We start from the raw sequence: 557,071 nt of genomic DNA on the forward strand, positions 1-557,071 counted from the left end.
TGATTCAGCACCTATGAAAATTATATAGATGTTGAAATATGGAATTAGGAGCCTAACAAAGCACCCCCTTTTTTTTTTAAACCTTGGCCATAGTTGTAGTTTTTGTAATTTGTCTGTGGGACCTCAAGTAATTTTACTCCAATTACAGCACTGTGTGTAACATCGCTGATATAATAAACCCCTGTGGTAATTCAGAACTATGGCACCAGAGAAGGATGGAACTGGAAATTTATTTCCTTGTCTTTATTTGTGGGGGTATCAGAACCTCATTAGTTTTAGGAAGCATTTTATGTTTCAAGGAGACACAACCAGGAATGATTAGTGTACAAAGCTGACTTTAATACAACTCTAATAAATGCCTTCGGACCGTAAACATACACCAAAAAACTAATTCATTTATGACTTATATAGCTGCTTGTCTCTGTGGTCTATCTAGTTATATTTGTGATACCTGACCTGTTTATTTATTTATTTTTTTTATTTGTTGACACTTTAACCAAGGCTGCCATAATCAATCCATTTCTTCTGGAAAAAAATAAACATGCAAAATTACTGTTGGCTTCTGTTACATTAAACTCTTTCACCAGCAGTTGGTCTGAATAGCCATCCCAGGCACTGGGCAAGTATGTCAAAGGGAAAGACAGGATTAGATGCAGCCTTTGCAGAATTTAAGTGCTTTCCGTTTCCATGCAGTGCACAATAGGAAGTTCTGCCCAGCTACATAGCCCTTCGCCTGTGAATGGCAAGCCCTTCACCCACACATTTCCTGTCCCCTGTGTGAAATCACAGAGGGCTATTCAGTTCAAGGAAAAAGCACCTTGTATTACTGTGTATGGATTCCAAGATTAATGGAGGTCACTCCACAGCAGGTTACTGAATTCATAAATGTCTCAGGTACAAATCAAAGGGAAGCCTGATATATGAAGAAGGAAAAGAGACAGGAAGGAGACACCCAAACCTTTCCCTGTCAGAATATGTTACTGACCTTGAAGAGATATGACTTAAACTGGAGAATAATTCAGAACAAAAAATAAATTTAATAATGGTAAAAAATACTAATTATAAATACAATTTAATATTTGACCACTTCTTAAATTGTCCAAAGAAGGTTGCGAAGTTGGTGTTGTTTTAAGAAAATTTTTGCAAGTTTATTCAGTAAAGTAATTTTTTATCTGCAGATTGTTTGTGAATTGCTAATATTCCAAATTCACATAGTGTTGCCATGTTCACAAGTCAGATAGTATTGTTTCTGTACCATGCCTGGATGATTTAAGTAATGGACCAGAGGAGCTGTTCAGAAAATGTCCACAAAATTGAAATTATGTAACCAAAAATAAGGAAATATTTTTTTCAAAACTTGCATTTTTTTCTTTTCCAACCAGCTCTACTAATCAACAAGAACATGAATTAGGAATTACTTATTAAAGTGTAAAATTCACAGTTTTTACTGTTCTTGGGTAGTTCTGCAATTAGAAATTCACATTTTTGGGAATATCTGTGCATTCAAATTAATCCATACTTAGACATGTAAAGAAGGCCTGTATTGCATCCCTGCAATCCAACCTGAGTAAAATGTGGCATGTAACTAGGTCCTGCTTCCCCTGACTTCAGGGGTGAAGTAATCAGTGTCAGGCCTTTTGCAGGCACAGCTTGCCTTTTCCTGAACCAGCTCCAGTACACAAGTTGGCATGTTCACAGACAGAGTTAAGGATCCACCCTCTATTCACTCCTGCCCACCTTCTCCCCCACTCACCCGTGTTGCTGGTGAGTAGTAACTTGGGGGTGGATGCTTTCCTCATTGCACAGACTCCAGTGATGCAGATAGCCTACTCAAAGGCGTAATAACACCCCTTCCTTTCCTGCATGGACAGGCAGCAAGGGCTCACTGATGAGCCCTAAGTGACTTCTTTAGGAAGTGCCCAGGGGCTCAATACTTTTGAAAACTAAGTTACCTTCTTTGGAGACTAAACAAGAATTTAGGAACCTACCATACCCATTATGGAAAATCTTGTCCTTGATAATTGATCACCCAGATTTTATATATTTCTTTTCAATATATTGCAGTATATATATCAATATTTCCTTTTCTCATTAGTTTCTATATTTAAACATCTTCCATAGTACATGTGTGTATATATAGGATTATTTATATATTCACATAGTATAGTATGTATAGATCATATATACAGGATTATCTGAACAGGACTGTTTGCTTCTAAAATGTCACAAATGGGCCATTTTACCAAGTTCAACTGAACTGTTATTTTTGCAATAAAAACTATTAAAATAAATGGTATATAAGATTTATTTTCAGGCTTCCAGAGTCTCCCCTCCCAACTACATTAAAGTCCTAAATCCATTATACACCCAAAGAATAAAAGCTATGTATTTCTGTAATCAGTTTAAAATTTGGGAGACTTTTGGCAAGTAAAATATTGATGTTTATCTTTTAGTACATCATTAAAAATATTAGTATTTTAGTTCAGTAGATATTTCGGCCTTCCTCCTTTCCCCCAATTGGAGGCCCCTCTTAGTGATTGCAAATCTGTGAAGTAATAATGGGATTCTATGTGCCCTGGTTCCTTTCCACTCCCTGCTCAGCACCGTTGCCTGATCTCATATCTATGCATAAAAAGGCAGCTCTGTCTGCAGCGATAGAGTTCTGACCTCTGGCAAGCAAGAAAGTGTGCAACAAAGTTTAAAATAGCAATGAAAAGAAGACGTTAAGAATTGTTACTTCAGAGACATGTTCTGATGTGAGAGGGGACTCACAATCTTTGATATGCTGAAACTTAAGGGGAGGCATACTTTCAATAAAGGAGTCTTTCCAGTGAAGAATTGCATCTACTTAGTCTGCAGAATAATAAAGTCATGGTACTTAAAATAAGAGTTGGTGTTGCAATATCATTAACATTGTGGTGACCTTCAATATCATTAACAGTAATTTGAAGTACAAATTCCTGCTAAATATCAGCTAAACTGAGATGTTGATGTGTATTAATATGTTAATATTATTTTATTAATTCAGCTGTGCATGGCTCTTTACAGACAAATTAAATGACAGATTCAAATGTGGGGTTGTCTGGGTGTGAAGAGAGTTTCATTCTGAGTGTATCTACATCAGCAGCTCATAACATGTATGGCATTGGAACCATTCATCATAATAGTACTGAAGTAACATCAGATTCTATGTATAATATATTCTATGCAAACATCTGGATCACATCTTTAGTCTCTACTGTTTGTTTAAAAATAACTCATTGGGTTAATCTGTATTTCAACAGCTATGCAAGTTTAGGACAATGCTTACATCGTGACTTTTATTTATTTATTTATTTGTATTGTTTTTCCTGTGCAGTCAGCATTGAGTTTTACTTCATATCAGGTTACATTGTTTCCTAGGAAAATGGTCATAAATACATTTTAATACATATTTTAGTCTTGTAAAGACCTCCGAAATATAGATTTATACTGATATGATAAAAAGGCTATCGGGGAGGGGAAAAAGTTATTTATCACCAAGGTAAATGTCTTGAATTCAGTCAGACTGCTTTCAAATTCAGTTCTCCAATTCAGAATTCTTCTTCTGCTGAAGTAGATTGCAGTTTAATGAACACTGTGTATAGTCTTTTACTGTCAGTTATGAGCAATTTTTGAAGTGTCATGTTAATATGACTAAATCTTGGCTTTTCCTATCAAATAAAGCAGATGATTTCATTTAGGTTAGAATATTTGAGCTCAGCACAGTTCTCAGAGGGACCTAACACAACAAATTTGATTGTCAATGGAACAACACAATTGACACCAGAGGTGGATTTGGCCCCTGATTTCTGAATTTCCTGAAGATTATACAATAAGGGCTAAATTCTTCTCAGGCGGTAATCCATTTAACAAACTTTGTGCAGTCTCCACTATAGTTTAAACTATGTCTCAAAACTGCACACCATTTGTTCCAATATCATAAATTCTGGCTATGCCTACACTGACGGCAGCGAAGTCAGATCGACTTATCTGGATCGACTGAGTGATCAGTGAAGACCCGCTCAGTCTTTTAATTAATTTATTAATCTATTAATTAGTCTATTAATCCACCCCCGCAAGTGGCGCAGTGCAGTGAAGATAGCGTGCAGAAGAGAAGCACAGCAGTCAACGGGAGTTACACAAGTTCTTTGCGTACATTGCGTCAGTCCAGTCGACTGCCGCCGAATCGTGAGGGTAAGTGAAGACCAAGTCTCTGTGTTACTGTGATCATAACTAATGTTTCTTATTTTAAACTGACTCTATGCTTCTCTACCCATTGACATACACATGGGGTGAAATCTTGGCTCTACTGAAGTCAATGGTAAAACTGCCATTGACTTCAGTAGGCCAGCATTTTACCCATGGAGTATCATGCAGTCTTCTGTACTCTTTATTAGCCAAAATAACGTAATGTAAATCAGGAAAGTCTCTACTCTCCATCCACTTCATCTTCCACATTGTGAATTAAGTAAGAACTTAGATTCTTTCCTGCCTGTATAGACCCATGAAGTGGTACAAACAGAAGTAAAAAAAAAATGAAAAAACCACCCCGTGTGTGATTGACTTTTAAATTGGTTTAGTAAATTGGTCCCTCCTATCATAGAATCATAGAATCATAGAATATTAGAGTTGGAAGGGACCTCAGGAGGTCATCTAGTCCAACCCCCTGCTCAAAGCAGGACTAACCTCAGCTATATCATCCCAACCAGGGCTTTGTCAAGCCTCAGCTTAAAAACCTCTAAGGATGGAGATTCCACCACCTCCCTAGGTAACCTATTCCAGTGCTTCACCACCCTCCTAGTAAAAAACTTTTTCCTAATGTCCAACCTAGACCTCCCGCCCTGCAACTTGAGACCGTTGCTCCTTGTTCTGTCATCTGCCACCACCGAGAACAGCCTAGCCCCATCCTCCCTGGAACCCCCTTTCAGGTAGTTAAAGGCCGCTATCAAATCCCCCCTCACTCTTCTCTTTTGCAGACTAAACAAGCCCAGTTCCCTCAGCCTCTCCTCGTAAGTCCTGTGCTCCAGCCCCCTAATCATTTTTTGTTGCCCTCCGCTGCACTCTCTCCAACTTGTCCACATCCTTTTTGTAGTGGGGGGCCCAAAACTGGACACAATATTCTAAATGCGGCCTCATCCCACAATGCAACTGGAGAGCTCCAAAAACCACAATGCTTTCTGGTGCTCCCCCTTGAGATTGTGCTCCTCCACACCGGCCCTTACTATGGACTGCATACTAAGATCCAAACTCAGCAAGACAATTAAGCATGTGTTTAAGTATATCCCTATTCAGCAAAGCACTTAAGTATGTGATTAGAGATGGGCTGTTAAATCAGGGCCTAGAAACATGAGCTAGTCCTAAATTACTATATAACACTTTTGTCAATGCCCACAAATATAGTTTTCCACCAGAAATGTAATTCCAAGTCAAACAGACAGGCGAGTAGGGCCAGAATCAAAGGGACAGTTACCTTTAATTGTTAAACACACTCAAGCTTTGCTTTTTGTAAAAGTCATATGTCAAAAATTGCTTATAATTGATGTCCTAGAGACATCTAATAATACACACAATCACTACAAAAGTCATTGTAAGTAATGAGCTTAGTGATTTAAGCAGAAAAGCTTTACAGCACGCTTTACAGGTTGTTGAAAAAAATCTTTCACTTTAGGGAACTCTGCTCCACCAAAACAACATGGCTTTTTGTGAGACACCAACCACAAGGAAAAAGAAGACAGACACACAGGGAGGAATTCCCAAGGGGGTCTTAGACTGGGCGTTGCAGCAACTAACTTTTAGGTGCCTTGTCACCAAGTGGAATTCACAGCCCTGAGGTAGGCGCCCCAACTCATTAAACAATGCATGGGGAGCAGTGGGTTCCTAAAAAAAGGGATACACAGAAGCCAACATGCTGAGCAGGGAAATGCCACAAGAAGAGGGGTGTAGCCTAAAGTTCACCCCTCAAAGGAAATTAGCCATGAGCTCGCTGCTGGAGTCAGGTATCTATAAGCCAGCTCAGCCATTTTGCAAGAAAAAAAAAAGGAGCTGGGGGAAGTCCCCTCTTGGCACCTAATAGCCCAGTAGTTAAGGCACACTCCTAGGCTGTGGGAGGCCCAGGTTCAAATCCCCACTCTGCCTGGATGCTTGCATCTGAATGGCCTCTTACCAACCCATTCAATTATTGCCTGAGCAACACTCAGAGAATGTTATTTTGGACTAACGTTATTGAATGTGTACTACCGTAATGTTACTTTATACACTTGTACAAGGGATCTGCTTGGTACATAGTAATAGGTTTGTTATTCTAATGCAACATTGTATTAAGACTTTATACATATGTATGAAGGGTCTTTGCTCTCATTGGACTATATGTTGCAACATTGTATGTCTGCAATGCTGTTTGCCATGCCATACTAAATATTCACATATTGTAACAGTATGTTATAATATTGTTATAATCTGTGCTAAAAAAATGTTATATTGTGTTGCCTTGCATTTTTATGGTTTATGTTAAATTTTGTTGGACCACATTAGGTTACATAATTTAGGGTGTACTGTATTGTCTCAAGTGACCAATGCCATTTGTTGATTTTCGATTTAAGAAACCAATTGTATTAAAATTAACATTTAATAAAGAGACATTTTTGAAGACCTGGCCAAGTGTCTATCCTCTGAGTCGAAAGCTGTATCTGTATCCTCCCAAGTGCAAACTGAGGCAGACAATTCTGGAGAGTTTTCCAATTATTTACCCCTGGTAAACCCTTGCAAATCCCCTAGGGTGAGCCACCTCCTGTTACCCACTTATATAGTCAAGGCCTGTGATTAGTCCATTAGTATACCTAAGCCACTATAGGATCTCTTGGGTCCAAATTCTGGAGTAACATACTGATAGAAACAGCGGAAAGTGGTAGTTGAAAGCCTAAGGCTATGTCTTCACTGACGATGGCAAATTTGACGGTCAGTGAAGATCTGCTCAGTCGATCCAGAAATCGACATATTAAGACCACCTCCTCAAGTAGCGTAGCAATGAAGATGGCGCACAGAAGAGAAGCAGAGAAGTCAATGGGAGTTACGCAAGCTTTTTGCGTAGCTTGCGTAACTTCGGTCGACTGCCGCTGAATCTCGGAGGTAAGTGAAGACAAGCCCTATGTACCCCTTTTATATTCCACCCACAGTGTTCCAAGGAGTATTATGGCTTTCAATCAGAGACATGAAGACTATCTACTATAAGTCTAATGATAGAAAAATTACCATGTTTATTTTTAAGAATATTTGGGATCCATTTCTAGCCCCACTAACACATTCACTGAACACTTGGTTAATCTTACCATTGCTCCACATACCCCCTTAATTTGCCTTTGTGTTCTTTCAGGTATATTGTATATCAGTGGCTCTTAACAATTCCAAACTACTTTATCCCTTTCAGGAGTCTGATTTGTCTTGTGTACCCCAAGTTTCACCTAATTTAAAAACTACTTGCTTACAAAGTCAAATATAAAGATAAAAAAGTCACAGCACATTATTACTGAAAAATTGCTTCCTTTCTCATTTTTACCATATAATTATAAAATAAATCAATTGGAATATAAATATTGTACCTACATTTCAGTGTGTATACGCAAGTCATTGTCAGTCTGAAATTTTAGTTTGTACTGACTTCGCTAGTGCTTTTTATGTAGCCTTTTGTAAAATTAGGGAAATACCTAGATAACTTGATGTACTCAGTGGAAGACCTCTGCAAACCCCTCCAGGACACATGTACCCCCATTTGAGAACCATTTATATGATTATTTTTATGAATATCATTAAAGCTACAAACAACCAAATCTATAAAGGTGGTAGATATACAATTGGGTCTTGAGATGAATGGACTATAATATGAAGGTGCCATCACATAACTAAAGGATCCATTTTTTAACATTTATGGGTTTGCTGTTAGTAGTGATTGGTGAATCTCAAAAGGTTTGCTTCAGATAAGCAGCCATAAGCTCATACGCCCCTCCAGACATCTTGGATCTGCAAAACCACGCTCAAAATATAAGAACAAAATTTCTCATTAGATTTTCATCTTTTTTGCTTTCAGAGAGGTGCAATGCTGTGTGAGAATAATAGAGGCAGCCATAGGTTTAAAAAAGATAAAAATCAATGCTATTTGAACTGTTCCAGACCTCAAAAAATCAGATCACCAATCACAAATGTTCTAGAATTACAAGCAACATTATGAGGAATCATGGAATACAAATGAAAGGAAAGAGAGAGAGCCAGAAAAACGATATTTTAGGATAAATCATGCAGTCAATGTTTCTCAGCAGAAGTCCCTTTTGAGATCAGTGGGAAGTTCTGTTAAAAATTGATGGTATGGTATCTTCTTTGATGAAGGAATTAGTGGCATCAGAGGTTTAAAAAGTTGGTTTATCTCTGATCAACACAAAAGCATGTGATCTAATAAGGGTCCCTCCTGCATTTTTCATATCTTTTGTGAAAGTATTGTACCTTGCTGCCAAAAGTAGCAGATTTCCTGAGAAAAGCTTAAATCACAGTAGTTCTTACCAACCAGTTCTTAGTTTTTCAAGGTATAAAATATTTTGGGTCTATCTTTAGAAACAACTGCAAACTGTGATCTAATATTTCATGAAACATTCAACATGTGTATGGTATTTGAAACATTATTTTCCCAAGTGGATACAAAAATCTACAAGCAGTTGTGTGTTAAACTAGTGTTATACACTGAATATTGACATAGCTCTTGGTGGATAAGTCACTCATGTCAAATAAGGTACTCAAAGAATTTTATACTTTTTTTCTCCTTGCACAGGATGCACAAACAGACTGACTTTTACAAAAGAAGAGCATTATGTGAAATCATTAAAAATCACTTTACACAAAAACAGTCCATCCCGTGGTTGTTTTCAAACTACTCACTTCAACTATGTCTTTCACTATTAACTATTTGTAGTGAGTGAATGGTCAATCAAGTCACATGGTGTGATTTTTTTCTCCCTCATTTAATGACTGAAACTTTTGCAAACAGGAGGCAGGAAATGAAAGAGTTGTGAACATGAAGAAGGTTTTGTTCCACACAATCAGGCCGCTTTGCCTACAGGAAGCCTCACTGAAATCAGTAGGGCTCAATCTGTTTTACGTGAAGCTCATTGGAAAGTTAGGTCCCCAGTGGAAGCTACGGACAAATCTTCGTGTCACCCCACATTCACATTCTGCAGACACACTTGCAATCAAAAGAATTGATCACACAAATACTTGTGGAAAATAAATGAGCTCTTGTGGGCAAGGACTGCCTTGTTACACTTTGTATAGTACTTAGCACAGTGGGGTCCTGGTCCATGAATGGGGCCCCTAGGTGCTAACACAATAATTATAATACTGGAATAGGAATTAGTAAATAATAATGAACAAAAAGGATTGTGTATCAGGCTGGTTGAAAAATTTCCATCCAAACTGTGATTTGATGGTGTGACAATTTGGAAAATCTGTCTGTACAGTTTATGAATTCTGTGTGAGATTCAAAACTCTCTGAATGTATCCATCTGAGACTATAAACTCTATCTGGAGTATAAGGATCCTACTGTCTTTGGATGGCCATCTTGAACTAGAATTCTAGAGGAATGCTGGTCCAGGGCTAGCAATAGAGAGTTGTTAGTCTTTGATGATCATCTATCCAAGTAACAAAGAGATGGCTGCTGCCCAGAGCAAACCAGTTTTTCAAATCTGAAATCAGAGGGGAGGTCACTTTGGCAACAAAGTCACCTTGAAGGGGTTTCTGGTCACCTGTTGAGGCTGATGAGAAAATTACCTGACAGAAGAGATTGAAAGATTATTGAGCTATTTGTGGCCATTTTTCTCCAAGCTCAAGAGGAGGAAGAATCAAACCAATGTGAACAGGGAATCATGCCCAGTTTCCTGCACACAGGTGGTTCCCCAGAGACTTCCAAGGGAGCTTGGAAGTGAGGAGCATTGCATTTAGGAAGTAGTTTATTTTCTAAATGATCTGTACTCCCTTGTGCTTTATCTGTTAAGTAAAAGAGCAATTGTGTTAGACTCTGGGCAAAATGTATGTATGTATGTGTTCATAGGCCTTCTGAGAGAGTTATACAATAACCCAGAAAGCTTTGGGTACAGTTTTGTGACAGGGTGTGTTTAAGTTTGGGAGAGTTTGATGAATCAGCAATGTGCCCAGGGGCTAGGAAACTGGACAGTGGACTCCAGCACTCAGAAAGGGTGTGCGATCGAGGGTCTGCACTCTGAGAGAGTGCCTAGGGACCCCAACAATGAGGTAGTGGGGGCCTGGGCTTGGTTTGGGCTCCATATGTTTAAAACACCCAGGGACCCAGGCGCTGGGGTCCCTTACAACAGTGTGGTGAGTGGTGACAAGGGGGCAATCGACTGGGAACTGTGAGAGAAAACTGGGGTTCAAATAAATGACATTTTTCATAGAAAATGTCTGCTTTCTGTGGAAAACATTAACTTTTTACTGAAAACCAAAAATGTTGAGGTTTTGCTGGAAACATTTGCCTTCAGAAATTAAATTTGTTAGTCCTTAAAGTGCTACAGGACTCTCGTTGTTTTTGGTTTGGGGGTTTCTGATGAGAAATATATTTTTCATTTTTCTCAATTTTATACAGGGGAAAAAATATTTTTCCAACTAACACCACCGAAAGGCCACCCTGGCTCATACTGTGTAGCACTATACCCATTGATTTCAGTATGTTTACTTGTGGAGTAAAGTGATATTCATTATAAGCAAGGTATCAGAATCTAAAGCTAGGTGAATTAGTAGTTTTTATCTCAGCAAATACTTATGAATGTTTTTCATAGTTCTCATCCAACTCTACCTGTGAGCATGTCATTGATCTCGAAGGGTTAGTGTCACAGGGTGGCCTCTTTAAGTGAAGCACGTCCAGCTCCCCTGTTGACTAGGCAGGTTCACTCAGGTTCAGCCTAATGAAGGACAAGATGACACCTAAGGTAGAGGATGAGAAGAGAGATGCAGAGAGGCAGCTGGCAGTGAGAATTGCAGAATGGCAGCTCCAAAATGGGGCTCAGAGAGGACCCCAAAGGAAGGCGCTGAAGTAAGCTGCAGAAAGGGAGTTAGCTGCTGCAGTGGTGATGGGGGCCATGAAGAAAATGGCTTGGAAGCTGCTTGAAACCCTTTGGAAAGAAAGCAGATCCAGGGATTGCTCTGGATTGGGAGGATACTCTTTTGGTTTACTGTTTCATTGAGAATGAATACTAAGGGCCTGTGCCCGTGAAAAGTACCTGAAAAATCTAATGCAGAGAAGTAAGGGTTGACTGGGGATTTGAGGTTGGGACATGAAGGTTTGCTTTAAGACTGTGGGAGAATATTAATAAATAAACAGGAGCAATTTGTATGCTACAAGGTATCAGTAGAGCAATTGCTGTGAAAGCACAAGTTTTCATAGATCCACTGATCTATGTTCACAGATCCATAGATTCAACTTCTATTCTTTGTTTCCCATTAACAGATCTCATAATATTTTCTTCATTGAGGCCACTAACAAATTCAGTCATTATTATAATAGTGCATTTTCCTGTAAAAGAAAATCTCTAACAAACCATTTTTACTGTATCAGGCCTGAAGATTATGAATTAACAGTGACAGCTGATTTAGAAGGAAGGGAATTATGGGGAAGAGGCTGCTGGAAATTAAACTGATAGGAGCTTCCTAAATCTTTATCAGGCAGAGTAGTAAGTAAGACTGACGGGGGAAAGGAGTTGTGGCTTGTGCAAAATAATATTTTTTCCTTTTTTCTAGGTGATAAGAAGTCCAATCTTGGCCAAAAAGATCATGTAGCTAATAGTATGAGGCAAGGGTTCTTCTTGCAGCTGTAAATTAAACTTCCATATACAGGATGTTCTATATTCACTGTGGTTTGGAAGAGAGTTGGATTACTTGTTCTGTGATAAGCAACATTACTGGGATGTTTGATAAACTTAGAATAATTAGGCTGACTGCAATACGTATATGGCAATGTAAGATTGCAAAGTGATTGATTCATATGAAATCAAGCATGAAGGCTAATTAAAGGCTGCATTGGACTTTCATCCATTTTGTGAAATAGAAGTTTCAGCTGGAGTATTTGAGCAGAAATTGAGTCATCACATTTCTAAATATTTTTTTGTTTTATTTTTAAGTGTCTATTGATTTTAAAACTGTGATAGAAAACAATACATCCATATGATCCATGTGGGCAACCCACAAACAAACTAATACTGTTCAAAAGTGCCAGTGTGCCATGCCATTTCTCCCCACAACACCTCTCTAGCACTCTTATGTATCCCTTACTTCCCAATCTGTCTTTCCATGAGATACAAAATACACCTATTCCATGTTATGGGAAATTGTTGTTTTTTCATTAATCTCATAAACAAGAAACTCCAGTGAAGCAATTATGCTTTATCAATTTACTACACTTATAAAAGAGAGAAGCAAAAGTGATTCCACCCGTTTAGGATCAATCTCTTTCCAAATCAAAGGTGACTGCAGTCCTTTTTTAAAAAGACTTAGTGGCCCCATATATACAAGTAGCTTATTGTTCCATATTATTTCTATACATTTATAAAACAGGGCCCAAAACATCTGAAATGAGGATGTTGCAAAGTAATGTGTCAAATCTCCACCATGATAGCTGAAGTGTTATTTTGTATTTCTTCTAACTGAATTCCATTTTGAACCCAAAGTAGAAGATCTCGAGTCCCAATAGAACAATATAATTTGGTGGATGGCAGAGCACTGCAAATTTCTGTGAATTTAATTAGTGTCAACAAGTCTGTCAAATGGAAAATGGGTTGTTTCATTTTCCTGTCCTAATATTGCATTCACTCAGAATACGTTTGTATTGGAGACTAAAGACCTGATTCAGCAACTTACTTAAGAAGGTTCCTAACTTTAAGCATGTGAATAGTCCCATTGACTACAACTTCAGGAATATGAATATTTCTCCTTTAAAAGATGGGATTTTCAAATATCCTGCAGGAGTATAAAGCAAGTGACAGAAGTAATTTACTTGCTGAATTGAATTGTTAATGAGAGTGCAACAAAGGTAAGAGAGCTGCAGCTGGAGAAAGACAGGGATAGTAAAATACACAAAAAGACAAGGGCAGACAGCATCAGATCATTTTTTAATTCCAGATCACACAAATTCAATGTAAAGATTACAGGTCCAGCACACAATGCTTGGGGTGAATTCAAGATTGTCTTTATTTCCTGATTACACAGTCTTCTAATATCTCCTTGCTCTGTGCCCCCTAGTGACCACTCTAAATATTCATCACCAACACCGCACTTAGGAAGGAACACACTTTGAAGAAATGCTCATTCACTGGTAGAGGGGATGTGGCAGGGGCATGGCTTGAACACTCAAGTTATGGCCAATTAGCAGACAGGCTATTGCCGGGTGGTGTCAATTAGAGCAGGCTTCCTTTCATCAGCTTCTGGACAACCCCATCTCTCTGCTGTGTCAGTTTCCACTTTGTAGTGTAGGCACCCTGTACTTGAGGGGCCTCGGAACTTAATTGGGAGTTTTACAGTTGGGAAGATGCTGGGAAACTACAACTCCCATGATGCCTTGGGAAAAAAGGAGAGAGACTCTTCCTCTTCCAGGAAGCTCAGAAAAAAAAGCATGTGTGGACTCCACTTTTGGTTTTGGGGAGGAGAGTGGCCAAGGCTCAAAGCTGCTGCTGACTGCTGCTGTGATGCTGAAGCTGCTGCTGAGAGCCTGCTGGAGTTTTTGATTGAGCAGGGAGCCTTGGAGGTTGGTGGCATTGCCTAAAACAGGGCAGGGACTGAGCCTGGAGTTAACTGAGGTGGGCCAGCAGTGAAGGTGATGTGAGTGCCGCCCCCCAGTTTTTGTTTGGGGCAGGGCTTGTAAAGGAGGGGGCACGGCAGAGAGACTTTGACTGGGCCTGAGAAAAGGCAGAGAGAGAGTCCCTTCAACTGCAATTTTCCTTCTATCTGAATCAGCTCCATCTCCTCTTGGCTAAAAGCCAATTTAATAAAATCAAGTGTGACAGCGCCAGACCTGATGGCTACAGGAGAGCAGTCTATTTGCAAATCAGGAAGTGGGTGGGTGCTAGCCCGCCCACTGCTAAAGGCCCCTCCCCCAGCCTAAGGGGAGGAGCCACTGAGCCTGGAACGCAACTGAGTGCTTGGGACAGCTAATGAAAAAACAAGAAGGGACGTGAGGGTCACAGGTTTAAACAAAGGGAGTCAGAAGGGGACACCGAGCAGAGAGCCCCAGACAGCGCCCACTGCTCCCAGAAGGTGTCGAGGGAGCCAGTGGACGCTGCCCAGAAGAACTCTGCCCGGATACGTGAGTGAACAAGGGAATGGAAGTAGGCCCCACAGTCGCAGAGTGCCCCCCCCCCGCCAACCTCCTCTCCCTGGTCTTGTATATGGCCAATTTGGCCAGGGCCAGGAGGAGGTTGATGAAGAGGTCCTGCGACTTTGTGGGGCCACGGATGGGGTGTGCATAAATGAACAGGTGCGGGGAGAAGTGCAGCCAGAACCTCAGCAGGAGGTTCTGGAGGAGCCAGAACAGGGGCTGCAACCTGGCGCACTCAAGATAAATGTACGCCAGGGTCTCCCTCACGCCGAAATAGGGGCAGGTGTTGGGGCGAGGAGTGAACCGCGCCAAATACACGCCCGTACTCACTGGTCCAGGAGGGAGCCACCAGCTGATGTCCCCGGTGGGCCGTGGGTTCAGGGTGGAGTACAGACTGGCCCACCGGAGGTCAGCAGGGCCAGGACTGCTGACATTTGGTTGGGCCAACTCCAAATCTTCAGCTTGATACCTGTGCTGAACTGATGCACTGAGCCAACAGAGTGCTGTCTCCTTCTTCAGATCTTCAAGCGCGCCCATGCAAGCAAGGGATTTGGGCTCTGAACTCAAGGGGAGTGTACACTCCAGAGGTGGAGTAAATAGTGGCAGTGCAAATGCCAGTTAGACAAGTTTCATTTATTACTGTATACTATATTTATTAACTGATTTATTCAACTGCCCCTGTGCATTTAAAATAGTAGTGATGTTTAATTTCAGTCTGTTATGCCACATTTCCTTAATTGGTTAAGTAAAGGTGTGTTAACTCTAACTGAAGTATATTGGATGTTTAGTTTGCATAATTGGAATTTTTGAGTTAGACCCATGCCACAGATTATTATAATTCTTAGACTAGGTTTGATCCTGGAAGCTCCTAAGGCACGCTATTGAGCGTGTACAGGATCCAGTCAGGTGGAGGCACTGCCAATTTTAAATTTCTTTAGAAGTAAAGGGACTGCAGCGTAGGGGTGGATAGAGAATTCCCACCTACATCATCACTGGGAAACTCAGGATCTCCTTTGTTGTCAGCAACTTTAGCCACCTTTGCACACCGCTTAGTGTTGCCTGCTCCCAAGTAACACAGAGAAAGAAGGGGTTACAGTAGTATGCAGTTTCCATTGAGAACAACAGAGATTCTGACCTGCAAAATGCTATGTAAGTGCTAAAGGTTACTGGGGAGAGAGAAAGAGTGTAAAATGGATGATATTACAGCCAGAAAGGATAGTAATATTGTGACCCTAACAGAAGAAATTAAGTTTCCAGTAAGTAAAAAAGGAAGAATGGTAATGAAGATCAAGGTCTGAAAGCGTTTCCTGGGACCGAAGAAAGAGAATGGAGAAAAATTGAATGCCAAGACACACTGGTGATAAATGGAATATCTCAGAGAATAAAGTTCTACAATATCTCAAAGCAGTGAAACACCTGTCAAAGAAGTACTAATAATGAACAGGGAGAAAGTCACATATAGTTTCTGTCTCACCTCATTTCAGTTAGTGACATGGAAAATACAATACTATTGAAATCCTGATCAGTAAAGCAATCATTTTTCCAGGTCCCATAGAAACTCTGTCGACCTATTTGTGTAAGTACAAGACAGTGAGAGGAGCATTAAGAAATGCAAATAGCTAAGGATGACCTCAGGGATGATATGTAATACAGAAGAGTACAGTAGAACATAAAGGTGCATCCACAGAATATTTAATGACTTGTGTACTTGGGCCTACTTGTGAGTTCAAGTTAGTACTTGATCACTACGTAACTGTAATTGCTATTAATAACTGTTATTTCAGCAGTATGAACAGCTAACTATTTAGTCCTATAAATGAAGAATTAACTGCATGAGTCCTATTAACTATAATGGGAGTAATGCAGCTAAATCCCCACATATCATACAGAATGTTATTTACTCCTAAAATTACCATTGATTATAAAATTAATTAATATTTTCACTTGCATCATAAATTAAATGTAGCTCCAGCAGAAAAACACAGAGTCTCTTCATCTCCTCTTTCTTGGCTTGACTTCTACAGATTTTGGCTAACTAAATTGTTAAAGTTTACTTTAACTACAGTAAGTTGCAGCTCATTGACAGCTCAGATTATTACCCTACCACAAAATTATATATGTGTTTGAAATCAGTGAGACTAGTCACGTGAATTAAGTTACAGACATAACTGTGCTTGCAGGATTAAAGCCATTCCACGGCAGATGGAATAATAACTTTCTATTATCCTTATTTCTTTCTTGCCACATTGGCATAACACTTATTTATTAATAAATAATACACACACACAAAACCTATATTAAATTAATGTTATTAATGTTGCAAAGTCCAGCTCTTAAAAGTTAGCAACTCCCAGAATTAAGGTTGTCTGTGTAAACTTTATTTGACCCACTCGTGCGAATGTACTATGATACATTCTGTAATTATATGATCCTATCTTACATTTTCCATGGGATCCCTGCCTCATTCAGTGCATAAAATGAATTTTAATCACTTAATGATTAGTCACTCTGTTCTATCCTCATTATTCAATGTTTGGCCCTAGACTTTATTCACTGCATGCTATGCCAACTCCCTCTGAAGACAACATTATTAAGACAATTTCCTTATGAGCTCTTTTTCTGGTGCTCATCAATATACTGTCTGAGTGCTTTACAGATATTAATTAATGTATCTTCACAACATCCCAGTGAAATGAGGGGCTGGCACCACCATTTTATAAATGGGAGATGAGGCATAGAGAAATGAAGGTCAGAATTTGGATGCCCAATTTGAGACAACTAGGACCTGACGTTTCACAGCACTTAGCATTATGTAGTACTTTCAATATTCAGAGCACAGCTCAAAATGACAAGCTGAGTACCCAAAAAACGAGGCCTACACAATCAGTGACCACCTGTGAAAAGTTTGGTTTACATGACTTGCCCAGGATCACATAGGAACTCTGGCAGAGGCAGGGATAGAATCGGGTTCTCCATGGCAACTTTCAACTACCTTACCCATAAGATCGTTCTTTCTGTTCCTACAATTCCCTGATTCATTCACTACATACCTTCCAACATTTGCAAGAAGAGAGGCAGGGTGCTACAGACAGCAACTTCCTTTACTACACAACCCTGACTTATCTCTAGAGCAACTCCATCCTGTGCACTGGATGAGGCAGAAGTCCTGGGAACAAAATAGCTTGAGGTCATTTAATTAAAGACTCTATTGTAATGTATATGCACAAGGGGGCTGAATTATGGTTGAACAGAGCACTTTAATTATGGCATTTCCTGACTTTTGAGTGCTTGACTTTGCAACCTTAGTAACAGTTATGTATTGTATTTTTTCGGGGAGTAATTTCCTAGGGTTTTTTTTTGTTTTTTTAAATAGCAAATTGAAAAAACATATTCGGTCAATGTAGCATATTAATCCCCATGTGGTTCATCAACAGGGTTGGCACCTTTAGGTCCACTGCGCTCAGTTGCCAGAGCTAATAGAGTAACTGATAGCAATAGTAGGTTGTCTTCCTCTTTCTGAACATCACTGATTGGAGATGAAACATATTTTGCCAGTTGGTTTCACAGTTGTTTGCTGACAGCAGAGGAATGTTGAGACTCAGAAATCTTGAGTCCCATTCCAGCTTCTGGAAGGGAGTATGCTCTAGTGGACACACCCTTCTGCTCATTTCTCCCCTCCCTTCTTTTGTCCTGTCCTCCCTAACTTGACCTCGTCCCAGTCTCCACTCAGCAGGATTCTGACCCCAATCCCCCGCATTCCTGCCCTAACTCCTTTTCGCAAGTCTCCTTTCCCATTAAGTCCCAGTTCTACCCTCCTGGCTCTTTGTCTGAATGGTCTCCTCCAACCCATCCCACCCCTAGCTCCTTGGCAGATGTCTCCCTTTCCCCTATTTTCCCTCACACTAGTTCCTAAGCCCAGTCTTGTTATTCAAATAGTCTGTCCCCCCACCCCTCTTCAAGCTGCTCATCTGGTCTTGGTCTACCTGTCACTCCCAGACCAAGCCAGCTGGCTCTCAGTCCATCTCCTGTTGTCACCAGCTCACAGGCCCAGCTTCCCCTCTCCCCCAGCTACCAAATCCAGTCTCACCAGACTCTTTATTACAATCTTTTTCCTCCCCCGGCCTCTGGTCTGGTTCATTTGTGTTGTTTTGTTTGTTTGATTTTTGTCCACTCTCTACAAATCAGAAGGCTCTTCTATGCTGCATGAGAGTCATGGAGAGCACAGGAGAGACAGGATCCCTGCTCTCTGTTTCAAGGGAGATTTTAGCTGCTAAAACTAAATTCTCTACAAAGCATGTGTGAACTGCCATTTTTTTCAAAGGCTTATAAATTGGATTTTCACAGATATGGAAAAAGGCACATCCCTGACACAAAGGCCAAAATTCAAGTCTCTGTTCCAAAACATGGATGTATTAGTACTTTTCAAATCAAAGGTCACCAGAATTATTTTATCATGGAGAAAACACTCTGTGTTTCACTATTTCTCTTTATTGCTCAGTCAGTTACTCTTTTTTGTTTTCTGTGACTCTCTTACACAGCACAGTAGAGAGTAAAATGATTTTTAAAGCAGGATCATGTGAATAAAAATTCCAATATGTGCAGGGGAATTCAGGGGCAGCTGTAATAATTGAAAATAGTTTTAAGTTTTTTCATCTACTAGATTCTAGTTTGAGAGTGTCCCTCTAATGCTGCCTTCTGGATATTAGAGATAGGAAAGAATTAAGCTGAGCACAAGCCTAATATCCACAGATAATCAAATAACTTGATACCAAAAGAGTTCAGGTCAGGTAGATTGAATTTGCAATACTCAGTTTTATAAATAAGGTTATGTGCCTCTAAGAATTCTCAGATCAAATTCAGCATCTGCTAAGAGTCTTTATTGTCCACTTCACTACTGTCCATGCATGGCACTAGTTGTGTGTTTCAGTAACTTACTTTGATTTCAGCTCTGTAGGACTGTAATTTGTACATAGAGTATTCAGCATCTCATTTCTCCCTGAACATCAGTTTGCGAACCAAATATATAGCAAACAAGAGCTTTCAAGAGCTTTTAAATAGCAACCACAAACATTTATGCGACAGTTGTATTTTAAATTCACAAGTGTAATTCAGTTGATGACACAAGCCAGTAATCCAGATTGCAAGGTACAAAGCATCAGATGGGCTAAGGAACTGGGACGGGGATAAGGGATTTGCATGAATGTGAATTACAAATGCGACACATTTCACATTGGTGGGTGAAGACGATTTGTTACCCTGGGAATGCAGTAATGGGTGGATATGAATGTCATCGTAATAGAAAGAATGTCCAAAAATCCCTGACTGTCTATTAATGGTAGATAGCCAGAGGGGCCTAAAATGAATTTGCAATGGAGCACATTTGTGTAGTGAAATTTGTGAAACTTACACTCATTTGTGGAGAAATATGCCCCACAAATACTACATCAAAACTGCTGCACATACTGGAGCTACTGCCCATGAGTCTTGAAACCTTTACAATGTAGTTCTTTATTTGGAAAATTTTTGGCACTTGTTTTGATAGTTAGCCATTACCTACCTCACAAGGATGTTGTAAAGTTTAATTAGTTCATGTGTGTAAACTACCTATGACAAAAAGTAGTATAGAAATGAAACACCATTGTCAGACTCTTCAGAAGTTTTTGTTCTAGAAGCTGCATAAAATCTTTGTCAGTGAGTTCTCCCTTTTTAAGTGGTGAAGCCAGGATGGATTTTACAACAGATGCACACATCTACATGTGAATATATAAATAAATAAACTGTATTTCAATACTGTGCTGAAGTACACTGGATTTACAAAATCTAGTATTTACTTAGAAACTCCTTCAATACTTGTGGAAACCTTTACTGGTGAGAAATCTTAGGCTATTCTTTCAGTGAACATTTGGGATTTTTATTAGGTAATTTGGAACTACTATATGAATATTTTATAACATTATGGCTTTTTAATTTGAAAATGTAACATTCACTTTTCCAAAGAACGTCGTAATCTTTTACATATAACTAGGTATAAGAGTGATTTATCATCCCTGGTTTTTTAAGCATTTCATTAAATACTACTACTATGTTAATTTGAAAAAGAAAACCATTTCCTGGTTTATGTAGGATTTTGCCTTTGGAGTGACGTAGTGTGCAGTGAATTTATTTATCTAAATATTTGCTTTGCTATAATCCCTAAATATATGTATGGTAAGAGCTTTATTGCACTGACCCAGGAGCATCCCAGGAAGCAGATTTGACAATGAGACTCAATGTGGTTGCTCCCCTACTCTGAGGTAAGACATATCCTTACTTTGCTTAAAGTTAACAGTACCCATTGGTTTCACACTCCACTCCCTGATCGTGTAAGCTGGCAAAAAAGGAGTGAGAATTTTCACATATTTTATTCATGTGTCACTTGGCTGTTTATTTGCTTAAGGTTCACAAATGCTTCATCAACTAACAGGCCTAATATCTTGTTTTAAAAATGGCGGGGGAAGGAGAGGAAAGAGAACAAATCTAAAAAAAGTAGACTGAGGTGGGAATAAATAATTCACACCTCACTTTGTGCAGCTTCTAACAAGGTTAATCTTTAAAAGAAATAGTTATGCTAAAGACAGCTGAATTAAGGTTACCCAATTATTACCAAAAAGGGCTTTCCCCTTATCTGTACAATATGTTAAGGACATTAGTTTGTTTGCAATGGAGAGAGAGAATAGATATAACATTCTGTAAGAGAACAGATAAAATGTTGCAAGCTTGCCCGGAATTCTCCCATGCAATTTTTCATTTTCAGTACAGAAACTTGAAGCACATTGAAAACTTAGCACCACCATAAAATTAGTCAATTTATGGAATAAACACAAGGTTACTGTGGGTTTTTTATTTTTCCTATTCAACTTTCTCAGCCTTCCTGAATTTTCTTGCATTGAAATGCTGCAGAAACTAGGAGATCTTGCCAGCTTTAGGCCACAGAAGACAGGCACTTCGCCCCGAGTATGCTCAGGAGCTGAGTTCTGCTCTAGTAGATCAAGAGATCCACAGGAGAGGAACACTTACAGCTGCCTGGAGGCTTGTGAGCAGTAAACAAGAGAGGGAAATAGGGAGCAAATGAAGTCCCACTCTGGTGCATCTCTGTGGCAGAAAGCTCTTCATCCTCATTTCAAGACAAAAATGCCAAAAAGTTTTTGGTCACCAAAAAAAAAATGATCCCTACATAACTAAAGGGTATTACTTCCAAAGGCCGAAAAATAAAGTATAAAAATCACAATGAAATTAAGATAAACCATATCAAGATTCTTCACAAGTTTATTGGATTTCTTCTTGTTTAACCAGAAGCAGAATTGAGAGTATTCCTGAATTTATAGATTACATTAATAGAAAACAGTTAAAGAAAAGTAAAGCAAGATAGCTATGAAAATAATAAAGTTAAACCTAAGAATTTAACATTAAATATTTCAAGTTTGTATCAAATAGTCATAGTCAGACCTTGTAACTTTATTTCACAAATTCTTATCCCAAAGTGATGATTTTAGGAAAATTCTCTTTTCTGATCAGAAGAGAATTAATTAGCAGTACTAATGTGATGAATCTTTTACTATAGGACTTTGTTCAGAGTTTTTAAAATATTGACTTTTAACATTAATCAGTGTTTGACAGATGCTAGACATTTGGTTTAATTCATCCTTCCAATACTCTTAGATGCCATGTTCCTGGATAAACCTGAACAAACAAACATGTTATTTTAATACAATGTTTATTACAAAACATAAAAAGAATGCTTAAGATTTCATAAATCAATATATTAATGAATTATATTTAGTAGATTATTTTATTCACTTTGTGAGACTACTGCATAATTCATCTTCAAAGCACGCGTGTAGGAAGGCGCAGTGGCCTTCCTCCAAGATTGGGCCTGAGGAAGGGCCACAAGGGCAATATCAGGCCCTGAACAGACCGGCAGCTCAGTCTGCATGGCTACCAGGGAGCCGGCCACCAATAGGTTCTGCCAGCCAGCCAACCCGGCAGCAGGGGGACGGAGCCTCAGTAAGGACTGGAACTACAAAAAGCAGGCCCCGTTACTCAGTAAGGAAAGAGCTGCTGCTGGAGGCAGACGTGCCGCCCTGCCCCGCCCCGCCCCACCCCACCGGCTGCAGCGAAGACCTGACCCAGGCCAGGCCTCCACCCCAGGCAACCACCTCCCAGCACCGAGGCCCCGGGAGCGACCCAAGCGGTCTGCCTCTAAGGGCTGGATAAGGCCTCCGCGCCCCCTAGATTGGCCGAGGCCTACCGGCCCAAAGGACTGGGCCAGGCCTCTGGACCCGAACGACTGGACCGAGCCCCCTGAGACTGAGGGCTGGGAGTTCCCCCCTGAGGTCGGCCCCGACCTTGAGGAGCTGCCGGACACCGAGCCCACGGAGACGGGAAAAGACCTAGAGGAGCTGCCCGAGGCTGAGCCCTACCCTGAGCCCTGGGGCCTAGAGGAGCTGCCTCTCGCTGAGGAACTCCCCGCCTTGCTGCCCGTGGATGAAGAGGGACTGGCTGGTCTACCCTGGGCGGTGTATCCCAGCGACCCTGAGGAACCAGCAGACGCAAGCGCTAGCCTGCTTGCCCGCCCGCCCTGCCTGAGGGCCTGGCTGACGAGCCCCTACGGACGCTAACATCCCCTCTTTGTTGGAAGGCGCAGTGGCCTTCCTCCGAGCCTGGGCCTGAGGAAGGGCCGCAAGGACCAGACCGGGCCAGTACCCGTTCTACAATGCCATATAATTACTTACAGAGATTCCTGTTCACTATGCTCTCACAAGTATTTCCCCTCTCCTACTCCATAGTTCTCTTTCTGTTTCTTATTTATTTCAAACAGTTGGGTAGTTCTTTCCTGTCCTGGTATTCTTATAAACTTCAATTGATGTGAAAGGAAGTCAGAGAAAAACGTCAATCTAACGTTGATAATTCTCAACAAAAAATATATAGAGAATAGAGAACTAAGAATATAAAATTATTACAGGCAGATCTAAAGAAATCCTAAAATAAATGGACAAAAGGATAGAGACCTGAAATTATATGCCAAGAAATAAAAGATTTTTTCAAATTTCTTAATAATACAAAATCTTTATGATTCAAGAAAGCAAAACAAAGACCATTAGGCACAGCTACAGAATTTCATGCAAAGCACTTTCTACACCCAGGCCTATATTTCAAGTAATGACACTGATTAGATGAGAAAAATCATTTAAGATATGTAACTATGCAAGATATGTAAGAATGACTAACAAATTGAAATACCAAAAACAAATAAACAAAAAAAATATTGCCAAGTCAATCCTATTTCAAAGCCAAGAGCTCCAGCTTTCCCCTCAACCACTATTACACACCGCATTTTAAAAATCTTAAGACCAAGTCATCAAGAGTTAGACCATGAAGGAGAGTATGAAAGTAATTGCTGTGCATTGCAAAGTCAATAACAAAAGGAAAACTGGTTCTGATGGACCATCTTCCAAAACTGCCATAGAAACACTCTCTTTTTCAGCTTACCAGTGACTGCTGCAGAATCTGTTGTCTCCAAGAGCAAAGTGGGGCAGAAACCACCAGGCTTGGCTGGGAGATTGCAGGCTGGTTGGGAAGGGAGTGTGAGGTGCCGGGACTTTGGACAGAGTTTCTCAGGAGCGCTGTAAGTAGTGACTGATGCGACCTGGACTCTACTTACAGGGTGCTCATTCTGACCAGCTGCCTGAAGTAGCATCATGGCAACAGACTGAAGGGCAAAGACTGAAACCCTCGTTACAGGAGGTCAGGCTGCTTGAGATAGGAAAGGTCTCACTATGTGCATTAAAAGAGGGAGGATTGTGACATGCACCTGAATTACAGGGTTGTCACACTGACTAGACTACCAATAGAGACCTATGCCCTCGTTACAGGAGGTCAGGCTGCTCAGGGTTCCAAAGAGCTCAATATCCCCCATAAGCGGCAGGAAGGTGACTTGCACCCGAATTACAGGGTAGTCAATCTCACTAGCCAGTTACAAGAGCATAACGTCAAGAGGCCAAAAGGTCCGACATGAACCCTCCTTACAGGGTGGTCACACAGCTCCAAGAGTTCAGCAGTCCCCACAGAATCTCTGGTCCCACCTCTTCAGTCCTCCACGGGTTCCTGTGGGGCTCTACCGGATGTGTGCCCTGCCAAGACTGCCCCTGGCCTTTGGGTTACAGGGAGCACTCTTTTCCCCTATGTACAAGGACAAGCTTTGGAGCCAGACTCCCATCCTCAGCTCCTGCCATCTGCCTCTAAGCCCTGCTCCAGCTCATTTCTGTTCCTGCTTCCCTCTAAACCCTGACCTTGGCTCGTGCCTGTTTCATGCCCCCTCTAAGCTGCGCCCCTGGTTCATGGCTGTTCAGTGCCTCTCGTGCTTTATATGTCGCCTCTGTTTCCATGCCATTTTCCTGCCCCCACGCCTTTGCCCCCGGGCAGCTGCCCCACTCACTCAGCCCTGGCTATGACTCTGATTCTTTTATCTATAAAGAACATTAAATTTGTCTTTCAGGCCAAAGACATTCAACCTTGATTTAATTAGGTGTCTATGTATATGTTTTTATAATATACAATTTCACGGTCATTTCTGCAAGAGATGTAATGAAAAAATCCAGTATCTTTAATTTTAAACTATTCTAAAATTAAATGGAAAGTGTTCTTCCTTCCCCCTTTAGAAATGAAATATGTGGATTTGTGAATCTTTAGTGATAATATGATATAGAATCATAATAATCCCAGAAAGTAGCAGGGAATAAGTGGTTACAGAGGATATAAGTGGACTTCTAAAAAAAAAATCATATTTCAAGATGGGTTGCGAACTTTGACCATTGTGTTTTAATATAAATTCAAGTAGTAGCCTGCCTGTAAAGAACTGGGTTAGAAAATAGCAGCTGATTACCTATTCACTACAAGATGCAGTTCTGAATTCCTTCAATTTATCTCAGAAGTCCTGTCATGTTTATCTCCATTTACATTGCCAGTCACTATCCAGAACTGTAGATAAAAGACTGATAGTGTAATTTATTTATTTTGTTGATAGTTAATGGATTTATGGAATGAGTTATAGTGAGTGAACGATACTGCATGATACGAGAAGGACCTGATTTCGTATTCTTGTCCTAATAGCAATCCTTTGAATGCTCCTCTGTCCCCTTTCCACCTAATTCAGGGATCGCTTCAACAACCCTGATTTAATCTTACATCTTTCCTGAGTGTGTTGTTCAAGATAACCCAGGAAAGGTGTGTTGTGCTGACAAGGAGAGGCAAATAAAGACACTTATCACAATGCATACTGTGTGTTGCACAATCCAAAGCCATGTTAGGGCTCCAAATATATATTTTTTTTGATCCCAAGTAAACAACAATCAGGTACATAATTTGTATGGTAATCACACTTGGATACATTTGGATTTTCTCGCTTGAACTGTAAAAATCAAAATGATAGGTGACCTTTGTGAAATTGGTTTCAACTTGGACTGCAAACAAATTTTGAAAATTTTCATGAACAGGAATTTCCACATCTAGATTAGCTCTACAGAGCACCTAACAGCTCCTATTAACTTCAATACTTCTGAAAATCTGACCAGTAATCTAGGCATCTGTTGATTTAGGAGCCTTATTTTAGGCACCCAGTTTGGACTATATTAGCCTAAGTACTGTAGGAATACAGTATTTTGTGATCAAATACAGGGGTGTTTTAAAGGTTGCCTGAAGTCAGTAACAGCCCGTAACAACAAGGTCTTAAATCACAACGAAGTCCTTATGCTATTCTCAAATACATAGCTTTTTTTGAATGATATTTAGCACAAACTTCAATGCCTAGTAGTGTAGGAGGAGTTCTCAATCCAGGTGTCCATTCATTCAGATGTCCCAAATTATAAATATGCTAATGTAGAACAATTAGGTATGGAGTCTTGTAGTGGAGACAACTTTATCTGCATTTGAAGGAAATTACTCTAGTGAAGAGTGGTGCGGAGGAGTCATGTTCCCATCTTGTAGGCCGTACAGCAGACCCAAACTATAGCAGCAGGAGAGAGGTAAATCTGTGCAGATGAAAATCTTGTATTTAAAAGATACTTAACAAGAAAAAGATTTTAAAAAAGACCTCATAACTGTCCCATTTTTTAAGAGGGACCACAATGAAAATCTTGAATGTGAACACATCAATTTTACAGTTATTTGAAATGCAAAGATAGAACTGAATGTTGTCCTTTATTTTTTTTTAATAGGCCACACCAAAGTCCTGAATCTGAACAGCTATGTGAATCCAAGCAATGTCCTATGTTTCTTTGTCTTCACACCTACAATTTATTATCAAGATTGCCAACAATTGATGGTGTTGTGTTGACGATAGGCCTGAATGTTGTTTTACAGGCATGATTGTGAAAGCTTCTCTCCTGTTTTGTGGGACCAATAAGAGGACTTCTGCTACCTTCTTAGATGTTCTATTTCCGTCATTTTGGCACAGAGGTTGGGATAAATAACTGAGGGTAGGTTAAAAAAGCAACTAACTTCTTCAGGTGCAGTTAAATCATGAGTGACTATATGGTCTTAATCCTTCAAGGTGCTAAGCACTCCTATGAGGTTCTGAGTACCTTTGACCACCAGTCTTGAAGGCATTCAGCACCTTGCAGATGTGCTCAATATCTTATATGAGTAAGATGCATTCATAACCTGGATGGCAATGAGAATGAAGGAGGAATACACTATTTTAACAACAGGCTCTGTAAAGTCTGTTTGATCTTGTGTCTGTCTTCAAGACTAGGTCATGTTATACCCATGTTATGGAATCAAGCTAAAACTGATTTGTACAGGAACATTAGTGTGGGTAGAAGCGTATATTGATTTCAAACTGTCACTCCCTCTCTCCCTCTGGTACACGACTAACAAAATCACCATATTTTTATTTCCTGTGTTTCAGATTTGATGTCCTTCCAGTCACTAGTATGAAATGGGTGAGTGATAAGGTGCAGACCAATTGATAAATAGAGATGAACCACAATAAAGTGCCAACGAGATTATCTTCTATGTCAACATTTGCTCACACAGAGAGAGGTCAGGGGCTCCCGCTTATGACTCCCTATTGCTGAAGCCACAGCTGCTCTTGCCCTAGAGCCAGCCCTGGCCCAACATAAATCAAAGCATCTGAGGTCATCAAAGGGGCCATATATTCACTGAAAACTGATGGAGATTGTTTTCTACTTTTTTGCAGAAGGGGAAATAAAATTTGAAAGGACATCATTGGGTCAGGGTCAGCAGAAATTTCTGTTAGTTCCCAAAACATAATTCAGCATTTCTGCTTCTTGGTTTGAAACCACTGCTTGTGCTCAAGGCACAACTATTCATTTTGTGGCAAAATGCCCTCCCCCATCAGCTTCAGAGGTGGGTGGCTTTGTATGGGCCATCAGGGGAAATAAAACCGTTGCCCTCTTTAAGGATTGCCTCCCCTTCTTTTATTCTCTGCTCCTTATGGGCACCCAACCTCCTTGTCAGCTTGAGAAAGGGTGTTCCTTGGCTGATTAGTTGGATTGAAGGGTGCAGCAGAAGTCCATTGGGCCTGTGTATCCAAGGGGAAGGTTTATAAGCCCTTTCCCCTACCTGGAGCGCCATTGTCCATCCACTACTACCTTGTGATTAGAGAAGGTCAGAGATTGGGGCCCTGCTGTGGGCATCAGACTGGTCTGAGAAGGATTTTTTTCTCTTACTGCTAGATTGGGATGGGTTTTTTCCACTTCCTCTCCATAGCCCAGGGACCCAATGGGTACGTTAGGTCATAAATGCATTAATGCAGTTGCAACTTGGCAGGCACCCAGTGTCAATAATTGTTCAGTAGGGGTTCCAGTTCCCTGATAAACCAGAATTGAGAGCAGGATTAGAGGAAGGCATCCCGTAAAGAAGGTGGGCAATGGGGTTGCAGCTCCAAATGTCTCATACAGCAAGGACCCAACCCTTTCCTCAAGATCCTCCATTCTGATATGAGGAGAGGATGTTCAGTTCCCAGCAATGATGCAGGGACTAGGTTATAGGGGTGGAGGACGGCAAAGTTGATGGAAGCCTACAGATTACAGAAGGAAAGATGGCCTGCACTGATAGAGCTATTTCTGGATAAATCCCAGATGTGATGTTTGAGTTGCAGCATTATTAAACCACATTCCTGGTGTCTTATCTTTGTTCAGACAGTGTCCACGAAAATGAGCTATAGCAAAAACAACACTGATGATGTGTTTCACTGATTTCTTTAGAAGAGCAAAGAAGTTTGGAGGGAGAAAAGTTCAAGATTTGTTTACCTAAACCTTGCTGCCAAATTAATTCTTGTCATCCATATAATAGTTAGGAGTAGTAATCAAGTTTTATTTCATCCACTGGTGGGCAATCCTAAAATGTGATCTTAAGAGACCTGACAAGGAACTATTTGGAGAGACTTGGAACCAGCCAATTGTTGTTAAACCAGCCATGGCAGGAAGTTCCTGTCAACTGAAGGGAAGGGGGTAGGACTGAGCGCTGAATCCAGAGCGTGGATGGATGGTCATTACTCCAGGGAGGCTGAGACTAAACCCAGCTGTGACACAGACTTCTTAATTTTCTGTCTGGCTTTGACTGTGATTTTGGACTCTATTACTGTTGAAGGAGTCTGAACTTTTATAGTAAGCTGGATGGAGGGCTGAGCTCCATAAGCACCAACACCGACTAGAAACTTTGTTGGGGACATTGAGGCACAGCAGCTGCAGTGCTGTGCTCCTCTACAAGGAGGTGCACTGGTGGGGGCTGTGATGATAAGCTTACTGGGAAAGTATGAAGAATTCCTTCCTCTCTGTCTCTTCGCGTCCCTGTTGTCTTCCAGCACTCAGCAATAAGTCAGCTAAGTTGATGGAGCCTGGGCGGGCATTACATTCTGAGCAGAGCTGCCATGGAACTTTCACCTGGTGTCACCCTGTCCAGTGCTGCATCTGTCTCTTCTAGTGTCCAATTCTGCAAGCCCTACCCACACTGAGACACACTTGGCTGTTATGTCTCATAAAGCCCAACAGAAATACTCACTTGAGTAAACAGTACTCAGTATCAGTAAATCTTATAGGATTGGTCCCTTGGGCATTTATAGGATGCCACGCACTGTAGCATGTAGGTGTGGTGCTGAGCAGTAGGCATCCTGCTGACACTGCAGTTGTACGCTGGAAGACAACAAATGCAACCCCCTTGCTCTCCCGTCCTCAAACAGTGCCGTTCTGAGGCACACCATTGTTTGTTCTGATAACATAAATTCTGTGTTGCTGTGATTATTCCCTTACGTGTCTGACATTTAAACTGACACTAAGCTTGTCAACTTATTGAAATACAGATGGGGTGAAATTGTGTCTCTACTGAAGTCAATGGCAAAACTTCCATAGACTTCGCAGGGGCCAGCATTTCACCCATGGAGTATCATGCAATCTATTATAATCTTTGTTAGCCAAAATAACTTCATGTAAGTTATAAAGTCTCCTACTCTCCAGTCACTTTATCTTCCACATCATTAAATAACTAGATCTAAGATTGTTCCCTACCCTTACAAATTCATGCAGTGTTATAAGCAGGGAACAATAAAAAAAAAATACATACCCCCTGTGTGACTCACCTTTAAACTGGTTTAGTAAATTAGTCCCTCCTACCCAGCAATGCAGCTGGAGAGGTCCCGGAGCCGCAATGCTTTCTGATGCTTCTCCTGAGATTGTGCACCTTCATGCCATCCCTTACTAAGGTCTCAGCTCAGCAAGGCATTTAAGCATGTGTTTAAGTATATCCATATTCAGCAAAGCACTTAAGCACATGATTAGGGTGGAGTGCTAAATCAGGGCCTAGTAGCATGGGCTAGCCATAAGTTACTAAATACCTCTGGTGTCAAGTGCAGTTTTCAACTCCGAATTTAATTCCAAGTCAAACAGACAGGTGAGTAGAGCTAGAATCAAAGGGAGAGTTAACTTTGCTAAATGTGCTCAAGCTTTGCTTTTTGTAAAAATCATATGCTACAAATTGTTTATAGCTGATGTCCCAGAGACACACAGTCGCTAGAGAAATCACAGTAAGAAATAAGCTTAGTGATTTAAGCAGAAAAGCTTTTCGGCACGCTTTTCAGGTTGTTGAGAAAAATCTTTCACTTTAGGGAACTCTGCTTCACCAAAACAACCTGGCTTTTTGTGAGCCACCAACCACAAGGAAAAAGAAGACAGACAGAGAGACAGACAGGGTGGAATTCCCAAGGAGGGCTTAGGCTGGGCATTACAGCACCTAACTTTTAGGTGCCCTGTCACCAGGTGGAATTCACAGCCCTCAGTTAAGTGCCCAAGCTCCCTATATGATGCATGACAAGCAGCAGGTTCCTAAAAAAAGGATTCAGAGAAGCTGGCATGCTGAGCAGGGAAATAACTAAAGGAGAGGAGTGTAGCCTAACTGAGGGCAGGAGGGAGGCTCCTCCCTCCACTCATGATTCACAGCCATGAGCCCTCTGATGGAATCAGGTATCTAAGCCAGGTCAGCCCTTTTTCAAGAAAAACAGAGATGGAGGTAATGCCCTGCCACAGGCACCTAGTAGCTCAGTAATGTAAGTGCTCCAGGCTGTAGGAGACCTAGGTTCAAATCCCCCCTCTGTCTGAGAGGAGCAAGGCCATGAACTTAGGTTTCCCACATGTCAGGGGCAGGGAGGTTCCCTGGGTATAAGAGGACACCACCATCTCCAGCTGAGTTTGTGTGGGGCCTGATCTGATAGCTATGCTCTAAAGCAGCTTCTGAGCACATCCACCCGACTGGGCCCCACATGCAAGATAAGGGGGAATGCCTGTTTTGTGAATCCAGATGGGGCTTAGATGTTATTTAGCCACCAAGCTGCTTGGTGGTTTCAGGGCTTTTCACATCGCTATTGAAAGAAACAGCTGAAAGTGGTAGTTAGGAGCCTAAATACCCTTTTATCTTCTATCCATGGTGATTCCAGGAGTATTGTGGCTTTCAGTCAGAGACATGAAGACTGTTTACTGTAAGTCTAAATTATAGAAAAATTATCTTGTTTACTTTTAAGAATATTTGGGATCCATTTATACCCTGCTAACACATTCAGTGAACACTTGGTCAGTCTTGCCATTGCTCCACATACGCCCTAAATTTGCCTTTATGTTCTTTCAGGTATATTGTGTATCATTATTGTGAATATCAGTAAAGCTACAAACAACCAATACATAAAGGTGATAGATATACAAGTGGGTCTTATACAGAAGGTACAATCACATGCCTCACAGAATCTCAAAAAGTTTGCTTAAAATAAGCAGCCAGAAGCCAGATAAGCTTCCAGACTTCTTGGATCTGCAAAACCACGCTCAAAATCTAAAAACAAAATTTCTCATTAGGTTTTCATCTTTTCTCCTTTCAGAGAAGTGCAATGCTGTGTGAGAATAATAGAGGCAGCCATAGGTTTAAAAAAGATAAAAATCAGTTTTATTTGAACTGTTTCAGACCTCAAAAAATCAGATCAACAATCACAAGTGTTCTAGAATCACAAGCAACATTTTGAGAAATCGTGGACTACAAATGAAAGGAAAGAGACAGAACCAGAAAAACGATATTTTAGGATAAATCATGCAGTCAATGTTTCTCAGCAGAAGTCCCTTTTGAGATCAGTGAAAAGTTCTGTTAAAAATTGATGGTATGATATCTTCTTTGATAAAGGAATTAGTGGTATCAGAGGTTTAAAAAGTTGGTTTATCTCTGATCAACACAAAAGCATGTGATCTAATAAGGGTCCCTCCTGCATTTTTCATATCTTTTGTGAAAGTATTGTACCTTGCTACCAAAAGTAGCAGATTTCCTGAGAAAAGCTTAAATCACAGTAGTTCTTACCAACCAGTTCTTAGTTTTTCAAGGTATAAAATATTGTAGGTCTATCTTTAGAAACAACTGCAAACTATTTCATGAAACATTCAACATGTGTATGGTATTTGAAAAATTATTTTCCCCAGTAGATGAAAAATCTAGAGTATATATATTTTTAGAAGAAATCTGAACACCTCCTAGAGTTGTGTTAAATCAACAGTTCTGTTAAACTAGTGCTATACACTGAATATTGACATGTCTCTTGGTAGAGCTGGAAAAGTCATTCATGTCAAATAATGTAGTCAAAGAATGTTAAGCGTTTTTTTTCCTCCTTGCACAGTATGCACAAACACTAAATTTTGCAAATGAAAAGCATTATGTGAAATCATCAAAAATCACTTTGTGCAAACACAGTCCATCCAGTGGTTGTTTGCAAGCTACTCACTTCAGCTATATCTTTGACTATTAACTATTTGTAGTGAGGGAATGGTCAATCAAGTCACATGATGCAATTTCTTCTCCCTCATTTTTTGACTGAAATTTTTGTAAACAGGAGGCAGGAAATCAAAGAGTTGTGAATGTGAAGAAGATTGAGATCCTTCAATAAGTTCCACACAATCAGGCCACTTTGCCTACAGGAAGCTTCACTGAAATCAATAGGGCTCAATCTGCTTTGCATGAAGCTCACTGGAAAGTTAGATCCCCAGTGGAAGCTACGGACAAATCTTCGTGTCACCCCACATTCACATTCTGCAGACACACTTGCAAACAAAAGAATTGATCACACAAATGCTTGTGGAAAATAAATGAGCTCTGGTGGGCAGGGACTGTCTTGTTATACTTTGAATAGTACTTAGCACAGTGGGGTCCTGGTCCGTGAATGGGGCCCCTAGGTGCTAACACAATACATATAATACTGGAATAGGGATTAGTAAATAATAATGAACAGAAAGGATTGTGTATCAGGCTGGTTGAAAAATTTCCATCCAAACTGTGATTTGACAGTGTGACAATTTGGAAAATCTGTCTGTACAGTTTATGAATTCTGTGTGAGATTCAAAACCTCTGAATTTATCTGTATGAGATACTATATTTTAAAAACTATTAATTATATATATATATAAAACTATATTTTGAGTATAAGGTTCCTTCTGTCTAGAAGAATGCTGGTACAGGGATAGCAATAGCAAGTTGTTAGTCATTGATGAGCATCTATCCAAGTAACAAAGAGATGGCTGCTGCTCAGAGCAAACCAGTTTTCCAAATCTGCAATCAGAGTGGAGATCGCCTTGGCAATAAAGTCACCTTGAAGGAGTTTCTGGTCACCTGTTGAGACTGATGAGAAAATTATCTGAGAGAGGGGACTGGAAAGTTATTGAAGTGGAGGAACTGAGCTATTTGGGGCCATTTTTCTCCAAGCTCAAGAGGAGGGATGAGCAATCCAATGTTCAGAGGGAATCCTACCTAGTTTCCTGCACACGGGTGGTACCTCAAGGACTCCCAAGGAATCTAGTGAGGAGCATTGCATTTGGGAAGTTGTTTGTTTTCTAAATGATCTGTACTCCCTTGTGCTTTATCTGTTAAGTAAAAGAGCAGTTGTGTTAGACTCCGGGTAAAATGTGTGTATGTGTTTCATGCTTTACACTTGTCATAGGCCTCCTGAGAGAGAAGCAGTAACCCAGAAGGCTTTGGGTGCAGTTTCATGAGAGGGTGTGTTTAAGTATGAGGGAGTCTGGTGGGTCAGCAGTGTGCCAGGGGCTAGGAAATTGGACAGTGCCTTCCAGCACTCAGGGGGGCGGGGGGTGCCAGACAGATGATCAGCACTAGTGTACCTTTTCCAGGGCACAGGATCTTCATGGTCCTAGTGACCCTGACACTGGGGTAGTGGCTGGCCTGGGCTTGGTTTGGGCTCCATATGCTTAAAACACCCAGGGCACCCAGGCGTGGGGGTCCCTTACAACAGTCTAGTAAGTGGTGACAAGGGGGCAATCGACTGGGAACTGCAACAGAAAGCTGGGGTTCAAAAAAATGAAATTTTTCATAGAAAATGTCTGCTTTCTGTGGAAAACATTAACTTTTTACTGAAAACTAAAACTTTGAGGTTTTGCTGGAAATGTTTTGGTTTGGGGGTTTCTGATGAAAAATCAAAATTTTCCATAGAAAATTTTGAGAAATATTTTTTTTATTTTGTTTTTCTCAAACTTTTTGACAGGGAAAACTATAATTTTCCAACTAACACCACCGAAACGCCAAACTGCATACCCTTGCTCATACTGAATAGCACTATATTGCACAAATTGCTCCACTGATTTCAGTTTGTCTACTTGTGGAGCAAGGTGATTTTCAATATGAGCAAGGTACCAGAATCTAGCCCTAGTGAATTAGTAGTTTTTATCTCAGCAAATACTTATGAATGTTTTTCATGGTCACATCCAGCTCTGCCCATGGGCATATCATTGATCTCGAAGGGTTAGTGTCACAGGGTGACTGGTCTCTTTAGGTGAAGAACATCTAGCTCCCCTGATGACTAGGCAGGTGCACCCAGGTTCAGCCTAATGAAGAACGAGTTGACACCTAAGGTAGGGGATGAGAAGAGAGATGCAGAGAGGCAGATGGCAGTGAGAATTGCAGAATGGCAGCTCCAGAATGGGACTGGGAGAGGATCCCAAGGGAATGCCCTGAAGTGAGCTAGGGGAAAGGAGTTAGCTGCTGCAGTGGTGATGTGGGCCAGGAAGAGAATGGCTTGGAAGCTGCTTGAAATCCTTTGGAAAATAGGTACATCCTGGGATTACACTGGAATGGGAGAATATGATTTTCATTGTGAAGGAATATGAATGGCCTGTGCCCAAGAAAAGGGAGTCAAGTACCTGAAAATCTAAGACAGAGAAGTAAGGGTTGACTGGGGAGTTGAGGTTGTGACATGAAGGTTTGCTTTAAGATTGTGGGGGAATATTAATAAATAAATAAACAAGAGCAATTTGTACACTACAAGGTATCAGTAGAGTAATTGCTGAGACCCTCATGGAGAAGTTGTAGCTGTGGCCTGTTGGGCCATGCTCAGCCTGCAGCAGGAGCTTAGGGAAAGTGCCCTCAGGGCAGTTGAAGCTTGTATTAAATTGGAATAGGGCCTTGAGTGGTTATGTAAGCACAAGCTTTCATACCTCCACAGCAACTTCTATTCTTTCTTTCCCATTAACAGACCTCATAATATTTTCTTCATTGAGGCCACTAACAAATTCAGTCGTTATTATAATAGTGCATTTCCTGTAAAAGAAAATCTCTAACAAACCACTATTTTACTGTATCAGGGCTGAAGATAATGAATTAACAGTGACAGCTGATTTAGAAGGAAGGGATTTATGGGAAAGAGGCTGCTGGAAATTAAACTGATAGGAGCTTCCTAAAATCTTTATCAGGGAGAGTGGCAGGTAAGAACGAAAGGGGGAAAGGAGTTGTGGCTTGTGTAAAAACAAGCTTTTTTCTAGGTGATCAGGAAGTCCGATCTTGGCCTAAAAGATCATGCAGCTAATAGTATGAGGCAACGGTTCTTCTTGCAACTGTAAATAAAACTTCCATATATAAGATGCTCTATATTCACTGTGGTTTGGAAGAGAGTTTGATTACTTATTCTATGATAAGCAACACTATTGGGGTGTTTGATAAACCTAGAATAATTAGGCTGAATGCAACATGTAGATAGCAATGTAAGATTGCAAAGTGATTGACTCATATGAAACTAAGCATGAAGGCTAATTAAAGGCTGCATTGGACTTTCATCCATTTTGTGAAATAGAAGTTTCAGTTGGAGTTACATAGGTGTATTTGAGCAAAAATCGAGTCATCACATCTCTATATGTTTTTTTTTTCATTGCTTTATTTTTTAAGTGTCCACTGATTTTAAAAGTGATAGAAATCAGTACATCCATATGATAAACTATGGTCAACACACAAACAAATTAATATTGTTTAAAAGTGCTGGTGTGCTACCCTGTCTTTCCCCGCAACAACTCTCTAGCAATGTCATGTATTTCTCAGTTGCCACTCTGGCTTTCCATGTGATATGAGATACACCTCTTCCATGTCATGGGAAATTGTTGTTTTTTCATTAATCTCATAAACAAGAAACTCGAGTCCCAATAGAACAATATAAAAACAACATAATTTGGTGGATAATAGAGCATGGCAAATTTCTGTAAATTTAAATAGTGTCAACAAGTCTGTCAAATGGAAAATGGGTTGTTTCATTTATGCTGTCCTAATATTGCACTCACAAGAATACATTTGTATTGGAGACTAAAGACCTGATTCAGCGTTACTTAAGCATGTTTCTAACTTCAAACATGTGAGTAGTCCCATTGACTGCAACTTCAGGAATATGAATATTGCCCCTTTAACAGATGGGGTGTTCAAATATCCTACAAGAGTATAAAGCAAATGACAGAAGTAATTTGTTTTTGGATTGAATAGTTTATGAGAGTTCAACAAAGATAAGAGAGATGCAGCTGGAGACAGGGATACTAAGGTACACAAAAAGACAAGGGCAGACAGCTTCAGAGCAGTTCTTTAACTCCAGATCACACAAACTCAATGTAAAGATTACAGACCCAGCACACAATGCTTGGGGTGATTTCAAGACTGTCTTTATTTCCTGATTACACAGACTTTTAATAGCTCCTTGCTCTGTGCCCCCTAGTGGCCACTCTAAATATTCTCTACCAACACCACACTGAAGAAATGATCATCCCGGTAGAGGGGATGTGGCAGAGGCCTGGCTTGAACACCCAAGTTATGGCCCATTAGCAGACAGGCTATTGCCAGATGGTGTAAATTAGAGCAGGCTCCCTTTCATCAGCTTCTGGACAACCCCATCTCTCTGCTGTGTCAGAGTCCACTTTGTAGTATGCAGTTTATATACTGAAATGCAGTGAGAGCAGCAGAAAATCTGGCCTGCAAAATGCAGTGTAAGTGCTAAAGGTTATCGGGGAGAGAGAAAGGGTGTAAAACAGATCAGTGTTTCTCAAGCTTTTTGATACCAGGAACTGGCTTCCTATACTGTGTCAGGGATATCTCAGGCTTCCTATACTGTGTCAGGGAGATCTCAGGGACCCGTGCTGGTCCATGGACAATCGTTGAGAAACACTGAAATAGATGATATCACAGCCAGAAAGGATAGTAATACTGTGACCCTAAGAGAAGAAATGAAGTTTCCAGTAAGTAAAAGGGGAAGAATGAAGATGAAGGTCTGAAAGCATTTCCTGGGACCGAAGAAAGAGAATGGAGAAAAATTGAATGCCAAGACACACTGGTGATAAATGGAATGTCACAGAGTATCTCAAAGCAATGAAAAATCTTTCAAGGAAGTACTAAGAATGAACAGGAAGAAAGTCACATACAGTTTCTGTCTCACCTCATTTCAGTTAGTGACATAGAAAAGACAACACTATGGAAATCCTGATCAGTAAAGCAATAATTTGTCCAGGTCCCGTAGAAACTCTGTTGAGCTATTTGTGTAAGTGCAAGACAATGAAAGTAGCATTAAGAAATGCAAATAGATAAGGAACTTGTCCCAGGGATGACCTCAGGGAAGATATGTAATACAGAAGGGGGCAGTAGATCATAAATGTGCATCCACAGAACATTTAATACTTGTGTACTTGGGCCTACTTGTGAGTTCAAGTTAATACTTGACCACTACATAACTGTAATTGCTATTAATAACTGTTATTTCAGCAGTATGAACAGCTAACTATTTAGTCCTATAAATGAAGAATTAACTGCATGAGTCCTATTAACTATAATGGAAGTAATGCAGCTAAATCCCCACACATCATACAGAATGTTATTTACTCCTAAAATTACCATTGATTATAAAATTAATTAATATTTTCACTTGCATCATAAATTAAATGTAGCTCCAGCAGAAAAACACAGAGTCTCTTCATCTCCTCTTTCTTGGCTTGACTTCTACAGATTTTGGCTAACTAAATTGTTAAAGTTTACTTTAAGTACAGTAAGTTGCAGCTCATTGACAGCTCAGACTATTACTCTACCACAAAATTATATATGTGTTTGAAATCAGTGAGACTAGTCACGTGAATTAAGTTACAGACATAACTGTGCTTGCAGGATTAAAGCCATTCCACTGCAGATGGAATAATAACTTTCTATTATCCTAATTTCTTTCTTGTCACATTGGCATAACACTTATTTATTAATAAATAATACACACACACAAAACCTATATTAAATTAATGTTATTAATGTTGCAAAGTCCAGCTCTTAAAAGTTAGCAACTCCCAGAATTAAGGTTGTCTGTGTAAACTTTATTTGACCCACTCGTGGGAATGTACTATGATACATTCTGTAATTATATGATCCTATCTTACATTTTCCATGGGATCCCTGCCTCATTCAGTGCATAAAATGAATTTTAATCACTTAATGATTTAGTCACTCTGTTCTATCCTCATTGTTCAGTGTTTGGCCCTAGACTTTATTCACTGCATGCTATGCCAACTCCCTCTGAAGGCAAAATATTTAAGACAATTTCCTTATGAGCTCTTTTTCTGGTGCTCATCAATATACTGTCTGAGTGCTTTACAAATATTAATTAATGTATCTTCACAACATCCCTGTGAAATGAGGGGCTGGCACCACCATTTTATAATGGGAGATGAGGCATAGAGAAATGAAGGTCAGAATTTGGATGCCCAATTTGAGACAACTAGGACCTGACGTTTCATAGCATTTAGCATTATGTAGTACTTTAAATGTTCAAAGCACAGCTCAAAATGACTTCACTTGCAGCTGTGAGTATTCAACATTGTGCAAATCACAAGCTGAGTACCTAAAAAATGAGGCCTACACAATCAGTGACCACCTGTGAAAAGTTTGGTTTACATGACTTGCCCAGGATCACATAGTAACTCTGGCAGTGGCAGGGATAGAATCGGGTTCTTCATGGCAACTTTCAACTGCCTTACCCATAAGATACCATTGATTTTAAAATTAATGAATATTTTTACTTGCGTCATAAATTAAATGTAGCTGCAGCAGAGAAAACAGTCTGTTCATCTGTTCTTTCTTGGCTTGACTTCTACAATTTTTGGCTAACTAATTTGTCAAAGTTACTCCAACTACAGTTAAGTTACAGCTCATTAACAGCTTAGACAAAATATGTGTGTGTGCGTGTTTGAAGTCAGTGAGACTACTCAAGTGAATAAGTTTACATATATAACTGTGTTTTTTAGGATCAAAGCCATAGAGTCTAACAATTCTGCTGCAGATTGAATAAATAAATTTCTATTACCCTAATTCCTTTCTCATCACATTGGCAGAATACTTATTTCTTAATAAATAATACACACACATGCCAAACCTATATTAAATTAATGATATTAAGGTTGCAAAGTCAAGCAGCGACTCCCAGAATTAAGGTTGTTTGTGTAATTTCTACTTGAATCACTTGTGTGAATGCACTATGATACATTCTGTAATTACATGATCATATCTTACTTTTTTACATGACCCTGGCATCACTCAGTGCATTCACTGAATTTTAGTCACTTAATGAATTTTAAGCACCTTATGATTTCAATATTCTGTTATATCCTCATTGTTCAATGTATGGCCCTAGACTTTATTTACTGCACATTATGCAAACAAAATTATGCCTCTGAAGACAAAATTACTCATGAGCTCTGTTTCTGGTGCTCATCAATACACTATCTGAGTGTTTCACAAATATTAATTAATGTATCTTCACAACATCCCTGTGAAATGAGGGGCTGGCACCACCATTTTATAAATGGGAGAGGAGGCATAGAGAAATGAAGGTCAGAATTTGGATGCCCAATTTGAGACAACTAGGACCTGATGTTTCACAGCACTTAGCATTATGTAGTACTTTAAATGTTCAAAGCACAGCTCAAAATGACTTCACTTGCAGCTGTGAGTATTCAACATTGTGCAAATCACAAGCTGAGTACCTTAAAAATGAGGCCTACACAATCAGTGACCACCTGTGAAAAGTTTGGTTTACATGACTTGCCCAGGATCACATAGGAACTCTGGCAGAGGCAGGGATAGAATCGGGTTCTCCATGGCAACTTTCAACTGCCTTACCCATAAGACCGTTCTTTCTGTTCCTACAATTCCTTGATTCATTCACTACATACCTTCCAACGTTTGCAAGAAGAGAGGCAGGGTGCTACAGACAGCAACTTCCTTTACTACACAGCTCTGACTTATCTCTAGAGCAGCTCCATCCTGTGCACTGGATGAGGCAGAAGTCCTGGGAACAAAATAGCTTGAGGTCATTTAATTAAAGACTCTATTGTAATGCATATGCACAAGGGGGCTGAATTATGGTTGAAGAGAGCACTTTAATTATGGCATTTCCTGACTTTTGAGTGCTTGACTTTGCAACCTTAGTAACAGTTATATATTGTATTTTTTCGGGGAGTAATTTCCTAGGTTTTTTTTTTTTTTTAAATAGCAAATTGAAAAAACATATTCGGTCAATGCAGCATATTAATCCCCATGTGGTTCATCAACAGGGTTGGCACCTTTAGGTCCACTGCACTCATTTGCCAGAGCTCATAGAGTAACTGATAGCAATAGTAGGTTGTCTTCATCTTTCTGAACATCACTGATTGGAGATGTAACATATTTTGCCAGTTGGTTTCACAGTTGTTTGCTGACAGCAGAGGAATGTTGAGACTCAGAAATCTTGAGTCCTATTCCAGCTTCTGGACACACCCTTCTGCTCATTTCTCCCCTGCCCTCCTTTTGTCAGGTTCCTCCAACTTGAACTCATCCCAGTCTCCACTCAGCAGGATTCTGATTTTAATCCCCCGCATTCCTGCTCTAGTTCCTTTTCGCAAGTCTCCTTTCCCATCCAGTCCCAGTTCTACCCTCCTGGCTCTTTGTCTGAACGGTCTCCTCCAACCAACCCCACCCCTAGCTCCTTCGCAGATGTCTTCCTCTCCTGTTTCCCCTCACGCTGGTTCCTAAGCTCAGTTTTATTATTCAAATAGTCTGTCTGCCTCCTTCTCCATGTTCATTTGGTCTTGGTCTATCCACCCCACCCAGACCAAGCCAGCTGGCTCTCAGTCCAATTCCTGTTGTCACCAGCTCACAGGCCCAGCTTCTCCTCTCCCCCAACTACCAAATCCAGTCTCACCAGACTCTTTGTTACAATCTACTCTTTTCCCTCCACCAGGCCTGTGGTCTGGTTTGTTTGTGCTGTTTTGTTTGTTTGATTTTTGTCCACTCTCTACAAATCAGAAGGCTCTTCTATGCTACATGAGAGTCATGTTCTCTGTTTCAAGGGAGATTTCAGCTGCTAAAACTAAATTCTCTACAAAGCATGTATGAACTACCATTTTTTTCCAGAGGCTTATACTTTGGCCAGATGTGGGTGGATTTTCACAGAGATGGAAAAAGATACATCCCTGACACAAAGGCCAAATTTCAAGTCTCTGTTCCATAATTTGAAAAGTTGCTGGAACTTTTCAAATCAAAGGTCACCAGAATTATTTTAACATGGGGAAAACACTTTGCGTTTCACTGTTTCTCTTTATTGCTTAGTCAGTTACTCTTTTTCTTTTCTGTGAGTCTCTTGCACAATACAGTAGAGACTAAAATGATTTTAAAAACAGGATCATGTGAACAAAAATTCCAATATGTGCAGGGGAACTCAGGGGCAGCTGTAATAATTGAAAATAGTTTTAAGTTTTTTCATCTACAAGATTCTAGTTTGAGAGTGTCCCTCTAATGCTGCCTTCTGGATATTAGAGATAGGAAAGAATTAAGCTGAGCAAAGGCCTAATATCCACAGATAATCAAATAACTTGATACCAAAGAGTTCAGGTCAGGTAGATTGAATTTGTAATACTCAGTTTTATAAATAAGGTTATGTGCCTCTAAGAATTCTCAGATCAAATTCAGCATCTGCTAAGAGTCTTTATTGTCCACTTCACTACTGTCCATGCATGGCACTAGTTGTGTGTTTCAATAACTTACTTTGATTTCAGCTCTGTAGGACTGTAATTTGTACATAGAGTGTTCAGCATCTCATTTCTCCCTGAACATCAGCATGCGAACCAAATATATAGCAAACAAGAGCTTTCAAAAATACCCCTCTTTCCTCCTGCCCAACCTTCCTGCATCTCTCCCAAGCTCCCTGGGGGTCTGTTTAATGCACCCTTGTCCCCTACCAATGGTTGGGTCTGTTTGGTAACTTCCCACTGCCCCCTTTCAGCCAGGGAGGGAGGAACAGGCTGAGGCATTTTAGGGCAGCCGGCTCCTGTCCTGCACGCACCCAGTCACCTACAGACTGGTGCACAGCCGCTGACACTGGCCTGGGAGGGAGCAAGATGAGAGACTCAGTCAGCCAGCCAGGGATTCACAGCACATGGCGCTGAGCATGGGGGCCTGGAGAGGGGCCTGGAGTGGAGCATGGGTGGAGTGTGGCTGGGCCTGGGGGCAGAAGAAGTGGGAAGGGAAGCTAGGCTTCCCTAGGCATAGCTTCACCAGCCGCCCATGCATTTCACATTGGTGGATGAAGATGATTTGTTACACTGGGAATGCAGTAATGGATGGATATGAATATCATTGTAATAGAAAGAATGTCCAAAATCCCTAACTTTCTATTAATGGTAGATAGCCAGAGAGGCCTAAAAAGAACTTGCAATGGAGCACATTTGTACAGTGAAATTTTTGAAACATACACTCACTTGTGGAGAAATATGCCCCACAAATACTACACCAAAACCCCAGCACTTCTTGGAGCTACCACTCATAATGAGTCTTGAAATATTTAATATGTAGTTCTTTATTTGGAAATTTTTGGCACTTATTTTGATAGTTAGCCATCACCTACTTCACAGGGATGTTGTAAGGCTTAATTAGTTCATGTCAGTAAACTGCCAATGACAAAAAGTACTATAGAAATGAAAGCACCATTGTCAAACACTTTATAAGTTTGTTTTCTAGAAGCTGCATAGAATCTTTGTCAGTTAGTTCTCCCTTTGTTAGTGGTGAAGCCAGGATGGATTTTACAACAGATGCACACATCTACATGTGAATATATAAATAAATAAACTGTATTTCAATACTGTGCTGAAGTACACTGGATTTACAAAATCTAGTATTTACATAGAAACTCCTTCAATACTTGTGGAAACCTCTACTGGTGAGAAATCTTAGGCTATTCTTTTAGTGAACATTTGGGATTTTTATTAGGTAATTTGGAACTGCAAATGAATATTTTATAACATTATGGCTTTTTAATTTGAAAATGTAACATTCACTTTTCCAATGAAAGTCGTAATCTTTTTCAAATAGCTAGTTATAAGAGTGATTTATCATCCCTGGTTTTTTAAGCATTTCATTACATACACTTACTATGTTAATTTGAAAAAGAAATCCATTTCCTGGTTTATGTAAGATTTTGCCTTTGGAGTGACATAGTGTGCAGTGAATTTATTTTGGTCAGTAGAAGTCTAAATATTTGCTTTGCTATAATCCCTATATATATGTATGGTAAGAGCATTATTGCACTGACCCAGGAGCATCCCAGGAAGCAGATTTGACAATGAGACTCAATGTGGTTGCTCCCCTACTCTGAGGTAAGACATATCCTACAGCAGTCCTCTACTTGGTTTAACCTACATCCTTTTATCTCCCCTCACTCCCCCAACCTCTGACCTGTTCAGAAGGGGACATACTGTGGCTGTAGCTTCAGCTTTCCCTACCACGCTGCTAATCACAATGTCCCGCCCCTGCACATAGCAGTTGCTAAATATTTAGGAGTAGATTTTTAATCCTACTAGTGCAAAACAGAAGGAAAGCCATATTAAGTGGTTAGCTGAGGATTGCCCTGGTGTAAGGAAATTAACAAATGATGCAGGGCCAACACTGTGGGATGTATAGGAACTGCTGAAGAAGAGCAGGGGGCCAGGGAAAGGTGCATGATAAATAGCTGCTACACATGGCTGATCCCTAGCAGCTGGAACTGCCCATTGGAGTGGGGCATCTGACAGTAAAATAGAGTAGTTTTCAAGCATAACAGGAGGGATGGCTGCAATTTTTCTGATGGAAGTATTCAGCTGGAAAATGCTGATTTGGTGGAATTCAAAGAGATATAGTTATTGTTACAAATACTGTGTGTAGGCCAGCCCTTGGAGAAGACATGCAAATTGTGTTGAAGATAGTCGATAATCCGTCGTGTAGAGCTATCACCAGGAGGAATCAGGAGTAATTCCACTGAAGGCCTCTGTGAGGCCAAGTGCAAGCCCATCACTTTCTCCTTCTTTTGTTTTCACATCATGCAAAACATTGCTTAAAGTTAACAGTACCCATTGGTTTCGCACTCCATTCCCTGACAGTGTAAGCTGGCAAAAAAGGAGTAGAATTTTCACATATTTTATTCATGTGTCACTTGACTGTTCATTTGCTTAGGGTTCGCTAATGCTTCATCAACTAACTAACTAACAGGCCTGATATCTTGTTTTAAAAATGGTGGGGGAAGGAGAGGAGAGAGAACAAATCTAAAAAAGTAGACTGTGAGATGGGAATTAAATAATTCACACCTCACTGAGTGCAGGGTCTAAGAAGGTTAATCTTTAAAAGAAACAGTTACGCTAAAGACAGTTGAATTAATTGTTTCCAAGAAGGGCTTTCCCTTGATGTGTACAATATGTTGAGGACATTAGTTAGTTTGCAGTGGAGAAAGAGAATAGATACAGCATTCTGTAAGAGAACACGTAAAATGATGCAAGCTTGCCCGGCCTTCTCCCATGCTGTTTTTCATTTTCAGTACAAAACCTTGAAGCACATTGAAAACTTAGCACCACCATAAAATCAGTTAATTTATGGAACAAACACAATATTACTGTGGGTTTCTTATTTTTCCTATTTAATTTCCTCAGCCTTTCTGAATTTTCTTGTACTGAAACGCTGCAGAAATTAAAACAGTTGAATTAAGGTTACCCAATTGTTTCCAAGAAGGCCTTTCCCCTGATGTGTACAATATGTTGAGGACTTTAGTTTGTTTGCAATGGAGAAAGAGAATAGATACAATATTCTGTAAGAGAACAGATAAAGTGATACACACTTGCCCAGCTTGGTAAAATCAGGTGAAATTCAGCTCTGTGCAGAGTACCAGCGAAAGGCCTAGACGTCACTAATGTCCCGCATAAGGCCTTAAAATAGTGGCACATAGGCTGGATGTTGGGCCTCTGGACAAGGATGAATTTTATGCGTAATGTATAAAGAGCTCAGTTCAGGTCGCAGGGTCAGTCTCTCAGTTATGTCTTGTCTACACAAGGGTTTTTTTTAAGGAAACCTCCCACTGTTGTATTCTCATAAATGCCTCTGAACTGGTGGGTACATGAGTGCAGACAGGATTCAGATGGTCCCTGGTGTTTTCACCATGGTGTCTTCTAGACCTGCTTTGAAGCTGTTACTGTCAAAAAAGGTCTGTTTTTACAGTCAACACTCTAGCCTCAATAGGGTTTTACATACCTCAGTAAACAACATTGAAGGTAAACATACAGTGCCTCGTCTACATTAGGATTTTACAGCAAGATGGTTAAAACAGCTATGTCTCTAGGATTTTATCTTGTGTTAATTGATGTAGCTAACAAATGAAGAACAAGTTTCTTCCTAGTGAAGAGAAGGTCCTACTGCAGCATGCTAATCAAAGCCATTCTCTGTACAAGTTTTGCCATAGATTTTCTGTTTTTAATTGTTTCATCCACATCCTCCAGCAATTACTATGTTAGCATAGTGGTATACCTTAATCTCAGCTACATAGGTATAGTTCCTTCAATTTCTCCCTTTCCTTAGACTTTTATACCTGCTTTTCTTATCAGGTGAATGATTACCTAAGAGTAGATTATTTCTTTTCCAACTTGCCTAATTTTGAATAAGTCATAGGGCAAGGGTAATAAATAAAAGTGACATTCTAGCACATAACTATGTTTCAATGGAAAAAAAGCTTCTGGTACAATAGAAAAGAATTGCCAAATTCAAGAAAAAAGAGAAACTCAAGTTTTCTTCACAGCATTCCAATAATTTACAATACTTAACAGTTATAGAGTGATATATAACTTCATGTCCCCTTAACCAACTACTAGACCCTCAAGCTCTCTCCTCCTCCCTCATGCAATTTTTTCATTTTCAGTACAAAAACTGGAAGCACATTGAAAACCAAACACCACCATAAAATTAGTTATTTTATGTAAACAAACACAAGGTTACTGTGGGTTTTTTATTTTTCCTGTTTAATTTCCTCAGCCTTTCTGAATTCTCTGGTACTGAAATGCTACAGAAACTAGGGGATCTTGCCAGCTTAGGCCAACCTTCCCATAGAAGACAGGGGCTTCGCACTTAGTCTGCTCAGGAACTGAGCTCTGCTCTAGCAGAACTCAAGAGATCCACAGGAGAGGAACACTTATGGCTGCCTGGAGGCTTGTGAGCAGTAGACTAGAGAAGCAGATAGGGACCAAATGAAGTACCACTTTTGTTCACCTCAGTGGCAGAGAACTCTTCATCCTCATTTCAAAATCACATGGCAGTCTGCCCCCAAAAATTGTGGTTTTGGTCGCAAAGAAAAAATCATTCCTCCATAATTAAAGGCTACTACTGACAAAGGCCAAAAAATAAGGTATAAAAATCATAATGAAATTGAGATAAACCATATCAAGATTCTTCACAAGTTTATTGGATTCCTTCTTGTTTAACCAGAAGCAGAATTGAGAGTATTCCTGAATGTATAGATTACATTAATAGAAAACAGTTAAAGAAAAATAAAGCAAGATAGCTATGAAAATAATAAAGTTAAACCTAAGAATTTAACATTAAATATTTCAAGTTTGTATCAAATAGTCATAGTCAGACCTTGTAACTTTATTTCACAAATTCTTATCCCAAAGTGATGATTTTAGGAAAATTCTCTTTTCTGATCAGAAGAGAATTAATTAGCAGTACTAATGTGATGAATCTTTTACTATAGAACATTAATAGTACAAAGGGCCTACCTTCACTCAAACGTCCACATGACCGGAAGGCCCACCTTACCCTCCTCTATCACCAGAAGTCCCGCACCATCCAGTCACCTGACATCCGGTCCCTCCTCGGGTTATGACTTCCTGGTCAAGATGGACACCTGACCGAAAGCGGGTGGTGTGACTGTCCTCCGAGAATGCCCCCCACTCGCTCCCCACCAATGGGAGAGGGTTTCGCCCCAAGGGACCACCCCGAGAGCGGGATTGGCCCCCAGATGGTCACATGACCGGAAGCAGTCAGTGCGACCCCTCCGCCAAGAGTTGGGATTGGCCTAGTGAGGGTACGGGGAGGAGTGGGGCGCCCCCACCCCCAAGCGGAATGGGCTTAGGCCATCCCAGAAAGAAAAGGTGCACCAATTGGGATGTTCGGGTGGTGGTGGTGCAGCCCCCGGAAGTTTTGGGGCCCTTAAAGCGTCTCGTTTTCAAGTCCGCATGGTTCACAGCTCATGGAAAATTGCCGAGAGGTGAACATGGATGCCTCCGTGAGGCCTTCAAAATTTGTTTTGGCTCCTAAGTTTTTGGTCCCCAGGCATAGAAAGCGCTACATTAGCGACAGTTCTGAGGAGGACACCCCTTTACCCCAGCCTTTGTTCGACACGCTGGAACCTGAAACCCGAGCGCCCAACAAGCCTGACGGCCTCACTTTGTTCATGCTGATGGAGGAAGGCAGCTCGTGGGAGTTGCCGGCGGGGCAGGCCGAAGGAAGAGACGCAGCGCAGGTAAAGGAACAAACATGATTGGGGTGTGTGGTGGGGTTAGTAACCGAGCCGGGTCTAAGAACAAAAACAAAAGCCAAGCTGTAGAGACTTACAGCTATTTCCTTTCTGAAAAAATCTCTCGACAGGTCGATGATGCCTTTCTACAGGCTTTTGAGAGCCTACACATCAGTAGCCCTGAGGGAGTAAATCTACCATGCGTCAGCTGTTTTTGCTCGTGTGTGATACACCAATCTGAGAGGGAAGCAGCATAGTGCAGCACTGTAAAAGGGCGTGCTAAACCAGGCGGTTAATAAAAATTGTCAGCATAACCATGTCTTTTCATACTTGTATTACGTGTGACAGCCATGTCAACGCAGGCGGCTCTTTTAAAACAAATATATTACACCCCTGGGGAAATTGGGAGCTTTGAAGGGGTGAACTTTCTTTTTCAAGCGGCCAAAAAGCATAGTAAAATTTTGAGCAGGTGATCAGTAAAAGCCTGGCTTTCGGACCAGGACACTTACACTTTACACAAACTGGCCCGAATACATTTTAAAAGAAACAAGACGGTTGTTTCAGATGTGGACGTGCACTGGCAAGCAGATCTGGTGGACAAATCGACACCTTCTTATTAGAGAGAGTTTTTATAAACGTGCGTCTCTTTTTCAACACGTTCACTTGATTCAAAGGTATGTTTCCTTTTAAAGTATTCAACACTATTTCTGAGACGGCTGCCACTAAATCGTCAGAAGCCCAACACAGTATAGCTTTCCTTTGCTGCGGGAACAATTTGCTAAGTAATGTTAAAAGGACCAGGTTTCTTTTTACTCGCCAAGACATGTTTTTGGCCGGCCGAACCAACTGTTAAAAAAGGGCCGCTGACAAGTCACCTCTTTTTATACCCGGATGCTGTTCTTTTTAAAGTGTAAACTGACAACCAGTCTGAAGGGAAAAGATCGGTTCTTAGTCTATAAGCCTCTGTTGTGGAAGCGTTTAAATCCACCACCAGGTAGCCATAAGGTTTTTTGGTAGCATCCTCAAAAGCTTCTAGAAAGAATTGCGCCTTGCCGGGGTACATTGGCCGGGCAAGCGTGGCGATTTGTAATTTATCCCTGGGGTTTTTAAACAGAACCATGTCCTTGGCGTTTAGGCTAATCGTGCAACTCTTTTTTCCCTGACAAAACACATTCTGAACTATATACATAATGCTCAGGTTCCTGTGATGCACATACTTGGTAAAGGCTTTCTTAATTTCATCGCTTTCACAAGCAGAGTTCATCAGGTTGTCTAGGATAACTATATTTACTTTATCGGTTGGAAACAAACGGTCATCATCAAAAGCATCGGGCATCCCCTCTACAAAATTGATAAAGGGATATTTGCCGAGCAGTTCTTTATACAGAGGCTGCCAATAACTGTAACACCAAACAATGTTCTCAGGCATGACAACACATTTTTTATAAAGTAACTTTTCCCGCAGTTGCTAGGCCCCACGAGAATTACAAAAAATGGGTGTTTCCACCGCATGTCCATTTTTTCAAAAGCCGTAGGGCAGCATTTTAAACCCTTCTCTGAGGACCCTCTTGTTGTAAATGACTTTTTGCGTTTTCTTAAGGGTCTTTGTTTCTATTTGCCACTGTTTTTTGTTCCTCACGATAGAGGGTCGCTGCACCTCTATTTTTTTGGAGGTGCTTTCCCCCGGGTTGGTGCTATAGTGCAGGACCAGATCTTTCAAACTGTCAAAGTTGATCTTTTCATAACCTGAGGAGGGACCGGATATCAGGTGACCAGATGGTGCGGGACTTCCGGTGATAGAGGCAGATAAGGCGGGCCTTCCGGTCACGTGGACGTTTGAGTGAAGGTAGGCCCTTTGTACTACTGACATTGTTCAATAACCAACTGGCTGAAGTATTTTCTACAATTATTACACTTTAAAAAGCTCAGTACGGCTTAAGGGATCACTAAGCTCTCTGTGGTCTGCAGAGATGCTAAACTCTTGAAGGTCCCTAGGGATACTTTAATTACGCATGGTCCTCTTCAATCCAGTTCGAAATTAGAATAGTAAACGCTGAGGTAACAGGGTTACCTGGTTACCATCATCCCCGAGCCTTCATCTAAACTATTAAATATCAAAAACCACAGAAACACCACCATCACCTAGATCAACTGCACACCTATCAAAAATACTCTAACAAAATGGGTGAAAAGTTAAAATTGAATGTGTGGTTTAGTTTGGTTAGTGTGACAGTAAACTCAGAGTAGGTTCTTGAAAGTTGGGAAGTCAAGGCAAACTGAACTGTTGGTTTTCAGAAATCTTTATTAAGTAGGGTGCTATCAAGAGTAAGTGTTAACAAGATTTTCAACCTCAAACGTTGTAAAGGTAAAAGAAATATTGGAAATATTTTGTCAATATATTCAAAAGTCAGTATACATATTTCAATATCAAATCAGCATTTTGATGAAAGTTCTCCAGTTCTGTTGACAGTTCCTAACTGGCCATCATCTCAAGATAGGTAGACACTTTATTCAGTTCCTTGTGACATGATAGCTAAAGCTCTTTCTGATATCAAAAGTGGATTCTTCTCGACTGAAAAAGGAGGAGAGTTAATAACGTGCCTTCTGGTCAAACATATTTTAAATGGCCTCCTCAGGGTGCCACCATCAATCTCCATTCCTTTACATGATTTTTCAAATGGTTCCTCAGTTTTTAACATTTTAATGTAGCCAACAGATACGTTAAGTCAAAATGACTTCTTGTAAACATAAAGCCAAATCTCCAAGCAATGACATCAAAATGACTATGAAGCAATAAGGATTTTCTTTCATAAATGATAACAAAAAGATAAGTCCTACTTTCTATAAGAATGTGAACATATGATGCACTTATAGGCATGCTTTATAGGCTGATAACTAAAAGACCTTTTCTTGAGATTCCCATACATGCATCTTCTCTAAGATGACATATCAGTGTTTTCATGAAATAAAATGTAGTTATAGAAATAGTGAAAGGTCATAGCAGGAAACAGGAAACAGTTGTGCCATCATCAGTGTTGGCTTTCGATATGCAACAATTAACTGAGCTTCAGAGTTTTATAAATATTGACTTTTAACATTAATCAACATTTGACAGATGCTAGACATTTGATTTAATTCATTCTTCCAATACTCTTAGATGTCATGTTCCTGGATAAACGTGAACAGAACAAACATGTTATTTTAATACAGTGTTTATTACAAAGCATAAAACGCATGCTTAAGATTTCATAAAGCAATATATTAATGAATTATATTTAGCTGATCATTTTATTCACTGTATAATTCATCTTCAAAGCACACCACATAATTAGTTACTGAGATTCCTGTTTATTATGCTCTCACAACTATTTCCCATCTCCCACTCCATACTTCTCTTTCCACTTCTTATTTCTTTCTTACAGTTGGGTACTTCCTTCTTGTCCAGTAATTCTTATGAGCCTCAACTGATGTGAAAGACAGAGGAAAACTTCAATCTAACGTTGATAATTCTCAATAGAAAACTAAGGATATAAAGTTATTACGTGCAGCTCAAAAGAAATCCTAAAATACATGGACTAAAGGATAGAGACCTGAAAAATGCATTTTAAAAACAGCAAGGTTTTTCAAATTTCTTAAATATACAAAGTCTTTGAGATGCAACAAAGCAAAAAAAGGCCATTAGGCAAAGCTACTGAATTTTATGTAAAGCAGTATCTACACCCATACCTATATTTCAAGTAATGAAACTGATTTGATTAGAAACATAATTTAAGATATGTAACTGAATGATAAACAAATTAAAATACCAACAAATCAAATAAAAAAAAAAGGGGACTATTACCAAATGAATCCTATTTCAAAGCCAAGAGCTCTAGGTTTCTACTTGATCACAATTCACACTGCACTTTAAGAGTCTTAAGAAAAATTCATCAGACATAAGACTGAGTGTGAAAATTAGAAGAGAGTGAAAGTAATCACTGTGCATTGCAAACTTAATGACACAAGGAAAACTGGTTCTAATGGACTTTCTTACAAAAGTGCCATAGCAACAACCTCTTCTTTTTAGCTTACCAGAGACTGCTGCAGAATCCATTGTCTCCAAGAGTGATGTGGGGCAGAAACCAACATGCTTGGGAATGGATAGCACCTGCATCTAAATTATAAGGAGGTCTATTCAGCTGAACCAGCTACAAGGGCCTAATGCCATGAGAATATAGGGCAGAGACATTTGCCCTAAATCACAGGGAGGTCCCAGAGCTCAGGGTACCAAAGGCATCAATCTATCCCATACAAGCAGAGAGGCTCGTGATATGCACCGTAATTACAGGGTTGTCACACTGACTACACTGCCAACAGGGCATAATGGCAAAAGGGCAAGAGAACAGAGACCTGACCCTGAATTACAGGGAGGTCACGCTGCTCTGGGTTCCAAAGAGCTCCACATCCCCCATTTGTGACAGGAATGTGACTTGCACCCCAGTGACAGGCTGGTCACTCTCACTAGCCAGCTGAAGGAGTGTAATGCCACGAGGCTCAAAGAGCACAGACCTTAACTCTGGTTACAGGGAGGTCACACTGCTCAAGGTATTAAAAGGCTCAGAATTCTCCCAGACTACAGCTACGTGACCCCAGACCTAATTACAGGGCACTCACTCTGTCCAGAGTTCCTTTCATCCTCCTCTATCTTCAGTGGTTTGCTCCGTCTCACATACTCTCCTTTTCTTAGACGCTTCCTTCTTATTCACCCTTTGTCCTGGGAGTGGCTGGAAAGAGAGAGAGCAAGTGCGAGTTAGGATAGACATAGGAGAGAACTCAGCAGACTCCATGTCCCCAACATTAACTGAGCATGAACAAGCGAGGCATTGTTCTTCTCCCTGCATCTGCGCACACCCAGGTATTCAAGCGCCTAGACACTCGCATGCTGTCTTCGTAACCTTTGTTGCAATTCCACCTCCTCCCAAGGCTTCCCTGGCTGAAAAACTATCAGATCAATCGTATTCAGAAGCCAAGAGCTCCAGATTTCCTCTCAACCACTAGTACACACAGCGCTTTAAAAAACTTAAGACAAAGTCATCAGGACTTAGACCATGAAGGAGAGTATGAAAGTAATCGCTGTACATTTCAAAGTCAGTGCCAAAAGAAACACTGGTTCTGATGGACTTTCTTCCAAAAGTGCCATAGAAACAACCTCTCTTTTTCAGCTTACCAGTAACTGCTGCAGAATCTGTTGTCTCCAAGAGCAAAGTGGGGCAGAAACCACCAGGCTTGGCTGGGAAATTGCAGGCTGGTTGGGAAGGGAGTGTGAGGTGCCAGGACTTTGGATAGAGTTTCTCAGGAGTAATGAAACTGATTTGATTAGAAACATAATTTAAGATATGTAATTTTGGAATGAGTTAATGCAGAATACATTGTTTGAATGCATCTTTATTTTGCAATGACTCAGGCTATGTTTACACGGGTGGTGGCAAAATCGCCGCCCTCAGATCGATCTTTCACGATCAATTGAGCGGTCAGTGAGACCCGCTCAATTGATGAGGGAGTCGACTTAAGAAGTCCACCTCCTCAACTAGCTTAGCACTGAGCCTACGGGAACACTTTTCCTGTCGGCTCAGCGCAATGTGAACAGCTCGCAGAAGCAGTCGATGGGAGTTATGCAAACTACTCTGCGTAGTTTGCGTAACTCCTGTCGACTGCTGCCGAATTTCTGGGTAAGTGTGAACAAACCCTTAGTAGTCATCCAGCTGCTGTCCCATGCTGCATTGCATCACATCGGGACTGACCTGCCTGTCCACCTGTGTGTCCTCTAGTGCTCAGAGGTCATCTTGACTGGTTGTGCCCTCCCCATTTAAATGCTGACCTGCAGCCAGAATCACTCCCATTTGCAGCTGCAAATTTCTGGAGTTGCATATATCAGCATTATATCACTGTTATTGCAGCTATACCTTGTGCATCCACATGGAACCTTGCAGAAATCACAGGCTTCTCGCCATCTGGGGTGAGGAGATGTTGCAGGCATGCCTTAACATCAGCCACCATGATAAGCAAATACACACATTTCTGAGCAAATGACTGCGAGAGGTCATTCCAGGTACACTGCTTAATACCACAACAAAGACTTATAGAAAAGCAAAAGATGCAAATAGGACCTCGGGCAACATTCCAGCTACCTGTCCCTATTTCAAGAAGTTGGACAGGATTGTTCTTCAGAGGCCAACACCAAATCCTGTTTCATTGTGAACGGCCGTATACCAGCTGGAACTGGTGACTTATTGCATTTTAATGCATCAGTTTGCTCCAGCATCTCTTCTTTTGACCCCTCACTCCCTGACAGTACTTCATCTTTGTTCCAAGAAGAGTAGGTCTGGAGTAGGGATCTCCTCAGCGTCAGCAATGTCCTCTCTTCCTTAATTGCTCTGTTTTACCCCAGTGCTACCCTCTTCTCCAGGAAAAAACTACATTGTTCATTTTGTGGGTAAATGAATTTAGTTTTAATTATTTAGGTTAATACATCATAGAATACGTGTTCAAAAATTAGTGTAATCCTGGTAATATACAAAATCTCACTACAGCACTCTTACTGTTACATCTTTTTGAAGAACTGGGGAGAGACTGGAAGTCTTTGGGTATGAAATGAAAAGTGAACAAATTAGTGTTCTGTGATGGAAGTTTATCTAAATAACATTAGTATGATGACCCTATTAAAAAAGTATAGACTTTGTGTGGGAAGGAGTTTGAGAACTTCATTTTTATCAAAGGTTGTCAAAAATACAGCACCTATTCAGGTTAGACTAAGTCAAAATCATTATTGCCAGTTGCTAACAGTCTGATGATTTTTCCATACATGGTTATTAAAAATGTAATTGATTTCAATTATTATTACAGTTATACCTATCCCTTGCTCAAGATGCATTACACAATTTAAAACAAATGTTTTTCATAATGTATCAAGTAGACCTCAAATAAAAAAAAAGGCTCCTAATAAGTTATTCCCTATCCCCAGATACAGTTTGCTGAGTCCTAAGACTCTGAGTCATGGGATTTTCCTGATAGACAAAGAAATTAGTTAACCACAGTGTTCCTTCTACATATGCCAGATATGGATGCAATACTCCAGAAATCTTGTCAGCTCTAGGCTATCATTGGGTTTGATTTTTAAATTTTTTTCTAAGCTCAGAAAAGCAGGATATTCAAAGGTTTAAGCTGATGACTTTCATGTCATATGAGCCAAGCACAATATTGCTTTCATCCACTTCTAGTTCATGAGTTACTTTCACATACTGTATTTGTATTGCTGTAAGTCACTTGATCTTTCACCAACAAAACCAGATCTTCAATACTGTCATGAGAGACCTTCTATTGTGCTTTATGATGTATCAGAACCCCAATTGTTAAAATTTCCTCTCTCTTCCCCTTTTCCCCCTATAATTAATTTGGGAGGCTTATTAATTTTTCTTCTTTGTTCTATTGAAAATGCTTTAGCCATGAATAAGACTTCCTAAAGCAGAAAACATTTTTTTAAAAAGATTAAAAACATATTAATCCTTAGTGCTTCAGGTATTCATCAGTACATTTTCCATTTCGCACAAAGGAATTGTTTGGACAAATTCCATTACTTTTATTAAGATTTTTACATAGGCTTTACAGCATATAAAAAAAGAAATAATAAATCATTGCCCTTTTGGGGCCTGATTTTCAGAGTTGCTGTGTACCTGTGACTGGAGCTGGTCAGAACATTTTAAGTGAAATTTTAACATGCTGTTTCACCAAATGTTTTGCAGAGACATATCTGTTTCAACAAAGTTTTTGACAGGAAGGTTTTTTGGGTCCAGGGCTTTCTGGTAACTTCTGGCCATGGGAAGAGAGAGATCCAAATCAAATGTTTTACCTTCTTTGTCTGAAAACTGATTTTTTGACGTATTTTCATTTTTCATGTCAAAGTTTTTGTTTTCATTCCATTGAAGAATGAAAATATAATTTGAAATATCAGAATGCATTGCAAAACAGAATTAGTTTCTCAGTATAAGCCACATTTTCTTTTCCAGACCAGAAATAATTCTCATAGCTCTTCTCATAAACTTTCCCCAATTTTTAAATATCCTTTGTAAAGTGTGGACACCAGAACCAAACATAGTGCTCCATTCATGGTCTCACCAATATCATATACAGAGACATCATCTCCCTACTCCTGCTTCATATTCCTCTTTTATTACATCCAAGTATCATGTTAGCCCTTCTTAACACAGCATCACACTGGGTGCTCATGTTGAATTGATTATCTTTAATGACCCTTAAGTCCTCTTCAGACTGACAACTCTTTTTTTTTTTTTTTTTGTAACCAGAAACTGAAACTTTTCTATTTGGAAATGTTTCATGGGAGTTGTAGTAAGGTCCCTCATGTCCCCATTCTCTTTATAGGTTAGTTCCCCTATGATCTCATATGATGCATCATGGCCATGGACTCCAATAAGGGACTGCAATTTTTCAGTAAAAGGGGAGGTCATGGTGCATCGTGGGAGTTGTAATTCAGCTAGGGAGACCAGTCGCAGAAAGGAGAATAGGGACATGAGACACCCAAACTACAAATGGCATTTCTGCACTGAAGGTTTTCAATTTCTTCTTGAAATTTTCCATATGAAAAATAATAAAAACCTCAACTAGCTCTGCCTATATGCTTTAGTAATTTATTATTATTATTACAAAAAAGAAAAAACAGTTTACAGCCTCCACTCAACATAGACATCATTGCTTTTCTGGTTCGGGAAAGTATCTTAAAAGTTGGGTCTTAAATGGAAGTCTGAAGTGGGTGATGTACTGGAAGAGAGAGTCTTACAGATTTGCTCCAGGAGGGCAGTACATGTGTAAGGGTAATACATGTGTAATAGTATATCTTCACTGCAACTGGGAACATGCTTCCCCCCACGGGTAGACAGACACATGGTAGCTCTGCTTATTCTAGTACACTAAAAATAGCAGTGTGGCTGTGGCAGCTTGGGCTATCTGCCTGAGTATGTACAAAGGTGGCTAGCCCGAGCCACTTCCCATGCTGCCAGGGCCACACTGCTATTTTTAGTGTACTAGAATAAGCAGAGCTACCATGTGTCTGTCTACCTGTGGTGGGAAGTGTACTTCCAGCTGCAGTGGAGATGTGCCATAAGAGGCACCATGGAAACAGGAGAAGAGATGGTTGTGTTAGAAGCAAGTGTAAATACAATGCATCTTCAATAACATTTCCTCCCATTAGAACTAATTAAGTGCTCATTTACCACTGATCCACCATCAGTAAACAGTCAAAACTTCCCTTGAAGTCAATGTGGATAAGGTCATGTAGAGTGCAAGGATTTCAAGATATGGCCCAGACATTACCAAGATTTTCAACTGAATGTGAAATCTTTTCTTCCTTTTTAGTCTTTCGCGTTTACATTTTACTTTGCTTTTTAATTAGAGACTTGTTTCATTTAAAAAAAAAAAAAACATTGTATAGGACTGAAGCAGAAATAAATATGTCTTTTGGCATCTCAGTGAGAATGTGAACTACTATGACTGACCTATATTATTCTATGCCAGAAAATTGCCTAGAGAGATATAAATGGCTCTCAAGCACAGTATATGAAGAAATTATAAAATGGCTACTGAGAACAACAAAAGGATGAAACTATCTTTCTAAACAAATTCAGACAATGAAGAACCAGGAGTTGGTAGGTAATGTGAGCATTTGAGAAATTGTTTGGCAAAATGCCATACAAAACAGACATCATCAGATGGTGCACATTGCATTACACATGCTACGCATTAAACTAGAAATATGGATTGAGCTCACAATATACTGAGAAATGAAAAATAAAAATGTAATAGTTTTGAAGCGTTTTAAGATGGCAGGAAGAAATGGGGGTCCTAACTCAGGAAAACAGCCCTAGTCAGGAAGGGTATTTAAATTTGTGAGGTAATATTTTCTAAAGTGCCTAAGGGCCAGATTTAAAAAAAAAATTCAATGGGAGTTAGGCATCTTAATACCTTCTATAAATCTAATCCTAAATGGTTTAGAGACATAAATCCCTATTTTAAAAGTAACATCTTATAGAAATTCAGTTGTAAATGATTTACCCACTTCTAAATGTCATATTCCAAATTCTCATGAAAAAATCCTTCCTATAGTACAATACACCTGTATATGATTGAAGTATAGATTCCTGGGGCCAGACTCTTAACTAGTGTAAAACAGCATAACTTTATTGAATTAAATGGAGTTATGTTGATTTACTTCATCTGAGGATCTGTCCCCTAGTTCCAAAAATATGAGCAATTGAAGATTAAGAGGAATGTTCACACTCGTCAAGATTAACAGAGTCTCAGGATATGAATGGGCATCTGAACAAAAAAGACAGATCAGAACCCTTTATCTGTTATACACACAATGAGCCAAATTCTGTTGTCAGTTACACCTGTGTAACATCTTGACTTCATTGGGATTACATGGATTTAAATGAGGGCAGAATTTGAGTCATAATGTATACATTTGATGAGAAAGAAGGACAAGAAAACCAAACTTGCTTTGACAACTCATGTTGTAGAATGAGTTCAAGTCCATTGATCATATAAGTACAATGAAATTGCTTCAGTTTTATAAATGTTTTAGCAAAACATTTTCAATATTTCTTGATCCTGTAGTAAGATTTTATTACTATTCAAATATTAAATTTGTAAAAATTAAGTTGTATCCACTAACATCTGGATCTGCTCTGGAGAATGGACTCCAATCAGCATGTTTGTCTCTCTTCTAAAAAAATGAAATATCTTATTCATTTAAAGTTGTTAGAAATCAAAAGATTCTGTACTGTAGGACTTTGCTTGCTAACACTGTGATAAAAAGAAAGTGGAATCTGCTGTTTGACTTCTACAGTACAGTACATAAATTAATCAGGCCTATTCTAATATAAATAATTTTGAAAATATAGATTTTTAATTCATAAAATGGGCCTATAAGGGAATATATAAAAGTTTATAGGAAATCCTTTAACTCCTTCTTGAATTTGTTAACATCCTGGAATTTGTTAAATTAATAATTTGCAGTCCATAAGATCACTTTAACTATTTAGGGCCCATTGAATTCAATGGGAATCTGCAATAATTTTAATCTGTCTTGAACTGTATGCTTAGATAATTTCCCAACTGACCCTGCAACTCCTTACTCATACAAGTATTCCTTATTCATACAAGCAGTCTTGTTAAATTGTATGTGATTACTCAAGTGTGCAAAGATTGTTAACATGTACAAGCATGGGAAGCTAGGGTCCTTTATGTTCCATTTCATTCTGAACCATTATATGGCTAACAGTTATCTCTCCATTTCACAGGAGGTCCCACCAGAAATTAAACGTACTCTTTCTTCTGGTATTCTTGACAAGAAATTCATCTTTTTACTTCTAGGAGAGATGTTGTGCTTGAGTTGGATGAGCACTGTTTCCTAGTGAACACGTGGTCTTGCTGTACTAACAAATGCTCTGTCGTAAGATCAAGGTATTGATGTTAAGCCACCACATTGGTCCAGTGTTTGCCTCTGCAGAATAATAGATAAATGTGTGTATATATATTCAATGGCAACACTTTGAAAACCAAACATTCTTTTTAATTGATCTGTATTGCCTCTATGTATTTCTCTATGAACGTTGCACCAGAAACTTTCAGAGGGGTAGCCGTGTTAGTCTGTATTCAGCAAAAACAACTTGAGTTCTGTAGCACTTTAAAGACTAACAATTTTAATTTCAGTAGGCATAAACTTTCGTGAGCCTCAGCTCACTTCCTCAGATGCAGTTGATACAATTCTGCGGTGACCTGGAATCCTACTTTCGCCGTCTCCGACTCAAGGAATATTTCCACCACACCAATGAACAACCCCCTAACCCACAGATCCCTTCCTACCAACGCTACAAGAAAAATAATTCTGCATGGACTCCTCCTGATGACCGAAACAACAGACTAGACTTTTACATCGAGTGTTTCCATTGACGTGCACAAGTGAGATTGTCGACAAACAATACGGCTTACCCCATAACCTCAGCCATGCTGAACGCAACGCCATCCACAGCCTCAATAACAACTCTGACATCGTAATCAAAGAGGCAGACAAAGGAGGTGCCGTTGTCATCATGAATAGATTGGATTACAAACAGGAGGCTGCCAAACAACTCTCAAACACCACATTCTACAAGTCACTACTATCCGATCCCACTGAGGAATACCAAAAGAAACTAAAACATCTACTTAATAAACTCCCTAAAGAAACACAGGAACAAATCTACACAGACACACCCCCTGAGCCCCGACCAGGGTCATTCTATCTACTATCCAAGATCCACAAACCTGGGAATCCTGGACACCCTATCATCTCAGGCATTGGCACTCTCACAGCAGGACTGTCAGGCTATATGGACTCTCTCTTTAGGCCATATGCCACCAGCACTCTAGCTATCTTCGTGATACCATTGACTTCCTGAGAAAGCTACAATCCATCGGCAATCTCCCAGAAAATACCATCTTAGCCACTATGGATGTAGAAGCTCTCTACACCAACATTCCACACAAAGATGGACTTCAAGCCATCAAGAACATTTTCCCTTTTGATCATATGTCACACCTGGCAGCTGAACTTTGTGACTTTGTCCTGACCCACAACTACTTCAGATTTGGAGCCAATCTATACCTCCAAGTCAGTGGCACAGCTATGGGCACCCACATGGCCCCACAGTATGCCAACATTTTTATGGCTGACCTAGAACAACGCTTCCTCAAAACTCATCCTCAAATACCTCTTCTTTACCTACGCTACATTGATGATATTTTCATCATCTGGACCCACGGGAAAGAGTCCCTCAAAGAATTTCACCGGGATTTCAATAATTTCCATCCCACTATCAACCTCAGCCTGGACCAGTCCACACAAGAAATCCACTTCCTGGACACTACAATACAAATAAAGGATGGTCACATTATACCACCCTATACCGAAAACCAACTGACCGCAATACGTATCTTCATGCCTCCAGCTTCCACCCTGGACACATTACATGATCCATTGTCTACAGCCAAGCCTTAAAATACAACCGGATTTGTTCCAATCCCTCAGACAGAGACAAACACCTACAGGATCTCTATAAAACACTCTTAAAACTACAATACCCACCTGGAGAAGTGAAGAAACAAATTGACAGAGCCAGACAAGTACCCAGAAGTCACCTACTACAGGACAGACCCAACAAAGAAAACAACAGAACACCACTGGCCATCACCTTCAGTCCCCAGCTAAAATCTCTCCAACACATCATTAAAGATCTACAACCTATCCTAGCAGATGATCTGTCTCTTGCTCAGCAGTGGGTGGCAGACCCATCCTAGCTTATAGACAGTCCCCCAACCTGTAGCAAATACTCCCCAGCAACCATACACCCTACAAAAATCCAATCCAGGAACCTATCCCTGCAACAAACCCCGTTGCCAACTCTGCCCACACATTGACTAGTGACAGCATCACTGGTCCTAACCACATTAATCACACCATAAGGGGCTCATTCACCTGCACATCCACTAATGTTATATATGCCATCATGTGCCAGCAATGCCCCTCTGCCATGTACATTGGCCAAACTGGACTATCGCTACGCAAAAGGATAAATGGACACAAATCAGACATAAAAATAATAATATCTATAAACCAGTCAGAGAACACTTCAAACTCTGTCGCTGACCTGAAAGTTGCTGTAATTCTCAAAAAAAACTTCAAAAACAGACTTGAAAGAGAAACTGCTGAGTTAGAAATTATCTGCAAACTTGACACATTCAAACTGGGTTTAAACAGGGATTTGGAATGGCTATCTCATTACAAGAAGTAATTTTCTCTGATGACCCATTCTCACTTCCTACTCAATGGTTGTCATTAAGCCTCAAGTACCCGGCTTCCCCATTGTTATCTATGCTCTTGGATATGTAAATGTTGCCTTCTATATATTTTCTGTTTCCTATTTTGCTGTATCATTTCTACCAACTGCATCTGAGGAAGTGAGCTGAGGCTCACGAAAGCTTATGCCTACTGAAATTAAAATTGTTAGTCTTTAAAGTGCTACAGAATTCAAGTTGTTTTTGCACTAGAAACTGTACACTGGAGCATTTTAAGTAAAATCTTTTTTTTTTCTTGTTCCTGTGAAGGTTAAGTATATTTATAAACTGACTGTAGCACTCAGATGCTTGACATCTTATAAATTGAATATTTCATTGCAGACTACATTGTAAACACAGACCAAAGAAGCACCGTTTCAAATGAGATCCAGATCTGAATCTTTCTGGTTTGGGGAGTATTCACATCCATTACTTTGGTTCAGGCTTATCTGTATTTTTAAAATAAAGGTTACTCTCTAGTCTTTAATGCATGGTACATATTTAGTAGACCATTACCTTCAGCATGTCTGAAAAACAGACATTCAGTGTCCTTTAGGGAAAACAAAATAACATGCTTTACAGATTGAAACACTAATTAAAGCAGTCTCAAATAATAAGCAGCCTCTAACCTTAATTTAGCAACAGGGATTTTGATTGCTCAGAAATCAATGTTTTCAATTTTTCAATTATGAAATTATATTAGTAAATGTTGTTTAGTTTAATAAACTCACTTATGAAAATGATTAGACATTATCATAAGAAATGCAATAATGATTTTGATTTCAAGCACCAAATAAATTTGTGACTATTTAATTGCATTCTTTTTCAGTGACAAAAGAATGGTTCACATTTTTCCTATTTTCTGTACTGTATTTAAACTCCTCCATGAGATAAACTCATGACTGGTGTCTGCCCATAGCTATTTTAATACCTACAGGAATTCTGATCTCCTAATCTACCCATCACATGACTAGAAAGAACTCAAACATCTGATTTTTATAGTGAATACATATCACTTGCTGCCAGTGATCACTACCTAAAAGCAAATATTGGTATTATTCATAGAGAGGGCCAGGAGGGCAAGGAGGGGAATCAACAGTTTGAATTCTAAAGCTGTCTTAAATGCTTAATAAAAAAAGAGTCCTGAAATACTTACAGAAAAAAAACAAAGCTCCCTTTGTTTTTTCCAAATCAAGCTAAAGCGCTACATATTCTTAAGGCTTTAAAATAAAAATAGATAAGCATTTACTAGTTATTTTAGATTATCAAATTATATCATTACTGTTTTACAGTATTCTAATTTAATATATATAGATATATATATATAGATTTTGTCCAATGTATTTAGAGAATATTCAAACATTTTCCTCGTTTGACGGTTGAGAAAGCAAAGTCTAATTGATTCCCTGAAATTAAAAAAATGAAGTCCTCTCTCTTCTTTTGGATGGAAACAGTCAAAGCATCCAGAGATCAAACAAAGCAATATAACAGTCAGGTGCACCCACCTTTCCCCCTATCCCTTCTCCTTCAAACTACAGGGAATGGATATATTACAATTGTGTGGTTGCTTCTCCAAGAGTCTCCTCCAAGGATGATTGTAGATGAGTTGGATACATTGATATTGGTTTGATAGTCAGATGTTTTTCCATACATTGAACCAGATCTTTGGGTCTGGCTGAACTATGCTTGGAGCAGGATGTTATGGACAGGAGAGGGAAGGAGTAGAAGTGGTATCATGTCACCTTTCTGATTCCTAGCTGGGTGCCAATTTGGCCTCCAGCATGAATAAGTGTAGCCTCAAGGCCCTCTAACTTGCACCAGCAGTGATATCCCCTCAGGGGCCATTTCACTCTGCCCAGGCTCACTCCCAGCATTTATTTTAAATATCCCCAGAAGACTTTGATAAAGCTAACCTTCCTGAAAACAAAGATTTATTAGCCATTATGTAGCATTCACTGCATCTCAATCAACATTCCTAGAATCTATTATCTGTATCAAGCTTCCTTCAACCAGTTGTTTCTGACTCCTACTTCTCTGTTTTCCAGCTTTCAAATAATGTAGCTTTCAAACAGCTTTTCTCCATTTTCCAGCTTTCAAACAAAGGCCTTGTCTACACTAAAAAGGTTTGTCAACATCGGTGATCAAGAAGCACTGTAATTACAGCACTTGTGCCTGTCCACACACCACTCATTGCATTGCCGAAGTGTGTACGTACTTGGTGCTCTAGCATTGACAGTGATTGTGATGCACTGTGGACAGCTATTACACTGTGCAACTTGCAACCTTGCACCAGTAGGAGTTGTGTAAAGACGGAGAGGATGACAGTGCATCCTGAGTGCAGGCTCAACATCCCATGATGCACTGATTTCTGTCCCATCATTCCTTACATTCCCGACTGTCTTTCGTGACATTTTTCAATCCCCCCCAAATTTCCTGAGCGCCTACCATCTCTATCTGAAAGGATGGATCCTGCACTGCTCTCCACCGTTGCTGTCAGTGTTCTGAACACATCACAGCTGGTTGCACAGTATATCATGAGGTCACAATCAGAATAGGAATCTTAGGCCCCTGACCTGCTGTGTGCCATGCAAACAAACAGCACCAGATTACTGTTTGCATTCATGGAGCATCTGCACATGGTCCACTGCCGCTTTTGGGCACATGAAACAAGCACTGAATGTTGGGATCGCATCTTTATGCAGATCTGGGATGACAAGCAGTGGCTGCAGAATTTTTGAATGTGCAAAGCCACCTTCATGGAACTCTGTGTGGAATTTGCCCCTGCCCTGCAGTGCAAAGATACATGAATGAGAGCTGCCTTCTCGGTGGAGAAGAACATGGCAATTGCTATCCATTAATACCATAGTTCATGAAGCCTTATAGAGGCAACCTGGATAGTAGCAAGGGGCACTTCAATAACAGGTTTAGCAGGTGCTGAATGACCATTGAATGTGCATCTGGTGGATTAAAAGCTCGCTGGCAATACCTTTATAGCAGGCTAGACCTTAATGAGGACAATATTCTCTTAGTTATCACTGCCTGCTGTGTGCTTCATAATTTATGTGAAGCTAAGGGTGAAAAGTTTGCCCCTGGGTGGACTACAGAGGCAGATTGCCTTGCATCTAAATATGGGCAGCCAGATCCTAGGGGTACTATAGTGACACAATGGGGGGGGGCATTCAGATCAGGAAGGCATTGAGGGCCCATTTTGAGACTGAGAACCAATAAGGTGTTTTTGTGAACAGGGCTGTGCCATGCAATGACTGCTATCCAGCTTGAGCTGTGTATCAGTGACAGGTGAAAGTACCATGTGCAACACAGAAATAAATAGTGCTTATTGTTCTCACAGCTTGTCTTTATTAAACAAAAACAGTTTACAACACAAACAAAAATACAGGTCTGGAGGGGACAAAGCAGTGAGGGGGAGTGTGAGCTATGACAGCTGGGTGTATATCCAGCTGTCGCTGTCATAGCTGTCTGAAGGGGTGGAGTGTAAGGGGTAATGAAATAGGCAGGGAGTTTGGTAGGAATGTATGTGGGGAGTTTGGGGAGTGCATGGAAAGCAGTTCTGAAATGGGTACAATTCAGGGGGGTGAGCACATATTGTGGCCTATAGGACTAGCCTGCTTCCTTGCATATATATACTCCCTGCCTATTTCATCAATCTATAAGGAAAGATATATATAGATAGATTTAAGTATTGTTGTTTTATTATAATAGAATCATAGATTCATATTTAAGTATTATAGCTGTAATGCAAGGTATCTTACAGGCCATATTCTGTATGAAAACTAAGGCAGTTAGCATACATATGTTCAGGACCTCTGGCCCAGATAAGTAATGATGAACTAAAGGATAAGATATATATGGTTATAACCTTTACCCTAGATAAGTCAGGAGGCATCAAAACAAGGGGGAAAGAGGGGCTGTCTCAGGTTATGCCCCGAGTAAATTTCACAGATACACCACACAACCCACAAAAGGGCCAGAAATAATAAAGGTGAGATAAATGAACCGTCTGGAACCATCTGGAAAGGATGTGGATATGTCATTAATACACATGAACTGTCAGCCTATAGAATAAGTGTACCCTAATAATTTGGGGATGAAGAATCCAAGTTTGGACTTAGAAGGAGGACCCATATTGCTCAGGGTAATGATTTGCAGAAGGGGCAAATCATGTTACTTGGCGCGATCGTCAGCTACTCCTTCTTGAAGATTCTTTTAGTTAGTGCTAAGATTTTGTTCTTCGTTTATACTTCGTATTGTTTGTAGTGTTACTCTTAGCCTTATAGCTCTTAGCCCTCGAGTATTGCCTAGCTTTCCACCCCTCTACTCAAGAGTTGAGGAACCAAACATCTCTCTCAACCAGGTCATCAGGGAAGGGTGTGAGTATATTAATCCAAAGCATACCGTAGCTATATATATATATCACATGAGTCTCTAAAATAAGACTGTAATCCTATCCATTATCCATTTGATTATTCATTTTCTTTTAATCAGTCATTTGTCAATCATTTTATGTTACTTAATAAAAGCTTGTAAAATTATACAAATTTGGCTATCACTATGAACCTTTCTGTTGTGCACCCCGGAGTCCCTGTAAAACTCTTCCGGAGCCTGATTCCGGGACAAGAACCTCATTATCTTCTGATCAGAACAATTGGCGAGCCTATAACTCATTCAAATTACTAAAACACCAAAAATCAGGCTACAACATGAACTTTGTCTACAATGTCATGATTGTCTTTAGCACCTCCATCTACTTCTCCATGGCCTTGATCACGTGCTCATGACCTGCTAGCACCCAGTCATGGTTTTCCCTTTTTTCCTGTCTATCAATTTTCTGACTTTCAGACGCAGATTGTCTACATGCTCTTTTTTTCTTTTGCTGCCTCAGAGGATTAGTGGAGTTCTTGGAACATCTCTGCTTTGCTTCTCCAAAATCACTTCCTTATCAGCCAGAAGTGCTCCATTGGTGTGCGGGTTTTGCTGTGAAGGCCAAATCTGTAGAAGCACAGGAAACAATTAACATAAGCATTATCGTAGGTGCCCTATCACTATATATACATTACTGTTAAACACAACTTTTTCTCACTGTCCCCTGGGAAGAAGTTCTGTGTGGGTGGTTGATTGGAGCATAAACGCAGCTACATAGGGACAAAATTTCAAATTGTGCCACCATTTTCCACAAGCAGGGGTCCGTAGAAGCTGTTATCTCATCCCTGAGGATAAACAGGGATTCTAGGGTGCATCTTCTCCATACGAGCAGCTCCAAACCGGGTCCCTATGCTGTTCATCTGTGCGTCACTTTGGTCCCTGCACAAGTGATTGCTGATTGGCATGGGAAAATGTCCTAAAACAGCAGAAGAAACAAAGCCTCTCTGCTGAAGAATCTGAGGCAGAGGATTGGCAAGTACCTCCAGGAAAGTTTCCTAGAGATCTCACTGGAGGATACCTGTGAAATCTCAGCGTGCATTAACATGTTTCTCAGCCATGCTGCCTAGCTATACGAGGGAATTGGAACCACATTGAAACCAGCTACTCTTGTGCATTTCTATCTCTTCAATGATCTCCATCATTTAGCAAAGCAAAGAATTCCTTTGCCTCCTGTACATAAGCAGCATCAGCTCCAGAAGACACTTACCAGAGCTCCCCTCTCCTGCATCCTGCACACCAGAGCTGCAGAGCTGGGACTGGCTTGAACCCTCCGGGGTCGCAAAGAGATCCTGACTCCTCACATCACCCAATGACCTGGTCTCTGGCTCTGGCTCCTCATCCAACTCCACCTCCTCGTCAATGACGTCTTTGTCGAGGTTGAGACTGGAAATAGATCTAGAGGTTTCTTTACTTCCCCATATATGAACATCATTCCTGGAACTACCCATTGAGAATGAGGCACAGTCAAGCTTTTTTACATACAGAGATAATATGAGATTAATCAAAGGAGCAAGGATTGCCTTTACCATTTATTTTTCAGGATAGGAAGATATTGGGCCAGATTCACCAATGTGCTCCAGTGGCACAAAGCAGCAATAAATCCAGTTTACAGTAATAAAGCCAGTTACATCAGGTTTATGGAGGCCTTATATTGCTGGAGCAGTGCGAAGGAACCAGAAGACACTGGTGAATCTAGCCCACTAATCTTTCAAAGTCCCTTAAAATAAACCTTTATGGATTAGGGAATATCGATTTCTATAACAAGCTGTTGACTTTAAAAAAGTACTTATTACCCACACCACAGCCATTCCAGGAATTAATATTTCTGCTTTTTGGCTTTGGGTATCAGTGACCTGAAATAACACATTTGAAAGTGAGAACACACATTATCCAGTTGATTACACATGACAGGCAAATGGGTTGCCTGGAAAGATATGCTTGATATTTAGTGATGGGTGATCCTCAAAAGGTTTAGAGATTTAGTTCAGATAAACCCTGAAAAGTTGAGATCCTTATCCAAACATCTGAACTTTCCTTTTTTCCCTTCCATGCTTCTTTCCTCTTCCTCCTAGCTCATCCAGACTTTTGTCTTTTCTTTCTCTAGTATTCCTTTCCTGATTCCTAATTTAACTAATCTGTTCCCCCAAAATGTCAGCAGGCATCCCTACCCTCCAATCCATTCTTCAGACCACTTCCACTGCCTTCAGTGAGTGTTACTAAGATTCCATCAGATTGTTTTAAAGTCTGGAAGGTTCATTGGGTTGTGGATGGGTACTCTGTTCAGATCTTGAGTATTCTGGGATTTCTAAGATGAGGTGCACAGCAATATGTTTTGAAACTTCTCTAATACCACGGTAAAACTGGAATTTAATAGATCCTGACACCAGCAGCTGTCTCAGCAGGGATTGCCAGAACTGCTTAGACTGTGAGATGGATTTCAGTAATAGTACTGCAAAAAGCAAGTTACTAAAGTGGGAGAAAGGGAGCAGTTACAAATAAAATAAGAACTTACCCAAATATTTATCCAAAAGAACCTAATATGACCTTCTTTGATATTCAAAAATGTGTATTAACTTTTTGGGGTTGTTTTCATTTTCATGCATGTCTGCATTTTCTGGATTTGGCCATGAGTGAAATTTGAAGTAACAAAATACAATGTTGCAACTCAGGCCATTCTCTGATACTCTAAAACCAGTCAGAAAAAGAACTTTCATAAACATAAGCTTTGTCCTGAGATTTCTAACCCAGTTTCAGATAAGTGTTTCAGTTACGTTGGGATAAAAAAGTTGTGAAAACACATTTTTAGCAGCTAAAATTAACCAGCTGCTTTACAGACATTCCAAAGACACAGCCCTTTCCCTGCCGTGTTTACAATCTAAGGCCCTGTTACTCCAACTGACTCCGTGCACGCACTCACTGCACCTGTGCAGAGTACTATCTTGGCAGTGCTCTGTTGGCTTCAGTAGGGCTATAGTCAAATAATGGCCAACAGGATCTATTAGATAAGGCTAAACTAGGAGTCGGGAGACCTGGTTTCTATTCCTTGCTCTGGTACTGACCAGCTATGTGAACTTGAAAAGTCAGTTAATTCTCTGTATCTCAGTTTCCTCCTCTGTAAAATGTGTGATTCCCTCGCAAGCCACTTCTGGGAAAAGGAAAAAAAGGCATGAAAGCAGTAAAACACCTGAGTACACAGATGCTCTTAGCAACATGCAGAGAAGGTGGACAGATTTAGGGTATGTCTACGCTTTAGCTGATGGTGTAATTTCCAGCTTGGATCAAGCTAGTGTGCTAAAAATAACAGTTTAGCCACGATGGTGTGGGTGGCAGGACAGGCGAGCCACCTATGCTCCAAGACTTGACAGGACTCAAGGCGGCTAGCCCATCATGCTGCTGTGGCTACACTATTTTTAGTGTGCTAGCTCAGTCAAAACTAGTGCATGTAGGTCTACCTGAGCGGGAAATGACCTGTACATCTTGAGTGTAGGTATACCCTGTGGCTCTTTCAAACTAAGTATAAAAACAAGTTCTAGGGTTGGTTCTGGTAAAGGACAGCCCCCATGTGTTTTACCTCTCTAAATTGCTTGCTGAGATTCTACATGATGTTTTGATTGTACATTTTCTAACTGTGTCTCTTAACAAGGTCAAATATGGCTACTACGTGTCCATGTAGAACATTGTGCCCAGAGCCTTGCAGAGGTCCTTCTGCTAAATCCAATCCACAGTGTTGTTTTAGGAACACAGTTAGGTTAGTGAAACAATTTTTGCTGTTTTATCAATTTCGGGGACCAAAAAACTAGACCAGATGCTCAGACGTGGCACACAAGCTGAGGACCCGCCCCACAGGCCTTCAATGCAGCTCTCCTCATTTGCAACAGAACTGCATTGACTTCACTGTATTTAGGGAATTCTACAGTCATAGAAGTTAAGGAGAACTTTCTCCTGTGCGGATATCAGGCAAAAGACAACTGATATAGCTGTCACTTTTGTGCTGAAGTGATGCTTTTGTTTGTCTAAGGACTGTATTTTGCCATGACAGCCATTAATTAGAAGGATATGCAAGATTAATTTTTATTTTGTGCTTTAAAATAAACTGATGAGGTGAAAAATTGAAAGCTTGGATAAATGATTTATTTACAGTTTGTTTTACCAGTCTTTCCTTCTCAATGGGAGCTTTCATTTGTTGTTTCTGTGACCCATTGGAAAAGTGGCAAGATTACACAGACATTTTGGTAAAATGTATGTTATTTATTTTTCCTTTTGCAGAAATGAGTTAAACAACATTTAACTGCACTACACTTTCCATGTCAATTAAATCCTATACAGGATATGACTTGATAGCAGAGCAAACAAGGACTCACATAGAAATCCATAAGAGACACAAATCTAGTTTTCTGTTATCTCTTCCTTTCAAATCCAGAATGGCTGAAATTCACCCCTCTGCAAAGCACCAGCAGAAGGCTGATGCCCCATTTAAGTCCTCACTATATTAAATATCCTTTTAATAATACACTTATTTCATAGTATATTATAGTCAATGGGTAGGAGTATCTAGGTCATTGACCATATTTTCTTTAATCTAGTGTGCAGTTCTCTCTAGTCATGCACATGAGGCAATCCCATTTGCTTATTCCCTTATAGATGCTGATATCTTTAGGACAGTAAGGCGTGATCCATTTTCCTTATTTCTTTAAGGTGACTCAAATGTATTACTATTGTTAATGTTTTGGAAAAAAAAGGATAATTTTTCATTTTGATTGGGGACCAACTCTTTTGCGTTACATGTGAACATTTTCTCCCCCCATTTGCTATCACCACTTCATCAGTACATATTTCCAAGGTTGTTGCATGAAGACAGTATACTTTTAAATTTCAGCACGTGTACTTTTCAGTGGAGGATGGCTGATTTCAGTACCATCCTGAATGAAAACCAATATGATACATGTTCAAAATCAGTTGGCAATCCCAATGCAGACAGCAAAGTAGTTTACTTATATATAACAAAGATAATTAAACTTTAAAATGAAATAAGAAATGCATCCAAATTCACTAATTTTCAAAAAAAAAATGAAAAATTCAAAGGAACTTCAAAATTAAAGGGAATCAAAAACACTTAAGCCTGAAAATGTTGTTAATTAAATAAAAGTAGCTACTCATGGGTTATCTTCCTCCTATTAAAGTCAATGATAAACCCACAATGAACTGGATGGCAGCAGGATTATGACTTTAACTTTTGCTGTATTTGATTTTTTTGGCGACATTTTTAAGATGGTTATACTTTATATGAAGGGAACAAAATGGAATAAAGCTCAAAACTACATTAATCAGAAAACATCAGTCATGTATAAGATTTGATTTAACTAATCTCCTAGCACAGTCACATTCTCCCAGAAGTTATCGTAAAAGCTTCAAGTGAACAGTGGTGATTACATGAAGTCCTAAAGGGTGTTTGTGACATGCCAATAAATCTCTCAGCATCTGACAGCTATGGCTTCTCATGGTAGAAGGAGGCAATCTGACTTTTGAGAAGAGACCAATATTCACAGCCTTTGGAGGACAGTGCTTGTAGTGAAGTCAAATTGCATTGTCACAATTTGCTAAAAGCTGTGATCCCCTAGTGTCTACCTGCTTATCAGACTTTCTAGAATACACAATGGGCACAGCTGAGTGTGTTCTGCCTGATCTTTTTAATGTACTTATTCCCTGAGCTGTTTGAAGATTTCCTGAGCAAATGATGATAACTTCTCTTAAAAAATGTTTCATTGTGTTGCCATCCTTAACTATCCACAAACTGGAAGGTAAGTTAAAACTATATTTTTTTAAATTTATTTTGTTTTTAAAGATAACCCAAGCAGTATAGTAAAAATACATAGCCAATAACTGGAAAATTCAGTAAATGGAAAAATTGAAATATATATGCTTATGTTGTTTAATACCTTTAGTTTTAAATATGTTACTTGGATATTATGACTAGTTTTCTAAGGGAAACAGATTTTTTTTGTAGATTTTTTGAATGTTACTAATGTATGAATTTAAGAGATTGATACACTCCAGAAGTCATTTGGAAGGTAATTTCCCTAGGTGGGCTGCAAAGTTTTAAACATGACATCAAACCTTGTTATGATGAAAGATTGGTGACATTTTTGGAGATGCTGAGCATAACAATTCCCACTTTCCATTAGAGTTTAGGTGCTCTGTATGTCTTAAAATAAGACTCTATTTTATATGCCGTATATACATTTCATCCACCACTGGAATAAAACACTTCACCTTTATAAGAATAAATAGCAACACTTCAAAACAATTTGGGACAGGAAGTGATGAAAACTATCCTCATCAATTGAAAATGCAAAGAGATTTTAGGTAGACATAATATAGTTCAAATTGGAATTTGGCCAGGACACTGGAAATAAAAGTTTTTCTCTTACAGAAAGTGTCACTGCATCTTTGATCACGTATGTCTTATCTGAAAGATGTCATTTCCAACTGTATAGCTAACACAATGCTATGTTTCAGTACTCTCCCGAAAGGAAGAATGGAACCTACTGAGTCACCTGAAACATCCTGGTTTTAACTCTCTTCATTCATCCACTTGCTTAAGCTGTGAGGTCTGGTGAGATTGCAGCATACAGAGGCATAACTGCAGAGTAGTGTTCAGCACGGGATACATTACCTTTTTTTATAGTTAATGAACACTTCCTTTTTTTATGAACAGGAAATATATCATTCTCAGGCTCCTTCAGTGTAGGTATCCAATGCATCTAAAAACAACTGAATCTGAAGTAACTGGAAATACTACAAGCAAAGTTACCATAGCACAAGCTATGCTGAAACCAACAGACCAATATAAACCAAGTGAGCTATCTTCACGAGACTATTTGGATAACTCATGAAACTTTTGTTTTTCCTTTATAATTCTGCTGCTTAGAATCTGTACAAATATGTCTGAAATTGTAAAAATGTTTGAATCTGACCCTCAAAATGGACCTGATACATGGACTTCATTGGTCTTTGGATCAGGCTCAATAAACTTCTGGAGGGACTTTAGTATTGAATTCTTTGTAACTAGATAAGTACTTTCTTTCATTTGCAGTGTTCCATTTCCCAATAACTTTATATATATAGCAGTAATTAACCTCTTATAAGCTCCTTTTTTATAAATTTAATTTGTCTACTTTGACATTAGATCCACCTACATAAATGTGGCTATAATATTTTTTAAGCTTCTTTATTGCACAGCTTAATGATTGCTAGCTACTTGTCTAATGCCATGTAGCCTTCAGCAAGTAATACAAAATCATGAAAAATTAAGCTTTTGCCAATATTTGGTAGCCATTTGTAATGCCCAGCATAAAAGGTGAAATGACAATGTTGTATACCAGATCTTTCTCCTTACAAAATTTTTAAGATGATTTTTCAGGGAAGCTACAATCAGTATACCACAGGGAAAAAATATATAGAATGCTTTTGTTGTTTGCATATACAAGACTAGATCCTCAACTAGTGTAAATCAGCATAGTTCCATTGAAATCATGGGCAAGCTCCTCAAATGTGTAAATTGAGGTCGCTCAGTTGAAGTCAATGGAGCTGTGGCAATTTCCACCCGCTGAAAATTTGGCCTTCTGTGCCTTGTTTACATAGTGCTTTACAGGAGACAAAATGGGCCAAAGTGCACCAAACAAACAATAGAATCCCCTCCCTGAAGATCATACAATCTGAAAAGGCATGAGTGGGGAAAATACAGAGCAATAAAGTCAGGCAGTTTATTTTATTAGGGCTTAATTCTGCTCTAGTTGAAGTCAATAGCAAAACTCCCATTGATTTCAATAGAGCAGGATCAAACCCAAAAGGCACTAATACTCACACACAACTATATAAACTAAGGACTAAATTCTGATCTTTTTGTTATATTCCTCGTTGTGGGTGGAGTGAAAAGAAGTTTACTGCAAGTAGGATCCCTAAGACACTGTAGGTTAGAGTAAGGCATACCATGCTCTGTGATGCACCTTCTACAGTTCCAAATATGAGCTGCCTGTAATCCCTATAGTTCCATCCCATATGTACAGGGTCCCTTATGTCCATATGAATTGTTACTTTGAGATCAATGAGCAAGTGGTGAGTTAGCCAAGCCATTCCACTGAGCACTCCAGAAAGTGTGAGAAGTGTATGTTGCTCTGCTGTCTTTGCGGTGTCCTGAGGGAAGTGCCATTCACCTTCTTTTCCATGCCATACATGCACACAACACACAGTCATGTATGTATAGTCAGATTTACGATAAATATGGCTAGTTGGTCTATAGTAGTTTTTGCTTCCTTTATCATGTGCTGTAAATGAAGCCACATTCCATCAACAATTATTTACAATTGAAATTCATGACTGCATGCACAGCATCTGAAGCTTTCTGTCAGTTCATAAGAAAAATAATCTTTTTATGTTATGGAAGCTCTAGCCAATGCTTGTGCTTATGTCAGTTAAGTATTTGTGTGAAACACTGCTATCTCACAGCATGCAAATAACCTCCACAGGCAATGGTGACATCTGTTATTTTGGAGTCATTTCAAACTTCTAAACAAGTGCCACTTAATTTTAATTTACACCTATCTGCTACATTTCTTTAGGTCTCACTCATGCCTCTGTAAACGACCATTTGTCAGCTATATTGCATCATTCTGAAGGTCCAGATCTATCTCAAGGCATTAACTCAGCACTTGGTGAAAGTAATAAAGACTGTGATCACTTACACAAGTTCTCTGCCAAGAAGGTGAACTCTTGAACCAAAGTTCCTGAACTTAAACATTGCAGAAGTTGTCCTGGGAACAATGTTGTCTCTAGATCATACCCAACCTTATTACACACAATTTGAATGGCTTGAGAAGAATGTTTCTTCAGAAATGAGAAACTTTGGATAACTATTTACTGACCAGACATCATCAATATTATACAAATTTAAATATAAGAGACCCAAACTCCCACTGTTTCAATGGAATTAGTATCAGACACATTTTATAAAGATTGACTAAAAATTGCTTGTTTTATATTGTTATATCTGTACCTTTGCAGATGAATTTTGTTCTGTCAGTACTGAAAAAAAACCACCATAGATTATTAATTAGCTACTGTTAAAAACTGAAGTCCATTTAATTTAGTACGTCTTTTACTAGAATATATAATAGTAAGAAAATTTAGTCTTTTTCTTAGTTTTTTATTATTTGAGCAGGCAGTTCTGCTCCCACTCATGTTAACAGGAATTCTGTTGTTTCCTTCAACATGGGAAGAATCAAGCACTTTTATGAGGTAAGAGCTTAAAGTCAGTTTGACAGGGGAAAAAGCCAACAATCAATGCTACTGTGTGTGTGGCAGGAGATTTCATTTAAGACAGAAGTGACTGATCAGTGCTAGTTTAATTTACCATATATAAGTAGTCCCACTGAAGTCTTGTGAAGTGAAGAGCTACTCAGCATAAGTGAAAATACTGACCTAAGGAGAGGGGAAACATGGCGCTGTGTGAATCTCTCCAATCAATATCAAAACCTTAAAAAATGATCCACATTAGAAATGAGCAAAAGCATTGTAGACAGAAGAGTCTTTTTGTTCTTAAACTTTGGGACTGGTATTTCTGATTCTGTCTGATAGCCCTGAGAGATGGAGTTCTTTATTTAGCCTTTTCCCCAGAATAAAAGAGGAAAAACAATTACGATGGATAACAATACAGAATAAAGAATGAAGTTATTTTATATATTACCTTTTTTCTTCAGAATAAATGAGCCTGGTGTTTAAATAAAAACAATCCAAAAGATTAACTTAGACATTAATAACCCAAATCTTCATAAGGTATAAAGCACCATAGCTCCAATGGGATCATAGGAACTCCATCTCTTATTGAAGTCAATGGAGCTTTGCCCACTTACATCGTCTGAGACTGGCACCCTCACTTTAAAATTAAAGCAATTTAGATATTTTATGGATCATAATGGTGGAAAGGATGCAGCTGCTCCACCAATTTAGTAGGTTTGCCAAAAGCATGGGGTTTAGATGTGTGCAGTGTGGAGAAATTAGACTTTTATAGCCCAGTTATGAGTACATGGCTTTGTGTTTTGGATATTTAACATTAATAAGGTCTGAAACATCATGTATCTGTAGCATCATGTGTGCTAAACTGAGAAACAGGTTTCTGACAGTGTCTTCTCCTTGTCTTCTCCTTTTCAATTCAGAGAACAGGGGTTTAGTTCACTGAGTCTTATTAATGTCAGTGGTTTTGTTTCTATGCCATTTCATCACTCGTAATAACTACATGGAGTGTTTCTTCCTTCACAGGATCTGCTAACGAGACTCCAGTGTTTGCTCTTGAAACATGGAAAACTGGTGTAATTGCTGCAGCAGTCTTTCTAGTCCTAGAGACCGTTGTTTTAACTATGTATTGTTTAGTATGTGCTAGAAAAAGAAAAATGAGGTAATCTATATATTTTGTATATACTTTCTACATATGCTTGCACATTTTACAGTAAAAGGAGATGCACACAGTTCTGCATTTCTTATTCACTCCTTTAGTTTGCAAAACCAATGTACCAAATAAAGTGAATAAAAAATGCCAAAGAAATTAAAAATACACAGCAATACAAAGTAAATAGAGATACATATGTATAACTAAATCCCAGCCCACTAGAATTAGTGAAGACTAAAAAGATGGTCTACTTGCAGCGGTAAATTTGGTTCACTAACTACTCAGCATCAGTAGAGCAAATAGAGATCTATTTCCTAATGATGACCTTTAATAAGCCTTTAGGCTACAGCTTCAGAGCAACAAGAGAGATATGGGAATATATCCTTACAATCATATGCCTTTTCATGTGTTCTGGGATGGATGTTCTCATATTCTAAGTGAATAACTATGTGAATTACATCTCTGTTTAGACTGCATAAATTATAAATGGACTTCCAGAACTGAAGCTTGTGCAAAGGCTTCTGGGAGGCAGGGATTTTCAAAGAAGTCAGGAGCCAAGTAGCCATTGAAAGTCATTCAATTTTGGGGGTTGCAGTCTCCTGGCTGTCTTCCTGGATGCGATGTTGTAGCCATATTGGTCCAAGGATATGAAAAAGATAAGGTGTATGAAGTAATATGATGGAGGCTGCCTGGTACGGGACTGTCACACCTTTATTATCCCAGGCCTCTCTGCCCCCTCTTCCATCTCTGTATTCTCCCCCTGTATAAAAGATCTTGCTTTTAATATTGGTTGCAGCTCTGGGTGCCTGCCTCCATGATTGGCAGCTCTGGCAGCTGCATGGGGGTGTGATCAAACTGCTTGCTTGTAAAGAGGAGAAATTCTCCTGCCCCTTCCGTCTATGTTCAGTATGGGGACTGCGGACTCCCTTAGAGCCTCTTACTGATCTAACTTATATTGCTTTTAAACACCATGGGCCAAATCCTCAGTTGATTTAAATTGGTTTAGGTCCATTGATTTTAGTGGACGTGAGCTGAGGATCAACTGTCACTCTTAACTATGGTGTTAATGTGATGAGAATCAGGCCCAGTTTAGGGAAGGAGGGAGCCTTAGGAGCCAGGTCGACAGGAATGAAAGACACAGAATGGCCAGAGAGACCATTCTGTTAAACATGCACACGTGCACACGTATGCGTGCACACACACACGCACACACACGCGCACACAACGTGGCTTCGAAGCAGAAAGAAGAGTTTCAGGACACTTTCAGAGACAGACAGTGAGAAACAACCTGGGGTCAAAAGAAAGGTCTTCGGATCGTAAGGGACACAAAGACCCACGTTAGAATACAAAGATGGAGTAGTAAAAGCACAAACAGAAGGAGAAATGAGGTCAAAAGAAGCAGAACAAGAAAGATGGAAGTAAACAAAGACAAATAAGGCAGAGATGAAGAGTGAAGGAGGAGCAGCACTCCTTTAGCAAATAACCTGACATCAGGGGAGAAAGAGGGAAAAAATGGCAATTTTTATAAAAGCAAACAACAACAAAACCACAGGATCCATAACCTCACTGACAAGCATATTTCCCTAACAGCATGGAAACATGTGACAGGAGATTATATAATTATGCTGTCATATACTGGCATCAATGAATACTAGCCATTGTGTTGCATGTGAAAAAGCCCGTTCTGTGCTGTGAATAGCCAGAGGTGTCACTTTTTTTTTCTTGGTTTCCAAAGTTGCCTTCAAAAGTACCTAAAGGAAAAAGTGGAAACTGAGAGAAAAAGAAAGTGTGATGAGCTTTTAAAATATTGGAGCTGTCAAGATCGGGGCCTGAAACATATTTGTAGATGCATATGACACATTAAAGTAACTTGAAAACCTCTTATGGCTGTCACTGACTTGTCTGCCTTGAATCCCTGTATCAGCATTTCAGGAAGCTGTGCTCCTTTTGAAACTCAAAAGCAGTGCTGTTTCTAGAAATGGCATTTCATTGCTACAAGGACAAATGGGTCATTAACCATGGTGAGATTCAGGTATAGGAGATCTGGAAATGGTGCTGAAGTTTGGTTCATTTCACATAAACACCCAAAAGTTTTTCCATCCTACTGTATACAAATTTACAATATGAAAAAAAGGGCTTGATTCTTGGGAACACAGACTTGCTCTTGATATTTCATCACTTCCAATTACAGGCCTGGTAAGAAAGCAGGCAAGTAAAAAACAAAATCAATCATATGTTTTCAAACCAAAAAGTACTGAATGGCACCCTTGTTGCCACCCTGGCCTCTCCAGACATCTGAGACACTGTATGTTTAGCCTTCATGAGAATATTACACTGCTTCCTGAAATTAAAGCTCTCTGGCCATCATTAAAATATTAAATACTGAAGAGAACCAATTTCAACCATTACAGTATTTACATCCAAATATTTGATCAAAACTAAAGTTGTTATAATCAGAGACATTATTCTAACGTAATGTTTTTTAAACTTCGTACTATCACCAAGATTTCTTTAAAAATACTTTTGCTTATGTAGCCTCCATTAAAAAGAAAAAGGGCCCCAAATTACCCAGGTTTCATACCAACTGCCCTAAGCCAGAAACTCTATCGCCCAAAGAGTGGGCTGCACTGGTTCTAAGGGATTGTAGCTTGTGGATGCCATATGCATGCCACCAGAAGGTTTCTATGCCAGTCTGGATTGGCATAAATGAACATTGCTCTCTGACCAGCAAAAACCATAAGGTAGGGTGGCAACAGCAATGCCATCTATTCTTTCCTGGGGGAAGTCATGCATCATTCCATCTCTTCCTCCTCCTCTCTCATCTAACCAATAGCAGCTCCTCAATCAGCCTAGGATGCTCATGCTCCCAAAGACTTACCCAGGGGCTTCTGATTAATGAAGAAAATGACAAAAATTATGTCCAGGGTTCAAACATAGGTGACACTTTGTATGTTAACTTTATGAGGAAAAAATTGATTGACATATTCATTAAGGACCACACATTAAACTCCAGCTAAAAGTCTTGGATCACCTCCTCTACCTTTTTTCCCTCACAGAACTATTGCAACTGAGAGCAGCAAAGACAGCAACGCAGGAGAAACAAGCCATGGTGAATCCAATATGCTTGTAAACGGGGAAGATCCACTTAATCAGGAAATCAGTTACTTTAGAATTGAGGCTCAAAGTCCATATGTGAAAATACAGACAAGTGCATGCCCCAATTGTATTCCTACACTTGTATGATGTTACAAAAGCTTGCTCTTTGGAAATGCTGAGTACCCATATCGACCTTTGTCTTCCATTTGATTGCACCCAATTCTCCTTGACCTCCAATTTAAATCAGTGGGCACTGTAGGTGATCAGCACTGCAGTGCCCACTGACTTAAATAGGGGGTCAACAGAAATTGGGTGAAATCAAATGGAAGACTCCTGTGACAAGTGGGATACCAATGACTGCATGCACAAATGACTACAGTAATTAGAGATCTACTTAGCCATTTGTGCCCACAGTCATGGGATTTGAATGATGAGGTTCAGTTGCTGCTTGGACAGATGAACACTCAGCTGTTGTGCACAAACTATGCATGTGTACAAACCACAAGCTAGTTCAATCATGAATAGGCTCTAACTAGGAATTAGTAAGAAATATTGTGGCTTGTGTTATGCAGGAGGTCAGACCAGCTGATCAAAGTGTTCTCTTTTGGCCTTAAAACCTATTAGCCTTGGCTTCATTTTTTAAAAATTATATGGCCCATTAGGTCTGTTTCTACCACAGAATGATTCATGGATGGATTTTTCCAAAGTGCTGAGCACCCAAAGCTTCCACTGACTTCAGCTGAAGTTGTGCATGCTCCACACTAACAGTAGGCCGATTGGGTGGGTTTTATGGGTCATATTACTTTGGCTAGCCACCTGGATGAGCCTTAATACCAAAATGAAGCACAGGATTCCATCCTTCTGCTCTCGAGGGATAGTTCATAGATTCATTAGAGAACAGACTTTTTATTCTGGCTTTGTTTGATCAGATTAAAATCTCCCCAAAGTGCTACCAGAAACATTTTATAAGCTAGCTATTCAGAGACTTCATTGATGAATTTATAGATTTTCCTTGTTAGCTCTGTGTGCATATTTTGTGCTTGATTGCTTTGTTTACTCATTCCAATTTCTTTTTGTAAATATTTAGGCTTCTAAGTACTATGAGACTGGCAATGATTTTTTTTTTTTTTTTTTTTAAAAAGACCCAATTCTTCAGTTTTAGACAGGAAAAACTTCCCTTTAAATCAATGGACAAAGGGACTTTCAAGTTTGGGCCCTTAATCAGCCATCAACCTTGAAAATAACCGCTTACAAATTTGTAACCTAAATACTCCCTTGGAGCTGATTATAATATAATGCTGTTGGTCTTTTCCCCCTTTCCAGATTTTCTGTCAGTGATACTGTAGAACTCTCAAAGACCAAAGCATGCCAGAGAAGAAACCTTCTCCAAGACCAGCCAATTATGGATTCAAATTCTGAAGATAGCACTGCAGTGATTTAAGTCCCCATTAACTCTGCATCGCTTTGTATTTATCAACTGCCCAAAATTATTGTAAAAATTCAATATTCTGGTGATAAAATATTAACCATCAAATTAAGTGATGTTTAAAGATACTGTAAGTACATTGGGCCTGATTCTTCACTGCTTTGAACTTGGGTAGTCATTTGCTTATGTGTGAAGTTGGTATAAAATGTTGCCAAATCAGAATTTTACACCTATTTTTCCTGGGTATAAATGACAGTACACAGTGCAAGACAGTGGAGTATCAGGCCCCAATTTTGGAAATGTCCATTTCAGTCACATCCTCAATTCATACTTGTTCAAAAGATTGGTAAATTTCTGTAGAAATGTTTAAACATTTATGGCATGATTACATAAATGTTTAGAAAAGGTAACAGAAAATGTTTGACAACTTTGCACAATGCACATATGTCATACTAGCAGTAAAATACAATACATGAGTGTGTATGTGTGTGTGTGTGAGACCAATCTTGTGGGATGCTGAATGCCTTCCATGAGATGTCAATTTCCCCCAGCTCTTATTGACTTCAATGGGGATAGGGGCATGATGTGGTGGTTGCCCCACACAAGCCCTGAGTGAGTCAATGCATATGGATGGAATCAGGGCTTGATAAGGTCTAACTGCAGATGAAGCCCAGATGGGAGGATAGCTGAGCTAAGACTATAAAATCAGGTGGCAAGAGGCTGTAGGAAAGGGCTGGTTGTCACTCTCTAGAGGGAAAGAGCATTGAATAGGGATGGGGGGGGGGAAGAGAAGAGAAGAGAAGAGAAGAGAAGAGAAGAGGAATAAGCCATAGGGATTAGGGCCTGGTAAGAGGCCAACAGAGGTGAAGTAGCCATGGGGAGCAGAAGAACTTCTGGTGGTAAATGCAGAGATAGAGAGGTGGATACAAGGGAGCCCAGGGAAATCACAACAAGGACTGAGATTAAGCAGATCTGGATCCCTAGTTATAGGGTCCCTGGAATAGAACCTGAAGTTATGGGTTGATAAAGGCTCCCCTACAAGCCCCTAAGAAGTGCTATAGGACCTGGATGAGGAATGGAAGACTGTCGGAAGCAGTATCCAAAGCGCTGATACCCCAGAAGGGGTATCTGGCCTGGCCACAGGGCAAGTTGTAAAGAGAAAGAGGGACCACAGGATAAGCAACGGATGACAAGGAGAAATACATGGGGCAAAAGCTAATTCCCAGACCTAGTGAGAAGAAGGTGCACTTGTTGTGAATGACAGTCTTGTTACAGGGTGCTCAGCAACTTGCCACAGATACTCAGCACATCACATTTTTGTACCCCTTTTAGTGAGATAGAATTGTCATGTCTGATAACTCTTGCATCAAACTAGTGAAAATAAACACTAATATGAAAGCTTCATGTTGTAATGCAATATGATGCTTATGTCTAACAGTATTGATGTAATTTTCATCACCATGGTATCTAAGTGCCAAACAAAATTACTTGCATCTGTAATGGGTGACTTACACAGATATAATGCAATATAAATCTGCTGATATTCATATGGACAATGCTTTCATTTTGCACACTTTATATTAAAGGTACATTTATAAATAGTTTTAAAAGGTTTAAAGAGTAACTTGTAGAGCTAGTTGAAATCTGTTTTTGCAAAAAACAAACAAACAAAAAGGTCCACCCAATTTTTTTTAAAAAAACTTGTGGCGAGAACTTCAAATGAAATTTTGGAACGAATTTTTCTCCGAAGATTTTCTTTGTTTTGGTGGGAAAGGTCCTGTTTTCTCAAGTCTTAATTTTTTTTTCTAATAAAAAAGTAGAGTGAGTGCCTTTAAAAGAGCGGAGGAGGAAAAAACTGCCCCCCCCCCCACTTTATTGCCTATCTTTCTAGTAGAAAAAAAGGGGTGTGTGTGTGGTTTTCTCCCCCTCTTCCTTCAAACTGGAAAAAAAAGTCAGTGTAACCCATGGGCCTAATAGGGAGATATCTCTTTAACAGCTCTCAGCATTTAGAAGTTTCTGGAATTGTGTGTGGTACCTTTTGTGGGTCTGCTCAACAGGTTCCTGCTGCTGAACTAGGAGTCCATGAGGGCTAGTAGGGCAGCTGCTTTGCAAAAGGGCATGGGAATGGTGGGTTGGGAGAAGCTGAGGCACAGCGGCAGAAAGCAGACCGTTTTCCCCCTACCTCTGGAGCATTTTGAAGCAGGTTGGTGATATTGTTAATCCTCCAACAGGGAAGCCCTGGCACTGTTAATTATAGAGAGGGAAAACTGGGAGGGAAAACTATTTTTTACTTTAATTTTATAGTTGGAATGTTTGTTTCTTAGCCAAACTGTTTTAGTTAAATTGTCTCAACCAGTACGATTCACCAGTTCTCTCACTTAAATGTGATGATGGGGAAAGTTGGTATTTTTCTTGTAAGAAGGTTTTCGCATCTATATTCTTAACTGAGTGGTTTGTCTGATTAATTTAGTTAGCTGAGTAGCTAAATGAGTGATTTCAGTAAAAGAGAAGGAAGAGTCTGCATTGATTCCAGCTGAAGATTTCTACAAGCTAGTGGAGAGAAGATGATGTTGCCGTGCTTTTGACTCGGCAGACTATAGATTTTGGAGGGCAGAGACTGTAATTGAGACACAGCCGAACTCAACCTAAGCTTTTGGGAATTCAGTTTCTTCTCACTTTCTGTGGGTACTGACCTGTACAGATCTAATTTGTTTTCTGTATTTGTTCATGTATAACCCTGAAGATAATGTATATGGATTCTAAAGCACCTGTGTTATGTTGTAGAAATTCGTATGTTTATCATAAGGCTTTATAAAGTTGGTACTTAAGAATTAAGTTCATTCCTTATGTTCTTTTTGGATTTGATTGTGAGGAGGCTGACTCTGTGCAATCCTTACTGAAAATCCTCAAGGATTTTATTATGGATTTCCATGTGCTTTTCTATGAGAGTTATTTTTAGGCACTAGAAGACAATCAGTGAAGTAGACTCTAGTCCACCTAAAGATTACAAAAGCATTACTTTGTTACTCTCTCTTAGAGTTTTACCACTGAAAGTGAAGTTGTTTTCAGAGAAAGTATTTAACACGTCACAATTAAAAGTGAAAGTGCCTGCTTCACTTTTTCTTTTTCCCCTACTTTTCTGTGGTAAAAATGGCCTGAGGGAGAAAAACTAAGAATCAGTGAGCACCTTTCCTTTTGAAGGGAAAAGTTCAAAATATTCAGTCTGTTTTTATCTGAAATTTTGTTTTGGTTTTCTCAAAATGACATTTCTAATGCTCTTCATGGAAAAAACTGAATTTTCAAAACTGTGTTTGATGAAGAAACAATTCATCCAAAAAAAATTTTTGACCAGCTCTCATCAGTTAAGTTAAAGAGCTCTAAAGATTGCTTATAATCATGGCTTATAGTTGCCTGAATGCCTACTGCTGTGCTTATAAGCACACTATTGATATTAAACTAACACTCTTCTTGAACATGTGACTTGCACTTGAATACTAAATACCCATAAGACTAATTTTTAATTGTAAGTGCTTGAGTACTCAACACAAATTGTGTATTTAATTATAAAACCCACAGTGTGTTGATCACATGTGTTGGTTTGTTACATAAGTGGTCTAATATATTCCTCATCTCTTCAGATAACCATCCGTACGTCTGCTTTGCATACCTCTACTTTACCACACCATTATAAACAAGCAAAAATTGCCAGTTTATATAACATGGGGGGCCTGGAGCCTGAGTTGTGAGTGAGGAGCAGTGGATGTAGCTCAGGATCAAGAGTGATCAATTGTCACTTACTCTTCCTGAACCAGCTGCTTGGCCTATTCAGCACTAGTCTGGTCACCCAGTACAGATTATAGTGTCTGAAGATGTTCTGGCCACAGGGAGAAATGTGAGACTGGCAGGTGGTAGTAGTAGAATAGTGCTCTGGGAAATTCTAAAATATCTGCTTCTCTCTTCTCCCTTCCCTTTTGAAGAGGGTGACTTTAGCCTTTATCATTACAGTCTGGAATAGATACAGCAGGTTACAATACATCTCACTTGAGTTCTGGAGTCTGTCATTTTCAAACTGGTGCAAGGCTGCAGCATTTGTTTGAATACTCCCAGGTACAATTGTGATATGCATTATTTCTGGCTTTGCCAAATTTTAACGTATCCACTGTCTCTTTGATAGACTTTTCATATAAGTAGTAGCACAGCTTTAATTGTGGTCCCTTTTCTTGTAGTGCAGCTCAATGGAAGTCCCCACCCCACCCCCACCATATTTTTTCCCTGACATCTGAACTGTTCTTCTATAAATGTTGTTTTACTGATTTTTTTGTGTGTGTTTTTTAAAATATTAAAGATTCATTCACTTATCCACAGGTCCAAAGTGAAAATGGGTCATTTGTTAAAATACAAATCAGCAATTTTCTTTCTAGACACCAGACTATGTATTACCTTCACAAATAGAAGGGCAATTGTTATGATGGATCCTGTGACAGGTACGGAGTTATAGATGCACAGCTCAGTATTGGTACAGCATTCAGCTCCATGAGGCCCCAATTCTGATTAGGACCTCCGGGTACTATTATGATACAATAAGTACCATGAGTCAAACCGTGGCCCCTGTGAAGTCAATGAGACCATTACTATTTATTTCAATGGGACTAGGATTTCACCCCATGTTTTTACTGAGCTAAACAATTACAAACTCCAGATGCTATGTAAAAATAAAGTTGTGGGGAATTGAATGGCTCTATAGAGTGATGATCGGATACTTCTCACTTTTAGTTCCTGGCTTTAACCTCACACAAATGAAAATTACTGCCAGGGTGGCTGCTAGATAGCTGATATCAAATGAAAGTGGTGGTCTCGGTGAACATGTTCCATAACGTGAAAACCTTCAAACCAATGGGCTCCAGCTGGCATCCTTGTTGTCAGTACAGCGAGGCCAAGGATAGAATATATATATATATACACACACACCCAGAGACTCAACTAAACTATCCTATGTATGGTTGTAGTTCCTCCATGTAATTGATTAGGCACATTATTTTGTCAATGTGGAAAGTTTGTATTGCTGCTGCCAGCACTTGTTCTGTGGATAAACAAAGCACTTCAGTCATCAGTGTTGTCAAATAAAAGCTAAACACTAAATTTAATAAATTATTGCAGATATTTTACCTAAAACAAGAGAATAAATTCCTCACCAAACTATGAGCAGACCTGTTGTTACAGGGCATATCATGTATTTTGTTTTGTGTAGCTTTGCATCAGTTTATTATGATGCAATGCTAACTGTGAGCAGTTTTTCTGGAGATCAGTGTAGACAATATCTCAAAGTTTCCTATGTTGGACTAATTGATTAGTTTGTTATGTTTTACTGATCTTTCCTGAAGATCTAACTCCAAATAATCTCAGACTTGGTAACGACAACATATTGTTCTAGAATCCTCTGTATTGGTTTGGCCTCTTACAGAGAGAGGGAAAGTGGTGAAATTTGGATCTACGTATTGATCTCAGCTTCCCTAAAGATTGGGGTGGGGGTGGGAGATATTCTAATTTGGAATTTGATCTGGCCCATTACAAAGACAGAGGCCAGATGGAAAGTTTGGATCTAGATGTGAATGTGGACCTAAACTTCCTCAAAGTTTAGGCTGGGGACTGGTGCTTAGATTTGGGAAGCAGAATTTTGGTTTTGGACCCATTGTTAGTGGACTTGCTGTTCACATAGGTTATATTTGACTCTGTTTTAATTAAAAACAAAATATTTGCTTTTAGTGTGTGGGGCATTATGATACAGATTGAGAATGGGCAAAGAGCATGGAAGTCAGAAGAGTTAGTTAGTTGAGTGTCTCTAAATGTTAGAGATGGATGGCTCTGTCTGAATTAAGGAATAGCCTGTTATATTGCAAAGACATTCTCAAGAGGATATTTAGAAGAATAAAACAAACAAAAAAATAGAGTGGATCTTTAAACCTTTAACTAATGTAAATCATAGTAGCACCAATTATTTCAGTGGAGCAACCTCAATTTATGCCAATTAAGGATTTGACTCCTGCTTTTCAAACCCTAAGAAGCTCAAAATTGTGCCACAGGCATGATGCAGTTAGCAAAGTTGCACCTTCAGATCAAGTTTACATGGTCCCAAAGTGCCAGTTAAACACCTGACTGATCATTTGTGTATGCTAATACCCAAATTACATAAGTGGGTAGTAAGTATGTTCTGTAAAGTGTCACAACATTCTAAGCACTGTATCAACAACAAGACTGATAAACAACTCCTTTAAAAAGTTAGGCATATGCAATCTTACTTTAGCATGGCCCTCTGTTTCTCAGGGTTTAAAAATAAAACTAAACAAATTGGGGTAATTGTCAAAGGGTAACATTGTCAAAAGGACCCATATAATTTAGGAGTCCAAGTCTCATTTTGAAAAGGGATTTAGGTATTTAGCAAAATACCATATGACAAAGTCATAGACAACTAAGTGACTAGATAATTGATAAAACATATCTGACACATCAACTTTAATTACCATCCAAGCACAAATAAGACTAGATGTATTTTCATAACATTCTTCAGACGGTCACGCAAAAGGCAGCTGCTACAGCTTCTTACCATTATTACTATAAAATAGTACTAGTAAAATGTGTGAAACTCAAATGTAGTGTATTAGTATAATCTCTAGGGCCCAATCCTCCAAACTCAGAAGGGCAGCAGGAGGATACAAGAGCAGCAATACCAGGGGAATGTTTATGAAAGGTAACTGTGTGTGTTTTGGGTGCCACAGAATGCAGCTCGGCTACAGTCTCTGTATCAGGTCTACAGAGGGGAGATTTGGGGGCATGAAGAGGCCATAATCTATGGTCCTGTGACTATGTGGATCAATTTACCAAAATCCACATGTGGAAGCAGGGCCGGATTTACACCTTATGCATCCCTGGCAGCATCTTCAGCATCCCCCCTGCCTGCAGCTGACTTTCGTATTTTCTGCAGAGGGAGGTGATAGGGGAGAGAGGGGCTGGCTCGGCCAGCTCCGTGGGGGTTGGGGGAAGAGGGGCGGGGGCTACCTACTATGCCTAATTGGAAATCTGGCAAAGTGTGGAGGAGCTGTAGAGAAGCTCTGCATTGTGTCAGTCAGCACAGGGGAAAGATGTCTTCAGCCAAAATACTAAAGTAGTTCCTCTGTGCACTCTTTTTGGGGAGCAAGATTTAGGATTTCAGGGGTTAGAGATGTAGGATAGACTGCAAAAAGTGCAGATAGACTAGAAGGGAGAAGACAGGGAGTGGGCAAAGTGGAAAAAGGAGAGAGCATAATGCAGGTCCTTCTCATGATAGCCCCCAATAACTATCAAAATGCAGCCCAATTGGAGAATGAAATTTCTGGCCAGCTCCATGACATTGGCCCTGGTCTGCTGTAAATGGCAGAATGCAGAGAGGCACTTGAGGGCCGCAGTTAGTTGAGTCAGAGTTCATGGGTCTTGATTGGGTCATACAGCTCATAGATTGTAAACCTCATTGGGATTATCCACACTTACCTGGCAGTGATAGGAACAATAGGTTCAGTAAATGAGCATTCATCGTTAGGCTCGCACATCCACAAAAGGGAAAAAGGGATGAGGAAGCAATTTCGGCTATATACCAGCTATGCCATCTCGAAAATGTTCTCGGGAAATACGTCACATGTTATCTTGATGCCATTTGCCACTTTTCCTGTCAGAACTTCCCATTCTTGCTGCAGGCTGACCTTCTTGACAACAGGTGGAGATGGGGAGGGGAGATTCAGGAGAGAGGAGGTGACTGAGTAAAGTCAGTTTTGGTCAGTGGGAAATTTACCTGAGAAGGACTGAGTAAATATTATGGAGGATTTCAGGATATGACCCATGCTGGGAGGAGTGTTCTTGAAGCAACTTCAGCATAAAGCTCATTTTCAACAGATGAGATACATGTGATTGATTGCTCAAAATTGAGCTATGAGAGTTCTCTGTCCATCAGCAATGAGCGATATGCTAGGATGAGTTATGGGACACTTCCTGCTACTTGACTACACTTAACCTGAGGATGAGACCATGGTGCTGCTTTGAGTGGCAATGACTGGATTTCACAGGGAGGGGAGCATTTCCCTAAAAAAGTGACTGTGTCCACCCTACAGTGGGACTATGGTGGCTCAGTAAGTTAATGATTAGCTCAACATGCTTGCTATTCATTACGTGAAATTACAGCCTTTTGCTGTGTAAGTAGCATGCCTGTGTCCTTTGTTGTGATCTGCTCTTTAAAATGTAATGCTCTGCATTTAAAGGAATCCCATTAAACTTATGCTTCCTCAAGTTTCTTTGTCTAAAGAATGTTCTTTGAAAACAGACTCTTCCTTTGAAAATAAAAGCCTCCACTGTTGCTCAGATTGTTTTGATTTCAATTACTCACCTCTGCCCTTTGCTAAAACATGTAAAATCACAAGGAGATCAGCATGAAAGAAATCATGTGCTGTTGAAATACTTAAAGCCAGGGGAAACTCACTGAAGTAGAAACAGATTAGTAGGAGGGAGGGCGACAGGGCAAGCCGTACTCTGTTGGCAGAGCTAGGATTAGCAAGCAGACAGAAACAGGAAAGAAGTTACTACTGTTTAGTTCAGGGTAGGAGCAGCAGAACACACAGAAACAAAACAGAAGCTCAGCAAAAAAGAGGTGCTTAGAGAGACAGCAAAAAGGTACAAAGGCAGATGCATTGATTTGGTAGCGTATCATTTATTGCAGACTTTTCAATGGACCAGACAGTAAGAGCAGGGAAACATTAAATGCAGAACAAGAGATGTGGATCAGTTTAATTCAGAAAAGGTAGAAGCAAGTCAAAGACCACTAGAAATATTTGGATTGAAGATGCTAGTGCCTAACACCTGTTTTTAGCATTTAGTGATAGTGAAAGAATATCTCCCTGGAAGGAGCGCAATAAGAATTAGGGTTAGGAAAGCACTTTCAAGTCTGTGAGTAGAGGATCTGAGGCTGAGGAGATAGTGTGGACTTTTGCATCACTTTATCTCCTCCCTCTCTCTTTCTTTCCTTCAGTGTAGACAGACAGAAAAGAACAAAGTGTGCTGGCTGCTGGATTCTTGTTGCCACCTCTCTTGGATTATTATTATGCAGTTCTCCATGCTGCTGCTCCTCTTCTCGCCGCTGCTCCTTTCCCTGTTCAGCCAAGCTAGAGCTCAGTTCCCCCGCCAATGTGCTACCGTTGATGCCCTGAGAAGTGGCGAGTGTTGTCCAGATTTGTCTCCAGTGTTCGGGCCTGGTACTGATCGCTGTGGTTCATCTTCACGGAGGGGTCAGTGTGTACCAGTGATAGCAGACTCACGGCCCCATGGCCCACAGTACATGCATGACGGCCAAGATGACCGTGAGCAGTGGCCCTTACGCTTCTTCAACCGAACCTGCAGCTGCAATGGTAACTTCTCTGGTTACAACTGTGGGTCCTGTCAACCTGGCTGGACTGGAGCTTTCTGTAACGAGCAGATCCGCACAGGTAAGGATGCCAGAAATAGAGAAGAGACTCTGCTAGTCTCCAGTGCTAAGTACATAGTGTATTTGGCTTCCTATCATCTGTAAAGAGTAAAGTATTTACTAATTTAGAAATCTATTGCAACAGGGACTCTTAAGATGGGCTGTCAAATGAGCCAATAATGCCTAGATTTTCAGAAGTGCTGGACACCCATAAATCGCACAGGAAGAAGTAAATGCTCAGCACTTCTGAAAATCAGGCCCTATATATATTGAGAGTCAGTAACAGTCAGTTTGAAATGCATAGGTGAGTAAGAATGGAGAGAGAATTTAGTAACATTTTATCTTATTTAACTTTCTAAATTATATAAATACTTCTCGACTTCACTGGATATTTTTATGCTTAAAATGGTGGATTCTGTAAAAATATATGTGTGAGTGACCATAAATAAGAATTTCTACCTACACACCATGAAGGACTCTTAGAGTGGGTGAGATGTGATAGGGCTGTAATATAAGTAAGTAGTGACTGTTGCAAAAAAAAAAAAAAAAATCAACTCTTGTCTTCATTTTCACCACAAAAGTAGAGTTAAGTGCTCAGTACACTCCAAAACAAAGGTTAGAAATAAGAATTACACATTCAAAATATTTACAATTGAATTCCTGAAAGCAAGCTTTACTAAAGGACAAGAGACTCAAGAATATTGTTCAAACTCTGTGCCTGAATAGGCAAGCTGAAAGAAAAAGTTAATGCTCATTAATTAGGGTCTTCTGAAGTCAGTGGAGCTACATCAACTTATACCAGCTGATGATTTGGCCCTAGACAACTACTGAACTACTTTACCAACTACTGAAACTGACCAATAACAGAAAAATAAGTGTTAAGAGGCCCACACAGACCTAATAAAATAAACATGTTTATTGAATTTTAAAATTAACTGCTGTATGATCAGTTTTAAAAACAGTTATTGGATTATAGTTTGTATAATTGATACCACAAATATTTTAAACTATGGGTTGATACAGTAATATCTTTTGAATTCTGTATTTTTATTGGCTCCAAAATGTCTATTATAGTCTGTTGGATCGAACATTTTGAAATACAAATAACGCAGTGCATGTAACTAAACATAATAGTAAACATTTCTAAGGAGCATATTTCTGGTGCTCTGTGTGTGTGTGAAAATTAAAAGGGTTTCAACTAAACTCACAAGAATCAAAATCACACTTTTCAGGATACAAAGTTACTGGCTGAACTCTACTAAGACAAAGAGAAAACTCCCATTGACTTCAGTGGGAGGCAGGATTTAACCCACTATGTCTACAACTGACCTATGTCTTGAAATGTGGTTGTTTTAGTATTCAGTATAGTTGTGATAACTAAAATGGGTGGCTGCTTGCTGGAGAAAAGAAGGACTTTTATGTGTGACTCAAGAGGTAGCTTGAACTCTTTCCACTAGTGGATGGTGAAATTCTTCTCAGGACAGATACAGCTGCTGTATAACAATGAGTGTGTGATAACTCTTCCAGAAGCACTAACTCAATCCTTTTTCCACCATGTCCATTCATACTAGTCCTGGGTCAAATTCTCCTGCCCTTACCTATGTTGAGTAGTACCTTACCTTGCAAGTGGCCCCAATGAAAACAACCTGGTAGCCTGAGGAAAAACACAGTGCTCATAATGAGGACAGTAGAACCTGACTTTGTGAAAGAGACGTGGGAATTCACTACCTTTATAACTAACTTCTGTTTAATCCTTAAAGTCAGGAGGAATCTCCTGGACCTGAGTGTGGAGGAAAGGAATAATTTTGTCAATGCCCTACACCAAGCTAAGACTACAACACATCCTGACATTGTTATAGCCACCAGGAGATATGAGGAGATACTGGGACCTGATGGCAATACACCACAATTTGAAAATGTGTCCATTTATAACTACTTTGTGTGGTCCCATTATTACTCTGTGAGAAAGACTTTTCTTGGGACAGGGCAGCAGAGTTTTGGAGGAGTGGATTTCTCTCACGAAGGACCAGCGTTTCTCACCTGGCATAGGTATCATCTTCTGCAGTTGGAGAGAGACATGCAGGTAAAGTTTACATTAATATTAAAATTGCTGTTGTTCATGTTCTGTGCTGTCCAGTTAAGGAGCAGACTGACTTCCCCTATATTCCAATGCAGAGAGAGAAATTGCAGATCTTTCTAGATGGTTTCATCACTCAATTTCAATTCCAGTATTATCAAACATATTAACACCAATAGATGGTTTTTAGGTTGGTAGGAGCATATAAACAGTAGAAACGCTATTTCAGATATAACAGTCTAAAAACTAAAATTTGTCTCAAAGCTTCCTTTAAAAAAGATCAGTATACCCTACATATTTCTTTTTAAATTCTGTCATTTATGCAGTGAAGGTAATTGTTAGTGATGCTTCTAAACTGTGAGGCCTGATTCTTGACTCAAACCAGTCGAAAGCAGGAGTAACTCCAACAAAATAAGTGGATTTGCAGTGTGAGATCAGAATAAAATCCTAGGCATGTGATTTAGCTCTAACAGCCAGAGAAAAGAGAAAATCAGGAGAACCTATTATATAAATCAGAGGTTCTCCATCTTCTTCAGTCTGTGGACTACTTCCTAAGAGCAAGAAAGATCTGTTTATAGACAACCACTCATCCCAATGACTCAGTTCCCCACTGCTTAATTCCCAAAATGTTTCAATATGAGGAAGAAAATTCATGGTTCACTGTTTGTCCATGGAACATAAAATGAGCACCATTGATATACAGAATTACATTCAGAATCTAAGGAGAAAATAATCTCATCCCCAGTTCTCTTAGGAATTTTAATAAGACAGGCAACCATAAATTAAAAATTCGAAGTGAAATAAATACACATACTGGAAAGATATAATTTCTTAAGATCTACGGCAAAAATAATCAAATTGAGTTTTCTGTGAGCAGTTCACAGATAATTAAATGAATGCACATGACAGTATGTGCTTCATATTTTGTCTATGATTTCCAAAAAAAATTTGGTAGATTAGCTGTAGGTAATTCTCTCACGTGTAGTCAGTTGTAGATCTCTGAAACTCTCAAGTAATTTTCTCAGGTTCATCAGAATGGAAGGGCAGGAGGAAATAGACTAAAAGATTCAATATTCCTTGTGAACATTCCAGTCCCGAAATCCTGTGTGTTGTGGATCAGCAAGACAGATTTATAGTACATCTGATACATTAAATATCTAAATTTAAGGAGAGAGAGAAATGTTGGCAAAATAGACAGGTGTTTTGAAGTAATTTAAGTATCAACCCACAAACTAAGCATTAATGACTACTTGGAGGTCATTACTGGGCAGGCTATTGACAATTCCTACCTGAAGTGGAACAAATGGTTTCATCAGTAAAGACCCCCTATTTTTAAAAAATAAATGTAAAGGTGAAGAGAGAATATATTAAGTGGCATTGGATCAGGCCCAGAAGGGCTAAACCCACTTTGAAACCAGAACTTCCCCTGAAGTCAATAAGATATCTGCATGTGGAATCCTTGAAATATCCTAACCCTTAGTGAGTTAATAAACTAATCTAGCATGGGTTAGTAAACTTGGTCATTAGTCAAGTTACTTTGATGATCATTGAGTCCTACTGTACAGAGCATATTCCACAATTGCCCCTATCTAATCATAAATGGAACAGAATCACAAACATTTAAAGAGCAAATCTCTTATCATATTTCCCATGACTCTATAGCCCTCTAGGTCATTGATGGCAATTTGCTTATATGCTTGCTTTGCTTGTCAAAAGCCAGTGCTAACAAGTTTGATTAGCTTTAAGCATCATTAGTATTAAAATAGAATTAGTTGGAAAAATAGGAGATCAGTAATGTCTTATGGTTCTTATTACAGATGATTTGGCTGCTTTCTAAAATACTTCAGGAAAGTAACAGGTTACTGACCATTAGATAACGTATGCAGTGTTATTAATGAGAAAATTCAGTGACTCAATGCAACAATTTGATTCTGAGTGCTATCAAAGGCCCAAAGCATAGAAACTGAGAAACAAAAGGGAAATATTTTTCTTTATTCTCTTTCAGTTATGGTAATCCTAGAGGTTATCTGTAAAAACAGCAGGCAAACATTTAATGGACACAAGTGTGTGGTGGTGTTGTTGTTGTTGTTCTTGTTTAAGTTGATCAAAGATAACACATTGATTTTGCTAGTCAATGTAGAATGGGATTCACCAAAGCACCTATGTGAGTTAGGACCACAAGAGAATCAGTGAGAATCAGTGGTACCAGTGCTCTTAACTCACTTGGATTAGAAAATTCATCTCATTATTAATATTACATTGTTCCAGGGAAGGCCCACATTAACATAGTGTTCTTGTGGTTAGGAGATGCTACAGGATCCCTCTTTTGCACTTCCTTATTGGAATTTTGCTACTGGTGGAAACACCTGTGATATCTGCACAGATGATTTGATGGGAGCTAGAAGTAATTTTGATGTCTCGCTTATAAGTCAGAACTCCATCTTCTCCCAGTGGCGTGTGTTGTGTGAAAACCTAGAAGACTATGATACATTGGGAACCATTTGTAACAGTAAGTTGTCTGCTGACAGATTTTTTTTGAGAGAACAGTCCTATAATAGTAAATAATCACAATCCTTTTCTTTTCAATAACACTTTCTATCAGAGGATTGCAAATTGTTTTGCAAACATTAATGATTAAGTCTTTCAACACCCCTCTGAGGTAGGAAAGAATTTGTATCCCTATTTCACAGAAGAGCAAACTGAGGCACAGAGGGATTAAGCAGTCTCTCTGGAATCTTGTGGCAGACTAGGGGAAACACAAGAATTCATTCTGCACCCAGACCTCTTACTCCCTTTCTTATGTATAAGCCAAAAGTATCTCCTTCCTGAAAGAACAATTAATACAGTTATATACATTTTGTCGCCTTTGGCACTTGCATGTGCTAGTGCCCGCCTAGTCACTCCTTAACTGTAGCTTTTGTATTTCTTTCTACTCACTCAGACAACCATCCTCATAACACCTACTTAAAGGGGAGCACATGTAACACTATGCCCCAAGGTAGATAATCGGTAGCAGGGACAGAACCTCAGACTTCTGGATCTTAATACATGAGCCTCTACTGCCTGAGCTTAAAAGAATTGGTTAGCCAAGACTGTAGCCTGCTCATCAACTTCTCTGCGTGGCCTGGCCACCACTAGAAGGGGACAGAGCACCGCACTGAGTGGTGTACAAGCACACTGAGCAAGATCCTTGACTCCTGGCCCAGCCCCTTTGTCCAAAGGAACCAGAAAACCACCTTATTAGGCTGCTGAAGATTCCCAACCACCTGCTCCCAGACCTAACGAAGCAAGGGGCATTTCAGGAGCAGGAAGGGGGTGTGAATGGAATGTGTTACACTCCAGCTATCCCCAGCCCTATGGAGCCATTACAGCTTGTATAGGTAAGAGCAACACTTTGTGCTCTAACATACACTGGAGCTCAACTTCCCTTAAGTTCAGGGGGCATATTGGTGGCTTTGAATAGTCTTTACCCTCTCCCAAAATTGGATCCTGAACCAAGTCTATTTTAGCCTGACTCAAGGATCTGGCCCACTGTTCCGTCAAAATGTTGCTTCATGCCTTTCCTTCTTCTCCTAAACCCCAGATACAGAGGGTGGTCCAATTCGAAGGAATCCTGCTGGAAATGTTGCCCGGCCCATGCTGCAGCGTCTCCCTGAACCACAGGATGTTGCTCTTTGTTTAGAAGTTGGTTTGTTTGACACTCCTCCTTTTTATTCCAATTCAACAGACAGTTTCCGTAATACAGTAGAAGGCAAGTACCACAACTAAAAGTCCCTGAACCAAAACAAAATGGGTGAGGAGACACTCCCCAGTTCTCCCTGCAGTGGTGAATAGAAGTGTTGGTTCTGGGATGGGACATGGGCCATTTACATTGTTTTACTTTTGTTAGCTTAGTGTGTTGAAGTGAAATAACTGTTACAAATTTGGGACTGATTCCTGAAGAAACCAGACTTGTCTGGCTCCTGTATGTGTGTGCAAGGGAGCCTTATGTTTCCTTTGAGCCCCCAGAGAGATACAAAGTCAGTACTTGCACTCAGGAGGCACAAAAGCTTTGCAGAGCTAGTGTTGCTGATGGTGCTGGCTGGTGCGATATAAGCAGGTATGTGTGAGGAGAATTCAGGGTGATGATCTTAATTCCTGTTCGTAATAGCCTATAGAGCTGGCATAGAAGAAAATGGACACTACTCCATCTTCAAGATTGGCACAGTGGCTATCCTCCTTGCCCCAGAGGAATCCCAAAGTTGGGTGGAAATCAGGGTAGCGTGAGACCCGAGTAATTTGAGCCTTGATGAAAATGATCTTCACAGATGTTAAGGGCTAATGATGCTAGGGTATCTACATTGGGAAATCTTAGACTCCTGCTCCAGAAGGTCATTTTCCAAAGTCAGTATGTTAGTAGTATTGTGGAAAAGACATGTGGAAAACTGAAATAACAGCTGACCCATTAGAATACTTAGTCGCATCATCACACTTGTGTCAGCAAATAGTAGCTGCATGAGATAGTTTCAATTATGTTCAGAGCCATTTTGATCCAAAAACTATAACTTTAGTTGCACGCTAGAAAATGGTTTATTTTTGCCACTATTGTGCTAGATCCCACTTTTCTTGCATGACACACAGAAGCAAGCTCATTCCACACTCACAGAATTCTTCTGCAAATCTTATTTTAATCTGAAAACTACATACTTTAGGGGTTCAGCATTCACATATTTAAAATGTCAATAGATATGGAAAGAGCAAGTCAATTATGTTAATCAAGGCAACAGAGAAAACAGCACCCAGCCTAAATAGCTGCTTCTAACAAGCTTTTCACTAGAATTTTCACTGTGTTCCTCTATGTTTGTATACACAGGATACAGCGACCCTTCAGGAAAGTATGATCCAGCTGTCCGGAGCCTTCATAATTTGGCTCATCTGTTTTTAAATGGAACAGGGGGACAAACACATTTATCCCCAAATGATCCTATTTTTGTCTTCTTGCACACATTTACTGATGCTGTTTTTGATGAATGGCTGAGGAGACATGATGCTGGTGAGATGTATTCATTTGCTATTTTCTGGGTTCAACAAAGTTGCTACCCATTCAGAATGCTCTGCCATTAGGATGTGAAAGTGGAATAAAGGACAGTCGCTTTCAACAAGATGGGGACCTTTCTAGTGAAAGCTGCTCATTAAGGAGTGAATCTTACCCCACATCCAGCCCCCACCCTTTGTTTGTGTGGAGGAATGTGGCTGGTGTAGGCCAGGCACAGGTCGGGAAAGCAGTCTTTGCAAATACTTTGTGTCTCAGAGGAATCATGGAATCTTCTGAAGCCTCAGGGTTCCACAAACACTCTGTGGCCTGGGAGGGAGAATTTCTGCTTGTCTGCCCAAAGAATACCTCAGTGCACACCCCAGCTACTCACTGTGAGTTACATTGTGATCTGGTGTTTCATGGGTGTTCAAGAAGGCCATACAAAGACAACCCACCCACTCATTGTGGCTCATGCAAGGCCTAATTTACAATCATTGTCCCTGATCCCTTCAGGCAGCAAATGACCCATAAAGCAGTAGGAAGGAAGTGGGCAAGACTGGCGTCAGAGCACCAGAGAGACAAATTTGTACCATCCTTGGACAGTGTGGAGTGCACTCATCCCCATCTACACAAAATAGGAGATTGTTCTCCACTTGGGGCAACGCAGCCCTCCGTTGCTCCTTATACAGCGATCTGTTGCAATTGCACAACAGAGCGCTTTTTGTGCCGCCTCCCAAGAAGGGAAAAAGAATTTTCCATACATGTTCTGAGGGAATCTATTCTACATCTTGATGGTACAGAGTTACATAGTGTACCACAAGATCTTGTGGCTGTTCCCATGATATCTCTTACGAGAAAAATAAAAACTGTTCCAACTATAAAAACTGACTCCAACTGATCCTTTTCTGACTTGACAAGGTAGATCAGGCACTGCTATTCTACTGCAGCAAGTGACAAATTCAGGCCCTAGCCACTTAAATTGGGCACAAGATTGTGCAGTTACCGTGCTAGAGCAGCGAGGCTTTTAAAATCTTACAGTGGAGTTCACAGTAACATCAAATGGCATAACAGAACTGTTCATTACTGTAATCAAAGCACCAGATCATGGCCCCAGAAATCTCTCCATCTGTACGCTTCTCCTCTAGTGCACAGGAAGAGATTGATCATAGTTCCATAAACATAGGCTTACATTTTCAGAAGAGATTAATGATTTGGGGTAGCAATTTGAGATGTTTTAAAGGGGCCTGATTTTCAGCCAGAGCTGAGAAGCCACCCTCTGAAAATAAGACCTTGTCTAATGTTGGGCACCCAAAATCACTAGTCACTTCTGAAAATGCACATTTGAACAATACTTGGTTTCATGTAGTTCTTTGGTCTCTTCAAATACAATTTTTTTTTCAATCTCTGGTGCCACTGTTAAATAAATGAAGCGTACCTTAAATATTTTGTCCTCTCTGCTTGTTTTTGGACAAGTGTTCTCAGAATGCCACGAATGGAATTTGAATCACTTTGATTTTTATTTATTTATTAAAATGAAACCTTGTTTTCCAATTTAGATATTTCAATATACCCAATGGAGAATGCCCCTATTGGACATAACCGGCAGTATAACATGGTGCCATTCTGGCCCCCAGTTACCAATAATGAGATGTTTGTTACTGCACCAGAAAACCTGGGCTACAGTTATGATGTTCAATGGCCAAGTAAGTAGCTAAAAACTTAATTGTGTCTGTCTCTTCATTTTGTGTGCATAGGTTATTTAATAAAGTTGGTTTCAAATTTTAGAAATCTTAATTTGACAGCATTTCAAAAGGTTGCTTACCTGTCCATAGTTGACTTTTAAAGGACCCATATTTGGACTATCATACAGCCTGTGTTTGCAACTAATCATAAACAGGGATGAGCCTGAACCAAAAACCTTAATGTGAACATCCCCAAGCTTTGAAGAAGTTCTGATCTGAAGCCAAACTTTAGCTCTGATATACACAGGTAGACCTTTATGCCTGTGTTGAATCCCAGTAAGGTCAGTTGGTTCTGAATAGGCACATGTGTCTACCTATGTAAATCAGATTGCAAGAGGAAGGTCTTTGTGGCTTGGGCCCATCTTTAGTCCACAATGAAAGACATTGAAGTAGACCTGGCCTTTAGCATTTTGTTAAATAAAGATGGATTCTGAGATTTGGCCTAATCTTCAGCGGAATCTCATGAGGCTTAACTTTCTTTTTCTCTTTCTCTCTTCCTGCTTCTTTTCCATTAGACCGGGCTCTGCACGTCACAGAGATCATAACTATTGCAATAGTGACTGCGTTGATTCTGGTTGCAATTATTTTTGCTGGTGCCACATGTATTGTGCGTGCCAGGAAGACAAAGGATGAATTGCATCAGCCTCTTCTCACTGACCAGTATGAGCGGTATTCAGATGATTATGACAGAATACCAACCCCAAGCCAATCTATGGTTTGAAGAGATGGGGATTTTTTACCTGCATCCAATAGAATCTGTTCCTTCTGCTGTATTTTATAAATGTCAGTAATTGATCTGCCTTAAAATAAAGGACAAAAAGTGTCAACTGTCTTGTTATATTTACTTCAACCCCAATCTCCTCTTTTGTCACACTCCAGTACCACCTCTGAAATACCACCCGTGACATACTAATTGCATGCTTATCTTGATAGACTTTCACTAATTTCCCAACCCACACCTTCTAGCTTCCCTTATTCATATTCCTGAATAAATGTAGTAATTTTCTAAATTGTCCAGTACACGTAACTGTGACTAACAACTTGCCTTCCTGTCTTCTGTGTAGAAGCCTTTTCATAGATGCACCTGAACGAACTTAGAGCCTGATTCTGCCATTCTTACTCATATTGAATAGTAACTTACTCCACAAATCATCCCACTGATTTCACTGGGAGTAAGGAAGTGTGGCCCTGTGGATATGGCACTGAATGAGGATTTAGTAGATCTGGGATCGCTTCACAGCTCTACCATTGCCCTGCTGAGTAACCTTGGGCAAGACATTTCACCCCTTTGTGGCTCATTTTCTCCAGTATAAAATGGAGATGATGATTCTTCCTGCATAAAGTGCTTTAAGTTCTATGAATAAAAAGAAATCTACCAGAGCTTGGTATTAGTAAGAGGAGGAGTAAGGGTAACAGAATCAGGTCTTAAAAATAGAATGGCTTTAGTCATTAAGGGAGAGATTTTCAAAGGCAGAAGGAGCAGGTAAGTGCCTAACTCCCATCGAAAGCCAGTGGAAGTTGAGCGCCTAACTCCCAGTTGTGCCTTTGAAACTCTCCTTTTAACTGTAGGCATTAAAATCATGTCTGTTAGCTCAATGGTTAATTCACACGTGCTATTAAGCTGCTTCTATAGCTTACAAAGACTAATGGATTTTAACATTTGAATTCTTGCCTGCCAAATTTATGGAAGGGATGAAAATCAGTTTTGGTTAATTGTGGTTTGAGTTAACTTACAACTCCAGGGCTCCAAGATAATTACTTCCTTCTCTGAGCTTTAACTAGAGCTGGTCAAAAATTTTCCAACAAAAAATGTTTTCAACTGAAAATGTGGTTTTGTTTAAAATCAATGGGAAAATGTCGATTTTTTTTTTTACTGCGTTTTCATTTTTTCCAAAGTGACATTTTGAAACAAAATATTTTGATTTGAATGGAAACATTTATCTTCAGGATGTCAATTGGAAAGAAAATGTTTCCTTTCAAATTGACACTTTGACTTCAAATCTTGTTTGAATGTCATTTTTAAGTAAAAATGTCAATTCAAAAAAAAAAATTGAGGCTTACATGTTCATTTTAACATTACTTTTTGAAAATGTTGGAGGGAATCAGAGTGTGGATAAATGGCCACAAAATCCCCCCTCCTGTGCAAGCTGCAGGAGAGTAAAGTAGCAGAATTCCAGCCAACATAAGTCTCAGCCAGTGAAGATTTCCCCACAGAACTTGAAATCTCCAGTCTTTTCTGAGTCATGCTATGTGCCCCCTCCATAGGCCTGCAAACCACTGGACTTATGGGAGAAAGCCTTGGCCTGTCTAAGTGACAGATCAAAAAATAATTTTTCACCTTTTGTGGGTTTTTCCAAGGTGGTTTAGGGGGGCTCCCTAGCTCATAATTCATTAAATTCTTCTACAATTGTATAATCTTAGGGATAAAAAAATTAAAAAGGGTGTGGGAAAGGTTTTGAGCCCTACATGTTTATTACAGCTAGTTAAATATCATCCATAGGAAGAGAACCTGGGGGCCTGATCCTTTGGAACTTCTGCAAGTCAGCAGGAGAGTTTCCATTGATTTCAGTGGGCATTCCTGATGAGTTTGACAACTGCATATGTACATAATTGCAATATGGTGAATGAAACAGCTCTAATAGAAGAGACAGAACTGGTTATAAGAAGATTCCCAAATATAGTTTTAACTCCTTGGTGCCATTTTCTACCTATTATCTCTCATGAAATATTCACTAGACCTTGATCATGATAGTCAATATTAGGCATTATATGGTTACATTGTGTTGTAAGAGCTTTACCTAGTAAAGAATTATTCTTACTTCATCTGAATTAGTTCATTCATCTTTACTGTATACATAGTAATGGAAATATCCATTTTATTTTCTGTGACATAAACAAGCAGCATCTGAATGAAATGCTTCATCCTCTGGTTTTATCGCTCTATGTACCAATCATATTATTGCTGTAACTCCAGTTATAAGTATCCTGCAATCTACTGTTATAGCACTGATTTTTGTAAGTGATGATTTGTGGTTGCATTTAATTGATGAAGCTTATCCTTATTTTAACACAATTTAAAAGCAGAATGAAGTTCTGAGGATGAAATATACAACTCTCTACTCTGATTGTAGTATCAGGCATTGCATGGGAAAACTTCATAGAATAAAATCCTTTAATGATAACTGTTTATTTTGAGTTGAACCAACAAAAATAGAAATTACATTTCATTTTCTAATGGCAAATGTGCGGAGAAAATATTTATTTATATTATTGTAGCACCTGAGGCTTCCAGAGAGAATGTGGATTCCATTGTTCAAGGGGCTGTACAACACATAATTGGATATGATTGCCACAGAGAATTTGCAGTCTAATTAAAGACAAGGTGCAAAAGAGAGTGTAACAAACAATTGAAAAGAAAGGATAACAATAAGATCACATGATTAATGACTAGTGGCCCCAGCTTCATGAGCCTATTACTTGTTTCAAATGGAGCACAAAAATCTAACAATCTTCACTAAATATTTTTCTTTATTCTACACTCTATTATAAAAAAAAATCCGCTCCTCTACCAAAACACACATACAGAGCAGTCATATTTTTGTTCAGAAAATAAATCAATAGTATCACTTCAGTGAATATAAAGCAGAGAAGTAACATCTTTAAAATAATACAATCCCCATTTCATTTTCCTGAATTGACCGCCTTGAAAATCAGGTTGATACACATATCAGCAGTTAAGTATTGTTCTCAAATAACTTTAGTCATGTTCACATTTAAACTGCCATTACATAAACAAGATCCTTCAAAATATATATTTAACTTAAAATTACCACAAGATGGCATTTTAGCACATTTCAGCCTGTTTTCTTCTAATGCAATGATCATTGAAGATATTTAGGTGATGTGCAGTTTACTTCATTTTTAATTATCTACTGAAGTTTTTTCAACTTTCAAATAGAGGGACTATAATTTTTCATTCTGAGGAGAGGAAAAGGGCTTTTTAATTTGCATTGCTGGATTTCCAAATCCTGTTGTACAGTGATTCTTTTTCCTTTCTGGGGGCACTGATAAATTGTTTGTTCTGGTTCATATGTTCTTTCTTTTTAAAAAAACCTAGGATTCCTTAGAGCAATAATAAATATTAAAAGTGTGTAGTAAGTATTCCTTTTAACCCCTGGTTCATCTGTAATCACCAGTCCATCAATGTAAATAAACTGAATTTAATAGGGATAGCAAAAAAAAAAAAAAAAAAGTTAAATCTTAGTTTTAAATAACGTAAATACGGAGAGGCAGTAAATTAGTGTAATCTTTTTTTTAAATCCTAGAATCTAAGAGTCAGAAGGAGATGGAGGGCTTCTAGGTCCTGATATTAGAGATTTATGATTTGAAGTTTCCTTATTGTTGTTCTATCTTCTAATAGTTGCTCTCAGCAGCATCAGAAGATAAATCAGCAGCTATAGTAGCAGCTGCAACATCTTCTGGGTAAAACACTCCTTCTATATATTAAGAATTAAGATGCTTGATATTACAGACAACTAGGATGAAGTGGCTGGACATCAAGATAGTCTATTTAATTTTGTCGGAATCTGGAGACCAAAACTGAGTACCCAGGCCCTGATTTTGGACTCTTGCTGAGGTTTGATACGGGCAGTTTGGTTTGAGCTTCCTGGTATCTAAAGATAGCCATGTGTACAGCTGTTCTAAATTTCACACCTGGCCCAGCAGAGCCACCCAGCAACACATTTTAGTTGAAGCACAATATGCTCTGGCCGTACCTCTTTCTGCCCCCAGCATACCCTCTTCTGACCCGACACCCTAACACTGGGATGTGTGAGGGACAAACCTATGCCATTGGGGACTCATTCTAATGCCAAAAGTAAAAATAAAACCAAGGATTGTAATAAAGAAAGCTCAAAACATGATAAAAACAATAACTTTATAGTAGATGTTTTCTAACTGAAAAATCAGGAGGTCTTGCTGCAGACTAAAATTACAATAGGAACTACAGAAAACGGACTTAACTGTGTTTGATTTATTCATATTGTCCTCCTTTTCTCTGAACAAGGATCTTTATTCACATATCCTATCATCAATCAAATGGATATTACAGTGCTATCTCTTTAAATCGTTCTACACATTCTTCCTTTCATGAGGATTTTTTGCTTTCTTTGCTTTCTTCATTTACAATTTCATGGACATTATGATGGGCTTCTGAAAGAAACTGCTAACTGACTGAGAACCACTTCAGCAAGGTAAAGGAAATCAGCAGGCACACATGTTTCCTGTGGCTCTGACCTTCTGCACTTCTGTCAGTGCAGTCATAGAAAGTATAAAGTCCATGTCACATCAGTCATGAATGTTGAGGCTGAATTAAAATGAATGCAAAAGACTGAAGTCACTTATGTAAAGGTAGGTCCAAATTTTGCTGTCAGTTACACCACTGACTGTCTGGAATGACCACATGGAAGGAAGTCCAATATCTATGGGCTGTGCTTTCTTGGCTGCATTCTGCATTCCTGTGGAGCACAGATATGCTTAGGGAGCTGCAGCATGTGGTCCCTTCTGAGGCCAGTAAGCTCTATTAACCGGAGAGGAGACAGGACCATGGTACAGCTTCCCAGACTCTTTGGAAAGGCTAGCATGTGTGCGGACATAACCACAAGTTGTCTTTGGGGGACTGCAATGGCTGCTATGAAGTCTTGTTGGCTAGCACCCTCCTCAGGGTTGTAAGAAAAGAAGGCACCTTTATGTACCCATGTAGCAGCTGCCCACATAAGGGAACAGGAACAATGTCATGTAACTTATCTGACCAATTAGAAACAAGCAACACTGCTTGAATTTAAAATACATGTGACCAATCTATACACTGAAAACTCTGAAAAAGATATATGCCAAATAAATTTGAATAATAAGTAAATTCTGAGAAATTAGGATATGCTTACAGACCCTCTACAAGCAGAAAAAGGCAGTAAAAGTGTTAAGTTAAATATTGCTAGTTCTTCATGCAGGGTGCAATTCACCCCTATACAGAAGGAAAGCACAAAGTCTAATCTCCACTTGAATGCTCTAAAGATGAATTGAAAAGGCCTTACATGTTGCATGGGTTTCATGCAAGCCCTCTGCACAGGGGTGAATTTCACCTACACTTTGTAGAAAGTTTTTATAAAACTTTTTTTTTGGACAAAAACAGTTTTTCATCATAAAAATTTTCATATGAAAATTTTCATTTGTCAGAATTTTTCTGGTTTGCATAAAAAAAATGAAAGCTGAATTTTTGCCACTGGAAATTAGAAAAGGAAAGGGAGAGAGGAAGGGAAGCAAAAAATGAGAATGTTGGAAGCTGCCAAATTGATTTTTTTCTGTTGCAGAAAATTTGGGAAATACCAGTTGTCATCCAGGTCTAGTAAGGCTCTTGCTCTTTCCCATGTTTTGCTGGCTCTATGATTTAAACTACCCACTCCCCCATATCTCTACATTCATTTGTCTTCTTTCTTGAGGAGGGAAGCTCCTTAAAAAGGTTCTCTTCAAAATATCCATAAAGATGGCAAGCCCACGTTAATCATCTGAAAGGTTTTCAAACACATACTAAATGTTCACACACAGATGGAATCTTTAATGACCTCTTTCCTACTGTTTTCTAAGACCCCAGGGAAAAGCTATGAAAACAAGAGGGCAAGGAGATGTGGATACTCTTTGATCAGTAACTACTAGAGAAAGTCCAGAGAAATCAAAATGACACCCACATCATTCTAAGTCTGCCTTTGCTTTTGGGTTTTCATTCTGCAAGGAAGTGAGCACCCATGTGTGGATCAATGGGATTTGACCGCACTCAATACCATGAAGAATCAAGTCCTTTTGTTTTTCAGATGCCTGTAGAGATAGCTGTCATATCCCCAACTGCCACAGGATGGCAGTATTTCAGAGCATTACTGCTACATCTGAACAAGCACCCAATTCATAAGGATTATACTATTTTACAAAACTTTTTGTGTGTATTTATTTTTATGTATTGTTGAATTTTGTAAATGCCAATGTTTGAAATCCCTTTTTAGGATTACAAAAACTTTTTTCTGCAGCCATATTTTCCTGACTACGTTTGGCAAACAACAAAACTTTGCCCCCCTGCCATCCCTTTCAATTGCTTGTGGACTAGGTTTGTTTTCTCAGCTAACTTGTGCTGCCTCCACAGAAGCAGAGCACAAATACTCCAAGTTCTACATAAAGATATGTTATTCCTTTGTTGCTGTTTTTATTTCCCAGGTACAGATAGCGTGGCCAAGAAAACAAGGTAACAGTACCTGATAACAGCAGTTTTAAGGGAGGTTTCATCTGAATTAACTTTTTGACAGCATCCCTCTTCTTGAGAACCCCAGAGAAGTCCATCTTTTGGTTCTTTGTAGGGATGCATTTTGGGGGAGTGGGGCTAAGGGTGGGAGAGGAAGGAGCTACTGTACAGAGCATCTTTCCCTCCACAGATGCAGATATCTGAATGAGTATCTATGCTTAAGTTAATACATTTTGAATACACATTAAATCTGCTTCTGAACCTGAGCCTCCTTCAGAGAGGAAGATTTTGTATTTCTAAGATGACCATATTTTCAAATATGGTGGCACTTTTTTAGAGCCACAAAATAGTCATAGAAAAGACCAGGGTGTATGCTTTTTTAAAAAATGTGTACTGATGTCACTATTGCCAGCTTCTGACTCAAAAGTGCTGTTTGCATATTTCTCTGAATGGAGGATTTTTTCCCAATAATGTATTGTTCTGAATGAATGAATCATGAAACACTGACTAAGTGTAGTTAAATGTTCACCTTGAGCAAAAAACAGCTTTGATAGAGTCTACACTCATTCCATGTTTCTCTTCACTCCAAACTCGGTTCATTACACAGAATATACTCATCCCACTGCAGTGACAGCACTATTTGTTCCTATTCAGTGTAGCAATACATTTTAAACAAACTGTGATGGGATGTGTACCCCATCCTGGCTCTGACAGGGTTAATGTGGGCTTGAGAGACCAATAATTCACTTAGTTGCACTTGGAGGGTGAGCCAGACCTAATTAAAGATTTAGCACAACTGGAAAGGACTTAGATGGTGTTATAAATAAAGGCAAGAAGTGAGGAGAAGAGGGTGCTGTAAGGAAGCAAAGGAAAAATGTAGTAGCCACTTTTAGTGTAGGGAGTGAAGGAGTTGGTAGGAGCTAGTACAGAGATAATTATGACTGAACAATCTAGGGCAGGCACTGGATTTCCATGGAGAAGCTCTGGGTGGTGTTGCTCATTCCAGAAACCTGGAGAAGGGGAGGGAGATCCAAAAAAAAAGCTGCTGTAGGAAGAAGTCCAGGGAGTCATCAGCAAGGAATCTGAGGTCACAGACTTTGGCTGCTGGTAACTGGATCCCTGCACTGGAATGAAACTTAGTGTAGTGAGAGGGCTTGGGGTTTGACTACAATCCACTGAGGAAGGTGGTGTGAGAGTCCTCAGAAGGGGACAGGGATAACTGAAAGCCCTGAGCAAAGGGGTGTAAGGACCATAGAGCCCAGAGTTGGTGGCCAAAGACTGAATGTAAGAATAGGAACTTTTAGTTGCAATTCTTATCTTGGAAGGGGTGGAACTAAAACATGAACAGTCTGGAGGGCTGAGACCTATAAAGAGGCAGCCACCACAGGACAAGAGTGATGATTATCAGGGAGTGCTAGAATAAAAGAGTTTGCTATGCCACACCCAGCTATAAGGGTGTATGCTAGTGGTAAATTCAGTCTTCCACAGAACCATTTGTAGTTACTAAAAAACCCCAAACAAACAAACAAAAAATCGATTAATGACATGAAAAAGAGAGAGGGTTTTTTTTTAGGTATTGTGAAGGAAATTCCCAGGACAGTAAGACATCTGAAAAACCAGGACTGTCTTGGTAAAAAGGAACATACACTGGATGATGGGTTACACATGTACCTGAAGCATGTAACTCATTATCATAGAATTGTAGAAGTATAGGACTGGAAGGGACCTCAGTAGGCCAGCTAGTTTAGTTCCCTGTACTCAAGGCAGGAGGACTAAGTAATGACTAGAGTCACTAGACCATTCCTGACAGGTATTTGTCTAACCTGTTCTTCAAAACCACAAGTGACAGAGATTCCACAACCTTCATAGGCAATTTGTTCCAATGCTTCACTACCCTGACAGATAGGAAGCTTTTCCTAATGTCCAACCTAAACCCCCCTTGCTACAATTTAAGCCCATTGCTCTTCTTCTCCTATCCTCGGAGGCTAAGGAGAACAGTTTACAAATACAGAAGTAATATAATCTTTTTACTCTCCTACTGGATGTTCCCCTATATATATCCAGTGATAGCATTAATCCTTTTGGCCACAGCATTGCACTGAGGAGTCCATGTTCAGGTGTTTATCCACCATGACCCCAAGTCTTCTTCAGAATCACTGTTTCCCAGGATAAAGCCCCGCATCCTGTAACTGTGGTCTGTCACTGTGGTTATTTGTTCCTAGGTATATACATTTACATTTAGTTGTATTTTTTGCTTGTATCCACCTTACTGATCATGATCACTCTGTGTCAGCGACCTGTCCTCTTCATTATTTACCACTACCCCAATCTTTGTCATCTGCAAACTTTATCAGTAGTGATTTTATTTTAATCCAGCTCATTGATAAAATGTTTGATAACATAGAGCCAGAACCATACACTGCAGGACCCCACTAGAGCAGTTGTGTTTCAGTGACAATGCCCAATTTACAATTACATTTTGAGACCAGTCAGTTAGCAAGCTAGTTTTTAATCCGTTAAGGTGTGTCATGTTATTGTTCAGTGGAACCAAATCAAATGCTTACAGTAGTCTAAATATATTTATCAACACTATTGCCTTTATCAATCAAATTTGTAATCTCAACAAAGAGTTCCTTTGACAGGATCTAGCTTGATAGGTGTCAATTATATTGCCCTCCTTTAATCCTTTATTAGTCAAGTCCTGTGTCAGTTGTTCCATTCTTTTGCTCAGGATCAATTGCCTGACATTACCTGGGTCGTGTTGTTTTAAATATAGGTATAACATAAGCTTTCTTAGCTAGGTTCAGGTTTGCACTGACAGACAGTTCCAGGCTAAAATTTGGGGTGGCATTTGTAAAGGGCATTGGGCAAAGGTTAGGATTCAGGTGGTTAGGGTTGGGGCTGGCCCAGGGATGCCAGAGGCTAGGGTTTGTCTCTAATCCTAACACTAAAAGCTTCAGCCCCAAATGTAGCCTGTGGCCCATAGACATTAGTTTCGTGACATTGTTTTCATTATTTGTATTTACAGAGTAATAATCTTCAGAGTCGTATCCCAATTTAGCACCAAATCAAATATCCTTTGTCGATGAGCATATTTCTATTGACGTCCATGGGCATTGGATTGTGCCCTTATTTTATTTATCCATACTAATCCAACTTTACTGCTTTGTAAGGTGTTGTGCAACTAGGCTAAAAACAAACACAACCTCTGCCAAATTCAAATGCTGTACTTGCCTCAACTAGTGAGGAAACCTGTCAGGGTGCCTTGCCTCCATGCTTTCTTATAAATTTGTTAGTGAGAATACATTTGTTGTTGTTGTAGTTTGTTTTTAAAAGGATGATCCATTCCACTGTCTTGTTCCATCTGTAATATTTTCCAAACAAAATCCATTTAAATGCTCGGAAGGATGTAGAAATATCTAAAATGAGAAGGTAGTTCCTCTCTTCTTAGCATTAAAAATAATTATGTTGGGGAGGGAAGGCATTTCTGGCGATAATTAAACATTTTTTTTGTATTCTTTTCAAAAATATCAAAGCTGTCTGTAATAAATGAGCCTTCCACACCTGGCAGCTCTGATAACACAGTTCACCTTCCATAATGAATAGGAACAGCCTTTGACAGCACTCCCATAGTACCACATGATAGATGTCAACACTTTATATCAGTAAAGGGATAGGCACACATTCTACTTCATTTGTAACATGGTTAGGCCTGTCTGCAATTCTGCTACAGTAGTGAGTAAACATTCTAGTTTGCACCCTTTGTTGACCAGACAAAAGTTATTGAAGATTTAGCCAGTGGACAAGGGGAAAGCAGTGGGAGGTTGCAGGGCATCACTTTCTGCAAGAGATAGTCAAATCTTTTAACACCAGGACAAAAAGCAGCGCAATGTCCATGACCTCCATACACAGACACTTCCCTTTCCTCCCCCAGACAGTAGACATGGAAGTCCATATAGAGAAGCTCTGTATCCTCTCAAGAATTATAGCAGTGAATATGCTCTCCCCATTCAGGAGAGTCCAGAAATTGTGTGCCTTGAATTTTGGAAATCCTGCTGGAGTCGTTAGTCTGTCCTACCCCTGTTGCAGGCCAGTGCCAATGATGCCCAGCTGGGGCTTTGCTTTCGTACAAGTTTATTCACAGAACTCTCTTCAGGGCTGGTTTAAGTGCTAGTAGCCTATGTTAAGTGTGAGTATTGCTTTTCCTTCTTGGAAAACAAAACTCTTTTCCTGCTAGCAAATTGAAAATCCTTGGCTGTACTGTACATATAATATGCTGTTGTTAATGTAGGGAAAATCTATAACACAAATCTTTGAATGAAATCCTGCTTCTCAAGAAACTATTGCAATGTACTGGTCTCTGCTCAGATGTGCATTTCTGCCCTTGAATGGACAGAGCACCAAACCTGCTCTAGAGTATGTGACTATGTTGCTCTCTGGTGGTTGAATTCAGTGAAGTTAACCAAGGATTAATCTAACCCACTGTCATAAAGAAAAAATATAGCAGTTCCCTCCATTTATTTGCATTTATAATGCAAGTGAATAAAAAGTGTTGGGCGGGTGGAGGGGGTATTTAGATTTAGGAAGACATTTGAAAGAAGATGTGCAAAAATCTTCTTAGGTGTCATAAGCTCTGCTGATGTTATTTAATATAAAAGCATTCTTTAAGTTTTGCCCTATGTAATTATGGCATAATATATAGATGGATAAGGAGATAAATGTTACTCTTTTTCAGGTTGGAACTTCAAAGCTGTTTCTTGCCTCTAGTTGTATTCAGCTTCCTGAAATTAAATCTAAAAGGGAAAAAAATAATACTGTATAAATTATTTTCCTAGACAACCTTTAAAAGGATATGATTGACCCAACACACAAACATGCCGATTTTGGAAAGTGTAAACACCTCGGAATTGTTAAAGGACAAATATTGTCCCCAAAGCAAGACTATGTAAAAGTGCATTTTGCAACATAGGTGCTTTGTCATGGTTGGTAGGGGCCAAAGTTCTCCCTCCATAGGCTGCAGTGTGGCAGAGGAGACACTGTCTTTTGTGGTTTCTGTGTCCCATTCACCCCCACCCCCACCTCTCCCTACCACCACCAGGTGATTCCATGAAATCACTGATCCCATTTGCCATGCCATTCCCTGCTGCTAGGTCATGCCTCCCACCCTGCTGCCAAAGTTTGGCCTGTGGCACCTGATCCAGAGGCCCCCTGTACAACTTCTCTGCTGCCTGACCTTCCATGGTGGTTCTACTGCACTCAGGACTTTCCATAGACCTTGTATAGGCCAAAGGACTTGGTTCCCTTTACATGTAGTTGTTATTGAGGGCCAACAACTAACTCTGGGATATCTTCCTGAGACGTTAACTGCATTCTAACTGCAAACAACATGCCTTGATGATAACTACAAATAGCAATGTAGCCAAACTGGGTTTTATTTTGAAATCTAAAATGGATTGATCCTAATATTCTTCATTGTTGATGACCACATGCATGTTTGATGTATTAGGGAGCAGGGACTATTTTTCAGCAAAATATTTCCTCTTCCTTTGCGTTTTTTTTTAATGTGATACTATTTAATGTGAAATCATCCAAATCCACACTGCTGGGATAGCAAAAAATGAGAATGTGCAGCTTGATTCCTGTGTTGTAACTGTAACTAAAAATATACCCTTTCACATTACTCACTTTCATGTGATACAAAAGTTTCAGGAATGCTGAATACCTTTTATGGTGCCAATGAGTTGTAAAACATCACAGTTGGCTTACAAATCCACAAAGTCTCCTCTGTCCAGCCAATCTTAACCAGAAGAAACTTGAATGACTTTATAAGTAAGTCATGAGTTCATTATGAATCAGTCCAATAAACGGACTCATGCACTACTCTGCTTTGGCATAATTGTATGTGCTATTATTGTGGCCATTCTGTGCAGTAATGATCTCACTTCCCATGCCTTCTCTCTTCATCTCTAACTCCAAAGTGAATTTAACTAGTTTGCTACCCACGTCTCAGCACCCATACTGCATGCCCAGAGACAGTCCTTGCAAGTCATTTCCAGACAATCTTTACATGGAGGCTAAAGGCATACAGCACTAGATTCATAAAAGAACTTAGGCATGGAACATGTAGCGTCACCATGCCTATCTTTCAGGTGTCTAGAAAAACAACTGGGATTCATAAAACCTGAGTTCAGCACCTGGTTCCCCTACCCAAAGAATGGGGAGATATAGGTGCCTAACACAGCGATTCACAAAAGGCTGCTCCTCACCTAAACTGGTCAATGGCAGATGTCAAGCCAAGGGTTGTGTGCTAAGCCTCACTCCTTTCATGGAGATAGATCTCTCTCTCGTGTGTGCATGGCATCTGCAGAGCAACATTCTGTAGATGCAGTTGTAGGTCCATAAGCCATTTCAAAGTCCCCTCTGTGATGTTGTGGATAACCACCCAATTCACCTTTGAATCCATATTTGGGGCATTGCATTTGAGGTGTATGATGGTTTGGCTGTTCTCACCACAGTTACTCAAAGGGGAATCTTTGATTTTCCACTTGTGCATCAAATAGCTGCATTTTCCATGGTTTGTTTGGGTGTGATTCAATGTGACCCAAGGTCTGTGTGGAGGTCAAAACCAGGAGGGCAGCTTGTTGGATAAGAAATCATGTGCTTGTTTGGAACAGTAGATGAGGTCCAGACACTTTGTCATTCCCTGGCAGATCTAGAGATATGAGGTTGTCGTGTGTGGTTCATAGTGGATTTCTCAGTTTCAGGCATTGTTGGGGTAAGTTATCCATAACTTGCCAGATGGGAACTTTTGGGCAGTCCTTAGTGCATTGAACTCATGCTGGGACAATATCTTGACAGATAGCTGGAAGCTTGATGTTGACTAACACAGAAAGCCACATTAGAGGTGTTGATTTTAAAGTTCCCACGATGATTCGCATGGTCTGATTCAGCTGCCTATCTACAAGCTGATTATGGCAGCTTCTTGTCCACATTGGGGCACAGTACTCTGCACCGTAGCACTGGGGCAGTTGATCCCCAACTTATTCCCACTAACTTTTGAACAATGTTGACATGAGTCTTTGCTTTAGATGTTACTCTCTTGAGGTGGTCATGAAAGGTCAGTGTGAGGTCAAGAATGACACCAAGGTATGTTGGCTTTGGGTCATAAGGCACAGTTTCACCACAAAACTCGACAGTGTTTTGTGCAATTTTATTTGCACAAAATAGAAAGTAGAGACTACCGATTTGCTTGTATTCAGTCTCAGAGCCAGTTCACTCATTGCTAAGAATTTAATCCTCTGTTTCCTTACTTAATTCAGTGGTTGTTCCATCATTCTAACTTGCCATAAAGCAGTTTCATTCTCTAACTGGATGATAGTGTCTAAATCTGGGCTGCAGGGAGGTGCCTCCCTCTGGGTGGGATTCTCAGATGAAAACTCTCTCCTGGGATTAGGTGCCTATGCTGTTTTTGCAAGAGATTGGGGGTGGGGAAAGTTTCCTAAAATGTTTAGCCCCGTGGTTAAGGTACTCCCTGGACTGTGAAAGACCACAGTTCAGGTTGCAGGCCCAGATGATGGGAGGAGAAAGGATTCAAACTAAGATTTGCCACCTCCCAGGTGTGTGCTTCTCATTCTCTCTCTCTCTCAGCCCAATGATTCTTTTCATTATTTAGGCACAGTAGAACACACTCACCAGGAAAGATTAAGGGAACCCCACAGCCCAGTTAGTGCACCCTCCAGAGAGGTGCAGATCACTCTTTAAATCCCTTCTCCCTGTCAGGTGGAATAGGGACTTCAACCAGGGATCTCCCATAGCCCAGGTGCATACCCTAACTACTATGCTATAATTCATGAGGGAGGTTGGTCTCCTCCTACCCTGCTACCCCAGCTGTTTTGTGGAAATTCACCTATAGAGGCCTGATCCGGTAGGTGTCTGGATGGCTGGCATGTGGTCACAGTACACATGCACTGACACAAAACAGAGGTGCCTAAAGAACTTTTACTGCAAAATTTAAGGCACTGAGTGACCTTAAGGGCCTACAGGGTTTGACAGTGGCTGAGTGGGGATTTTGTCAATCCCAATCTGAGTCTGGGATTTAGATGCCTAAAGTGGCAGTTAGGTGCACAAATTCTTTTGTGATTCTAGCCTACTGTGTATATCCATACCCTTCTACACTCCACCCAATAGACCCGGTCATGCCTGGCCACTGCATGAGATTCCTGTGGCCTCAATCTCCTCCATTCTAGGCAAAGATACTGGCTAGACAAATGGTGGGAGTACACTCTCTTGTCCGTGAAATTGCAGAGGAGTGGGCGTAGTCCCAGGACCTCTACCTGCTGAGAAGCTCAGGAAATTTTGCCCACAATCTGGGCTGGTGCCAAACTGGCAAAATTTGGCCACAGAAATACATAAGTTTATTAATATGTGAATGATAAAATCCTACAGGGGATTTTATTTGCATACAAATATATACTGCATATATAAACTGCTTCTAAACCTGAGGAATAATGAGTCAACCAGATGGCCTGGCAATTACTAAGAGCAGGCCTGGGATCTGGAATAATATTGGGATCAATAAAAGAGAAAGCATGCTCCAAAGGTAAAACAAGAGCGGTCTCACAAGCAAGCCAGAAATAGTATCACACACAGCATTAAAACACCCTTTTGGCCCACTTAGTACATTCCAATGACAACAGCCTCAATCAAGACAGTATAGTTCATCATCCAGTTAAAGGTGGAAACTGTTTCATGGAAAGATTGAATGATAGCACAGCCACTGAAATAAGTAAAGGAAGAGAGCATTAAATTTCTAAGGATGAGGGAATGGGGTCTGATGAAATAAGAACCAATCCAAGACTTCAGCAGAAACTTGGGGGGGGGGGGGAATAGGATTTTTATTGGAGTTTGGAAAAATGTATGTTAGCTTTTTCTGTTCCTTGTTGTTTTTCATTTTCTCACACCGCTGCACTTTTATATTTCAACCACTATTGGAAGCAAATATAACAGAGTAGCATCAGTATTTGCAGCCCAATCAAAAATAGGAAGTCTTACATGGCAGCTTGTTCTCATGATGCAGAACCTCTGGAACAAATTCATCTGGCATAAACTATATTGCAGTTGATGGCATTGAGCCCAGAAGTGAATTTGGCTCAGTAGATTTGGAGAGCTTGAGTATGCATGTGAAGTTTTGGGTGCTTATCCATACTAGGGAGGAACAAACACAGGTATCATTTGAGATGTATTAGACTTATGAGTTATAGTATATCAGTCCCCATGTATAATACATATACTTGGTATGCAATTCTGTTGCTTAACATCAACATTATGGACCTATATGAAATGAACATTTTACTAGCTACAATTCATTGACACTTAATCTTTAGTGTAATTATGAATTTGCATCTGTATATATATATATATATATATATATATATATATATATATATATATTTGCACAGGTTACTGTAAGCAGGGTCCTTGTTCAAATGCTGGTGATTAAAAGGAACTGCCCTTTTTGTTATGGTACACTATAATCTATAGTATATCAACAAGTTATTCCCCACTTACAAAAACAATTTTTCAAGAAGATTATAGCCTAGTAGTTATGAAACTCAAATGTGAGGCAGTTTTGGAATTTTTTAATTAAACTTGTCAGTTGATCTTAGTTCTCATTAATTTATATCAGAAATAAGACCAAACCATGTAATTTAGATATAGATCTGGACTCCCTTAGACTTCAAAGAGTTTGAAGTCAATGTTCTGGCTCAGATCCATCATCTAAAGATGGGCTTGAACTGTGCAGTGTGGGGTCTGGATCAGAACTTCCCCATTGTCCAGGACTTTGAATGTAGTGTTCTGTTGTGGGCTTCTTTGTTGTTTAGCCTTAAGGTCAGGTTGTGACTTTTCAGCTTCCTTCTGTGCTGTGGCTTTATTACAGTTGGAGCTTGTATCAACACCTTTTATTAAGGTTGCCTGACACTTTCCATTATAAAACACTGTGTTCAGTTGCTTATGGCTTTGTGATACTTCAATCATTTGAATTTATATTTTCCAGACCAGGTGTATGCCTCCGGCTGAACGTTTCTGGAAAATTTCAGCCAAAATGGTTCAGCCATTTCTGGGAGAGGCTAGGAGAAAATACATTGTTTTGCCCATGTTTAAAACAAAAAAAAATGGAGACCTTTTCTTTGAAATTTTCTAGTGCTCCTATGCTTTGAAGAAGGGACTCAACATTTGGCAGAGATAGCTTTTTTGTTAGGGATGTGCCATTTGCCATCCCCATGAAAATCCGCCCAAGTTTGGCCAAATTCTAAACCTTTGAAAGAGTGTAGCTCACAAGTTTCAGGGATGGTTTAGATAATACTTAGTCCTGCCTTGAGTGAAGAGGACTGGACTAGAAGACCTCTCAAAGTCCTCCCTTCCAGTCCTACACTTCTCTGAGTCTATGTTTAACAGAAACTTCTTTGATTTTAGCAACTAGTATCTGAAGATTCTTTCTTCATTGAACATGCTCAAGCCTCTCCCAGGCTCCTACTGGAGACTAGACAGTGCATGCTTGCATTATCCCCACAGGACAACTGAGCATACTCCATCCCCACATAGCTCCAACCAGTAACTGCAGTGTGCTTTTGCCATCCCTTCAGAGCAACAGAGCATGTTCCAGCCGCAGGCTACTGGGACAAAACCAGACTTTCTCCTTAATGACTTCTCCCAGTAGCTCTGTGCCAGGGCTTGGCACTGGAACTGAGAACAGGGAGCCTGCATTTTCTGTGCTCTTAATGACCTCCTGCTGGCACTGAAATAGCATGGAGGATTTGGAAGTAACGGGGGAAGTAGAGAAGAAACTGGGACTGGCTTGGTGAGGAAACTAGGACGAGGAGCCAGAGGGCAGGGAAGGCTTTAACTGATTGGAAAATAAGACTGGGAGCTGGTGAGAAAACAGGGGAGGGAATAGTAACCAGTCAACTGGAGGAGGAAAAGCACTAAGATCAGATCAGGAGCTGAGGAGAGGGAAAAGAACTGGAACTGGTTGGGCAAAGAGACTGGGGACAAGGAGCCAGGGAGGAAGGAGAGAGGGGGAGACTGAAATTGGATGAGGAGCAAGAAGAGGAAGATTAGGATTTGGGGCCAGTGGGAAGGGAGAGACAGATCAGATGAAGAGCCAGGAGTTGACACTTGGGACTGGGATGAGAAGTCTGAGGAGTGGAGACTGGAACTAGGTAGATAAGGAGAAAGGGACTGGGATAAGGAGCCAAGGTTGGGGAAGAGGAAGGACTGGGACATGGCTAGGTTGGAAGAGATGGGGCAGAAGGGAGTAAACTTGGGTGGAAAAAATAATACGTAACCTTGAAATTAGACTATATCATAACGTATATGCACAGTAGGGTCAAATTAAGGTTGCACAGAGTATGTTAATTTTGGAATTTCCTAATTTTTGAGTGCTTGACACTGCAACTCTAATAATGTTCTTTTAGTAGCTTTTTATGTGTAATATGATTAGAACATGGGTCTTTCTATAAGGACATACCATATGCAGTGGTAAGGCTTTTAGGACTAAATTCTGCACTTACACTTCATGCAATCCCAGTGACTACAGTCATGGAGTAATGGGCAAAAGGAGAGAGGATATATTTTGAGGTAAGATTTGAAATGAGTTGGAGAGTCAATGATACAGTATAGGATTTTTATTGCTTTTGTCATACATTATTGTCCTTGTTATACATTGCTACCCTTTGAACTTTCGTCATGCATTGTTAGTTCACCGTAGAGTTTGAAATATTGATTCTCTTGCAGCCTTTATCCTGGGCTATCACAAACATGGTCATGCAGATCCTTCTTAGCCATGTATTTATAAATATTTCTGGCATGTGAATGACAGAGCACCACTCCCATACTGCATTGCACAACAAAGATACTGGCTAGTGACAATGCATTGCTTTGTAGGCCACAAGCCACTGATAAAAATGGGGTTTTTTTAAATCTGGTTTAGGGCTGTTTTACACGTGAAAGTTATTCCAGAATAAGGTAATGTGTGAATTTAAAGTGGAATAGCTGTTGCAGAATAACTTTGTGTGGACATTCTTATTCTGGAATAAAAGTGCCTTTGTCTGGTTTAGTGTAATCCACTTCCATAGAATAAGGCACTCTTAATCCTCTATAAGAATGTCCACCCATGGAGGTATTCTGGAATGGCTATTCCTGAATAACTTCATGCATGGGACAGCAGGTTAAACTACAGCATCACTACACGAGGAAGGGGAAATAATCACGCACCAAGTCAAGAGGCAATAACAATAAAGAATTCAGAGCAAGTCCCCACAAGTGTTACTTATGTTTGCTTTCTCACACCCCCATAAAAGTGTGATGTGGCTCACAGAGGAAGCTGGACAATGGAGATAGAGAACAGAGATCTTTGCTGTACTGCCCACACGCAGCCTTTCATCTGCCATTAGAGTGATAGAGCTCTTTTCTGATCTAGGAGCACGCCATCATTTAAATTACTTTCCAACTCATTCTTTCTCAGTAGGTTGTTTTTTTTTTTTTCTCCCCCATGGCATGTTTGTGACAGGATTAGTCTATCCCTTGTGGGTAGTACACCCTAGGGTCAGCCCACCCATCTTCCCTGGCATGGTCCTTTAACATTTTGTGTATAGGTTGGATATATGAAAGGATCTAGGGAAATACTGGTAGAGAGGAGGTGGGCCTGGCAATAAACTGTATTGTAGAGGGTGCGGGGTGTTACTCTTTCTTTAAGGATCTGGAACCAGAAGCCTTGCAGAGTGGTGTGTCAATGATCCCTCTCTCCCAGCCAATTAGGATCATCTTTGGGAAGGGGACCAGTATATATGCCACCTCTGTCTTCATATACTAACAGGAGGAAATCTGGCTGCTTAACTCTTCAAGCCTAAAAGTGAGAGGGTTGATTGGGGGAAAAGGAGAGGCTGGTTGAGGGCCTACAGCTGGCCTGAATTAGAACCAAGTTCCAAAAGGAGAGCTGAGGGGACTTCTGATCTAAGGAGAGAGTAGATAACTGTCTGAAGTAGAGCCCAGCTTCTTGAGAGGAGGCTGAGGATGCCTGCCTCATGGAGAGCTGCAGAAACTGCCTGAAGCATAACCCAACTGGCAGAGAGGACTGGTTGTAAGGAAGCTCCTCAGTAGTGAGCTGAGAAGAAGCCTCATTAGGAAACCAAACTACAGAGTGGGAGGAGTGAGTCTGCCGTCCTGAGAGCTGGTGAGTGTGCCTTGTTAAGAGAAGTCCTGATACGTTAATTGGTTATCACAGCAATAAAACACTGCTTGTATAGAATAGGCTGTGGTGCTTCAGTTTCCTGCTTAGCATGCCATACTCCCTTACTTGCCATAGAATTGTACACGGAAAGCAACAGTCGCAGTGTGCATGCTGGAGAAGGGGCAGTCTTGGCGCCTGGGTAAGGTGCATTTGGAGCTTTTGATACCCAGGAAAGTGTAGAAAATGCCTAGGGGTTTTGGCTCCCACAAGGTGGTTGAGTCTTCTGATAACGTGAAGAGGAAATATCTCCTACATTTATCTCCCTTGTGGGAAGGAGTGGAGGTGACTCAATTTTTTTAGGGGTTTGCTCTTCCCTCCCCCTAGTAACTTTTGCCAGCAATCAGCTGCTTCATTGCCCCAACCCCATATCAGCCTTGGTGTGCTGCTACTATAGATAAGAACTTTAGATGCATGTCTCTGCTAATGTGAGAATTAGAGAAATAGTTAATGTTAAAACGTATGTTGTCATCAGTCGGTGTGAGTAAACATTCAATGAAGATAAAGATGTATTTAACTCTCCTTAGAGCTATGGTTTCTAGATGATGACACTTTGTTAGGCTGCACTTTGACAATAAGTTTCCAAGTAAGACCTATCATGAGGGCTGCAATAGTGAATGAAAGCTTACATTCTGATATATCCTTGAACCTAAAATGAATATAAGAAAATACCTTCTTAAGGAAATGCACAATTAGCCTGTGGAACTCATTGATATAAGGTATTATTGATGTCAAAAGGATTCAAATAAGGCTTACCCATTTTTATGGATAACAAGAATATCCAGAGTTACAGTAAAGAGTATAAAAATGAGCTTTTGAAGAGAGATAAGCCTTCGTGCTTCAGTATATATGGCAAATTATAACTAAGGAAGTTAGGCAGAAACTTATCCTTGAAGAAAATCATCCCATAACTGCCTACGGCAGGGCTTCCTGCAATGGCTTCAAAGGAAGGTGCTACTGGCCACCGTCTGATGGGATACCAGACTAGTTTGATCACTGGCCCAATCCGATATGTCAATGCCTATGTTCTTAATTCCACACCAAGGGGTGGATTTTTTTCTAGCAAATTCCATAGCCCTGGAACTGAGGAATCTACTGGCCCAGAGTACTACTATCCCCTCTTCTACAGAGGGAAGCTGGCAGGAAGGTACTCCTGTGACTCCATTTGTCATTAGGTGGTCAGTGTAACAAGTAGGATTACAAACCCTGACTTCCTAGCTCCTACGGCTGTGTTCAGACCTCACTGAAATATGCTCACAAGAACACTTTTAAACCTCCAAAGCTTTATTTCAAAAGCAAGTTAGCTCACAGAAGGCAAAGATACTAGTCCTCAAAAAAGGATAAGTGCAGTTAGATTGCTAGCTAAAAAACAGTTAGCTCTCTCTGCCTCCCTTCCTCCCACCCTTTTAATTTAAAAAAAAGCATTTGGGCTTCATCCTCTACTTCTACTCCTTATTGTCAGGTGCAGCTTTTGGGGCACTACCATGCCTCGCCATTATTTTTATTCTTACAGTCATACCTAGAGACCCCAACCAAGATTGGGGCACCGTTTTGTTAGACACCATACAAGCAGTGAAAGAGTTCCCACTCTGAAGCACTTACAATCTAAACAGACAAAAGAAGTGCTAGTCTTCCCATTTTACAGATGGGAAACTGGGGCATGGAGAGTTAAGTGATTTGCCAGAGACCACACAGAGTCTGTGGCAGAGCCAGAAATTGAACTGATGTCTTCTGAATCCTAGTTCAGTACCTTACCCACAAGACCATCTTTGCTCCTTACTGTCCCATTATGTTTTTTAGTCTAGTTATTTCTTCCCTTCTTGTTCCACTTCTGGAAGAATGTCCCCAGGCATCTCTCCTGTTTCAGCATGGCACTCAGTGCAAATTGCCTTTGTATGGATTTTCTTCTATTGATGTGGAAAAACTAGCACACTAGAAATGTTGCATCTGACAGTGCCATTGGGAGAACAACACTGAGTATCATTCAGATTGATGGGGTTGCTTTTGGACAATTAAAAAAAGTGATGATGCTTGACTGTTGACCCCACATCCAGTCCTACTGAGGAGCAAATAGCATGGGGCCTCCTTGGGAGCCAAACCAATGGAGCTGGGAGCAGCATCACAAAAAAATACATTTTTTTAAAATAGGAGGGGGAGTGGAAGGGTGAAAGAAGCAGTGGCCTCATAGTGAGGGGAAATAAGGACAAAAACCTCCTTATTGTGGGAGGGAAGGAGGACTGAAGGAGTTGTCAAGTCCCCAGGTAAATCTGACCCTTCCTCTGAGAACACATTAGACCAGCAGTAGATGAATATGGTTCACGGTTATCCTGTAAGCTGCTGCTCCCTTGTCACCTAATCTCCCCTAGCACTTCCTGATTTTTTTAAACTGAAGGTGATAGATCCCAGCCTCAGGCCTGGTCTACTATTAAAAGTGTTGCTGGTGTAGTTATATTGGTTAGCAGTGTGGGGGGAAAAAATCATATCCTAACTGCCATAGCTGTGCTGTAAAAGTTTTGACTGTATAAATGTGTGTACAGTAAAATCCTTTTTGCTGATATTGCCTGTCTTGTTTTGGGGAACTGGCATAAGTTATACCAGCAAAAGAACTCTTGTTAATATAAGCTGTGCCTCCATTAGGAAGATTTGCTAATATAGCTGCACCGGCAACCTCTTGTGAGTATAGGCATAGTCTGTACACCTTCACTGTCTGACTCAGGGTGTCCTAGGAGACTCATACACACTTGTCCATAGCCTTCAGCTGTTTATATTAAGCTTCATCTGCAAATTCTTTTGTTCAGTGTATTTCCATTGCAAATATTGGTTGTGTCTTTTTGTTACAGAGCCCAGTTTACATAAGCAGTGTCCCTGATGTTAGGGTTGAGTTATAAGCACTGAATAAATCAGAAGAGCAGGCAGCAGCAACAGAGGCAGCTGCATAGCAGCAGTGGTTGGGTATCTGGAAGAAAAGACTAACATGTTAGACAGAGTACCACAGTTCTTACTCACAGTGAGTAATTCATATGTGGAGGCTCTCTGAAGTTGGAGGGACTACTGGTGTGAGTTAGTATTACTCACTGGGAGTATTCTGCAGCACTGGGCCTCTTCTGCATAAGTGAAGATTTTGAGTGCTGTAAAATATTGCCAGCACCCACTGTTTGCTCTTCCCACCTTCTCCCTTCACAAACTAAGCCAACAAAATAAAACTCTGTTTGAATAGGTTCCTCTTTTGTTCTCTCCATCTAGCCTGTGGCAGTGAGCTAGGGAAACGATGCAAGCAAGCACTTTAAAAGCACTTCTGATGCCATGTGTCACAAGTGACAGAAATACAATACTCTCTCTGCCTACTCATGCTTCACAGCACACAGGGCTATGGGCATGGAAAAATACAGTGGACTAGTATTTCAGCTGCTATGATAACAGTATTTATGCTTGGGCATTAGGTGCATTTCAGGACTGAGTTGTGTAAAACTTTGCAGTTCTCTTTGCTGTATGCAGCCTCAAACTGAAAAAGAGTCTACTACCTGGTGAATTATTAAAACATCTCTTCCTCCCCCAATACAAGTGGCTCTGATCTTATGTGACCCAAAATAGAGAACAGAGAATAGGAGAACATCAAAAAACCCCTCAGGCAAGCAGGATTTTTGTCATATCAAAGAACTTGAGAAAGTAATATGGTTGTGTTGATCATATGATTACTAATGGCTTGATTCTACACAACCCACATTACTCAGGTTTAGTAGTTTCTTACACCTAGAGTACCTTCATTCATTTAATGGGGCTGTGCAAATTAGACACTATGTAACATAAGTAAGGGTGACAATCTGTTCCCAAGAACTAGCTGCCCGAGTAGCCCCCATAATTTAAACATCCTCTCCCTTCTCTGGTCATTATTAGCAACTGGTTTGGGTAGGCAGGTAATGCTGCCATCCTCTCCCAGAAGCTTTTAAGGAGTAATTATCAGTGAGGTGACTACCTGAATATAGGGCTTCTTTCAGGTACCTTAAAACACAGGGTAGAGCAGAAACTTCTTAAATATTCCCACAATATTTAAAGAAAAGATTAAAAGCCCAGTCCTGCTGCCTTTATGCTCATTGGCAGATCCTCTTACTTCAAAGGTATTACTTGGGTAAGGATTATTTCCTTAAATAGAGACTGCAGGAACTGTCAGGACCTAGGTTATTGAAACTTCACATGTTTCAAGTTATTCATCACTCAGATTCCATGTGTCTATAGCTACTCACTGAGTATAAGCACTGTAAATATATTTCTCCTCACTCAGTGTGGCTTGGTCTCTAACTAGTATTTCAAGAAGAGTACACTTACGTAATCAGGAATAGCTTCATCATAAAGAGCAAAGCTATTCTGTTACATCATAAAACTTAATCCCCACAAAACACAGGATGCCTTCCAGAAAGTCAACAAATCTTTTTTTTTAAATCCCTACTCATACGCAATTCAGCATGATGTAATGCTAGGTTAAATATCAACTAAAATCTTTCTTAAGAAATTTTTGATCCAAATGTCATAGGAAACTATATGGAACTGAAAACCAAGTTAAAGAAATAAAAAGACTTCCAGGGACTTGTGTACCTGCTTTCACTGTATTAAGATATTCTTCCAGCCCCATTAGTACATACATAAACCAATGGAGACTTAATTTAAGTAGGAATTCTCAGTTCAATATGATTAAGTATTCAAAATGCATGCACAGCTACAGACTGGGGACCGATGGGCTAGGCAGCAGTTCTGCAGAAAAGGACCTGGGGGTTACAGTGGATAAGAAGCTGGATATGAGTCAGCAGTGTGCCCTGGTTGCCAAGAAGGCCAATAGCATATTGGGTTGCATTAGTAGGAGCATTCCCAGCAGATCATGGGAAGTGATTATTCCCCTCTATTTGGCATTGGTGAGGCTGCATTTGGAGTATTGTGTCCAGTTTTGGGGTCTCACACTACAAAAAGGATGTGGACAAGCTGGAGAACGTCCAGCGGAGGGCAACAAAAATGATTAGGGGGCTGGAGCACAAGACTTATGAGGAGAGACTGAGGGAACTAGGCTTGTTTAGTTTGCAAAAGAGAAGAATGGGGGGGAGAGGATTTGATAGCAGCCTTTAACTACCTGAAAGGGGGTTCCAGAGAGGATGGAGCTAGGTTGTTCTCAATGGTAGTAGGTGACAGAACAAGGAGCAACGGTCTCAAGTTGCAGTGGGGGAGGTCTAGGCTGGATATTAGGAAAAAGTTTTTCACTAGGAGGGTGGTGAAGCACTGGAATGGGTTATCTAGGGAAGTGGTGGAATCTTCATCTTTAGAGATTTTTAAACTGCGGCTTGACAAAGTCCTGGCTGGGATGATTTAGCTGAGGTTAGTCCTGCTTTGAGCAGGGGGATGGACTAGATGTCCTCCTGAGGTCCCTTCCAACTCTAATCTTCTATGACTCTATGCACACTAAAGGCCAAATCTTCTAGTCTTTAGGGCCTGATCCAAAGCCCAATGAAGTCAGACAGTCTTTATACTAACTTCAGTAGGCTTTGGACCAGTCCCTTAGTCCTTATATGGAGGAAAACTCCCATTGACCTCAATAGGAGTATTGCCTACTGGACTAAGGGAAGGGTCTGATCCTACAAACCATCTTTATATGGAACTCTGTCTGACTTAAACAAGAGTGCTACACAGGTGGGTTTGTGCGATCAGATCTACATGTGTAAGGGTTCCAGACGTAATGCTTACCACCTGGAGTAACATATTGATTAGTAAGTGGGACTACTCACTCGGTCCGACCTATCTCCAGTAGGAAATGTTTGCAAGTTCAGCCTCCAAGACTATAGTTAATATTTTAGATATTTTAAATTATTGGGCTTTATTGGTGATAGAAACTGAGAATAACTACAGGTCTCATACTACTATCAACCTTCTAATAGCATGTTATTTATTATACAAATTAAAGTCTCATGCACAAAATTTCATTTAATTGCTTCTGTGCTCTATTTTTCTGGGTTTGCAGGGGATTGCCATTCATTTGCTGTAATACTATTTCAATCCCTCCTTTTTTAACAACCTCTATTTTGTTTTCCTGTGGAAAGGCTGTTGGGAGTGTATGAATAATCAGAACAAAGCTTATCTATGTTCCACTGTCAGTAATTGTCCTCCTCTTAATCTAATGACTTGTACCCTTATATCTCTTGCAAGATCAGCTTGAGCAATCATTTAAGAGCCAAAGCAGAAGATAACCCCCTTATTTTGTTGGTAGTTCTCTTAAGGGATGAAGAGTTGTAAATTTGCTAAATTATGTACCTGAAACATTTTAAATCACTTTTGACAATATGATCTGTGAAAATCTAGATCTCCATTATATAAAGGGACTAGCAGCCTCATGATGTCTTTGTTTACAACTATGCTATCCTCCGTGACAAAGGCAATATCATGTTCCAGGTCCGGGTAGGTTGCTAGGGCACCAAGGAAAACCATGGAGTAGAACAGCTTATTATAATAACTCCAATACACTTAAAATAACTGGAGAAGGGATCATATGTTAGTGGCTGGGTCTGTTTGTGGTGGCCTAGTGGTACTGCTTTGTATCGTAATGCAGGGAAACTTCCTGGTCCCAGACACTCACACCTCGGAGCCAGTAGAGACAGAAGCCCAGAAATGATGCTCATGCAATGCTCAGTCCTGCAAGGTGCTGAGCATTCCTTTGAGGTACTGTGGGCCCTCAACCCCCCCTTTCTTCAATAGGAGTTTAAAGCAATCCGTGCTTTGCAGGATTGTGCTGTCTGAGACTTTGGGGTGGGGACAGTGCTACGTGTCATTCAACAACAATCCCTTTGCCAAACAAGGTGTGGCACTAACAGGCCAAGAAAAAAGTCATTATTTCTACCTGTAGCAGAAAAATTGTGACCGCAAAGTGAGGCCCCAAGCCCATGAAGTCAATGGGAGTCCATTCAGTTAGTTCACTGGGCTTGAGATCAGGCCTCAAGTGTGGATGGTTCAAAGCCATGGGAGGAAAAGAGATGGTGGACAAAATCAACCAATCCACTAGTCCCTGAAAATAGCATAGAAGAACCCTCTAACAGGGGGAAAATATAATAGATACTACTTTAAATGTAGTACAAATACACCCCTAGCCTGCATATTATTATTACAATATACAATATTATTGTTTCTTATTTAACCTTTTTTCTTGTGAGGCTTTTTTTTTTTTTTCCCAAAATCAGATTATCATCCAGCGACTGAGATCATCCATTTAACAATAATGGGCCTAATTCTGATATTATTTACATCTGTGTAATTCAGGAGTAACTCCATTGACTTCCATGGAATTACACTGATGTAAAACCTGTGGGAGATCATAATACGGCCCACTATAATTTGAAAAATTCTTCCACATTTCCTTAATTATGTTTATTATTATTAGATTATTAAAATGGAAAAACTTAAATAACTAATTTACTTTTATTTATGTAGTTTGTTTACTTTCTGCATTTTACTCAGTTTGGACAATGAAAAGAGATAAAAGTGAAACTATCAGTTGACGACAATGTTTGAAAGGCAAATTTGTACAAGAATGTTTGTTTGATTTTTGTCTTTCCTTAACTGCTTAATTTGGAATTTACAAAAGTTTGTGAATATTTATATTGATCTTAGGTTTGTTTATTTCTATAGGCCCTAAATATGGAGGTAAATTTAAAGCAAACCAACTGTCCTATTTTAAGATTTGATTTTTCTTGCACTATATGAGGACAGGCAGAATGTGATGCTGAGGCATATCCTATGCAGTGTGATATGTGAAGACATACACTGAAACTACCTTCTGTGGGCCAACTGTCAAATACAAAGACATTATACCTGCAATGCTATACTTAAAGTTGTCACACTCTTATTGAGGACTACTTGCTGAAATGGGTAACTTCCAGAAAATATACTCTAGCCTGACACTTACTATAGGACAGATCAGTTCTCCAAAATTGTGGAGGATAATATAGACTAGTCAGAAGCTTTAAATTTATTTTTACAATTGACTTTTTTGTTGTGTTTGATTTGCAAGCTACTAAACCTTGGTAACATTTTTAAAATTTAGAAATGTCTTCTCTGCATTCCCAGAGTCTTCTGCTTGGGAGCTATATACACATCTGTGGCAGATGTGAGAAATACTGCCAATAAAAACCATTTTCAAACCTAAAGGATTTTTAAGTACATAATTATTAAATACATGCTAAGGAGTATACCCTCAAATTAGCACACACTACTCCCATTAGTGTCCATCCGATTTATGCATTGCTAGGCACCAAAATGAGAATAAACCACTTAAAACCAAAATGGAATATTGTTTAAAGTCCTTTAAATTGTATTGGATATGTGTTTGTATGGTAAAATATCAAAATAAATTTTCCATTATGAACTGTAATGGCTGTGAATTTTCAGGTCAATAGAACCTGTCAGGATAGTTTTGAATTCTAATCCTATCATCCAAAATGCTTGTAACCCTCCCAGCTTGATGTAATCTGCGCAAAAAAAAAAAAAAAAAAAAAAAGTTTTATAAGTATATTCACCACTTTGTTATCCACGTCATTAATAAACATATTAAATAGTACTCATCCCAGGACTGATCCCTGTTGGAGCCCACTAGATACAACCTACCAATTTGATAACTGGTCTCTCAGTATGTTCTTTCAAGCAGTTGTGTACCCACCTCATAGTAACTTCATCTAGACCACATTTCCCTAGCTTGCTTGTGAGAATCTTGTGGGACTACGTCAAAAGCCTTACTAAAATCAAGATGCATATGTGCAGCTATACCAAGAGGCAAAGTAGCACTGCCACTCTTGCTGGACCCCAAATTTGACTGACCTTTTTCTTTTGTTCAAAGTTCATGTGATTGTCAACTTTTTAATGCTTCTGCTTTCTTTTTAAAAAAAAAATTCAGTGCCTGTACTCCTGCACATGAGCATCATATGATTAAAAAATCCTAGTGTACATAAACATGAATACTTTTATATCATGTTTATATGCACATACACCTGCACACATCAATAGGCAGATTTGAGTTTCCAGTGAATTTTTATGAAGAATAAATTATTTAATGTCATTTTACTTTGAACTTCCTTGCTTTTATTAGCTCATGTCACAACCTTGAGTACTTCCTCCTCTGAATCTAATATATGCCAAGCATCTAATATATGCTAAGTACTTCAACAGCGGAGAGCTGAAATGAACGCACAAAAATCCAGTTTGTGCTCCTCTCCCTACTTTAGTCTAAAGCTGACACTATGCATCATTAACAGACTGTTCCAGAGGGGCAGCCGGGTTAGTCTGCACACAGCAACACCAACCGGAGTTCGGTGGCACTTTAAATTACATTTGTTAGTCTTTAAAGTGCCACAGAACTCTCGTCATTAAGAGACTGGGTTGGGCTAGGGGAGTGAGTCTCTTCTCTGTGCATTACGGTAGAAGGGCTGGCCCTCCTCTGGTCCACCTGCCGGTGGGGTTTAAAGTTTCAGCCGCTCGGGCACCCCGGTGACTCGGATCGAACCGCGCGGAGGGGAAGCCCGGTGACAGCAGGGACGTGGATAAACTGTGGCTCTCTGGGGAGAGCGCCGTGGGCGCACACGTGCCCGGCTCAGCACGGATCCGGCGCACTGAGGGAGCCGCAGGCACATGGCTCCGTGGGGGCAGAGAAAAGCGCCCGCCCGCCCCGCGGTCTGCGGCAGCGTGTCTCGGCTCCTGGCGGGCTGACAGCTGCAGCGCACAGCCCGGCGCGGTCGGCAGCTCAGGCGGCCCGGCGGAGCAGGGAGGCGGGGAGCCGCTCTGGGCCGGTAGCTCTTCGCCCCGGGACCGATTCTCGCCCTGCGGCGGGCGGCGGGGGACGAACGAGGCAGACACGAGTGGCAGCAAAGCCGAGCCAGGGCCGGCAGTGCGGCTGGCGAGTGAGCCGCCGCTCCTCATGTCTCCGGCGGGTCAGCTGCCCGGCTCGGCCGCCCCTCTCCGTGCGGCGGCGGCGCGTTCCAGAGGCTCTGCTGCCGACGCGGAGGGGAGGTGGGTGAGCCCGGGCCACTGCGGCTAGTGCCCGATCGTCCGCAAAGCCCTGCCGAGCGCCGGCGATGGAGGAGGCTGCCCTGCCCGGCCTGCGAGACGTCGAGCTGAAGCTGGGGCGCAAAGCGCCCGAGAGCCTGGTGCGCTCGCTGCGCGGGGAGGAGCTCGCGGCCCGGGACCGGAGCGGCGCAGGGGGCGGCGGCTTCTGCCCTGCTTCGGCCGCGGGGGCCTCCAGGCTCAGCAGCAGCAGCGCTCTGGAGAGACTGGAGATCAAACTTCACCTCCTCCGGCAGGAGATGGTGAGTCCGGCCGCCCGCACCACACACGGACGGGGGGCGGGGGAGGGGGAAGCTCATGAGTGGGCGCGGACGGCCTCGGCTAGCCCTCGTCACCCTGCCGCGCGCGGCCGCTTCACGTTCGCTCCGGGCGAGCTGCGCCGTGCTGCTGGACGCTGGACTTTGCTCGGCCCCCATTCCCTTTACGGTGCGCGGGCTGGGACGGGGCTGCTTCATTTCTCCTTCCTCCCCCACCCACCCACCTCTCCTGACAAGCAGGGAGATCTGCCTGGAACCGCTGCGTTTAGGAGGCTGGCTCTTTGAGTGGATTATGTCCGGAGCTAAATAACGCACGTTCCCTTTGCAGTTCAGACTTAGTAACTACCTGAGAAGTAAATACCCCTGCCCTGTTGCTCCTTGAATTCTTACAAACAAATACACAGTCTGGTCTGATCTACCCCCCATGCTTTGCTGAACTTCTCCCCCCGACAGTATTTCTGCAGAGGGAGAAGTGCTGCTGATCTCCAGGCCCCTGTGCAATTAATTTCCATCACCCACCCAAAACCAGTTCTGAAAACAATCCTGCATTTTAATCTGGACAGGCCAAAGGAGAGCAGCTAAATACATTTCTGCCCCTCCACCCCCACCCCCTTTCTTTCTAGAAAAGGAGCCACTAGCATCTTTTCAGCTGGAATCCTTAGCAAGGTCTACCCACTCCCCTTAGATGCTTCATTGCTGCTTTCCTAATCCCATGTCAACATGGCCCCTTAAGGAACCATAATGATAGACTCAAGGTGCTCAATCTAGTTAGTTTAACAAAGAAAAGGTTAAGGGGTGACTTGATTATGGTCTGGAAGTACCTACACGGAGAACAAATATTTAATAATGGGCTCTTCAGTCTAGCAGAGAAAGGTACAGCACAATCCAATGGCTAGAAATTGAAGATAGACATACTCAGAGTGGAAATAAGGCATACATTTTTAAAGGTGAGAGTAATTTAATCATTGGAACAATTTACCAAGTATTGTATGTTCTCCATCACTGACAATTTTTAAATCAACATAGGATGTTTTTTCTCAAAGATCTGCTCCAGGAATTATTTTGGGGAAGTTCAATGGCCTGTGCTATATAGGCGGTCAGACTAGATGATCACAATGGTCCCTTCAGGCTTTAGAATCTATGAAAAGAGTGGGTATAACAAAAGTTGCTATAATCCCTGCGCAGTCAAAGCAATTCATACCTCCATGCTGTGATCATAATTGCATAATGTCACCAAAATGGCAGTGGGTAGGTTGACAGGAGTATTGCTCACCTGCTAACAAGGCTTCCAACTGCATGGCTTTCAGGATGTGTATCTCATAGTGTTGGTTGGCAGAAAATTGACAGTCAGTGGTGTTTATGTCTGGTTGACTCCTCTAGACATCAGAAGTTGTTAGCATATTGGTAAGCATTTAAGATAATGCCCTGAATTCTATTTATTGTAAAATCTATTGACTGAACCACAAGAACTCCATATTATGACAAAACCTCACGTCCTTTCAGAAAAGTATTATACTCCTAAAAATTGTCCTGCCATCAGTGATCCAATTTATAAGACTTTAACCTTCTGAGATGTATTTATTTCTAAACTGAGTATACTGGAATTTCTGTATACATCCATAAAAACACCATTTATAATTTTGGCAGAGTGGCTGTTTATCTGTGGTCTGCCATTGGACCCTGCTATATTTATTTATATTAACTCAAATCTTGTTCCAGTGGTCCAGCTATGTTATGATAGGTGTTATGTACTTGGTGAAGTCTGTTTTTCATTAAACCAACTCTGTCAAGCAATTAATTTTTTTGTAAGTAAAATGCAGGTTTCACTTAAAATAGGCTGTCTGAACATGAAATTCACAATGAGCACCTAGCGAGCAGCACACATTATCTCAAGTAGTCAGATTCTGATCTCAGTTACATCAGTATAAGTGCACAGTAACTCAGAGGTATGTAGACAGCTGGTATTAAGGGAGCCTGGCTTTACAGGGATACAAAAAATAGTCCCAATAAATTTTGTAATAACTCTCTAGCACTCCTAATACAGTTTAAATTAAAACTCTGTGGTATCTGATAATGTGGTGTGATATGAAGGTTTTGTTTGTACTCATTTGGGATGATCTCCATAAAGAACTTGGGGCTGTGCTACTCATGGGTAACATGGTAACCTCAAACTTATGCAGATACTACTTTTATAGTACACCACATTGTATGCTTTTTGTATGTAGTACACATTGATTGGGGGGGGGGGGAAGAATCTGATTTGGGGAGGAAAAAACAAGGCTGAATTTACTTAATCTTTCGGATGGCTGGTGTAGAGCAGCAGCTACAATCACCTGAAATTGATCGAGCCAGATGGCTATATCAGGAGTGGCAAAATTTATTGCAGTGATGCCTCGTTGCCCAATTTATAAAATTGTAATAGGTGGTGGTATGTTTGGTCTGTCATGGGGAGCCACACGTGCATGCCAGGGAGTCCTTGATTTTTCCATTAAATATCCACATCTACTGTGGTTGGTTCAGAATTGACCAAGGTGTCTATGGGAGGTCAAACCCAGGAACTTTCTGTGTTGGAGCCAGCACAAGATACTTATTTAAGTCTTGTTTAGCCCAGTCTGCTTTCCAGGCCTCCTTCTGATCGTAGCCTGATTGCATGAGTCTAAGTGTATATTCCCAAAAAGGTTTGTGGGATTTAAGGCGTTTGGGGGGGAGGGAGGGAAGCGTTGTAGATGTCTTGGTGGATTGGAAGACATCTATTATCCTGGAGTCGCTGAATGAATGTACTGAGTGACAACTAAGATGACTATTTTCTAGCCTGACCACCTAAATTTTAAGAATGCCCATTTCCTATCTAGAGCTATCACTCTTGCTTTCATACGTCATTGAATATGGTTTATGCAAGTTATTCACCAAAACCTGTTCTTGATGCTTGCCTTCATAGACTGATCATGACAATGATGGTGTCAACTCATTACTTTAACCGTTCATTAAGTGTATTGGTTATGTGGCACTTAAAGATGCAAACCAAAGTTTCAGTCTTGCACAGCGCAATTGTGGAGTGATGCATGAGCTGTGTTAGGGCAAGATAAAGAGATGAGTAGGTTACAGAGCGCACGGGAAACTTTGGCATTGGCTCTGAAAATACTCCTGCCTCCTAGCATGAATTGGGCTAGATAGGGAGTAAGATACAATCTGACCTTCCCCTGTCACTGCCACACAGGGTTCTCCTTCTCTAACCCCTCTGCTTGTCCACTGCCCTCATCCGATCCCCTCCCTGCTCTCTCTTGTGCCTGCTCTCATTCACTCTAACTCTTCTGCATAACCTCTCACTCTCCTGATTCTTTCCCCTCACAATGCAAATATGCTTTAATCTCTCTTAAAAAAACAAACTTGACCTCACTTGCCTCTTCTGTTACTACCCCAACTCCCCTTCATCTCTACGTTCATTGAACATGCTGTCTACAATTGTTATCTGGAGTGCCTCTCCTCCAGCTTCATCCTGGACTCTCTCCAATCCAGGGCCCTTGCACTCCACTCAAACCACTCTCGCCAAAGTCTATAATGACTGTTTCATAGCCAAAGTCCAAACCAGCATATCATCCTTCTCCTCCTTGACAGGTCAGCTACTTTTGACACCATTGACCATTCTCTATTTCTTGAAAGTGTGGTCTCCCTTGCCTTGCATGACTGTCCTTTCTTTGTTCTCCTCCTATCTCCCTAATCATTCCTTCAGTCCTGTGGCGCTGCTCTGTGAATTGGAGGGCTTTGATCTCCAGGACTGCCAAGCCTTTTCCCAGCACAACATTCTCTACAAGAAAACATTGTTTAGGGAATGCAGTAGTAATCCATGTACTGCACGCACGCGCGCGCGCGCGATCTGGGGGGTAAATAGAGAGAGATGTGTTGAGGAGATCAAAATGAAGGGCAGAGCCAGGCACTAAATACTAATTGGGCACCTTCTAAGTCTGGATTATTCAGCCTTCAAATGCAGCTCCAATAGCAGTATAATACAGTAAATCCTAAACTGGATTTATTCCCAGACCCTAACTGCTATTGAAAGTAATTATAAAACGTTGCTTTCATCAAAAACCTTGTTTCTCCCCTCACAATATTCACACCTAATTAACCAGAGAAAACATATCTTAAAACATGAGAAGAATAAAAACAAGTAATGAGAGCATGCCAGAATCAACTTTCTCTTGTATCTTAGAAACAAAACAAATATTGGACCAGACTGAATGAAGAGTATTTTGTGTTGGCTGTATTTACAGTATGTGCAATATTTATCAATAAACAAATGGCATCCTTTCCTATTCTTCAAGGGAATACTACAGAGGCAATAGGCCCAGCCTTTTTGGAGAAGACAAGGCAGGCTAATAATGTTGCGAGTGTTTATTGCACTTAACAGTGGTCTCTAGTAGCTTATTTAAGGATGATATTTATAAGCTTAGCTCAGTCAACCCTGGATGTCCAGGACACAGTGCTTTTTGGAAGGAAGGGATAAAGTGGTGGAGAGAATTTTGTGGTTGCCTAATAAACTATTAGGGACTGCCTACAACCCAATCACTAATACAGATGGGGGAAGGGCACATTCAGAAGTGGTCTGCAAGGCCTTACAGGAGTTAGATGCATAACCTATCTACATGCATGTCCTCCTACTAAATGGGTTGCAGACCACTGGTGGTGTATACAGACCACAGTTTGAGATGCTTGCCTCTAATCTATTTTTTTTTTTAATAATGTATTTAATTGCAATGGTGGAAAACCTAGATAAAGTTTCAAAGTCAAGAAGAAGCAGACCTACTAGTCTTGCTACCTGCTGGAATTCAGTAGGTGAATATATTCATTCTCGTAACCTAGCCCTTTCTGTTCTTGAAGTTCCACCTCCTTTCCTTCTCCTGTTTTCTGTCACGCAGAGACACTGAGAATGTGTAAGTTAAAGAAGGTTTTTTGGGGGGCTGCTGTAACAGGAAAGTTAAACCTTTGTATTCGTTACTTAACTCTTCCATCTAGGCTGTTAGTATATTCATTACACCAACTTCAGAGTCCCTTAGAGTCACACTAAGTGGGACAAAATTAGGGCCTGTCTAAATGAGTAAAAAAGAGGTGCTTTTTAAAATTGAGCTAACATGACTTGAAACACCCCTTTACACCTAATATAGACAGTCTAATGCCTTTGTAATTGTTTGCTTATTAGAACTTCCATTGTCTTCAGTGGAGATATGCGTACACAGCAGCACAAAGCTAATGTATATCATGTGATTTTCTATTAAATTGGTTATTAAAATGTTTTTGTTAAAATTTGACTGTAGATAAAATAGCCACCTGAAGCAGTTAAAAGCCTGGGTAGCAGGGGCTACTTCACCTTGGTTCCACCAATAAGCAACCTCTAATTAATTATTTTGTTTGTGGTGTTGTTGTAGCCATGTTAGTCACAGGATATTAGAGAAACAAGGTGAGGTAATGGTTTTTATTGAACCAGCTTTTGTTGCTGAGAGAGAAGCTTTCAAGTTTACACAGAGCTCTTCTTCAGGTCTGCAGTGTTGTTGTAGCTGTGTTGGTCCAAGGATATTAGTCTTGAGATGAGGTGGATGCGGTAATATCTTTTTTTTGGACCAGCTTCCGTTGATGAGAGAGACAAGCTTTGGGTTCTGAAGAAGAGCTTTATATAAGCCCAAAAGCTTGTCTCTCTCACCAATAGAAGTCTGTCCAATTAAAAACAAAATTACCTTACTCACCTAGTCTTAGTCATTATTTGTCTTACTTCAGTTCTGTTTCATCTTCCTGTAACTTGCCCAATGTCACACAATAGGTCATTGACAGAGCCAGGAATAGAACCCTCTGTTTCTTGATTTCTATGCCAGCATCTTATCTGCTAGCCCACACTACGTCTACTGTGTACGGTTCTTCTTTGCCAGCAAGTATGTAGCTGTGATGAGCTTGTTATCTTGAGGTAGAAGGTATATGGGTTGGGGGAATGGGATCATCACATCTTACAAGGATGCACAGAACACTCCACTGGGAAAACATTATCTATATATACATACATACCTACTTATACCACATAGTCAAGTTCCTCACTTCCAACCCTTATAAGACTACTGCTGTCTCCAAAACTCTATTAAAGGAGAACATGGACAAGCATTCCTTAAATCCACCTGTACACCCAAACCTCTCAGCCTGTTTCCAGCCCTTAGACCAGCTGTTTTCAGAACCATTGCCTTAGCCAACAGAATCACTGTGAAAAGTTTGAGGTAGAAATGCTTCCAGATATTGATATTCAAGTGAGTACACCAAGCATTTCACCATGCTTTTGAATTCCAGTTGTACTCCCAAAGAAAGTAGTTTTTGAACTGGATAACAGTTGTTAATGTTAAAAAACATTTTTGTAGATCAAGACATGACTTTTTTCCATGATAATTATTGTCTGACATTGTGGGGGAAGCATTTTGGCATCAGAGCTGTTTTAAACCCTCATTGCCAGTCAGTCCCATGGTTATTCAAAGGAATGTTCTACTTTGCACAAAATGTATCATCCTTCTCACATCTCTAAAACTTGTGCATGAGTCCCAAAGGCTTTTAACAAATCCCAAATAAGGTCACAAAATAAATAGACTTCCGATTTGTTGAGGAAATTTGCTTTCAGCATAGATACAGAATTTGGTCAGAATGGATATGACTGACACTGTTGAGCTTAAAAAAAAAAAAAACTTTTCACAGTTATCCAGAAACTCAAAATGTGATGGGTTGAAGGAGTGAACTATGTCACTACTTTATTTTAATTATAGTAACTCAGATGGATAAGGAATCTTCTTCCAACCCACACAAAGTTAGTTAGGTCCTAGATTCTTCAGCCTTTAGCTGGTTTCCAGGTGACAATTATACAAGTTCTTAATCATCCTGGGAGTGGTCCTTAGTCACATTAGGGGGTAGAGAGCTACTTAAGCAGAGAGAGGAATCTTCATCTGTTCTGTGGAAAGTGAGATAACAGAAGAAGGAATGTAGTACTCCAAGAGTAAGGAAGGCAGAGGGGCTGAGGCAGAGATGGTCAAATGTATTTAGATACCTAACTTCAGCTTCATGCCAACTCAGCTGTGTATTAGTGGGTGGAGCCAAAACTCCATCTATCCTTCACCAACTCCCCACATACCTGTGGAGAGGGAGTAGCCTGTGCTATGAAGCATGCCTCAGTTTGGATTAATACTAACTTTATATTTAGTTGCCCAATGGATACTATCTATGCTGATGGGAGGACCCCTCCTATCAGCTTAAGAAATACACAGAGGGTCACATACTGTAAACACTGTATCAAATTAATTTATATTTCACTAATAGGGCTGTTAATACCAACTGGACACCAACTGTCTCTCTCACTAACAAGTTGATCCAATAAAAAAGATATTACCCTACTCACCTTGTCTAACTGAATTCATGACTAAATTGATTCCTCAGGGTGAGTCATTTTTAATTTATCATGCATAATCACTAGTACCAATCTACATCAGCATACATATACGTGTGTGTATATATATGCATATACATATACCCCAGAATTCCAGTGTAATGAATAGTTAATGAAGGCTCTAGAGTCTTTATTATTAGAACTGGCTGGAAAAATTCAAAAATTATTAAATTTTGACCCCAAAAATGGGGAGGAATCACAAATGGAAAGACATTGTGAACACTTCCCAACCAGATCTAATCACTGTTACCAGTGGGCCAAATCTCAGTCGTTACCCAGTTCTTACTCCAGCAAAACTCCTGTTGTCATAAGTAAGAGTTTTGCCTGAATAAGGACAAAATAATTTGATCTGTCATTATTATATCACAGTAGAACCTTACAGTTACAAACACCAGAGTTACAAACTGACCAGTCAACTACACACCTCATTTGGAACCAGAAGTATATAATCAAGAATCACAGAGACAGAAGGGGAAAAAGAAAAAGCAAATACAGTACAGTACTGTGTTCAACATAAACTACTAAAAAAAAAAGTGAAAGCAGCATTTTTCTTTTGCATAGTAAAGTATCAAAGCTGTATGAAGTCAATGTTCAGTTGTAAACTTATGAAAGAACAACCATAATATTTTGTTCAGAGTTGCAAACATTCCTGAGCTGTTTGTAACTCTGAGGTTCTACTGTACTTATTTTTTAAGGTACACCAGCATGGGAAAAAGTTATTAGCAATAGCTTGCTAAAAAGTTTTTGTGGAGTGTTGTTTTGTGTGTGTGTGGGGGGGGGGGGGTAGGGTAATACAGTTGTACAAAAAAAAAAAAGGATTCTCTGCATTTTGATTCCTGGGCTTAGACTGCATCAATAGTGTCAAGTGACTAGAAAAACTAGTAATATAAGATGAGGGGAAAAAGTCAAGCACTTTTATGTAAACAGCATTAGTATCTGCATCAGTTTACTAGCTACACAGAAAACAAATAAAAAGAGGTAGTTAAAATGCACTCTGGGAAAAGAATAGCAGAACAGTTTGGGATTAAGGAAGAAGAAAATCTAGCAACCCACTCCACTGTCACAGAGGTCTTTCTAATAACCGGATCTGTGTGGGTCAGTGTGATGGGGCGTCAGCCCTGCACTGGTATAGGGAGGGTTAAGGACACATTGCAGACTGAAGAGGCCATGCCCCCGTCTTTGCTGGGCATGCTCAGCTGGGAAGGGGGTATAAAAGCCAGTCACCCAGCTCACTGGGGGTGGACTGCAGATGAGGGAGGAAGCATGCTACCAGCTTTCTCCAGGTGGCTGCTGCTGATGCTGCGGGCAGAGCCAAATGCTGCTAAGCCCCCAACTGGAGCCCAGGCTGCTAGGCAAGCCCTGAAGAGGGACTGAGCTGTCAGGGGCCCCACAGACCGGGCACCCTGCAGACCCCAGAGGGTCATGAAGTGTTGCTGATGACTACAGGGTAGGAAGTAACCAGGGGGCCTGAGGGCTGTGAAAAGGGGAGCAGCAGAGTCACTGTCAGTTTGTTTTGGGTAGAGCCCTGCTGAGCCGGTAGCCAACAACCCTGACAGCGAGAGGGGCCTGGGCTGGGGCTCAGAGGAGCAGGGCAGGTCTGAGTCCCCCTACCCTGGGTGCTGTACCTGCACAGTGGCACCCCACTACCCCAGCAGGCTGTTAGGCCACATGCCCTGGTGCAGGAGGCTGCCTGTCTGATTTAGGCCATTAGGCCATGCTACTTGGAAGAAAGGGTGACCCCCCTGTGACTCAGACTGCCCTGCTGCCATCCTGGAAGGGAACCTAACAGAGTAGGTATAAACCCATGGCCTTTTCCCCTCCTCCCCGGCATACATGAACCTATGCCCATGCCAGGGCGTGGCACCTCTGTGACAGTCAGCTACACAAGAAGAGGATGCTCGGTCCAGAGCCCATACTCACAGGGTCTCTCTGGATAGCAGCACAAAATGGGCAGGCGGGAGTGAGGCCAGAAGAATTGCTGCAAGACTCCTACAGTCTTCCTAATGCTTGACAAGGGGTGCACTGCACATGCAGAGGGTTACTTTAGCCACTATGTAGCTTGCTCCTTGGCCTAGTGGGGAGAATTACAGCTTCCAGTAGAAATCTCTAGCACACAACAGGCTATTTGGTATGGGTCCCTGGAATTAGTAAAGATCTCAATAAAAGAGAAATTGTAAGGCATGGAAGAATGAAAGGAGAAGCCTTTTTTGTGTACTGGCAAAAGAAGTGCAGAGTCAGTGCACGTAAAACATTCACAACTTCATGCTCCTTTCTTCCATCAAATCTAGAAGGTGTTGTCCATGCTTTCTCAGTGCCTAGTTATAAAAGCAGTTTGCTAGTCCCTGGAATGGAGACATGGCTGCTGCCTCAGTCCCCCCACCCCCGCCCCGCAAATCAATGGCCTTCTGTGACTGGTATACAGTGATTTGGGATTCAGCCCTCCAACTGAATGCAACAAGAGTCTTAGAACAAAACAAAAAATCCAAACAGCAGTCAGCTCTTTTCCCCCATGCTCAGTCACTAGTCCTTTTCACCACAGAAGTTGACCTGATTTTGGCCTTCTTGACTGGGTTGAAGGACAGTTTCTTCACACCCTATTCAGAAGCCTCAGCCTGGGGCCTTTAAATATGGCACCCAATGGGTCTCTAACCCCCACACCTGTACTGTATTGTCCCAAACCTTTTGCCCTCTTGTTTCATCCCTCCCTGGATTTTTCTATGTACTGATATGGACTTTTCCCCTGACCTTTCCTTGGCTGAGTGCTTTCCTTCCTGCTTTGGTGGAGAGCCCCACATCAGATCTGGGCTCTTCAGAGAGTTTCCATAACAAACACCTGCTCTCCCTCCACTCTGAGGAAATGTTATCTCTTATATGATGCTACCCCCCCTCCCCCCGCGACCAACCTGATATTTCCAGACATCCTTTATAGAACTATATCTTCAATGATGTAGATGTTCCATGCTTAACCAGGATGAGGCCATGCTTGCGCTGTACCTGTTTTATAAAAGGCCAGTGCCTGGGGCAGGGATGTCCAATAAAAGGACGGTACAGCTTGTGACATTTGTTAATATAGGGACATGGTTAGAGCATATTCCAGATAAGAAGGCATAATGCTGGTTGTTTGGGAAAGCAGCCAGAGAATATAGAAAGTTTGATATCTGGGGTGTGCTCATCCTGTGGCCTAAAAGTTAGCAATCTATATTTACTTCTGGATTTCTGACTGATGTTGGCCTCCCGGGAGACATCATTGGCCAGAAGTATTTTGATTTTTTTTTTTTTTTTTTTTTAAATCTGTGATTGGCACGATGATTGTGACAGCATTTCACTAATGTAGAGTTTGCCTAGAAAATCAGGCTTCTGTGTCCTCCAGCATGGTTTACTTCAGTGTACTTTCTGCGACTACCCATGTAGAACATTCAGAAGCTACAGCTGGTGTAGAGTGCCACAGCTCACTTGGTTGGTGGTGGTCAAAGGCAGCATTTTGCACCAGCCTGTCAAAACTACACTAGTTTCCCATTTGCTTCTGGATACAATTCAAATTGAGTACATTAACCTAAGGACCCATATGTGGTTTGGCTGGTGGCTGTTTGAGAGACCGCCTCCATCCTTGTGCTCAACCACATCAGTTGAGATAAGCGAAGGTGCTTGAGATGACTATCTGTAGATTTAAACACCTGGAAGATACTGGCAGAGCATTCTCAGTGAAAAGCCTTCACATCAGGAAATTCACTTGCCCTTTCTGTCTGGAAGATCCCAAGTTTGCTAACACTCATGTCATGGAGCAAAGCCCAGGTAAAACACATGGACAATAAGCTGGTAGAGCTATTCATTTCCCTAGCTGGGAAAATTTTCTCCTGTGGAAAAATTTCAACAATAATGAAAATTTGGGGTTTCTGTTGAAAAAATTGAAACTGAAAACCACAAACTTTTGGCTTTAAATTGAGAAGTCTTCAGTTTGTGATTACTTTAAAAAAAAGTCTTTGAATTTAAAAAGTTGTCCAACTTTTTTTTTTTTTTTTTTTGAAACCCAAATACCTTAATCAAAAAGTATTTCTCTCTGCATGCACGCACACAACCCTATTTTTAAACAATTCCTCCCCCCCCCCCCCCGGCCTTTTTTTTTTTTTTTTTTTTTTTTTTTTTTTGGACAAAAAGCTTTGTCAAAAATCAACCACCTCTAATGTTGAAGATAACATAGGTATTTTTATGTAATTAGCTGGTTACATTTTGGTTTATGGACTGTTAGGACCTCACAAACCAAATCTTTTTTTATTCACTCTTTATTTGGACAAGCTCCCAGTGACTGGGATGGTCATTTGCCTGAGTAAAAATGAAGTAAAGATCTGGCATTTAGATGGAAAGTTCCTATGAGCAGGACTTGTTTCATATACTAGTAAGCTGACTAGCACACTTCTAATGTAATATAATTATTATATTTAAAATGGATGCCAAACACCCAGTATGAACTACAGAGCAGATCAGCTCTAGGTTTGAATTTTTTCATCTCTCATGCATCTTTTGAATTAGCTGTACTGTGAAATCAAATCTGAACAGATTAAAACTTCAAGAAAGTGGAGATTTGGATCCAGTTCCAGATCCTAACTTTTGGATTCTGAATGGATTTATATATATACATTTTAAAAATTTTGCCTTAGTTTCAGAGTTAGGTCTGACCAAACAGAGCACTTTGGTCTTTAAAGGGTGACATCCAAGCAATGGCTTCAGATTTTGTATTAAATCCATACTGCATACAAAAAATCTTTCCATTCCTTTTCTTTTGCACTCTCTATGTTTCTGACCATGCACAGTATTTGGATCTAAACCTATTAGATTAAGAGGGATCAGCAGAATGGGAATCACTGCTTACTTAGCCGAACTCAGAAGAGAGCAAACATTTTCCCATTCAGGCACAGAGTACTAGTACATACACTGTCTACTAAGAGTCCTAATTAAACAGGTTTATGTCAAGACAGGCATGGATAATGCAGAGACTTAAGTGTGCTCTGTTTGAAATTCAGTGAAGAAAACTACTAATGTTATTGAGCCAAGGTACCATCTGATGTGGGGAGGAGGGTGAGAAGTGAAGCTGTGTGTTGCTGCCGAGCCAGATGTCTGGAACATATTATAATGACTCTATCCTGTACCATCTGCTCTAATACTTTCTGGTACTAACAGCCATTTCTTGCCACTGGCTGTTGACCTAAATGTTTGCACTTGTATTATAATGTCTGCCAACATATCTGGGCCCACACCATGGGCTTTCTGAACATTTTGTTTTTCACCTCCATGTGATGTGCGACATATTTGTAACATCAAACATTGGTTTTTATAAACAGCACCATATGCACGTTTAAAAGGATTTAGAAAAATCTGGGCTACCATAAATTAGGACAGCTTTGAAGCTTTCCACTCCACTCACCTCCATACATTATTGTTTCCATAGAACATAAAAAATAAACAGTTGATTTTTTTCAATTGCTCTATTCTAGGTGCCGTGGTCCTTCCGGTGCCATATGCTAGACATCTGCCCTTGTCTCACTTAATTCTGTGGTCTTGCAGTGTTTGAAGTGATAAATTAGCCCTCAGTTTATGGTAATTTCCATGTATGTTCAACTTTTTACACGGAACTTAATCAGAGTGACATAATTTCCACTATTGTAGATGCATGAAAAATAGCTAAGATTACTTGCCTCTCCTAATGGTTTGCATTGTTCACTGTTAAGCTGCTGAACAGAAGATGAATATGCCAGTCTGATACAATATAACTGTCAGAGACATATTGAGGGATTTTTCTCTGTTCTTCTTTCTTCTTCTCCCACTATAGAGACTTGTCAGAATCTTTGGGGCATGAGTGTTTTAGCTGTTTTAGGAGGTATAGTACAGAATTATTTTTCTGTGGACTACAACTGGTTCAATATGTAAGTAACCCAAATATTGCTAAATATTTGGCGACGAGAACAGCAGATTGCAGTAAAATATCCCAAATCAAGTGTAAATCTGAGAGAGAAAAGAGACTGCAGCACAGCTTGATGGTTTGTTTTCTGTCGAGTCAGAAATGGATCACTTAATGAACAAAGTTTTAAATTTATTTGTGTTTCTGTAGCATAGTAAGACAACTATAAATCAGTAGTAATCTCATCTAGTGTACTAAAACATGAGTAATTAAGCTAATAAAATATTCACACTTAAAACTACTTTGCAGACACCCACAAAAAAGTTTTGGGAACCATTTGTGCGATGATTTGAGCACTTAAGAACACCATTGACCAAGTTCTGCCTGCTTAGTGCATAAGTAGTCAGTCTGATTTGCCATGCACACTTCCTCATGAAAAATGACAGGTGGTTGGTTCTGTGCCATTTTCAGGTACTCTGTTTTTTTTTTTTTTACTCTGCCTTTAAGTGGATTTCTGCTTACAGTTTGAAAGAGAAACTCTCAAACTGAAGCCAAAGCATTTTCTGTGTTTCTGTCCTGTTTAAAGGCCACTTTTCGGAAACTTTCATTATGTTGCTATGAAGTGTTACAAAAGTTCTTAAATATTTGTTGTAAGCTTTGAATGCATAGTTTCTCTTGAACTGCAGCAGACTGAAAGGAGATCATGAAAGGAGGGCTGTAGTCTCCTTCTAAACCATCCTGGTCAAGGGCTCAGATAGAGGCTATAAAGCCTTGATGACTGCTCATTTTAAAAGGGCTGGGACTTAGAACTGATTGTGATATATGCTGGGGGTTTGAAAGAAGAGAGGTATTAAAAGGCAAGAAATAGAAGCTGCTAGCTAGCTCTCTTCCAATGTTTACTTGTTTTTTCACCATAATCACTCTCACTATATGAAAAGAAAAGATGGTAACAAGAAGAATGCAAGAATTATATGCTTCTCTGATTTGCCAAAATATTTTAAATATGAGTAATTATAAATGTTGTTTAAAAGTACAGTTGATAATGGATAATGTAGAATGCTCAAGAGTTTAGCAATAGCTCCAACTCCCAACTATCTTTTACTAAAAATGTCATTCGAATGAACTACAACCCTCAAACAACGAGATAAGGTCCATTTGAAATCTAAAAATCTCAAGGAGATAAGGAAATAAAAAATGCTGTTCGCTGTTCATCATAGGTCAGCTCAGAAGCCAAGAAGCAAGAAATGCAGATAGTGCAAAATGGTATGGAAATGTATCTAAATCACCACCAATGTAAGTTTAAGGGAGGAAGGTTGGTTTTCATAGCTGCTGTTTGCAGAAAATTCCTGTGTTACCATGGAAGATTGCGTAGGGGAGAATTTTCAAACTTAAGGGTGAAAGGTTAGGCATCTAAATTTGTATATTGGCACCTAAATAAGTGGGCTAATGTTTAATTTTTTTTTTTTTTTTTTTTTTTTTTAAAGGAACTGTGCCCCTGAAAATCTTATTTTGGTGCTTCAGTATGAACTTAAGGTCATAAATCAACATTAAGACTCGATTCAGCAAGGTCCCATTGACGTTACTGAGGTTACTGATGTGCTCAAGTGGCCTGGAGTTCCAGGAGCTCCTCTGAAAATCAGGTTGCTCATGTACCTGATACCCTAATTTAAGGGACTAACTTTCAAACTTTTGTGCTTAAACGTCTTCATGCCTCCTTTTACATACGTTTTATAAAAAGGGAAAATATTTCTCTACCTCACACGAGCATTGTGAAGCTAAATTAATTAAAGAAGTGGTTTAAGATCCTCAAATGTAATGTAGTATGTAAATGCAAGATAGTATTAACAGCAGCACTCAGCATTCTGTTGGGAAAAACAGACTCAGCTGACCCTATTACATGGTGAGATATTAGTCATAGAATCATAACTGGATCATAATAATTAAAGGTATGAAAGATGTCCTAGACAATAAGCCTTACAGGATTTGGTGTTTGTATTTGTATGTGTTTGTATAGCCCCTAGCACAATGGGGAACCTCTCACAGAGGTCCATTCACCTACAAATACAGGATTTAGTGCCCTGCTTGTGGTTCTCACTTTTTAAATGAAGAATGTTGGTTTCATGGTTTATTGGTCAAATTCATCCCTATTCTAAACAAATGTAACTCCAGTGACATCAGCAGAATTGTGTCATGTACATTCGGTCTGAATTTGACTCATTGAATCTACTAATTTCTGTAGAATCCAATTTGTGATATACATATTCTGCCAAAGATTGGCCAATATGTTGCTTTTGGTGGGTTTGATGTGCTGTCTGTGATTGTTCTTTTAGCTGGTAAGACCACATATTTTCAAATAGCTTGATGCCATTTTTATATGCTTTAGGTGTTGGTGATTTTCTTCCATTCCCCAGAAGAGAAGACAAATTAATGAATTCACTAAACTACATTAAATGGATATCCCATGAGAGTTTTTGTAGTGGGAAAATTAATACTAGGAAAAACAGAGTACACATAATTGTTTTTGCTAGGAAATGGACAAGACTCACGAAGCTCAGAGTAAGGTAAATTTTCTGTTTGTTTGTTACATTTTTTTTTAAAAGGGTTGGCAGATTTGAAATCTATTGAGATTAAATTCCATGGAAAGCAGGGCTAACCCAGTAGAAAAAATAAAGGGGGAGATATCCATATATGGTGCCAGAAAATGGTTCAATATGAGTAACAGAGGAAATAGAACAGTTAGATTAGGAAAGTTGAGAATCATATATTTTACACACCCCATGAAAGGAAAAATATGAAAGGAAAATTACAGTATCTAATTCTAATCTCTTATCTGAGATAACTACAGTGGTTGCATTTAAAATATTTCTTCTGTTTTGAAAGATTCTACTGGTTTGAGATTCTCTGTACATAAAATGGGAAATGTCACTGGAACTGGCACTATTTCTCAATGGAAGAAAATTGTATCTGTGCCCACTTTATGTACCCTCTGCCCACTAATCCTTCTCCCCAGAACTATGTCTCACACTTCAACCCTCTGAGCTGTTTTCAAACAGCAACCATGTTTCATTAATTTTTCCCTTTCCCCTCCACAAAATGTGGGATGTCTCTCTCCAAAATTATGCTGGATTTGCTGTACAGAACTGGTACTGCTCAGTTCTAGGCCAGTGATGGGATTCCTTCCCTTATATCCCCACAGAGTTTCCCAACATTCATATGACTTAGTTGGAATGGGCTCTGGGCAGAGGATTTGGTTATAGGGCAACGTTATGTCACAACTCCTTGCTCATCTCCTGTTTTGTATACTTGCCATCCATTCTATAGAGCTCACTCTATAGAACAATAAAGACAAGGTTTTGTGAAATTTAAAGTTAATTAAAATATTTTGAATTCAAGTACACTTATAGCTAACATTAATACTACTGGAGCTCTGCTGTTGGCAAAGAGGGTTACATCACTTCGTCAACTAAAAGAAAGGAGTGTTAAAATATTTAAAAAGGTCAAAAAAGATATTTTCTAAGGGTTTAATAATACCATGTATAGAAGGGAATTTGTAGCGTGCCATATTCAGAAAACCCTAGGCTGAGCAAGTGATTGCTCTCAAAGGCCATTGGCAACTGTAGACATTATGAGCTGCTTCTAAAACTGATGTAATTAGAATGAAGCCCTAACTCCCACTGTAGCTCACTTTCCAGCAAAAAGAATAGTTTTCTACTCTAAACTCTTTAAATATATATACTGTATATTCTTATTGTGGGAAAACTCTTCCTCTAAAGAACAGTCTTATATGTGAGTGAGTTAAAGTGAAAAGGAAGGGAGTCACAAGAATGTTTTTCATAATTTTGTCTCTGACTCTAACTTGTTTATCTGCTTTAGTGTTGGCTGATGTTTACAGTTAGCTAGAAAAGCATTTGAAGATCCTTCCCTGGGGATGCTATCAAATTAAGAGACAGGGTATAATGACCAGCCTGTAGCACCTGTTGCATGCCGTGGAGGAGGACAAGACAATAACTGTTTGCCAGAAAACTAGCACCCACTCATCTGAACTTTCCCCAGGCTGTTTGTTCATAAAAGCAGCTGTAGAAGCTCTTCTAAAGTAGTTTTAGATATGAATCCAGTCTGTTCAGTTTCTCTCTACGAAATGCATCTGTTACAGCATTGTAATAAATGGAGCTGTCAAACATGATGGGATTATATTTCATTTAGTCACATTAATTGAATATTCTTGTATTTTATTTGTTTACCGCTACAGTCACATTGGCTAAAATCACACGGTTGTATACAAACTGATGTGATTATGTCTGGACTAAAGTAAATATAAATGGCAAGAATGTTATCTGATGAAATAAACCGCACTGAGGAAAGACAATACCACGTGGACACCTTTTTGTGTTTGCTTTGGGAACAGTACAACCTTGATATGAGCAACTTGAGAGTGAGTGGTGGTTTGTAGGGAGAGTGTGCAAGTCAGCAAGAATGCAAAGAATTGCTATTAAGACGGCTGTTCTGCACAAGTGCTGAAGCTGCGGATGTAATTATGGCAACAACTGGTTTCCTATTAACTAGTTTTGAAATACATAAATCTTCTAATTTATCAAGAAGAAACCATTACATCAGGAACTTTATTTATGTTAGTGTTGTTCGGCACTTTATTTAACTAGCCTTCTGGGAAATTCTTGTTTCCCTAAATTTGATCAGTTTCAGGAAGCCGCTGAAGTCTTGCATTGCATATGGGGGGTAATTTGCTATTGTCACAATAGCTGCCCAGTAGTCCAGGCACATGATTTATTGGTGGGAGCGGAAGAGACTGCTCAGGCAGGAGGGCTGGGAAATCATGAATCTCTGATTTCAAAACATCACATAAAAATAATGGGTGGAAAATATGATTAAAATTGTGATAAGCAATATTGCCTTGCAAGTCCCAGAGCCATTAACTTAATAATGCCTGTGATACTGCCGTGAGGATAATTCAAAAGTCATTTTAAGGTGAGGAAGGGGGGGAGGATTGCCTACAAGAGTTAAACAGGCTTTCGGGAATTCAGAGATATTCTAGCTAGAGAAGCTTCTGAAATGTCTGCTGTACTATCTAGCAAACTAACAGAACAAAGATTTATTGAAAGAGGGTTCTTTTGAACAACTGTATCAAGTTGTAATGTAACTTAGTATATTTTGAAGGATTTGCAATTAAAAAATATGTATAGTAAAATCATGTCCCAAAAGTAGCCTTGCCAAAACCAGATAAAGCATTCAATTCCTCAAAGCATAGATTCCTTTCCAGGCCATTGTGGCTTAACAATGGTGATGCTATATTCCTGTACAGAAATTATGGACTTGGAGAATAAGATAAAATGCCTGTTGCATGGCATGACCGATTTAATTCATTTTCTTTTTTATTTGTTGGTTGAATGAAACTGTTTTAAATATGGACATGTATGGTAGTGTATATCATTTCAGAATTAACTATCAGAAAATTGACATTCAGAAACAAGGAGGAAACTTTTTTACACTCTATAAAATGTACATTTTCACTAATTATATGTATTTCTTAATATTATATTTCTATACATTTATAGATATATATTTTGTAAACCATACTAAACCCAATGTGACAAACATGTAATTTGTATATTTAGAAATATTATCAATCTACTAGTTTATACATTTGCCTTTATTTGATTTTTTTTAATAGATCAATATTTTATCAGTTACGTGGGATTCTTATGTCTATTACATTTTAAGAACTATGGGCCTGGTACCCACATGAATAGTTCACTTGAAATCAGTGTGACTTCTCACATGTGAGTGTAATGTTGAACACATGCATATGTTTCCAGGAATCAATGGCCTATATGGCTGTAAATAAACAAATCCTGTATCTGCAATATGCAGTGGTTGGGATTCTCAGAAGCATTCATCTCTGCTTAATTCTGCTCCCATTGAAGTTGATGGGAATTTAACCATCAGGTTCAATGGGACGAGAGTAAGGCCAATGCTGAATGCTTCTGAAAACCCCACCTTACGTTTATGTACCAAACAATATATATATTTTAGTATGGCAAAATGTAATATGGCATCTAGGAACAAAGAATGTACGCCACACTTACACGTTGGGGGATTCTATCCTGGGAAGCGGTGACTGTGAAAAAGATTTGGGGAATCATGGTGCATAATCAGCTGAACATAAGCTCCCAGTGCAATGCTGTGGCCAAAGGAGCTAATGCAGTCCTTAGATGCATAATAAACAGGGGAGTCTTGAGTAAGGGTAGACAGGTTATTTTACCTGTGTACTTGCCACTGGTACAACCACTGCTGGAATACTATCGCCACTTCTGGTGCCCACAATTCAAGAAGGTTGTTGATAAACTGGAGAGGGTTCAGAGAAGAGCCATGAGAAAGGATTAGAAACCATGAGTGATAGACTCAAGCTAAATAGACTGAGCTCCTTAACGAAGAGAACAATCAAGTTACCCTTTAACCTAATCTGTAAGTACCTACACAGAGAACAAATATTTAATAATGGGTTCTTCAATCTAGCAGTATAACATGATCCAGGGGCTGGAAGTCAAAGCTAGACCAATTCAGAGTGGAAACAAGAAGTACATTTTTAACAGTGAGAGTAACTAACCATTTGAACAATTTACCAGGGGTTGTGGTGGATTCTTTACTGGCGGTTTTTAAATCAAGATTGGATGTTTTTCTAAAAGTTATGCTCTGGGAATGATTTTGGGAAAGCCTATAGTCTCTAGGATTTATACAAGAGGTTGGATTAGATGATCAGAGTGGTCCCTTCTGGCCTTGGGATCTATGAATAAATTTTAATTATCTGTTTACTTATGTGGCCTTGTCATTGTAGGATCTGAGCACCTCCCAGGCACTAAGGAATATCTCTTCACAGCATGTAGGAAGTTCTCTATCATCTGCTTTTTACAAAAAGCCAAGTTACCTAAATTCTAAGGTCACAGAGGAAGTCTGCAGGACAACCAAGGACTGAACTCAGATCCTCAGTCTGTCTGTGCTTTAACCACAAGACACCTCTGACAGAGGCCCATGGGTTCCAACTGGGAAAGGGCTCATTGTTCTATAACAGCAAATCCTTACAGGCCTGGCAAATTCATTACTCCTAGCACCACCACCACTCATGGTATTTATCTATAAATGATGTCATGTGAGGTCTCTGATAAAAGCTTAAGTCATACTGATACTCATAATTGTTGTGAGATGTATATACAGATGATAATTAAGGAGTTATGTAAATGTACTGAAAATATATTTTCAAGTCTGTGTCCAAGGCAGAGCTGACAAACAGATTTCAGCCCAGACAGAGGATATTCATTCACCTGTCTCTGTGTCAGCCATACAGATAAGTATTGTAAACCAACATAATGGAAGGCCTGTTTAGATATGGAGTAAACAGCAAAGGAGTATCTAGTGGGGTGGGGAATGAGCCACAGGTGTTAGCTTGGCCACGTGCAAAGATAATGAACTTTGGGGATGTAAGTAGAAGGCAAGGAGACACACCTTTATCCTGCAAAGAGGCAAACGGACAGCATGTTTACATTCATTAAAACAGGATCCCAACCAGCCTTGGTTGGAAATGCTGCAGAAGACGTTTGGGGTGAGATAAAACTTCCTTAGACAGAAGGTTAGCCTGCCAAATTAGCCCACTATTTCAAGATTAAATTTATGATTTTGGTTTATATGTAACCCTTCTGTTTCCATTATCCCTACTCACTTGAATCTTTGAATCTCTGTTCTTTGTTAATAAATTTAATTGAAAACCGTAAACATATTTAAATGCTGTGATATTGAACAAGAAGCTGATCCTAAATTGAATCCTCTAAGTTGGTGTATACTGTTCCTTTTTGGGGACAGCTGATCTGGTAAATTCTGTGAGTGTTCATAGATAAAGGGCTGAATGCTACAGGCAGAGAAAGAGAGAGGAGAGAGCTTGAGGCTGAAGGTCTGGCAGCGTCAGGGAAAGGCTCCCTCTCGCTGGAGGCGGGGGCGGGTAACAAGGTGACTCTCAGTCCTGGGCATCCTGAGAACCTTCATAAAACTTTCACAGGTAATGTGGAATGAGGCAATTTTATATGTAGAATATTTTTACATTATATGAAGTGTACTTTAAAATATAGTTTAAGAATGTATGTTTCTTTCACAGGGGAAAAACTGGCTTTTTGCAAGGGAAGTACTATGCATTACATTAATATAGGAATTGGGAGAAACTGAGGGCTTCTCTGGTTTACACAAACTAATTATTTCAATCTTTCCCAGACACTGAAGCCAAAAACCAGGATAGTGACATTTTTACATAGCTACACCTCCAGACACCTTTCTTATACTTGTCTGGAGGCAGGGTCTCTGTGATAGCTCTAACTACAAGTACATATTTTTTAGGGAAGCAGAGAATCAACTCACAGTTGTATTTTAAGTTTAGATTGCGACTAGTAGTGTTTTAAAACCACCGTCCTCTCATTTTGCACAGGTGTAAATAACTACAAAGGGTGTAAGGCAATGGAAAATTAGCCTCACCTGAGAATAGTTTTGCTCATAGGCATCTCTGAAATTGCCAGCCTACCCTCATGCAATCTGAACCCTAGAATTTTGCTGTCCTATTTGATAATTCCATTAACTTTTACTGTTCTTGCTCTTCCAGTAGACCTATCATGAGTAGCATTACCTATCAGTATAGGACAACTTCATCGTATCACCTGGGAAATAACACTGTTAGAGGAAGTTAGGAAAGACAGTTATGATAATGTCAGGTGCCCATGAGCTCAGAGGTGCTAAATACATGGACTAAAATGTTGGTTTCTCCCTGATCCCCCACTCCCATATCCAGTGTATCTGTTTCATGTAACTGTGGTTTTATTATTTCTAAGTGAAGAAAAATACTGCAGTTCTGCACAGAATCTTGGAAACTCTGATTCCGGTTCTGATCAATCCTGACCAGGACGATGTTGTTTTTATTTTTTAACAACCCCTCCCATTGTAAGGCAACAAATAAACACCAGTGCTACACCATAATTCGTTGGGTTTCTCAAATTCCCATATTCAAACAATAATTAGGCTTTTTAGCTTTGATATTCCTACTCAAGTGCACTACCACAGCCATCCATTATGCTTGAGCCATGGATATTTCAACAGTTTGTCAGTCAAAACAGTTAATTTTTTGTAGCAACACAGACAAGATGCCATGCAGGGATTTTATTACTTATTGCTGGTAGAATCATGGGCTTTAGTGATGGATTTAAATAGAGATCTGCTGGATAAATAAGCTTCACTTGCCCTGATTTTAAAAATAATCTTCAATAACAGCAATTTAATTACTTTACTTTCAGTTAATTATTAGGCGTTATTTTTTTTGTGTAGTGGCTAGAGCAGTGTTTCTCAATTTCTTTCCTCCCTCGGAACCCTTGCGCGCCCATGCCATGCCCTCGGAACCCTTGCGCGCGCCCATGCCATACCGTCCGCCGAAAAATAAAGGAAATCTTTCTCTTTTCGGCGGCGCGGTGTTTGCTTGATTCGGTGAACAGCTGATCGGCGTCACCAGATTTTTTTAACATTCGGCGGCGCGGTACAGCTTCTTTGAGGAACCCTTCCGCTCAGCCGCGGAACACCATTTGAGAACCACTGGCCTAGAGGATTGTGGCAGCATTTTGGTAGGCACTGTACATACACATAGTAAGAGACCATTCCTGAGTCAAAGAACTTCCAATCTAAATAGACAAGAGATAAAAGATGGAAGGGGGAACCTGAAGGACAAAAAGGAAAAAATAACTTCAAGGTCCAGAGTCACACAGCAAGTCGCTGGTGGAGCCAGGAATTAGAACCTGGACTCCTGACCCACTGTCCAGTGCCCTGTCCACTGAGTGATGCTGCCTCTTTTTAAGTGACAGGTTTGATGGTCAGAAGAAGCTTTGTTCAATTTTTGTTCCCCTTCCTTCTTTACTTGGCAAAGCTGTTTAGTTCTATTTTCTTGCGGCCACCAGAACTTACAACTCTATTAAAACGTGTTTGTCTGCCTTGTAAGTCACAGAACAGTACTGTCTTTGGTGAAAGTGCTTTTCTGTGCATACCTGGTGGCAGTAACTGAGATTATATAATTAATTTAGGATTTGAAGCCCAGCTAAGCCAGCTTTTTAACTGAAATATTTATACTGAAACCTGCAACCTGAACTCGGATGTGCTCAGAGTAATCAATGGAGTGTCAGTGTACTGCAAGCCTCCTCCCAACTTGTGCACAGTTGAGGATTCAGTCAGTGCTCTTTCCTACGGGTATTGTAAGTCAGGCTCTGGATAAAGTAGAGTGCAGGATAATGCAAGTTTTGTACATATAATAGGTGGCCTACATTCAGTGTTTTTAGAAGTAACAGGTTGGATTTGTGTCATGTTTCTTTGAGACCTGAAGAAAATGAAAACACATTAAAAAAATACCCCTTCTTTACTTCCATAGCTGCTCTTCCATGACATTTCACCAGTAGTCAGATGAGTACAATGGTGGACTAATTTAAAAATAAGTAAGGTTAATTTTTATTAAATGTCTGTAAGGGCTTAACTCCCACTGAAGTCAGTGGAAAGGATCTCATCGACTTCAGCTGGAGTTAGATTGGGCCCTATATTGTATAGCACAAGACAATTACAAAGTGCAAAGGTACTGATTGTAAGTACATTATAATGTCACACTGACATGGAATAATATATCTCAAATTACTATTCACTACTGCTTTATTAAAAATATCAAATCCAGATTTCAAGTATGGAAATCTGCTTATCGTTTTCTTTTACCCATCCTTTTGGTCACAGCCTGCTATTGTTTAAATTGATTTCACACCCATTTGTTTAATAATACAATAACATTGATTTTTGTTATTGTTTTGCCATGTAGGTTAATCTCCGAGCCACTGACGTGAACCTCATGCGCCAGCTGCTCATCATCAATGAAAGCATCGAATCAATAAAATGGATGATTGAAGAGAAGGGAGCTATAACCAGCAGAGGTAGTAGTTTGAGTGGCAGCCTTTGCAGTTTGCTGGAAAGTCAGGAGACCTCCCTGCAAGGCAGCTATAACAGTTTACAAGACTGTAGTGATGGACTGGATGGAATATCAGTGGGAAGTTACCTGGACACTCTGGTGGATGATGTCCCAGGTCATCACACCCCTTCAGATATGGAACAGTTCACTGATACTTCTATTCTAGAGGACTCGCAGCCCTTGCACATGCATCCCAAAATTGATTCCGATGAATACTACTGTTTTGGTTAATAAAAAGGAGTTCCAGAGGGACAAGTGTGCACTTGTATTTATCTTCCTTCTTTGCTGCTATTTTATTTTGTGTGCAAAAGAAAAACCCTCTTTTAAAAGGAAAACTTACTTTGAATCCACTTTAGAATTTTGCTGTTGCTCCTAACTTTTCTAATTCTGGGTGGTTTGTTTCCTTTTTCCTTCACTTTATCTTAATTTATTGCTGTGATTTTTGTTTTTGTTTTATAATCCCATATTTACAATTTTAAAAAAGATGAAGGAAATAAACTTTTAGTTTCAAAACAAGACATCAGGGATTGAAAGTACCAGTTGATATTTGTTTGACAATAAAACACCTTCTAACGTCTGTAGTTTGTAGTTAATGTTCTAGAGTAACTAACAGTCTTGATTTCCAAAAGACATTATCTTAATTGAAGGAGTTTGCATTTTCTGGTTCTCTAGTCTTTGATTGTAATCCTGCTAGCACCTATGCAAGAGATTAACATTACCCATGTAATAGCCAAATTTCACTATCACAGAGTGCATTTCCTTATGATAGGGACTGGGAGTAGTCTCCTGTGACTACTCAGTGGGGCCAGTTTAGCCTGGTTGAGTACACCTGGGACTAATTCAGTTGGAGTTATCAGTCCTAGCTGGGGAAGGGCTAGGAGCATTTTGTGTGCAGAGGATTGCAGGAGAAGAAAGGAGGCTCTTTACAGGCCCTGCTTGGGATCCAAGAAGTAGAGCTGCTTGGAGCAGTGGCTGGAAATGGTTGCCAGAATCTCATGAAGATAGAAGATAAAGTGGGGTGGGTTAGAATTGTTTGGCAGGCGTTTAACCTTGGAATGAGAAGGGCTGTTTAAGCTTCTCATTTGTCAGGGGACAAAAGAAGATGGGAATCCAGTAGTCCAGCATAAGGAATGGGACTGGCAGAAGGCTCAAGAGTCCATATGAATATCTAGCAATAAGAAGTCATGTGGGATCATTTTAAGTTGTACCCTATGAAATTTTCATTTGGACTATGGTTTGGGGTGGGACTATGAACCTGTAAACTAATAAAGAAGTCCCTACTGGGAGCTTTCCCTCAAAAAAGTAGTTTACATGGGGAGTTATGAGATCTGAGACCATATGTGCTGCCACGGCCTCCTTACAGACCACCATAGGACTTCTTACATGAGTAAAACTAAACATATGCATAAGGTTTCAATACTGGTGTTTTAATTTACATCAATTTATTTATATCAATGTGTTCCAGGATAAGAAACTTTCCTCTTTACCAGACCATGACTGCATAATGAAATGGCAATGGATAATTCCTGCCATAAAGTTTAATGCTGCCAGTACATGTAATCCAAAAAATCATCCTGGAGCTAGTGGCCCTCTGAAGTAGCACACAAATATCGATTTGCAGGGGACTCCTGTGTTATAGATGCCACTTGTTTGTTTCCAGCAGGATTGTCCTTAACTCTTTGCTTAATAAAGAGGACTGAATTAATTCTTCTGATAGTAGACTTTTTTATGTGTAGGGGCAGATGGTTGGAAAAATCCCTGAAGGAATCCTAATCTTCTTCAGGCCTTGTTCTTTGTTCTCCTAGTTGTCGTTTCAGGGGTGTGCTAACATGGCCAAAGATACACCCTTAACGCTGTAGTGCAAGTGATCCGATTTAGAGAGAGTAAAAATCTTCAGAAAATACACTGGAATTTACATGCATGTCCATAATGTAAATAGGCCATGTATTTCCATAATTTAAATGGGTTTGTGTAGGATCCCACAGTAAGCATGTTTGGGGTTGGAAAGTATTAGGACGAAAGACCTCCAAAGAAAATGTAAGTGTTTTGAGGCAATGGTGGTGTTTTTTTTCACTTGGAGACAACACTAAACTGGTTCCATAGTTAAGGGATGCTGTGATGTTGGAGATTCTCTCTTTTTAGATGAAATGTAAGTGTTAGATCCTCAATTAGTGAAGTCAAGGGTGCTATAGTAATTTAAACCTGCTGAAAAATTTTCCCCTTATATGGAAAACTAGTAGCGGAAAGCTACTATGCATTAGTAGCTACTAGTAATTCATAAAGGCGTGTGGGGGTTTTTTGTTTGTTTGTTTGTTTGTTTTTATAAAGGCCAAAAATGATTGAGAACTTAAAAATTAGATAGTAACAGACCATAAATCCCAGTGATGATTGAACCTGGTAATACGCCAAACAAAAAGAGCTCTCAACTATACCTGTAGCTTAACTTTAGGCATCCATTTTTTTTGTATGCTGTGTAATTCAATTGCTACAAATATAGGAATTGCCCTGCTAGGTGATACCAATGGTCCATCTAATCCACCTGTTGCTGACGGGTCAGTCCCAGCTGCTTCAGAGTAGGCAGTTAAGGGATAACCAGTTCTCTACTAATCGTGAATAATTAGTTTGATCTGAAGCGAGATTCCTTTAGATCCCTTCCCAAACTTTTTTTTTTTTTTTTTTTTTGAATTTTTACTATTCCAATTCTTGTTAATCTTATCTAATCTTTTCTTAATTCTCGCTAAGGCCATGGCCTCAATGATATTTTGTGGCAATGGGTTCCACAGGCTAATTGTTGGGTAGAGAAAAAAAATCCTTTTTATCAATTTGACATTTGACACCTAAAATTAACTTTTTTTTAATGCCTAGACAATTATTTTCACTGAACCCATAGGCATTTAATGAGTTATGGTAACATTTACAATCTATGATTTGTACTTGGAGAGTGATTCCCTTTTTGCTTTGCTTTGCTTTATCATTATCCCCCCACTCACACAACTGAAGACGAATTTGGCATTGGAAAGGATTTTCTGTTACTGGGAGAAAAAACATTTGCCACTCTTTCATTCACATTGCTGTTTGCAATAGGGAGATCCTTTTTGCCCTTATTTTTTGAGATAATCCAGAACCATAGCTCTACAGACATATAATGAGAATTTTAGAAGAAAAATGAGAACTAAATACAATCTGGAAGATCCCCAGCATTCCAAAGCTCTTTTATACGTCTGTGTTTGTGTGCAGAAGGAGAAGAGAGATCCTTGTTACATTGCTTCAAAATCATTAAGAAAATGGATTTTCTCCTTCTCTAATATTAAAAAAAAAAGGTATCATTTAGCTGGATTTACTTGTAAGAATCAGAGGATAAATAAAGTGCATTTCAGGGTCAGCATATGAAGTAAGAGCAATCTATTTCAATGCTTGCTCACTAGTATTAAGCTTTACATTTTGCCTGTGCTCTTATTACCAATAAAGCCATTTAAAACTCTAAAGGAGGAAATTAATGTTTTTCGTGTTTCATGCTGGTTCCCCTATTGAAATACACATTTACTTTTTAACATTCTTGAGGTCCAAACTCAATAAAGAGATTCAATCTGAAAGTAATGGGAGAAAAAACACATTCATTCCCTTGATTAAAGTGAGATACAATAGGGTGCAGCAGACAAGCATCAAGATTTTGCTCTGCCATTTTAATGTATGGACTGGATAGGCAGAGATCCATGGCAACAAGAAACAAGGGGAAACTATACAGCAACCAAGAGAACTGAAAGGGGTAAAAAGATTATTTTTTTTCATAAAATATTTTCCTTTCAGTCTTGAGCTGGCATGACTCTGTATTTTGTTGTGCCCCGCTGGCTGTTTAATCACTTGGATTGAGATACTGAGATGGAACAGGCAGAACAGTAGTTCATGCCAGGCAAATTCAGTCAAGTTAGAAATTTTTAAGTGAGTGTGATTAGCCATTGGAATAAATGACCAACAAAAGTGGTGTGTGCTCCCTTTTCTTTTTTGCTTCAAGAGTGGATGATGATCTGGAAGATATGCATTAGCCAAAAGTAAATTATTGGGCTCAATGCAGGGGTAACTGGGTGAAAGTCTATGGCCTGTGCTGTGCAGGAGGTCCAGCTGGATGATCACATGGACCTTTCTGGCCTTAAAAATCTATTAAAGAAACGGACAGAACTAATTTGTCAGTCTGGCCACTTGTTTCAATAGAAGCAGGAGCAGGTGTTTTACTATTATTGCTACTACCATTGCGTGTTTCTTAATAGGTCTGATTCCCACTTACACCAGGTACGTTTACAATGCTCTGGCATTTATTCACACTTTAAGGCCCCTTCACTCTTCAAGAGAAGTGTAAAGGGAAATTAGTGTAAATGAGGATCAGGCCCAAGGTCCTCAACTACCTTTCTGAAAATATTTTGACTCAAATTATGCTCATGATATTTGGATGCATATGTTAATATAAACTGTGGCCTATCTAGTGATGCAGTTTCTACTAGTGTCTACAATGTAGTTAGTAGAGCGGAAGAAAAACATTGGACGTGATTCTGTTCTCACTTGCAGTGGAGTAAATCAAGAGTAGCTCCACTGAAGTCAGCAGGATTAGAGTGGTGTAAAATGGGTTTAACTGAGAGCAGGATCAGGTCCATGCACTGCCATAAGCTCTGTACTCCCCTCCTTAGTACATGGTCCATTGTAGCCCAGAGGACCCAAGGGCAGTCAAACTATACGTCAATTTTTTGTGATTGTGTGTTCTCCATTCTTGGAAAAAATCCTTTAATAAATTCTATGTACTCAGAGAAGGTCTACACAAATATGAAAAATTAAGGCAGCCTGAATTATGAGGAAAGATTCAAATAATTGCATTGATCATCTAAACAAGAAATATGTGGAGGCATAATATTGTCCACAAATAACTGCAAGGTATGACCATTTGGGACAGATGAGAAAATTAAACAGAGCAAAGGAAATATCAGACTAAATATAAGGAATTTAGACTTTAAAAGGTTTGAAGGGATCACCATGATCACCTAGTCTAACCTGCACATTACAAGTCACAGAACCTCTCTTACCCATTCCTGTAATAGACCCCTAACCTCTGGTTGAGTTACTGAAGTCCTCAATTCAAAGACTTCAAGTTACAGAGAATCCACCATTTTCTCTAGTTTAAATCTGCAAGTGACCCATGCCCCGTGCTGCAGCGGAAAGTGAAAACCCCCAAGGGTCTCTGCCAATGTGACCGGGAGGGGAAATTCCTTCCCAATCTCAAATATGGCAGTCAGTTAGACCCTGAGCATGTGGGCAAGACCCACAAGCCAGACACCTGGGAAAGAATTCTTTGTAGTAACTCAGAGCCCTCCCCATCTAGTGTTCCATCACCAGCCATTGGAGATATTTGCTGCCAGTCACAGATCGGCTACATGGCATTGTAGACAGTTTCATCATACCATCCCCTCCATAAACTTATCAAGCTCAGTCTTGAAGCCAGTTAGGTTTTTTGCCCTCACTGCTCTCCTTGGAAGGCTGTTCCAGAACTTCACTCCTCTGATGGTTAGAAACCTTCATCTTAATTTAAAGCCTAAACTTGTTGATGGCTAGTTTATATCCATTTGTTCTTGTGTCCACATTGATGCTTAACTTAACTCCTCTCCCTTCCTGGCTTTTATCCCTCTGATGTATTTATGTGTATTTATATATCATATTTCCCCTCAGCCTTCTTAAGCTTAGGCTAAACAAGCCAAGCTCTTCGAGTCTCCTCAATAAGGTAGGTTTTCCTTTTCTTGGCTCATCCTAGTAGACCGTCTCCGCACCTGTTCCAGTTTGAATTAATCTTTCTCAAACATGGGAGACCGGAATTGCACTCATGTCTCATGAAAACTTGTGAAGTCAATGGGAGTTTTGCCATTGACTTAAATAGGAATAGAATCAGGAACTTAATGGAGGACACTAGGCTGACTTATGTTCTTAGGGCTTGTCTACACAATCAGCTAGCATACAGCAAGCCAAGGTATGAATTTACAGCACACTAACTTGCCATGCATGAACTTGCTGTGTGAACCCTGCAACCATGCACCAAAAGTGCTATATTATGCTTTGACGTATTTCTCTTTGAAACATCTCAAAACATACTGTGGAACTCAGTGTGGACCAAGCTAGTGAACTGTAGATTCACACCCTGGATTGCTGTGCTCTAATTTGCTATGGCTTTTAATCCCCCACTTCCTTATGGCAGCAGTAAAGTCTTTAGGAAAAAACATTGTATCTCCCATTATGGCATTAAAATACTGTGCCAGCTGTGAATTAAACAGACTTGAAGGCATTTGTTTTTCCACTATCCGTTGGGTCTTGGTAATAGAGCTAAAGAGCTAATAAAGGGCTGTGGGTTTGTTTTGTTTGTTTTTTTAAGCAAAGCCATATCTATGGTTTGGCATGGAAGCGGCACGCCTTTCTGTTACAGTCACTTCTAAATGTAATGAAGATGCTTAGTTTAGGCTTTGTCTTCTCAGATTTAGTTTTTGGCACTAGGCCAAGGTGAACATAGCATTCTTCAGCTATGAAGGGAATCCTAAAATATTAACTTGCCTTCTTGAATGTCCCATAGAGTTATGCTAAAATGACTTCAAGGAAAATAGAGAGCTGGAACTATCATCCACCCCCTCATAGATGTAAATAATGGATAAAGAATAATTATTGCACAGACAGATTTATCATATTACAGTTAAAAAGTTCATTTCACTGGTAGTCAAACAGGGCAGAAAAGGAGATCGCTTAATAAAAGTGGGGGGAAAAAAAGTTACATGTGACCAGAGATATTCATTCCTATTATCCCTCCAAGAGGTGGGAAAAGGCTCAGTGACCCCCTCCTTCTCTCCTTCCCCCCCCCCCGCCCCAAAAAAAAAAAAAAAAGGCCTGCATGGGACACATATTACTACCTCCAAAAAGTAATAAGACATTATATGGGTAGTGATTTCTAATTCAGGAACAGAATTTCCTCCAATTCTGATTTATGCAAAACTAAAACCTCAAATGTACTGAAAGATTTGGGGTTTGAGTTAAAATCCTCAATCATATTAATAGATTTTAAAGACAGGAGAGACTACTATAATTATCTACTCTGACCTCCTAGCCATAAAAACTTCACCAACTAGTTCCTGAAGTGAGCTAATTCCAGTACTAATTCCAGTCATTTGAACTAGAGCATGTCTCTGAGAGAGACTTCCCATCTTAGTTTAACCTCTTCCAGTGATCAAACATCTACCACATTTCTTGGCAAGTTATTCTAATGGTTAATTGTGTTAAAAATTTGCAATTTATTCGCTGCTGAAATGTTTCTAGCAACAGCTTCTGGCAATTTGATTTTGTTATGCCTTTGTCTGCTAGATCAATGAGCCCTCTGAATGTCCTCCAGTAGCTCATTGCAGTGTGCTGCTTCTGCAGGGATTCACTACCAGTGCATTTTGTCATTGCAGGAACAATTGCCTTGATTTGTAATCTCTTGTATACACTTTACAAAGGTGAGTAAATAGTATGCTCCCCATTTTATAGGTCAGAAAACAAAAGAACAAGGAGTTTCATTAGTTTGTGCATGGTCATAAAGCAAGTCAGTGGAGGAATAGAGAATAGAATACAGCTCTCCCAAATCCTAATCCTTTCTTTTAACACGGTGCTTTCTACTTTCCTCTTCTCTAATATGTGATGGGGCATACAAGTTCCACACTGGACAAGAAGGGGTTAAGGAGCTGCTCTGGGCTCAGCCAGCCCAGCCCCACCCCGCCGTACCTGTAAAACAGGCACCGACTGGGGAAGGAGTTAAAAGGGAAGCAGAAGAGTTCACTTGTGGGCAGAACAGGGAAGAGAACAGACCTTCAACTCCCAGCTCCTGAGACGAGGGCCAAGGGAATGCAGGATCTTCCCCAACAACTGCCAGAAGGGAAAGGAGAGCGTAATCCTGATATGCCTGAAGAGGCATTCCCCTCTCTTTCTTGCTAACTCAGTTTGTTTGTACTAATTCCCCTTTCTTTTTGTTTCTGGACTGTCCCCAGGAGGGACATGGAAGTGACCTGGCCAGAGGGCCAAGTCACAGGACGATACAGTCTACTGCAGAAGCAGAGCCCCCAGTAGAGAGAAAGCTGCCAGGCCAAGGCTGGCCACAAGGATGTGCTAGTCATGATCTGACTCCTTCATAGATTATTTCCAGAAATGGCAGTTGGAAAACTTTGACTGTACCTGTGAAACTAGAGCAATGTACACTATCTAGTCTGTTTTCCAAGCTACTGCAATTCTTTCTTTGAAAAACATCCCAGCGTAGGGCTGTGTATATCAAAGACAAGGAACTGACAGATCCTATGAAAAATGGTGGGAACCAGCCAGCAACTGAATGATCTCCAGTGCAGAGGTTCACAAAAGAAGTTATTCAGGGAGAAAACCACTAACTAACCTCGACATCTGAAAATGTGCCTGCTTCAGAGACTCTATCAAGATGATCCAGCCAAGATAGTTTGTTGAACATCTAAATTGATAAGAGTCAGGAAACCACAAAATAAAATGTAATTTCTTTTCTATTTCTGGCCTAGGTGACAGGTCATGTATTGATCTGAGGCTGAGTCTTTTTGGGCCACAAATGTTATGAAAGGATGTACACTTGATTACGACATCTGGGAAATGTATATCTGCCAATCTTCTAGCACGCTGTTTCTGGCCTGTTTTAGAACAGATCATCTGTCTTTGAAAGACTATTCTGTTACCTCACAAACTGAAAGCCTTAGGAGAAAAGGAACACAAAGAGCTGCTTTTCTTAAACTGAGGCGTCAGACAAAGATTTTAAATTGTATCAGTTTCTCCAGCTTTTAGAAGGAGGGGGAATGCTCGAAGGCTTGAGGCTTCATACCGTGTCTCAGCAGTGCCTCTCAAAAGAGAGACCTGATTAATGGAACGAGGTGAAGAACATCTGACATTTCAGCAGTTTAATAATTACCTGTTTGCCTCACAAACTTATATCCCATGTAACCCTGTTTAATTTACCGGAGTACCATGTGCTGTCAGTCAGTGGAGCTTTTGTTTTGTCATTTAGATTTCATAGCAGGAAAAGGATCATGCTAGTATTTTTGTTACCAAAGTTTTTCTAAAACAAATGTAAATGAAAAGTGTTCTTGACACACAGAGTTAAATTTCCAGCAAATCTGAGATCATTAGGAAACATCCATTACCATTTTATAGAATGAAACTGCTCTGTAAAAGAAACGTTCTTGGTTACTGCAAATATGTCTTCTCAAAATACTTATGAGCTTACTATAGCAACAGAGAACATAAGCACATCCTCCCTCAAAACAAATAGGCACTTTTCACTAATGTAGATTAAAAAAAAGAGAGATTAATGTTGACTGCATTTAACCTTTCCGTTAGACATGCATTAGGATTTGGCTGGCAATTATAAATACCTTCAAAATCAAAAAATCCTCTCTTTTTCTGAACTTTCTATATGATGAGATAATGTTAATATGCCATATATCCTTGGTGGGGCCAGTGGGAGCAACAATAGCATAAAAAGCAAATAATATTTAGACTTTAATGTTGGCTCTTCTGCTGTATTTTTCTTCAGTTTTGTTGGCTATGTACTGGAAGGAAAATTTTCAAAAGGAAAATACCTTTTAGTTGCCGTAAAGGTGCCACACAGCATGAAGACCCGAGGAGAAAAAACTGGAGACAATCCATCATGAAATTCAAATATTCCAAAATTGGCTGAAAGCTTCACTCTGACATTCCTAAATTATTTTTCATTCCTTCTTTTTTTAGCGATATTAATGCCGACATACATCACTAGTTTCCAGCTCTGGTAACTGAAGTCCTCTGTTACCCACGGAATAGCAACAGCCTGGAAAGAATCAGTGCAAGCTTCTAAACGTTGTCTTATCAACGAGACCTAGGCATTGTCTATGCTAGAAAGTGTTGTCATCACAAGTTACAGTGATGATTAAAAAGCGCTATAATTACAACACTTGTGCTGTTCACACAGTACTCGTGTCGCTAAAGCATGTCCACACTTGGTGCTCTAGCATTGACAGTGAGAGCAGTGCACTGTGGGCACCTAGCCCACTGTGCAACTCACCACCTTGTGCCAGTAAGAGTTGTGGGAAGGCGGAGAGGATCATAGTGCAGCATGGGTGCAGATTCAACGTCCCAGGATGCAGTGATTTCCATCCCATAATTCCAAGGGTTTCTGACTGTGTTTCACAGCATTTTTCAACGGCCCTCATTTCCTGTGCATCCACCATCCCTGCACTGCTCTCCACTGTTGTTGTTGGTGTTCTGAACACATCATGGCTGGTCATGCAGTATATTATGAGCTCCTAATCAGAACAGAAATCTCAGGTGCCTGACCTGCTGTTTGCCATTGAAACAAACAATGCTGGATTACTGTTTGCATTCACTGGGCATCTGCGCACAGTGCACCGCTAGTTTTGGGCATGTGAAACAAGCACTGAGTGGTGGGATCGCACTGTTATGCAGGTCTGGGATGACGAGCAGTGGCTGCAGAACTTTTGAATGTGCAAAGCCACCTTCATGGAACTGTGTGTGGAGCTCGGCCCTGCCCTGCGGCACAAGGACACCAGAATGAGAGCTGCCATCTCAATGAAGAAGTGCAGGGTGATCACCGTGTGGAAGCTGGCAACTCCAGACTGCTGCTGGTCTGTCACTAATCAGTTCTGAGCTGGGAAGACACCGTTGACGCTGTGTTACTGCAAGTGTTCAGGGCCATTAATTGTATTCTGCTACAAAGGACTGTGAGTCTTGGCAATGTGCGTGAAATAGTGGATGGCTTCGCAGCGATGGGATTCCCTAACTCTGGTGGGGAGATAGATGGCACGCATATCCCAGTTTTGGCCCTGGACCATCTTGTGACAGAGTACATCAATAGAAGGGGGTAATTTTCTATGGTACTGTAAGCGCTTGTGGATCACCATGGGCAGGTTGGTCAGGGAAGATGCATGACGCACACATCTTCAGGAACACTGGTTTGTACAGAAAGCTGCAAACTTTCCAGACCAAATGATTCCAGTGGGGGATGTAGAAATGCCCATAGTGATCCTGAGAGACCCAGCCTACCCCTTACTGCCATGGCTCATGAAGCCTTATATGGGCAACCTGGATAGCAGCAAGGAGCACTTCAATAACAGGCTGAGCAGGTGCCGAATGACCATTGAATGTAGGTTTGGCAGATTAAAAGCTTGCTGGCAATGCCTTTATGCCAGGTTAGAACTAAATGAGGTCAATATTCCCATGGTTATAGCCACCTACTGTGTGATCTGTGATGTTTGTGAAGCTAAGGGTGAAACGTTTTCCCCCGGGTGGAGCACAGAGGTGGATCACCTTGCAGCTGACTATGAATAACCAGATGTTCGGGCTATTAGAGGGGCACAACGGGGGGCCATTCAAACCAGGGAGGCCTTGAGGAACCATTTTGACAATGAGAACCAATAAGGTATCTTTGTAAACAGCATTGTGCCATGCTATGACTGCTAGATAGCTTGCACTGTATATCAATGTGAGCTAAAACCACTGTGTGTAAGAGTGCTTATCCTTTTCAGAGTATGTCTTTATTAAATAACAATTATGCACAACACACACAAAAAGCTGGACTGGAGGGGAGAAAGCAGTGAGGGGCAGTGTGAGCTATGACAGCTGAGTGTAAGTTCAGCTATCATTCTGGAAGCTATTTGAAGGGGTGGAGTGAACTGGGTACTGAGACAGGCCGGAAGTTTGGTAGGAATGTGTGGGTGGAGTTGGGGGATGGCATGGAAAGCAGTTCTGTATTGGCTGCAAGGGGGGGGAGCGAGCATGCATAAATTCAGTCTGCAGTGTTATGGATGACTTTAGCAGCTCTGTTTGTACCTCCATGGCTTTTATCATGTGTTCCTATCACTCGCTGCTGGTGTTCCCTCCTCTCCTGCCTGTCAATTTTTTAATTTTCAGTCACACTCTGTCTGCAGGCCCTTTCTTTCTTTTTTTTTCCCACCTCAAAGGACTGGAGGAGTTCTTGGAACATCTCCTCTTTGCTTCTCCATGGTAATTTTCTTATCAGCTGCAGGTGCTCGGCAGGTGAGGAGGGGTTTCCCCTCAAGGGCACATCTGGAGAAGCACAATAAACAATGAAAAGAAGCATGATTGTCAGTGCACTAACACCATTCATTCATTACTGTAAAATACACCTTTTTCTCACTGTCTCCTGACAAGCACACAGCTCCATGATCGCCCATGGCATGGTGAGTTGTGCCCAAGGGGCGGGGCACTCAAGCTGGGGAAAAGGTTCTGAGTGGCTGATTCGGGTATTGGTGCAGGTAGACAGGAATAAAATTTTAAATTGTGCCACCATTTTAGAAGCCGATATCTCACTCCATGAGTAATCAGAGATGCAAAAGTGCATCTTCTCCATGCGAGCAGCTTCAAACTGGGTCCCTGTGCTGCTTGCCTGTGTGCTGCTTTGGTCCTTGCACAAGTGATTGTCAATTGACACTAGAAAGTTTCCTACAATGGGGGAAGAAACAAAGGAAGTGTTATTTACTCCTTCACATAACACAATAACTAGGGGTCACCCAGTTAAATTAATAGGCAGCAAGTTTAAAACAAACATAAGGAAGGACTTCTTCAAACAATGCACAGCCAACCTGTGGAACTCTTTGACGGGGGATGTTGTGAAAGCCAAAATTATAACAGTGTTCAAAAAAGAATTAGATTAGTTCATGGAGGATAGGTCTGTCAATGGCTATTGGCCAATTTAGTCAGGGATGCAACCTCATGCATCAGCCTCTGATTGCCAGAAGCTGGGAGTGGTTGCGAGGGGATGGATCACCTGGTGATTGCTTCTTTTGTTCATTCCCTCTGAAGCACCTGACATTGGCCACTGTCAGTAGACTGTATACTGGGCTAGGTGGACCATTGGTCTGACCCAGTATGGTTGTTCTTATTTTCTTATAATCAATTAGTGTATTACAAAGTACTTGAATTTCAAACCAAGGGAGTGTGCTGAACAGGATGTGAGGAGGGACTGGGAGCTGAGAAAGAAACCCTGGATGTTGCAAACAAAGAGATAGAACCTAAAAATATTTTTGGTCAGAAAGGGTTATCTGGGGATTCCACACTAGGAGATCCATCCAATAGAGAGCTGCATTTCACTTTAATTTGTTGGGGTTTTTTTTTTTAAATTTAAAAAGTTTACAAATATTCTGTTATTTTTTATGCTCTGGGGAAGTAGGTACAGAGCAGAGCACATGAACTACAGTTCTCCCTGGCCCCTTATATGAGCTGGGAAGAATCTGAGGGGGTTTCCTTGTTCTCTATAGTTTCCTTTTCCCACCCCACTCCCTTATTGTGGTAGCCATGTACTGATCTGATGTCCTAGCGAGGATAGCAACCTTTGGAATTCTATCCTCCAGGTACCATTAAACCCCCTGGTCTGCTTCTTTCTACTTAACTCTTCCTTCTAACTCTGTGGATTACTCCATCAAATTAATTCATCTTTTCACCTTTGCACTCAGCACCACATATACTCTCTTAATGCATGCCTGTCTATCATCTGCACACTCATTTGTATATATTGTAAGAAAAATCCGCATGTGGCAAAGGACATAAATATATTTTATAACATGAAAACTATAGGATCTGTGTGGTAACAGTGACAAAACTGCAGAGAAAGAGCACACCAAAAATAGAGACCCTCTGCAGTGATGACTTTTAAACTGTATTAATATCCTATATAAACATCAGAGGCCATTCCTGCAGCTTTCTGTTCCAGAAAGTTTAGCTGAAGAACAAGATGATGACCTTCATGGATTCCTTTGTGTCAAAATGTTTTTTAGAATTCAAATATCTCCCAACAGCTCTCATTGTATTACCAAGGCCTATGTCTTTGTGCAGAATGAGGTTTGAGATGATTTAGCTGGTGGATATGAGATTAGAAATGTAAGCATTAAGGTGTTTTCTTGTGCTCTGGTGAGGTAAAATGGTTTGTTCTCCATTTTTACTCACTATAACATAAAGATCCAGCTCTTTAGCACACTTGTGTAATACAAATTAGTTTACAAAAATATTTGTTTTCTATTCTGTACATGCACGGCTAGTGCACCCATCATCAGAAAGGAGAACATGGTGTGAGCCTTGTTCTGATCCTATTTGTACCAAGCTGACATTGGTGTTGCTCCAAGAAAGTCAGTGGATTTATTCCTGATTCAATTTACATCCGTGTAAATGAAAGAAAAATCTAGCCCTGTGTGGTTCTCAGCTGTTGGGTGGCTGTGGTTGGTAGTAGATGCAGGTACTGTGAGGCCATGAACAGAAGACTGGCTGTACTAGAAGCTTTAGGCTCACACCACCATGATAACTGAATATTGTTCTGTTCGGTCAGAATACATGCAGACCTGGCCTGCCAACTACAGCCCTATTAATAGCAGTCTCTTCTCTCTAGTTTTTCCCCTCCTCCGCTTCTCTTTTTGTTTCCCCATTCAGATTCTTGAATTTCCTGTCCTTCTACTACCTTCTTTCTCTAGTGCATCTACCGTTTATCAGGAGAATCTTTAGAGAACACAGATCAGGCATGTGCAGAAGCTTAGAGGAGTACAACCACAAATGGAGAGAAAGCAGGATTGGACCCTGTTAATCTTTCTAGGGCTGTGTTTGACTGGGCATGTCAGAAAGGTGCAAAAGGTACATCACCATAGTGGAAACGTAACCTAGGGGAGAATGTGCATTAAAGGTCCTACTCTGAGCCCAAGTTGCAGAGATTATGAGACACTTACAGGTGCAGACAGAGAGCCTTGGCTTGTTAGCTCAAGTTATAGTAGCTCATGCTCTGGAGGTCCCTACTTCAATTCCCCATATGTCAGCCAAATGTTGTACAGGGGGACATAGGTGTCTATATTTCTTTGCATTACACATAGGGGATGAAAGGATTCGTTTGTTTTTAACTGACTCTTCCTGAATCTACAAAAATATTCAAGCTAGCAAGTCTCTAAAACCTAAATAAATCCTGCTGGAATTCGTAAGGCAGTGAGCTTCATTCCAAATCGTGATTTTAAAAATTAATTTATTCAAATATTTAACAACATATGCATTCAAAGGGATCCCACTTTCAGCTCAGTATCTTATACCATGGGGTTTTATGAAAAACATCAAGGAATAGAAGAATCTGACCAATTATAACGTTCAACCTCAGGCTCTAAAAGTCAGCTTGGACTGCATACCAGAAATTGTGCTGACATGTCAATAAGATACTGTAGGAAGGTAAGCAAGTGATCACATGGAAATAGGCTAGCAGTAAATAGGGGTTACATTTCACATCTTGCCCACATTACCAGATCACAAGTCCTGACCAAGGCTACCAGGGTGAAGGGGAAAATTGCAACATAGGAGCTCAAAGTGCCCTCGGAGCATTTGAGAACTTGACCTTGCAAACACGTAAGTCTGTGAATAACTTGATTATGTGAGGAAAACAATATGTTATGCATCAGCATTAATCTGCTACTTAATTGCAGTGTGTAGTAAACAAAGAATATCCCTGTTTGTACTTTCCTTTTGGACCAGATCATTGTCCAGATGGCCTTTGAGATGGGGTGATATTTTGCTTTTTAGGTACTTATGCAGTATCTGAGCATCTACAGACATTTCAGGAAGCTTGACAAAGCTAAGCTACGCAGTTTGAGCACTGTTTGACATTTAATCGATAGGGGGAAAATAATTGAATACGTCTGAATAAGGAATAAGACCCAAATCCTGCAGCACTATAGAAATCAATGGGACTCAATGGGAGTGCGAGAATCTGACTCTGCAGAGCAGCTTGCAGAATCAGGGTCTAAACCATGATCCGCCCATGGGCATTCAACAGGCAGAAAAAGAGACTGAATTCCCTATTTACATTTTTCACGGCAAATTATTCACTCTGCTCTATTTATGGCTGGTATATTTGTTTTTCTTTTAATATGAATTTAAAGTTGTGCATAAAGTTAAGTGTTTGCTTTCTTTATTTAAGACTCAGTCTGGGGGACTCTCATGTGTTTATGTACCGTGATGAACTGAACCAAGTGCCACAGTAATCCATCAGAATAGTACAAAATGAACACAAACTATTTAACAAAGGTAATTTGTCATTTGTTTTTCCTTTGTCTCTTCCCTTTTGGACCTGAATCTTATTAAGTTTGTCCAGTGAATGATCTTGTGATTTTTTAAATATTGTTTATTTCAAACTTGAATTCTATTTTTTTTGCTGTGGACAAATGAACTTTTCCCTAATTATTTAGATATTGTTAAAACTAGTCCTTTAAGCAACATTATTATTTGATACTTTTTTGGTTCCATAAAGAGAAAAATTGAAGGAGTGTTTCTAATCACCATTTGTGTCTCTTCTATTCATGAGTGTTATGATTAATCAGGAAGAGAACTGCTCTTTCCCTTGGGAATACAATGTCCTTTGTTTTCTTACTATTTGCTATCACACGATTTTCGCAGCAGAGTAATCTTAAAAATATTTTGACCATGATGATGGGGGAGGAGAATGGCAATTAAAATACTCCTTTGCCTTTTCTACACAGAGGCTATGTTCTGAACGGTGACATAATCCCCAGGACAAATATGGCTTTCAATGTGCCACCCACCAGCCCACAGTCTCAACTAACGTAAATATTTGCTTCAGTCTGTGGAGCCACTCAAAGTCATTGCTGGGTCACTGTTGCTGATATTCAGCATGCTAGTATTAGCACAGAGATTTCAAGAATGAGTCACAGAGTTGTAGTGGGAAGCTACTAACTACTGTTATATTTTATGTAAAACACATTTTCCCTTCAACTGCTCACCATCAGACAAGGCAGATTAAAAAAGGCTTTCAGATTATGATTAAAAAGGAAATGTCTTTGATTTAAGACTTCAGATTCCAATCTTACCACTTCTGCTTTTCCGTACCGCAGCTCAAGTTATTTTGGCATCTAAAGCAAGCCTGATGGTGAGTTTAAGGTTATTCTAACAGGACTATATGGTGAACCAATGATGAGCCTGTCTGATGAACTGGACCATATGGAGAAAGCAGAAGAGACAAAAAGACTGTACAAATTTAGAAAAATGGTTGGATTTTTTCAAGGAGTTGAAATCTAGAATGTAGCTTTAGGCTCTGCTTGAGGGTAATACATTTCTTAGCATTTTCTCCTGGCACAGAGAATACAAATCTCATAGTGGAATTTGGTTACTTGGTTGAATTAAAACACACAAGAGAGAAATGAACCAGTATTAGGAGAATGGTTTCTATTAACAAACCAGGGCACTGGTACTTGCTCAGGATCTGCTACTGTGGGTCCTTGTGGCCACGTGGAGCCACTCTGAAGGATTGCAAATTGGTGCTTTATGTAGGACAGTGGAAAGGGTTCATGGAAGCTCCATTTTGGGTGATAGCTCACATTAGTTCTCTTCTAATCTGAACCAGGTTACCCATCCTACTAACAAGTGAGCACCCTTGCTCTAGGAAATCAGACACCACTCTCACCTGTGTGATTTACGTATTCTCAACTAGTTGCAGTATTAGTGCTGCCCAGGTCATTCCTGAATCTAGGATGATCCCATTGTGCTGAAATGTGATACTCTTTCACTTTTACAAGGGTACCTACCTTCTCATTTCTGCCCTCACATTTGTTAAACAAGGGAACTTTGTTCCTCCTCGGTTCAAGCTCTGTGTAATGGAGCTAATCCAATTCTTGTTGCTGAGGTTTGTACACTAGCAAGACATTGACTAACTTACCACCACGTAATGTCCCTAAGTGAAACATAATGAAGAAATATACCTTGACCTTTCTCAGCTAGGATAGTTAAGATTTGTGCAACAATTCATACAAATGCTGGCCTCAGATCCCTGTGCCCAGCTCCTACAGATGCCAATACAGTTAGAGCATGCATGCATAAAAGAGCAAGAACAAAAATGCCATTTCTAGTTTTAAAGTTGCTAGGAGACAAAACAGGATATGATATCTTACTTCTTCAATGCAATGTTGTGACAGAAAGATAACAGCCCTGTGTTATGATAGGAATGTTCAGAGGGCATGCACTGCTTAGTAGGCCATGTCATCATGCTGAACAATCATTTCCAATGTAAGGATTAGCTAGTGCTCTGGGTACAGCAGAAAGGGCTCTTTGATCTAGGCTCGGAGTAATTTCCCGTGGGATATCTCAGGAATTATCTACTTGTACCAATCCAAAGGTGATTCTTATGATCTGATACATGTTTATTGATCAGCTAGAGGACTGCAGGAATGTACAATGCACAGAAGAAGTTGTATGAATACATCCATCCATGAACAATGTGCATTTTATTCTTTTATTAATGCTCCATTTCCCCTTCAGGCAAATCATTTCACCAGGGTATGATAATAAAGGTACTTTTGACAACTTCGACACATTGTTGGACAGACACCGTGTTCTTGGAAATAAACGCATGGCTTTCTTTGCAGAGTTTTCTCACAAGCAGGACTGGAAACGGAACACACACTTCCATCAATGCCAGATTATCTGATGCAAAACTTCAGAGGCTAATGGCATGAGCCTGAGAATGGAGGAGGCTGTTTTGTGAGAAAGGTAAGGAGCTGGGGAGGAAAAAAGACAATGTGATTCAGCCAACTTCAGTAGATGCTGCTGGTTCAGTGTCAGCTTTAGGCAGAAATTGAAAACTGAGGGGACAGTGTAGTAACAGTGATGAAAAGAGGGAAATATCAAGACAGTGACTCACATTTATTCATCCTGAAACATCTCACATCTTTCATTCAGATGGATCCCAAAGCTCTTCATACTGGGATGTATTGTGACTCAGATACTACTCTGAAGCACAATTCTTCTAGTATTGGCAGGAGAGGTATGGGGGGAGGGGAATTAAATTGGTACAACCCTTAAAACTCCCCTTCCCCTCCTGTTAACACCCACAGCCAATTCTGCCATCCCACTTACTTTCAGACAGGGAAGCACCTGGAGAAAACCCCGTGCATTCCTTACCACACCCACAGCTGCAATCCTAACAACCTTAACATAGCCATGTAGAAGAAAGGATGGGGACTCCTTTCTACCCCACCTCCCCCACTCAAGCATACTAGACCAGAGCGCAATCTGTCCCTAAGATATGAACCGGCCATTATTGAAACCCATCATTTCTGCCTCGTAATTGTTTTATATAACTGGGTAAACTAAATGAGGAGGTAAACTAAATTTCCACTGGGGTACACTAATACAATACAACCATGACTCAAAGGACAAAGTCTTATTTTTGTTTCGGTTGAACCAGTCTAACCATCATTGTAGTCATACACTAGTGTTCAATAGAACTACAGTTTCAACAATATCGTTCCAGCACTATGAATCATCTCTCCAGAACACTCATCTTTGAGCATGTTTGAGCGAACAGGGAACTGGGCGATGGTATCTGAAAAATAAAAATTTTCTGTTTCACTTTACCCATGACTAAATGGCAACCAAAAGGAGGAGGTCAAATCTAGCAACATTGCTCTGATAATTCCAACATTTAGTAACAAGTGTACTATTTATTAATATTCTATTTGTATTTCAGTAGCACCTAGAACCACCAACTCAGCTTCGAAGCCCCCATTGTGCTCACATTATAGACACATAGTAAAGACAGTCCATTCTTTGAAGAATTTAAACTAGACAAAGGGTGGGAGGCAGCAAGTATTAGAACCCCATTTTAGATATGGAGAACTGAGGCACAAAGAGGTTAAGTGACTTACCCAAGGTAACACAGTCAAAGCCAGAAATTGAACTCAGTTCTCCTGGATGCTTGTTGAGTGCCTTAACCATACGGCCACCATCCTTCCTTCCAATTAGTTGCTGCCTCTCTCTGCTTGAATGTGACTTAATAGTTTTCATCTCCCAAGGAAAAAAATCTAATCCAGATTTTGAGTGAACTCACCTGAGTTGTTCTTAATAACATTTCCTCTCTGTATATAAAACAATTTCACAAGTTTTTTTATTCTTTCTTTCTTTGTTTTATTTTTTCAATGAATAAGCCATAGTAATTTCCTGGAGATTTAGCCTCCAAAGCAATGTCATTTGTGGGCAAGCAGATTGTTTTTGTTTATAAATAGGGCTTATTTGCTGTCTCTTTTTGACCTATGCAAAGTGGTTTTAGAAAAAGGAATCAAGTTAAGTTTTGGTACTTAACTGTAAAATACAGACATTGGTGTCTCTTCTCTATTGCTCAATTTAAATATCATGGATAACAAAGGCTGAGCCTCCCTTCTCATCTTTCATTTCAAGAAATGCCAGTCACTGACTATGAGAAGCTTCCCCACATGTGTCTTAGGTTATTTTGCTTGGCCACATATGTAAATCTCAAGAATATGAACTAAATTTGGTAAATTAATCAGCACTCTCCATGCTATAGTTTCAGGATCAGAAGTGATGTCCAGTGGGTAGATTTCTTCCAGCAGCAACTTTGCTTATTGAGATCCAAGTAGGACAAAACTGAAGTCCAGAAGAAAATAAAATATGCTTTGTCTATGCTTTGCACTGAGCACTAAGAGGTATTTTTTACCAGCACTAACTTAGCCTTACTCTTACCTGAACAAGAAAGAGGACTAGTTAAATGATGTTTTATTTGTTCGCTCCTAATCACCCTAGGGCTTGGTGAGGTTTGGTTGGATGGATAAATTGACACTTTCATTGGAATGCCGCAGGAGAGCTTTGAGATCACAAATTCAAACTTCCAAATACACATTAAGAAGTTGGTTGACAGCCAACCCCTTGCAAACCAGTTTGCTACTACTGTTCCAAACTTGGGCCTTCAATTCAGGAAGATACTTAAACATGTGCTTAACTTCAAGCATGTGAGTAGTCTCATTGACTTCAGTGGAACTATTCATGTTTTTAAGCGCCTTACTGACTCAGGAACTAAATCCTGCAGGGTTCTCGTCTCATTTGTGCAGCCAGCAGCTATAGACACACAGTCTTTCCAAAAAAAATTTTGCCTCTTAAAATCGAAGACCTTCTAAAGAGTCAGTTGGTATGCACAGTTCATTATTCTGAGGGTTGAAAAAATTGCTACACCATTAGAAATGCCTCTCAAATTAGCGTGTTAATGAAGTTACAATTACATTTTAAGAAAGGACTCTGCTTTTTCTCTTCATTTAGATGTTCTTTACAGGAAACATAATGAGACATGCTCTCTGATGATGACTGATCTTGTTTCAACTCCTTGATTAAAATTATTACCATACTATAGTTTGATAAATGTATGGCAGTTTTGCTAATCAAAAGGAATGAATAACTGGTTTTCTAATAGGAGCCAGTTTTGTTTTAAGACATCTGCAAATCTGAGTGAGTTATTCCAAGTCACTCTTGCTTTAAAAAAAAACAAAAAAACTTTTAATTAAGCAAAGATATCAGACCAAGCACCCAGGGGAAACTCAAGGGATCATTTAGTTCTCATCAGCTGCAGCAGACACCATTAATATTACAGTACTTTCTGTCACCTGTTTAACATGGTTGTCTTTGTAAGTTTCTAGTTTCTTGTAAGCTTGCCAAATAACTTTAACGTAGCCCCATGGGAAAATGACCTATCAGTTTGTTTATTTTTTTTTTCATGAATTTTCTCAGGATGAGATAAGGGAAGTTCTTTGATCATACTAAGCAAAGATTGCACTCTTCGGTTTTCTAACAACAGGGCAGTCCTATGAGAGTGTCACTAGTCAATGCTGTGTGTCAGCATACTGAACGTTCTACATGAAGTGGTGATATCTGGGGGGATGGGTGGGTGGGTGGGAGAGAGAAATGAGCATTGCAAGTACTGAACATTTAGCATGGCTTTCTCTAACTACGATCTGTGTGGATGATGTGGAATGATTCCTACACTGCTCTCTGTGCGTTTTTAAAATTCATATTTACACACTCCTCTCTCACCTTCCTAAATCTCAAACAGGTAGGGATTAAAGTTGCACTGTAGATAAAAACATGTTTCTGAGTAAAACTCCAGTCTGATAATGTTCCAAACTTGTCATCTGTGAAACACAAAGAACAACAGCCTCTTTCTTTCCCTTTTCTTCTAAGGAACTACAAGTGGCATCTAACGAGAGGGTGGAAATGCCAGGAAGAGGAAGAAAATACAAGAGAGCAAGTATCCCGCCTACACTGAAAAACTGGGTAAAATATTGGAGAGGAGCAAAAGGCCTGGTGAGGATCATGACAGTCTTGTGAACAAAAGTTCAAAAACATCCTCCTCTTGTCTGTCCGTCAATGTTTTTTCTGTCTACCAAGGTGGGTTTGGGGTGAGGGACATGAACTTCACTGTTTATTAAAAAGAAAGGAAAACAAGCCACTTGGCCTAGTCATATTCATTATTTCACAAGGTCTGCTACACAGCAGAGGTCCTGCTGATGGTTCAAAGAAAGGTTTCTTCTCATGACATGTGAAGTTTAATTACTTGAGTCTGTCACTGATAATTCTAAAGCTACGAAGAGATACAAGGACTTTGGACAAGTAGTTGACATTTACAATGAAAACATGAGTTATATACTACAGAGCCTACGCAAGGCCTACAGAATGTTAACTACCAAAATGCTTGAGATCTGAACTAATGTCCTGCTCCTGCCAATCATTATGCACTTGCTTAGCTTCACTCACAGGAGCAGTCCCACTGACTTCACTGGGACTATGTACATGAGTAAAGTTAAGTTCATATGTGTTTGCATGATTCCAGCCTAGTTCTTTATAAAAAAAATTCCAGGATTGCCACTCACTCTGTGTCACACTCTGAAGCCTAGGTTGTCTGTTGAGTCAGGGTGAAGTGATCAAATTCGATACAAGCATGGTTGAGGACTCTTTTTGTTCACAGTATCACCTGGTTCAATCATCACTGGGATTTATGGTCTGTTACTATCCAGTTTTTAGTTTCTCAGCCATTTTGACTTTATGAATTACACCTGCGCTGTTCACAACTGGGATAAGGATGTATCGATGCCATGACAAGAGTCCTAGACCATTGTGATGTCAGAGATAACTCAATCAACCACCACCATTACGCCAAAGCTAATTTGCATGCAACAATTTTGTTGGTTGTTTGAGAGAGACTGCACAGATGGTGGTTTATTTGGCCAAACTAAGACAGCACAGGATTTCAGCTACTAGTTATAATCTAAAGTTTATTGGTTTCTCAAGTATGGTGATCCCAATCCTTCCTCTAAAGGATATAAATAACACCCTCTGAAGCTCCTTCAGGGATGATAGGAGGAAAACAGGCTCCTCCTGTTTATTTCCTCAATAGTACTGAGGTTGGACCTGAACTGGAATGTGATGGAAAAGGAAGCAATTGCTTTTGGACTGTACCTAAACCAAATAGAGATATAGCTTACTGCTTGTTACACTTTACTAGGTTACAAATCCATTTTAGGAGCAGGAAAATTGGTAGCAAGGTATAGAAATTAATCTGTATAGCTACACGTGGGAAGGGAGACTTAGACTCCTCCGTCTCATTATGAAAGTTTATGGTGGCCCAGGTCCTCATCTAGGAGTAGAAGTATTTTCTATTGTATGTGTAGTTTCCAGGGGAAAAAGGAACATCCAACCTTGTGAGGAAAGTTTAAACAGGTTTCCATTTGTCTCCTAACATGTGAATAGCCTTTTTATTTTAAAATATGAGTTTTTTACCAGAATCTGTTGTGTTTCTAGGGGAATTGCCAGATTCTTCAAAGAACGTTCATCTGATTCAGTGTGACTCTCAAGGCCCAGCTTAAACTAAGGCTCCGAGACATACAGGAAGATGTTAGATTTGATCAGTACAATGGGGTGTATGACACACACTGTCATCAAAAGGGTTAATGAAGCCTGATGGCTCATTTAGTCCACTTGGTGGCATCTGGAGGGTGTGGAGAACCAATTCATTATTAAACCCACCGGGACTGGGACTGGGTCTTCATGAAGGAAGATGTTCAAAGCAATGTGAGAGGGTTGAGAGAAAGGAAGAGAAAGATTAGGCTTTGGGAGCTCTTTCTGAGATGGGAACATTGACAGTAGGCCAGGAGAGACACTGAGAAATGATACAAGTTGAGCAAACCACTGCAGGAAGGCTTGATAAAAGGGCAGGAACTGAATATCTAGGGGGAAACTCCTGGGAGATGTTGCTCATGACCAGAGCTCAAAAGGACTTTGTAGAGCCATAAAGGGGCTAAGGAAAAGGGCATAGGTGCAGTCTAAGGTAGGAAGAAGTCCAGGGAACCAGCAAGGGGTTGGAGGAAGCAGACCTTTGCTGCTCATGGCTGGTTCCCTGGACTGGAACCCAGAGAAGAGTGGGGGCCTGGGTTCCCCTACCAGCCACAAAGGAAAGAGATGTGAAACTCCCTGATACAAGATGTATGGACTAGTGGAAACCCTGAAACAAGGGGTGCAAGGACCACTGGGTCCAAAAACATGACACAACGTTATTGAACTATTTGTTGGTGGGGCTTTCTTGTTCCAGATGGAAGGGATTATAACTGACTGGAGGGCTGAGTCACAAGAAAAGACAGACTACTGCATTGCTGGAGTGTTTTATCAGGGGTCGCTTGGATAATCCTGTCCAAAGTACTAAGCCATAAAAAGTGAGAGGATGAATGTGTAAAATTCAGCAAGGAGCAAGAAACCTATAAAATAGGCTGAGGAACTATAAGACAAGATGGCCACATCAAAGGGAACCAATGATTCTGAGAATGCTGAAATGGAATGATTATAGTATAGAGTGTGGCAAAGTACGTGTATGCTGAAGCTTCTAAGGCCAGATCGCCTCTAGGCACCTGAGCCCAGCAAAATGAAAGTGTTTGGAATGATTATCTGATGCACTTATAGGCTTCAAAAAGAGCAAGGCACAATGCATGGAGTGAGGTATTCATACTAAAATGAAAAATAAAGGTGACGAGTTCCTCCATTGACTTTGTGTGCTTTGGATGGGGCCCTAGATGTGATATTTGTATTGGCATGTACAGTACATTTGTTAATACGTGAATTCACAAACACTTTACTGTGTGGCACTAGTCTGAAAACAGGCCTGGCAAATGGCCCCATAGGATTCCATGTTCCATATTTTGGCCCATGTAGCCACTGAAGGTCTGCAGCATAAGCATGTACAGAAGTTACAGGTCATGAGGAAAATCAGGTTAAATACGTTTGCAACACAATTTGCTTGGTAAAAAAATGTAAACATTGGACAACTCTGCTCACAAAAAATAATTTAAAATCTATGCAGTTTGTGTTCACAGAATAATCTCTTAAATGAGATCACTTCTCATTGGCACTAAGAATTTGTTGCATACTAGAGTCCTTTTAGGTTTTGTTCTGCTCTTGTGGAGATATAAGTATGATATGGGAGGGTCACACTAACTTAGACAGCTTGTAGCCTGACAGTATTTTAAAGGACACCCTCTGAGTCCATGAGCTTTTCAATGTGACCTTTTTATATGGTTGACTGACTTCTTCTATCAACATAAATAGCTGAATATTGATGTCTTTTTCTAGTACTACAATATAGCGCTCAACTCTACTTCCCTTGACTTTAGTGAGAGTTTTGCCTTTGAATTCAAAGAACTGTGCTAAAACCAAAGGTCATCATTTTCAAACCTGTGTGTGTTTAAAGCTAGGAAACTAAGTCCATGTTAAAGAACCAAAAGGTTTCCTAACGTGCTGAGCAGCCAATGGGATTGATAGTGCTCAATCCCTTTAAAATCAGCCATTTTATCTAAGTCTCTATATTTGAATTTAGAGATAGATTCTCAGTGGCTGGAAAGTTGACTCAAAGGGGCAAATGAGGATTCCCCCTGGTGTAGGGGAACTCTTCAGTGGTGTAAATGCAGAGCAAAACAGCCTGGGTCAATGATCTACTCTTGTATTTTTATGTCAAGCTGGAATCTTTCAGCTCATCCCTGTGTAAAGGCAGTGTGCTGGGGGCCATCCTGGGAAAGAATTGTGAATCAGAAAGTCAGGATTCTTTTCCAGCTGCCCTGGCACACTGGGGGGTTCTTCCACTCTCCCCACTCCAGCTGTCACCAAAGATGAGCTAGTATGGTTGAGATTTGGTCAGCCAGACGACTCATATCTAGGATGGATTTTATATCATAGGAATTAGGCCTTTCCATTGACTAAACAGACGTTTAATTTACTGGTTTTAAACTATTACTGTTAGAGGAGTTAAGATAGGAATGTCCATTACTGCTTTTAAGTGTGAAGGTTAAACACAATATTACAAAATCATCCCTGAGTTAACTTTATGGGCAGCAGTTAAGATAGAGGAGAATGTGGATATCTCTTGCATGAGAAGATCAAAACAGGAAGATTCACAGACAAAATGGATTCTAAGGAGAGCTTTGAAGGATGAGGGGACAGAGGACATTTGTAAGAGAAGAGATGGGAGGTTATTTCAAGCAAAGGGGCAGCGTGAAAGCAGATGTAAAACCCAGATCTCTTATGTATCTTATTTATCTCCCTTCTTGGCAATTACATTCTTCACTCTTGTGGACTGTTATCTTATCCCCTCCTTGTAACTATTTAGCTAAACCAAGGTATTTAGTTCGTTTAAGCTTTTCTCATAAATTAATCCCTCCAACCACATGTTTATGTTTGCTGCTTTCTCTGAACTCCCTCCAACTTGTTGATATTTTTTGGCACTGGTATGCTCATAACCATATGCAGTGTCCACAGTGTGGTCTCATTAGTGCTATCTAGAAAAGGACTATCAGCTCTCTGATTTTTAACCTTCTGCCTCTACATACATACCCTAAAGTTGCCATATTTTCATTGTCACATCCCTTTCCAAGCTCATACGTAATTTGCTATCCCTTATCTCCCCTGAGGAGTTGCATCCAAATCCCTGTCCTGACAAATTGCTGTGTTTCCAGTTAGCTTTCCCCAGATGTATTAGCTTGCATATTTTCCAGATTGAACTTCATTTTCTGATTGCCTACCCATGGTTCTAACTCTTTGCAATTTTCTTCACTGGCCTTTGTTTACCAGACTTCCAATCAGTCATCTTTAAATATAGTTAATGTTCCATTTATCCCACTTTCCAGATCATTAATGAAGAGAGGGATCCTTTTTGGCCTAGTGATGGGTATGTATAGACCAGCTGCTGCAACAACCACCGAAGGGTTAATGGACCAAACTGCTACTTCCCCGTCTGTGGCTAATTATTTGACTAGCAAAAGTTGGGATAAAAAATTGCAGCTCAGGGAGAGAGACTGCTGCTACGGAGGACTCTCCATTGGCTTCAAAGTGGAAAGAAATGGTACTGGACCCTCCAATGAGGAAGGCCTAGAAGTTTCCCTCTTCCCTCCTGTGAAGGGAGTTTGGAGACAGATGAAGGTAGGAAGTGGCCCAAGGAAACAGCAGTCACTCTGAAGAAACACTTTGCTGCTTATTACAGGTTCTCTGGGCTGGGACCCAGGGCAGGGGAAGGCCTGGGTTCCCTACTTGCCCCCAAGGAAGGAACTGTAAAGCCTTCCTGATGCAATGGTGAAAGGGCTATTGAGCCCAGGATGGTGCTGAAGACTTGGCACGAGTCATTGGACTGTTTATTTGGATTCTTTATTACTATGGATGGGGTGGGGACTATATACAACCTGGCAAGGGGGCTGAGCCTTGAAGGGGGCAAACTACCATAGGCTTGGAGTGGCTGTGAAAAGCAGATATTGGAGTTGAAGAGGCATGCCTGGCTGTGAGGAGTTGCACCAGCTGGTGAGTCACCCTTCTACAATCCTCTTACCTTACTTGGTAATGTTCTCAATACCAATGTATCTCTTGTTGAGACAGAGATAGCGTCAACAAGAGATGCGTGTGGTGCCCATTATCATAGCATCTGAGCACCTCACAACCTTTAATGCACTTATCTTCACAACACCCCTGTGAGCTAGTGCTATTCTCTCCATTCTACAAATGGGGAGATAAGGCACTGATAAGCTAAATGACTCACCCATAGTTATACAGGAAGCCTGTGGTGGAGCAGGGATGTGAATTAGGTCTTTTAGTCTCCAGGGTAGCACCTGACCACTGGACTATGATTCTTCTCTAATGGACTGACAGTCCCTGACCCAAAGAGCTTACTTAAGGAATTCATCAGGTCAACAGAAAGAATGAGAGAGAATGGGAAAGCACTTTTGTGAAGAGACTTAGGGGAAACTGTGGGTGGAGATTCCCTGCTAAACGTGAGAGAACCAGCAGTGTGCTCTCAACCCAGGTCATGATAAAGTTGGAAGGGAGATGCTAATTTTTCAGAGGCCTGAAGTCATTCTCACTCCAGCATTCTCAGCAGAAAGCAGCTCTTATTCTGCACCTTATGGCACTAGGTTTTGAACAGAAATAACCACTAGCATGTCTGGTAGAATGGTATCTTCCTGGCCACAGGTTTCATAGCATTGGATGAACTGGCCCTGCTGCAGTAAAGGGCTACATTCATGACAAGTAAAATCAATGAAGTTACACAAGGGGTTGATTTGCTCTTTAGATTTATTAAATTGACTTCATGCACTAATTCTATAGTCAATGTGTTGTTGGAGAAGGAGGCTGCCGCATGGAAAAATCACCATGCTCTGAACTAGTCAGAGCAAGCATCCAAGAGTTTAATAACAGTAGCAGTACTTGTACAGAACTTATAGATGGGCAATAAGGGATTGTTGTTTTTAAGGAATGAGGGTTGGTTAGTACAGCCTTACTTACAATATGAGAGCTCTGGCTTTATTGGCTAATGGGCTGAATTTCACTTTCTCCCATTACTGAATGGACTGGTCAAATAGGTAGCTAAGATGTGAAGAGGAAAATGATATTGTATATCAAAAATATAGTACAACTCACCAAAAGAAAAGTTACCCAGGGTTGTTTACTCAACAAGAAAAATATCAAATGGCTTTCACCAGGAAGTTAAAGAAGTGGATGATACTTCAAAATTAAAATGTCTGGAAATGAAAGGCTTCTCTTCATTGGGTTGCAGCTAAGGATTATGGTGGTGATCTTGCAGACCCTCTTTCACTTCCTTCATATGAAGAGTCCATATGCACTTGAGCCATCCCTCTGGCTTCATCAGGCACGCTTTTTGCAAACAAGAGTTTGAAAAATCAGCCCCCACGTTAGCGAGAAGTGGCAACAAGCTTTCCTTTAGCCTTCCTTAATTGGTACGTAAGCATGAGCGACTAAATCACCCTTCAGCTCATTAAGAACTTTTATGGCTTAGATGCAGCTTCTCCTACTGCTGCAACACAGGGAACGCAGTCTCTAGCTGTGAAAAGTCAGTCCAGAGAGGGGTTGTAATGGGTCACAAGCATCCCATGCAGTCCCAGAAACAGGTAATGCTTACAGGTGAGGAAGTTTAATCTAGTGAATATTCCAGACAGCCTCCACTGGCTGGTAACTATAGAAGCCCACTGAATTTTAAAGGTGCCCTCCCCGAGCACAGACGGGAGGGAAAGAGACTCTGTAAACACCACTGCACTACTAGAGGTGAAATCACCCCTGGGGCTCTTCTGCCATACTCATGATCTATGCATATATGCATTCATTTGGATGGTAGGTAGCCTGAGGTATTAAAAAAACAATTCCCCTTCCCCCAATTTAATGTAGTATAGTGCCTGGAAATGATGGTAAAAACTATTGGTAGTGCACTCATTTAAAAGACTCATGACATTGATAAAACATTCCTCCAGGACTACAACCCAGCATTCTAACTCAGGACTGACATGGTCTGGATCTATAACTACCATTGCACTTTGGCTACATCACCACTATATTCTAGGAGTGATTTCCCCAGCTCCCACACACCTACTTTCAGCAGCTGTATGAGAACTATGAGAACTCAGGTGAATAAACAGTAGCTTAAGCCATGCAAGGTATGTACCCACCAGTTTTAGGCAGGATTGTCCTCAACATGGCTAAGTTGTGACTTCGCTGCCACTGTCCAAGCTACTAGGGCTACACTACCACTTATCCTCGTGCTAGCCTGATCAGAGCTTTGAGATCTATAGATGAGATACTAATTTTTTAACAGTGGTTGTTCTGGTAGGTGCAGGGCTGCTCATTATTAATGTTTCTCTTCTTGCTGACATTCTTTTGGTGCCTTTTCCAGCACTTTGCTCAGGTGCACAGTCAAGTAACACTTCTTGTAGGATGTGACGGACTTTGACAGACAGACTCTTTTTAGAAGCTTTTGGACAGTCGCTGCAGTAAAGAAATACTTTTTTGCAATCGTATGAAGTGTCACACTGCAAGCAAAGATGCATGTGGATAGCAGGGTATGACACTGGGGACAATGTCATGTTCTGGGATGCAATCCAGACCAGTGAGGGTTGTCACTGCCTGCCCTGCAATCTTGAGTGCCTCTCAGGGCTTTGCTGTTGTAGCTCTCCACCAGGGCTGCTTTCAAACAGCCTAACAGTATGCAGTGTGCACTCCTCACACTGGCTCTGCAAGAGCTGAGTAGCCCCAGGTGGGCCCAATCAGCTAATTAGGCTGCAAGGGGAGGCAGCTTTAGGCTGTAGGCAGCTAGTTAGAGAAGCTCCCCTGTGAGGGACAGGCAGAACTTCTACAACAGATGGGAAATAGGATGCAGGGTGGGCAGCAGAGAGAAGACTGCAGCCACGCTCTGAGAGAAGGGAGGCACATTTGGGGGCTGAAGAGACAAATTGCCTGCCCTAAAGCAACTCCCTCGGAGGAGGAAGGGAAGAGACTCCCAAATCTAGAGGAGTGGGGAAGGCCAGAGGGTATGGAATCAGCTCAGGGAATGGCAGCGAGGTGCAAGGAACAGACCTTGGCTGCTGTGTTGAGGCTCCCTGAGCCAGGACTGGGGGTAGAGGGTGGACCTGGGTTCCCTTGCCAGCCACTGCAAGAGTGGCCCTATGAGGCAGTGAAGCAGAAGACTCCTAACAAGCAGGAATGTTGAGACACTCTTCTTGCCGAGTCTTGAAGAGGACAGCTGTTATCTCCTGAGACTGAGAGGAAGCACAGAGGGGAAACTGCCAGAAGGTGGTGTCATCCAGTGGAGAGTAGAGCAACATGTTACAGCAGGTCACACCCTGAGTGTCTGTATAGCTGCAGCCCTGGTCCAGCAGCCTCTCAGCAACATTGCAGCCACGCTCTGGCTTCCAGCAGCCTTGGTTACTGCTTGCTGGGTGACCATCAAACTCCCAGTCTCATTTTTGAGAAAATTTGTATGTCTAGCTGTTTCCTGGACAGCGGAGATATTAAAGGTTCATTGCCCCTGTAAAAGATTAATATTGCATAGCTTGCTACTTTAACTGGAGTTACCAAACAGTTCAGTTTAAACACAAACACTGAATTAGTTTAGATTAAAAATAAAACAAATTTATTTAACTCTAAAGATGTTTTAAGTGAATACAAGTATAAAAATTAAAGTCAGAAGTGGCTACAAGTGAAATAAAGATAAAACGCTTTCTATTAGTGAATACTTAACAAGCTAGTCTTGGTTCAAAGTAACCCTTACCCCAGGTTCCCAGCAACATGGATGATCAATTCTCAGGTCAGGATCTCCCCAGAAAAATACTTTTGCTTGAGCAAGGCTGTGTGGCTTTGAACATGTTCCAAAAACATTACATAGGGGGATTTCATAACTTTACATATAATGTTGCTACTTATATTTTGTCATGATAATGATCAGTGAGTTATTAGCTTTCAAATGATTCCTCATAAGGCATTGTTTGTACAAAGATTACAATACTGTACGGGATGTGAATACAAGGGTGCTTTTGGTTGCAGACAGTTTCTTCTCTTCAGAGTCAGGAGAATGGAAAATAAAGAACAAGCTGAATTGTTGCTGTAATTCATGCAGTCCTGTTTTGATCATGGTCGTACAGCGTGTTGTTATTGCAGACTAAATGCTTTGTCCTTTCCACTGTTTCATTTTTATCTGGACGCTGACAGGAGAATTTGAATGAAAAATTGCCTGCTATGTTGTTACTGACATACAATCCTTTGTTTTCCCTGCTTGTATTAGTGGTAATAGGAACCCTGATGGGGCAGTCTTTGTTTCCAGCTAAAAGTGTGTGACTCCTGTACATTCAGTAAAGCTGTGATGTGAACTGTCACCTACCTTTTTCAGCTCATGATCCTTGAATAGTAGAAAACGTTTTTTTCAAAGAAACTGGAAATGACCATAAGGATTGACACAGAACTTTCTTTTGAAGGCTTAGACCAAGGGTTGGCAACCTATGCCAGGTGTGCCAAACGTGGCATGCGAGATTTTGAGTGGCGCGCGTTGTATAATTTGTATAATTGTATAATTTTGGTGGTGCTGGGCCCACATCAAGTGGGAGGGGGCAGAGGGATGGGGATGGGACAGGGTAGTGGCAGCCACATGGCGCTGCTTGGGAATGGGAGCAGCTCCTGGCCAGGGCACTGGGCCCACATCAGGTGGGAGAGGGGCAGAGGCAGGGGCGGCACTGCTTGGGGTGCTACTTGGGGGGGCGCCAGCTGGGCCCTCGGAGGAGGAGCCGCCCCCCGTTATATCCCCAGCAGCTGTGCCAACCTAGCCTGTCAGCCTCCCGTCTTTCCAGCCCCTCCTCTGCCTCCGTGCTGGGCGCATCGAGGGAGCCACGGGGATCCCAGATGTGCAGGGGACAGGCAGCCTTTCCACCCACCACTGGGAGGCCCAGGGGCATCTGCCTCTCTCACTGCCACTCCCTGCTGGAGGGGCTGGGTCAGCGCGGCTACCAGGGATGTCAGCAGGCAGTGGCTCCTTAGAGGAAGGCCAGACAGCGCCGTCCTTCCCCAACCAGCCTGGGGGCATGGCCCCCTCGGTACACCACTGCTGCCACACCCACCGCCCCCACAGCAGGGGGGACGGGGAGAGCAGGAAATGGGCCTGCAGACACCCCACCCCCACCCCCACTACCACTGCTGCCACCAACGGGGGGCACAAATACAAATAGTGGCAGACACCCAAGGTACACCACTGGCCAGGGCACTGAGCCCACGGCACATAGGAGTGGGGCAGGGGAAAGACTTGGCACATCCCTTCCCAAAGGTTGCTGACCTCTGGCTTGGACAATGCAACAAAGTACAGTAACACCAATATCTGCTCTACAGAGAGCCAGTACAGGGTCTATACACCACTTAAATTCCACTTACACTCTTTTTTAAGTATTTAAGATAAATGTAAGTGGTACATGGACATAATATATCTAGGCTTCTGTATGGCAGTTGAATTAGACATGACATTCCAATACAAAAACTTAGCACTATAGAAAGTCTATGCAGCCCATTTTAAATGGATTAAAACCTAGCTTACTGATGATTCATAAAGTAACTGTATAAATGGGAAATCATCCAATGGGGTATTTCTAGCAAGGTTCCACGTGGATCTGTCTTGACCCAATGCTACTCAGTATATTTTCTTCAAGATCATTGATAAAAATCACTACTGGTAAAGGTTGTCAGTGACACAAATTGGTAAATAATCCATGGGGACAGGTCGGTTATACCAAGCAATCTAGGTCAGTCTGTAAAGTGGGTTCATTTGAACAACATGCATTTCAGCATAGTCAAATGCACAGTAATAAATCTAGGAATAAAGAACACAGGCCATGCTTATAAGATGGAGGATGTGCCCTGGAAAGCAGTGACACTGAAAAGGATTTAGGGGTCCTAATAGATAACCAATTGAATGAGCTTCCAACACAATGTGGTATCTAATAGGGCAAATGTGGTCCTTTTGATTTACAGGCAGGGGAGTAACACGTAAGAGTAAGAAGATATTCCCTCTGAACACAGTATTAGGAAGACCAATATTAGAATACTGTGTCCAGTTGAAAAAGGATTTGAAAAAGGTTCAGAGAAGGATCTAAAAATAATAATCCAAAGTCTTATTATGAGATTAAGAAACTCAATCAATTTAATTAATCTAAGAGAACATTAAGGCCATGTCTATACTGACGGTGGCAAATTCGCCGCCGCCAGATTGATCATTCTGGATCGATTGAGCGGTCAGTATAGACCCGCTCAATCGATCAGGAAGTTGACGCTGGTAAACCACCCCCTCAAGCAGCATAACGCTGCGTCGATGGGAACGCTGTTCCCGTTGGCACAGCGCAGTGTAGACAGCGCGCAGAAGGGAAGCAGAGCAGTCGATGTGAGTTACGCAAGCTACTCTGCGTAGTTTGCGTAACTCCCGTTGACTGCCGCCGAATCTCCAGGTAAGTGTAGACCAGGGATAAGAGGTGACTTGGTCTTAGTCTACCTACATGGGAAGAGAGGGCTCTTTAGATGAGAAAAGGAATAACTACAAAATCCAATGGTTGGAAACTGAAGCTAGACAAATTCAGACTAGAGATAAGGCACCAATATTTTAACAATCAGGGTAACTAGCCATTGGAATAATTTACCTAGGAATGTGGTGGATTCACAATCATTTGACATTTGTTTGGGCTTTTTTAAAACAAGATGGGATGTTTCTCTAAAAGATAAAACCATAATTTCTGTTTGAGCTACAGCATAATGCAGAAATTACTGGGGATATTCTATGGTCTCTGCTATTCCAGAGGCCAGACTAGATAATCATAATAGTCTCTTCTGGTCTTAATTAGAATTTACTTGGGTGAATTTCCTCCTATGTGGTTTGGTGCAATTTAAGATTGTTTGGTCAATTCATATAGTAAGTGCCTCATTGCTGCTGCTGTGTTTTAGTATATGTGGTGGAAGTAATGAATTTCACAGGAAGAAGGTATGTATAGTAAGGTCTCAGGATTGAGTGAGCACTTGGGATTGGAAAAAAGCACAGCCATCTCTACTGCACTGCTTCACCTCACTGGGCATCTCACCAAAGGCCATAAAGGCTTCACACTTTTCAATGTGTTCAGTTACTCTTGTTGACTGCAAAGTCACCCTGGGGAGTATGGAATACATCAAGTTGCACTTAGTCTTTAACGCTTTACTTAAAACATTCTTTTGTCTAAAAAAGGATCAGTTGGTCACACTACATAAACAATACCCAATAATAAATAAAAGGTGACAGAATATCCCACAGACAAATCGTTTACCATTTTGCTTGACACTTCTGATTCTAAAACCTAGAAATGCCAGTAGGTCAGATGTAGCCATGTTGGTCCCAGGCTATTAGAGAGACAAGGTGGTGAGATAATATCTTTTATTGGACCAACTTCTGTTGGTGAGAAAGCTTTTGAGCTATACACAGCTCTTCTTCAGGTCAGGTCAAATAGTCAGCATATTAAAGGCAGGCAGAAGCCAAAATAGATTTACTCTTAAAATAATCCTCTCTGACTTCTCCCTCTGCATAACTACAGTGTGTATTGTACTTCTGTGCAACAACAATCTTATAGTGAACTAATTGTAATTGTCAGTGTTAAACATTGTGGGCTGGCAATTAAATAGCGCTTGGTTAACAAAGCTCCTCTCTTGCCTGTGGCCTTTGGAGCACTGTGTGGGCACAGCATAGGAAGGTGGGAGAAGAGCTTTAGAGTGGGAAGGGAAACATATGGCTGGACCTTTTGCTTCTAGAGCATGGGTATTATAGCCACTTGGGCACTGGTTGACTCCAGAAGTTGATAATGGGATACCAGCTTTCACAACTACCTTAGTAAGCCAAGTCCAGCACTCATCCTTAGCAATGGAAAATACACAAGAAACTTAAAAAACCTTTTTTGATTTAAGTCCCTTTTTTGTAGCTAACCTTACTTAAAATAATAATAATTTTAAAAAAATAAAAAGCCTGCTATGGTATCGCTGAAGCCCTGCAATGCTATTCAGTGATTGTTACAAGTGACCTTCAATTCTTCCATTTGAAGATTTATCCTCATCTTTCCTTGTGACTATCACCTACAGTCTTTTAAATTGGATCCAGCTATTAGAAATAGTCACAGGTGGCCTGATTTCAATGGAAGCTGCAGATGTGCAGCACCTCTGAAAAGTCAGGCCATCTGATAAAAATTATACCCTTTCCAATAGATTTTAACTTATTGTCTATTATTAGCTGTAGGATAGTTAAAACCTAGTGAAAGGGGTATACTTCTCCATTAAACTTTGTACAATTTGAGAATCACTTCTATAGAATTCTATTGACTTCATCCTGTGAAATTCAATAGGAATTTTTGAGAAGGGGGTTGATGTCAGACATCTTACTTTATATTCAATAAAATGCATGTTTTAAAATACCTGCATTTAACATGATTTTTGTAAGCCTCAAATAAAACATTGTTATACTATATATGTGAGTATATACTGGATATATTCATAGCTTGAAAATATATATAATACCCAAACACAGTATCTTGTTCCCTGACACACATCTCACCTATAGATATCACCATGTAAAGGACTTGATTTCTCACTCACAACCACAACAATATTACCAACCCCTAGTGTTTAAAATCATGAGTCAAACCCAAATTAATCATAATGCTGTCCTTTAAAAATAGGAAATTAAAAAAAATTAGGTTCTTTTTATTTACCATCTGGTTTTTGAGCCTTTAGGATTCATGTTTTCAAGCTTTTCTCTGCAGCTATGTGGGCTTGAAACTTTTCATTTAGGAAAAAAGTTGAGATTTTAACCTGTGCATAAGAACTTGGGCTTCAAGAAAATTACAGAATATTGCAAGAGCCATGGAAGGAAGTGATCATGATCTGATGGAATTGAAGATCCTAAAGCAGTAGTCCCTCAACTTTTGTGGTTGCGCCTCCCCCTTACCTGTTCCGCATCCCCCAAGATCTGCAATCAGGAGCTCACAGTCAAATCAAAGTCACGGTCAGGAGCTGGGAGCAGGGCTGAGAGCTGGGGCCCAAGCTGTGCTAAACTTACGGAAGAAAAACCAAGTGCACAAATACAGAATGGAGGATATCTGGCTTGGCAGCAGCACTGCTGAGAAGGATCTGGGAGCTGTGGTGGATCACACCTCAACATGAGTTAGCAATTTGATGCAAAAAAAGCAAATTCAATTTTAGGTTGCATGAAGAGAGGCATAGCATTCAAATCACAGGAGGTGAAAATACTGCTCTACTTGGCACTAGTTAGGCCTCAGTTGATGTAGTGTGTCCAGTTTTGGTCACTGCTGTATAGAAAGGATGTAGAGCAACTGGAAAGGACTCAGAGGCAAGTGACAAAGATGATCAAAGGGATGGAATACAGGCCATTAAAGCAAAGTCTGAAGGAAGAGTGGGTATGTTTAGTTTAGAAAAGAAGAGATTGAGGGGAGACATGATAGTGGTCTTCAAATACATGAAAGGCTGCCATAAAGAGGGAGAAAAGTTGTTCTTTCTTGCCATAGGGGGCAGGATAAGAAGCAGTGGGTTCAAACTACAGCATAGCAGATTTAGATTAAATCTCAGGAAAACCTTCCTAACTGTAAGAACAGATTGCCTAGGGAGGTTGTGGAAGCTCCTTTACTGGAGGTTTTCAAAAGGAGGCTGGATAGCCATCTCTCTTGAATGGTTTAGGCACAAATCCTGCACATTAGCAAAGGGTTAGGCTAGGTAACCCTTGGGGTTGCTTCTAACCCTATGATTCTATGATAAAATTGTGACAGATGGCAATGCTTCACACAAAAGCATGCAGCCCTAGCATATTGATTTATTTAGTCTAGCAACTTTCCTACCTGTTCAGAAAGCCATTCAACTCCTGTTTTCTGAGGCTATGATAAATAGGGTGAAATTGCTGAAAGACATGACCTGCCCTGAATAGGAACTTCTGAAAAAGCTAACGCATTTAGAGGTAGACTTTTATATCAGTCTGTCCCCTAGTGTAGGTCATTTTGTCTACAACTGGGAGGTCTTTGTTTTGTCTTAACCACTTACACAGTCTCCGGTGCTATTTGACCTCCAGGAGGATTTGTCACCTGTCCATCACTTATAATTGGCATGTTTCAGTGTCTCAATATGAACAGTCCCTCTATCATAGTCCTGAGAATAGCTGCTAAATCACGTCACTTATCTACCATTCACCGGCTTTAGAAATCAGGGAAAATTCATATCCTTGACCAGAGATCTGACAGATTCTGGACACATATTTTCTATTAAAATTTAGGTGCTTCACTCAAATATCATTGTGGTGCTCATCTACCAGTGATGGCCATTAGATTCAAACACACATTTGGTAAATCCTGCTCAGACACATGAATTATTTATCCTTTGCCTCATGTGCTATTCTCCAACTAATATGTACAATTTTGGGAGGAAAAACTTACCACAAATCAACATTTCATAGTAAAAGAATCCTATAATCATGTAAAAATACTGTATTACCTCCAGTAAACCATTTGTTGCCCAGATGATGGGCCTTTTCTTTCTTCAAAATGCTTGGCAAAAAGTTTTCTATTTTAATGATAAAAGTGAGAGGGCATTAAAATGGAGAGTCTCAAAAGCACCTGAGATGTTTCAGAACACAAGCGTTTTGAAAGTCATTAGAGCTTGTGCCTCTAAATCTGACTGATGCTTTTGAAAATCCCCATCCTCCACATTCCCAATGTTAAATGAAGGAATGTATTCTTCTGGGACAGCATGCATAGTATTCGTGTAGGGTTTTTGTTTGTTTTTTAAATTGTGGTTTGGAATATACTCTTCTTGGGTCAGTATTTTAAATCTGTTATGAGTGATAAAAAGAAAAATGGATCAATACTACTTCACTGGATGTTGTACAATTTATTAATGAATACCTGTAAATTGTTTATGTGCAATTGAAGTGCAAATTCTAATTAGTGGCCCAGGTTCTTATCTACTGGTGAGGAGCATTGTCAAGGCAAGCTTTTCCCATGACTTAGCAGCTGTCCCCTCATCTCACTGATGAGCTGGTGACCTAAGGGCTAATTTCACCCAGCGGCAGTCACTAATCTGGCTTAACTAAACTGACCCCAGATGTGGTGGTGAAGCAGGGAAAGTATTACTTAAGTAGAGCTGGAAATGCAGGAGAGGAAGGAAGACCCTGGAGAGAGGAGCAAGAGGTGTGCCCCTCCAGCCAGAGATAACAAAGTCAGCCTGAGGCACTTCCAGGGAGCAAAGTAGGTGCCTGTGGGGGACCCTGAGACAGGGCCTGCAAAGAGCTGGGAGATCCCCAAAGGTAAGTGTTGGAGACCCTGATGAAAGGATGCAATAGAGGAATGTTGTTGGGGAAGAAGTGATCCAAGCGAATTTGCAGGGGGCCAAGGAGAAGGAGCCAGGAAGGAGGGGACTTCAGTGTAAGCCTGCAAGGGGCAGAAGAAATGTAAGTTTGGACACTGTTGTGAACTTTAAATTGGATTTTGTTACTCCAGAAAGGGAGTCAACTGTTATGACCTTGAGCAGATCACTGCAGACTATGTGGCTCTGGGAAGAAAGATAAAGGAGTTTGAGGCACAAGTGGTGTTCTCGTCCATCTTCTCTGTTGCAGGTAGGGACCGTCACATTGCAGAAGTAAATGCATGGTTATGCAGGTGATGTCGGAGAGAGGGCTTTGGATTCTTTGATCATGAGATGTTGTTCCAGGAAGAAGGATTACTAGGCAGAGACAGGATTCACCTAACAAAGCGTCCAGACAACCAAAAAGGTAGCAGTTCCAGGCATAAGAAGTGAGGACACGTGCTTGAAGGACATGGAATAACTGAGGAGACGAGAAGGGCCCCTCCTCTGCTCCTTAATCCCAAACCATCAGCGTGATAGGCTGTTCCTCCACAGTAAATTAGTTATGCTAGCTGCCAAGGGCCCCAAGAAGATGATATGACAGCTGTAGGTTAGTGAGACATTGAGGAGACCTTCCCATGACCTCATTTCCCTGGTCAAGACCTCTACCCCAGTAAGAGGAGGGAGATGGCATTGGAGCACCTATACTGGCCCCACACTGCCCAAAGATCACCCTACACTGAGGTGATCCTTCCATGACTGGTTATTGCAGGCTTCAGGGCTGGTAGATGAAGATGGTATGGCACAAATCACTTTGCTGCTTTCCAGAATCTTGGCCAAGTTTTCTCAACCTTATGAGACTCAGTTTAGATCAGATTGCATAAGGCTAGTGGAGAGATCAATAAAAGCATGTACCGGTGCTCTGCTCTTTTGTTTACATGCCCAAGATTTCTCCTCTTTCCCTGCTAATGTAAGTAGCTTGGTCTCACGTTCATGTTGCCAGCTCCCCTTTTCAAAATCCCTCCCCCACAAAAAAAAATCCATGTTCATAGCAAGATCACAATACAGGAACTTGTTTTATTTCAGCAGCTCCTCTGGCTCCCATGCTCTGAAATATTTATTTGTTACCATGTCAGTGGCAAGATTTGCAATGATTTTTGTTTAAGCTGCCAATTTATGAGGCTAAAATTTATTCAGCTTTATGATGAGGAGAAAGTTTACTGGACAAGCTTAAAGGTGGATCATCTGAACTCAATGAAGGTTCAAAGTTATTTTCTTCAGCACAGGTTTTACTCAAATAGTTGACTGACCAAGAGCACAGAGCAACTTTGTGCTGTCCTTCCAGGAGCTGTTATCATTTATCTATCTACCTTGTAGTCTTAAATGCTCTTTTGTCACATTGCCTGGACAGAGGCAGGTTGTTTATCACAGAATACAGCTCTTTTCCTCAGCTCACTATAGAACGGAGAAGGTTTTTTGTATCAGGACTACTTTTTTCTTTTTTTATGTATTGGTCTATTCTGGAAAGCTAAAGCAGAGAAGTACATCTCTCAGTTGAACCTGAAGGAAGTGAGGACATACAGATTATTTGAAGAGGAAATTTTCATACGCTAAGTTTTCACTGCCAGAAAAAGTGGCATTTTTACACTGGGAATAATTAATGTGAATTAACTATCCCACTGGGAAACCCTAGTGGAAACAAGGTACCTGTAGTTTTTACTGTGAGGAAGATAGATGAGGTCAATACCATACCCCCATCTGTGGTTCACCTCTCATAATTTACTACATAAGGAAACTATAGGTGCCTTGTCCCCACTAGGCTTTTACAATGAGCTAGTTAATACTGGCTGGTTATTCTGATGATGAACCGCTATCACCACCGTTCTTGGCAGTGAAGACAATCATAAGTAAAAGTGCCACCCTTTGCTTTTGCAAGGAAAGTGAAGTCTGCCTCTGATGGGCTTTTAAAACTGAGACAATTTGACATATATTGCTCCTGGAGTCAACAGCTTCTTTCTGAATTTTCACATTAGGACATTGGGGCCCAAAATGTTTCTATTAAGTCACTGACTTTAAAAAAAACTAGAGGGCAGTAAAAGTAGGATGGGGCCATTAAAGGATTGGAGGTGGTATCATTTTATTAGTGGGAAATATTTATCTAAAAAATGCTGAATCAGGAAAATGAGGCTGTTAAAAAAAAAAAAAAAAGTACAACCTCATTTCCTTGCTTCCTTCATTGCTGGTGTTTTGTTTTGTCTTTTTCCCTCTTGTATCCTTCTTAGGGGACAAGATTCAACATATCTGAGAATGATTCAGATGCTCTGCTGGTATAAATTGGCATAGCTCCATTCAAATAAATAGAGCTCTGCTGATTTAAACCAGAGTCAATGGACCCCAAAGCTACGCCAATACACAGCATCCATGTCGTTATCCAGAATTACATCCGATGAGCACAGGCATGATTGTGTTGTTTCTACGTGCAAGAAGCAAAACAGATCTGGAATCACTGTTCTTTAAATGAAAGAAAACAACAAAAGTAAAGTATCCAGTAGAGAACCCATAGTCTGTGCCTGCTCTGCTGCAGGCTACGGCAATTCTGAGAACAAAAATGCTGTTTAACTCTGCACACCAGGAGACTTCTTAAAAATGAAAAGTAAACTGAAGGCAAAAAACATAGCTGGATGTTTCTCCTTTCTTCCTCCTAGATGTCAGAGTCTTCTGAATGAGAATTTACTATGCAATTTATCCATTAAAGCAGCAGGACTTCTCCTCAGTGGAAGATTAGGGGATCCAGGGAAGAAACAAAACTGCTTAGTAATCATGATGGTAACGAAATTATCTTCCACGTCACAAATGGTTTCAAAGGAGAGTAAATCTGCTCACTCCCTTTGTGGCTACCTAGTTTTGTTCAGATTGCAAGATGACTGGCCAACTAGGAAGGCAGTCACTGTTCAGAAATGTCCAGGCTTCTACTTAATTATATGCAAGGTTCAATTAACCAAAACTCTGTCCCCCAGTTGATAGCTGCCAAAAATCTGTTTTAAGTGTTTTGGATTGTTTTTTCAAGTCCATCATCTTCAAAATCTGAAGTATGGATTTTCTAACCATTGTTATAAGTATCCCTAATTTTTGAACCTGCTGCAAGAAAGCTCAATTACACCTGACTGCAGTAGTTGATAAAATCAAATCAAGGTAAATTAGAAATCATCAATCTTTTGTTACCTTATTTCAGGGTAAGACCATCTTGGATGCCCACCTCCTGAATATTAGTTTCCAAAAGCTAATGTGATAACCTGAAAAACCCAGACTTGTTCTCCAGGGGTAGCTATCGGCATAACTACTTTCTCTTTTCTTTTCTTTGACATCTATAATCCTCAGGGATTAGTCTAAACTTTGGGTAGCAAGGAGTTTTAATTAAAGACAATTGATTAGATCAGTGTACTGTAAAAAAAGTCCTTGTGAATGAAGATACTGAACCTGAATAATGACACTTCCCATACTGATTTTCAACAAATATAGTCACTTATCACTGATCTCTTCTGTTGTAGTTCTTTGCTTTCAGAGTTCAGGTAATGCATCATCATTCATGACTTCATTTTACATTTTATAAGCATGACACTCAGAATATTTAAATTATGCTCATGGAGACTGGTATAAAGGGAATTACGTGTGGAAATGCATCATTATATAAAGAAATTCCTTTTGAAACTAACTGTCACGCTGGCTGGATAAGGGGGGCCCTTGAGGTGTATTCAGGAGCTCTGATTACTCACATCTACACCAGTCTTGCATTGGGGGTCTCATGCTGGCTGGATTTGTGGGGGGGCATTTATGATCTTCTTTGACATCAGTATGTTAAAATCATAATAATTCATGTGAGATACGCCATGTCAGGTACTGTTAAAAAGGCTATAATGTGATAAGTAAGATGAGGATGTTTATGTTCATGTGTTATATGTGTAATGGAAGTTATGGAAATGTTTGGTATTTCAAACTGTGCTGTCTTAGTGGCATCCCAAACAGGATGGCTGCAGAACAATTGCCTGCTTAATGGCCCATTAAAACATTCACAGGTGCAAGGGGCCCAGGGAAGAAGCCAGGGACATACCTGATGAGTCACCAGGACTTGCCCATGTAACTCTAGAATCCATTGAGGAATTCTACAGGAACCAAAAACAGCATGGCAAGGGCCAGAGGATATATAAGGCAGAAGCCTTGGAATCCATTTTGTCTTCAATCCTGTTCAGCTTTCAGCAACCCATCTACCTCTGGACCAAGTAATCTGAAGCTGTGAAACAAAGGACTAAGACCCATCCAGGTACTGGATGTATACCAGAGGGACTATACAAGCCTGCAAACTCCACAATTCTTCTAGGAACCTAATGTATATGAATTTTCAAATCATTTGTATATATCTGATTGCTTTGATCCTTTAACATTTCTCTTATGGTATGTTCCTTTCTTTTTATAATAAACCTTTAGTTTTAGTTACTAAAGGATTGGCTGGCAGTGTGGTATTTTGGATAAGATCCCAACTTACATTGATCTGGTACTGTGGCTGACCCTTTGGGGTCAGAGGAAACCTTTTTGGTTAAAGAGCATTGAGTTTAAATAACTAGTCTCTTTACTGGACCTAGTGGTTGATTGGGAACCAGAGACTGAAATGCAGTAAAGGGGGCTGTGTGTATTTGTATACAGGTTTCTTGATAACCAGTGTGGGGAATCAGGAGCACTGTTTGTGGCTGGTTGGGAAGCCTGACTTCGGTGTCACCCACCAGTGTTGGGTGAATGTGCTCTCCTTTTGCAGCCTGCCATAACCTTGGCATTTTCAGGTGGCTACCCTAGGCACGGAAGGGTTACACTAACGTCCTGTGAGGTAGCAAATAAGATATTCTAAAACATGCCTGATATGTATTGCTTTATAGAATTGTACAAGCATTAAAAATGTAAACACCAGTCATGCTGGAACCGTTAAGTATGGATCCTACAATGCAGTGAATCACAAGGCAAACGAGATTCTCTAGGTGATAATGACAATAGCAAGTCTCTACCTACTTCTGCATCAGCACAGCTAAGGAGCAGAGCATTGCTTAGGGTAATAGCATGCAGTGTCACAACAGGACTTTTAAAGTGAGAACGCGTCAGCCATCTCAGGGTAAGGCGTACAGTCCATCTGCCCACAAAGTTTTTGCTGCTCTTTCTCACAAATTTACCCTCTATCTCCTCCCTACATTCACCTTCAGGCATGAGTTCTTTCAGCAGACTCCAGAATTAAACAAAGAGATGATTGTGGTGGGATTGAAAATGATTCTCAATTCTTCTTTCCAAAATCAATTAGTATCTTTATAGATCTGCAGTTCATTTTCAAGTTTAGAAATGTGCCTCTCTGACTTCAGTTGGTCCTTGTTTAGAAAAAATGGGGTACATTTTTGAGGTGGGCTTTAACCCACAATCCCTATTGCAGATGCAATTTATGCCTGCTAGAAACACTTACCTTTTTTCCTGCAAAATGTTGTTGTGGATTTTTTTTTTAAAACCCACAAATATATAATGGATGCAGGATCTTAATAGTTATCCTTCTTATTATCTGAAAGGCACCTTTTGGAACTACTAAGACTTGTTTTCAAAATGTCCCCTTCCCTTTTTTTACACCAACAGATTGGGCAGTCCCTTTTTTGCAGATATAAATTGGGCTTGCAAAAGGAAGTAAAAACTTGGAGCAATAATACTGTGAGGTATCCCACATCTGGCTGGAAAGAGGATATTGCAACTGAAGCTATGCAACTCTACATATCTTTGATCCTAGTCCACCAGATCTAACTATTGCACCTCGGAAGCAATGCCTGCGTGCATAGCTTTATTTGTTTGGGTTTTTTTCAAATAGGGGAACCACAGCTGTTGATACTCAATAGCTGTATGTAGTTAAATGAAAAACGCACTTCACTTGGTGCATTAACTGGTAGTCTTCATGGATTTGGAATAGAAATATATTTAAGAAATGCATAGAAATGTATGTGTGGAAGGGGCCTTGACGTCATCTCATCCAGTGACTCTCAAACTTTCCAGACTACTGTGCCCCTTTCAGGTGTCTGATTTGGTTTGTGCACCCCAAATTTCACTTTACTTAGAACAACTTGCTTACAAATATAAAAAGTGTCACAGCGCACTATTACTGAACAATTGCTTACTTTCTCATTTTTACCATAATTATAAAGTCAATTTGAATATAATTAGACTTACATTTCAGTGTACAGTATATAGATCAGTACAAACCATTATCTGTATGAAATTTCAGTTTGAACTGAGTTAATTAGTGCTTTTTATGTAGCCTGTTGTAAAATTAGGTAAATATCTGCATGAGTTGATGTACTCCCTGGATGATCTCTGCATACCCCCAGTGGTACGTGTACCCTCCTTGAGAACCACTGATCCCTCCCATGCTGAGGCAGGATTAAGTATACTTAAAGCTAAAAAAGAGATTATATTTTAAAATATAATTAGAATTATCTGATTTATGTTTATTAAAACCAAAGTCCTTTGAGTAGAAAGCATGGGTGAGGTTGGACGGGGGGGAGGGGAGGGAAGAGTGGGGGTTAATAGCCCAAAGATACTGTCACTCTCACTCAGCACTGCTGCCACCAGAACCCATTTAAAACAAGTCTCTAAAATACATAGTAATATGGAAACTTAACTCTTTCAGCTTTCCCTCCATTTGCTTATGCTCCTCCTCTTAACATAATACTCAAGCCTTTGTACAGACATGTGAGTGTAGTAGGATTTTTTTTTTTATAAAAGTCATGTCCCCTTCTGAATGCAACTTATGATTTTATTTTTTAGCCCCTCTGACTCATAATGCACATGGAAGTCTGACTTATTTGGCAGCTATGCAGCTGAGTGGCATGATGGACAAATACTGTAAGTTTATGAACTTGTATAAGTAAACTTTGGGGACTTTGTTGGCCAGGAATTTTTTCTATTTAAAAAGCTGACTACACCTAAACTATAGTATAGGCCTTCAGTATAGCATCACTTCCAATAGAAACAACAGCTATTAGAAGATTCAGATAAATGAGCCAGATGTAAAAAATGAAGAATATAAATATAGTTCAAGGCATCCAAGGGGAGGAGAGGGAGAAAAAACAAACTGTCAGGCAGCTAGAAATTGATGTTGGCCCTAACTTTAATGCTATAATGCACTAGCTGTATTTCAGAGACTGCTTTATTGCTCTGCCAAGAGTCATTACCTCAATGCATATACTGTTTTGTCTCTTTTAATAATTACATACTGTGGAAAGCAAATCATTTTTCTGTAAGCTCCAGCAAGACGGTTAGCTCTTACGATAGTCAAGAATTTCATTTGTTTCCCAAATAATCTTCTATCAGTATCCAGAAGATTTTTTATTTTTTTTTTTGGCTTTTGCTGCTCCTACTGTTAAATATATTGATGTCTCACCTCATCACATTGAAGATCCTCAGGGCAGGCATTGATCAAACATCCCATTACAAATCAAATACATTGAGATATTTACCTGATGTAAAGATGCATTCATGACTAATGTACATAGCAATATCACTTATCCCCTTGCAGATGTGTTTAGCATCCAGAGAGTGCTCCTATACAGCAGGTTTGTAACATTTCAATTACCAATATGCCTCTACCATAATGCAATTCTAGCAAAGTCTGTAACCACCTTGTTGAAGGATTGTTACTAATACTGATGCTATGCAATTACTAGCGGTTCTTCAGAACTCTTTGTGGGTGTCCAATTGTTTCAAGAACATCTCATAGGATTCACTTTTCTAGAAAGTGTTGGAATCCTGCTTGGAACTGCAGGTTAACTAATGCTGACTCATTGATCCTGGTGGGATACATGAGACTCCACCTGAAATGTAAATTTGGGGATGGTGGTGGGGGGAGATACCTCTTTGGTAGAGGGATTATGGGCCAGATTCTTAAAGGTCTTTAGAAGCCTAAATATTCAGATAAGCACCTAGTTCTTGTGGATTTCTTTGGGGTTTTTTTTCCAAAAAGTGCCTAGGTATCTAACTCATTGATTTCAAAGGGAATAAGGTATAAATGCTACTGAAAATCTTAGGTGATTTATCTGCATCACTAGGCACCTGAAGACTGTTAAAAATCTGGCTCTTAGCTTCTAGGTCAAAGCTAATCTGAGCAAAGGAACCCCAGAGCAGCCAAATCTGGGTTTCCTTTTGATTTACATTTCGCCAGAACTCAGGTGAGGTAATACTCTACAGTGAGTGTGTCGTTTCCCTTTGGAGTTATGGGCAGACTCCATTCATTTAAAGGATTGTATTTACCTATGGGCCGAACCAACAGTAAACAAGGGCCAATATCTGGCAGTCAGAGGAGGGAGAAATGAAGGAGACAGACAGGATTTTAAATGTAGCTTTTTTCATTTTTGAGTCGGTCTGCTGTTTTGCAGTGCTCCTCTGAGATAGCGCCATAGAATTAGGCAGCCTGGTGCAACTATAACCGGAAAAATACTTCCCATTAGAATAAAGCAGGTTCTTTCTTCATAGACTGTATTTGTTAAAGTCTCCATGCTCACTGTCCACGCTGCTAGGCTGGAATTTTGCAAAGTACACAGCAGTGAGCCTTCTTTCCAGTGAACCATGTGAACTGAAAACCCATTGGTGGTACGTAAACATTGCAGAAATGCCAATGGGGAAGAAGTTTATCCTTCCACGGTTCTACAGTGTGTCTGTCTGACTAGCTTGTCAAAGCGATTTGTAGATAGAAGGAAAACAGAGCTGTGTTGCTCCTGGGTCTCCAGCACAGTATTAGAAAAGATAGAGAGCTGTGTATAAAATCCAAGTAAGAGGGACCTTCTCCCCTCTTTCCTTGGTACATCACTTCTAGGGTGATCCAGATGTCCTGACTTTATAAGGACACTCCCAATATTCAGGGCTCTGTCTTTTAGGTGCCTATTACCCCCCCCCCCCCCACACACACACACACCCCCATCCTAACTTTTCACACTGCTATCTGGTTACCCTAATCACCTCTCAAACTTCATGAAACTGGGACTAAGCTGAAGGAAGAGACTAGTGTACATGACCGGAATCTAAAATTTACCACACATGGGGAACAGTTTGTTTTTTTGGTTTTATTTTGCAGCCCATTCATGATGTGCATGTGACACAATTGTTTCTCCATCTCTGATTTTTGTTAAGAGAAGCTGGGATTTATTAGGAGCCTTGGTTCAAAATGTAGCATTAAGTGATCTAGGGCTTCCCTAATTATTAAAATCCTGGGGTTGAAAGAAAGGCAAACTTTTAAGAGGGTCCGGTACCTACATTACAAATGCAAAGGTAAAATATCTGTGGTAGGGAGAAGGGAATAGATCAAGAAAGGAGTTAAGGGAGCAACTAACTGCACTTAATTGGATCATCCTGGGGATGACTGATTAGAATAATTAATCTACCCCTGTAGTTGGGGCTTCAGCTGATGTAGTATCTGCTCACTGCTAAGATCTAGTTGATCACCTGTTGGGGACTATGGGGTGCCTTCTGGCTCCCATCAGTCTTCTGGCTGGAGGCGATAAAACATTACCTCGGTCTGTCGGTCTGTTGAAGGCCAAAACCAAGCGCACTATCCGCTCACTGCTCAAATCTATGCTAAAGAAGTTGGGAAGCAAGGATACCTTCTGTCTGAAAAGCAATTGTAAAAGCAAGACAGTGCTGGAATTCTGTGGCTTTAGAGACCTGACACTTGGCCGTGGAGTTGTGCGGAAAACATAGGTTAGCTTGCTTAGACTTGTAGCCTGGTAAAGGAGAGAGGATGTGGACTGGAAAAAACACTAATGACAAGCCCAGGATCTCTGCACTGAAGTAGCAATGTCATTCTATTTTGTTCAGTCTGGCAGCTGGTACTATAAAAGACTGGCGAGTGAGCCCAGGTGAAGGCTGGACATGTGAGAAGCCTGTAATCCACTGTTATATAAATACATTGACTAAATCCCATACATTAGTGTGAGTCCTATATTTTAGATTACTGTACAAAATATGAACATCTCCTTGTGCAATCCTTCCTAACCTAATGTAACTTCCATCAATTTGTAGGCAAGTGTTCCTCTAACTCCCTTCCTGCACTCTTGCCTAACTAGTGTTTAGGGCATGTATAAACATTTTAAAAAATATTACAGGGGTACACTATATATTCTAGTGACAGTTCTAGCTATGGGTAAAAATCAGTATAATCCAAATATGAACATTCCTAATAGAGAGGTACAGGTCTTAATGCTAAACTCAAGATGCCTGACACTTTTTTTTTTTTGTAATATCCTGGTGTTTACTATCTCCTCCTCGAAAGTAGGACTCAAAGTACTGCATCTAGAAACGTAAATCCGAAAGGCTTATTAAATAAAAGGTTTAATTACCTGTTGTACCATAGAAAGAAAGCTCTAGTACTTCGAAGTGTGAGGTTACTCTAACGACACAACTGAAGACCAGGTTGCAATCTGTTAACCCTGAGGTTGGTTCCTGATGTAGTTCTGTGCTGGAAGAACACTAACAACTCTGAGTACTGAAGGTCTGTTACCCCCAGCTGCTAAATATATGTGCCAATAATGAAGAGAGTAATGCAAAAATCAAACGTTGGTAGGGGTTCGGATGCATGCACTATAACTAACTTCCACACTTCTGAGATTTAAAAACTTTTTAGAAAACATGCTAAAATCTAGTTTTATTAAAAAATGCAGCATGTTTAATGCCACTTAAATTAGGCCTAGATTCTGCTATTTTTCATGTTAATGGGCATCTTATGCCACAACTTTTCTCTTCCAATAGGATTAAAGTACTAGCCAAGGCGAATAAGGGCAACAGGTTCTGCTAGAAGCAGCCAGCTGTTGCCTGGTTTTGAGTTTCATTATGAAAGATATTTGCACTGCTTAGTTGAAGTCTTACCTTGTCTACAAAGAGACCTAGATGTTGCAATGCCTAACCCAGCCACCCAGTTGAATCAACAAAACCTGGGGTAAGTGCTTAGGTCCTTGTATAACGCATGGAGGGAAAGAGTGTGTGCTAGCTTTTGTGGATCCCATTCTTACACACCTGAGTGGGGAACCATCTAAGTGAGCCAGTAGCAGATGCTAAGGAGAGTGATGTGTCCTAAGCTCTGTTCCTCTGGGAGTTCAATGCCTATCTGCTTGGGATCCGCAACTGGGAACTACCTCCTGAAGTCAGGTACCTAAGCCATTTTTGTAAGCATGCCTAACATTCATACAAAATGGCTGCAGGGAAAGGTGGGGGGGCATGGCTCTAAGGGAGGCTTCCTCATTCTCCATTAGTCTAGTCCCAGGCAAGAACCCTAACTACATGAGACCTTCATTCAATTCTCCCCTCTACCTGCTGGGAAGAGATTTGAACAAGGGTCTCCCACCCCTCAGGTGAGTGCCCTACTGCTGGACTACAGTATAGTCTGACCTGAATCTTTTTCTCCTGTTTGAAGCTATTTCACTGTGGATAAATAACTAAATATACAGTGGGCCAGAAATGGTGAGAAGGACTCTATAGTCCAGTGGTTAAGGCACTCACCTAAGGATTTGAACATGGATTTCCCACTTTTCTACTCATCAAGCACAGGGGGAAACTGAAATAGAGAGTCTCCCACTGCCTGAAAGAGTTCCCTTCACCTGAGTTTGAAGGATATAAGGGAGGCCTGTTCCTCCTTTCCCTTCTCCCCATCCACCCAGTCTGTGTGGAGTTAGGTGTGGTCACAGTACACGGACTCAACTGGGCCCCATAGGTGGGTCAACATCTTTTCTTCACTTGCTTTGAGGATCATTTTGGGGCTTAGGCATGAAAAAGGTATTTGTGTGCCTACCTGACCCAGCAGCGTGCATGCTCAGAGGCAGAAACTTAAGGTATGTCTACACTTACAGTGGCATGTAGAGTACAGACACCTCACACCCCACTAGCAAGGGTTTGAATAGCAGTGTAGATAGTGAGGTACCAGGGCTGACTTTAAAGGTGGGTGACCTGTGTGACTGACTAGGGCGCTGTGGTAAAGAGGAAAGGCCTGGGGTGAGCTTGGGCTGTGAGGCTGTGGAAGGGTGTTTGGGGCAAAGGGGAGGCAGCGAGGGCCAGGGGTGCCAAAATACAAGTTTGCCCAGGGTGCCACTTTCCCTAAGGCCAGTCCCATGAAGTACTGCTTACGTGAGTAGAGTATAGATGCACCACTGATCTCTACAGGTGCGACAGCCCAAACAGTGCCTCCCACATCTATAATGCGACTTTTAGCAGTGTACTGTCCCACTGCAGGAGCCTTTCCCTGCTGCACTGAAAGATGCTGGCAGGAGAGAGGAGGCTGGGAAAGATTCTGGCAGCTGCCTGCCAGTCTCTCTCTCCCACTGCTCTTCTTCTCCTCTCCCCCCACAGCCAAAGTCTTTCACTGGCCACATATAGCTACAAACCATGGTGTGGATGCAACCTGCTTTTTCACTGCAGTGTATAGCTACGCATATCCTACATGCTGCCACCAGTGTGGACAAGGCCTAAGCTGCCTAAGGGACATATCTGGTCACCATGTAGGTAGGGTGAGTTTAGGTACTTACAAGGTTAGATGGCAGCTGAGTAGTACAAGCTTTCCCATGCGACCTTTCATGATTTTGCTTAACTCTGTGCTGGGGGGAAGGTGTGTGTAAGAAACTCAAATCTACATATTTGTTCAGTATTTGTCCTTTCTATCAAGAATCCACCAACAGGCCATGATTGTGAGGGTGAGTGATGTGGACACTAGCCTACTAAAAAGTGACTTAAGTGAGGCCATTAACTCATTTTAAATCAGCCATCAAACAACCAGCAGATAACTACTCCTTTTGATCACCCTCAAACTACTAGATTCAAACTAGCTTCCTACAGGTGAAAGTTTCTGTATCCCATTCAGCTGAGCCATCCATTTCTCAGCACTTCAGGCCTCTGACTAGCTTTCTCCCTGTGGAATAACTTGAAGACTGGGAGATGGAGGGTAAAACAGTTGGAGGTGTTTACCTATTTTTCTGATCAGCAGTTGGGAAGAGCTAAATTATTTAGGGTTTTAACTTGGCAGTCAGATGATCAAAAATCTTACAGGTCTTTTCATTTTGCCTAGAGTGGGTTAAATTGTGTGGCCCTTCCTGTTCCAATTACAACGTTTTCCATGACCATGAGTTAGCAAATTTTTATGGTTTCCTATGATATATATGACCTTTTCAGTAGATTGTATTTTGACTGAGCTTTTCCAGCGCTGCCCTATACTTTACTGAGGCTATAAACAGAGCAGAAGAGACATGCAGCAGAACAAATGGCAAAGTGGAACTTGTAAAAAAAAATAAATAAATAAAATTTAAAAAAAAAAAGCAAGAGGAGGTTTTTAAAGTAGTACGTGCTTATTACTAATGGGTACCCAAACCTGCTTTTTATGTTTCAACGTTATAATTTCTCCTTCATGAAGGAAAAGAGCTGAAATTGTGTTCTGTAAAACATGTATTCCAGAAATCCACTGACGGACTTTTGTGTATGTTAGGTAGGGGGACCAGAAACTTTTGCCAATTTGTGCTGAAGATATTAGAGTTGCATTTTATGACATCACTGTCAAATTTAGTCAGTGAACTGCTTTAAAGTGGGAGACACCTAGTCTGACAAATTTATATTTTCAGAGCTTTCTTTAAAATTAGTTTCTAATTCAGTAAATGACTAGACCACATTGCCACATAGTGGCATTACTATCTACAATAGGACTTTGAAATATCTGTGGCTTTTTTTCGCCCTCAACTGACCATGCTCCTCTTTATTTCTTTGTGCCATCTGGGGAAAAAAATCCACCATTAAATCAGGAAAACAATATATACCGTACTTGAAGAGAGTCCAGGAAACGTTGCAGTTCAGAAGCTTTTTGTTTGTTTTTCTTTTAAAAGGTCTTCTTGTAACTAGACACCCAGTGCTGTAATAACTAACCACTGGTACACTAAAAAATTATACAGTGTTAAGACCCAGCTCTTTCTTCTCTAGTCTGTGCATAGTCATTTTTGTCCTTGTGGAAACTATGTATATGTTATCTCAAAAATCTGAGCACTTTTAGTGATACTTGCGGTAGCCTGAGGAACTTGCCAAAATCTGGAAGGAAGATGAGCATAGAGGGGACAATTATAGAAATAAGGTGCAGAAGACAGCACCGGGTGTTCTAAACTGGGATTGATAAATCCTGGGCTTTCAGCATTCTGCAGTAGTTGGTCTTGCAAACTTTTCTAGAATAATATTTACGGCAGTCCAATTAAAGAGCTAGTAAGCTCTGCTTTTGACCAGAGAGCCATTAATGATGTTTGTGCCCTCTGCTTTCTTGTCTGGCCACTTCTGCCAAAGACAGACTGAGAAGAGTCGGGATGTATTCCCTCCATATAATTTGAAGGATGAAGTGCACTTTCTGTGTTCAGCTGTTCATCACAACCATCAACTTTCTTTGTTACTAGGGGAGCTCACCCATCTGAGGAATGTATTTATTAAATGCTGAATTTTAAAAAAATCAATACGTTCTATTAGTGTCCATGTAAATTTAATAAAATATTGGTAACTGTTTTTACAGATTCATACATTTGGTTGCCTGGTTACATCTGCATGGAATTCGTGGTCATCTTATGACTTCTGAGGAAGAGGGCAAACCTCAGACCTTGCTTACAAAACAAGGAAAATTTTCCTTCCTAGTGATTTAGGGCATGACCTTCAACTTTGAATAATTCAGGAGGAATTTGAGTCTTTTTTTAAACAGTTTCAACTCTCTCTGGGGGAGGTATTTGAGAGACTGCATATTTTCTAAATATCTTCTTGAATGTGAGGGAGTGGAAAGTACAGACGCTATTTTTATTTCAATAGAATGCCAGCTTTTCACATCAGCACACATTTGGCAACGGCTAAATATCTGAGACTGTCAAAGTTAGGAAGCCTCTTTACAATTTTTCCAATACGAATGCTGCTGTGTTTTGAGTAGGTAACATGTAAAAGTCAGAACATTCATTAGGTAGGTTACAGAATGAGAACTAAAAGCCACAGGAAGAAAACACTATCAAACCCAGACTCAAGGGTCACAACTGTTAGAATTTTGAGCCCATTTTTCTCCTGTGTTCTGTCTTGCTATCTGCTGCATATATAAATACAGAGTGCAGTGTTAAAAGGATGCCAGAGTAATTAATCACAAGTTCATGAGTAACTGAATGAGATGCGGAGTACAGGAAAAGGAATATTAAAGACTAGGTTCAGGAGAAAACATTGTAATTCTTTCAAATGAAAGCTGCTGGATATTCAGCAAGCCTAGATATAGTTTTGAGAAGAGCTGAAGTCACTATAAATTTAAAGTTGTGGGGTTTTTGTTTTTTCTCCTATCTGTTGGTTCATTCTCTGAGTCATTGCTACTAGAAAAGACGCAGACCTACATTGCAATGCAGACCGGGATTGGCCACCAAAATGAAGGAGACGGAAGTGTGGAAATGGAGAGGCAATTAACCAAACTTTCCTGAACATCAAAAAGTGGTTTGAGTTGCAGATTGTAATCGTGACCTCCTTACTCTTCACTTAAGTAATCTCTACCCATTCAACTTTTTTTAAAAATCTTCCCTTGTCAGTTTCTCTAGCCCCGGTCATATTTGTTGCTGTCCAGTTTGTCAGTGTCATTACATAATGAGGTACCCAGAACTGAAAATTAATTATTATATTATAGATATGTGCTGTGAACATGCCTCAGAGATGAGAGAGAAGTCTTGCTTCATTCTAATCTGATATATGAATACATAATATAAAAATATTGGGCATACCTGATATCTAAGTATAACAGGTGTACAATGGATGCCTACATACAGATATTAATTACCACACTATTGTATGTAGCAAACATATCAGCTTTTGTAATGTTGTATAAGCTCTTGTGAACAGTTATCTTTCCATGATCTATTGAGAACAGATGTTCACCAGCTTTAATGTCCTACGAGTGACCATAAATTGGATATCTAGCTATTTTATAAACGAAGTGTATATTAGGACAGATGTATTAGGAGTACAGATCTGTCATCACATTCCTCACAGTCAGACATTCCATTGTTCATGCAATATGTAGCATCTACAGCTCCCTGGCAATAGTTGATGTGATATCTGCCTTCTATTCTGCTCTTGATTTCCTTTTAAATGGTGGGATTTTAAAAAACACTTTTTTTTTTTTTCTTTTTAATTTTCAAACCCCAGACAACTCTCTGCAGCTGTCTTGGAACTGAAGAGCTCTATTTATAGGATACTCTGCCAAGTAGAGTGGAAAGCTTTTGCATAACTGATAAACAGCGGTAGTTCATTTATCACCTGAAAGTGAGCTGTTGTGGAATATTCTGATTTATGGCTTGTCTGTTGTCTTAGATATTGCTGGATTCCAACCTTCCAAGTAAAAACAAAGTAGTGTACTATATATTGCTTTGGAGTCTGTATACCTTGAGTGGCCTCATCTCATTCTGCACTCTTTTGGGTTTTCTAAGAAGGTTTCCCTTCTCCGTAATTTCTACCTTTATGATATTAGGCGAACATTTACAACATTTTCCCTCCTCTTCCTAACTTGCTGATTTTCCTACTTATCCACAAACCAAGAAAGTATTCCCAATTAGAGCTGGTCAGCAATCTTTTCCTCAGAAAATCATGATTCATCAAACCAAAACTTTTGCTGGCATATATTGGTTTAAACTTTTTTTTTTTTTTTGGTCAGGTCCAGGAAGGGATTTCTTGAAAGAGTAGCCAAAAGTCCTATGGTTGGGGCACTCACCTGGGATGTGGGTTAAAATCCCTGGTCTGAGTCTGGCAGAGCAAGTGTCCTAATCACTTGGCTATCAGCTGTGCCTGGAGCACCAATCTCTTTCCTCCTCTTCTCCCTCTCCCCGCCCCTCAAAAAAACCCAAAAACCCAAACCATTAAGGTCTGAAGAACAGAAAATATTTTTGAAATCATTAAAAATGTTCACAGTACAGAACCATTTCCCACCTAGCTCTGTTCCCAACACCATATAAATGTAACCCACATTAACCACATATGTGAGTCAGTCACTAAAGGGGCACAAACGTATGCGGTACAGATGCTTGAGCAGTAGAGGCTCATTCTTTTAGCACAAGAAGTCTTGGGTTCAAAGACTATCTAAAATCAGGTTGACAACTTTGCTCTTCTGGCACAACAGAATGCTCAACAGCAAAGCTCATCTCTGCAGGAGACGGATTCTTTTCTAGGGGGGTGGTCTAAAACACCGGAATGAAGGGTCATCAGTCGCCAGGTGCACCAGTCACGTGCCAGGTGTATTTCTATGACTTTGCCTTCTCCAACATAAACACATAGCGACAGATATATTTACACACACAGACTCTCTCAAAATAATCCGCTACACACACTTTTCCCTCTGGAGAAGATTTGAGAACAAACATGTGACAGATGTGCATTTAGGAATGTGACTGTACAATTGGAAGACACTCAGATACTACGGTAATGAGCATGGTATAAAATTCTATATAGAATAGAATCTAATTCCAAGTGATGATTCAAGTGATCTGTATGAAGACTTCAACTGTTCGTGGACCTCTGTCACTTGGGATGAGTTTAGCAGGTGAGGAGAATGTGTGAGAGTCTGTCTCCCCTTCAGTGGCTGGTCCGCATAGAGGTTGAGTCTGTTGCAGCTGCCGGTCCTCTTAGTTTGAGCTGTAGCCTCTAGCTTGTAGTGCTGTTCTATCTGTCTTTCTTGTCAAAGTCTTAATTTCATAGTATTTATTTTTATTAGTCACATCTATAGATCTCAACTGAGATAAGACCCCTCCTCCCCCATGACCTTCTTTGTGCTGGATGCTTTATGTAAAGAACAGTCCGTGACCTGAAGAGCTTACAGTCTAGTAAACTGAGGGAGAGAAGTAGGTATTACTATCCCTCATGTGAGAGGAGGAACTGAGCTGCTGTGAGACTGACTTGTCCAAGGTTGCGCACAGTCTGTAGCAAAGTTAGTAACTGGATCCAGATCTCCTGAATCTTGGTCCAGTGCATTAACCACAAGGCTATTCTTCTCCATCTGTAGATAGCTAAGACCACCTGGGATGATTCTTCACCTGTAGAATACTGGTAGGGTGCCCAGCTGGATGAGCAGTTAATCCCTTTCCTGCAGATTTAGTCAGGAAGGGGCTGTGGAGAAGGGAAGTACTTCTGCAACTTCTCATTCTGTGTGGGCTGATCTACACTTCAGGGTTTTTTTATCAACAAAACTGTGGAGGTATACAGACTATAAAATATTCCTACCACTGATGTAACTCCACCGCTATGCTGACATAAGCCCTACACCTCTTGTTGAGGTGGTTTTATGATGTCCACTTAGTGAGGGTGACACAGTGTCAATGTAGAGTGATGCAGTATCCATGTCCCTTACATTAGTTGTGGAGCTGTCATTCTTGTCAATTTCACCATTCTGCTGGAGCAGTGAAATTGACAAGAAAGCCCCTCTGAGATTTGAACAGGGGTCTACACTTCCAACTGGGAGCAGGGGGGTGAGAAGCCCAGGGGCAGCCTTGTCAATTTCACGGCTGAGCTGTGAAATTGACAAGGCTGCGGAGCTCCTGGCAGGGAGATGGTGGGGGCAGGAAAGAAACTGGGGCAGCTGAATCCCACTCCTCAGGGGTGAGAATCCCCAGGCAGCTTCCCCCTGGGAATTGGGGGTGGGGTCAGTCCGCCGGGAGCTGGCTCCTGTAAGGGAGCTGAGAGACCGGGCTCTTTGGATACTGCCCCTCTTAGGTCAGTGGAAGCATTCCTGGTGAGGACTCACTCCAGCGACCCAAGGAGGGTCATGTGGACATCAACCGCCACTGGCTGTAAGTTGACCTATGTTAAGCCAACTTATTTTTCAAATGTAGACAAGGCCTATTATAGTTCAGATGCTCTAGAAAAGGAAGGTGTGCATGCATGCTAGGAGAAGGCCTGTGTAATTGCAAATGCACAGGAGGTGTGATACTGGAAAACAGCCTGGAGGTTTGAATTTAATTTCTTCTGGAGCCTGTGCTTGTAGAAACCACACAGCACTTTGATACTCTGAGACTGACAGAAAGAAGTAGCCTGGAAGCTTGAGTAGCTGACCTTGGTGTTTCTTCTGGAAACTAGTCTGAGGTAAACTATGCTCTGTTTGGCCCTTTACAGCATCAGGACTTTTTAGAAGACTGCCTTTTGTCGTTAACTGGGTCAGTGATCTACATCTCAAGGTGTTGGATGCTCTGGACTCTGTCACTTTCAGTAATAATGTCTTATTTCCTTGAGTTCTTGCTTTCATTTAGGTTTCAATTAGGGCTTCATAACTTCTATTTCTGAATGGTTTATTGGCAGCTAGTGCACAAAATAACTCCTGGGGCTGCAGGTAGCTACTTGTCTCCAAACTAATTTTGTTTTTCAGACCTAACTCTAACCTGATATAACTCCAAAACAGTGCCATCTTTTGGTATAATCAAGAAAGAAGCAATTTGTGACTTAATCTAAAGTACTTTAATCCCAAGTAATTAGTATAGCTCTTTCCCCTGATATCCTGTTGCCCTATAAAGTATTGCCAAAGAGTTAGTATCTCTTAAATGATTCCCTCTTGATTTATGCTTTCCAGATATGAGAATAAGGTGTAGGAGTAGTGGGTTATAAAATTGTTTTCCTTTCCACTTCAGTTAGATTTGTCTTGGCCACATGAAATACCTTGTGGCTGTCTCAACTGTTGTCTGATGTGTGGTTCTTTACACTTCCACTTCTTAGAAAAGCGGTCTCAAAAAAACATCAATTAGGAGCAGTTATGTGGTGTACCAGCAAACAGTTAAAGTGGTGCTTTATCCAGAAGGTTTTGATATAAAGGGAAGGCAGGGAGGGATGTAATATATGACCTAGAAGCTGTCCTCAATCTAATTTCTGTGCTTAACTGTAGTTGGTGTTTGCCAATATGATCTGGCAACGCCTGAAGTCAAATATATACAATCAATATTTTATATTGGCCTAAAAACACACTTTTTGCCTCCCTGTATCATGTTATACAGGGACTCATATTCGTTTAAAAAAAAAAAAAAAACTGAGAAATTCGGCAGTCAAGGTTGGCCATGTTGTGTGCATCTTCTTAGTTTAAAAGATGGAGGGAAGTTTCCTCCTACAAGCACCTCCTGGTGGCTATGATTTTTTTGGAATTGCAGCAGCATCAGATTCTTACATGGCAGGTATAGTAGACTTTAAGGCCAGAAGGGACCATCATGACCATCTACTCCAGGGGTCGGCAACTTGTGGCATGCGTGCCAAAGGTAGCACGCGCGATGATTTTGAGCGGCACCCAGAGCCACTCCCAGCCCCAAGCAGTGCAGCGCCATGCAGTGGCTGCTCCTCCCTTCCGGGCCCACCCCTCTCCCACATGGACCCAGCAGTGCCCTGGTTGAAGCCGCACCACTCCTGGAGCGAAGGAGGTGGAGACGAGGGCGCGACCACCACATGGCATTGCTTGGGGCCGGAAGAGGCTCCTGGCCAGGGCTAGTGGTGCGCCGACTCAGCCTCCTGTCCCCCTGGTCCCTCCTCTACCCCCACATTGGGTGCATCTAGGGAGCTATGGGGACCCCAGGCACTCAGGGGCCAGGCAGCCTTCCCCCCGCAGCCCGGCGGCCCAGGGACATCTGCCCCTGTCAGTCCCGCTTTCTGCCGGAGGGCCGCGGAGGGCGGCTCTTCAGAGGAGGACCTGGCTGGCACCTTCCCCCCCCAGGCCAGCACTCGAGGGTATAGCACCCTCAATACGCGGCTGCACCTGCCACCCCTGCAACATGGGGGAAGAGGGAGAGTAGGAAATGGGCCTGCAGACCCTCACCCCACCACTGCCACCAGTGAGGGTGGGCACAAATACAAATAATGGCCCCTGGGTGCCAGACACCCCGTAAACCACTGGGCAGGGTGATGGGCCCATGGGAGAGGGGCAGGGGGGAAGACTTGGCACACCTCTTCCCAAAGGTTGCTGACCCCAGATCTACTCTGACCTCCTGCACATGGCAGGCCACAGAATCTTGCCCACCTATCTCCTGTAATTGGCCCATAAGCTTTGGCTGAGTTACTGAAGTCCTCCACTCATGATTTAAAGACTTCAAGTTCCAGAGAATTCACCATGTACCCAAGTTAAAACTTGCAAGTAACCCATGCCCTGTCCTGTAGAGGAAGGTGAAAAACCCTAGGTTCTATGCCAATCTTTCTGGGGGAATATTCCTTCCTGTCCCCATATATGATGATCAGTTGGCCCCTGAGCATTTCAGCAGAAGTATGATGGTATGCATAAAATGTGAGCATAAGTAACAGGCTCTGGTTCTTTGGCATTTATATGCAAGGAGTCCCATTTACTTAATGAGATTCTGTGGGTCTGAGGACAAATAGATACTTTTGGAGGAGTGGGGGGGGGCCTCTTTTAGTCTCTGCCCTTTTTTTATTGGTCATTCAAAGCATGGGTTACTGATTCCTTGTTTATAAATTATCTATGTAAATAAACCACAGGGCAACCTTAGAGGTCAGACCTACAAAGAGTTATGGGCGGGAGATGTGCTGAATCAATGCATTTCCTGACCATGTTCTATTTCCGGCCAGCACTGGCTTCCTATTCTTTAGTTTGTAGTAGGTCATTGTGCTGAGCCAGCCTATACCCTGTACGCTAGCTGAAGCGTAATGAATTCCTCAATTTAGTTCAGTATCAACTAAAACTTTTGAGATTTTTCAGAACTTTATGGATTTTTTTTTTCTGGATTCTTTATGGATTTTCTGTTTATTCTCCAATTTCCTAGCAAATGCTTCGCTAGGCAACCTGTCACTTTTAGTACATGTAGGCAATGGTGGATTTGGTCACAAAACATGCTAGCTTCACCAGTTAGTACTTTTCTCTGCCAGGTTTTGCAGCCCTCATGCTAGCTAGCTGTCTATAGCCAGGGTTAAACAATCAATGAAGCCCCCTGAGACTAGGGCTTGTCTCTATTACACTGCAGTTCAGTGTGCACTGCTATTCACACCACTATATCCAAAATACTGTGCAGTAACTCCCCCATGTGGATGTAGTGGGCGTGAACTTAAAGGTCCCAAGTTCACAGTAGTGGATTTCCGCTCCCCAATAGTCCTAACTACAGATCAAGCCTAAGATGGTCAGTGGAAATAAGCAGCCCTGTCTCATAAGGCTGATTTACAGCCCTTCACAGCATGGGAATAGCTTGCTCCGAGCAACAGAGGTCAGGACAGCTGTTATCAAAGCTTTCCATTTCAATATTTGCTAATGTGACTGATGCCACATCTGTGCCCACAGTGAGCAGAGCAACAAAAAGGTACATCTTCCTGCTGGTGCTGTTCAGACTGACCTTTTCAGACAAGTAAAAGACTGAATGGTGTAAAAACAAGTTCTGTAAACTAGCGCTTCCAAAGGAAACCTTTCGTGTTGAATTGCTTGAAGTAAGAATACCATGTGCCTCTACTCTGTGTTTGGCAAAAGTGTTAGCAGCAGCAACAACAAAAAACCTTCAAGCTTTTGCAGCAGATAAGATTACAGTAACTGGCTGAGCTTTGCCACCATCTCTTGCTAACTTTTTCATACTTACTTGCAAAATATATAAAGAAATTGTGCTTCCTTCCTTGCCCACTCCTCTCCCCTCCCCAAGTTAATCAAAAAGTAATTGGTGTGTATTGGAACAACCAGTCAAGCAATCAGCCTAGGATACATTGGACAAATGAACCTCTTGGTGAAATTTGGTAGCTATAGTGGCTGAATTAATATACAGAGACATGCAAAGTGGTGTGTGTATGAGTGAGAGACTTTCCCTCCCTCTTTACAAATTGCATGGCTTGGACTAGTGAAATGCATTGGATTGATAGTTGGTTTCAACTAAGATCTCTGCGCTTGCCAAAGGATGGATTCCATCCTGTGACTCAGGCCTTGCCAATGCTCGGGATGTGCCCCGATTTCAGTGCTGGTTGTAGCTGCAGTGGTGCTAACCCTAGTGTAGACCAGGAAAGCATGACTGGCACTGGTGGTTTTTACTCCTGCTTGGTGGAAAAAGCAGTGATTTTTCTTGCCTGTACTAAAATCTTACACAAATGCAATTTACACTAGGCTGAAATTGGGGCTAATTTCCAAGTGCAGATAGAGCTTGAGCATTGTTTAAAAATGACTGACTTGCTATTGAGTTGATGATTGTTTGATTGAACTGTTCTGTGAACTGGTAAAACAATTTACCAAAATTCTCTGCTAATGATGATGCCAGACTACTCCTTACACACAGAGCTGAGCTCATACCTCCTACTGGACTATAATTTCCTTCTTCAAGATATTGCCTCTGAAAGCAAAATCTGTGAAATTATTCTACAGTTTAAAAAAACATTAATATAGCCAGTCTTAGGTGCAAATAATAGTGGGAAGCCCTGGTAGGTAGCTTTAGGGGTGGGTTTTTTTGTTTGTTTGTTTGTTTTTTTGGGGGGGTGGAGGTTGTTACATTAGCACTAACGTTACATCTGTCTGTCTCATCATACATATCCTATCTGAGCATCACGTGTATGTTTCCTTCCAAGTGTTCACTAAATCAATTGATTTGGTTAGTGAACTCTGTAATGAAGTACTCCTGTGAAGGAATCCTTGAGTTAAGTGGAGAGGGGAAGGAAATCTATGCTGAACTTCTCCTTTTGTATGTCACAAGTCGATATCTACATTGTTCAGCTATCTAACTGCTGCATCATTGAAGGCAGCGAGGTGTTGCAGTCCACCCTCCAGTTTCTTAATGGTGCACTCCTGCGCCACATGTTTGACCATTTGCATTGCTGCCAGGGAGTCACACTGAAGATTTGGTTAAGCCAAATTTCTGCACTATGGCAACCACTCTGGCCATTCCAGTCAGCAGCTTGTAAAGCCTAGTCCAGGAACTGTTTCCCAGGTGGATGGAAGTTAGGGCTTCTGAAATTCATCAGTACGCCTGTCTTGCTATCCCAGAGTTGCTGCCACTCTGAGGGGATGCAGCTATCAGCCCTGATATGCCATTGTTTATCCAAGATTGGCACTGGACTGGCAGCACTAGACATGCCTGCGTAAACAGCCATCAGAAAAGGATGTCGCAAAGTTGGTGATGACCAGTCCGCAGGCACTGCAAGTGTATGTGTCCGTCTGCTGGATGTGGGCAGATCTTTGCATGGGAAGTAGGGTAAGTAGATATTTATTTGTATCTATTGGAACCATTGTCTGCCTCGTGTGCAGGAGGCTGGTTTCATCACAGCACTTGATGCAATTTTAAGGGTGTTGGCATCTCATTGAAGTTCTGGGAGAGTTAGAGAAGTCAACACGTATAAATTAGATGCTAACAGGTGGCTAAGGCAACCACTAAGGATACAGGTGGCTGTACCGGCACCAAATCAATGAGATGCATAGGCCAGCTTCTGCTCCACACTGTTGCCCAATGATGCCGGTGCCAGGACTGAGGTTTGTAAAACATTTGCCTTACTTCCCAGGCAGTTCTTGCTTGCTTCTGGATCAGGCGGTACAGAAGGCAACTCCTTTTCCTTTGTGTCTAGATGGGACGAGCATGTTAGACTGGAGTCCAATTCGACTCCTAAATAAGTGACCACTCTCTGGAAAGGGAGTAGACAGTCCTCAGCATGGACTATAAGGAAGTGATCAACCAGTCAATTGTTCAGATGGAAGATGGTAGCCATTAAGTCTACACTGACCTAAGTGGCCAAAGCATTGATATCCTGGCTGAGTGACCCTTCAATATCACAGAGATCATTACCCACATCAGCAAGACAGGTGTCATCCACCTATATGTAGTTATAGTTATTAGCTGTCGATAGGTCATAAGTGTGTGTGTGTATATATGTGTTGAAAAGGAGAGGAGCTAGAATGGATCCTTGTGGGAGTCTGTTACAGAGATGCCTAAACCAGATGATTTTGTCTCTGGCTTGTAAAATGAAGCTCTGATTTGTTGTCACTTACAGGGAACAGTCTGCAACAACTTGATACCATCTGGCACCTGGGGCTGAATGCCATGTGCCCCTGACAGATCCTCTCTCCCCTCCTCCCCCCAACTTTCTTGCCCTTCTCAAAGGTATCTTCAATGTCTTCTGTTAGGCAAATTACTTGATCTTGGGTGCACTGTCCTGATCTGATGACGGCCTAAACAAAGGGCAGTTGTGATTTGATAACCTCATTGATGTGCATCAGAATCACTCTCCATAAGCCTGAAAGTGACACAAAGGAAGAGAGAGGGGTTGGTAGCTCTTGGGATCTTCAAGTAGTTTTCCTGGTTTCAGAATGGCTACCACCTTTGCCCTGCACCAGATTTTGGGGGTGCAGTTGTCCTGGGAATATTGGCTGAGGGGACCAAAGCTGTGAGCTTTTGGGCCTAGCTGAAATAGGAACTCCTCTGGATATAATCTAGGCGTGGAGCCTTTCCTGTTTGCATAAGCTTTATGGCCTGGTCCAGTTCCATGGGAAAAAGGAGCCATCAAGTTTGAATCCACACTAGTAGCCCGCCACCATTCTGACCTCTCTTTACCCACGTGGCTGAAAGATTTATAAAGTTCTGCATATGGCCATTAGCCACTAGCCTGGATGTTACCAGATTTGCCTGTCACCTTGGGGCATTCTCACTTACTAGGGTTACTTTCCTGGGCGGGGAGCGCGTTGTAATTTTATTAATGTACTGCTTGTGTCACTTGTGTTTTCATATGGAGCTTTACTTCTCCCTTCTGCAAGTCCCCTTCCAATGGAGCTACCCTGCAGGACCTAAGTTTCCCAACCCAGCCCCAGACTCAAACACCCACATTTACAGATTAATAGACCACGTGTGAGCAGGCTGGGTCAAAACAGCACTTTCCAGCTGCTACCCTTATATGCTCCTGGACTCCACAGGCGGGGCAGAGCAGCACTGCCGAGCTGCCACCCTTATATGCCACAGGTTTAGCATGTCACTGTCCCCACTCTCACTCTACAATTGTTCTAGTAGTAATCCCCTTGATGAGCAAACCCCACAAGATTTTTGGGCGCTACAGGGATCTCTATCTTAGGTAAGAGAAGCGTTGCTGCAGAGCAAGATAGGGAAGCTAAGAATTCTCAAGAGTAAATGAAGTTTGGAGAGAGTCTGGCAACCAGCTTGATTATAAAACCAGCTTGATTATTTTATTGCCAGGTATATAAAATTGATGGTACTCATAGCAATAGCCATACAAGGAGAGGAAAACAACCAAACAGTTACAATATTACATGATTTCATTGGGGTATTGGGGAAATTTAGCCCAAGTTTGATTACAAAGTCAGGTTTAGAAAGTTATACCTGGACTGAGAGAGAGAGAGATCAAATTAGGTCTGAAGGGAAAACGTGGGCTTAATCAGAGGGCGGGGAGAGAGAGAGTTGGGGTCTCATAACTCAGTGCAGCTTGAACTGGCCAAAGGTTCCTAAGAGACAGTCTGTTCAGCTTATGGTCCGGAGTTCTTGAGACAGGCAGAGCCCCCAACACGATCAGTCAAGAAAAGGTGAAGTCCCAGTGGAACTGATGCAGCTTTTGGATCCAGGCATCAGAACGGAATTTTGAACTTGGGTAGAGATTTTTGTAGGGAAGAAACAATGGTTCAAGGTTTGTTTATGGGTACACGATGACTCAAGGGAGTATACCAGAGTTGTTTTGTTTAGACTGGACTATAGGAACTGATCATTCCTGGCTATAGGCAGTGTTCCTTCGAGCGAGCTCATAATGCACTCAGGCAAATTCAGTGTGTTGGAAATCAATAAAGGATCTATGACTAGAATTGGTCTAATAACTGCTGAGCTGGATGTGTGTAGGTGTGGGTTCATTAACATCTGGAGCAGAGATCTCCCATCATGCCATGATTCCCTGCTTCACTGATCCCAGAGTTCAGTGCGATCCCTGCCTTGAAGCTTGGTTCTCCATTCAGTATGCTAATAAAGATGTTTCTCTGTTCCATCTTTGTATATGAGGATAGGGGAGTTACCTTAATCCTGTCATCCTTGTCTGGAGGGGCTTAGGTGTGTCTCCCACTGCCTTTTCATTGCTTTTGTAAGTCTTTCTTCTGATCAGCTCCGGTTTAAGCAGAGGCTGGAGAGGGGTAGGCGCTTCATGAGTCAGACAGGCTGGGTACTGTGCCCTGATTTCCCAAGAACACAGAGCTGACAGGTAATATGGATGTGATAGCATTTTCAATGACTGGAAACTTTTTGCTGAGGCTGGAATCTCCAGAAAGTTTTAGTGGTCTGCCAGGCTTCCCAGTCAGAATGAACACCGTCCATCTCTGTGATAGTCTCTCTCCATCAATTGTTCCTGATCTGATACAGCCGTTAAAAAGCTGCTTGCTTTTATTAACAGTCCCTTGTTTCTTACTAGCATATTTTGATTCCTGGTAGAGCTTAATAGCTTCTGACAATCACATGATGATATACTGTCAGCCCAATAGCTTCTAGAGACTGATTTCATAGTGACTGCCTCAACTAATTCACTGGAAACTTGGTAGGAGTCATTTATATTGGCTTGACATGTCAAGTCCAACTCCACCAACTCACTGACAGATGTCTCTAGTTCTGCTTGAAAGACCTTCCATCAAACTTGCAGCAGAGCCGATGGAATTTCTGGAAAGCTGTTTAATAGTCACAGGTCAATGGTGATCACTGAAGGCCAGTGCTGAGACTTCAGGAAAACTTCAAGCACCCACTGCTCTATTACCCCTGGCAGCAGTTTCTCAGAAGATGAAAAGGCAAAGTCAGGTGAAGAGTCAGTTGCCCATCTGCTACTGTGAGCTTGGTGTTTGCTTTGGGTCATAGGAGTTGTAGGTCAGTGACTGATGTCCACTCCATTAAACTGTCTGTGTTTGTCAAGGTATCCCCAGTTGATGTGATGGAAATTGAGGTCGCTAGATGAAAGGGCCTGGAAAGGTGAGCAGGGTGGGGATTGGCCACTCAACTGATGGAGGCTTGTAGACATTGATCAGCATACACTCATTCACCTTTACTGTTGCCGTTCTATGATGTTATTTGGACCAGATGTCAATATAGTGACAGCAGACAGCTCTTCTCTAACATAATATCTCTTCCCATGGTGCTTGTGATGGGGATGAGCCATCACAGCATAGCCTGGAACTGAAAGTTGCACATCAGTGGTGATAGCATGTCTCCTGAAGCAAGAGTACCTGTTCTTCAAGATTTGTAACTAGGTGGAGGAGGATAGCCATTTCACTGCCTGTATTCCCTTTGATATTGAACTGCAACACTTTGAGAACTGGCCCCTTGGAGGACAGTTGATAATTGCATAGAAGTTGAGCCTGTGTTTTGCATCTGGTCCACTTTTTTGTTTTGTCAACCACTGAACAATTCAGTCAGCAACAGAGGGTATGATCGATTTATCCAGATCGATTGAGCGGAAGTGAAGACCCGCTCAATCAATCCAGAAGTCGATTTAGTAAAACCACTGCCCCAAAAAGTGTAGCGCTGCATCAATGGGTACGCATTTCCCATCAGCGCAGTGCAGTGGAGATGGTGCGCAGATGAGGATTTAGGAAGTCGATGTAAATTATGCAAGCCCTCATAAGTATAGACCAGGCCTAAGACTAGCCACTAACAATTCTGAGACCTGTACAGCTTAGATGTGGTAGCCAACATGAAACATCCACTCTTGTTGTGGAAGTAGAACACTTAATACTGTAAACCATAGACTCGGAACAGAAAAATCCTCAGTCTGGAGGATCCAACATTTTATTTCTTCCAAATGCCTTGCCTTGTGTCATCCTGGTAATGGCTCTGTACCCTGAGAGACATAGGTATGCAATGTCCCTGCTATTCAGATCTTGAAGTGAGAAGCTGTAAGCAATTCAAAGTCATTCCAGAAACTGGAATCCCCACAGTATGGGGTCTGTAGTCAGTGCACTTCTCATTCTTAGCTGTACATGTCCCTCAAGTAATCTCTGTGGGATTAAGCAACATACAGCCTCTGATTGGTCAGCGCTTCTGACTTTGAGAAGTAACAAAGTTAGTTTTTAATCAAATGCTTTGATAATGACTTGATGTGGGTTTTAAGGCCTTTATCCTTTAGTTTGTGGTCCCAGTGTGGTGCAAGCACCAGAAATGAGGCTTGATACTTAGTGGCTTCTCCCCTCTTCTTGTTTGGATTGGGTCCTGGGATCTTTTCTCTGACATCTGGTGCCTTCACCCCAGGGGATTCCTTACTGTGCCAGAGACACCGGGGGTGCTGTCCCTTGGCAACCACTGAGACACATGATTCCCTTTCACTTCAAGACCACACATCCACTCAAAGACCATAATTTTCAGTATAGTTACATTATCTGTTGAAATTACCTATGTACACATCTTGCAATGATCATTATTGGTAAATTACTTGAAAGACTGTAGAGACCTCACATACTGATAAATATCATGAAAGCGGTGTATTAGGTGTAGTGAGTTTGTCAGGTCTGAGACAGGAGTTGCTTATAAAGAGCAGTGAACCCTTTGCCAGCTGGCACCAGTGACCGAGGCCCACAATTATTAGAAGTTGGAAAAACTTGAAGTTGCTTAAAAATATACTAATTTATCTGAATGAATTGAGAATGAGATGATTTCAGTGTAAATAATCTATGTCCTCCAGATTTAAAAAAAAACAACCCTAACTTTGAGAAGTAACACATTTTTTTGTCTCTAATTTATTTGTTCCTAATTGCTACTAATGGTATAATTCAGGTTCCCCAAAAAGGGCGGGGGATGGAGGGGAATATTAGAGATAAAACAAGAAGATTTCAAGCTTTCAGAATGCTTCTCTTCATTTGGCACACCTTGGGGATATAATATGAAAACATAGGTTGCACGGGGAGGGAAGGTGTATTGGTGTCACAAATATGAAAGGGGTATGTGAGATGTATGGTGGGGAGAGACTGAAAATTCTTATGCCGGGATGGGTTGGGTGCCTGATGCTGGTTTCACATGGGTATGAGCATGTGGGGGTGTATTTGCTTAATACTATGGGTGTCTGACACCACTGAAACCAGTGGAGCATGTGACCCCAATATGTCCAATAAAGGAAACATAAATGTGCTTCCGTCAACTTATTCCATAATGTTGCACATTAAAACATAATCACTACTGCTGATTGCTACATTTTTTAAGAACAAGGACTGTGGAATTGGGTCAGAAGATGGCCTGTAATATCTGGAACAACTTGGTTTCCATAGTATCCCTTTATGACCCATTTTATGCCTGGAGTTAATATCATTGCCAGGCTGAAGTGGGGACTGGGGCATGGGCTAAAGTTAGTTCTGGAACCCTTATATCATGCAGACATCGATCACTTCCCCCCACAGCCCCTTTACTTAAAACTTCATTTTTCTTGAAGCAAGATCTTGACGTTCCAGTGGTTTGAGTTTTCATGAACTGGAGGTGTGCTCTGAGCCTCTATACTTTTTCTATATATATGGATTGAGCAGCATTCATAGGTATGACTTTCATAGAATGCCAAATCTCTTCTGAGAAGAGTCAAAGCTCAATTTTTTACTGCTAAGAAGTATAAAAAAGTTCAGTAATATCTGCTGGTGAAGAAGAAGTTAAAGAGAAAGAAATAAGACTGAGCCACAAGAAGCTGAAACATATGCCGGCTATTCTTTCCTCCTCGTGATAGAAGTAGTGCTTGTAGGCAAAACTAGAAGAGTCCTCCGCAAGTAGGATGTAAAACCCATTGTAGGACTATTCTGGACTATTCCAGAAATCTTGCAACTTGTGTGCCTAAAGTGAGGCAGCAATAGGAATTTAGGTGTCTAACTTCAGGCACACCAGCTTATTGACTGGCCCTTTGTGATCTACAAGATAAACCATCAGTACATGTCCATGCTGCAGGATGACCCTGTTAATCCTAGATTACCTCCACCTGGCAGAAAACACGCTCCTGTATTGCTTTGCCTACTTTAACACTGGAGAAGAAAAGTGTTTCTTCATATTCTCATTCCTCTTGGCTTCCTCTAGATTGCATTTACTAGCTTGACCTATGAAAGCAAACCTTCTATTCAGAGTATATTAATGCAGGCTTCATTTATGTGGTCATTGAATCACTTACAGGCAATTCAATATGGCAAAGTTGCGAAAATCTAATTTGTCACTCCAAGCAATCCAGTCAACCCAGGATATAAAATGGGAAAGGAAGAACATTCTTGTTGCTGTTATGGGCAAGTGGATCCCGTTAGGAATTATTTCAGAGATCAGATGTTTATGCCCATAAACAATTACTCAGGTGAATTGCTGTTAATATGTTTGTACCGATTTTTACATGCAGTGTACCAGACATTGAGCCTCAGCCCTTTACTATACTCATGGAAAGCTGGTGGAGAAGTGCAACATATTCATATTAAGTACTTCATTTTATTTAGAATACTCCTTGGACTACAAAGGCCTGAGTTTGATAACCTTGATAAACAAAATAAATGTACCTTGCTCATTAAGGTTAGATTTACAAAAAGCAGGTGGCTTTGCAATGTCTATTGATTCTCTGATACAGTAGAGCACAAAGCAGTTATTCATTGTACAGCACATTATGTCATACAATTCAAAGTGAGTCATCAGCTATATTTACCAGGCCATATGGTGACCTTCCTAGTTGATTATTTTCTCACCCTTTGCCCATAATAAACTGAGATGTGGCAATAGCAGTTGTTTTAATGTTACCTATTACATGTAACATGTACACTTCGTGGGACAAATTCGTTACACAGGTGAAAAGTGTAAGTGAGGAGAATAGAGGCCTTTTAAGATTGCAGAACATTTTCCATAATAAGCCTCTGTTCACCAAAATATAATTTTTCAAGTTGGAAGGCATGGGGGGGGGGTGTGCTTCAGCAAAAATAGCTTGGATATTTCAAAGAACAAGATTAGAGGAAAAATGTAGTAGTTTTGCCTCTGTTCAACTTTTTCCAGCAGATTATGAAGAGCTCTATACCTCTGTGTTTTTAGAGCATGAACTTGAAATTTGGCAGGGGGGGGCAGTCCTGAGGTCAGGAAAGTGGCTTTTTGTTTTGTTTTTATTTCGTTTTTGTTCGAGTTAAGCCTCTGAACATCACTGAGATTGTTAGGGACTTAGGGTTGAAAAGTTCTGAACACGCTCCCAGTCCAACAGAGCTTCCTAACATCCTGGCTCCTCTGAGCATGGTGCTGGACACAACTGGAGGTCCAGAGGGGCGTAATTCAACAGCTGCACTGCAAAAGGGGAAGACCGTTTGTCAACAAAGTAGGGACTTTCACTCTCTAGGTTGTCAAGGCTAGGAATGTTATCAGTCTGTTTAAATAGAGGGGAGGAGGAAAGCACCATATTCATCCGTTTTCATTGCATAGCAAGAGTGCAAAGTACTCCGGCTCTGGAGAGGAGGAACAGGAATCTGCCTCCCAAAGACTGGATCAAAAAAATCCAGCCACAGTTTTACCCCCTTTATCATCCTCCAAACACTTTAAAATTGGGGGGTGACGGTAGAAGACGTTTCAGGTTTATTTTTGTCTCTTCCAGTATAAATGACTCTGAATTAGATATCTTTGCCTGTCTGAAATAAATTCTGTATACTAATCTCAAGGGTACCAGAGAATGCATAAAATCTGGGGGGATACATACCTACTAATAAAAGCCATGGGTGGAGGAGTGAGCAAATAAACAAAGGGATGTGTGTATATATATGGAAAACTAACTTTTAATGTAGCAGAACAGTAAAGTAGAACTGCAGAATAATTTTATAACTCTGATGGATTTAAAGTTAAGAGCTGATAGTCAACTCTGGGATTAAGTGTGATACCAGAAGCCAGCTATTAAACTGATTCTGATGTATGTTGTATTTTTCACATGGAAAAACTTGACTGTATTATGTCACTAAATGGAAAATTTTGTCTCATAAATTTTCCTGAAAAATGTTCTGTAATTGGAGAGAGGAAAGTTTGTTCTGACAGGTGGACTTCAAGGAACTTAAAAGCATCCACAGATGTAAAATAAACTGCTTTGGGGGAAAAAATCAAACTTTTTCACTGATGCTGTTTAAAAAAAAGTGTTTGATCATATTAGCATGAATATTAATACTGGTTTAGCAGTTGACTGAATGGGAAAGGGAAGTAAGTCATTTTGCATACTAAGCTAGATATTTAAAAAACAACAATCATAACACAATCTTATTTATATTGATGTGAATAAGAGGAAAATATGACTTCATAACTTTTTCCATAATTATATTATCCACCTATATAATATACAGAAATTATACAATAGAGTATTCAGTCTTAAAAGCTCAACCAACAATTCTGAGTCTAGTGCTGTGGAAGATGGTGGCTCAGAATTCCCAGAGACTGAATGCGTCTCTCTGCATAACAGATATAGCAAGGGCAGCCAGAATGGAAACTTCCACATACTGTCTCCCCAGTGCACAATGACTCTTTCTTGGACAGCCAGCTATAGCAGTTATATGGTGGCTCAGTCACTATATAAAGTCTCATGAGGTGGACACAGACTGGGAACTAGGACTAAGACAAGACCATCAGCTCATTACATGCAGGTCACATGGCAACAACTCTTGGTTTCTCACTCCTTTGACAGTCCTAGTTGGAATTGTGAAGGATTCTAAATTCTGGGATGAATGGCCGGATCCCATCATTGAACAATTATTTATCTTAAATCATTTAGTATAAAGAGAGAAGGTGGTAAACTAGTTCTTGTTAAGTTTCCCCTCGATAGTCAATAAACATGGGAAAACTAATAAGAGGGGAGCTGAAGTTTAAGAAACCGCATGCCCCTTCCCTAAGTATGCTATCCTATATAATTGAATCACACTGAACAATTTGTAGGGTTAGGGTTTTGTTTTAGTTTTCTGGAGTTTGGGGCCCTTCTTTCATAAACTATCCACAATCACAATGACTTTCATAAATGTATTAATTGTCCAGAATTCTTCAACAAGGCCCAGATTTTTAGAGAGGTATAGGTGTTGCTCAGCTCCTCTAAAAATCTGCGTCCAATTACTTTATGAAAACATAGTTCAGAGTATGGTTTATAACCTGCTTGCCAGGAGCATTGCTTGATGTATCTGAGGCATACAACTTGTAATATGAACTGTTTTATATCAGATGCACAGATCCCGTATCCACCATGGAATTTTTCTGCTCCCTGATCAGTTGAGCACAACCTCAATTCACAACAGGAATAATGCCCGATTCTCCATTTGTCACTCCTATAGTGATACCCTTCCACCCCCTTATATTCTGAGTCTGAGAAATGAGTAGAAGACATTTACTCCTTTGTACATTTAAAACTAAGGGCAGGTTTACACTGCCACTTAAGCCAATCTAACTTGCATCGCTCAGGGGAGTGAAAAAGACACACACACACACCTCGCCCCTCGGTGACGCAAGTTTCAGCAACCTCAGCGAAGTCCACATCTGCGCTATGTCGGTGGGGTCACTCTCCAGCCGACATAACTTCCATCTCTCATGGAGGTGGAGTAACTAGCCGATGGGAGAGTGCTCTTCCATCAGCATACTGCGTCTTCATCAGATGAGTTGCATCAGTGCAGCTGTACCGATGTAGCGCTTCTAGCGTAAACTACTCTAAGCTAACATTACTTGTCCAAAGCTTCATGCCAATAGCTGTCTTAAATCCCTGTACTTTTTTTCGGATTGTGTGTGTGGAAAATACTTATGCTTTGTCTGCAGAAAACCTCTAAACCTCAGTTTCTCTAGTAATGTGTTAAAGAGCACAGCAGTCTAGTGGATTTGGACTGGTCTGAGAGTAGGGGGGCACTTTGCTCTGACACTGATTTCCTGTCTCAGCCTCCTGTTCCCCATTTGTGAAAAGAGATCATATGTACCAGCAGTGCTAGGCCTAATTAACTAATGCTTGTAACTGCAAAGTAAGTGATGGGTGGGGACAAAACTCAAACACTTTTTGTCCCAGGATTCTTCTATTCCACTAGAGGTTCTAAAGAAGTGGCTTTTCAACAAACTCTTCACTTGTGAAAGGGTCATTTTGGGTTTTTTGTTTGCAGTCTCTTTGCTATAACAAACTTACTCATTACATTTTACAGAACTGGAAATTGTTTCATAATTATAGGTGCTACTATAAGAGCAACACATTTACAACAATTATATGCCACTAAGCTGCTGACACATGCAATACAATCTTAACTGTGGTTAGCATAGGACAAAGAATCCATGTCTAGAACAAACCAGTCTCTTCCACTTCAAGGTAATTGTGGAGGTAAATCTGCTCTTAGTTACTGGAGTTACTGCAGATTTACACCAATGTAACAAAGCAGTGTTTAGTCCATCTACCATGTCTGTTTGGCCATGTGCTCAGTGCACCCCCAGACCTTGTATCTATCAGCTGCGTCTATGCAGGTCTCCAAAATGTTTGTGGGTTTTTTCTGTTCCCACCCCCCAGATGTATTCCATAACTGGCAGAATCCCAAGCAGTTTACTGAGAATACAAATAAAGCATGTGGAAGAACTGACTTCTTAATTGGTGATACCTGCCAACACTTTGGGTTTGCATCCAATTTGGAATAAAGCCTTAAACCTTTAGGTTTAAAGTTTTGGCTTCCAATGAGAAAATATTTTCCCTCTAAACACTGCAATTCACTGTGGTGACCCCCATGTCGAGGCATGCCATTTTTTGTCATGCTGGTATAAAAGCATCTTCACACCTGGACTTATTTCTGCAGTAATAATCTGCTAAACCTAGAAATTTGATTTCAACATCTCAAAAGTCTAGAGGGATGTTGTGGTGTGCAGGAAAAATGTGTGGCTGTGGAATGCCTGAAGTACTTAATAACTTTAGGGCTCTCATCCCTTCTATTGTGCTGACTACTTACAAGGTAAGGGGAACAGCTTGACGGATCTCTGATTCATCCCCCCTCACACTGATTCCTTTTTCTCCCTCGGGAAGCTTGACGCCCTGATGCCTCTCCTCATTAAAATGAGGTGGGTACAGTTTACAAGGCATGTTCATTACAATCACCTTCATATGTATGTTGTACCTTGCTGCAGACCTGTTCATTTCTATTTTTTTAAATAAGATATAGAATGCGGCAAGGGTTTGTCCTTATTGTTATTGCCTCAGCTGTATTTAGATGCTGTGTAGCTGTATCTATGCAGTTCTCCAGTAAGTACAGCGCTGATGTATGAAGCACATAACTGATAATCTAATAACTTGCATTTAAACCTGATCATTATTTCTTCTAGGAGTATACAATTTTGCCAACCCAAACATTGAAAAATCATGAGTCAGGACCCCCCAAATCATATTCCTTAATGATAAAATTTGGATTGGTTTTTATTTTCCTTTTGGTTTCTGAGCCTTTTAGGGTGAATTTGTTTCATGCTGCCAAGCTTTTCATCACACCCATGAGGGCTAGAAACTTACTATTTTTTATGAAAGGTAAGATTCTCATGCAATATCTTAATTTTTTTAGCAGCTGAGACCTTAAGAAAAACACCAAATATCATGAGTTGGCAGCCCTGAGAATATCATGTGCTTGAAATAGGCACAAGAATTTTTAAAATAAAAAGGTAGTGTTTGTATTTTGAAACTACTGATGAGGACAATATTCATCTGTGGTCAGAGTTAAAGGTGCAAAATATGCATTACTTATGGGTGCAGTGTACTTCATAAGTCTTACTTAACTACTTGTTTCTTGCTTAAGATCTTAGGTTTTGTAAATTGTTGTCACTCACCACCAGCCTTAACTGATTTAAAATGCAATATTTTGTCTTTGGAACTTCCCTGGGCTTTGGGGTGTGGAGTGGAGGTTGGGGAGGTTGTTCTGAAACTAAATGAAGAAACAGCTGAATTCAAATGAAAAATACCTCCGGCTAGTCTGGAAGTGGCTGATTAATTTATACTTTTTAGCTATATCTTTTCACCACCAATTACACTGAGTCATATTTAATTTTCAAATATTGGTAATTCCTTAATACTTGACTATTCCTGCTTCTCTCAAACTGCCTCTTGCACGAGCCAATGTTAAACCAATCTGTTTCCAACCTTTTGGTGTAATGTGATTACGTTGGTACCGAGGATAATAATTAGGCACTGCAAATAAATAATCCAGAAGGAACCATTTAATTTTTTACCTCAAAGTAAGCTTAGCTTTGACTCAGCTTAGTCAAATTTTTCAGAATTATTAAATTGTCAATGAAACGTTTTACCTTTTTGAATGTAAAAGCCTAATGTGTGAGGGCTTTTAGTTAGTTCCACTGTCAGGAACTTTAGGAGGTATACAGAAAGGAGGCCACTCTTGCAGACTGTAGGAGGTCCTAGGCTTGAGCAACTGGTTGTTCTAGCAAGGCCCAGGCCCCAATATTTACTCTAACTTCAAGTTTGACTTTCATGCACCCAACCAGTCATAATATGCATCTGCTGCAGATCTCCTAAAATTCAGTGGAGATACTATGAAGACTAGCCAATTCATGATTCAGCTAAACTAGCTACATGCTTACACACAGTATGTTGCTCCTTTAGAGTGCACTTACAGCCTGATTCAGTACACCCTGAAGGCCATGGCACTCCTTCCATTGATTTCAGTTGGGCCTGAAGGATCATTAGGGATCTGATTCAGTGTCCACTGAAGTCAATGGCAAAACTACCACTTCTCTGAAACTTTTGAAGCAAGAATTAAGCTTCAAAAATCTTTGTAGACTTAGACAAGTATAAGAAAATGATATTAGTTCAAAGAATAGTACTAATAAAACAGGGTTAAACACTCCATCTCATAAGTAAAGTTTTCTAGTTTTAAAGGTTTATTTGTAAGTCATCAAACATGTAACCTGTGTCGAAGACAAAAGTAATTTTTGCATTAAACTGAAAACTGTTACACTAATGTAATTTCTTTTTCTCAGTTGCTTTTTCCTTACTGGAGGAATTATATCAGCTTTCAGCCACTAAAGAATAAAAAGCAGTGGCTTCTGGCAATACATCTTTTCCCCTATTTTATACAAGTGCTCTTTTGACTGCATTTTAAAAAAAAATATTTCCAAGAACAAAATTCTTGGCTTTTTTCAAGAAAGATTGTACTGATTGGTGGTATTTTACTCAGCCACTGCATTTAAAAAAAAAAATCTTTCATCATATGATGAATGGGTTTGGAGAAGAGCAGAACTCATTGTACTCTCCATTTGTTGTCCTGGCTAACACTTGTGACTGGATGAGGAAGGTATCCATTTCATCATGAGAGCAAATAAGTCACACAGATGCTATTGTGTTTTGGAGCACTGTGAGAGAACATATATCTTTTCTGAGAGCTGCGATATGCCTAAGTATCTTCTCTCATGTGGATGAGAAACAAATAACCCTGGACATGCTCTTCCAACAATACCTTGAGCATATACTTACTTGTATTTAAAGCTACAATGCTCTATTCCCCATAAACAGACTTCGGAGTTCATTGAAATGAGATGGTTAACTTTGATGCATTTCATCTTGACTTTAGTCTCCATTCTATGGGTCACAGTGGCCTTCAGCAGGTATCTATATTTAAGTATACGAGTAGTGCCATTGGGACTACTCACATACCTAGGAACTCATCTGAATCAGGGCCAGTATTTGTCATTTTTAAGCACATGCTAACTAAGCAAATGTGCCAAACCCCCCTACTAATAACCTGAATACTCTGGACTATTTACAGATCTAAAGGATTGAATAACCTAAATAGGAATCTTTTCTTCCATGCATTCTGAATGGCCTTTAAATTAAAAAAAGTCAGCATTTGCATTACTGACCCTCTGCAACAATACAGAAAAACAAGATGAAAGATGCATTTAAAAAATCTTTTTAATCTACAAGTTTACTTATCACTACACAAATCCTGCTGAAACATCTGGCTCTCCTACTTTTAATAAATCTCCTGACACTTTAAAATTTAGAATTCGGAAAAAATGCATATAAAAATGTGTACAGATTATTTGAAATCAGTTCAAACTGAGTATCATCAAGTTAATGAGTTTGAGTCTAGTCATCTTAGAAATATTCAGGTATTAAAATGTGCCCAACCCTAAGGCCACATACACAGTCCTCATCCTTATGCCAGATACTTGGCTGTCCCACTGAGCTGATATAATTGTCTATCATGCTCACCAATATTGTTTCCTTGTAGTCCCCGTCTTTCTGTTGTCACTTGTTTTATACTTTAAATTGTAAACCCTTTCAGGGAGGGATTATTTTTTTTGGTTCTGTTAGTACAGTGGGAGACCATGGTACATGACTGGGAAGATCTCTTCCCATTTTCCACCCACCTCTAAGTCTATGGATATATCTATGCTTAGAGCCATCACAAGTACACATACTCATGCTAGCTCTCATTAAGCTAGCTTGCTAAAAATAATAGTAGCCCACGCCACTGCTGCTCTAGCCATCCTTCCTGAGAACAAACCCACCTGGACCCCATGGGTGCGTATTTGGGGCAGCTAACTTGTTCCACCTGTTGCTGCTTCCCGTGCCCATGCTACCGTAGCTATATTACTAGTTCTAGCCCATTAATTCTCATTGAGCTAGCCTGAGAATTGTCTGTGTACGCTGGGAATCATGCCCCTAGCTCCAAGTGTAGACGTAGCTTATGTGTCATGGCAGCTTTCCTTCAGCTAGGGAGTCCTCTAGTATTTTACTTACTTACTTACTGCCCGTGATGCCAGTGGCGCATAGGGCAGCAACAAAGTCCTTCCACTTCTGCCGGTCGCGGGCCAGAGCGCCTATTGTTCCCCAGGTGTAGTGATGGTCTTTTAATTCTTGTTCTACCGTTCGGCGCCAGGTTGTCTTTGGTCTTCCTCTCTTTCTCTTCCCATCTGGTTTCCAGTGGAGTGCAATTTTGATAATGGATCCGTCCTCTCTTCGTAGCACATGACCTATCCATCGCCAGCGTCTTTTCATAATTATAGTGGCCATGTCTTCTTGTTTACACTGAGACAATAGATCTTCGTTGGAAATTTTATTTGGCCAAAATATCCTAATTATTCTTCTGAGATTCTTGGTATGGAATGTGGACAGCTTAGTAAGATCCCGTTGTGTCATGCACCAGCATTCTGCTCCGTAGAGAAGCACTGAGAGAACACAGCTGTTGTATAGTTTCAGCTTGGTGTGCATGCTGTACTTAGTCCTCTAGTATGGTAATTCAAAAAGAAAGGAGTCTCAACATTATGCAATGTGTGCTCCCAGTCTTCTATACCTGGGGAGCGAGAGAAACAAACTTTCTTTAATAAAAAGAAAAAACACCTAACCCCTATTTCCAGTCACTTTGTGGAGGAGAGTACTGACAACAAAGCTAATATAGGTATGTAATATATGACAGATATTTTGTGTAATCTTAGGTCTTTCTGTAGTGCCCATCACTGTAGTGTCTAATATATGGCATACTCTAAAATAATTAAATTGACTACAGCCCATTCAGAACATTTGTATAACACTTTGGGTTCCCACACACAAACTCTTTAGAGAGCATGGAACAGGTCGGAATGGACTACCTTGTTTAATAAAAAAGTACATCTTAACTATTATAGTCTGAACCAATTTAACACTTTCTAGAAAAGGGAAATCCATTCCCATGAAAAATGTTAATTTTGACTTGTCCTGATTCAAGACATTTAAAAAAAAAAGATTTATTTTGTAGAAAAGGATTTCTGAAAACTCCCAGTTTGGGGAAAACCAATATGTAATCTTCCTTCCCACAAGGCTTTTGTCAGTTTGACTTTCAGCATACAGGGCGAACATGAAGTTGACAAGACCCTCCTAGGCAGGCAGCCAGCAAGATGTCATTTTGATTTTTCTGCAAATTTGAATTTTTCCTGTGCAAAAAAGGCATTTTCCATCAGCAAATTATTTGACTGGAAAATTCCCAGCCAGCTCTATTTAGAGCCCGTGAGGACTCTGAAACAATTCAGGTGTTCCATAATGCACCGGTGGCCTTCTGAAATCTTCCAGAATGCAATACTCCAGGAAGCTGAGCCCAGAGTGAAGGGATAGATACCCAAAGGATATTGCAACTGAAATGGTTTAAGACAGTATGAGTGTAGACATAGGGTAAAACTTAAACTGTTTCTGCATGATTAATGTGCGTTAACTGAACTATTTGTAATTGAGCTCAGTAATTGAGCACAAACTATTCAGATCTCTAGTGTAGCTAAGGATGCATATTTAGGCTTTAGTGCCTAGGAGTCATGCACATCTGTGATTATGTTGTATTTAATGTTCCATGTGTGAAACGTTCGGAGAAATATGGATCTTAGGCCATCTCAAAGTTTTCTGTGAGTTGAATCAGATCATAATGGATACTTCCTCTCCTTTCATAGTCACATGACATTACTGGAATAACTTCAGCAGGTTGTGGAAAGGTATCATTAGAAAAGCATGTGTGTTCTAGTTGCCTTTTTAGTACAGCCTAGTGACTGGGAACAAGGAGAAGAACCAGCACCATGTGACTAGTCTGTTTTCTGCAGATCAATAGCAAGTATTCCACACCCCTCTGACATATGAACCCTCAGTGGTTTGTAGACCTCTGATTTAGATAACGTAAAACCTGACACAAACCTTTGCACTAACTGACCCTGAACTGGCCTTTCATTATATTAACATGCAATTACAATATTATTTTCAAGTATTTCCTGACTCTTGGCACTGAATGCAGAAATGCCAACACTGAAAACCCTGTTCTTGTGAAACTTCCAGTTCAGTTTGTAAACTCTGAACTTTAAAATCATTTTGCAAACCATAGGCCTGGTTTTTAGTCTGTCCTTAACAGGGCCTTCCTGCTTGTGCTCACAAATTGTGGGTGCAAATAACTGTGGGTGCAATTTTGCAGCCCCAATTATTTGTAGGTCCAGTTTATGGATCTCTAAATACCTGATTTGTAGAGTAAATCAGGCACTTAAACATTTAGCATAAATAACCTAACCTGAACTTACAGTAATAATGCCTGTGACTTTCAGGTGCACTGTGGAAAAATCTGATCTCAATTCTCCTGGGCTTCTTGAGGAGTTCCCCCATCAGTGACAAATAGTAGTATTCTACCAACTTGCATTTTTCGCATGCAGCTTGTCAGAAAGAAGACCGCAGCTAGCCATTAGGTCTCAAATCCTGAGACCATGCAGTATCATTTGTTTGTTGTGCAGAGGACAGAATTTTTAATATGGGTTTTTACCCTTCAACTTGACAAGGGAACAGCATTCCAAATATTTTTGTAAGAGACCCTCCATAATGAGGAATGGAGAGTAATAAGCTTTTATCTATTGCAAATTAATATAATCTTTCAAAAATGTATGCTTATAAGTGAAGAGGGAGATCAAACTAATTTCTAATCCAGATGATTTAATAATTTTAATACAAAAACTTGGTTTACTTGTTGGAAAGAGGGCTGGCTTTGGTTTTTAATTTTAATAGTCTTTTGAAAAGCTTTATTTTCCTGCTCCACCGGGGCTTATTTGGTAAAACACTTTAAAGGTTTCTGTCTCCAAGATATGATTGTCAGTTTTCTATCTGAGACTTGCCATACAGCTTTAAGGAAAATTTGACACACTTTCTTGGAGTGGGTATGAAAGCTGAGCTTCACTTATGATGTGTCTACATTTTTTGGAAATATGACATAAATCAAATAGAACAGAAACCTTATTCTCAGTGGAATAATTGGACTGATAATGGCTTCCATCCTGTCCTACATAGACATAAATCTGTTGTTTTAAGTTACTAAAATATAAATAGTACTAGAACAACACATTAACTGAGGCCCAGATTTTTAAAGGAATTAGTCTTGCTGCACTGAGAGCAGCAGTGCCTAATTGATATAGGAGCCTAAATCTCAAGCGCTTAAATCCCTTGTGAAAATGAGGTTTCAGCTCCCAAATTAGTTGGGCATGGCTGCTTTCAGGACAGCAACACTTAAATACCTTTTAAAAATCTGGTCCCAAGTGCCCTAGTAGACATAATAAAGTGATGGGAACAAGAAATCTTGTTTGAAGACACCATTTCCAGGAAGCTGAATTATTTTTTAAAAGTGTATACATCAAAAATGAAAAGGCTTTAAGGCCAAATCCTCTGCTGGGGTGAACTGGTATAACACTGTAAATCTGTCGCTATGCCAGTTTACCCCAGCTGAGGATCTAGCCCCTAGACAGTACTGTAGTCCAAATATTATATTTTGTGTTGTCCTCATTTAGTTTTCTATATGCCACAGATTCTTTGTATTGACAACACACGAAGTGTATAAAGTGGTGCAGTGTCTTTGAGTCTGTAGACAGCCTGAAATGAGGTTTTTGAATGCTGTGAACTGATCTGCTTATTTCATTGCTATGTCTAAAGTCTGGAAAATTCACTGAACCTATATTTAAAACAGTGTTGCTGGGAAAGGGGGTAAGAGATGTTCTCTTGTATTAGGCTTCAACTGCTGATACAGATAGTCCTATGCCAATAAATATGAATACAATTGTTTGCAATAAGCATCGGAATTATGGGCCAAATGCTGAAATACTTAGTTTTAGGGGGAAATGTCACCCTCTCTTTGAGCACTTCAGTGGTGCATGGGCCTTGCATTGGTCCCCTGTGGGGAGGGGACAATGGGGGAATTTCACCCTTATTCACACAAAATGCCTATTGTCACGTATAGAGCTTTTATTCCTATAAGATCTAAAAACCTGGCTTTATGTGAACATGTATCTTTTTAATCCCAACACTGGATATGATTGTGAGCTCTCTCTGTCTCCCTTGTCTAGGTGCATCTAAGCTCCTTATTGCTATACTGAGCCCCTACTGTGTGCGTGTGATACGACTCTGAAGATATTTGTTGGATCTCCCAGTCCCAGCCAATAGTGAGTACCAAGTATGCAAAGATGAAAAAAAAACTTTTGTGGATTATCTGATATGTTGCATAGTACATAAAAATATTGTTACTCTGTGAGTTCACCCCTGAAGCAGCACATGTTACAGTTTCACATGACTTGAGAGTTCTGTTAGATGAGGGCTGCTTTAATCTTTGCTAGAAGTTCAGTTAGGACCCCGGCTGGCAGAGGTTGCAATGGGAACATGCTGAATCACCACATCCTCCTCACTAAGAACACGCAACCTCTCCTCACCTAAGCCCCCAAGCTTTGCACCACCGCAGTCCTCTCTAGGCGGATTCTCTGCTGCTGAGGGCTCCCTGTATGTATCTTAAGTGAACGTGCTTCATAAGTTTGACACTGCTGCAATTCTGCGCTTCCTAAGCTGGGAAACGTGGGTGTTAAAATGTTAGGTTATTCACCATGTATAATGTCTTTAATTTACCAAGTGGGAAATCATCTATATAGCAAACCAGCGAGAAGCCTCCTTGCAAATTCTGCACTGTCATCTCCAGTAGTGATGCTATGACTTCCCCTTAATGGCTCTCTTCTTCTGGCTGCAATGAGTTTCACACCTGGAAACACTGCTTTACACAATGGCAATGTGAGACAGTGAGATACCTGAGGCTTGTATCACCCTGGTTTTTGTGCGAGAACTCTTGTCATTGCACCCTGCTGAAAACTTCGAAGTTTAACTTTTTGTTGTTTAACTTACAATGTATATTTGATTAGGTTTTCAGTTCAACAGTACCAGCTAAATAAACATGGACTGAAAAGTGCAATTCTGCTTTGAAATGTGGTTCTCTAAAAATGGCATTATTTCAGGTTTGTCTACTGGTAAGGTTTAAATTAACTGTGCTGAGTTTACATATGAAAAGATTTTTGTGGGGTTTTTTTTGTTTGGTTGGTTTTTTTCCCTAACATCAGATAAACATCAGGGCCTGCAAACTCAGCCTGGGCTCTGAGAGTTAAGATGGGTTCTCATTCTTGGGAATCATTGCTAGTAATGAAGGTTCTGCAAACCAAATGAGTCCCTCTGTAATACCAGTGCAATCCCTTTTATCCTCATTGGTCATAAGAAATTCTGTTGATGCATAAGGTAGAATAATATCCAGTTGCCTCCCTCTCTCTCTCTCTCCACTGTGGATGCTGCAGGGCCTGCAGAAATACCAGTAAAAACTTATGCAAAGTGACTAGATAGACTCAGAATACATAAAGAGCAGATTTGAGTAAGGTGATGTCATTTTTAGACCACCATTTTGCAAAATAGAACTATTTAATTTTAAATATTTAAGCCGTTTCTTAGGCTTAAGGTCTTTCAATCTAAAGTGACATTTAAAGAAGGGTCAGATCTAAATGCAGTTCAGATTCGGATCAGAACTCTGCCAATGGAGTCCATCTCTGGAAAGAAGTCTTTCTGGAAGAAGAATTTTGCTCATCTCTTAGAATGATAGAGTTTATCATATCTAAAATGGGTTTGTGGCTCTCATTACGCTGTTTTCCAGCCAAAATCTGTCAAGCACAAAGTCATGGGAAGGAGGAGGACATGGTGTGTTATACTAAAGAGCAAAAATGTACATACATAATACTCACTGCAAACAGCTGTTGCCAGGGTGACAAGACAAACTCAGACTACAATCGCACTGACACCATAAGACATTATTAGATTTCTTTCCAAGGTATATGGGAGGTTACTTGGCAGTTATCCTACTGGGGGGACACCATGTGGAATGAGATGGGAACCCACAAAGGCATAGCCATTGCTTGCAGAAGTGGCTGCAGAGCAAACAAACTACTGCAAACCAGCATGCCTACTTCCTTACAAGGTCAGTAAACAATCTCAGAGGGCCAAAGTTGTAGGGCCAAAGTATGCAATTAAGAATTCATTTTCATTTGAATATCTAACTAAAACCAGGACTGGGGGGGACGGCTCCTACAGCAGTTTACCTTCCAGTCAAAGTAAATCAATCCTGCATAAATGTTCAGGATGTCAGTCAAATACTGGGCTTGGATTTTTAAAAAGGCAAGATAATTTTTATGGTCAATATTGTCACTTGTGCTAAAATAAAGGCAAATAAATCTCATGCTGATGGAGAAGATTCTTATAATGTAGAAAGCTCCTGCTGTTCATATACATCACTGCACCATGGATCATGAGGGCTTTCATATCAGCTACTGACCACTACCGTAGGCCAGATACTAGACATAATGGTCTGATACAATATGTCAAATCCTATGTTGCTACCCAGAGAGGTAATGACACTGAAATTGCTATCTACGTAATTTCCTTCTAAACTCTTTCCTGTTGATTATTCTTCTAATACTTGCTTCTCATTACCAGGATATCCCTGCTGACCTGTATTGTTTGTTCTATTATCGGAGAGCCAATTCCTTAAATATTCTCTTACACCTTATCACGTTCACTTGTATAAGGCTTGATTAATCAAATGTGTGTAAATAGTAAGCTGGCTGAAAGACAAAATTAAAACTGAATGTGTTTTTGTGAAACCACTGCAGGTCAAGAGAGTGCTTCACAAAAATATTAAAAGTTGGTTGGTTTTCTTTTCAAAGCTCTCCCACGTGTGTGCCTCTAAAGACCTCTGGGAAGGTCATTTATGCTCTAAAATGTACTCTTTGGAGCTGGGTGAACAGCAAAAGTGGGGTGGAAAAAGTTATTTGCAAAAAGCAACATGTTTTTCCCTCTCACAGTTCAGACCTTCTACAAACCTTCATCTTCACAAATGTCCAATTTGCATCTCCACTAATGCAAGAAGTCACCAAAAACAGCTCTGAGGAAATTAAGAGGACTTCAATTAGAAAAATAGTGCATTAAAAATAATATAGAATTTGAGTACATTTTGTGGAATGAATGCACATTTCATTCAAATTATACAACACTAAGCTTCCCATTAGCACACAGTATGGCCTGTCCACATTTTCCAACACTTCTCAGGTTCTGCAATGTAAAAGTTAACTTTCAAGGAACTCCATTCTCTGCTCCCCATCCTCCCCTCATTATTTATAAAGCAGCTATTGTCACTGTAGCTATGTCTATACCGTACACCACTTTCAGTAGTGGGTAGGATGTGTAGCTACACACTACATTGAAAAGTAAGTTATCTACACAGTGGTGTGTAATGAAAGGCTCGGGAGGCAGGCTGAGCCTTTTCCCAGCAACTCCCCCTTCCTCGAGCCTTTCCACTCTGCTGGAGTCTTTCCCAACAGGGGCAAAAGGCTCCAGCAATGGGTAGCCAAAGCCTTTCCCCACAGAGTTACTAGGACAGACTGGGTCAACCTAAAAGACTGACAGCTGGTATCTGCTACAGTCATTCTGGAACCCACATTGATTATTGAAAGAAATATGCTTTAGTATCAGTCTCTATTAAATGAATAAAAAAACCTTTCAACTATAATAACATCAAGAAAAAGTTTAATTTAGGAATAAAATGCTAACTTTCAAATCAAACAAATTTGTTTCAGTATTGGACTGGCTTTAAATTATAAATTAGCAGCAAAAATCATCAGTCCTCAATGAAGTTCTAAGAGGAAAGTTGAGAGTAGAAGCTGTTTGGGCTTTATAACTCTATACTTTCAGATTAAGTCACTTAAAACTGAAATCAAATTGTCAAATATCTGACCCATAACCTCAGCTGATTATAAAATTTCCCTCTTAAACCTCAATTTTTTTTGTAGTGGCTAATCTGTTCTCCCCCCTCAAAGTGATATTATAATACAGATTACTTTTGATGAGCAGAATTTTAACAACTGTTTACCAAAAATTATGGATGATGCTCTAAGGACACTTAAACACAAAGCACACTTTAAAAATGCCTTTCTGAGATGATATTTAGGACTGTATGGGGAACTCTTTCTTGTGGGCACCTTTCCTATGTGGGCTCTGTGGGTGAGCTCACACACCTATATGCACATAAACACTTTCACCCTAAAATAAGAAAATGGAATGTCTAGGTGTTACATTTTGGAGCTCACCTAGACTGGTAAGCGGTTCTGTCACTGTCTTCCCTCTAACTTTAGATTTGTGCTTTGCAAATACAGTTCAGAGCCCTGACACGAATAGCCAGCCCACAAGCATAAGGTCTCACCCTGGCTGTCACTGGTTTAATTACTCCTTTCAGGGTAATACCAACAGCCCTTCCACTGTGGAGTCTCCCCATATACATTCTCCTTGAGTTCTTAATTACCAGACACTTGAACTGTTCCCCTCTGATTTGTCACCCCTTCCCTCTGAAGGTGTGAAACCAGTCTCCCATGTTGACAGCACACTTTGGCATACATAATCCACACAGTGTGCACACTGGACACCTGCTTGGGATGAAAATAAACAAAGTTTTGTTTAATAAAAAAAACACAGATTCAAAGATGAAATAGTAAGGGAGAGCAAACCTATAGAAATTATGCAGCAAATAAACAAAGATGAAATGTCAGGTGTTACATGTCTGACACTTTCATACTAGGCAAAATCCCTTTTCTAATACAGGTTACCTATTGCTTTATAAACAGTTTCTCAGAGTATCCCTTACCTAGAGGAGGGATCCAGTGTTCATGGACTGTCTCCCACATTGAGACTATCCCTCAGGTTCTTTCTAGATTAAAAAAAACCCTCAGTGTCAGGCCTGCTTTTAAAAGGTTTTTGCCTTTTTTCCTCTTTGACTAGGTTGACTCATGATTATTTGGAATACTGGGCAAATTCTGTCTTGACTTGAGAGCTGGGATGTTCTTTTCAGCTGTCTCGGTGTCTTTCCATTAACTCTAATGGTCCATCATTGTCCTCTTCTGGGCTGGACAATGGATAGTTACTTGAAGCTGGTTTCCTTCGACAAATGACTTGGGAGGTGCCCCTCCTTGCCTGACTGCTTTAAGATGAGGGCAACTTTCTACACAGGCAAATTCACAGCCACAGTCTGTATGCATGTCTCATCACTATCAAGATCAGAACATTATAAGCTTTCCTAAAAGACCTACTCAATACATTTTCATAGTACAGTAGCTTTGTATGCAATCAGTTGATTTAACTGCTGATTTGGGGCATCTTCTGTTCTCCTGTTGGGATCTCCCTGCTTGTCACACTGGGATCTTAGCCAGACCACTCTTTCTTGCAGAACCTTCCTATAAGGCCTTTGGGAAAATCTGCTATGAGGCCTTACCTGGAGCCATGAAACTCAGTCCAATCAAGTTTGAGTTCAGTCATAGTTTGCATTTGCAAGCATCAGCTTGGAAAAGTCCCATTTAAACTATCAATTGTATTTACTTTTAAAGCACATCAAGATGAAACCCATTTAAAATATATAATTGTATATTTATATAAGGTCCATATTCCCATATGAGCTACTCTTATCACAGAAGTCATTTTAGGTCTTCCTCCTATGCTAAGTATAGTCCCAACTCCTGATTCTGAGCACTATGTTAGTTCTCCAGCCTTTCTAGGTTCATTATGAGATGATGTCATTGAGCGTGCTGTCAGGATTTCTTCCACTCTGTATGTTTTTCCTAGGGAATTCTGCAGTAAAGAAGTCTGTCCTTAAAGTATGCCCAAGGCTCCAGGAGAATATGAGGAGGATGATTGATTTTATATTATGATAATGCCAATAGACCCCAGTCAGCAACTACTGCTCCATTTTGCTAGGCACAGTACAAATGAGTAAAGCAAAATAGTTAGTCTCTGTTTCAGAGTTCAGTCTATAATTAAGAAAGATACAACAAGTGGATAATCAGACAATTGAAATTAAGGACAGGTAGATTTGCCTGGTTCTAGGCTAGCCAATGCTATAAGGATGTGATCTGCAGGCACAATATAGGGTGACCAGATATCCCAATTTTATAGAGACAGTCCTGATATTCAAGACTTTGTCTTATATAGACGCCTTTTACGCCCAACTTCTTGTCCTGATTTTTCACATTTGCTGTCTGGTCACCCTAGTACTACAGCAGAAGTAGGTATTAAGAAAGAATTTTAAAAAAATAAGGTAGTGGCTCTGTGAATTTCAACTGCATAAAGATCAGCATAGGAGAAACCAGGGAGGTGTTTGTGGGGAAAGAAATGGGAGATCAAATCTGGCGTCATTAGCAGAGCAGGGATGGGAGTTGACATTGCAATAAGAAATTTAATTTGATAGGTAGAGTGGAGGTAAATAGTTAAGGGTCATATAGGTGCTTAAAAATAAAACACAACAAAAAAGCCTTGTTTGGCTTGTTTGATATAGTGGAGAAGCTATACATAAATGGTGGTCAGAAAGATGGGCCAGGAAGAGGATCCAGATGCATTTTGAATAGACTTGAGGGAAGTGTTCAAAGATATTTCTGAGTCATGGACTTGGTGCTATATCTCTAACTCCTATAAGTCTGTATCTAGTTTTTGATAAAATAGGGTACTGCATTTCATAACTGCCATGAAGTATTCTTGAAGGAGAAATAGTCGGTGAGGTAATATGGGCCTACCTCAATGAGGGCTTTGTAAGTGCTACTGTAATACAAAGTATGTGCTAAGCTCTGTCCACCTACATACAGGAATCTAGAGTACAGCACTATATCATGTTTTAAGAATTCTCCAGTGGGTGGGGTTTAGATCATATTTTATGAACATATACATTGAGCAAGGGACTCAACCTTAGTGCCTAATAGCTCCGGAATCAACTGTTCAGTCAGCTGCTTCTGTCACTCAGAACATAGGGAAAGCCTTAAAGGAACAATTATCCCTTATGGTCCTGATCCAACTCCCATTAAAATCAAATAGTTTTTATTGAATCAAGCACCTAGGAAGCAGACATTCTAGGCCCTGATTCAGCAAAGCATTAAAGTCAATGAGATTTAAGCATGTGCTTTAGTGATGTAGAAATATGTTGCTCAGTTGGGACCCTAGAGAATTGAGGAAACCCAAGATTGAGAAATTAATATGAATATAAACTTTGACATGAGCAGAAGCATCTGAAATTACAATACAACTGACCCTTAAAGAAAAATGAGAATTTTTTTAATTTTCTTTTTTTACAAAAAAAATGAAAAGGGAGAAACAAGAAATGTACAGTTGTGTTGAATCACTGGTTAACCCCATTAATCAGTTGTATCGTTGCTACACTGACTTTTTATTAAATTGGGTCAAAGATTCAGTTGACCATATCCGCAAACTGATTAGGTCTTGATCCTGATTTCCCTGTCCCCTCCGCCCCAGTTTTACCCACTACTACTCCACTGATTTCAGTGGACTTACTCCTGATTTACTGGCTGAGGTGAAACAAGAACACAGGCTTGACTAATTAGTGTGATAAAGTACAGCCATTCCTTTTTGTTTCTATTTTTCATCATTCATTTTCAAACCATTGGAGTTCCTAATTCTAGTGACACCATTTGATTCATAATTGGTAATAGCCAGAGTAAAAAACATGGCATTATACTAATAAGTACTGGTAAATGGCAATTTTTTCTGCTTACCCTATAGCAAAAAATCTCATCACTAACAAGAATCCCATTAAAATGTCTAAAATACAAATGGAAAGGTATGCTAAAACCTAAAGCCACTTTGCACACATTACAATATTACTCTTTCCAAAAGAGAATAGCATGAACCACATTCTGCTCCCATTTGCTCTGCTGTAAAACCACTGGTTTCCATGGAGCTGCTTTGGATCTGCTGCGGTGTCAGTGATGTCAGATCCTGGCTTTCTGGGGAAATTTGATACATGTTCACACTTGAATCATAAGTTGAATTTATGTGACACATTGGACCTCAGTATCTCTTGCGGGAAGTATGTAACTTAATTTTATTATCCTTGGTAATGGATTTCCAAATGACATTCCCACTAATTTTATGACTATCTCTATTTGATAGAGGTTACAGAGATATTTAAACACTCAGGTCCAAATCCCCTTCTCAAGACGCAGCCCAGTTAAGCAGGCTGTTCGCTGGGAGGGTGCACAGAGAAACCCTGTGAGAGGATAATGCTGAGCAGCAGAAGAGCCTGTTTTGGCAGTTAGTGTCAGGGTTGTAGCTGCTGTGTGGGCCTCCATGAGGGGCTTTGGCCAGTGGATCCACAAAGTCACAAGTCCATCATCCAAAGCATAACTCTAGGCTACAGCCCTGGGAGCCTGTGGACCTGTGTTCTGTGGGTGCACAAGGCCTGTACATGACTATGCAGGCTCCCTGCCTTCTCCCCTCCCACACAGCAACACTGCAATGATTTCACCCTGGTCGGGGGCACTCTATTATTCTTCTTTGGGCTGCAGAATTTGGACCAAAGAAAAATCCCCTGACCATAGTTCTGGGAATGTATACCTGACAAGGATTCTTTCCAACACATTCTTTGCTAACTGTGCAAGAAGAAGAATTCTCCCCTTTGACTTGCAGATTGTTGCCAAAGCTTCACATCTGTTTTCAGTCAAAATCTGTGAGGCTTTTTTTAATTGCTGCTAACATTAAAATCCCAGCTTTCCTCCTGTTTATGTCAGTAATGGTTATCTTAAACTGGGAGGCTTGTGAATGTTGATTTAAAAAAATCAAATATTCTTCTAATTTTGAAGTATATGTAGTCACTAAAATAAAATGACAAGAAAATATATGTAACTTAAATTAGAGAGGGAAAAGACCAAATTCATCCCTGGTGCAAGTTGAAGCCAGGTACTGAGTAACTGCACTAATGAGCATGGTAGAAAGCCTGGCTAGATTAGTTATCAATAGAGTACTACACGAGGATGAATTTAACCATTTAGGTGCCAATGCAAGAGTGTTTCCTTTGGTCATGTGCAATCATACCATACATACTGGAGTGCAGGGAAGCTCTCCGCTTGGACTTCCCCCTCCCACTTTAGGAGGGCGCATCATATGCTCCATGGCTAGCTAGCTCCTCAGGTCAACTAGTGGGGAGGGTCTGCCTACTTTTGACTCCTTTCGGGAGGCCTTGCGCCCCAAAGGTTGCTAGGAGGGGAGCAATCTCTATACCTGGGAAAGCAGAGAGACTGCAAGGGCGGCTGGCCCCGCCTCATTAGACCTTACCATACCCAAAGGTTAGCTGTGATCTAGCCCTAGAAAATTAGCAAAATTCTGGGATTGCAGGAGGAACATGCTGATTAAACTGATAAATAACCAGAAAAAACAGCATGCGAAAGATGAGCTATACCTCACCTTATTACTCTTATTTATAAGCCTTTCTTTGGTTCCCCTTATTGTAACATCTCAGTATCTCACAAATATTAATGAATTTACTCTCCCAACATCCCCATGAGATACAGAAGTATTGTTGTCCCCATTTTAGAGGAGAGATTAAGGGCTTGTCTACACTAAAAACTCTACGGCGGCACAGTTGAGCCGTAGCAGCTGCACTGCTGTAGATTTTCAGTGTAGACACTACCTACTCCAATGGGAAGGGTTCTTCCATCGGTATAGTTAATCCACTACCTTGAGAAGCAATAGCTAGGTCAACAGAAGAAGCACTGTCTACATGGGGATGTAGGTCAATTTAACGCCATTCGGGGGGGGGGGGGTGGATTTTTCACACCCTGACTTACTTAGTTAAACAGACCTAATTTTCTAGTGTAGAACAGGCTAAGTGACTTGCCCAAGAATGCAAAAAGTCTCTAATTTGAACTCAAAGTTTGAGTCTTTTGCCCAGTGCCTTCAGCACAAGACCAGCCTTCCTTGAGTGCCCCAGTTTGGTTGCAGCGATGAATAGATTAATCTGGTTATTCTACTTACAATAAGTGAATAATATTTTACAATATGAAACTGACATGGGTGCAATTTTTTAGATGTTCAGTTAATTAAAGAAAAAAAATGAAACCTGAAAGTTCATTCTTTTTGACTTTTTCCCTCTTTGATTCTCTCAGCTAGAAAAATATCTGTGTGGACTAACACCTTTATTTTCTGCCGACCCGCCTCTTAAAATAACATGAAGAAATTTTCTGGCATACTGAAAAAGTTAAACATAATCCCATTACACTGAGCATTTGTTCTCTTGTTTCAGTTACTCATATTAGAGGGCTGGGTTCTATGAATAATGGGAACAGGTATGGCAGGTCTGGTTATAAAAAAGTTTGAGAATTCAACAGAACAAAAAAGTTTTCTTGTATTTTATCTTCTGGGACACAGGCCCTTGCATTGCCTTGTGGCATTTGGTACCTTCATTTCTGATCTCAGCTAAAACTGAGTAAAAATTCTACAAAGCTCAAAAAAATTTCAAATGTGCTTGCTTATTTCCTGTGAACTAGTTCATCCATCCTGAATAATATGCCAGCTGCAATAAAAAAGTTTCTAAGACAAAAAAAAAAAAAGCCTTAGAGACGTATATCAATTGATGAGTTAAGTTTGTGTGTAGTCTGGAAAAAAGTTACTTTATTTTCAGTAAGCAAACCCCAATGTCCTTGTATCAACATTCCATCATGTACTAAAAACATAGCTAATGTTCTTTAACGTTGAACACCAAAAGCTTTTGCTTGAGGTTCGAATGTCTTAACTTAAAGCGATATAAATCTTTGTATTCCTCACATGCAGTGCAGGCCCCAAGGCTGTGAAATTTATTAATGAAGGCTATTGAATATGAAAATCCCTACTCGTAAATACATTTTCCTCTCCTGACACTTCAGTTATTTAGGGCTGAATGTTCACTGTGGTGTATGAGGAAATTCATGTGCAATGCTTGGCATTCCTAGTTTGTTATGCATGATTCCATCCAATCACAGTGAAAACCAGCTCTTAATTCTATTAGGCTATAAATTGCAAATTCCCTTTCAGCTTCTCTGTGTATTAATGTAATATATCAATCAGTTTTTATCATTTATTTACATAGTACATCTTTAATTTATCACATGAAAAGCACTGTGTGTTTGAGCTCACCCAGAAGATGCAAAATATAAGATTTTTAAGGTTGCGTATTGCTTTCCTTATTTTTAAATATGTCAGTAGATTTTGTAGCATCCATATGAGGTACTAATAATATTGGTTTGAGTCAAAATTATATTACAGAAGAATCTCATATGGGAGAGATTAATTCATAGTGTCATTCCAGTGAAATCAATGGAATTACACCCGGGCAGGGGTGTACCAAAATAGAAAGTTATTAAGGTAACTAAGACATCTCTAACTGGAATAGGTAGCAGAGATATTCCCAAAGCTAAACTCTGGATCCAATCCCCACCCCAAAAATATTAGGTGCATTTCCAATCCAGATCCAAATTTTTCTGCTCACTCCCACCATTAATATTTGAACAGAACAGTGGGCATATCTGAAAGGGTGTTCTCCGCTTACTGTGTCCTAGCTACCCTCAGAACCTGGAGTGAAATGACTCTAATGGCTGATAGTTATCTCACAAAAGCTGTATAAATAGACAGGTGAGTAATTTAAATCAGATTTTATGTATTTTGGGAATATTTGCAAAATATAATCCTAACCAAGCATTATTAGCAAGTGACTACCCTAAACTGAATCCAAAACAACACACATTTTCATTAGGTTTAAATTTATTTTTTGTGCTTGCTTAGCTTTTTCCCAAAAGGTGACTTTTTGTTTTACTTGGGACCACCAACCCACTAGACTATCTTAGCTAATATTAATATCTTATATATATATTTCCAGAAATAAACTTAATTAAGATGATGTTAAGGTTAAGAACTGATACCAAGGGGGCAGGGGGAGGGGAGAGAAATCACTCAAGACTGTCATGTCATCTTTAACTGGATGCCTATAGTTTGAAACAGTAGTACATCAAAATACACTACAGAGCTCCTAGTGCACAGTGAGAGTCAACACAGCCAGTTAATTACAGCATGCTAGTGCCCTATAGACTTGATTCCCAGGCTTGTTGCACATTAGACCACTCCTTAGTGACTGGGAGAAACCTGTTCACTACATTGGGTGTGGCAAACACTTACTGGTTGACAGATGATGGATAAAGAGGTGTTTTAAGTATATCTGAAAAGGAGAGTTCCTCTGTAGATGATTGTGTGCTGGCATGGTTGTCAAAGTGACAGATGTGTTTGAGTGAACTAAAACAACACCAGACAGTGAAGTGGGAAAAGAGGAGGGTGAGGGTCTATCCATGGGCTGGCTTATGGCAGGTGGATACTCTTTGAATACTTCTAAGTAGTGATGCAGTGTTCCAAGAATTTTTCCAAGCACCCCATGTAACCCAGCACATTTATATGTAAAGTCTGGTCTCATGTTTGGTGATACATGTTTCTGTTTGCAGGACTCAATTGTGTGTTTTCCTTCCTTCCAACATAATCTTGCTGGGAATGGTAATAATTAACAATAATAGTAATACTTAGCTTTTATATAGCGCTCCTCATCAGCAGATCTCAAAATGTGCTGTTGTGTTTCTTCACCACCTGCCTTAGACCATTTTACATTCAAGCAGGATTGGGGCCTGATCCTTTGAGCTTTATTCACATAAGTAGTCCTGTTGACTTCAAGGGGACCATTAACGCATGTAAGCATTACATGTCTGCATAAGGCTTGCAGGATTGGGATCTTGCTCAGTAATGCTGTAGGAAACACCTACCTGTGTATGCCCGGAGGTATACGTTGGGGAACTGGTTGCCAGACATATGGCAGAGACCTTGAGAAAAAATTCCATGTCATGCACTAGGCCCATGAGTGCTCCATATCTATTATTCATGGCCTGTCTCTGCTCTCTCCAACAAAAATATTAGGATACCTCTCCCAAATCACATGCACAGTGTGAATCTAAACTACTTATTCGTTACCTTGGTTCCAGCTTAGTCCATCCTTTTCTTTAGAAACTGGCTTTTGTTTGTTTTAACCTTTATTACAGTCACACCCTTTTAGGAGGTTCAATGACCCTTCTATCACCTAATCTTATGTGTTTGTACAATGCCTAGGACAATGGGACCCTGATCCTCACTGGGACCTTTATACATTGCCACAACATAAATAATATAAAAAAAAATCCCTTCACTTTTCAGTTTCTTGTATTTTTTTCCATCTTCCTTTTGTTCAGTAACTCAGCCACCTATCCTAATAACAACTCTCAGTTTACACCGAAGAAGGCCTCATCACTAAAGTGTTGCTTCTTTATGCTCAATCTGCCTTTTAAGGAAGTAACCATCTCAAAATGGCTTTTAATTATATAAAAACTTAGATTTCCTTTTTCGTTCTATTTTTTCTTATATTGTACCAAACTTAAACCTCTTTTTTTTTTTTTTTTAGTTTAAATGACCAGATTGATCAAAGCAATTAGACGAAAACTGGATCTCATTTAAAGAAAAGAAAAAAAAAAAGTATTTTGAAAACTCAGGGTGTGCAGGTGTAGGGGTTTAAAGCAACAATAGACCAAAATGCCTGACAGCACTCCAGATTGTTTATACTGTATTCCTTGTATATACCTTGGCCGAGAATTAAACATCACATCTGTTACATATATTAAAAATATAACCACAGGAACAACAACTTTCAGCTTTCACACACCTAGTCCTGACTGAGGTCAGACTGAAAAAAGTTCTCTTACTAGCATCATGTTGTAGTAAGAAGTGAGAGCTTAAGGCCTGTAAAACAGGCTAAGGCCTAAATGGAAAAAGCCAAGTGAACAGAAGTATAAGGGGTCACTCAAGTTAACTGAGACTGGTATAGGAAAGTGCTGATTCTGCAAGGTTGTAAGATTGCCAAAATATTACTAAAATATGTAGTAGGTATAAGAGGTACCAAGATACTAACTCTCTGAAATGACACTTTTATGGGTAGAAATGATACATGGAGTGGCGGTGCCCAAATCCGCCAATCAACAGAAAAAGGTGGTATTAGACTACGTCAGGAGGGTGGCAACTACCTACGTGAAAGGGGGCAGACCAAAAGTGTATGTAACAGTGTATAAAAGAGGGTGTCAGAGGGAATACCGGTGTCCGGTCTAGGGGATAACGGAAAATCCCGCCGTTGGGCCGAGACCATTGTAACGCCGTCTATGCGAAGCTGACCCAGAAATACTCTGTAAGTCATTTCTCATTGTGCCGCACGCAATAAACCTGGCCTGGGCGCCTTCGTTACTCAGCTAATCTGTGGTCGTGTGGACTCATTCGATCGTGAGAGCCATCTCAGTTTCCTGGCCAGAGCTGGGACAGCATCTACAAAGGGACACACGCACGCAGCCTAACTGATAAACATTGGTGACCAACACACCGAGTACCACACATGTCACTCTCACCATTCTGTTGGGCAGAAAGCAAGGAATTCAGGAGGTGGTTGGAAAAGTTAGGAAAGGAATGATGTCACTGTAGATGTCACCACTTATAATGCAGCCTTTTTTTATTGCTCACTGCATCCAACAACAATGGATAAAGATATTTGTCTGATCTTTTGATTAAGATGATCTAGTTAATGTCAATGAACAACTTGATATTACCAACAGCATGTTTTAAATTAGATGTTTTTTAAAAAAACTGGTTGATTCTTTGACTCTTTGCAGGGGGTCACATTTTCAAGATTTTCTGTGCAACCACGAGATTTTTAAAAAATGAAAGCTGATGTTCTCACAATCACATGATTCCAGATTCTGGGGCTTTAAGAAAAACACCAAATATACCAAGACTTACAATAAAACTGTGCAAAGCTGGCAACATTTACTTGCTGTTTCAGTGTTAACACCCTGTGAAATGATTGTGGAAAGTTCATACACCTCTGACAGCTGCTGTTTTAAGCTGTCTGAAGATGCAGGAAAAGAAATTTCCAATATTTCATATTTGAGAGGTTTTCTTTGAAACCAGAACTGTTAGGCTATTTAGTTTCTGAATAGTAGTGGGGGAAATATAAACCTCCATCAAGCCCCAGTGCAGCACCAGTGTGAACAGTGGACAAGAAGAAAGAGGGGAGCAATATTTATCATCCGTGTGATAATGTTTAATTTGCCTTTGCAACAAACCAGAACTCTTCTCACATAGTTCGCTATCTTTCAGTTCTTGCATCACACCTAGTAATGACAACTGGTTGAAGAAAGGCAAAGAATTACCCAGGTACTTCAAAGTCTATATTTATCCCTGCATTTCTGGTTACATGAAACATGGGTGCAGTTTAGTATCACCTGGATGTATCACAGGTGGGTGAAGAAAACAAACAATTGACACCTTAAATGCCTTGTAAACTACAGTTCTTAAAGTGAAATAAAAAGTGCTAAACAGACAATTAAGAACTAGTCTTAATTTAGGGTGGGATTTTCAAAAATGCCTACATACATTAGGAACACAAATCCCATTGACTTTCAGTGGGATTTATACTCCTAATCACTTAGGTTAGGTACTTTTGAAAATCCCACCCTACCTCTCATCTCTGTAGTATCTGGAGTCATATTAAAGTTAACACTATTAACCAACTGTCTGACAACAGTCCACCATTAAAATAAGAAAACCGTTAAATAAGAAATACTGGATTTGATAGTTATGTGAAACCGCGATTTAAAAAATGCAAGTCAAATGCTGGATCTGAAGCAAAATAACTAGTTAATACATAAGCATTGCCCTAGAGAAGTTGGTATCTTAGGCTCAGTATCCTCAGGAACAGCAAGTGAGGGCTAGTGTTATGGAAATGTATTGTTAAGTCACAGAACATTACAGCTTCTGCTACCCAAATATATCTGATGTAAAAATATTTGAGGGGTGGGGGTTGACCACTCATTACAGGATGGTTTGCCTATGGCATGTTGCTGCAACCTCTGAGTAATGCTTTTTATATTCTATATAATAAGCAAATGGATGGAACTAGCATGGGCCAAGTTATCGGTGGTATAATTGCATCCAAATGAACTCAATGGTGGTGTTTTGCAATGTCACTTACAATTAATCACGCTGTATATAAACATATGTAATTTGGCTGTTCTTGTTCCTTTTTCCTGTAACCGCTGTTTAGTTGTCTGTCCTTGGATTACGAGCTCCTTAGGCCAAAGATTGTCCTTGAATTTTTGAAAAGTGCAGGAATATTGTAGGTGCTGCAGTAAATGAATAAATCATAATAATGAGTTCACAACTGCAATTTCTGAAGATTGTTTTTCTAAATACAATAGCTATCCTAAGAATGAAATGTCCACATTAAATATTTGGCAAGATCTTCAAATCACTGGAGCCATGGTAATTTATACCAGCTGAGGATCTGGCTCTATTTCTTTCTTTTACTTACTTTTCTTTTGTAGACCTAGGTTGTAATAACCAATATAACTTTTTTCTTCTGATCTGAACTGAATATGCTGTGTTTTGTTTAAAATTTTATTAGTGAGAATATTAAAAAAAAGTACTTACTCAACAAAAAGAACATGTGTATATGTTTAAGATTTATACTAAACAACCCATCTACACCAACACAATTACACCACATTTAAATGATTAAATACGACCAGACCTAGAACGCTGGAACTGAACCTTGAATTTTGTAGAGAATCAGATTGAGAGCTGTGTTCTTCTGTTTAACACCCATCACTGTAAAATAGAACTGATCCAGCATACTAGATCCTAGCCCCTTCAAATTTTGGGGAATTTAGTTAGATTTAAATGGAGATCTTCCCTTTTCTTCTAAGAAATGCCAGTCTATCATAAAACATTTTCCTTATACAGGATTATAAAATGAGCTATGCAGTTGATATCCATGTGCTTGAATGTATGTGAGAGAAACTAAGGTCACTTGTGAGAAAGGGACCAATGTGTCCTGTTAAGCAGCAGATACAATAAAAAGCATAGTTCATAGGCAGGAGTGCATAGACTTTCGTGACTAACTTGTTAGATATAAATTGTGATGCCCTTAAGCTAAAGTACAGTAACTACTAGTTACACACCCTGTTTTTTTTAACTTCTTATATATAAAAGATGTAACATGATTTTTTGTGTGTGTTAGTTTTGGCACTTATTTGTTTAACATTCTTCCTTTCAAGATTTATCAACTGCACTAAGTTTGTTGATACCTGTGGGAAATAAATTTAGTCCAGCTATAAAAATATTTCCATGCTAGTACACATTTATCTTTCTTTCTAGGTATTTCTACCACATATATCACTCTGCTATGCAACAATAAAAGAGAAATGCTATGTATATTTGTATCTTATTCTGGATACTTTTGTATCAGCACTGGTTGCTAATTTCCTTTCTGAACCTTGTCATCTGATGACAGAATTATAATTTCTATAATCCTGACCCCATGTTATATGACTAGGGTCAGGATCGGTCTGTAATCAGCACTCCAGTGTGTCACCCCTTAATTACAGAGACTACCCCATGACTCACTAAGGATATAATCCTATGCCATTGAAGTTAGTGAAAATTTTGCCGCTGACTTCAGTCAGGCTAGAAGTGACTGATATGTATACAGTCTTACCATGCCAACTAACATATTGGTTTATATTAACTAATAGAACTAGAATCTGCTTTCTCAATATTCCCAAGCCACTCAGCTTGGGTCGAAGGTTCTAAAAGAAAATAAAACACTTAGATATTTAGGTGTTCAAACTATAGGCATGTACTACTACCCTGCTTCAAGCACCCCTGAACTTTGGTGAAGGGTTTGAAATCTAGATCTGAATTTTATGGCTCTGGCCCACTTCTGCTTTAGACTTTGTCTATGTGGTAGGATGGGACAGAAGAATTCAAGAGTGATGCTGTTAAGAACAGACCAGTGAGCAACCATACTAATTAAAATTAGCATCAAACCAGAATGAATCCAGGAATTCTGGACTCTTAATTCTAAGCATATTCTCCTCTCCTGAGAACATATGACATGCAACATATTTACCAGCTTTTATCATGAAATAACTGTGACAAGTGACATAGCTACATTATTATGCAACTATTTCAAATGAAATAGAGTACGGGAAAAACAAAGCAGCATGATAAAAATAAATAAAAATTGTAAATCACTAGCTGTAAATCATCAAGCTTCAAGAACAGCACCAGGGATTGATCAAATAAATCCAGTTGTTCTAAATCTATGAGGTTTGGTTAGGTTTAGATAATAGACCTTATTAGGACATGATAAATTATTTCATTTGCAAGGGGAAGGAACCAGAGAGCAAGTGTGAGAAAGCAAACATCTTTCTTTTCATAAAAAGACTGACTTTTACATAGAAATGCTCCGTACATAAATAGCTGGACTGTTGTGCTCTTTCCCAAAGTCAGGCTATTAGGATGATCCCAGGCAACAACTCTGACACTTTCGCCGGGGGATGGTCATTTAAATCCTGGGGCCGTAAATATTCCCCCATCCTTAAAGCTTTGCCTTACTAAGGGAGAGGATTCTCTTCAGAGCCCAACCACATGGCCTTTAAGCACCATTTACCCATATTGCTCTAGCGAGCCAAACCATAGATGCACCAATGGTATTAAAACAGCTAGTTCTAACAGTCCATTAAAACAAGGCCCGATTACCAAAAGGGAAATGATTGGGCTCAGTATAGGAGTAACTATTGGGCTCCGAGTAGATGATCTAATGGTCCCTTCTGGCCTTAGATTCTATGAATCTAGGAAAACATTAAATGGTTAGAGTTTATATCTATACTTTATAAAGCTAATATGATGTATCATATGTTAGAAGACCAGCTCTCAAATATATTTACAGTGGTTACAGAAAAGCCCTTAAAATCAGTATTAAAAATTCCTTCAAATCCAGAGACTATTGATATTTTAGCAATTCCTCTGAGGCCTGGCCCACTAACTCTGTGAGCATCTTCACTAAAATGCAGCTCCCACTGAGGTAACTCGCCCACTTTACCGACTTAATAATTCTACCTCAGCGAGAGGCGTAGCTCTTAGGTCGATGTAGTTAGGTTGACGCAGTGTCAGTGTAGGCGCTGCGTTGCTTATATCGACTGTTGCAGCCTTGCAAAAGCTGTCCCACAATGCCCCCCCACTGACAGTTAGATCAGTGCAAGCGCTCCTGGTGAGAATGCGCACTGCCAACACAAGGAATGTAGTGTGGACGTGCAAAAGCAATTTAATTACTGCGGTGGCTGTATGTTGTTGTAATTTAGGTAAATTTAATTTTGTAGTGTGGACTTGCCCTAAGATTTAATAATGACTTCCTTCTGAATGCCAAGCTTCTCAGAATTAGCGTTCCTGTGAATTTCTGCAACCTTGTGAGGCTGGGTTTCTGATCCAGAAGCAGTAATTCAAGGTGGTATAAATCTGATGCGTTGATTAAGGGACCAATTAACACGGGTGTAAATTAGGAGTAACTCCATGGCAATCAGTGGACTCACTCCAGAATCAGGCCCTAAATTAAATCAAGTGGTACGAGAGAGTGGAGAATACTTGGAATCTATGCTAACAGAGATTATAAGAACCTCCTTGACACTCACTCCAAGCTGTTGTGTCCACTCTGTCACAACCTCTCTCACACTGGCTGCATTGCAGCACCTCTTGATGGCACCAGTTAGGGTGGGATGGGGGGCAAATGCCCCCCCAGAGTTTTTGCTCAACGTTCCAGAGGCTGAAGCGCCAGGGAGGCCACGGCCTGATCACTTTTAAGCAGTAGGCCTGCACTAAATCTGTCCGGCTGCTGCTGGAGTGGTCTGGAGCATCACTCGTGTGGTCACAATGCTGCTGAAATTTGACCTGGCCACCTCCATACAGATGGAGGCGCAGGTGAGCCAAATTTCAGTAAGTGGCTGGTGTGACCTGGAGAATGGGGTCACAACGCTTCTAAAACTTAGCCCTGCTGTCCCTCCCTCCAGATGGAGGGGTGGCCGGGCCAAATGGTGTTTCAACTTAAAGAACAGGGAATTTGTTCCCCTACAGCAGAGTGCAAGAGAGTCCACCAAGAACTCAGCTCCTGGTGGCATTAGCTCATGCTCTGTGTGGGTAAAAGAGAAGGGGTTCCCTGGCCAAGGGAGACACAGGGTCTTACTTGCAGTGGGGGGGCGGGGAGACAAGCAGGGACCAGAGTGGAGTTCCTTCAGGGGTGAGAGGGTGGGGGCGAGAACTCATCCTTCTTGCTCCCAAGAAATATCTGAATTGGTACCACTGGTTCCTCTCCTCTTATTTTTTATTTTACTGAACATTGAGTGGCACTTGCTTACTTGTCTTTGAACATTACTTTTATGGTTTTGTTATGATGCAGGAGTTGTTTGGGCCATGCCAAATCTGCTTGCTGTCATGAATAATAAGTGTTTTGCATTTCCTCCAGCCTTCCGGGAAGCAGATGAACCTGACTCGCACCATTCTTTGCAATGGGCTATTAAAAAATTATCCATTGTTGAAAATGGGTATCAACAATGGCTCCAGCTGAGCCAGTGCTAACTGGGGATTTAACTGCAAGCGTAGAACAGAACAATCCTAATTTGAAACTGTTTCAGGAAACCCTACTTAAAACTGGTTAAGATCTATGGATGAAATCCTGTGTATAAGAGCTTGAATACTATAATTAGATCATTTCAAGCTTCTTTTCTTTTATGGGGACACATGGGGACACAGGCTCAGATTGCCTCATGTCACTACCATGTCACATCTTCCAAGATGTTCCAACTAATCCCTCCACCATTCAGCAATTACACCTAACAGTGACTGCAGGTAGAGTGCATGCAGATAATTCCCAGTGGCTATTGCCAGCTCCAGAGGGGAAGGGGGGGGGGGGGGATTTAAGGTTTTATGAGCATTTACCTTAACTCTATATTTCATGGTTTTCAGAAGTTTGAGTTTTGCTGAACTCATCATTCTGGAAAGGCACAAACTATCACCTGGCCACCTTAATTCTACATTAACAAGTCTTTTCTTGGTTAAAATCAGTATAAACTCATGGAGAGTCAGATTGGGGTGTACAGGATCACTCTTTTGAGACTTTTGGAGGTGAGATGATTCCATGTCCTTGATCCATGTTTTTAAAAACTGAACTGGGTCTGGTTGTGACAGATGTGCTATATGTAGGACACAATCCTGCAGGTGCTGAGCACCCTCAACACACACTGAAGTCAGTGAAAGTTGAGAACACTCAGTAACTTGCAGGATTGAGTGTGCATACAGACTTAACAGGTAGGGATAAAGCAAGGATGAGCTAAGAGGACAGTGATTGTCAGTGTACTAGACTTGAGAGATAAAGAAAGATTTTTGACATCTGCCACTAATCAAAAGGATGACTAGCACAGTGGGAAAACTTAGTGGCTTTTTTCCTATGCTTTTTCTATAGTATTGTAGTTTATGCATGGACAGTTAGACTGTATTGGAAGCTGCTATGTAATATGCAATCAGTTTGATTAATAGCTGTTCAGATGCTGTTATACATAATCAAATTTTCATGGAAGGCACAGCTCAGAGCTTTATTTCCAACACATACATTCTATTGCCAGACCTTTCCATTCTCAATAGTCCACCAACCTCACTTCCTGAAAATGAAATACTGCATAAACGTCTACATCAAGTGATACATATAACTGGTCAGTCCTGTGGACTGAGCAATATTAAGGGTCCTTTGTGTAGTATATATTTGAGAATTGGTCCAGAACATATTGTATGCTATGCTCCTCTTAGTGATGGTTTATTGTTAACAATGCAAAAGCTTATGCTAAAAAAACGCTACCCTAATGACACAGCGAAGAGTGCCAATCTTAGGTCAGCCTGCCAGAATATAGGGCTGTACCCCACACTGGGTTTCACCAAGGTTTCACCAAGGGTTCTTTTGATCTCAAAAGATCAGCCACAAAGCCAGGTCAATATATAACTCAGATCTTACCCAGTAATCATGCTGCTGCCAATGCTTTAGTAGCTAAAATCTAAAGGTTTATTTTTAAGAGAAAAGAAATAGAGTTAAAATGGTTAAGGAAATCACATACATACAGTCAGTGCAAAGTTCTTATATCAGGTTTGACGCAGTGATGAAATAAACTGCTAGTTTGCAAAAGTCTTTCTGGAAATTATCCAAACCGCTTGCAGGTCATCAGTTCTTCTTTAGAGCTTCCTTGTTAGAATTCCAGTTCAGGGAAATGAAGCAGGAAATGAAGACAAACTGGAGATGTATCCAGGGTCTTTTATACCCTCTCCTGTGTGGAGGAAATTTTACTGTCCCAAACAAAGCTCTCAGCTACAGTTTGTGGAAAATTACAGGCACAAGATGGAGTCCAGGGTCACATGAACAACTCACATGCCTTTACATGTCTTGCTGACCCACGGGGATAGCCATTACCCATTAGCCATATTCTGGCTGACCTCCAGAGGAATGGCTTGCGGGGCGGGATGAGTTTTCTTCCATGGTCCACTGTGAGAGTCAATGGCCTTTGATGGGCCATCAACACAAAGCTGTCTGGCTTCAATGTAGATTTTACCTACTTGGTGTTACCCAGGAATACAGCACATATGTAGGATGCCAGTACATAGTCAATATTTATAACTTCAGATACAAAAATGATACATGCATGTAAACAGGATAATCATACTCAGCAAATCATAACTTTTCCATTGACACCTGTGTGCAAGATTTGTTTCAGTTGTCTAACAGTGGCAACATCAATGATATACATGTCATACTTCAATTGTACAGCAAAAACAAGAGTCCTGTAGCACCTTAAAGACTAACAAATTTCTGCAGACATAAGCTTTTGTGGGCTGCAACCCACTTCGACATATGTGTCAGTCTTTAAGATGCTACAGGACTCTCTTTGTTTTTGCTGTATACAGACTAACACAACTACCCCTCTGGAGCTTTTCAATTGTACAACATCACAATGATGAAAGGCTATGAAAGCTAAAATTCATCACACATTATGTTCTTCCAGTTCCAAAGCACCTGCCACTCACCCCGGGTCAGAGCATACTTCAGATTTTACCCAGAAACTATGCTGGTAGCCAATCCTTTAGCAAACTAAAAACTAGATGTTTATTAATATATAAAAAAGCATTATTAAAAGGTTAAGGTGAATCATATTCATTACAGTTGATTTCAAAGTCTGTAGATCAGGATAACAGCAGTGATGTTAAATCTGTAGAGCTTGCATACAAGTCTCTCTTGCACATCTAAAAAATGTGAGTCCTCAGTCCACTGTTCAAAGCTCCCTTTGTTAGAAATCACAGTCCAGAAATGTGGAACAGGAAAGAGGGAAGGAGGTAATGTCACCATATCCAATTTATACCTCCAATCCATGAGTATGGAAAAATACTGGCTCAAACATGGAGCTATGCATCACATGTTCTACAAACCCTGCTGAGTCACTGGGCCTCCACTGTCCATATGCTCTAGGCATCCTCAGGAGCGGCTCATTGGAAGAGTTGATTCTCCTTAATGGCCCATCAACCATGGCTGGCTAATCTTGATATAAATCTGTCTTGTGGGAGTTACAGGTACACAACACGTTTGATATACAATCACATAGCAAACATTCATAACTTCATATACAATGATGATACGGGGATTTAGATAGGATAAAAATACTTAGCAGATTATAACTTTTACAGTGATACCTTACAAGACATACTTTGTACAAGATTTACTGCGATTGTACAATGGTGGTAATAATAGTAATGTAAACATGGTCACCTTCCTATTTATACAGAGTCACACCTAATACACAGTTGTTTATATGGCAGCCAAAACTAAATGCATTCCTGACACAGTAGAGAAGTCCCTGTTCTAAAGAGTTTACATCTATGGAGGCAATATATAGAAAATGGAGCAGGGATGAGCATGGGATACAATATTGTCCTGTTTTTCTCAACCCCTGTTATATTCCCACATAGCCCTTGAACTTTGCCTACTCTTATTTATAGCAATTTTATCTATTTTTATTATTTAACCTGTTTTTCCTCAAATCTTGTCTGATCACCATTTGCTTTTAGCTCACTATTCCTTTCCAGTTTTTTTTAAAACCCACTAAACACTCTTCTTATTTAGAACACATCCTAGCTACACCACATCCAACCTCAGTACACACAGCAACACCAAGACATTCTTCCAGCATGATAGCCTCAGTTCTGCAAAGTGCTGAGCACTCCAGCATAATACAGCAAAATATTTAAGCACATGCTTTCCTTTAGGCATCTGAGTAGTCCCACTGAAGTCTATGCATATGGTTTATGTGTTTGCTGTTGGACTTTACGTGAAGGACTTTGGCTATGTCTGCACTGCAAAAAACCCACAGTGGTAGCGAATCTCAGAACCCTGATCAACTGACTCAGGATATTGTGTCTTGCACAATAGGGCTAAAAATAGCAGTGTTGATGTTCCCAGTCAGGCTCTGAAACCCAGAGAGGAGGGTGATCTCAGAGCCTAAGCTCCAGCCTGAGCAGGAAAGTCTACACTGCTGTTTTAGCTCGGTGGTGCAAGTCCGAGTCAGCTAGTCTGGGCTCTGGGACTCTCTGCTGCTCTTTTTGCTTTTGTTTGTGTTTGCAGTGTAGATGTACCCTTTAAGGCTACGTGGATGAGTGAGTGGTAGGAAGTGGCCCAAGGAGGCAGCCTTAAAGCCCTCCAGAGTGTTTAATATTGCTGCCTCTCATTGCTGACCCAGGGCTCTGTGGAGAGAGAGGGCCTGGACTCCCTTACCAACCACCTCTTTTGCAGCATGGCATAAACCCTCTTCTCTTACCCCCTCCCCTTTGAGATAAGGAGAGGGTAGAGATGTTGTGAACCCTGAGTCAAGGGTGTGCCACCCATAGAGACCTGGAAGTGAGTGGAAGACCCTTTTTGTTGTGTGGACCTTGGACTATAGTGTTCCACCTGAAAAGGGTGAATTCATCTGGTGATTCTGATCGGAGAGCTGAGTTGCTACCTACTGAAAGCTGGACTACCGGAGCACTGGGATGATGGCTGTTGGGGGATGCTGAAGACTGAAGAGACCTCACCACTAAGAGGCACCACCAGTAAGCCCAGCCAGTCACTTAATCTCTCTGTGCCTCAGTTTCTCACCTGTAAAATGGGGATAATACTGTTTCCCTACCTCACAGTGGCATTGTGAGGCTAATGTAATTAAAGTATGTGAGGCGCTCTGATATGGAAAAGCCAATACATACAAATAAAACAAGTGAGAGTTCTAAGCAAGCAGATGAGCTGTGAATGAACCAAGCCGCGTGGGGGTGCAGATGGCCTGGTCCCCTGTGCAGAGGTAAGAATTGGTACTGCTTGGTCCATTTTCCCTATGCTATGTTAGTATGATAAAGCCTGAAGACTTCTTAAAGGCTAATCTATTAGCCACGTGTCTTTAGAAATAGGCATCTGACAAGGTTTTTACATTAATGGAGATGTGAGTCGTATATGATGGCTTCATTGTGAAACTGCATCCGGGTTCAGTTAGGCCCCATGTGTACGAAGTGACTATGAGAGTAACTAGATACTTGCCACTATCTGCCAAAGCTGCTTCTCCGAAATGTATTTTGAAAAATAAGATGAAACTTATGAAGCTACTTTTAGGTTTTCTGCCAAAATGTACAAATGTCAGCTGGCACAGCTGCTGAAGGGAAATTTGAACAGTCTTCTTTTCAAAACGACTTTCAGACTCTTTCCTGAGAGTTGCAGCAAAGAATCCAAGGACTGAATGAATGCAGAGTATTAATTACTCTTTCAGTAGTGCTAACTCACGTGATTTAATCACAGATCTCACTATATTTCGTGTTTTGCTTAAACCCCCAACTCCTGGAGTCGTGTGTTTATGTGAGAATTTCAGCTGTCATTTTAAAAGGAGTAAATATCTAGCTCGTTTGATTGCAGTGAAAAGCTTGAAAATGTGATGTGCACAGTAAAACCGAAGAACTGAGAAGACAAATAAAATTAAACCAAAATATATTATTTAAAAAATCTCAATGGTTTTGTTTTGGCCTGTCTAATGATTTTGGAATATTTGGGGTTGCCAGTTCTCTTTTTCATCATACAGGTAGTCCATCCAGCTAGTTAGAGTTAAAATGCATTGGCCAGGCAGCATGGTGATGGATCAATATTGCAGTGATCTACAGCCACAAGAGCCTTTCCTTCTTAAACCTGAATATTAAATTTAGTCCTTTTCACACAAGCAGCTAGTGAAGTCACTGCAGCAGCGTGTGGGCAGGACTCTCTCTGCCCACTCCAGGCAATAACTGAGTGGCTTCGATCTGCAATTGCTGCTGAAAATAGATCTGCCTTATTAAGTAGCTTACAGTTGCCTGTACAAAATAGATCTATCTCAGCTAAGTAACTACTAATTTTCCTATAGTTCATAGCAAGGGAACATGACAGGTCTGGGATACTTCTCTAGCTGGCAGTTTCAAAAGTCTTAGGACTGGCATTTGAGAGGAGTGGCTGTTGGTAGACATCTGATCAGGACTAAAGTGTTCTCTCTTCTGAAAGTCAGAGATCCTTCTATGACATTCCTTTTCCAAAAGTATGTTACATTACGAAAGCATAAGCTAACAGCTTGATAGTATTTGCCAAGGCAGTGAAGTTATCCATTATACGGGAGAAATTGTGCAACACAGAACAAATGATGTCAGAAATCTGTGGATTTATGTAACATGCTTTGTTAGAAAGGGGAAGGACTTTTGTCCTGCCTGAAATAAATATGTGGATGGAAAAATCCTGACAACCTTTATTGCACTGGAAACAAGTGACCTATTTTAGCACTAAATAAAATTAGTGCAAATGAGGACCAATACAGACAAGTTCATAGTATAACCTTATTGGTTCCAGAAAAACTGCAGTCATGGCACCAGAAGCATCTGCAATTATTTTTCTCTGACATTCCACTTTCTTTTCATTCACTTCACAGCAATAGACATACAAGTTACCCTGTCCTAAACAACTACACTGCTTCCCCATTAATTTTAGGATCTAATTAAAAAAAAATCCTAATTTTTAAAAACTCTATGGACATATCCTCACCTTCTTCATTGACTGTGTCTTTCTCTAGACTCCCATTTCTGGTCCCTGAATTTGTCTAGTGCTGCCTGCTTCTCTCATCATGCTGTAGCATCACTGAGGGCATGAGAACCTTTTCCTCAGCAGCTTCTGCCTCCCTGTCTCTGTCTCTCTCTGCAAATCACATCTGAAGATGTGTAGGGACTTTTCTCCCCTTGCTAGTACTTCTTACTTTCTCATTCCCTTTTCCTGTTAATTATTCTGTAACTCTCCAACTGTTAATAATGTTTCAAACATTTTGGGATACAGCTCTTATTAAAAACATTATATTAAACAAAGCTGCAGACATTCAGGGTGGCCCCTGCAGAAGTTGATGGTAGAACTTACATTGATTTCAGTGGGGCCAGGATTTCACCCATTTTTCTTCTGTGTTTCAATCTCTCTAGCTTGGACCCACAGGTACAGGCAGGCTTGTCTCAGGCAACTAGCACATACCGCTGCCTGTGCTGCAACCCCCATACTGCTATTTTGAGTACACTAGCTTGAGCAGAAAGGTATAGAGAATAGCACAAGCTTTGAAACAAAACAATTCTTGGCCAAGCAGAAAGATTGGAATCCACCTAGTATGCAGGTGAGTTTGTTTACCTGAAATGTAAGGTGACTGGGCCATGGGAGTATAGGCAAGGCAAAGATTAGCTTTTATGAATTCGCCCTCTTGTACTGCTCCAAAGTGACAATATAGCTCCAATGTCAATAACAGCAAAACCAAACCAGGGAGCAGAGCTTGGGAGATAAGTCCCACTTTGATTTGCTCTTGAAACTGCAACAATGGCTGTCTCATGGTCAATGAAAACCCCAGAGACACTAATTACAGCTTGTTTTTAAAAAGCCCACATCCATTGCTAAGATCAATGTTGTTTTTTCCACATAATGTAGCTGCTATGTTGATAGAAATCAGAGGTGGAAAAGATCTACTAGGTCTAGTTTTTCCCCTGCCAATGCAATATTTTCCCAAGAGGTCCCCCTCCCACCACCATTGCTTTATCAGGTTTAGTTTTAAAATAATTTCCACCACTTTTCTTTTGAGACTATTCCAGCCTCTGGTAGGTCTCACTTTTAGGAAATATTTCCTAGATGTCCAATCTGACATCAATCCTGGGCAAGATAATGGAGCACCTGATAGAGGACTCAATTAATAAAGAATACATGGCATTAATTATATTACTCTCCTATCAACATGGGATTGTGGAAAATAGATCCTGTCAGACTAACTTGATTTCTTTTTTTGAAGAGATTACAAGCTTGATTGATAAACATAATATTGCTGATATAATATACTTAGCCTTCTTTAAGGTATTTGACCTGGTACTACTTGAAATTTTTATTTAAAAACTAGAAAAATATAACATTAACATGGCACACATTCAATGGATAAAAAACTGGCTAACTGATAGGTCTCAGTGTAATTCTAAAAACAGTTGGTGGTAAAATTTGCAGATGACCCAGAATTTGGAGTAGTGGGAAACAATGAAGAGGATACGTCACTTATACAGAGCAATCTGAATCACTTAGTAAATTGGGCACAAGCAGACAATTTGCATTTTAATATGGCTATATGTAAATATATACACCTAGGAACTAAGAATCAAGGCCATGCTTACATGACTGAAGGCTCTATCTGGGGAAGAAGTGATTCTGAAAAAGATTTGGAGGTCATGATGGATAATCAGCTGAACATGAGCTCCCAGAGTGATGCTGTGGCCTAAAGAGCTAATATAATCCTTGGATGCAGAAACGGGAATATTAAGGAGGAGTAGAGAGTGTATTTTATTTCTGTATTTGGCATTGGTGCAACCACTACTGAAATACTGTGTCCATTTCTGGTGTCCACAAATCAAGAAAGATTTTGATAAACTAGAGAGGGTTCAAAGAAGAGCCACGAGAATGACTAAAGGATTAGAAAACATGTCTTATAGTGATTGACTCAAGGCGCTCAATCTATTTAGCTTGATGAAGAGAAGGTTACGGGATGACTTGAGTATAGTTTATCACTACCTACATGGAGAACAAATATTTAATACTTGTTTCTTTAAGCTACCAGAAAAAGGAATAACACAACCCAGTGGCTAGAAGTTGAAACTAGACAAATTCAGATAGGAAATAGGGTGTACATTTTTAATAATGAGAGTAATTAACAATTGGAACAATTTACCAAGGTCATAGAGGGCTCTAGGAATTATTTTGGTGAAGTTCTGTGGCCTGTATAATACAAAAGATCAGACTAGAAGGTCCCTTCTGGCCTTGGAATCTATGAATCTAGGCATCATTTCAGCAGTATGACGTACTAGTTCTTCTCTCATTCTCTCTGGTCAGCATTCCGACCTGTATGTCATGGTCTTATACACTAATTTACTTGGCACTTTCTTATCACAGAGAATTCAGTATCAATTCCCTCCATTTGCACCAAGCATTGTTTATGTAACTCCCAACATCCACGTTCCTATCATGGCTCAACACTGAATCAAGGTATTTGAATTGTTGCACAGACTTTCACTCTATACCATCTAGTCTTCCTGGCTTCTTTTTGTCCCTTTTAGTGAAGCATTGCATGTTTTCTGTCTTTGGTCAGCTGATTCATAAACTATTTCCTTCTAATGTAGCCCTCCATCTTTCTAGGTCCCATTCCAGTTCGTATTTGTTTTTTCAAACTGATTTCGTAACCCCTCACCAGCAGAACGACATGACACAGCTATTATACACAGAAAGCAAAACATTGTGGAGTTTGTTCTTTCCATTTGCTTTCAGAAATGTGTGTGTATCCTGTGGATTCTTAATCTGTGATGTTAATAGGTGCTGTGTATTAAAAAGTCACCTTTTTATGCAATACAGTTAATAGTTATTATGATAAAAGGCAAACTGGTGAATACTTCACAATTCAAAACAAATATAACCTAGCAGTGAAGAGGAAACCATTTCTGTAGTTACTGAGAAGAAAATATTTGAAGGAACTCTTTGGATGGGGAAAATTGCAGGTTTCCTCTCAACCAATCTGCCAGCATTTTATTTTTTAAAATACTTTCAGGACTAAGTAAATTCCTTGCTTGGTTCACCTAATAGGGCATTGCCTACATATAATGATAATAATATATGGCATATATATATGGTGTTTTACATCCATGGATCTCAAAGCTCAGTTTTACACAGAGTGAAACTGAGGCACAGAAAGTTCAAAGTCACACACTTGTTCAAGGTCACGCAATTATTAGCAAACTCAAAAAGAAAATCCACCAATCCTTCCAATCTGGTGTCCCATCAGCAAAGTAAACAGAATCTAGTGAAAATGAATCTCCACTTATGATCCCAGAATACACTACTCACCATGCTCACAATCCCAGCGTTCCCTCACTTACCACAACCACTTGCCACATGCTGCTCCACTTCTCATCCAAAGCAGAGCAACATAGGAAACTAGCAACATTTAAGGCACGGCTACTACCATGCTTGGCTACAGCTGAGAAGTGGAGCAGGGTGGGGACAAAGACCAAGATTTATCCTAGTATAACAACACAGTTAGGCCCTGTAAGTATTTGCCTAACAGCTGAAATGAAAATCCAGGTTGAGAAACATCAAAAATTCCATTTATGGAATACCTGAAGATGCTAAGATGTGATTAGGAGAAAGAAGAGGATAGGAACTGTGAACACCCTAGATGACTAGCTAGCATGGCTGTTGTTGCGCTGGAATATCTGTAGTTCTGATCTAGTTAAACCTGACCTGAATCACAATGTAAAAGTTATTGTCAGGGCAGGAAGTGAAACCAAATGCCTTGATAAGATTAGTCTGAAGTGTACTACTTGAAACGTCCACTGCCTTTATTAAATAGCATTTTGTAACTCAGGAACATTGGTTTAAGGCTAGATCGTCACACTATTAACTCTGAGGAATGTTTAGCACAGAAAACAATACATTTTAACTAACTTTTTTTAAAGCCTGATAAATTCTCTTGATACTTCCTGGTTCACTGGTTTATAACCATAACATGCCTTTCTCTGTAACATTTCTAAGAAGCATCTTTTTTTTTCTGTCTAGAAAGTAAAAACTCTTATTCGGGCTTCATCTCCCTTTTTGATCACTCTAATGTTCTCCTCTGCCCCACCCTCTCCCCCTTCACCCCCACTCCCACACTCCCTAGCATAGCATTTAAGGCCAGAAGGCATCACTAGATCATCTAGTCTTACCTCCTGCATATCACGGCTCCCAGCACTACACACACACACACTAACCCAACATTCAAAATGAGACCATAGTATTACAGCCCACAGGAGACTAAACTATAATGTCAGGCACAGAATAGGAGGGACTGAGATGCACCAGTGCCTGAGGCCCCCACAATGGCAAATAAATTATTAAGTGAAATACACCCAGATACTCCTGTCAAGTAACCTGCACCCACACACTGCAGAGCAAGGTGACAAACCCTGAAGGTCACTGCCAATCTCACCTGTGGGGAAATTACTTCCCAAACCCACATAGGGCAATCAATTAAATGCTACACATGTGAACACGAACCAGTCAGCACCTCAGAGAGAGACTGCTCAGTGCCACCTCAGAGCGCTGGCCCACCCTGTCCAATGTCGCACCTCTAGTAGTGGCCATCCCTGATGCTTCAGAGGAAGATTTTTTTTAAAAAAAAAGATCCCTCTCAGAATACACTGGGGTGGTGGAGGGAGCATCACTTCTTAACCCTGGTCTGTGGTCGGCTGAAACCCTGAAGCGTGAGCTTTAGGACCACAAGACATAAGTCGGAAGCAGTTGAGCCCTGCCCTCTACCATCGCAAGCAAGCCCTTCATACAATTGCAGTCAAATTTGTCCAGCTCTGTCCAGTATGTACAAAATGCAGCTGCTACGAATATCTTCGTTGCTCACTGTTCTAATTATATTGCCTCCCCGGCACTCTAGAACGGACTGCCTGTTGATTTCAGCGTAGCGTTTAAGGTGTTGATTTTGACTTATAAAGCTCTAAATAAGTATTAGTCCTGCCTGCCTGAGAGATCATATCTTTCTCCCCAGGCAGGTTCACCACAGCTCGAATTTTCCAGGTACCCTGCACTGGAATTTCTTGGTATAAAGAAGAATGAACTCCCAACAGGGTGTTTTCAAGAAAATGACCTCATTTTTAGAACCTTCTTCCCCATCTTGGTTCAAAATAGTGTGAATATTTTGACTGTCAGTGTATTGTAAGAGCTAAGGTTTGTGGGAGATGCAAGTGGTGTTTGTACTTAGTTATTCTCTTTAGACTTGTTTTTCCTTACCTTGGAGAACTGCTGCTAACTCTATTTTTATTTGATTGTAATTTTAATTTTTGTCAAAGAGCCAGGGAGTCACTTTTTAGTGCATATTTTTTATATATCACAATAAATAAATGGAGACTCTGACGTTGCCCAAGGTGCTTTCACAACTGCTAACGCAAGGCATGGGGACAGAATCAGTCTCTTAGATAGCCATAATCCAGCTCATATGGAATTTATGTATCAATATCAAAAGGAAGGAGGGTCCTTTCAGTAAAGGCTCCTGATTCAGGAAAGCTTTCATGTTCTGATCTGCTGTTAATCTTATACTTAATTCCCAGTGCTTAAAGTTATGCACATGCTTAAATGAGCTAGTACCTCCATGCTATGGAAAAAGGACTTGAAATTTGGTGGGTGGGAAGTTAGTGGGTTTCAGAGATATGGCTGATACCAGTAACTAACATATCTTTTGCAGTTCCCATGAAAAAAAGCCCACATCTGGCCAAGTTATAAGATCTTGAAAAATCTCAATGTATACATGCTCAGAAGAGACTGGTTAGAGTTTGGCAGTTAAATTCTCCAAAGATTCCATCGGTGCTGGGCATGCGTCAAGTTGGCAATAGAGGGCCTGTCACGCTGGCTGGAATTGGGGTGGGGGAGCATTTATCATATTGTTTGACATCAGTATGTCAAAATCATAGTAATGCATGTGAGATATGCCATGTCAGGTACTGTTAGAAAGGCTATAATGTGCTTAGTAAGATGATGATGTTTATATTCATCTGTAATGAAAGTTATGGATATGTTTGATATATCAGTATTTCAAATTGTGCTGTCTGGGTAACACCTCAGACAGGATGGCTGCAGAACAATAGCTGGCTTAATGGCCCATTAAGACTTTCACAGGTGCAAGGGTCCCAGGAGGAGAAGCCAGGGATATACCTGATGAGCCACCGGGACTTGCTCATGTGACTCTGGACTCCATTTTGGTTCCTGTAAAATTCCACAAGCAGCATGGCAAGGGACAGAGGCCATAAAAGGCAGGGGCACAGAATCCATTGTGTTTTCAATCCTGTTCAGCTTCAGCCACCTATCTACCTCTGGATCAAGTCATCTGCAACTGAAGCTGTGAAACAAAGGACTGAGACCCATCCAGGTACTGGATGTGCACCAGAGGGACTATACAAGCCTGCAAACTCCACAATTCTTCCAGACACCTGATGTATATGGACTTTCAAATCATTTGTATGTCTCTGATTGTTTTAATCCTTTAACATTTCTTTTATTGTTTGTTCCTTTCTTTTTATAATAAATCCTTAGTTTTAGTTACTAAAGGATTGGCTGGCAGCGTGGTATTTTGGGTAAGATCCAAACTTATATTGTTCTGGTACTGTGGCTGACCCTTTGGGGTCAGGAGGAACCTTTTTGGTAAAGAACATAGAGTTTAAATAACTGGTCTCTTTACTGGACCTAGTGGCTGGATTGGGGGCCGGAGACTGGAATGCAGTAAAGGGGGCTGTGTGTATTTGTGTACTAGCTTCTTGATAACCGGTCTGAGGAATCAGAAGCACTCACCAGTGCCAGGAGAATCTGCTCTCCTTTTGCAGCCTGCCCTGTCCTTGGCATTTTCAGGGGGCTACCCTAGGCACGGAAGGTTACAGGGGCCATGTAGGACTTTCTTTGCAATTGCTGTTCCCTGCTGCAGTGGGCCACTGTGGGGCCAGGCACAGAAACCAAAAGCAAGGAGGCAGTCTTTCCAATGCTCTTAATGGTCTCTTTGCTGGAACCCAGGCATCCCAAGCAAGAAGTCACCTGTCTCAAATGCAGAGGTACAAGAGCCAGACCTGGAGGTGGGTGGAAGAGTAATGGAGGGAATAGATTAGGAAAAGGATCTTGATGGTAAGTGGACTGGGTGGGTGGTGGAGACTAGGATTGGCTGTGCAAGAAGGCTGGGACTGGGAGCTGGTGGGAAATAAATAATATGTGATCTTGTAACTAGAGACTGTTTCATAATGTATATTCACAAGGGGCTGGATTAAGGTTGCGTCTTGTTTGTTCTAGTTCAGTAGTTCCCAGCCTGTGGCATACGGGCCAAAAGTGGCTCATGGAGTCTTTCAAAGTGGCTCACTGTTCCCCTCCCACTGGTTACAGAAGGGAACCGCTGCCTAAGGACCCAGGCAGAGTGCATTGTCATGGTGCTACAAGTCTGGTGTAGGTTCCTTGCTGCAGTTATGGGGTTGGGAGATCACTTTGGCTGTAGTAGGGAGCATGGCAAAGTGCTCTGCCTGGGTCCATAGGCTCTGGAATCCCTGCTGTAGCCAGAAGGAAGGGAGCACTGATCTCGCATCCCCCTGGCTGCAGAAGGGAGCCACTGCCTAGTAGGGACCCAGGTGGCGCGTACAGGACTACAGGACACGTGCGGTTTCCCTGATGCAGCCATGGGGATGGGAGATCAGTGAAGAGGTCCTCGCTGAACTCCTTCCATCTGGATGCACTGGCGGGAGGGAGGTGGAGACTAGTGGCCCTTCAGGGTTGTAAAATTAATATCTGTGGTTCGTGAGCCAAAAAGGTTGGGAACCACTGTTCTAGTTAAATAGGAATCATGTCAGAATTTTTTCCTAGTTTCTGAATGTGGCATGCTCCTTTATGTCATAACAAACCTGTGACAGATCTCTCCAGTAGCCTCTCTCTAATGTGCTATGTCTGTAGTCTTGATGCTTCAGGGTGTTTGACAGAATTTACATCACAACCACACTTTGGCTTAAAATATGTATTTTGGATGTAACATAGACAATTGATGTGGCCATCACTAGAAAGAGCCAAGAATGCTATGTGATCCAGCAAACTAAGCATTCCTTACAGCACTTGACCTATGACTGATTGCTGGTTTATTGTCCATAACAGTAGTTCCAGGGGATATTTATAATGTGAGTACTGGAAGATTTCAGTGAGCAGATGCGTACAGGGTGTGTTATATAGTCAGTTTTGCCACAAGGTAAGTTTATGCTTTACAGATCTACTTCAAAACTATGCTATTTAATTTAATCACTTAATGCAAAGACAGCTGTACATTATATTTGCTTTAACTTCAGTTATATGGATGATCTGACAAACTGTTAATTGTAGTATTTTGAAAGATGTAGAGGGGGGGACAATAATTATACAGGCTGTGGGGAAGGAACATTTTGAAGCTGAAATTCAGATATACCTTCCCCGATGACACAAAAGTACTGACAGTCTAGAGAACTGTAAATGAAGTGTGCATATTCCACATGAGACACTCCACTTTAGAAATGTGCTTCTCTTTAAATATCTGCCGCCCTACAGAATATTTTACTTCTGGGGGAATTCTGTGCCAAAAATATTAAAAATTCTGCACACAATATTTTAAAATTCTGCACATTTTATTTGTCAAAATAACACAATATAATCACAACAGTTTCAATTATTTTGGTAATTTATTTCAAAATACTTGTCTGCAAGTATGTCTATAACAATACAAAAAACAAAGATTCAAGAAATGTTTTTTAACAAATAGATTCCTTATTAGGCATATTAATACAGAACTTTGAGTAATAATTCATTTAAACTACAATACCGAAATGTATTTCCTGTGCCCCCAGAAGCCAGGCAAAGGCTGGGGGCAGTTGGGGTAACGGAGGAGCTGAAGAACAGGAAAGTGATTGCTGTGAAGGAGCCTGGGAGTAAACTTGAAGGATTGTTGGGTGTAGGTGGAGAAGTATGGAACAATTATTTTTTGGAGGGAGTGGAGATGGGATTGCTTCGGTGTTGAGGAGCCTCCCCCATACAAATCCTGGCTGACCCCCTAGCCTCTCCCATTCAGTTAGGCACATCTGCCCCCATCCCCACGGTGTCCCTGAACCCTCCTCCTCCCCCATCCTCATGTGTCCCTGCACCCCCACTCAGCCACCCCTTCTCCCCCACATCTCCATGTGTCCCTGCACCCCAACTTCTATTCAGTCTCTGGCTCAATGTTGTCACTCCACTAGCTTCTGTGTCCCCATCCTAGTCTGTCTCCCCCCACTAACTCTTCTGAACCCCAATCCGTGTGACCTCCCAGCAGCCCCATGTTCCTCACTCTGTCTGTTCCCCTCATATCCCGTTTTTCCTCACCCGGCCCCAGGTTGCTCAGGCCCCAGCTGCCCTCTGTTCTGGCGTACAGCAGTCCCTGGTGGGGGAAAGATGTAACTGCAGCGCCTCCCCAGCAGAGTTTATTTTCTGAGGAGAAAAAAAAATCTGCAAGGGGCATGAGTTCTGCACGTGTGAGTGGCACAGAATTCCCCCAGGTGTAATATTTGCAGTCTAGCCACAATTAGCCTGACCTCTTGCCTGAGTGTCACAACATGCCTGAAAACTGAGGACTGCACTTTGCAAAGAGCATACGCAATGTAATAGTTAGCCTTCCTTTGTAGTCTCAAAGCCTCACTGTGCTTGAACTTGTGCTAAGCAGTTAGGCTCAACTTTAATTTTAGCTTGGTTTAGGGATCCAAATGCAAAATTCTGACTTTCTGAGTGAAGGATGCTTTGGAAAGGAGTGGAGTCCCAGTGGATTTGTGGAGGGGTTTTTCTTTTTGTCTGAGCAGAGCAGGATATCTCAGAATGCCAAAGGACAACATGCTCTGCAGAGCACCTCACTGATATTGATAGTGAAGAAGTTCCTCGGAGTACCTGCTGCCACCCTCAGCACCTGTCCAGGGAGGTGAGATGGTGTGGGGTGCCAAAGCCATATCACCAAGGTGGCTGACACACTCTGGCTGTGAGTCCTGGGAATGGGGTGGGTGGGTGTATAAAGACTCCCCATTCTCTCTCCCCAAAACACTCATGTAGGATAGAGCAGAATTTTGCCCATAATCCTTTCAGTTGCTTAATACTTCATTCTTCCTATTATACAATCATCATTTATGCACAAGTTTTGTGTATTTGTGTACTCTCACCCATAAATCATCCTTCTATCTAGTCATATCTAGCATTAGCAGCTTCTTTATGGATTACATTACTTCCAGCCTCCATTTATATATAAATAATGTCCTGTCTTTATAATACTTGAGAATTGAACAACTGAATCAGAACTCAGAATTTAAGCACAAAGAAATTTAAGGCCCTACCTTCACTGAACTGGGGATTATGTTTAATTTATTCATTTTTAAATGTATAAAGAGTGCCTACCACAATTGTCTCTGGATACATACAGTGGGCCAAATCCTGAAGTCCTTGTTATGTGATTGTCTTGCAGTCTTGAGTGAATGAGCCTGGCCCATACACTGTGTTATGACCCTACCCGTATAACATAGGTGAGAGTTTCACTATTTCCCATCTTTCTTTTCTTCATGGGGCCCTCCCAATTTTCAGTATGGCTTCATCCATAGCCAGGATGCTTCATTGAGTGTAATGGAAAAGCCTAATTCATGGAAAAGATATTATAGACCCATCTCTAGCCATCTCTGAGGCATCTCTAGCCCTTATTCATATTGAGAAAGGGACCTATCTTCCCCAAAAAAACTTGAAGACAAAAGAAACAAGTTTGTCAGGTTAATTTTCTTCTGTTTTTTTTCTTTGCTTCTTAAGGGAGCAGCATGGGGCTATCAGGCCCCGAATCAGCGTGTGTTCTGTTGCTCATGATGTCTGAACCCCTGACTGTGGCTCTCCATTGACCATAAAATCTCAACTAGCAGTGGCCTCTTGTAAACACTGCTGACTAAACTCTTGGCCTTGACCGTGTTCCCAGAATTCCAATTTCTATATCATTCTTGTGGTGAAAAGTGAAGTGAGCAAAATTTTCCATATGCTGAGTTTTTAAAAGCAATCTTGTACATAGGTGAAGCCTCACTGAAAGCTGGACTGATGCCAATGTAAAGGTGTCTGTAGTGAAAAGAGAAGGCCAGATGCAGGAGGCTGGATTTTGGTCTCAATTACACAAGTATAAATCTGGAATAACTCCATTGTCTTCAAGAGAGTTAAATCTGAAGTTACACCAGTGTAAATGACATCAGAGTTTGTCACACAATGGGAATTTATATACTCTTAGATCTTAAAAGCCTTTGTTTAAAATACAGAAAAGCTGTTCTTAAGTGACTGTCTAAAACTGGTATCCTTTTAAAGAAAAGTCAAATATAAATGGAACGGAAGCCTGGGAGAAACTTTTAAGTGGCTATTTAAATTTTGAGATTACTTATTTGGATTGGTCCTTGGTTCAGATTTCACTGTAGCTGAGAAATAAAATAAAACTGAAAAAAAAGGTTAAAGGATTAGCTGTTCTTATTTAAATGTAGTTACCTCCATTAATTGTAGTAGAGACACACCTGATTTACACCATTGTGAAAGGAGACTCTTAATAGCTTTTTTTGCTATTACTATTATTTTTACTGTTACTATAATTTCTTTGTATTAAACTGGAATCCAATAAGCCCGTTAGTTAGATATTATTGGATATAGTCGTGGGCTGGCTATGTGCACTACAACCCCCTGTTGGATAGAATCAGAACTCCCTTATATTGTTAGAAGCAATTCTCCTTAGCTCCAGTTTAATAATGGCCTGCACTTCTGGAGAGGGAGCATCTCTCTCCTATGCGCGCGCACACACACACACACCCAAGAAAGCACCACAAATGTAGAAGAAAAAACCTTCCTATTGAAAGTAATAGAATTTAAAGCCAGAAATGCCTATTACATGCCACCATCACCACCCACAGAATGAACCCAACAACCAAAATTAGAACAAAGTATTTCAACACAAAGGACTAGACCATTATTTTGTGGCAGCAGGTCCCATAATCAAGAGCTGTCTTTCATATGAAGTTGCTGAATTACATAACCTATCTCTTGGTATTAGTGATTGCCTCCCAAAAACATCCCAGCAGAGAAGATACAGAAAATTCAGGCTCATATCATTTTATTATAACTATGTTTAAAAAAAAAAATACCTTGACCCTTGCCCTTACCCAATTGTGAGTTAATGAGTGTAAAAACAATGTCAAACTCAGCCACTTTCCTTTGAGAACAATCCTTTATATAACCCAGATTAAAATTTAACCAGCCTCTTTCAACACGCAATTAATAAATGCAGCTTTTCAACAGGATTTGATAAAGATCAGTTTTGCTGGAACTTGTTTTCAATGCTCTCACTTACCAAACAGCTTCCCTGCCATTGGCATTTGGAGGGAAATGACTCACAGCACAATCTCTCTGTAAAACTAGCTGCATTTCAGCATAACTATATGGCCAGGGTATGCGCAGTATAAATGTGTATGTGCAATAAAGGACCATGCCCACAAAGGGGGGAGAATTTGTTATGAAGAATACATGCTGGTTTTAGCCCATCTTCCAGTCTGCATTTGACTGTTTTGCCTGTCTCCCTGCTGTGACTAGCTGTTCACTACACAAGAATGCCTGCCACTGGCTACAAGCATCATTGGCAGACCTTGCTCAGCTCCAACTTAGCATAGACTTAATGGACTCTTATCACCAAAGAAAGTTTGCCCCTTCAAGCCAGAGTGGAGGGCATTGGCAGGGAGGTGGAAGACAGAGCATTCATTCAACTTGAACTGTGGAGAAATAGCTGATCAATCCTTAGTGCTGCTTAATCCCTTATCATGTTTAAACACACTCTTTCGTCACTCACCGAAAGGAAAAGTTTCTATAGAAAGCTGTCTGGCAATGATACTCTGGATTGCCTGTGTTTGTAAACAAACTTCAAGACTTCCCCCCTGCATCTTCTGATAACAGGTTATCATTTCTGGAAGAAAGCTCACTGGCTGACATTCTTCATGTTTAAACAGCATTGACTCACGAGTCTCTGAAAATCATCTGCAATAGCCAAGACACTGTTCTTGAAGTCCAATGTAAAGGAAATGAAGCATGCCCTACATCAAATTAGCCTCTGGAATAATTACTTATGTTTGGGTGTTAATCTGTTTAATATAATTTTATCAGCAATACACGAGAGATAGATGACCTGTCTTGATTACAAGTCTGTCCTTGGAGATAAGCATATGGGAGGTTTAATTGCACCCAAGCTCCCGTCAATCACTTCCAAACTGGAACATTTCATGTTTGTGCCATTAACTGCAGAGATAAATTTTCAAAGTAGCAAGTGAAAATTATGTATACAAATCCTGTTAATAAATAATAAAAGGATTTGTGAGCACCTACAGAAGAGTGCTTTGAAAATGTTGCCAGTAATATATTTTTCAGGGGCTAACAGAGTTTGGCGCAAGTTTCTTATCATGCTGTTGACAAAGTACCACCCGCCAGGATATGTATATTCCTGAAGACTGCCATAAAATCTGCAGAGAGAATGCATAGATAAAAACACTAGCTTCCGGTGTGTGAGCCAGTTGAACAAGATGGGCTGCATGCATGCACATATACATACAGCTATAGTATTAAGCAGATGCTAATCCAGACAGCTGTGAATGTCTGTTTTTCTGATGCATGACTCTGGAGTTGATTGGATTGATTTAAATGATCTTTTACTGATGAAATGTATCATTATTGCTTTCCCTTTTAAAAGCAATAGATTAAAATCATCAGTCACTAGCAGAGGTTCCAGGTTTTTCACTAGTAAAGTCAGTGATAGTATTATGTAACGTTGCTTAAATTTAGCTTGTCAGCAAAAAGGTATCAGAGAATTGTATAAGGGGTGGAGTAAAGCTTCAGGCATAACTGACATTTTTTTGTTTGTTTGTTCTCAAAATGAGTTCTAGCAAGAATTAAAGGAAAAAAATATATGGTTATATTTTGGTTGCATGGGTTTTTTTTTGCTGTCATTGTTTAAACTGCCAAAGCATTCACTTTTGAAGGCCATTGATTTCATTGGGCTTTGGATTAAGCCTTATAATATTGAAATAAGGACTGGAGTGAGGATGCAGTTCTCTCATTTGCCTGATTTCATTTCATTTGACTTTTGCTTGGAGGCGGGGGGGGGGGGGGGAAGGAAGAGGAGTGCAGTTAAGTGAAAATTTTAAACCCAGGAGCAGGTGCAGTAAACCCACACCGACTGAATCATTTCCATTAGGCCGCTGGTCAGAGTTAAAGCACTAAGCAAGGAAGTTGTGGTGGTTGGGTTTTTTTGGTTTTTATAATAAAATAAACCTTCAGATCGTACACTACTCATGTTAGCTTGATTCACTAGTGCTATCTAGTGGCCGGAGAGGAAAAAGTTAACACGCAGAGATGCAACTAGAGAGGTCTCAACAGTTAGGGGGTTAAGATATGTCTACACAGCATCTGGGAGTGAGCCTGCCAGCCTGGGTCCAGAATCATGTGGTAGTGGGGCTCATGCGAGCGTGCTAAAATAGCCATGTAGATGTCATTTTGATGGTGCAGCTCTGGCTCTCCAGCCCTCCTTAGGCTCAAGACCCCCAGCTCCAGCATCCATACAGCTAACTTTAGCATGTTCGTGTGACCCCGCTAGCGCAGGTCTGTGGCCCCATGCCGGGAGGCTCACTCCCAGATATCATGCAGATAGGGACTAATCCAGCTTCTTCCTCTATGACTGCAGGGCGCCCCCGGTAGCAGACCTGGTTGAGTAGGAGTGGGTTTGGGTGCAGGGACTGAGTAGCTGCAACCACAGCACTTTGCTGTACATGAGCTTCCCCCATCCTGCCATAGACCATGGACGAGCAGTCTGAAGGCTGAGAAAAAGGCTTCCTCCTTAGTGCCGCTCCCATTCATCTGCCCAGTGTGCAAACGGTCTTGGTGGCCCAGCTACTGAGTGCAGGACGTGCTGCTTAGTTCAGCACTCAGCACAAGTAACTGGGGACGCATGAGACCTGTGAACAGCGGATTATGCAAGGCCAAGGGAAGGGGCTGCAGTGGTGGCTCCACAGGTCACGGACCGGCAGTGCTGCAATGAAGCCACTATTGCTGCCTTGGGACGGCTGTAGCCCCTCCCCCCCCCCGCAATGGCTGATGCCCAGTTCGTCTGTGGAGCGATTGGGGGAAATGGCCCATAGAGCCACATTATTGCAGCTCTTCCCCTGTCATCCCTTAAATAGGCAACATTGGCCCCAGGCTTATCAGCACGGAGTTGGCACCAGGGTGTCCTGGGGGCCAAAGTGGCGTGGGGCTGCCAGCACTGCTATTGGGTCAACTCTTGCAGCAGGGCGTCCTCCCGCCTAGGTGCTTGCCCAGCCCCACCCTGCTTATAGCAGCCTGTGCTGCCTGTCCCCCCCAGGACATCTCACTGACAGCCTGCCGACTTGCTCCAAGTATGCCGAGCTGTGGTTAGTGCACCTCCATGGGCGTTGGACAGGCGGAGGGAGCCCTCATACGCTCAGCAGAGCTACTGAACCTGTGTGTTTCTGTGACACGCTGTGCCCTGACCTGTCGTGCGCCAAGTCACACCACCAGGCATTCAATTTCCCCACCACCACTGCCATGGGGCTGGCTCCTGCACCAAGGTCCCCCCCCCCCACACACCCCCCAGCAGGAGCCTACCCGGTCTTGCCCCCTTTTCTTGCAGCCTGAGCCTCGGTTCTCCTGCCAGTTGTACACACAGTGTGTACCATGCTTACAAGTGGGGGGTATCACTGTGAAAAACCATGTCACTTGAGATAGGCCTGAGGCAAACAAGCTCAGGATTTTCAGGAGATTTGGCTCCAGATTCCATATTTCATGGCTGGCCCTTGCTGCTGAATGAAAGCTCCCACCCCCAATCCAAACACACCTGAACTTTGAAAAGGCCACAGCTGGAAATGAAATACTGGAGGGGGTGGGCCCAGGTTCTGAGGCAGCACTGAAAACTTCTTCTCTCTCTCAGGTGCTTGGCTGGCTGGGTCATGCTTAGGGTCTAACTGATCACCATACGCGGGGTCAGGAAGACATTTCCCCACAGCTTAGCTTGGCAGTGACCGCTGGCAAGGGAAGGGTTTGCCTTCCACTGCAGAGCATGGGTTACGTGCAAGGATTATCTGGGGTATTGCTCACTTAAGCATTTCCCTGCCATTGGCGGGGAGGGGGCTCAGGCATGTGTGCACCTCAGTGCCACCTAGTCTGTGGCTATAGCACAAGCTAGTTGCCTGTGAACTGTAATACGTTGGCCTCATTTCAGTTGCTGGGTTTGGTGTGTGGTGGCCTGTCAGATGCAGGCAGTCAGGCCAGGTGGTCTGGTAGTCCTTCCTGGCCTTAACTGCTCTATTCTCTGAATAGGCCTTGGTTGTCATTAGAAGAGCTAATTTAGGCCACACACCAGTTGGGTAACAACAGTAATACCAAAGCCTTTTTAATGTACTGAGATGATTGTCATGTGACTGTGAGTAACCAGATAATCTCTGTGCCTCAGTTTCTAATCCTGTCTGAGGCCATGCCTATATTCCTAGACAACAGTGCCTGAACCTACGCTGCCTCTTTGTTTCACCGACTGTTTTAACACTCAGCACTAGGCCAGGGTGTTGATTCCAATGGGCAAAAAACCTCACCTGTTTTGCACTCTGTAGCACTCCATACTTTGGATACAACATATAAATAGAACCTTTGTGCCTGTGGTCAAGCAATGGATCATAAGCTATTTAACCGCCAGACTTTCTTACTATAAGATTATGGATTAGCATGTAAAATTTTGGCTCATGTTTGTGTAGGTGTGGATGTAGTATACTGCCTCTCTCCCGCCTCCTCCCCCCCCAAAAAAAAAAAAAAAGTTTTCTACATTGTTTCTGTGATTGAATACCTATAGTTCCATACACAGGAGACATTGTAATGACAAACACCTAGTTTATACTGGATATATCTCAGTACTATTTGCATTGCCTGGTCCTTCATGTTACTAGTTTTTACTGTAACTCATAAATGTCAGGCCTGATTCCCCAATCTGTTATTCAGTTTGCCACTGTAACTCCACTAACCTCAATGGCATTATACCAAGATAAAACATTAGTAACATAGTGGTGAGTCAAGGCCCCTACTTCCAGTGAGATCACAACTATGGGTACAGATGCAGGCACAGGCTTATATACTCATGAGATGCTCCTGATCTTTTCCTGACCTGGAACAGAGCAAAGTAGGTTTGCAAAATCAGAACTGGAGCACTGGCTGAAATAAACACTGGTGTTACTCCATTGATTTTAGAGATCGCTTGTGTGTGCCTCTAGGTGGACGTTGAAGAACCCATGAAACTTTCTGAAAAAGCATGAAATAACCCCTATGCTTTCTCTCTAAAATGGTCTGATGTCCAAGATAATTAGAGCCCTGCACGGATACAAATATGTGGAGCCACATCCAGGAGAATAAAATTCTAGCCTATCGCACTCTGCCCTGCCTCTTTTAGATGTATTGACATCCCCATCACCCACCAGCTGTTGAACCTCTGTGGATGCCTCTCAGTTGTTCCAACAGCACCTGGGCTGGCAGCTGCTCCAGCCCTGCCCTAGAAGGTCCCAGAAAGTCTATCCATCTGATCTGTGAGCTGCAAAAAAGTTGGCCACAGCTAGTTGCATCCAGGGCGATGGATATTCATGGATTTGCAGCACTCTAAAGACAATAGTCACCATACTACCAGTATTTAACTCATTACTGTTCACAGCACTTGTTGGTTTTGAGCATGCAAGTTCACTTAGTGGACTCTCTGCTAAAATTTAAGTTGCTCTGTATTGAGTCAGTAGAAGGGACCTGAATGTGATGTGTACTTCAGGTAAAAATTTTCCAGTGTTCCTATGCACTTAAGTGACTTTTGAAAAAAACGTTAACCTTCTCAAAGACAGCATGGGTAAATTAATAAACCAATAGTACCAAGACTACTGTGCATTAAATTATGAATAATTTCATTGAAAGAAACCCTATCATTCAGTCCCTCCCTAAAATTAGAACAGAAACAGAAATCTAATTCCCACTATTAGGTGCCTAATACCTTGGGAGATCTGGGCCCTACTGGACACACTGCTGCATTTTATACTCAGATGAAGTTTTATTAGTAAATGTAAAGCTAGTAGGATGCACAGTAATTAAGTATGCCCCACCCAGCAAGATCACCATAAAGCAACCTTAATTTTACTCCACTACCCTGTCATTTGTCCTCTTTCAATTCCAATCTACAAAAACTGACATCTCCAGTGTGATAACCTAATTGGTATGTGGTGGAACCCCTAGGCAGAAATCTAATAATAAAAATTATATTATCCTTGAATGCTTGCTTTTTGCAGGTAACAGAACTGGCACTGAAGACAGATTTATTACATCTATGAAACTAGCCTTGCTTTAATCCTCAAAATCATTTCATTCAGAAAACTTCCTTTAAACAATATTTCTTTAGGCCTATGCAGATTCCTTATGTTTGAGTTCAAGGGTCAGATTTTTTAAAAAAGCTTCCATTTTGTCTGCTGAAATACTTGAGTCATAACTGTATAAAAGGGCGAGACATGAACTGAATTGCCTGCATCAGTCACCTGACCTGGATCACAGTTACAAAGGTTAATACCCTTACCCGGCAACAGGGATCAGTATCCTCTGAGTCTAGTGGTTCCTGAAAGGCAATACTTGTAGGTGTAGGTTCATGGCCAAAATTATTTGTGGGTATATTGTTAGCATTTTGACATCAATGTACCTAATTAGCAACAGTTAGTTGTCTAATAGATGGAGTTTCACATTATTTTTCTGTAAGGAACAGTAATATTGATCCCATTTTGGAAGCATTTTCCAGAGCAGAAAGAAAGGGAGCGGAAGGGGGAGATGAGGACAATTTAAAGTCAAGCTTGCCCTAGTTCTGCAGTAGCAATGAGGTTATATTTCATCACCAGGGATATTTTTAAAATGAAGATTGAAAAATATCTGTGCACTCCTGCATCTACCAGTGAGAGAAAGTTTTACCAAAATCAATGGGCTCTCTTTACATGCTTACACAACCCTCACTACAGTTTATGGGTGTACTATAGGTATACCATGAATAAGCCAGTGGTCCAAAAATTTGAGATCTGTTCAGGAGCCATGGCTGATCGCGGATCCAGTGGTTGGAAAGAAACAAAATGTATGTATAACGTGGTTTTAAAGGTATTTCTGCAGCAAGGCGGTCAGTGTGCGCACAACTTCCCTAGTAACATTTGTAAATAAAATAGTCTTCATCTATTCCCAACTGCAGCCTATAGTGCCATCAGAGAGAAAGACCTGATGCATAGAAATAGCTCAGCCATTCTACAAAAACCTGTTTTTTCATTTTTACACATAAATGGAAAGGAAAAAACTGCACGACATGGATTACAGCTTGTAGCTTGGGAAAAGAGTTGATTTGCAAGACATCATTTTGGCTAAATACTAGGCAAGGATTAACCATAGTACTCTGTTCTGCAACAGTAAGTGTCCCTGTGCCTTGAACAGCAGAACAAATAGGCCCATTAATGTGCAATTCTTGCCATATAACATACAGCTCATTTTCTGGGCATGATTCTTAGAAATGAGAAATGGAGTCAGCACCTAACTGGGCTGTTGTGAAACCCCAACCACAAATTAAATCCTCCTTTTCCCGCTGGAAAGCCTCATGCAAAACAGCACTATCATTGTTAGGGAGTGAGAAATTGGCATCACTCCCAGTCAATGAGCTGTGTTCAATCCATACCCACATTATTAACAAATAAATGTTCATGTCTGTTTTATTAATACCATGCTAGATTATTAAGTCATCAAGATCTTAGCAGGATTCAAATAAAGGATGAGACCTCTATATGGGTCTCGTCTGGTGCCTATCCTCCAAAGCACTTAAGCACATACTTAACTTTAAGCATCTGAGTAGAACCATTAAAGTAATTGAAAAATTAGTGCTTTGCAGAATCAGCACCAGAGGGCTCAGTACATTGGAGGACTGAGTCCAATTACATTAGATTAGGTTAACTACACAAAGATGAAAGGGGGGGAAAAAAAGGGTTGGAAGGGTAATCAATCAGCCCCTTATGCATCAGTGTATACAGCAACCACTGATAAGTTATTCCATAATTGTCCACTAGGGGGTTTCTTGCACTTTCTTCTGAGGAAGTAGTAACAGCCATTGTCAAAGATAGAACACTAGTCTGCATGGATCACTGATCTGATAGAGCAATGCCTGTGTCCCTAAGATTTTTTTTAATCTAATTTTATTTGCAGTTTTTTCCAATCTACCAACTTGGAGAAAAATAAATTCCCAATGTCACATTTATTTCTAGTCAGTTTTCATGTCTGGTTCTCATGAACTAGCTCAAAGACACAGTATTGCAATGCAGATATACAAGAACACACTTAAATACAAATAAAAATAGCTTTTAGTGGAAAATGTAAAAGAATCCTTGGATGCATTTATATGCATCATCCCGGTTTTGCTAAATCTGATATTTGACAAAACCTAAACTATGGATGGAATGATCAACTCCAACACCAAGCAACCACAAATACACCTGCAACTTCATTAGTTCACCACTGACAGCTTCGAATTTATTCTCTTAAATCCTGCATTTAGACACAAAGGCAATAGTAAAATATCTGTACACTACTTCTGTTACAAATATAGATAATATTTAAAGTGACTTTACATACTCTACTGTAGACATTTCACTCTCTACACTGGGAATGAGTACGGGCTAATAACTCATCAGTTGCCTCAAGTAGCGGTACCATCTATTTTTCTTAGCCTATTGCATTATAACATGTAAAATAATTATTGACAAAGGTGGGGAGGGACTGGTTAATACACTTACGTTTAACTATCAACTCACTAGTAGTATCTCTCAAAAACATTCCTAATACTGCTATTTTTCCACTCAGTAAAATGAATGCATGTCTTTTGCGTATTTTTCTAGCACAGTTTGCAAGTTGCCTCCATTTTAAAACGGAGCAGTTAAACACTGACTTGTACTCTGGATGGTCAATATGCAGAGTCTTGCAGTTACATGAATGTATGCGGTAGGCACCACACTAGCCTGAAGGAACACCAGTGCTCACATGACCTTTGAAATTTTTTCCTCTCTAAAGGTTTTAATGGCATATTGTATTTAGTGATCAGGTAAATCACAGATAGGGCTTGAACAAGAGATACATACTAGGCAAAAGGGGGCAACTGACAGTTACAGGGCTCCATCTTACATATCAGTCTCTGGCTTGTAAGTGTCCAATAATTTAGAAGTCCTTCCAGCTGCTGGAAGAGAGAAGGGATTCTCTGTCCTCCCTTCCCCCTCCTGCATGCTTTCTGACTATTATGAAGAGGAACCTCCACCATCCTCTCTACTCCGGGCCTCCCTATTGGTGGGGGGGTCTTTACTACTCTACCCCTCCTTCTCCTCTCTGAATGTCTTCAGTATCTGTTCTGCTGCTGCTTAGAACAATAGCACCAGCATGAAATTAACTCTCTTCTCCACGCCCCCCATCATTTCACTGCTGCCTACTGGGCTCTGAACAGTGACGGAGAAGCTAGACAGAGTGGATAATTTGTGCTGCTGCTTCAAGAAGCTCTGAGCAGCAGCAGCGATACTGGAGCTGCCTGTCTGCAAACTTAGCAAGAGAAGTGTTAATTTTATTGTTCACATTGGGAACATTATCTTCACATCCACAATGGTTAGGAACTTCATTACTTTAAGAGAAAAAGCCTAAATCCTTGTGATATTGCAGGTGTAGAGTTCCCTCATTCACCAGGGAAAGTCTCCTGCAAGTGGATATTTCAACCCTTGAGAACAAAAGAAAAAAACATCCTCTCCACAATCATGCTTCTGGAGCATGTAATTAGCAGAACTGACTCTATAACTAATTTTTCTATCCATCTTTTGTTAAAGTCACAGGAGGAACAATGGTTTATTTCTGCTGTTTAAATATTCTTAGTCATCTCTCCCCACCGCCCTCCGTGACTATTTAGCACGCACATTTTCCCTCCCCACATCTCTCAAATATTCAATGCCTCTTTGCAGAACATTCCAGTTTTGCAATGTGGTTCTAATGCAAACATTCATGTTCTGGTGGATCACATGTATTCATTACAATAATAATAAAAAAACCTTAAGTCTTTGCCAGAGACTACATAAGCCCATCCCAGTGATTCGACAGTAAGTCAAATACTTCTATTGTGTTCAAAAATATGATTAAGTGTTATTTTTTCTTCAGTGATGTAACACTCTGGTTAAACTGGAATAGCAAGGAGGCTACATAAACATTTCCATTCTTTTTGTGATGTGGAATGTAGATAAGTAATCTTGTTGATCCTATTCTTTGAACAGCCAATTCATGAGAGAACAGTCAGAGTGACAGTTCCTTTTGTCCTTTTTAGAATAGCAACTGCTTCTTCATGGGTCACCCCTTCTAAGCTCTGCCCATTGACAGCGAGAATTTGATCCCCTCTCTTCAGACGTCCATCCTCTGCTGCTGCACCCTGAAATTGCAGAGCACATAATTGCAGACAGGCATTTCTGAAACTTCTGGCTTTACAGCTGTTCACAGAGCAATCTAAAGAGGGTCTTAGTAAGATGGGTTCAATACACAGCACACGTTACATTTTTCTGCTTGAGAGACTAAACTGGTCAGTTTTCAGTACCAGAAACCCATGCCCACTTTGTCCTTAGCAGTGTTGGTTCTATCTGCCTATAGGTTTTTGCATAAAGTTTTCACTGTGCAAACTAACCAAATGAAGTAATGAAGGCCCTCATCATCTTATTAGTGGAATGAAACGTATGTACCCTACCACATGGGAACAATGTGCTGCATAACTCTAAGTCAGCTCTGTGGAAGTGCAGTCCTCTTGGTTTGGATGGAAAAGTTCTCAATTCAAATTAGAGATCAAATCTAGAGCTGAACCCAAACTTAAGGTTTGGAGGTCTTCCTACTTGGTTTTCTGACTCAGGCCTCCTATACACCAAGTTTAGATCAGGGTCTGAACTTCTCCAAAGTAAAGGTTTGGATCAAGCAGTTCTGGCCTATATTTGATTCCAATTTTCATCACAAATAACTCAAACTAACCACATGCACTGCTTGAAGAGAATGCAAACAACCCTGGGGGTGGGAGGAGCTAATTTTCCAAAGTGGACACCTAAATTTACATAGTCAGATAGACATGGATGTGAGCAAACTAAGAACTCTGAAAAACTGGGCCCAGTTTGCTTAAATTAAAAGTCTCGAGTTGTAGACACAATTTTAAATGACACCTGTATTCCTGCTTGGAAAAGACAAGCAGTAACAGAAACTGTCCAGAACCCGCTGGCTTTACCTCAGGATATATATTTATAAATCAGCTGCTGAGCAAGAGCAATGGATTGTTTGAATAGTTTTATACCTATGCACTTACCTTTGCAAATACTGTCTTAACGTAGATGGGTAAATCTCCATGAGGACTGCCATATCCTCCCACAATACTAAAGCCTAGACCATCTTGTCCTCGATCTAGGGTAATGGTCTTATACTGAGGGGGCCTACAACAGAGAAAATAAGTTGTCCTGTTTCTTTTGTGAACGTCTGGTTAAGTATGTGGAATGTTCAACAAAGAAGCTCTTCACCTTTCAACACTAACAAATAAAACTTTCTTTTGCTGAGAACTCTACATAGATTTTAAGTTCATGTCAACCACTAAATTCCTGCTTAAATGCCACAATCAGGTTACTTATTTACAGTTTCCTTTCATAACTATTCCATGGTATTTTACCTTCTGCCTACAGAAATTTATTCATTCTGTCATTTAATTCACTGCATAATTGTTGTTTGAATGGTCCAGTACTGGTGCTTATTAGCAATGGATACAGTAAGTACCAATATCCTGGAGCTCAGAGAGCAACAAAATAAAACCCACAAAAACGACAACATTATTTAAAAAAACCCTCAGATCCCCTCCCCCAAAGCCATATATAACAGAAAACCAAAAATAACCCCACCCATTCCTAAACTTGGTTTAGTCATTCCTGTTCTCTTCTGTCTTGTGGTCTTGTATTTTTATAGATTTGCAATATTTTGACATAGACTAAAAGAACAGTAGAACTTACAATTTAAATCACGTTTTTCACCACTCCTTCACTGGAGTGTAATATGCACAGTATTCCTAGAAGTTTGGGGTCTGATTTTCAGTAATGGTCTAGCTTGGAATAATGTAATTTTTCAATCACAAAGAACTGTGCCCACATTTTTGCACTCCAGATGGAAACATTAGGCATCCAACTGCTTGTTTGAGCACACAAATCAGGTAAATAAATGTCTAATAATATTTGTGTCTGCAATGAATTCCAGGCACAATTATGTATAAAATTAAAACACCAACAACCATGCCCTAAAAACAAAAGAACTCAACCAACACTGAGATTGAGTTGGTCCAGAAAATCGGGTAATTTATCAAAATCCCTGAAGCCCTCTAAGACACTTCTTTGGGCAGTAAATAGTAAATATTAGGCAGCTGTACGTTGCAACATATCCAAAAAATCAAACTCAAATTCTGATGGACCAGTAGGGAGAATGAGTTCCAGAGTCAACAGCCCCTTACTCAGAATGCCCTGCCATTTAAGCCTGGGGCAATTAGTTTGAGTACCTTCAGGTGATCTCAACTACCGAGATACAATACAAGGAATGAAGCAGTATCTAAGGTGCTGAAATCAGATCGTATCGTAGCTCTACGGGTCAAAAAACAGCAGAGTGAATTGTACTCTGAAATGAACCAGGACGTTCACTGTGGCCTACGGAGCCCAGGTATACGCTTCCTGTGACACTCATGACTAAGCTAGCAGGAAACCTCACTCTGCACTTGCTACAATTTCTAAGCCGTTTTCAGGTGCAGTCCCAGGGCAGTGGGCCTTACAGGAACCCAATCAGAAAGGCTCCATCAAGGGTAATATATGCACTCACCCTAAATCATCCTGAAAGATGCTGCTTGAGGTTAGTCCTGCAAATGAAAGGCTGGACGTAGGTGGATCCTGCTGCTGACCAGTTACAACACTTACATCCCCTCCGGCCACCACCTGAGAGAGCACATTGTAGACAGCAGTGAAATGAGGGAGCTGGTGCTCACACAACTGAGCACACAGTGATTAACACCACAGTATTACAAAGGGGAAATGGCCAAAAAAGCCTCATTTGTTACAAAAACCTTGCTTCCTTTCAACTAAAATAAGAATAAATGGTAACTTTGGAGCAAAACATGGAGAGGATGTGAAAACTGGACAACTGAACCCTCCAACCCCCAGTTTTTATGTAGCTATATTTTCCTCGACAGTTTAATGTTGTGTGTTACTTTTGGTTTTTCAGCCTCAAAATCAAAACCAAAGTGCATTCTGAATGTCACTACAGAGAAACTCCTTACCTGCATTTCAACAGTGCCCGAAGCATTTTTCAGTAGGCTGACAGCTTGAGAGTGTGTCATGCCCTCAGTGGATGTTCCACAAATATTAACAATCCTATCCCCAACCTGCAAAAGAGAAAATTAAAAAGCCAGTCATTAATAAGAAGCTATGTCATGGAGATCCACATGCCATCTTTGCAACACAAAATAAGATGGTAGCCTTTCCATAACGAATTCTTGACTTGAGTAACTGGATCTAGCTAGTAGGATTAACCAAAAAAATTATGTAGTATAAAGAAAATATTTACCACTTGTCTGTTAATTCGAATTAAGGTGCCTGTAAAATCAACTTAATAAGACCACCTCTGCCGTGGCGTAGCGCCTAATTCGAATTTGTTAAATTGATTTAGCGTCAGTGTAGACACAATGGGACTTAAATCGAATTAATTGACCTCCGGAATGTATCCCACAATGCCCCATTTTGACCGCTCTGGACAGTCGCACTGTGCTGCTCTGTGGTCACGCTAGCAGGAAAAGTCCCCTCCCCTCAAGCCCCGGGAAGATTTGAATTTTCATTTGCTGTGCTGCCAGCATGGAGAGAGCTGTGTCACTGTTCTCCACATGGTTACTGCAAAGCCCAAACACGCTCCAGCATGGAGTTGATCAGAGGTCTTTGATCTCATCGGTCTGTGGGGCGAGGAATCCATTCTGGCTCAGTTCAGAGCCAGCAAAAGGAATCTGGACATTTATGGGAAGATATCCCAGGGCATGCTGGAGAAGGGACACCAGAGGGACACTCAGCAGTGCTGAGTGAAGATCAAGGAGCTGCGCCAGTCCTATCAGAAAGCCAGGGAAGCTAACAGCCATTCTGGCTCCTTGCCCAAAACATGCCAGTTCTATGAGGAGCTGCATGCAATTCTCGGTGGTGATCCCATCACGGTGCCTCCCTGTAGCATCAATACCTCCGCTAGTTCACTGTCCATGATCAATGAGGGGGACTCCGTGGACGAGGTGGAAGCTGTGGTGCAGGAGTGCAGGAGAGCAGGGTGTCCGTTCTCCCAGAAAGTCAGTCCACCAGCACACAGGACAGCACAAATGATCCCGGGGAAGGCACATCTGGTGAGTTTTCTTGCTTGTTAGCATTTCTGTCCTTGTACATTGGGTGGGGGGGCACGAAGGGGATCTCAGGCGTTTTGTTGACTGTACTGGGTGGTTACCCAGAGATCCTTTTTTTATGTGATGAGAAATGATACATTTATCAGTTGATATCACATGGAAAATTTATTGCATGTAATCGGTTATCCCTCGAAAAACTTTTCAGGGGAGGGCTGCCTTGTTCCTCCCTCCACGATAGGATTCTTCTCTGCAATCAAGGTAGCCAGCATCATGGCTTCACGTGTTTTAAGCCCCCCCCCCGATGTGAATTTTTTCATCAGCGAAGAAAGTGCCCACCTGTATCTTGAAGAACAGCCCTGAGTGACGAAATACATGAGCGTCATGCACCTTACCAGACCACCCACATTGATGTCTGTGAAACGACCTCTGTGATCCACAAGTCCCTGCAGGACCATGGAAAAGTACCCCTAGCGGTTTATGTACTTGGTCACCAGGTGTGCAGGCGCTAAGATGGGGATGTGCATCCCATCAATGCCCCCCTCCCCCCGCAGTTTGGGAAGCCCATCTTGGCAAACCCCTCCACTATGTCTTGCGCATTTCCCAAAGTCACTAGCCTTCGTAGCAGAAGCCTAGTTATGGCACTGCATACTTGAATCACAGCAGTGCCCACTGTAGATTTACCAACTCCGAATTGATTCCCAACCGAGTGGTAACAGTCGGGGGTTACCAGCTTCCACAGAGCAATGGCGACTCTCTTCTCCACCGTCCTAGCTTGTCTCAAGCGAGTGTTCACGCACTTCAGGGACGGTGCCAGCTCCGAGCACAGTTCAAGGAAAGTTGCCTTTTGCATACGAAAGTTTTGCAGCCACTGATCTTCATCCCACAGGTGCATAACGATGAAGTCCCACCAGTCTGTGCTTGTTTCCCTGCACCAGAACGTGCACTCCATGGACTGCAGATGACACGTTACTGCCTGCAGCAACTGGGAATTGTTCCACTTGATGTCTTGTAGCAGGGCAGCCTCGGTGGCATAGGTGTAGTATCTGCTTTGCCTTCTTGCTCTATTTCTAAAGTACTCCATGATAAGCCACAATGTATTTGTCACTCTCACAATTATAGTGCAGAGTTGAACTGGCTCCATGTCTCTGCTGCAACGGCGATCGCAGGGAGTAAAAAAAAAAAAAAACGGCACGAAAATACTTTTCCTGTTTGTTGGGGGGGGGGGGAGGGGGACGAGAAATGGGAAGGAGCAGCGCTGCATTCTAGGATGAAGACACTCGTCCCAACAACCACCATGGCTAGTTGCACTGTGGGATAGCTACCCACATTGCACTGCTTTCTAATTCAAATTAAGGCTGGCTAGTGTGAATGCAGGAGACCAGCGCAAATAGCATAGTGTGTGCACTCTGCTGTGATTTCTAAAAATCGGCTGCTGAAAGTCGAATTAAACAAAGTCGAATTCCCACGGCAGTGCAGACATAGCCTGGGATGGATAAGTTGAATGTACTGCAGCAAAAGCAACTAATAGGAAGAAGTAAAATAAATCACATACCTACAGTCTTTGGAAAGGCCGCCAACTGCTGTACCAATAATCAGGGCAGATATTGGATCTATTTATCTACACATAAGAGCTGACATACAGGACAGCCCATGTTTCATCTTGCCCAGTATCCTCTCTCTAACAGTGGCCCACACTAAAGCTCAAGGGGAAATGTACAGAACAGTGCAATTATAGAGTGATCCACCGGTCTTCCCCTCTTGGCTTCTAGTAGTCAGAGGTTTAGGGTCGACCCAAGAATGGGGTTGCACCTCTGACCGTCTTGGCTAATAAGCCATTGATAGACCTACCCAGCTTTTTTTTTTTAATCCATTTATACTTTTGGCCATCACAACATCCCATGGCAATGAATTCCATGGGTTAGTTGTGTGTGGTGTGAAAAAGTACTTCCTCTTGTTGGTATTAAACCTGTGGCCTATTAATTTCATTGCGTGATCCCTGGTTTTTGTATAGTGTGAATGGGTAAATAATACTTCCCTACTCACTTTTTCCACCAAACTCTTTACTCTGGTATCTGGGAGCCATGCTGACTCCATGTTCCAAGGTTACTTTAAAGGTTTCTTCCCCAATTTGCTAATGTTCTACCATCTCAAACTACTCTCTTGATTTGAATGGCAAAAATTCCTGGCATAGCCTGAAGCGCTAGTGAATACACCATACAGGTCTACTTTATGACCAAGCCGGAGTTATTTATTAAGCACTATCACATAAAGCAATTAACTTACCCTGAGTTTCTGAGTTTGAGCTGCAACTCCATTTGGATGCATCATGGCAATAAATATGGGAACGTCTCCAAGGGGACTTCCTACTCCTCCAGCAATGCTAACTCCTAAGGAATCTGCAGGACCCTGTTACAGTAAGGAAAACAGATTAAGATACTGCTTGAGAGAAAACACACAATTACATTTAGGACAAGATTTTCAAGACTGACTATTGATTTTGGGTACCCAACTTGACCCTTAGAGGGCCTGATTTTTAGACAGTGCTGAGCACCCACCTTCTGAAAGTTAGGCCCCTTTATGGTGTCTTAAGACAGACACCCTAAAATTGAGGAACCTAAAGTAACTAGTAACATATGAAGAATGTGACCCTAATTCCCCCAGGTCAATGTACAGGGATGGAATATGGCACTTCCACCCCCTCTTCAGACACTCCACCTCTGCAAATTCCTCCAAGCATTACAGTTTATCTTCATGTAGGATCTTTCACATATGTAGTTTCTCATGGAGGAACAAGAAAAAAATGAAGTTGAAATATAAAACGTGTGTAAATGCTAGTAAGCAAGCAACAGAGTACAGTGAGGGGAGAACAGAATAATGGGAGAAGGAACGATGAATTGAATTGTTTTGGATCACTACCACTGGAAATTTTTTACTCTTTCAAAAAGATGTGAATCTCTGTTCCTTCCACCGTCACTACTGCCCTGTAGGTTGCCTTGCAAGCATTTTGAGCTCACATCTCTGCCATCAGGCTGGCTATTCTGTTTTGGTTTTTACTGTACAGAGCCCTTAGCAGAATGAAACCTCTGATAACCACTGGGCAGAATAAGGCTCTCTGGCACAAGTGGGTGAGGAAGTGCAGCCAATAATGAGGCTTAGTATAGGTGATACTAGGAGGCAGGGCAGGGGCTGTTGGCTGGGAGACCCACCTCAAAACTTTTATAACAATGACAAGCCGTGAGGAAAACATGTAACAATTTAACTCCTCTTGCACAAAGAGAAGAGATGAAAAAAGTGCAAACTTGTCCACGGTGAAAATCAAGAATATTAACCTAGAGCTTGTTAGATTAAGTTCTGCTCATAAAGGGCCTAATTTTCAGAGCGGACTCAATCTGGCTGTCATTTGTGCTTTGCAAATTGTGTGCATGAGAGAGTGAGAAAGAGAATTACATTTGCATGAAATTGGTTTCACGTTGCAGCCTGTTTTTTTTTTCCCTCCCTTTCTTTCTTGCATTGATTTTACACCCATGCAATTCCATGGACTTCAGTGGAGTTAACGCTTGATTTTAAAACCAGGCCTATCAATTGTGCACACCCAGTAAAATGAGCAAACCCCATTTGAGCTCAATTTAGATGCACAAACTGTTTTGAGCATGCAGATTCTATCACTGCACTCAAAGGGGAAGCTATGATTTGAAGTTGCCCCCTCATAGGGCTGTGCTTTAGGATCTATTGGTTTTGAATCTGTAAGTAATCGGCCTAGTTGTGGAGATGTACCCTAGCCTTTTACACTACTTCTGTAACACTACAAATATAGAAAGTACACTCCCCCTAGTGTACTGCAGCTGCATGACACTAACAGCCGTAATGGCTTTAGAAAGTTACAAAATAACATTTCATCATAGTATAAAAAGATATTTACAGAAATGACAATGAGAATAAAATAGCTAAAATAAATCCGTATAATCAAAAGCCATGAATGTCAAGCCAATTGAAACAATAAATAATTCTGGGGAAATAAGAGAGCCCAATTTTGCTGATACATGCATGTAAATCAGGAATTCAATGGAACTGTACAGGTGTAAAGCTGGTGAGAGTACGGACATTGATCTCAGAATCTATATGTTGATGGTTTTATTAAATATACAGTGCAGTTTTAGTCTAAGTACATATGAACCAAAAATGATTCAATAAGAAAAATATGAATAAAAAAACAACAACTATGGGCCTGTAGATACCAAACACTATTTAGTCGGGATTTAACTCAATGTGACTAAAATAAAAATAGGGCCAATAGCTCTTCCTAATTCATTGTCCCTTAATTTTCAAAGTATATCACAGGAATCTCAGACTGATATTATGGGATCTGTGTAGTACATCACCCCAGCAGCTGGAAAACCAAGGGGCTGAAGCTGCCAACAGTGCGTGGTTCTAAATGCATTAACTAACTAACAAAACTAGACTTGTTAATGAAAACCTAAAACATCTTTCATAGGTTTCAGGACATGGCACTGTTAAAATCTAGGGCCAGATCCTCAGTGGGTATAAACACACTAATTTATACCTGGTGAGGTTCCAGTTCCCAGTACCTTTTTACAGTAGGACTTACCTTTTTTATTTCAACTGTTCTTAATCCCTGTATTTCAGATGCTACTGTGAAATAATAAAAAATAAATATATAAAAAGTTGGGTAGGATTTTTAAAGGAAGCTCTCCATAATAGTCATAAAAACAGTTATTTTAGCTTTTGCTCTTTTATTATAGGAACATACCTTAACATCTGCTCTTGTTACATTAACAAGATTGAACTACTTCTGCTATGGGAGGGAATAGGTGTATTTTACATAAAATACAATGATACCCAATCATTCATTTACTGAATAATAAATTTTTTCTGGAATAAGACTGTTCGGTTTATTATTCTATTCAATTTGAGCAATTAACAAGACAGACTTAGGGCAATAATGTTTTTCTTGTAATTTAAACTGAGAAAATGTGTTACTCCTCTCTCCTGATTTAACTATACAAAATCTGCTGATGTCTAGAGATTTACATGTGGGATGCATGAGATAAACCAGAGACTCTTCTCAAATTTAAGTATATCTTCCATTAAACTGTTTAACAACTTGCATTCTGACATACAACATAAGGTGTGACAAGCTGCCACAGTTACTCTTATAAAGGGCTATAAAAAGAGAGATGTGATTTTTACAATTGCCCTAATCAGCATTTTAGACTTGAATTACAAAGAAACTGCTTTTATGCCTACAGTACAAAACAATATATAACACTTCACACAAACAAAAGATATCTCACAGCTACTAATTCACAGACCGGTAATGGGGAGATAAGTTTTAAATACAGAATATTAAAGAAACCAAATTAATCTTACTGGTGTTCTTCTTCAGACCACTTTCAAAGACCTCAGGTGGGTTGGAACCAGAAGCTGGGAAACTGAATGATGACAGGCTACCACTTCCTTCACTGACCTAAATGTAATATCACATTAGGATTATACCGTAGCCTTCACATTTCTACTTTGCCAGAAAATAAAATTATGAGCCTCAGCTCTTTTACTCCTTTCCTCTTGTGCCTAGTTAGAAACAATCTTGCTAAAGGTTGTGGAAGGTTTTAGCTCTGCAACTGCACAGCTTTAACTAAGAGAGCCCTCCAGAATGCTCTAAGGATATAGAGGAATTCTTGTTAGTTTGAGTATGTAATTTCTAAGAGCCAAATTCTGCTCTCAGATTAACTCATGAAATTTCCTATGATTTTGCTGGAGTTTTATGGGTGTAACTGATGAAAATCTTCTGACAAAGTCAAAAAGTAAAAGACAGAGTATAGAATAACAAAGAAGATAGAGGCACCCTAACACCGAATTCCATTGCTGCTCTGTCTCCTAAATCCACACCATTCATTTGGCTCCACTGTCTGTAACCACATCATCAGCCATGATTATAAAAACACCTTCTCCTCCCTGTATCTCCTTCGTCTGAAAATCTGCCCATGACAATCTCTGTAACACTGCCTCTTGATTCTTCCACACAACATCCTTACTGCTGGCATCAAAATGTGTTTCCCTCTGTAATTCTTGTGATTTGAATCTCTCCATTCAGTTTACATTTCGGATGAACACACACATTTTTGCCCTAGTCTATGCTCACTTGTTAATTCAGATGCTACATAAATAAAGTTTTGAGGCCAGACTGTCCTCTCAGCTGTGTGCGCACTCCTCTCATCAGAACTCTGACACAGTTATATGTACACATATCTGAGAAGACAAGTGACTCATGTTGTGTTACATTGCGTCATTATTAGACAGCAATGTCACTATAGACTTTCCAAGTAAAAATTACTCATTATGTATTGCTACCGGCTTAATGGCCTGAGTTAATGCATGATTCAGAGTCTGCATTTTCACCTTAACCAAATTCTGAAGATCCATATATTTTAAAGAGGGCCAAATGCTGCAGTCTTCACTCAACCTTAACTCCCACTGAAGTTCCACCCAACACATCCAGGTCAATTTCTGCAATCTTCACCTCAGTCCTAACTAATCTGACGTGAATTTTTCAGGCTCAGATCCTTGATGATGAACTTTTTAGGCAGAGGCCTGGATGTTTTGTAAAATTAGTTTTTAAGTCAGAGAAATTTTCAGAAAAATTCTGAGTTTTGAAAAACATTGTTCATAATTTTCAGAGGGTTAGCCGTATTAGTCTGTATACAGCAAAAACAATGAGAGTCCTGTAGCACCTTATCTGTGATTTCCATTTCATGCATCTGATGAAGTGGATTGCAGCCCACAAAAGCTTATGCCTGCAGAAATTTGTTAGTCTTTAAGGTGCTACAGGACTCTCGCTGTTTTTATCGTTTATAATGAAAACCCTGAGGCACATCACCACAGCAGTATAATTTGAACTGTTATAATATCAAGGATATATTTGGGCTATACTCTCACCTCCCCCCCCTCCCCTCCCAGTATGGTATAAATAGCAGTGTAGATGATGAGGCACTGCTTAGGTGAGTAAAGACACACCAGAATCTTAGTGTATATACCCCAGAGGGTCTCTACATGCCCAAGCAGTGCCTCCAACTTCTACACTATTATTTTAGCAGTGAAATGTCCCGTTACCTCAGCCCTTCCCTGCAACAGTGAAAGGTTTCAACAGCAGGGAAAGACTCTGACAGGGCAGCAGGGAAAGGTTCCAGCAGCTCTCCTCTGCTGGAGCTTTTCCCCGCTGCAGAGAGGTGCCAGAGCCTTTTCCCATCTTAGGTAAAGGCTCAGGCAGCAGGGAAAGGCTCTGGCCGGGGAAGCAGAGGGGAAAGGCAACAGGAGCTCCCTACCAGAACCTTTCCCCACTGCCAGAGCTTTTCACTGCCACATGTAGCAACACACTCCAGGTGGATGCAGCCTGTTTTCACTGCCGTATTAGCTGCATGTACCCTACATGTCACCGACAGTGTAGAAAAGGCATCAGCTATGGAAACTGATGAAGATCAAACACTTTATTGTCATGTTAGAATTAATCAGTAGAGCTGATTGGAAAAGCTTGACAAAGACAAAAATTGCCATTTAAAATCCTGTTTTCTCAACCTTTTCAACGGTTTCCAGTCTCCTGGCCAGGGTAACTGCAGATATATCAGGGAAGTATGGTAAAGCGTTGAATAAAATACCTAATAGACAGTAACCTATAACAGAGGCATTCTTAAGGTAAGGGCCTGACCCAGCAAGGATGTGAGCACCTTCCAATTCTCACTGATTTCAGTGGGAGTTCGAGTTCTCTGCACCTTCTAGGAGGGGGCACTAAAATCATGATCCATGCAGTAACTTTGGCTGTATCATGCCTTTAACACCTACAACAACATACTACATGGCTACGAAAAAGCTCTGAAGTACAAAAAAGCATCTATTTTAATCATCTTGGACACACTATATGGAAAATCTGTGTCACCGTAAACTCAGTAAAAGCAAGAAAAGGGACTTTAACCACAGTTTATTTTTTCCAAACTAAACAGCTTCACAATTACAAACCTGGCTGCTTTGGGATGTTCTCCTCTCAGAATGGAATGGACCTGCTTTTATTCTTCCAACTTCTAGTCTTACAATACCTAACGAACACTGAAGAACAAGAAATTTATAATGCATAATTTCTAACCATGAAAGGTCCCATTAACGTATGAATATTAAGGACATATATATTAGTTACTGATGATGGAAATAAGATTTATGGTAGGAGTGTAAACACAGGCCCCAGTCCTGCAATGAGCACTGTACAGGTGAAGCTCATTACAGGGTCAGGACCATAACAGGACAGTATACCAGTTACATACTGTGAAATAAAATATGTGGCAGAATATTTGAATTAACAAAGGAACATTATAGTTCAGATGCCAAAATTACACTAAGGGCCTAATCTGATTCCCATTCACTTAAATGGGAGTAGAATATAAAATCCATTTTCAAGATGTAGCTATTCAATAAATAAATAAATACATTTTTAAAATCACGAAAGTGAAGAATTTTCAAATACGGGTACCAAAATAGGACCTGGATTCTACAGATTTACTCCACATTTATGATAGTGTAACTGAGAGCATGGCATTTACATTGGTATTTAGACTTGTAAAATAGGCAACTGAAGTTAACATCTACCTTGGATTCACACAACTGTAACTGAAATGAGGATCTGGAGGGAGATTTTTAATACATAAATGTGGTGTGATGCCCTACAGTCCTTAAATGCCATTTGGACCTTTGAAAAATCTCCTCTTTGGTGTTTAAGCTACCAATTGTAGGATTTGGACACCCATATGAGATGGCCACAAGGAAACTGATGGTACATCAGGGATGAATTTAGTTCTCAAAAATAAAAGAAAACAGAAAATGGTGAAAGGAACATAACATACATTAAGCACTCAGATAGCAGGATGGAAGGCTCACATATAAGAACCTAGCTGGACAGACAGACATTATAATAATGCAGACAGTTTGTAAAAACAACTTTATCTTCTGTGTAAAGGCCTTTACCTGCAGCCTATTTACATGTAGGGATTTCAATCTTTTGTCAATGTTTTGGTTTTCCTTCTTCTCTTTCAATGGGAGTACACTATTATAAAATCCTATTTCCATGCAGGTGAGTGTGCAGTGATTGGAGAAGATTACAAAAGTGCCTTTACTCTATCATGGTTAAGGTTAAGATTTTGTCAGTTATTTTTAATAAAAGTCATGGACTGGTCACAGACAAAGTGCTGGGAGAGGAGGAATGACAGCTGAAACTCCATGGGGAGATCCCATTGCCACAGAGTGGAGAGGCGCACAGCCCCAACCCGGGGGGGGGGGGAGGGGGAACGACGACGACGACACACACACACACACACACACACACACACACACACGACAGTAGGGCAGGGCAGAGCCCCAGCTGAAGCCAAAGAAGTCACGAAGGTCCAATAAAGTCACAGAATCCATGACTGCTGTGACCTCCATGACAAAATTGTATCCTTAATCATGGTTCAGCTGTATTATCCTAAGAGAGGCTCACATTTTGGCTAGGAAAGCCATAATAAGAAACAGACCCTTGCCTTACGCCACAACAAATATGTAACTAAGACATAGAAAGCATAGTGTTTCAACATCTTTATAATTAGCATGGTCTGCTGCTAGTTTCATTTAGTACTGGCGTAGAGGAGAAAATGGTCTCAAAAGTAATACTTTATTTATTTAATAATGGTGACATTATTGATGTCTGAGGGCTAGAGTTTATGCCTAAGGATCCTTACCTGCTGATAGACTCTGATTCATATTGGATCATACTGGTCCAAAATAACACCCCCATAAAGCATTCCATCTACCTAAAATTACCATTTTATCATATATAACTCAAAACCATGACTGTTGTTTAAAGGTTATTATGTGGGAAATTGGGAGCCAAGACTTTCCAATGTGAGAAGAACACTCAATTTTACTAAAGCAAGTGATACATTCATCTCCCTTCCTGCTGTCACATATTCGATAAGTCACAAGATGGGATCCCGGTGGGCACCTGCCATAGTCCCTCACTAAATCAAGTGAGGGAACAGAATGGGCAGCTCCTTAAACATCTATCTATAATGTACAGAAAGAAGATATAGAAAGATATAGAAGATATAGAAAGAAAAATTACATCATCATGGGGAATTTCAGTCTCGAAGACACATGCTGGAGGTTTCATGCTGCCACTCTAAAACATGCTTGGTGTTTCTAAACATTACAGATGCTAGTTTTCTAACACAAAAGGTATTGCAACAGACTCAGGGAAATTCTATATTAGACCTCATTCTGATAGATAGGGATGAAACTGATCACTGAACTAAAACGGATGGTTCTACCTGCAGGTGATCATGATCTAATTTCATTTACAATGGGTAAACAGAATATAGATCTGAACAGTAAAATATATTTAAAAAGTCCAACTTCCCAAGGCTGAGAACAATTATGACCTAAATGGAGTATGAGGAAAGATTTAAAACAAAGGTGTGAATGATAATTGGGAATTATGTTTTATGAGAGCCACAAAAACCTTACAATTTTGCAATAATTAATGAAGGCTTCTTTGGTTAAAATACCATCCTGGTTAAGAAGGGAGATAAAGGCAGCAATAAAAAAATATATTAAAACATATATTAAAAAATGGAAAAATTGAGATGCTGATAGTAATGAGTACAAATCAGCTGTTAGGAAATGCTGATAATTGAAAAGGGAAGGTAAAGGTATCAGTGAAAAAAATCTACGGCCAGTAGGGTTAAAGATAATAAGAAGGAATTATTTAAATGCATCAGGAATAAACAAAATTCTAGCAATGGCACAGGATCAATACTAAACAAGGATGGTAACATTATAAATCATGACCCAGAAAAGGAAGTAGTATTCACTAAATATTTCTCTTCTGTATTAATAACAGAGTGACAATGAAATACTGTCTATTCATTGGTAGCTAGGGAGGATATTAAACATTAACTATTACAATTAAATTATTTTAAATGGGCAGATTTAGGTAATTTACATTCCAGTGCTGCCTGGAGGTGGGGAGGAAAGGGAGGGAGTAGCAACAGGCCCCTAAACGGAGTGGTGTTGCAACCTTGTGAACAGGGCCACAGCACCACTCAGGTTTGGCCCAGATCCCCTCCACCATGATGGAGGAGCCACCAAGTTAAATATGAGTAGTGCTGTGACCCCATGCATCAGCTCTTAATGCCCAGAGCAGGGAGCCGGCTCCAGCCCTGTGGGAGAGGAGCTGAGCTGCCACCGTGGGGTGAATGCAGTGCAGGCTCACTTTCCAACCCCCTCTCCATCATAGCCTCTGCTCAGTGGCAAATTTTTTGGAAGAATGGGGAGCCTCAGTTTCAGATTTTGCTGCTAACCCCCCCCCCCCCCCCCAAACCCTCTGTGCAACCCTGATTAGGAGAATTGGCTGGGGAGCTCTGAACCATTATTGCTGATTTTTAACAGGTCTTGGAACAATGGGGAAGTTCCAGAGGACTGGAGAAAAAGTTAATGTTGTGCCAATATTTAAAGAAGGGTAAACCTGATGACCTGGAAAACTATGTGTCGGTTAACCTGATATCAGCCTCTGAAAAAAACTCAAGGAAAAGTTGGAGATGGGACTAAATCAGTACAGATTAAAATACTATAGTGTTATTAATGCCAAACAATACAGTTATATGGAAAATAGGTTTTGTCAGACAAATTTGATTTTTGAGGGATCCCAATTGAAAAAAAGGAACTGTACTGACATAATGTACTTTGACTTGGTCCTGAATGACATTCTGATGATAAAAACATTAGCCCTAAACAAAAAAATCAATGCAACCCATATTAAATGGATTAAGAATTAGCTAAATTATAGATCACAAGAAGTAACAGTAAATGGGGAATCATCATCCACTGGGGGTACTCTAACTTGGCCCTGAAGGATCTGTTCTTTGCCCAGTGCTATTCAATATCTTTACCAATTATCTGGAAGAAAATATAAAATCAATTGTAAAATTTACAGATGACAGAAAAATTGGTGAAGTGGTAAATGAGGAGGACGACAGGTCAGTTACACAGACTGACGTAGATCACTTGGCAAGGTGGAGTCCTTTGAACAACCTGAATTTTAACATAGCCAAAGGCCAAGGCACACGTCTCAGAATAAAGAACATAGGTCACTTATAAAATGGGGCTGGGAAGAAAAACTATTCCGAAAAGCAAGTGACTCTAAAAAGGATTGAGGGGCCTGTAGGTAATAGTTTAACATAAGCTCCCAATCCAATGCTGTAGCTAAGAGGACAAATGCAATCCTTGGATATACAAGTATGGGAACATCAAGTGGGAGTAGGGAGGTAGTATTACCTCTGTATACAGCAATACTGAGATTATTACTGGAATATTGTGTTGAGTTCTGGTATTCATATTTTAAAAAGGATGTAGAAAATATGGAAAGTGTTCAGAAGAGCGCTCCAAGAATGATCTGAGCTCTGAAAAATGTGTCTTATGAAAGATGAAATAAGCTCAATCTATTTAATTTATACTAGAGGCAGTTATGAGAAGAGCTGATGGAAAATTTCCCAACGTAATAGTTTTCTGCTGAAAAACACTGCTTCAAAAGAACCAAAATGCTGTGCATGAACAAAAACAAAGTCAAATGCAAAGCTTCCCATGGGGCAGAAATTCCAGTTCCTGCACCATTATACTTATGAGGTTACTTCACCATGATGTTCAAGTACCTGTACTAGGAATAGACAGCTATTTAATCTAGCGGAACAAGATACAACAAGATCCAGTGTTTGGAAGCTGAAGCTAGGCATGTGCGTCATTAACCTAGGGATGTGGTGAATTTACCATCATTTGAAGTCTTTAAAACAAGACTGGGTGTTTTTCTAAAAGATAGGCTATAGTTTAATCAGAAGTTACAGGCTTGAGACAGAAATTATTGGGGGAAGTTCTTTGGCCTGTGTTATTCAGGAAGTCAGACTAGATGATCATAATGGTCCTTCTAGATTTAACAAACACAAATCTGTGTGCCACCAACATTACCAATTTCATCTAGAAACGTGCATAAGGTAAAACACCAAATCTGAACACCTCTCTAGGTTGGGAAAGTTCAGATCTGGCTCTGAAGTTCTTCACTATCCCCGGTTCTAAGATAGTCTGAAGAAAACCTTGGATCCAATAAGAACTTTAAGACAGTTTGGCTCCAGAGCGAAACTCTGCAGCTTCCTCTTGAACTTTGCTTTTACAATTACCTTTAACAAAGCAGCAACAGCCTCCTGGTTGGCATTTCGAACGTCTTCTCCATTTACTGTTAATATCTGGTCTCCCTGCATCAGTCGCCCATCTGCATCTGCTATTCCTCCTTTGACAATATCTGACACAAACACCCCTGTATCATTTCTGCAAAAACAATTTTATTCTGCTTTAAATATGTCTCTCTTTGAACCATTTCACTATCCATATTTTAATGAGACTTTTGTTTAGAATGGAGAAACAGTTTCGTAAAATTTCTGGTGTGTAAATGGTGAGTTAGATCCCACCATGCCCTTATCTCTTGAGTAATCCCATTGAAAGGGGGCCAAATGGGCCCACTGTACAATTATAATCACTTTTTATTTTTGTTTAGTTTAAAAAAAGAAACTGACATTGTCTGGCAACATGCTAGCAAAGACAGATTTACTGAGTCAGACAATTTATCTATGGTGCAGGAGCACATTTCACTCCCCTAATCCCTGAGACTGGCTCTGCACTCCTATGGTTAAGTCTTGAGGTAGGGTAAAATCAGTGTAGTTCCATTGACTTCATACCTTTTCCCAACAATACTTAATCCGAGGCCTTTGCCTGGCTTCTTCTGCAGCTCTATACTGAGTGCATCATACATATCTTCCTCTTTGTATTGGGCCTCATCCCTGTAGACAGTGAGACGGACTTTTTGGGGGGTCTGTCTGAGAACATTTATTGCTTCATCATGCGTGGCGTTCCTGAGGTCAATTCCATTCACCTGCAGTGTAACCATATGTTGACTGAGTATTTTCATGAGTTAAATGACTAAAGAGTTAATGGGTATTTAAAAGTGATATACACAAGACTGCACCTCCAAAATCTGATCTCCAGCCCACAGCCTTCCATCTTTGGATGCTGCTCCTTCTTCATATACTTCATGGATAATAATAGCTCCCTGTGGATTAACAATAAAAATACACTGCACACTGAAGAACACCTCTTGTATGCACTGCAACTGGTCAAAGCTTTGGCTTCAGAGAAAACTTTTGAAAAATGAGAATGAGAAGAAAAGACTGCAACCAAACAGCAGCAAATTAGGTAAGCAACAGGCTGTAAGAGAACTCAGGTTCTCAATTCTAAAGGCAAAAAACATCTTTAAAGAAGTCACTTTCTTCAGATTTAAAAAGTGTGATTACAAAAATATTTTTGGCTCAAGCTTAAATCAGTTCAGTGCAGCAAATCTCAGACAGACAGACATTGGCTCCAGTCACTTGTTGAAATATAGTCATCTTCAGAAAAACTCTCTCTATTAGGGACTTTAAATTGGCACTGTCACCTCATTAGAAAGTATCATGGGTTTTTACGAACCAGTAAAGTGTCTGCTCCCCCAACAATGCTCAATCCAAGTCCAGTGCGGCCCTTGGAGATATCAATGGTTGTTTCACATCCTGGGATGATGGGACAAGTAGCTGGGTCAGAGGCTAACGTGGCTGGAGTTGAGGACCTGCTTGTATCTAAACACAGCAAACAAACATGCTGGTTACAGCGAGTGGCCACAATAACTGGAGGAAAAAAAAGACTTTAAAATAACATTTTGAGAGATCACTGACAGCCTTACAGAAATAGTTATAAATGGACCCAAAATTCAACCTACCCTAAACACTGATTTGATTTTAAAATATCCCTCCCCCCCCCCGGCCAAGAAATACAATTATACAGCCTCTCACCCTCCACATTCTCCAACAGAAGAGCCGTGTTCTGGTTAAAAAAATCACAGCTCCTAATCTTGGTGCCCAACCATTGTGGACAAAGAGGTGTATGTTGCACATGGCCATATTTCTTCATTGTCTGGGCCACAACCTGGTCTCACGCATGTGCATACAACATGCAGCCAGTGAAATTAACAGAAGATGTGTGCACTTATCTGAAGGCAGATTCTGGCCCAGTGTGCCTGCTCCAGAAACAGAGTGATTCTTATCACAGGTAATAAGTGCATACTATACTGTCAAGTCATGCATGCATGCTGTGCCTGTTTACAACATATTTCCTTATGCAGCAATGTACCTGATCAATTAGCACCACTAGGTAGATTTCTTTGCTTTTGAGGTGTGAGTTAGAAACTTATCTTTTTTCCTTTGAAAAACATATTTGGAAGGCAGTGTTGCCAAATCAGTGAAGCGCAAGATTGGAAAAGGTCATCTAATCCAATCCCCTACTCTGAGACAGGACTAAATACACCTAGACAACCCCTGACAGGTGTTTGTCTATGATCACAGAATGGGATTAGGAGTGAGAACTTCTGGATTTTATTCCCACCTGTACCACAAATGCACTGGAGTGCCCATAACCAAGTCATTTAACCAAAGTTTTCAAACTTGATTGTCTAAAGTTAGGCACCTAAATCCTAAATTAATAAAAGGGACCTGATTTTCTGAGATTCCACTCAACCAGTTAGAGGAAAACTATAAAAATAAATAAGTGTGTTTATATTAACATATGCACCCATTTTCAACATATACACATAGGGCCAGATTGTTTCATTCAGATCCTGGCCCAAGCTGGTGGTGCTGTAATGCATACTGCCCCAGGAGGAACAAGAGGATCCAACTGTTCCCTACCAGGCAGAGGGAACACAGCTCCTGCCCAATCCCTTGGGACAGAGCAGGATGCTGGTCTCTATCCTCCTCCCTCTGCACGTAGCCAGCGTGGAGGTAGAGTAATGTCAGGCCTGTTGCCTCCCTGCTCCACTTAGGTTGCTCATCAACCCTGGGGTGCTAGAAGGAAACAATTTCTGAACTCAGAAGAGTGCAGGGATGCAATTATGACTTATCTGTGGGCAGAGATGCAAGAAAGTGAGGGAAGGTTCTTTGCAGACATTCACAAGATAGCTCTTCATTTTTTAATCACATAGCCCACTGGTAAGACTAGGAGACAACAGGAGGGTTCTTACTTTTAATTGTCTCTGGTTCTGGTGACCCAGAAGATGGAACCATTGGTGGCTGCTGGATGTTCCTCCGCTCACCTGTGGTAGCGCTGGAAAGCAGTGGTGGTGCTGTTTGAAGAGATGTTGGACTATCACGTTCAGCTGAGTTGATTGTAAGTTTCACGGTGGTCTTTGGTGTCTTCAGCAGACTGATAAACTTATTGAATAATGAAGAGAAGCACCGATTTAATTATAACACGTATAGAGATCACTCATAGCAATCCTCTCTGATCGGGAGCAAAAGGTCACACAGCAGTAGGTTTTGGAGATGAGAACGAAGAAGATTGATGTTTTGGATGATGAGTGGCAACACAGTTCATTAGCTGGTGTGAATCAGATTAGTTTAGCTGACTTCAGTGAAATTTTGTCAGTTTCCACTTAGGGTGTGGATCTATGTTCACTTTCCTGGATGGGATGCTACCCTATACATTTATAGTGATTACTACTAGCTTTCTGATGTTGTACTAAGTACTAATGCTGGTGCAGAGCCCAATTCTGCTCCCACTGAAGTAAATGCCCAAACTGACTTCAATAGGAGTAGGAGCAGGCCATCCAATGGCTTTTATTGATTAAATTCTTGGTTTGGGGGGATAAATATAGTACAACTAAATATTTGAATTATGGAACAGATGGAGAGGATGTTGGAGAGGAGACCAAGGTAGAAACAAACACAGTGCCTGGTTCTGTGAGGTTGTAAGGCCTAGCAGGTCATGAACACAGGCCTTAAGACCTGCCAAGCAGCTGATATCTCCATGCTGCCATCCTGTGGCAGCAATGACCATCTCATGCTCAACTGTCTACAATCCACTGAGGACACAAGACCACAGAAAGTCCCTCCTCAAGAGGTCTGACAGGCAGCAGCCTCATGGCTCCTTGTCCTACATAACCCCAAGGGGAATCCCAGAAAATGTCCAGGCAACAGCACAGTTGTCCTACAGCTGCTATGACCGTTCCCGCTCCCTGTTCTTGAACTCTAGGCTTCAACTTCAGCTTGATGTGGATCTCATCTCCTGACCAGGACCCTGAAACCTGACTCAGACTCTGATCCTTGGTATCAACCCCAGCCTAGAACTTGACTATGAACTCCTCTGTATTTAACCTCAAGTTTGCCTCTCCTCTGACTCTTGGTCCCAATTTCCTTAGTCATGATCCTGACAGACAGACAGAGCATCCTTCAAATCCCACTGACGTCAAAATTTCTTCAGTGAGACTGGATGTTGCTCAGCACCTCCCAGGATCATGCCTTTAAAATATATTTCAAATTGGAAAAATGATTTTGTAAAATTGACACCTTACTCAACAGATCTGTTCCTTACTCAAAACTACATCTGCTTCCTCCACAGGCAACAATGAATTTTACTGCCTGTTAACTCTGCAGAGCGAATACAGCTCTAGGAGAGAGAGATGGATTCTATTCCAGCTGTGCTTTTGTTAACTCAGTTCTAATTGCAGACTGCCTATTAGCAGTAACAAAGCATGAGCCAGAAAGAGCCCAGTTTGACTCCTTATGGAGCCCAGGTTGAGTCTGCAGAGCTGGAAATTAAAATTTACTCAGCAATTTTTTTTTTCCTATCTGGAAACAATAGAGCCAACAAACTCAGAACTGCACAACTGTACGGTGTCATTTTTACATTCACTTCTCAGTGTGTCACAACATTTGAATGATTCACTGTCAGGAATTATGATTTCCCAATGAGAGTGACGAGCTACTGTTGAATACATCAGCATTAATGTGTATGGTTCCAGTTCGAAGGGACCATCATCCTCAGTCTAAAATCAAGACCCCAGAGCTCAGCCAAAGCAAAATCAGCATAACCATACAACATCTCCTGTACAGGGTCCTCTTCAACTGTAGAGGAGGGGTTTGGATAGGTTTCAAACAACTGCTATATTCCTTAAGTACCTTTTCTATAGGATAGCCCACAACAGCTTCATCATCCACTGCCAGGATCTGATCCCCAACTCTGATCCGTCCATCCTGGGAAATAAAATTGACCCCCCCCACCAAAAAAAATTAATGCAGGCTTTTTCTTCCTCAAGGATTTACCATCCTCTTTCCTGAATGGGTCATCATTTAAAATTCTCACCTTTGCTGCAGCACCATGATCTGTTAAGCTTTTAATAACCACTCCATTAAGTGTGTCTTCTTCACTGATGGCAATACCTAGTCCCCCTTGATCCTGTGAGAATAGGAATGAAGAGTCAACAAGATTCTAAGTTGAACTACACACATTTATGTGTGCCTACTGAAGTTGGTAGATATCACAGAAGTTTGAGGTTTCATGAAGTCTCAAAGCTTGAAAAAATGTTAAAGAGTTACTTGGAAATGACTCACTTTCTCCAACCCACAAACAGGACAGAATCTAAATAATCTTGAAATGCTTCTACATTCTAATCTATGGCATTCTAAATTTCTATGGATTTTAAAAGTGATTAATTTGTGCAATTCTTAAAAAGATGGAAGCCACACCAAAAATTTTGAAGCTGTGGAATGAGATAAACATTGTGTCATACCACAGTGAAACAAATGCTACTGCAAACCACAGGAAAAAAAAAAAAAGAAGAATGGGCAATGTAGAGGAGGGAAAACACATTCTTTTCCTGTGAAATTCCTTAATGTTTTGTGCGGGGATAAATTTTCCCTGGCTTCCTCACCCACAAACAAAGCACTATTTGGATTCTGTTATCTGTTACATCTATTCCCAGTTAGGTGGAAAAGACCAGATGCTAATGATGCATATAGACTAACCAGCAACTTTTAAATCTCAGAGCTTAAAGTCTAGTACATGTAGCTATCTTTTGAGTTAATCCTGTCTCTCTCTCTCTCTCAAGTATATATTTAGGGACCACTTTGCATGATTTCCAGTAGCAAAAGTATACATTATTCCTAGGTGCACTGTCTTTCAGATTTGGTGCTTGCAGTCTGCTAATTAATTTACTGGGAGCAATTCAGTCAATGATTTCACTTAGACAGTCATAGCTAAGTCCTAACTAAACTTTTCTCTGTGCTCTCAATCTAAACAGTTCTGTTTATGTCAAACAAGTTCACAGAAGGAGAGAGATGGTGCAACCCCAAATTAGAGGTTCCACCACACTTAAATCTTCCAGAGCAGCCTCGCTGGCCTTCCTAAATCTGTCCCCCAACTCCCTTGCCTACCTTTTCTTGATTGCATTGAGACCTCCCCCACTCTGCCAAATCTCCAGAAGCTTCTGTGCTAGACCCTTGCTACTGTTTACTGAAAATTTTGCATCTGAGACAAGCAGTGTATTCTTCCTGGGAAATGTATCTATAGGACATGCTAGATTTGAACTAAGTGGGAAAAGGGCTTAGCTCAGATGCTGATGAGGTTCTGGGCCCAACTGCTGCTTTAGGAAGAGTTTTTGGATCACCTGCAAAAAGGATAAAATTGCTAGTGGTCTCTCTCATCCTTGAAGGAAAAAAGACAGGCTCTCTGCTCCCAAAGGGACACAATAACAGAAGAGAAACCCTGTGACAATAAACATGCACTGACATAAGTTAAAATATAAGTTTACCTTGGGGAGTTCAACATGCTGGATATTTTTATATGTATTGAAGTCTAGAGCTGTAAAAGGATTTGTAGCACTTGGTTCACCCTGAAAGAGGAAGACAATTTAGCAATGAATAACTGTATTTTAAAAAATAGGCATTTGGTGTATCCTTAAAAACTGAACAAGCATATATAGATATGGTGAATTTGATTCTCCCCTCAAGCCAATTTTAAACTGGTATAATATCAATGACTTTCCTGGAGTTACTCCTTATTTACATGGGTGTAAATTGACAGCAGAATCAGGACCAATATGTTCACCAGTTGTGCTAAAACCCCATTTGGTTTTCCAATAGGACCTTTTATGCTGTAAAATATAAGAAATATTAGAGTATTTTTCTACCCCAAAAGCTATTAATCAGCACAAATAGACTCACATGATGTTTAGTTTACCTCTTGAATTTGAGGAGTCCCTGAAGTGGAAGGTGAAGATTCTATTGATTTCCCAGGGCAAACAGCCATCTGATTCACTGCATCTTTATTTCTGCAATATATTAAGCATATACGTGTTAAAGCACCATCATATCTCCTTTCACAAGTTTAATTTTGGTACCTTAATTTCTTATTTTGTTTCATTTTTGTCAGTCATGATACAGATCAAAAGAAAAAAGAAAAAGAGAACATACACTACATAACCTATGAAGTCCAAATATTGGACTTATAGATGTACATATATCACCAAAATTAACTGGTCATAAAACTGTATACTGGGAAGATCTTATATCCAAAAAACCCCTCCAAAAACAACCAGCTTATGCAAAAAACTATTTTTAAACATTTTAAAGATGAATATCTCTAGGAAAGAAACTTTGAACACTGCTTACCTGATAAAGATGATTTTTACTTTAGATGGTGCACATTTGATTATTGAGGAAGCATTCTGATGAGTTCTTCCATATAGAATTTGTCCATTTATCTACATGAATGAGAATGGCAAATATGCTACGAATGTTAATTTCCTTACATTTTAACCAGCTTGTGTGATCTACAACACACACTTATCTTCTTTCACTATCACTTGCTAACATCATTTTGAAAATTTACTTTGCAATATACAACACACTGTTTTCACCCTTCTAGTTGCATTCCCTCCCAGCACAACATTCCTCCCGACTGCTGGTCTGGCTCTAGACTCTCCCTGTGCTGAAAATGTCCTTCTCTAGGTTATAATGGCTTGCCTTGAGGCAGATCATTTCTTTCCATTTGTCATTGATCACCTCATGACTCACTAGCAGTGGGATAAAACAGTCAGTGGCAAAGGCTAGCAGTTGTAAGTACAAGTACTGCCTCATCCAGCAAGAAAGTTAATATTACTCATTGACCCTCAAAATGGTGCCCAAAACTGTACAAACAAGGGTTCCCACCCTAAGGCACTGAAAGCTGGATCCTCTGGCCATTTATGCATGTGAGTGACTTTACTTGCTTGAGTAGTCTTATTGAAGCTAAAGGGAATTCTCATGTCAGCAAAGTTGTTCTTGTGTGTTTGCAGGATCAAGCACTTGTTTACCCAGACAATGCAGTTTACAAGCAACACTTGAGGGTGCAATCCCAGAAGCTGTGGTGAGCACTTGGAGAGAGAACTGCAGAAGCATTTTAAGGAGGGATCTGAAGGAGAGTATGGGGGTATGAGGAGAAGGAAGGAATTACAAGCACAGAATTGGCATGGAAGAAAGTACAAAGAAAAGTGTGAGGGGACAACAGGAGAGGGAGGTGGTTTGCCAGAGGCTCTGGTAGAGCAAAAGGAGTGAGAAGACCAATGGAGCAGAGAGCCCTCAGTGTCCATTTAGTGTTGTAATGGATGCTGAGAGCACTCAGCTCCAGCATGACTAAGTCCTATATGAAAAGACATTTTAACGACACTGGACCTCTGCAGCCACTATGTGAGCCCTTCCACTCCCCCAGTCTCAATGGGTCCCCACAGCCATGGATCCCATAGATCCTCCGTTGGTCTGCAAATGCTCATGTCTGCATTAGCCTATTCTGAACTTGGACAGTGCCTCTCTCAGGAGTTGCTGAGCTTCCCTCCCTCCAACACCCCCTCCTCACGGGTGGTCCCCTTTGCACAGCCCCCACCATGGAGCTGAAGTGGTTGGGACGGCCTGGCCAGTTCTGTGCCACTGGCTGAATGTCACCCAACACTAGAAGGAAAAGGAGTGCAAAAGTTGTAAGAGCAACTGCTGCAAGTGCCATATGTTGAACTGAGACAGTATAAAAAGAAAGCCTTCCACAATGTGGTTAGAATAAGGTTTAGAATGAGGCTCCTGTTTGTGCATGAAGGTCCTGATATCATTGGATACCATGACGAAGCATCCTGAATGGATTATTAAATCATTAGAACCAAGGATACAGATACAGCTGTTCCATATTTCTTTTTTCCTTTACATTTCATGTGACAGACGTATAAAAATACATCTATATTACAGCACTTTTAGGCAGACAGCTGTAGCTAGAGTGGTCTGCAGCAGTCCACAGAAACTGGTGGGATAGTCTCAGGACTATCAAAGTATGACACAGTATTTTTCTTAGTTCATAAACTAATTCCCCATCTGCCTCCTACCCCATGATACCAAAGCTGCTTTTTTACTTATTGTAGATCAAACTTTATGCAGTACTGGTCTGACTGGGAAAAAAATTCCCAACTTCAACCATTAGGCACATACCAGAATGAAAATGTGATTTCAAAGAAATACTTTTGGTATCACAAGGCTATGCAGTTAACTGAAGGCTGCATACTGCACCAAGAATCTACCACTCTACTGCCTTTACAGTCAACATGTTTGATCTTAAGTATAATTGCTAGAAATTTACCTCTAGTAACTCATCTGCAATCTGTAACCTGCCATCTTTTCCAGCTGCTCCATTTGGATCAATTCCCACTATAAAGACACTCATCCTTGATCGGTCTCTGTTGCCAGCAAGGCTAAGTCCCAAACCAGTTCTTCCTTTTTCCAGCTCTATCATGTGCAGGTCGCCTGGTAGATTTCCATAACGCTGCGTGATCTTTTCTAAATGTAAGGGGGAGAAAAGGTGCGGGCAGAAGGGCTTGAATTCATATTAGAACAATTTAGAAGTCACCCAACTATTCAGGTTTAGCGTCCGACTAGCTTTATCCAACAGCAGAATCCCCACATAACTGAAGCAACACAAGCTGCACAAAACACTCTCTTTCTCATAGAAAACTAACGTCGTTCATAACAATACTTCCAATTGCTTGGGGGTAGGGTTTTAATATGAACATTTTAAATACTTTTCTCTGGATTTTTTCCCTGATACCAAGAAATAAAACATCTTGCACATGGATACAGGGCTGGTGAGATAGAGGCCCCTGGGAGAATAAGAGAGTTAACCAGCTGAGTTCAGCAGCAGAGGAAGGCAAGTTTTTTTCCCCTTAACTTGTAGGTACTCTGCAAGGAAGAACCTTCAATGGGAGGAAAATGTTGCACTGACAACACCACTGCTAGCTCTTCCTCTGCCTGTATCTGTGGAGGCCCTGCCCAGACAGACATCCTGACCCTGAAGGCTTCTACCCAGCTCATGGTCTTGAATTATTGGGAATACAGCCTGCACATCCTTACTGAAGAAAGCCAGGCAGAGAGAACCCACCAGTTCAAGAGGTGTCTGTTGGTGAAGTCCTTCAGGAAGGAAGTAAAAGCTGCAGGAAGAGGTGTGGCTCATTTGCATAGCATTCAGGAGCATGAGGGTGTCACTGACAAGATGCACACGAAGACGTCCAGGATGGAGCATGCAGCCAGCTGGAACAGACTACCAGCAGTACCAGAGGAAAAAGAACCAGCTGCTCTTCAGGGAGGAGATTGGCTGCTAGCCACCTTGGGCAGCAGACAGTGCTACACCCCACACCCAGGTCCCATCAAGGTCAAGAAGTGGTATGTGGTACAGAAAAACAGGACGAAAGGAGCAGACCCCAAAGGCTGAATAAGAGGAGCCAATTCACCCCACGGATGGGAGGCTCATGACCACCACTCCCAAAAGGAGATATGGGGGTGGTGGTCAGGGACTCCATTCTGAGGGGGACAGAGGCATCCATCTCCTGACCTGATATCCCGAGAGGTGTGCTGCCTGCCTGGAGCCCATGTCTGAAACTTTATGGAAAGGCTGCGGAGGCTTATCTGTCCCTGTGATAACTACCCCATGCTGCTCAATGATGTGGACATTAATGATGCTGACAGGTTTGACTGTGAGCAGATCAGCATGAATGGGGGAAAAACGGGCAACCTCATAGTAGAGGTCCACTAGAGGCCACCAAATCAGAAGATAGATGGATGAGGCATTTCAAGAACTAACAACAGAAATATCAAAAACACAAGCCCTGGCAGTAATGGGGAAATGTAACTACAGAGCCATCTATTCAAAAAGTAATGCTACAAAACCAGTAAATTCTTAGAACATATTGAGGACAACTTCATGTTGCAGAAGGTGGAGGGAGTAACCAGGGGGGCAACTGTGTTAGACTTGATTCTGACTAACAGGGAGGAGTTAAGCACGAATCTGAAGCTGGAAGGCAATTTAGGTGAAAGTGAACATGAATGATAGAATTCATGATTCTGAGGAAAGGAAGGAATGACAGCAGACGTATAAGGACTTTGACCAACTCAGAACTGGTAGGTAAAGTCTCCAGGAGTTCAGGAGAGCTGGCTGTTTCTCAACACACAATATTAAAGACAACAACAGCAAACTTTCCCAATATGAATACAAGGCCAACATCAGGAGATTTTTAATGGCCTGAAAATCAAAAAGGAATCCAGAAAAAGTGGAAACATATACTCTTCCTTTTTTCCAAAAAAACAGTTTTTCCAAAAGAATAGCACAAAGATGTAGGGACAAAATCAGCAAGGCTAAGACAAAATTTATAGACATAAAAGGCAAATGGTTATCATCAAGCCTCAAATACCCGGCTTCCCCCTGGTTATCTATGCCCCTTGGATATGTAAATGTTGCCTTCTACATATTTTCTATGTTTTCTATTTTGCTGTATCATTTCTACCAACTGCATCTGAGGAAGCGAGCTGAGGCTCACAAAAGCTTATGCCTACTGAAATTAAAATTGTTAGTCTTTAAAGTGCGACAGAACTCAAGTTGTTTTTACTGTATACAGACTAACACGGCTACCCCTCTGGAACAGATATTTAATGTAACTAATATTAACAACAAGGCATAATGAACACAAGCCTGAATGGGAAAAGAACAGGTTAAAATAATATTTAGGTAAATTAGATGTATTCAAGTCAGCGGGGCCTGATGAAATTCATCCTAGGATGCTTAAGGTACTAGCTGAAGCAATCTCGGAACCATTAGCAATTATCTTTGAGAACTCATGGAGGACAGGTGAGGTCCCAGTGGACTGAAGGGCAAACATAATACCATTCTTTAAAAAGGGAAAAAAAGGGAATCCAGGGATTTATAAACCAACCCGTCTAAATTTGATACCTGGAAAGATACTGGAACAAATTATTTAACAATCAATTTGGAAGTACCTATAGGATAACAGGTAATAAATAATAACCAGCATGGATCTGTCAAGAACAAATCTTGTCAAACCAATCTTATTTCCATCTTTTAACAGGATGACTAGCCAAGTGGATGGCAGTGAAGCTGTAGATGTGATATATCTTCATTTTAATAAGGCTTTTGACATAGTCCCAAATGATGCTACCATAAGCAAACTAGAGAAATGTGGTCTAGATGAAATTACTATAAAGGTACATGCATAACTGGTTGAAAGACCATATCAAAGCATAATTATAAATGATTTGCTGTGAAATTGGGAGGATGTTGCTAGTGGGATCCCACGGGGATTTGTCCTGAATACTGTACTATTCAATATTTTCATTAGTGACTGATAATGGGGTGGACAGTATGCTTATAAAATTTGTGAAGAACACCAAGCTGGGAGGGGTCGCAAGCATTTTGGCAGTCAAGATTAGAATTCAAAACAACCTGTCACAAACTGGAGAATTGGTCTGAAATCAACAAGAGGAGATTCAATAAAGACAAGGGCAGTATTTCACTTAGGAAAGAAATATCAAAACGCACAAATACAAATTAGGGAAAAGAAAATTACTAACCTTCTGTAACTGTTGTTCTTCAAGCTGTGTTGCTCAAATCCATTCCATGCTCTTTCTCTGTGTGCGCGCGCACGCACACGCACACCAGATGACTCTTGCCGGAGACTTTTTCCCTACAGTTACCAGTGAGGGCTAGAGATAGCCCTACAGATGCCACTAAGGGAAAAATTTCCGGCACTGGTGCATGTGGTGCATACACACACTTAGCACGAAATGGACATGAGCAAGCACTCCAAGAAGAAGAATTGGCTAGGTAGTTGTACTATTGAAAAAGATCTGATGTTACAGTGGTTCATAAAATGAATACGAGTGAACAATATGATGCAGTTGCAAAAAAGGCTAATATTTTGTAAGACATAGGAGGTAATTGTCCTGCTGTACTTGGCGCTGATGAAGACTCAGCTGGAGTACTGTATCCAGTTCTGGGCACCATACTTTAGGAAAGTTGTGAACAAAAATGATAAAAGATTTAGAAAACTTGACTTATAAGGAAAGGTTGAAAAGAATGGCTATGTTTAGTCTGGAGGGGGGAGCTGATAACAGTTTTCAAATATGTTAAGGGCTGTTACAAAGAGGACAGTGATCAATTGTTCTCCATGTCCAAGTAAGAACATGTAGGACAAGTAATTGACTTAATTTGTAGCAAGGAAGATTGAAATTAGGTATTAGGAAAACTTTCAAACTATAAGGATAGCTAAACACTAGAAACAGGCTTCTAAAGGAGGGTGTGGAATCCCCATCACTGGAGGTTCTTAAGATCAGGTTAGACCAACCCATCAAGGATGATGCGACAGGGTGTGCCTGGCCCTTCATGGCCCCTGAGGTCTGCTACACCCCCTCCCTTGAAAGGAGAAGCAAAGATGGATCCTACAGGCCTGCTTAGAAAAGCTGCACAGCAGCAGCCAATCAGAGTCCAGCAGGCTCAGATAAAAGTAGCTGCAGGGTCTGAGCAGATCAGTCACTTGCTGGGATCAAAGAGGCAAGGAAAGGTGCTCCACTCTAGAGTACTGCATGGGACTAGTGTAGTGGGAGCAGGATTAACAAAGTCCTGTGAAGGGCTCTATTCCACTCTGGCCAAAAGAGCTCGATGTGCTGCATTTGCTAGGTGCTCTAGTCCTAAGGTAATGGACAGAGGCAAAAAAAGAGACCAGGTGGGAAAAGGCCCAGGGAATATAGCAGCCACCAACTAAAGTAAACAGTACGTGGCTGCTGTTTACAAGGTGCATGGGTTGGAACCCAGAATAGTGGGCAGGCCCAAGTTCCCCCACTAGCCATGAAAAAGGGGACAAGGCTTGGTTAGAAGCCTAAGTGAAGGATGGTATTTAGATGAGCCCAGAGATTGGTTTGAAGGCTCTGGTGAAGGCTGACACTTTGTTGAACTCTTTGCTACCCCATAAGGGGGTCATCCATTCTGACTGTGTCACCAGGCTGGAGGGCTGAGCCACTGAAGACCTGCTTAGAAAGGTCAACAACCTACGAGGGGCACCAGGCACAGGAAAATGCCTGTAGTATCAGACGCAGCTGCAGAAGGCACTCAAGATGTGAATGTCCCCCATTACAGATGATCTAGATATACTTGGTACTCACTCAGCATGGGGCGACAGACTAGACCCCCCGAGGTCCCTTCCATCCCTACATTTCTATGATTCTATTTTTTTTCTAGGATTTTTTTCTAAAAGCACTAGTCTGTCCCCTTCGGCTGTCCATCACACCCCCATTTTAACTGCAGGTGAGATTACAGAACTGTATATGCTAATGCCATGAGTTACATATACCACATTGAAATTCTTATGTGGTTCATTAGGTGCAGGGTAGAACCTGCATTTACCAGGACTAGCATTGAAACTGAATGCACAGAACAAGGGCAAATGATTTTGTGTTTCAAGAATGTGCATTTGTCCAAGCAAAACCGAAAGCTGAAAGTAAAATTTATACCCAGATTACTCAACAGATGAAAATGAAGGAGTTCAACTTGACCCCAAACCTCCTCCACATCATTGCTGTTTCAATGTGAAGCATTTTAGATACCAAAAAATAAACTTACTCCAGCTGTAACCAAACTCATCAACATCTTCCACATCCTCTGGGATTTTGCTGGAAGATGACTGTGCAACTTCGCAGTTCATTCCTGAAAATGCTGAAGGAGGGGGCAGAGGCAAGTTACTAAATGAAGTCTTTTCTGGCTCTGAATCTGACTGACTGGATGCCTGTGGAGAGCAAGAAAAATGCAAGGGCTAAGTATATGCAAGCTCTTGTGCAGGGTAACCTAGTATACGAAAATATGAAATATTCAAATATGAAAATGGCAATAACTATGGCTTTTAAATTTAAACACCAAGCAACAGAAATTCTAAACAAAAAAGACATAGCACAGAGATGCTTCAGGAGATCAGATGTAAAGAACACTAGGCAAGGAGGAGTAAGACTCCAAATGTATTTTTAAGCAAACAGAACTGACATTAAAAGCCCAGTTCAGTGAAGTTTTGTGTGTTGCTTTATGTGTTTGCTTTCAACCTTGTGTCAAAGCTGCAAATATTTTTTTCAATATCAAATTTAAACAGGATTTCTTTTTTATAGCTAAAGAAAAAAACTGAACCACTAAACAATTTCTTCTGGTATAATTTTGTAGAGATGGAGGAATGGAGTTAAGGTGGCTTTGAAGAATTTTGTAAAAAAAATATTTAGCCGAAACGTTGGTTGAAAGGCACATTTTAAAAAACAAATTACTGTGAAGAAAGCAATAATGCCTTCTTCAAAAGTTCTTTACATGTCTCCTATAAAACCTATGAAAAATCATGTCAAAAAGGAGAAAATTTAGCCATCAAAAAAAGAAAAAAACTACTTTTGGTCTTGTGTGAGATTCATTTCTATTAAATAAAAACAAAACTATATGCACACAAATTACTACTGCAAATCTTGGTTAAATCCTCAATTCCTTAGTCCTTTAACACATTAAAGTCAGGTTGCCTAAGGGAGATGTGATCAAGGACTGTATGATTTGGCTCAATCTTAATTTATATAATTTTTGTGTACTTGCATTGTGATCAATGGTAAACAATAGGCCAGAATGGGCCATGAGGGTTTCGTAATTGATAAGTCAGGTGCTGAGAATCAGCAATGGAAAAATGTCCTATGAAAAACAGTAGTATTTTAGAGAACTGTAATTTGCAGGTATGGTACTGGCTTCTTCCAGCTTTTATCTTCCTCACTTCAGCTTTAAGGATCTGATTCTAGTGGGAAGTGAGAGAATAATATTTCAGATGGCGTTGTTAGGGAGTCAATTTTAATACGCCTTCTTCAGAGCCAATGTTGAATGAGAATTATATTAAATGTTAAATATTAAATATTAATTAAATATAATTAAATTATAATAATTAAATATAATTAAATATTAAATGTTGCAGTACTGCAGACCATAATCAAGACAACAAGATAGTTTGCTATCCATTAGCTCTGGAAGGACTGGCGCACCTCTGTATGGACAAATGAAGATCCAGTGGATTTATCATTAAAAGAAAGCACAAATTGCCATATTTTGATGAACAAGGAATGTTTCCTTACGCCTCGCTATGTACATGTATAAACTCTGCACCGGTTGAAGTTTAAGCAAATGCTGATATGAAAGCAGATGAATGCTCCAAGTCCCCTCTACGAGCAAAAAGTAAAACAAATAAAGGCCCTAACACACAATTAAAAACACACAGGACCAAATTCTGTCTTCCAAAGTCATTGGGAATTATGCATGCATCTTTGAGGGCAGAATCGCTCCCTTTTATGTACACACACACACACACACACACACACACACCCCTCTCTGAATTGGGCCCTATTCAAAAGCCTAAACCATTTTGATTCATGACACATTGGAATGCAAACATCTGACAACACATGGATTCTTTCGGCTACCAGTGTGGCTCTGGTCACAACCCAGCACGTATTTAAAATGGCAGTAAATGGACAGCAATATCACTTTCAATGTAGCAGGCACATTTGGAAGGAAAGGCAGTACCTTCTGAAATTACCACATGCCACGTACAAACAGGTATAAACACACAGCACAAAAAGGGTGTGACACACAACCACAAGTTACTGTAACTTTCATATGGAGACAAACCTTAAATGGTGTGGGAGCAAAAGGGTTAGTTGGGGAACAACGGAAGGCAACCCTAACAGGATTCTGCACATCCTACAGTAACAGAAAACAGCAGTCCATATATTATAGTACGTTTGGCAATATGTAGCATTAGCAACGTGCAATAATGTACAAATCTGTAAGTGACAGGTGTATTTTATAAACTGCAATAAATTCACACATTTTGTTTTAAAATAGACAAAATCGCTTACATGGCCTAATTAAGCCTTGATTCAGCAAAGCATCTTACTGAATCAAGGCCTTCTTCATCTTCTCCACAAAAATCTGGCTGAAATAGAAAAAAGCTGTCTGTCCTTGGGAATAGGATTGGAATGGGGGTGGCAGGTGGTTTTGACTTCTCTAATATTTGCAAGAACATTAGGTTTTGCATGTAATTATGTGCAACATGAATTTTTTTTTGTAATAACTGCTTATTTAGAAATTATAAGCAATTACTTCTGTTATAGTTCTAAGATGAGAATAGAACTGTGGGTACATATCTCAAAAACATGCATGTGCAATTATACAACATATTCTTTATACACTGAGATGTTATTTTAGGAGATTAAGGGAAAAATGCAAAAAATTGAGGAAGCCCAGATTTACAGCTGAATTCATCTCCCAGCTGCATGAGCAGCTACAAGTGACTGTGCAAAATCAGAGCTTCATGCATGTACATGCAGACGAGATTTGGCCTTTAATCAGGGATGCGTTAAAAGTCTGTTCTCTCCCTGCACATGCAAAACTTTCATTAGCACCAGTCATGAAGAGGAGAATCTAACTTTTCTAGATTTCCAAAAAATGAATAAATTTTCACCATCTTAAAATGAGAGGTATTGACACATTGTTCATGGCAAAAATAAAGTAGGAAACTCCTAACACCACAAATACAGATAAAGGACCGACATACAAGCAACTGATAATAAAATACCTCTGTTGTTGAGAAAAGCCATTTCATTTTAGGCTGAAATTTTCAGAGCTACCAAACTCCTCTTGGGGGCTCTGACTATCTCAGTCTTAGAGGTTATGATTAATATATCTGGCATTTGCACAATACTTCTACACATTCTTATTTAGTATAGAAAATTTCCATCCTCACCAGCACAGTATTTTACCCAAATGTGGTAAACATTCAAGCAGAGAAGGACATACAAATAGCACAGATCACATAAATCATGTTCGGTGACAGTCAGACATCATCCAACCTTTGTTAGTGTTGAACTGAGGAGAATCGGTAGCAGGCCCATAGAAAAGATTATGCTGCATGAAAGGCAATGGGGGTTGCTAAAAAGCAAACAAAAAGGAACTAAAGAACAAAAAAGGTAGATTTAAAATAAAACCTTGTGGCTCATAGAACAGCACTTGAGGCATCTTGTGTTAAGTAAACAGTGCCCGCTTCATATGGTATGCTATAGACATCAGTGAGTGAAGGCAGGAAAGGCTGTACCTTTTGCTGTAACTTTTGCTTTTCCTAGATACACATTGGTGACATTAAATGATAGGCAAAAGAATAATCCACCCATTTGATCCACCCCATATGGTATGGTCCATTTCCCTCATTCTACAGCAAGTATGGAGCTGGTATTTCATTTCCACAATTACATATTGGGAAGATTTCTAAAGGCACAAATAGCAGTCAAGCACCTAACTCCCCCTCAGAGCCAATGGGAATTAAGCACATAAGTGCCATTTGTGCCTCCGAAAATCTCCCCCTACAGTCTTTTGATCCAATCATCATGGTCCTTACTTTGGTAGAACTCCCATTGACATAAATGGCAGCTTTTCTGCTGAATAAGAAATTCAGGATTGGTATACACAGTGTAAATGCACATTCGTACACATACTACATGTCTTAAAATCTCAGAAATGAGAATGATGAAAAATTTGCCTCTTTCATTATATGATTATAGCCAAATGCTTCCATGGCTCTATAGTAGAACGTCACCAATTCACATTTATGGCCTGGATACAAAGTCTGCAAATTAGGAAGGGAACAAAGATAAGAACAATTTTGGGGAAATGTCGTGCAAAATTTAGTTTGTGCTTTTATTTTATTTTGACAAGTAAACTTTCATTTTCATTACTTGCAATACCTCACCCAGTAGTGTACTAGTAAACGGACAGTTAGATATTTTGCAGAAGTAATGAAGTTTTAGTAATACAGGATCTCATTATAGCACATTGTCATTAAACAACTGCAGATAAGTGGGAGGGACCACCTTTTTTTAAATAAACTTTATTGAGATTATGGCTTAACAAAATAAAAATTAGCTAGCTTTTCCTGAAACAAACTAGTTAGTTACTTTTCCTCTGTTCATCACATTGTTGCTTTTACCATAAAAACTTTGAATCTTTGTTTTAATGTTATTGAGGCAGTTCTTGTACTGTACTCTATTGTAGGACCCAGAACTGTTTTGAAACAAACAAACTCACTTAAAAGAAAGGAGGCAACCACTCTGATGTTCTATAGTAAGTTTGCAAGTGCCCTGGATTCATGCAAATTAATTCTACAAAGGAACCAGCTGCTATGTTGGCCAACATTCTTTCCAGCCATGAGCCTAATACTGTTGGAAAATAAGCAGCACAGTGCTTAGAATAGAATGCCTCTTGCAATGTCAAGTGTGAAATTTCTACCGCAGTTACAAAATCAAGACGTGCTAAGTAGTGGGTAAAAGGAAAAGTGCAAACTTAAGTACTGATAAAGGAAAAATTATAAAAACAGCATGAGAATTTTCAGGGAAAAGACAGAAAAAAGTTACTATTCTCTGGGCCTGTCTGCACAGTAGAGTAATTAACCTTATGGGGGAATGACTTCTAAAGTGCACTAACTTGTTGCGCATTAATTGGTCCATATAAACCCTGCTGGTGCACACTAGAGGTCCCCTAACGCCCTCTGATGTACTTGTGTGCACAGCTGCTCTGTGTAGACAAGCCCTTTATCTTACTGTGTAAAGAAATCCCTGAACCAGCTAAACACTTAAAACTGAAAAATTAATTATTCAACGTTCATGTTCAGACATAAGTTCTAAATTTGCCAATGTAACATTTCGGGGAACCATTTTGGCAATACCACCTACGAATTTGACAGGGAACATTTTCTCCAGAGTAGAACAATGAGAAGAATTTGTTTACACATACAATTCAGATCTGATGTCTTCATTAGTGTAAAGTACTATTTGCGAAATTAACGATCATATTAAATTTAGCCATCACATTTGCTATCTGCATAAGAGTTGAAACTATATCTTGGAGAGTTATATAAAATAAAATTAGCGCAACATATTTTGTGCATAAATAATCAAGCTCTAGCATTAACACGGAAAATCAATCCCCCACCTCATTTGTGCCTCAGATATTTCTGACACAATGGTATGTCAACTAAAAGACACTGGCTGCCCTGACTTCTACTCGTGCAACTGTGTTGAAGTTACTGAGGCTGTGCAAGGGGTGAATCAGGGAATTACCTTCCATTTCATTTAATCTAAAACACAGACGGTTGTCAACAATATCATTGTGCAAGAGAGCACACTTGGATGTAGCACAAGCAAAGGAACCACTAGCATAAAAGTATTTAGTTACTTGAGCAAATAAAGCATTCAAAAATTCATAAGGATGAAGCTCTGCAATGTGACTGGAGATATGCTCATCTCAATCGGTAATTCTTACTTAAAAATAAATAGAGCAGAGTCATTATGAATCTCAGATGTGGTGCGTAACTGCTTGCATGCAGAACTGCTACATTTGTTTCTGGTGGGCAACATAGTCCATTCATATTATCTGGGCCACACTCTAGTCTTGGGGCACCTCCATATACAGTATCTTGAAGAATACAACAGTGGAAAATCTGACACTTTTGAAACAGTCATTTTTAGTAGATGTGTTGTGGCACCATATTAAAGATTGCTGTTGTCTGCATGTAGCTAGCTGTCTGGATGAGTACACATGAACGAAGACTGGAAATTCCCTTACAAGTTCTTCTTATATGTACAGATGTAAGTTTCAAAAGATTAAGATAGTAAAAAATGTTGTTTAAAAATTATATCACAAAGCATGTGTACAGTGACAAGCACATGCAATGCTTTGCTTTACATATGAAAGTATGGCTATTTTAATAAACATTCAATCTTAAAATACAGTAGAGCTAGTTAGGGGTTAGAGAAATCGAACAAGGAGAATTGTAATTTTAGAAATTCCTGAAGGAACTCATATAAAACACGAAGTCATCTGTGATAAAGTCAAAGCATCACTCTCATCCTAAACATTCATTAAACAATGTCAATCTTGCCCATATCATAGCAAATGCACAACACTCATTTTAGCAGCCTGAGTACCAATAACCAACATTCAGTAAAGCTATTCCATGCAACTTTACCTGAGATGACTGATGGTAAAATGGGTTAGTAGGTTTCTGCCCACTGAGAGCAGAGGCTGATGAAGAGCTATTGAGAGATTCTGGCTGGGAAACAAAAGTTATGAGACAGCTAGTAAACAAACATGCAGATTACACAGAATCTACAATGAGGAAGTTTAGTTTCAGCTAATGCAAGCTACTATTGTAAAGCTTATTAGCTTGTATTTGCATTGTCCATGCAGCTTAATGAAAGAAATGTTCTCGGTGTACTTGTAGGTCCTTTCATTAAAGCTCACTGAATATAATAAAAGTGTGGCTATATATTTTGCATGCACTTCTTGGACACAATATCAATCTCTTAGGCTTGTTTTTAGTTAGGCTCCTACCCTTTACCTCAACAAACTATCATTCTTGAGATTTTTCAAAATATTCTGAAGTCAGCATACTGGAGGTAAATCCCAATTCCAAATCAATGTCATTCTAAATGGAAATAGTATTTAAACCAAACATTCATTCCTAAATGGTTGAGATGGAACCTGCAGGATTAAATGTTTTCTTCCCCTCCTCCAACCCCCAATAATACCAGGTTGGACATTTATTTAAACTATCACTATTTTTTCCATCTCTTTTTCACATTTTAAATGCTTACCCTTGGTCTGTTTATAATGCTCTGTACCATAAAGACTACAGGGTTGCCTGCCTTCCGTATGGCTTCCACAGCTTGTTCGTGGCTTGCATCTCTGAGGTCAATTCCATCCACCTGAAAATTGGAAGGCCTCATCTTAAGATTACACAAAGGTAAAAGCATAATGAAGCAGCTTCTAGATTTTGATTTTGGATCTTCTATTACGGCCTGAGCCAAAGGCCTCTGCACTCAGCAGAATAAGTCAATGGGGATCAAACATATGTTGAATCAGGTCCTTAGGTACCAAGAACATATAAACTGGATTTTCAAAAGACATCTAAGAGCCTATCTCTATGGCACAGCAATGCGCTCTAGAGGAGCCCCACGGGTGCACACTAAAAGCTCCCTTGGACATATTAACTTAGTGTTGCTACATTAGACAAGCCCGAAGGGACACAGACACCCACATTTAACTCTGAGAATTGTGGTGCCTCTTTCCCTTAGCCTCTTTTGAAATCTCAGCCATATAATTTAGGCTTTCAATATTCTAAAGGATTTTAAAACAATTTTTTTATTTGCTTGATTCAGGTTTCATGTGAATATTTTGCCCCAAAAGCTAAAGTTACAGAATACGTAATAATATGAAAGCAATGATCGTGTTTGCCAACCATTGCTTAAGTAATTCACGGCTCAGAATCAGGGCGGTTTTTACCTCCCTCACTGAGCCAATGTGAGGTTTAATTAAATGATACTTACAAATCATCTGAAGATCCCTGGTGGAGGAGCACTATAGAAGTGCAAAGTTGTTTTTTTAAAGTAATGTTAGGCAATTTTTTCCTATCACATTCCCCCACAGAAACTAGTTTTAGCTCAGAGTTGAAAATTTTTCTTCCTCCCTAAACAAAGCATTCACAAAGGATGACTAAAAATAATTATTTGAGATGTAACACTCTCTCTCTCTGTATAACAGTATGTACAGATGTGTTTATTTTTTTAAAAAAAGTTTATCTTGGTATCCAAGGAAAATGTACGTTATGGGGAGGCTAGTATTAAAAAAGCATATTCATAATGACCAAAATAACTACAAGCCAAGAATACAGGGGTTATTTGTTAGTGGTAATTGCTTAAGAAGCCATATAGTGAGGATTACTTCTGCATTTTTAATGTCATATCTTATCTGAGACTTAACCATCCAATATAAATAAGAAGGAAAACAAGTTAAGTTAGCAGATTCTAAATCTATTGGGAAAAGGGCAGCATTGTTACAGCTCTAACACTTCCAGTAATTGAAGCAGTGGCAGATGCTGACTGGAGAGCAGAGCGAGATTACGGTATAGTATGAGAAAGGGAAACTATACATGCCCATCCAGACATACATAGTCACACAGCCACACGCTATATCTATAGTCATCTGGTTACCATGTGTATACTCTCATATCCACCTCGACAAGTTTCATTCTCTGGGAGAGTTAGTATACTCATTAAAATCCAATGACTCATTCATATTGACCATTCGAGCCATTCTGCAAAGTAAATGTAATTTTCATCCTTGTACTCATCCTTAGACCAGTGATTTTCAACCTGTGGTCCGGGGATCCTCAGGGGTCCACAGACTATTTGTAAGACTTCCAAAGAGGTCCTCGCCTCCATTTGAAGTTTTTAGGGGTCAGCAAATGAAAAGAGGTTGAAAACCACTGTATTAAACCGATGTCTTCATACATTAGAGATGGACCAACACACTTAGGCCAACTCCAAGCACTTCTAAATACAAAACTATGTGTGCCATCATATAAAGCCAATACTAAATAGAGCTCTGCCCTGGTGTTTAGATAGGTGGTCATCTGAGTACTTGGATGGAGCCGTTTCTTTTTATTATGTACGTGTTTATTTACACAGTATGTTATAAATTGGTCCTCTCCAGCCCAAATTCCATCTCCATACCGGTTGCTTAGGGAAGCTCTACAGTCCTCTCTGGCTGCTCATTGTAGACACTATTCTGATGCCCTACGCCTGTGTCCCATACTTTGTCTGGGGTAGCAGCTCTATAAGGCCAGTTTAAACATTGCCCACCTAGAATCACCCAACCCCAGAGGCAGAATCACAGTCTCTGCCATCTGGCTTGCCATGTACTTAATGAATGGCAGCTCGGGTCCAGAGAACAATACTAGAAATCAAAGAGTAGTGCATAACCTGAGAACAGTTTTAGAAAGAATATAGCTTAATCTTGGCTACCAACTTAGCTTCAATGCTGAACAAGGGTGAAATGAAATAGAGTGCACCATCTCTGCAGAGATGGCAAAAAAGGGATCAGGAGAAAGATCTCCACCTAACCTAGCATCAGGGGTGGAAAAGTTGCTGTATGTGGCTCCACAGATTTGGCTCTAACCACCTCCCTATTAGCAGCTAAGCACAACTTTATGTACTCATACCCAGATGTGGAGCATAAGTGGAGAGGAAAGATAGGATCTGGATAGGCATGAATATGGAGGGGGAAGTGTGACGCCTAGTTGCATAAAGTTCTCCTCTCTAGGGCCATCTCTACAACTACCCAGTGTGGCTGCATGGAACATGGTGATCTTTCTCCTGAATAAGTTGGTCTAAAGGGAGGCTAGTATCTACAGTATTGTGCATCCCTGTGTTACTCTGAAAACTGTGTACATTTGAGGCTGTGTGTAAGCCTGAGGCCCTTTGCATTAAAACATAACACTCAGTAGGACTATGGTCTTAATAAAGTAACTACAACGCTCGAGGGCTTCCAGTAGTGGAGACATTGGAGAGGTGCAGTAATCCTAATGTTACCCACATTCCTTTCTGATGGTGGTGGTGGTTTATATTCAGAAATATTTAAATAAAAAGTGACAACTGTGTACGCTTCAAAGGTCCTATCTTCTGTAGGCATAAAATCTACTTGCTGGCCCTTTACCATGATGGCTGATGAGATAAATAATTAAATAAATCAATCAATCACATCATCTTGCATTGCCATAAAAAAGATTATGTCCACAAGGCTGATGTAGATACATGTGAAAAGTTAAGCACATTATAAGTCCGCATGGTACCTCGACTATTCTATCTCCAGTTTTTAAGGTTCCATTTTTGCCAGCGGGGCTGTCTTCCAGAATGTGTTTGATAAAGATTCCCCTCATAACTTCACCATTGCTCAGCCGACTCCCCATCCCTCGTCCACCGACAATGCTGATCCCCAACGACTTGCTAGGTTCTCTCCAAAGCTCAATCCTACCATGACAAAAAACAAAAAGGAATACATTGTATCTACGTCAGAACCTCTCATCTGTAAATTCCAATGGTCTGTCATTTGTATGATTCTATGGAACATATTTAAGAAAAATCTTTCTTAGATGTTTGCATGTCTTTCTGTGGCAGTGGGTTGGGAGTGGCCAACAAGTCTATTCTAGTGTCTAATCTGTGTCATTTATTTTGGGTTTCTAGCTAACCCTCTTATCTCCTATGTGAGCTAGAGGTAGCAGCACATTCTTATAGTTCAAAGGATATCTCCAGAGCTTTGATACCATCCCACTCATTTATGCAGAAGACTTAATTTTGTAGTTTCCTGGTTTAGTTTTAAATTTAATTTGCACTAATCAGCCTAATCTGCCCAGACACTCAGCATATAAATTGGATCACAGGGATTTAGGCTGACTACAGTAAAAATAAATATGCACTATTTATGCAATGCATAGATATAAATACTACAATATTTTGACTGCTTCCTTATTTACTTTACAGAATACAAAAAGATCCACAGTAGTTCCAACTTCAATACAACAGTTTGAGAGTGTCATTCATACTCACCGTCTGGGTTGGTTCCAGTGACTGTAAGCTGCATTCTGAAGTTCACTTTCTTCTCCCTCCCCTTCTTCACGTTCAGGTAGTTCTGGAATTTCTCTGCTAATAAATAAAAGCACACAAAGTACTTTAAAAATCCTAATAAAGTTACTGGTGCTCGTTGCATAATGTCACCTAACAGATCAAACTGCCAGAATTAGAATTTCTATAGTGCATGGAGGTAGCCAAAAAGTGACTAAAAAGTACTCCAGTATCTAGCACACTTCTAAGTGTTTCCCTTATATTGTAAGAAAGATTTAAAATTCTGATGGTACAGCTGTGAACCATCTAGAGTCACCACCCTTACAATGAACTTCCTTACAGGAAATCTGATATAATATATGCTGTGTTTAGGAATTCCCCTTCCACCATCTGCAATAAAGCTTTCACCAAATGACAACCACAGAATAGAATACTCTACATTTCTGAATGGGAGATAAGCCAAAATTTAAGCAAATTGAAGTTGAGTTTCCAAAGGGGAAAATATAACAGATATGATTTTCAAAAGTGACTAGTGATTTTGGTGCCCAGCTTGAAACATCCTGAAAGTGCTGTACCCCTTCTCCTCCCTCCAATAGTCAGGTTTCTTTAAAGTGGCTCACACTGAAAAGAAGGTGCCCAATATTAGTAGCCACTTTTGAAAATCCTGGCCAATAATTCTAATGATTTTCCGAGAACTAAGAGAATGCTGAGAACAGTTCATTTTGTAACTGGAAATTCACAACTAATTGTTGCAAAATACATTCTAGATACAACAGAAAAGTCATTTTCAAATTATGGAAGAGTACAGCTAAGACATATTTGAAATTTTCTCTGAAATTTCCCCTACAATGCTTGATTTCACAGAATATTCCAATTGTTTCACTTTTAGTTCACAATGCTGAAATATCAGTATTTTTTCCTGTATTTCATTGCTTTAAAAAACTATTTAGAGTATTCCCAACCAGTATTTACACAAACATGCACACCTCTCCCCCCCCCTCCAACATCTTCTCATTCAATGACATGTCATGAAAAACTGCTAGCCCCAGGCACAAAAACTACTTGTCAGCCCTTTACCATAACGATAAATAAAAAAATCTTGATATTTTGCCTTCCCACAAAAGAACTCTCTCTACGAGTAGATGTCTGCAATACTGATGTCCGAGAGTTAAAGCAAAGAGCTTTTACAGTATGATAATAGGAGAGCATATTGATTCACCTTACAATATGCGCAGAAAAGAGATCGAATGGCATCGCTTCCTCTGGTTGTTGTCCCAAACTGGCTTTGTACTCTTCCAGATGTTCTGCTGGCACATACATAATCCTGCAATAAAACAAAACACACAAAAGCAAAACAGAAGTAATAAGTTATGTCTAAGGAAAGGCTGAATGATAGCCTTTTAAGACTATCTGAAGTATCAATTGATGTGAAAGCCAAAGTGCTATCACTGATAGCCCAGGTACAAGGAACATTGATTTGCAACTATGCAAAGCATATCCCTAATTAAACAATCACATTATCATGCACCTGTGGCCATGTTAGCTGCTGTCCACTTCATCAAGCCAGCTGGTGTTCATCACACCATTTTTAATTTCTAGTGCTGGAAGTTGCACAGTTCACTTGTGGCAAAGACTGTCATGCTAAAGGACTGGTTCACAACAAAAAGCCCTCGACATCAGCATGCTGAAGAACATGACTGGAGTGCAGCAGCACTATTATCCCAAATGCTAGCAGGAAGTACTTCTGGAAGCTTGTGTGCACAAATTTTACAGTAGCCTTTGTGATTTCCATCAAGGTTTTGAATTTGATTTTTGTCTCCAATATTTCTATGGAAAAAAAAACCCTAACAAACAGAAAAAAAAAGAGCAGCAGGTAAAAGGAATGACAGCTATGAAGGCGATGCATACAGAGAGAAGGAGCCTGAACAGCACATCATCAAAACAGTAGAGGCGAAGGGCATGAAGGAAAAGGGTACTGTTCCTTGTTCTACAGCCAATGCCAATGCCAAGGACATCTTCCTGGAGAAAAAAAAGACTCCCAACAGCCCATCAACATTCTAACCAATTAAAAGAATAGAGAACTCTAAGACAGCCGATGAACAGCATAATAATGGTGAGAGAACATTTTCTATAGCTAGATATTTGAGAACAGTTCCAAAAGACAAGAACCTAAACAACCAAGGGAATCTCAGTCTCTTGTTCCCACTGTTTAGTGGGGGAAAATAACTTGCTTTCTTCATCTCCCCCTCCCCCCCCAGTTAAAAGTCTTAAGTTCCAAAAAAACAAAAATCATGTCCTATACAGGAAGAAAATTTACTAGTATCAAACTAGGGTCTATCCTGCCAATCATCTGGTTGCAGAAAAGGCAAGGCAATTTATTCATCCACAGAATGGGCATAAAGACAAAGCCTGGCAAATGCAGGGATCCCAAGATCCATGAGGAAGGAAATCCTGCAACACTAAGTATATCTGCACAGGGCTGGGGTATTTGCATGGAATCCCAATTCCTTTTCACTACTACACAAAAATCTCTCTTATCTTGTGCTCCTATTAGTTTTCAACTGCACATGACAACAGCGCAAAGGGAAGAGCACATGGAAGGAATTACATAAAACAATGCTGTATACCTACAGCTTTGGGGTATAAAACTGACGACAGAGAGGCCCCCTACACTATCCCTGAGAAGTCATGCGCTACTCCCCACCACTCAATCACATGGCCTCAAAAACGCCAAAGGGACTTCCACTGAGGAAGAAATAATGTCTCTTCTACTCAATCCTCTCCAATAAAATTGTGTCCCTTTGGCTGAAATTTCAGGTTTTCCCACCCTCCATGTTGCTTGTGTTTTCTTCCTAAGACCTATAGTCTGTTGTGCCTGGGCCATCATGAAAATGCCCCATTCAAAACACTAGTGCCAATTACCGAGTGCTTTTCTGTTCCGAAACACACAATGCCAAACACAGAGCACTGAGAGCAATACCACAGATTTCTACTTGCATTTCCTCATGAGTAGAACATTGCTAATGGACATACAACAGCACTACACATTTATATTACCATGCCTACGTTCGGAAATGGGGGAAAAAAAAAAAAAAAAAAAAGGACCAAATCAAAACTTTTCATACAATTATTTTGCAACGTTCCCTCTGTATTTCCCCATGTTTTAAAATAACCTCCCTGGCCCCTTAATCTCATCTCTCCAGCTGAGTGTGCGCTCTCACACTGCAACACAACTACCATTGTTGCACTATTAGGCTAGCTCATAAGAATTCCTGCCATTATGAAAGCCATGAACACATTAAAATGTCATTTAAACAAGAGTAAAGCATCCATTGGTGTAGTTACTTCCACTCTTCACTCAAATCAATCTAATTTCATCATAATATAAATGCAGACATAAACACAAACAGTAAAATTGTTTTAAAAGGTATCTGCAATAAAGTATTCAGGGTCATAAACAGTGTCTCTGCTAGTTTGAACACTTGGACCTCCTCCTTTGTGGCTAAAATGTGGAGTTATGCTACTGCCCACAGTACGTGAAAGAGCAGAGTGGTCCTGGAGGAGCACACAGAAATGGCATCTGCTGGCTCCTTTTAAAGATCTCGCCCAGCTGTTGGTCGATATAGGGCATGCCCAATATTTGTTTCAACTGTACTGCGAGTTCTAGTTTTCCAGTCCTGGCATGCTTGGTGCAAAAGGACAATGACGATGCTTGGCCCCCATGCAAAGGTTCAAGTGGCCAGTGAGGCTCCTTCCCCTCATTCTTCTCCTTACATCTGTACAAGATTAGAGTTAACTAGTCCTTAGCTAAATGGCAGAGGAATCCTGTGTTCTCCCACCTCTGGCTTCCCTTGGACATTAATTAAATGAATAATTATGCCAGTCAAACAATGCATTAAGCCAGGATATGTATATAGTATAGTTCAAATGAGGATGTCAAAGAGCTTCATATACATTAATTATTCCTCATAACAGCCCTGTGAGATATATATGTGCATTCTGCAAAGCTGGGAAACTGAGGCACAAAGGGAAACATTGTTAAGGGAAACATTTTAAACCTGTATCTAAAATTAGGCATCTAAATCAGCGGACTAATTTTCAGAGGTGCTGAGAAGCAGCAGCTCCTACTGAAGTCAGTGGGAGTTGTGGGGTCTCAGCATCTCTGAAAATTAGGCCACTTATATTCAGGTATTTAAATATGGATCTAAATGTCTAACTTTAGGCACCCACATGCTTGTGGACTTTCCTTATTGTTTTGTTTTTTAAGGTCTTGGTACTTGTTTATGAGGAATGCAGTTCGAAGATATTGGTACAATCCTTTATACATGTTATTGTTAAAGAGAAAAAAAATCAGGAAATTATATCTTTAAAATCCAAGGAGTCAGATTCTTGGCCTCAATGTGGTCCTTTTACACCACTCTAGCAGCACAAAGGTGCTATAAAACCAGCTTCATCAGATGTACAGCAGTCGCCAGGTGGTGTAGAGACTCGGTGCATAGGGTGAAGGGCCAGCCAAAGGGAGATGTAATTTGTGTGTGAGGGCCACTACTCTCCTGGAGCTAGAATAGCCCTTTGGGACGGTGGGTAGCTGGAGGCAATTTAGAACAGTCGTGAGGCTGCTCTAAATTGTGCTGGTAGGTGGTCTGACCACCAGGATCATGACACCAGCATGGTGATGTAAAACCACATTTGTCCTCCCTGGAGTCTTCCACCAAGAGCTCACCCAGATACAGGACCTAAAACACCAGATTAAGAAGAAAACAACAAAACAAAACAGTGTGTTGTCTCAAAGGATCATGTCCACAAAATCTTGCAAGTGTCTTACCCTCACCATTATAGTTGCAAATGTGAACATGGCAAGCCAGACTTTCTAATCAATTCTAATATAATGTTTTATATAAACAAACAGTCTAAATTTTGCCCTGAGATAGGCACACACAAATCCTACTGATTTAAATCAGTAGGAGCTATTCTTGTTAGTCTTCTTGAAGGAAGAATTGGGCCCAATAGGTCAAGTTCTACCAATCCTCGGTCTACAGTAAACATACCAAAGCAAACACAATTTGAATGCTCCTAAATACAGTACAATCTTGCTAATGTAAACTTCCCTAATCCAAATACCCTATCATTTGCATACAAAACCTGCCTCGCTCTTCTCTTTTCTTGGCTAAGATTTGATAGAAAGCTCCATTTGTGAATTCTCCTATTTGTTTTTTTATGTAGCCAATTATTATAAAAACTTCAGTTATTTCACAAAACGTGCTACAAAACATTTGCTAGTATACCAGAAACCATCACCACAAATAAAAAAAAGACGGTTACTTACCTTGTAACTTGTTATTTGAGATGTTTTGTTCATGTCCATTCCATTCTAGGTGCGTGCGCGCCCCCATGCACGGTTACCAGAAAATTTTTCCCCTTAGCAGTACCCATAGGTCCAGCTCTGGTGCCCCCTGGACCCTGCACACATGCCATGGTATAGGGGGTGCCACCGGCCCTATGCCCCATCAGTTCCATCTTGCCATCAACACCGACAATGGGGGGTGGGTAACGGAATGGACATGAGCAACACATCTCGAAGAACAACAGTTACAAGGCAAATAACAGTCTTTTCTTCTTCGAGTGCTTGCTCATGTCCATTCTAGGTGACTTCCAAGCAATACCTTGTAGGCGGGATCGGATTTCATCGGTAAGCCGTCGGCAGCACTGCCCTGCCAACACTGGCGTCATCAAGTGCTTGTTGAATTATGGGAGGCGAAGGTGTGCACTGAGGACCAGGTAGCAGCCTTGCATGATGTCCTGAATGGGCACCTGAGCCAGAAAAGCTGATAACGAGGCCTGCGCCCTGGTAGAATGGGCTGTAACTGCCCCTGGGAGAGGCACCTTCGCCTGCTCATAGCAGAATCTAATACAGGAGATTATCCACGAGGAGTTTCTCTGCGCTGAAACAGGTGAGGCTTTCATCCTGTCAGCCACTGCCAGAAAAAGTTGTGTGGACTCACCGAACGACTTCGTCCACTCTACATAGATAGCTAGGGTCCTCCATACATCAAGTGTATGTCAATGGTGTTCCTCGTCTGAGGCAAGAGGTTTTGGAAAGAAAACAGGTAGGAAGATATCCTGATTAAAATGAAATTGAGACACCACTTTGGGCAAGAATGCAAAGTGAGGCCGCAATCGGACCTTATCCTTATAGAAAACTGTAAACGGCAGATCCGAGGTAAGCGCTCTAATCTCTGACATCCTTCTAGCCAAGGTGATCGCTACCAGAAAGGCCATCTTCCAGGATAACAACAACAAGGGACAGGTGGATAAGGGCTTGAACGGGGCGCCTGTAAGTATAGCGAACACCAAATTTAGATCCCAGGGAGGAAGTGGATTCCTAACCTGAAGGTAATGCCTCTCTATGCCCTTCATGAACCTGACTGCCCTATCATGAGAAAACACCAACTTCCCATGGATCGAGGGGTGAAAAGCGGAAAGAGCCACAAGATGCATCCTCAGTGAGGCAAAAGGTAGGCCCTGCAGGTTAAGGTGTAATAGGTAGTCTAAAATCATTTGGATTGAGGCCTGCTGGGCCGAGATACCCCGGGACGCCGCCCAGCAGGTAAACCATGTCCACTCGGCTAGTTACAACATTCTAATGGGTAAGAGGAAACCCTCCACTAGAATCTGCTGCACCTGAGATGAACAGGCTTGTTCCTCCGGATTCAACCACAGAGCCTCCACAGCATCAGGTGCAGAGATTCCTGGTCCAGATGTAGTAACCGACCATGGTCCTGGGAGAGGAGATTGTGCCAGTGAAGCAATTCTAGCGGGGGTGGGGCAATCGACAGCTCCAGCAGCGTCGTAAACCAATGCTGCCTTGGCCAGGCAGGTGCTATGAGAATGATATCCGCCTTGACTCTCTTGATTTCCAACAAAACCTTGTGGATTAATGGTATGGGCGGGAAGACGTACATAAGGGCTCCCGACCCCGGAAGGAGAAAGACATTGGACACAGCCCCTCTGCCCAGCCCACAAATGGAGCAGAACTGACGGCACTTCTCGTTCAGCTCAGATGTGAAGAGGTCCACTCGGAGACCCCCACCTCTGGAAGAGCATGTCTACTACCTTCATGTGGAGTGACCACTTGTGGTGGGGTAAGAAGGACCGGTTGAGGCAGTCCCCTGTGGAATTCTTTACACTGGGAAGCCACCAGATGTATACTGTGTTGTACGGCAAAGTCCCACAGGTGTGTCGCCTCCCGACACAGGGCTGGGGAGCGGACCCTGCCCTGCTTGCTGATGTAATACATCGTGGCCATGTGGTCCGTCAAAACTTAGACCACCTTGCCCTTCAGGAAGGCGAGGAACATGCCACACGCACTGCCCTGAGCTCCTTGATGTTAATGTGCAGCCCCCATTCCCCATCCGACCAGGTCCCTTGTGTACTGTGGTTGGAGCTGATATACGCGCCCCACCCTAGGTTCAAGGCATCCGACATCAGTGTAACTGAGGGAACCAGGTCTTTGAAGGGTACCCCGCCCCCCTCCCCCGCATGACTGCTCAGGGATCCAGCCACCAGTCTATGGAGGAGAGGACTTGTGGGGGCACAGTTACCACTCTGTCCAGAGAATTACTGCTTGGGGCATATACTGAGGCCAGCCAGGACTGGAGCGGTCAGAGCCTCAGGCGTGCGTGGTATACCACGTACGTGCAGGCTGCCATGTGACCTATCAACTGCAAACAGGCCTGGACCATTGTAAGTGGATAGGCACAGAGGTGTCTGATAAAGCTCGATATTGCTTTGAACCGAGGTTGCGGCAGCAAAGCCGTGGCCTGTGTAGAGTCAAGAAGGACCCCAATGAACTCTATTAGCTTCACTGGCACTAGTGTGGACTTCTGCTCATTCACCACCAGCCCTAGGTGCTGATTGGCGGCTCTTGCTGGGTTGAAACTGTTCTGGACCTGGGACCGAGACCTGCCCTTGATTAGCCAGTCGTCCAGATACGGGTACATCTGCATGCCTTGTCGCCTGAGGTGAATGACAACAACCGCCACGCACTTCGTGAATGCCCATGGGGTGGAAGAAAGGCCAAAAACGGGAGGGCCGTAAACTGAAAATGGGAACGGCCCACGACAAACAGGAGAAATCTCCTGTGACTAGGAAAAACTGCAATATGAAAATATGGGTCCTTCAGGTCGAGGATGGCATACCAGTCTCTAGGGAGGGAATGATGGAGGCTAAGGAGACCATGTGAAACTTGAGCCTTCCGAGGAACCTGTTCAACCCACGCAGGTCTAAAATGTGTCTGAGGCCCCCCTTTGCCTTGGGAATGAGGAAGTACTGGGAGAAAACTCCCTTCCTCTCCTGTCCTGTCTGGTGGAACTTCCTCCACTGCCCACAATTTGAGGAGGCTCTCCACCTCCTGCTTCAGAAGTTGCTCATGAGAGGGGTCCTGAAGAGGGACAAGGAAGGGAGGGCTGAAGGGGGGAAAAGGGAAGAAAATGGAAGGGTATAGTCCATTTCGACAATCTCAAGGACCGAGTAGTCTGATGTGATACGGGCCCATTTGGGAAGAAAGAAGATGAGATGATTCATAAGCTTCAGGAAGGGAGGATCCTGATCGCCAGCTGGTAGGCTGTCCTCAGGTGCACCATCAAAACGGCTGGTGATGGCCACCGGAGCACCGCGAGGGACCCTGCTGTTGGCCTGATGAGGAGGTTGGTCTGCGCCTTCTAAAGCTCTGGTCTCTGTCTCTCCTCCTATAGGCACCAAAACACGAGGCCTGACACCTGGGCTGCTGATGCTGTTGCTGAGGACGGAACTGCCGCCTTGAGGCCTGAGGCGCGTAGAGAACATAAGGTAGCCCTGAAGTCCTTCAGACCGTGCAGCTTGGTGTCCGTCTGGTTCAAAAAGAGCACAGACCCATCAAACAGCAGGTGCTGGATGGATTGCTGCACTTCCTGGGACAGACCCAAGGACTACAGCCTACAACACTGCTGCATGGCCACTGCCAAAGCCATAGCTCTTGCTACCAAACCAGCGGAGTCCGAGGCTGCCTGCAAGGCCACCCTGACTACTGTCCTACCTTCCTCCAGGAGCATCGTTAGATCCAACGCCTGCTCCTGGGGTAGCGTCTCAAAGCGCTTAAGGGAGTCCCAGAGATTATAATTGTATCTCCCTAACAGCACTTGCTGGTTAGGAATTCTAACTGCAGGCTGGCCGTAGAATACATCTTTCTGCTGAGTAAGTCCAGCTTTTTGAAGTTTTTATTCTTCATCATGGAGCCGGACTGGCCCTACCTGTCCCTCTCATTTGCGGCTGCCACTACCAGGGAGCCTGGTGATGGGTGTGTGAAGAGATACTCAAACGCTTTTGCAGGGACGTAGTATTTCTTCTCCCCCCTTTTGGAGGTTAGTGGCAGCGATGACTGTGTTTGCCACAGGCTCTTAACCCACTTAAGAACCCCGTCGTGCACTGGCAGGGTGACCCGGGCCAGTGCCGCGGCTGCCCAGACGTCAAAGAGGTTATCTGAGGTCTCTCTGAGCTCCTCTGCCTCTATTCCCAGATTAGAGGCCACCTTCTTAAGGAGCTCCTGGTGGGTCCTAAAGTCATTGAGCAGGACTGATAGGTCCGCTGCAGTCGCCTCATCTGGGGATGACGACTACTGTATCGTGAAAGTGGGCTGCACTCTCTCCCACTGGGTCACCCAAGTGGAGGTCCCCTCCGGTGGATCTGAATCCTCGTCTGAACCCAGGTCCCTGGCCCTTTCTAGCGCTGTCAGTGCTGATGCTCTCTTTTCTGCCGACAGGACGGAACCCCCACCACGGAGAACCCCCACGAGTTCCAATATGGCCATTGCGTGGGTCACTGCCCCTGGGGCCAATTCGACGGGAAGAGTTCTGGACTCTGATCTAGAGGTTTTGGGATATAGCGGTGACTGGGGCGGGCAGCAGATCTGTCCTCCGAGGAATAGAAGTCACTAGCCGAGGATCATGGCAGGGCTCCTTCCACCTCTCTCCTACTGGCCCATGATGACTCGTGCGAGTGTCTGGGGGACAGCGACCAGTGCCTCGACCCCTTGGATGTACCACGGTCGACAGCATGGCAGCTGGAGCGGGGTGTCGAAGAACGCGACCTCAAAGACTGGTGCTGGGAACGGGCCATGTGGTACCACGGAGACTCTCGCTGGGAGGTCGAAGAGTGCCCCAGTGTTGGGAAACTGTGGCGGTGCCGTCCGCGTGCAGGTGAACCCAGCGCTGACAGTGACTGGCTTTGGCACCTGTTCATCGCGTGGGAGGCCTTCTGTGCCAGGGAGGTGGAATGGCTCCACTCTCATAGGGACCTCAGCGTCTGAGACCAGGTTCGACACTGAGTCCCTCTGGGTCTGTTGCGCTCCCTTGCGGGAGATCAATGCCTGTATTCCCGCTCAGCCATCATCGATTGACCCAATGAGCAGGATTGAGACCTCGGGGATCTGTGTCTCGACGATGGGGACCTTCTCCTCAGCGACCTGTCCTGAGGTGATGCCCTCCAGGGCTCAGGCAACCAGCGCAGCCAGTAAGGGGGTCTCATCGTAGGTTTCCCTCTTGAAACTGGCACCTTTTCTCTCCCCGGCATCAAGCCACGCTTAGGATTTGGCGTCAGGGGGACAGCAATTAAATCCCTCACTGCCTGGAGTGCCTCTGGCGTCGACGACACCATGAGTGGAGGGTTCCCCTCCCACTCTCTGGTGTCAGGGGTGGCTCTCTGAGGGGGCTCGGGGCCATAAAGGACAAGTCCAGCTCCAAATGCACCGGCACAGACAGCTGGAAGGAAGTAGTGCCCTTGCTCGACTCTGCATCTCTACTCCTCTTCAGTGTAGGGGAGCGTCTTTGTCCTGGAGCTGTTTCTTCTGCCTCTTTCACAGAAGAGAATGTGGCCAGTGCCGCGATGCTTTCAGTGCAGGCGGGGTGCTCTGCACTGACTATGTGCTCGGCCCTGAGGCGGAATGTAGCAGTTCCGAGGCCAGTCTCAATGCCGCCTCCATAAGAAAGGCTTTCGGGAGGATCTCCCTTTCTTTCTGAGTCCTCGGCTTGAAGCCCTTGCAAATTTTACACTTGTCCTTGCGGTGTGACTCCCCCAAACACTTCAGACAGCTCTCGTGGGGGTCGCTAAGCGGGAAGGGCTCGCCACAAACTGTGCAGGGCTTGAAGCCCAGAGAGCGGGGCATGCCCAGCACACAAGTCAAAGTCCCTAGCGGGACTAACACTTAACACTAACTAACTACTACTAACATCACTTAACTAACGAAGAATTACTTAATTAGCCTAATTATTAACTACAATAGAACGGGGGAACTGAAGTATTTGCAATCCAGCAACTGTCAGTAGTGGAAAGAAGGAACTGAGGAGGCGTAGGGCCGGTGGCGCCTCATATACCGCAGCATGTGTGCAGGGCTTCAGGGGGTGCCAGAGCCGGCCCTACAGGTACTGCTAAGGGGAAAAATTTTCCAGTCACCATGCATGGGGGGGGCACACACACCTAGAATGGAACAGACATAAGCAAGCTCTCGAAGAAGAACCCAAGTTATACTTGTAACATACATGAGAAATTACATTCTGTGTGGAGAGGTTATTAACAATTTCTAAAATTCAGTCATTTGTAATCAGCTCCACGGACATTCCTGTTATTAGCTAGGTTCCACTGTAACATTAGTAACTTTTAGAGTTCTCCTTCTCCCTCTCTTTATATTTACACCATGTTAACTCAAATGAAATTACAGAACTAGATCTAGTGGAATAACCAAAATTGTAGGGAGTGAGGCTGTTTGAGAACATATAGTTAAAATGTCCTATATTTGAAAATATAGCTCTGTTAAATAGCAGTCTTTTACTGGGGCTGCTCTCCTTGGGACATATTATGGGCCAAATTTTCTGTGAGAGTAGCTCCACTTACTCCAGTGGAGTTATGACTACCAAGAATTCTGCCCTGAATCCTCGTATTTGCACAGAACTCTCACAGTTATCAACACAAGTTCCACTTGAATATGGCTAGTCTCTGCACAATGTTGACTGCCATCTTCAGTGAGTCGGGCACGCAGCGCGCCCAGGAATTGCTCAGCACCTTGCACAATCAAGTCTTCGGTGACCAGGGGCCCGGGACAGTGAGCCATTGGTCCACTGTGGTTCTTAGTACTGTGAGACAGAAATAAAGATAATATTGTTCTACCCCAATACTTAAAAGGTTCATCCAAAGGAGAAACTGACATTAACTTTAAAACTTACTCCAAAATGTGGTCAGGAAGAAGGACAGAGAAGTGAAACAAACTGCTGGGGATTGGGGGAGGTGATATGGGGAGGATATACAAATCAAAGAAAGAAAGAAAAAAAAAAAAGAGTAAATGAGTGAATTATAGTAAAGCAAACTTGTTGCATTGCATTTCTGATCTGTAAGAGGTTAAAATGTCAAAGTTCAATAACTTCCTCTGCTTTATAATTATTTAGTTTCAAATTGAAAATATGTTATTTTTTCTGGTAAGATGCAGAAAAACATTTTAAGATATGCTTTGCAAAGAAAGCAGTGACAATGGAAACACCAAATGGTGTAGATACGAAAACATTTCGTAAACACAACACTGCATGCAGTACAAAAGGAACATTCATTGCATGCTTGGTCAAACAGCCACACAAAAACCTTTAAACACAAAGAGGAAGCAAACTGAGTAATGAAGTACGCAACACATTCAGGACTAATTACCGTAGTCAACATACAGTGGACTTTATAACTACACCAAACCTTTTTTGTTACATGTGTAGAAAATAAAACATTAGTGCCACAGAAAATATGACACAGATTAATCCAGATATCAGTACATCCACATACGTATCAATTCCAATGAGCGTCCCCTTACACACAAACTATCTGAATACATTCTACCTGTATAATACGATTGAAATAACATTTTTAAAAGTCCATCAGCAAATTTGCAGAAACCAGTGGTTTTAACACAGGCTGAGGAAGTACGCTCCAATCTGCATGCTTGAGAGCCAAATATATATTTACTGTACCTATATCTGGATACATCCCTGGCATTTTGGATGTTATAAAAGCATGAAATGATTTAAGACAAGTTGCAACACAGAGCTGTAATGAGCTTTTGAATCACCGATACTCACACATAAAAGGGGGCCTGATCATCAGCAGGTGCTGGAGAAGATCTAGAATGTGAAGCATACGATGCAGCATCTTTTTACAATGGTGTTAACAAATGTCAGTGTCTCATGCTGAATGTGAGATGCATAAATATGGAGTTAAAAGTGTGAGCTTCTATTTATTTATTTATTTTTACCCCTTCCACCAACATTTCATCTTCACCTCCCCCGGAAAGCATCTGCTCTTTATTGGTGTCTATAGCAGTGATTATTAACAAGCATGGAAAAAAGGAACTGCAATCAATCTTTTATTCCTTGATCAGGAATTCATCCACACACTTTAGGTTAAGGCAGGTGAATTCTGATTCAGCTCAGTAATTATCTGGCAGATGTTACTAGCAGCTGCTGCTGAGCAAAAAACCTTGGCCATTATTACAAAAATATAAGAGCCTCTGGCAAGGTGGAGTGAGAAGTGAAACAGAATGCATTCTGGCAAGGCCACGCATCTGGTTTTCCACAAAAAATAATGAAACCTGGAACTCAAACTGGCTGTTCTTGAACTCCTGAAACTCAAATATCCTTCCATAAAAATAAAACAAAGTTGCAGTCCACAACAGATGCCAAGTACAAATGTTTTGGGTGGTTTTTCAATAAATCATTTCCCCATAAAATACTCAAAAGGAACTTTGTAATTGAAATAGTTTTATTTAAAGCCCACCCAACTCCACACCAACAGAGGCCACCCAATACCTGGAAAAAAAAAAAAAAAAAAAAAGTGTCAACATCACTTTTGTCGCCCTACAATGCAGCTGCCCACCTATATGCTGTACGTTAATTGGACTCTCAGGTTTGAGGGGAATGATTTCTTCCCACCTCTCCGCACAGGCTAAAGCATGCTGCCTCCCACAAGACTGTCAACCCACTAGCCTGAAAGACTGGGCATTGAACCACTAGGATCTCCTACATGGCAGTGCAGAATACGATCACTGGGCCACCAGACTGGTACAGGCTAGGCTATGCACCCTGCTCAGCAATCAGAAATCACTATAGGTCTGCATAATCAGAGCTCTCCAGTCTGAGCATTTGCAGAAAAACCCAGGAGGTTTATTTTTGTGATACTGTAATGCAATGTTTTCCGGGCACTTTACAGTGCTCGACAGTAAAAAATAAATGAGAAAATGGTGCTGTGCTGACAAAAAGAGGGAAACGAGAACAAGAGCAAAACCAAAGTCATTTAGAGCCAAATGTTGCAGTCCTTGCTCCTGCAAGGCTCCCAGTGAAGTCACAGCAGGGTTTGGCCTTTTATTTGGTTATTTCTTTGCAGTGGAGGGAGCAGGCTTCAACTTGGGAAATGTTATTCAGCAGGCTTAACTGGTAACTGTAGATGTCATATGAAAACTTGACATATTCAGAATTATAAATGACAAATACCCTATTTCTTTGAAGTTTTCTAAACACTGTAGTATCCATCAAATCTTACAGATAGTCAGAATTACAACAACTGCCCTAAAACATCAAATTTTCATTTAACCTCTACATTGAACAGTTAAAAGCTTACTGAATAAAACTTCAAAAATGAACCTGTATCAATGACACTTGTACAAGTTGAAGCCTGCTCCTTCCCCATTGCAAAGAAATAACTCAAAAATTCCCGAGCTGGAGGACTAAACCTACTAGCCAGGGTAAAAAAATCCTTGTAAGCTGCACCCACAAAGCCACATCTGCCCAAAGCCATGCCCTTTGAAATTTAAAGCAATAAAACAATTATGTGCTGCATTTAATTGTAACACGTTGTCAACCTTCTGCTCACTACTTTTTAAACTGTATTCCCTCTCTCTTGCCTTAGTTATATTTTCATTTCTCTTTCTCCCTTTATGCCACATTTTCTTTCTTACCACAGATCCTGATGTATCTTTTCCTGCACTGTCTTAAGTGTCTGTTTCCTCTTTTCCTTCTCTCTCTCTCCTCCTTTTCATATCTGTTCTCTACCCACATCCATATATTTTCTGTTTTCTCCCGCCACTTCTCCCCCTCAAAATCTTGTCAATATTTCTCTTTTCTAATCCCATCAGTCTTTCCCTCTCACCTACTCCCACACCCATTCAATCCTAAATTTTACTAGACACCTAACAATCACAGGATTAAATGTACTAGCCAAAGATTTCATACAAAAATGGGCAGCCCGCACTATGCAAGGACAACACCCAGATGAGAAGCAAACTTCCTTCTCCAGAATCACACCAGAAAAGATGAGTGTGCTGGAGTTCCTAGCAGAATGCTGTCCTTCACCATGCTTTCTTATCAAATGCTAGCTGGTGCTTTAGGTGTTCTCTCCCCCAGTTCTCTTTGGTTGCCGGGGAAAGAAGCAGTCTCTATCTCTGGTCTCATCTGTCACTCCCGACTGATGCAAGGGGTGGGTGGGAAGTCTATCCTGCCCTAACCTCTTCCACAGCCTCCTGATTGTTGTGACTGGAGAGTTTGGGGGGGGGGGGCAGGGGGAGCTGCTACTCATTCGTTCTCTTAAAGCTCTTAAATCTCTCCCCCTTCCCCCACCCACATGAATAGCTCCAGTTACTGCCACTGGGGCTGATCTGTGTACGATTACACAGCCTGTGGCCATGAGCCTCCCAGCCCAGGTTGATACAACTTGGGCTCGGTGTAGGCCAAAAGCAATAGTTTGATATCGGAGAGCAACAGCTATCTGAGGCCTAACACACTGAAATCTAACAAATGAGCACAACCGTGATAGCTTAACATCCTGCTGTCTAGTTTGCTGTAATTTAAACATCAATGTCCTGGGATTCTAGGGCTGTAATTGTGTTTACAAATGCATGGGAAACATCCTGCTTTAACATTCTGTAACACCTTGGAGCGTCGTTCCTCAGAATTTATGTATATTTATTTGGGAACATTCTGAGGCCCTTTTGCTACAACATGTATGTCTGATGCTTATCAAGAACACATTTGTTGTGTAAATTAAGGAACATCCATTGTAAATAGGCCTCTGTTAATGGCAGTGGAATTCATTATTGATGGTTAATTTTACCCTGGCATCTGTTTTCTTTCTAAGATTGTAGTTCCTTTGATTATTAGAATGTAGCATTTGGTAGGTATGTGATCCCAATTAGTGAATTTGAGAATGTTTTGTTAGAAGTAAAAAGTTAGTTTGTGTGACTGAGGAGTGAATGCAGTCTGAGTTTGTAAAAGATAAGGAGATGGAGAGGTGGCAGCCCTAAATCTCCATGGCAGCAGGAGGGAGGGAAGATGTTTTGTTTAAAGTACTTTTTATAACCCAGATGGCTGAAGAAGGCAGACCAAGATAACCCCAGAACACAGAGGAGTTAACACCCAAGAACAGGAAGACGACAAAGTGTAAAACAGGAACCGAAGGATAACAGAAAGCTGTCATGTCTGCAACATCAAGCACTGGAATGGGTTACCTAAGGAGGTGGTGGAATCTCCATCTTTAGATGTTTTTAAGCTGCGGCTTGACAAAGCCCTGGCTGGGATGATTTCGCTGAGGTTAGTCCTGCTTTGAGCAGGAGGTTGGACTAGATGACCTCCTGAGGTCCCTTCCAATTCTAATATTCTATGATTAATAATCACATCAAACGCAGAGGCAGCATGACATGGCAAAAATCCATAGACTTACATGGGGACTGGCTCCTATAAAAATGGAGCCAAGAAATGGAAACTTTGGGTTTGTTCTGCAAACATCCAGGAGCATCGGATTTGTGACTGACGAGCCCGGCTCCACTCTCGTGTTCAGTTCACCTGGCCAATGGACTGGCATGAGCAACGCAGAGGCTGGTAAACATATTCCACCTGCAGAACTGTGTGTGTGTGTGTGTGTGTGTGTGTGTGTGTGTGTGTGTGTGTGTTTTCACAATAAATGCCACATATTGCCTTGTCCTCCTGAATAAGATCCTGCTGTTTATTTCATTTATAAGTACAACATTGGGGGGAAAATCACACAACCATGCTAAAAATAGCTGTGTTGATGTTGGGCTCAGGCTCTGAAGCCTAGGGAGGGTAGTGGTTCTAGAGCCCAAGCTGCAACTTCAAAGCACTGTCTACACAAGCAATTTTCACAGCCCAGTAGAGCAAGTTCTGTGAGCCCAAGTGTGATGACCCAGTCTGGGAGGCTGGCTGCCACATCTCAAGCCTGGTCTCTACTAGAAAAGCACACACCAGTTTAATTAAATCGATTTAACCATGATTTAACCCCTGCTTGTATTGATTTAGCTTGTGTCAGCAAATTACCAATTTAAGCTTATTCAATATAAGCAAGGATTAACCTGGTTTTAAGTGTCAATATTAAGGGTTTGCACCGGTTTAGCTAGACTGAATTTTAAATCAAATCACTTTAACCAGTGCACTTTTCTAGTACACAATGCCCTTTCCACCATTCCTGCCAAGCAGGAACAGAAGCGAAAGTGACCTGTTGCTTGTCAATTTCACTACTGTCCACAGGGTTCAGAAAATCAGCAAGGGAAACTAACAGGACCAGTCAGTTTAGCAAAGCTCTGAGCAGCTGAACAGGCTCTGGAGCTTGCTTTCTGCAGACTCAGGAAAACATCACTGAATCCCTTTACAGACAATTCATGTTTTGAAGGTGATCTTCACAACCCTAAAGACCTACACACACACAATTTCATTTTAAATGAAAGCTTAGATTCTGCAGGAGTTGATAGAATTAATGGGGGAAGAGGGAGAGCTTCTTACTCTCCACAGACAAGTGGATTTTTTTTCAAACTCTGTATTAAATAATGCAAATTCTAAAAAGTCTGTTCTTTGGAGTGCTATTGTTTACTAAAATAGCTCCTTTTATGTACCAACAGAAAACTGCAAAAGCCTTCACAAGATGCATTGTATTTCTGCCATTTGTCATAGATATACTAATAATTATCCTATCAATGTTATTTTTCTGCATTAATATCATGTGTCATACTTTGTTTGGCAACCAGCAAAGAGGAATCCATTATAAAGATATTCTGTAAACAAAATCACTTGTGAATTGTTCTTGCCATAGCACATTACAGAATCACAAATCCCCAGCTAAAGCCTTATTATTTTCTTGAGATGAAAAGATATTTTTAAAGTCCATGGCAGATGGAAAATTCTGATGGCAGCTTCCTCCCAGAGGTAAATAGAGATTTTGGACTGAATGAGCCTGATGAGAGAAAGTTGCTCTTTAAATGGTTCTGATTATTTTGTTCCTGAGTTAAGACAGGTAGAGCAAGGATGACGAAGGCAAAGGAAAAAACAAAACCTTTCACAAATGATTTCAACTTCCACTTTATATAAAGCCCCAATTTAAAGTGGAATTCAATTTTCAGAAGGAAAAAAAAAACCCTCTTATTTAGAATATTGACTTGCACCACGTATGTTTCTTGACTGTTAGTTCTTTCTTAGGACAACTCTTACCCTGGCTTTACCTACTTTATTTCAGGTCCGATGAGCGAATGTCTCCTCAGCATAGCCCGGGCCTGTGCATTGGTTAAATTAGTGGTTGTCTCTTCATTAATGGACAGAATACAATCCCCCACACCGATTCGTCCATCACGACTTATGGAACCGCCATGGATGATGCTGCGGACTATCATTCCCGAGCCATCTTTATTGGAACTTACTGTCATCCCTGTTATAAAACAGGCATGGAACATGTGATTGTGTATACACTGCATTCATATTTATATAAGGTGAAATACACGCCACCTGCAGTGAACAATAATGGAGTGTGCAGAGGCAGGAAACGTGAATGCCACCCCTTATAGGAGTCAATGCACTCTCCAAGCCCAAAGATGTCACAGTCACAACCCCTACACAAACATTTATTTTTGAAGTTTCATACCAAAAGAAAAAAAGAGATTGCAATGGTATTTAAAACAGAGAGAAAGAAAAACAAAAAAGCCTGAGTGAGAGAGATGTAAATTGCTTCTAAACATTGTCAGATAGACTTTTTTATAAGACTGATCTAACACAATGTTATAGGTAATTTTAATTAAATTACAGGGTTTAAAAAAACCCCTGAGGTTTGAAACAGTCAGGATCAATAAATAGGAACAGAAAAAGCCAATACTCCTAACACTGAACAGCACATTCTTGGTGCGTACAGAAGGCCTGAAGTTCATGGGCATCTGCCCACTGATTTCAGTGGGCACCGGCTCAAGCCCAGAGCAGTAGTGCCTTGTGATTTAGGTTAGAGTATGCATTGCTGAGAGAGAGAGATCGTACATCAGTTATATACACACACTGGCTAGGTCACAGCAGTAACTTGTATGCCTACAATTACAATCAATCTTTGTTTTCATGTTCCTTTCATTACAGGAAGCAAGAGACAGCTGCTGCTCACTATTCTGTTTGATCCTGGCTCATACTCACTAAAGGATTTCAAGTATGGTTGTGTGTTAGGGTATTCTTTTAAATATGAGTTTTTTCAGGTTTATTTTTGAGGACATTTAGTGCTCGTGAAAAGCACCTGATCGCCATTCTCCAGAGCTGCCATTCTCTAATAATCCACTGAACAGGGAAAGGACAGGTCCCTGTAAGAGCAGGTCAAGCCTTCCCACTCAGCATTGCCAATCTATCTCTTTAACCAATTCGGTCTGTCCTCTCTTCCACCACTGCAAAAAGTGAGACACTTAACACCAAGGCCACACACAAGCACCTAAAGTTAGGCTCTTAATGCATATTTAGCCTCCTAAATAAAAATGGTCTTGGACTATCCACAGCTCCCACTGACTTTAATGGGAGCTAAAGGAACTCATTGCTTCTGCAGATCAAACCATGTTTATTTAGGGGGCCTAAATGGAGCCTAACTTTAAGCACCCGAAGTCTAAAGATTTTCTCCTGAATGCCAAGACCGGGGAACTCTCATTAGGATTATACTCCACCTGCTTATTCCCCTAAGGCATCATTCTAAAGGTATAGCTACATTGATGGCAGCGCCATCAGCACTGCCAGATTGATTCTGCGGGATTGACTGAGTGGCAGTGGAGACCCGCTCAATCAATCCAGAAGTTGACAGTGTTAATCCACCCCCTTCCCCCCAAAAAAAAGATTAATTGCATCGATGGGAAGGCATTTCCCATTGGCGCAGGATAGTGGAGACACTGCACTACGTAGAAATTAGAACGTCGATGGGAGATACACAAGCTACTTTATGTATCTCCCGTCGACTGCCGCTGAATTTCGCCAGCAGTGTAAACCAAGCCTAAATGTATACAAACCTGGGCACCTACAGGGACCACCATATAGGCTCTTTCTAAACGCATCCCTCACTTTTCATTTGTTTGTGATGGTGAGGGGGAGAAATGTTGTAATGATTTAAACAAACAAGTAACAGGCCATATACTGGCTTGTGCTATGCATGGACTCACGCCAGAAACTATAAAGCTCTTATTAGTGGCTCTTAGTTACATGAAACCACCTCTCTCCCCATCTGCAGTTGAGATCAACGGAGGCTATGAGCTGAAGCCTCCTCAATTGAAGCAGGAGGCTGTTGCTGGCAGACTATTGCCCTGAATTCTGGAACACTCTCCCCCGTTTTGGCATGCCAGAGCCCTGATTTATTAACCTCCCAGGCACACTGCAAAGCCCATCTCTTTTTCAGGGCCATTTCATAACGAAACAGATGGAAGGACACAAGGTTATTTGGGGCAGGCGATGCATGTTTGGCAGGTAATCTGAGCTACAGGCAGGCTCCCTGATTGTCTCAATGAACATGTACGTATGTATTTGTAAATCGCCCACAGCAAAGGATGCTTTAAGTTTTTCATAAATTCTTCTATCCCATGGCGATTAGTGGGAGTACAGGACAGAAGGTTTAGTTATGTCCAAAGCAAATGCTGCACACATGAGAGATGGCCAGCGTAGGTTGTGGTCTGGGGCCAATGTCCATATGTTTATGCTCATACATTCCCTCATGCAGCAATAATCTCTGGGCATAGCCACTTGCACAGGTTATTCTTATTCTTAGTAGGAGCAGAATGCACATTGGTTCTATGTTGGGTTGCACTCAGCCAGAGTACAGGCAGCATGTGTGCGCTCCTTTCCACTGTTTCCAGGGTGCCAACCAAAATATGGCTGTAGATTTTGAACCCCGCTCCTCTTTCGGGTAAATGGGCACTGCTCCACTGTAAATCAATACAATCACATCAAAGACAAATTTGGCCCATTGCCTATGAGATCACATCAATATTAAACTTTACTTGAATGTATGATATCACATCCATGACTTTAGAATTACAAGAAAAGAAAAATTAAATGCCACTGCTGGTGCATCAATAGCTTTTACTAATGTATTACCAGAGCAGTGACATTTTACCTTTCATTGTATTTCAAGTGTTCAGTTCTCCCAACATAGATTTTTTTAAATTAAACTGCAGGCTAAGTGTTATATCTGAGCTTGAAGCCACAACTGATGCCATTTAAAGAAATAAAATGTTAGTTCTCAACTGAAATAATTGACACAGCTGCAGCCTTCAACACCATTATACAGCCCTTGATTTAGCTTCTTTACTAAAAGTGAAAGTTAAAAGCAGTGCAGCCATGTGTGCAAAATGTTGGCCAGTCCCCAGCAGCACAGGGGTCCAGAACGAGAAGGGATTGCAAGAGAAGGGGGGGAGGGAGGAGGAGCGGGGAACAGTCAAAAGCTAGATTCTCTTTCTTATTTTCACATTATATCAGACATATTACTAAGTCATTCCAGCTTTCTGCAATTCTAAATTTTGACTGCATATAAATATATAATTGGGTGTTCTTATATTTATGTTTCACAGTTACACTGGACATGCAACTTCCTGAGCCTACTCACTACAACCACAGTATATGTAGACAGCATGGAGTGCTTAGTTATTCTCGGCAAAGGCTGGAACACTTTGGACTACATTGTGCCTTGTTGCTATATAGTGGGGAGCAGGGAGTGTAAGGACTTCCCACTCATCTTTGCACTACTTGGCTAAGGGATACCCAGAATCACAGCCTCTGCATTTGAAGGGGCACTAACACTGCTGTCAAGCTACACCTCTCCTGGAAGTAACTGAGCAGAAAGAAGGAATGCCAGGGCTCTCCTTACATGCTTCTGTCATCAATACATGACTTAGCTATTTTGTTAAATAGAAGGGAACACTTATAAAGGATTACACTGTGCCCTGCTTTGACAGCAGTCTAGAGCTGCACTGTCCCATGGGGAACGCCAGAAGGCAGTCTGGCTCAGAGTGGCTAAATGCCTCCTGAGATTCCCTAGTTGCTCTATAAAAGGGAATAATTTACCACAACCTTTAAGGAATGTGGCCTACATCCCTCTCCAGGTAGCCACCCAGCTTGGTTGGCCAATGCATTGGTTTGGGGGCGGGGGGGGGGGGGGAAATGGAGCTCCACCTCCTTTCTGCAGAGCTGTTCTCAGGGAATGGTCATGTTGGTTGCAGTCCCTGTGCTCCTTCAGGTGCAGGGGCTAGGATGGCCCTTTCACAGGCCATGCCAAGTGAAGCAGGGAGTTATTACTGTCCCTGTTCCCCACTGCAGGGCCACTGAAGGACAGGGCATAATCTAGCCAAAAATGTTTCAACTTGTCAACTGGGCTTGTGCACTCCATACTGCCTAGACATATTGTGGATGCAGTCAGTAGGCTCAGGAAGTGACACATCCCAGATAAACATAAGACCAGGAATAAGGTCTAACAATTATTGAGTCTTTGAGCTCAAAGCACTGACCATTAAAGAGACAAAGGGCAACATTTTCAAAGATATTTAGGCACCTAAAGATGAAAACAGAAGTCACATGAGGTCAATATGAGTTAGATGCTCAACCTGCATAGACCCATTGAAAATCCCACTAGACACTTATATGTATGTTTAGGCACCTAAATACCCTTGAAAATCTGGCCCAGAGTCCTTTGACCAAAGTCCTTTTCATACTCCAGTGCAGAACTCCTCAAACATTGATGGCTGACTATACAAACCGCTTAGTCTCATTTTTTCAAGTTTCTGTTATGACTAACTTTTATTTTATTCCATCAAAATCAGTTAATATAAATAATGATGATAACTAAGAAAAACAATATGGAAAGTATTAGATTTTTGACAATACATCATTTTAGTGTTTAAATGCCTCCATTTTTTGTTTTATTAGAAGGAAATATATTTGGCTGGACTATCAAGCACTTTGCTTTATTGACTGTTTTTTTCTTTATTGTTGGAGTTTGACTGACTGATGAGGCAACACCTGCTTCCACAGCTCACAGTGAACTGAGAACAGGAGAGGACTGAATATAAAGGGACGTCTACACCTACTATATTACAGTGAAGAGATTTACCAGTAAGTGGGGTAGGCTGAAAGCTGTGAAAACAATAGGCCCATAGAGGTAGGTGAATGTTAACAGAGAAAGAGCAATCAGGCAATCAGATACTCTACCTAGACTTGAATTGCCTTTTGCAATAGTGATAGTCTTCTCATGCATGTTTTTGGGTGTATTTTGGATTGTGGAACTTTCTTCAGTAGTAGATGTCAGGTAGCTCTTTTCCATTGAATACACTGGATCCTAATACAAAGAAAAACATTTCAATTCAAAACAGCAAGTTCAAAATATGATTGGACTGCATAGGATGTAAAAATCACAAATATTTGACAATAAACCAAGCTTTAAGAACAACAACAGCTCATTTAATAAGAAATTGCAACTTATCTAATGTTTTTTCTATTTAAAAATCACACTGAGCGAATGGAAAGAAAACGTATGTCATAGTGGTTGTCATTAAAAACCTCATTGTGTCCACAGAGTAGTATCTGACAGCTTGTTTGTGAACTGAGCTATGTGATCATATGAAGCATTAAGATGCCAGGAGAACTCCCCTTTCACTTCTCATGCTCTACCCAGGCCTTGAGCCCAGACACACAGAAGAAAACGGGCTATGCACTTGCTTCTCCCTTCCTCAAAGCAGGTTGACAGTGAGGGGCAAAGTATGACTAAAGCTTTGGCTCCAGTTCCCCTATTTGCCCAGCCTGTATGGTAGTGATTTATTGTGGCTATAGGCCAGCAACGAATTCCTTTACTAACTCCTCCATTCCCCTGGAGCAAGGAGGACACAGGGAAAGAACTGAGATTCAGGGATGTGTGTCTGAGCCACACCACCTGCCAGGGCTACTCCTGGGCTGGACAATCCCTTGCTCTGGTTTGTGCCAAAAGTCCCAATCTAGCTGTGAGATACTACAGTTGACTCCCAGGAATAACAATGTTAGGAATCAACATTTGCTCACAGCCACTTCCTGGCTAACGATGACTATGGCATGTAAATAAGTATCCGTTGCTTAAAAGCCACACAACAGGACCTTTACTTTTCCAGTCAGGTCAGGGTGCACTGTGATAGAGTTTCTATTTTGTGCAGCTTCGGCTGACATCTGAGGTTCCGTCCAAGCAGGTGGATTTTCATAATCAGCATGTTTCTCAGGAACATCTGAAGGCAAAGAATCCTTTATGGTAACATCAGCATCAGGTACCATGCTCGGATCCCTTAAGGATGTGTTCTCGCTCCCTTCCTGGATTAGATCCATGTGGTATAGATTCTTGTTGGATGGTTGGAAATCAATTGAGGCATTTGAGGATTCTTCTCCAACACCCTGTTAAATAGAATCAGGAATAATGAATAAAGGAATCCATGTTCTTATATAGTATTTTTAAAATGTGTATTTTATGCTAAATATGTTAAATTGACGCTAAACCCAAATCATAGATCACTCACAGTCATTTTACTATAACATACTATAAGATTTTCTTCTATTAACATTTTATTTTGTTGCCTCAGTCCACTTTCCTACTATTAAAATAGTTATGGTAGAAAATATTACGGGCCAGATCCTCAGTTGGCATAAATTGGCATAGCTCTAGTGACTTTCTCCATCAATATTTCTATGCTTCTCATGCAACAGAGCATACTTGCAGTAGGGGAATATAAAAGACCAAAAGACTCAATGCTGAACAAACGAGTGTGGGATGTTTTCAAGTTTGCCAAACTTTCTTTAATAATCCACATTTTTATTTAGAAGAGACCAAGCAGCATTTAATCCAAATTTCACTGACCTGGGCTGCATTACCAGGGTAAATCTTTATATATAAGAGATAGGCTTGACATTTTCAAGCCTGATTAGTGGTTTTGGGTGTCACGATTTTTGGATGCCCAGTTTAAGACACCTTAAAAAGGGACCTGGTATTAGCACTTCCTGAAAATCAGGCCCTTTAAAGATCTGCAAACTGGCATGCAAAATCCCTAGTCATTTTTTAAAAATGCAAGCTACTAACTACTGTAAAACAATATATCACAGACAAAAGTATTTTCCTTCAACATCAGAAACAGTGTGCAAATTTTCTTATTCCAGCTCTTTCCTTCTTGAACATATTTTATTATGGTTACAGGATCTCTCTCCCACATTTATGTTTTAGTTCTCCTACAATGCTCTCACAATATCCCCTATTCCTCTCTCAGATATCATTCATCTTCTATAGGAACCACCTTTAGAAATCTAGAAGTGAACAGCAAGCAGTAGTTTTCTGTGACATTTTACAACTGAAGGCATTAAAATTTATTTTCAGTGCCTTTTTACGGGCTTATGCACTGCTTGCTCCTTGTCCAGTCACCAAGTGAGAGCAAATGCACAAGCAGTACAGCAGAAGATGGGAAGTCATTAGTTTTTCAGGCAGCAGGAATAGAATCATTAGGAGAATAAATATGAATAGACTGTGTCTGATGTAGCTTTCCCGTCCTTGCATCATGAAATGAACCATATCTGTACCATGCACTGAAGTCAATGACAGTCTAAAAGAAGTTGCTTCTTTCTTTTTGAAGACCATGTGAATACTCAGTGTGTGTGTGTTAAGATGGACAACATTCTCTTGCACAGATATAAAAAGGAGAATCCCTGCACTGATATAAGATAGCTACACTCACCCACCTAGCCACTGCCCGCCCAGATGTCCACGCATAGCTATACTTTTCAGTATATTAGTATCCAATGCAGTAAATACAAAGAAGGGAGAAAAAGGTAAATATGCATAAAGAAACTATTTCAGAAGACACTGGATAATCATCAAAACAGACTCACATTTGAGTATTCAATCTAAAATTACATTTGAAGAGATAAAAGCCTAAATCCTTCTAATCACCATGATGTAATAAAAGTAAAATAGCTTCTACCATTTATAGAACAGAACACAGGAACTCTAATCTATTTAATCATCATCAGCACACTTTAAAGACATCTGCCATACCCACCTTTAACACTATATTTACTCAAAGGGACTGATCCAGCTCCCATTGAAATCAATGAGAACTTTAGGTTTTATATTTTAGTGCATATATTGAATTAATGAATTAAAGTGGTGCCTCTCCCCACATTTTTTGTTACTCTGTAAGAGTGGTCAATGCTTTAAACTTTGCTACTCATATTTATTCCTCTAATTTTATTTGAGGAAAATGCTTCAGATTGTTTTGATTTAAAACATTTCCCTTCAGTTATTTTGAAAACAACAAGGCACTCAAAAGTCTTAGTATATTACAGTGACCGATCAAATATAATGCACTTTCCAAATAGCTAGACACATCCAGTTACACTGTGTTCCTCATAATGTCTATTAACATACACCTCTTTCAGTTGTATTGTATCAGCCACTTGTTTCACAGGTCTCCTTGTTAACATAGGTTTCTCTACTGCCTTACACCTTGTGTAGTCATTTACATTTGTGCAAGAAGTTGAACGTGTACCAGATTAGAACATTAACATTTTACATCCATTTTGCGCCGGTGTAAATAGTTGCACTAGGAGCCAGGCAGTGAAGAATCAGGCCCATAACCTTTAAAAGCTCAAATAAAAATGACCTTTTTTAAAAAAATGCTGAAAATAATTGAAGACTTCAGGAATCCTCAACATGGTATATTCTATAAATCCAGCCTTTGTCCTGCAAAATGTATGTTTCTCAGCATGCATATAGCATAATCCCTTTAAGTAACAATTACTGGGTTAAACAATGCAATCTGTCTCATTGGCACAGCAAAGGTACAGTCTGTTGTGGATTAGGAGATTCCATTAGGAGATGAACTCAGCCTTCAGTCCCATGGCTAGTAAAGGGTGAACGCATTCCAGACGGGATAAGGCCAGCCACTGAATCTCAGGTGTGGAGGAAGATGCAGCAGCTGTCCTACTCGATTATACTGCAAACCCCCCCAAGAAAAATACATGGTGGCACCTGCAAAGATGACAGATCTACCTTGAATACTCGAAGAAATGCACTGGAAAAGTCCTGGCTAAAAAAAATTCAGTTTGCCAAGAAAAGGAGAAAAAGCAATGACAGAGGGAAAAAAAGGCACCATCTATATAAAAGCAATTCAATATGGGTACGTGAACGGCACAAAAATAAAAAATCATTTTTATAATATTTTTAAAGGAACTTGTTTGGTTAATTGAGTTTATCTACTAATGGAATCTCAATCAGCAATTATAGCATCAATTGTCTCAGGAACATAGTAAATTAACATAATTCTATCTACACAGTAATAAAGATATGCAGAAAAGGAGTAACTTTTGCTTTCATGCTTTCATGCCTAGACTATCGTACCTGTAATATAATGCAATTTTTTGTGTACAGCCATTTATGTAGAAAGTCTTTAATATGATCTGAAGTTTAATAAGAATTCACATTGTTGTAGCAAACTACTTAGCACAAATTTGATGTTACAAATTGTCTCCAAATAGTTTATCTTTCTGGTAATACAAAACACAATCAAAATCTTTGAACCTTGTAGCTATCTCCTTCTCTCTCTGACATACAAGTCTGAAAGATATCCAAATCAACATTATCTAAATGAAATTGCATTTTAATCTGATAATGAACCTATGAGCAGATGGAACTGTGGAAACATAACGCCTCTACATTTAATACAGCAGCTAGACAAACATTTGAGCTTTTTATACTTGTAATCAAGGTTTGCCGTCAATAAAAGTATCTTTTCTTTTTTACCTTGGGAGTTGATGATGGAAGAGAGAGGCTATAGTTCAGACCATAGTTACAGGCACTGCTGTGCAGAGCTAACACAGAAGTCTGGAAGGTGTCATCATTGTCTGAAGTATACTGTGATTCAAAGGTGGATTCATCCACTAGATCTGCTTCACTTGAGTCCACCTAACAACAAAGGTAATTTAATCAGGCTATTTGCTACCTACAGACCACATAAGCCCCAAACACTTGCACATGTGTGGCTAAATACTTCCTTGTACTTTGCTTAATATTTTTCTATTTCTGTGTTTTACACAAAGTCTTCTATTCACAGTGGTTCAAATTCCACACTCAATTACACTTATGTATCCCCAAACTGAATAGAGGTTGCACAGGTGTATCTGAAAGCCCAATATGGCTCTGAGTTTTTGCAAATACTTAAGGGCAGAGATGGGCTAATGGCTATGACCACTGATATTACATACTGGAAAAATGCTGCTTTATTCCATGCCATCAACAAATCCCTCAGATGTTTTTTGTTTTCTATCTGGAGCAAATAAATGCTACAAAAATGGGAAACTTCATTCAATGCCACATTTTAGGGACAAATTATTTTTCCCCCCATATAGTTTGTTTAAATAGGCTTGGCTGTTTTTAAAAGGGAAATAAATATTTTTAAAAAATATAAACTTCTGGAGTTTTATAACCTTTACTTAGTCCCCATATTTCCAAATTAATTTATATTAATAAAAAAGTTTGTAAGTTCTCTTTTAATGTGAGATGATGATTAATATGACAGATCAAGAGTTTTTAAAAAATCACATACTATATGCATGCACAATTTTCATAAGGATTTTAGTATGTATATACAAGTACAGAAGTATTATACTGTACTTTATCATTTATATACTATGTTCCTAATTCTAATCTCATTCACACCAGTGTAAATCAAGAAATACACTAGTGTAAAATTGGTGTATGAGACCAGAATCATACCTACACTGTCAACGCCATAAGAAGCAAACATAGTCAACTCTGTCGATAATCCACAAATTAAAACCTTTCTAAATACAGCTGGAAACACAGCTCATAATACTGTGTTTTATTTTATATGGTTAATCATATTATTAATTAGTAATTTCAGATTCCCAATTCTGATAATTGTCACAATAGATTGAAATGGCTCCAAAGGATTGATTCCTTCTGTTGCATCATTGATGTATTGATCCATTGATTAAAGCAGAATATTTTCTATTTCCATTGAGACCCTTGCGCTCATGCACATGGCCCTTTCTCATAACAGACAATTTTTCATAGGTGTGTGGAGAGAAAATAAAAGTACTACATTGCACTCTTACCTAATTCAGAGTAATTGTTTACTATTCAACTGACTCTCTTGTGCTTAGCTACAACAGCACATGCAGTATATTTTTCCACTAGGTAGATTATGCCCCAGACTACATAACGCATCACACCTAACTCAAACTCCCAAAACACGTGTTGCTAGGCCACAACAGGCCAGATGAAAGATGAAATGAAACATTTTCTTCTGAATTTTGTATGTTTATGGCAGGCATTGAAGGCTGAATTTTCAAAAATGTATGCCTAAACTGTATACGCAACACCTACAGGCCAAATCCTGAGCTTCTCACTTCATTTTAACTCAGACTCTTAAATATTTGTACTGAGTCCCGTTTTCAAAAGTGATTTAAACACATAACAGTCAGGTACCCAAATACCCTTAAATATCTGTCTCCACTTCAATGGGAGTTAGATGCCTAAATATCCTTGAAAATCTGATCCTTAGGAGCCTAAATCCCACTGACTTCCAAGGAGATTTAGGCTCCTAAGAGCCTTGATCTCCTTTGAAAATGGATCTTAGGAGACTAAGTCACTTAGGTGTTTTGGATAATTTTACCTTCAGTCCATATTCAGCCAAATTTAGATTAAAGGCTAAACTGTGCCTGAAAAAGGATTGAGTGAAAAGTGAGTAAGGACTTCAGCATTCAGCCCTATATTTACAAATGGGAAACAAGTAACTGCATATACTTTGCAGTCTGAGTCTTCAATTTGTAACTGCACATGCAAATTCCCATTTTGCAAATACAATTTATACATCCAGTTTTGAGAATTTAGACCTTATAAATATTTCATTATTTGTATTACTAATACCAGCATTTTGTTCCAAACATTTTTCATATTCCATGGCCAGAAGGGACCTTTGTGATCATCTGTCTGACCTGCTGTATAACATAGGCCATAGAACTTCCTCAAAATAATTCTTAGTGGTTCTTTTAGAAAAAGAACCAATCTTGAAACAATTGTCAGTCATGGAGAATCCACCATGACCCTTGGTAAATTGTTCCAATGATTAATTACTGTCACTGTCAAAAAATTTCCTTTTTATTTCCAGTCTGAATTTGTCTCACTTCAACTTCCAACCAGGGGATCATGTCGTACTTTTCTCTGCTAGACTGAAGAGCCCATTATTAAATCTTTGTTCCCCACGTAGATACTTAGACTATAATCAAGTCACCCCTTAACTTTTCCTTTGTCAAACTATATAGATAGACTCAAAGAGCTCAATCACTATAACTCATGTTTGTCTAAATTTTTATTCATTCTCCAGGCCCTTCTCTGAACCCTCTCCAATTTATTAACATCCCTCTTGAAATGTGAACCCCTGAGTTGCATGGGCAAGATGACCTATGGACCAAATTCTGAGATCAGTTTTTACTTTGTCCTTCCTCAGGCAAAGTAGCAATAAAGGAAATTTCTCACAAACTAGTTTCTCCTTGATGTATCAATGAAGCCATAATCCTGCTGTTGGGAAAATAACTCTATTATAATAAATACTGTACCATGGTCTCAAGACAAGATTAAACAGGAAGAGGGTATGGACAGTGGGGTTTAAAGACACTGTTAGAAGAAAGCACTTTTGTAATTCACAAACAAGCTAAGAAAAACTATGACAAACTATGGAAGCCTTTAATTCTCCTAGTCAACAGGTTTTTCTGTATGAAACATCCTCTTTAAGGATGCTGACACTTGTTTAAAAATTTAAGTTAAACTCCTCAACTCATATCTACATCAAAATATGACATAAATGGAATCTGAAGATATTCAGTAATTCTTAAGAAATCTTGCAAGTTCAGGACCTAAGACTGCACAAATGAAGAGAAGAATACATTAAAGTCTGGACTCTTATTGGCAGTTTCTGGGATATGTAAAAGTATCTACTCTTCATTTACATTGCTTCACTATGGAAGTCCATAGCTTTTATACTTGCAAATCTTGTGATCACTGAACAACATTGTAGTATAAATACAGCTATTCAAAAAAGAAATGTGGGCAACTTTTAAAGAAAGTTGCACAACAAGAAGGCCATTTAGAAGCAAAACAGACTTCCACTGACTTTTCAAACTATTAAAGAAGAAGAGACGTACATTATCACGTCACTAAATAGAAGTTTCTACAATGTAGTCAAATAAAAGCTCATGTGCAAAGGGCAAGATTTTTCAAAGCCACCTATGAGATTTGAATGCCCAATGCCCATCATTTCAATGGGAACTGGGCATCCAAATCTCTTAGCTGGCTTTGAAAAAATCTTAGTCAAATATTTTTCAATAACTACAACATTATGGGCTAGATATTCAGCTGGTGCAAACTGGTGGAGCTCTATTGACTTCAATGGAGCTATGCCAATTTACAGCATCTGGGGTTCTGGCCAGATCATCATAGTTCACACATGAAGTGAGGCTAAACACTTCAAAAAAAAATCATAAGCAGAGTGATAAAACAAGACTTTTCATTACATTTGGAGAAGGCAAAGACAATTATATTAAACCCTTTTAGTAATGTTGGTAAGTTGTGCCCACTAACCAGAGCTAGCTCAGCATGGAACAGGGCTGCATCAACTGGCCCTTCTTCCTCAAGTGACTGGGCAGTGTAGAAAAAGGAATCTTCCTTAGCAGAAACATAACCCTCTTCTGGTGAAAGCTGCGAAGAAAAAGAAGCTCTGAGTTGGATAAGTGGCCAGTATACAGGACATGCAGAGTCAGCAATGTTAAGAGAGTTTTAGAAATGCAAATAAATACTAAGTATAGAAGAGAGATCAGCTCAATCAAAATGATAGTGCCAGGTAAGTAAAATGATACACATTTATCCTTCACAAGTTGTTTGATCTGCTGTAGTAATGAAACATTGGGCTGTCCACCATTAGGGTCCACAGAACCCATAACATACCGTACAAATAAATCTAAGGTCTGTATTTTTTGCCCATAATTTACTAACACTGTCATCGCATGGTCCACAAAGGGATATAGAGCCCAGAATTTTAATCACTGAAACTATAGACCTTTACTACTTGACCTAAGGGAGTAACTGTTAATTGGTAGCAGTAGTGAGCTTTTATCCTCTTTGTAGGCCAGCCACTAGGATGACAAAAAACATACTCTGTCAATGTAATACAGATACAACAATTTTTCCCATGTAATTTGCTGCTGCTGTTAGATGCATCTGTCAAACACATTAGTACAGCAGAACTCAGCAAGTGTAATGTGTTAAATACCGAAAGCTGAAGCTTTAGACGAAGCCAGGGAATAGAAAAGTAACATTTAATCATGCCTCAGCCTCTTTCATGCTTTAACAAGATATTAGTTCTTAAAAATGTGTTTTGTAAGAGTGCAATATGCACTCTAACCTTCAATTTTTAATTTTTTTTAAACAGGAAACAAGTTAAAAATCTCTCTTTTAATGAAAAAAGACCAGAAGTCCTTGTAAGCGTTGTTATTGCTATAGAGTTACTTGCCTGAAATTCTGAAATCAAGGAAAATTCTGTGTAGGAAAGGATTGTAGGACTGCAACACTCAAAAGAAAAAAAGTTCATTCAATCTTATAAATAAAATGGGCCAGATCCTCTGATGGTGGAAATTGGAGTCAGTGGAGTTACACTCAGGGAGATTCTAACCCAATATTTTGCTTTTACCCTATAATTATTCACAGAAGCATTATTCCAAAGGCTTTGTTTAATTTCACTGGTCAGTGAGGAAGGGAGTATGGTTTAATGAGATCTGGATTCTATACAGGTCTCTCTCTAATACTGTATCACTATGTGGTTTTGAGCAAGCTATTTACCCTCTTGGTATGCTTTAATTTCTCTCTCTAAAAAAATGGGGATAATGAATGCTTGCTAACCAAAAAGGGACCATTTGAGGTTTAATTAATGTTTGCAAAGTGTTCTGAATTCATCATTCAAATTAGGATCCGTCAGCTAGAGTGCAGGGAAATGAACAACAGATAACCACACAGTTAGGGGTCAGTAACTGCACAACGTCCTCTCACTCTGATTAGCTGAATTGTTACCTATTAGGTTTACACTAAATGAACTGAAATGTAACCACCTTTAAAAAAGAGCATAATCTAAATATGTTTGATATTATGTTTTGGCCTGTAAGTCCTGGATAACACCAGAGTTAGCACTGTCTGGAAAGGGGATACAAGGTTGGTCTTTACAAACCCTCGTATATCGGAAAGCATCCTCAGGACGATGCTAAGCTATCCACAGCCATTGGTTACTGTGTTGGAAGCTGGGATTCACCATAAGCATAGGGATGCTCCAATCATTCCCCTTTTCCCCAGCCACACCCTATAAAATAGGGGGCAAGAGTAAGGGGCGGTAGAGTTATTACATTGTGCCACCCAGGGATTTCCCACAAGCCAGGAGAAGATTTAGTGAATCAGCTAAAATGGCTTTCTGGCTGCTTTATGCCATCTGAGTAGCACAAAGCAACCACAGATTAAGCAAAGATATTGGCCAGCAACATATGAAAAGCAATCATCCAGCGCCCAATCCTTACAGGCAGTGGTTTGGCGACTCCTATTCTAACTGTTCCTACTGGTGCTCCTTTCAGTGCTTGTACAGCTTCTTCCAAGCTGCCATTTTCCAAGTTGATATCATTGACAAACATGAGCCGATCTCCAGGAAGAAGTCTGCCATCTTGTTCAGCAACACCATCAGGAACTAATGAGCGGATTACAATTACTGTGTTTGCTGGGTCCACTGGGTCCTAATTGAAGACAAAGTGAGGAAACCAGTTCACATCTTTATTTTAAATTCATAAAAAGCTACATAACTTCTATAGGCCAGCTCCTGAGACCATGAATCAGACCTTACTCAGCCAAGCTCCAGATGACTCTTCAAAGTGAGCTTACTTTCAGTAAACGACGGAGGACACTTAGAAAAGACCTCTGCATCTGGCCCTATTATTTATTCGTTTATTTTGAGATGTAAAAGCACAAATAATTACTCGTCACATGTTTTGAGTGCTTTTACATCAATTAGTTTCACAGTAAACTACTGAAACATGGACTGCACTTCCCACTGTAACGAGCAATTACATGGGAGCAATTAATACAAACACCTTCCACATGTTCAAATGCCTGGGGATAAAGATGGGCCTTGCAGTGTTGGAAGGTTAACACACCCAGGCTCTGATGTACCAAAGGGCTTATTTACGGAGTTTCCTTGCTAGTACTTGATCTCACTCAGTCATTAAGGCAGTTTATAATAAGAGAGGAGCCCTTATATGTACATAATTAAACACTTGACAGAGACAGACATGCCACTGTAAAGTAAATTTACAAAACACTTGATAATCAATAGTATACAACAAGTAAAGTTTGCTTTTAACATTTTTAAAAATTAGGCCCCACTCCTTGACACATGCATTTTAATTAAACATATTGTAATCAAAGACCAAGGACAGGAACTTCATCTCTAACAAATCTAAAATATCATAGTTATATACATTTACATAATAGTGCTCAGAATCTCTCACAAAGATCATAGTTAGAACTTCAGATGTTAATTTTCCACAATATGTTACTTTCATTCCACTGTGCAAACACAGTAGGATATTACATAATACAGTATAAGCTTTATTAGTTCTAAAAGCTTAGTGGTTAAAATCCTAAAGTACATAGCAGTACCTAGATCAACATATTTAGCAATTTCAACTTAGACACCATAGCAACTTTCCATGCCAAGATTTTAAGTACAGTATTGGAAAAGATGAACAACTTGTAGTGCCAAGGTGGCAAATGAAAGTATGAAAATAAGCGACTCGAGAGTTAATATGAAGAAATGACAAAGTTCCCTGACATCCCATGGGAATTACAATAAGATTGTCATTAACAATACTGTATAATAAAGTCTTACATGGCGTAATACAAATAGCATCTCTCTGGAGACATTACTTGAGTGGGCAGCCACCTCACAACTTCATCCAAAAGAATTTACAGTGTCATATGAGATGGGACTGCATTTTATAATTAAGAAAAATACACCTGTGTGTCATACTGAATATCCTCTCCCCTTGCAAGGAATCTGCTTGCAGTTATCCCATTATGCCACAAGGAATTCAGTATTATGAACAAAATCACTCACGCTCATGTCACCGTAACTATAGTCAAAATTAAGAATTAACTGAAAATTTGCTAGAAATAAAAGATAAAAGCCCTTTCAAACCATATAAAATATACTGTAAGTTTAGCTCATCATTCATATTCCTGAGAAAAGTATAAATATTATGAATGACTTTTCCATATTATACGAGATCACAGTGAATCAATTTCATGAAATCTTGAAGACCTGATGGAGATAAATATGAAATATGTTCACAGTAAATATCAGAAAGGTCATAAGAAATGTACATTTCTCTGATAATCTCCAGAATTTGCAGCCATTTAGACAATGTTACCCTTTACTTAATTGCTCCCTATGTAAAGAAATACTGTGGGGTGTATTTTCAAAAGACCCAGTGGCCCTTGTAATAGTCTACCCATAAGAAATGAACTATGGGTATAAACTGCAACTGCAGTTGAACTCTAGATGCAAACCAGAACACTTGTGTCTCTCAGTACTGAGCTGCAGGTGCAAATCACATGGGTAGAATCCCCGAACATGCTGAGCTGTGCATACAACTCATTGCACCCACAAAATTGGAAGCAACACGTTTGGGAAACCTAGCCCTCTGTATGGATATTTATTTATCTGGGATAGACTGAGACAGCTTGTGATCTTAATATAAGAGGAATGACAAATATAGTTAATGAGATGTCAGAGTAAGACCCAGGAGGAGTATGACAATTTTCAATTATCTGGTTATTCTAACATATTTGAAAATATTGTCTGGTTTTGTGAGCACCTTACATCAAAAAGACATACAAGAAGATGGATGTGATCTATGTTCAATACAAAATATTTTACCTCCTTCTTTTGAAATAAGGAATATAGATGTTACCTGATAGTCCAATATGCTAAAGCCAAGTCCCATGCTCCCTTTCTCCAGCTCAACGTGTTGTATTTCTGTTTCCCACATTGCCAAAGGAGATCCTTGTACCTCATCAGCATTCTGACCCACATCAGCCATTTCGAAGCCAGTACCCTCTGTGTCTGCAGAGCCAATGAATTCACCAAGGTCTACATGAGACTGGAAAGACAAAGAAAACCCACCAACCCCATGTTAATGTGGCATATATTAAATTTCATGAATTACTAGTACCCAACTGCTGCACACTAAAATTGAGATAAAAGTTCAAAGACTATCTGATGTTGCTGAGTACCTAGGGAGTGTAACAAACAAAAAACATAATAAATCTAATATAGGAGGACTAAACTTCAGTGCCCAAGTGTTATAATATCGTTTAAAGAACAGGGTCAATGCTAGTCATAAAACACGCAAGCAAACACAGGAAATTGCACTCCCAATATGGGGTATTATGCATTCGAGTGGATTCTTGCATGCAGAATTAATCATTCTATGAATATCAGTGAGGGTTTTCTATCTAGCTATCTACTCATTTATACTACATCTATCATCACAGCGTCTGAGAAAAATGTATAGTTTATATCTACGACCTATACACCATTCTAACTTATTTAACAGTACTGATAGAAGAGCAGAAAAGCAACAATATTCATTCCTGTAGTGGTATACAGAAGCTTAGCAGTGAGGAGACAAATCTTGCTTCATATGCCATAAAAGAACAGAATTCAAAATTCCTGGTGGATTTCCCTCTAGAAAAAACACCAAACACAACTTCAACATTCTTAACTGCTTTCATACAGATACACTAAGTGAGTTAAGTTTGCAAACAGTCTCTGAGGTAATGAATTATGCCTTAACACACAGACTACCACCACACATACAAAGAGATGTCTCAGTTATGTGGCGATAACGTGCAATACCAGTTGTATGAATGATACTGAATGCAATAGCATCTCAACAGCAGCAAGGCATTCAGATACAGCACTGAGAGAATTGGCAAAACTATGTTACATAAAATTTGTATTGCGTGAGGCACGATATTATCAGAGTCTACTGTGACACGTCCAGCTGACGGCTATAGGAGGGTGCTGGAAGGCATATATATCAGCCCCAGGCTTAGCAAATCCTTGTTCCCTGGGTGATCCAGCTGGGGCCACTCCAGGGCAATTAGGCCAATTACGCCAATCAGGCCAGCTGGGGCCAATCAAGGAGCTTGCCTCAGCAGTTAAAAGCCTCCCAGTCAGGCAGATGGGGGCAGCTGAGAGAGAGTTGAGTGGAGCAGAGCTACTACAAGGTGGGAGTCAGTAGAGCAGCTGCTGCAGCAGCAGCAGCAGCAGCAGCAGCAAGGTGTGGAGCCGGTGGAGGAGCTCGTGTGGGTGTGGTGAGAGCACCCAGCCACAGGAGGTAAGAAGGAGCCTGTCCAACCAAGACCAGAAGACGCCGGCCCCAAAGAGCCTGAAGGAGGACCACAAGCCGGGGGGGGGGCTACAGACGAGCGACCCAGGGAAGGTAGCAGCCCTTGGACTAAGTTGTTTGAGGCTACTCCTTGCAGGGTCCCTGGGTCGGGGCCCAGGGTAGAGGGCAGGACTGGGCCCCCCCCCCGTCCCCTGCTCCCACCCAGCCACACCACCGGCATAGCTGTAAGGAGTGCAGACCCATGGGGCCAAACAGGTCCACCTCGCCACACTACATAGCCATATATGTGGATATAGCAAATAGTTTGCAGAGGTATAGTAAGAGCTTACAAAATGATTTCCAGATAAGAAAGATCCCTCATTATTTACATGACACTATTCCCTATCTGTATGAAAACCTCATGATTACAGCTTATAAAAGCATGTGTACAGACTATAAATGTTCTCTTATCTTCTCAACAGCCCCTTTACCACAGTGTCCTGTTCCACAATTTGCAATAACTGACAACTTTCCACTGTTACTCAGAATATGTGCAAGTAATTGAGCTCCTCACATTGACATGATAAGATCCATATAGGATCAGGGGTATCATTATTCCAGATATTGCCTGGATTAATTTGTAGTGTGAGTCAGAGGCCTCCCAAGTCCCAGTCCAGTGCCCTGTTCTGTTCATGGCTCTGCCACTGCCCTGCTGAGTGAACTTGGGTGAGTCACTTTACTTTCTTGTGCCTCAGTTTCCCCATCTGTAAAATGGGGATACTGACCACTTTCATAAAGTGCTTTTAGATCTCCTAATGAAAAGTCCTGCTAGATATGCAGGACATTTCTCCACATTTAGAAGGCCTGTGTGTATACAGCTTTGAGTTTATGAACAACACATTCACATTGTAACAAAGCTATGTCCATTTATCATGTTCTATATCCTTATTTGCATAGCATGTAGAATCAAACAGCCAAGCTCTGAATCATCCTCAATGCATTCTGGTCATACAGAACACATGACTTAATTTTGCTGTATTTTATCCCAATTACCATTTACTTAAATATTTTCTCTTGTTCCAAGACCTTGCATACAAATGAGATTTAACAGGTCTGTCGTTTCCTGAATCACAGTCTTTTCCCCTTTCTTAAAAACAGGTACTATATTAACAGTTCTCCAATGATAGGGTACAACACCCAAGTTTACAGATTCATTAAAAATCCTTTCTATGGAGTTTCTCAAGCTTTGACCTTGGAATTTTCCTCCACCAGGGGTCATATGGAGATTATATCTGTTTCTCTTAGGGCATGATGTAAGGCAATCTCTTCTCTTTTGTTTGAGTCACGGCTAGTGAGTTGGTATATCGTTTGAGGGAAAGATTGTCCTTCTCCATCAGTAATTTTGCTTTAAATAAAAGTTGTAGAAATTATGATGGTCTTTTATATCTTTATACATGAATATTGTGTGTTTATAATAAGATACATTTTATAATAAATATAAATAAATAAGGTGCTGTTTTTTAAATTAACAGAAATACCTTTTCAGTAAGCTGAACCTCTGGGAGGGTTAGATTGTCCAACTCAGAGTGACTGATGGGTGGAGCAATGGGATGGCAGCAGACCATCGTCACCTTGATAGGCAGCTCTTTTAAAATATTTACCACATCCTTGTGACTTTCCCCAAGCAAAGATATTTCATTCACCTGAGAAAAACAAAACACATTCGGCAGAAATACAAAGAATAAAAATGAGAATAATCTGGTTAGCATGAAAAAAATGCAGCATCAGTGTACAGCCAATTAAAAATATTCTCTTCACATCTCGTTTTTTTTATTTGTTCGCAAATATATCAATACAGGGCCCAGTCCTGCTACTACTGAAGTCCATTGAGCAGGGTCAGATCCAAAATAAAGTTTTAAAGTGAATAGACAAAAATGGGTAATGAGTTTGGTGATCTCATAAAAACTATGTATTCACATCTTAAAACCTCCACATGTTTTGGGTTGAAAGGGACTCTTCTCTGGAGAGATTCCCCCAGAAGTGGAAAACCAAAGATATGGCAGATCAAGATTGAACAACTTAAGCAGAGCTAGTAGGAACAGTTACACTATGTACGGACCAAAATGAATCTTACTGTTTCCTTGTCTTCATTAAAACCAAATTTACATCATTTAAAAAAATATCTTTTGACTAAATCCTGAATTTTTGTACACTTCTTGGATCATCAGATACTGTACCTTTGAAAATTCAACTACTAGCTGTTTATATTTTTATATTTTATTTTACTTAAAGAATTGTGTGGTAGAAGAGATGTCACATCCAAAAAGGCACGAGATGTGAGAAACAGGCTACCTTCTCAGAACCTTACTATATAAGGGAGCAAAGAAGTGGGAATTCTCCCTTACTTCTAGCAGTTCATCCCCACTGAACAGCTTGCCACATCGTCCAACTGGCCCTTCTGGGAGAACAGATCGGATGAAATGATGTCCCATGGTAGCTTCCAAGCTTATCCCCAACCCACTGCTTTCACTAAATTTGTTAACTTCAGCCACCTACAAAGATTGAGAAACAGTTATATTTAGCACACAAAGACATTCTTATTTTTCGGTCAAATTCACAAAGAAACGGTAGTTTTAGAAGGGAGATATTAGACTTTTGTCAGATATAGCAGACTTTTAAACCACAAATTCACTCATTTGAGAGAACCTTTGCACATGAGTTTTACATCAACACAAGATGAAATCACAATAGAAGCTGAAAGGAAGCAGCCAACTGTAACTTCCCATTCTACTTCGAGGACTACAACTGCTGGTAGCAAAGATTACCCTATAGATGAAGAGTATCCAGGTGGAACTTCATACAAATGGAACGAAGGCTAAAATCAAAGGGCTCAATCCAGCAGAAATTACGCAGCTACATAGTCTAATAACTACAATATTTTAAAAAGGAAATGTCTTCTATGCTTGCAGTGCTGTCATAGCTGTGTTGGTCTCGGGATCTATGAGAGAGAAGACGGGTGAGGTAATGTCTTTTACTGGCCCAATTTATGTTGGTGAAAAGACAAGCGTTCAAGCTCCACAGACTTGAACTCCTTGGTGGAGCTCAAAAGCTGGTCCAATAAAAGATATTACACCTCACCCACCTTATGTCTCTCACGTCTTCTACACAACAGACGGATTCACAATCAGGCATTCGACAGACACTTCCCTACTGGAGTTCTCAAGCAGAGAGAGGCTGCACATTTGATGCTACACAGGTCTGTAAAATGAAATTTACTACCCCATTTGCAGATTGCCAGCTCCGCTCGTCAGTGAATGGGGATGGAGAGATTGGAGCCATGGCCCCCACCTCGCCCTGCCTTGTATGTTCCTTTGGGGTGCTGCATGCTTTCAAGGGAGTACAGAGGAGAAAAATCCTTGTAATCTCCTGAGCACCGGAACTAAAATTCTGCCTACTCCCACGTTGGCTATAAGAGTGGATAGGGTCTTTCCACCTAAATTCAGTACAAACTATTAGCACAATTGCATATGCATACTGTGCAATTGCTTGTATAAATGGACAGTTATTTAATTACCTGGCCATTATCACACAAACATATCCTTTTAGCCTGTACAAATGCAGTCACTGCACGTGTGCACTATTGCATGCGTAACTTTCATTTTGGAGTGTATACTTGTGGGCAGGCAATTTTGAAAAATCAAGCACTTCATTCTGAGTTTTTTTCATTGTTGTTTATTATAAATGCCCCATGCAGTAGTTTGTTTATTATATCAATCAAAACAATTCATTCATTACATAGAATGGATGAAAGATCACAAGTAGAGTTGAGTGAATAACTGATTTTTCAATTCAGTGGCTGAACAAAAATCTGAAACAAATATGGTTCGTTCTGAACCAAAACTGAATGTTTTCATCTTTTCTTACCAACATGAAAATCTTTTGTTCAGGTTGAACAAAACATCTGGAATGCTAATTTGAATGGATATTTTCAAAATTAAATGACATTTCATTTCCAAAGTGTCAAAATGGTTTGTTCAAAAATGTCAAAACATTGACTTTTTTTTTTTTAAATTTAGCCAAAATTATTCACTAAATTTCTGAATCATTTAAGCACCCAAAAAAATCCAATTTCCACAAAATAGTAAATTTGTCCAGAAGCCTGTGCTTATTTTTCCTTGTCTGCCTTACTGCATAAAAATATATTTAGCAGAAAAATTACATGTTTACATTCAGCAAAAAAACCACAACACTCATTTTGTGAGTTAGTAGTTTAAGACGCATACATATAAAAATGCAAAACTAAATGCAGTAAATGTTACAGGTAAGATCTAGCAAGAACATCTAATAGTAATTAGATTGTACATACCACTATCTCATAATTTGTACCCATAATCCTCTGCCATTTATTCTGCAATGCTGCTTCTCCTGTGGAAGTTAGCTGGAAACCTAGAAGTTGTATGGAGATTACTACAATGAAAACCTGACAATCTTATCTTCTTCCTATAGTGAGTAAAGTACATGGATTGTGCAAGACTTGCACAGCATTCCAGAATACTGAAAAAACAATCATGCATTATTTAAAAGTGCAACATGCTTTTCCTCCCCAGGTTTAGATTTAGCACACAGGAACATGAGCAATTTTAACATGGAAAAAGGGCTGAAAAGATATTTTGCTTCATTACAGCTTCAGAGTTGCACCTGCAACACGCAAACATTTTGTCTATATAACACACTTAGTTTTAAAACTATACTATTTGTTTCTATCGTTGCCCTTAGTAGTATATTTCAAATATTACACATTTGCAGAGTGAAGAGCTCATACTAAAATTCCTTTAGAAAAACATTTTAGCTTACTTTTGTGTCTGTTTTTATATTTAACACTAGCCCAAATAGCCTTTAAACACCCACTAACCCATTTATTCCATTCAGCACTGTGTATTCTGAAGATCTTCTTTCAGCTCCTCTCTTCCAAAGAATGCAGACCTCATGTGTCTGACTTTTATAAATAACTAAATCCTTGGGATCTCTCTGGTTACCTTCTACAATATCATCGCTATTTCTATTAATGGAGAAATTGCAAGTACCATCCATCTTTTTATAAATAATATTTGATTTATAATTTTAAAAAAATTAGTATTAATTAATATATATAAAATATATAATTATTAATATATTAAATAGTTAAAATAAAAATCATATTATATCATAGATATATCTAAATTATACTATTGCATGCTGATGTAAAATGAAAGCTGATAGCAGTAAGATACGGTATAAAGCTTTAAATATATGCTTCTCCTAAACATGTGAAGTCCAGACAAAAAAAGCTAGAAGTAAAGGTCAGAGGGACAGAATGATGATATCTGGGGCCACATTCAAAAATAGCCTCAATCTAACTTCAAAATTTGGAGGGACAAGTTATAAATATGCCCCAAATGTCTGATTCTCTCACACTCCATGTGTGCCAGCTGGGTGTTTAGGTATCTAAGACACTGATACTGCAAATTGCTCCTCGTGAGCGCCCCCTTGCGCATGTGGAGCGGCTTACATGATAAGAGTCCAAGTACCCAATTTGCACACATGAAACAGTTTTCATGCCCTCAGAATTGGGAGCACAAATTTAGAGGTGTGTTTTTGAAGTTGTCATGCATAGAGGGCAATGGAAGAATGCAACCCCTAGGTCAAATCTTCTTCGTATAGATTCATACCCACAAAAAGGAGAAATACCGTACATACAAAAGTGGTTAAGAGCAACAACAAAGGCTTTATCAGAAAAGAAGGAAGGTTCTGTGAGAAACATAATGATGTGCTAGGCAAATCAGTAAACCCCAGTCACTGTAACTTGATCTAAAGTTTATATGCAACTGAAAACTACGGTAAAATAGGAGCGCTCTATTGTTAATTTTTTTTTAAATTGAATTGATTTAATTCTAGGAAGGGAAACAACAGCATTTAGATAAGAGCCAACAGACACAGGCATGGAGATTTTGATTCTCATGATGATACTGACACAAACCAATGAGAGCCTACCAGAACTCAACAAAAACCTCTATATCAAAGCTACAAAGATTGTTCTTAGCATTACACTAACAATTCAAATTTTCCCAAACATGGCTTCCTAATGATAGGCTCATGCAAAACCCCAGCTTTAGTTGCCTAAGGAAACTAGGTTCTCAATCAACAACTTTCAATGACAACTGGCTTCTAATTCTCTTAGGCTGCTTTAAACACCCCAGCTTTAGTCTATTTAGGCCATTTATTTAGATGTCCACTGGTTCTCAAGTTTGAAAATATTTTCCCAAGATCAAAAGACTCAGCTGGGAATAAAGCATCTGAGTAGAACCTCTTTTTTTTTTTTTTTTCTTTTTTAAAAGAGATTTGATCATCTATATAGAATGACAGGAAGCAGCTGACAGAACTCAGAAAAGTAGTAAATTATATTATAGAACCAGCTGGGATGGCATTTTTCAGCTGCTCTCTAGGTATGGAACAAACAGGGCATTTACATGGCCATCAAGAACTGAAAGAGCAGTATATCCTTCCATAACACATCAGTGAGACATGGCAGCTCAAGAGATAGGATGAATGGAAGTTAGAAAATAAGAATTTCAGGAAAGAGAACAGGAAAGTCAGAGTGTTCCAGTGAGCAAGAAGTAGCTCAATCTCAAACACTACCAGAGAATACAGAACAAACTAAAGGCTGTTTTAGGATAGATCAGAGGGAAGTCTATCACAAACCCTGGGATATTACAAACCCTGGGATTAGTGTTGGATGGTCACAGAGGATTGGAATGAATGTTTAACTGGAAAATAAAGAATTTAATGAGTAAAACCAATTGGAATCAGATTACTAAACTAAAAGAAAAGAAGGATGTTTGGCAAAAAAAACAAACTGCCTCACATGTTGTCTTAAACAAGGAGACATAAGTCTTAGTCTTAAGTATATACAATTACACTCAATGACAATACTTGCTTTATCTGCACCAGAAACACTCTTCTGGGTTTGGTTACTTCCATTGTTCACCTGTATAATCTCAGACATGTACTGCAGTTGATACTGGGGAACCTGTACAAAATGACTGCTTTTTATGGAAGCACATACCAGAGCATTTCCACAGGAAAAAAATGTTTTTGAATGTTATTAAGAACCTGATTCTTCTTATTTATTGTCCTTGCCAATGTGTACCACACCAGCACTGCACGGCAGTGGTGGAGATCCCTGCTCTCTTTCACACTGTTCTGGAAAAGAAGAAGAAGATGCTCAGCCATTCTATGCATTTTAATGCTCATCAAGATCACTACCATCCTGTGAGGTGCTTACTGTCCATACCACTGGAGCTGGAAGGCCCTCATTGCCTTGTAGGATCTGGCTCTGTACTGCAGTGTTGAAGGAATGGTTGCAGGACGTGGTACATTTAAAAAAATGCTTTGTGTTCTTTTAATGTTGTGTTTTTTTATGATGAGTTTACAATAAAAGAAAGAACGCCCATAAGTTGCAAATCCATTATTGTTATCTGGAGGTAGAAGGACATGATTGTTGGACACTGAGCAAATGCAACTCTCATTAACATTCATCTACCAACTCATTTTTTTCCTTCCTTCAAAGGTGATGACACTGACCTATGAAGACACATATCCTTTGAGCCCTGGCTAATTCACAGACCACTTGTCCCCTTATGTGCCACTAAGGCAATCAAGATTAGCTGAATTGCAGTCACTAGGTTTGGAAATCTCTGGACAGAAAGCACATTATCTTCGAAGGAGGGTCCTTGGCTTCTTCCTGGCTTCAGCTAAGCCTGAGTGTGCTAACCTTCAAGGCACAGTGTAAAAAGCTTCTATTTTACATGAAAGGGACGATTATGGTTTAACTTGTGAGTTAAGGTCTATTTCTGTTGACGTTAATGAACGATTTAAATGAGTTTTTAAAGAATTCTTTATTTGCATCCAGAACCAATGTGATGGGGATACTGTATCACCTAAAATATTACCAAATTACTGGTAGTTGCCCATGCATATCAAAAAGTGAATACATGATCTTAGGTGCTTCCATTAAAACCTTGCTAATCTGCATTTCAGGTACTTTCAAACCTAGCACTTCACAAGGACTTTTGATTGGGTACACCTAATACACCTGAAACACAGTCCAAGATCATCAGTTGTCCAGGATGTGCCCATTTTCTACCCATACTCCTTTGTAACTTGCACTTATGAGGGGCTTGAGATTTACCTTGGCTCATTGCAGAAGAGCAATCTTTGCTAACTCTACATGTCCTTGTATGTAGCTTCACTCACTCTTGAGCAGGGGCACAACTTTGCACTCAGCTTCACACAATGATGCAAGGAGGATAGGTCCATCAATGGGTATTAGCCAGGACAGAAAGAGACGCTGTTTGCCAGAGACTGGGAATGGCCAACGGGACGGATCACTTGATGATTACCTGTTCTGTTCATTGCCTCTGAAGCACCTGGCATTGGCCACTGTCGGAAGACAGGATCCTGGGCTAGATGGACCATTTCTGACCTAGTATGGCCATTCTTATGGACTTGAAAGATCAAAGCTTTAGTGCAAATTAGCAGAGACTAGTGCACTGATTTCAAAATCTGCTTTAGAAATGTAATGAATAATGGCACTGATTCTCAAAACTGATTTAAACATAATGAGTCAAATTCATCCCTGGTGAAGCAGCACTGAACTCAAATGGAGTTATACTAGGAATTAATTAGGCTCAACATTTCGAGTTCATACCCTGTGAAGAAAAATATTTCCAGCTGCCTTAGAGCAAAGCCAGTTTTAATTACCTTTGGCTGTGCCATTATCCATAGTTGGGAAAATTAAGTCCTTTTCAACAGCAGCACTGAAGTCCTCATGGGGCGGAATGTGATTTTCCTGCTTAAGCCCTCTTCTGATCAAAGTGAGTTGAACTGTTTGTCCTGTGTGCCGCAAAACCTCTACTGCTTGTTGGTTGGTAAAACCCTGAAGATTTGTTCCATCCACCTGAAGGATTAGACATCGTATTAACCAGCAAGCCACTACATGGTGAAAATACACACACACACACACACACCCACCCCCCCCCCCCCCCCAACATTTTTCTCCAAGGCAAAATAAAACGCTGAGGGCACAACTTATTTAATCTGCACACAAAACCGGGGGGCAGGGAGCGGATGGGACAGAGGGGAAAAAACCCCAATGCCATTGTGGTCTTATCTATACTAGGCTTTGTGCCTATAATAGCCCATTTGTATCACCAGCATAACAGCAACGGTGGAAGAAGGCTCCCAGTGGCAACCAGCATTCTGACCCCTTTATCATGTAGGTCTACTCTAAGCAGGGTTACATAGCAAAGCACTTAAAATGTTAGTGGTCACCAGTAGCTCTGTTCACACTAGGGCTCCAATAGTGCTACCTCTGGGTGGAAAACTGGAAAAAGTACAGACACCCTCCGTGATTATTGGATTAGGGCAGAAGATAAGAAGGAAAGAAAGGAAGCATCTCTCTTACTCTTCTAGAAATATTCCTATTTGTATGCCATATTTAAAACTTCAAAAACTCTTCCCTGTTTATTACCTATTTAATCAGAGCTACACAGAAATTGGAAAAGCTGTTTTACTCTAGGCCATCAAGTCCAATTCTCCAACCAATCAAGGATTCCCTGTACATTACATGATTTTTTTCCTCTAGTCCATAGTTTTTAAAAGGGCTGAGCAATAAGGCTTCCACCACTGCCACTGCAAAATTCTTGTATGGGCTAATAAACCTAAAATTTAATTTAATTTCTGATACTCAGCCTAAATTTTCCTTTCCTCAATTTCACTCCATATCTCTTAGTAATACACTCCTACTCCCCCTCCCCCAGTCCCAAATCACCCTAAACTAATCTCCCTCCTTGTTATCTTTTAAAAACTTAATACTATCTCTCTTCACTGTAGGAATTGTTCATCTACAGAATATATATACTTCATTATTTTAATCTTGCGCGCGCGCACGCACGCACACACGCACGCACGCACGCACTGTAGTTTCTTTCTCCTCTTTACTTTGCATATAGCAAAGAGGCCAGTTCTGACATCTCTAACACAAAAAAAACTCCTGCATTTGCATCCTGTATCCCCCTGCGTAATACATCTAATGAAGAACATTCAAGTTACAAAAAAATTTCCAGTCTTTTACCCTTAATATCAGTATTTTTAAAAAGATTTTCTTTCATCTCAGAACAGCTAAAAATGTGTAGTGGCATACTTTATTAGATGTGCTTGGAACTACTGAACATGTATTTTGTAGAAATAAAGAACTCTCTATTGACATGAGAAAACAAAGTGTCATTGATTTCTTACAAAACAAGCAAACAAAAATCCCCCCCACTTATTTATATAGTTAACATGACCATAAAGAGTGTGACAAAACATTCAATCAAAATCAAGGAGCTGTCATTTCACACCCAATCTTTACCTGTTTGAATAAGTATTGTAAAACGATACCCACATATCTACCCCCTGCATAAAAAACCTCACGTCCCCTTATACAGGTTTTCTCATGCAAATAATTTCATGTACTCAGAGTTGGCTGTGTAAGCGCATCCCTGTATTTACTTACAGCTATAATTTGATCTCCAACATGGATTCTACCATCATGTTCAACAGCACTGCCTTTTGTAATGCTTTTCACAAAGATACCAGAAGGCTCTGGGATTTTAAAAAAGAAAGTTATTTAATACCAAAGTTGTCCGAATTATGTAACAATATAAAAGTGATATAAAAGTGAGGTAAGGAAAAAGCCATGAAGGAATGTAGATTTTAGTTATAATACATCCATTTTTTCCCCCCCACAAAACAGTGTTTGTTCAACCTTTGACCTCAATGGAATCAGGATTTCACCCTAAGCATTTACCACCCAAAACCTCCATTTCCTTCCACAAAAGTAGGACTGGACCTTTTACAGTAAGCAAATAGTCTAACCATGAATGACAAAATTGACAATAAAAATTCCATGGAAACCTTGCTACAGGTCAAAAGGCAAGGAAATTTAGCATGCATCATGCATACGTGCACTGGTTTGCTTATTATAAATATGACAAAACCACATGGTTCCTTTTCTATTATATTTTAAAATGTCTGACTGAACAAGTAAGTATGTGTTTGGTTCTCCAAAGGCAAACACTTACAGACAGAAAAAGTTGCCTATGTAAATTAGGACCGCATTCTAGCTGTGCAGAAAGAGGTGTTTCCATCCCACAGAAAATTCTGCATTTGCAAAAAACATTTTGTTCCAAATTGAAATGAAAAGTCCAATATGCAAAATTTTCTATGCGAGGAACACTTTCAAAAAATTCTGTTTCAGAAGGACCAAAACAGTTTTTCATACATTTCCAGTCCTGGCTCCACAGAGCTAAACAGCCCAGCGAGCCATAGAGCTAGAGACCCCAGTGAACCGCAGAAACTGCAGAGTGGGCTATAAAGGAGCGACAGAGCCTGGGAGTCCAGACTGCCAGCTACCCAAGAAAGTGGGAGCTGGCTGTCTGGGAAGCCAGTTGAGCAACCCAGGGAGCTGGACAGCCAGCCTGTCTGGTTTCTGTCAAAAATTGCAATGGAATGTTTCTATTCCTTCTAATCAGCATTTTCCAACGTTCAATCAGAAAATATTCAACCGGCTCTACTTCTAACCTAATTGTCTTGGCATAGGTGGAATTCATGCCACCACTCAAAACCTAAACAGATAGCACAGAACCATTACACACAAAGCAGGACTAAAATCCATGTGTTCCCCATGTTCATGATTGAAAATTACAATCTCCAAATTCGTAGAATAAATTCAGAGGATAAATTAATTTCCTAAGTCATCATTTTAGTAAAAATACTGCCTTTTGCAGAGGAGCGTTTGAAAAATGCTCCCTTTTTAACAGTGGGCCACGTTTTTCCTCATCATTTGGCTTCATTAGCTAAATGACAACGGTCTCCAATTCCAAACACCTCACATGCGTACATTCTTTTTTCTCTCTCACTCTCACAATCGGTCATCTGCTTCTATTCTCCAATAATGCCATCCTCTCTCCCTTACTCACCTGCTCCACTCTTCAGAGAGAGCAAGGAAGCCAGGAAGGCGAGTAGGGTTCTAGAGAGTAGGCTCTGAGAGGCAACTGGCAGGTAAGTAGGGATGGAGATGGTGAGCAGGAAAACAGGGGCAGGAAGAAAGAGTAGGCCTTGTGGAGGCATAAGGAGTTGATTGCAGCCTTTGTGGGAGCTAAACATGGATATATGGGGAGGAAAGAGGATTTTTCACTGGGTTATCTGTGTGGGAGAAGTCCACAGCTTTGCAGAAAACCTGGGATGGAGGGCTGTGGTGGAAGCTAAGTGCCTTGCCGCTATGGCAACCCAACTGAAAGGCTCCCAAGTGCTGCTGTCTCAGCTCCTCAAAATACCAGGCAGTAATACAGAAGGAGCTTGTTAGCTCCACACCAAAAATGCAGTTGTAAGTTGCAAGGGCTAGACAAGGACACAGCTAGCAATCTTCTGGCTTTTCAAAGGTGTGTTAGTGTTTCTGTGTAATCACAGCTGTTCTTTAACGAAGTTTTTTGGATGGAGGAATAAGTAAGATTACCAGCCATTCCCTTAGGCATTAAGATTCAATAAGCAACATTTCAGACCTACATCCACACTGACTCATTTCTGAGAGTATATCAGACCCACAATGTGTTCTACAGTTGAAATTTCATTTGCTTTTTTAAAGGTGATATTAAGAGGTGCTAGGAGACGGGAATACATAAATTGTGCCCCTTCCAATCAAGGGGCAATCAAGGCTTCTTTTGATCTGATATGTCAATGGATTAGTAAGATTTAGTCAAGATGTCTGCTTCACTGCTCAGAACCATCAAAAAGGATGATATTGATTACTATAATAGCAAATGTTTCATACAATGGAACTGCCATTTCTTTATATTTTTTCAGTATAGGACAGAAAACAGAGCAGCAGCTATTTGAGAATCATTGGAGGGCATTTTAATAAGAGAACTGTTGATTTGCCTAATATGAATGCAGGATACATTTTTATATCAGTTCTCTCAAAAATGTAGTTCAAATTATTAGAACAAATTACTATATGTGAACATAAGATTTTTTTTTTCAAAAAACTCAATGGGCCAGATTTTGCTTTGAGTCTGTACCAATGGAAGTTTGAAATAATCCAACTGAAATCAATGAAGACAGTCAAGATGTACTGTATGCTGATGTAAATGAGATCAGAATTATGTTCACTGATTTAAAAATATCAGCTAGAACTGTTGCAATATTAATTAATCTCTCCAAAATTCCCTTTAAAATAAAAAGTAATTTTAAAAAACAAACCATATACCTTAAAAAGGGCTGTATCAATTTTTTAGAAATGTTTTTCAAAAAATGCATGTGTCACGGTTCAACCAAGAGTGATTTTCACGACTGCTACAAAACCCTAAAACAGGATTTCATAATGAAAGACTGAATGATCCTATCCTATCTGACATTCCCACTTCTAAATAATCCTCACAACATTTTTTGGTTTTAGGATGAAGCTTTTGCTCCTTTATGTACCAAAAAAGTCTAAATCAAATTAGAAATACATACAGGCTATTGTAAGCTGCAGAGATATAAAAGCAAGCTTCAGGAATTTATTTTAACATTACCTGAGGTTTTGTCTCCAATGTAACCAGCAATAGTTATTCCTAATCCTTGAAGGTTTTTAGTGAGCTCTACATCAAATTTCTCTCCATCTTCATCAATATCAATAGAAGACTCTGCCTAACAGGAAAGTGTAATGAAAAAGGAAACCTTTTTTTTAAAAAAGCTACATTTTGTGAAGTCAAGCATTAGAGACAAATGTTAATGACAAAAGTGGCAACTTTTCTTCTGCTCCAACCCTGGTATTCAGGCAACTATATGACACATTGTGCAAAATTGAGGCATTTTGTCTATGTTACTGTGATCCTGACAGCTGCACAATAGATGTCTTGCACAATAATACACACAATGTACTCTTAAATACAGTGATGCATGCAGTTGTTCCGAGACTCCGTCAATTTCAGCTTTGAACAGATCAAAGACTTGTGCTAAATTTAAAACAACCACAAAACAAAAGATTTTTAACTCATAATTTTTCAAATAAATGGCCAGCAACTATAGTTAATTTTTTTTAATATGTGCCAAGTTTAAAACATAATGGACTCTATTTCTAGTGAAACAATTGTTTCCTGTTTTTAGCAAGGCTTGAAATTTCTATTTTAGAAGGTGGCAATTATAATTCCAGCTATTTAAATGATGACAATCACCACTAACACCCTTTACAGTCCTCTGAACTTCTAAAACAGAGAATGCTTTTGGTAATTAATTCATTTATTTATTGCTAATGGAAGAACTTTGATTAAATGCCCACGTCAACAATAAATGGCTTATTAAAAAATCAACTTGGAAAACTTAACTTTAAGGCATTAAATAACTTTCACAGAATTTGCTTTTTGTTCTGGTGTTTAAAACAAATGTTCAGTGGCCAGATTAACATCTTGGGTAAATCCGCATAGCTCCAATGAAGTCAACAGAGCTATGCTAATCCACACGACCTGAAGATCTGACCCATTTCTTTACCTGAATAACTCAATCCTGAATGTCGTCAAAGACAAGCCAAGCATCTAATTCTTCAGCTCTACACTAAACCTCCTTCATATTACTCATCTACTCAGTAACTCATTTCAATATTATTCATATTGAACTGCGCACAAGTTATAACAGACCATGCTTAGAACCCAGTAATTGCTTCATTTCCATGAATTGATGAATTTCCAAAAGAATTAATCTCTCCTGAGAATCGGGATTGGGTTGCCAGATCCATGGCATCATCCCTGGCTTTTTGATATCCTGTAGGAGCCCTGCTGCTGAAACCTCACAGGGTTAAGGTCCATCCTGCATTTAAGAGTGAAATGAGCCTACAGAAGCAGCTGCCTGTAGGGGAGCTGCATCAGCAGCATTCTCCGAAACATTGGTGGTAAACGTCCACACATCAGTTACTGCGACTTCCAGCATCATTAGCCGAGTTTCTACATTCACACCCCTTCAATGAGGGAAATTTTGTTCAGACACAAGGCAGGTGCCCAAACACAGCACACCTCCTGCCAGGAGCTGTGCACCAGGGACAAGGTGATGAAAAAACACAGGAGGGAAGAGGGAATTTAAAAAGAGAGAGAAGAAAAGTGAGGTTTTGGCATTATTTCCTTAGTAGTAGTGGATGAACTGGATTATAGCATCATCATGACTGCAATCTCTGATACTAGCAATCACATCATTTAACAGCCAGAACAAGATAAACCTAGTTAGGAGAATCAGCTGCTTTTCTAAAAGTACTATTTTACAGTTAAATAAAATTTTCAAGGTGGTGATTGACCCTTGTATTTGATGTTTCCTGCAAACAAACTTCTGTTGAAATGCTCTGAATTGAGAGACATTAAAGGGAAACAATTCTGATTTACAAACAAGGGTCAGAAAAACTAACTTCCTCCCCTCCCTCCTCCCTTTAGGAATTGTGCAGATAATAAACAACAACAATCTTCTCTCAAACTATTTCAAGACAACCTAATGAGTATGTTGAGAGCCACCTGCCTACAATATAACAGGAGGGTGAAGTTATTTAACTACTTTGCCTACTTTCCTAGACTCCATGAAGTGGCTCAAGGTATAAAATCAGTTATCGAGAGCTGGTGTTAAATACAAAGGGTTTTTTTTAAAACTGGTAAAAGGAATTTTCTCAAAGTGGTCTATCTAACTTCAGTGTTTTAAATTCATTGACATTAGTAGAAATGTTCCAGAAAGAGTAAGAAAAGCTGAAATGAGAAATTTATTGTGGGGTGTGAATAAGATCTATTTTAGTTCTAAAACTTTGAATGAAACAAAAAGAGAAGATTGTTACTTATTTACATGTGAGTATTTGGGTGTGCTCATTATGGGACTGATTCTGCCATACTCGCATTAAGTAGATACTCATTGCATTGAACTGGGCTATGTTACAAAAACACACACACACACAAATTTTAAGCAGCCTATTAAATAGCATTTATTTTAAATTTACAGCACATTGTGACACTTCAGCTACAGCGTCTTCCTGGAAAAGTGGTAATTCTCATTACAGCAAACATCTGAATAAGTGAACTTGACCTATGTACTGATCTTAGATTATTAATGCTTTCACTTCCCTGTATTTTCCATTTGTCCCGGTGTTAAAATCTTCTCCCTCGGCATTGTTTCAGAATTTTAAGGGAAGAAATCATGGTAGATGGAGTATTTTGGGGGAGACGGGAGAGAGAAACAGAGCAGTGGAGGAAAAAAAGAGAATGTGAGAATATCAAAGGGGGAATAACGGTAGCAGCTGGCTCACTGGCTGGCATTTGGCTAGCTCATAAAGCTGTGTCCGGTTACCTAGAAAAGGAGCTGCAGCCGTTTGCTGGCTGGCACAGTAAGGAGCTGTCTGACAGATGGTGGTGACAGTATGGGGATGAAGAGGTTTGTCTGGGGAGGAGGAGAGGCAGGCAGAGGAAAGTAATGCAGATCCAGCTGGCCCAGTCTAAAGAACGGGTTGCAAAGTTCTGGGAAGTGCTGCAACACATTGATTGTTCAGCTGTTCCCAAAGCTCCACTAATGGGCTAGTCAACCTGGATGTTTAGAAATTATTTCTACCATACACATCTTCAAGCCTGGATCCTGAAAGGCCTCTAAGCATACAACTCCCACTCACTTCAGTGGGGCTCCTTACATACTGGGCTTGTAGGATCCAGATTTTCATAGCTAAAGGATGAAAACGTGACTACTTGTCATTAAAGCACTGGCCCCCGATACAAATGTAACATTATCCAACTGGTAACAAAGTGACAGTTGCAAACAAATATCTTTTAGATGTGGCATGTACCTGTTTCTCTGATACGGAAGTCGGTACGGGGGTACATGGAGGGACGACTGGTGGAGGTGGTTCCTCTATGGGACCTCTTGCAATGACCAGCTTCACACGATTTCCACACTGTCTCAGAACTTGTGCCACTTGCTCACTGCTCATTCCAGCCAGGTCTGTATCACCAATTTTCAGGATGTGATCTCCACTGCATAACCTTCCATGCTGGATGAGCAAGTAAGCAACCAGTCACAATCATAATAAAAACTACTAACAGTCTTTCCTCCCCTTCCCCCACACAAACTGTCATTTTAAAAGGTGTGAGCTCTGTGACTAGTTTTTGAATGCCAGGCCATACACAAATGGTGAGGCAGAGGAAAAAGGATATGTCATATGTGATACGAGTGCAGCTGTGTGTATACCCAAAGATGTTCAGGAAAATCTTTTTAAAAGTGGAGACCAACTTCTGCATACAAAAATGTGTATTATGTATATTGCTTACATACTTTAGCAACTAAAAAAGGAATTTGTCTTCAAAATACCCTTGTACAAATGCCTAATTAGCACCTGCTAATTTCAGTAACTGTGTACACAAATGACAGTGCACAAACATGCATTTGTGTGCGCGCACGCAGATCTTGGGCATCTTATTTGAGAACTGGCCCTCAGTATTAGCCAAATTTCTAAAATAAATTATATTTCTCCTTTACTGTGATGTCAAAGTTATTTATATTGCTTAAAAAAGATCCTTTATTTCTTGTTTCTTTATTTTAAACTGTAAAAATATTTCAAGTGAATTCAGTACCCATGAAAACTGACAGACCTGAGGAGTGAACTCATCTGCCCACAGAATACATGCAGCATGTATATCAGCACTGTGAGCTACCAAACACTGCTCAGTCTGTGGGTATGACTTCACTGCAATTGCAAATGTGACTGCAGCAAGTGTATATGTACCCAAACTAGCTTTTGATCTAGCTGGCCTGAGAACCAGTAGCAGTGAAGCCATAGCAGCATGGGAAGAGAACTCGGGTAGGTCTACACATGCTTCAATCACACCTCCGAATGCAGTGTAAACATTCCTCAATCCTGACTGACAGACTCTCTCTACAAGTCAGAGGAATGCTCAGTCTCCGTGCCCATTGAATCCTTGGGCTCTTTGTCATAACTGCTGACATGGGTGTTACAGACACCTCCACACTGGGAAATGGAGTGAGATCAACAAACTCATCTCACACAGGTCACTATGATGGTAACTGTTTTGGTCAGTTCCAATTTGGGTTTGATTAGCCATACAGGTGAAAGACTATTGGGTAGGGTGACCATACGTCCTGTTTCTAATGGGACAGTCCTGTATTTAAGCCTGCCATTTTCTTTAAAAATGGCAACTTGTCCCATATTTTCTGCCTCCAGATCAGTACCAGGGTTACAATAGCACCAAAGCACAGGGCCCACGAGGGGATAGCTGTGACCACAATGCTATGGGAGGTCCTGTTGGCCAGACTCCTGCTTGCCAGCCACCAGCAGTGAGTGGGGGGAGAGGGGAAGGTCCAGTTGCCAATGGGGATGGGTGTGCAAGACTGGTGGCAGGGCAAGGCCGCAGCACGCAAGCTGGTCCATTCCCCCTGCTGGTCCATCAACACAGCCCCCACCCACCTGCTGCGTGCTGATTCTGGGGCCGATCCCGGCTCAGTCGGCAGGGCCCCACTGCCACGCCCATCTCTGGCTGGCACTGGCTGTGCGCTGCTGCGGCCAGTGAGTGCGGTCAGATGGTGGCCTCAGGCCAGGAAGATGCGGTGCCAGGTACCAGGAGAGGCAGGCCTGTCTGCAGGGCCCCGCCAGGCATGGAAAGCGGTGAGCACTGGGCAGGAAGGGTCAGTCAGTTACCCCTCCCTGTCTGTGTGTGTGTGTGACCCCTCCCCGTGTATGTGTCACCGGCCAGTTCTGCATGCCACCACTCCACCCACCCTACTATGGTCATACGACTATTAGAATATTTATTTCAGAGTTAGAAAAGACATCTATCAGCACACAATAGGAGTGGTACAAAGTAATAAATTTAGGAGAGTGACTCAAGGCTAGATTCTGCTTTTGGGTTTCTATATGCAGATCCCACTTACTAAACATGATCATTAATAAGTGTAATTTCCCCATATACATTACTGGCATCCTTTTTCTTTCAGCCTACAAGGAAGAAAACTACTGTCACTTAACATTATTATGGCATATTTACATGATAACTTTACCCCCAAATTAAACAGTAAACAAGAAATTTGTTAGGGTGAATTTACCTGATCAGCTACTCCTCCTGGGAGGATGGTTTTAACTATCACGCCAGTTGACTTTCCTCCCACTATCCCAAATCCCAAACCTGATCCATCATTCACCAACTCAATGGTCTCCACATGCTGCCAGTGGACCTATAAGAAGTAAACTTGTAAGTAAGCTTGCAAATGACTAAAATAAGAACACACCTATTAAATCTTGTCACAAGACATTCACACAATATTTCTATGGCATATTTTAGAATGAGGGGGGAGGGGGAAGAGAGAAAACTAAAGGGAGCTCTATCGCAATTACTATTAGCCTACTGGAAATTAAGGTAGACATTTAACAAAAAATTTCTCCACTCTGTAACCAATCCATGAATCTGTTCACAGATCAAATTCTTAGGGGCACTGAGGGGTGCCGAGTGCCTTCAATTCCCAATGGAGTCAAAAGGAATAAAGTGTACTTACTACCTTATGGGAAGCAATTCACATCTCACTGGAATGGGACTCAGAGTCTCCTCTGATGTAAGTAAGTAACGTGCACGCACTGAAGAGAGACTATGGACCCAATTCTCCACTACAACTGTGAGGGAGACTGCAAGATGGCCAGGTCTACTCCATCTGTAGCACAGAGGAAAGCAGCCTGACAGCTGCTCTAAATGACACACACTGGCTAGGATCCACCAAATGGATATAGCTGAAGCACAGCTCACTCCAACCAACCCCCCACCCCAATATATCTCTACAACAGAAGGCTACAGGACTAGCTATGCCAACCCTATTTTTCATGAGAAGTCCTCCATGCCAGAGGTAACCCCAACAAGCTTTCTACTCCCTTTACACCAAGAGAATAGCACAGGTTAGAAAAATCTGTCTGTTTAAAGACATTAGGACATGAAAAGTACTATTTGTTTAACTGGTGTAAATCATTATGACAACATCATACAGCATCAGGCATTCTAAGCACACTGAAAAGGATGAAAGCCTCTTCAGTCTTGATCCAAATAATCAGCTATCATTCATTTCACATTGCGCTTCAAGTCAACAGCTTTGTACACGTGCAGAATTGTGCCTGAAGTGGTAAATAGACGTTCTTGGGCTACAATGGGTGGTCTGATGTTGATATGGAAATGGAATATTTGTTGCCTGATGGTTTTCTTTCTGAGCTTCACATTGTGATGGAAGCGAAGCTGTTCTGTAAAAATTTATAGATACTGTATGCTGACCTGGTTATTGGACTGTTTAATATTTGAATACAATGATTTAGTTTAACTGTGGCCTGTGAGGAAAAACAAGCAGGTTCAAGATAAGCCACTTCTCTGCAAACACTTGAAGATTGTTAAGAGACAAACACCAGAACAGGAAAAGTCTCATGCCCAGGAAAGATCAACAGACCAGTGGCAAGTTTCAAAATGAACTGTGTTTCAAGAGAGGGGTGAATTGTTTGGGAAAACCAGACAGAGACAGGTACCTGCTGGGCTCATCTGAAAGAGTTAAGACTTCTGAGGGTACAATCAGGGGATAGTAAGCCTTTAGGTAAGAGGCATGCATGCAAATAGTTTAAAAAAAAAAAAAAAAAAAGAAAGAAAAGAAAAACACACCTCTCTCTAAATGCTTTGTTCCTATTGTCAAAACAAACAATACTCTGGTTTTAAGAAGGCTGTCTGGTCATGATATAGACCACTGGTCACAGGCTGCCAAAAGGAAGAGTCCAAATTCAGCTGGAAATGCAGGGTAAGAGCTGTTGTTACACAGAGTACTGTATCCCAGGGCCAGTCTAAGAGTGGGAAAATTGTGGATTTCCACCCGGGTATAGACTGGATACCTGAGAAGGTGGACTCAGACCAAAAAGGAAACAGATGCAATTATAGCCCTGTAAACGTGACTAATGTCTCCCCCAATCTAAGACATTGGGCTTGTGTCTCACTTCCTGCATCTGGCCTTCTCTACCATAAGAGAATGAGAGAATAAAGAGGGAGAATGAGCTTGGTTGGTGGTATAGATCAGATTGTAAAGCCCCACAAATTTGTTCCTTAAAGGAAAGGAGGAGGTCACAGGAGGAGATTTTGTTTGCTGCTGCTTCCAAAGCTTTAAAAGCTGAGATTGCAATGGATAAAGCAGAGGTGCTCTATTTGCCTCTTTGAAGATAGAGAATTTGACACATGGGAAGAAAGATCATGATCAAGCCCCATGGACAAGAATGTTTCTAATATCTACAGGGAAAAAGGTAGGCTCAAATGCCCTATATTGGGAGAAAGAAGTCAGGAGCAGGGGGAAAAAATTACATAGTTACATAGTACTGGGTACTGTAAGCCTACATGAACCAAGAACTGAAAACATACATTGCCCTTACATACACGATGTACTCACCGGGTTGGAATGGGCAGAGACTGTGCTAGCAGCAGACGGAGATCGAGAAACAACAGGACTGATCAGCTGAGGCAAGGAACCCCTGGCCACAACTAGTTGGACATCATCTTTTGCTTTCTGCAGAATGCAGATAGCCTCTTGATGTGTAATTGTCTGATCAAGGGCTTGTCCATTAATAGCAAGGATTTGATCTGCTTCCTTCAGCCTTCCATCTCTGTTTATACATATATGACAAACAAAAAACCACACACAAAAAAAAAAGTTGCCACAGACATAGTATTTTGACTATTTTCCAGTATTTTTATTATCCTGTTTTCTATTTTCCCCACTTCTTAATCTTTCCCTGCAGTTTTGCTACAAGGAGCTATTGTGGCACTCCCTTTGAAGCTAATCCCACTGCCACTCTTTCATGGCTGCTACCCCCTAGCTAGCTCCCTTCTCCCTGCACCTCCATCCGAGACTAAGCATATTAGATCTGAGTTGCTCCCAACCATAGCCTAGGAACTTATGTTTATTTTTGACTTTGAGGTTGCTTAGCAGACCAAAGTGCTCTACTTTGTTCAATGTGCAAGTTCTGAATATTCATCAAACCATGTAGTGGAACATACTTTCATCAAGATCCTAGAAAAACCAATTTTCTTTCCAGGGAGAGGGAGATAATGAATGATAAAACAGATCCCTTTTAAATGAAAAACCTGTATAAATTATAAAATAAATCATATTGTGGCAAAGGAAGTACTGATGTACAGTCACATATTGAGCCTTTTCCCAGACCTACTTCAAAGAATGTGAATGAAATCTACAGATGAGTTACCCTTGACCTTTATTACTGCAAAAAGATTCAAACAAGCAAAGGCTTATTTTAAAGTATATACATGACAGTGCTCTGTGATACACAGAGACAAAAATTGCTTTCTCCAAATCACATACTTCTTTGGTTGCTTGTGTTGGATAAGTGGCCACAGTACTTAGAAGTGACCAGGAAGAAATGTCTTCTAGTCCCAGTCCAAAATATTTTGCTGGGAATCTGAAGTTTTTCATCTGAACAACTGAAATCCTCTAGAAGATTTATTGCTGCAGGGACTCTCTAATTTATATCACAGTAGTTGACCAGTCTGTACCTCATTAAAGCCATCCTAGAACTGACGCAGTACTTATTTTCTCTTCACAAATCAAGAAAGTTGATTCAATAAAAACGCATCTCATCTTATCCATCTGAATAGGGCAGCACTGACTTGCATGGAAAAGCAACTGGAGGTTGGGGCTTAAACACTCTAGAAAAGATAGCTACAAGGCAGAGCAAACCATATTTTGCTGAATTTCACTCCAGGGCCCATACACTGCACTCACTTGAATGGTTGTGTTCAGACCAAAAGCAGTTTAATTACTCATCTGTTGCACAGAGGTGAGCAGAAAGCTTATGCAGGGAAATTCTTTAGCCACTGCATAAAACAGAGAAGGTATCCACAGGAAGCTCTCATGGCCACAGAGAGGTAAACATAGCCAGGGCACTGCTAGTGAGTTCATGCACAGCACAAATCCACTGGGTAAAACAATCTGGGGCTGGATGGAGAGCGCACAGTGGACCAATTCTGCTATGCTTCCTCATAGCCTCTAGGTGCAGAGGTTTTCCTAGGTAGCTCTTAAGTCCAAAAGTTCTTTGCTCAAGCCTAGCTTGTGGGTTCAAGATTAAGGTTTAAAGGATATTTTCAACAAACAATAATTATTGCTGGGTTCCAGGTAATATCATCTGGCTATATTTGGTTAAAACCATTCATTTTTTTTTTTTTTTTTTTTTAAACAAAAAAGAGTTAGGCACTTTAGGTTAAGCACTGCTTGTAATAGCATTCTGATCCCCTTACTGCTGCTCTACCGAATTTTACTCCACAAACAACACTATTAACTCCAATGGGGATACTCCTATAATAAGCGGCTATTTAAAGTAAGGGTGTCACAATCTAGGCCAAAAACAAATCGGTTCAAAGATGTATGTTTGAAACTATTTTTTCAGAATTGAGGAGGCTATTCTGTCTTCAATAAAGGTATGCAATATTCCCAGTATCATAAACAGTTGTACCAGTGTACTGAAATCAGAATCAACTCTCTATCTGGTAGAATAAATTTTAAAAATACTAGACCAATGATAATATATAGCTCTGCTCCACTGCAATAAAATTTACATTTAGGATTGAAATTTTATCAAATGTAACTCTTAAAAGTCTGCTTTTAAATTGAGATTCAAATGTTTTGGCCTTAACATATGAGAAAGAATGTGTGGTGGTACTGCGAATAATGACAAGCACAAACAATGAAACCCATGACTAAAGTGCTACAGAACTCTCGTTGTTTTTGCTGTATACAGACTAACACGGCTACCCCTCTGGAACATAACTAAATTATGTTATTATAACATTTGGTACCAATGGTCTCACCTATGTGCCACGCTTCCCTCTTGGATTTCCTGCACAAATATTCCCAGTTCCCCTCTGTTTTCACTCTTCAATCCCACAACACTAAAGCCCAGACCACCACTTGGAGGTTTAACAAGCTCTAATGTCTCGACAAGACGACCCTGGTCAAGCAAAACAAACAAAAAAGGTTACAAACGTTAAATATACTCAAAACCAGCATTAATGAGCCATTTAAAAAAAAAAAAAAAACAAACAAAAAAAAACCAACCTCTTACAACCAGAATACACTTTGCACAATTCAATAAATGAAAAACATCGTAATATGCAGCAAAATATTGAAATGCTGCATCTAGTTCTGGTATCTCAATGCCAGACAGTAGTTGACAAATTAGGGATTTCAGAGAAGAGCAACGAAGTTCTTATAGCTTGGAGGAAAACACTGAAAAGAGCTAGACACATAAAGCTTGGCTGAATGTGACTAAAGGGAAACATTAAAGGTCTATAAATATTTGAAGGATGAAGAACAATTATTGAGTATAACTAGATATAATGGAATGAAATTCAGAAAGACAACATTTCAGCTATCAGGAGAAATTTCCTGACGGTGTTAACTATTAGACTGGGAAAGAATCTCCCAAAGGAAGTATCAGAAAACCTCTCCCCCAAGTCTCTTAAAAATAAAACAGGAAATGCACTGACTGGGACAAATTTTACCCTAATATCCATTTGTACAACCTGGTTGAAGTCAATGAAGTTGAACATGAAGGCAGACTTTGGCCTACTATAATGGCAAAGAGGTGGACTATGTAACCTAACACGTCTTTTTCATGTCTAATGTCTGATTCTATTATACCCTTTATTAATCCTGCATACACCACCTTTTAACAGATAAATGTTAAGTGTGCCACAGGCCCCAGGCACTGCCAAAACAGCAAAATTTTGCTGTGAGAGTCACACAACAGATACAGACTCTGATAATCCACTCTCCTTCGTATATGGAATAGCAGTTCTTCACATGTGGGAAGAGATGAACCCAGAGTGCAGATCTGCTGTGCAAAACACAACTACACTGTTCTTAATGGAGCAAACATGGGATAAATAATAAAAAGCATGGTATCAATGACATTTTATTGAGAATATTTTCATGTTTCTCCTAAAACTCCAAGTGTTTCTCAAATAAAGAAGGCTATAAAGTTTGTTTCACACGGCAAAAGAGTTTAAATGGGGGGGGGGGGTGGCTTGTTTTTAAATACTGTAATTCATTTCTCTTTAAGTGGAAGGGTAAAAATAAAAATATTTCAATTCATTCAACAATTGTGATGATCCCCACTATTTGTGATTACCCTAAATCATAAAAGACATCAATGGAAAATTTACTATTAGCAGGCATGTTATCTTACCTGTGACATATTTCTGATTAGTTGCTCTAACTCATCACTGGAGGATCTCCCATTAATCTGAGGAGTAATGGATCTCACAGATGCTTCTAGTACATCAGCAGGGTGCCCATTCTGCTGAGCCAATAAATAGGATTCATTATGTGGCAAGGAACCCACACTAGCACCATGATGGAGAAGCTGTGGGAACTCGCCAGCCGAATGTATGGATGGTGCGACATTTACCTGAAGATGATTCACAACAACATTATAGAATGTTAGTCTTACAATGTGGCAGAACAATCATTACTGATAAGCATGATTAACAGATCTTTTTGCCATGACAAAAAGAATACAAAAATCATCATGTTAATTTGTTTTGTTTTTTTAAAGGAAACACTTTCTTCATACACACAATATTTTAATTGATAGCAAGTTATGAACCATGAGAATATAGGAGTAAAAAAAAAAAAAATCATGGAAACAGTTTGCAGGCATCATCTGTACCCTATATAAAATGTATTTGTTCCTTTTAACGCAAATGGCCAGAACTAGTCTAGCACTCGCACTGTGGTAATTCAGAACATATTTGAATAGAGCTGTCACCACCATACCAGAGTCTTTTAAAACCAACTTAACCCACCTTTTAAAAAAATGAATTTACCTTGGGGAAGAGAGAAACCTCACCAATGATGATGGAATTAGAGGTCTCATTAAGAGTTCATGGGTCCAGTCTTTTATGTCACCACATGGTAAGACTGTCACTCTCCATTAACCTCCCAATCAGCTCAAGGGTTTAATTTAAAATGAATGGATGATGCGTCTAAATCCCCTAGATTACTTTGAAAATCTCAACCCTAGTTTAGATCTGCCATGAGTAAAGGGCTTGTGGATTATGTGTCCCTAGAGCAGACCAGAGAGTAAACTGATTCAGAGGATCACAATCCTTCTCCTGCTTGCCCTTGGCCAGCAGCAGATTACTTTTTCTTATGCACAAGCAGAGCTGTGCTGACTAGCTATTTGAAGGCAGGGAGTCAAGGCTCTGTCTGTTCCCCATTCCTGCCTGTCTATTCACATAGCTCTGGAATGCCTGCCTTGCTGCTCTATGACTAGTAATTATGGCCTTATTTGCTGTTTAAAACAGCATGCACTGTACCAAAACTCTTGCATCCTGTCCTATAATGGCAAAGAAAAAATTAGATAAAACAATAGATTGTAGTTTTCCTTCTTGATCTTTAACTTGTGAAATATCAACAGAAAAATCTCTAAATTCCTGGAGGTGTTTTTAAAATCATTTTCTTAACCCTAATCTTATTGCATCAACTCCAATATCACTGCCCTAACTACTGTACTGGGCATTATACACTATTCTAGGTAATGAAATTAATCAAATCATCTTGCTATTATTTCTGTCAATCTATAGTCACTCTTTTCGGTCACTCATCTCCTTCCTCAGCTTTAAACTTTCATATTACTTGTATGTGCCACTCTGGAAAACATCCTCCAATTTATTCAAATGCAGCAGAAGAGTTATTTCATTCTGTTCATCCTCATTTCAAGGAAAATGTAGACTGAACATAATCTCAGACTGAAATAGTATCCTAAGGTTAATGGTGCAAGTCTCTGCTTGACTTATTTAAAACTAGACAGTATAAAATATAATGTAGGACAATCCTGCATTGACAGGAAAATGGACAAGGCATTAGTGTTGAAAATAGCCTATGATTCTGTGACTCCTCTTTCTCAATGCTAATTCTACTCATATTTAATTATTGTTATTGCTGATGAATCATCTGGTTCTTTTCGACAACTACTCCTCAGAACAGGGCTAATACACAAAAGTCACTCCATTTTGCTGACCAATTTTAAAATATATATTTTAAAAAAAATAAAACCTTTGGCTCAATAAACCCATCTTAATGGAGCAATTAACATACAGAGAATGTTGTGATATATATAAAGGGCACACATATACATAAATTATTTATAGCAGGAGTGGGGGAAGGCTGCTTTTTATTACCTTTTAGGCTTCCCTTCAGTGGATCCAAAGCCCACTGAAGTCAGACAGACAGACTCAGTTGACTTCAATAGACTTTGAATTGGACACTTACCATGCATGGTTAAAGGACCCATTTTGCTACCTGGGCTCCAGAGCAAAGCTCTTCTATACACATTAGATCTCGTTATTTTAAGGCATTAAGAATGCCTTCACCACACACAAACAGTATTAAATTTAATGTTTTAAATTAAGAAATAATCCACAAAATGTATATATATTCATAAAGTGTTTAGTCTATAATTAACGAGCTTTTTTGCCTATCTTAACTCACCTTTGTTCTGCAATTTGATAACTGCAACAACATTTGAGACACACTATTCTAACCACAGGGCCAAACTGTGCCCTCAGATGCATTCAGGGACCCCTGAAAGGGACTTTGATCTGTACACTGGTCCCCAGTCTGTGAGCCAATAATAGGCCTATATCAATGCATATAAGCACATAATAGACTCTTGTCTATAACAGCATGCATATTATAAACCCACAGATCTGTAATTGCCAAGGAAACCTTTGCCCAGAAGTATAACTGTTAGGGCCAAATTTTCCCCTCAAAAAAACAGAGTTTTTAGCTAACAAAATTGTAAATGCAGATATTTATATAAGGAATTTTTAATCTGCAGTTTAGGTCATTCAGACATCTATATCCCCAACTGTGCCCTCAAAAATTAGAAACTTAGCCTTCTAAAGTGCCTATAATTATGTGCAGAAATTATTTGCCTGTGCAATTTACACCCACAGAACTGGAGGCCAGAATTTGAAAAAATCTGGCCCTTGTTATCTATCTGGCCAGCCCTTCAAATCTTAAATTCAAAACCCAATCCTTGCTCAGTGCCAAATATAATATGACGACACAAAGGGATGACCTTCCCCCATTGGGCAACTAATGTAATCCTATCAAGTGATATAACTTGATAGTTTGAAGATTAGTAAACATTTTACTTGCTCTATTTCCCTCTGCGTATGCTCCATCTTCATATGCCAACAACACTCATGTTTCTTAACATAAAACATTTTTAAAGATCCTGATTCTAACAGCCCTGCTCAGATACAAAATTTGTATCCGAATCCAAGCCATAAAAATGATCCACGGATATCGGTGGATGTGCAGGGCTCTATCAATTCTCAGTTACAATAAGACCACTTTATACATTCCCAATCATGTAAAGCACCCTTAAAGGAGGTGTAATAATTCACTCCCACTTTACAGCCCCTTTACACTCCCAGAGCAGCGTGAAGTGGCTTTAACATAAATGAGAATCATACCCAAAAAGTTTTAGATGTGCAACCTGAGGTCACAATGCATGGACCCAATCCTGGAAACCCCAACAGGTACAGTGCATAACTGTCTATAGAAATGTATTACATAATTTTGTTACTTATGAAAATCATCAAATAGAAGTGTATAAAATATTTTATCCTTAGACTTGTACTTGGGTGCTATTATTCTTCACTTAAATATCAAAATGCCAAGGTGTCCCTTACACTGAACATGGTTGGTAGGAACCCTCCCTTAAAGGGGAGATTTTACCCTGGGCATATGGAGTAGGGGAAATGCAGGCTTAGTACTCCATTTTCTCCTTTCCCTGATACCCCACGGAAGCCTCACCAGTCCGTGTGGTTCTCAAGCCATCCTCCTTTGATGGGATGTGTACAATCACCCACCAAGACAAAGTCGGAAAAGTACAGAAAGTCTGAAAATGATGCTGATGAAGAGACAAAGCTAAATATACATGCCTTTCATAGGAGATCATCCTACAGGTAAGGAGGGATAATATCCTACCGTCCTAACACACAGAGCATCAGCATAGCTGGCTGCAGCCACACAACTACTATGCCCCTCTACTTTCATCCCTGACCAATAAATACCCATCATCATAGACCCATGGCCTTGCTCCTGCCCTCCCACCATGATCTATAAGGACAAGTGCTCTCAATCTCACGTAGGACGTAGATTGCACCAGAACAGCCTCTCTGCAGTTGTCTCCCCACAAAAAGCAACAGCAATGCCTGTGCTGCATCTAGAACTTTCCGTATCTGCAGAGAGAAGCTGGATGTATCAGCATCCCCGTTGGAGTGAACCAGTGACTCCCTGGGTCTGACCTTTTTAGGAACAGCTGCTTTTCTACATGATCATGGTATTGCTTCTCCTCTCCATTATGGAATAAAGCACTTACTTTGCTGTGAGGGCAAGGAGCTCAGTAAGGAAAAAAAATTCCTCACGGTCTCCAAAAATGAAAAGAACAGGGTGAGAAAAGCTTTCCTTGTGTACGAATTTACAGCAGGAATACTGAAATGCTCCTTGCCATGCCCTCTAAGAAAAAACTGAAATCAGATGCCCTTATATCAACACTCACAGGAAGACTTTTCTTTATTCCCCTCCCCCCCCAAAAAAAATCTTTCAGTAAAACACTGATTACAGTATCGCTACGATGCATTATTGAATCCTAACTCTTCTACTGTAATTGATGGTAGCACTCCACTTTAATGATCTTTATTTTTAAAGCTAATTAAAGAAATTGAGTTGAATGTTCGATGGGGATTAGCTTAATGTGAGAAGACTGTCAGACAAATTGGCTTCTGACTCCTGATCATATCTTGGGGGAGGTGGTGGAGGGGAGTTGTTGAAAGAGTGAAGTTTTTCAGATGTATTCAGAACTTACTCTCTCACACATGCACATTTAAACAACGTTTTGCTTTGGTTTTTTAAGTATTGATACTATACAAAGCCATTTTGCTGTATGGTACCTGTGCCTTGGTATATGCCATAAGTTCTTCCCCTGAGGGATGTGAACACGAGGGGAACTGCAAACAAAGGGGGTAAATGACCACACTCCCTTTATTTATGGCTAAACAGGAAGGGGATCCTGATTTTTTGGGGGGTGAGGGGAAGAGGCAGAATGGCCACAGTATGGAAAAGGTTGAGAACAACTGATGAACACTGCTTCAAATCACACAGGTAGAGGTCATTCCCAGGTGACACTGAACCACAAATGGAAATCCTAGAAAAATTATGCTTTTGCGGTTTTAAGAAATATTTTTCACAACATATAAATTGCACTGCTTGGCAGTAATAAAACTATTGTAACTCCATCATGAAGTAGCTTTATAGCTCTGTGATTATGTAAGTACTGTATGAAGAAATATTACTTTGTTCTATAATTTTCCTTGTGCTAATTTGCCTTGATTGGCCTTCATTTTACTGTATGTAACATCTGCAATATTGATATAATTTGGCATTAGACAAAAAGAAAATTCACTGATACCACACAGTGTGATAAAACTTATTTTACAGTTGCATAGTTAGACTCTCAATGCAATCAAATACTACTTTCATTTGGTTGTTCAAAATGTTTTTTTAATAAAAAAAAATAGCATTGCAGTCATGTCTTTGGTACATCAGCATTTAAAGAAACATAATCAGCACTTTTAGATCGCTCAAAAGTAGTTTGTTTAAAACGTAAGTGTTTTTGTGTATTAGGTTGAGCAGGTGACACTATGCTCCCAAGATCACACAGACCTCGCTACTGTATTTAGTCTGGTATTTGTGTCTCCTAAAATAATCAAGAAGGTTGTACACATGCATAATAATCATAAAGGTCCAATTATCCTGAAAAACTTGAAGTGGAAGGCTGACTCTGCAAAATTCTCTTTATAAGATTCTCTTTTTTTCTGTCGGGGATACAGGGCACTCACAAAAAAAGGAGGAGGGCCTTGGGACTCGCCCCCAAACCTTGACACCCGCTACCCCAACTCCCTAAAAATGAACACTCCTAGGCTAGGATTACCTACATAGAAGTCCTAATCTTCAGTGCTAGCTCTTTATCCCTGGATTCCCCATCCTGACCTCAGGCAGCATAGTTCCAAAAGAGCCATGCTGATTGCCTTTGCTACTCATACCTCATTTAAAAAAGAACCCAGTCACATGGAGAGTTTTTAGGTAAATCAGAGTAAATTAGGTTTTATGACCATGTGAAATGTTTTGGATCACATGACAGAGTCTAGTACAAAGTCAGCACTGTAGTGGAAAGGCAACAAAATAATAACTGCCAGTGCTTCTTTTGTGTAATGCATAGCAGGAATTTCACTTGCTAACCACATGACCTCTCATAGGCAAAAAAGAGAGAGTTTCCCAGTGCCTGTGTTTAAGTTCTTTGCTATATAGACTTTACAGCACTGAGCACCTGACCACTATGAGCAAGCTAGCATATATCTGCATTGCAGGGGTTATTTTTCCATTCCTGAATCTTATGTACAATCTATAGTCTAGTTCCAAGGGAGAAAAATCTGAGGAATGTAGCCCAGCCAAGGAAGGGATTTTTCTCATTAGCAGTGCCTTGAGCTCTTAAAATGAGGAGGGGGGTGGGGGGGCGGGGAATGAGGGGAGAAGCACAAAGTGAAAGAGAGAAAAGAAGAGAGGATTACCAGCACTGGGTTATGATGTTTAGAATATTTTTAAATGGTGAAAAATTTAAATAAAAATAAAATAAAAATATTTAAGATGTGAGACATTCAACCAAGTACAAGGCAGAATTTCTACTGGTCTTTTCTGTTGCTCCCTTATCTTCAAACGCTGAGCCTTCTCTGTAGCATCAGCATCAGAAAACAAACACTCAGTAAAGAGAGCGGATGCTCAGAGGGGAGGGGGGGAAAGCATTCTGGTTGCTTTGTACACTTATATGCAAATAGGGTGACCAGATGTCCCAATTTTATAGGGACAGTCCTGGTATTCAGGACTTTGTCTTATATAGGTGCCTATTCCCCCCCACACACACACAATTTTTCATACTTGCTATCTGGTCACCCTATATGCAAGAGTGCACTGAAGGCATGATGTTACTAGAAACTGATCTGAATCCATGCTTTTTCCTTAGTGGGAGAAAGTATTTACCCTAATCCATCCCCTAACTCTGCATTGTAAAAATCTCAACATAAATTGTTTATTTTAAATTAAATTATTTATAAGGCACCCATCAATAGGCATACTAAAAGGCAGTGCACCACAAACATCAAAAGAAAAACCAGCAGACTAAAACCCAAAGGTCTAGTACAAATGCAAACCATACAGGCCTCAGGTACGCCCACCTCTCAAATGAAGGGGATCAATTCTCAATTGACACAAAGAATAAGGATGGAAAGGTGACAGCAAGCATAAAAGCCCCAAGAGAATAGAGGGAATATAAGGAAATGAGAAGAGGGACTGATGCTTTTTGGCTCATGATTTGGTGTTGTGACATCATGATTCCCTATTTTTGTTCATAGAGTGAGAGAGAGTCATTTTCTGGACCGACCTCTTAAGTATGGTGCAAGTGATGTGTGTGTGCTAGGATTGTATGTTTACTTCCTCTATTGGAGGCTTACTAGCAAGTTTTAAATAATTCTCAAAGATACTTTTAAGAATTATTGCACAACAAAGGCTTAAAACTTCTCACATAATCATCTGCATCCTTCCACACAAAGGCCCATGCATAGTACGGCCCCTCCTGAGTTCAGAGACATACCCTTACATGAGGCCCCTGCTTTGGCTATGTCTACACTGACAGCAGCAAAGTCACCGCCATCAGATCGACATATCTGGATCGACTGAGCGGTCAGTGAAGACCCACTCAGTCGATCCAGAAGTCGATGTAGTAAAACCACCCCCTCAAGTGGCGTAGCGCAGTGAAGACGCAGCGCAGAAGGGAAGCACAGCGGTTGACAGGAGTTACGCAAGTACTCTGCGTAGCTTGCATAACTCCCATTGACTGCCGCCGAATCGGCCGGTAAGTGTAGACCAGGGCTAAGTCTTTTTTAAGTACCCGCTTCTGCAGTGAATTAACGTGACTTCTCTATAAAACTGCCACCACTGTTTCCTTCTCCTAACTTCAGCCTGTATGTCTCTCCCCCCCTTAGAGATCCTCAGAACAGAGACCTTCTTTTGAATATTCAGCAAGCCTCTACTACATGATGGGCAATCATGTAAATAATCCTCATCATCATAGACAGCATTAAGGAGCGGACAGGTTAATACACCTGCCCTTCTGCATTCCTACCCTAGAGACAGCTGTTCAAATCTCAGTTCAGTTTCAAGTGAAAATAAATTTGACATGTTCATCTTAATACCTGCTGTGCACAAAACCATCATACAACTTCATTTCTCAACAGGAGCCTAGAACTTGAACAAAGATATACTGTATTTCTTTCCTGACTCTAGCACACCACTTGTCTTCCCTGGAAGTTTACACTAGAAAATAACTAAACTTAGTCAATCTTTTCCAAGAGCACAACATTTACACAACACATACAAAGAAAACAACATATCCTTGGACAAAACTGAAACCTAGGAAATTCCTCAGAAATTTTGCTGATTTTCTTTAATTGAGCTTCTTATTTTTTAAAATAATTTTCAATGGTATTGTTTGAAAGCATTTAAAGAAAAAAAATATAGGCCCCTCAGATAGCTATAATTTAAAAATAGGACATAAAGCTAAGGAATTACCTTTACAGAGATATAAAAAGATCTATGCACAGTTGCACACCTATATTCGCATATGCTATTGCTCATGCTGGTGCATGTAGATCAGGCAAATTCACATGCGGATAGTTCACCGGACAACCAAATTGTATTAAAATCACCCACTTTGCAAGCACCATCATGGTAGCAGAATGTCTGAATACACAAATTGCACAGCTATATGTTCACAGATAATAAAACCTTTCACTTTTAAAAAAGTTGCATCCCTCAAAAGGTGTATGCTTGTGCTACAGATTTGATAAATATTCCAGTCACTTAAATTAGTAAAATCATTTAAATAGAGAGAAATCCCATTTATCTCCCCACCCTACACATAGTAAGAACTATTTCATTCACTTTTCAGAAAATTCCTGATAATGTTTGCAGGCATCCCTTCACTTCAACTATCATGTTCCCACAGCCATCAACCACAGAACTCATTCTGTGCATCTTTTTAAATGTCAGCATTAAATCTTTCCTTGCTACTTGTGCATTATGTTCACCTCAGAATTTCAACAGACTGCTTTTATGTAAGATTTTACTACTATTATTGCTGTAATACTCTCAGGCAACCAGTTCCTCTATCTCAAACACAAAAAGAGTGAAATTCAGAATAAAACATAGTGTGGTAAATACTCTATAAAAAATATTTGTTGTCCATGTAAAATAGCATTGAGATTAATGCAAGAACTACAGGAAACCAAGGGCCAGATTGTGTCTGGCTGCTACTCAGCTGCATGGAGGGGCCAGTAATCTTCCACCAGTTGCACTCCCATGCAAGGAGCAGTCTCAGCCAGTCACCTAGCGCTTCAGAATGCCTAGCCTGCTCCCTGTGCACTGGCTAACCCAAAGAGAATTGTAGGATTTCTGCATCCAAGAACCATAGCCATGCCCCTCTCACACAAGTCAGTGGAATAGCTAGATGCTGAGGCACATGCACAATTTGGTCCTAAAGGTTATTCATTAAAACTAATTTTATACTCAAGCTCTCTCTCACGAGAAAAAAAAAAAAATCTAATCCAGCCAATATAGCAGAGGTGTCTACTTTCTTGCCCACGCTGATGAAGTGCAGAAAGTCTAATGTCTTATTTTGTGCCTTTTTGTTGCCTACTATTTGTTGTTATTTCTATATAAGGAAATGGCCCCATGGTGCTTGTGGACCTGAACCTTCCGTGAGAATTAGTGGCTACTCCCGCGTCCATCTTTCTATACAACCATAGGCCATACCTCCAGTAGTGAAGAGATTCAGTGTAACACAAAAGGATCATGATCACAGTTCTTTAGAACTAAGCTCTTTCTTTCCATGTGTTTGTACCAAAGGGAAGCAGGATCTGGCCCAAAGCGATCATTCAATATGAAGGCAAAATAGGAGTGACTACCCATCCTCAGATTTGATTTCTATATACAAATCCATTCTTAAACTACATGGTATGCTTGCCTACGACTGTGATAAATCACACACACAGTGCATGCCAACGGATGGATATAAAGCCTCAGATTCTCATCTGATGAGAATGAGGTTAGTTCCATGGAAGTCAATGGTGCTATATCAGCTGAAGACCTGTCCCCAATTCCATAATAATGTATCCTGACTGTATCCTTTTTTGAACAGTGGCAGTAGTCACTCTTCTGACAACTTTCCACATGTCATCATTTCCTACAGTACACAGCAATAAGCTACAGTCAAACAGGTAGAAAAATCTATCTGTATACACAAGCTTCAGGACTTAAACCAATCTACTGAAGTCAATGGGAGTCTTTCCACTTATTTTAATGGGCTTTGGATCAGCCCTTCCATTTTTTATTATAAATTTTACTGTTCAACATTCGTTACTTTTTCACAAGCAGCAATCAGATAAACATAAGCTTTTACAACATTTTAACCTTTTCTCTACTACTGTCCTACCTGATCTTTCAGCTGGTGGACAGAAGTCTGAAGGTTCAGGATCTGGCTGAAGAGAGGGCTCTGCAGCACTGATTTTAGCAAGCTCAACTTCTCCTCATTTGCTACGTCACCTCGTTCCCGCAGTTTCGCCTGCAGTCGCTCCACTGCCTGCAGGGCCCTGTATGTATCTGCAATGAGATTCATTATCAGTCAGCAGCAGCTTACAAAAGGTCACCTGCCACTAGCGGAGGCTATACAAACATCACCACTTTCCTATCTGCTAAAATCAGAGATGGGTGATATTTTTCAAATTTGCACATTAAGTGAAAAATATTGAACATTAACAAAAATTCTAAAAAACAAAAAATAAAAACAAAGACCAATTCTGCTCTTAGTTATGTGTAGAGCCTTGCAAAGCCATGGCTATCCACTTTATATCCACGAACCATTTTTGTGGTTTGGATGCACATACAAATTTTGTATCCACACAGAGCTCTAGTTATGTGGCTGCAATTCCCATTGACATCAATGGAAAGTCAGAAGCCAGTAGGAGTTGCACATGTCCATGCAGAATGGGTCCTAAACATGAAAGATGGTTCATATAAACTCAGGTGCAGGAATCACAGCTAATCAGCTTTCAATGGATTGTAAAACAAACACCATTAAGCAGCGATAGTTGGGGGGAGAATTCACAATTTTCCAACCAGCTCTATCCTTCAATATTATTAAATATGAAAAAATAAAACAGGAATAATGTATATTACCTAGAAAATGTGCATTTCAAAATACATGCATGAACACAAGAATCCAAACACAGACATTTCTATATACAGTAACTATGTCTGATAAAATGTAGTTCAACTGTCTTATACAGTATTGTCTTAAATTCAGATCTAGCATGTAAACCTCATTTGACCACAAATAAATATAAAACCTCACCTATTGCTTCCAGCATGTTTTCCACTGCTCAATTTCTAGCCCAAAATTGCAAATGGCAACTTAAATACTTTCCTAAAAGGAAACAGAAGTAGAAAAGAAAATGTTCACATTAAGAGAATCAAATCCTAAAACACAGAAGTTCTTGGAAAACAATCAACACAGTCACTCTTTCAACAATTAAGATAAACTAGCAGTTGATTATATTCTAGAAGTTGTTTTTGAGCCTGAAAACTGAGACTGGAAACTATTTTGTGGATTATTCATAATGTTTCTAGATTTCCATAACAATGGTGTTATTTGCATACTGATGTGCAAGGTGTAGTGTACTATTTAAACCAGAAGCTGTAAATGTATTTCCCAAGTAACACTGTACAAAATTTGATGGCTTTGTTTGCATGAGCACATGTGAAGTACTGCCTGCAATATCAGTTTCCATGAGTTTCATGCACAATTTCTGTTTTTGAGTTCCAACTGTCAGAATCCATAGTTTTGCATCAAAACAAACAAAACTACACGTTTCAAAGAATATACGCACTCAGTATTGTCATTTATCATTTTACACAGCATCAAAAAATCTGACAGACACTTCACTATCAAGGCCTTGCAGTCTAAACAGACAAACAAAGGATGGAAGATAGATACAACAAAAAAACAAAGAGATGGAAAGGTAAAGATTGAGTATGTATTTTGTTAGCTCCATGATTATTGTGTGCTTATATTGAATACATGTTCATGTAAAGGCTTTTAATCAGCACAAGTTTGAGATGTGTCAACTCCTCATGAGTGATGAAAGCCACATGTATACTATGTGGGTCATGCAAAATGACTTCCATTAAAACCTTTATACATCATATTGGCATGTGTTTTGTATGTATGATATTTTACAGACTATTTCATAAATGTTTTAGAAAGATTTAAAAATTATTATTGAGGAGACTATTTTTTTAAAATCCATCCGCCTGAAAAGCCAGGAGCTTCACTTACCATGAAGCCACCTGTACAAGACCTCAGACGGAGCCACAGAAAATTCATAACATTTCCTTACATAGCTCTTCTATGTTTAAAAAGTCACAGTTTTAAAATGTAATATCTTGCAGCCCTACAGGACTAGAAAGGGATAACTCCCATCTCAAGCTCTACAGTACCAAGAGACAGTGAGCTTTAACGCATTCTGGTCCAGGATTGAATCTTATCTTGGAACTCAAACAGCTGCAATTTTTTCCCCCACAACAGTGATTTGGGGTGGGGAAGAATTCTATATGCATCCACATTTTATTTGATATTTTCATTTAATTAAGAAAATGGTGCCTTTCTGAAGTCGCTCAAAGGTCTAGAGCATTTGGGTGCTGGGAAGGGGGATTAGTGGGCAGAGTGCAGGCAGGTGCATGATAAAATGCATCTATCACAAGTTTGTGCATTTTAATCACACAGCTATTACTTCCATATATCTGATAATATTCCATTCATGTGTGATATATATGCAATATATTGTATCCCAACTTAAATCTGGTTAACACATCATAGTGCAGAGAACTGTGGTCTATAGGTGTTTGGAAGAAGTGCGTTGTCAAAGGGACAAGAGAGTGGGAGACATGGTCGAACTGATCATATTGGCAGTTGTGCATATTGGGACAGCACAAATGAAGGCATGGGGGCAGGAGTAGGAGATCGACCCAATAGGGCAGTCAATCACACAGGTTGGGCCGAATGAAAGGGAAACCCCTCACCACAGAGAAACTGAGAAAAGACCCACCCACCCAGATTCACTTCAACAAGTCTCAAACAATGGAGAATGGCTGATAAACCTGAACTGTTTCGAGTTAGTGGAGAAACCAAAAATCCAGGGGGTTTCAAGACCATTTCTGTGCAAACCTCTCTCTTGTTCCAACAAGTCTTAAAATTTCACACCATTTTATTTTTGGATTCTTTCACCGATTCGCAGTTACTTGAATCATTCATTTTCTTTTTCACAGCCATTCACCACTTCAGATCAAGCTTGGAATTCAGCTTCTCCAAGTGAGAGAACGAAAAGTAACCTTATCTCATGACCCACGTTACACTGACACACAAAGCAGTAACTGATGCTACTAGCCCTAATGAATTTGTTCTCTCATTTCATCTGGCATAGCCAATGCCCACACGTGCCTAACAGAAGGAGGCCTTGGGGTTTCACTAGATCAGCCTCCATAACATTGCATATAGTGATATTTTATGAGAGTGGATGGATGACATGGTTCTAAATATTGAAGAGGGATTAGCTTCCCCCAACCAGATTGTCCAGCTACCTTGTTTGGGTTTTATTTATTCAGGGAGGTAGGGGAGAGAGACATTGAGAGGGGGAAGTTTGCATGATAAAATTAAAAATTTTAGGTTCCAGATATTTCATCTCATTAGGATACTGTTATGTTCGGTCATGTTAAAAGAGTCTGTTTTGGAGTCTGCTCTTTATATGATCCTTTCAGTTTTGGATACTTGCTATATAACTATCATGTTGTCAGCAAACTAATTATTTAATTTGGCATTTCTATATTTCAGCAAGGGTCTCATTAACTGATCCTAAAAGTGAAATAAAAGCCTACTGTGTTTTTTGGTTGGTTGTGTCAGTAATCTGGGCAGGACTAAAGCAGAACAATCAGTAGCTTCTCAATCATAAAGGCTTTACACTACTATGTGTTGGCCTAACTATATATTTAACCACATAAACACCATGAGCAGTTACCACAAAAGCTCTTGGCTCATAAATAAATAGCTTTTATTTTAATATTTTCCAGGTATTTCCACTCATTGGGACAAATTCTACCTTCAGATATAGAGGCATAGCTGAATTTAGACCTGTATATGAGCGCAGAATTCAGTGTATCGTTTGTATTACACTCTTAGGGGACTGAAAATAAGGTGCATTTCCTTTTTGATTTTCTCATTCTCAGTATGGCTACTCTGATTAGTTATTTGTATTAAAGTAGCACCAAGAGGCCCCCATCCAGCTCCTTTACAGACACATCTGATTAAAAAAAAAAAAAAAAGAGCCCATGTCCCCAGAGAGTTTACTATCTTAGCTTGTCGTAGATTTGATTACACTGCTTCTACTAAAGCTGAAGCCACCATTTCTCACAACTACTCTATGCACTAGCTTCATCAGTAGCGCCTATGCTAATATGCACAATTACAGCAAGGTTAGTTGGACACCTGTTGCTGTAATGTTAACAGGATAGCTTGTGTGTTATTCTTGGCTAGATTAATTAAAAAAAGGTGTCGGGGGTGTTATAAATCAGACATAAATAGCATAATTCATCAAACAAGATCTTTAAGGTAGCTTTTAAAAGTCCCTTCAGTGTTAGCCTAATTCTGCTCCCACTTCAACCAATGATAAGATTCCCACTTATTTCATTGGGAGCAGAGTTAAGCCAATGCTGAGTGCTTTCTTGGCCTTAGAATCTCCACCACTGGAGCCTGCATTGTTTAATGTTATTGTCTTTTTTATTATGATAACTTTTATGAACCCTAATCAAGAGCCAGGGCACTATGCCAGGCACTGTAGAAATCAATCAGTGGACAATCCCTGCCCCAGAGAGCTTACCATCTGCATGTCAGACATGATGGAACAGGTGGACAAATCAAACAAACAGAGTGGGGGTCAATTGGAGGATGAGGTAAAAAAATTAAAAGTATTGCAGAAAAACGCAGTCACGGGTTGATGACGGTGATACGGCAACAAAATTAGACATTAGAACTAGAGAGGCAGGATCTAATTCCCTCAAACTCAGTAACTGGAAAGAAAAGTGAAACTGCGCTCCTATTGTACAAAACAGTATACCAGTAACTGATGAAGAGTGAATTGGACATTTAAAATTTAAATTATAATTCAAGGTGTTGCTAAGCAGGAGAGGCAATGATCATCATCATGATTATTTAAATATGAGGTTAAATTCACACTAAGGTTTATCATGGTGTAGGTACAGGAAGAACAAGGAAGTGGCAAAAGTGGCAGCACCTTTTCCCGTTTGCTGGGGAAGGTCAACAGAGGACCGAAATAGCAACAAAATGTAGGTGACACTGGCTAAAAAGAGGTTTGGTGAGGACAGATTCAATGCCTCCCATCCACCCTTCTGCTAGAGAAGTCACCTCCTACATCCTAGAGGTAGAGGTTAAAGCTGCCACCCCCTACATCCCAGAATAATCTCAAAGGGAGACAGCAGCAGCAATGCACTTGCTCTCCTTTGGCTTGAATCCTCCCCTGTTGCTGCAGGAGAAAATAATTTATTCCTCCCTATTTCAACTTTAGGGCCAATTCTGCAGAGTGATTAGCAAGAAGTGCTCACCATGTTGCAGCTTTGAACACTTAATGGCAGTGCCTAATCCTGCACCACTGACATCAATAGGAGCAGAAGCAGGGCCTTCATGAATTTAGCCATAAGTTTTATGTTGACAGTACCCCTTTAACTATAGGGGTCAAACCAAATTTAACTCAATGGTCAAAAGCTTCACCAAAAAAAAAAAAAAAAAAAAAAAAAAGTGACCCACATCTAATGAGAGTTCTTTTATGTTTGATCATATAATTTCCAAGACAGTACTTCATCGATTGGTACTCCATCTAGCATTTCACAAATCCTTTTTAAATAAATACCTTGGAAGCTAATGCTTATAGCGCTGGATTAGGAAACACGCAATGCCAAAGATAGAAAGGACAGTAATAGGCTTTATCCTATATTCATGACTGTACTGGCAGTGTTTTCAGAACACAACAGAAATGTCTGTATTAAGACTAATATCCAGGCCCAAACGCTGGCTAAAAGGCTTAGAGACTAAACAGAAATTGCTTCAATTAAACTAAAAAAATATTCATGGCACACATTTTATATACACTGGGGCCAACGTTTTCAAACATTCAATCTACATTTAGACTTGAATTTGGCCAGCTTGGTGAGCCTTTTTTCACCCCCTCATTTTGATCATGGTCCTTGTCTTCCACCCCTCCCTCCCCCACTGTCTGGCTGCCACTCAGATGCCATCTTGTGTTGTTGTCAGTGCCACTGAATACAAACTGCAGCCCACAAGCAGGAGATATCGCTATCTACTACCAAATCTCCCTGCGACTGCAGCTTGTAATCCCCAAAGGGAAGCATGTAGCCTCCTTGCCACTACTGGCTGCAACCCTCTGGGGGAGGCAAAATTGAACTCTGGGCTCCCACACAGTATACAAATACGGTTTTGCTTTGATCGTGTTATTTTGTTTCTAAGGTATATGGGTGGGTTAATTAGCCTCCCCCACCGAACCCTGCTATATTCTTATTTTCACCTCTGTGGATAATCATGGCTATATACTGCCCAAAGTGCTTTCCTATGAGTGCCTGCAAAAGTCAAGTGAAACAGACCAGAATTGCATGGACTGTATCGCTTTCCCTGTACTCAGTAAGTGCTATGCACAAAACACAAACTTCTGCTGGCGGTGCTTGAGAGATTGGGAATGCATAAAGGGAGCAGAGAGAAGGAAAGTGTTTCTGAGCAGACAGACAAGGTAATAAGAAGAAACAGAGGAGTGATATACAGAGGGGAAGGCACAAGAAAAGGTTGATCTAATGTTTTACTGACAGGACATCCATGTTTCTGACTGAGATTAACCACTTCTTCTCTCAGCTAGTACAGCCTAGAGCACACCCCTCTGCATGAGGGCAGAACAGATTTAATACAAGCAAAAGCAATTTGCACTGAGGATTTAATACAAGCAAAAGCAATTTGCACTGTTCTACACTGTTCATGAACCAAGCAAATTTCCCTTGACTAGAAAAAAATGTAACTGACAGGCCCAAGCAGCCTGAAATTTATATTTTTAAAAAGTTATACTAATAAAAGAAGATTCTGAGACCCTTAAAGTAAAAAAGCAATTGAGCATTTAAAAAAATAGACAGTTCACAAACCACTGTAGGTCATATGAAGACTAAATAATTCCACATAAAAGCATTACCCCCAATCTCTGAAAATCTAGTATAATTTCGTATGAACAAAGATGAAAAAGATGCACAACCTAAAGGATAACAGATGCACTGAACATATATTAATTATGCCAGTGAATAAAAGTTTTGTATTTTAGCTAAAAAGTCATGTTAAACATTTGAGGGATGGATGCAAAAGTAATTTGAACATTTAAATTAACTGTTTTATTTAGTTTATTTTTATAAGTTTTATTGTGCTAACACTTTTGTATATTGCTGTTTAATTGGAATTTAGCAGAACAGTGTATAAATTATCTATACACCTGTTCTTATTCCAGTCTGTTCTTTACTTATTACTTTACTTATTAGTAAATAGAATACTTGGATGTAATTTTAATTAAGTATATCATTAGTGATCCAAAATTTTGAACATGTTTAAGACATTTTTTCCTACTGACACATGCACCTGATTCCATTTATTCAGAATTATTTTAACTACTATTAACTGCAGGCAATATTATAAAATGGAAGTCTATTACAAGAACTGAATTTTTTATAAGGGAGTTGCGTTTTTTTAATTAATTGTTTTAATATAGCTTCTATATGAAATGTAAACCTGTATTACAGGGATAGAATTACTGTATATATATCTGTGTCACTTCAACCAATTTATAAAACAAAGGAAACTTTTCAACAAATACACCTTGGAAATCAGTATTTCAAATCCAAACAAGTTTACACTCTTAAACATTTATAAATTGAACCATTTCCTCTAAAACATCTAAATATTTTACAGAATAATGAATGGTTCCCAGCACAATAAGGAACAGTTTAAAAAGTCTCTCCAGATTCAGTATTTTCCTTACAACTGAAGGACACAAATTTAAAACAATAATTTTCTCATCATATTCTATTCTGTACGAATGAAAAAAAGACTATTAAATTCAGTATATTTTAACGTCATATTAGAATACATAACAGAGTTTTCTTCTGACTATACTAATGTTTTCAATCTAAAGAACTACTCCAGAGAATTTCACCAACTTGGCACCTTAATTCCGTTTCGGCCATTTCTTTCACAACTAGCAGCCCAAACTGCCCCAAAGCTTTTTCTAAGATAGTATATCGAGGGCACATATTTACACATACATGTATAGACCGATATATAAAAGAAACAAAATTGCATATTACAGTATAATCTGTTTAGTAGTCCCAATGAGTGAAATAAAAATATCATTACCATGAATATTAAATTAATAAGGTCATATTCATTAAATATGGTAGCCTGGTGACTTAAGGTATATCAGTAGGACACTAGCAAAAGTCAGCTGATTTATTTAACCCTGTGAATTTCACAGAAATCATAATCTATGTGGTAACTATATTATTTTGTATTTTACTTTTTTGGAGCCTGGATTGGATGATTCAGAAAACCTTCCTAATTGTTTTAAATCTGATGATTAAAGTGTGGCCTGTGTGCTAGGAGATTTATCCTACAATGAAATATTCAAATTGGTCTATAAATTGATAGGCTGTAAACAGTTTCATTGAACTGTCTTCTGTGGATTTCAAAGACACAAAACCAGAAAAAAAATATGGGATATATACTAGCATTAAAGCACAGCTGTCCTTGTTTCCTCATGCTGATATCGATTAGTTGCCCTAGAACAGATTTTATCCCAAAGAAGAAAATGTATTCAGACAAAAAACTTCTCAATAGTAGGCTGGAGTGTATGGTTCTAGAAGTATATTCATAAAAGCCAGTGATGTAAGTTGCTGATTACAGGCACATTTCTCTGCTAGGGAAAAGCATTAGTGTGGTACCAAAATGGATAATCAGCGGGGGGGGAGAAACAATATAGGAAACCAAAGTAGGTAAGTATCTGTGGGTGCATGTTTTCTGTCTCTAAATAAAACTGGGATGCTGAAAGAAAATAAAAAATTATTCAAAAATATCTTTCTATGCTATTTATTATTTTTCTGACCAGATCAGGGTTATTATATAAATTAGTCATTTTCACGATATAACTACTCTACTATGCATTTTGTACCACTCTTCCATTCAGAACTAAGCAAGGTAACTATAGCAACTTAACATCAACTATCCCAGACAATTGCAAAATAAAAGCAACAATCACAGACACTGGATATCTAATTCTCCAAACATATTTTAACACTAACAGAATATGTCTATACAGTTAGAATTATATCATAATTTTATTTTCTTATGCACATTAAATTAAAACACTACAAATGGCATAGTTTTCTCTATCTTATCAAGAAAAAAAATCTTGGATGTCTTCCGTAAGTGACTGACACTTTCTGCATAACACAATGGAATTTCCAAGTTTCCCTTCAAAGAAAATGTTGGCTAATCAGGAAAGTTTTAAGGAGATATGATATGTGAACAGAGACATCTAATGACAAATTCATGAATGATGAAGCTAAATAGGAAGCAAACTCATTTTCTTAGATACGCTGTTTAATTACACTTTTAAAAATCAAATTACTTTTTACATAACATTCCCCCACTTTTTCCCCTCTTAGTTTTGATATCCACCTCCCCCATCTGTCCATTTGAAAAGTGATATTAATGTAATGGGCCTTGTACTGCTAAAAATGAAATTAATGGACATTTCTCCACTGACTTTAGTGGGAGCAGGATTGGGTCCTTACAAATACTACTTAGATTGTAAGCTCTCCTGGGCAGGGACTTGTCTTTTTGTACAGCATCTAGCATCCTGGGGTCCTTCCTGGTTCATGACTAAGGCCCCTCTGTAATACAAATAAAGAACAACAGATACTAATCAGCTCTCAATGCTCAAGCAAAACGTCATGGAAGGGGTTGCTGCTACTCTTCTCCCTGACACGCCCTTACTTGAAAAGAAAATGTCAGTTTTGCTGGGATTTCTTGTAAATAGGCTGCAGTTGATATAGGACAAACATACTAGTGATGTATGAGGTTTTATTTTTAAAACTGGGGGAAGGAGGGAGGGTTGAGTCAAAATGCCAGCAGGCAAAGTCATGCATCCATCTCATGAAATGTACATATGAAATAGAGTGCCAACATGTTACCTTTGCCTTAGAAGGTATTATAATTTATTCCTCACCTATGTCATCTTCTCACATGTTTAAAAGCATAGACGCCTGAGTAAAAATGATGACAAATTAAATTATCAAGACCAGGCCAAATTCTGTCCTTGGATACCTCACACAATTCCTAATGGGTAAAAATGTCTGCAGAATTCGGCCCGTGTTTGTACTTCTCTGGAAAAATGTCTGAATATGTTGATTAAAAGAAAACTTTTTAAGATCAGAATTCCTGAAATTTCAGTGAAACTGTGAACACAAAGTTATCATGATTTCCCAACACCGAATGTAAAATAGTTGATTTATCACAATATAATGCAACCATTTGTAGGCTCTTCTTAGTAGCTACATCAAATTCTTCAACTTCAGCTTTCATGGAGTCTTTCATAGAAACAGTCTGCCTGCAGGCACTAATTCCGGGAAGAAGGGGTGGAGAAGGGTTTTTAAAAAAGTAGTTCAAAGACAAACGATCACAAGAACTTGGGGAAGGATTTCAGCATTCCGAGGTTCATCCACTCACTACAACTCAAAGCAAAGGGGTCCTACCCCCGCCCCCTGTGAGGGTCAAGTTTTTCAGCTTCACCACACATGCAGTTCTTCTTCCCAGCTGAGCTAGTGCACTGTGCACATTCTGTAGGACTGTTGGTGTTGAAGGAGGATGCTCCTCCTAACCTGCATTCTCACCTTTTGTCTGCTCCAGACAACTAGGCATGAAACATGTTCAAGGACACCCTTAAGTCTCCGCCTCACACACACACACTCACACACAGAGAGAAAACTTGGATACATTTAGTTTTAAATTGGGGCTCAGACTTGATCACGTTGAGGGGGGAGGGAGTGAACAAGATCTGAACTTGGTATTTTGCAAACGAGCAGGGTTTGTGCGTGCAGAGCCCACCGGGCGAGCTGGGTGGGGAGGGGGGCTCCGAGCTGCTCGGAAAGGTTACAAAATGCCCACGGCAGAAGCTACTTGCAGTACCAAGCGGAGACGTGGCTTGTGTTTACAGCAGGATCTCTCCTGGCCCAGGCCGGCGATGGAGCTGCACCGTGACCACTATCCCTTCGCCGCCTCCAGGGACGCGCTCTTAAGAGCCGAGCCAAGCCCAGCCTTCGCGGTGGAGCATCATTCCCACATCCTTCGCCCCAGCCCCGGCCGCTGCACGCCAGCCACCCGCACTCGAGCTCAAGCAAGAAGCAACAGGCTCAGCCCACCGAGCAGCAGCAGCTTCCCCGGCTCAGCGCGAGGCCTTGTGGCGCCCTCTCCCGCGAGCAAAACCCAGCCGCCCCCCGCCCGAGCCCCGGCACAGGAAAACTTTACTGGCGGGGAGGGGGGGTTATGGCTAAATTCCCTCTTGGGCGGGTGAGGGGGGGGAATGCCCGAGCCCCTCCCCCCGCATCCTTTGATAGTGACACCGACGGGGGCCGCCCGGGGCGGGGGAGGGGGCGCAAAAGCAGAGCCCCCGCCCCCACCACGCCATGCCCCCCCCCGGTGCCTCTGCGGGGGCCCCGACAGAACGTTCGGTTCCCCGGGCGGAGCCAGCCCGACCCCCCCGGGCAGCCCCCGGCTTTGCAGCCCCGCCGCGCGCAGCTTACCCGGCTCGCGGCTCCAGGCACCCCGCAGCCGAGCGAGGGCAGGGCAGGGCTGGGCTGGGCTTGGAGGGGGGGGGACCCACTTGCAGCCCTGGTTTGCGGGCTGTGCCGTCCTTCCCGCCCCAAGTAACGGCCCGCAGCGGAGCCGCAGGGTCACACGCAGCGGCTACCATGAAACTTAATCCGGCCCAACCATCCGGCGGCCAGATGCCAGGCCGCCCCCGCCCCTCCGCGGCCAGACGTGCTCGAGCCGAGCCGAGCCCAGCAGAAGTGGGAGTAGGAACCGGCTGCGGAGAAGGAACCATGACAACGGCAGCCAGCAACAGGAGGGGCCCCGCGGGCCGGCCTCGGACTCCGCGCTGCGTCTGCCTGCCCCGCAGCCCAGCCTGCGGAGGGAAGATGCCGGAGGGGGAGCCGCGGACTCGGAGCTGATCTGCACTCGCCGGCTAGGAAGAGAGCGCGGGCAGCTGCAGGAGCAGGAGCAGGCTCGGCGCTGGTTACATTTGCAAAGTGGGGGCCTCGTGTCGTCTCTGGGCGAGGGAAGTGATGATTCGGGGAACAGATACCACTCCGCTTCCTCAACCTGCGATCACCCCGAAAGCTGCATGGTACCTACCTTCCCCCTACAGATTGCACTTGCACCTTCCCGAGGCCCCAAGCACACAGGGCTACTCAAGGCAGCAAAATTACTCACGTAGGTCTGCGCAGCAGAGGGGCTTTAGTGGCCACTTATTAGAAAGCTAGTCCGCTTGCTCGTCTGGTCTGCACTCCAGCTGGGCAGCATTTATTCCCTACAGCTCTTCACCTAGTTTCATTTCCAATCTAATTTTAAAGGGACATCAATTTGCAAGCCAATCAGTTTTTTAGAAGTTTTCGTTGTTTCGTGTATTACACATCCTCTCCTGCAATTACTGGGGTGTTGCAGTCACATTTTCCTTTTTAAAAAAAATCTCTCTTCCTTACCCTGAGAAAGACACAAAAAAGGGAGGGGGAGGAGAGAGAGCTGAGTAACTGTGCACACAAAGGAACATTGCAAGTGACTTACCCAGTGCTATGAAATGTATAAAATAAAGAAACTGGAAAAAATAGACAAAACAGTTGTTTTCTTTAATCTCTTATTTTACTTGGAAGTATATAGCAGATAAAAAAGTTCAGATTTTATGTGAATGCTGTCCCTTTAAATATCCAGAGTGATTGTTTCCTCTACTTCCTTTCAGAAACTTCCACCATCAAATAGATTTGATCACTAGTATATTTGGGCCCAGTCTTATATCTCTTACTCAGGCAAGACTTTTATTAATTGAGGAAAAACTGAATAAATGCCCCCCACTTGTATGCAACTGTTTTCCCTTCTAAAATTGACTGAAGATGAAGAGATTTTCTTATAGAGAAAAAAATGAAGGGCATATGGAGGGGGATTGCTTTGTAATCTGTTTTACAGAAAGGGAGAGAAGAATTGTTTACTTTGAACAGTATAAAGGAACCAAGCATCCTTCTGTTTGTTAAGGGGAAGGGATATTTTGTTGAAGACTTGAACTGAAGAGGGAGGAAGAAAGAAAATTTCTTGAAATAAAAAGTTCCAGTGGGGTAGCCGTGTTAGTCTGTATACAGCAAAAACGAGAGTCCTGTAGCACTTTAAAGACTAACAAATTTAATTTCTGCAGGCATAAGCTTTCATGGGCTGCAACCCATGACATCTTATGCCTGCAGAAATTAAATTTGTTAGTCTTTAAAGTGCTACAGGACTCTTGTTTTTTAAATAAAAAGTTAATTATTAAATAAGATGGAAGGTTCTATAATGTAAAAAAAAAATTTTTTTTTAATTAAAAAAAAACCAGCTCTCTGTCCAGAGCTCTCTTTAACCCCTTTTGGGGGACTTTTTACTTTACAAAGATGTTTGAAAAACTACATTTACTACAATTACTGATTTTGTCTGGTCTATTATGGCAGTAGGATCTTCAAAAAATGCCAGCTGGGTATGGCCTCCTCCCCTACTTGAATCCATGCTGGATATGTTCAATCACACTCTTTTTCCAGGTATTCTCCCACATGATATCTTAAAAGAGTTTCCAGGATTTTCCTCATAATAAAAGGTTGCATTTTTAAGTCCATTGTGTTTTGGTTTGTCCATTGACTTTTTTTAAAATGAAATAACAGGATTATGTTTGTCAGTGACAGTTCTGTATGCCATTGAGCTTCTATAAATTCCTCAGTAATTTTGAATGGTGCAGTTTGCACATACTTCTTTTGTTTGTAACAGCCTAAAATTTCAGAAGTAAATTACAGATTGTTTGATTGTATAATTGCTAACTGTAATATTACTTAAACACAGCAGCAGTAGACTTTCTTCTGCAGGTGATTTTATCTATGTGTGCTAATGACTGCTCCATTTTAGGGCAATGCAAAGTTGCAAAGCACCTGGGGCCAAGAAGCACCATGCCTTAGTGATGCAGAATGCTTCCTGGAGCTCTTTAAAACCCATTGCACCCTCACGTAGTAGGATGCAGCAGGCACTCCTCTCTGCAGCTGAGCTGTGCAGCTCCATTGATCAGTAGAGGGAATGGGGGCAGGATCATTATTACACCACCTCCATAGCAAATACAGGGTCCGTTGCAGCCCAGGTGGTGCTAACTGGGAATGGTGCTTCTGCTCTGGGGAAAATTAAGGGGTAACTTAGGTCTCTTGTTCTCACCATCAAGTAAGATTGAAATCCTTTAGACAATATTACACATGAAGTCAATGGGTGTTCAGGATTTTTGAAAGTCAGGCCACTTTATTTAGGAGCCTTTTGGAGGGCGGTCTTTTTTATTTTTGGCCTTGGAATCTTGGTGTGTTTGTTTTTCCTGGCTATTGGGAATGCTTACCAATTCACTGCAGATCTGAGATGTGGGGTCACGTGCTTTATTACTTTGTGTTGCAAAGCTTAGGGGTTAACAGGAAGAATTGGGTGTGAGGGGAGGGAGTTTTCAGCAGCAAAGAAAGGATGAAGTTGTGTGGAAGCCAAGTTCATGCTGGAAGGGTATGCAGGTAGAGTGGAGGAATCCCACCCCCACCTAAGGCATACCGTCCATCTGATGTAGAGGAAACGGACACTTCTTCATACACTGATGACATCACGCCTGGGGATGGGTTAAAGTTGACAGAAAGACAGGCTGTGGTAACAAGGGTTAGATCATTAGGAATACAGACAGATATATGGTGACCATGAGAACCATTTACTGACCTCTGCATTTCAGTTTCAAAGGTGGTGGGTATCACAAGCTACCTACATGGTTTTCATTGGAGGGAATCATATGAACTACTCAGACACCTTATGTTCTAAATTAACTATAACTACTCATGAAAGCAATCTAAATTCATTGTAAACAGCTCATTCAATGTGCAGCTATGGTCAAAAGAGAATCATGTTCTTAGGAGAATGAGACTGATGAGGGTATATTATCCCACATCTGCCTATAATGGAGTTCTTGCACTCTCCTCTGAAGCTGCTGGTGCTGACATTCATTGGAGATAGGTACTGGACTGAGTGGACCACAGGTATGATACAGTATGGCAATTCCTTGGTTCCCAAAGGAACACATAAAAGCTTGGTTTGTTACCTAGATCAAAGTGATTTCAAGTCAGTGCTTATTAGAAAAACATTTAGTTCAGTAAAGTCAAGTTCTAGTCTGGTTTACACTCCATTAAATCCCAATGAAGTCAAAACAATGAAGGCAATAGACTTACAAGTAACGTAAGGCAGATCAGAATTAGACCCATGGGTAATTATCTGCGTTAGGTGTATAAAACAGTGTCTACTATATGATAACTTCCTAAATGTGCTGTGTCTTTGTAGTGGATCTATTTTTTAAATCTTTTTAATATGCATAATAATGGGGGAAGCACATTCCTTAAGGTCTCAAGTAAAATGACATTTACAATTCATCTTTTGCCATGTCTCGCTTTATATACTAATCAGGTTACATCTATTAAAATTCACAAAGAGCACCCTAACTTAGCTCTTGCTTATATTAATTTGCTCTGGAATAACTACACCAATTTAAGTATGTTGTCTATACTAAGGTGTTGTCTGATGCAAGACCGTCCTTAGCCACGTCACCATGTCTAGATTAGAAGTTTGTACCTAGTGTTACTTTTGTTACACCTGTATGGGTTCTCTTAAGCCTTTTTAGAGGAAAATATGCAGAGATATTATGTAGATTGTCACATAGATCCAGTTACTAATGGATTTAGGGAAGTGGCTAGGACATTTGGTAAGCAATCTGATGCCTAATTAATTAGCTGGTTTATTCGGTTTTTCCTTTTAGATGAGACCCTACCACAGAGGGCAGAAGAATAAAAGGATTCACTCAGATTCCTTAAAGAAGAAATGATATCTCCCCAAATCTTCTCCAGGAAGAGGATGACACTAAGGCTTTTAGGGATTTGCTGGCTGTTGTATGGTGATACAGTGTATTTTCTCAGGTCTTTTTTTGTTGCAACTGTACTGAAGAAAATATAGCTTTGGTCCTTAATTATAGAGGAAAAACATGATAGCTGTTAAAATTTAAACATTTTTAGTTTAAGAAATACATAACTATAAAGTTTACACACACACACACACACACACACACACACACACACACACACACACACACACACCATTTTCCTAAACCATGTGAGTTTTCCTAAATTACAGATTATTGTATTGTAATGTTGTCAGGCTATAGTCCTATTTTCACTAAGAGTGAGAAAATTAAAGGAGTAATACCTGTTAAATATTTGTATTAACTAGTTCCCAGCAAAACGACAATTCTGCAGCCAATTTCAGAAACTCATTTTATGCATTAGTATTCTGATACACATACCTTTTCTTGATTCAAATTTTCTAGCCAAGTTTTACTGGCAGGATGGATGGCTCTAGGGTTTGCTACACCTCTAATACTAGTACAAGACAACAAGACAGACAAAAATAGCTAAGATTACTTAAAAGCCACAAGATGCACAAAAAAAAAAAAAAAAAAAAAAAGCATCTTACACAATTTATTGGACCACTATTTGAAAGTTTTATTTTAGAAGAGTCCTGCCAATCTGTTTACAATTTGCTAATGAGATACAAAGCTTTTCATTTCTAGACCATGTTCAAGTCTGGCTCAGAGGAGATGAGAGGAAGAGACCAATCTTGCTCCCATTCAAGTCACATGCAGGGTGACTTCACTGGGAGTAGTATAGACCTTTATATGGCTATTTAATGGCCTATGAGTAAGAGATGATGATTTCAGTCTTTTTTCTAGTGGACAGATATGTTTATTTCACACACATACAAAAATAAAGTGCATTGAATTTTGCACTTAGGAGTATGTCTATGTACAAATGTGTTTGCCCATGAACTCAAGTTAGCTATCACTTAACTGCAGTTAAACTCAAGTGTAGATAAACCTATTTGGACATTGGGTGTATTACTGTGCATATCTTTACAGATCCAGTACATTTTGTGGGGAGAGGGTAAAGGGATTTGGTTGGTTGGTTTTTGTTGCATTATAAATTCTGGTCCTAAGGTAAGAACATCACAACTGCACACAAACTTTCATAAACACTACATTTGAATAAAAATAGGGATATAATTTTACAAGTTTAATTTACTCTTTAATATTGTAACAGTTTCATTCCTTATTTTGTAAGTATGTAGCATGCACAGTGATAAAAAGATTTACTATAATTGGTAACTTTCTTTACATTCAGCCAAATTTATGAGAAACCAAGATGTTATTCAAACAACAAATATCACAGGATCTTTTTCAGGGGATAAGGCAACAAGCCATGTTTATTGTGAATACAGAAATTTGGTAAATAGTATCAAGAGAAAGAAAAGTATCAACACTGTAACATCAATATTGCTCTTTACATTATTAATACTATTTCACTAAAGTAAACACTAGGAAAACAGTATTAACATTGTAGCAATACTACAATTACAGAAACACATTTCAACTGGTACTTTCATTCACACTCACACACACTGACAAGCATACACAGACAGGGAAACAAACATACATAAGGGTCTCACAGATGTTATAGTTACCAGCCTCTTGGAGCTCATGGCAGTCACTGGCCAGGTGATTATAGCATGAGGGTGTGGAGCCAGGTTCTGCCGATGTACAGCCTTCATCTTTTTGATGACCCCATGTAAGTCTATGGGTTTTTGCTCTGTTGTGCTGCGTCTGCATTTGGTGTGATCCTTAATCACCCACATCATTGCAAGCCTGATCAGATTTGGTTCTTGGAAGTGGACTGGCTCCAAAGTTATCAGGGTGGACTCCTCTTCGGCCAGTTGAATGGTAAAAATTATCTTTGCTCCCTTCTTCCCTCAAGCGTTTTAGGTGAGGCTGGTGTTTTCTTCATGTCTGTTTCGATATACTTTACAGAGACCAATTGTTCAATCACTCTCCCTGTCTCTACATCCACCTCAATTGCTCAACCATTCACATTTCAAATCACTCACTGCCAACTCCTAGCTGAAGAATTCACATTTTTAAAGCAAACATTATTTCATTTTTGCCAGTGTCTTTCACAATTAGGTAGGTGTATTACATTTCACAGTGGCTTTTTATACTTAAAATTGGGTTTTTACAAATATATTGAAAGTGGGCAAAATTAACAGATAAAATGGTCAGTGGAGTGGTTTTACAATCAATTTTAAAACAAATAGAATTATAGAGAGTAAAGACAGACTTGAATGTTATGCAGTAAATGGATATTTTAAAAAGGCTGAAGTGAACATTTAAAAGGGTAGAACAATAAAAGTCAGTTGAGGTTTTAGCTTTTGATTAAAGGTACAGTGTATCAGGCTGACATGCCTCTTGGTAGGAAGGGGCGGGGGGTCAGTGTTTGTGGTTCTGTTCTTTCATGAAAACAGGATTGGGCCAACAAAGACCTCTACTCAGAGAAAGTTATATTTAAAGTTTATAGGTCAAATTCTGCTCACCCCCAAGTAATTCAGGGGCACACTATAGCAGAACTGATGTGAGATAAGAATCAGGTCAACAACTACTATGTTAATAAGAGTATATGGATATGCTCTGCCATCCAAAAAGACTTCCTGCTCCCAAAAAAAAAAAAAAAAAACATGATAGGGTTGAAGACAATAACAGTACGACTTTCAGTATAAGTATTATAAATAGAAACATACAGGGGAACATTATACTGCATTTGAATGCATTTCAAACATAAAATTTGTGCTTCAAAATCAGAAGGCAAAGCAGACCGCAATGCAGCTGGTGGTAACACCCTTCATGTGATTATGTAAAGTTAAATTAGGAACTCTGTCAAGGTTGGTGTTTGGGATTCATTCCATTTTTGGATTATTGTACTGGCAAGTACAGAATATTAGTTTGATTTATTGAAGCATATATTTTGGCAAGAGTATTGCCTAGATTTGCATTTTTGGGGAGTGGGGGAGGAAGATTGTCTTCCCTGAAGACATATTCTAACTGTTTTTGCTATTGGAGGTTACACATTGCCTGAAGGGGAAAGTATGCCCCTTAAGGTAGAACAGAGTAAAAAAAATCTCATAAAAAGGGATGTTAATTATTTATAACTACAGAACAAAATATATGAAATTACAGCAAATTAAAAGGGCATTTATTTACATACAAACATGATCGTTTAAAGCCATAGGCATGGCTCTTGGCTGAATAGTGTAGACAAATAAGTGACAAACCATATTAACCTTATAGATTATTCAGATGCAGAATACCTACAAGGAGAGTCTGGTTTAGTTAGATGAAGGCTATTTTAAGAACAGGTGTACTTTTCCCAAGGTGACCACAGATTTGACAGACCCCAGTCAGAGACCACTAAGTTTAAAGACCCTTTTTCAGAAATGCTGCAAAGGTTCCGGTCCTGATGTAACATGTGATATAGGAGACTCATCAATATAGTAGTTATTCCAGGATTTAAAGAGGCAAAACATCCTTATAATAAAGTTTGAATTAGAAAAAGGGGTAGTGCCTAGATGAGAGAGACTGTGGATTAACAAAAAAAGGGGATCGGATCAATTCTGGTGTTTATGTTGTCATTGGTGTTAACATGGTGTGACGTGGTGAAGTGACTTTGTATTCCTTTGTCTCCATTCTCTGTCATGTCATCACTCAAGAGGATACATTCAGCTGAGAAGAATCAATGCTAAACCAAAATGTATTTGCAAGGGAGGGGAACCATACTTGCAAGGAAATTTCTACAGCAAATTGATGGATGTTTAGAATAAACTCTCTGAAGATGGATTAATGGGACTATGGTGAAGCAGTTCACTGTTTATAGCTGCAGATCAACACATGTATCTACTCTAACTAAATTGACTTTGTTAGCACTTGCCCTCCCCATTTTTGTTTCTTACCCTTGGATGTGTACACACACACACACCCCCTATCGGTGATTTCCACTTCATGCATCTGACGAAGTAGGTTGCAGCCCACGAAAGCTTATGCCCACAGAAATGTTAGTCTTTAAGGTGCTACAGGACTCTTGTTTTTGCTGTATACAGACTAACACAGCTACCCCTCTGGAACAACCCCATGTGTGACACAAAAGCAGTTTGTCAAATGTTTCCTTTTTTATTAAATAAGTTATGACTAATCAAGGCTTCTCATGTTTAATCAGTGCTGTGACTGATCTTTGGTTATACAGTGCATAAATATGGAACTTCAGCCTACTTTTAGTTTTATATCCTCTCTCTCTCTCTCTACTCCCTCTATGCCTTGCCTACTTTCTCGACCCCACCTCACCACTCCCAAGTTGGGGCTGGCCTGTTTTCCTTGGATTTCTGGTACAGCCTTTTGTCATACCATTGCTAAAAGGCATGTGGGCAGTTGACTCCCCATTCACTGTCTTGTATGCCTCACGATACAAAATGCTGCCAACCTCTCACTCACTTTAGATAAGCAGTTTCCCATTCCTTGGAGTATAAAAAAAAAAAAAAAAAAAAAAAAAAAGGACTTCCAGTTCTAGGCAAAAAGCAGCAACAAGAGACCAGGTTTATAGAGCAGACAATGAATAACCCCAGGTTTTAAGGACTGATATCTCATCTTCAGAAAGGCTTTTTTATATGGTCTCACTTGACCTTCTTAAACTAGAGAAACATATCCTAGACAAACCTACTATAAGATGGGGTTCACTCCTGCTTGGAAAAGCATATTCAGAATAGTTATCGATGGTGCACAGTCAAGCTGGAAGGGCATATCAAGTAGGGTCCTGCAGGGATCTGACCTGGGTCTAGTTCTGTTCAATGTCTTCATGAAATTATATGCCATTATCCAAATTGAGTACACTTATAAAGGGTTGCAGATAATTACCAAAGTAGGAGTGGTTACAAGTGCTTTGGAGGACAGAATTAGAATTCAAAATGATCTTGAGAAACTGGAGAAATGGTCTGAAATAAATAAGATGAAATTCAATAAGGACAAATGTAAAGTAGTACACTTAGGAAGGAATAATCAATTGCACAAACACCAAATGGGAAATTACTGCCTAGGAAGGAGTACTACAGAAAAGGATCTGGGGATTATAGTACATGAGTAAACAATGTAAAACGGTTTTTAAAAATGTGAACATCATTCTGGGATATAGTAGCAGGAGTGTTGTAAACAAGACACTAATAGTAATTCTTCCATTCTATTCAGCACTGATAAGGCCTCAACCGGAGGAGTACTGCATCCAATTCTGGGCACCACACTTTGGGAAATATGTGGATGAACTGGAGAAAGTCCAGAGGAGAGCAACAAAAATGATTAATGATCTAGAAAATGTGACCTATGTGGAAAGACTGAAAAAAAAAAAAAAAACCCCTGGGTTTGTATAACCTAGAGAAGAAAAGATAGGGGATAGAGAGGGGGAGCCTTCAAGTATGTAAAAAGTTTTAAAAGAAGAGAGTGATAAATTGTTCTCTTTAACCACTGAGGACAGGACAAGTAGTAATGCGCTTAAATTGCAGCAAAGTAGATTTAGGTTAGACATTAGGAGAAACTTCCTAACTGTAAGGGTAGTTAGCACTGGAACAAATTACCTAGGGAGGTTGTGGAATCTCTGTCACGGAGGTGTTTTAAGAACAGGTTAGACAAATTTGTCAGGCATGGTCTAGAGAATACTTAATCCTGCCTCAGTGCATGGGACTGGATTAGATGATCCATCGAAGTCCCTTCCAGTCCCACACTTCTATGACTGTGAAATGACTCAGTGAAGAGGGACTTTGCACTCTCCCAGCAGAGGTCTTTCTGAAGGGTCTCGTTCCAAAAGACTTTGCACAATTTATTTCTTGGTTCTAAATTACAGGTTGAGAAGTGGTGAAGTTACATCTATATATTTATTTTACCTGTTATTTGTTATATGCTGTATTTTATAGCTAATAGCAACTAATTACCACCAATTATTATGTAGCTAGAGAAGAGATAGCTGCTGATTACAAACTAGGAATTACCAACAGAATGTTTTATTGGTGCTGGAATAAAACAAGTTTAAATTTTCAGCCAGTTACACACATCCTGGCCTAGGAAACTGCAGACTGCATCTCCCAGTATTAGGCTGACTCACAGCACCCCTGTGATAGTCACCTGAAGGATGTGGTACTGTAGCACCTGCCTTCCCTTTGGGTTTATGCCAAGAAAGGGCAGCTTTAATCTCCAGCAGAAACAGCCTAAGGGTTTTTTTTTTTTATGCACCCTGTCTAGCACTATCTACTGTAGGGTGGTGCTGGCCAGCTTCCGATGGAGGGAAGGTTGTGGATATTTTTAATTAGGGCAACCCCCGCACCCTCAGTGAGCTTTTTCACTGCTGAGGACTAATACCAGGTACTGCTTGCACAGATTTTTAATGGAGAAAAGTTAGTAGTGCATCAACTTTAAGGATCCAGTCTAATACTGCTGAAATCAAGGGGAAAATTCCCATTGATTTTATAATGGGCATTGGACTAGGCTCTCAATGTACATTGTCGACTCTAGCATGACCAGATAGCAAGTGTGAGAAAAATCGGGATAGGGTGTGAGAGCTAATAGGTGCTATATAAGAAAAAGCCCCAAATATTGGGACTGTCCCTTAAACAAAAAAAATCAGGACACTTGGTCAGCCTAGTCGATCCATACGTGAGTTTGGAATTCTTTAAGCTCCAGTACTGCATATTGTATCTTTTCCATCAGGAAGAGATTCAAAGCTGCTGTAGAGTGGTAAAACTGAGAACCAGGTTTTAGCTACTTACAAAACTTAAAACTCACAATAGAACGGCTTTAAATCTACACCATGACCAAGTTCACCAAGAGATGAGTAAATCCTAAAGAAATCTGCTGCATGTATTATAAGTGAAACCCTGATAAGTATTTGCAAGTTGTGCTTTTTTTAAATGGCAATTTGTTCTTAAATTAAAATTAATGCAAAGTAAACAGATAATCCAGTCCTACTGCATCTTCCCTGGCATTAAAGGAAATGTCATAAGCAGGAAGTTGTTTCAACAGAACCTCTCATTCTATTAAACTCCTGGCTTGTTTTTTGGTAAGCCAATTCCCTTACAGATAAGAAATTCTGCTGTCAGTAACATTGGTGTGAAGCCAGAGTAACCCCACTGAAACCAATGGAGTTGAGGGATTTACATGTGTGTAACTGACAGCAGAGTTTACCTACCTCTGTAGAGCCCAATAAATGCTAGAAATTGTACCTTTTTAAATAAAAAGTTAAGTATGCTACATAAATACACAGAGGAATTATACTAAACCATTTTCAATAGCAAATGAATGCTATTATCTGTACTCCCATGTTTCTATATCCTGTGAATATAGCACTTTACCTAGCCCTGTCTCAGCACCAACAATGCCAATATCCAGCTCGATTTCGACTCCATCCACAGATCAGTGCCTGTAAGAGTCCATACAGCACAGAGCAATGCTTAGGGTTTTTGGTCCCTCAAACCATCTTTTCAATTTTCTCCGTGTGCTATGAAAAGACAGCCTTAGCTGAGCTGTGATTCTGTTCCCCTTCTCCACCCGCCCCCCCCCCCCCACCCCATCAGATGCTTGCCTTTTGGTTTTGTCCCCTTGGCAACACACACAAAAGGGAAGAGGAAATGGATTTAACAATTGCAAAGTGATTAATTTTAAAGCTGCTGTTACTGATATTTGAACAGTGTATAATTTATGAACAGAAAATAAAAATTCTGTGTTTGAAAATAAACTTGCTGGGGAGTGCTGCTGTCTGACACCTACATCATTTTGGGAACTTTGGTTTTATCGAACTTGCAAGTCTAAACTGCAAAATATAGAAAAGATGACAAAATTAAAACACATGGGGAGAGAAGGAATGCTAGAAAGGCAGAAAAAATACATATAGATCTTAGCCAGGGCTGGGGTGCTGGGCTTGCATGGCATCAGGCTCAGGGCTCTGTTTTTGTTGTTAGCGACAGAAGGGAAAATAGAATGTTTGAATTAAAATGTTTCAGGTATTCTGTATGTGGATTAATTGTTCAAACTTCCTAGAATGTTCTGGATCTTTGTAGAATCTCGTGGAACCTTCCAGACATTCTGAGAGCTACATTTTCCTCAAATGTCCTTGCGGGCACAAAGGGTGGAGCGTTGCCAGTTAGTCAGTGACATACAAGAACAAACTGAAGTGAAGTGAGAGCCCAGCTGCAATATTGTGAACCTTGTTTTATTGTGAATGTGTACTTGTGTTTTAAGACTTTGAGAGCAAGAAGTGGCTAATAAAGAGTATATGTGATGAGACGCCAGAGATATCTATTGAACCCCTATATACACTACAATATTAAAAGATATACCGTTACTTCTATTAAGTTTAGAGGTAACTAATTCTTTTTATTTGCTTATATATGCATGAAAAAAATACAGATTTATAGATTCTATCATGCAAATCTATCTTATATGACAGGGATAAATCATGCAAGCAAATCGTGCATCAAAGTCATGAAATGGGCTACAAATGCAATAAAAATAATATATTCAAAAGTTGAACAAATGCGGGGGGGGGTGGGGGGGGGAGGGTAGAGAGAGCTGAAGACGCTCTGAGCCTGGGGCACTATTTGGTCTAGGGCGGGCCCTGATCTTAGCTCTTGAGATATAACCCCACATTGCAATAAAATGTGAGATTTTGGCGTCAGAAAGCAGGTCTTAAACACGTTACCCGATTCTGGCCACCAACCGATACCTTGTGTTACTCAGCTGGCATATCAGGGTTGTAAAGGTGCTGCAGCCATCTGGGGGAGAATTCCCCCAGTGCAAGAGCAGTGTTGGATTGTTATTGGGCCACCCTCACAGCCATCAGTGCCAGGGTAGAGCCAGGAAGGTGTGTGTTAGAGGCCAAACTTGAATATCTATAGTGCTGAGTATTCTGGGCTGCTCCAGGCTGTGGAACAGTGTATGGATAGCCTACATAAGGCTTCCATAAGTTACAGCAGGGGCTGCAACAGCCCACAGCCAGCCCAGAATCTGGGCTGTGTAAAGATGATTTTACACCACCTTTTTTTCCTGTACTTCCCCTAGACTGCACCTTCTGTGCTGTGCCTACTGTGAGGTACCTGTCCCACAGACTAATAATGTGACAGTTCATTGTTCCACACTGGGACAACTGTGGGCCATATTCTGATCCCAGTTACACCGGTGCAAGTCGTAGAGCTACACTAGTGTAAGCAACAGCAAAATCAGCCCTAAAACTTCTAAAATTAGAGATAGGCACAACCAAATCTAAAGTCTGAATCTACAGCCAGATCTGGTCTGTGTGTCTTGGGCCCATGTCTTCTATACTGGTCTCAAACTGGATTACTTAATTCAATGTTTGGGAACATTTTGATTTGGATTAAGAAAAATAACCAAGAAATATCTGTAATTGGCAAACCAGTGTCCATAGCTCTGTTGGTGGTATTCAGACAGTAACTTTGCTTATTCTGTTTTGAATCAGATAAAGATACTGCATCTCCCCCAGTTCATTTTGAGTGTAATTTCATGTGTCAGTTTTGCCTACTCATTTTCTGATGCCTAGAAAAAGTTGTGACTTCAGCAGCCAACTAGGGAAGCAGGTATTAAGTATGGGAATAACATTTATGCATTGTTTACAACAGTGTCTTCCATAAAAACCTCAGCATTAGTTACACGGGGCAAGTGATTTTTCACTATTGATGGGAGATTTGAGAAATCAAATTTTCTGTGAGAACATAAAAGTCTTGTAACCCAGAGGTTCTGAAAGAACTTAAGACCAGGGGAATTGCATAATCTAGAAATTAAAGAATTTGAACATCTGTTAAAGCTCAGTAAGTGTTTCTCCAAATGAGAAAAATAATAAATCTGACAGAGTTTCAGCATAGAAGCTCAAAGAGAACAAACAAGATAGATACTTCAAATTAATTTGGCAGATGGCTCAGTAAACTGGGATGATTCTCAGAAAGAGTCTCTTAATTTCTCTTCAAAATTGTGAATACATCAACTGAACACCCCAGAAACACGCAGAGAAATTTAAGGATTTCATTCACAAGGACTGTCAGATAACAAGAAGCATGCACTACAGGCAAACACTCACTGAAATTCACTACCTCTACTGCAGAACCATAAAATGGGAAAGGCAGACAGTCCAGATTAGTTTCTCTATTTAATCAGGCATCCAAATATGGCTCAGACATAGGGTAGGGCTTATCCTGCCTTTTCATAGTTAGAGCTATTACCTAGCACTAAATGTAACATTAACATTCATTAATTCACAGGGGAGAAACCAACAGTGTGCACAAGCTATTGGCATTTACCATTGTTAACGAACAACATGATAAAATATTGGCAATGCTTCTAGCTAAAGAGTGAAAATAGTGATACACAAAATAGCTGAGTGAGACTGGATTTAATAGTTTACCTCATGCCAGATGCAAAGAGTTGTCACAGTCTTTGTCTGTAAGGCATTCAGGCTGATTTAAAGGGATGAAAGAATATTATGTCTTCTCTACATTTTTGATTCATACAGTAAACATATCAAGTTCAACCCTGGCATGAGTAACTGGAACTCCCATCGAAGTCAGAGGATATTGGCTCTTTTGCCAGTACTGAATTTGGCCCTAAATCAAGGGACAGAAAGCCAGTCTGACACTAATATGCAGCTTACTCAGCTCAGACCAGATGAAGTCTCTTTCAACAGCATTAAAGGAGAGAAGCAGGTAGTTTTAATGCTTTATATTTATAAAGCACCTTTGATCAAGAAGAGCCAGATCCTAGAGTGATTAAGAATTAAAATAAATTGACCAAGACATAAATTTCTGTGTTTACCTATGATATGTTAGGTAAATGATAGAGCTAATAAGATAGTACACTAATATTTGCAATGGATGAAGGTGAAACCAGACAAATTCCAGAATAGAAATTAACGAGGGCGATTAACTATGGGAGCAAACTACCAAGGGAAGTTATGGATTCTCCACCTCTTGATATCTTCAAGACTGAATCCCTTTCGGGAAGATATGAGGAGTAACTGCGTGAAATTTAAGGGCCTGTGATGTACTAGAGGTCAGGCTAGATGATATAATTATCCATTCAGGCCTTAAACTCTGAGTCTACGAAATCAAACTAGAAGCCCCACTGACGCTACCTCATCCATCTTCTTTGTATGTCACGAAGATGCTGTCCTTCATGGATAGGCCTAATACACAACATTACTACTTACGCTATACAATGCTGGAGTATTAGTCACTGAAATACATTCAACATATGTACTACTGCAGTGTATTACATTCTTATTTGTAATTAATGATATGAATCATTTCTAAAGTTGTTATACCACTTAGCATTTACCAGTATCCCCATATGGTGCCAGATCCAAAGCCCACTGATATCAGTGGGACGATGCCCAGTGTTTGAAAGAATGCAAGCTCAGATTTAAGGTTGTTTGTGGAAAGCTTAATTCTGAGTTTCCTCTATTTCAAACATTTAAATTCTTTACCTATAACATTTCAATAATGTTTTAAATTAATGATGTGTTTGCAGCCTTTTAAGGTAGAAACTAGGTTTGGCCTAAAAACATCTTATCCTGTAAAGGTTACACTTGGTTTGATCTGCAATGAAATTTAGGAATGAATATTTGGTACCGTGTGCAATTCTAAGCCGACAAGGTGACTTGGAGGTTAACTGTTGACTATCAGTAACTGAACAGAGTAACACAAAGGTTAATCCCAGTAGTATCTAAGTTCCAGGAGATAATCACAGCTGGTACAAAATGGTTCACCGTGTTGGATCTTTCCAATGCATTCTTTTCCATCTCTTTGCATGAAACTGAATGGTACAAATTCCTGTTTACATTCTGTGATACATAATTTACATTCACAAGATATCCTAGGGGTTTCATAATTCCCTGTCGATTTGCCTTAAGAAAGTCTCTAGAATGTGAGATGGGGTACCTGAAAGGGAGCAGATCGTGTCATATGTAGACAATGTGTTATCAGCAACCAGAACCAGGGAAGTAATCCTGCGAATGTTGGACATTGTGTTGGGCAACAGAGAAGACAGGGTTTATCATCAGTCCTACCAAGGCTCAGATAGTAGTCCAAAAGGCTACCTACCATGATATGGAATTAGGAGTGGATGGACGTTGCCCAGATGCCCAATGCATTGAACTAATTTGCAAGCTCTCAGAACCGCAAGATGCATCTACACTCAGATCTTTCCTTGGACTCACGGGATTTTCTCGAGATTTTGTCAAGAACTACACAGAGCTGGCAAGACCCCTGTACCAACTTCTTAAAAAAAGAAAGATAGTCTGGAAGTGGGGTGAGGAACAGAAGCTATCAATCCTCAAAGTGAAACAAGCCTTATCAGCTCCAGCTCTGGCGTATCCCCAAAAGGACAAATATGTATTGCAATTGGCAACTACCAATCATACAATCCTATTACAAGACACTGGATTGGATCTTATGCTGTAGCGTATGGTTCAAAGATCCTTACAGAAGAAGAGCAGTGATATTCCTCATGTGAGTGGGAAGTGCTGTCACTAGTTTGAGCAATTACTCATTGGGAGTATTGAATTGGTATGTCTCTTGTGGTGTTGAAAACATCACACACCCCAGTTAAGTATGTCCTTTCTAGAAGGGTAAATGGCAGTCAAATGTCCAACCCCCATTTGGCATGAAAATTAAATCGCCTAAAAACAGACTTTGGAAATTGAAAAGAACAGTCAGTTTGCTGCAGTCCTTTATACGTTGATCACACAAGGAGAAGATCATACCTATCCACTTGATGGTGAAATCAAGTCACCATTGAAAATTGAGAAAACTTGTGAGGAGGCAAAAGAATTAAGACTGGACATATGGGTGGTCAACAGAAGCAGTTATTATGTAGAGGGAAAACCCCCAAGCTGGATATGCTGCATTCCAATTAAGCACTAATGAAGTCATACAGGCTACCGTGTCCCCACTGTCTGCTTAAGCTGCGGAGATAGTGGTAGTTTTAGCAGTATTAGACACAGCAAAACTTGAGAACAACTTGGTGTGCTTGGATTCTACTTGTGTCATTCATGCACTCCTCAAATGGATGCCAATTTGGTTATCCCAAAAGATGACTACAGTGAATGGGAAACCTATAGTTTATTTGAAGTACCTGATGCATGCTTGGGAACTGGTAAGTGACTGAGGAGGGGAGACCTACCTGTTTAAACTGAGGGACCACCGATGAAACCAAGCGGAGATAACATGCTTGAATGGGGATAGTTTGGCTAAACAAGCCATGAACATGGGAATTGAGTCACTGTGGACTAAATCTGATGATAGGGTATTGATGATCCAACTCAAAGGTGTTCAAGTAGGAAAGCAACTAGACATTGTAGAGTTGCAACAGAGGGATCAAAAGTTTTAGGAACTCTTAAAAAAGAAAGAATATAAAGCTTATGAAATCTACCATAACAAAGATGATTAATGTTGGCAATCAAAGGACATCCAGGATAATGCTCCAGTTCTGGTAGTACCTGATTGTCTGAGGAAGGAATATGTGCAGCTTGTGCAAGCCAGGGCCACTTTGGCCAAGAAAAGACCCTGCATCATCGGTCTTTGGTAGGATGGTGGCCTACTCGAGCAAAACATGTAGAGCAGTGCCTGAGATCATGCCCGAGCTGTGTTGAGAACAATGCCTACCAATGCCTCAAAGGCCCCATCCTACACCAGAAAATTGTTGGACAATGGGTGTGATTACAAATCAATTTCATTAAGCCACTACTGAAAACAAGTAGAGGAAATAAGTATATGCTAGTCAAAGTAGACTAATTTTCCAAATGGGTAGAGGCATACCCCACCAGGAACAACACTGCCACAACATCAACACGGGTAGTCCTGGAGGAAACCTCTTCTAAATTTGGCCTCCCCGAGGTCATAGACTCTGACCAAGGACCACATTTCACCAGCGAAGTGGTCAAATGCCTTTGCTTGGCCCTAAATATCAGACAAAAATTCCATGTGGCTGGCTACCCATTTGGATTGGTCGAGCTCATGAACCAGACAAATAAATCAGCTTTGCGTAAACTAGTTGATGGATCAGGCAGAGATTGGGACAGGAAGCTGCCCTTGATGTTGATGGCCCTGTGATCAGTGGCCTGTAATAGACGTACACCCCATGAGATTATAACAGAATGAATCATGAGTATCCCAGAAATGTGGTGGATCAGTGTAGTTCCACCCAATAACTACCAACCTAGGTATGTCTACACTGATGGTGGCAAAGTCGCCGCTGTCAGATTGATTAATCTGGATCAACTGAGCGGTCAGTGAAGATCTGCTCAGTCGATCCAGAAGTCGATGCTGTTAATCCACCCCCTCAAGTGGCGCAGTGCAGTGAAGATGGCGCGCAGAAGAGAAGCACAGCAGTCAACGTGAGTTATGCAAGTTCTCTGCATAGTTTGCATAACTCCCGTCAACTGCTGCTGAATCACGGGGTAAGTGTACACCAAGCCCTAGGGTACAGGTAGATAAATATATGGATAGATTGTTACATGAGATCAGTACTATACAAGAAAAGGTTGCAATGCAATTAAAGTCTGATGAAAAAAATACATGGAAAAACTACTAGGTTAGACACTGAAAATGAAAGAATGGGAAATTAGGGACCAACTTCCGTATCACTTCTATTCACAGAAATGTCATGCATTGAGTCCAAAGTGGGTTGGGCCAGTGACTGTAGATGACAATTTATTGACTACAGTTTATCAAGTAGAGATTAAAGGTAAAAGAGGGAGGAATCTCAAATGGTTCCATTCCTCTCACTTGAAAGAGTAGAGAGGGTTTGTGACCTGAAGGACAATGCAAAATTACTAATCCTCACTGCATTTCTGTTTGCTTACAGGGAAGATTACATTTCATCCTCTACTCATTTGACTGTACATAGAAAATGTGGAAATTCTGTATATTGATCTTTGGATGTTGTTTAGTTTCTAAATGTACTTCAATATATATTATGGAAGCTTGATATTTCAAATGCTTGACCACAGAAGGTTACAATATGGAATGGGAAAATGGGGAAGGAAAAATACATGTTAATACCTGCCTTTCAGGAAGAACGTGGCCATATATGCGTATATGTATCGAAACAATTACCACCTTCTGTGGGAAGAAAAGCTTGGCAATGAAAGAATGATCACCGATAGTAAATACAGGAAAAGTCCTGATCTTTACATCCCACATAAATTTGGCAAATCATCTGTTCATGTTAAAAAGAGGATGCATATGGGACAAATTGCAATTTGGCTTTGGGATCCATGCATAACTGAGTTGCTAATAAACTCTTCCAGTCTGAGATGGACCTTCCCAAAACTGGATATCCCATCTCATATGCAAGAAAACTCAGTAGTTAACATAAATGTTACTATAGGCCTTCAACTCAGTGTTAAGATGGTAAAAATAATTCTATTGTTGCCTTCTAATGCGGTGACTCTAGATGTTAATTGTGAAAAGGAAAGTATCAATATTCCACATCAGTCAATGAATGTGAATACATATTGTAATGGTAAAGATATTACAGCTGAAAAGATATGTATACAAATGTTTAGTATAGAAACCAATCTTTGAGATTCAGGTACTTGGTGGATGTTGGGATATTATGGTTTGAAGGTTAGAAAGGAGGTGACTGTACTCCTGCCTACAAAAATCAGTTATATAGGACCTGTTGTGGTAAAGTGGGATTCTATGAAAAAGGTTTTAATTAATCCAAAACATGCCATTAAAAGGGTAGAACTATCTTTGAAGCTGGACCTGCAGGAGATTTTTCCCAAATGCTCCAGATACATTGCTATAACTTGACAAGGTTGGTAATACTGGGTCGATGGGATTATATCCCAGCAGCGGTTTGTAAGGAAGAAAAGAAGCACCATGGCTAAGGTGCTAGGTGGATTAGGATCTGGTTTGATCTTGATCAAATTAGTAGATCAAGAGATTCTGGCAAATAAGTTTCAGGGCTTTGGAAATGAGTTGTCATCATTATCATTGCCACTAATTATCTCCTTAAGTCATCTATCGTATAATCAATTTGAGATAGTCAGTATCCTTCCTGAAACTTGGCACACATAGGAAATGGATCATGATTTACTTGTTAATGCAATTACTGCCTTGCAATCAAACTTGTTGGTAGCACTATCCTGTATGCAGGCACAAAATTGGATTGTTACAGTGACCAAAGACTTGATTAAGGATGGGCTAAATGGAATCCTCTCTTTTGAAATAAGGAGTATAATTGAAAGAAATCTATCGAACGCTTTTGAGCAAAACCATCAGGAATGATCGCAAGTAATTAATTTCATGTATATATGAACAAGTAATATGCTAATAGCCCATGTTCTCACCATAAAGGCAGAATTAGAGGAGATATACCCTCTTATACCTTTGGGAATCAATATCAATAATTTAGTTATGATCCCTATTGAATTGGCTAAATGGGCTCACAAAGATGGTAGCATTTGGAAAACAGTGATGTTAGATACCTGCATTAAAGAAAATAGTCGTGAGTTTACATGTGAATCCAGTATTGTAGAACTACCTAACATTTGCCTTAACTCTAGAGAGAGGGAATGTCACTATAAATTAACAAGACTAGGGTTAAACAATTCAGCTGTAATAATTATAAAAGAATCCTGCATATGTATCCGGAGCTGGTGTCTCAGCTTCAATGTCAACAAGTTCTAGATCATTTATCACAATTCTCACTTGAATTTATGTGGTGTAATTAGCATACAAGGGTGCAACATTAATTTTGTGATGCTCCAAGCAGAAGTAGAAATGACTAACCAAGAGTACAAATTATATTGTCATATTGAACCAGTTCATCTTGGAATCAATTTTAAGACCATCAATATTAAGACAATTGATTCATCACCCAAATATGCTTAAGTATTTAATGGAGATCAGAGAGAACATTAGTGATGTGTTACTCACTGTACAATATTCCATTAGCCAGGTGAAAAAATGTTTTCACAAGAATCAAGGAAGACGTTTCCAACCATCGCTGGTGGGAAAGTATTTTTGGATGAAAAAGTAACTCTTCATGGCTCTCATTGTTACATCCTGTAATAATGGTCTCAGTAATGCAAGGAATTATATTTGTTTATCTGTTTGTATTAACATTTTGGCTTAAAGGAAAGTTTGATATGCTTAAGTAACACAGATAAGATGTTTGTAAATAGTTGTGGCACTAGAATTTTTTCCTCATCAAAATACCAAGGAGGGGAATTGTAAGATAGAAACTTGGTTTGGCCAAAAAATATCTTATCATTCTATAAAGGTTACACTTGGTTTGATCTGTAATGAAATTTATGAATGAATATTTGGTACCATGTGCAATTCTAAGTGCTGAGTGCATAAACTTAGAGGCCGTGTGCAAAATCTAAATGTTGTGTTCATCTAGGGGAGTGTTGTGTGCAAAGCTTAAGACAGGAAAAATAAGAGCATCCCATTGGTGGAATGGACTGTATTTAAGACTGTGGACAGTTTACATCACTGCTGTCCTTCACGGTGGTATGCAAGGCGAAGATTTACTTGGTCTTCTTGCTTGATCCATAGAAGACTTACTTTTACTGATCCATTCCTAGAGAGGGGCAGTGGTGATGTATTCAGTTTTAGTATATATGTACCCACGGGTTTATATTGACTGGTAATGGGCGTTGGCTTCAGGCCTCTTTGATTTAACCCCTGAGCTATTTTATTAGCTGTCTGTTTATAATAAATGTTTGTTATTTGCACCCTTTATATCCTGTTTGAATAAATATATACACTCTTGCTTGGTGAATAGATACGAAAAATGGGGGAAAGAACCTGAGGGATGAAGGGGTCTTTCATAAAAATCACCCTGCCTTTGGGTGATCCTTCCATCCTGCTAACAGCCGTAATTAAGATTGATCCCTCCTCTGCCCCCATACTTACTGGTTTATTAAAAAAGAAGAAGAAAATGTACAAACAATAAAAGTAACAAACAAAGCTGGGAAAGGTAAGCTATATCATAAATATAGGCATTGTACAATATGTAAATTGGATCTATTTAACAAACAAACTACATTTTAAATTAGTTCCCTAAGAAGTGGACATCTACATCTAAAAGTATTGGAAGTTAGAACCATTTATAAAAAAATATTCATATTCCTCATGTTTTTCTTTACTGTGATGTTAAGTGTGTATATTAAATTGTGCCAGGTGCTCACGCTCCATTTTGGAAATTGTATCCAGTATATCTATAGCAAAGAGACAGCATATGATTTTGCTTTAGGTTAAAGCAGAGGACTAGTACTCAGGATATCTGCATTCTAGCCCTAACTTTTCCCCAGTTTACTTTGTAATTTTAAGAAAGTCATTTAATCTGTGTCTCAACTGTAAAGTGGAAATACATATGTACTACATAGATTAATGAATTAAGCCTCAAAATCAATGTTTCTAAGAGATTGGAGATCCTCAGACATGAAAAGTATTATGATTTTAAAGAAAATAAGCTGGATATCAGGGTTTGTTTTTCAAATTAAGCTCATAATCACTTGTCAGGACCACTGATATTATTATGACTCTGTAGATTAAATTTATGTTATTGTTTTGTTAAAATCCCAAAGCTGAGACCAAAATTCCTGACCTAACTACAGGTAAGGAGTATATGTCCAGTAATTCTTGTTTAGTTCCAAGACAAGCATAAATCATCCATTTTAAAGGTAGCTCTGTTCAGTTTAACAGGGGGTCCATAGTATGTTATGCTGGACTTTTTTTGTTCTTCTTGTTTATGAGGTCACTTTTATGAAGATAAACATAATCAAGCAACAGCCACTATAGATGTCCCACAATTTATTTCATTTTCAAAAGGGCTGTTACTACATGAATGTGGGGCTCTTAGAATGGTCTTAAGTACTGTAGATACATCAACATATCTATTTCTTCATTAAGTCAGAAAGGGATCTAATTTCTTAGTCTTGATTCTCCATTCTTAATGGAGTTGGCATGCTACCGTCATGCCTCCCCTCTCTGGTTAAGATTCAGAATGTTGTTTTATAGTCTGGAGAGCCTCAAATAGAATTAAAGAGAACATTTCTAACTTTAAACATTTTGCTTCATGTTCTTGTAAAATCTAGTAATGAAACGCTATTTTAAAAAAGATAACACATTAAAAATTCCTGTTCTTCAATTTTAAATGTATTTCTCTATTAACTACAGTGTAGTTAGAAGTTAGGAGTCTAGAGACTAGCCTTTTAAAAAAAAATCCCTCCTGGGAAGGTCGGGGCCAAATTAATCCCTGCTGTAACTCCACTGAAATCACAATGCATTTGGCCAGCTCAGAGTGAAAAAAATCTCATCCCTCAAGCAGCATCCAAATATAACAACTTTGCTCAGGGATCAATGCGGGGTGAGAAGGGGGGTAGGAGGTAGTACTTCTCCCCTCAGTCAAAAGTCAGTGGGGAGGGCATACCCACAGCCAATGAGAAGATGTATTACTGTGGCTCCCTAGGGGGCCACTTCAGCAGGTTACTTAAGCATATGCCTAACCTGAAGTGTCTGAGTCTCCCCTTTAATATTAATGGGACTATTCATGTGCTAAAGACCCTTGCTGAATCAGGGCCTAGGCCTCCCCTACACACAGAGGTTGTGACCAGCAGAGCCCTCGTTCTGCAGGCCCACCAAGCATACTGCTGCCACTTCCCAAGCCACTCCATAATATCACCCCCCAGTCTCCCAATTGCACCAATCGCCATGGAGATTGCAAAACTCTGTATGTTGCTGAAACAGAGTCCCATAGGAGGCCCCTGTGCTGCCTCGCAAGAGCATCTACCCTTGCATTTTTCTGAGGGCAAAGATTTAAATGACTTCTTAGAAGTTAAAGGGAATCCTGGAATTAGGTGCTATGTCCCTGGGGCTGGTGGAATGAGGGCCCCAAATGACCTACTACACAACATTAAATCAGAGAATGAGTTGTGGTAGTCACACCTTCAAGGTGGAGATCTGACAATCACCATTTAAGGCTGATGACAGAGAGGTCAGAAATTTAACACAGAATGGCCTCATTTTGCCTGAGCTCTAAGGCTACACAGGGATAAAAGACTCACAACACAACTGCAGCTGGCCTAGTTCAGTGGGCTTGTGCTCAGGCAGCTTGTGCTGTGGGTCTTTTATCCCTGTGTAGACATGCCCTTAGCTATAGTATCATTGCACTCTCTTTTGCTAGCCTGAATGCAGTTAAACAACAACAATTACCCTACAGAACTAAGAACATACTTTTGTTCTCTTCTTTGCTAAAATACATGCAATGTTGCAGTGGTAGGTTTCATCTCAAATCTTCTCAAGTCATAGGTGCTGGAACTAGGAGTGCTGCAGCGCCCCCTGGCTTGAAATGGTTTCCATCATATACAGAGTTTACAGTGTGGCTATCAGCACCCCTACGACACAAATTGTTCCAGCACCCGTCTCAAATAAAATGAATCGACAATACATTTCAAACAAAATGATAATATAATTAACAAAAGTTACTTTTTAAAAATAAGTGATTTGCAAGGGGCAACATTTTCTGTATATTAAGATTAATAAGGTGGTCATATTTTGTCTCAAATATTATGCATAATATTATGCAAAATACAGTTATAGGTATTATTGTACCAGTAGGTGTCACTGCAGTCACGGAACTCAATTACTGGACTGCGGAAAGTCTGTTCCTCACTTAGTATAGCATGCAGGAAATTAATTCAGACAATGAGTATGATCAGGAGCTAACACTGATTAGTTTTAGAGGAACTTGTTTCAAGTCAGACAACTTATGGGGGCTTGAGAGGATTTTCCAAATATATTTAACTGAATTTGAATGACATGTGTCCAGACATATTCTGTGGGGTTATTTCAGAAGTTTTGCTGAATCTCTTAGCTCCTCCTGTTCAGTTTTACTAGAATCCTTCCAAACACAAAATACAGAGAGACTGGCTAAAGAGCAGGGAGTGACCATATTTCTCAAGCTTTTCTCAAAATCATTTGGTTGTAAATTTGGTAATGCACAACAGCTGCAAAACATATTTGGCTTGTTTGTTGTAGAAAAACTAGAAATTGCAGGTATTTTGGAAAAAAAAAAAAAAAAAAAAAAACAGCATTATCTTGTCTAAGACACCAGAAACTGACCATGACTGACCTATTCAGCTACCCAGTCACAAGGCTGAATCAAGAGGTCCTTAAACCTGGATTTTATTCAGTCTTTAAACTACCTCCCGCTGACTTCAAAGGGAAGGGAGTCCAAGTATGGACTGAACAAAGTCTGAGATAAAGAATGAGTAAAGCCTTCAGGATTTGACCCACAAAGAGTGAGTTGGGATAGGAGAACTTTCTCTTTTCTAGTGATGGAACTAAAGGTTTGACAAAACAGAGTTAAGTTGTGACTTTTAAGCCAAGTCTCTGAGTAAGGGGTAGTGCAGATCCACACCACCAACATTGTGCCTTAAAGGCTTCTCCTGAGACACAAAGGGAATGCAATCTGCTCCCTTCATTACAGTGAACCAAATTGCTCCCCCGCATCATGTAGCTATGGCCTCACTTCTTTCCCCCCCCTTTACAGCATTCTGCTCCAGCAGGAGCAGGAACAACGAGTCTCTACACTCCCCAAAGCACAGGGAGCTTAGGAGTTATTGTGAGTGGCTTGCTTCCACATAGTTATGCAAGGAAGCGGAAGGTTTATTCTTACCCTTGCACAGCCAAGCAAGGCCAGAGCTCCTAGAGAGAGCAATGACTTAGTAGAAGTTAATCTATAACATACCTATAGCAGCTGTATGGCGTTCACAGGTGTGTGGTTTTGGTGTGAATCATAGGATGGAACCCAAATCCTGAGTCTCAGCCCTTAACTTCAGGGATGTTTGATATCCATGCACAGATGTGATTATGTGTCTCTTCCACTTAAAATGGGCTGAATCCCTGATCTGGACACCCCCAGGTGTGCAGGGCTTGAAAGCAGACTCCTGATACAAATTTTTCAATCTGAGTCCCTCTCTCATCAAAACAAACTAATATACACATGCTACCAATAGAGTCCATTTTTGTATAGAACGTAAAGTGATATCTTTACAATGCACTGTTTTAGCCACTGCATGTAGAACATTAATTTCTAGGGATGTTTTGCCCACATCAGGAGTGAGTAAAAATAGAGACAGACATTGCTATGTACAGGATCATATTTTCTCTCAGGTACTCATTAGCCACCATTACATCTACTATCTGAATGCTTCCCTGACATCATTAACACCTAAAACAGAACACAGCTGGATTTCTTGCACTGATTTAGGTGTTAATGACATCACTAACTATTGACAGAGGAACACAAAACCCTGAACTCACATCTTGGCAGACTAAAACATTCTCACTCCATGAACTGAAGTCCATGATGGTCATGAAGTATGAGACCTGTTGAGGTGTGTTCTTAAAGCCAATGAGGGGATGAAAATGACTCACATGGATGTGTGAACTATATAAACAGCCATGTTAGAAGAAGCTCAGCCACATACAAGGTCAAGTTAAACAAAATTATAGTTTGCTTCAGTTCCCTAAATTTCATGAGCCTAAGACACAGGAGCTTTGAATTCAGAAATAGAGACCTCATTAGCCCTAATTGCAGGATCTCACTCTTTGTTCCAAGAGCACTCACCACAAATGCCACTATTCTGATCTTTAATTGGTATTCCTGACCTCAACAAGCCCTAGCCATGCCTTGAGCCAAGTCATTATGATGAGGGGGAAGGTTTCAGAGATGATGTCAGAGAAATGCATATCAGACACAAAAGAGGCCAGGATAATCAGACGGTATGCTTTAGCAGATAGTTGCCAAAAGAACACATGGAACATTTCAACTCATGACAGATATCTTTTTCCTGGATCCATCTGCTCTGGCAAGCTTATCTCTCTTTTGAACTTAACATAGTGAGAGTTCAGACCATACTAATAACCTGTTCACAGCTGCAAACGATCTCCTCAGGACAGTCCATTCACGTGTCACTCGATAACCAGCCCACTCTAGTGGGCATTACTGGATCATCATCGTTAATGTGTGTAACAATTGCATCCACTATGGCATGGCAGTTGCAGAGCTTGTGGACAATGAGTATGCACTGATCACATTAGTTCCCTGATATCTGGAATAGGTGTGCAGGATGTGTCTAACAACAACAAGTTAATCTGGACACTATAGCATTTACCAGAGGCTTACTTTACTGGTCAATGTGTGGTACCATGCCCATGATCCAGTCAGAAGGGATCAAAGAGAGAAGCTTCCAGGACATATGGATGCTCCTGGGGAAAAAACCAAGATGAAAGCAGGCATCGGAGACCTTGAGGCAACCCATGGGGATGGATTACTCACTTACACTTCACATACTCCTGAAAGGAGGTGGAATGCCATGTGTAAGTCCTGAGACTCATTAACCAGGAACCCAGCAAAGGTCCTGATTCAGGTACTCCAGCACCTTGAACAACAGAGACAGGAACTGATAAGCCTGGAAGGGGCAAGTCCTGTGAAGAAACACAAAGCCTGAGCACGTTGGCTATAGAAGTTACCAGACAGAGCAGATTACCTGGCAGCCTACATAAGGGAAACGGCCTCTGCAGTGTCCAGATTCATTTTAGCAAGAGTGATGCAGGTTAAAACTACCAGGCAAAGGTACATATGCTGTGAAACATATCCTGAGCAAGGAATGCAGGTCACACCTACAGAGTGGGGGACAGTATTCTGAAAAGCACTGACTCTGAAAAGGCTTTTGGGGTCATAATGGACAAGCAATTCAACATGAGCTCCCAGAGCAATGTTGTAGCACAAAGGGCTAATTCAATCCTTGGATGTATAAACAGCAAGAAGCGAGTAGGCACAGAGGGATGACTTATACCTCTGTAGATGGCATTGGTGAGACTGATACTGAGTGCAATTCTGTTACCCATGTTTTTTAAAGACTATTGAAAAGAGGGAGAGAGTGCAGAAAAGAACCACAAAAAATTATTTGAGCGCTGAAGATGATGTCTTACAGTGAGAGATTTAAGAAGATCAATCTGATTAGTTTAATCAAAGAGAGATTGAGAGATATACTGGAACACTGTAATCTAGTTCTTAATGGGGAAAAAATAATGTATATTAACAGACTCTTTAATATAGTGGAGAAAAGGTATAACAAGAAGCTGAAGCCAGACAAATTCAAATGAGATATACAGCACTAATTTTTTTTTTTTTTAATTATAAAAAACAGTGAGGGTGATTAACCTCTAGAACAAACTACCAAGGCAAATGGTGGATTTCCATCTTTTCAAATCAAGATTGGATGCTTTTCTGGAAGATGCTGTAGTCAAACAAGTTTTGGGGCTCAATAGAGGAATAACTGAGTGAAATTAATGGTTTGTAATGTATAGGAGGGTAGATTAGAGGGTCAAATGGTCCCCTCTGACCTTAAACTTTATGAATCTATGAATATATTTGGGATGGACTTATTTTTGGGGTCATAGAATTAGCCAGATTCCCAAAGAAAGTAGCATAGAAGACCACACAGAAAAGTAAAACCATTACTTCTGGAACTTACTAGCCTACGTAGAACTATGTAAGGGATTCTTACCTCTCAAAGATCTGCCAGCATAGTTTCCCTCTTGTGCTACCTTGACATAGTGTCCTTTATACAGGAGTTTTCAGTGCTTTGCTAACACTGAGGTCAGTTGTCCTTCCAACAAGGTCACAAAGTTCACCCCTTGTGGCATGTAATGAAAACACAAACAGTCTTCCACACCAGAATCTTGCTGGGGCATAGCCCTTCCTCTAAGGATCTTTCCTGGTCAAGAGGAGAGAGTACAACCTTAATTGAGTTACTGGCTTCCCTTATATACTGTGGCTGGTCACGTGACTGCCACCTGATCTCTGGATTCCTATCCCCTGGGATGAAAATTAAATCTGGCACAGGTGAGGCTGAGCCCCAACTCCCTTAAAGACCCAGCTCACCCTCTGACACGCTGCCATGACAGCCTACTGTAAAAGACAGACGATGTTTAGGTGGTGACATTACTCACCAACATGCAACTTGTTTAGAACTTCTTTAATCCTCCTCACTGCAAACTGCTTCCAAGCAGTCAGTTAATACCAAAGTACTTTTACTCTGTGTAGGTGCAAGATAGGAGGATACTGCTGAGGGAGTGAAGTCTAATTTCTCCAGCTCTACATGAATTGCTTGACATGATCTGAAAGAATAGCTTGACTGGGAGCTCTGAAGATTTTTAGAATTCAAGGAATTGAGTAAAACTGCCTTGGGGAGACTTTTGAGATGAGCTTTTGCACACTATCAATTTGTGCTCACCAATTACAGACTTTACGTGTGTAAACCCATTTGTGTTTGAATTGCACATCCAGGGTGGGACCTTGTTCAAATTCCATTGTATGTGTAAACTTGTGTGTGCAAGTGATTGAGTGTACACATCTGCAGGAGACCTAGAGATCAATGCCTATCCTTAAAAAAAAAAGTAGCAGGTTTTGTTATCAGATTCTATGACGGCTATCGTACATCTCATCTATTAGCATTAGTAGCATTAGCAGTAAAATCTGTCTGGGTGGTACTAATAACAGATGTCGGACCTTAGTCCAAATCAGCACAATAGCAGAGACAAGGATCGGAATACCATTTCCCAGCAGTATGGCTACAACAAAAGAGGGGACCACTATTGACAAGACTACTATTTATGAGATAATGCTACCATCATTGTACTTGAAAGAGTCCATTGGGGTGTGTAACCTGGCACACGAGGGTAGACCCAAAATGTTACACTGATTTCTCTCCTTGATGAGGCTCCACAGAGAGCCCATACTCATACAAATACATAAAGTCCCCTTCCTCTCATGTTGGTACACCAGTGGTTCTGGCATAGGCCTCAAGCAATGAGAAAATTTCTGCTGGGTCATATGGAAAGTGGAGAGAATTGGGCTGACAGGAGAGGTTTCTTGATCTCTGTGTTGTATGCTAATATCACACACTGTGGAAGAAAGCCAGGTAGTGGTATGGCAATGCTGCAGCAGCAGGAATAGCCTGTTTGGATAACTGCAAGGCCATCCAGCTGGGCAGGATCTTAAGCATCCAGATACCCTGAAAGATACCCTGAAAATAGAACGTTTGAGATTGCCTGTGCTAGCTGGCTCTTTGCAGCACCAGAACTAAGGAGCAGCAATAGCAGCAGCGGCATGTCAGTGGCAGGACTCAGGTGGGACAGAAGCTTGTATCAGAGGCAACAGTTTCACTATCCCAAGCAAGAGGCACTAAGAGGCAGCTGCAGCAAGAGATAATAGGTCATGTTATGAAGGCACAAGATATGAGCAAACAACAAACAAATGTTAGTGATTCTGCGTGCTGCACCCTCTTGTCTAGGTGGTGCCAGGTATCCAGTTGATCGATGCTAGTACTTGCAAAAATGGGAAAGATTAGCTAGTGACATTGGCTAGCACCTTGGCAGCACTGCTTCTGGAGTTCTCTGGCAGCATCCCAGCAATGTGACACCAGGTAAGAGGCTGAGAGCATTTCTAAATGCCTGGTGTTAAATAAGAGGAAGAAGAAAAAATGTAACATACACAGTACTTCTATATAACTTATCTGTACATCTCAAAGTACTATAACATGTGGCTAAGCATTATCACTACCATGTTATAGATCGGTAAACTGAGGCATAGAGCACTTTGATCATAGACAAAACACCTCACAGCAAGTCAGTGGCAGAGCAGGTATACTGTATTGTAACTTATCCTCTGCCTTTTTCTATGTATGCTTACTTTAGGTATAATGTTTCTACAATATCTATTCAATTTACATTTGCATTTCATTTTGCTAAGAGCTTTCATCTCTCTTTTTTTGTTCCCAATACTCTTCCTCCTCTTTTTCTGTTCCGTATTTCCATATGTCTACTTATTCCCACCCCCCAACCCCAGCTTTTTTTCTGAAGCGTTCCAAGACATAACTGATAATAGTTTCTCTGTATGTGGTGTTATTCTAGCTGTGTTGGTCCCAGATTATTACAGAGACAAGGTGGGTGAGGTAATAAAACACGAGAGATTACCTCACCACCTTGTCTCCAACGTAGTTTCTCTGTCAAATGTATTTCTTTTCTTCCTTGTCCACCTCACTCCCCTTTTTGAAAACCCTTCTGAATAATTCCTCTTATATTCCCCTTCCACTATCTTTCAGACCACCCCCCCCCCATGACCACTGTTCATGTTAATAAGACAGATCCTCAGCCAATTATACCAACTGAGATTATTTGTTCAAAAAAAAAAATCATCAAAATCTAGTAGCCTGTCCCCTGGACACTGCTGACAAAAATTTTCTCATTTTATTTTTAAACTTAGTTTCCCTACTGGCTCAAGAGACGGTGCTGGAACCCCAGTGACTCAAAAGGCAGCCATGGTACAGAGGTGAGGCCCACTGAATGCAGCACCCTTCCCTAGTCCTGTAAGCTGAGTTCCAGCTCTGTACAAACAGCTGTCCTCAATTTGACTGTAGGCAACCAGACCTCCTCCAAGGTTCTGCATTTTTAAAAACTTTTTTCATGAAGCTGGATGGGAGACTCTTTGCAGGCTGTTCACATACAGGATAGCTCTCATCAATCAGCCCTGAAGTGCCATCTCATTTCTGCTGACTTAATTGAATGCTCAGTTGAGCCCTTTTGATAATGGGCCACCTTCCAACTTTGAGCATGACTCATAGAAGACTTGTCTCAAAGGTCTTTGAAAGGAAATATAATGAAATACACATAGGGGGCCAAATTTAGCCCTGGTGTATCTGGCTCAGATTTTTTTTTGTCAGTGGTCAAAGACCTACAAAAAGTAGATGGTATTCAGGAGGCAATTAAAACACATGTATAATTACAAGCTTTTTCTATTTTTTAAATTATTTTATATTATACTCATGTCTGTATAAAAACACCAAATATTTTCCTGACATTAATTCCATAAAATGTTGCGTACGTACAGAGCCACTGCTAGGTATATAAGCAGACTAAGTACTTGCTTAGGCCCCAAACAGCTCAAGGGAACCTCCTATTTGCTTAGTATTTGTTGTGTGTGTGTGTGTGTTGGGGGGGGGAGGGGGGATACTCCTGCTTAGGTCCTTCAATGGGCTAGCACCACCTCCACATATATACACCCTCGCAGCCATCCTGATAGGCAGGGCTGCAGGGGTATAGTTGGGGTTGAGATTGCATGCAGGGGGCCAAATACCAAGTGTAGCGGTAAATTCTCACATATCACCAAATTTCCACAGCAAAAAAAAAAGGCAAAAATCAAAAGTAGGGCATGGTTGTGCACTTGCAGTAAATGTCCACATAAAGAACCAAATCCCATTCTCAGTTACACTGGTGTAAACCAGAATAACTAGCCCTGTTTTAGGAAAATTTGGCCTGAGACGTTTATATCAGCCCTTTTTTGTCTCACAGAAAAGACAACAGAGGAAACAGCTTATAATAAGGCAAAATCAGGCAACTCCTTTTTTAATGTTGAAAGGTGTCCTCTAAAGTCTCAACTGAAAAAAAATCTCTCTTGCCATGAAATATAGTAAAATAGCACTTGGCTTTTGTTATATTTCAAGTTCCTTGGTTTAAAGTTGACCCATTTATTGGCACCCAATGCAGTTACAGAGGAGTTTTATTTGGAAATATATTTGGAGGGGATTCAACTGAGTTTTGGCCACATTAATCTCAGTCTAGTTTTGGGAGATTTTCACCTTTCTTGGCCTCTACCGTGGCTGGCATTGTCCCAGCTGTAATCTACTAGAACTATGTAATCAAAATTTTTAAAAAGAGTTAAGTAAGAGTTTTGAAAATTGCTCATGTCACTTTCTCCCTCTCTTTTTTAAAGCACAGTATCATATTTTTTGTTCTCATCTGCAGAACTTCATAGTTTGAAAAAGTATTCCCAAGTGGGTGTACAGCACATCTTACAAGCGATGATGGGGAAATCCCAATAATTTGGGAAGTATATGGTCCAAACCTGCAAGGTGCTGAGCACGCCCAATTTCTTTTTATATCAATCTGTTTTAATCAATCGGGCAATTTGCAAACAGAAAAAAAAAAGCAAAATCTGTTGAATAAATTATTGTTAATATTTATTCACCCAGCTCTACCATAACTAATTTATTAGGATCCACAATGGATAGCGTAATGACACTTCATTTTCCACTAGATTTAATTATCTGGGGTGTTTGTTTTAACAGACTTTTCCCTAAATATTTTATGCTTTTTTGTGGGGGATTTTGCCATGTTACTCATTAAAGTTAATAAGGACCATTAAGCTCAAACCCTGTATTCCTCCTTGAAAAACTACCCCTAAAATCCTGGTGAAGAAGCATCTGTACTGTGTGGGCAGAAAAACTGATTATCACATGAGTATATAGGGTTTTTTTTTAAAAAAAGTTTATAAATAAAGTTATAAAGGGCCAGGAGTGCTGGTATAAAGAACCTAGTTACCTCTAGGTAACTAATTTGAATCCAGAGTAAGCCCATTAATGAAAGTCAGATAGCTGTCCAGTGGCCTGTGTGAAATGGTCCTAGTTCAATTCTTATAGATAAAATAAAATAAAAAAATCCTGATACAAATGGCACCTTGATGGGCTTTCTCAGCTGGCAATTTAAGATGAGGATGTGCTAGGCAAGAGCACTATTTCCTCATTCTGAGCATTATTCCTTCGGGAAAATATCAGTTGGCTAGTGTGGTTTGTCTGGTTCCTACCTATACTGGAACTGCTCTGTAGGGAATCAGAGGACTTCAGTTTACTGTGCCATCAAATTGTCATCCTTCAGAAGCATTAAAGAGAAATATGGTTTTGTTTTTAAAAATAAATACATATGCAATGCACTAACTTACTGAAAAACATATAAGGAGAAGGAAATCATCTTAAGGAATTACCTAACCAAGGCAGAAAGCTAAAATGAGAGCCCCGTGCTTAACATGGTAAAATACAATTAATATGCAGACCTTATGAGAATAAAACAGCTAATAGAATAAAGTTGTTGTACATCTGTTAATGCCAAAGGCATTATCATGTGTGCAATAAAGCCATCACATGTGTACAGGACCATGAAATAAGACCGGACAAAGGAAATATCAGAGATGATGGACTAGATAGGTTTTGATGCTATGATGTGACATTGCCTTTCATTTATATATAGACACACTGCTTACAGCAGTATGGTAAATGATTTGGCTCTAGGCAAAACTAAGTAAGAAACTTTCAATCACCCAAGTTAGGTCAGAATCATCCTATGACAATATTCATGAGATGTGCAGAAGTGATATTGGGAGTCAAAAGGTGCTGTGAAAAATCTTCATTTTCAAATCTTAAGTCTCAAAAGTTAGTGGCTTCTGTTGGGTGTTACCTGTCCGGAAATAAATGTTCCCCACCCAGAAATGTACTTTACTTTAATATACTTCAGGAAGGAGTGGGCTTTGGAGAATAGGAAAGCAGGAAATGATCTGGGAAACAGTGATAAACCTTGAAATCAACCATCAAATCTATCTATCTATATAAATACCCTGTGTGAGATCAGGAAACAGGAAATGTGCATAGTGTTTATTACCCACACAGAGTAGTGAGCCCAGCTGTCTACATGTCCTGGAATGGCCAGGATAATCCTGTAATTAACATTCATGCCATGCCAGTAAAACAGAACTAATAGTCTGACTTTTTGGGGGGAGAGGAAGGCAGTCAACATTAAAAGGCTAGGAATTTTTGTTAGGAATTTTTAAGGAATCATAGTGTTGAAATTACTGTGTTCCTTCAAACAGACCCATCGCCTCCAGCAGCCTGGAACGTTTCTAAGTTTCAAAATGTCCTGTTTCTTAAATGCAGAAATGCAAACACTATTTCTACAGCAGTGATCACTTAACTTCCAAGCATAATTTAATTTGAAAGAGAATTCTGCCAACACCTAGAGGTGGCTGAAAATTATTGGCTATTACTGCTGGGGGGTTTTTTAACAAAAAAAAAAAAAAAATCAAATAACTGGCTTACCAGTTACTGGCAGTCATATTACAGAGACCCTATGGATTGAGATTACTAGGGTATGGTGCTGATCCTGTTCTCCTTGAAGGCAATGTACAAATGTACACATCTATACAAAGGAATAACTTTGATCAAAAAGCTGAAGGTGACGGAGACATTCCTTTACAGCACCATGCGACCACCCTTCTTCAATGCAACCCTGAAAATATGCCAACATATGTTCCTGTTATATGGTGCTTGGAGGGCCGGGCAGTCTAGTGTGCTTGACTTCTGGCCCCTTGCTTCCCTGGCAGAGGGACCTCAGTCCTTAAGGAGGTGTGGTAAGGGGACCCAGACCTTCCCACTCCTCCAGGTCCCAGCCCAGGGCCCTGCGTGAAGCAACATCAGTAGGCTCCTCTCAGCAGAGAGTCTAAGGCTATATCTACACTAACGCTTTGTCAGTAAAACTTTTGTTGGTCAGAGGTATGAAAAAAATCACATCCCTGACCGACAAAAGTTTTACTGACAAAAGCACTGGTGTGAACAGTGCTATGTTGGTGGGAGACACTCTCCGGGCTGTTGGCATAGTTATCACTGCTTGTTGGGGTTGGTTTAATTATGCCGATGGAAGAGCTCTCTCCTGTTGGCATAGAGCAGCTCCACAGGAGACCTTTACAGTGGCGCAGCTGCAGAGGTACAACCAGGCTGCTATAAGGTCTGTAGTGTAGACATGGCTTTAGTCCACTGCTCTGGGCTGCCTCTCTTTCTTCAGTTTGGGGCATAGCCCCTACAGTCCAAACTGTCTGTAGTGACTCCATTGAACTAGTGTCTCCTTGTGGCCCTTTTGCAACCTCAGGTCCCTCTGGGCAAAGCAGATGTAAGATTGGAGGGGTCTAATCCCACAACATCTCTATTGTTCAGTAATACATTTCATTCACTGCTGTTCACTCCTCTGTCTCCTCAGCAGTCTCCTTCAGTCAGGGACACAGTGCTTCTTCCTTGGTGGCTGTCTGAACTGTCAGGCTCTTAGTGATACTCCTCTCATATAGGAAGGTAACCAGCAACTGTATCGTCACCAGTCAGCCCTGACCTGAGCCAGGGTCTCTTCTTTTCCTCCCCCTCCAGGTCTGGCATTGGCTGCAGGAGTAGGTGGGGCAGGGTTAGCTGGGCCCTCTTCAGGCACTCTTTAGCCCTTTTCATGCTGGTGTGAGGTTTCTCAGCCCCACCGCAGTTCCCTTCTCCCCAGTCTCCTTAGAATACAAAAAAGTTATTTTGGGCAGTGGTTAGGGTTGCTACATATAACACAAACCCACAAAAAAAAGGAAATGAAACTCTAAGCCTCCTGCTTATTCATACGCTCTGCTCCTCCACCCAGAGGCACCTCCCCTACTATTACCACAACTGCTGTACACCATAGACCACAACCTCAATCTTGACCTCCCCAACCCATCCTGTATGCACCGTTAACTTGATTATTCTCTCCCCTTCCTCCCCCCCCACTCCAACAGTCACCATTGTGGACGTTTGGTGTAGCAGTTGGTCATGTTGGGAGGGTAATTTGGTAAACAGACCAAAGGAGGGTAGGCAGCTCCATAATCAGCTGCATTCAGATCACATTTCAATGGTTTATCAGCTGAACCTTCCTGTTGCATTTGCTTGCTTGTAAATGAAAGCTTAGATTGTTCAGAAGTTGATGCCATTGGTCATACTCACCTGAGGAAGCTGTCTCCTCTTGCAAGGCTGGTGTATGCGAATACAACCATTCTGAGTGTTCTGGTTCTGGAAGGAGAGTTGTCTCACTGTCTGAGAACTCATTTATACACACCCATAATAATAAAATACAATAGTTATTAATTATACAGAATTACGTAAGAGATGAGCCCAACCTCTTGTTTCCCCACACCCTCCATGTGAAATCTGAATACCTCTAAATTCACCGTGCAGTGGGGAATAAAATTCTGAATCCGGATTTTAATTTCACAGCTGGACCCTATCTGTATAATGGGTTTAATCAGAGTCCTATATCTTAATGGAGGGGCCACATGGGAAGGAATCATCCCATCACCAAGGCCACAGAGCAGCTGCAAAACTGCTCTGTGGAAGCTATTTCAGTCCAGTGTCTGCAGTGCATCTCCATAGCCCCAACAATCCTTCCACCGAGTGGCAGCAGTAGGAGGCAGAACTGGAGGATCCAGACATCAGCTGGTCCTTTGGACCTAATGTTCCTCAGTTCACCCCTGCTATGTCCGAACCTACCCACTAAATAATCTTGCATTCAGAGCACTTGTGAAGATGGACCCCCTCTCCCCCCACCCACCCACATACTAACCCCTTTTGCTCACTCGGTGCATCCCTTGCAGCAGAAATGCCTCATTTCAGCTGCTAGCAAGATTGATCTGGGTGCTGTATTGTCCCATAATGCCCATGATGTGAATGTTGGAGGGAGAGCATTGTGATCACCATCGTAAAGATAAATATCAAATAAATGCCTGATGATGTTTCACTTACAAGCCACAGCTTGAGAGATTTTCAAAATGTTACGCAATGTGTTGCCTCCAGCTCTCATTAGCTTCAATGAGAAGCTAAACAGTCATTTAATATGCTATTTCTTTATCTTAAATTTCCATTAGTTCATTTGTTTCTCTCCCAAAGGGAGTTGTTTGCAAACCAAAACCTTTTCCCTTTTCTCCCTGATTTAAATCCCCTCCATCCATGTCAGAACCATCATTCTGCCAGCCAAGGAGAATGGGTTGCGATTCCCTTAAGAATCCATCCACACTGCTCCTTAATTCTCTGTAAAGATTGTTGTCAAGCAATGCGAGGACCACTTTTCTCTACAGGGGCTGATTGTGCTACTTCCACAGAGCTCTCACAATCTGCCAGCCAGCAGAAATTGAAGCCCAGTATTGGTCCATCATCAAATATGGGTCTTCTGTATAGTTAAACACAACATTTAATTGAATTTATAGGGAAGAATATATGGCATCCACACAAATATAACATTAATTCATTGGTTTTATTGCTATTATGTTTAGTACAAGGCATGAATCAGTACTTGGAATAAAGTGTTCTTGTCCTTCTGCATGGATTATAGTGGGTGATAAATAGCCAGTAAATACCACCATCTACCTAGGGGTATCAAAAAGAGATTAAAATCAGGACATATGGAAAAAGAGGCAGCTCTAGTGATGAAGTTGTGACACTAGAAGACCAGGTGCCAGGTCATGCCAAGGCCCCTAGGCCTCACTGAACCTGACAAATGCACAGCTAGAAACCAGTCTGGCTCATCTCTGTGTTAAAATAAAATTGTTAAAATAGAAGTTAAATTGATAAGAATGTGTTTAGTGTATAGATTTGATGAAATGTTTGTAGGATGCTGCATGTATTGATCTCACTTATGAGATCTGTAGCCCATGGTATAAACTTATATTGAGAGTTCGCATTGTAAAACTCTGTAATTGTGTAACTCACCAAACAGGAAAGAAGCATTAATTAATGTAGTGGGCTTGTCCTGTACACAAGAAGGTTCACTGAAACCAAATAAGCCTTGAGAAATATCAAAGAACAAAAACTTTGTTGATTCCTCCCTGCCTACACACACCTATGAAGAGTAGATGGCTGCCAACACTTGTCCCATCAGTTTGAACTCTGGGGGAAGGGGGAAAAAAATCCCTGGCCAGAAGGAAATTTACCATTATGCTGATTAGAATTTGGAAAGGGCAATATTTCTAAGCATAAGCAAGGGATCCCCAAGCTTCTTGGCTTGGGTTGATCCTAAAGAACATTCAGAGCTAGTATATTACAGCAGCTTCTATGAACCTATGACTATAACTGTGTGTGTATGTTTACCTTCTTTAGCCTGGTAAATAACTCATTTATTTTTCTTAGTTAATAAACTTTAGTTAGTTTATTATAAGATTGGCTACAAGTGTTGTCTTTTGTGAGAAATCTAAGGTACAATTAACCTGGAGTAATTGACTGGTCCTTTAGGACTGGGAGTGGGAGTAACCTGAATATTGCTGTGATTTTTGGTGTAAGGGACCATCTATTATAAAGGCAAGCTTGCCTAGGTGGCAAGATAGACTGGAGCACCCAAGGGACTGTCTATGACTCCATATTAAGGCTGTTATAGTGCTTGAGGAGTTCACACTTGATACTTGGTTGGCGAAATCTAAGTACAGAACACACAACCTGTTCGGGATTTGTGATCTGTTTCTTAATAATAAGCTCTGAGGTTAGCACTCACAATCAAGAACCACGTCAGACAACTTGACAAAGGTAACAGAGGTCAAAGCTTTTCCTTCTGTCAACATCACCAATAACAGCATCCCTTACACCTCTTATGACTCCAGGTAAGGTAAGGTAAAAGGATTATCATCAGAGGAGCATCAGCCTCAGAAAAATAAGGCCAGAGGAAAAGAACCAAACAGCATCAATTTTTAAACTGAGTGTGCTAAGCATAAATGTAGAGAGCAAGGCTGGTTAGCAGCAGTCAGTTCTTGTTCTCAGGACCATAAGGAGCAAGGCACAATGGCAACTTTTTTCAAGCTGGTGCAGCTGTTTGGCTCCACGAAGCATCTACTCAGCTGAAGATTAGTCACTTCATTTGTACACTGCAGCTTCAATTTTCAAAAGCAAATAAGTTTTCCGAAAAGCGCTGAAGTGTTAGCAAGTCATGCAAATAGCACACATGAATTTGTCATGGTGATTTGAACACTTAGCTTGGTTACCCTTTTCTTAATAAATAAATAAATAAAAACCCTGCTAACTAGCTGGTCATTTTCAGTCTGTTTGTATGACTGTTTGTATGTTTTTATGCAGGAAGTACTTGGAGTATTTATATAAGGACTGGCTCACCAATTTTATAACAACATAAATAGGAATAGGCAATAGGCAAATACTTGGCATCAAATAATTTGGCTGGTAAATTTCACCTTTTATTCTGTTCACAAGTTTTCCATGAATAGCCTAAAATGTACTTAAATCATAGAACCATAGAATATTAGAGTTGGAAGGGACCTCAGGAGATCATCTAGTCCAACCCCCTGCTCAAAGCAGGACTAACCTCAGCTATATCATCCCAGCCAAGGCTTTGTCAAGCAGCAGCTTAAAAACCTCTAAGGATGGAGATTCCACCACCTCTCTAGGTAACCGATTCCAGTGCTTCACCACCCTCCTAGTGAAAAACTTTTTCCTAATGTCCAACCTAGACCTCCCCCACTGCTACTTGAGACCGTTGCTCCTTGTTCTGTCATCTGCCACCACTGAGAACAGCCTAGCCCCATCCTCCCTGGAATCCCCTTTCAGGTAGTTAAAGGCTGCTATCAAATCCCCCCTCATTCTTCTCTTTTGCAGACTAAAAAAGCCCAGTTTCCTTAGCCTCTCCTCATAAGTCCTGTGCTCCAGCCCCCTAATCATTTTTGTTGCCCTCCGCTGGACTCTCTCCAACTTGTCTACATCCTTTTTGTAGTTGGGGGCTCAAAACTGGACACAATATTCTAAATGCGGCCTCACCAATGCCGAACAGAGGGGAATAATCACTTCCTGTGACCTGCTGGCAATGCTCCTCCTAATGCAGCCCAATATGCTATTAGCCTTCTTGACAACCAGGGCACACTGCTGACTCATATCCAGCTTTTTATCCACTGTTACCCCCAGGTCCTTTTCTGCAGAACTGCTGCCTAGCTCGTTGGTCCCCAGTCTATAGCTGTGCATGGGATTCTTCCTTCCTAAGTGGAGGACTCTGCACTTTTCTTTGTTGAACCTCCATGTCTTCATCTGAAACTGTTCACTAAATTGTTTCTCTCTATAATTCTTCGTCTGTAACTGGCTTGTGAGCACATCATTGCAAGTATTTGATACTAGAAATTTGAAGTTGTATTGGTGAGGTCTCATTGGACACATAGATCACATGGGCCAAAATTCTAGACTGGGCTGTGAGAGTTAAGTGACATGAGAACATCTGCCTATCCTCTGGCAATCCCTGACTTTAGCATTGGTCCCTTAATAGTGCTGGTGGCCAGCGCAAATGAAAGCAGCTTTCAGGCTGCTCAAGGGTACGCCTTGAGACCAGACCACACAACCATATTTAATATGCATATATGTATCACTGGAAAATCCACCTTTGAATCATATTCCTCTGAGTTTCGCTGAATGCTTGCTAGCCATCTCTGAGGATCTGGAACATGGTATGTATCTGTTCCATGACTAGAATCAAGTTTACAGTAAAAAGATTCACATTAGCAAATTCAGATTTCTTCTTCTACAATTACTTTGAAATATTTGCTTAAAATGTGTTACTTCCCCCATTAATCCTAGCTGGAATATTCACACAGAACAGACACTAACAGGGTGTGAAAATGATGAAACAAACTCATTTAACAAATCATTCGGATATTGGTGGTAAATGTTGGATATTGGTCCTTCCTTGTTCCTGCTTCAGTCCAATGACTGGAGTGAATCTCAATAGCCCCAACAATCCTTCCACAGGTGGTTGGAGAAGGTAGAAATGGACCTCCCACTTCTCAAGGTGATGAATATTATGAATTTCTTTTTCTTCCTGATCCAAAATTAAGAGCACTGCAGAAACAGCTTCAGAGTGCCTGAACAGGATCTATGTGCTACTTAAGTTCCCCTCTGAAGAGTTAAGTGAGACTTAAGTAGTGAACGGGTCTTGTGGGGCCCTCTGCATGGGTGAGAACTTCACCCTAAGAGAATGTGGAGTATGAATGACTGGAAAAAAGCTACTACTGTATTCTGTTCACTAAATTTTAAGTAATTCTGTAGAAACTCAGGAGACCGGCCAAAAGAAAATTAAGGAAATTAATTAAGTTTTCTTTTTTAACCAAAGAGTTTAATGTCTTCTCAGATGAAGTCTTTAGACATGAAAATATATTGTTGGAACAGTGTGTCTTGAAAGATGAACCCTATCTAATTAAACAAGGTGTCCTCTAGCACTGAAAGAAATATTTGCTGGACCTAGCTCTGCAAACTGAGATGCAGAATCTGTTGGGGGACAGGAGGAAAGGAGAGGATATGCCCACAGAAACTCCTCATTACTATAGTCACACAGGTGAAACTTATGGCCCCGATCCTGTAAAGACTTACACATCTTTAATTTTACACAAGTTCTTGCAGTCAGTGGTAATACTCGTAGAGCATAAAGTTAAGCACTTAGATAGTTCTTTAGTTTCTTTGCAGGATCAAGACCTAGATTTCTTGCTGAATAAATGTACTCCGTCATTAGGAGGCAGCTGTTAAGGAATTCAAAATGAAGGTAAAAAGAAAGAATAAAAGAGGACAGGGAACTATGGAGATTAAAAATAACGCATCCAGTTACAAGTGTCTGGAGTTGATGAATGCATTCAATTTTCTGTCCACACAATGCAGCAGAAATGCTAGCAAGACCGCCCTGGGTGGTGTACTGTCCCATAATGTCCATGATGTGAATGTTGGAGGGAGAGGATTGTGATCATCACTATAAGGATGAATATCAAGTGAATTCCTGATGACATCTCACTTACAAGCCATACTTTGCGGGAGATTTTCAAAATGTTATGCTGTTTTGCCTTCAGCTCCCACTGGCTTCAATGGGAGCAGAACGACTAAAACCCAAAAGCCATGTAATATATTATTTAGAAATAAGTCAATATTTAGAAAGATATGTCTAATAAATATAATAGGAAAGAAATCATGTAATACAATAGCATAATTCTACTGAGAGGTTCTGGTGGAATGATAAACCATGAGAGTAAACCCCCTGGCAGCCCACCACAATCCTTTTTACTGACATACAGTATGGTACAATATTCATAGAAAAATCTCAACTGTTCTGTCTTCTTACTTCACTGACTCACTCCTTGAACTACGCCAGCATTCTTGTACAGACTGTGCTAGCCAGAGTCTTAATCCAAAATTGTTCGGGCCAGGTCTCTTTTATAAATTGGGTGCCTTTTATGTGCTTTCTCTTTAACCTTCACCAGGCAAGATCTTTCAAACTGATCAGAAGGTGTAGTAAAAGAGGTAGTAATATAGTTTGCTTGTAGTTTTAAGAAAATAAAAAACGGTTGCAATTGTATTTGGCTTATGACATCAAAGATGAAATTCTGGCCCTATTAAAGTCAATGGGAGTTTTGCCCGTGACTTCAATAGGCCGAGTATTTTAACCTAGAATTTTCCTTTTAACTTTTTCAGACAAAACCGCAGTACTTTTAAAATACAACCCCAAATTCCAGTCAATATTTTTGTATTATATGCAAGCATATATATAATAACCTCATTTTCAAACATGGGTACCTAAACAGACTGGCCAAATCCCACATTTGGCTGACTCCACTTAAGGATGATAATGACCATATTAAATATCTGTTTCTACTGCTATTTAGAGTGTGAAAATGCAAAATCTGCATAACTGATTTAGATGCCAACATTTGAAAATTGGGCTGATGGGATAAATAATGTTATGATTTCAGCCAATTAAGCTCTGTATTTGTTATTTGTATCAGAAATTCTATTTTTGCTTTCTGATCATACTGTAGAGCATTTGAAAGGACTAAAAGAAATGTTACTTATTTTTTTAAATATGGAAGTTAAACATCGTAAATGCTTACAAATATTTATAATTTGCTATTACTGTCATTTTCACTTCTAAAAGTGAAACTTTAAGTAGATAGAGGCGGATAGACAAAAATGACTCCTTTCCTTTCCAGTTTCTAGCCTCTGATTTAGGCTGTCACTTAAGCACATGTATAATTTTAAGCAAGTGAGTATTCCTATTCACCTCAAGGGAACCTAAGCATCCGTTTATAATTAAACATAGTTAAGTGTTTTGCTAAATAAACAATGGACATAAGCTTCTGCTAACATTCTTTAGTGCTTTGCGGAATAAGAGCCTTACTTCTGACGCAGCACACCTGACAAGTGAAGTAAATGGAAAAACGACATTAATATTACACTCACAAATATAGAACTTACAGCACATGTTGAAAGAATAATACACAAGCCTTGTAAAAGTCTATAGCCATGGATCAGGAAAGAAAGTGCTGAGCACTCTGTCTCTGAAAATCAAACCCCTTTTGAGTGTTTCAAATTGGGCATCCAAAATCACTAGTCACTTTTCAAAATGTAGGCCAGTGCTTGTACTCATGACCGTATTTGTGAATAAGGTTTTTTAAATATTTGACCAACTTAAATTGTTTCCATCTGATGGCAGTTTGTTGGCCTATGTAAATGAATCTGTGGTCTCAGATCACTTCCAGGCAATAGATATCCATTGTACAAAAAACACAACCATTTTGGCACTAATTGAAACCTTCATGGGCAGTTTCAGTCAAGAGGTCAAGGGCTGAATGGGCATGGAGAGTGGATAATTCTGAGCCTCTTAGAGATGACCACTCCGGGTCAGGAACGAGGCACATTAGTGTGACAATGTGGAGAACCTGAGCTATACTTTTCAGTGGATATAAAGCTTTTAGGCACCAGTACAGCAAAGAACTGAAACAACTTTGGGACTTAAACACTTAAGTCCTTTACTGAATAGGACTAGACCTAAGCACGTTCTTAAAGTTGAGCATGTCCTGAAGGAATTGGGGCCTTAGTCTCTAGAACTATAAAGTCTGCTTTTATAAGCACTAAAATTAAAAAGTGTTAGAAAATGTTAATAGCTGATATTTCAAATTTTCACTTTATTTGCATGAAATTGAATGACCAAGTACTAGTCAAAGGAGAGAACTGCAGGAACACAATACCCACTGCTCACTTCTACTTTTGTGTGCATCGTGAGAAGGAGAAATCAAATAAAAATATACTATAAGCAAACCATTTACCTTTTACTTCACTTGCCTGATTGCTCCTCCAGTTGCCCACAAGAACTTGTGATAGTTACTATCTGAAATATTTATCATACAAAGACTAGACGGGGCTGCAAAGGGCAAGGAAAATTTTCAGTTCCTGAAAAGAAAAAGAAATGACAGTGAGTCAAGAACTAAACATGATATTTCTACAGTGCAACTCTTTAAACTAGATTCTCTTTGCTAACAGCTATGCAGGAAAAAAGTTAGCAAGTACATCTATTGTTGTGCCAGACTCTGTGGGTGGTTAATCCTTATTTGAATTCAGACTCAGTTTCAAATAAGGGTACGGAGAATGAGATATTGCACTAGAAACACAAGGAATAAACACTCTGGAGTAGTCTTCATAACCACTGAATATTAAAAAAACTTATTGCAAGAACATAAGCAAGTGCCTTTATTTGGCTGTAAATAAGACTGGTCTTATAGATATTACTTCAAAGTGACGTACATCAGCTAGGAAGAGACAGAACTTCTGTATTTGAAAGCAAATGCATCATTTAAAGACACACAGTCAACTTCAAATCTAGTCAAATTTTAAAAACAAGTTAAAAATCATTTAGAGATTCCATTTTTAGTTTTAGTTTTGCAATTACTTTTTCTGGGTTTCTTAAAATATTTTTCTCTCTCCCATTGCTTTGTACAAAACCTGCAAAACAAAAGGGAAAAATCATTTATTTACAGCATTGTACCTTTTGCTCTTTACACAACAAAATAATATGAAGAAACTACATGGGCACAGTTGGGTCCCACATAGCCATGTTTACTAACATACACAAACATACAAGGCCTATCTATAGACGTACTGCTGATGTGATGGGGTTTTTGTGGCCTCTAAAACATAGAATACAATGAGCACCACTAGAAGGCTCACAGACTATTGAAAACCCTTTTCTTAGGTCTGGATACACTAGAGAGCTTACAAGTGTACGCTCACCAGTGCAGCCGCTCCACGCCAATAGGAGAGAGTTCTCCCATTGACTTAATTAATCCACCCCCAATGAGCGGCGATAGCAATGTTGGCAGGAGAGGCTCTTCTGCAGCATAGCAATGTCCACACCAGAGCTTAGGTCGGTATAATTTATGTTGCTCAAAGGGGGTGGTTTATTCACCCCTGAGCAACATAAGTTATACCGACATAAGTGGTAGTGTAGACATAGCCTCAGACACTACACAGGGATAATAAGGGAACTTACTATACATAAAATGTTGTTAAATGCAGAAGGTAAACAAACCTAAAAAATACAGAAAAACTCTTTTTCTCTAATCCCTTTCCCTTGCAGTAACTTTGGGGATTGTTTGCAGTGTTAGTGAATAAAACACTTTCAGATGATGTATGATGTTGAAGTGGACAGTGTCCCTGGAGTGACCATAGCATTTGTTTCTCATGTCTGGCATGTCATCATCAAAGGTTGAAAAATATCAATACCATTATAGACTTCTGCAGGGAAAATGAATGGATGCTTTGATTAAATGGTAATTCTTTATGCTGTTGGAGTGGGGAACTAGTATAAACTTCATAATGCTGACAGAGCCTGATTCTCAGAGATGCAGAGCATCCACTACACCCGTTAAAAATCAATGGGAGTTGTGGGTTCTCAATACTGCTAATAAATAGGCCCACAGTCTTCCTCAGCACTGCAACTGCTACTAGTGAAAATACTTACCCACATGCACTCTATTCACTATAACTGTGAGAACATTTAGCTTTAGATAAAGTGTTTGGTTGCTTAGGTGATCATGACTGTACTAGTTTATTGTACATATAAAATAAACAGGCCCAAATGCTTCTCTTTGAGGTATATGTGAAGTAAAGCCAAATTTCAGGAAACCATCAGAATATGGGTCAGGACAGAGGGCACCCTAAGTGAAAAGGTGGCTATTTGTTGTGCTCCCTCTCTGCATATATCTGCATTTTTAAATTGTGAAATTTCATCACAACAAAATTCAACCACTTTATACCATGTGCTAGAGACAAGCAATGTGTATCGAGAAATGCTTATCTACATTATCATGAGTATTGCAGGAGCACCAAGGAGCTTCAGTCATGGACCAGAGCCCCATTGTGTTAGGTGTTGTGCAAACAGAATAAAGAGATGGTACCTGCCCCAAAGATCTTACAGTACATAGTGTAATGGATATGTGCATATAACCAGGGTATGTGTTAATGGCATCAAATTTGGGGACACATGAAAGCACCAAAACTGATCATAAAAACTGTCAATGTCATATTAAATAGCACAGAGAATACTGAATATATCTCTATGAAATCTAATTATGTATTTGTGGTGAACAGTCTTTTCCTACTTCATTCTTCTTCCAGGATTTCCCAAGGGTTTTTCTTCACTTAGTTGATCTATCTGACCTGCACTCTTCCTTTCAGCCTGAGGATCATCCATATCTGCCTCTGCTACTGTTCTTATCTTGGCAAATCCTGCTCCTTCATCCTAACCCTTTACCCCACCAACTGGAGTTTCCTGTTTTTCACCACTGCTTACAGCAATCTCTGCCTTATCTCCCTGCTGGTTTCACTCTCAGTTCCATCTGTTCATTTGACATTTATGAACCTCATCAAGCATTTGTTTTCAAACCCATCCACATTTAAATACCTTCCATTGTATTTGTGCTTGCTCGATTCTCACATCGATCAATGGGATGATAACTGTGCTGAATAACCTAAATTTGGTTCTGATTTAGGCTTCCTTCCTTTCCAAAAGCCTGCCATGCTTCCAAAGCCTCACAAAGCCCACGGCTAACACCGTCTTTTTTTTGTATTCTGTGCCTAACAGACATTTTCCAGACACATGAACCTCTCATGTAAATAAAGCTCCTCATCCTGCCTACATGTACTTTCCCAGCAATAAAATGTGTTTCTTTGTCTTTATGCATCATCAAATTTTGTCACATTCCCTGAGTTTCATATATTTAGCACATGATTTACACCCTGTTGGACAAGTTTTACCCTCTCAGGAGCTCATCCTGCTCTCTCTGAACTCAGTGGAAAAATTCTCCTCCACCTTTTCTTCCTCCTCAGGAGGATCCTTAACCAAACCTTAAAAATAAATAACCTGGGTTTGGTTCAAGGGATCTGGATGGGTTTGAGGGGAGAAGGATAGCTCAAATAAACTAATTCACCCCTCACTAACGCTTGTCTCTCTCATCTGCTTTCCCTTGTTTCTCCACCAGTCTTAGCTGAAGCAAAGTGTCACATAGATAAGGACAGGAAGGAAACATTATGAGTTTAATTTACTCCTATTTTTATTTCAAATAAATCAGACTTAAATCCCTCAGTTATTAAACACTGCTCATTCCAATCATGCCATCCTTACAGGATATTCACAGAGATGTGCCGGAAACAAAACTCCAGCTCAAAAAATATGAAGTAAACCCCTAGATTTTGGGACATGCAGGCCCAGATTAAGATGTAGATTTTGTGGCTCAACAAATGAAAACCTCTGAGTTTCAATTCCCTATACTTTGCGGGAGTTTGAACCCCTCTAGATCCAAACTTTACAAATCAGTCCCATCTCTAGATATTCATAGAAAAGGTGAATTTAGTCATTCTAGTGGATCTCAATGTCAGGAAGCTTTACTTGATATTAAGTCTAAAGTTTCATTTTCTTAATTGCATCCCATTACTCCTAGTAATATACTCTAGCAGCTCCCAAAAAAATTCCACTCCCTCCTTAGTTTAGTTTATACCCTTCAAACATCTGTATACACTTATATTCCCCACTGCTACTAACTCAGTTCTTACCAAACTAATCTAGACATACATTTAGCTCTTTAAATGCTCAAATACTATGGTAATGTAATATAAATATCTAGATAAATAAATTTGATATTTTATCATAAGTCAAGTCCATTATAACTTTTGTAACTGTTCACTGAACTCCTTCTATTTTGTCTACAACTCATTATTTTCTCCAGGATATTCGGCACCATCATAATATTCCGTAATTTATAAATGGACATTCCACAATCAGTCTTCCCTATGTCTGTTTGTGTCCCTCCTTCATTTCTCAACATTTACTATAATTATCAAAATCTAATTACTGTGAATGACATTTTGCACTGAAAAAAATGTTTACTAACTTTTGCCACTTTGCAATTTAGTATAGAAATGATCAAGACAAAAACAAGAAGTTCTATATCAGCACTAAAAATCAGGTGGTTGTCAAATTGCCATAGGCTTTGAAGTGGAGTGATGTTGCCAACAAGTTTAACTATATTGGTATAAAGTAATGGTACATTTTATTAAAGTGAAGAAGCCATAAAAGAGTAGCCATTAATGAGAGTATCTTTGTAATAAAAAAATAAGGCAAAGAACTAAAATTAAGCTCAAAAGGCCATAGCTTTGTACTCAGTACCTCATTAGCAACATGTGATTAATTAGTGACACCTGAGTGAATAGTGTATCGTCTTAAGTGTTCACTTTTGACTCACTGGGGCATAAAATGGGGGCTTGGGCTGTTAAAAGGCAAAAAAACCTGTGATGACTTTTAAATACTATGTACTCATCCTATTAAACAAAGCCCTGAGGTTTCAAGGGTCATTGCCTAAAACCAGCACCTCCATCTCTATTAGGTGCAATGACTTTCTTTTTTAGATACTGTGCTACATACTTCAGTATATTTTAGCTGTATTTTAACTGTTTCATGATTAAAGGCTTTTAAGATGAGTAATGTCTCAAACTTCCTGGCTGTGCCTCTAGAAAGCCTGAAATAGTCAAAAGCCCAATTCAGAGTTTTCCAGAGGACTGTCCATCAGTATTTTGCTCTCAAGACACCCATGACCACAAAGAAGTGTGACCAAAACAAAAGGAAATGTAATAATGAATCACAACTATTCATTAGGACAGGGCAGTAACAAACTTAACAGACAGCTCTGCTACAACTTTACTTGGCACTTGAGCACGCATGAGGACTCTGGCTAGATACTCTCTGGCCAGGGCTATATTATCCATTAGGCACAATAGGCACAGTGCCTAGGGCCTATGAAACTTTCGGGGCCTACGAAAAAAAATGTATATATAATTTTTTATTTTTATTTTAAAAACTATTTATTAATAGCTTAAAATCAAATTAGTTATTTCAGTCAGGGGGCCTATGAAGGCAAGTGTGCCTAGGGCCTACGAAGGTCTTAAAACGGCCCTGTCTCTGGCACATAACAATGCAAACTTGACACTGGGATGGAGCACACTCTGCAGCTTCTGACTAGAAACTCCCTTGTACCATTTGTTGTATACCAGCTGTACTGTCCCAGCATGCGCGCGTACACATACAAAACAACCTAACCCCAAACAAAAAACCACACACATACATTTTGGGACTCACAGGTGAGGCAATTGACAACAGCTGCTTCCTGGTGAGCAGGCGCATAATCAGCGGGATGGGACTGTCTGTGGCTATGCACATTAAGCATGCTGAATGACACCACAATGCGACTGCAGTAAAATACAGAATCTATATACTGTACCATACCTAGGAATATATTTATAATCACTGGCAGCTAAGAAATTAGCCAGATGAACATCTCTCTCAACATCTTGCTTATATATTGGAAAAAGTTACATGATTTCACTATGATTCACAGTCTCTCTCTCTCTGTCATTCCTTTCACTGCTGACAGCAGATACAGAATAATAGTTTTTAAAAAATCATCTCAGATACTCCAGGGAATCTGAATGGGTAGGGAGGCATCTGATTTTAGGGTACTTTCTCCTTGTAATAAAGGTGTAACCCACTTGAGTGCTGGCAAGAGGAAGAACTTAATTTCTTGGCTCCCAACCACCTGATATGGCTCAGGGTTAAAAAACTTAATATCCCTGTCACTGTCTGTGCTGACAGAAAGTATTTGGAATGTGAACTCATCTGTATTCAGCTCACTAGGCTTGGCAGAGAGCAGGTACAGCAGAGCAGGAATCTTCACTCTTAGCTGATGACTCTCTTCCATTTGCCTGGGAACAGGGAGCTAATCAGAAAGTACATCTGCAGCCCTACTCGCTCAGAAAGTATAGATGTAAGAAAGGGAGGTGAGAAAGCAACTGGGACTCGGTCCATCCTGCACCCCAACCCCCAATGTGAGACTCTAGAAATCACCCTCACCCAACATGAGGTAGCAAGCCCTTTAGGTGACCTGGAAGGAGTGAGACCTGAGAATAAGATGCTTTTTTTAAACTCCTCACTCTGGAGTGTGGAGAGCAGGGGATGGTATTAGGGAGGAAATGAGATCCGAGGGGCTATGTAAAGAGGGCAGGAGAGAAGAGGAAAGCAAAACTGGCTATACCAAACAAAAGTACAAGCAATTTATCCTACAAAAGGGCAGCAAAACAGAAAGAGCAGCCTATGGCATCTAGTCACTTCTGACAATCCCACTAGGTGTTGATCTGCTTCTTCAGGTGCCTAAATGCTCATTGCACATAGGCCTTACTACACAGAAACTGGAACTGAAAAAATTAAATTTTTGGTAATTTACAGTGTTAGTTATGCCAGTGCAGTCTGTGTATAGACGCTCTTATTTCACACGAAGAGTAGCCTATTTCATGATCATTTAAGGTGGTAAAAAATTAAGTTATAACACAAGAGACAACTCATACTGTGAAATGAGTATCTATACTCAGGCTTGCACCCAGATAACTAAAGGTGTGAATTACAACCAATTTCGCTAATTCACGTCCAGTTACGATATAGACAAGTCCCTTCTTGACAGTTTGAGCATCCGAATACAAGACTTGGGTTGCTTCTTGAAGAGCTGAATTTGAATATTGAGCCCACAATTTACTCCAGTGTAAAATAAATGCTGACTGAATTGCTGGTAGGCTGGTCCTTTTTAACCTCCAGATTTTAAATTGGTTCCTATAATATAAAAGTTACTGGCATTAATTCATACTTTTCCTTTCTGGATCTCATTACCTCAATAATATTCCTTCGTGTCTCATTTTTGCCTACAGTATTCAAGCCTGGCTGGCTAATCTTGCTTCATTTTTTAAATTAACTATATATTGAATTTTTTTTTAAATAACAAGCATACATAAAACATATCCATACATCTGTGTTTGACAGGAAGAATGTGAGTCTGCCTCGCAGTCACAAATAATACTGTTATATGCACATCATACAGCCTAGATCCTAACATTCTGTTTGTCTTCTGATGAACATTTGCAGTCTCACCAGTGATCAAAACTGCACACAGCAGTATTCCCAGCGAGGTCTCACTTAGTACCCTCTTTGATGCCAAAACAACTTCAGCTCCATACCTCTAGGATTATATCCAATATCTGCTTTGCCTTTTCTTTTTTAACTGCTGCCAGAGTTGGCAGATTGACAGTCCTGGAAACTGAAGTCCTCAGCTTCTCCATAGAACAGTTACAAGCACAGGCAGCAGTGCAGGTTTCCCCACATTGCCCCACCTTCCAGTGGTGGGACCACCTCTAACAGTGGGAGTGATTTTCATTTACGCAGACCATTCAGCTCTTTAGATCTCTGATAAGCCTGCCCGCAAGGTGAAGTCAGTTTTGGTGGTGTTATACCTGAGAAGAGCTGGAATGTGGCCACCAACTTATTTTGTAGAGGCCACTAAACAGCTATCAGATGGTAATAATTTTTGGATTTGAAGTGGTTACAGACAGATGAAAGGCTACCTGTTTCATCAGCAATCCTTTGAGGCATCCCAGTCCACCTGTGTTATTGTTTCTTGTTTTCATTATACATTTTTAAATCTTTGTCTTATTATTCCAAGTTCTGGTTTCATTCGTTCTGCTTGAACCAGAATTAGGCTCATCTGCAAACTAAAATCAAAACAATTCTGAACCTTCAGATCCTACCTTAGTTTCTTCCTCCATCTCTGTCCTTGACAAAAAACCATCCTTCCCATGGTCACAGATATAACCATTTTGGAGCACAACAAGTACTAAGCCTGTTTGGGCAGTCCTTCCACTCCTGGTTAGTTGCAATGTCCCAGAATGCCACTTGGCTCTGATACATTAATGGGAATGGTTTGTCAATCCTCAGTCTGCTTGACAGTGCCAATAAACCTCCTGATCACTAGGAAGATCGACCACATTTCATCTTACCCTGTTTGAAATATGTGCCATAAAATTAAATAAATATTGCCTATGTCAGTAATACAAAACTTTAATGGTACACTTAACTAATACTGAAGTATAATTGAATATCAAGGGGAGCACTTATAGAATGCACATTACTATGAAGTAAATTCATAATGATATGACACTGAAGCCCTCAGCCAGGCTCCTCCTCCCATTCGTTTTTCCTATCTGAATAATAAGAACCAACTTTTTATCATTTTTCTTGCTTTTCATTTGTGTGCGTGCTATCAAAATTAATGGAAAGGGGTATTTAGGCCACCTTCCATTACCACTCCTGACATCTTAGACCCTTGCTTTAAATGACATAGGCTATCAAGATTCATGCCTCTTCTCCTCTGCTGGCTATCACTAAAAACAACACTCAACCTATTAAACCAGTTAGAACTCCCACAATTACCTAGCTATATTTTGGCAAGTCATATTTCTGTGTGTGTGTCTCCCAAACTCTCTTTCTGATCACATTGTGACCCAGCATATAAGAAGCCAAGCCCCATGAGAGAGGGTGTCAGAGGACTGCTAGCAGTGAAAAAATAAAACCTGTGAAGTCTGACTGAACATACTGTCCTCCTGGTGGAGATAATTTATAGTTTGTTTTCTCTTTTTCTCTGAACTACTTTACTCTAACCTTTTGACCCCTCGTTTACAGGAGTTGTGGTAGTTCAAATCATCCTCTATTTTCATAAATTCTCCCATAGGTAATGACACAATGTGATCCAACAGGAACTAATTGAAGAATTTTGATTAAAACACAGTCCTGGAAGCTATAAATGAGCTGACCTCCACAAATTCTTATTTGTGAAGTAAAGTTTCTTAAATCATAAGGCTTCTAATATTTTCCAAGGAACGAGACCACATTAAAATCTTAATTAGTCCCTTAAGCTTAAGAATCATTCACTTACAGACATTATTTTATTTTTATTCCTGATGCCAGTTTAGCACAAAGTACTTTTGCAGTAATTTTCCTTTGGAGTTTTTTTTTCCTAACTTCTTTGAGGTTTTCCTTTGAGGTTTATATAGAATGTGTGTGGGGACCACAACTGTTATATTAATCATATTTAATCATTCCTTTTTACAATGTTATGCACGCACTGCAAACAAAGAGGGTATTGATACTAATGAAAGTAACAATTACTGTCTGCAAACTATAGGAGGTTTTATTTATTATTATTATTATTATTATTTTACCTGTGAATACATGACAAAGGATTTATTCATTATTATAAAGTTGCAATACAATTTGTGCTTTTAAGGAGAAATTTTGTTTCATATCAAACAAAGCTGGGTGGGTTTTATAAAAGGATACTGAACAGTTATTTAATATTATCCCTTCTGAGATATCAAAATACTAGAAATGTCTTGGTTATGAGATAGTGGTTAGCATTTTTCAAATATATAGAAAAGTGTTGTTCTTTCTTTTCATCCACCATCTGAGACTCGATGTTTATACCATATTAAATCATTTCCAATCTATGAATATACTGTATTGATCTACAATTCATCTGACTGTTGAGAGGACATTAATGGTTTCCATTAGTCCATTTTCTAATTTCCACATGTTCTGATGATAATAAATCTCTACTTCATCCATATACAAGAAGCAGCCAGTTCCAGCAGGACTGGCTGCACTGCAGATGATGGAGGTTTCTAGAAGAAAAAGACAAAAAGATTTTAGAGTAAGGGAAAAGAGCACGATCTTCTATAAGGTTGGCCCAAGATAAAGCAGGTAGCCTTTATGTTAAACAAAAGATGCTGGATACAGTGTGTATTTAGAAAGAGTATGTCATCATCAGGGATCCTAGAAATCAGTTTGCCATGGAAAAATGCAGAATTTGTGTTTTTACAGAGAATCTTTAGTTTTTACATTTTGTGAAAAAATAAAAACATATACAGTAGAACCCCATTTAACAGAGTCTCCATTATCCAGCTCTCCATATTAACCAAACCACCAGCTGCCTGGAGCTGATAGCAGTCTCAAACCTGCTTCAGATCCATTAAATCCCTGGCTTTTCCGTTAAGACTGCCTCAATGGTGTTAAATTAGTGCCTGATTATGATGATGGGTTTTGTGCTGTATATTTCATTATGTTACTTTACTGGTGTAAATCAGGAGGAACTCCACTGAAGTCAATGAGATTGCAATGGTGGAGAAACCAGCGTGAATGAGATTGGAATCATGCCTGGTGGGTATTGCTATTTTATTATTCTGTACATTTACCAGTTGTAAATCACGCAATGTCATGTACTATGCAGAGTTCATACAGGGTTCTGTAGCACTCTGAAAATGTAAAGAATGATTCTGATGATAGCATGGAAATATGCCTGATTTACACATGGTGTTCATAGCAATTACTAACCTTCATGCATCACATTTCTTCACAGTAGAATATCAGAAAATGCTAAATATTAATGCACTGTTGTCTTAGTGCATGTCTACATAGCCAATTTAAAAAAAATCCTTGTTTTACCATAATTTATGGGTCTCATTTAATCTATATTTGATAAACCAAAGCCATCTATGCTTCACAACAATAAAAAACTGCACCACTGCAGCACTAGTAAGAATGAAGTAAGGTGACTGGAACAACTAAATGGTAAGATCAGTAGAGATATCACTCCTCCTTTAGAAACAGAGAGCAAGTAAAAGATCACAGAGTTGTTTTCACTGGCAAGAATTCAAACCTAAGTCTCTAAAACACAGCTTCACTGTCCAGGAGTTGGCAAAGCATCTTCATAAGCCACACATACACAGAAGCATTTGCCTAATTTTGAACCAGACATTACAGGTTTGAAAGCTGGCTTAAAGTAAAACATTATTGGGTTTACCTTCCACTGGGAGAGATTACGGAAAAAGAGAAAAACAGTTTCAATCTTTAAAAGGGATGAAAAATGGAGTAAGGAGTGAGCAGAGTGAAAACAAACAGAAAGAGACTGAGAGATAAGGAGCAGAGAGAGAGAAAAATCTAATGAAAAAAATGTGTTATATAAGCATCCACTATACACAGGGCCCAATGTGTGTCAGGTTAGGTTTTGAAATATTATTTTATCCCTAATACTGCACGTAGCATGTTATCTACAAATCTTCTTAAAAACTGAATCTAACTTAAAACAAAATAAATAAATAAATTTTTTTTTTTAAAAACCACATGGTCAGTTCCAGGAGAAAATGGTTCATGAACTCAAATAAGTTCCTCCCTCTCCACAGAAAAAAAGTAGTTTAAGAGGTTATTGAAAAGTCTTCCAACACCATGAGGCCTGTATATGAATGATGCTGAGAGAGAATTTATTTTCAGAGAATAGAGAATTGAATCTCCTAAAGAAACAAATGGTCATTAAATATTTATGAGGAAACTATTTCTAGAGAAGCAGCTCGTACAACTTAAAAGTGGTAACAATTGTAAGTACAACTGAAAGAGCTGACTTGGTATGTGCGACTTCTGTGTTTTATGGGTTGTACATTTCTTTTTAAAGCTTTGTTTAATTTATTTCAGCTTGAACTACACACTTCGGGTCTTGCAAAACACAGTTCATGTTGGCGAAATATGTACAACTGTAAATTTACAAATGATCAGGAATCACTTATGAAAGTGTCCTATAGATTTTAATAGATAATAACTTTCCCATACGGCTGGTATTTTGTAAGCCACCCTATAGGATTTAATAGAAAAGTATATTCCTGCTAAAGAATTCTATAGGATGGTTACAACATAACTATAGGAAGGATCTCTCTTAAATACAGTAATTAAAGCAGACTGAACAAGAGAGGGGAGTTCTCACGCACCAGTCAAGAGAGGGAACAGTTGAGAGAGTGCTGTTTACCCAAGCCAGGGAGAGAAGGAAAGGTTCTCTCCACTTTTAGCAGAGGAAAGGAAGCCCACACTCCCTTCCCCTGGTTAAATTCTGTAGGTTTTTAAAAGAGTGTGTCAACTTGCAATAGAAGTCTAATTAATTTCACCCCATTATATTCTATACGAGTTGCCGTATGGGATTACGCTCTTTGTTTCATTTGTGGGTTGACTTACGATTAAACATTCAGCATTCACCGAAGACTGGGCTTGAAAGTAAGAGGTTAACATTTGTTCTGCCAAGCTGGCAGGAAAGTGCGTAGCTCTGCAAATGGATGATCCAGTTGAGCTGCTGAAATCAAATAGCACATTCCAAATTAGATTACTGCACCAGAGTCTCACTTTGAGCATTTTTTGTAAGGGTTGCAGAGGAAGGGAAGGGATGGAAAGTCAGACCTGAGGATGCAGTGGTGACATCAGTGAAAAGGAAAGAAAGTAAGACAGTGGCTGGAGATAGGTGAAGGGGGGGGGGGGAGGTGGGGTTGCGTACATGGAATGAAAAGGGGAGATTTGTACTGGGAAGTGAAATTCCTAAAAGAAAGTTGAAATCTTCATTTTTTTTTCAACATGCCAGAGACTAGGAAAGGAAATAGTAGAGCAACCTCTCCATGTCACCCATGTCTCCATCAGCAATGTGCCATCTTCTTCACACATTGCCCCACTGAGATGGGTCTGCTGCCTGTGCTGAAATATGTGGTGGTATTGTGGAGCCGTCGGAGGAAAACATGTTCATTTGTTACTTGATCAGGAGCCACAACTTGGCCTCATCCACCAGATGCCAGAGTCATATCACTCAGTTGGGCTGAGAGGCTGTGACATATCCGGAGAAGGGAACCCCTCAGTGTGAGCACACGCAACTTTCACAGCTGTCCAGCATTGCTTAAGGCCGAGACACAGACTGCCTCCTTCTGTGGATGGCGGCACTGAGAAAACTGCAAGCATGTGCTGTTGCTACCCAACTGCACATAGGTGAGGGCTCCTGCTGAGGTGAAGTCTGAATAGGCCAAGCACTCCATGTCAAATCCCAGAGCTGACAGCTGTGAAATGAGCTGTAAGCCAGAAATGCAGTCCTTCAGAGACAGAAAACCCTCCCCCCCATACCAGCACCAGTTCCAACCCCCTCCCACACACACAAAAGGTGATTGGATGGGTGACAACAAAGCTCCCTCATAAACCTCCCCTTGCATACTTGCCAAGGTATACGTTTTTATAGCAGGGACTTCCTTTCAGTCCCAGTTATGGGTGAAATAAATTCTATGGTATCAGTAAGGGAAGAGAAATGGATCAGGCTCATTTGCATAAGCTCCCGACCGCTTCACACCTCAGGCCCACAAAATGAGTGAGGGCAGACTTCACTCTGCGATACGGGGCAGAAGAGTCCTCAGGATTATTAGTACTAGTCCCTGTTTCCTATATGTAGCTGCATGATGCTTATGAACTTTTTATGGCTATGTACCAGGGGGGTCAGGGTTTGAACCCATATCTCCAGGTCTGAAATGGCTGGTGCCACTAACTATTTTCATATACTTTTTCCATTTCTATTAGCTTATTCATTAATATTTTTCTCCTTTCAGGTGCTAGTAGTGCTAGTAGTACATACCCACTATGAATTTATTCCAACAATAAATTCTGTCTCTGACCCTTTTAGAAAATGAGGCACTTAGCATTTTTTTTCCAGCTCTATACATGCTACCCTCATTCAATTGTCTCGACACTTAAAAAAAACCAAAAACAAACCTAAGAACATAGCTGTGGGATTAAGCCATTAACCTGTCCCTGCCTGGGCTTTATTTAAAAAAAAATTTAATCTGTGGAGTTGAGAAGGTGGGGGAAATGGCTAGGAAATTTTGACCATAAATATTCAAGTAAAAGGTTTTAATTACACCAAAGAAGGGATTTATTAAAAAAAAAAAAAAAAAAAAAAAAAAAAACGGGAGTGAACACTGTCACTGAATCTCAGCAGTGCTGATTTTACAAGAATATATGAAGTACTCTGTGCAACTGATTGCAGTAAAACAATGAGGGAAAGGATGGAGGAGCAACAGAAAGTGGTCATGCATACACTGAATTGAATGTGGTCATGGCAAAGCCTGCCAGTCCCAAGTCTTACAAGGGTAATCGTGTTGCTAATACAGGTCAGCACGATAGAGTCTTTTTAGAGGTTCAGGAGGTAAATTTTCATTGTTTATTTGGCATGTGTAAAATGTTTGCTAGATTTTATGCCGTGCCTCCTGAAAGGTACAGGAAGAGGAAAGGAGGCAAAGGTGGTTTTATGCTAACATTTGTCCTCTGGTTTCTGGCCTGCTGCCGGGCCAAAATGATCTCTGGCATAAATTAGCGTATTGCCAGGGCTGCCTATGTGCTGCTCAGCAGGCCCGAATCTTCATAGCATTCAACTCTGTGGGCCTAATCTTCCCCTCCGACTGCCCCATCCATACACTATCCCCAGTGCTGGGCTTGCAAAGGACACAGTGTAAGGCTGCTTACATTATCCCTATTTTGTTCCGGTGCTGGGGTAATTCTCCCTCATCCACTTGCAGCTGGTGTATGGACTCTATATACTGCCACAGCAGCACATCAGGGCTAGAGTGGGAGGCAGAATCAACTTCTGAGATTGTAATTACTGTAAATGCACTTAGAGCATCTGATCAGGACAATTAAACAAACATTGAACTAACTAAATGAAACACAGTCCTGTGAGTCAGAAGACCTGGGTTTTATTCCCTGATCAGCCACAGGCTTCCATAAAATCTCTCTGCATCTCAGTGTGTCCTTTCCTTATGAAGATAGTTACGTTTACCTATCTCACAGTGTGGTGGAAGAGCTTAACTAAGTAATGTCTGTAAAATGCTCTGAGATCCTGAGGTGGAAGGTGCTACCGAAATGCAAAGTATTGTTATTATCTACAATTAACCACATGGGGAAATTTTAAGACCGGCCATTGTGGAAGAACTGATATGAGAGAGTAAAAGGGCATCTGGTTTATATGGTAATTTTAAATGAGGAATAGCAGGGATTGATAAATGAGGGAACATGCTTGACATGTTAGCGTTTTAAGGAAGTAGAAATGAGAGTTGAGGGAGGACAAATGATTTCTCTGTTTTGGTAAAAGCTTCTAAGAAGGTGACTCACCAAAAGATTGATCTACAAGGTCAATAGGTATAGTACTTGAGAAGAAAAGAACTGGTTTTCATATAAGAGGCAAGTGGTAGTTGAGTGAAAGCAGCTTGTTGGAGGAGGTGTGTGTCTGAAAAAAGGCTACAAAATGAGAATTGGGATGAATTAGTTTAACTTTTTATAGCAATAACCTTGAGGAAGGAACATGTAGTAATGTGATGAAATTTCAATTTAATGGGAAACTGTGGTAGGGCAGTCAATACAAAGGGACAGGACAATAAAAATCAGCATGACTTAGATAGGTGAGGATCAGGAACCAATAAGTGGCTTATTCTATTCATGGTAGAGAAATACTGGTAAATGATTCTAGGGACAGAGAGGAAATTGAGAGTATCTGCCTTGAATGATTATATACTACTTAAGCAGGAATAGTTTCTAATAGTGGTATTAATATGCTCCGCTCTCTTTTAGTCCAAAATATTTGTATGTGGCTGCACTATGTAGAAAGCCTGTAAGGTATGGGAATTATACAAACTGCAAAGTTGTAACAGTATATCCTAACCAATGTCTTTTTCAAGAGTATTTTTATACAGGTGAGAGACACATGGGCAGTGCTCAAGAATTAAATCTTATACTAAACAAAGCAGCAAATAAGGACAAGTTAAACAGTTTTACACACACACACACACACACACACACACACACACACACACACACACACACACACACACACACACACACACACACACACACACACACACACACACACACACACACACACACACACACACTTCCCCCATGAAGTATACCATTCCCGGCTGTCTGATTGCCTTCAGTAGCTTTCCAGTACAGATTGTTGATTCAGTGTAATTGCATATTTAGGGATGACACTACTATACACATGGAGTTTGGGTGGGAATGGGACATTAACAAATTCACTTTCATTGAAACCTGAGGCTGCATTTTATCATGATCCCAAAAAAATGAAAAGAGGAACATCTCATAAGTAACAGTAGGATTGTAGTTCCTCCCCTGCTCCAGATTTACATTTGTGCTCAGATACCATGATGATGGGCACATTAAAAATAAAGAGCAGCACTTTCTGATGCTCAAAGATAGTTTCTGAAAGTTGATAAACTGGCATTTGTAGGCAAAGTTTACAGCTGTCACATATAAAAAAGCCTTCTCCTATGTTAGTTATTATTAGTGGGCCAAATCCTCACGTGTCAATTCAGTACTTAGCCAAAAGTCAATGGGAGTATTGCTCCAGTAAAAAGTAAGAACTTCCAGGTTATAATGATTACAAACGTGCATTTCTGTTGTGCCCATCTTTGGAGTATCTGGGTGCATTTTACACAATCAGGCTACTACAAAGGGAAAAAGCTCTCTCCACTCCTTTTGTTCCTCGGTCAGAGCTGCCTTCTTAGATGGATCGGGAAGGTGTGCACAAATAGATTGGTCTTGCATCGGGCTCTAAAGACTGCACCAAAGTGAAATGTAGCTATAGTTATTTAACATGATGAATTATTCTAAAAGACTGTACATCAAAATGGACAGATCTATAGTAACCTACGCAAACCATTGTGAACAATGGACTGCAATCATCACAAATTCAAGGCAGCATTCCATTTGTTTAGCAAATCAACAAAAGCATTGCAAGGTGTATAAAACCTTGAAAAGCCAGGAGAGACAGTTGTGTGCCCTGTGACAAAAGGCAGCAGGGACTGCAGAGGATGCCCTGGAAGACTAGGAAGATGAGGTGCATGTGATTTTGCACCTCTGCCCAGAGGAGCCAATTGAGGAAGCCCCTCCCCACAAATGAACCCAGGGAGGACCCCAAGCTTTGGCAGGAGGAGAACCCTGAGGCTGGTAAGTTATGATGGATCTCCACCTTCCCCTGCCAATATCCTTTCTTGCTCTGGTGCTGTATTCCTGATTTTAAGTCGAACCCCTACTCCACTCCACCCCAAAATGGTCTCCGAACAAGACACAACATAAACTATTTTATTGATTTCTGATGAACCACTACTATGTGTTTGGTTGAAATCATGTCTTAAAAATAGATTGTTAATGAGCAATTATTGCACCCCTGTGAGACATGCACAATCAAGCAGTGATGGTCCCTGGGCCACATAGCCCAAGGGACAGAAGAGTGCACATTAGAAAGGTTCTGGTTGGGGATGGGACAGTTGTAGAAAATGTACAGTTGTTTGTCTAAAGTTAGTAACAACTGTCTTCTGTCCCTTAGACGATTATATAGTTTCAATGCTTCTGCCACCCACCCTCCCTGATCTTACCATCCCCTTCAAAGAGGAGCTGTGCAAAAGTTGGGGGCTGGTTGAAGTGGATGGGAGGTTAGGTTCTTGAAGGTGATGGGAAAACTTGGGTTGTCTGAAGAAAAGTTAGTCACAGCAATTTTTTCTCCCTTGGAAGATTACAAAATTGTTATAATTTCTGTCACTGATGTCTGGCCTCTCTCTGCACTGAGCCATGCTGCGCAAGTAGGGGGCAAATGCGGGAGGGAGAAGGATCCAGTCTGGTGGCTGAATAAACAGAGTACGGTGTTCCTTTGTAGTCAAGAGGTGAGGGGCTTCTAGTGCGGATCTAAAACTTAAGGGAATCAAATAAAATTGTGGTGTGTCTCCTTCTTTCCCTGCCCATTTCACCATTGTTAGGTAGGCACTGGGGCAGGATGTTCTGGTGATGCCATGGTGGGTGATTTTCATGGTTCTCATTTCCATTTGCATGGAAATACTGCGTGCTAGCTGAGTCAATTTCCAGTCAAATTGCCTCCCAGTCTTGTATGCATATTTCAGCAAATTTCTGGTGTAGCAGAAACTCCAGCTGGGTTTTGAAGTTCAACGGCAGTGTAAATCTGGTGAGTTCACCTTCATGCTGAATGGAGGAGTTTTGTCAGCTAATATGTAGAGAATCTTTTCACTCTAGAATAGATTGCCTGGTCTCAACAAGATTGGAAAGCCACCTCTTTCTATTCTGGTACCTTTAAAACTGCTATGTTCTCCAAATGTTGGCCAGCCTTTAAAAAAGAAATTGCAAACAGGTAACATAGTCCCTGTAAAGAACTGCCCCCTCTTAAGCCCCTATGAAAATTTTAATTTAAAAAAAAAAAAATTGGTACATTTATCTGCTCTATCCTCATGGGTGCAGAAATGGTCTGAGAGCCACGGATAGTCTTAACAATCACATTCCTGGAATACTGAAAAGTATCTAAAATGTGGCTTTCTATAGCAAAGTTACATAATGCAGGGGGATGTCTCAGCTTCTTCCAAAGGAACAAAAAATATGCTACTCTTGTCTTTGAATTAGCAGGACCTTTGGCTTCTATGAGTAAAACCTTTCTGCCAAGAGGGCAGAAGCATCACTCCAGAGACAGAAGAGGCAGCTAGACAAGAACCCTGGAAGAACTGCTCATAGGGATGGACAGGAAGAACTAAGAGCAATTTGAATTCCTGTGGGCATAGGAGGATCAGGTTCTTCATCAGGAAGAGACTTTGAAGAACTAATTCATGGAGCAGGAGGCACACCATAGAGAATTGGAACATTCCCTAATAGAACTGGTGGCCAAGCAAGTTCAGGGATCACCTGCTGCCATGGCCACGACATCTGTCCACGAACCACCAGCTCCTCCTCATCCTCCTCTATCTGCTGCCCATGGTGCTGCTGAGCCAGAGGATTCAATCCCCAGACCAGGAGGAGAACATGGAGCCTGCAGGACTCCTGGAACTACTTCTGCCTTTGACACCCAAAATATCTCACAGGGAGACCCCCCACACAAGCATCCAGGAGGGGAACAAAGAGCCTGCAGTAGTCCCTGAACTCCATCAAGTGCCTGCCCCTAAATCCTTGCACAGGAGCCAGCCCTAGTTGTTCCCAAGAACTATTTTCCCCATCGCCCCCCCCCCTTATCAGGGGGAGGGCAAGGAGATTTTGCAGAGACATTAACATCTGCCCATTGTTCACAGATTCAGTCCCATCATGTTTTAAATATGGTGGACATTTATTTTCTAAAATATTTTAATTACATGTTCTTTATATTACTTTTAAAGGTTATAAATTCCCTAATGTGTGTGTACCCTCCTTCCTAAGTGTGATGAACATAAGATATTTTCACATTTGGGATGGGCCCCATGATTCACAGCACATGAATTGGAATGGTGTAATTGGCTGCTAGTTTCATACTGCAAACACTTTTCTATCTGTCCCACACCCACCCCAGGTTCAGAAATATCTGAAGTCTTAAGGATACATGGGAGGGATGGGGAAAGTGAAGTTAATGTTATATGCTTACCGAAAGCATGGCTAATTCTCAATGCCTCAAAAATCTACAACATAGAAAAATGGGTAGATAAATGTTTTTATGGTTTAGTTTGCATTCAGAAAATCAAAGTAACAATACAGGCCTCTGCCATTCTTGGTGATTAAACGGCCCCTCATTCCCCCCAAACCTTAATCAGTTTCCAGCCATAGAAGGGTGTACCTTCAATTGGCAGTTAGACAGAAATTTTTTTTCTTTTAAAAGGGTGCACACACACCCCGCCAAGCAACTATTAAGGTCCTTAAGAGAGACTGAGTGCTTCAGATAACAGAAGTTTGTAAACAAGTGTGAACAGTGAAGACAAAAAAACATTGCACAATAGAATCATAGAATATTAGGATTGGAAGAGATCTCAGGAGGTCATCTAGTCCAACCCCAACCAAATCATCCCAGCCAGGGCTTTATCAAGCCAGGCCCTAAAGACCTCTAAGGATGGAGATTCCACCACCTCTCTAGGTAACCCATTCCAGTGCTTCACCACCCTCCAAATGAAAATTTGTTTCCTAATATCCAACCTAGACCTCCCCCACTGCAACTTGAGACCATTGCTCCTTGTTGTGTCACAACTGAGGACAGCCTAGTTCCATCCTCCCTGGAACCCCCCTTCAGGTAGTTGAAGCCACTATCAAATCCCCCCTCACTCTTCTCTTCTGCAGACTAAACAAACCCAGTTCTCTCAGCCTCTCCTCGTAAGTCATGTGCTCCAGCCCACTAATCATTTTCGTTGCCCTCCACTGGACTCTCTCCAATTTGTCCACATCCTTCCTGTAGTAATCTCATTACAACTCAGCCACCACCCTTCATAGCACAAACTCAACCCCAAGGTGTTAACCCAATGGAGATGCCCTGCCATAATTGTCTTTAAATGTGTGAATTGTCCTATGAACAAACAGCTAATAAGCACCCCCTATGGGTGAACAAAACCTTCATAAAGCTTTGTAGTCCTACACGAATGTGCCAATGTTCTGTCATGTGCTTTTCCAGCAGCTATACAGTGTGTGAAGAGCTCCCTTGCCACTGGCAGATTTCATCCTCTGCCTCCCTGATATGCCAAGATGTGCACATATGGCATCCCTGATCTCTTGCTCGATAGGAACCAACCACCAGTGTGTACATGAAGGGGATCTGGCTGCCTCTACAGTTTGCAAGCCATCCTGATTCTACTCTGCATGGAAGCACCCCCTTTCCCTCACAAACATTATGGAGCATGCAGCAGGCAATGATTATATGAATGGTGTTTACCACATTGGCATCCAGACAGATGCATCAGCAATGCCAACAGGATTTCAGTCTACTACAAGCGCTCTCCACAACCATTCTGCACTTACTGAGTTTGTAATTCAATTTCTTTTTTCCAGGGGATGTCCTGATGTAGTTTCAGAAGCCAAGCTAGGAGCAGATAGGTGAGGTCCCCAAAATAACAGTCAGCATAGACACCCTACAGAAAAATATCACTTTTGGGGAACAAAGTCCGCCTTTCAAGTGTAATCCTGATCTCCTCAGTACCCTGCAGTTATGAACCTTTTCAGCGTTTTCCACATTTGTATTCTGAATCTGCATCTCTGGTACACTAAGCCTTGCAGAATGAATGAATAGGAACTCTCTTTGCTTCACATACACACTTGTCACGCTGGCTGGATGGGGGGGGGGCATTTATTATATTTTTTAACATCAATACATCAGAATCATAATAATTCATGTGAGATATGCCATGTCAGGTACCATTAGAAAGGCTATAATGTGCTAAGTAAGATGCTAATGTTTATGTTCATGTGTTATGGGCGTAATGGAAGGTATGGATATCTGTATTTTATCTGTATTTCATATTGTACTGTGTTTCTGAGCGACACGCCAGACAGGATGGCTGCAGCACTAGCTTGCTTAATGGCCCATTAAGGAAACTCACAGGTACAATGGACCCAGGGGGAGCAGCCAGGGATATACCTTATGAGTCACCAGGACTTACTCATGTGACCCTGGACTCCATCTTATTCCTGTAAATTTCCACAAGCAGCATGGCAAAGGCCAAAGGACATAAAAGGCAGCTGCACCACATCCATTTTGTCTTTCGGTCTTTAGCCTACCTCTGAATCAACTCATCTACAACTGAACTGAAGCTGTGAAACAAAGGACTGAGACCCATCCAGGTACTAGATGCATACCAGAGGGACTATACAAGCCTGCAAACTCCACAATTCTATTAGAAACCTGATATATATGGACTTTCAAATCAACTGTATGTGTCTGATTGCTTTGATCCTTTAACATTTCTCTTATAGTTTGTTTTTTTCTTTTTATAATAAACCTTTAGTTTGAGTTACTGAAGGATTGGCTGGCAGCGTGGTATTTTGGGTAAGATCCAAACTTATATTGATCTGGTACTGTGGCTGACCCTTTGGAGACAGGAGAAACCTTTTTGGTAAAGATCATAGAGTTTTAAATAACTGGTCTCTTTACTGGACCTAGTGGCTGATTGGGAGCCAGAGACTGAAATGCAGTAAAGGGGGCTGTGTATATTTTTATTTTAGCTTCTTGATAACCAGTGTAGGGAATCAGAAGCAATTTTTGTGGCTGGTTGGGAGGTCTGACTTCAGTGTCACCCACCAGTGTTGGGAGAATCTGCTCACCTTTTGCACCCTGCCCTGACCTTGGCATTTTCAGGTAGCTACCCTAGGCACGGACAGGTCACACCCTTATAGTGATCAAATGTTGTGATATGGGTGCCATAAATGGCCCCTGCATAGTTCAGAAACCCCATCCTTTCAAATACTATTATTTCTGGAACTTTTCTTTGGCAACCACATGTGAGTAGATGACAGTGTTAATTGCCTTGCAAACCTGTACAACTACAACCCTGGCAGTGGACTTTCCAACCCAAAGTGATTTGCACAGACCCATAGTTGCCTGGTATCCACCCAGAAGCCACATGCTTCTGCAGTGGTATGGCTTTACTGAATTGAGTGTTCTGGCACTGGAGGTTTGGTGTTAGCTCCTTATACATCTCCATGAAGGTCTGTTTCCTCATTCGGAATTTCTGAAGCCACTGCAGGTCATCCCAGGTTTCCAAAATGATGTGATCCCACCATACTGAGCTGGTTCTCCTGCACCAGAAGCAACGGTCCACCCAAGGGCATATTGTACCACATAAGCTGAATGAGTTGGCACTGCTCCTCAAGGTCAGCCTTCTTTGACGTGTCAAATTTCTGCCCAGATTACATCCAGGATGTCATTGGTTGCCTACTCCACTGCTTAAACATTTGTCTGCAACAAGGAGCAGGAGCCAGATCATTATCCCATTGCTCCATGTCTTCTACCCAGTTGGGCAGGGAACAAGAAGAAATTGCCATCAGAAACCACCATTAGCAAATGTGTGACGGCTGGAAACAGTACCAACACCGCACAGCAAAATGGTTCTTAGTGTCTCTGTGATGCTCAGAACCCTGGTATATCACCCAAAATGGCAGTGTTAACATCGCACAACAGTGGTGATGTGGACATGGGTGTACACAGTATCATACCCGTATTCTGTGCAGCATGGGTGGATACTTGGCACAATATGGGGAGCAATGCGGAAGCACGTACACAGTCCAGTAACCAAGTATGCATGTCATTGTAGACGTAGCTGAATTTGTAGGCCCAATCTTCTAACCTGGGACCCTTTGTGTCAGTTGCTACTGCTCCTTTAGTACCTTTTTACTCTGCCTATTCAATCAGGTTATGTTCCCAAAGGACATGCAGATAACCAATGCCATTACAGATCTGTAGTGCTAACCAGTTTGCAGGTAGCTGTGTAAATGTGTTAATTCATGTTTATTTATTTTACAGTTATTAGTCCATGTTATGATAGTATTTAGGCATTTTCTTGCTTATATACAGAATACTTGAGACAGTGAAGATCAAGAGTTTAAGTCCAGAAGAGGCCAGTCTGATCTCCTGTATATCACAGAACGCTAACCCACCATCCACCCATCTCCACACCAAACCCAACAAGTTCAATGTGTGAACAATATAACACCTATACATGTATTCCATATGAAGTGTTGAAATAATTTGGTTAACTGCTCAGTTCTGATGTAGATAAAACACTCAAATATATAGAAGCACAGGAATGACCATATTGGATCAGATCAGTGATCCACCTACTCCAATTTCCTGTTTCTGACAATGATAAGTAACAGATGATTCAGAGGAAGGAGCAAAAGAAAAACAAAAAACCCAAAACCCAGGAACAGAGCTAAAGGACTATTTTCTTCCCCCTGATACATGTGGGACAGCCACTAAAAATCAATGGGATTTGCACATGGCATCTATTTAATCTGTCTGGGTTTTTATAAAGCACTGATCACTGTTAGCTCAATCCTGTGAGATGCTAGAGTGTCTCCTGCAACGTGTTGAATGCCCTCAGTTCCCACCACTGAGTGTGTGCAGAGTATCCTGGAGAATCTGGCCCTTTGGTATCTAAGCATGATGTGAATCCAAGAAAAGAAGATGGCTATTTAACTACCACAGGCCAAGTCAATAAAATGTACTTCTAAATTTAAATCTGTAGTAATAGGCATGTACTTCGTTACTTGATAATTTCTTCCCCTATATAAAACTTGGAACTGACCACAAATTTCTGTCATTCAGGTAAATATAGTAATTGAAAAGTGGTACTCCTCAAAGCAACTTTACAACTGTAGTATCAGAGTTGCCATTTCACAGATAATGTATGTAAAGGAAATAAGTTAACGCAAATCTACCTCTGTATAGGCATTGGTGCTTGAATCTATTATGCCTTCTAAAGTTTGTGACCAACAGCAGCTATCATTTATTAATCTTGTTCTCAAGTGCCTGCTCCAATAAAATTGCCTCTATATACCAGATCTGTGGCCTCAACAAATTGTATTAACCTCTTTGGAAGGTATGGGCTGGTCTGTCATACAGGGTTATTTAAATAATTCAAAATCCTGAGGCCAAATTTCTAAAAGGTGGATGCCTAAATTTAGGCTCTAAATACATATTTAGGCATCTTAAAAAAAAGTCTGATATTCAAATATGCTGCTCACTTTCAGTTCCCACTAACCTCAGTTGACTTTATGGCTGTTCATCTCTTTTGAAAATCAGGCCATTTATATTTAGATATCCAAATATTAATTTAGGAGCCTAACTTTAGGAATCCAGGTTTGAAATTTTTGTCTTGTCTTTAAGACTAGGATTAGCCAGCATCCATCCTTCTACAATGTGCATGACAGATTTTCCATCTAGTCTCTCTAACCATCTAAGGTAGGCTTTTAAAATGATGCTCATTACCAAAGGATCTCAAAGAGTTGAAAATCAAATCCACAAATGGCCCATGGCTTTATTTTCCTTCTTATTTCCCTTGAAGTAGTTGGGTGAATTTTTTTTCTTTGAGCTTTTATTTCCTTCTCCTCTCTCTTCTTTCCCGGCATTTGTACAGTCATAACCAAGCATGCTCAGTTGTCATCTAGTTTCATCATTGTAATCTTTAAATGAACAAGAGGAGGCATTACTTGAGGCTGTGTGTTACTCTGGGGATGTTTCCTGTGTGATAAATCATATCCTTACAGTGGACGTGTTCTGCAGTGTTTTTTAGAAGAACCAAGATTAACCTGAGGGAAGCGGAGATTAGGAAGCCCTTCAAAGGTAATGTGACAATTAAAATGTATTTATTAATAAGTATGGATAAGATTACGCATAGGCACAACTCTGCATTTTGTCGGTGGGTGGGGGAAGCGTTGGGGGAAGAGGTGGAGCACAGGCAGGGTCACAGTGAGAGCAGGCTGCTGATCAGTGGCGTGCAGCAGTGCCACAAAGCAGCTAAAGAGTGGTGCACTAATCAGTTGTTCAACAATGGCACATAGCATCACCTCGAACAGCTGATTCGCAGTGGCCAGCCTTAGCGGGTGCTGAACACCCCCTATTTTTTCCCCTGTGGGTGCTTCAGCCCGAAAGCAGCCACGGAGTCAGCATGGCAGGTCACAGATTCCATGACTTCCAGAGACCTCCGTGACATTTTCCACCTCAGCCCCCAGGTGCCGGGCCAGAGCTGTCAGTCCAGTGCGGGGCCTCTCCATTTTCAGGGGGAACCCTGGAGCCGCCACTGGCAGTGATTGCCATGGGGGTAGGGCTCTCAACCTCCCGCTCAGGCTTCAGGATTGCCTGGTCAACCTCCTCCCCCATTATTTTTAGTAAAAGTTCTGTGAATTTTTGTGTATGGCCCATGACCTGCCCATGACTTTTACTAAAAATAACCACGACAAAATCTTAACCTTATTAATAAGGGTTAAACTGTCCCAGTGGTGCATGGAGAGGTGTTGTGACAAAAGGGGAAGAATGGAAATTAGGCCCTTTGGAATTAAGTGTAAAGAAAATCTCTTTTCTTGCACTGACTCAGAAGGAACCAGAGATTCTGAGAGAGCCACTGTACCCTTACATTACAGTGTTCAAGTAACCCCTACCACCATCCTAAAAATAAAGAATCCCTCAGTGTAAGCAAGTTTACCTGTAAAACACACTTACCTTGAGGTTAAAAATGACAGACTATACATTAAGAAAGACTCTCCCTATTACCGCTCAGTTTGATGCACCATTTTAGATCTTCATTCCTAAAGTTTAAAGGTTTCATTGTGCATTTAAGTAGACTCTTTAAAATCCCTCATGCTATTTTATCACATCAAACTAGTCAAGTCACACTCATTCGAATGAGTGAGATTTAAAAAATCTGGAGTGTTCCATTCCTTTTTTTGTTGATATACGCTGTGAATCTTTATGGCTGCATGAAAATGATTCCAAAAGTAAGAGGAGACAGCCCACTTCAAATGAGTGAGGCTGGATAGGTTTGTCATATGTTGTTTCAGGTGCACAGATGATAACGGTTCTATGTACAGATGAGTGAAGCAGTCAGAGTTTTGCATGGATTTGCCCATGAGATTCCCAGTCTGCTCTCCCAGCTAAAAAGGTTTGGATAAGGAGGAAAAGCTTAATTATAGAGAAGAAACCAAACTTTTTTTTATTAATATTCATGACGAACTAACCCTCATGACCTTTAATGCACAAGCCCATGCTGAAGGAGGCACAGAGCTGTCACACCCCTGGAGAGCTCCAGAAGGCACTGTCCCTCAATAGGACAATGCTTTCTAGAGCTTTCCAGAGCATAGGTGGAGCACACTTGCAGTGTAGCCCTTAAGAGGTGAAAGCATGTGCTTCCCTCCATGGCAGACCTCTACTGGCTGCTGAGTAGAAGAGAACCATGGCCCCACATCCTCCCCATCCCCTTTGCAGTAGTTAGGGTTTCAGAGGGTGCTAGCAGTAAGCAGTCCCTGAACTCAAGAGAAGAATAAGGAATGCAACTGGCCTGTCCCCTGCGTGGGATGCAAGGGTAGAATAGCTCCTGGGTGCTAGTGGAATCAAACAATTCACTACACAATTTAGTTTAAATGTGAACCAGTCTTTTATTACATTTTTTATTTTCAAGGTGCCTCATGGCTGAAAATAAGATTTGCTTTCTCACAACCACAATTACTGTTTTTCTCCTCCACAGCCAGTAGAGGGAGATGTTGGCATTTGTTTTGCTATACCAATTGACTTCGTTGTTCCTTGCCGCTTAATTAATTCAATGTTTGAAATCAAACCACTGTTTAAAATGTAATGGTATTAATATGCAAGGGTAGACATGCAAACGTGGAGGAGAATTTCCATTAAACTTTTTACACAACCACAAATTTCTAGTACATTTATGGGACATTTTTTGGAAAGTCAAGTAAGCAGACATGTTGGCTCTTATAACTAACCCCTCTCAAAAATGGATTCATGCACTGAGGCATTGGTTCAAATGTTTCTAAGACTGAACACGAGTCCAAGAAGAGGTTTTTTTTAAGAAGAAATAATCTGACTCAAATCAGCTTTTACTTGGGTCAAGAATGTAAAACACTAGCTAATGTAGAGGCATTTTGTTTGTTTTTGGGGGATACTAAGATACAGTAGCTAAAATTTAGGACGCATTCAAAGCCAGACTTGTGGCAAAATCAAACATATCTAGTCAGCATTCACCTAAACAAAAAACAAACACAAAATTCTTTGGTCAGTATCTCCACTGGTATAAATATCAGTGTAACTCAAGAGAAGTCAAAAAGCAGCAATGCCAATTTATACCACCTGAGAATCTGGCTCTTCGTACTTATTACATTTTACTGTAATTGTCTTGAAAACTATTTTTGAATGTTTTTTTCTAGTTTCTAAGTTTTATATTAATGATAATGCTACTGCTAACGTTAATGCTCCTTTTTTATTTCATTAAAAAGAACCAAATGAATGTTACACTTGGTTTTAGACCTCTGAAATGGACACATAGGATCTACTTCTGATCTTACTTAAATCACATTTACACTGTTGTATCTTCACTGAAATCATGAAGTTGTGCCTAATTGACAATGATGTTAAGTAAAATCAGTATGAAGCTTACATACTGTACTAAGCCCTAGAATACATAGTACCAAATGCTGTTCCTGAAGGGGCAGAAAAGTTTTATGTTGATAGCTCACCTTTCTCAGCCATGCTGTAGATCTGCTTACCAGTCTATTACCCTCAATCAAAGTTGAACATGGAGAGAACACACACACACAAAATCTGACAGATTCATCTGGAATTATTTTGCTTACAGAGCTGGAAACTACATTTGAAGGAACCAATTTTTTTAACAGTCTATCCTTAGATCATTAAAAATGGATTTCCTTCCAATTGTAAAAGAGCTGAATTGACAAAAGTTTTCTTCCTGTTACCATTGCCATTAAAAAGTGATTATCTGAAAAGTGCAACTATTACCTGCAGATGCAGACAATATATAGACACTACCAGTTATCCTAACAGAGCAGATATGGTTAAATGTACCTGATCACGGATATACCACCCATTTAAGCTCATGCTATTTGCAACACTAAATGGTAGGCAACACCATTTCTTTTTGCCATATGGCAGTACTTCTGGATACCTGTGAAACACAGAATTGTATTATGCTACTCTCAAATAACTGGCATTTTACTGATGTCTAAAATTAGCCCAATTCTATTCCCATTTATACCAATGTTAAACAGGAGTAACCCAACTAAAGTCCATAGAGTTACTCCAAGTTTATAGTGATATAAGCAAGAACAGTATCTCTGTTGATCCAGTATCTCTATTTGCAAACAGGTTTTGCTATGAACGAGGTCAGTTTATATATCGGATGATACCTGAACCTCTGGATCAGTTTCAATCACACAATATGTTGGAGATAAAGTGACTCAAACACTAAAATTTAGAAGGAACACAAGTTGTTTTGGGACAGTGGTTTTCAGATTAGAAACAAGCAGCTATAGCACGGGAGCGGGGAGAATAGAAAAGAAACAGCTGTACTGTAAGAATTCGTTTACTGAGTCCCTGAATTGAATTATTTTTTGAAAGGAAAAATTTAAAATATATGACTTGGGGTGGGAATTAGCTTCATGTGAAGCATTAATTTTAATTGAAGCTTTAGATTTAAGATCTCTTTTGAATAATAATATAAAATTATATTTAAATTGTAAATAGTGTCCAGATTCTAGTTGTTTCCTGGCTCAAACTCTTCAGCACATATGGCATTAGCATAAGCTTATGCCAGTCTGCCTACTCTGGGTAATTTTGCATGCGAATATAGTTTAGTGCCTATGTTGAGGTGCTAGAATATGTTTGGTACACTTGAAAATATTTGCATTGCAAAAGGAAAGCTACTCTCCTGAGGAAAATCGAATTGGTATTTTGTATTAGGAGACTACTCGGGGGCATGGTATGGCACTGTTCTAGGAAAAATAATGTTTATAGTAAATCTTGCATTTTTAATTGATCTTCATAAGATCCACTATGGTTTTGCCAAAATCATAAACTATTGGAACGTCCTTTGTCATTCACTATGGTGCTCTTTTGCTACTTTTGAATCTTTCGTCTGATAATTTCATCTTTCTGATCAGACTATTCCCTATGAACAGGTTTTGCATTGATTGCAATGTTTTGTAAGTACTCAGGAGGCAGATTGGTTGGACAGAAGAAACAGCACTTATTAGTGGCATGAATAATTAGCGCAGCTGGGGCTGCTCAGGCTTCTGGAAACATCTATTTCACATTGGGCGTGCTAGAGGCTCAACTCATGCCAGTCCTGTGCTTCCCTAATATTGTTTCATAACTCTGCTAATGGGTGAGAGGGGGTACAGAGTTGATGAAGCTTTATTTGTGTTTGTCAGAGTTCCCCTTTACACAAGTGTTATTCACTGAGGACTCGCATCTCCACTATGGCCCCTTTGCGCCAGACTAACTATAAATCTGCCTATGCATTTTGTATAGGATTCCAAGAAGTTTAAAGACAAAGATTTTTTTTAAAAACACAAAACACCCCTCCTCAAGCTTTCAAATAATTTATAATCAGCTTCTACAGTACATTTATCTTTTCTCATTTTATTTACACACACACAGAGTTATAGACAACCAGTTGCAACTGATAACACGCCTTTCAATCTGGACATTGCTTCTTTCTGCCTTTTTTAGGGATTTTAATTTAAAAACAATTGGTTGTACTTCCTACCTTAGAAATGCACCTATTCCAAAGTGTAGAGTGCTCTGTTGCATAAATGCATAAATAGGCAATTAAGGCAGGGTGTAAGGCAGGTGTACCACTGCAGCAGCGCCTCCAACTCCAGTGGACATTTGGGGTCAGGGCAGGAGGAGATGCAGCCAGCCATGTGATTCACAACCCTGCAATGGCTCATAGGGGCCACTGAAGCAAGGGCATAAGAGAGCAGCATTCAGGGAGCTTCCCCTCTGTCCCTTATCCCTTCTTTGTGCATCTGAAGATGATACAATTGAATTAGTTAAATCTTGTATTTTAAAACTGGTCAATTGATTATCTGTGTTTAACTGTTGGAATGCCTGTTTAGTAATGTCTTCCCAATGTAAGGGGAAGTAATTTTGCAGCAATTTATCTGCAGGCTTGCTGGCTATCAACATACTTAGAATTTTTCCTAATATTTATTCTATAGCAGTGATACTCAGACTGAGGCACCTCAACCCCAAGTGGCTCTTTAACGTGTCTCCTGAGGCTCTTTGCAGCACATGATATTTAAAACACTGATTTAATTAACCAATCAGGAAGCTTTTATTATGGTATTAACCAATTGCAGTTGATAAAATACTTTGTCAGTCATTTTGCTATGAGAATTAATGAGGGAGGGAGAAAGTAAGTAAGTAAAGGGCCTGGGGGTTACAGTGGACAAGAAACTGAGCATATGAGTCAACAGTATGCCCTTATTGCCAAGAAGGCTAATGGCACATTGGACTGCATTTGTAAGAGCAATGCCAGCAGACTGAGGGAAGTGATTATTCCCCTCTATCTGGCATTGGTGAGACTACATTTGTAGTATTGTACCCAGTTTTGAGCACCCCACTAAAGAAAGGAGGTGGACAAATTGGAGAGGCCAGCGGAAGGCAACAAAAATGATTAGGGGGCTGGAGCACATGATTTATGAGGCGAGGCTAAGGGAACTAGACTTGTTTAGTCTGCAGAAGAGAAGAGTGAAGGGGGATTTGATAGTGGCCTTCAACTACCTATAGTGGGATTCCAGAGAAGATGGAACTAGGCTGTTCTTAGTGGTGGCAGATGACAGAACAAGGAGCAATGGTCTCAAGTTGCAGTGGGGTAGGTCTAGGTTGGATATTAGGGAAAAAAGTTTCACCAGGAGGGTGGTGAAGCACTGGAATGGGTTACCTAGGGAGGTGGGGGAATTTCCATCCTTAGAGGTTTTTAAGGGCACGACTTGACAAAGCCCTGGCTGGGATGATTTTGTTGGTGATGGTCCTGCTTTGAGCAGGGGGTTGGACTAGATGACTTCCTGAGGTCCCTTCCAACCCTAATATTCTATGATTCTTTGAAATGAAACAATGAATTCCCACTACTGTAGCTCTTTTGGGTAATATTGATCACTAATTTGGCTCCTGGATCACTGAGGTCAGAATATCACTGATCTATACCCATATCTCTGTGCAGATGCACTTCAGCTCGTGCAGTTGGCATTTCAACTTTTTTTTTAAATTTAACCTGAATGAATAATTAAGCCATCTTTGTTCAATTTATATATAGTACAGAGAATGGCTGCTACACCGGTTTAGGACTTTTTAAAATTCAGTGATATGAGTTTGCCCTGCACAAAACTTTAAGTCTTCCTTTGCTCTTTATGATCCCGAACCAAAATAAAATCAACATCCATGATTCTTCAGCTCTTTGTAATCCTTCAAAAATCTGCAAAATTACTCTTTAAAATATCTCAGGAGCAAAACTAATACCAAATGGCATTTGCCTAAACTTAAAGCCTCCAAATGGTATATTAACGTAATCTAAAACTTGACTCATGTTGCCAAAATGCAAGTCCTGCATCTAAAACTGGAAATACTTAGAGAGTAGCTGGTACTTCATCAATTTTCACTGGCTAATGCTCACATCTTTGTTTTGATATAATTTCTGAGAAGATGTAAACTTAAAACTTCTTAGCTGCACAAGCACTCAACTCCAAATGAAGACTCTTCAGGCTGTAGAACACAATCCACACTGTGCATGCTCAAAGGCTTAACCAAAGCATAAGACCTAAATTACCTGGCAAGAGCTCTACCATGATGCAGCAAGGACTCCGGAATTAAACAGCACTTCTTCCCAGGAAGCCCTCACAGCCCCTCCTAGTGAGGGCAGTATTCAGTATGTTTTTGATTTTAATGTCCATTTATTTTATACTAGGAGACATTTCCAGTTGTCAGTAGCTGTAGGGTTTTTTTATGCTGAATTTGAAACTGTCAGAAGGAAGCTGGAGAGTTTTAGGGGACTTTTGGGATTCAGGAAAGCATGTGAGTTGGTTTGGTTTCATACTAGCAGTCGTGGAATTTGGTAGTGGTGATTCTTCTCAAGTTACTGCCCTTTTTTGATGGGGATGGAAGTGACTGTATCTGGGAGAAGAGAGTTGAATTCGACCTTACTCATCACTCAGCAGCTCTTGACAGCAAACTTTTGTTTGACAACAACAGCCAATCAGACTGATTTGGCTTGTGGGCTTGATGTTTTATGTTAAATAGGCAGTGAAACAATCAATAGTATTGACAGTTAAATAGTCATCATTAAGCTTTGGAATCAAAACTCTAAAGAGAATAATGGGAGCCGTTCAGAGACCTCTCATAACTATTAGTTTGGGCTGTCTGCAAGCAGACATCACTGCAGGGGTTAACACTCAGTTCACATTTTGAAATTTTTCTTTACCACCATAAGAATCAATTTTTTTAAATGAAAGCTGATTTTCTGGAGCACTATTATTCAAAAACCATAAAAAAAGATCTTCAAATATGCATCCATGTGAGCAGGTGCGTAATGACATTGAAGGCCTTGGTATTAATGCATTTATTAGCATAGTTACCATGGAATCATCATTACCTCATTATTAGTCTATTCCATGATATCTAGCCTTACAGCGAGGTGCCAGGCTAACGGAGAGACTGATGTGGAACAAGCAGTTGTTTATTTATGAGTCCTCCAATGCCTTCTCTCTGATTTGCTGGAAACCAGCTAGTTTAGAATCTGAACTGACTCCAAACATGCATTTCTGGTATATGCCATCAGCTATGCTGTTCACTGATGCATTAACTAAGGTTAGCATTCATCAAAAGAAGCATGATCAAGTGATCTGAGTGTAAGCCTTAGAGCCAGGAACTTCTGGGAGCCAATCCTGGCTCTGACACTGACTTTTCTGTGGCCATGGGCAAGTCACTTAACCTCATTGTCTAAACTGTCCCATCTGTAAAATGGAGCTAAAACTACCTGCTTTATAGGTAGTGGTGAGAATAAATGCATTCATCTTTGTATAGCACTTTGAAGATTAAAAGCTGCTTCATAAGTGCTACAATTATTGTTAGTTGTGGAGAAAAGCAGGACGTACATGTTCAAAACCCAGCCATGGCACATTAAACAGTTTTGTATACACATCTCTATCCAGAGTTTGAAAAACTGAGCCCCTTCAGCATACATTATTATCCACCACAAAATGACAGAACAAGAAATGAGGCGCTGTAAAGAAATGAAGACAGAGAACCCTTTCCTCTCCCTTCTCCTCCCTCCACTCATTACCTTTCTATGAGTTCTGGCAGTGAATATCCAGTTCAAAATTTAAATGGACTGGATAGTCACACAAACCACCAGATAAACTGAAGTCTCCATTTTAGTAAATCAAATTGTGGACTTCTCTGCCTGAACATCTCTCATCTGCTGATAAACAATGCCAGATGGAACTGTAATAACTCCAATTGTTGTGGAATGGCTCTGTTACTTTTGGGAAAGCACAGTTCAAGAGAACTGCTTGTGGAAGGTGCCTATGCTGGCTTAAAAATATTGCTGAGATTTTAGGGCTTTTTGCAGTATTTTATGATTTAGTCTCTGCCATGGCTAACCATGTGCCTGGTGTAGGATTCTGTTTCAATGGGTAGTCAGTGACAGGTACTCTACATGGTCCAACAGGACTCATTATAAGCAGAACAATAAGGAAGGTCTGATTTAGTGTGTTTGTGAAACTCCTGTCTGTTAGCAATTGACTTCCTTTTAAAAAACAGAAACAGGGGGCCTCTTCTGCCTGAGGGATACTGGCACAATCAATCAATTCTTTAGGTAAGTAAATAAAGCAATAAACTAAAGAATAAATCATTTTTGAATTCCACAAGCAAAAACTTCTGATTCATTTCAGTCTGGTAATTTATGTCTCATGGACAGTTTGGAGGTTACAGTGTGTTTTCAAAGGGTGGGGGGGAAGAACAGCAGCACTTACTGTGAAACATTCATCTTTCTTTGATCCCCCAGATTTTTCCTTACTTTTTCTCATTCACGCCTTTTTTTTTGGGGGGGGGGGGGGTGGCGGGGGGGAACCAACAAACAACAAAACCCGGCAGCACATTTCCTCTAGCACAGAGGGTGGGCAAAACAGCTGCCTCCACAGCTGATGCCACCGTTAACTTCCTTTGCTTGCTCCACTAACCCGAAAGCACACAATAAACCCCTGGATGTCACACAGCACTGTACTTCAAGCAAAGTGCTGAGCTTTCCTGGTGCTGCAGCATTCAGTGTCTTTACCAGCAGATACAATAGGCATATGAAATTGGGCCTCATGAATAATTCATCCCTGCTGTTGGACAAAACAAAGAAATGATACTTCTGCTGGTTGATAAACTGTGCAACGGTATTTATAAATATAGCCCAATTTGGCATTAGCATTGTTCTATTTCAATGGATTAGTATGTTTATTAAAAAAGTTTAGGAGCTCAATATTACATTGTAACGTTAAAGTTTCCAGGTGAGCCTAGCTGATTTGTGTCTCCCTTTGCCTCCTCTTGCCCCCTCCCCACCAGAAAAAAAAGACTTAGGCCCCAAAATTTTAAGGTACTGAACTTCCATTAACTGCTACCTTAACTGAGAAGGCTCATCCCCTCTGAGGATGTATAGAACAATGAATTGCTTACTTAGCATGGTAAGTCACTTCTCAACAAGGTGGTGTATTTTAATTGCAGGCAACTGGCATCCTTTCCAGGACGTTTACTAACAAAGCGGCACTACTGTTGAGTAGAAAACAATGATGAATTGAACAGTACACTAAATTGCAATTTTTTTATTTGCATTTCAATATTACTAGAGTTGATACTTTTGTGAATTGGACCCTAAATTGTTTTAGTGACACTTAAATACCCACTAATTTAACACCAGTTAAATTGGCAATAAAAAACACCCCCAACTGTGTTAAGCTGTCATCCTATTTATGTAAAATAGCTCCAAATCTTAATACTAACCACACTAAGCAATGCCACTAGTTTGATTGATGCATGTGCATACCTTTTTTTCTTGAATATAGTATGAGGCTGCCTGGCCAAGTTTTATTAATTATTATTATTTTAAAATATGTTTGCATAGTTATTTCCCTGAAAACAAGCACTGGAGGGGAAGTGATATTTTTTCCATTGACTTTGAAATAAGTCTTCATGGGCCACACTATCCAGCTCACCCCGTTCTCTGCCAAATTTTAACTAATACCTCTTTGCTCTCTTGTAGTTCTGCACCTTCCTCAATAATTTGCCAAAAGGAGCAGCTTCTAGCATGACAACTTCTAATATCTGACTTGTAGGTTAACCATTAATTGTTTCATGTTCAGAAGGTGAAAGGTTTAGTGGATAGAGCAAGGGGCCTGGAATGAGAATTTCTGGGTTCTAGTCATATCTCTGCTGATGAATCACTCTGTGACTCTGGTAAAAAAAACAAAAACAAAACTCACTTAACTTCCTTGTGCCTCTGTTTGCCTGTCTGGAAAACAGGTGTAATGATACTTATCTACAGTACATGGCAGGTGTGTCTTGGAAATTTAGCAATTAGAGATGAACCCAAACCAAAACTTTGTATGACTAATATGAATTTTGGGGAAGTAGTGTCCAAATCTAAACTTTAGGGACCCTTGTGTTTTACCTGTAATAGGCTGAACCAAAACCCTGATCTGAACAACCCTGAACTGTGATGAAGTTTGGATCCAGCTGCAGATCTGAATTTTACAGCTCATGTCCATCTCTACTATTAATCCATGCAAAGTGGTTGGAGATCTTTGGAGGAAAGGTGTGAAAATGGTAAAGGAAACATCCTATACACTACATTACAAATGCAATTATTAATGTTTATTATTATCCAGGTTCCCCATGCTGATGCTTTTTGCACCAGGGAAGCTGATTTTGATGCTCCAGCAGCATGTAAAGGGCTCATTCTCTGCTTCCTTGGCTAAAGCAGGATTCTTTCTTGCTCTCAAGAGACTGTACAGGTGTTCACTGTAGGTAGCATTTGGGGTCAATGAGCACACTTGGTCATTGATATTCTTTATCCCAAGACAGTGGTCTCATTCTTGTCAAGTTTCCCATTAAAGGAGGGAATTAAAGTATGAACATCTTATGAATTAATTCCCACTTGACTAGAATAGTTAAGGCATCAGTGACTGAGGCTGATCTAACTCTGCTGTAGCAGATTTGTAGGCACATTTGGATGATCAGAAAGAACATAAGTAGTGACAGAGCTCTGGGAATTCTTTAACAGAGAGAGAGAGAGAGAGAGCGCATGCACTACACATGGCTAAATCCCAATTTCCCTCTCCCCCGCTCCCCCCCAACTCCAAGACTAACCTTTCTCTTAGTCGAAGCCAGTAGAGGTTGCTAGCGTACAGGCTGCTATCTCCTTCCTACAGAGGCTAGTTCTCTTTTTGCTTGGTGATACATGTGCCTTCTGTCCATCAGTCTGAGGCCAGAGAAGTTCTGGGAAGCTTTTGTGATTTCAGTTCTTGACCTATGGCATCGGTAGGTTTGGCCATTGACACCGAGGATTGGTACACTGCAAACTTCATCTGCATATATTTTCTACCTTTTACATGAGTGTTAATTCATTGGGTTCATTCTAGCCAGCTATGGTGTTTTAGGAAAATAAAACATGAAACACCTTAGCATTGACACATGTAGGAATCACAATTAAAAGGAATTTTTTCCCTTTAATAAAATAGTGTGAGCAGCCCCTCGTTCAGGAACATTCTGACTGTAACAACAGAAAACATGGATGGAGTTAAAAAAAATGGTGGCCCTGAAGCAGATTTAATGTTAAGTTTCCAAGAGGCTGTTAAATAATATACCGTCTAAAGCAATTATTTTAGAAGTTAGGAGAGTGAAACCTTGGGAAAGTGATATCTTGACATGAACCTGAAGCTCTATTTCCCAGAGGCAGGGAATGTCCTATGTTGCTCTGGGATTCCTGTTGTATGGAGTGGTCAGCATTTTCAAGGGGAAGTTCTCATAATTTCACACTATGTTGACCCTTCAGTATCAGCTCCTGTTCACAGTGACAGATTCCAATAATGGTTCGCTTTTAGGGTGGGAGTATGCCCGAGGAGATTTATTAGCAATAACCTGCTTTATAGAATTAGATAATGCTACTTACCCTCGCTCAGCCATTTTCTCTCAGACAGAAAATCCTAGCAATTTACCACAACACTCAGTTATAAAATATCATACAAGTACTTTATGTTTGTAACTACAATTTTAAAATATATTTTAATAATTAGCATCAATAAACCCTAATTGGGATGTAAGTCCTTCTTGTATCTGCTGGAAAACTGTAGGTTTACTTCTACATACCCACACTCAATCAAGTGAAAGTTACTTCAGTGCTTATCTTATAATTACTGTGCTTAACATTGTTTGGAACCATTTGTGATTAATTGATTTTTATTTTATTCTTCTTCTCTGAACCTGTAACCGGAACAGCAAACATGAGTCTTTTTCTCAATAAAGGCCTGTATATAATTAATTGTTTGTAGACATACACAGGTCAAAACAAAAGGATGAATTTCTCACCTGCCAGTTCTGTTTCTTAGAGTCCTGCTATACTAGATTAACAAAAATACTGTTAAGGTACTTTCTATTATGTTCTTGATCCTGCTAACTACCATATGTGGTTATGACCATATTTTTCTTTCCATAGATCCTTTCCACTGAATACCACAGACAATATTCAGTGTTGTAGATAGACATGTAAGAAAATAATGGGCCAAATTCATCTCAGCTGTAATTCCATTGACTGCTGTATTCTGCATAGGCTTCAGTGGAATTAGACAAGAGTTTAATCTGGCTCCAAGAAACCTAAGTTTGTCCATATAGTTTTCAGGAATACAACATATGTATATATATATATATACGTCCACATTTTTGCTGTATGTGGTATTCTCTCACAAAGAGGCAGCCTTTGTCAACGGGCAGTGCAGAAGACCTGGAATTGCTTGTATTCACGGTAAATGATTCAGAGAAAAAGGTCTCAGTCCCAGTTTACCTGTATTGATACTAGTTGGTGGACTAAGGGATACACTCCGGCTCTTTATAGACTATGAGGAAAGCCACGAAGTCAAAGTGGACAATGCTACTAACAACATCATCATCATAACTGAGCTCTACACACTCATATCACTTCCAGCAGGTGCAAGCTAGAATTTTAACCCGGTTTTCTCCTTCAGGAGCACATGGGTATGAGAGAAAACAGCCGTAGCAGTTCTTAAAGCCAATGAGAAGGATTTACAGTATAAAAAGAGAAGGGAAGGACACTTCTAGCACTCCTAGGAAGAGTTACTGTAGCTCTATCATGCAGCAACCACTAGCACAGTGAATTTACAAGTTCTGGTTGATGGGTTTTGATAGGTCTTTTTTAAATCTTACTCCATCCCAATAATATAATTACTGCTGGAGCAACATACATTAGCCAATGACATATAGCAGTGAAATCTTGGAGGATGATCTGTCACCTCAGATATACACATTCGCTTTTTGTTTTGGGAATGTGGGGGAGGTGGGTGTGGGGAGGGTGTTATTGAACAAGATCTTTTACTATACTGGGAGAACACTTTAAGAGGTAGTGGGACTTTTTCTTGGGACGGCCATGATAAATTGTTGGCCAACAAGAGGGAGAGTGAAAAGAAATGTGTAATAAAAGAGACATACCTTGTGCCTAAGGGTATGTCTACACATTGCAATAAAAAACAGGCATAGCTGTACCTGGCGGGGTCAGCTGGTTTGGGCTCATGGAGCTGAAATTTGCAGTGTAGACATTCGGGCTTGGACTGGAGCCCGGGCTCTGAAGCCCCATGGGACAGAGTGGAGTGGATATTAGTGCCTGGGCTCCCACCCAATCACCTACACTGCAATTCTTAGCCCTGCAGCTTGAGCCCCACAAGCCCGAGTCAATTGTCCTAAGCGCTAAGACTTGGTGCTGTGGGTTTTTTAATTGCAGTGTAGACATACCCTATGATATTGGTGAAAAAAAGAATTCCATTGCCCCCACTTTACTCCAGCCTTCCTTAACCTCTCCTTCTTTGTTATCTATTACTGTTTAATATTTATATTACAGAAGCATTCAGAGGCCTTAAGGGAGACTAGGCCCCTATTCTTACGGACACTGTACAAAGAAGGAAGACACAGTCCCTGCTCTGAAAAGTTTTGTTTGTTGCTTGTAATGCTTTTCTCCCAGTGCAAAGCCATAACAGAATTATAACGGTGCGAGGGACATGACAGCAGGAACAGTATGCTTCAGCAAGGACTGATTGAAAACGCTTTTTTCACTGTATTTTCCCCAATGGACTGTGGAAAGATTTGAGAAGGAAGAGATCTTGTTTTGAAAGTTGACAATTCCCTCATTAATAGCATCATGCAATAACTATGTGCTAGAAAGGCTATGTATTTTTATTAACCACTGGTATCTTCAAGGCAAAAGGCACAGTGTTTGTGCTATTGGGTGCCACTTAATATTTCATTTACTTCAGCAGAATATCGGTGGGGGAACAGGCAGTTCTGCAATGGGTAGCGGACAAACAGCAGCAAGGAGAATGTAGTGGTTTTATCTTTTGCAGTATATTTTGTGCAATAGTATCTAATATCCATGGCCATGCACATATATCAGCGACAAGTGTAGTGTCTAATATCCGTTGATCCAGGGTGCTAGAAATGGGAGCACTATTAGTGTTGGACTGGATAGATTCCAAGTAGGAAACACAGCACTAGCTATCTCTGGAAGGGCACAGACTAATAAATGTGATATTAGTATGTATGGAAAAGCTGGGTTTGGCAATTTTTGCGAGATACACCTTTTCATTGTTGGTAAAGCATTAATTTCTAGCTCTAGAAGGACTCTGGTGAGATATCAGTCTGGAAAGCGACAGTGTCCTGATTCACAGAGAAGCTATTCCCAGTAACTTGTAGACATTTCAAAAAAGTTATAATATTTTTCTCTGTCTATAGAGTTGGGCTCACAGCCCTAAGGCAATTCAGATATCCATGGGGAGGGACATGAAAAAAAGAATTAAGAACTTTAAGATCTAAATAGTCCTAATATTGATTTTCTGTAAAATACATTACATTAAAACAAAGGTTTGGCATGGTATAATGGTGTTGTGGGCCCTCATTCGTATCACTCATAGAGAAGGGGTGTAAATATGGCCACCCCAAAAGCATGCCAGTAAGAGCATCATCATGTCAGAGAAAGACTATCTTATCAAAAGTTAAAAATATGCATATTCCTTAAAACTGAGTAAAACCAAAACTTAAAGAAAACTGAGCAAAATTCAGCCCTATTATTTACAAAAAAAAAAAAAAAAAGCTTACAACAGGCAATGATATGGGTACTCCTGGAGGCAGCTCCAGAGTTATCACCATTGGGAGCTGGTCTAAAAAAAAACCAATTCTAAAAGAAGTTTTAAAATCGTTTCTATTTCACAATTTTCAAAATGGAACGATTTTCCCATATTTTTGTATGTTTTTAATTAAATAGATGTTCAAAAATGTTCACAACTAAAAAAAAATTACCCTCCCTTCCCACTGACTACAATACAAGGAATGATATCCAAGGCAGTGTTCTTTCCCCTCTCTCCCTCTAACACACTCTTCCCCCCTTTTTTACTCTATCTTTCCAAAAGTTCTCAACTTCAGAAGAATTCCAGAGTAGCATAATTATAGAGTTTCATTTTTTAATTTTGCCACTCTAACTTTTCCAAAGTTGGAGAAGTTTTGTAACAGTTCAGAGTGGAAAAAGGAAAAAAAGTGAGGCGACTCACCATAGACAACCCCTTTCACTGAGCAAATGATTCTGTGCAGTCCTTCTTTGCAGACTCTCTGCAGTTCTTACACACTGCTCTGATGCTTTAAACCTTATATGTGCTCATGCAGCATGTCCCAGGATTTAGCGCATGAACTTTACTGGGCCTTCTCATGGTGCTTACGCACATGCAGTGCCAACTGTTTCAGAGATCTCCCACTGGGTACTGTCTACCCAATCTGTCCTGTTGTGGATACTGCAGTAGGCAAGTCTAATTCTGAATTTTAATACCTAGACATTGTTACATTTTTGGTAAGCATATTAACTGCATAACTTGAGCATAATTGGAATCAGCCCTTTGAAACACTTATCACTATAAATAATTAGAACCAGTGGATAGGGAACGACTGTGGCTCCCTAATCACTCTTTCTACACACAGATTGCCTTTCTGAAGAAGTTTGGTGTGTTCACAAGATAGTGGCAAGGAGAAAGAATGTTTGCATTAAACTTGCAGATTCTTTACAGACTCCTCCCGGAGTATTCTGTGTGCCTGTAATTATTATTTTTAAATGAACAAGATTAATGTGCTCAAAGGAGGTTTCTTTTCTAGGGAGCAGGCTGCACATCTCCAAGGTAAACTTTGATTTTCAAGCTTTTTGACTTTGCAGTTTCAGAAATCACGGGTCACTGTGCTGATTTCTGGCTTTCTATATTGGTTGCATCCGACATCAAGCCTGAATGTTGCACTAGCGGATTATATCACAAGAAGTCCCACATGATCAGGTTAGCCTTACTTTCCGCTGTGGCACAGCGTCATAGGTGAGGGAAAACAAAGCAGAGATGGCAGAACCAATGTTTGAAAAATAATCTTTATTGCATTTCTTCACTTACTTTCCCATTTCTCTTGGTGCTGTGCATCCTTTTCTCTTGTTCCCATTACTCTCCATTTTATTGGTTACTTTGATTAAAAGGTGTATTTAAATTTGGCTCATATTAGCCAAGTCCTGAAGTCTTGTTCACTCAGAATACCCCCCAGAAGTTTCAATGGGAACATGACATAGCAAAAACTGAATGAGGGCAGACCATTTGTATGAAAACAGGCATAGAAGGGGTAGAGGGCACAAATAGGTCACCCTTATCATCCTGCATTCTTCCACAGGGGATATTCAGCTTCACTATCTGACTTTCACTGGGAAAATTTAGTCCCTGTTCCCACTAAGTACCCTCACAGATGCCTGTGCCTGAAAGGGGGCAGGGGAGGACTGGGCCCCATAGGTCCATCCCTACTGTACATTGGCTAGTGAAACATGGAGTGGAAAGTATTTTGCACCCAATCTTCCACGTTGGCTTAGCTGCTGTATTATGGTGTGATCACACTCCTGCGACTTCTAAAATTTGGCAGGTGAAAGTCTATTTAAAGTAAATAGTAAAGTAAATACACTCTGCAGTGTAGACATACCCTTAGTGTGCATGGCCTGAGAGCACCTAGAAGGAATGCTGGCCAATCCAGTCTGTATGCTAGCTGTTGTATGGCTTTTCTGCACCTCTCCTACACAGCTGATTGTGCCTGTGTACGGTGCAGCTCAGGATAAGGAATGGAATTTATGGTTGTGTTCTTAATTAGCCACTATATTACACACACACACACACACACACACATACACACACACACACCACAAATTACGTAGAAATGAAGGGCCGAATTTTGGCCTGTTCTACATCCTGTGTCTCTCAGGTGACTTCAGCAAGGTTTTAGGGAGTGATAAGCCAGAGCAGAATTTGTGTTGCTTGATTTGACTGAATGTCACTGATCTCCTGAAGTTTTACATACTTTTTTTTTTTAAAAACGAACAATGAGAAAAATTACTTTGCAGACGGATCTTTATGTGGTGAATGCTGCAGCTCTCTGATCTGGAGTATTTATGGTTACACTGGTGGGACATGAGATTCCTAAGGGCAAATCAAGGGTCCACCACACCAGAACATGATCTTACACCACAATAATCCACTTGGATTTTATTCTAGCATGCCACCAGTATGGGTCCTTCTCACAAACCTGTATTTTCCAGTTAAGCAAGTACAATAAAGAATTTACTTCATCTGGGGCCTAATCTTCCTCCCATAGAAATCAATGGGAGTTTTGCCATTGAAATCAATGGGAGCAGAAGTCAAGACGATTGGCGCCTACAGACCTGAGGAGCATACCTTGCTGTTTTCTGTCCATTGATTTCACCAACCTGTGCTAAACGCCCAATCCTTTTCCACATAAATCTAGGGCAAAAGTCCCACAGATTGTTTCAGGCCTACCCCTGCTCCCATAGCAAAATACATTTCTTATACTTAATCTTTTAAAATGGAAAGTACCGAAGGCTGTGTTTGAGGAACCATAACTGGTGACATGTTAGAATGAAATCCGAGTGGATTATTGTGCTTTAGGTTTTTGCTCAGGTAGTTGGGGGTATGTCAAGTTATGGGAGAAATAAAAATATCTCCTAATGCCAACACAAACCATTTGTATGAAAAACACTGAGTGCGAGTGTGGTTATCAAACTTCTGCTGGTTTTCAATTAAATTCATCCTGGAAAGGTTAAACAGCAAAATACCCCTCCAATGACTGCCTAGGCATCCATCCCACAGATATAAACTATGCATAACAGTGCTTAAATCAGCACAACAGTTACAACACATATTAAATGGTTTGTTATTTATTTCAAGATTTTAGTTGGCACAATATATTAACAACATCCTTGCAACAATTCCACTTAAGGGGTTTTCCCACTCCCCCTACCCTCAAATATAAAAAAAATAAACAAAATCAACCAGAATTACGCTGTTACCTTTAGCACAAATGAACTGTTAAAAAACTGCTTCAGAAACTATCCACATAATAGAATCAATTCCATTTTATTGAAATCAGACATTTTTTGGCCTGATGTTTTACATAACCTGTTATGAGCTTTTCCCAAGGGGTAAAAAGAAAAAAAAAAACAACCACCTTTTTCCTCCTTAAGAGCTTCTTATTGTTCCATTTTCATTGCTATTTAGAGTAAAAGCTCATTAAAATATTATGAAGCACATAGCATAATTATATGGCAGCATTTGCCAATGAATAACATCTGTAGCAATGTGTATGTATATTTTTATTACAGTAAACTTGAACCCACTCATTTATTTTTTCTGCTTTGCCTCTGTTTTAAAATTCTTTGTCCCAAGTAACGCACTAGGCAAATGTATAAACCACACAGGCTACAGTGCAGCCATTGTTGCTGAGTTGTATCTGCTGGCCAGTGCCAAATGTTATTATTCCATCATTAGACTACAGTTCATGCCAGGGTAAACTATACGTGTTAGATGTCTGCAAAGCGTTATTTGTTCTTTTATTATTCATATTATTATTTTAAACTTATTTACATTGGAGTTGTGTGCACGCGCTCATGCGTATTCACTGTCTGTGTATTGTGTTCCATAGAGAACAGCCTATTGAAAATCTGCACAGATACACTCGCTATTCCCTGTTCATCTCTTACAATAAATCAAACAAAAACGAAGCCCCTCTTATAATAAAAATACTGAGAGCAAACAATCACAAATATTTGTATAAGCACACTACCAATTTTGTCTGGCTACTCTTATTTGTTAAACTGAGTTAACGGCAACATGATCCTAAAAACGAAACTAAATAAATAAATAAACACCAAAAACCTACCATTTGGGACATTGGGGGAGAGGGAAGGAAAAAGCTTGTAACACCAAAGAGAAATAATTACCACAATCCGTGTGACAGAGACAATAGAGCACACAAACTCTTTTTAGATAATCTATAGCATGCTGTATGTGGGTAGATTATTTTTATTTTAAAGGAGCTATCTAGACATAACAAACAAGTTTGAGGTAATGGGTTGCGATTGGAATTTTCATGGGGTTGAGGTCCTTCCAGGACCATGTTCTGTCTCCCTCATACACCACCCAAGAGCTGCAGTACCAACCTTTTGCCAAAAATCTGAAACACACCTACTCTTCATTTAAATCTGTCAATCATTTCCATGCTTACAAATAAAACACGTCTCAAAAAGAATTTAGATACTAGGATAACTGATAACAGAGCTTACAAAAGACTAAAGTGCGACTCTGGTTTATGCCTTTCATTCCACTATATTATCCTTCCTATTGTAGCAAATATTGTCCTTTGGGAATATTCTTGGAGACTGGACTGTTCCCAGTTTTTCCTCCTTTGTCTGCCAGTTGTTTCTAGATCTAAACCATTTTGCTAGACAATTACTACCATATGCGTTTTTTAAAATAGTTTTTTTTATTAAATTAAGTGTAAAAAGAATCAAAAGTATCCCAAAAAGCTTTGTTCCCCCCACAACATGCAGTTAAAGAACTTCAGTAAATGGGGGAAGAGGGGGGACGGAGGAAAGTGAGCCGGCAACAATTCTCAATCATATATGTTTAGGAGCAGTGAACCTTACAGGTCTGACCTAAGCTTCCTGGTATGTTTCAGCCAAGCCCAGATTACAGACTGTTCATTTTGAAAGTCCCATCACCCAATTTTCTCAGAAATCATCACCACAATTCCCTGTTTGAATTTCATCTGGACTGTCTCTGACAGCCCTAGCTGACCCCAACCATTTCCTTCTCTTATTGTTAACATGCCTCTCCCGACATGCACACATGGTATGATCCTTTTCAGAGGGAAAGGATGAAGTTAGGGGCTTGTTTCTGTTCCAGATGTAGAAATTTTGCAGGCAAAAGAGCAATAAAAAGGACAAAGAAAATTAGAGTTGTAGAACTCTGTACAGAAAGATTTAACTTGCTACTCATGGGCTTTTGAGAATTAACTGATGAGGGCCTCAGGCCATAATTCTGCTCTCTGCTGCCCTAAGCAGCCAGCGTGTCAGAGCTGGTTTTGGTCTATAGGACTGAGGGATGGAGCATGAGGGTCACTTTATACCAGTGAGAGCCCTAAAAAAAAGGACGTGCTGGAATGCACTTCCGGAATGATCACTCAGTTCCACTGGCTCCCCAGAAAAGTTCCAGAACAGTATTCCAGAGTGTTCTGGTATAATTCAAGCCTGCTTGATATATCTAAAATGTATACGTTGCATTTCTATAACATTTTTCTTCTAAGGAACTTTTAAGCATTAATTAAGGCTCATTACGCACTTCATTAAAAAAATCACACCCCCTGTATAACACAAGTGGAGAACAGAGTGATCACTGCACCTACCCACTGCTGGCATAGAACGCAGCAGTTTCCAGTGTCACAGCAAAAATACCGAGCAATGTACAGCAAGAAGGGGAGAGGAATGCCATTGCTGATGGAAAATTGTGGTGAGATTAGATAGGTGGAAAGTAACTGAACAAATTAAAATGAGTCCAGAAAAACCAGAAATAATACCCTTAATCTTAGGCAAAGAGCCATGGGATCATAATGGTCATACCATTTTGATGCGATTGTTCATGAGACATTAAGATAAGCTACCACAACCTTCGTTTTAAGACAGTAGAACAACCCCACAACCAAACTATAGCACGTTGTGCAAGGGGCCACATGAAAGAGAGGACAGAGTAGGCCGATAGCATCCCCAAGGTTGATTAAGTCCAGTAGAAGAATAGTCAGGATTAGTGCTGGTGAAACTCAGAGTTCAGAGCCTTGAGTTAGTTTGGATAAACCCACAAAATGTCTCATCAATCTGAAGTTATCTGAAGCCCTTGAAGTCTCCTTTCCTCTCCTCTTCATCACCTCTTTCATGACTACCCAGGGTTCAAGATTGGAAAACTTCTGATTGGCCAGCTGACAAGACCAAGCTTGCTGAGATTCCACCATGGGAACAGTAGGAGATATGGGAGAGTCCCTGGGAGAGGGACGAAGAGTCTATCAAAGATGCATCACGCTTTTTGGTATTTGGCTGAGTCACAGGAAATGAGAGAGAGAGAGAGAGAGAGAGAGAGAAAGAACCTTGAAAACAGACAGGAAAGGACCAGAAGCAGAAAGATTCGGGGACCTGAAAGTAAGGAAGTGGTGTAGTTGAAGACAAGAGACAAAAGCTTGGAGGAAGTAATTTTGAGCTAATGAGCACTGCCAAAGGGTGCTCAGTGAAGGGTTAATTCTCTGCAAAATAAATCTATGACTTCCTCTATTTTCTCCCTTGGTATTTTTAAAATGCAAAGAAAAAATGTGGTTACTGAGGAGAAAAAAGTAAAACCGAATTTCTCATTTTCCTTTTTTCTATTTTGCAGTCTGTGTGCTTTCCCTTTGAAACATACAGTGTTGCCAGAATGCATGTAACATTGCATATTCGCTATCTTGGGAGAAATGCCAGTGGAAAAGTTTGGTGAGGGGGTCTCGGTCCCCCTCTCGGTCGTCCCCCCCCCCGCTCTCTCTCTCCCTCCCTCCCTCCACACACACACACACACACACACACACACACCCTCATTTTCTAAAACAGTTGAAAAACCAACATGCCTCCAGCATGCTGGCATGAGTATGATGGAGAGGAACTTACTTATCTTCTGGGCCTGCCTAGCAAGCTGATTACTTTTTTTTTTCTTTTTTTTGCATTAAAACCCTCTCTTTTTACAATCATAACAACTTGACTTTACAGCTCAGGTCTTTCTGCTGGGCTGTAACTCAAGGGAAAACTGGACAATTAAGGAAAGCTTTATGCTAAGAATTATTTATTTATTTATTTTTTAAAAACAGCCACACTAATATTCATTCTCTTCACTGGAAGCACAAAGACCATTCTGAAAAATTCAGATGGCTGCCACCCTGCAACGCCTGCATCAAGATCTAGTTCCTAATTTTCCACAAAGTTTGAGGACTTGCTTCTAGCCAAAAGACACTGCGTCAAAGTAAACAAAGAAAGAAAGAAAGCAAGAAAGCAGTCACCACCAGGAGGTGGAGAGAACAGTAGCCATAATTCCCTAGAGACTTGGTGAGACACTGCCCTAAAGCCAACCTGAACAGTTATCACTGCCACATGAATGACAACCTATTCAAAGAAAAGCATTGGTGTGTTCCCTATCCTTTCAGCAAACGCTATTTCATGACTTTAGAAAAAAGCAACATATATGGGCCCGATTCTGTGCTGCACCAGACTCACAGACCAGGAGTAGAAGGGCTACAGTGGCTTTAAGTCACTTTTGCACCCTCTCAATTCTGGGCTGCTCTATAGGCTAGAGTGGCCCCCAGAACAATTAAGACAGCCCCAGGGAGCTGTTTAAGTTATGACAACCTTCCAGGGTTGCCCTATGGACCACACCACTGTCTAGGACCACTGCTGTGCTGAGGCCATGCCCTGGCATACCCCCCTACACCAAGGTGTGTGAGGGAGTCCTTGGAAGACAGCCTTACTGTTGGCCCTCACATTGCCTGCCCTGGGAGAATTCTCTCCTTGTCAGATGAAGGGCTTTTAGGGCTCATCTATGCTACTCCAGCCCTTTTATGCAGTGTACAGAGGCCAGAGCAGAAGTGAGGCTCTTTTCCATCCTCTGAACCCACTATTTTCCCAGTAGCCCATAGATTTCTAAACATATTGTACTTTAGCTAAAATACACTATGGCTCAATTCAGGAAGATTATATATAATATCATCTAGCTCTTATACAGCACTTTTCATCAGTAAATCTCAAAGAGCTTTATAAAAGGAGGCAATTATCATTAACCCCATTTTACAGATGGGGAAACTGAGTATCCTTGGTGATATTTTCCATTCTGCATGCTTCCTTCAGGAGCTGACAGACCAACAGACATTCCATGGTTTGTGTTTCATTGCAGTCACGTGTCTGGGGCCTTGGGATAGTCCCACTTCCATATATTTACTTTTACCAGCCAGCTCTTGTTTGGAGGCAATTTAAAGATTTCCAGATAGACCAGTCCTTCTCCACACACCAGTGTGAAGGAAGTCTGGCAACGTCCATGTATTTTGAGGCATGAGTGCCATGTTTCCAGTCATGTAGTCAGCAGTGATTTTTTTTTTAAGCTGTTCTGTTGCCGTTAGGAAGTTTTTTTGCAATGTCAGGCAGCTAACTGCCGCGATGCAGCCATGTAGCGGGTATCAGGTATCTTCGACCTCTTGTAATCATTCAGTTTTACTTGTGACTGCTCTCCTGACACCTGGTAAAGCAACTCCAGTAAGCATAGATAGGCTGTTCACGTTTGTTGGTGATGTGCTGAATGACAGCTGCTGCTACGAGGTCCAGCTCCTTTGTATGAGCTGATCTTTCCAACACTGATCATGCTGCCAAGCTCACAGTCACTGACTGGTTCTAATCCTGGAGTAATCAGAGGTGAAGTAATAGCAGCAGCATATCCACAGCACCACAGATGACATGGGCAGAACTGTTTGCTGCCGCGCTCTGTGTAGTTCAGTGTGGCTTGGAATTATGGAAGAGTGCATGTGTTTTTCAGCATAGCATTTGTGAGAAGAGCCTGAAGCTATGTGCCATGCATATTTGTCTGTTGAATAGCAAAGTGCAAGTGTGGTGGCTCTTAGTGTTGCTGAGTTAGTTCCTCGTTTTGATTTTGCAACCTTCCTAAGTATGGTTCTTCAGATGCTAACTTTGCCTTTAGTCTTCTCCATGTGTGTCTTGAAAGAGAGCGTGCAGACGAGAGTCACTCCAATGGAAGACAGGATTCCAGCAGTGGGCAAGTGATATCCCACTTCAGAGGATGCTGAGTTGTCTATCAGCCTCACGATTCCAAAGATGGAAAAGACTCACTTGCATTTTGGCTGGGTTGGCGCGCAATTGATTCTTGGTGTAATAGACCGAGCGAGAGTCCAGACAGCACCGATGTTCGATCTGGGCAAGATCCTTGGCATGGGCAGCGACGTATAGGTCTTTGGCATAGATAAAAACTTCCTGTGCCAAGTTGGATCAGCTGATCATTTGTATAGATGTTGAAGAACATTGGCGAGAGTCCACTCCTTGTGATAGGCCATTTTTCTGTTGCCACCATTGCCTCTTCTTCCCACAGTTCAACGTAAAAACCCAGCAGGGTGACACTGTCTGACCGTGGGGTAGAGTTGCAGATTTATGCGGTGGAAGAGTGTTCAATTTGACATCCGGAGGAAGGTTTAACAACAAGAGCCTCTGCATCAAGGTAGGCTAAGTATCTTACAGTTACAGAATGCAGGACATCGAGCTCTTATATCGGCATAAAAGAAAAGACGATAGAGCAAAGCAGCAGCAGAGCTGGGGATAGAATCCAGGTCTCCTGAGTCCCCATTCAGTGCACTAGCCATTAGACCTCACTGCCTAGCTTGTATCTCACTTGCTCAAGTCTTGCCATCTGAGTAAATAAAAAAATATTATATTATTGTATTTTTATAATCATACAATTATAGTGCATGGCTAATATCTAAATGATTTATCATGCAACATTTAAATACATATGCTTTTTCGTAAACTGTCTCTGAATTTCCCATTCCTTTTTAGAATGACACAATGTCTCCACTCCTGCCACATAAACGCCCATGGTAAAAATTGCACCCTTACTCCAAGAGCTGGGCAACAATTCTAGGGACATGGTGTCAAGTAACTAAGGTGGTGTGCTGTGATGCCCTTTCATTTAAAGCAAAGATAAGAAGTACGTTTTCCTTGACAGGATTTTGAAGTATTGTGAGAGTTCCTCTGACTATTATTCCCATGCATTTGAGAATGTGAAATTGAATTAATCATAAGTATGATTCACTTTATTGTATGGTGATGGGAGAGGAATAAGCCATTCCTTCATCTTAGTCATCCTGGAGCTGTACTGAGAAACTACTTGCTTTAGAATCAGAATTAGCCACAGTACAGTGAAGGGCAACCATTCCTATAGATCGAGGAGCTGGGACACATTTACAACCAAAAACTAATGCCTGCGTTTCTCTTTTCATTTTACTTTCCACTTAGATGGTGAAGTCGGAATACAGATTAGCTCTCATTTCAAATTTTACCAGTAACCACATCAATTCAACTGTATGTCTAGTCGGAACAGATCACTGTGACAAGGTTCCCAAAATTCACGACACCACTGCCTATAATTGCAATCAACTAAAGATTTTATACCTTCCTGATGAATTTCTGTTACAAGCTGAGTTTGTTGTTTCAAATATATCAGAACCTGGTGCAATTGATTCCTATTTTGCAAGTGGTTGAATTAATTCAACATTTCAATAGTGGAGCCATAGAAACCCCAGGATGTTCTGTGGTCAAAACTACAAACAATGGGACTATTGTCTAAACAGTCTACAATGAGGACTTTTTATAAAGTGCACAATGCACAACACAACGGCTAGCAACTTTGCTAGCCACTTTTTCAGTTCTAGTGCACTAGTGCCATACGTCAGTGGCAACTACAGTAAGTTTGACAAGCTGATTTAGGGTTAAACATTCTGAACTATACATAAACAGGAAAAAACATTTTGCTTTGTTTAATAGGTTACAATACATTTTGAACCTCAATCTGCGCTCTCAGTGGTGTAAATCAGGACTGATTGCATTCAGGTCAATAGAGTTAAAGTATAAGCAAAAGGAGAAGCAGGCTGTATATGTGCAATTTGTTCCTTTCCCACATCAAAAACATGTCACAGTGAGTCAGTTCCCCACAGTTACAGGAAAACTATGTGAAAGTGGATAAAGCTGGCGTGATGCCTAGCACCACCACATCAGATCTGTTGAGAAAACCAGGAAAGGGAAAGTGATAACCAACTGACAGCACTGGAAAGATCCATTCCAGAGGCTGTACATCTGGATCCGACAGCTGCCAAGCTCACAGTCACTGACTGGTTCTAATCCTGGAGTAATCAGAGGTGAAGTAATAGCAGCAGCATATCCACAGCACCACAGATGACATGGGCAGAACTGTTTGCTGCTGCGCTCTGTGTAGTTCAGTGTGGCTTGGAATTATGGAAGAGTGCATGTGTTTTTCAGCATAGCATTTGTGAGAAGAGCCTGAAGCTATGTGCCAATACACAAAGCCTAACCTCCTAGAACCCAGAAGAACAATGGTAGAGTTTGTCAAGAACCTAATCTGGAGTTTCTAGTACATAAAATATCATTAACATAAGAATAAGTGTCATTAGGACAGTGATATAGGGCCTTATTCTGAATTCCCATTGCTATGAACTCCATTGATGGAGCTGTCCAAAAATGCCACACCTCCTGGAAAATTAAGGTGAAAATGTAAATGTTTCTTTTTTGTCAAAACTTACAGAGGAAAGTTTTGAGCGACAAGCCCCCGCACCCAAAAGACAAACTTTTTTCAGCTGGAAACCACAACTTTTCAGCCAAAAATGTTTGGGTTTCTTTAAATAAAAATTTGAAAGCTTGAAGAAAAAAGGCACTTTATGCAAAGATTCGTAAAACCTCAGTTTTTCAGCAAAAACAAACAAACAAACAAACAAAAACAAAAACCCCAGAAAACTGTCAGCCAGCCCTACCCATTGACTTCAGTGAAGTTACTACATATTTATGCTGGTGTAAGATCAGAATCGTGACCTTGCAACTATTTCCAACTCAGGTTCTGTTACATTGGAGAAATTAAGATGACCATATATGAAGTTTATTATGTGGTTTTGTTTTAAACCCATAATAGCAGCTACCTTTAAAAAAACCCTTTGTCAGGTAGATATAAACATATTTTGATTACAAGGCATGTGCTTCTGCAAAATAAACATGCACTCAACGTTTGTGGCTTTCATATTCCCGAAAGGATAAGTAGTACTTGGAAGTAGATAAATGTTCTCAGTGATTGTTCCTGAGGCATATTCATCCCAATGCATTGTTTGAGACTGAAAGTGAAATGAATGTTTTGAACTGAGGTTACAGCTTCCAATAACTTCCTGAGGGGATGGTGGGTACCTTCAAATAGCCCTTTTGTGTTTTGTGCTGCCGCTGTTTGTGTGTGTGGTCAAGATCAGATGGATGGCATATGCCCAGCACAATTTTGTCTAGCATGCAAAATGCCTTTTCTTGTGGGGTGGTTTTTTTTTTTTTTTTTTGGTCTTAATTTTTTTTGTTTTTTAAGCTGTGTAATGTAGTGGCCTGAATTACAGAACACTGGACATGTTGGTCATGGATACAATGCAGCAGTCTGTGAAAAATAAATGCTTCTGTTGCAATGTAGATAGAAATAAATGCAAATGGACACCAAATACACCGTTAGTAATTCCCAATTTTATTTAAATGCCACTTTCTCAGTTTCTCTCTCACGGACTTCAGTAAGTTCAGGATCTGGCCCTAAAAATTATAGTTATTGGCTCTAGCTGTGTTTGTAGTATTTGTAATGTTCCTGGTTTATACTATTATATCTACCATACATACATACACCATACAGTGTGCTTATATACACACTGAATAATACTTAGCATCTTTATTGCACTTTATATGTTCAAAGCATGGCACAGACTTCACAACCCCCTGAGAGGTAAATGTGTAAAATGGAGGCCATAATACTATCAGGAAAACAGGCAGAATGGTGAACTGACTTAACCAAGGCCACATAGTGAGTCAGTGGCAGAGCCAGGAACAGAATTCAGGATATAGACCCAGAATAGTGGAAAGCTGAATATTATTTACACAGCACAAACATATGACTGTCGTACATGCACACATGCAACTTCTAGTCTAATTGGGTGCCTATACGATCCTCATCACCTCAGTACGTGAGCACCTCAGTCATTAAATTACTTCTATCCTCACAAAACCCTTATCAGGTAGGAAAGCATCATCCCCGAGAAGTGAAACATCAGGGAGAGTAAGTGATTTGCCAAAGGCCACAAAAAAAGTCTGTGGCAGGAGTGGGAAACCCAGCGTCTTCAGAGTTCACATCCAGTGACTTACCACTTACAACATTCTTCATCCCTGGTGTCAGGCATAGAACAAAGCTAATTTTCTTGAATTTTTGGGGGAGGGGGGGAGTGCGTTTTTGAGAACTGGAGGGATAGAGGGGTTTTGAGTAGGTTTATAACGTTTTGCTGACAGAATTGGATGAGAAGGTGAATGCTACTAATTTGCTTATGTAATATGTTTTTTATTGTATTGTTAATCAATGGCAGGCATGTACAGAGGCCCAGGAAGGCCTTTCTTTTATATTTAAACATGAATAAATAGAGCAGGGATCCAAAAAGAAAAGCAGTTAAGCAGAAGGGAGCTGTGCAGTTATATAGTGTGGTAGGGAGAGATCAAGGGAGTCACCAAGGAGTAGATACCATAAGTGGTGGAAACAGTAGCCAGAGAAACAGGCCAGGAAGCTGTGCTGGCAGCAGCTGAGGGAGAATAGGGAACAAGGTGTGGGAGGAACCTTACACAGATGCTAGGATGAGGAACTGGAGTAGCCTGTTGTCTACAGGAGCAGAATCCATACTATAGACTACCTGGACCAACAGCACTGCAAGATGGTAGAAAGATGACATTATTTTACATTCTCCCATTTTTCTCCTACTCAGGGAGGACACGGGTTTAAAAAGCTGCTCCTAAGCGACCAAAGGAGCTAGCAAACAGGAGCAGCTAGCGAACAGAGGAGCTTTGCAAGGGAGTTCTCCAGGTGAAGGAGTGACTATGTGACCCTTGGGATGAGTTTGTGGTCTTTAGTGTTTGTGTTTGCAGTATGCTAGCTGCTTGATCGAAGCATATAGTGTGGTCTATTTGTTTGGGGGATCGGATGCTGAGCCTAGCAGCCTGCTAGGCAAGGCTGAGGGCTTCTTAATGAGGCTCTGGTGCTAAATGGCTTGGGGATCAATCAACCCTTAACCAGGAGGCGGGGCAACTCAGGGAGAACATAAAAAGCCCATTCTTAAGCAGCCAGAGGAACTAGCGAACAGGAGCTGCTAGTGAACAGGGGAGTTTTGCGAGGGAGTTTAGAGGTGGAATGGGAGGGCTAGAGCCACTTCATTCTTGCCTTAAGTTTAAAGAATGATAAACTCCCTCTGATAAAAACAAAACAACAATGAAGGAAAGAGCTGCAGGAGTAAGAAGAGAATGCAGGCAGAAGTCCAGCAACGGAGTGGGAATTAGCCATCTCATTGCACTGAAAGCAGCATGTATGATTACCTGCCTTATGGGCAGGTGGTGTATGTGTGCATTCAGTGCAAGGGGCTCCTGGCCCTCAATACGGGCTTTGGAGCGTGGATGAACTCAAGGAGCTGAGGGAGACAGAGAGGTACATAGATGGTACTTTCCTGGACACAGAAGAAAGGTCCCACCGCCGATCTGACAGCCTCTGTACCGTTGAGAAGGCTGAAAGTCTCAGGGAAGGAGTCGAGGGAAATGATCCCATAGTTGGGACCCCTCCTTCCAGCTGATGTCATGCTGTCCTCTCATACTGAAATACCTCTTCGGGGAGGGAATTCCATTTATCAGGAAAAAGGCCGGTAATAGCAATGGGGGATTTGATCGTTAGAAACAGATAGCTGGGATTGCGATGACCAGGAGAACAACATGGTGACTTGCCTGCTGGGTGCAAAGGTTGTGGATCTCTGGAGACATCTCCCCAGCACTACACGTAAGTCTAGGAGGTGGTATCTATATGTACCATGACCACCAGTGACACAGGGAAAGACAGGAGAGAGGTACTGGAGGCCAAATTTAGGCTGGTAGGTAAGAGATTGAAGTCCAGGATCTCCATGGTAACATTCTCTGAAATGCTTCCAGTTCCACACTCAGGGCCAGTTAGACAGGCAGAACTGCAGGGTCTCAATGCGTGGATGACACGAGGGAGGAGGGGTTTAGATTTTTTAGGAACTGGGGAACCTTTTGGGAAAGGGAGAGTCTATAGAGGAAGGAGGGAGCCAACAAGCATGTAAACAAGGGTGATCCAGGGGACATTGTACACTTACAGTTTCAGAAAGCCTTTGATAAGGTCCCTCACCAAAGGCTCTTACACAAAGTAAGTTGTCATGGGATAAGAGGGAAGGTCTCTCCTGGATCAGTAACTGATTAAAAGGTACAAAACAAAGGGTAGGAATATATGGTTTGTCGTCAGAATGGAGAGAGGTATATAGTGGTATAGACCAGTGCGTCATAGTTTGGCTCAATGGCTCTAGTCCCCAATGACTTGTGCAAGCATTGTCTCATGTGTCCTTTGTGTTTTGTTTATTATAAAGGTGAATTTACCACTTTGCCCTAGAAATCACTCATTAATTTGCATCTTAAGCTGCACTTATGGCAGGAAAAATTACTATAAAAATGGTGCCCGTACAACTGAGCGGCTCCATTCATAGTCACATATATTTAGTTATCTGACATAAATAGACTTACTAGTTTTTCCCTCCTTTTATTCCAGTAGAGCCAGCACAGCTATGGGAGAATGAACCCATTTCTTTTCTGATTCATGCATCACCAATAAAATTGTTAACGGAGCTCCAGTTGCAGACTCTTATTTATTACAGGTACTCGAATAAAGTAAGCCAGAAAGCATCCGGCTTGGTTTTCAAATGCTGGTTTGTTTTGCAGAGATGACAGCTAAAAATAAATAAAAGCACCTTTAAAAAAAAAACCCAAAAACAAAAAAACAAACAAAAAACCTTTATTTGCCATCTGAACAAATGTAACTTGGAAACTACTAAGAGGTTAAAAAGTAATAAAATCTTATGTTGTCACTGAAGTGAGTAGGCAGATGTGACTGGATTCAAACAGCGCAAATTTGCTATTAAAAAAGGCAGCACTGTTTTCACAATCACTTTTCAGAGTAGCTCCACACTATTAGCATTTGCTGAAGAAGATTTAAGAAAATGAGAATGACCAGATTAAGTCAGAACAATGGTCCATCTAGCCCAGTATCTGGTCTTCAAAAGGTAGCCAGTACCAGAGCTTCAGGGGATTGTGCAGAACAGGGAAATTGGTGTGATTCATGCATCTTCTTCTCCCATGTTCCGGTATCAGAAATTTAGGGCCACTCTGAGCATGGGGTTGCATACCTGACCATCTTGTCTAAGGGACCCATCCTCCATGAACTTATCTGGGTTTTTTTAAAACCCAGTTATACTTCTGGCCATCACAACATCCCATGACAATGAGTTCCACAGGTTTGTTGTACACTGTATCAAAAAAAGTACTTCCTCTTGTTTGTATTAAATCTTCTGCCAATTAATTTCATTGGGTGGCCCCTGGTTTTTGTATTGTAGGAAAGGGTAAACACTTTTCTATTAACTTTTTCCATACCATTTTACAGACCTTTATCATACATCTCCCCTCCCCCATTTACTCATCTCTTTTCCAAGATGAACCATCTTTTTAGTATCTCCTTGCACGGAAGCTCTTCCATACTCTTGATCATCTCTGCTGCCTTTCATTGTACCTTTTCCAATTCCGCTATATTATTTCTGAGATGGGTCTACCACATATGGACCCAGTATTCCAGGTGTGTTCACACTCTGCACTCTGTCACAAGTGTAACTGCTAATTTAGAACCATCATTATATATGCGCAGTTTAGGATGGTCTGACCACTGGAGTGGTCTCTTTAACCAGCTGCTGGTATTGGGCTGAACATACATATAGAGGTATGATTGCTCTCTATAAATATATTAGGAAGCAAACACTAGAGAGAGAAAGAGTTATTTAAAACTAAAGGACAGCGTTGGCATAAATACAGGCCCTGAATAAAGTTAGTTAGAAACCTAATTTCAAGCCTATCAGAGGAGTTGTGGAATAGCTTTCCAATAGGAGGAGTGGGGGCAAACAATCAACTAATTTTAAGATGGAGCTTGATATTATGACAGGAACTGGTGCAATGACCCAGGAGGTCTCCTTCTAGTCCTATGTTCCTAAATAGAATCAGTCTATCCTCCAGAGCTACTGATTAATTTAATCCACTACCAAAAAGCTGATTGGATTTTCCTTGTTGCTCTCTTGTACTTCAAGGTTGCACAATGTAGAACAAAGACTAGACCAAAAAGCCAATAGGCCGGCATTAATGTTGCAGGGGGTGGTATGCAACATACCTAGCTGCTTTCTCTGACAAGGCAGGGTGATCAGAAGGACCCTACAAGGACATCATCTTCAATTTCAAAGCAGACTTCCTTGCTGTTCAACACTCATGGTGGAGAGAAGTCATAAGCAAGATCTAATACTGCTCCATCACTCATTAGAACCAGCTACCTGCCTTCACATTTTCTCCATCCATGGTCATCTTTCTTTCCACTGTGGTACATACCATCATGATTTATACCAGATCTGCAATTAGCCTAATTTAAACCCATCAATGAACGCCTTTGTAATTTACACCCCCAGCGGGGCTGCTACTGAGACACAGTGCCATGCTTCAGTCATACTTCAAGAAGGTGAGAAATGATTATGACTCAGTATGTAGATATTTTCTCAGTGCTCACTTTAAAATTGGGAAAACAAGAATACCTTGTGATTTCAAACTATCCCTGCCCTGCAAAAATACTTCCCCATAGGGCTATTTTGGAAAGTAGGAAGGTTCTGTTTGAAGTACATGCATTAATAAATGTAAGCCATTTGCAAAAAGAAACTTTTTGACTATTTAAACAAATCAATCCCTCCCAAGCAATCCTTGCAGCAGTCAAGATTGAAAGATTTTTCAAAAAAGAAAAAAAGACCGCGCTAATTACTAGCTTGTCAAAAAACAGACTGGCTGAAGGGAAAGTTTTCCAAAGTCAGCATTTTTTTTTTTAGGATATATGCTCTGGATCTTAAAGCCTTTAGCATATACTATAAGTGGAGTGATCCCTGGCCTGATTAGGTAAGGTTTTTACCTTTAGGCAAAACTGTTAGGTGTGTTACATTTTCTTTGAGGGGTGTAAATATCACACCCCATTCCTTTACAACCTGAGTCGTCTTTGAAGAAATAAACCATATTCCAAGATGGAGGTAGACTGGATGTTTATCTGAAAGTGATATCTTCAGAAACTTTGTGTACAGATTAATGAGTGGAAAGTTACTTAAGGTAAGCACTGTTTTACCGAGGCTTCAGGTAGCTGAAAATATCCCTTGTGTCAGCGTGTCAAAATTAGCCCTTTTTCTCTTCAAATTGCTTGCAAAGTGATCACAATTGTTATGATTTTTTCATTACTTGAACAATTACAAAGTGGTTTTATGCATGTTAGGGCCTGAAGGCATTCACAGTCTGTTCATAGCAAGTCTTCATGCAAGCAGTTGATATTTGGAATCCAGTATTTTGTCCGTGGAAATGGCCACCAAAGTCACATGTTATGGTTTCTCATCCCTGATTAGAGAACTTCAGCCGCTGCTCCTGCTGATACAGGTTAAGAAAGCTTTGGGGCATTGAATTGCGCAGGAAGAAATGAGGATAGATCTTAGAGAGAGGCATAAACAGACTTAGCAAATTTTAGACCATTTAAAGAATTTCTGGTCCATTTTGCACATGAAAGATTTCTATTTGACTACATATATGGATGCCAGATTTAAGAATACCCGTTTTCTTTCCAGACTGAGGGAGAGATATATAAACCAGATTTATTGGCTACCTAATATGCTTTATAGGCAGTTTTCTTGCCAAATTCCAACCAAGTAATTTTGCATGTGTGTATAGATTAGACTTCATGAAAAAACCCTGTATTATTTTTTCTCCAAATATTTAGGATTTACAAAAATCATTTCATGACTGTTCATGGAAAAGCAAACAAAAAGAAAGGGTACAAATTTGGTTGCACCAGATCATGAGTCAGATTTAACAAGTGCGTATACAAATAGTTTTTTCCACTATTCACCAAGCTCTACTAGAAAATAGAAACCAAACTTTTAAACGTAGGCTATGTCTACATGGCCTCCCAGTTTGGACTAGAGGAGTACAAACTGTAATGCACACTAGCATGCTGTGCTTTAACTCCCGTGTTGATGCTGTGGGTGCAAACTGAAAGATAGCAAGTTCACATTACCATAGTCCTCTTTAAACAGGACTAAGTTAAAGGTAATTTGTGTTAACATAGTCCTCTTTTAATAGGCCTACATTAATGTGAACTTGGTACCTTTTAGTTTGCATCCATCGTATCCACATAGGAGAGTTACAGTGCAGCACGCTAGCGTGCGCTGCCATTCACACACCCCCATACTCTGAACTGTGGGGCCATGTAGACAAGCACTTTGGCTCCCAAAGGTAGGCATCTAAATTGTATTGGAGTACTTAAATAAACGAGCAGATATGCAGAAGCACTGATGATTACTACTAAAAAAAGTAGGAGCTACAAATTGTCAGCACTTTTGAAAACATATTAAACATCAGCACAGCATCTTATTGTTTAGGATCTCAAAATAAGAGCCCCTCCAGAAAAAAAATATTTGAGAAAACTTGGACTTGGAATACATAAATTGTACGACTTTATAAAAAGGCAAAATATTTTCCAGGTCAAGAACAATAAGGAAACATGAAAATAGCAGTATGGTCAACCCAAAACATTCATAAATCATGAGTCACTTCCCCCCCATCACAAGATTTAAAAAAAAAAAACCCTCATGATTGTTAAGTTACATTTTAGATTCTACTGATTTTACTTTTTGTGTGTGTGTGTGGAGACTTTAGTAAGCCCTCATGTTTTCATGCTTAATCTCTGCAACCAGGTGGGCTAGAAATGTAGTTAAAAAAGAAAGCTGGGATTCTGATGGAATCCACCTGCCTTCAGGAGCTAGACCTGTAAGTAAATTATCAAATATTGCGAGACTTGCAGTAAAGTCACAAGACATAGCAGCATTGGAACAGACCTTTCCATTTGTTGGTTCAATGTGTCACAGCTAGAACTTTTTGTTGTTGTTCTATTAACTTTGAGTTAGTGTTTTTGTTTGATTTATTAAGACAAGCTGGTTAATGTTGAGGATCTCTTAGAAACTACACAGTTTTGTAATACAGTCAATGCAATATATTGCAGTTAGAGGACAGCTTCTAGCATGTATCTGAAATCTATTTCTGATGTCTGGCTTTTGGGGTATTTTATTTATTCTGTTTTGTTTCAGTGGGAGGGATTGTATATTTAAAGGAGTGATGATTTTATTGATCTGAAGCCTACATTCCCTGTTCTCACAACACTCATGGAAGCCATTTGAGAATAGGGAAAAATTGATCATTTTGGCAATGTTAATATCAAACTATTTTTGGACAGCTGTAATGGCTTAGGGATTTGGAGCAAGGATTTGAAGTTTGGCAGAGGAATAGTCTTCAGATCTTAAAGGTGCCTTTTGTTCTTGTGAAATTCCCATCCAGATTTGACAGAGAGAAGCCATATTTGCACATGCCCAGTGGAACTCAAAACTTGTCCATTAATTTTTGGTGCATTCCACATGTACTGCATAGGCTCCCACTTTGACTCAGGTGGGGCACATAAAAGTATATGCTCACAGAGTGACACTGTCTTCTCAACTGCATTCAACAAATCTGAGAGAGATCCTAGGGTGAAGTGCCTGCCCTCCTCCTCTGCAATCATTTCTGTAAAAGTGGGGGTCAGCACTCATCTCCACTTTGCCCTAAGAGATTAGGGAAGGGAAGAAGAAGGATCTCAGAGTTTCCAGCAAAAGCACTCAGTTTGTACTTTGGTATAAGCTGGTCTGAACCGAACTACAGCAGAGTTAGTGCTCCTCTCTAATTGTTTAATATTTGTTTCTTTATCACATCTGTACCACACAGACGCATGCACATTTTCTTTTTTGAAGCATTCCATTGTAGTGGATAGGGGTAATATTTCTGAAAGTCAACTACTAGTGCTGGCTAGCACTAGCCACGCTGTAGTAAATGCTGAGTGCTATGCAAGTTTACCAAACCTCTTTGCCAGTATCTCATTTCTGACCTTTACAGCCCTGTTTTAGTTCTGGAGGACTCCTGAGTACAGAAAGCTAGTCATACCAAGTTGTATGGTAGACCTGTGATGTGTCCTGTATTTGGTGTGTGCCTTTAGGAATTAGGGACTACATCCACGAATGGTCTGAGATGCACAAATCCAGCATTTAGGCCTGCTCAGCTGCCACCTAACCCTGTAGGCATCTACAATCTTTAGGTACCTGAGTTTCTACCATTAAAGGCCTCTAGGTGCCTAAATTTCTGCCAGTGAGGATGTGGGCAGCCACCTCAGTCTAGGCAGCTATGTCCAAGTGCCAGCACGATCCTCAAACTAGGTGTTGCCCCACCTATCTCATCTGTGGACCCTTAGGCATGTTCTAAGCACACCTAAACTCACACCAAACAGCCAAGGAGGACATGAAAGCCTCCCTTTACAACCTATAGCCTAGTAATTAAGAAACTCATGCAGGGTGAGGGACAGTTGGGTTCAATTTTCCCTGCTCCCCTCAATGTTGAGAAGGGATTTCAATTTGGGTTCCCCACCCCTTAGGCAAGTGCCCCAACTGGACTGTAGAAACTTTCTCCCTCACTCTGGATTAATGCATATTTAATTTATACACAGTGAAACAGATTCACCAGGAGAGATTGGGATCCCTTGATGTGGGTCTATCTCAGAGTTCAGTGGCAGGGCACTCACCTAAGAGATGAGAAACCTAAGTTCAAATCCTTTCTATGCATCAGGCAGAGGGAAGAATTGAACTTGGGTCTCTCACATCCCGGCTAAGTGTTCTACCCCTCTGGTATGGTTTGAGAGAGGACTCCATTCCCACTCCCAGCCCCCATGCATTTCTTGTAAAAAACAGCTTAGGCACCTAACTCCATGTCTGAGAACCCCAAACAGAGATAGGCAAACCTCCATCCAGGCAGAAGTTAGGTACCTGACTTCCCTGAGAAGGGTTGGAGTTAGGCCAAATGCCTCTCCTCATCTGCTATTGGTTAGCATAGGTAGTTCCCTGCTCAGCATATTGGCTTTTGTGGATCCATTTTTAGGTGCTTAATGGTCCCACCTATTGTATAGGGAGCCTAGGTGCCTAATTAAGGGCTGTGGATTCCACTGGGTGGCAAGGCACCTAAGTCTTTTTGTGGATCTAGCCCTAGAATACTTATTTTCTTCTGCATTAACTACCAATATTGAGTTCCATTGGTTGCAATAATGACTTTCATATCCACTATGCACTTTCATGTAATGGTACATTATCTGCATTATTATTGCAGTAGGACCTGCAATAACAGAGACTATTATTTATTATACCATATGTGAACATTATGTCACATGTAATTAGGATCTGTTTTAAGCTGACCTTAGACCTATCTGATACAAGAACACAGTGGACAAATGCTTTAAGTATTTAAAAGTAAAGGAGTCTCTAAAATAATGTCTCCTCAACATGCAACCAATTAGTAGAATTCAGTTAACATGCATGCACAAGTTTCCCTTTTTTAATTAAGCACACACACTTCAGAAGTAGCACAAATATGCAGTCAACTTTAAGATTAATAGGTTTAGAGTCAAACACTTATTTTTGGTCTTCATGGACAATCTAGTATTTCCACTGAGATTTTCCCTACCAACAACTTAGCTGTATTTAAAGTTAATGAGCGTTTTCAATTAAAGCTTCAGATATTTAGCCTTTGGATAACATTTAGATGAACCAGGGTGTATCTAATTATGTTGGGTAAATTCTTAAGAGGCTCTGCATATACTTCATTCATAACAAGCACATGTTAAGTGCAGGCATGTACTGGATGTCATTCTAGGCTGAATGCAAATCACCCTTCTGAAAACAACATTACCATTAGGTATGAGAGTTTGAGGAATGACTGCTCTAACAAATGCTTTTGGGAATGTGTATAACATCAACTATTCTGGCTGGCAGGAAAACTGGGGTTGCCACCAGTCCAAAACTAGATGAAGAAAAGGAGACTGGGCAAATTAAGAGGACATTGCCTGAACTGGAAAAAACATGCCTGAACAGAAGACTGAAAACTTGCTGCTTGCTTAGACATACTAATATTAAAACCAATAAAGGGATTAAATTGAAGAAACCATGCAAACATTAGCAAAGGGAAGGAAAGATGGTCTTATGGTTAAGGTACAGGACCGGGATTCCAAGCTACCTATTCCAAGTTTTGCCACAGATTTGTTGTTCAACCTCGGGCTAGTCACAATCTCTCTGTGCCTCAGTTCCCTAGCCATATAATTGCCATGAAAGTATCTTGCTACCTCGCAGGATAGGAGAAAGCCAGTAAGGAGAAAGCCAGGAAGAAAGTGAAGCCCTGACCAGTGAGGGAGCCAAGTAAGCATACAGAACGGGAAAAAGCCACACAATTCATATCCAGATCAGGATTCTGAACACTCCAATGTTAGAGGCCACTGATATCCAGTTTTGATTCATCCCCATTATAAAGAAAAGACTTTTGGAAAATTAGGATCTGAGTTCAGATTTCAAGCCCCACCACCTAGTGCAGGGGTCATCAGATGAGGGGTTCAGCACCGTCTCTAAAAAAGAATGGAAACTTTTTCAAACAAAAAGAGGAATCATTTAAAATGTCCTATATTGAAGGGTGACTATAAAACTGCCCAAGTGATAACATCCCATTCCACCACTAAAAACTTCATTCTGTTTTTCAGAAAAATGTAGTAAAAATCTTATAGAAAAATCACCACAGCATTATTTCATGACATTTCTCTCCATACAGCTGTATCTCTTATCTAGATCCAAACTCCTTTCCATGTTTTTTGCCACTGAACCCATGTTCATTATCTTCTGCACAACAGTATATTGAGCTCCATTAGAAAGACCGCAGTTTTCACATGTATGGTTGTGGCAATTGAAAGCCATATTTCTTGTGGCTAAAAATGGCTACAAGTAGTAACTCACAACAACCCGGTACATTGTCTCACACCATCATATAAGATAATGCACATCACCACTGTATTTGTGCTTGAGTCTTAAAAATAGCTCTAATCAAGTTGCAAAGTTGAGAGCCTACAAGGTACTAGAGGGGGTTCAGCTGTCAGAAGGAAATTGCATATACAATTATATTTGAGCAGCAACAGGCCTTCATTTATGCCTTCAGTCATAATCACAGATTGGCTTTTTGAAAGGTTTTGTGTTATTTGATTACTTGTCATGAACTACTTGGCTTTTGCTGGCTGGTATATGGACTGGAGATAGAAACAAACTAAAATGTAAGCACAGTTGGAGTAACAAAGATCTGGAAAAGGAACTTTAATAGCTTACCAAGATACCTTTGTCATGCTTTTTGGGCTCCGGTCCCAATGACTTCAGTCTGAAAGTATTAAAATGAGTTCCTTATACATGTTTTGCAGGTGAAGGTTTTTGAGCTTTAATTTGCTGTTTGATTCGCCTCAGGATTTTCAGGTGTTGCACGAGGGAGTAAAGAACAGAAAGTACCTCAGTTCTTGGTTGTGAGCCATTGGATGATGGCCATAGCATTATTAAACCATCTAAGCATGCTGGGTCTCAACCACAAAGTTTAATTTTCCCTACTGCAGGGACTAATCAACTACCACGGCTTTAAAGACCTGAGGAGATTGTTTTTATCTTTTTTTGTTTTCTTTCAAAGACTGAAGTGGAGTTAATTTTACAGTTTTCACTATCCTCAGGGTTACTAACAGTGACAGAAATTTAGCTTGATGAGAAACAGATAAGAGGTGGAATTTATGCTTATTCTAGGTCATAAATAAAGATAAAAGGGTTTAGGTAATTAACAGCACCTCTGTAAGTAGGATTGGAAGACCCCACTTCCTCTTGAGCAAAGCAAAAAAAAGACCAAAGGAAAGCAAAGCATGCTGAATGGTATCAGCAGTTATCCCTCTTTCAGCCAATGAAAGAGGTAAGTTGGTTTCTACTTCAATAGCCCAGTGCTTGGAAAAAGCCATCTCTATTGAAAAAACTAAATTACCAGCCCTGTGGATTACTGAACCCCCGTCTTCACAAAGCACCGAGTATGCATACAGCATTATTTTAAAAGTTAATTTTCTATTCAAAAGATCTTTGCACTGTGGAATTCATTGAATAACTTCCCATCTGCTTCTTTAAAGGGCTGCTAACATTTTCCTTTGCAAAAACTCCATTTGTATGTTCTCCACCCTAGCAGTGCAACTAGGAAATTGAACCATCTAGATTTCGCTTACTGAGAGGCATAGATTTTTATACCAAAAGAGGGGGAAGAGAAAAGGCGGCAGGGGAGGAGAGAGAGAGAGAGAGAGAGAGAAATACTGCAGCTCAGCACCACCACAATATTAATCTACATTGGTTTTAATCATGGGAGCTGTTTCTTGGATTTCTCCCAAGACAGACAAGGGGGAGATGGGGGGGGGGGGGGGCAAGAATCCACAATGAAATAATGATACCTTAAAATGTACAAGTCCTGGTGATAAAGTCTGTACTACACATTAAACTTATCAAAAAAAGGTGGTTGCAAACAGCAGTTCACATGATTAAGAAAGGATTCTTTCAAAATGAGTTACTCAGGCTTTATAGGAAACATTAGCTTTAAAAAAATTTGGAAATAGAAGTTCCTACCAAAGAAAACAATTATAAATATTCTTCACTGCCTGGAAATAATTTGTCATACAAAATTGGACCGAGATACATTTATACAAATGCTTCAGATACACTGATGTTGTAATGCCTGTTAGGAACCCAGCATATTTTTTCCACAGTGTTCCAATAACATGTTAAAGAAAAGGATATGACTTTCACTTTTATCTTCTGCCTCCCCACCACCCCCTTTCCTCTCACCATCCCTCTTCTTTTCTCTTTTTTTGGGAGCATAAAATAACTGGAAGACTCAGTAACTGCTACTCAATGTATTTTATTATTTCAGGAATTCATTCCAAGCTGGGCTGCAATTACATTTAAAACTGGAGAATAATGGGCTATTGACATGTATATGGTTTTAGAAATATAAGGCCTCATTTTCTCAGCTGGAATTTCCCCACAATGTGCATTTGCATTACATTAGAGATGCTCTTTTTAAAAAGAGCATCGCATGCATTCAGACGTTTTGACATTATCTGGGTCAGAGGCAACATTTAAAAGCAATAGCCCTACATCTACTGTGAATCTCGTAGAGGCAAGCACAATGCATTAGTGAAAATGAGGGAAACACTGAGAGGTTCTCCATATTAAGCCATAGTTTATGACAAACCTGCCTGCACCAGACATTAATCTACAGGAGATAGATTGTCATGGTCATGGTCTTCTGCTCCACTCCCACTGCATATACATTACCTAAATTGAAATCTGCACTTCTTCACGCCATGTGCAGTTTGATGTGACTGTACTAGAAATGGTAGGTTGCATAAACTAGCAGTTTTCATGGTGCATATAATCTTCTCCATTTTCCATGTATTTACCTACACATATAGCAGCTGCAAGCTTTTCCTTTTAGCTTGACAATGAAGGCTTTATTCTCGGTTGCTTAGCTGAGTCTAACTAGCTTGTCAGGCTCAAAATTGCACGGCACTGGCCAGGTATGTAAGCAGCTCAGGACCTTCCTATTCCCAGAAGTGCCTAAGACATAATGAAAAAGGAATGCAGAAGTTTTTCACCTGTTATAATTGTTTTATAAAGCTCTTTACAATGAATTCTTTGTCATCTCCCAAGAATAAGTCATTTGTGAATGGCAGTGGTTATATGAGTTGTGTGCTTTATATGAATAGAAAGACCTGTATAACTGGTGTGATACTGTAAGTAAAACCCCCACTGAGATTGCACAAGATGTCTATAATTCTCTAATCCACCACTTCCTACATCTCCAGATATCATTTACCCTGCACTTATTTTTCCTTTTCTCAGTGGACGGGGGTTCCACAATTGTACTATCCCATCTGTAATTACTGAGGTTTGAAACCATTTAACACCCCATGTTCTGCTTCCCCTTTCCATGTTCACTTCTAACCTTTCCTCCTTCAAATTCTCCCCCCACCACACCACACCACACCACACCACACCACACCACCACCACCACATCTGCCTTTCTCTCCTTCCTTATCCTCTTCTGCTCCACACACACTGCTCTCTCTCCCTTTCACAAGCCTAAACTATCTCCAGAGTCAAGGAGAAGACATTTCCTAACACTGACCAACCCCTCTCCTAGAACACATCTTTATCAACCCCATATTGGCTCCATTCCTTGCAGCCTCACTCATATCTATGGTCTCCGTTTCTCCCTTTTTCCTGTGCCGCCTTCTCCATTCAGCTCCAACAAATTGACCACAGTCAGCAGTCTGTCTCCCATTCTCTCTCTCACACCCTCATTGACACCTACTTTCCTCACCCAGTTGGTAACAATGAAGTACCCACCTCTTGCTTTCCTATTCATGGCACTTCCACTACTTTCCCCCTCCAACTACTCCTCCTCTTCATTTTTGAAGACCTATTGGCACCAGATAAACAAGATGAAAGTGCTAAGTGAGTAACCTCCCAAGAGCTCTGCAACAGTGACCTAACAGAAGCCTTTGGTTCATCTCCAGCCCAGCAGTTGGCTAGAGATGCTGAGCAGGGGTTGAAGCCAGGGGGAGCATGAAAGAGTTTAGGTCCCTTCCCTGCTGAAAGCATAAGAAAAGGTCACACTGCTCCCTTGGGATCACCTCAGTTCCCTATCCTCCTTCCTCTTCACAGGTTGGTGAAATGACAGCTCTCCAGAAGAGAGGATCTGAAATGGGAACAGCAACAGGATTTGGTGCCTGGATGGCTTCCCACTAGTAGGTGCAGCAACAGTAGCATCTAACTGAAGATGAATTTTCCAAAGTGGGAGTCCCCTACATGACTCCCTTCTCCCATGGAAAGATCTGTTCCCCTTGCTGCTGTCGTCTCCATCTCTTCCTTACCAGCACCACCAAGGAAAGGGAGGCCTTGCCACCGACTTTCTCTACCTAAAGCACAATCCAAGTGAGTGACCCTGAGAGTTCCCCCCATTGCACACCCCACTCTGGGAAGACAAAAGGGAAGGAGGGAGATGGGAGCACATGGGCTGTCTCCTGTACAGTTCCACAATCTGTATGGGTCTACAAGCATATAGGCACCTAAAAACATCACGGCACTAAAAATTGCTTACTTTCTCATTTTTACCATACATAAACATTGTACTTACATTTCAGTGTATAGTACATAGAGAAGTATAAACAAGTCATTGTCTGTATGCAATTTTAGTTTGTACTGACTTTTTATGAAGCCTGTGTAAAATCAGGCAAATACCTAGGATTAGTTGATGTACCCTTTGGAAGACCATTGCCAACCCCCAAGGATTCGCATATCCCTGGTTGAGAAACACTGCCATACTATATACACCTACAAAAATCCTGACCAGAGGGAGTTACTGGGCACATCAGATAGTCTCAGAGTTAAATGGTGGCATTTACCCACAGTCCTAAGCATGAGGCAGTTGGGAGCTCTGGCAGCATTTGCACCTCAGGGGACATAGATATATTGCTCCCGTCCGCTGCCTGTCCAGCTCCTAAGCATACATACGCCTTGGCTCCCTCTCATCCCCGGCCCTTTGGGTTTCATAGACAGTCTCTTCACACCCTTAAGCACAAGGACTGCTATGCATCCTAGCTCTTATGAAGGAAAGATGCAGAGAATGAGGGACCATTCCATAACATACTGCACAATCTTGCCCTAAGTACCTAAAAATGGTTTAGTTGGGTTTCCGCCTGCTCCCTCCCCCCCCAAAAAAAATCCCAAAAGCCATTGGGGTCAGCCGATGAATCTTAGGGCATAGTTTATATTATGAACTGAAGCCATGTGGAATTATGCGAAGACAAACTTATAAATGCTTAAATGTCCTTTCTGTCTGCTGTTAGGTAATTTAAAACTCCTTGTAAAATAGTTTAGGACAGAATAAATCATGGACACTGAAGATCCAGTAAGTACTGTAGTCAGAGATGTTCTGGCTATAATTAAATGTTACCTAATACTATGATTCAAAACTGTTTATATTAGAATTTGAAAATAGCAACTGCTGTTACTCCAAATGCAAATATTATTGGGGTGCGATGTTATAGGAAACTAGGGAATTTGACTCATGTGCTATCCAATTTCTTAGTGTTATTACAAGTGATGGCCTTGCTGGGGTTCTTTTCGGTTTTGTTTTTATTTATTGTATTTCTAAATATTTGTCACCTAGTTTTAGGATTATTTCTGAACATTCTAACTTCTGAAATACAAAATGACTGAATAGCCAAGTGCCTGCTCCAGTTCCTATTGACCCATACTGTAAGGAATAAGACTTATCTGTCTCGGACATCTATGATCCTGTTCTTTCCCATCTGTGGTTTTGAAGCAACTCTTCCTTGATCCTCAAATGGCTTTTTGTTCCTCAGCTGCATTGCAGCTTCTGGCAGCTGTCCTTTAACTCTGTTTCTCCCACTATACCTTTCTTATTGCTCTATTGTGGAAACATCTTTTTATTGACACTCTTCCTGGACTCATCCATCACCTGCCTCCCATTCACTCAGCTAGAACAAATGTTCCCCTGATGGAATGCTGTCTTCATTAATAACTTTTACTAAGAGTTCTTTGTCTGGCACTCCATTCATGAGTCCTACTTCTGTTGGAAAGGTAGAACGGAGTGCAAGCTTTCCTCCAGCCCACCCCTCTGATCTAGAGTTGGCTCCTGTAGATCTCACTTCATTATTTAATTTAGCTTTTAGTAATAATTTCAATTTGGATGAAGTTCATCTTTTCCATGAAATATTAGCTAACCTCAAAAGCCATAGCTGCAGTCCCATCAAATCTTGAGGACTGGCACACAATTTTAGATGCTGTCACAAAGGAGATGAGGCATTTAACAACCAGAATCTCAAAAAATGAGATTGTATTTTTTTAATCCATCTTTCTTCAAGGAGGGTAACTCCCAACTTTGAGTAGTTTATTCATGGGTGACAAGTCCTCAGGAAGGAATTAATCCTTCACTGGGGTAACCAGGAGTGATCCATCAAAAGAGGACGACACTTAACAGCACACTATTGTTCAATGAGAGAGTAACTACTAATTCTGAGGGTTCCTTCCCCTCTTGCAGTCACCGGGTTTTTCAAGTGAGCAATTTGGCAATCCTGGAACTTTAGCCCTTATTTCTAGATATAAATCATAGAGCTGTCCCTTGGGTTGATAGTTTCTGTATAAAATCCTAGTCTTTCAAGTTTAAGTGTTCCAGTGTATGAAATTTTAGAAATTGCAGAACACATAAATCAAAACTTTTTATACTCAAGTCAATTACTTGCTTTTAGCATAATGCAGACAGGATACAAAGGTGCCAAGAGTGACTGGGTGCAAGGGAAAGTAACAGAGCTAAGTTCAAAATAAATGGCATTTTTTTAAGCTACCTAATTGCTGAAAGACAGCAATGTAGAAGGATTGTATAGACGTGCACGGCCAGCTTCACAGAATCTATTGGAAATCTAATTAAAGAGAAGGAAACATTCAAATATAAGATCCAGCTGTAGACAGGGATAGAGCTGAAATATCTATTTGCCAATGAGCCACACACTGCACTCTTCCTGTGAAAATACCCCCTGTGCAGAAGGCCAACACCAGGTCTATGCCCCACTTAAGTGCCATTTAAGCCCTCAAAATATTCTTCAATGAATTTAAGTGGTGCATACGGCCTTGCACCCACTCTCTGCACAAGGATAAATTTCACCCTTTATGCTAATGAGACTGCCATTCACATTGGTAGGAATTGTGTGCATCTACACGTGGCAGAATAGATCCCTTAACCAGGACCCAGAGAAGTGCAGGACGGAGAAGAAAGCCCTAACCAATATTATAGGTCAGTGGGTACTGCTAATATATTTTGTGGGCAAGTAGGTATTTTGATAATCACATCTCTTTTCTCTTTATCCACTTGATTTCTCTGCTGCAGCAGTCATGACTATTAACAGTCATGCTTTTATTTAATCTGTTAGCCAAGTGGTGATATAGTTCTTCTTTGTAGTCTGTTGGTTTTTTTCCAGGTAGCTTTCTGAATTGTGCTGATGCAACGTTTGGGCAAGGAGGGGACAATTCAGTTGTCACTAACAGAGAAAGATTGTGTGTATAATGGAGAAATTTGAATCAGACAGTGACTATATAGTGCTGTTCAAATGCAAAACCGTCAGACATATCTTCACTTATGCAATGATCCCCAAAAACACACCTTTCAAGATTCATGGGTCCTACATATAACTGTTACAATCTGTGCTGTACCTCATCCAATGCACTAATTGCCCCAGCAACAACAAAGTGGGTGAAACCAGACAATCACTATCCACCTGCATACTCCCTCACAGAAAAGTGATAAAAGACAAAAGACACCCTATCACCTGTGGGTGACACTTTTCACAAAGTGATCACTCCATATTTGAGTTCTTGGTCCTCGTTTTTAAAGGAAACCTGTACAATGCCTTCAAAAGGTGAGCCTGGGAACTTAAATTAATAACTCTGCTAGACACTGAAAACTATGAAGTCAACAGATACACTAGTTTTATGGCTTGTTACAAAAATTTGCAACATACCCCACTGTCTGCTAACCCTTAATTGCCCTCTTCATTTTAGGAGGTCTCCTACAGCACATATTAACCCCTTATGCTTAACAATCTGTCTCAACCTGTAATTAGTTCAGACATTCTGGTTTCTTTCCCCAAACCTGAAGAGCTCTGTGATACTCAGAAGCTTGTATCTTCCATCAACAGAAATAGGTCCAGTAAAAGATATTACCTCACCTACCCTATATCTCACATAACCTGTGACCAACATGGCTACAACAATACTGTAAGCAACTGAAGGTCATTTAATTCTTGTATCCCATTGGTGGACAAGCTCTTACCTCCTGTTCCCTGGGTCATCTCTTATAGATGTGCCTACAGTTGTTTCACTGTCATTACGTTTTTTATAACCAAAGTTTTCTTCTGCAGCTTGCTAGTTATGTGCACCTCTTTTCCATTCCCATTCACAACACATGAAATAAGATCAGTTTTTCCACTGTAAAACCCTGGATCCAAGTAGTTAATAAATCAGACCATTTCATTCACTTCAGATTAGTTTTTAGCCTGCATGTTCTGAGCTTCAGAAGGATTGTTTGCTTTTGGGTCATTGTTTGATTCACTTTCAATAAAATTTGATTGAAATTGGTTTGGCCAATATTCTCCTAGCTGGGTGTGGGGGAGGCAATATTTTCTGGATAGATTTCACATGAGAAATGTATTGGGCTCATAACATGGAATGGGGTCAAAGTTCCTCTTATCTTTGAAGTTAAATGATTGAATTATTTCATATGAATTATATCACCTACTGCCCATGGACTGTAACTATTTTTAACACACACACTTACAGTATCTACTCTATATTATAAAGCTGAACAAATCTCCTTAATTTCATTGACATTTGGTATACTGGAAATTATATCTTAAAGGCCTCCCTTCAGCTGCAAATACAATCTCCCTCTACACTGGGAATCAAAGTACTTTTTCCTTGAATAATCCAACAATTCATGGCCTCATTATGATGAAAATGTCAGTGTGTGTAATTAGACTGCAGTACATAAAGACTAGTTTTCTGAGGGCCTGATCCAAGTGCCATTTAAGTTAGTAAGTATCTGCATTGATTCCAATGAGTGTTAGATAAAGCTCCAAATGATCAAAGCCCCTTATCAAAACACTCCTGAACTTCAGGGATGGTTAAAACATGATTTAGACTTCTGACTTGGTATCATTTCTAGTTAAACTTCAAAGCATGTTCTTGGCTCCCTCTTAGCCTGCAATGTGTATTCTAATTAAGCAAAATGTGAGGAGGAAAAAAACCAACCCAACAGTAGCCTCAGAGGTGCATCTATGGAGCTATTACTGTGTCTGTGGAAAATACTGTAACATTTCTAATGACAATTTATCTTTGGAGGCTCTAAAGATCTGTTTTGATATCACTAAATATTTCCTTCCCGTTTATTTTATTTTATACTACTATTAAATTATAGGAAGGACTGTCACAGGTCAGGTCTTCTCCTCAGCTTCTAAACACACCCACTACCACATCCAGTCTCTTTTAAGTAGATTTATTTTTCAAACATAAGAAAACCGAACACAAACAGTTCCTCAGCACACCCGTCTCAGAAGCGCCCTTCTCCTTCTGGAGCACGAGCACCTGGCCCGCCTGCCTGCCTCCTTAAACATTTGACCCCTTACTCCATGATGACCCCCCCCCTTCAGAAGTTGGTTCTACACCTTTGCAGCTGCTCTTTAATCCACGCACACTCTACCCCAAACACTCCCCTCTTTCCTAACACCTGACAATTCTTTATAGCCCAATGTGCAGCCCTGCCTCCTTTAATTGGCTCAATTGTAAGCACCTGCTCTAATGTAGGGACACTGGGCCTGATCTACTCGCAGGGACCAACTACCCTCTAACAGACATTTGATACACATAACCTGAATCATACAATAACAACTATTCAGTGTAGTGCTGCTCTGAAAAATAAATATGTGAAAACTGCACTTTCTTGCTCAATACATTTGCTTCCTGTGCACTTTCAGGGCCACATGCTCATGTCAGTGACAAAAATATAAGTTTATATGTTTTTATGTTCTATTAGTCCTGCAGAGTCAGCACAGCTCAGAGCATGAGATGGATTCTATCCCTTCACCACCATCAACAGAATTGCATACTAGATTCCAATCAGATACACATTTCTGCAAACCTGTATTGAAAGCAATAATCTAAAGACAAGGTGATGCAGAGGAGTAATTGAGGACATGATTCAACCTGCAGGGCATTTAATACTAATAATGATGTGTGAGAAGAAAGAGCCCAGCTTGATTCTCAGATCCCAGGTCAAGTTTGCAGGGATGGCAGTTTAAAAAAACAACATATTTTTACATGAAAACTGAGTATATTTTGTAGGGAAATCATTGAGAGATAATTAACATGATCCCATAATACCATTTTTACAGAATCAATTTTCAGAGCAGTGCCACATTTTAACAGAATTTAAACAGAGAAAAGGTAAGAAATCTATCTTTACCAATTGTGTAGAATCACGAAGCAGATCTTACTGCATATATGGTGTGTAGGATCACACACTGGGCCAAATTCATGCCTACAGTAAGAATTCCACCTTCCTGGATTTGGCCCATTTGTCTGAAATTTTGAATCCACTGCAACAAGAAGGCATAATGGTGCAACTTCAAGATGAAATGACATTCTGGAAGCCTTAATTCTGAATTATTTTGCTTCCATCAGTAAAGCCAAATCCTTAATACGAATGAGTGCACAGGTGTGAGGGGGATTCATTTTTGCCTCACTTTAGTTCTCATTCTGTTTTGAAGTACTTGCAAAAGATCATCACCTTCGTTTTCTGAAACAAATCTGAACCTTACTCTAAAATAACGTGATTGCTGCCATAATACCTACATTTTACCCTCGCACATGGTTTACATTTCTGAAAATAAATGATTTCTAGTGGTTTATGATCTGTGACCAATTAAAAATCAACGCTATGCAAGTACATAAAAACCTCACTCTTGCGCTTGTGCACACTACAGTAAAAAAATGCGCTCTCTCGTTTTCTGTCCTCTAACAGAACTCTCACTACAAATAGTACATGTGTCAGGCTCCTGTCTGGAATTTGCTTGTTTTACAGATGCACAAGCATTTTTCCTAGCGTTATCAATTTGATATTGACCACAAATCTGTATCCTTGCATGTATTCCAGATTAAGCCAGTTTATTTCTCTCTATTTCTTTTCTGTTTTCATTTAACTGGTATTGCCTCATTCCAAATTCCAGAGAAAAGTAAGCTCTCGCCAATTAAGCCTAAGAGTAGCATGGCAATTCTTGATACATTTTATTTAAAAGGGGAATTGGAACTATTATTATTTGTATTACTATACCACCAATGGGCACTAGCCAAGATTGAGGCCCTGTTGTGCTAGATGCTCTCCTAACACACAATTAAAGATCATCTCTGCTTTGAAGAGTTTACAATCGGACAACTGCTTTTACTAAGCAAGTGGCACCAATTTGAGACTGGTCTCCTTGAGAGAAGTTTAAATTGCTAGCAGGACCTTTTTAGAAATAATTTTATTAATGGCCTGATAAAGCTGAAAGCACATGATGGACCTGAGAAAACTATGGTTAACCAAAATCAGCTCATAAATTTAATCCCTAATTTTGAAGTTTATCATTGTGCACAAATGTACTTTTAAGATCTGTGGTCAAGTTTCCCTTTTCAATACTGCCTGTGCTTGCTTGTGCTCTTGATCTGTCTTCAATTGTTAGTTCATGCCTTATGAGCTGTGAGTTTCCATGTTTCATGTAATTCATCTGTTTAGCTGTTTTTGTGATGGGTTTACAAAGTTTATTAACCTCACTCAGAGTGCAGGAGAGTTTTGCTACACATAACAGAACTTTCATTATCTTGCAAATTACATCTCTATTTGTTTTATCCTGTGTTCATACATGTTTTTAAAGTAGATTATGTTTCTTTCCTAGTTCTGGCAAGACCATTACCATGGCTCAGATTAACCTCCCAACCATGTTTGTTTGTATATGTACATTTTTTAAATGTACAGATACCCTTATAAAAACATATTTAGGCCAACAGACTGATATCTCAAGAACCAAACTTCTCTCACCATCCTTACCCACCTTCTCATCCACATAGGCAAAGCTTAGGAGAACAAATAGGCTTTGAAGTGTAACTTGAATTTCAGGCTGAACTTCAACACATTTAGGCTTTGGTTAGGACTTCTCACTGGTAACACACTGCCTCTATAGGTGCTTCTGATTAAACCAGTGTAGTTCTTAGCTGAGCTCTTCAGATGATCTCAGGAGCTGAAGTATCACATGGGCAGATAAGATATCTGTGATAGCCAGGAATCAACCAGTTGAAGGCATTACAAGTTAAAACTTTTATTCCAGTCTTTAGTGGTTTAGGTATTTTCTGGCAAATTTTAGAAGTGGAAGGTCAAGGAACATTCCTCTGCACACACATATCCTCCACCTCAGCATGTTAAGTCAGTTTTAACTAGCACAGTACTAGACAGTGGTGCACTGGTCACATAATGGTGTTTTTATTTGCAGATGTCTGAGAAGAACTGGACCACAACTGGAAACTCTTATCTTATCCCTTAGACTTTTGTGATTTGGCTAAAATGGAACTGTGTTTGTTTTCATATGACCGGCAACATCATCTTAAAGTAATTACTGTATAACTGGCCCCAGAGCTGCACCTTCTGTCATTCTAGTCAGTGTTCCCTCTTTATCTTCACAAATACACTATCCTAAAGCCACTTGGTCCTCAGACATGTTCCTCACCCTCCCAACAGGGTATGCCATTGATCATCCATCAGAATCCATCCGAGCTTCATTCATTTTTTTGCCTGATACTGCACCAACAACACTGCAGCTGGTCAAAAAATAGGTCTGTGTGGGGGAAAGAATTCATGAAAAGTTTTCCAAAATTTGAATTCCAAAGATTTCGAAAAGGAATGATTGTTTTATGTATTCAAAATTATCTGTTTAGAAAATGCTGTTATTGTTCTTTTGAAGGGTTGGGATTTTTTATATTTAGGGTTTGCATTTTTTTGTTTTGTTTTGTTTTTTAGTTTAATTTAGTTTATTTGTTTCCCCTGTTTTTTTTTTTTTTTTGGCCACTAAAGAAGTGTGGGGAGAGGAGAAGAGGGAAGGGAAAGGAGGAAAAAAGGGAAGATGAAGGGAGGAAAAAGGAAAACCAAGAAGAGTTTACATATTATGTTGTCCATTTTTTTTTTCTTTTTTAAATTTTCATTAAAATATCCAATCTTTTAAAACAGTCCTTTTCTCAATGAACATTTTTCATTTGAAAAATTTTAACCAGCTCTAAACACCACTTAAAAGACCTATAGCTACAGCGTTTTCTTCAATCCTTCAAAAAACAAGAAGTCAAATTCATTTAAAAATCTGAAACTTTTCGAGCTGCCTGAAGCCCAGTTCCAGGAATTTAAACAAGACATAGGTGAAAGTGAAGTTAGTGAACCTAAAAAATCCTTAGTTATAGGAAATGCTTGTGATAACAGTGTTAAAATATTTGCCACAAACATTGTCCTTCTCTCTGATACATCTTTAATTTTACACGAGAAAAGCTAATATTTCTAAATTTTATGTTAGATGACAATACAGTACTATGCTTCAAAATGAATACATGTCCAGAAAGATGTCCAGATCAAATCTTCAAAATAACTGGCTTCTTTATTTATTTGAGCAAGACAAAAAAAAAAAAAAAAATGTAGCTTCAGATGCTTTTGTGTTCACCTCAGATAAACAAAAAGAAGGTGACAATGAAATAACATATTTTGCAGTCATGTTGGTTCTCTTTGTGAACTATTTCCCCTCACATATTTAAAAACAAAAATTAAAACAGTTGAGAAGCTAATGTTTAATATATAGCTACTATACACAGAACTAAAGGAGAGAGAGTTTCAAAGAATAAAGGGGATCTAAGCACCCAACTACCATTGAAAGTCAATGGAAGTTGACACCTAAGTCCCCTTTGTTCCCTTGAAAAATCTCCACATAAGTGCATTCATAATGTATCACATGACAGGTTTAACCCCAGTAAAGATAAAAGACTGATCTGTGGGTCATGATTAGTAGCTAGGAGCCAGATCCTGTAAGGTGCCGAGTGCCTTCTGGAAGCTGCTGAATGCTCTCAGTGTCCACTGACTTCAGTGAAAGTTGAGAGTTCTCAGTGCCTCACAAGAATCTGTCTGTCTTAGATAGTAAAGTGATAGTGCTATAGAAAAATGTAAGCACTGAAAAGGTAATTGAGATCAGCAAAACATTTTGGGGGAAAAAAAAGAAAAAAATCCTCAGTGCCTGATTTCCAGAGGTGCTGAGCACCCACATCTCCAGATGAGTTCCTTTAGAAAGTTGAGTGTCTCTGAAAATCAGGCCCCATGCACCAAGCTTTTAGCCACAAAAGTCACGGGCATAACAACCATACAGCTTTAGCAATAAAGTGAGAGGCAAGTTATGTTCAGTGCTGATATGTATAATGTGTCCTGCATGGATAACATTCACTTTGAGCAGAGCAAAGCCTATGCACCACTTAAGTCTCCTTTAAGATTAAGTGGGACTTTAATAGCATACTGGCTTTGTACAGGCTGTCTGCAGTGGTGAATTTCAGCCCACAATAGGTGATTTTTACCTTATTATCTACCCTACCCTGTTTTACAACTCTTCCTTATTTTTTGGTCCTCCTCTCTCAGGTTTCTTCCCCAAAAGAAAAGCTCTTCTTACCTTTTTGCTATTCCACGGCCTAGCAGCATGAGCACAGGTCCAAAAGCCAGGAATACTTGAGTTCTAGTCCTAGCTCAAACAATTATTCTTTTGTGTGGCTTGGACAATTCACTTGCAAAACTGAAGAGGACAGGTTAAGATAGGGTAATTCTGTTGAAAAATTTATAACTCTTTGGTAATTACAGCAACTACAATTCTGAGCTTGATGGAAAGGAAAGGAACCTATAAAAGAAGCTGTATCAAACTTTGCTTGCACTACCAAGAATCAGTAAATGGGAGCACAGGGACAGCACACAGCCTGAGCACAACTTAATTCCCATATAGGCTTTGTACCTGCACAGGAGTGAACTGCACCCACTCCATACAGCCATTTTAAATCAGACACACACATTTTGTCCACAACCGCAGCAGCTGTACGCCAAAACACTCATCAATATGCGCACAGATCTGAGAGCTGGATCAGCCCCTAAATGCCTAAGTGAAAGTATGCATTATTAATGTATGTTACCTTACAGCATTTATTTATGTGCAGTAAAGAGTTATGTAACCTTTTTGATTTCAGTTGCCACTTTCATTAACGCAGTAACCTTGAATACCATTATTTATTTCTGTTTGGCTTCTTACCAGTTGAAACTATGACTCTAGTTCTATATATCTTGGCTAACAGGAGATTCTGGCTTTGCAATTTATACATCCTGTTTGTATTCTTTCATTCTGTTACTAGACTTCCTACATGCTTATATAGTATACTTTTTTTCCGTAGCTATACGAAATGTGACAAATAAACACCAGGTGTTGATGAAATTCCATAGTCTCAGAGAAACAAATGTCAAATTTTAAAAGTAAAAGTAACACAAAGAATTTTAACAGGATATACGACATGCAAAACTAAAGAGCCGTTACTCAAAACATGCAGAATTAGAGCCATATTTTCAATCAGTCCCAAGCAAAAAAGAAATGTATTGTAAAACTTTAATATTGAAGACTAATCATTCCCAACTTTCTCACTCTGCACACAGAAATCAATGGACGATATTACATGGTTAAATGACTGTATCTGAATCCATGTCTGCTTCTTCCCCTAATCTCCTCACCCACCACCCAAAAAAACACATCTCTAGAAAGGATAGCAAAAAAGGGACATTAAATGACTACTATCTCAATATAAGCAATCATTTTATCACTTTGGAGAAGCCAACTTCCTCTCCTCTGCTGCAACTTACTACAATATAGAAGTTTAGAGTTGTGTTTTAATTCTTATAAAACAAAAACTTGTAAAACAAAATGCTTTAATACAGATATGTGAAGCCCTCTGGAAAGTAGGCCATGAGAACTTAAGCACCTGATGCGGCAAAGTGCTGCGCACCCTAAAACTCCAAAGGGAGTTGAGCTCAGTAGTTTGCAGGATTAAGTCCCATTTGATCTCCTTTCACCTTATGCCACATCTGCCATACAGTGTTTATTGTAACATTGCACCAAAAAAAGTCTGTTGTTTGCAGAGTACTTTTTTTCCCTCCTCCTTTGTGCTAATTGGGAATTACTCCCTTGTGGCAAATGGATGGTTTGCTTGAGGATTATTAGGTTTGCCCTTGTGCCAAATCATTTGGTTCTGGTTATTCGTCAGTTGAGTCTGGCTGGATCTTTATTTTCATGTTTTGTATTACATTTTTTTATAGGGCACAGATGCCATCTGAAGGATGCATTATAAATGTAGTAGATACTGTACTTTATCATCATGCTAAACAACATTATAACATGGAAATATGAAAAACACACACACAAGGTAAAACCCCTAAGTTTCAGTCTTTGTGTATACAGTATATGGTGAATGTGGAAATATGAAATCATTTACTCTCGTTCAGAGAAAGCACACGCTTCCTGCAATGTAAAATGGAAAGGCACAATTAGGGGCTTGACTTCATCAAACACTAACCTTTGCAAAAGGATTCAAAAATGAAAAGCAAAAAAAAGTCATTTTCCAGTGGGAATATGATACAGTATGTGATATATTTACAGTAGGATGTGAATGTTTGCGGCCATAAGTTTGTAATGGGGAGACCATTTCTCTTTCTCCACTGCTCTAATATTTCAAACAGTGGATTATAATTTTTGGATGATGTTCAAAATGTACAAAATTCAAAGACTGATGACATAAGTCCCCTCCATCTACAGTTTCATTTAATAGGTCTTGGCTGTGTTACTTTTTTATAGATATATTATTTGCTGCCTTATTACTGTATTTGCCAGTCAGTTCAGTTTATAGAAAATGTATCCCATTAGCAGTTTCATGACTTTATTAATGAGCTATTGTGCTTTGGTTAGTTTTTTTATATATCTTAGACCACTCATTGCTTTAAGCTTTTAATCACACACAAAAATGGCAAAGTGCTTAGAATTTCAAATGCTTTGAGTGCCACAGAAATAAAATCAGATAAGTTATGGCAGCATTTTGCAAGCAGCAAGTGCTTAAAGGTACAGTGTCCCATTTGTTGGGATTTGGTATATTAACCCATTAGAACACTGGTGCTCTATTTCAGACCGCCAACTCCATTCAATATTTAGTGAGATGCAAGTGCAGGACTTGAGGTTAAGGGGATAAAGCTACTAGCAGAGGGAGTGTTTTACATCTCTTTGGCCCCAGGGAGCCCTGGTCCCTCTTCCCTCCTCTACACAGCCGCTAGCCAGGTGGTTCAAGGAAAGAAGGAAGGACTAAACAGCCCTGCAGCCCTCCCCAGCTCCCACTTAGAGTGCTGACCAGGAAGCTGTATTTCTTGTTTTGCACACTTGAATGGGAACAGAATGAATGCTCACCGCGCCTCTCCCTCCTCAAGTGCTTAAGATTTTCACTGTAAGAGTACACAGAGATAGGCTTACCCATGCTATCTTTAATCTAGCTTGCATGGTTAATAACAGTAGCATAGATGTGGCAGCAAGGGCTTCCGTATGGAAGAGCCACTTGAATACAATCCTGCTACAGAGCCTGGGAATGTACTCAGGCTACTAGCACATACTGAATTCTGTGCTGCTACCTCTTCACTACTGCTGTTACCAGCGCTAGCGAGGTTAAAGAGATCTTGGTTCCAGTCTTGTTTAGATCACAAATGAAGATACATTTGATGGTTTCATTGTAGCTCCTTCTGGACATTTGTTGTCCTCACAAGTTGTAACTGAAGGACAACCCCAAAACTGAGTTAGCGGGAATGTTTCTGGGTGCACGTGTATCATGTTTGCATTCAGCTCAGTCCTCCAAGGCACAGTAGCAGCTCTTGGGGCTGCTGAGTCAAGGGGACTTGAGAAAGCTCAGCACATCCAGGAGCTGCTCCATATTTTGTAGGATCGGAGTGTTGTCAACTCTTGCAATGTTATCGTGCTTCTTGTGATCTTTGTTGTTGTGGAAAAGAGCTTGAAAACAAAATGTAGCCATTTGTAAAATCTCATGATTTCTAAGCCAATTTCATGATTTTGGGAGTGCCCAGTTCATGATTTTTGAGCAATTTTGGGACTGATCCCAGTATGCAAAACTTGTCCTAGTGCTACATGCATTGTGTATTATGTATGAGCCCAGTCCTAGGACAGACTGAGCAGCTTCAATTCCTATTGACCTGAAGGAATTTAAGGCTACATAGCACTTCCCAGTAGTCACTCAGCATCTTGCAAGACCAGGCTCCATATCCACCTTTATAGAGAAACAGACAAGATATACACCGAAAGACACAGACCCAGCCTCTACTCAGTTTTCTGGTCATTTTTGAGGGAGAGAGAATAAGATGGGTATGGAATGGAAAGAAAAGCAGGATAATTAAATGTAAATGGAAGGCAGTGTGCTATACCACACTACAAAAGTTTAGACATTGTAAAGGGGGAGGGTCTCAGACCTGGGATCCAGCCCAAGTCCAAATGTCTGCACTGCAATTTTATAGCCCCACAGCCCAAGTCAGCTGACCCAAGCACTGAGACTCAGTGCTGCAGGTCTTTTACTGCAGCATAGACATATCTTCCTTTTATGCAATTTATCTGAGCTTAAGGAAAGATACAGAATCCATTTCATCACAATGTGAGTGGCACATCTCATCTGTGTCTCGTAGAGGAATGTAAATTCCTTGCTCCACTGTTTCCTGCCTTTTTTTTTCTTATCAGAAGGCAGAATACTACAGGCCTGAACCGGTGACATGGCACGGCAGAGACAGAGAGTTAGGTTGGGAAATAGGCTGTGTTCCCAGGCCCTGGGCTAATGGAGGTGGGAATCTCCAAAGGGGTTTGCCTGGGGGGTGGGGAGTGGGAGCGAAGGGGCACATTAAGAAGCAGATGCTCTCAGTCTCCGAAGGAAAGCTGCTATAATCAGCATACAGCATTCTCTCAGACAATCCACAGCTTTGCAGGGGGAAAAAAAGTCTTTTAGTTCAGTGTATAAATGTAAGAGGATTGTCAAACTATGTATGCAAGAGTCTATCATGCTAAAAATATTATTCAAGTTTAAAGTAAAGTATTGTTTAGGTTTTAATGAAGGCAAAGAATTTTAACAACAGAAGTTCTGTTCTTTTTTTTTTTTTTTCCACATTCAGTTTCTCTGCCCCTGCACCTGCTTCCAGTTTTGGCTTCTTGGCAATGATGCTTGCAGAGACATCAGCTGGCAGTGGCAAACTGCTAAAAGCTCCCCTGCAATGCAGCTTTGCAAATGCCAGCCATTTATCCACTGGTGCATGCCAGCTTAACACAAGGTCTGTCTCCCTCTCCCTTCTCCCCTCTGAGGTTTCACTTCCAAAATGACAGTAAGGATCCAAGTAGTGGCCTAGCTCTTTGAGTATCCATTAAATGTGCTCACTTCTGTTTACTACGGTTATAATTTTTTGATCCAAAGGTTGTTGCAGAGCATTTGAATTGTGGCAGGTTTTTTTCTATGCAGAAATAGCTATGGGACAAGGTTTTTTGTTTTATTTTCCTTTTACCAGATGGTGGGATAGTTGAGCTCTCAGTTTTCCTTTTTTTCTCTCTAGTTTCTTGAGAGGTGGGTGCCCAAAATACTAAACAGAAAACCAGAATTGGGGGTGGGGGACAAAAGGGATAGCCATGAACTTAAGTGTGCAGCACAAATGGGCTGTTCTGAAACAGCCTCAAATACTCATAGCCGAAATTCTGTTTTCTAATACATCGATGTAAGTCCATAGTATCCACCTGCATCAACTTCACTGGGGTTACCCTAGATTTATACAAATGTCGCAGAAGACAGAATTGGGCCCATCTTTAGCTTTACAATTTCAGCAGAAAGTAAGAGTGGATCTGCAAAGAATCTGTGAGAAATTCAATGTATATTTTTCTTGGAAATTAGAGGATATCTTCGCCATATACAGTGTGAAGGTTTGTGTTTGTTTAGTTGTGTTGTGTTTCTAAAAACTACACCATCTAGGGAGTCGATAAAGAATGTGATTTTCACAAGCTGAGCTAGCGAAATCCCTCACTAAATCACAAACTTTCAGGCAGCCTACAGATAAAGCTGGTGGGAGTGGATTTCTCCAGTGCTCTAGTTATGGGTAGGTTTAAAAACAAACAAACCCCCAAACCAAGGGGCTGTAGCAGCAGCGGCTGCAGCAGCAGCACGACATGGTGTTGCATTGCTAGAGAATCAGAAGCATCCTGGGACCCCTGCCTCCTAAGCGATTGTGCCAATTCTCATTAAATTTAGGGGAAAGACTCCCATTGACTTTAATAGGAGTTGGGTCAGGCTCCATGCTGGTGGCAGCCAAATATGTCATGGAGGTGATGCACCAAATGGAATGAAGGAGAAAGCAAGAGCAGTGTTTCCTGTCTTATTTTTGGGTAGAGGAACGGGGTTGTGTCAGAACAACCACTGGAAATAAGAACATGAGGAAGTCTAGCAAAGTTGAGGGAGGGAGAATAAATGGCTCAGATTGAAGAGATGAAAAATAGCTCTTGGCAAAATGCTTGGAGAAGCAGTCACTAATTTTTCCACATTCAAGTTGTACATGAATTTGTTATGAACATGCATAGGTGCAAGCAATAGAGTTTGAGATGGAGAAAGACTCCCTCCCTCCATTGGTTACTACATTGGGAATGTCCTTTTCAATGCAGAGGCAGGGCTCATGCAGTTGTACTCTTGGTTCCCCCAGTTATTGTCTAGAGTGTGGAAAGGTGTTGCGAAAAAACAAAACAAAACAAAACAAAAAAAAAACTATTTACAAAGCTCTGTCCCTGTACCTTAATCCTGTAACATTCTTGTGTTCACTTTAGTCAGTGTTTGCAAATGGTGCAAAATTTGGTGTGTATTTTTATTGTAATATCAGTTGTCCAGCTAGAAATGAGGGTGAGATCATTAAACACATTCCTACTTGTGACCTAGATTTGAACCCAGGTCCCTAGTCATTAACCCTGACATTACCAGGTGAAAGTGAGAGAAGGGAGAGAAGGTGTAACATTGAAGAACAGATAACACTTTATTTGTTCCCTGGAAAAAACAAATCACATTAAAATTAGGTTAAAAGGATGGAGTATTTGTACAGCTTATATTACATTTGTTTCAGAGTTGTAATTGCCCAAGAAGAGTGCAATAGTAAGTATGGTGAATGTCTTTTTGGTAATTTTTTTCATAAGACAAAGCAGATAAGCTTTTTGCTGTGTTTGAATGGGCACAGATTTTTCTAAATGGAATTTTGAGATTTCATCTGGGCTTTATATCAAAGCCATCTAGCCACATATTGCGTCTCCCAGGTCAAATAAACCCTTCAAAACTTCCTCAAAGCAGGGAGAACATTTGCAAACCTAAATGCAGTACAGCAAGATTGAGAGAATTGACTCGTTTCATTTTGAGTTTTGCCTTCACCCTATTGGCTTGGAACACAATTTAAATGAGCAGTGAAATTCAAGGAGTGTGAAATGCCATGAACACATAATGATGAAAAAGTCAGTCAAATCCCATGTGGGCCAAGACCAGCAAGTTTCACACAGCTTTAGTTTCCTCAGCTATCCTTCAATGTAGTAATACAGTATGTGCACACAGGGCCAATTCTGGTCTTACACCTGTGTAAAGTCTGGAGTAACTCCATTGAAGCCAGTGCAGACTCACTGTCATAAGTTAAATCTAAATTGGGCCCATAGTGTTTTGACTGTCCTGTAAGGATTGTTCTAGTAGTAACATTTCTTCTAATAGCAGTTCTTAGTACAGGAAATGGCTGCCGGACAATGCTGCCCAGAATGTCTGTCTCCTTTTTGGAGAGTGAAAAATAAAGAATAGTGGATTTGAAATTCCACAACCACACAAATTATTCCATGCACAATCACATTTCAATCCTAATACAGTATATCTACAATATCAACATGATTGACTACACAATCTTTCTTATCTAGCATCTAGACTAGCATCACCTGAAGCATTCAGGTTCCACTGCAGTAATACAAAGCACAACTGAAGGTAAAATTGCTCAGAGACCATCTTAATTTTTTTAAATGCACGTTAACCTTAATCAAACTAAACATCCTAGCAGAAAATCCTCTTAACTGCCAATGAGACTTGAAAAGTTAAAAAGAAAGAAGTAGGCAGTCCAGGTCCATTGCCTCTGATAGACTAAAGAATGAAGAAACTTCAAGAAAAACAAATTTCTCAGAAATGAGAAAGACCACACAGACACAACCACAGAAAAATGGCATTCAAATGCTGTCAGTTGTGCTGAGCTACATCTGGTACTGTATGCACAGCATATGCAGTTATATCACAGAAAAAAACAAAAATCAGAGGTGTGTGTGTGTGTGTGTGTCACATGCACACTATAAGTATAAAGCCTTGGCAAAAGCAGTAAAAGAATTTCAAATTCCTTCCAAGAAGCAGTATGATCTTATCTGCACTGTTACTCAGAGTATTACTGGACTAAGAGAATCAGCTACCCAGAGTTTCTCATTTACCCCTGTTAACATGAAAAAAATATGAAGTAAGGGGTTCGTTATCATGAATTTGTATTAAATAAAAACTTTGGTTGACACTGTGAACCTTTAATCAACAATCATTACATTTAGACGTACGAGAGTACAAAATAACTTGAGTCACTGCAGTCTTACAGAATAATACTTATTTCCCAGAATGGTTCGGGGACAGAGGGAATCTATAATAAATAATAAACACTTACAGCATAACCCTTTACATCTGAAAAGCACAGTATAAAGTGACTGGGATTTAAAGATAAGTACTCTCATCTTATTAATGTGCACTTAAAATCAAGTGCATTGCTAAATGGCCTTTGTGTGGAGAAGTCAGAAGATAATTGGGGATGGGCACTGAAGAACTGAGAGAGCTATCAGGAACCTGGAAACACAGTGGCAAAGTAAGAGAGCCCATGAATCAGGAAGTGTAGAGCTATTATATTCTTGGAAACCAAACACTGTTTTGAAAACAGAATGGTCATAGATGGAAAGGGTCACGCCTAGATGGAGTATACGTTATTTTTTAGGTCCTCAGTATAGCAGCATTAAAGGTACTCAGTCTCTGGAAAAGGGTTTCACTGTCTATTGTATATTCTCATGTTCCTTTAGAAAAGCCCTTGTTTAAAAATATGCATTGCAGAAAGCATCATGTACTCTTTAGCCACTACTGAAGTGCAACCACCTCTTCAGTAAAATGTAGCAGCTGTTTACTGGTGCACGGTAATGCTATTCCACAGTTTAAGATAGAAAGTGAAGAATACCATATACAATTTGAAACTACAATGGAATTGTAGGTAGCTGAAATATAATTACTTTGTTTGGAATTTGACCAAGAGACCAGGGTGAAATCCTAGCCTCTTTGAAATCAACTGGAGTTTTATCATTGATTTCAATGAAGCCAGGATGTCACTCCAGAACATGGACACAAAATTGCTTGGGTAGTTTGGCAATAGAGACATCACTAATATTTGGAAAGCTATTCAGAGCATGTTGACTAGTCACATCCCAAATTTGCAAGCAAGAACATGTTCATTTTATTCCAAACACATTCGTGCTATTTAACTTGCACATGTATTCAAAGAATATTGCTAACTGTCTCATATTTACATAGCCTTGCATCTGGAACGGCCTTGGAGTACTTCACTAGCTCAGGGTCAACCCATCTGAGGGGGAGCCACACAAATAGATCCTCCCTTTTCCAAGTGGAAGTTTGAGGGGGTTCAGCCAACTCTGCAATACCATTCTCCCTTCCTGGGACTCTGAAGAAAGGCTCTTCCATGGGTCCAGCATCCACACATGGGGAGAGGGCAATAGGAACATGCATTCTGCTGTCTACCACACCTACAGGGAATCCACTCTGAAGTTTTTGGTGCCTGGGGTTCCAGACATGGCTTCTCCCTGATTTTTTACCATATGTCCCTTTTTCCCTACTCAGAGCTACTCTGACAGGTATGCTCCTGGTTGGAAGAGCAGGCTGGAAAAGCAGGCCTCTCTCAGACTAGCACGAATGTGGCTCAACACATCAGCCAATAGCTTCCTTCCCAAGTAGGGCTCAAGCAAGACTAGAAATGATCCAATTCTATCAACTCATTCTTTCTGGAAATAAATCTAGAGAGGAGAAAGGAGAGAGAACTATTTTCAGTAGCTCACTGCTAGATTCACTGCTCACATACCTCCTCATGCTGGATGCTATTAGTTCTCCAGACCAAATGCCTGAAACCCTTTAAAAAAAGTTATAAATACTGTATCTGGCATTTTTAAAGCTTTCAGACTGAGTAGCATACAGTACTCTGCAGTGGCCTCTGTGAAACCTCACTTAGCACGTGGTTAGAATCTCAAGGCAGCTCGAATTTCCTTTGACTGTTTTTTTTTTTTTTTTTCCTCCTGCAGGAAATCAACAGAGGCTGCAAAACTGCTAACATCATATTTTTTGGCACAGCATTTTTAAAGAAGAATTTATCACCTTTTTTACTGGGGTCTAAAGGGCCTGAAGATAATCTTCATTCAATATGTATTTTATGTAGATCCATGAAGTGTTCCATGTCTATAAGAAGTACTGGCCATTCCACAATTATTTTCATTTACATTTAACTTTCAAGCACTTCAGTTCAGCTGTAAGCAAACAATCCATCATTTTTCATGTAATCAAAACAAACACACTGTAGAATTTTACTGACCAAACAAAATCTCCACTGCTCTCTAAGATGAGAGGTTATCTGCTCTCATGTGTATCATAGGCATTAAAAAGCTATCCCAATTTAATCTGAATTATTTTTTTACCTGACCTACTCAGATAAATTAGATTTTACAGTATACATTTTTGTTGGTTCACAATTCATAATTGACAGGACACTTCTTTTCCACCCACAAAAGGAGAAGAACCCACCATATCCTTTTTAAATAAATTTATAAAATCTGAGACTTTCCTCTGTAAAAATCTAGACACCTCTGCTATATCAAAGCCTTTCTCCTTCTAAAGACAACAAACAAACCGCCTGGTCTAATCAATGTTGTAGTTTAGCTCCCACGATAAGTCTGACCCTCTGCATTGCAGTTCTACAGAAAGGACTCAGTTTCACACAGCTCTGGCAATATGCTCCGAACTGTCCTTAGAAAGGCAATGTCTTTCTTTGAAAATATCTTAACAGCAAATAACCCAGACCAATTTCCACTTTGATACCCTGATGTGTACACCAATACAACAGAGCAGAATTCGGCTGTTGATTTGGTGTCCTCAGCTTTTTCCATAAGGATTTTAGAATGACATCAACTCTGGTGAGTTAGGAAGACTTTTCCAGTTTCATGTATATAGATACAGTTTTTCCTCTCTCTCTCTCTCTCTCTTTTAAAATGCCTTCTTATTGTGCATGGGTGAAGCCCATATTCCTACAAATGCCAGCAAAACAGCACTCTTTCACTCTTTGGTCTGGTGTCCTCTTATCGGAATTCCCAAACCTTGGTCAGGATCACCCTGTGGAGTTCTTCATCCAGAGTAGGCCCTTTAGGTATAGAACTCCCCACACACCTCTCTAAAGGAGGGCATTGCACCATCCCCTCACTGCTTTGCTTCAACTGGGCTTCACATAGCAGGGGAAGGACCATGTAGGTGTTGAGGATCTGTAAGACATGAGAGGCCAAATCTCGACCATTTTCCTGGGTAGTAAACCTCACCCACTTGACCAGCTGATCTGAGGGAAATGCTGTGAGGGGAAGTGGTCAGTTATTTTCTGTCTCCAACCTTCTATAAGTGACACTTCACCTCAACCTGCCCCCTGCCCTTATTCTGTCTCAGTGAGGAAAGGGGGCAGATGCTCTACCCTCTTCACACAATCTGAAGCCCATAGGGCAATGGAAAGATTCCCACTAACTTCAACAGATTTAAGATCTCACACTTAATTACCCTTTTTAAACAGTTGATTTGCATATACACTATCAAACAATCCCTAATTGAAACAAAAATTGTATAGCCTTGTATTCATTTCTATATAGAAAAGACCATTTGATATGGAATATCACTTAAATCCAGCACAATAGAGGACATTATAAAAACACAGCTATCAGACAGTAAAATAATTGTCCCTGTGTGAGACCTGTTTCATTCCAGATTCATTGAGGAATGGAAGCATTAAGCAGTGACATAAGTTGGGGTAAAGTGCATGCAATCATTTATTAGTGTTATTCCTTTAAAGAGGTTAATAATATGAACTGTAAGTAGGTTTTTATACTGTGCAAGTACAGGATCTGAACAGACCAGTATTCAGGAGACAATGTTCTACATTTATAGAGTGTTTTTCCTTGTGAATGATCCCAAAGTGCTTTAACCAGACATGGTTGTATGTATAATTTTGGTGAAGGACCTCTGGTCAAATCCCTACTTATATGAACAGTGTCAAGAGATCTTTAAAACCCATACAGAGCAGACAGAAGGACCTGGGCCTTCCTAGTCTTCCCTGAAATATCCCAGCACTACAAACTAGATGAAAGAGTAAGTTGACCCTGACAGAAATTGAGCTTATAGTTTCCATGGCACCTAGGTCTTCCAACGCCAATTTTTAAGCTCACAAAGCAATCCCCTGGTGCACGTTCTCCTTTGCACACCAGCTAAAATCCAAGAATCCCTTGCAGGCGCCATCCTTCTGGTCTAGGAGTCAATTGGCCAGAGAGGTGTCATAAGGTGTGTAACTCACACAGGTCCAGAATAAGTTAATGTGAGCCTGAGTGGCTAATTAACATGTCTGACAACACCTGCACAAGAGAGCAAGCCAGGCTTAATTGATAATGAAACCCAGCTGAGGAGAGGCTGAGTGGCGATTATAACACCAGGAAGTTGCAAACAAAAGGGACATCTTCTAGGGGAGAAAGTCTACAGTCACTCTCTGGGAATAGAGCGCTAGTGAGGAGGAAGCCTAGGAAGGTGTATAAGCCCTGGTATTCTAGCCTGCCTAGGGAGAAATAAAGCAGCCACTGGCATAGAGCAGGCAGACTTTAGGCTACCAGGGGGAGAGAGCACCCTGGAATGGGTGGAATAAATTGTGACCCACCCTGAGGGCTGAGTTGCGGTAAGAGAGATCATTGTCACAATAGCGTGTTGATGTGAGGTCACAGACTGAAAGGCAGCTGATAGGCTGTACCTGGCCAGAAGGGGTGCACTGAAGTGAGCAAAGCCCATCAAAAGGAGTCATTATCAAATGAAGCAAAGAGCTCCTTCCTTCCAGGAGCTAGAGATCTAGAAACTAAAGAAGCATCTCCCCCCACCAAGTGCAGAGCAATAGCCCCAGGTGCTTGTTAACTTTATCACTTTGGAACATTAAAGGTTTCTTCCTCTTATCAAATCTTCCTCTGAGTGAGAGCTTTTGCCTTTGAGAAGAAGACTGACTGAATCAGAGGGGAGAAAAATGTCTCCTAACATCCACGCTTACATGCACTCAATGACAGAGAGACATCTATGCATTCACTACTTGTTCCTATCTGCATTTTTTATTGTATTTGATCTGATGTGTATATTTACATTGGAAAGTGCTACAGGCATGTTAATGGAGTCACTTCGGATAGTGGGGAAACAGATGATATTGTGAAAAGCAACCAAAAGGAATTGTTTGAGGGGGAGGGAGAGAACATTATCACGACCACGAAGGCAGGAAGGAGACAGGAGATGTCCAGGAGAGGTGAGGCAAGGACAGTCAGTCTGCACAGAGCTGACTGCTTCATTAGCAGAAGCTGGAGGAGTGCCAAAGCATTCCAGAGCAGCATGTTTGCCTTGAGGACCTCCTTGGTTTTAAGTTTTTTCTTCTCCCTCCCATCCCCTTTCTTTCTCTTAGCTGATGAGAAGGCGTATAATGTCATTTTTCACACCACAGTGAACCCTTTTCAAAAGGCGGGGGTGTGCCCAGAAATGAAATTCACACACACTTCCCCCTCTCCAGCAAGTCAGAGTAAATTTTCATTTCAGCCTTCTCTGCCTCCCTTTCCTTTCTCAGTCCTATGACCAGCTTTGCAATTTCCATAGTTATTTCAGTTTTGTTTCCTCCTCCGCACCCCCTCTGCCCAATATTCAAGAGACTCAATAGGATCAGACCAAAAGGATGCTTGTTCTTTTTTCTTTCCTAAGGGCAGTTTGTTCAGGGTGTTTCTGTGTACAGTCTGTGTATCTTGTGTATGTATATCCTGTTTTGTAACAGTCAGCTTTACTGTTGAACTGAGCTGGTAGTGTATTGATTTCCCTTTCTTCCCCCACCCCTTTCCTTTCCTTCCTCCTCTTTCTCCCTCCCTTGTGTGCTTCCCACAGCAAAAAATTGCCTCCAGGACTCCATAAGTCCATGTTGGCGGGACTCCTTGTTTGTGGTGCAGGTGTGCCGGAGACCTCCTTCGTGTCGTCGCCACAGCAACCCGTCTGTCTAATCTGCTCAATATAAAAAGAAGAAACAAAGAGAAAAGCCATCCACCCCCTTCTGCTCCATCCATGAGCCCAAAAGAAGGATATAGTCTCCAAGCATTCCTCATAATCCCCCAGCCATTGCCCAGGCAACAGCCACAAGGAACTGGCGGGCCCTGGGCAGAGAAAGCAGTCCCTGTCTCAAGTTCATTCCACCACCACCTCCTCTCCCCCCCTTCTATGTTTCACCTCTCTCCTGATATTCTACACACACATCCTATAGCCCTCTACCTCACCCACCCCTTGCTTCTACTCAGCAGGTCACAGACAATGACTATATACATTTCATCACTCCTGACTTTGGGTGACCCCCTCTTCCCAGAACACACACAGGGAGAGACCAACAGAACATTTCAAAACTGTCGCCGCTTGTATGTTTGTTCTAAATTGACCCCATGTCCCTTCTATTGTGGCTCATTTAATGATTCACTGTTGGCAATAGCAGTGTAAATGTTAGGTCTAACTTTGTAAAGTTCAGTTTCCATAGTAAAAACCGAGAAAGATTTATACTATATGATAATTGTTAAGTTCATATGGAACAGCAGCCAGATACTATGGTGATAGGTGCTTTAGAAATGCCAGCTGAGAACCAGGTGTAAGAGAAGAGGGAGAGAGAGGATAGAAAACTTTAAAGAAATTTAAATCTCCAGTCACCTTTCAGATGAGCTATGTGTTGCTACAAGTGTGTTATGTGCTAGAGAAAGGGCTGGAGAGAGAATTCTTCTTATCAAAGCCAGTAGTTTAAAAGGCAGTCCCTTGCAGTTTCAGTTATGACAGCTGTTTCTGGGATATGAAGAGGTTTTTCAGAGCTGTGGGCTCTCTATCCCCTGTATCCAACAGTGAAAGCTCTCATTTGTCTTCCCACCATCATGTTGATGCAGCTGGGTTTGACACTGCTTACCTCAGCACTTTTTTTTGTTAAAAGACAGAAGGCTTCCTTGTGATCCCAGCCTTTTCCTATCAAATGACACTCAGCCAGTGGTTTTGGTGACTTATTTACTGGCACCAGACCAGTAAAAACAAAAATGAAAGTTCACAACTAATAAATCTTTGAGTCTAGATAGCTTCAGCTACACTGGTAGGGTTACATCAAACTGTACCAGACGGATACTAAAGTGCTCCCTAGGGATGTGAACCCTAGTAAATTAGGGTGGCAACAGCTAGGGGGGAGATGCCTTTTTTTTATACACCACATCTTTGACACATTCAAATCTGCTGTGCTTTAATCATGTAATACACTTTATGGATGTGTGTATATCACCAGAACAGGAGTACACACAGCAAAAGTTCTTTTTTTCTGGTATGGTGGAGTTGAATGGACCCCTGCAAATATTCTATATTGTCTAATGAGAATAATCAGAGCAACAATTAGGCAACTGAGAGGAGAAACTACAACTTTCTCCACTGCATTGAAGGATACCATTTTACAGAGGACATAAGGTCAAGAAAGTTTATGTAATGCAACTGAATGTTGCATACTACTGGATATTGGCTGAGGTCACTGCCCCTATCCCTTTACTGGAACTGAATGCATTCCTTTGATGCTCTGGAGATAACATTATTTGGCGTTACATTTCTTTCTCTTTGGTCACTGTAACTTCATAACAAGGGAGAAGTATAATAATTCCATCAATGACAATGTTCAGTTCTCCATGTCTCTAACAGCTGGCCATACAATCTTTTCACCTTGTACTTGTTCTGCTCAGGAGGGATGGTGCATATTTTGGTAACATTGGCCAAGTATGTTTACACTGAGACTACCATTTCTATTACCTTGCAGCTTCGATTCATCTGATGATGCGTTAAACTGCCTGGAATTTGGCGGGCTGGAAAGTGGGCCTCCATGCAGGGTGTCATGTTTTAAAATAGGGAACCGATCTTTCAGGTCAGCAAGTATATTTTATGAGACGGTTACTCTCTTGGCAGTTCATCAAATACAGATTGCTTCCTGTCCCACAGAGTTCACCAGTTCCTTGTGGCTCTTTTAGAGCAATGGTAAGAAGGAAATAAATAACCAAGTTAACTTGGGTGCCAGCAAAATACTATTGTGGGAGTCGGGTAACCGTCCCTACTTTTTATATATAAAAAAACCTGTTACCTGAAGAAATTACTCCTTATCCTCCACACAACAGCCTGGCACTGGAGAGTGTATTGTCTCCTTAGCATTAGCCCTGGTACCATGGAATGAAGGAAGAGATAAGCATAGGCGTATAAAGGGGAAAAGAAAAGGAAGAAAGAATATTTTGGACCTAACTGTGCCCTTAAGAAAGGGGTACACAGGAGGCTGCACTACAGTGAAATCCCCAGGAAGAATTCTGGCTTCCCCGCAATTTCTCTGGGTGAGTACATGATACAGCTGCAGTGTCACCGCCCCAAAATTTTAAAAAGACTAAAATGTGTGTAAGAAACAAGAGGAGTGATATGGTCATAGAACTATGAGGGTATTTAAAAAAGTGAATTGGCATTCAGGAGACCTCTGCTTAATGCCCACTGCCCCCACAGGTTTCCTGTGTGACTTTGGGCTAGTCACAAACTCCCTATGCCTCAGCTCTCCATCTGTAAAATGGGGATTCTGTCACCTATTGTCCTGTCTGTTCGGACTGTACGTTCTTCAGGGCAGGGATCTCTCTTTCTGTGTATGTACATTGCCTACCGCAAGAGGGGCCCATTCTCAGCTTGGATCTCCAGGCACAATGATCATAGAAATAAGTTTAATATCCCTAACTGCAGGAAAAAATCCAATAACATGAAGAAAGGAATAAATACAAGCCTGTAATGAATACAAGTAAAGAAAGATATTTTTTTTCCATACAGTATGCTTAAAGTGTTGCTAAAATATGTTTCCCAGGAATATGGAAACTTCAGGTAAAGCTATTAACTGAATCAATAGAAGAGTAAAATTTAACCACCTAAAGCAAGTCCACAGTAGCTGATATGGGCTTAGTCCTTAAACAAATAAGGACTTAAGGACTGTTTTCCTTAAGCTTCTTACTCAGAAACTGGGTCCTTTAGGTGTAGAAAAGGAAGGTGGGCATTTACTTTACCCTTGTTTTTTCTTCATCTGGTTTTAATTCATTTTCAGTTAAATTTGTTTAGATACCCATGCAGACCAACATTGAGCTAAAAGACTAGCCTGATCCCTAGTGCTGCAAAAAAGGTTGTTTGCCTGAGGCAAAGTGATTATGTAAAAGCTTAATATCCCCAGAAAAGAAAAATACCTGGGTGAAACTGGTTTAGCTAGAGAAGCGACTTTAACTAGTATGCCAAACTCACTGGTTCTAGTTACCACAGTGAAAACGCAACTTAAAGTAGATTGTAATAGTGGCATTGGTGTAAAGTGCCATGAATAATTATGTCACTATATACAAATGTTAAATCAGACATTTTAAGCAAATTAAGTAATAAGCCATTTAGCTAGTCAAAATTTTTCAAATTTTGAAATTTCAAATTTCAAAATTCCAAAAAGCAATAAGAAATTTTGCAAAATTCTTCCTAATCTTTTATCAGGTATAGAACTGGTCAAAACCTCAATCTGATTCTCATTTTCATCTGTGAAGATGCATGCTCCTGTTTTCTGAATGCATCTTTATATAGGCAACCTGAGTTAGTTATGAC

At 40.3% G+C, this 557,071-nt stretch overlaps 3 protein-coding genes and 1 long non-coding RNA gene across 15 annotated transcripts; 2 read left to right on the forward strand and 2 right to left on the reverse strand.

Annotated features, from left to right (window-relative positions):
* Nucleotides 1-25,978: 25,978 nt before the first annotated feature.
* Nucleotides 25,979-30,121, reverse strand: LOC137156525 (uncharacterized). Its single transcript, XR_010920783.1, has 2 exons — nt 30,013-30,121; nt 25,979-26,443 (listed from the first exon to the last, which is right to left on the reverse strand). It is a non-coding gene; the product is annotated as an uncharacterized lncRNA (long non-coding RNA).
* Nucleotides 30,122-83,427: 53,306 nt separating this feature from the next.
* TYRP1 (tyrosinase related protein 1) lies at nt 83,428-100,513 on the forward strand. Its single transcript, XM_067553434.1, has 8 exons — nt 83,428-83,553; nt 90,397-90,850; nt 92,589-92,911; nt 95,210-95,414; nt 96,489-96,656; nt 97,758-97,937; nt 99,476-99,622; nt 100,177-100,513. The coding sequence occupies exons 2-8, from the start codon at nt 90,469-90,471 to the stop codon at nt 100,380-100,382; spliced, it is 1,611 nt and encodes a 536-aa protein (XP_067409535.1). The 5' UTR covers nt 83,428-83,553; nt 90,397-90,468; the 3' UTR covers nt 100,383-100,513.
* Nucleotides 100,514-129,729: 29,216 nt separating this feature from the next.
* LURAP1L (leucine rich adaptor protein 1 like) lies at nt 129,730-155,529 on the forward strand. The gene is made up of 2 exons (XM_067553088.1): nt 129,730-130,553; nt 154,806-155,529. Exons 1-2 carry the CDS (start codon nt 130,323-130,325, stop codon nt 155,181-155,183), a joined length of 609 nt encoding a protein of 202 aa, XP_067409189.1. The 5' UTR covers nt 129,730-130,322; the 3' UTR covers nt 155,184-155,529.
* A 17,974-nt stretch (nt 155,530-173,503) lies between these two features.
* On the reverse strand, nt 173,504-444,411 carry MPDZ (multiple PDZ domain crumbs cell polarity complex component). Of its 12 annotated transcripts, none has more exons than XM_067553100.1 (50): nt 444,207-444,411; nt 418,219-418,306; nt 415,771-416,118; nt 404,545-404,616; nt 403,627-403,793; nt 393,196-393,417; nt 391,817-391,956; nt 389,385-389,598; nt 387,036-387,164; nt 384,766-384,969; nt 381,503-381,617; nt 378,445-378,533; nt 376,650-376,845; nt 372,217-372,296; nt 370,256-370,402; nt 369,389-369,553; nt 366,429-366,617; nt 363,984-364,193; nt 362,008-362,124; nt 358,150-358,311; nt 354,471-354,758; nt 353,556-353,682; nt 348,582-348,780; nt 343,164-343,205; nt 331,241-331,345; nt 330,007-330,102; nt 329,253-329,430; nt 326,218-326,328; nt 325,590-325,673; nt 321,200-321,271; nt 319,130-319,292; nt 313,811-314,007; nt 311,827-311,918; nt 311,396-311,486; nt 310,968-311,048; nt 309,521-309,613; nt 309,337-309,411; nt 307,401-307,590; nt 305,819-305,964; nt 305,322-305,405; nt 305,035-305,228; nt 304,480-304,627; nt 299,246-299,332; nt 296,606-296,702; nt 295,824-295,867; nt 293,501-293,623; nt 290,123-290,227; nt 289,669-289,781; nt 240,608-240,669; nt 173,504-173,557 (listed from the first exon to the last, which is right to left on the reverse strand). In XM_067553100.1, exons 4-49 carry the CDS (start codon nt 404,558-404,560, stop codon nt 240,642-240,644), a joined length of 6,015 nt encoding a protein of 2,004 aa, XP_067409201.1. In that variant the 5' UTR covers nt 404,561-404,616; nt 415,771-416,118; nt 418,219-418,306; nt 444,207-444,411; the 3' UTR covers nt 173,504-173,557; nt 240,608-240,641. The 12 variants fall into 12 exon arrangements, with proteins under 12 accessions (XP_067409201.1, XP_067409191.1, XP_067409198.1 ...); XM_067553090.1 differs by lacking the exons at nt 173,504-173,557; nt 240,608-240,669 and adding exons at nt 285,275-287,221; nt 288,131-288,254 and having other exon boundaries at nt 415,849-416,118; XM_067553097.1 differs by lacking the exons at nt 173,504-173,557; nt 240,608-240,669 and adding exons at nt 285,275-287,221; nt 288,131-288,254 and having other exon boundaries at nt 393,196-393,306.
* Between the last annotated feature and the right edge of the window lie 112,660 nt (nt 444,412-557,071).

The sequence above is a fragment of the Emydura macquarii genome, unplaced genomic scaffold (genome assembly GCF_026122565.2).
Source record: "Emydura macquarii macquarii isolate MOO-44397 ecotype Brisbane River unplaced genomic scaffold, CSIRO-AGI_Emac_v2 contig_1451, whole genome shotgun sequence".
Lineage (NCBI taxonomy): Eukaryota > Metazoa > Chordata > Testudines > Chelidae > Emydura > Emydura macquarii.

Bases quoted from the DNA above. Each gene is read 5' to 3' on its own strand.
- TYRP1 (XM_067553434.1), top strand. From the start codon at position 90,469: ATGCAGTTCTCCATGCTGCTGCTCCTCTTCTCGCCGCTGCTCCTTTCC. The intron at 96,657-97,757 runs GCAAGTACCACA...TTGTATACACAG, and splicing joins TTTCCGTAATACAGTAGAAG to GATACAGCGACCCTTCAGGA. The intron at 97,938-99,475 runs GTGAGATGTATT...TTTCCAATTTAG, and splicing joins GCTGAGGAGACATGATGCTG to ATATTTCAATATACCCAATG.
- LURAP1L (XM_067553088.1), top strand. From the start codon at position 130,323: ATGGAGGAGGCTGCCCTGCCCGGCCTGCGAGACGTCGAGCTGAAGCTG. The intron at 130,554-154,805 runs GTGAGTCCGGCC...TTTGCCATGTAG, and splicing joins ACCTCCTCCGGCAGGAGATG to GTTAATCTCCGAGCCACTGA.
- MPDZ (XM_067553090.1), bottom strand. The intron at 370,403-372,216 runs GTATGTACAATC...CAATCTTTGTAG, and splicing joins GTACAAATTATGAGATAGTG to GTGGCTGAAGTTAACAAATT. The intron at 288,255-289,668 runs GTGAGTGCATAT...TCTCTGTTGTAG, and splicing joins ATCTTTCAGGATGATTTAGG to GCCCCCTCAGTATAAGACCA.